Source organism: Bubalus bubalis, chromosome 10 (genome assembly GCF_019923935.1).
Source record: "Bubalus bubalis isolate 160015118507 breed Murrah chromosome 10, NDDB_SH_1, whole genome shotgun sequence".
NCBI lineage: Eukaryota > Metazoa > Chordata > Mammalia > Artiodactyla > Bovidae > Bubalus > Bubalus bubalis.
This window is the reverse complement of record NC_059166.1, coordinates 67,175,779-67,682,688: the sequence shown is the minus strand read 5'-3', so window position 1 is coordinate 67,682,688 and position 506,910 is coordinate 67,175,779. Positions and strand designations below refer to the sequence as shown.

The following is a 506,910-nucleotide window of genomic DNA, read 5'->3' as shown; positions in this document are numbered from 1 at the left end:
TCTTTGGCATTGCCTTTCTTTGGGATTGGAATGAAAACTGACCTTTTCCAGTCCTGTGGCCACTGCTGAGTTTTCCAAATTTGCTGGCATATTGAGTGCAGCACTTTCACAGCATCATCTTTCAGGATTTGGAATAGCTCAACTGGAATTCCATCACCTCCACTAGCTTTGTTCCTAGTGATGCTTTCTAAGGCCCACTTGATTTCACATTCCAGGATGTCTGGCTCTAGGTCAGTGATCACACCATCGTGATTATCTGGGTCGTAAAGATCTTTTTTGTACAGTTCTTCTGTGTATTCTTGCCATCTCTTCTTAATATCTTCTGCTTCTATTAGGTCCATACCATTTCTGTCCTTTATTGAGCCCATCTTTGCATGAAATGTTCCCTTGCTGCTGCTGTTGCTAAGTCACTTCAGTCGTGTCCGACTCTGTGTGGCCCCATAGATGGCAGCCCACCAGGCTCCCCCATCCCTGGGATTCTCCAGGCAAGAACACTGGAGTGGGTTGCCATATCTTTCTCCAGTGCATGAAAGTGAAAAGTCAAAGTGAAGTCGCTCAGTCGTGTCCAACCCTCAGTGACCCCATGAACTGCAGCCTACCAGGCTCCTCCGTCCATGGGATTTTCCAGGCAGGAGTACTGGAGTGGGGTGCCATTGCCTTCCTTGGCATCTCTAATTTTCTTGAAGAGATCTCTAGTCTTTCCCAATCTGTTGTTTTCCTCTATTTCTTTGCATTGATTGCTGAAGAAGGCTTTCTTATCTCTTCTTGCTATTCTTTGGAACTCTGCATTCAGATGCTTATATCTTTCCTTTTCTCCTTTGCTTTTCACTTCTCTTCTTTTCACAGCTATTTGTAAGGCCTCCCCAGACAGCCATTTTGCTTTTTTTGCATTTCTTTTCCATGGGGATGGTCTTGATCCCTGTCTCCTGTACAATGTCACGAACCTCCGTCCATAGTTCATCAGGCACTCTATCTACCAGATCTAGGCCCTTAAATCTATTTCTCACTTCCACTGTATAATCATAAGGGATTTGATTTAGGTCATACCTGAATGGTCTAGTGGTTTCCCCCACTCTCTTCAATTTAAGTCTGAATTTGGCAATAAGGAATTAATGATCCGAGCCACAGTCAGCTCCTGGTCTTGTTTTTGCTGACTGTATAGAGCTTCTCCATCTTTGGCTGCAAAGAATATAATCAATTTGATTTCAGTGTTAAGCAGCCCTAATAGTGTCAGAATCCAGTTCTTTTCCTATTGATAGTAATATGTTTATGTCAAATTGCTACAGTCCATATCCAATTAGAAGGACACAGAGAAGCTTCAAAGTTTATTAATACCTTGTTAAATGACATCAGGTAGCTTTGCTTTGTAATTTCCAATTCAGCAAGATCTTACAGTTCAATGTGCAGGAAGTCTACAAACTTGAAGCCTAGCCTTTCCTGCTATAAATTAAGCCGTTTCCTTATTGGTATAAGCAAAATACTTAATGATGACTCTCCTCTTTCACTATCCTTTCACAGCATTCAAGACTCTTTGGTCTTATTTTTTTCACCTCTAGAAAAGGATATTTAAAAAAAAAAAAACTTTCACCATTTTAAGGACTCGCCTGGAAATCAAATCTAACTTAAAAACTGAGTGGAGAATTCCCCATGATATCTCAGTGCTTGCTCTGTACCAGGCACTGTTTGTAATATTGTATTCTTACATATGTTATTACCTCATTTAATCCTCAAAACAACCCTAAGAGGTAATTCCATTATTGTTATTTTATAGGTGAAAAACCTGAAGAGGCTAAGTAGGTTACCCAAGGTCACATCATTAGAATTCAGCAGAGCAGAACCTTGCTCTTAACCACTGGTCGCCACTCCCCATCCCCGCTTTGAGCTTACTTATTTGGTAGCCAAATTTCTAAACACTGACGATGCATGTAACTTACTGCCTTTGGAACACTTCTGGTAAGCAATGTTATTACAGGTTTATTATAGTGTTATTACAAGCTTGCTAACAGTACACACTCATCAACAGTGAAAAAAAATGACCTCTAAGCGTGCCTAGCCTGGCGCTGGCTCCTCCCGGACTGCTCCCACCTGTTTTGTTTTGTTTTTTTTTTGATTGTCTGTTTTGCAGATGGTGCCTTTGATATTCCTTTTTTGTGTTGAATACATTAAATTTCACTTTCACTCTGAGATATTGTCCGTGCAGCATTTTTAAGGGAACTAAAATATAGAGATTGCATAGAAAACGGACTAGAATTGGTAGTCGAAAAGTAAAAAAGAAAGTCGATAAAATTACAATATAAACAAAATATAGTATTCTGAATTTTTCATAAGATAGGCTAAAAAACTTCCTCAGAAACAATTTTCTATACGTCATTCTTATTCAACCATTACATGGGACAAATGTATATTTTCAGATAATTGGGGCGAAGCTAATGACTTCAAAATGATAAAAGCCTAAACAAACGGGAGCCATAGTCTATTTTCATTAAGTCTAACTGTTAGTGTTTAAACTGCCCAGGAGTGTCTTTGCCCTTTGAATTGAAAGTCACTGCACACCAGTGGCCTCTTTGTGTCACTGGTGAGCTTTCCTAGGCCCCATTCTTCAACGTGTTTCCACTTAAGTGCCACAGACATTCTTGCAAAGGCCACTGGAGATCATGGCTTTTATCACAGACAATCTTTTCCCAAGACATATAGTATTCAGGATGAAAAGAACTCTCCTGGCTAATTTATGTTGCTTAGAAAGCTGAAACAGATAAAGCAATCGCCTCTAAAAATCACCACCACACTGTAATATAATCAGGAACTGGGTGAACTCAACAATAGAAGGAAGTTGAATAGGCTGACCTTTCCCAACTTGTTTTTAAACTGACATGTGAGTGGAAGTTACTGGTGTGGTTTAGTTGCAGCTTCTGTTTTCCTAAGAAATTTGGAATTTGATCAGGGAAGTAGCCTTGTTCTTTAGATATAGAACAAGAAAGAATACACCCATCTTTCTGGGGTGTGGGGAGAGTAGTGGGTATTATTGTAGCTGGGATCCATTTCCCCAAAAGATACAAGTAAAATTACCAACCAGTAACTTAAACAAGAAGTACTATTTATCTCTTACTACTGACCCGCATAGTTCTACACATTGGTAGAGCGTGAGGGGAGCAAGGTTTCAAAAGGAGTATCAGAGTACACTGAGTTAATAAAGGGTCTCTTCTCTCAAGAAGTTTTTACAGTTTAACTCAAAATTTTGCATTTTAAACATGTTTGAAAGTGCTTAACTTTCTTCCATCATCATTTGTCAACTTTAAAAGTTATATCTGTAGTGTCTACATAAATTATGATTCCCAGGTTTTCTAACATGGTGCCAGAATACTGTGTAGGTAGTATATTATGCTGTCTTTTCATGTAAATATACTAACAAGTTGCCAAAAAGTAGGAGCTGTTGTTAAACCATGTGTTTAGAGTTGAATATAAAAAATACAGTCATTTGACCCATGCCTGAATGTTATGAGTGGATTTACCCAATTTACGCTTATCAGTCAAATAAAACCTCGGCAATACATTTCTAATAACCCACACTAGAAGCCGAACCCCAGTCAGTCATTCCTTGGATTGTACCTGCACCCAGAATCATCCTGTGTTTGAAATCTTTGACTTCAAACCAAGAATCAAGTTGTCTTCTCCTTGTCTAACTTCCCTGCCCTTATTCCCATTCTGGGTCCTCTCCATCTGCTCATTTCTCATTGTCTCCCATTTCTACTGAATTCCTGTCTAGGATTGCAGGGCCCATCACTTTTATACCTCTCATACTAGGGTCCTTCCACATTCTTTTAACTTTCTCCCATACCTGTCCTGTCCATTGTCAACTGTGGATCAGTTCATTATTTGTTTTCTCTGTATCTGAGTCAGTGGAGAAAAATCTCATTGCTGTTGATGGCAGGATTGCAAGCGCAGATATTTTTTGACCTGGCTCATCTTCTTGTTCTTGTTTCTCTTACTCATTTCCTATAGAAATGCTGCCAAACTTTTTCATTCTCTCTAAGCCTTCCCTCTTATCCTGAAAAACTCATATTCAAGGGATGACCTTGCCTCCTCTTTCACATAAAAAGGAGAAACCATTAGTATTGACCCATCTCGATTTCTTCTCACTATAATTTACCAATATTTTCAGGCCTCTTTTCACCCTTCAAGCCCTAGCATAAAAGCTACTTTGAATCATTCTCTCTCAGTACAAATTGTCAGTTCTGTTTCCTGAGCTCCAATAATGTTATGAATATAAATCCTATGAAAATAATGGATTTTTAGGAATATATCTTAAATTTCCTGCTGTCTGTTAAATATACTTAATGAGATAACAATTCATATTTTAAGGCAAGACAGGAAAAGTTTAAATATCTGGCCCTTTGGACCTCCTTCCTCCCTTCTAGGATGCATCATCTCAGTCACTCAGTAGTGTCTGACTCTTTGTGACCCCATGGACTGTATCCAGCCAGGCTCCTCTGTCCATGGGATTCTTCAGGCAAGAATACTGGACTGGGTTGCCATCGGGCATCTGTATTATGCATAACCTGGATCTGTCCAATGACAGAGATGCTTGCTCAACCATGAAGATCAAATTTTCTCCTCCTGGTGCCAGCCCTGCCACTCCTTAAAAGGTGACCTTCTTTTCTCAATCCTGTAAAGGGTCATAATGACCTACTACTTGCCTTGTGTATGCACATGCATGCGTGTATGCTAAGTCACTTCAGTCGTGTCCGACTCTTTGCCACCCTATAGATTGCAGCCCACCAGGCTCCTCTGTCCATGGGATTCTCCAGGCAAGAATACTGGAATGGTTGCCATGCCCTCCTCCAGGAGATATTCCTGACCCAGGGATCAGACCTACGTCTCATATCTCCTGCATTGGCAGGTGGGTTCTTTACCACTAGTGCCACCTGAGATGCCCATGCATGTAGATACTTTTGATGAATTTTATGTACAATGCCAAAATATTATTTTGCTTAAAGATAGCAACTGCTAGAGAACAGACTAGGTCAGATGACCTGGGGAGATATTAGGCCTTACCTAACAGAAGTTCTTAGCTTAACCTATTACTTATATCCTTATTAATGTTCCTTGCTATATTACTTATATTCTGCTTATTTATGAAATTATTGTTTCTTGTACTACCAGATGTGTGACTGAGCTGCTGATAAAATTAATGATGATTAGATGACTTGAAATGATGGACCAAATGTGTAGTTTTATGAGATCAATGGCTGTGTTAAAAACTTGAGATATGGGAAGAAGCAACAAAAGAGAAACATTTCCTGAACCATAACAGACATAATAAGTTAAGACAAATAGTCCAAAGGCTTTTGGCTACTGTTAACAAGACCTAGTTCAGTAATAGCACATTACCTGTCAGTGAACCCCTCAGCTGACCTGGGAATGAGCAACGTGGGACAAGTTGGTCATGAAATGCCTCCTAAATCCTCATTTAAGTTAAGGCTGAAAAGGTGGCATTATAAGAATTTTGCCCACTATCAAATTCTATAAGAATCAAGTCATTATCCACTGCAGATGCTGACCTACAATACACCCTGAAATGAATTCAGGGTGAAGATCTGAGCACTTCATGCTCTGGGAAATCTGACAGAACCGGCCCTCAGATAGTCAGAGGTTTTCAGGAGAAAACTTTGTGAACTCAGTGTCTTGCATCTTCCTGTATGTAGAAAAGCTCTAAAGTCATTAACTAAGATACCTATTCCTCACAAGGAGCAAGATGTGTGATTGATTACGTGCATGTGCCCCTTCTCTAAAATCACGAACATACTGGCCTCTCCCCTTACCTTTTTGGAATAGTTCTTTGAGTTATCAGAAAGACTGTTTCCTGGGTTATAATCCTCAGGCTGGCTTAAATAAAATTTTCCATTTCTTTCCGAATTGACTATTGATTGTTTCATCACGTATCTTTAGGAAATGTAGCCTGTAATAATTACTATGTTACCATTTTTATAGTTTAACGTTTTAAAATAAATAATACCTTCATATTATGAAACATTCAAAAGGCAAAAAGAGAAATCACTGAACATTCTTCCTCTGGGTCTAGCTACCCAGTTTCTTGTGTATTCTCTAAAGATGCTCCTGGGTGCATGTAAACAATTAAGTATTCTCCTCATCCACACTTTTTGTATTGACAGTACTATCATATTATATACACAGTTATATACCCATTAATTAGCAGTGCATACCGGAAATTATTCCAGATCAGTATATAAAGTATTACTTTTTCTCTTTTTGGTAGATTAAAGATGGCCACAAGTTCTTTGCCATACTTTTACTTAAGAGAAAAAGTCTATTTCCCTTGCTTTGAATCTGGCCTGGCCTTATCACTCATTTTGTCAATAGAATGAGTTAGAAGTGATAATTTCTAAGGCTGACCCTTAAAGAGAGCTACAGCTTTATGCTCTGGCCACACTCCCTCTTGGAAGCAAGCCATCTTGCTGGAAGAAGCCCAAGCCATAAGGAGAGGACACATGGAGAAGAGCTAATGCTAATACACTATGATCAACAGTCTCAGCTTACTTTCAGTCCAACAACCAGCACCAACTGCCAGCCATCTGAATGAGCCATTTTGGACAATACAGCCTCATTGAGTCTCCAGATGACTGCAACCCCAGCTCATATCACATAGAACAGAACTTCCCCAACTAAGCATAGTCACCCGTCGAATTTTGAGAAGAAATCAATAATTATTATTGTTTTAAGCCACTATGTTTTAGGGTGGTTTGTGAATAGCAATAAATAACCCCAAAGCCAAGTATTCCATCATATATATACACCCCCACTTTACTCAACTTTTATTGATGGACATTCAGGTTGTTTCTACTCTTGTTACCTTTTTGCTACTACAAACAATGCTGCAATTAATAATATTGTATATGTGTCATTTTACATGTATGCATATAATTGTGGGATGAATTTCTAGAAGTAGAATTTCTGGATACAAGGAAGTATGTGTCTATAGTTTTGATGGATATTATAAATTGTTATCAGAGATTTTGCTGACTTACACTTCTATCAAAAATGTAATAGTAAAGAAACTTTGTATTCTGTTACAAGTTAATCACTAAGGGGATGCTGCCTTTAAGCTCAAATTATACATACATGATGGCCCTTCTTTGGGAAACCTGCCCCTCTGATAATGAACATTAAGCTAAAATGCCTTTGTGTAGCTCACAACAAATATCCTGACCAGGCTCACCTGGAACTGGCTGTCATAAAGATGAAACTAGCATATCCCCTCCAGAGTCTGACCAGAACTAGGACTTTGCCTACTCCCTTTGGCTCAGATGGTAAAGAATCTGCCTACAGTGTGGGAGACCCAGGATTGATCCTTGGGTTGGGAAGATCCCCTGGAGAAGGGAAAGGCAAACCACTCCAGTATTCTTGCCTGGAGAATTCTGTGGACAGAGCAGACTGGTGGGCTACAGTCCATGGGGTGGCAAACAGTTGGACATGACTGAGCAACTAAAACTTTCACTTTTAGTATAAAAGAAGCCTGAACCCTAACTCTGGGAAGAAAGTTCTTTGGAATTCTCATCTACCATCTTCTCAGTCTGCTGGCTTCTAAATAAAGTCGTTATTCCTTGCTCCAGCAACCTGTCTCTCGATTGATTAGCCTGTCATGCAGCAAGTAGTACAAGCTTGGACTCAGTAGCAATAATACTTGAAAATTCTCCCATAACTCTTAATAACACTGTGTTATCAGATTTTTTGATTTTTGCTAATCTAATAGATAGGAAATGGTATCATTTTAATTTGTAGTTCTAAGTGAAGTTGAATATATTTTAATATATTTCAGAGCCATTATATTTTCTGTTAAGTGAAAGGTCCATGTCCTTTGCTCAGATTATATTAGGATTTTTTTTAATTTATAAAAACTTTTCAGGGAATTTAATCCTTTATTTATAATATAAGCTGTAAATATTTTCTCCCCAATTTGTCCTCTTTCTTTTGACTTTGCTTAGAGTACCTCTTGCTATGTATAGCTTTTTGTTTTTATGGGTCAAATCATCAGAATGGGGTCTTTCCCATTCTAAGAGTTTGAAATTTTACCTTGGATTCCTCTTCATATTTTCATTTTAATTGTTTATTTCATTTAAATCTTCTCTAAAGCATGAATCTAAATTTGTTTTCCAGTTGGCTTTCTGTTGTATTTCCTAATCTATTTACAAGTCTTCCTTATAGCTCTTGATCTCCTCAAGGGCGGGAACCTTGACTCTTTATGGACATGTCCTAAATGCCTAGCACAATGGCTCATCTATAAGAGACTCTTGGTAAGTACTGATAACCATATGAAAGAAATTTTCATCCAGCCCTAGTTCCACAGATAAAACCGCTCTTTTTGACATTATCTGGGCAGAGTTTGTTGAGAGAGAACAAATATGCTACTTAAAAAAAAATTATTTTAAACAATGCATTTTTTTTAAAGAATTTATTGAATTTGTTACAATATTGCTTCTGTTGTTTATGGCCCTGAGGCATGTGGCATCTTAGCTCCCCAACCAAGGATTGTGCCTGCACACCCTGCATTGGAAAGTCGAGTCTTAACCACTGGACTGCCAAGTTTGTACCTGGATGCTATGTTTTGAACAAGCACATTGGAAACTCTAGGACTCAAGTCTCAGTGATGTAGGAATACTTCAGTCTCATTTTTATCTGGATATACAGTGTTGCTCCATGTCCTTTGTGATAGGTTCCAGGACTACTGAAGATACCAAAATCCCTCAGGTCCTTAAGTCCCTTATATAAAGTGGCACAATATTGGCCTATAACTTACTCACATCCTCCCATATACTTATCTCTATGTTACTTATGTAATGTAAACACTACGTAAATAGTTGACCATAGGGCCAATTCGAGTTTTGCTTTTTGTAACTTCCTGGAATTTTTTTCTGAGTATTTTCTCTATGTGGTTGGTTGAATCTGAGGATATGAAACCCACAGATACAGGAGGGCTGACTGTATTTCCTATCTATTAGGTATAACTGCTCTTTCTCTTAATGCTGATTATTAACACAATGCCTCAAATGCCAAAGTCTTATTACCTTGCACACAGACCTCTTTTTAAAAAAAATATTTATTTAAATGTATATCTTTTTGGCAGCACTGGGTCTTCATGGCTTTGCACGGGTTATCTCTAGGTGTGGCGAGCAGGGGCTACTCTCTAGCTGTGGTGCATGGGCTGCTCACTGCCGAGGCTTCTTTTGTTGCAGAGCACAGGCTCTAGGTACATGGGCTTCAGTAGTTGTGGTTCATAGGCTGTAAAGCAAGGGCTCAGTAATTGTGGTGCACGGGCTTAGTTGCTTGGTAGCGTGTGGGAGCTTCCCAGATCATGTATTGAACCTGTGTCCCATGAATTGGCAGGTGGATTCTTATCCACTGTACCACCAGGGAAGTCCAGATACAGACCTCTAATAGAAGTCTGGAAATCACCTTCAAATTTACCTAATTATCAAAACTTTTTACTACCTGGTCTCCACTCTAGACTTCCAAGTGATTAACATTTTTAATGGTTCCTTGTAATTGCTCTGATATGATAATATATGCAAGCACATGTGCATTCAAAAATATTCTTTCTTCTTTCTTTTCATTCCTGTGTGTTTTGGTCAGAAGAGGAAATGTTTTAGGAATGAAGATATAATGAGAAATTTGAGAAACCACTGATATCACTGTGATGAGCTGTGGTTGAGGGGAACCCAAAAGGATGACAAGAGTAGTTCTTTCTTTCCAAGTATGGCCAAATAATGATGAATGCATTTACTTAATTCCCCTTAAATGAATCAAGTACCTCTCTTCCATGGGTAAACTGTGTTATATACTGTCTTTTCCTTGTGTTTCTCAAAAGACTACAATAAAAACATTCTCCTTAGAGGTTTACTTTATTATTATTATTATTGCTGCTTTTTGTGTTAGTTGTACATACTTCACATAGTGGTTGAACATGTAAGAAAGATATATCTTTATCTTTGATGACTTGATGACATGGCTATCCCTATAACAGACTGTATTTATTCAGAAGGGCTTCCCAGGTGGCTCAGTGATAAAGAATCTGCCTGCAATGCAGGAGACTCCTTGAGTGCAGGAGACATGGATTCCATCCTTGGGTCTGGAAAATCAACCTGGAGAAGGAAATGACAACCCAGTGAAGTTTTCTTGCTTGAGAAATCCCATGGACAGAGGAGCCTGGGCGGTGGGCTGCAGTCCATGGGGTCCTGAAGAGTCAGACATGATTTAGTGACTAAACAACAATAATTTATTCAGAAACTATGAAGTTGTCTATTTGAAATTATTTCCAGTAAAGTTTGTTAAAATACAACAGATCCGTTTGTCAAGCTGCAATACTCCCCACCCCTCACCCTCCACCTCTGTCTCAGCCAAGTGAAAAAAAAAGTGGAATTCTTATGAAGTTTAGTAGATTCCCAATAGGGTAATGCCCTAGGAAAATAACAAATGTTAGGCTGCAAAAATAATTGTGGTTTTGGTGAACTTTGACGTTTGATATTGGAATACATTCTTAAATATATTTTAATGTGCATTTCTCTATTTTTTTTTTTTTGCTAATGACATTACTTGCTGTGTATTTTATGTTTATTTTAGTCTAGGGAAATAATATTAGACAAAAAGCAAATTCAAGCAGTTTTCTTATTTGAGTTCAAAATGGGTCATAAAGCAGCAGAGACAACTCACAACATCAACAACACATTTGGCCCAGGAACTGCTAATGAGTGTACAATGCAGTGATGGTTTAAGAAGTTTTGCAAAGGAGATGAGAGCCTTGAAGATGAGAAGCATAGTAACTGATCACAGGAAGCTGACAACGATCAACTGAGAGGATCATTGAAGCTGATCCTCTTAGAACTACATGAGAAATTGCCGAAGAACTCAACCTCAACTATTCTATGGTTATTCAGCATTTGAAGCAAATTGGAAAGGTGAAAAAGCTCGATAAGTGGGCGCATCATGAGCTGACAAAAATTTAAAAAATCATCATTTTGAAGTGTCATTTTCTCTTATTCTACGCAATAGCAACAAACCATTTCTTGATTGTTTTATGACATACAATGAAAAGTGGATTTTATATTCAACCAGCAACAACCAGCTCAGTGGTTAGACAGAGAAGAAGCCTCAAAGCACTTCCCAAAACCAAACTTGCACCAAAAAATGTTCTACCACTTCTTCAAGGATCTCAACAATTTTTTGCAAGGAAAATGTTTCCACAACCAGCAGGAGGCAGAAAATGTTTAGAGTTTGTCGAATCCCGAAGTACAGATTTTTACACTACAAGAATAAACCAACCCATTTCTCATGGGCAAAAAAAGTGTTGATTATAATGGTTCCTATTTTGATTAATAAAGACAGGTTTGAGCCTAGTTATAATGATTTAAAATTCACATTCTGAAATCACAATTACATTGGTACCAACCTAATAGAATCTGATATATCTATTTCAGATGGTTTTACCGAATTATTTCCTGCTGATTTTGGAATCTTGATCATTGATGTGGTTAATATATCAATAAAAGTGGGGAAAATGTTAGTCACTCAGTTGTGTCTGACTCTGTGACCCCATGGACTGTAGCCCACCAGGCTTCTCTGTCTGTGGAATTCTCCAGGCAAGAATACTGGAGTGGACTGACATTCCCTCCTCCAGAGGATCGTCCCCACCCAGGGACTGAACCTGGGTTATAACTAATTAAATGTGGCTAATTATATCATTAATTAGTGTGGCTAAAATATATCATTAAATGGTATAATTTTCTATAATATACAATAATGGTGCTTACTATATGACTTTTGTGTTTATATCCATTTATAATATATCAAGGCATAACTCCAGGTTCTTTGAAGGAGACTGCTTAATAAAGAGCAGTGAAAACTGAGGAGTTGATGGAAATTCTGACATTACTTCCACCTTCTTCCCCTACCACTGCTCTTACCATCCACAAGAAATTGTTCATGACCTCAATTTGGAGTCATCTTTTACTCAGGAATATCACATCTGTAACAGGTATTTAGTGCTTTAAGATGGCTAAAATCGCTTTGACACTCCTCCCACCAAGACGTTGTGTCCATGTCCTTCTTTCCTAGAGTCTGGATACACTCTGTGACTCTTTTAACCGAAACAGAATAGCAGAAGTGAGTTGTGCCAGTTTCTGAGACAAGGCTGTAAAAGACTGGCCGCTTTTACACCCTGTCTCTTGGAGCGTATCTTGGATCTTCACCTCAGGGAGAAGTTAGCTGCTGTGCAAGAAACCTGACTATACTGACACAGCCATGGGTGAAGAGTACGTGCTAAGTCTGCTGGCCCAGCCATCCCAACCTGGGCACCAAGACCAGTAGTCAAGGAGCCATGTTAGGCCTCCTAATCCCAGCAAACATGCCAAGAAGAAAAATGAAGATCCCAGACATATGGCCTCAGTCGAGCCATCCCAGCAGCTCCCAGCTATTCTAGCAACCCCAGCTGTGGCCACAAACATCATGTATCAGACTCGCAAGCTGTCCCTGCTGTGCTGCTCTAATCCCTGACCCACAGAATCATAGGCCTCATGGATATGGTTTATTATTTATCCATTATATAGCAAAAAAGCTATTGGAAAAGAAAAAATTTAGATTATTGTTGCTATATACCCCTGAGTTTTCACGTGGTTTATGATCTGATAATAGATGAAATGAATATGCATCTTCTATAGTTTATGTTTGGGGTTTCCCTGGTGACTCAGTTGGTAGAGTCTGCCTGCAGCGCGGGAGACCTGGCTTCAATCACTGGGTCGGGAAGATCCCCTGGAGAAGGAAATGGCAACCCACTCCAGCATTCTTGTCTGGAGAATTCCCCAGACAGAGGAGTCTGGTGGGCTACAGTTCATGGGGTCACAAAGAGTCAGACACAAGTGAGTGACTAATGCTTTTATTTAGTAAAATTAAAAATATAAACATAGACAACATATAAACTTAAAAGATATATCAAATAGTTTTTTAAATAATATTCAATTTGTTTTAATGTCTATGTGATTAAGACTATAAGGTCATTGAATGTTTGACTTAGGAGAAATCATATTATGGATTGGTAGTAGTAGTGTTGGTATTGTTTTTAAGATGAGTGACTTTCCCACCAGATCAGATTTGAGGCATGCAGTATATTCACTCGTATGTTCCCAGATCCCAGTCCTTTCACTAGACCACAGTAGGTGTTTAACAAATGTTTACTAAAATAAGAAATGAAGTATGAGATAAATACTTAAGTAGAAAACTCTCCTTTTGTTTGAATATCTTTATCTTGGACATCCTAAAACATGTTGCAAAGAGTTGCAGTGCACCAGCAGAGTGCATCTGAGGTATTCAATATTAAACCAAAAATTCAGATATATAATAACAGTGAACACTGATGAATACCTCCTAAATGCCAGACATTAGAGTTGATGCATTCCTTCCTACTAACTGACATTCTTTTTAGTCTCAATTTTACACACAGGAACAGTGAGGCTCAGAAAAATAATATACCTAATATTGTAAAAAGTTTTCATGTGACTTCAGTACCTAAGTGCCTAATACTGCTTCATTCTTAGACTTTTTTACACAATAACATTATTTACTAAACAAATTAATATAAAATATCAATAAATTAACTTTATTTTCTAAATAAAATAACACAATTTGACCACATTGACCACGAAGAATAGGACCTAAAGAACACAAAAGTAAGAAAAGTCAGCAATCTTTATTCTGCCCATTTCTTCCTTATTGTGGGCCAGATTTGTATGATGGTTATTATAACTGCTTGTTATAAAAGACTAATCAGTGGTTAAAACCAAATTAAAGATTCTCATACAAAGAATTTTCAGAGAAATCAACTTCTGATTAAAAAAAAACTTCCTTTAACCAAATCTTAAACCTCATTCCATCATTGTTCTCTACTCTATAATTTTAAGAAGGATTCAGAAGATATGATAGTATATTCCAAAGACTTCAGGTAGCAAATGAAAACTAGAGGGGAAATTTTGTTTAAAATTTTTAATATTAATAGTAGTGAGCACATTCAGATTTATGCCTGATTTTATATATATATAGATAGATTTATAAAATATTTGTATGCTTGCTATTATTAATTTGGTATACATACATAAATTTCTGTATTAATTATATATATCTAACTTATAAATATAGTTTTGATAACAAAATTGGTATACAGGTCAATAAGAAATTAGGGAGGAAGCATGCTTTATGAGGAAGCATGCTTTTTGGAGTAGAATGTGGCAACCCACTCCAATATTCTTGCCTGGACAGAGGACCCTGGTGGGCTACAGTCTGTGGGGCCGCAAAGAGTTGGACATGACTAAGTAACAGAGCACATGCTTTACAAACAGCTAGTTTTAATGAGTCTTCTTGATCTAAACAGAAAAGTATCAAAAGTCTTCATTTTCTCATTACATATGTTTATTCTGTGTTTTAACTTATGGCAGAAATGTTTCATAGGAACTATTCACTATCTATTATTGTGACTGTACTTTTTAATTAATTGTACTGGTTCTTTGCCCACTAAACATTAATAAGCATGAAGAATCATTATGTCCTATATAAGAATGTTGAAAAATGTAGATTTTCTCAAGAGAGATGAATAACAACTTTCACTATAGTCTTGAAAATAAAACAAATGCTAGTATTTGTATACTTTTTGTTTATTTTAATGTCTTTTTTTTTTTTTGGCCACATGGTACAGTATGTGGGATCTTAAGTTCCCCAATCAGGGCTCAAACTCACACCCCCTGTACAGGAAGTGCTGAGCCTTAACCACTGGACCACCAGAGAAGTCCCGTGTTTGTTTTAAATAAATACATCATTGGAGTGCTCATACATTTCGTTTTTGGATCAAATGGAATTTTAAATTTAGAAGGTATGTACCAATATAGTTTTTAAAATTCTAATTAAAAATTTTTTATTCTCATTCCAAAATATCTACCAATAGTTTATGTTTTTAAAATATCGAGACATATATGATAAAAAGAAAATCAGACATTTATTTGTACTAGTGTATTTCAATACTTGAACTATATAGTGCCCCAGAGGTGGAAGGAAAATAACATTGTTAGGATAATTAACTTTTCTAATTAAAAATCAATATTTTATAACATGACCTGACCAAGTCCATATGCTTTTTTTCTTTATAGTTTCACTGTGTTCTCTAATCTATAAAAATGTTATATATTTTAAATTATCTATTGCCTCATCCAGTGCTTGCCAATTTCTAAAAAGCACTAAAATAAGTAGCTCTAGGTGGTAGTTTGTTTAAAAGAGAATATTACTTTATGGTCACTTAAATTCAACTTTCTCAAACTTCTTTATAAAAGCAACCAATTAATCTTGCCATAAGAGCCTCTGGGCTCTACAGTGAGTATAGTTTTTCTTTAAAAATTGCCAATATCATTGATCCATACTCCATCACAGAAGTTCTAGTATTTTGCTAGGGAAATTAGTGATGCCTACTGGCCAATATGTTCTATTTAGTGTACCACTTCATCGAGTGCTAACATGTATGTCTCTATCACTAGTGACTGCTGAGTCTCCTCATGCCAGACATTTTTCTTACTACGTGGAGTAAGGTGTTAACTTGATAGATTTTGACGACATTTAAAATGATTACTCAGCAGTAATTATTGGGTAAAAGAAAAAAAGACTGCACTGTCTCCCGTTTCTTTGAAATTGTATAAACAGAAGCCTTCTTGACATGACCCCTCAACTAAAATTTAGTAAGGAATGTTCCAACACTTAAATATGTAAACTCATTTAGTTTGAGTAAAGTAAATATCGAGTTATGTTTATTTTTTAAGCACATTCCCCAGTATCTTAATAAAATTTAAACTGATTTCATTTATTGGTTCTATAACTTTAAAAGATAATCTACCATGAGTCCATTGGAGCATCATTTACATTGTTTATATCAAATAAGTTTAATTCTATGAATGTATAATGATACTAAACAAAAAATACTATCATTGGTCATCTTTGGAGGATATTAGGGAACCAAAGCTTTATTCTGAAAATCAGTAATTAGAGGGAAGAAATCAAACGCTTATTCTGCCTTTCCATAAACAAATGTGCCTCAGGACAACCAAATGGTTGATGAAGGAAAGTTTCTTTTTATATAATTAGCTGCTCAAATAATAGAAAAAGGAAAGTCAATAAGAATAATGCCATTTTATCACTCTAAATTAGTTAATGGATTTAAGCAAAGATAAATTACTTCAAAAATCACAAAAAGTCAGGTTGCCTTCTGATAGACATACACACCATTGCCTATGACATAGTCCTTTGAACCTGAATCTGATCAAGCCTCTTCTTGATCTATTGATCAACTTACAGAAAATACAAGAAATACAGAAAAGATGAAGGAATATGTTAAATGACAACAAGAAGTGGAGTTGGCAAAATTCACACTGTGGAAATTATAGGACAAACAACTCAGTTTCTTGCACAAATAAATTGCAAGTAAAATAAACAGAGATGGATAAATTCAGACATAACATTACATAGTATTTTTAGACTTTTTTTAATTTATGGCTGACAATATTTTTAATTTTATTTATTTATGGGTGACACTATTTTAAAATTTTAGTTATTTATTTATGGCTGCACGGGGTCTTTGCTGCTGTGTACAGACTTTCCCTATGGTTGTGGCGAGTGGGTGCTGTTCTCTTGTTGCTGTGCACAGGGTTCTCCTTGTGTTGGCTTCTCTTGTTGCAGAGGACAGGCTCAGTAGTTATGGCTCACAGGCTGTAAAGCATGGGTTCAGTATCAGTAGCCCATGGGCTTAGTTCTGGCATGTGGAATATTTCTAGACTGGAGATTGAATCCATGTCCCCTGCATTGGCATGATTCCCAGCAACTGAACCACCAGGAGAAGTCCCTAGACAATATCTTTTTCTTTTTTTTTTAACTCTTTGTGTTTTAGAGATTGTTCCTGTTGTTGTTGTTCAGTCGATCAGTTGTGTCTGACTCTTTGTGACCCCATGAACTGCAGCACGCCAGGCCTCCCTGTCCCTTGCCATCTCCCGGAGTTTGCCCAAGTTCATGTTCATTGCATTGGTGATGCCGTCCAGCCAGCACATTCTCTGACGCCCTCTTATCCTTCTGCCCTCAATCTTTCCCATAATCAGGGACTTTTCCAATGAGTCGTCCGTTCACATCAGACGACCAAAATACTGGAGCTTCAACTTCAGCATCAGTCCTTCCAGTGAACATTCAGGATTGATATCCCTTAAGATTGACTGGTTTGATCTTGCTGTCCAAGGGACCCTCAGGAGTCCTCTCCAGCACCACGGTTTGATGGCATCAATTCTTTGGCATTCTGCCTTCTTTATGGTCCAGCTCTCAAAACTGTACGTGGCAGCTGAGAAGACCATAGCTTTGAATATACAGACCTTTGTCGGCAAAGTAACATCTCTGTTTTTCAACACACTGTCTAGATTTGTCATCACTTTCCTGCCAAGAAGCAAGCATCCTCTGATTTCACGGCTGCAGTCACCATCCACAGTGATTTTGGAGCCCAAGAAGAGGAAATCTGTCACTGCTTCCACCTTTTCCCCTTCTATTTGCCATGCAGTAATGGGGCCAGATGTCATGATCTTAGTTTTTTTTAATATTTAGTTTTTTAAGCTGGCTCTTTCACTCTCCTCCTTCACCCTCATCAAGAGGCTATTTAGTACTTCTTTGCTTTCTACCATTAGAGTGGGATCATCTGCATATCTAAGGTTGTTGATGTTTTTCCCGCCTATTTTAATTCCAGCTTGAAACTTGCCCAGCCTGTCTCGTGATGTGCTCAGCATATAGGTTAAACAAACAGGGTGACAGCAGACAGCCCTGTCATACTCCTTTCTCGATCTTGAACCAATCAGTTGTTCCATACGGGGTTCTAACTGTTGCTCCTTGACCTGCATACAGGTTTCTCCGGAGACAGGTAAGATGGTCTGGTATTCCCATCACTCTAAGAGCTTTCCAGTCTGTCATGATGCACGTAGTCAAAGGCTTTAGTGTAGTCGATAAAACAAAGATAGATGTTTTTCAGAAATTCCCTTGCTTTCTCTATAATCCAGCGAATGTTGGCAATTTGATCTCTAGTTCCTCTTCCTTTTCTAAACCCAGGTTGGACATCTTGATTCACGTCATGCTGAAGCCTAGCATGGAAAATTTTAAGCATTACTTTTCTAGCATGGAGATGTGTGCAATTGTCCAATGGCTAGCACATTCTTTGGTACTACCTTTCTTGGGAATTGGGGTGAAGGTCGGCCTTTTCCAGTCCTGTGACCACTGCCGGGTCTTCCAGATTTGCTGACATAATGAATGTAAAACCTTGATGGCATCATCCTTTAGGAATTTGAATAGTTCTGCTGGAATTTCATCACATCTACTAGCTTTATTAACAGCAGGGCTTCTTAAGGGCCACTTGACTTCGCACTCCAGAATGTCAAAAGAGATACTTCCTATCAATTCATTAATAAAGATTTAAGATAGAGATATCATCTATTTTTCTAATTTTTAAACTATTGTTTCTCTTTTCTAGGGTAATATTAATAATAAAAACCTCAAGCTAGAAACCAGTCTCTCTTTCTTTGAAGGAAGAGAAAAAGTAATCATGTAGAATTCTTTACATCCTGACCTAAGGACAGACAGCCTTTCCATTCTTACCCTGGAGTTTGCTAGGGCTGCAATAACAAATAGTAGACTGGGTTGGCTTTAACAGTAGACATTTATTTTCTCAAGTTCTGGAGACTAGAAGTCCAAAATCAAGGTGCTGACAGGTCTGGAGTCTTCTGAAGGAGATCTGCAAATCTCCTTGTTTTACAAATGGCCACTTTTTTCCTGTGTCCTCACATGCTCTTTTTCTCTAAACACATGTGTTCTGGGTATCTCTCTGCATGTCCAATTTTTTTTTCTTCTTGTAAAGACATCAGTCACATTAAATTAGGGATGACCCTGACACCCTTATTTGAACTTAATCACCTCTTTAAGATTCTGTCTCTAATAAGTCACATTCTAAGTCATATTCAACATGAATTTTGCAGGGATGATTCAGCTGATAACAAGGCCTTTCAAAATCTCATCATGTTCATTTGTAATATCAATGCCATGTGCATGTGAGCTAAGTCACTTCAGTTGTGTCTGGCTCTGCAATCCTATGGACTGCAGCCTGCCAGGCTCCTCTGTCCGTAGGATTCTCCAGGCAAGTGTACCAGAGTGGGTTGCCATTTCCTCCTCCAGGGGATCTTCCTGACCCAGGGATCAAACCCACATCTCTTATGTCTCCTGCATTGGCAGGCATGTTCTTTACCACGAATACCACCTGGGAAGCCATATTAACTGCTTAAAATGGTTTGAAATCTAGAAAAAACTTCAGTGTTGATGCAAAAGCTAAGCCCTTGAAGCTCATGCAATTAATTACAAAGCTACACTTTGCAAATAGTCTGTAGCCAAACATTTCTAATCATTGACTCTCACACCCTAATTCTCTAAGACATGTGCCCTCCAATACGGCAGCCACATGTGGCCATAAAGTGATTTTTATGTACACTTGGAATGACTGGTCCAACCTGAGATGTCAGTCTAAATCACTGAATTTCAAAGTGTTATTAAGGAAAAAACAACTAAGTAATTTTTTTATTGATTACATGTGCAAATATTTTGGATATGTAATTATTAAAATAATTTAATGTTTCTTATTTAAAATTATGGTTACTAAAAAGTTTAAAATGACATTGTGGCTAGAATTATATTTTATTGGTTGGTGCTTTCCCAAATGCAGGTATGTATCATCTGAATTAAGACTTGCTTTGAGTCTTTCTTAGACTTCCAATTTATAATTCATCACAAATCCCTTCTCTTTCTACATCCCCACTAATTTACCCAGGGACAGAATTCTAGCACTTTATCCAGTCCATAACACATATTTCAAACCTAAGAGACACTTGCCATTTGTTGGGAAGACAATCTGTAATGCTAACTTAACAAATTCAACTGAAATGTTATATTTATTGAAATTCCAAGTGATGAGTAATCCTATTGCCTTTCATCTTTCCCCTGAGAGAATAAGAGTAGTTGACAAATATACTCTCACTTCTCACTTACTAGTAGTACTAAGAAGTCTTATGTTCTAATTTCACCAAAACACTAGAACTGAGATTATCAGGGTTTCTAAAAATTTTTAAGTGATTATTTTATGTACACGCAGCTGCTAGATCCTATGGTGGGATATGTCTTTTGGTTTGTTTTTAAAAATGTTGATGAGTTGAGAGGAAAAACCACAGATAGTATTTGAAGATCAAGAATTTATCACTTTTTTAGGAACATAAAATATGGTTAACATTCACACCTTTTAGAAGTATTCATTTTCCATTTTTAAAATAGCATTGTTGGGTTAATTTAAAGGAGTGCTAGAACTTGAATCCCCAACAGGGACTGGCACATTTACAGACTGAAAGCATTTTAAAATTCCTGTTTGCTATACCGTGGTTTAAGCTCTTTCATAAGCTGGAAAGTGGACAGGGGGAAAAATGCTCAATTTGCACAGTGAATAATTAAAGGAAAGATAAAAGCTAATAGCCCTGTTACTTAACCAATTTTTTAATTTTCAAAGCTAATTGGGCTATGTTAAACTACATGCCCCTCCCAGTTGGATCTACCTGATATATAGAAAAGCAAAAAGGAACCCTTCTTCCAAATCCTTAACCTTAATTGCAAAAGTTTATTGTTTATATTCATATGAGGGGGAAATGTAAATAAATTGCATTGTTTCTCAAATACATTAAGTTCTATCATTAAAGTTTTTGACTTGTGAGCATTGTAACTCACTGTCAATGGATATAATTTTATATCCTACGTATGAGGTCAAGCATATCTTCTAAATTCCTTAAACTGAATAAGTTATACTTACCATCAACACTGAAGATGTAAAATTTTTCTCTAAAACTTGCATTTTATAGTTAAATCTGTAAAAAATCCTATTTTAGCAAGCTTGATTATATCAACTGTTAAAACTTTATTTTACAAGCAATAGGAATTGGATCAAATAATTATTATAATCCAGAGGAATTATTTTATAACCATAGCAAATGCCATTATACACACTGCCAATACAGATTTAATAGACAATACTGAACTGTACAAGAGTTATTTATTTTTCCTTAATCTCAAAGCTATTTTAGTAATACAAAAAGCCATATTAACATTTCTCCATTAGAAAACAATGTGATGTACAAAACTTTGGATGAAAAGATATATGTCAAATTTCACTTAATCATTTGGTGGAAAATCCACCACTCCATCGATACCACCCAAAGTGTTTTAGGCAATGATTAAAATCAAAGTAAGCATCTTAATAAACTCCAGCTGTTAAAAAAAAACAGACCTAGCAATATAGTTGGCTACATAGTATTTTTGACTACTCAGGGTTACTTTTTTAAATCCATTTTTTTTTTCTGAGTCCTACCACATACCAAGTGCTGTACTTGTCCAAGTAGGTATTTGAGGAAAAGTTGGTAAGGTAGAAGACCCCATAAAGCAGTCCTTTGGTTACCGTATTTGTCTTTTAAACGTCCTCCAAGATCAAGGAACCCCAACTAAAAGTACACACTCTTCCAAGTGTTATTTGATTTTATTAGTGGGGAGGGTGTTGGTAAAGAGGTCATGAACTATTATTTATAATCCATTATTCCAATTAAAAGCACATGTCAGAAACTAATTTGTTATTTTTCTAATGAGTTTAAGATCTGGCATTCAGTTATTACCAACGTGGTTCACCCTACAAGGCACACTGCTCAAAAACAGCAAAGCAGGTATGCATAAATGTTTTTCTTTGCATTTAGTGAAGTAATATTTGATACCCATATTTATCTTAAAATTCAGTTGTTTAAGGTCCAGTGAAGAAAATAAATCCAGTTATGGGGTGGTAAAGAGCAAAGAAGGTTAACTAGTAAATTATTACTATACAAAGAAATTTTATTCTCTATCTTTTCCTTTGAATAACAAGATACTAACACACTATTTTCATTAAAAAAAAAAAAAAATGCTTGCAACTATTGAACTGAGGCAAGTACAAAGGCCCATAAACCAACAGTATCGTCCATTCATCACCATTACTTCTTTACATTAAGCTTGTTCTCCTAAAGTATAATGCATACTCTAAGCTATAACTTGGAAATTAGCCAAGCACTAAGCAATTACAATGGCAGGTAATACACCATCAGTTTTTAAAACACTTTCGGTCACTTTTCATGACCCACCTCCAGTTTGAATTGAATATATTCTCAGTATAAATTTGTTTTGGGATCCGCATGACAAAAAAAAAATGTAATTTTATGACATTTTCACATAAGACATTTAAATAGTCTTCAGTTCATACCACTTTTGTATTAAATGATTCATCCTGACATGCTATATATAACTACAATAAAAATAACCAATTTTTAAAGAAAACTAAATGCAGATGTTAACAGATTTGACATGGAATGTTGTAAGATATTCCTGTACGTAATCTGATACTACTGATTATAAATTTACGAGTTTGAAAAACTTCAGATTAAAAACCACAAGAAAAATTTACTCTTGATGGCATGCAAGATCTTTTTCAAAATGAAACCAGGACCTCAAAGTCTCAGTATTTTATCAGAACATAAAGAAACACAACAAATTTGTACATTTTATTCACATTTATTTTTCGCTTTTAGTGTGCTCACAGAAAATTAGAACACCTTAAGCAGGAGTTTAATAGCAATTTTTGTAAGCAAAGTTACATTCCATCTCTAAGTCAAATTGGTCAAAGCTTCTCCAGTATTTACAAAACATGATAGACAAGATGCTACACAAAACCATTGCATCTGAAGATTTTTTCCTTATTCTCAAAGACGACTGGAAAAGAAAGCATTGTCTGCTGTAATCAAAAACATACCACAGTATAAACAGTAACCATTCCACTTATCACAGCTTGGTTGAGTTTAAAATTTGTGTTTAAAAGGTCCAAGATGACTGCAGTTTTACAAAAATGGGCAGGGTGGAAAGTTGCAAACTTCATGTGCTTCTGGATATCAAGATTTGTTTTTATACAATAGTCACAGTTAAAAACACCCTGCTGGTAATACATAATTACACTTTATTAAGGTCATAAACCAGCAATAAACAATAAAGCCTATACAACTTGTAGTTCTACTTAATCACTGACTGGTACAGCTAACATGAGATAAGTGAAAAGTTCCTATGGTTTAAATGAACTCCTAAGACTATGATCTTTTTAAAAATCTGGGTATCGGTGTTTTTTTTTTTCCTCTTTCCTTCTTAGTCAAGACTTTTAGTGTTGTAAACCTGCCTCACAAAATACATCGTAATAACTTTTCTTAAAAAAAAAAAAAGACTAAGCCTTTACACCATCATTTCTAGTGGTACATTATCTTGGCAATGTTATGCACCACTTAAATTTCTCCGTGGTGGCCCCTATCACTTCATCTGATATCCCTTTTTGACCCACCCATCTCCTTCATATATGGGCATGTCCATAGATTGACAAAGAAAGTTTACAATTTTGAATAAAGATGCAAAGTATGCAAAAAACATTAATACTGATGCAAAAAAATAAAAATAAAAGAGAAACAAGGCAGAGGAAGGTATTTAAGCTCTCCTCGACCTGTTGGAATGGTGGTAACAGAATGATCTGAGATGGGATCTGTGGGGAGTGGGTTAAAAACAAAATTCGTTGTTTAAAAAAAAAGTAAAATAAAAAAAGACATCTTTAAAATCAATCCCTGGTTGTAGACAAGTTCTCCAAAACCAGTACCTGGCACCACTCCAACAAACAAACGGGGGGAGAAAGTTCTTCGATTATCTCAAAAAATCTTGCCCTTTTACTCGGCTGCCTCCGCTGGGGGCGCTTCTGGACTGCACTCGGGCTGGGCCTCCTGTGAAGGGGCTGCGCAGGCTGACGACGCCGGGGCGGCCGCCGCCTCCTCCGCCGGGGCCGCCTCCTGCTCTGGGGGCACGCCGGGCCCGACGGCCGAGGGCGCCTCGCAGCCGGCCGCGCTGACCCCGGCCTCTTCTGCCTTCTCCTCAGCCTTGCTGGGCTCCTCGACGGCCTTAGCCTCCTCGCTGGCGGGCGGCTTCTCGGGCGCGACGGCAGCCTCCTCGGGCTTGGCCTCCTGCGGGTCGCCCCCCGCCGCCCCCTCCTCGCCCGCGGCCGCCTCCTCGCCTGGCGCCGCTGTCGGCTCCCCGGGGGCCGCACCCGCCTCGCCGGCGGCCGCAGCGGCGCCCCCAGAGGCCTCGTCCTTGCCGCCTTCGGCGGAGGCGCCGGCGGCCCCTTCGGCCTCACCGCCCTCTCCTGCCTCCTTCTTGTTCTTCTTGAAGGAGAAGCCGCTCAGCTTGAAAGACTTCTTGAAGGAAAAGCGCTTCTTTTTTTTTTTCGGGGTCTCGTTGCTGGGCGAGGGCGTGGCCCCGTCCTCAGCCTTCGGCGAAGACGTCGAGGAGGCGGCAGAGGCGGCCTCCCCCTCGGCGGCCGTGGGTGAGCCGGGCTCGGCGGCCTCGCCCTCCACGGGGGCCTCCTTCTCCACGGGGCTGGCCCCGGCGTCGGGGGCAGCGGCGGCCGGCTCATCTTTCTCGGCCGCGGCGGGCGACGCCGCCCCGCTCCCGGCGGCCGCGGGCTCCTCCTTGTCGGCCGCCGGGGCGCTGCCGTTGGCCTGCAGCTCCTCCTTGGCGCCGGGCTCGGCGGCCGCGGGAGAAGCGTCGCCGTTTACCTTCACGTGGCCATTTTCCTGCGGGGCAGAGAAAGCGGGAGGTCACTGAGGGGGCCCGGGCCTGTCATCCCCGCCCCCACTTCTGGACCGGGAGGGTCCCCCGTCCCTCCGGGCCCCTCAGGTTTTGCAGATCCTCTCCCTTATGGGGAGGCGGGGTTGGATGCCCGGACGAGAGTTCCTCGAAGACCTGGGGCAATGGTGTTTGGGGTGCCTAAAGGCACTGCGGGGGCCTCGACCACGCAACAAATTCCGAGGCCTTAAGAGGGCAGAGACCGAAACGTGGAAAGCAAAGGGTAATCCATTCCAACCTTCGCTTCATGGGCTTTAGGATAAGAGTCCTGTAATAAATGATACACCAAACGCCCGTTGGAAGGAGACACAGACACAGAACCAGAGCCAGTGATCTGTGCCTAAGTTACACGTCCCCTTTTCTCCCTAAACTCTAAAGGCCTCTTCAAAACACCAAGAACTCCCAGGGGGGAATCCCAGCGTTCCAGCCCGAAACGCCTGGACTGGGCGCGCAAAGGCCCTACGCCCCAAAGACCTGGGGTCGGCAGGGGGCGCTGCGCCTCCACCAGCTGACCTTGGCGCAGGCAGGCGCGGAGGGGCGGGGCCGCCCGGCCACCCCGCCCTACCCGGTCGGGCCCTGCCCGCTGGCCGAGGCGCCCCCGAGCCCGGATAGCGTAGCCCAGAGTCCGCAAACAAAGCTCAGGTGGCATCCTGGTCGGCATAAAACCAACAAGACAGGGGGAAAACCATTATTTCAGAGGTCTTGTCTCTGCTTCCACGCCCACCTTTGCCTGTGATTCTGAGACGCCCGGGCGCGCCCCGGCGGCTCATTTTGCATTTTTAACGGGTTCAAAGCCTCTTGGCAGAGCCTGCCTTTCCTATTAGGTTAGGGCAGGCGAAGCAACACGGTCTCTGCTCTAGGAAAAGAGGCGTGGTGGTTGCCCGGTGTTTGTGAAGCAGCCACCCTTGGCCGACCTCTCGCGCCCACCCAACTGTGGCCATCTGCCTGGATTCGGGCAGCGCCGGGGCAGCCCCCGCAGTGGTCCAGGCGCCACGCACACCAACAATCTCGACTGAAACACACGAACTGCCTCCTGTTGACCATCTGGACAGGTTCTTCAAGGACCCACAGACTTCCCACCCTAGGGAGACCATTTAAAAGTCAGATGGGTGTGTAATTCCACAGACAACTACGAATAAAGACTTAGAACAGTGAGAAAAGCCCATCAAAAGGTAGTGAAACCTGCCCACCTCCAGCCACCCAGCAACCTTTCCAAGAACCCAGGTCACGCCACCTTGGTTTACAATAAGACAGCTCTCCTTCCCTCCTCAGCCTTTCTTCACCGCCATCCCTACTGCGCTCCCCCCACCCTTCTCTACCCACACACATACAATCACACCAGAAATCCTGAAGGCGACCCAGTCTCGACAACAAACACGAGAGCCACCCAAACACCTTTGTGCCCACCAAGCACAAATGCAACCTGGCTGGGGGTGGGGGTGGGGGTGGGGGTAGCACCTAGCTAGTCAGGTTCTGCCAAGCTCCAAACACGCCATTTTAAACGATTTATCACTTCTTTCCTCCCGTCTACACAAGAATTCGCCAGGATTCTCTGGGAACCATTACTTTGGGAGTCAGAGGAGACCCCACCTATGAGAAATTGACAATTTGGCTATCGCTTTCCATTCAACTTTCAGACGAATCTGGCCACGCTTCTCTCCGCCGAATGCGCCTCGGGCACGACCAAGGAGGGAAGGGGAAGCGCCGGGACTAGAGAAAGACACCAAATAAATGACCAGAACCACAGGTAGAATTTACCTGCCCATTCGCTTTAGAAGGCGATGAGGCCACAGCCGCGTCCCCGGGCCTCTCCGCGGTGGCTTCTCCCTTCGCGGCGGTCTTGGAGAACTGGGCACCCATGCTGGCTTCTTCAACAAAGAAACTCAACAGATCCAAGGGGGGAACAAAGAGCTTCGGGTTGGTGTAACGACGGGGCAAGCGGCAGCACCAGCGGCAGCAGCAGCGGCGGCAGCAGCACACACACCGGAGGGAGGGGGGAGTGGGGGTGGTGAAGAGGACAGAACAGAACCGATTAAATACACGCCGGATAAAAAATTTTAGTCGTAGAGATCAAAAAGCAGCAGCGCAGAAGGGAGGGGAAAAGGGTGGAAAAGTCGAGCACAAAAAAAGGAGCCCAAGTGTAGTTTTTTAAAAAAAAGAAGTAATAAAAAAATCCCAGATTTGTAGCCGCACTGTAGACAAGAGGAAAATGGAGAAATCTCCCTGGTTGCTAATAAGATGCGGGGTCCAACGCCCAAGTGCACAGATGAATGGGCTCGCGGGCGCTGACGCGGCCCCCGCGCTCGCCGGCCAATCCGCGCGCCGCACACAAAGCAGGGGGTGGGGCCTGCGCGCCCGGCGAACAATGGAGCCGCGCTTTGCAAACGGTTTGAAAATCAGCCTCAGACCGAGAATTAATGTCCTTCAAATAAATAAATCAATTAAAAAATACCTGCCTTTCGCCTCCTTCTGCTTGAAAATAATAATGCAGTACTGGATTGGCTTGCTTTGTTTGTAATTAATTAACGCGGGGGGGTGGGGGGGCGGGTACTTGTGGATGAGGGCGGAGAAAGCGTTAACTTGACTCGCTTTGGCTCTAGTCGGTCTATAACCGTGTCTGTCTCCTTCCACTCCCTCCCCTCCCCCATCTTTCCGTGTGTTTATGTGTATGTGTGTGTATGTACGCAAGTTTTTAAGACAATGGTTGGGATTTGGGTGCAGCATGTTTTCTGTGTCTGTTCTATATAGGTTTCACAGATCTTGCACAGGGTTTGTTCTTCTAACTGTTGCAAATGTGAATTAGCCCCAAATCGAAAGGTATTTAAACCAAGAAGATCGAATTTCATCAAAAGAGATTGCGAGTTAGAATTAGGTCTGTAGGCCAGATGTGGAAAATGCAAAACCAGCAAGCAGACGAAGCCACACTCCCTTCTCTATCCCACATTGACATGAAATAAAATATTTCGAGATTGGCCTCTGCGCTCATCAACCCTCGCCCCTCCCCCATCCCCTATTAGTGATTACCACCCCCCCCCACACACACAACATTATAAAGTGAGAATCATGAACAAAAGATCGAAAAGGCTTGCATTTTATCACTGTATGAAACGACGGTTTTCCTCTATGGTGAAATGAGACAGTCGAGAGTGTGCGAATCCATATTTACAGTCGGGATGCGATTCGCGTCGCTATGAATCTTTTTCAGTCCACTGCCAGGATCAGATGGACTCTTTTTTTCTGAACGTGTGTGAATGTGCAAGCAAGCGAGTGGGCTCCTTCTTAGAAGGAAGGAGGCAGCAGCGATAAAATTCTGAAAAACCGGATTGATTATTACAATTTCTAAGGAGAAATTACATATTGAGAAATACCAAGAAGACCCATGAACGCTACAAGCCTAACTTGGGTTAGAGAAAAAGCTTCTATAAGGAAACCCAGGGTATCTCCAACTGCATCTCTTGTCACGGAAATACCAGACGCTATTTGTGCGTGAAAGACAGCGCGCTGATTTAAATAATGGAGGGGGAGAAGGTAGGGGCAAAAATCAAGGATACACACACTTACACATACTCTTATAAGCATTCTCCTACCACCTACATTTTTGCTCCCAAAGTTTTCACTCGTGTCCAAATCAGACTACCTTTTTTCGTTTACATTTAGTGATCCTGAAAAGAATAACCTTTCGTTTATGGAGGTGAGAAGCAGTCGAAAGAATGGTTCATTTCTCCTGGTGCTGGCTCTGAATTCTCAAACAGTTTTATTTTTCTGCTCATTGTAGGGAAATGGGTCACACTCTAGAGTGAAAAAGACGGTTGGTTCAAGCCAATAACTCTTTGTTCAAGTATTGCTTTGAAAGTCACCAAGTTGCAGATCTTTACAAGCTTAGTCTTCTCACTGTCCACTACTTCAGATGCATCATTATTCCATCACGAAGTCATACTCCCCAGAGCCGACGTTAAGGCGTTTCCGTCGAGGTGTATCTTGCCAAACATGTTAATCACCCTTACGGGAGCCCGCTGGCCTGACCCAGGACCCCAGCTGCCGCGATGGATACGAATCCCTTGTAATAGCGGAGTTCCAACTCGAAAAGCAAACTGGTTGATTCAAAAACCACCATCCAGGCGATTCTCAATAGCTCTTTTAAACCGTTGATATCCACCCACCCCCAACGTGAATCGTGCCCCTTTCTTCTGCATCCCCCTCCTGGTTAAACTTGGGGTGTTGCTAGCTAGCTGTCGAATTTTTTCCAGACGCGTTCTTAGCCCTCCATTTGGGGGCTGCTTTTATTGCTCCTTTGTTACCAGGCTGCCGTGTAGCTTTCCCCCCTTTTCTTTCTCGAATGCCTATTTGCCTAGTATCGGCTAGTCTCCTTGACAACGGCCGGGGAAGATTCGGAGCCCAGGGCGGGGGGAGGGGGAAGGGGCGGAGCCGGCGAGAGGGTGGGCAGGGAGGTGGTAGAAGGGAAAGAGGTGCTGAGCGAGAGACAGGGAGACAGACAGCGAAGCAGATGGCCGCGCGAGGGGGCGGGGCCCAGGCGGGGCGTGCGGGGACCCCGAGCGTCGCGAGTGCGATGGAGCCAATCAATTTCCTCAGCTGCACCGGGGCTAGAAAACAAGTGTAAACACGTAGATTCCCTCGCCTGGAGCGGTCGTGTAATTTAGTGTGGAAAAGAGTTTTCTTTAGATAGAAAAGCGCATTTTTAGCGCAGGTTGGAAAGCCGACAGGCCCCAGTAACTGGCGGGGGAGGCAGCTTGCGGGACGCTGCCGGGGGTGGCGGTTGCTGAGGGCTGCGCCAGTGTCGCCTCAGACTCCCCCGGCATTGGGCCAGACGGGGGGTAGGGTGGGGGGGAAGCCCGGAATGCTCGAGGGGGTGAAGGCGGAGGATGGGTGAGGAAGGAAGGGCTGGAAAATGGGAAGAGGTCGCTCTGTCTCGGAAACTACATAATGGCTGGGAAGGACTGCCAAACAAGATTGAAACCGGTAGGAAGTTGTACAATGTAAGTACACAGTTCCTCAGGAGTTCGGTGTTCACACAACCAGAGCTAAATGTTTCAAATCCACCTCTAAGTTAAAAAAAAAAAAAAAAAAAGATAATTTATATAAATAAGACTAAGGAACCCAAGTGGTCATAGTGAAAATGTAAAACTGGTAACCAACTCACCAGGAGTACAAATTCTTTATTTGCATTTTTAAAGCACACACTAGGATATTTCTAAGATGTTAACGATCTGTATATAGTTTTCTCTAGAAGAAGAACGCTTTATTTTATTTAAGATATCTCAAAGTTATTTTTTCCCCTTATGTTAGCGGTAGAAGGAATTTTTAGAAATGGTTCCACAGATTCTTGAGGGACTACTGTATGCTGCACATACTGATGTAGGCCTTGTTTTCCCACTAGTGAACAAGAGAGACGAAGTTCCTGGCCTCAAGGTGCTTCCTTCCCATGCCGTCCCCCCATCATTCCCCCCATCCTCCGCTGCTTGCAGGTTCTTAGTTCCTCACAGCTTACTGAGCCCTTGTTCCTTTGCTCCCTGTAGTGGAAGGACAGAGTCCTAACCACTGGTTTTGTTGTTGTTGAGTTGCTAAGTCATTTCCAACTCTTTGTGACCCCATGGACTGCGGAACGCTAGGCTTCCCTGTCCTTCACTATTTCCCTGAGTTTGCTCAAACTCATGTCCATTGTGTCCATGATGCCATCCAAGCATCTCATTCTCTGTAGGCCACTTCTGCCCTCAATCTTTCCCAGCATCAGGGTCTTTTCCAGTGAGTCAGTTCTTCGCATCAGGTGGCCAAAGTATTAGAGCTTCAGCTTCAGCATCAGTCCTTCCAATGAGTATTCAGGGTTTATTTCCTTTGGGATTGACTGGTTTGATCTTCCTGCTGTCCAAGAGACTTGCAAGAGTCTTCACTAGCACCACAGTCTGAAAGCATTAATCCTTTGGCACTCAGCCTTCTTTGTAATCTGACTCTGTACTGCCAAGGAATTCCCAAGGAGCTTACATTTTAGTAGATAGTCTGCTTTAGAGGAAGTGGATTATCTAGTTTCATCTCTTCTCTTACCAGATATTGTCAGTTGGCAGAACCAGGAATAGAGTTCACTGCCTTGATGATTCCAAGCCTCCAGCTTCTTCCATTACTTCTGGTGCTTACCTTCTTTTGATGGCACAGATTTATTGGTAGGTTGCTTATTCATTCCCGAATTACTTACTTCAGCTCCTGCTGAGTACCTGGAAGGTGCTAGACATTCAGCTGACACCCCTGACACCAGGGAAGAGGATGAACATGTGTGTCCTCACTTGTAACTTCCACTTCACATTATTATCTCTTAAAACTTCTTAGAATATGAAGAAAGAGAACAAAGGATGGGATTATGTGTGGTTAAAAAAAAATAAAAAAGATGAGGGCCACTTTCTAGATTCCAAATTAAATATACCTTTTTCATTTGACATTCATTCAGCATTCATTCAACATTCATTCAGAAAATACAAGATCCCACTGTATTTATGGTGTTATGCTCCATTTTTCATCTCAGATTTTATATTATCTGAACTTTAATTCCACATAAGTTGATTAGTTTGGAGTATAGCATGGAGCAGAGCAGACACAGCCTCTCATTCATTCAATAGGTATTTTTTGAGTTCCTATCACGTGCTAGGCATGTGAAACATCAGTGAACAAAAGAGACAAGAAATCTTTATGGAGCTTACATTTTATATTAGGGAGAAAAACAAAATTTAACAAATAAGCAGTAATTTATCTTTTTACCTTTTCATACTGTTCATTGGGTTCTTGAAGCAAGAATACTGGAATGGTTTGCCATTCCCTTCTCCAGTGGGCTTCCCTGGTGGCTCAGAGGTTAAAGTGTCTGCCTGGAATGCGGGAGACCCAGGTTCGATCCCTGGGTCAGGAAGATCCCCTGGAGAAGGAAATGGCAGCCCACTCCAGTACTCTTGCCTGGAGACTCCCATGGAGGGAGGAGCCTGGTAGGCTACAGTCCATGGGGTCGCAAAGAGTCGGACACGACTGAGCGACTTCACTCACTCACTCACTCACTCACTCTCCAGTGAAAGAGAAGAGTGAAAAAGCTAGGTTGATACTCAGCATTAAAAAAACTAACATCATGGCAGCCCGTTCCATCACTTCATGGCAAATAGATGGGGGGGAGAAGTGGAAACAGTGACACATTTTATTTTCTTGGACTTCAAAATCACTGCAAATGGTGACTGCAGTCATGAAATTAAAAGACACTTGCTCCTGGAAGAAAAGCTATGACAACCTTAGACAGTGTTACTATAAGGCAGAGACTTCACTTTGCTAACAAAGGTCTCCATAGTCAAAGCTAGGTTTTTTTCCAGTAGTCATATACAGATGTGAGAGTTGGATCATAAAGAAGGCTGGGCACTGAAGAACTGATACCTTCAAATTGTGGTGCTATGGAGTACTTTTGAGAGTCCCTTGGAGAGCAAGGAGATCAAACCAGTCAATCCTAAAAGAAATCAACCTGAATATTCATTGGAAGGACTGAGGCTGAAGCTCCAATTCTCTGGTCACCTGATGGGAAGGGCTGACTCATTGGAAAAGACCCTAATGCTGGGAAAGAGTGAGGGCAGGAAGAGGGTGACAGAGGATGAGATTGTTGGATGGCATCACCAACATTGTTGGATGGTATAAGTGTGCAAACTGGGAGGTAGTGAAGGACAGGGGAGCCTGATGTGCTGCAGTCCATGGAGTTGCAAAGAGTTGGGCATGACTTAGCAACTGAACAATAACAACAAGCAGATTATATGGAATACTAGCAGTACATTAAGTGTTGGGAAGGGGGTGGGTCTGGAACAAAGTAAGGGGGATGTGAGTGCAGGGTTTAAATTCTATATAGGAGGGCAGGAAAGGCCTTGCTCGCTGAGAAGATAAACTTTGAGCAGATTTGAAGAAGTGAGGGATTTGATAAGGTGCTTCTAACCTAACAAGAGAAGTAAAAATTGAACAAAAAGATCACAAATAGGTAAGTAATTATAAATAATAACATGTGCTCTGAAGGAAAATTTGGGTTCTATAAGATAGTTTAGTTAAGAGGGTTTAAGAAGGCCACTTTAAAGTAGGAAACCTAAAGAGGAAACCTAAAGTATACGTAGGCTTTAGCCTGGTAAAGAGGTGGAGGGTTATGTTCAGATGGAGGAAAGCCCCTGAGGAGGGAAGAGTTCAAATGGATTTGGGGGGAAGGTCAAGAGATTGGTTTGGACATGTTTTTGGATGCCTTTAAAATATCCTAGTGGAAGAGTTAAGTGTGCAGATGTAAGAGTCTGGAGCTCAGAGTTTGGTTTGGAATGTAAATAGAGATATGTGATCATTCTATATGTAAATACTTTCTGAAGCCAAGTCATGAACGTACACCAAGAGAGTGCAGAAGCACACCCTAAATACCTTCTGCCTTAAGAGGCTGGGTAGATATTTGTCAGTTATACCTTAATAAAGCATAGCATAATTTAACAAAGTAATAAAATAATTGAACAGTAAAAACAAAAAGAGAGTGAGGCTGGGTAGAAAAGGAGGCTAGCTGGCAAAGAAGATTGAGAAGGAACCTCTAAGAAGACAGAAAACCAGAAGAGTGTGGGGTCTGGAAAATCAGTGAAGACAGTGTCTCAGGGAGTGGTTAGTTTTGTCAAATGCTGTTGAGAGGTCAAATAAAAGACTGAAAAGTTTCCATTGGTTGTTGCTGGTTACAGAACAGTGTTCTGTATGCAGAATATAGAAGTAACTAGTTACGGGCTGCAGAGCAGTTTTTATCTTACATTGAAAGTGGAATCCAGATTTAGTATGTTGAACAGTCAATGGGAGGTAAAGAAGATGACAATATAAATAGTCCCTTCTTTATGAAGTTTGACTGGGTAGAGGGTGTAGATAGACAGGGAAGTAGCTGTAAAGGGATGATAGAATATTTTTTGTTTGGATTTGGGTTGACTTGGATGGAAGATAATAGAGCAAAGTTGACTGCTCTGAAAATTAATCCAGTAAAGGGAAATGTAACCAGTGTAACATTGAAAAGGAATAATGAATGGAATGAGGCCCCTAAGAATGCAGGAGGGGATGGAGATATAGGGCACATGCTGAGATACTGAATTTTGAAAGACTTTGCTCCTTTCCTGTGACAGAAGAGGATGGTCAAGATTGACTCCCAGGAAGATGAGAGGTTTTCCTTCTGATGGTTTCTACTTGCCTTTGAAATTCATCAGCTAAGGGTGAAGAAGAGAAGTTTGAGTTTGATTATGTTACAGAAGATAGGAAATAGTAATTGGGAAGCACAGGATTGAGACTTTTGGGTATAGTAAGATTTTAAAGCAATAATGAGTGCCCATTTGATGTTAATAAATCCCGATGATGATTACTCAGTATATCAGAGTTTCTCTCTTGGTATAAACTCTTAAAATTATTTAATTTTGGCTGTACTGTGTCTTTGTTGCTGCATGCAGATTCTGCCTAGCTGCAACGAGCAGGGGCTACTCTAGTTGTGGTGAGCGGGCTTCTCGTTGTGGTGGCTTCTTTTGTTGCAGAGCACAGGCTCTAGGGTGTGTGGGCTTCAGTAGTTGAGACTCCTGGACTCTAGAGCGTAGGCTCAATAGTTGTGGCACACGGGCTTAGCTGCTCTGTGGCATGTGGTATCTTCCTAGATCAGGGATCAAATCTCTGTCTCCTGCATTGGCATTCTATGCCACTGAGCCACCAGGGAAGCCCTCATACAAACTCTTAACTGAATAGTCATATTTATTACAATCCTCTTTAAGATTACCAGCTATTCACTTTCCCAGCTTATACCCAATTTTTCAAAATTATAGTTGATTTACAATGCTGTGTCACTTACTGCTCTATAGCAAAGTGACTCTGTTATACACACACACACACACACATACACACACAGCCTTTTTCATATTCTTTCTTGTATGGTTTATCACAGGCTATTGAATATAGTCTCCTGTGCTGTACAGTATAGCCCCTTGTTGTTTATCCATTCTATATGTACCAGTTTGCATCTTCTAATGTCAAACTGACAATGCAACCCTCTCCAGCCTTGCCACCCCCTTGGCAAACACGAGTCTATTCTCTGTGTCCCTGATTCTGTTTCTGTTTCATAGATAGGTTCATTTGTGTCATAGTTTAGATTGCACATATAAGTGATATCATGTGGGATTTGTCTTTCTGACTTACTTTACTTAGTATGATATTCTCTAGTTGCATCCAGGTTGCTGCAAATGGCATTATTTCGTTCTTTTTATGGTTGAATAGTATTCCATTGTATATATGTACCACATCACTATCCATTCATCTGTTGATGGACATTTATGTTGTTTCCACGTCTTGGCCATTGTGAATAGTGCTGCTACTAATTGTATGATGCCTATACCATCAGTATCTGCACAAAAATATAGATTAAACTGACTGCTTTTATAAAGCTCTATTTCAATTAATCCTGTATGGTTTTGTACAGATATATATAAACAGAATGGAGTAGGGAAGAGAACCTACTAGGCACTAGGTACTGTACTGTGGGAGCTTGTGCTAGGCTTCTATTTCACCCTTACAGCAGACCCATGGACTTGAATAATTATCCCCATTTTACAGATTTGGAAATTGATGTTCAGTAAGATTTGGAAAGTGAAATTCAACTACTGTGTTAACCATTGTCTTTTGAGGGCTATCTGATTTTAGGAATCTAATAAAATTTCAAATGATAGTAATAGCACAATGGAATCTCATAGTAGGGGCTTCATTAATTTTTTTTTTTCAGTATTGTGAGAATACTTTTATTTTATTTATTTATTTATTTTAAAATTTTATTTTATTTTTAATTTTTTAATAGGTACCGTGTACTGAATGGAGAAGGCGATGGCACCCCACTCCAGTACTCTTGCCTGGAAAATCCCATGGACAGAGGAGCCTGGTAGGCTGCAGTCCATGGGGTCGCTAAGAGTCAGACACGACTGAGCGACTTCACTTTCGCTTTTCACTTTCATGCATTGGAGAAGGAAATGGCAACCAACTGCAGTGTTCTTGCCTGGAGAATCCCAGGGACGGGGGAGCCTGGTGGGCTGCCGTCTATGGGGTCGCACAGAGTCGAACACGACTGAAGCGACTTACCAGCTTACCAGCATGTACTGAAACGTTAAACTTTGCTTTTGTGTTCTTTATTAACTATCCAATAACACTCAAATAGAAAGATTTCTTTCATGGTTGGGAAATATCAGCGTCACTGGTTATCTGATCTGAAGACTCAAGGATTAACACACCTACAAAAGGAATGAAGTTTCTGGAATGTTAGATCCCCTCCAGATACTTAGGTGATTACTACAAAACCACTGGAAGCTTGAGTATGTTTCTGATTACTGCTCTTCAGGCATATTGATTAACTTAGCAAGATTTTTTATATTTGAAAAACTTACCGAAGGGTAAGATACATTCTAGGTGATAGAAAGATTAAAGAAAAAAAAGGAAGAAAACAAAATTTTAAAGAAAAAAGTTTTTGCCAGAAATTTTGAATCAAAGCTTATCTATAGTAGCATTCCCTAGAAGTTGCAGTATTTACCCTTCAAGGGACAGGCTGAAAACTTTCCATGTCAGCTTTTGAAAGACCTGAGTTAGAAGGGAGAGATAAACAGGCAAGTAAATAAAGAAAAGCAATCAAAGTTAACATTAAAAGGATCAGGTTCCTAGTCTTACAGAGTTATCTAATTAACTAGTTAGCCAGAAGGGACAGTAGAAAATTCACATGGAAAAAAGTTGACTCTTCAGTGTGATAGCATAGGAACCATGTAAAGGTTAGTTTTTCATTGTTATTTTAAAGACATAAATACTTTCTGATATTAAAAAGTAGATTAAATCCCTGGCTAGAATGAGATACTTAAACTATTCTATGGCTCAAGAAATTAAATTATAAAATTATATTAAATATCTTTATTACAAATAATAATGGCATCTTTAAAAAAATGATATGTTAACCTTTAGAAATCACTTGTTGCAATCAATAAATTGACAAGTTTTTATTAAGCTACTACTAAACCAGACCTCTGTAAGACCCCCTCCGTGTAATGGACATTTCAGTGTCTTCAGTGCTCTGTTGGGCTTTCTGATGGAATGATTGGGCAGAATGCTGACATTCATTTGCTCAGCTGGTCTTTATTAAGTTTCTACTTTACACCAGGCACTGGGTAATAGCACTTTGCCTATGATCGCTCACCGAATCCCCAGAGGTTACGTAATATGCTCAGATTTTTGTTGCTTGTAAGTGGTCTGGGCTGGATTGGGTTGTGAATCCAGCTCTTAGTGGTTCCAAAGCTTCTGGCACTGTTTCCCTGGATACCATGCTGTCTTACAGTAAGAATTTTATGGGATGTTTCCAGTTCTCCTGGAAGTTATAAAAATGCCCAAGAGACACTAAAAATTAACTAAAAGGCATTCAAGTTCATTTATGCATTGTGAGAGAAATACTTAGGGCCAGGTATAAAATGAGAATTAGTATTCAAAAAATCACACACACACACACACACACACACACACTCACTCAGAACATGAAAGATCCGATTCTTGAACCTGGCACCATCCTTAGAAACTTTATCCATAATGTAGTTATTGCAGAGTAGATACTGGTATAATTAAATTAAAACATGGTTAAGTTGCACTCAGAACTTACCTTTATCTTTTCTGGAGACAAAAATGTGAGTCTGGGTGAGGGCAGAGTGAAGCCATTGGAATGTAGGTAAAATAGAGTGTAGAACTCAAGAGAGGAAGTTACTGTTGGGAAGGAAATCAAGATATGAGATGTGTCTGGGAGCTGAGACCAGAGATGAGAAGGTGCAGACCTTCACAGCACCACTGTGGGAAGTCTGTGAGCATTCCTGGGAAGAAAGAAAATTGTAACAGAGAATGTAGGGGTGATAAGAATGGGGTATTCTTCCATTAAGTCTGCAATTGAAATTTGATGTATATTTTGGTTGTATGTGCTGCATAGCTCAGTTGTGTCTGACTGTTTGCAATCCCATGGACTGTCGCCCCCCCGCCAGGTCCCTCTGTCCATGAAATTTTCCAGGCAAGAATACTGAAATGGGTTGCATTTCCTCCTCCAAGGGGATCTTCCTGACCCAAGGATCCTACCCATGTGTCCTGTATCTCCTGCATTGGCAGGCAGATTCTTTCCATTGTGTCACCTGGGAAGCCTCTTTGGTTGTACAATAGGTTTTAAAATGTAAAGCAGTATTACGTATATTTCATTTGATACAGTAAATTCAGGCATCAGTTAATTCCCAGTTATAAGAGAGCTGAATAATTTGCCTGAAGTCCTACATATGGCTGCTCACACCAGCCAGTATCTTGTGGTCGGCTGGGACAGGCAGGGACTGTCTCAATGGCTCTTCCTGCTGTCTCTGCCCTTGTGAAGCATTTTTCTGCTCCCATTCCACCTTAATAACTTAATAAAAAGAGAATCATGCCACATTTCAATTGATTTTGAGTTTTATTCTCATCACTTCAAATATTACTTCTATGCTAGGGACGTTAAAATAAGAAATTCCTGTCCTAACTGCTACCCCACATTCCAGATCTGTATTTTCTGCTATATTATTACTGATCTGGGAGTTGCTGTGGGTATTTCTCACCACTCCCTCAAACTCAGGTTATCATTTTCCCACCTAAACCAGCATCACATTATGAAAGAATTTCTTTGGTTTTCTTGAAGACATTTTGACTCATTCCTCTCCTTCACTTTCCAGGCTAAGAATAGAACCATATGTAAGACCTTCTTCAAGATTCAGTATGACCAAACTAGTCTGCTACCAATTAGAATTAAAAACTAAAACTACTGGTTCCATGTTATGTATGTATGTATGTCTGAGTCCCTTTCCTGTTCACCTGAAATTATCACAACGTTGTAATTGGCTATACCACAATACAAAATAAAAAGTTAAAATAAAAAAAAAAAACTAAAACAAACTAACCATCTAAAACAAAACCTGAAGCTTTTACGTGTTTGGTCAGCCCATAAACTTCTCTTTCCATCTCTACTATCTTTCTTTCACATTTTGAACACAGTTTTCCTATGTTGACTATTCTCTCTTTAAAATTACCATTCATTAGACTTTATAAAATATAAAAATAATTCCGTAACAAGGAAAGTACTGGGATTTTCATTGTATAATTTATTGAAACTCAGAATACCCCATAGAGCATCTTTCTCAAGTTATGTTGATTTTTTTCCTTTCAAAAATCTTTCATATTTTCTCAATACGTGGTAAAACTGATGTGAAGATATTTAATGCGTCTGCCTAAATTACCTCATTGCTAGTTTCTCCCCTTTGTAGGGCAGTCTATGCCACAAATATCTCCCTTCTACCTCCACTGATCAAAAACTGACTTTCAGTTACCCAGGATCTAAGCCTCCCTGTGTGACTTCCAAAATACTTTATAATCTGCTGCAAATCTCCAGGCAGAGGATAGTTTGAGAGCCAATTTATTACTCTTCTCTGTAATTGTTTCATCTGCCTCCTGGCAAAGAACTAGTAATTATGAGTTTTTAGTATAGCCCCGTTAAATATTCTTTGTGGAGAGAAGGTTGAAGAACTTCTTCAAGGTATCTCATAATTTAAATCAATTTAGGAAGCAGTTTCTCCATTGGCTTCTCTTTTTAGGGGTGAAAAAGGAGCAGATTTCAAGGGGATGGTAGACTGATCTCTCTTTTTGATGAAGAAAGTCCTGACTTTGAACTTCTCATGTCCTTTTCAGGTCTCATATGTTTGACCCAACCATAAGAACAATTGCACCAGAAGGGGTAAAATGTCCCCCTGAGAGGAGGAGAAGAGAAAACAGCAGCTAAAAAAAAAATCATAGACATTGCCTTCTGATTATGTGGACAAGACCAGTTTTTCCTTCATGAAAAAATTTTGTATGTCTGTAACATTTCTTTTTCTCACACTGACACTTAATTTCCTTGGCTGGATCTCTCTTTTTTTAATCTGCATTGTTTTTTAAATGTCCTAAGTACTTTTAGTGAATTTAAACTACACAATGTCCGTTAATTGACTAAAACAGGTAATAATTCTCCCTATATTTTTAATTGGAGGCTAATTACTTTACAATATTGTATGGTTTTGCCATACATTGACATGAATCCACCATGGGTGTACATGTGTTCCTCATCCTGAACCCTTCTCCCCTCTCCCTCCCCATCCCATCCCTCAGGGTCATCCCAGTGCACTGGCCCTGAGCATCTTGTCTCATGCATCGAACCTAGACTGGAGATCTGTTTCACATATGATAATATACATATTTCAATGGTATTCTCTCAAATCATCCCACCCTTGCCTTCTCCCACAGAGTCCAAAAGACTGTTCTTTACATCTGTGTCTCTTTTGCTGTCTCGCATATAGGGTCATCATTACCATCTTCCTAAATTCCATATATATGCATTAGTATACTGTACTGGTGTTTTTCTTTCTGACTTACGTCACTCTGTATAATAGGCTCCAGTTTCATCCACCTCATTAGAACTGATTCAAATGTATTCTTTTTAATGGCTGAGTAATATTCCATTGTGTATATGTACCACAGTTTTTTTATCCATTCATCTGCTGATGGACATCTAGGTTGCTTCCATGTCCTGGCTGTTGTAAACAGTGCTGCGATGAACATTAGGGTACACGTGTCTCTTTCAATTCTGGTTTCCTTGGTGTGTATGCCCAGGAGTGGGGTTGCTGGGTTGTATGGCAGTTCTATTTCCAGTTTTTTAAGAAATCTCCACATTGTTCTCCATAGTGGGTGTACTAGTTTGCATTCCCACCAACAGTGTAAGAGGGTTCCCCTTTTCTCCACACCCTCTCCAGCATGTATGGCTTGTAGACTTTTGGTTAGCAGCCATTCTGACTGGCGTGAGATGGTACCTCATTGTGGTTTTGATTTGCATTCCTCTGAAAATGAGTGATGTTGAGCATCTTTTCATGTTTGTTAGCCATCTGTATGTCTTCTTTGGAGAAATGTCTGTTTAGTTCTTTGGCCCATTTTTTGATTGAGTCATTTATTTTTCTGGAATTGAGCTGCAGGAGCTTCTTGAATATTTTTGACATTAATTCTTTGTCAGTTGCTTTGCTTGCTATCATTTTCTCCCATTCTGAAGGCTGGCTTTTCTCTTCCTATATTTGTATTCTTTTCATTAGAAGGCAAAAGATATCTGCAATTTTGAGTTGACAAAATTCATGTTGTTATAATGTGGTGTCTTGAGAGTATCTCAAAATAAGCAAAAAACTTATTATATTTTAGACATCACTGTTTTTTTAATAATAATTTGATATTTATTTGATTCATTCAATTTAATGGGAGAAAACAGTGAAAAATTATTTGACACCAGAGAGGTAAATATATTATTATGTCTGTATCTTTCAACTTAATTATTTTTTTAAGTCGTTAATGAGTCTTTAGAATGACTCCAAAACACATTAAGGTGTAGTTTATGTCACTGTATAAATATATATGTTACATCATATATTATTTAAATTTGAATTATATATTATATATCACATATAACTATTATAGTGAGTGACTATGCATGGGGTAAAATAGGAAGTTGAGAACATTGATTTTCTTTGCCACTATATCCACACTTATAGAAACAAGCAACTATACTTTGAAATGATCACTTTATCAGAACACCCATCAGACAAATGCCAATCTTCAGATCAATTTGGGGAACATTCCTCTTTGGTTGGGCCTCATGAACCACACAAGAAACTGCTTCAATACTTTATAATTGTGTTTTATGATGATAATTTGTATTATTATAAACTGTGTTACCCACTTTGATCACTCACTTTAATAATACTAACATCTTCTAGGTACCTGAAAATGTGTTCAGTTAACTTGTAAAGTATAATTTTATTCACTGTGCTTTTCAGTTCAGTTCACTTCAGTCACTCAGTCGTGTCTGACTCTTTTCGACCCCATGAATCACAGCACGCCAGGCTCCCTGTCCATCACCAATTCCCGGAGTCCCACCTATACGTATCCATGTCCATTGAGTCGGTGATGCCATCCAACCATCTCATCCTCTGTCGTCCCCTTCTCCTCCTGCCCTCAATCTTTCCCAGCATCAGGAGCTTTTCAAATGAGTCATCTCTTCGAGTCAGGTGGCCAAAGTATTGGAGTTTCATCTTCAACATCAGTCATTCCAATGAATATTCAGGACTGATTTCCTTTGGGATGGACAAGTTGGATATCCTGCAGTCCAAGGGACTCTCAAGAGTCTTCTCCAACACCATAGTTCAAAAGCACCAATTCTTTGGCACTCAGTTTTCTTTATAGTCCAACTCTGACATCCATACATGCTGCTGCTTCTAAGTCGCTTCAGTCGTGTCCGACTGTGTGACCCCATAGATGGCAGCCTACCAGGCTCCCTGGTCCTTGGGATTCTCTAGGCAAGAATACTGGAGTGGGTTGTCATTTCCTTCTCCAGTGCATGAAAGTGAAAGTGAAGTAGCTCAGTCGTGTCTGACTCCTAGTGACCCCATGCACTGCAGCCTGCCAGGCTCCTCCATCCATGGAATTTTCCAGGCAAGAGTACTGGAGTGGGTTGCCATTGCCTTCTCTCACATCCATACATGACCACTGGAAAAACCATAGCCTTGACTAGACGGACCTTTGTTGACAAAGTAATGTCTCTGCTTCTTAATATACTGTCTAGGTTGGTAATAACTTTCCTTCCAAGGAGTAAGCGTCTTTTAATTCCATGGCTGCAATCACCATCTGCAGGGATTTTGGAGCCTAAAAAAATAGTCTGCCACTGTTTCCACTGTTTCCCCATCTATTTGCCATGAAGTGATGGGACCGGATGCCATAATCTTTGTTTTCTGAATGTTGAGCGTTAAGCCAACTTTTTCACTCTTCTCTTTCACTTTCATCAAGAGGCTCTTTAGTTCTTCTTCACTTTCTGCCATGAGGGTGGTGTCCTCTGCATATCTGAGGTTATTGATATCTCTCCCAGCAATCTTGATTCCAGCTTGTGCTTCCTCCAGCCCAGCATTTCTCATGATGTACTCTGTATATAAGTTAAATAAGCAGGGTGACAATAAACAGCCTTGACGAACTCCTTTTCCTATTTGGAACCAGTCTGTTGTTCCATGTCCAGTTCTAATTGCTGCTTCCTGACCTGCATATAGGTTTCTCAAGACGCAGGTCAGGTGGTCTGGTATTCCCATCTCTTTCAGAATTTTCCACAGTTTATTGTGATCCACACAGTCAAAGGCTTTGGCATAGTCAATAAAGCAGAAAGAGATGTTTTTCTGGAACTCTCTTGCTTTTTCCATGATCTGGCGGATGTTGGCGATTTGATCTCTGGTTCCTCTGCCTTTTCTAAAACCAGCTTGAACATCTGGAAGCTCACGGTACATGTATTGCTAAAGCCTGGCTTGGAGAATTTTGAGCATTACTTTACTAGCGTGTGAGATGAGTACAATTGTGCAGTAGTTTGAGCATTCTTTGGCATTGCCTTTCTTTGGGATTGGAATGAAAACTGACCTTTTCCAGTCCTGTGGCCACTGCTGAGTTTTCCAAATTTGCTGGCATATTGAGTGCAGCACTTTCACAGCATCATCTTTCAGGATTTGAAATAGCTCAACTGGAATTCCATCATCTCCACTAGCTTTGTTTGTAGTGAGACTTCCTGAGGCCCACTTGACCTCACATTCCAGGATGTCTGGCTCTAGGTGAGTGTGAGTGATCACACCATCATGATTATCTGAGTCATGAAGATCTTTTTCGTACAGTTCTTCTATGTACTCTTGCCACTTCTTAATATCTTTTGGTTGTCTCTAAAATTAATACTTGTCTTCAGAGAGTATGCCACTCTTGGGATGAATTCGCTGTGGTATAGTGGAACTCCAGTATTTCAGGACATGGGTTCAGTTTCAGGTGCAATCAATTAGTAGCTATGCAATGACCTTCAACAGTTGATAGGTTCTCTGAGCCCTTCACAAGAAAGGGATAAAAATTTGTATCTTAAAGAGTTGTTGGAACAACAGACTGGTTCCAAATAGGAAAAGGAGTATGTCAAGGCTGTATATTGTCACTGTGCTTATTTAACTTATATGCAGAGTACATCATGAGAAATGCTGGGCTGGAGGAAGCACAAGCTGGAATCAAGATTGCTGGGAGAAATATCAATAACCTCAGATATGCAGAGGACACCACCCTCATGGGAGAAAGTGAAGAAGAACTAAAGAGCCTCTTGATGAAAGTGAAAGAGGAGAGTGAAAAAGTTGGCTTAAAGCTCAACATTCAGAAAACAAAGATCAAGGCATCTGGTCTCATCACTCATGGCAAATAGTGGAGAAACCGTGGAAACAGTGGCAGACTTTAATTATTTGGGCTCCAAAATCCCTGCAGATGGTGATTGCAGCCATGGAATTAAAAGACACTTACTCCTTGGAAGAAAAGTTATGGCCAATCTAGACAGCATATTAAAAAGCGGAAATATTACTTTGCCAACAAAGGTCCGTCTAGTCAAGGCTGTGGTTGTTTCAGTAGTCATGTATGGATGTGAGAGCTGGACTATAAAGAAAGCTGAGCGCTGAAGAATTGATGCTTTTGAACTGGGATGTTGGAGAAGACTCCTGAGAGTCCCTTGGACTTCAAGGAGATCCAACCAGTCTATCCTAAAAGAAATCAGTCCTGAATATTCACTGGAAGGACTGATGTTGAAGCTGAAACTCCAAGACTTTGGCCACCTGATGTGAAGAACTGACTCATTTGAAAAGACCCTGATGCTGGAAAAGATTGAGGGCAGGAAGAGAAGGGGACAACAGAGGATGCGATGGTTGGATGGCATCACCAACTCAATGGACATGAGTTTGAGTAAGCTCCAGGAGTTGGTAATGGACAGGGAGGCCTGGCGTGTTGCAGTCCATTGGGTCGCAAAAGAGTCGGACACGACGGAGTGACTGAACTGAACTGAAAGAATTGTTAATGTATTATTGTTTTAAATTGTACTTTGTAAGAGGTTTTTTGTTGGCATCAGAATGAAAATAGGCAGGAGATAAGAGGAATGTATTGAGGTGGTACATTTAATAGTCTGGGACTTAGTAAGTACTAGATAAATGGTAAATGTGGGGATTCTTTTTCATCTTGGAATAAGGGGGAATCACAGAGCTGTTATTAAGAACTTGTTTAAATAAGGACTTGCAGTTAACCCATATCTTCACTTTTCCCTTGTGCAGAATTCCTGAAGGACTTCTGAGAGAAGCTGACTTTAGAGACTAGAGAAGGTGCTGGAAGGCAATAGAATTGGTAGTTGTCTTTTTCTTCCAGCAAGTCAGGTGCTCTCATGAGGGAGGTGAGATTGTATTTCTCAATTTATATTGATTTTAATTAGCATTTAGACTTTTACATGATTAAGCAAATACTGTATCTCCACATTTTCTTTTTTTTATAACTATCTTTTCTTAATCTGTGCTTTTCCTGAAATATCCTGCAAACCAGCGCTGTTTAATGTAAGTCAGCGTTTTGCCCTCTTCTCTGGGACATCTCTTTATCTGAGACCTAGCTGGGAGAGACAGCAGAGAGATGCCAGAATAAACAGCAATTTGAAAAATTCGCATTAGATTTTTTTTTAATCCCACCATTCTTATAGAAAGTACAGATAGAATAATGAGTTTTTCTGGGTTCTCTTTCTTTTTTCCCTGAGTGCTAAATAAAAATCTTGTTATCAGCAATCTCTTAATAATTTATTTATGTCCTGGGTTTTTCTTGTTATCCATATGCAAATTTAATATCTGAAGTTTTTGCATTTTCCTCCAGTTTTGAGAAAGTATTAAAAAGAGATAATTAACTACGGTCCTTGCTGTAATTATCATCATCATCATGATTTCAAAATGTAAAATGTGTATACCAGGAGGTAGGAAGCAGCATACACTCGGTCTGGTGTAGCAGTTAAGAATTTTACAATCACATAAAATTAGCTTTGGGTCCAGGCTCTGTGAGACAAGCACTGGTATCATTTCAGCAATAGGATAGATACCAAGGCATGGAAAGCTTGACCCGATTTTGCTTAGATCACTCTGAAAATAAGCAGCGAATGTGCTCCAGGGGCCTGGAAACTGAGTTTAAAAATGCCCTTTTCCCTTTCAGAGCAAGAACTTTAGAACTTCATGGAAGATTGGACATCAGGTTCAAATTGTGTTCTTGCTATGCAGAGCCACCAGTATCATGTGATTCAGAGTTGATGTCTGCCCCAGAGCATCACTGCACCAGAGCATCATGTGGCAGTGGTAGCTCTCTAGAGTTATTGCATCCTCATGGAAAAATTATGGACTTTTATTAATAGATCATGCCTATATCCAAGGTCAGTTTTAAAGGTTGGATTTGTGTATACAGTCCTCCCATAGTGTATGCCTGAGTTTGTATCCAGGACCAGCCTTGGATATCAAAATCCCTTGAGGCTGTAGTTGCACAGTCTGCCCTCCTGTATTTGAGGATTCCTCATCTGTGGACTCAGCCAACTGCAGATCTTAAACTTAGTGTGTGATCCCTGGTTGGTTAAATTCATGGATGGGGAACACACATGAATACCTGAGAGCCAACTGTCATTGTTGTTCAGTTGCTAAGTTGTGTTGTGACCCCATGGACTGCAGCACGCCAGGCTTCCCTGTCCATCACTATCTCCTAGAGTTTGCTCAAACTCATGTCTGTTGAGTCAATGACATCATCCAACCATCTCATCCTCTGTCATCCCCTTCTCTTCCTGCCCTCAGTCTTTCCCAGCATCAGGATCTTTTCCAATATGTTGGTTTTTCCCGTCAGGTAGCCAAAGTATTGGAGCTTCAGCTTCTGGTTCAGCATCAGCCCTTCCAATGAATATTCAGTGTTGATTTCCTTTAGGATTGACTGGTTTGGTCTCCTTGCAGTCCAAGGGACTCTCAAGTCTTCTCCAGCCCCACAGTTCGAAAGCATCAGTTCTTCAGCACTCAACCTTTATGAAGTGCAGCTCTCACATTTGAACATGACTACTTTAAAAACCATAGCTCTGACTATATCGACATTTGTCAGCAAGGTGATATCTCTGCTTTTTAATATGCTGTCTAGGTTGGCCATAGCTTTTGAGCAAGCATCTTTTAATTTTGTGGCTACAGTCACCATCTACAGAGATTTTGGAGCCCAAGAAAATAAAATCTGCCACTGTTTCCAGTTTTTCCCCATCTATTTGCCATGAATTGATGGGATTGAATGCCATCATCTTAGTTTTTTGAGTGTTGTGTTTTAAGCCATCTACTCTCTCTTTCATCTTCATCAAGAGACTCTTTGGTTCCTCTTTTCTTTCTGTCATTAAGAGTGGTATCATCTGCATATCTGAGGTTGTTGATATTTTTCTTGGCAGTCTTGATTCCAGCTTGTGATTCATCCAACCTGGCATTTCATATGATATACTCTGCATATAAGTTAAATAAGCAGGGTGGCAATATACAGCCTTGACGTACTTCTTTCCCAACTTTGGAACCAGTCCATTGTTCATGTCCAGTTCTAATTGTTGTTTCTAGATCTGCAAACAGGTTTTTCAGAAGTCAGGCAAAGTGGTCTGGTAGTCCCATCTCTTTAAGAATTTCCCACAGTTTGTTGTGATCCACACAGTCAAAGGCTTTAGCATAGTCAATGAAGCAGAATACCTGAGAGCCAACTGTATTAATATATTCATTGTAAAGAACAGGGGTATTAGCAGACTCACACAGTTCAGTATTTTACTCTTATAAAATTTTCAGTGCTTTTGTATTAGCCTGATCTTTATAAAAACTAGAGCTATTTAAATAAATATGAAAAATAAGGAAAAGAAATGAGTGAGTAACAAAACATAGCTCTAGACTTAAGACTTTGTAACTCTGCCAGTTTGTTACCTGACCAAATAGTTTTGTATAAGGTGGGAGCTATGTTAATAAAAATACTGCACATTGCTAATTCTGTTTTTTTTCCGTAAAAATTTTTAATAAGAAAAGATATATGTTCGTATTGCAATTTTTAAAATGGGATAGGAGAATATAAAGTAACTGAAAAAAATTCCCTTTCACTTTTCCTTCTTTTAGGAATTCTTTACTCTCTGTTAGTTGCTTGTAATATTTCTTTTTGAGTTTTTTTCCTATTCATTTTCATGCTCTCAGACCAATATGTACATGAGTTTTACAAATGGAATGAATGAAATTATTTTCTATAATCTTTTCTATTCTATGACTTTCTAAAACTTCATATCTTCAAGAATGCCCTTAAGAGTCCATATAGAAAAACCTCATTCTTGTCAAGAGGCACATTGTGTTTCATAGTTCATATGGAAGTATTAAAATGTATTTAGTCATTCTATTTGTGAATATTTAAGTTGTTTTAAATTTGTCTCTATAATATCATTGGCTTCCCTGGTGGCTCAGATGGTAAAGAATCTGCCTACAATGCAGAAGACCCAGGTTCGATTCCTGGGTCAGGAAGATCCCCTGGAGAAGGGAATGGCTACCCATTCCAGTATTCTTGCCTGGAGAATTCCATGGACAGAGGAGCCTGGCAGGCTACCGTCCATGGGGTTGCAAAGAGTTGGACATGACTGAGCAACATTAAAATATATATATAGATTTGTCCACGTCTGTAAGTATTTCTGTAGGATGGATTGTTAGAATTAATATTGTTTATCAAAGGTTATGATTAGTTGTCATAATCCTTAACATATTGGTAGATGTTGCCAAATTGACCTATGAAAATGTTTCCGTTGTTTGTTTTTAGATGTATAGTGATAAAAATGCCTATTTCCCCATTCCATTGTCAAAACTGCATAGCACCAATTGTTTGGGTTTTTTTTCTTATATGATGAGAAATTACTCATAATTTGATCACTTTTTCTTTTGCTCATTATTATTCTTTTACCTTATTATATTGGATTGTATGTTATTGATTTGAAGGAGCCTTTTGTTCTCTACATATTATAGCAACTAGCTCTTTCTGTTATGTGTTGCAAATATTTTCTTCCAGTCTGTCTTCTCTTTTAACTTTTTATGTTGTTTTTTCCCTTATGTCTTCTGGGTTTTCTGTCTTGTTTAGAAAGGACTTTGTTGCCTTAAAAGTACATACGTATTCTCCTGTATTTCCTTCCAATTTGCTTAAATTCAACTAGTTAATATTTGCCTAAGTTCAACTAGTTAGTAACAGAATATTTTCCTAAGTTCAACTAACAGAATAAAGATTAGAATCCAAGTCTTCTGACTGGTGTTACCCCACCATAAGGCAGCTTCTTCTTCGTGCCCATTCTTGGTGCTATCTCTCTTTTAAAACCTACCTTCATGTTGAATAATGAATCTGATTGAAGGAAATATAGCATAAGCTCATAAGTCTCTGAATCTTAAGAAATGAACAGTAGACTCTTATAAGGTTAAAATTTCTCAAATTCAAGTAATACTTAGGTTGATAGAATTTTGGAATTTATTTTTAACCTAATATTTCTTTAAAGGCCTCACATAAGTGAAACCTCAGCAAAACTTCTTAAATATTTGTCTCAAACTTCATGTACAAAATAAAACTATAAAACGTCATCACATTCATAAAATTGAGAGACATTATAATTAAGCTTAGCATTTGTCTTGCATTTAGTGTTGTTGCAAAACAGAATTGTTTGATCACCGTCAACACTTGACAAAAAGATGGAGTTTTAGCAATTATCAGTACAGTGTGACTCTTATCATCAAGTGCTTTGACACTAGAATAAATCTGCAAATTTCAATAAATAAATATGAAACTGCTGCTGCTGCTAAGTCGCTTCAGTCATGTCCAACTCTGTGCGACCCCATAGACAGCAGCCCACCAGGCTCTGCCGTCCCTGGGATTCTCCAGGCAAGAACACTGGAGTGGGTTGCCATTGCCTTCTCCAATGCATGAAAGTGAAAAGTGAGAGTGAAGTCGCTCAGTCGTGTCTGACTCTTAACGACCCCATGGACTGCAGCCCACCAGGCTCCTCCATCCATGGGACTTTCCAGGCAAGAGTACTGGAGTGGGGTGCCATTGCCTTCTCCAGAAAATATGATACTAGGGATCTCTTATCAAAAACTTATATGGAAGTAGATTCTGACTTAATGATGCATCCTAACAGCTTCTACAGGTGGCTAGTCAAGAAGCAAGCCTGATGCATTGTGTCCTTTCATTATACAAAGATCTCCAGCACTTTCTCTAGAATAAGGAGGTGTGTATGCTAATTCCATATCATAAAAAGAAGAACACTAAAAGATTTAACTACCTTTGTATCATTTTCCCCTATTTTTAAGCACAGGACCTCAAGTAAAATGCAGTTATGCCTGTTAGATTAGAACAAATATAACAGTAAAGATTTGAAGTGTGTAGTGTAGTCGGCACATTTAAATGTTGATCCAGTCAAAAACAGATTTGGTGGTGGCTTAGTTGCTTAATTGTGTCTGATTCTTGCGAACTCATGGGCTGTAGCCCACCAGGCTCCTCTGTCCATGGAATTCTCCAGGCACGGATTGGAGTGGGTTGCCGTATCCTTCTCCAAAGAATCTTCCTGATCCAGGGATTGAACCTAGGTCTCCTGCATTGTAAGCAGATTTTTTACTGATTGAGCCACCAGGGAAGCCCAAAAACAGATTTAGTAGATAATATAAATGTGACTTGTTCTAAATATAGAAAGTTTAGGAAAGACCTTGTCTGAAGGAATCAAAGATGAGAGGAACCATGTTGCCCAGAATGGAGGCCAGTTGAAGAAGTGAAGATCACAAATAGAAAAAATATTGTCTTGACTCAGGAGGTACCTGAATTTCTAGTCCTTGTGGAGACAGTCATCAAATACTGGAGAAGGTTGGGGTATCTTCTTGAAGCCATCTGTGAGAAGGAGGGTTCTGACATGCTTGTTTTACAAGGGGGTTGCTCTTACCTTAATAATGAGCCAGTTACAAACCTTCCATAATACCTGTTGTACAGAAGCCGAGGGAGTGTCCCACAAGTGAATGATGGGACTTAAATTAAGTATTGAATTTTAGTGAAATCCTTACATCACTCTACACAGAGGTCTCACAGGATATTCTGACTCCTGCTTTTGGTGTCTGTGGGTCTTCTCTGGTGAAATTGATAATGGGAAGTCATGGTGCAGAAGGTGATCCAGTACATTAAATACCATTTCTGCTTTGTTTTGGTACTCTTGACAGGAAATTCATTATTTTTAAAAATGAAGTATTTCATTTTGAAATTGAAAATGTTTACAATAATTGTGTGTCAGCTTTAATATCTCTACTATGTGTTCCTTGTTCTCATTGCTGTTCATGTGAAACCCTCAAGTTCAATCAGGCAAACCTCCACTCTTTCATGAGGCAACCACACATGGAATGAGAACACTTACTACCTGATACCTGATAGACAGGAGTTGCAGATAGCTCTCTCAGGATACCGCTGTCCCAGCTTTTCACTGAAGAATTGATGCTTTGTTGGCTGACCCATATTTTCTCTCCTAAAGAACATTTGGAAGGGATCTTTGCCTATGTAACTTGCCTGGTTGGCAATTTTGTTTCTTTCCTAGCCAAGAAGCAAGGGGTTCATCAAACCAAATTTGAACCTTCAGCTCCACTTGAAAAATCATGGTGGTTGGTGTAAGATTCAGCAAAGTCTTTGAAGTTCTCTAGCATGCAAGACAAATTATAATTTGCTTCTTAGCTGAAATGTAAGTTTCCTTTTGAGTTGTTTCGTATCCTTAGCATAGAGTTCCCAGACTTCTATAACCACCATCATGGGTATTTTTATATTAAAATTATACATTATGTTTCTTCTTTCTCTCACTATATTTCATCCTTTATTTGAATAATTAGGCCTAGAGAATACAAATTTAGTCTTGAGTTGAAGAAATTGAAGTTACACAAAAATTGAAATTATTGAGAAGCATTTTATTATCATGCTATATTTTTATATCCAGTAAAGCACCAGCAATGGAGTTTAATCAAATATAATAGAAATTCACTAAAAATGTGAATCTTCTATAGACATTACCAATTAATGGAAATGGATATTCCATTTAAAGTTACTATAAAATATTGGCTATATTCTCTGTGGTGTATAATATATTCTTATAGCTTATTTGGTTTATAATAGTAGTTTGTGCTTCTTAATCCTGTATCTTCCCCATCTCTCTTCTCTCTCCCCCTGGTGACCAGTTTGTTCTGTGTGAGACTGTTTCTGTTTTATTATACTCATTCATTTATTTCTTTGGATTCCACATATAGGTGATAGTGTATTATTCTTACTCTGATATATTTCATTAGGTGTGATACCCTCCAGGTCCATCTGTGTTGTTGCAGATGCAGAATTTCATTCTTTTTTATGGCTAAGTGATATTCCATTGTGCATGTGAGAGTGTGTGTATGTGTGTGTGTTTGTATACCACATCTTCACTATTCCATTCACCTGTTGATGCATGCTTGGGTTGCTTCCATGTCTTTGCTGTTGTGGATAATGCTGCTGTGGTCATTGGTGTGCATGTATCTTTCTGAATTAGCACTTTCTTTTTCTTCAGATATATGCCCAGGATTGGGACTACTGGTCATATGGTTGCCTATTTTCAATTTTTTGAGGAGCCTTCATGCTCTTTTCCATGGGGCTGTACCAATTTGCCTTCTCACTAACAGTATACGGGGATTCCCTTTTCTCTACATCTTTGCCAGCACTTGTTGTTTGTGGTCTTTTTATGATGTCCATTCTGACAAGCATGGGGTGACATCTTGCTGTGGTTTTTGATTTGCATTTCTCTAATGTTGGTGATATTCAGCATCTTTTCAGATGCCCATTGGTGTTTATATATCTTCTTTGGAAAAATATTTATTCAGGTTTTCTGTCGGGTACTGCTTTTTTACGGTTCTTCTTGCTCATAGCTTTTACTGTCTGGTGTGTCCCCAGGGTTTCTCTTCACTCTGCTGTTAAGTCTGTGCATCTCAAATGCCCCAAGTCAGGGAATCTTCTGGCAGGTCAGTCACTACCCATAGAGTATGTCTGTTGGACCAAGCCCTAGCACCAGGTTAGCACCAGCATAGAGACTGATGGTTATCCTGGTTTAGTAGTTGTTCCAGACTCTGCCCCAAGCAAATGTGACCAAGGGATTGTTGTCATGTGATGTCTGCATTTGAGAAGCTTCTGAATGTGTTGTGTGGACACACTTGGCACCAATGTAACTGGCAGAAGAAAATAATCATCCCAGGAGAATGACCTTTGAGGTCACTTCTATCTCTAAGAGTCTCTGACTAATTTCTAATGAGATTTAATTCTGAATGAGATTCAATTAGTATGTGTTGGATGATTGCTGCATGCCAGGTGTTCTTCCATACACTGTCGCATTTATGTCTTGTAACAAGCTAGGGAGTTGTTTTTACCTTCATGCATTGAATCTAAGATGCTACTCGTTATAAGCCAAACCATTATTTTATGTACCATTAAGATTGAAAGAATATTACCAGTTAAATTTTGACACAATATTCTCTTATTCCTTGGCATTTGATTGAACTGCACATATCAAAACAGCTTTTTTACTTATACAGACATAGTTTCTTATTACATATCATTTGTTATGCATTGAAAAGAAAATATAGTAAAATAAATTAGTTAAGGTATCCTTGAAAAAATAAAGATGGATATTCAATAAATCAGTCAACACATATTTATTTAGTGCTTCTGAGTTTAAAGATTTTAAAGTGCTGCTATCAGACTTTTCTGTGATGACTATAGAGCTTCCTAGAACCTGGAGGTGATGGCATTCTCACTGTACTGGATAGTGGATCATTTTTTAGTGAGAATTAGCTAACCAGCCCTCCCCTCTATCATTGATCACTAACCTCACACACTAAAACGTTGACTTCTTGTTATACTCACAGAAAATAGAACCCATGAGGTGCTCATGAACTTTTAAGTTGAAGTGCCATTATTGAAATTCATGCAATGTGATATAACAGTGTGTGATCTACAACTGAAATAAATGATTACTTCTGTGAGATTAAGAAAAACTGCAAGTTAAATATGAGCATATGTGGTAAGAACTGCTTCTCTTCTAATTGCCCTGCTGTATTTAAGTGCTTTTATGCTCTTTCTAAGCCTAGTATTGCCCTCACTGGTTGGCCTTTGGTAACTTACCCTGTGGAAGTTTTCTTCCAGAGCACAATCTTCTATACCAAGAGTTAGCAACATTTTTATGAAAAGGTTCTGATATATTAGTTTCCTAAGCTGCCACTAAACATACGACTAAACAACAGAAATTCATTTCTGTTCGTGTTTGAAAACAACAGAAATTAATTCTCTTATGGTTTCGGAAGCTCTGAGGAAGAAACTGTGCGTCTTTTCGAGTTTCTGGTGATTGCTGGCAAACCTTGGTGTTCCTGGGCTAGTAAATGCCTCACTCCAGTCTCAACTTCTGTCTCCACAAAATTCCTTCCTTCTGTGTATCTCTGTGTCTTTTTTTCTAATAAGGACACAAGTCACTGATTTAGGGTCTCCGCACGAGCAAGCTATTCTAATATGACTTCATCTTAATTTCATCTACTAAGACCCTATTTCCACATAAGATTGTATTGTGAGGGTTCAGGCTGACATAAATTTATGAGAGATTCTGTTTCTGTTGAACCCATTACAGAGGACCAACTTTGTTGTCACAGAAGAGCAACCATAGATAATACATAAACAAATGAGTGGGCTGTGTCCCAATAACATTTAATTTATAGACACTGAAATTTTAATTATATATAATTTTCACATGTCCTGAAACATTGTTCTTTTGATTTTTAATGCAAAAATTCAAAAGACATTTTGTTGGCTATATAAAAACAGGCGGGGGGTGAGGATAGCCAAATTTGACCCACATGCCATAGTTCGCCAACATCTGATATATAGTAGTGGCTAGCAGACAGAGGTGACAATAGGGTGATTTTTCTCCCTTCTGCGCTTAAACAAAAGAACCAAATTCTGAGAAAATCTGTTTGTGATTTACATCAAGCACCTTTTGTTAGATAGCTTCATGTTTCAGCAGAGAGGAAACCAGACTGATCAACAGTGATGCCTGTTTGGCAGCATCATTCCCGGTGTGCTTGCCAAAATTTTGGTGAGGATTTTGCTGTCAAGATTAAGAGGTGATGCAGGCTTAAATGAAGAACATGACCTGGAGTCTTTACGTTGAAGGATTAGAGCATTTCCTTCATGGACTAATAGTACTGTTAATGCCAAATGTTTGAGAAATGTTTGAGTATGCTTTTGAGATGATTTTAAATTAGAGGCATTTTGTGATTTAATACTACATGGAATTCTGGTGAGATGTTGTCAGTCCCTAGATACTCATTCAAGGCCAGATATTAGATAATACTCTGCACATTTGAACAGACTTTATCTTCTAATGCTAAGAGTTGTTAAGTCATTCGGGGGCAAAAATAATCTAAACATTCAGGTTTATCATGCATATTGTTTCTAGTAAGATTTATGTAGTAAAAATGTTTTGAGGCTGTTATTAAAGATTGTGATTATCTGCTTTTTCTAATTAAAAAACCAATACATGATCTTTGTAGAAATTAAACTAATGTCTGAAATTAACAATATATAAAGTGAAAGTTTCCCATAATCCCAATTCCCAGAGAGAATTTTTGAAGAGATGTTGGTAGTTATTTTTCCAAAACTTTCCACCCCATGTTATTATGGAAAGCAAATGAAAAAATACACTGAATAGATATTTTGTATGTTTTAAAGAGAATTGGGGACAAATTTTATGAACATAAAGACAAAGTATTATTAGATATAAATACCTAATTACACATTAAACTCATAGTGTGCTGATAATAAGGTATGAAAAAGTCCTATTTCCTGATCTTAAGACATACATCTTTGGCTTTGTTTTATTTCCAAAAAGTAGAGAATGACCCAGTGTAACTAATAACTTTCATATACACATACATGATGAAATCCTGTTATTTGAACATTTATTCTGTCTTGAGTTCAGTGGTGGATCTTTTCTCTCTACTACAGAGAGACTAAGCAGATACCCAACTTCTTTGATGACATCAACATTTTAATGAGGTTTTCCCATCCATAAAGCATATTAGCAAACATTTTATGTGGCTGGGAATTGAGAAAATCCTGTAAGCTCCAGTTTAGTGTAGGGAAGAGTTGATTGCCAGGATCTCAAGTGGATTTCAGTGTTGACTGGTGTGGTTTATGCACTAGCAGTCTGGAACAGAATGGCTGACTTACCATCATTCCTAGATGACATGGAAATCTTGTATACAAAAGTGGATAGATAATTCTCCACTTGTACACAAAAGTGGGTAGATAATCTTAACAGTATGCCTACAAGATGCCAACATACTCTTATTACTAGTGTCATATGGGCTTTGGAACCAGACAGACCTGGGCATGAATCCTAACGTTATTGTTTTTATCTATGGGGAGCAATAAGTTACTTAAACTGAGTTTTGGTTTTCTTATCTACAAAATGGGTATAAACAGTACCCACTTTGTAGGAGTGTTGTAAAGATTAGTGCTATTATGAGTAAGTGTCTTAGGAGGAGCACAAATAATTTCTTTTTTATTGCTACTATTTGAGACATCTTTAGATGATTGAGAACCCCATGAACAGTATGAAAAGGCAAAATGATAGGATACTGAAAGAGAAACTCCCCAGGTCAGTAGGTGCCCAGTATGCTACTGGAGATCAGTGGAGAAATAACTCCAGAAAGAATGAAGGGATGGAGCCAAAGCAAAAAGAATACCCAGCTGTGGATGTGACTTATGATAGAAGCAAGGTCTGATGCTGTAAGAGCAATATTGCATAGGAACCTGGAATGTCAGGTCCATGAATCAAGGCAAATTGGAAGTGGTCAAACAAGAGATGGCAAGAGTGAATGTTGACATTCTAGGAATCAGCGAACTGAAATGGACTGGAATGGGTGAATTTAACTCAGATGACCATTATATCTACTACTGCGGGCAGGAATCCCTCAGAAGAAATGGAGTAGCCATCATGGTCAACAGAAAAGTCCGAAATGCAGTACTTGGATGCAATCTCAAAAACAACAGAATGATCTCTGTTCATTTCCAAGGCAAACCATTCAATATCACAGTAATCCAAGTCTATGCCCCAACCAGTAATGCTGAAGAAGCTGAAGTTGAACAGTACTATGAAGACCTACAAGACCTTTTAGAACTAACACCCAAAAAAGATGTCCTTTTCATTATAGGGGACTGGAATGCAAAAGTAGGAAGTCAAGAAACACCTGGAGTAACAGGCAAATTTGGCCTTGGAATACAGAATGAAGCAGGGCAAAGACTAATAGTTTTGCCAAGAAAATGCACTGGTCATAGCAAACACCTTGTTCCAACAACACAAGAGAAGACTCTATACATAGACATCACCAGATGGTCAACACCGAAATCAGATTGATTATATTCTTTGCAGCCAAAGATGGAGAAGCTCTATACAGTCAGCAAAAACAAGACCGGGAGCTGACTGTGGCTCAGACCATGAACTCCTTATTGCCAAATTCAGACTTAAATTGAAAAAAGTAGGGAAATCCACTAGACCATTCAGGTATGACTAAATCAAATTCCTTATGATTATACAGTGGAAGTGAGAAATAGATTTAAGGGCCTAGATATGATAGATAGAGTGCCTGATGAGCTATGGAATGAGGTTCGTGACATTGTACAGGAGACAGGGATCAAGACCATCCCCATGGAAAAGAAATGCAAAAAAGCAAAATGGCTGTCTGGGGAGGCCTTACAAATAGCTGTGAAAAGAAGAGAAGCGAAAAGCAAAGGAGAAAAGGAAAGATATAAACATATATAAACAGATATAAACATGCAGAGTTCCAAAGAATAGCAAGAAGAGATAAGAAAGCCTTCTTCAGCGATCAATGCAAAGAAATAGAGGAAAACAACAGAATGGGAAAGACTAGAGATCTCTTCAAGAAAATCAGAGATACCAAAGGAACATTTCATGCAAAGATGGGCTCGATAAAGGACAGAAATGGTATGGACCTAACAGAAGCAGAAGATATTAAGAAGAGGTGGCAAGAATACACAGAAGAACTGTACAAAAAAGAGCTTCATGACCCACATAATCACGATGGTGTGATCACTGACCTAGAGCCAGACATCCTGGAATGTGAAGTCAAGTGGGCCTTAGAAAGCATCACTACGAACAAAGCTAGTGGAGGTGATAGAATTCCAGTTGAGCCATTCCAAATCCTGAAAGCTGATGCTGTGAAAGTGCTGCACTCAATATGCCAGCAAATTTGGAAAACTCAGCAGTGGCCACAAGACTGGAAAAGGTCAGTTTTCATTCCAATCCCAAAGAAAGGCAATGCCAAAGAATGCTCAAACTACCGCACAATTGCACTCATCTCACATGCTAGTAAAGTAATGCTCCAAATTCTCCAAGCCAGGCTTCAGCAATATGTGAACCGTGAACTTCCGGATGTGCAAGCTGGTTTTAGAAAAGGCAGAGGAACCAGAGATCAAATTGCCAACATCTGCTGGATCATAGTAAAAGCAAGAGAGTTCCAGGAAAGCATCTATTTCTGCTTTATTGACTATGCCAAAGCCTTTGACTGTGTGGATCCCAATAAACTGGAAAATTCTGAAAGAGATGGGAATACCAGACCACCTGATCTGCTTCTTGAGAAATTTGTATGCAGGTCAAGAAGCAACAATTAGAACTGGACATAGAACAACAGACTGGTTCCAAATAGGAAAAGGAGTTCGTCAAGGCTGTATATTGTCACCCTGTTTATTTAACTTATACGCAGAGTACATCATGAGAAATGCTGGGCTGGAAGAAACACAAACTGGAATCAAGGTTGCTGGGAGAAATATCAAGAACCTCAGATATGTAGAGGACACCACCCTTATGGCAGAAAGTGAAGAGGAACTAAAAAGCCTCTTGATGAAAGTGCAAGTGGAGAGTGAAAAAGTTGGCTTAAAGCTCAACATTCAGAAAACTAAGATCATGACATCTGCTCCCATCACTTCATGGGAAATAGATGGGGAAACAGTGGAAACAGTGTCAGACTTTATTTTGGGGGGCTCCAAAATCACTGCAGATGATGACTGCAGCCATGAAATTAAAAGACGCTTACTCCTTGGAAGGAAAGTTGTGACCAACCTAGATAGCATATTCAAAAGCAGAGACATTACTTTGCCAACAAAGGTTCATCTAGTCAAGGCTATGGTTTTTCCTGTGGTCATGTGTGGATGTGAGAGTTGCACTGTGAAGAAGGCTGAGCACCAAAGAATTGATGCTTTTGAACTGTGGTGTTGGAGAAGACTCTTGAGAGTCCCTTGGACTGCAAGGAGATCCAGCCAGTCCATTCTGAAGGAGATCAGCCCTGGGATTTCTTTGGAAGGAATGATGCTGAAGCTGAAACTCCAGTACTTTGGCCACCTCATGCGAAGAGTTGACTCATTGGAAAAGACTCTGATGCTGGGAGGGATTGGGGGCAAGAGGAGAAGGGGATGACAGAGGATGAGATAGCTGGTTGGCATCACTGACTCAATGGACATGAGTCTGAGTGAACTCTGGGAGTTGGCAATGGACAGGGAGGCCTGGCATGCTGCGGTTCATGGGGTCGCAGAGAGTCGGACACGACTGAGTGACTGATCTGATCTGATCTGATCTTAGTTGATTGAATCCAACTCTCTAATTTAACAGAAGAAGAAACTGGATCAGAGGGCTTATTGCTCTTAGGTTGCTTAGGTAGTTGGTGGCAGAACAAAAAAGATAATTTTGACATACTGATCCTTTTTCAGTTTTCTTTCCATTATGCATCTGTTTATTCTTTAGTCACCATTTATCATGTACCCCTCAAGTTCCTGGTATTGTGCTGAACCTTGAGAACATAAAGGAGAATAATGTATAGAATGTGTTGGAAAGCTTACAGTCTAGTGAAAAACAAATGCATAAACAGATAAATTATTGGTCAGTTTTTTAGAGGCTATAATGGAATGATTTTATACATATTTATAAAAAATGGTTAAGATAGTGGTCTAACTCAGCTTTGGGGAACCATTAAGGCTTCATAGTGGCAGCATGATATCTGAGTTTAGCCTTGAAGTATGTTTTGAAGATTGCAAGGCATTTATGTGTTTGTATATGTGTGTGGATTGGTGGTTGGAAGTGGTATTTTAGGTAAAAGAAATAGCCTGTGCAGAAGTGATGGAGGTGTTATATTGTGGCATATTCATGACAGCTTTGATAGCTTGATGTGGTTTGAGTTGTGGGAAGAGGTAAGACCTGAGTATGTAATGCAGCATTTCTTATTCTACTGAAACGCTGTCATGCATTGTCTGGTAGCTGTTGTACTAACAAGAATTAAGTAAGGGGATAAATCAGAGAAGGCAATGGCAACCCACTCCAGTACTCTTGCCTGGAAAATCGCATGGGCGGATGAGCCTGGAAGGCTGCCATCCATGGAGTCGCTAGGAGTCGGACATGACTGAATGACTTCAATTTCACTTTTCACTTTCATGCATTGGAGAAGGAAATGGCAACCCACTCCAGTGTTCTTGCCTGGAGAATCCCAGGGATGGGGGAGCCTGGTGGGCTGCCGTCTGTGGGGTCGCACAGAGTCAGACACGACTGAAGTGACTTAGCAGCAGCAGCAGCAAAAGCAAGGCGATAAATGAACGTCTGTGAACTGGTTTGGGAAACTGCTTACCGTTTATAGCACCAGTCCAGCTTCAAAACAATGGGATGAAAATAAACATTTGGAACCCAAATTGTACAAAGAAACTCCTTATAATTGTTGATTTACACATAGTAGGTGCTGAATAAATACTGGCTAAATATTTTTATCCAGTAGTCCAGTTATTGTAGAGTTACTTTTGATATGAAGCTTTAGGATAATGTAATAATGTATATACAGTTCCATAGAGTACAATAAAACTGTATTGACAATATTGACATGTATTACAATTATGGGTCTTTGGTTATTAATTACCATTACAATCTGATTAATGTTATTTGACTCATTTTCTTGAGATTTAATTGAGATAAATTTGATTTTTGATGGTTGCTAATTGGGCAAGGGGTATAGTCTGTACTGTTATAACTATGTATCCTTATTTCATTACATTATATCTCCATGTCCAGTTGAAATTATGTGTCATGTAGTTTCCCTGGTAGCTTAGACATAAAGAATCTGCCTGCATTGTGGGAGACCTGGGTTTGATCTCTGGGTTGGGAAGATCCCCTGGAGAAAGGAGTGTCTACCCAATCCAGTAGAATGCCTGGAGAATTCCATGGACAGAGGAGCCTGGAGAGCTTTAGTCCATGGGATTGCAGAGTCGGACACAACTGAGTGACTAATGCTTTTTTCTTTCTCTCACTCTTTTACTACCTTTATCTATTCCCTGTTTTTTATTTTGTGGAGATGACTTACAGACTTTTATTTTTTGGTATGTGTGTGATTAAAAAGTCCCACCATGTGTCTCTTTTCAGCGTAATCTAAATTACATCATCTTTAGAAAGCAGTTTGTTTTCAGTCTACTCCTCTACACTTGATATCCTAACATAACCATATTTCCACATTCCTTTTTATTTTGTTGATTCCATGATTTATTATATTTCTTCTTGGTTTTTCATGGAGTTTTCACTGGGGCATGTTTATTGTGTTGCCTTATTGTGTTGCTGGGCTTGTTTATTTATTCAGAAAATCTTACAACTTTGTGGTATAATTCTGAATATGATCTGATTATAGATACTTTAGGCTTTGTTTTGTTGAAAAGGATTTCTTATTTACATTCATTAATGTGTATTAGTCAGGATCATCCACAATTCAAGAATAAGAATATCTAGACAGGCTAGAGGGAACTGCTCAGAACTTCGCTATTCAAGGGGCAAGGGGAGGTGAGGAGTGGGCAAAGAGGGTGATGTAAAATGTCAGTGTCAGGGTATAGTAAAAGAAATGTCAGGGGGTCTCTGATAACATTTTTGCAATTGGTTTTATTTTTTTTAAGGATTTATACTGTAAGTTTATTTGGAGAAGGCAATGGCATGCCACTCCAGTACTCTTGCCTGGAGAACATGGACGGAGGAGCCTGGTGGGCTGCAGTCCATTGGGTCGCTAAGAGTTGGACACAACTGAGCGACTTCACTTTCACTTTTCACTTTCATGCATTGGAGAAGGCAATGGCAACCCACTCCAGTGTTCTTGCCTGGAAAATCCCAGGGACAGAGGAGCCTGGTGGGCTGCCTCTATGGGATCGCACAGAGTCGGACACGACTAATGTGACTTAGCAGCAGCAGGATGCTGAGTTCAAGAGTTTGATCCTTTTTTCAAAGAGATTGCACCTCTTAAAATGCTCTTCATATCTGCCTCATGGATTATTTTTTAAGCAGTTTGTGTCTTACTATTAACATAAAGGTGCAGCAAATCTAGACCCAAAGTATAAAGTCATCATAACTGGTAACCTCCATTTGTTTTCCACTGAAAATGGTATTTTCTTCCCTGGAGCCTCCTCATAGTGCCTCCTACAGAGCACAGAGGTTGTGAACCTCTAGATGCTCTGTCCCAAAATAGCCTGTTAGAAGTTCTGGGAAAGGCACAGAAGCTGAAGGTGGAAGCACACCAAGCACTCCTTTCCTCAAGACTTTGTTCCCCTGTATTGCAGTTGGTTTTAAAAAACTTAACCAAACTATTGTTTACTTCCTGGGTCATCTTTAGGGATTCTGAGTCTTAAAGGATTTGCTTCGTCCCAATGGCTCAGTCAGTAAAGAATCTGCCTGCTTTGCAGAAGACCTGGGTTGGATCCATGGGTCAGGAAGAGCCCCTAGAGAAGGGAATGGCAACCCACTCCAGTGTTGTTGCATGAACTCCATGGACAGAGGAGCCTGGTGATCTACAGTCTAAGGGTCGAAAAGAGTCGAACACGACTGAGCAACGAACACTAACACACTTGGTTCCATTAGTTGAATAACTTTCTTCAAGTAAAATGATAACTGCTCACAAATTCAGTGTTTTAAAGTCTTAGAGGTTTTTTGAGCATAGGAATAATTATTCCTTGAACAAGTCACTGAAGAGAAGTTTCTAGAAATTTCTGTAGCTGTGGCAACCATTTTAGGCAAAGGCATCAGTTATCTTTTGCTACGTAACCAACCACTGTAAAGTCTACTTGTTTAAGAAAACAACATTTATTCCTTCCCCTGTTTTGGTGGGCTGGCCTGATTAAGGTTGGAAGGTTGAGGATGGCCTCACTCACTCACATGGCGGGGACTCGTCTGGATGATGTGGGATGATTGAAATGCCTGAGGCCTTTCTCCATGTGGCATCATCCAGCAGGCTATTAGGTCTGGACTTGTTCATAAGATCCTAGAAGGAAAAGAATGCAAACACCGGTGAGCCTTTTTCAAATGTCTTTTGTGTCATGTTTTCTAATATCCCATTGGCCAAAGCAAATCATACAGCAAAGCCCAGATTCTCCCTTCTTGATGGCAGAGACAGCAAAAGGGGCTTGCATAGAGGGCTTAGAGAAGTTTGTGATCATTTTGAAATTGATCTCAGGCAGTTACCATAGAAATTATTCTACATGTTTGTTAAGAGGTTGTAACAGTGAGCAAAACTGTCTATAGCTTCAAAAATTACTACATTCATATGCAGTATTTGCTGCAAGCTAAGTCTATAAAGCTTAAAAAAGAAACAAAACAGCTATCAATTTATAAGGCATATAAAATTTATCCCAGTTTTAAATTCTTCTGAATTTAAGAAAGAAAATAAGAAAATCCACTAATATTTCTATATTGCTTTTCATTTTCATTCACATATATTGCTTTTAAAAAAATATTTCAAGCCTCTTGGAGAAGTATTAGATCATTATCCTCATTTCATAGGTGTAGACTGATGCCTATACATGTTAAGAATCTTACTCGGAATCACTTAACTAGTAAGACAGGTGGGTTTTGCATTATTTCTTTTAGTAGCCTTGCCTCCAAGCTGTACCCAGGAGTCCCTGGGGGTGCCCCATTGATCATTTAATGCAGCAAAGGACAAATAAAAGTAGTTAGTAGTCATCTCTGTAAGTTTAAGCCATACCATGTATATATATATATATCATGCTCTCATTCCATGAAAAGCCTGAAGATCTATTTTTTTTAAGGAAGAATATGTATATAAATGATACTCTCATCAACAACTTAGTGAATTCATTTTGTGTCTGTTTCATTTCTGCAGACTGTTAATATATATTCAGTTATTTCCACATTACACTTACATGTTTACTGAATTTCACAAATTTTTCTGGATCCTAAATATTAACAGTTCCTATATCCATTTTACTGTAAGAAACTGGTTTATCTTATATATACACAGATACTGAAATTATGCATATGTATGTATGTATGTATGCATATATGTCCATATGTGTAAATAAATATCACCTTATGTCTATTATTTCACTCTGCACAGACATGGTTTTCCAATAGAACTTGTAGACATTCCATGCATTCAGTGTATAGCCCCAGAGACAAGCAGGTTCCCAAAGATTTTTAAGTGAGAGATCAACATTCCTTAAGCCTGTACTTTCACACAATATAATACCTCACATACTTGATGGGAGGTTCAGATGAGGTAATATAGGTAAAAATCATTTGTAAATGCTTAAAAGCTATAGAAACATGAGCTATTAATACGAACTTGCCTTAAGGAAATACCATTAAGAGGAGCCAACGTAATTATTTTAAATTCTTAATTACTGGCTTTACACAAATTCAAGGATTTTTGGAACCGCTCTCTGTACTTTTCCTATTTCTTTAGGCTCACTGACAAGAAATATCCCAGGTCTGGGAATAATCATAACTGCTTGTGACTGTACAGAGCTAGGGACTTAGTCTAGCAGTGAAAGTTTATGGTTAACTTCTCTTCCCCATCACTGGGCCTCACCCCCCAAAAGAAATGGAGAGGGCCTGTAGAATCTCCTCAGGGGTCTGTTTGAGAGGCAATTAACATTCCTATCTGACCACTCTTCCCTTCACATTGAGCAGCACTTAGACCTGTCCTCACCCTTGGTCTGGATTCTTGTAGTGAGTCCTAATTATATTCATGGCCTGCCTTTCAGGCTGAAGTAAACTTTATAGCCAATTTATGGGCTATTTTCAAAGAAATTTCGTAGTGTTTTACAGGGACTTTATTTACTTTCAGAAGACTTCATCAATGTATTCATTATAAAGAATCATATAGGTTAGCTTTTCTACTCTTTTCCTTTACACTACAGCCTCTACAGGAAATTACCTTGCAGGCAGAGGCTTCACGCAGTGGAAAGATGTCTCCCTATTCAGTGGAAGTAATTTCTGTCTTATGTGTTACTTTGACTGTCATAACATTCTCAGGCATGAACTTCACTCTCTTGATTAATATTTATAACCTCCTCTTTAGGCACCTGTAATGTCATTGCCTGTGGGGATGGGAAGCTTAGTACATGGCAGGTGGAAGAGTTGATACAGTTAATAGTTAAAGAGACTGGGGTTGTGAAAAGGTCCCACTGTCAAAGGAGGCCCTGGGACTAGTTCTGGCTGCTCTAAGTATTCCTAATTGGAGGTGGCATGACCCACTGGACTCGGGGCAGGAGATCCCAGCCCTTTGCTGCTATGTTTGCTTGCTGCTGGTTTTCTCTATGACTTTGGGCAATTCCCTTATGTTTGAAACCTTTATTTCTGCAACTGTAACATGAAAAGTACCTAGATGGGGCTTTTATCAATAGGACAAATGGTGTGTCTGCGTAGCCGCTCTCAAGGCCTTCTGCTCTCAGAAAGGTTAAGGCTAGAGTGTTTTCCTCCCCTTGGAGTGAAGAGATTTTCTGGAGCAGTGTAGAATTACAGGCTCTGGAAAGACATGTCCGTTTCTATCACTCCATGGGCTCTTAGATACTGCTCACTTCGAGATTGACACAACTATGTCACACACCTCTAGTAGATCATGATGCAAGATCTGGGCAAACTTAAAGATTAAGGAAACACAAGGGGATGGAGTGTCTATTGGATAGATAACTGCTCATGAGTCATTTATGTAAACTTTTCTAATCTTTGTCATTGACATAGCGGGTGATATTCCCAGGTGACTCAGTGGTAAAGAAAGTAAGTGAAAGTGAAGTCGCTCAGTTGTGTCTGACTCTTTGTGACCCTATGGACTATAACCTGCACCAGGCTTCTTCATGGGATTTTCCAGGCAAGAGTACCGGAGTGGGTTGCCATTTCCTTCTCCAGGGGATCGTCCCTGGGGTTGAACCCAGGTATCCTGCCCTGCAGGCAGAAACTTTACCCTCTAAGCCACCCGCCTGCTAATGTAGGAGACGTGGGCTCGATCCCTAGGTTGGGAAGATCTTCCTGGAGAAGGAAATGGCAACCCACTGTAGTATTCTTGGCTGGGAAATCCCATGGACAGAGGAGCTTGGTGGGCTACAAGTCCATGGAGTCGCAAAGAGTTGGACACGACTTAGTGATTAAGCAACAACAACAGTTTGATAAATCACCTTGTTTTTTGTGTTAATTTTCATTATTCATTAGTTAGTTAACCCATAGTTACTCAGCACATATTCTTGGAGAACTCAGTATGTCTGAGACACCATAGAATGTAATCCTAATTTGGGGGTTCAGGTCTAATGCTCCATGAATTTTTTTTCTGATACTCTCAGTTGCAGATAATCTTTCTTTGCTCTGATTTTCTGCTTTCTAATTTTAGTATAGTACTTACCATGTAATGATACATATTAATGTTATTTGTGTACATATTTCTTTCCAATACATAATTCTTATATATAATTAAACACATGAACTGCCTAGTACATCCCCTTGTACTTCACAGATAAATATATAATGGGAAACATAGAAAAACAGAAATAGTATAAAACAGCATATAATGTTATATGGGGATATGGTGCTACATGTAATATTAATAAATGCTCAGGGAATTAAGGTGAATTGATGAGCAGAGAAAGATAGTTGGAAGAAGTTAAGGTGGTAACAGTCAGAGATGGGGCAAAGGCAATCCAAGTTGAGGAAAGGCATTAACAACTGACCCATATATGGAAACCATACATCTTTGGGGAGTCAGGGGACATGATAGACAGTAGCCCCTACAGGATAGGACATTGCAGTTGCCAAGCTAAGGCAATTAGATTCTTCTGAGAGCAAAGGCTATACTACTCAAATATTTTTAAGCAAGTGACCTTTTCTTTTTGAAAAGATCAGAGAGGTGTTTTAGAAAGATTCCTCAGGTAGTGGTATCCAAGGTAGTGAGACCACCTAGAACCAGGGGGAATTAGATGAATTAGTTATGAGTGCAGGAGTGCGTGACAGTATGTGAGCACCTGGGCACAGATGAAAAGGCATGAGGCAGTGAGACTAGAGCAGAGAAGTGGACTCCACAGAGCATGAAGCAGGGATCATCAATAGGACAATTGTGATCGAGGATAAAGAAAAGGATGCAATAAAAGCTAACTACAAAGTCTTGTGTTTGAAAACAGTCATACCATTTATAAAAATTTATAAAGATCAGAAAATAATTTTAGAGGGAAAATAATGCATTCAGCTTTATACATTTCAGCTTGAGAAATGCATTAGACTGTGTGGATGCAGAGATCATGGGAGTTAAGCAGCTTGTTCAAAGCTCAGGACTGGAGCTTAGGAGGGAGGTCAAGGGTTAGGAAATAAATGTAGATGAAATAGAGTTGTCTACTCAGGAAACAGTCTCAGTCTTTTCTGTCTCCTGGGAAATATTTTATTAGTGCAAGTTACCAAATTAATTTATATTTGATTTAAATATAGAATAACTTGAAAGGCTTTAAGCAAGTTACAGTTTGGATCCCTCAGTTAATTAGTATTTTGTACTTGCTGACTTCTCAGGTTCCTTTAAAATTATCAGAAATCTATGTTTCTCTAAGTAAGATGGAAAAAAAAAAAAAAAAAAACCTGCTTAGATAAATACACTAATCCTTGGAATGTTGAAAGTCCATTACAGCAAACATCTGCCCGCCACCCACCCCCCCACCCCCCCACTGCCATGTTTCCTCATTAATTCATCCAGCGCTGAGAAGTGATTGCTGAGCCTTGAGAAAGGGCACTTTTGGTTTCAGCTTCTGTAGCTTCTTAATCTGCTTCTCCCCTCCCAGCTTAGGAGAGCTCAAGCCATGCATCTTTCCAAGCGTGGAGGGAAGAAGTCAGCTCCCCCAGCTCCATCAGTTCTCAGAGGTGCTGGACTGATGCCTGGTCGCCCCTGGAGAATTGTGCGGCCGCCAGTACAGCTGCGTTCCTAGTTACATGGTGACCAAGAAAAGTCCCTTTCTATGCACTGATTTCTTAGCCCGTAGACACTGAGGCACCAGGATGTTATGGGGATTGGGAGGCCCTCTTCCCTATAAATATATCCTCCTCAGAGTTGCCCCTCCTTGTGCTAGTCCAGCCTCCAGTTTACACCATAACACAGCAAAGAGACAGCAGCTGTCCTTTCTCTCTTCAAGAGAGAGACACTCACCCAGGCTGAAGTACAGAGAAAGGAAGGAGGATAGGATAGTAGAGAAGGGCCTTCTTTTGGTGACAGAGCCTTCAGTGGCAGAGCCCTGGATTAGGACACAACAGGATGTCTACTCCTGGCTGTGAGATACTTGACAAATCACTCTACCACTCTATCTCCATTTCCTCTTCACAAAATGAGCAACTCTAACTAGATGATCTCTAAAGCCTATTTCCTCTCCTAATATTCTAGTTTTTAAAAATTTTATGGGATGAAAGAAAATAAGCATTCCAAGTTAGTCTTGTCATAATCCCACTGGAGTACTGGGCAATGCCTATTCCGCAGATAAACACTTCTTTATGCTTTTTAAAGTACTTTGGGTGGAAGCGAGTAAAGAAAAAGTAAAGTTCAGAGGATGAAATTGATCCTGATGATTCTATTAAATTCAGGGAACTACAGCCTTGAAGCAGTGTTCATAAACTGGCCAGAACTTGAGTTCTGGGGAGGTAACCACTTCCAGGCTGAATTTCTGATTTATACTGGCGTTGAACAAGCAAGGGCTCCCAGCATGAAGGACTGTGATACAGCAAGGAGGTAAACTGACTTTGGATTAAACTGCTCCATCTAGCTTTGCTTCTGGTTGTTAGGGGGTGTGCTGTCAGTTACCACTGTGAGGGAGCAGTGGGGTCTGTGTAGATACTTGGCAAGGGATGGCATCTATAGGGTCATGTGTGTTGTTTGTGCTGAAATTCCGTAATATCCCCAGGCAATTTAATTCTGTGGTAGAACCAACTTGAATAATTAAACAAAGTGAAGATTTGACAACACTGTACTTGTGGTACAACACAGCTGTGATTCTGTGAGCTCGGCTGAGAGGAGGAGTTGGGGGCATCTGTCACAGCAAAAGGATGCTTTGTAACAGACAACAATTGAGCAGACATCCAAAGTCCTACAGAACAGAGGCTACAAAGAATATGGTCTCTCGGGAGTGAAAGGGTTGTGGTGTCTGTTTGGGGAATGTTAAAGGGATAGTTGATGATGTTTGCTGGGTCACCAGCATCTTTTGAAATGAAACTGTGCCAGAGGAGAGTCAATACACCTTCTTTTCCTTTTATAAACACTTACAGACTTGTTTATAGATTATCAGTAAGTAAACTGCTGCAGGGAGGAAAGATCACTCTTTGGAACAACTAAAAGTTTGATACCTTTTTTGTGTACCTGTGATAATCCTAAAGATAGGAGAAAGACTACAGACTATTACATGTAGCAGAAGTTTATACCTATGAAACGAGTTCTTCCCTGCTGCCTTTTCTTGTTGGGTAAGGCTTTTTAAAAAATAAAAATTTCTTAAGTAACTAATTTTTCTGACGCTCGACCATGAGATTGTTATCCCCAAAGGATTCTCTTTTATCTTATCCTGAATGTGATGGCTCTTTGTGTTCCCAAAGAGTACAGGGGATGCTTCCCAATAGGTGTTTGCTCCCCAGTCACATTCATTCCTACAGAACCCATTTGTACAAGTGAGAACTGGAGCATGTTAAGCATCAGAATAAGTCTACTGCTTGGTATTTCCACAGAGCAGAAATGATCTTGGAGCTTAATGTTTAATACCTTTGAACTGTGGGGTTCAGTTTCATAAATAGATCTGCATATGAGTCTAAAAAGCAGTCATGTTATTTGTGTATTTTGACATCAAAAATCTCCAAGAATAATTTACTGTTATACTTTTGTTTTGTGATTAACATAACTGCAATGACAGTTTTTTTAAAAAATCAATTTACTTCAGAATTCAACTTTTTCTCACTTTTAGCATGGGCAATGCATGTAGTTTGAGATCACAATAAAATGAAATGACATATTTCAGACTTTATGGAATATATGTGAAAACAAATGTTAAGTATTGATTTTTAAAAAGTTCTCTAAAGTCTTTCTTTGTATCTGAGCTGTCATGGCATTGATTTTTTTCTCCTTCTGTTTCTCTGTTTTTCCCTTCTTGACTCCCTGACTCCTCTTTTGGAGACATTCCCCCGTTTATGGAATGAGGTTCCAGTGTGAGTCCACGTTCTGTTCCTTGCACAGTTTCTTTACTGTGCAGTATCATCCTCCTGGTTTGGTGACTGCGGCACCATCCAAACATCTGTCCATCTCTCCAGTTCCTCCTCCATCAAACCTCTCGCCTCTGCTGCATAACAGCTGCCTGACAGGTCAGTCTACACAGTCCAAATTCTTTCCACAGAAAGTTCTTCACTTTACTCAGTTCCTGTAGTTGGCTGCCCTTCTTAGAATGCTTAGCTGTTCTCACTCGGTGGATCCAGAACTCTAGCCTTTTTGTGCCTCTGACAGCACCCTCCCATTCTTCGTTCTCTCACACCTAGATATTTTTACTTGGTCTCCTGGTCTGAGCTTTCTCAACTTTTATCACTGCAAAATGTTTCATAACAAAAATTTCTTTTCTCTCTGTTATATTTGTGCCCACCTGCTTCAGAATCTTTCATCAGATGTTTCTCATCTTTACCTTGATCTTTAATTTATCCATACATAATTTTTAGGGCAAAGCTCCCAGATTCCCACTACTTAAATATCTTCATTGTGCTGCTTGTATCTTTTCTATAAAGCCTTACCTACTGTTGGACACATTCCTTCCACAGGTTTACTTCCAAATGTGTTAAACATCTTTTCCTCTGTTCCGGAATGTACTCCTTCTTTTTCTTTGCCAAACCAGCACCTAGGCTGGGTAGTGGTTTAGAGCCTGGGTGCTGGGGCCAGATTGCCTGGGTTCCAGTTCAATCTCTGCCATATACTAGCTCATCCATGTTGTAGAGGACACTTAATCTCTTTCAGCTCCTGTTTCTTCATATATAACATGGGAATAATAACAACAGGCCTTACTTAATAAGGCTGCCGTGAGGAGTTTATGCACATGAAGTGCTTAGTGTTAAACAGTGCTTAACAGGGTGAGCACTGCTTATGTATTCACTCTTATCATTCACCCCCATTCAGTGTTTCACTGCACATTATAGTCTAAGGTTGCATATGTCTCCCTAATCAATTTTGTTTTCATCCTCTGAGGATCTCAGAGTGGCTCAACAAATATTTGTTGAAATAATCTAGACAGTGTTGGGAGACAGCTGAATTCCTTGGATTTGGAACTTGACTTTTAGTTGTCTGAGAACAGAACAGTCATATATCACTATCATATGTAATATGACATATAGTGTACATTTAATCTTTTCTTCAATTTTCAAAAGTATATAAATATATACATAAATTATATACATATGGTGGTGGTGGTTTAGATGCTAAGTTGCCCCTGTAAGAGGGTCTGATGTATGGTAAATGCTCAAAATATATTGTTTTAAATGTTCGAATAAATGAATGAACGAAGTGATTTGTCAGATTTCTCCAGATTTAACTTAGGAACCTCTTAGGTCACAATGAAATAATACATTTTTAAGCTAAAAATAATTTTTAGTATTAGTAATAATAGTATATATAATATAGACAGACATTATATATATAATTATATATATATTATATGCATATGTACAAAATGTAGTATATGTGATTATGTATATATATTATAAAACTATATATATAGGGCTTCCCTGGTGGCTCAGTCTGTAAAGAATCAGCCTGCAACGCAGGAGTCCCAAGTTTGATCCCTGAGTCAGGAAGATCCCCAGGAGAAGGAAATGACTACCTGCTCCAGTATTTTTGCCTGGGAAAACCCATGGAGAGAGGAGCCTGGTGGGCTACAGTCCATGGGGTTGCAAAGAGTCGGACACAACTTAGCAACTAAACCACCACCACATGTATATAATTCATGTATATATTTACATATATATATTTATATACTTTTGAAAATTGAAAAAAAGATTGCATGTACACAATCCCATAACCAAAAATATCTATTTAGGGTATAATTTTTTCAGATATTTTCCTGTGCATGGAAATGTAAATTTTTAAAACTAAAATTTAATCATACTGTATTTAATATTTTATAAACTCTATGACTTTATTTAAAACTGTAGTGTGAACTAGATGTCTACTATATAATGAGCACCAAAAGTGGATTAATCAGGCCATCCAGCTTTTGTTTTTCTCTTTTGCCTTTACATTTACCCTTTTAGTCCCACTTTCTTACCCTTATGGTGCCTACTTCGAAATAGTGTAATTTAAAATGCAATTTCCAAGGCATAGGGAGGTGAGGGTAGGTCTAACTTATACTAGAACGTAATTAGCATTTCATAAGATACACTTAGTAGCTTTGTTTTACTCTACAACTTTGATTTTCCTTTTACAATTATTTTTTAATTATTTTATTTTACATGAATCTATAGCTGAAATTCCCCATTGATTTTAGAACAAACACTGAAATTAAAGATTTAATAATAAAGCATAAATGTGATACACACCTAGATAGATATTTTCAAGGAGATCAAAAGCATTTTTTCTTTTTTCTATTCAGCATCTATACAGTTCAGCTATATTGGGGGCCTCACCACTAGCTCTCTCTCCCTCTCAGTAAGTATCAAGAAAGACCGAGGACACTGTTCTTCCAAATTCCGTTTTTGTTTACAGAGAACTCTCCATTTTAAAGTATAATGTCAAAATGGCTAAGCAGAAGGGCACCAAAATTGACAGAAAAATGACTATGATTTAACCAAGAAGCCACATTTACACTGTAAATGAGATAAAGTAATAGAAAATGTGCTGGATCAAGATGATAGTTTGGGCCACACTAATGAAATCCTCAGATGATAACTCCTTCAGTGAGCATGCTCCTTTGCCTGGCCTTGTGAGTCGGATCTGGGAGAGCCACAGCCCTGTGCTGGGAACCAGGAAGTGTCAAGTTGTCTGTAAGCTATCTTTGCCTTCACAAATGTTTACCAGCCACCACCCTCTTCTCTTCATTGCTACAGAAGTGAAAAAAACAAGGGGAAAAACAATTGAGAAAGGAACATGATTTCAGGTTTATGAGGTATGAGAGAGAAGGAATTATCCTATTAAGGGCTAGTTAATGGGACTTTTAAAAAAAGCAGTAAGATTTTTGACTCTCCTGAGTCTCTCAAACAACATAGCAAGTAAATGTTTAACAGAAACTCAAGGTATAAGGAATAAATCTTAGGTAAAATCTATAAGTGAAATGTATATAAATATCTGATTTACAAGTTTAGCTGAGTTTCTAGTCTGGAGGCTAAAAGAATAGAAGGAGGGGGAAAAGTAATAATATACATTATATTAAGACTTATCAATGTAATGAGTTATGATAGATATAAGTAATATTCAATGAAATATCAAAGGTAACCAATCTTGCAGAAACAGACAAATTTTATAAGATCCCTATACTAAACTATGCCTTTAAACAAAAATTAAGTGTATATACCAATCAGAGTGCCCTTGTAAGACTTTGAATTATTGTTTGTGGCATGTTTTCTTAGTCCATTGGTTAATATTATGCTCAAGTCAGAGGTATTTATAATTCCAAAGGTTTTGTAAAATGATTTTTTGGTAATGTCTCTATAGCTGCTGGTGGAAAAGTACATTTTTGTGACATTAAATTTTATTTTCTTAGAGTTTGTCTTCTAAATATGTAATGTCTGAAGAAAATGACAATCTGAAAGGACAGTGCTGCTTCAGCTGGTCAGTTTCATTTCTCCCTCTCTTTAAATCTGTCTTTCACTTACGAAACACCAGCAGAATGGACTGCCTTCAAAAGTGTTTATTTACTTTATAAAGAAACTGATTTTCCAACAGACTTCTGATACATCAAAAGGTCTTCGGGAATCAAACCTTATCTCTCTTTTTTCTTTCTCCCTGCCCTACTTTGTTTGGTAAAACTTGTAAATTGTTTCATTGACCTTGAACATTTTGTTCACATCCTTTGAAGAAAGGCAGAGATACAAAATAATGTTTTTGAAAGTACTGTGTTACAAAAGAAAGAGTGCCTGTTAGCCCATGTCCTGGATAATAATACTTCTTAGGCTTCTAATTTGGGAACACACAAATAACCAGAATATTAAACCTAGGTAGAGTTTTAATGATAACTTCAAAATCCTTTGATTTACTAGAAATAAAAGAGATTTTAGAGACCACTAAGTTCTGCTCTGAACCAAAACAAAATATCAGACTTTTTTTTTTTATTATAAACATAATAAAGATATTTAATGCAAAGATTTGTGAAAAATTACAAATTTATGTGTACTCTGTCTAGCTTAAAATATAAGACATTATCCTGATCAGTATGTGGTTTAGTATTGTGTGTTTTTTCAACTTGATGTAAACAGGGATCATAATTAAGTGCCACTGGAGAAGGAAATGGCAACCCACTCCAGTGTTCTTGCCTGGAGAATCCCAGGGACAGGGGAGCCTGGTGGGCTGCCGTCTCTGGGGTCGCACAGAGTCGGACACGACTGAAGTGACTTAGCAGCAGCAGCAGCAGCAGCAGTGTTTTAAGTTCTGATTGTTCCATACCTTGCCAACACTTGATATTGATGAACTTTAAAATTTTGCTTTTCTGGTATATGGAAATGGTATTTGTGATATTATTTTGCATTTCCATGATAATTAACAAGATTGAATATCTTTTTGTACTTTTTGGATACATTCCTATTTTCTTTTCAGTGATGCCTATTTTTCTGTTGGGTTATTTATATTCTTCTTAAAATATATAGAAAATTTTCGTGAATTTTGCATAAAAATTCTTTGTCAATTATGTTTTACAAATATATTTTCTCAGACTTATATTTTCATATCCTTTGTCATACATATTATGGGGGTCTTATCTAAAATCTTCAAAGTAAATTAACTTAGTATGCAAAATTATTATATATTTACATAAACACATAGCCATCACCTAGATCAACATATAAAACATCTCCAGAACTGCAGTAGAATCCCTTTATACCTTGTTTCTAGTTAATGTTACTGCATTTCTCATGCTCCGGCTTCCCTGGTGGCTCATATGTAAAGAATTTGCCTGCAATGAGGGAGACCTGGGTTCGATTCCTGGGTTGGGAAGCTCCTCTGGAGAAGGGAATGGCAATTCACTCTACTATTCTGGAAAATCCCATGGACAGAGGAGCCTGGCAGGCTACAGTCCATGGGGTTGCAAAGAGACAGACATGACTGAGCGACTGTCCCTTTCACTTTTGGCCAATGCTCACAGTATTCTCTTCTCTACCACTCTGGATCGATTTTTCCTGTTTTGAAATCTTAATGAATGAAATTATATAGTATGTTTTGTACAATTCAACAGTCATATAATTGTATCATACAATAATCATACAAAACATATTATTTTATGACTAGCTTCCTTCACCCCGTATCCTATGAGCAAGACATTATATGTAAAAATATTGTTCTTTTTCATTGCTATGTACCATTCTACTATGTGACCATTTTACAATTTTCCATTCTACAGTTGATGCACATATGGGTTCTTGTGTTAGTCTATTAAACATTTCTGCTATAAGCATTCCTGTACTTACCCTTTGATAGACAGTAGCCCTTACTATCCTTGGATTTATAGCCATGAGTGGAATTTTGGGACATAGTTGTATGTATGCTTGGCTTTAGTAGATATAGCCAGAATGTTTGTCAAAGTGGTTACATTGATATTTACTTGGAATAACAGTATGTGAGTTTCAGCTGCTTTATGTCCTCATCAATATTTGGTATGGTCATTCCTTGAATTTTAGTCATATTTTATCAGATTGGTCTATATGCAATCATCTTCTCATAGGTTTAATCTAGTAGATTCTCATTTTTCTCTTTAATTTTCATTATCTTGGTGACTAATGATGTTGAAAAACTTTTTGTAGGCTTCATGACTATTCATAAATTTCTTTTTATGAAGTGCTGCTGTCTGTTGCTCTTTTTTTTTTTTTTGGATTGTCAGTCTTTATGATTTTGATTCATATTTCTTTATATATTATGGATTCAAGTCCACTATTATTAGACATGTAGTTTCTTCTTCTGGTTTATTACTTGCCCTTTTATCTCTACATGTTATCTTTTGATAAACAGAAATTCTTAGTTTTAATAAAGTCTAATTTATAAATTTTTTTATGGTTGATGCTTTTTAATGAAATCCAATTTGTAAATTTTTAAAAGTTATAATATTTAACATTTGGTGTCAATATTGACATGATTGTAAAATTTTGTTCAGAGCTAAGCTAAACAGTATACTTTAAATACATTTCCTTTTTGTACAATCTTTTGGTTTTTTTTTTTTTTTGCTGATTTTTTTTGTTTGTGTGTTACTATACCCATTACTAATTAAGCCTCAGACTTCTCAACAAAGCTGTAAAATTTATTTAGTATGTTCAATTTAAGTAATATGTATATTTTACTTTTTCTTTTAAAAATCTTCCCTTTTAGCCTAATTTCTAAATCTCCAACCTAAGCAGAGATTGTCTGCTAACCAAGTTAATCTACAATGGGCATGTAGAAAGAGAAGTTAATCTCTGATGTTTTAATTCACTGAAATTTTGGGAGGGGTTGTGTATTATTGTAGCATAACTTACCCTGTACTGACTGTCAACAGTATTCCTTTGCTGAAAATAACTGCTTTGTTGCAAGCTGAACTTCAGCCATCCCATGCTTTGCCTCTGCTATCAATCTAGGAAGTCCTTTGATCTCTTCATTTTCTTGCATCCTTGTTTTTTGGAATCTCAAGTCTTCCTTTTTCTTATTTTACTCCATTGTTTTGGTGGCACATATTCTTCAGTAGCTTCCTTATAAAAACTCGTGGAAAATAAAGTTTTTGAGACCTTAATGTTGAAATATGTCACACTAGATATGATTTATAACTTGGCTGAATTCAGGTATTTATGTTAGCAATGTTTCCCCTTCAAAATTTAGGAGACAGTTCTTTAATTACTTGCTGACAATGTTATTATTTGAAGTCCATTGGCATTTTAACATACCTGTTTTCCTTTCTAGAAGTTTTCAGAATCTTCTCTTTGTCTTGAGTGCTCTGAAATTTCAGAGTGATATGCCTTGGTATACCTTTGTGCTTTGTCATTGAATCTGGAAACCCATGTACATTAGTTCTGGAAGTTTTCTTATATTGTTTATTTAGTAATGTTTTCCCTACCATTTTCTCTGCACTCTCTTTAGAATTCCTGTTATTCAGATCCTATCTTCTAATGAATTTTATCTTTTATCTACCATTTTCAAACCCTTTATCTTTCTCTTCTTTTTTTTTTGAATATTTTCTCAATTTTATCCTCCTACCTTTCTATTGGTTTTGCTTTTCATATATATTTTAAAATTTCCAAATCTCTTTTATGTTCTCTGAAGGTTGTTGTTCTCCCTTCCTTCCTTCCCTATTTTTTCCTTCCTTCCTTCTTTCTTTCCTCCTTCTTCTCTCTCTCTCTATTTTTAATCCTTTTATTGTTGTTCTGCTCCCTGCATTTTTTCCCTGTGTGCTTTTATTTTGCTATTGTTAGAGATTTTAGTCAAATGTCTAAGAATCCTTGACTCTTCATTCGTATTATGAATGAGTCACTAAAAAGCTAACTGGAATGACTGGAACATGGGGTTCACCATGATAATTTTTGTTGTTGAATTCTGGTAGGTTCTATACAGCACATTTATTTAAGAACATTTATTTCAATTACTAGTTGGCTAAGATGAAATAAAAAGTAAGAATGGATTTTGTATTTAAACAATGCTTTCTTAGCATCTATTGAAATCATCAGGTACTCTTTAACCTTTAATTTGTTAATGTAGTTTCCGAATGGTAGGGTTTCTAACAGTAGTGTTTCAGAATGGCTTTGTTGTCTTTCTTCAAGGAGAAGCTAAAAGTTTCTCATTTTTAAGGAAGGGGAAACTGGAGTGGGAAGGCTGACAGTGCTGTCCACGCTGCCAGTGTTAGGTCTGGGTTTGCCCTCTCTTTGCTCTATGCAATGCAGAAGTTAAGATTTTACTTTTCAAAACAAGGATTTGACATAGGAAGACTGTAGCATATATTAAGGAGTCAACTAAGTTTGTTGTTATTCTTAGACTTTCTGTGTTTAATATAGTTTTTGCTTTATCAAAGTCCAAGTGGAATTAAATCTCCTTACTAGCAATGACATCTAAGGTATTTGGTTTGACATCATTTTAGGGGTAATAAAATGTATTTATAAAATGTTTTTTCAATGAGCTCTTCATCTGTGGTTTAGCTACTTTCCTTACCACAGCATAGCTTTCCACCTACTCTTTATTGTCACATGGCAATCAAAAGACCAACACTCTTTTTCCTTCTGCAATATTTTACTCTTGCACATACTTCCCCAAAGAAGAAGGAAGAGTGAGGCCTGTTCTAATCATTAGCATCAGTTGCAAAAGAGTGTCTGAGTTCCCTGAAATGCCAAAGAATATTTAGCTAGGATTTTTCCTTAAGCTAAGAAATTTTATGCAGAAGTCTTAGAAATTATTGGTATATTGAAAAAATGAAAAGCAGCCTAAAGGTATCATGGAAGAGACTTAGGTCTGGGAACCAAGCCAGGAAGTGTTAGTTAGGCTCACTTCTCACTCACTAGCAAGTCACTAGCCTCTCTGAGCCCTCGTTTCTTTGTACATAAAATAAGAAGGCTTGACTTCCCTAGATTGTCTCTGTGGTCTTTTGGGACTCTAACATTCTTTTGTACTGAAAACAATAGCAACTCTAGGAAATAGTAAAGGGACCTGTACAGTTTATTGCTTAATTAATGTAAACTTCATTAATGTTACAATATTTCAGAATTAAATATTTTTTTCCTTTTTGTTATGAACACATTTGTTTTTAAATATATGAAATAGAAGGCTTCCTGGGGAACTATAAAATATCCCCAGAGTAGGCAGAGTAATATCCCCAACCTAAGATGTCCTATGTCCTAATCCCTGAAATTTGTTAATGTGTTACCTTCCATGACAAAAAGACTTCGTAGATACGATTACATTAAGGATTTATGTAGAGGTGGAGAGGTTATCCTGGATTGCCCAGGTGGGTAAATCTAATCACAAGGGTCCTTCTATGTTAAAGAGGGAATTCATAGAATTCATAGAATGTTGGATCTGGAGTGCACCATAAATATAATCTAATGAAGTCTAGCACTCTCTTTTCACAAGAGAAGAAATTGTAACCCTTTGAGATTAAAACTGTGAGTTTCTCCATAATCATCGAGCTAAATTCCACTACACTATAGTCTTTCCAACTGAAAGTGCTAGGACATGAAACTGCTTAATAAATACCTTAGTGGGAACTATGAAGGAGTATGAAATTCAAATGCATCCTGTATGAGTCAACTCATTCTCGCTTGAGAAGCAGCTTAACAGAGTGCATCTGATCTAGGATGTGTAGCGAGATTGCCTTTATGCAAATCCCATCTCTAGTATTTCCCAGCAGTGTGACCCTTGACAAATTATTTAACCTTTCTATGCTTTTATTTCCTTCTCTGTAAAATGGAGAAGGTAATACCATTAACTCGTAGGGTTGTGAAAAAGTGAAAGTTAGTTGTTCAGTCGTATCCAGCTCTTTGCAACCCCATGGACTGTAGCCTATCAGGCTCCTCTATCTATGGAATTCTCCAGGCAAGAATACTGGAGTGGGTAGCCATTGCCTTCTCCAGAGGATCGTCCCAACCCAGGGATCGAACCCAGGTTTCTGCATTGCAAGCAGATTCTTTACTGTCTAGGTTGTGGAAAGAGTTAAATATATTAATAACTGTAAGGCCTGTAGAACAAGGCCTGGACCATATTTAACACTAAATAATTATGAGAAATTACTGTTATGAGCAGCAGGCTTTATAATAAAGACATGCTATTTCAGTTAAACAAAAAAACATATTTCTTAACATTTAAAAAATTTTAATTATTAATACTAATATTTGTTCCTGCTGTGGTTATTAGCTACCTCCTGTGGTGAAGGCATGAACACATAACCCTGAAACAAGGGCCAAATGTTCTGGTAAGGCTGAAAGTCTTGTCTTCTTCCATGCCCCCAGACATTTTGTAGACAGCACATGACTGTCATGAGTGCTCTTGCTAATTAAAGTCTCATTAATACCAAAGAACTGTACAGTGACTGGTTCTATACTGTCGTTTCTGCAAGCTGCATTGTTTGAAGAACAAAGCAGCTGATGTTCTGTTTCGTTTCTTTCATAATGCTGAGCATGGGTATCTGATAGAATTGCTTAGGTTGGCAAACTTTGTGAGCAGAAGTGCTAGATTTGTATACATCTTCAAGAATGAGGCAGTTCAAAGCTAAAGTGAGCTGGGAAAGAAACAGGAAGTGAAAAAGTAGAACGGAAAGACATAGGTAGATAGAGGAAGAAAAAAGAGGAAGGAAGAAAGGAGCCATGAAAGGACATGAAAGATAAATGAAAACACTTAAATGGAGAAGAGAGTTTTAAGAGACAGTTTGGGCAAACAGGAGACTGTTTTATATGAAGTGTCTCTGATGCCTAAACCTGTCTTCTCAATCTTTAATGTCCATTAGAATCACCTGGAGGACTTGTTAAACTAGTTTCCTGGATCCTATTGGCAGATTCTGATCCAAGAGCTCAAAGTGGAGCCCAGTAATGCAGATTCTAACAAGCCCAAAGGTGGTACTGATGCTGTTTGTCTGTGGACACAGAACCTTTGTGTTAAACAGTATTTACAAAAAATAAATAGCTTTTAGCGTATTTTTAAGCTATATTTTATATATAGTAAATAGCACAGATATTGATGTTCTTGGTTTCCTAATGTAAGTTGCATCCTGCTGCTGCTGCTAAGTCGCTTCAGTCGTGTCCGACTCTGTGCGACCCCATAGATGGCAGCCCACCAGGCTCCACCATCCCTGGGATTTTCCAGGCAAGAACACTGGAGTGGGTTGCCATTTCCTTCTCCAGTGCATAAAAGTGAAAGTGAAGTCGCTCAGTCGTGTCCGACTCCTAGCGACCCCATGGACTGCAGCCTACCAGGCTCCTCCATCCATGGGATTTTCCAGGCAAGAGTACTGGAGTGGGGTGCCATTGCCTTCTCTGAAGTTGCACCCTACTAGGTCATAAAAAGATCTATCTTTTCCCATATACTGTCTCTTCAAGGATACCAGTAGATTTTTTTTTTTTTGGAATGAAGTCCTAGTGGCCCGATGTTATTTTCCATCAGAATGATATAATGAATTTCAGTAAGGTTTTTAGCTTCTTAAAGAACAACATGTATATCTATAATCTGGAATTGAATGCCAAAAAACTAGAAATACCTATATTACTATGATTACACCTGGAATTCTCCTGGTCTCATATAAACTATAGCCCATTTTCTATCACTTATTTATGATCCCATTTGAAAGGAGGATATTTTGTTGTGTTATATTGAATTCTCTTCCTATTCTTTGGATTAGCGATTTACAGTATTTCTGTAATAAGTAATCTGAGATGTTGGGCAAGGAAACTATTGAGTTGAAATTCTTGAGTGTGCTTCTTGAACTTCATGTGCATCTAAATCCCTAGGAATCTTGTTAAAAATGCATATTCTGATTCAGGGGGTCAGATGTTGGGTTCTAAGTTACACTTGTGTAACAAGCTTCCAAATGACATCGATGCTGCCAATTTACAGCTCACATTTTCAGTAGTAAGGCCTTGTATGGTGTGTGAAGGTGGTTCTCACACTTTAGGGAGTATCAGAATCAATGGAAGCCTTGTTAGAACACAGATTTTTGGCTTTTACACCTAAGTGTCAGAGTTAATGGGAGTGGGGCCTAAGAATTTACATTTCTAAGTTGTCAGATGATGCTGGGGAAAGTGCAGGGAAACACACTTTGACAACCACTAATCTATTAACCAACCTCTTCATCTTGCTAATACTCATAGACTTGCCAGAAATTTATATTGCTGATTACGATTGCCCTCAGATATCTCTGATAAAGTCACCAGTTGTCTATTCATTGACAAATCCAATGGACTTCTCTCAGTCTTACCTGGCTTCTCAGTGGCTTCTGACTTGTTACTCTGCTCTTGATACTGCCATCTCTCAGTTATGATAGCAGTATTTTCTTTGTTTCCTTCTTACTTCTCTAACTCAGACTGTATTCTGTCTCAGATTCCTGTAAAAGTTTCTCTTTAATCCACCCCATGCTCTAATCTCAAAAGTCTGCCTGACCTCAGCCTCTTATCATGTTACGTTAGACCACATCAAGGCTCATCTAACCAATCTCTCTGCCTCGAATCTCTTAGTCTCTCTTCCCGCTTCTACCATTGATCTTTCTAAAATACAAGGGTGGGGATATTTATTACCGTGCTTAAAATCCTTTAGTAGCTTCCCATTTGTTCCCATTGTTCCCTTTGGATATATTCCAAACTCTAGCTTGGCTAATGTGGCTCTCTACAATCTATTTCTTATCTGCTCTTTCCACTTATATCATGCCTACTTTGGAATCTTAGTTGAGTTCAGTTCAGTCGCTCAGTCATATCCAACTCTTTGTGATCCTCTGAACTGCAGCACGCCAGGCCTCCCTGTCCATCACCAACTCCTGGAGTTTACTGAAACTCATGTCCATTGAGTCAGTAATGCCATCCAACCATCTCATCCTCTGTTGTCCCCTTCTCCTCCTGCCTTCAATCTTTCCCAGCAACAGAGTCTTTTCCAGTGAGTCAGTTCTTTGCCTCAGGTGGCCAAAGTATTGTAATTTCAGCTTCCACATCAGTCCTTCCAGTGAATATTCAGGACTGATTTCCTTTAGGATGGACTGGTTGGATCTCCTTGCAGTCCAAGGGACTCTCAAGAGTTCTCCAACACCATAGTTCAAACGTGTCAATTCTTCAGTGCTCAGCTTTCTTTATAGTCAAACTCTCACATCCATACATAACTACTGGAAAAACCATAGCCTTGACTAGACAGATCTTTGTTGGCAAAGTAATGTCTCTGCTTTTTAATATGCTATCTAGGTTGGTCATAACTTTTAATTTCATGGCTGAAGTCACCATCTGCAGTGATTTTGGAGCCCAAAAAAATAAAGTCTGACACTGTTTCCACTATTTCCCCATCTATTTCCCATGAAGTGATGGGACCAGATGCCATGATCTTCATTTTCTGAATGTTGAGTTTTAAGCCAACTTTTTCACTCTCCTCTTTCACTTTCATGAAGAGGCTCTTTAGTTCTTCTTCACTTTCTGCCATAAGGGTGGTGTCCTCTACATATCTGAGATTATTGATATTTCTCCCAGCAATCTTGATTTCAGCTTGTGCTTCCTCCAGCCCAGTGTTTCTCATGATGTATTCTGCATATAAGTTAAATAAGCAGGGTGACAATATACAGCCATGATGTACTCCTTTTCCTATTTGGAACCAGTCTGTTGTTCCATGTCCAGTTCTAATTGTTGCTTACTGACCTGCATACAGATTTCTCAGGAGGCAGGTCAGGTGGTCTGGTATTCCCATCTCTTTCAGAATTTTCCAGAGTTTGTTGTGATCCACACAGTCAAAGGCTTTGGCATAGTCAATAAAGCAGAAATAGATGTTCTTCTGGAACTCTCTTGCTTTTTCAATGATCCAGCAGATGTTGGCAATTTGATCTCTGGTTCCTCTGCGTTTTCTAAAACCAGCTTGAACATCTGGAAGTTCTCGGTTCACGTATTGCTGAAGCCTGGCTTGGAGAATTTTGAGCTTTACTTTACTAGCGTGTGAGATGAGTGCAATTGTGCAGTAGTTTGAGCATTCTTTGGCATTGCCTTTCTTTGGGATTGGAATGAAAACTGACCTTTCCAGTCCTGTGGCCACTGCTGAGTTTTCCAAATTTGCTGGCATATTGAGTGCAGCACTTTCACAGCATCATCTCTCAGAATTTGAAATAGCTCAACTGGAATTCCATCACCTCCACTAGCTTTGTTCGTAGTAATGCTTTCTAAGGCCCACTTGACTTCACATTCCAGGATGTCTGGCTCTAGGTGAGTGATCACACCATTGTGATTATCTTGGCCATGAAGATCTTTTTTGTACAGTTCTTCTGTGTATTCTTGCCACCTCTTCTTAATATCTTCTGCTTCTGTTAGGTCCATACCATTTCTGTCCTTTATTGTGCCCATCTTTGCATGAAATATTCTCTTGGTATCTTTGATTTTCTTGAAGAGCTCTCTAGTCATTCCCGTTCTTTGGTTTTCTTCTATTTCTTTGCACTGATCACTGAGGAAGGCTTTCTTATCTCTCCTTGCTATTCCTTGGAATCTTAGTAGACAGACTTAAAAACAACAAATTTCAGTAGAGGCTGTGTGATTTCATGCCTCCGCATCTCTGTTCATGTTCCATTCTCTTCCAGGAATTCCCTCCTTCCCATATTTGTTTAGCCAGCAGACATCTTCTCAACTTTCATATGTCCCTCCTCTTTGAACTCTTAACGACCATCCCAGGAAGCAGTGACCACTTTCTTCTTGTGGCCACACATTATAATGACATCAGCTATACTGTATTTATTTAGTTTATGTGTCTGACTCTCTTTATCAGATTACCACCTCTTGAGAACAAAATTATTATTTTTCCAACTCAGACTTTATTTTCTTGGGCTCCAAAATCACTGCAGATGGTGACTGTAGTCATGAAATTAAAAGATGCTTGTCCCTTGGAAGAAAAGCTATGACCAACCTAGACATATTAAAAATCAGAGACATTACTTTGCCGACAAAGGTTCATCTAGTCAAAGCTATGGTTTTTCCAGTAATCATGTATGGATGTGAGAGTTGGACCATAAAGAAAGCTGAACACTGAAGAATTGATGCTTTTGAACTGTGGTGTTGGAGAAGACTCTTGAGAGTCCCTTGGACTGCAAGGAGATATAACTAATCAATCCTAAAGGAAATAAGTCCTGAATATTCACTGGAAGGAATGATGCTGAAGCTGAAGCTCTAATACTTTGGCTACCTGATGTGAAGAGCTGACTCATTGGAAAAGACCCGGATGCTGGGAAAGATTGAAGGCAGGAGGAGAAGGGGACAACAGAGGATGAGCTGGTTGGATGGCATCACCGACTCTTTGGATGTGAGTTTGTGCAAGCTCTGGGAGTTGATAATGTACAGGGAGGCCTGGCCTGCTGCAGTCCATGGATCGCAAAGAATTGGACATGACTGAGCAACTGAACTGACATGTTTCTTGTTTGTTTCCTGAACAAATGAATGAATAACAGATTGAAGAAGCAGCAACTGATAAAGACGTTGGGACTCACCCAACGTCTTTATCAGTTGCTGCTTCTTCAATCTGTTATTCATTCATTTGTTCAGGAAACAAACAAGAAACATGTCAGTTCAGTTAGCATATTAAGTCTGCTATAACAAATTACCATAAATTTGATGGCTTAAAACAACAGAACCTTAGTCTATTGTAGTTCTGGAGGCCAGAAGTCTCAAATCAAGGTGCTAGTAGGCCCACACACTCTCTGGAGGCTTCCTCTCTCTTTCCAGATGCTGGGGCCTGTAGCTTTTCCTTGGGTTGTGGCTGAGTCACTTCATCCCGTTTCCATTTTCCCTTTTTCTCCTCTTTCTCTTCTAAGGACATTTGTCATTACCTTTGGGGCCAACATGGGTTATCTAGGATGATCTCCTCTTGAGACCGTTAACTTAATTTCATCTGCAAAGAATCTTTTTTCAAATAAGTTCACAGTCACAAGTTCTGGTGGTAAACACAATCTTTTTTCAAATAAGTTCACAGTCACAAGTTCTGGTGGTAAACACACAGACGTAGCCTATTGGGGGCCACTCTTCAACCCACCTCAGTGACTATGGGAAAAATAAAGATGGTATTCATAAACAGAAATAGGAAGAGGGCAGAAACTCTTGTTCTGCCCTCTGAATCCCATTTAATAACAATGAATAGAAGGTGGTAGGCATGCATTCTCTGTTTCTAGTTTTCTTTAAACCGGTTATCACCCACAGACAAACTCTTACTTCTTAAAAAAAAAAAGACACGTGTATGTGTGCGTATGTTTTAGGAGGCATGGGTCAAGCACTAATGTTCTCCTTTCTGCCTAAATTATACCAAATCCTCCTTACGCTTCAAAAGAATAAAATAGAAAACAACAAAAAGCACAAGGCTCTCATCTATTAGTCTTTAAAAAGTAGCACTTTCTGAACTGATTTTTGTTTTCTTTCATTTACATTTGTCCTGGAAGAGAAGGAACTGTTTCTTTCTTTCTTTTTTTTTTTTTTTTTTTAGTAGTACCAGGCCTTCTTCACCAATTAGACACTTAAATACTTTTGATGAAAATATAAATTTGTATTGGATGAGATCAAGGAAAGAAGTAGGGTTGGGATAAGCAGTTATGGAAATTGTGGGGGTGGGAGACTGGGCAAAGGCTTGGGAATGCTGGTCCAGATTCCAGCCTCAGCACTTACTCTGCAGTTTGCACATGATCCCCCAGCACTGAAGCCAGGGTTTCCAGAGCAAACAGCTTTCATTTCCATTAGTGACTGACTTATAGCCGCCAAGATCAAACCTTTTCCTCTGACTTTGCAATTGAAGGTCGAGGGCTTTCTCATCTAGTCTACAGATACGGGAGAGCTCAGGAAAAGTGAGGAAAACAGAAAAATACAGGATGAAGAAACTATAGAGCTGCATTTCCCTTTATTTTTCCACAAGACCGGAGAACAGCACAGGATACTGTAATTTGTCAAATCCCCAAACAAAACAAAACAGGTCTGTTGTTAATACTGACAAACGGTCACAGCTGCAGAAAAGTTTCCACATGAAATCTTTCAGTCCTAAATAGTCGTTTTGCAGTTTTATAATTGCTTTTCCAGGGTTCTTTTTCCCCTCAGTGTTTATTCATGTTAACTGTTTGTTCCGTGTTGCAAGGGCCCTCCTGTTAGATTTCTGACAGTGCTGCTTTCCATACAGTAGTTTTTAAATATTCTATTCCGTTTCATCAGTACATAAATATCATTTCAATTGGCACAATAACTTTAGCAATGAATGTTTTAATTACATAGAAGAACTACTGTTATACTCCCTCACTGTACCCCCATTCTCAGCATTTGGATGATACAACCCCCCACCCTCAGTCTCAGAAGCTTGTGGTTAACTGTTGTGCCACAAATTAATGCAGTGAAGCTTGAAACCCAGGTTGTCATGCAGCTCAAATGTAGGCCAGGTGTTGAGACTTTTCCAAGTTTTTTTTACTATATTTTGGTTAAGTTAAATTTTCTTAGCTGGCTTGAATTGCTGTAAAAGTGAGAAAGCCAGGATGAAAGAACTGGTGTTTGATCATTTAAGGCTGAAATTTAAACCTCAAGTAAAACAGAATCCAAAACTGATTCAAAACAGAAAGAAGAAAGTTTTATGTGACTTTGCTTTGATGGAAACTGATGAGTTACACATTTTTACTGTTGATTCTTAGCTTGTCTTCCTCTTTTACCAGAATATATTTATCTCTTCAGGAGTAATACCATGTTACAATAAAACCACTTTCATTTTAACTACATTTGTGATACTCAGACACATAGAGGTTGATGTTTAATTTTGCACTGACAAGAAAGAGTTTCCAAAGAATGGTGTATCAGCTTGTGAGATAAATGTTTAGCCCTTGTAAGAGAAAAGGAATCTCTGGGCCTTTGTAAAACACTTTACCAGCACAGAAATAATTTGAATATAAATAATTACAAAATCAAAAGGACAGAGTATTCGTATCTAAAAGCAGAGTCCAAAGTTTTTTACTTGGCAAATTTTATAGACATTCAGAATTATTCAATATAAATTAAAGTAATAAACATTTAACTTAAATATCAAGTAACTTTTATAATACTTTTTACAATGTGTTCACTTATTCAGCTGAACTTTTATCTGAATTTGTAAGATATTACTGTATTTGTATTTGTACACAAATTTTCTAAAGATACACTTATTTACATGCATTTAAGCTATAGAAAGTGAAAGTGAACTCACTCAGTCGTGTCCGACTCTTTGTGACCGCATGGACTGTAGCCTACCAGGCTTCTCTGTCCGTGGGATTTTCCAGGCAAGAGTACTGGAGTGGGTTGCCGTTTCCTTCTCCAGGGGATCTTCCCGACCCAGAGATCAAACCCAGGTCTCCCACATTGTAAGCAGATGCTTTTACCATCTGAGCCAGGGAAGCTTAAAATTATTTAAGCTATAATTTTACATATTTTATGGTACAGTTAAAGAAGGGAAATAAACATATAAAAATGAAAATTTAATGTTTTATTCATTTTTAGGTATAATGTATTACAAATGGCTTCCCAGGTGGTACAGTGGTAAAGAATCTGCCTATGCAGGAGATGCAAGATATTCAGTATAAATCCTTGGGTCGGAAAGATTCCCTGGAGTAGGAAATGGCAACCCACTCCAGTATTCTTGCCTGGGAAATTCCATGGACAGAGGAGCCTGGCAGGCTGCAGGCCATGGGATTGCAAAGAGCTGGACATGACTGAGCACACACACACACACACACACAATATTACAGGTTCATGGTCAAGAATTAAGGAAATATAGAAAACTCTAAGACAAGAAACCACTTCTAACTCTACCACTTTGTAATAACCATTGTTAAAATTTTTAGGATTACTTTTAACACTTTTACATACATATTATCTTTTTAAAAAATAAATCAGTATTAACTAATGTGTCAATGCTGCTGGAACAACTGAGTATCCATATAGAGGAAAACAAATGAGCTTTGATCCATATCTCACTCCATACACAACAAATTAATTGAGATGGATCATAGACTAAACTTAAAACCAAAAACCCGGGAACATAAAGCTTCGAGAAGAATAAAAGGAGTCTATGATCTTGGGGCAAAAATTTCATGGAAAAAAACCCACAAAGACCATTAACCACAAGAGACATAATGTTTAATTGAATTGTGCAAATTTTCTTGGCTTGTTAGAGGTCATCATTCAGAAATGACCAAACCATAAACCGGGAAAAAAAAATATTCTCAGCACATAGGTATGACAAAATACTTACATTTACACCCAGAATATATAAAGAACCCCCCAAATCAATAATAAAATAATACTATACAGTAACTATTGCTGTATAACAAATCACTAAAGTGAGCTGAAAGCAACAAACATTATTTCATACTTTCTGAAGATCAGGAATTTGGGGGCAAATTAGCTGGGTGGTTCTAATTGATTATTGCTTATGAGGCTGCAGTTAAAGTATTAGTTGGGACTGTAGTCAGCTGAAGGTCTGTTTGGAACTGGAGGATTCATTTTCAAGAGATGACTCATGTGGCTTCTAGCAAAAGACCTCAGCTCTTATGCCACATTGGCTTTTTTATAGGTTGCCTTAATGTCCTTCTGATATGGCACCTGTCTTCTCCCAGAGTGACCAATCCAAGAGAAAGAGCAAGGAGAAAGTCACCATGCCTTTTATGTTCTTTTTTTTTTTTTTTTTTTTTGGCTAATCATTTTATTTATTTTTTTTTTTTAATTTTATTTTTAAACTTTACATAACTATTAGATTTACCAAATATCAAAATGAATCCGCCACAGGTATACATGTGTTCCCCATCCTGAACCCTCCTCCCTCCTCCCTCCCCATTCCATCCCTCTGGGTCGTCCCAGTGCACCAGCCCCAAGCATGCAGTATCGTGCATCGAACCTGGACTGGCAACTCATTTCATACATGATATTTTACATGTTTCAATGCCATTCTCCCAAATCTTCCCACCCTCTCCCTCTCCCACAGAGTCCATAAGACTGTTCTATACATCAGTGTCTCTTTTGCTGTCTCGTACACAGGGTTATTGTTACCATCTTTCTAAATTCCATATATATGCGTTAGTATACTGTATTGGTGTTTTTCTTTCTGGCTTACTTCACTCTGTATAATAGGCTCCAGTTTCATCCACCTCATTAGAACTGATTCAAATGTATTCTTTTTAATGGCTGAATAATACTCCATTGTGTATATGTACCTAATTTAGACATCCATGCCATCAGTTCCACCATAATTTATTTATTAGAAGCGATAATAATTGGACAATAAATCTGGACTTAAGATTTAAGAAGTTAGGCTTCACTTTTTGAATGGAGGAGTATCAAATTTAAATCACTACAGACACATCACAAAAGATACATATAAATGAGCAGTAAGTATGGGGACAAAAATGGTCAGCTTCATTAATTGTTAGATGAATGCAAATTAAAACCACTATCAAATACTATTCCAACCCACTAGGTGGGCTAAAATGAAAAAGATTGGCAACACCAAATATTGGAGAGGATGCAGAGCAACTGGAGCTCTCATCATTGCTGGCAAGAGTGTAAAATAGTCACATACTTTGATGAATTTCCTAGTGGTGTCTTATAAAGTTTACACTTAACTCATTCCACTTGTAATAGTTTCCTGAGAGAAGTAAAATATATGTCCACAAAAAGCATTAGACATGGGAATATTAAGTTTATTCATAAACACTTAAAACTGGAAACAGCCCAATGTCTGTTAACAGGCAGAAGGAAAAACAAGTTTACACAGTGGAATTCTTACAAAACGTGTATTTATACAATTAAATATTACTTAGCAATACAAAGGAATGAACTTCTAATATGAATCTCAAAATGTAACTATAAATGTAATTAATTATTAAGCAGAAGCAGCTAGACACGAAAGAATAAACATTGTATGATTCCATTTATATGAAATCCAAGAACTGACAAAACTAAGCTATAGAGATAGAAATAAGGAAATTGTTGCCTGGTGACAGTGGAGGATAGGAATTGATTGGAAATGGGCAGGATAGAATCTTAGGGGGTGGATGAAAATGCTCTATTTCTTGTCTTGGATGGTTACAATAGTGTGTGCAATTTCCAAAACTCATAAAACTGAACACCCAAGATCTGTGCATTTTATTGTATTAATGCTGTAATAAATGAAGATGATATAATGTTTTATTTACTGCTCTTTTGACTAAAATTACATTGTGTTATTCTATTTCCTTTATATTACTTTTTGAGAAAGTGTTGGGTGGCTACATATTGTTTCAGGATATTCAGTTCAGTTCAGTCACACAGTCGTGTCCGACTCTTTGTGACCCCATGAATCGCAGCACGCCAGGCCTCCCTGTCCATCACCAACTCCCAGAGTTCTCTCAGACTCACGTCCATCGAGTCAGTGATGCCATCCAGCCATCTCATCCTCTGTTGTCTCCTTCTCCTCCTGCCCCCAATCCCTCCCAGCATCAGAGTTTTTTCCAATGAGTCAACTCTTCGCATGAGGTGGCCAAAGTACTGGAGTTTCAGCTTTAGCATCATTCCTTCCAAAGAAATCCCACAGCTGATCTCCTTCAGAATGGACTGGTTGGATCTCCTTGCAGTCCAAGGGACTCTCAAGGGTCTTCTCCAACACCACAGTTGAAAAGCATCAATTCTTCAGTGCTCAGCCTTCTTCACAGTCCAACTCTCACATCCATATATGACCACAGGAAAAACCATAGCCTTGACTAGATGGACCTTTGTTGGCAAAGTAATGTCTCTGCTTTTGAATATGCTATCTAGGTTGGTCATAACTTTCCTTCCAAGGAGTAAGCGTCTTTTAATTTCATGGCTGCAGTCGCCATCTGTAGTGATTTTGGAGCCCAGAAAAATAAAGTCTGACACTGTTTTCCACTGTTTCCCCATCTATTTCCCATGAAGTGATGGGACCAGATGCCATGATCTTCGTTTTCTGAATGTTGAGCTTTAAGCCAACTTTTTCACTCTCCACTTTCATTTTCATCAAGAGGCTTTTTAGTTCCTCTTCACTTTCTGCCATAAGGGTGGTGTCATCTGCATATCTGAGGTTATTGATATTTCTCCCGGCAATCTTGATTCCAGCTTGTGTTTCTTCCAGTCCAGCATTTCTCATGATGTAGTCTGCATAGAAGTTAAATAAGCAGGGTGACAATATACACCAGGCAAATATAAGTATCATGATACGTATAAAATTACATATCATGAAATGAATATACCAATATTGAATCTATAAATATTAAGATTAATCTCACATTTTATAATAAGCATGAGTAAATTTTCTTATATCTCTAAGTATCTTGTTTTGAAGGTTAATGGTCTTTCATCATTAGATGTTCCTTACTGAATCTTTCCCTCTTCCTTTCCTTCATTTCTCCTTCCCTGCTTGCCTCCTTCCCTCCTTCCTACTTCCTCCTCCTCATCCTTCTTCTCTTTCTCTCCCACTTTGTGTGTGGGGTGTTGTTTTTTTTTTTTGGTGGGGGGGCATGCCAAATGGCTTGTGGGATCTTAGTTCCCCAAATAGGAATTGAACCTGACCCACGACTGAAAGCCCAGAGTCCTAACCACTAGTCCACCAGGGAACTCCCCCACTCTGTGTATTTTACTACCTTTTAATTTAGAAATACTTCAGTTCTACAGAGAAGTAAGATGAATGATGAATATCATGAAACCTGTATACCTTTCACCTAGATTCACCAATTCTTAACGTTTTGCAACATTTGCATTGTGTGTGTGTGTGTGTGTGTAGGCGCATACACTTTCTTAAGTTGCAGATGTTACTTCAGCATTCAGCAATTTTTCAGATGTGAAAAATTCTGCAAAATCACAATAAAGTGATTACTCTTTAGAAAATATGATACAATAATATTAATTATAGAGTGCTTACTCAAATTTTCCAAGTGAGTCCCAAACTTTCCTTTATACTTTTTGTTGTTGTTTCAGGATCCAAAGATAATGCATTTAGCTCTTTCCTTAGTTGCCTTTAATCTATTCAAGAACAATCTGTCTACCTTTTTTTATTTGACATAACATTGATATTCTGAAGGATCTAAAATGATTGTCTTATAGAATGTTCCTTAGCTTAGATTTTTCTGATTAAGTCCTCATAATTAGGTTCAGGTTAAACATTTTTTTGTAAAAATACTATGAGTTATATGTATAATGTGTTGCATTATATAATATCACTGTGTACATTTACTGGTGAAGTTAAGCTTGATCCCTTGGCTAAGATATTTTCACCAGATCGCTCTCTCTTTGAAGCTTAACAATAATCTGTAGGATGATCATATGACTATCATGTCCTTTAATAAGTGATAGTTTTAACATTGATTAGTGATCCATACCTGAGACTCAGTTATTGCAGTGATGGTTACAAAATGGAGGTTGTTCTAGTTCTGTCCTGTTTTTTATTCTTTTTAGCTGCATTCTTTGGCATAATAATCTTATCCCTTTCTTCTTCTATATTTTAGTACCATAGATTCTTTCTAAACAATTGTTTTATTTAATGTGTTATAATCTCCTTTGGACATTTTAGAGTTCAGATTGCCCTGAATTGGGCCAGTGGAGAATAGAGGTGATAAATTTAAATCATTTTAGATTGTTTTAGGCCATTCTCGGAGAAGTCAATGGCACCCCACTCCAGTACTCTTGCCTGGAAAATCCCATAGACAGAGGGGCATGGTTGGCTGCAGTCCATGGGGTCGCTAGGAGTCGGACACGACTGATCGACTTCACTTTCACTTTTCACTTTCATGCATTGGGGAAGGAAATGGCAACCCACTCCAATGTTCTTGCCTGGAGAATCCCAGGGATGGGGGAGCCTGGAGGGCTGTCGTCTATGGGGTCGCACAGAGTCGGACGCTACTGAAGTGATTTAGCAGCAGCAGCAGGCCATTCTAGCCCCCCTGCCCCAAATTTATTCATAGATTTCTTTTTTCTTGTTTTTTAAAGCTTTATTTTTATTTATTTTTGGCCGTGCTGGGTCTTCATTGCTTCACAGGGGCTTCCTCTAGTTCCAGTGAGTGGGGGCACTCTTCATCATGGTGCAGTGGCTTCTCATTGTGGTGGCTTCTCTTGTTGCAGAGCACAGGCTCTAAGAGTACTGGCTTCAGTAGTTACGGCACATGGGCTCAGTAGTTGCACCTCCTGGGCTCTAGAGTGCAGACACAGTAGTTGTGTTGCATGGGCTTAGTTGCTCTGCGGCATGTGGAATCTTCTCGTACCAGGGGTCAAACCCTTGTCCCCAGCATTAGCCCACAGATTCTTATCCACTGTGTCTCTCACAGAGAGCTGGGACTACTCTCTAGCTGAGTGCTCTGGCTTCTCATCATGGTGGCTTCTCTTGTTGTAGAGCATCGGCTCTAGGGTGTGCAGGCTTCAGGAATTGCAGCACTTTGGGCTCAGTAATTGCGACTTCTGGGTTGTAGAACATAGGCTCAATAGTTGTGGCACACGGGCTTGGTTGCTCTGTGGCATGTGGGATCTTCCTGGATCGGGGATTGAACCCATGTATCCTGCATTGACAGGTGGATTCTTTACAACTGAGCCACCAGGCAAGCTCCTTGTTACCTACCTTTGATATTTTTCTTGAAAATCAACAAGCTTTTTATTTTGTTACCTTTGTTTTTAATCTCATTTGTTTAACGATAAGTTTGTGTAGTTTTTCAGTTTTAATAATATCTGTGTTTAACAACTGGCTCATCATATTTCTTGCCAAAGTTTAACAATTGGCTCTTAGAACAGGTACAAACCAACTTCAGTACCTGATCCCACTATTACCAGTCAAGGTCTGAGCCTAACTTTTGGATTCAATATTAAGTAAATATCAATAAAATTATATTTAAAACCAGATTGAAAAAATCTTAGCATATTTTTTCCCCAGAGGAATCACTCTGTCAGCGAAATCAATTTCCTTCCCTCTTCTTCTATGCTTGATGCTCTTAGTTTAGTAGTGTCAAAAACCATTAAACCATCCTCAATTTACTGAACTGGAAAGTTGGTAAGAACTTCAGGTAATATGTGAAGGAGAACTGAAAGACCATTTAGGGACAAGAGGCCCTCATGTATCATCCTGTCCAGATATCCTGTAGGGGAACATACTCTTTATTCTGCCCAGCTTCCATCCCTTTTAGCATCAGCTCCCCTTTTCCTGGTAAATGTCCTTCCCTCGTCTCAGCTAAGGACCTTGCTCCTTCCCATAGTTTGCTCTTGGGCATTTTTGAACTGAATCTGAAAGAGTGATTCAGCTCTTCTCTGGAGGACAAGTATGATGAAACATGGGAGGAACTGGCAGAAGTTGTGTGACCAGATTTGCTCTCTAGTCTCAGGTCTCTTAGCACCATTGCAGGGCCCTGCCCCATGTGCTCTGTGTGTCTCGTGGGCTGAGGATGCACCTCCTTAAAGTGAGATGAAGAAATTAGGGTTGAGCCCCTGATTGCAAGGCCCTAAACACTGATTCTTAAGAAGATAACCATAATCTGATTCAGCTCAGATCGACTTCATTAAGTGCTATCCTTGTGGAAAGAAACATTTTATATGCTTGGGGTAAAGGAAGAGTCATATTTTTACCTTAAAGGATCTAGTGTAGTAGGAGAGAAGTGTGTGTAATCAAATGCATATAAATAAATGGCGTGTCTTACTGCTTATCTATACAGTGAACACTTAGCAGCCATTTAAAATGATAATCTATATGTACATATGTTTGTGAAATACTACATAACTACTAAATCACCTCTCTTAAGAGTATTGCTAGAGGAAAGAATCATTTTATGCTCATTACGTACACAGACATTATATATATATGTATATATGTAGATATATACATATGCATATAAATATACATATATACAAAGCATGCATGTGTGCTATGTTGCATGTCCGACTCTTTGTGACTCTGGACTATAGCCTGCCAGGCTCCTCTTTGCTTGGGATTCTCCAGGCAAGAATACTGGAGTGAGTTGCTATGCCCTCTTCCAGGGAATCTTCCAGACTCAGGGATCAAACCAGCATCTCTTCTGTCTCCTGCATTGGCAGGTGGATTCTTTACCACTAGTGCCACCTGGGAAGACCATCCAAAGCTTATATATGTGTATAACTAAAATTTAAAAACATACATAATGGGGTGAGTCCAGTTTTTTTTTTTTTTTAATGTATATACATAGGAAAAGGAAAGAAGGAAATACTATAAAGTGAGAAGTAGATGGTGGATTGTAAATAACTTGACTTCAACATTTTTTTCTGTTTTCACAATTTTCAAAATTTTCAGAGCGAGATTAATGTGACTGACACCAGTACTCAAAATATTTTATTGTTGAAGATATTGCTCAGTTACTATAAGTCTTAATTTATACAGTATATAAATCTTCTAGGATTAATACAAAATACCAAAGACTAGGTGGCTTAAATCCAGAAATTCATTTCTCACAGTTCTGGAGTTGGAAGTCCAAAATCCGGGTGTCAGCAAGTTTGGTGTCTCTTGTGGCTTCTTTCCATGGCTTGCAGACCACCGTTTCTTGCTGTGTCTTTCCTCTCTGTGGTCGCAGCATCTTGTGTCTCTTCCTCATTTTATAGGGACCCTAGTCTATTGGGTTAGGACCCCACTCAGAAGACCTCATTTAACCTTAATTACCTCCTTAAAGTTCCTCTCTCCAAATGCAATAACATCAGGGAACCTATTGAATTTCTGGAGAACACAAATCAGTCTATAACATATGATTTCTAAAATGAACTCAAACTCAAAAAATTGATTCAAGATAAAACAAAGTTCTCAAAGTAAAAGAAATTTTCATGTAGCTTATTTTAACTGGTGATTATTTTTAATATCTTTGTAGACTTGAAAATTAGTGTCTCGCTTCTAAATAAATGTTTCCATCTCCATTTCCACATTGCTACCCAAGTATTTTCTTAATTATCTTGTTGTCTAATTATGTGAGTACCAATGATATTATTGTTAAAATACTCCATACTTTAAAATATGAGTTTATGTTTGAAACTTTTTTTTTATTTCAACAATTTAATTTTCTAAAACACAACCAGGTAAATTCTCTTCCAGTTGACTTGATTTGATTACATTATAATGAATGAAAATTTACATTTAGACCTATAGAAATTCAGTCCTAAATATAAGAAGAATTTAGAAAACTTATTTTACCTGGCTTCTCAGTATAGATGGTGACCTGATGGCGACCAGTTTCTCCAAGATAAATGTGCCTGCACACAAATAAACATATACGTATGTGCATATATACATGTGAAGTTTGAAAGTGAAAGTTGCTCAGTCATGTCTGACTCTTTGTGACCCCATGAATTATAGAGTCCTTGGAATTCTCCAGGCCAGAATACAGGAGTGGGTAGCCATCCCCTTCTCCAGGGGATCTTCCCAACCCAGGGATTGAACCCAGGTCTCCCACATTGCAGGTGGATTCTTTACCAGCTGAGCCACAAGGGAAGCCCATAGATAAAGCACTATTTTTCTCTGATTTAAAAATAACATATGTATGGGACTTCCCTGTTGGTCCAGTGGTTAGGACTCTGGGCTTCAACTGAAGGGGTCGTGGGTTCTATCCCTGGTCAGGGAACTAAGATCCTGCAAGCTGCCCAGCCTGGCCAAAAATAAAAATAAATTAAAAAAATTTTGTTCAGTGTAGAGATTTTAGGAAAAAAACAGAAAAGCATGAAGAATAAAAGCATACACTTTATCCTAATATCCAGAGATATCTGATGTTATTGTTTTGCTATATATTTGTTACTGGCCTTCAAGATGGCATCTAGCAATTCTCACCTCGTAACAGTCATATCCTTGTGTAGCCTCCTTCCCTGTGGAATCAGACTAATCAGTATAAGCATTAAAATCACTTGAAAGTGACTGTGTGTGAATTCTGAGACTATACCATTAAAGAAACCACAGCTGCTGTTTTATTCTCTTGGGAATCCAGCCACCATGTTTGGAGATACTCAGGCATCCCTAGAGAGGCCCAGGGTAGGAGGAACTGAGCCCTTCCTCCAACAGCCAACATCAGCTTGCCAGCCACATGAGTGAGCCACCTTGGCAGTGGCTCCTCATAGTCCTGGCTAACATGTGCTTACAGCCTCATGAGAGAACGTAGGTAAGAACTGCAAACTCTGCTCCTCTCAAATTCCTGACCTATAAAAAGTGTGAGAGATAATAAATGATTTTTGTTTTTAAGCCCTTAAGTTTTAGCATGATTCATTATACAGTAGATAAGTAGTAGAATATTCTAGTTTTCTATTATATTTATTTTTTTCATTCGACAAGTATTCATTGAACACTTGCTACATGTCAGGGTTGACCCAGAGAAACAGAAAACAAGGGTATATATGTGTATATATATATACATATATGTGTGTATTATATGTATAAGATATGTGTGTGTGTTTATTATGAAAAACTGACCTACATATGCTCTCATGGTGGTCACTAGCAAGCCTAAAGTCCACAATATAGGCAGGCAGGAAGGAGAGGTCATGAGCAGGTTGGAGCCCTGCGAGCACAGGCTGAAGCTTGTCTGTAGGCAGCAGGCACTCAGGAAGGAAGATCTGGGGGAAGGGAGAGGAATTGGACAGCCAGCTGCTGTTTTGAAGTCTTTTAGCTCAGTGAAGTCGTAAGGTTTCTTTTAAAGGCCTTCCAACTGATGAAGCCAGGTCCCCTAGGGGTAATCTCTCTTTGGATTAATTTGAAGTCAACTGACTTGGGACTTTAATTGTATTTGCAAAATCCCTTCATAGAAGCACCTAGCTTAGTGTTGATTGAAAAACTGGGAGAGAGAGCAAGAGAGAGAGGAAGGAAGAGAGGTTTTTATTATGAGGAATTGGTTCACATAATTACGGAGGGTGGGGAGCTCTGTGATTTATACTGTCTGTGAGCGGGAGACCCTGGGAAGTCAGTGTTATAATTTAGGCTGAATCTGAAGTCCTGAGAACCAGGGGAGCAGATGGGATAAAGCCCAGTCTAAGGGCTAGAGAAGATGAGATGAAGTGTCCCAGCTCAATCACTAAGGCAGGAAAAAGGAGGGATTCCTTTATCCTCTGCCTTTGGCCTCCGATGGATTGGATGATGCCACATTGGGGAGCATAATCAACTTTACTGAGTCTGTTAATTGAAATACTGCTCTCATCCAGGAACTACCCTCAGACACATACCTGAAATGATGTTTAATTCGGGCAGCCTGTGGCTAGGCAAGTTGACACATAAAATTAACCATCACAGCTGGTTTCTCTGGGCCTCCCCTGTGGCTCAGTAGTAAAGAATCCACCTGTAATGCAGGAGACCCAGGTTTAATCCTTGGGTCGGGAAGATCTCCTGGAGGAGGATATGGTAGCCCACTCCAATATTCTTGCCTAGAGCATCCCATGGACAGAAGCGTCTCGCAGGCCACAGTGCACAGGGTTGCAAAGAGTCGGATGAGACTAAAGTGACTTGAGCATGCACGCACAGCTGGTTTCTCCATATTATCACAAAACTGTTGCTAGCTAACATGCTACTAGTTGACTAATTTTGTTTATTCAGATTCATATAACATGAACCAGTACATAATATCCTATATCAGTTCTGTGTCTTTAATCTGTGACACGTATAGTTTTTTAGAAAGGTTTGTAGAAATGTTCATGCTGTTTTGTATACTGATGAATATATTTATCAATACTGAGCTATAATAACTAACTTAAATCATCCTTAAAAATTAAACATTGTTCAAAGAAAGCAGTTTGCATTGTTTATTATCTATAGATTAATATTGTGTCTTGCTTTTGGAGTGAGATTTTTTTCCCATTTTCAAAATATTTTCACATCTGTATCTTCCATGATTTCCACAGCATCCCTGAAGGTCAGCAGGGCAGTAAACTAATATAAGACTTAGAAGGTACAAGGGTAAGGAAGACTGTTTCTATCTTAAGGAGTTGTCAGTCTTGTAGGGGAGAATAATATGTAGGCAGATAGCTCTAAGAGAAGATTTGATGTGATAAGTCAGGTTATGACTAGCAGACAGGGATGGGTTTGGGGAACATGGCAGAAGAATCAGATTGAGCAAAGTTATAGAATATGCCTAAAATTCTTCACCAAGAGGGCATATAACCATGTTCTTAGCACAGGTGTGCAATGAAAAGTTGGGCCAGTGGAAAGTCATGAATATAAGTAACAAAAGAGATATTTGAGTATGTCTCAAATAATGTTTCTTTGCAACTAAGCAGAGAAGATATTATTTTACCCTGTGGGGAAAAAAGCTTTTTGGAAAATGTTAACCCTTCTAATTGGAGAAGGAAATGGCAACTCACTCCAGTATTCTTGCCTGGAGAATTCCATAGGCAGAGGAGCATCGTGGGCTACAGTCCATGGGGTCACACAGAGAGTTGGACACAACTGAGTGACTAACACACAACCCTTCTAAGGTCTTGATTAAACTATGAATTTTCTGTGGCTGAGAATTTTCATCGGGATTATTAATGACATTGAATAACATTTGATTTGGGAGAGGACTGATATCTTTTGAAATATGATTTTTGATTTGAAATATGGTTATGTTCATTAATGAAATCTTTTAGTATTTGAAAACCTGTGAGGCTGAACACAAGTGGAGCAGGACCAGAGAGAAAATAATAATGGCAGGAGTGTGGAAACCTTTCTGCTTGCTGACCAAGCTCAGGACGAGGCCTGAAAATGTGTTCCTGGCCCTGGAGTGGCTGACACTACCAGCATGCCTCTGGTGGAACCACAGTGCCTGCTCCTGGGACTCATTGTGCAAGCACTACCAGACAAGAGAGTGCCTTTCTTCCAGCAGGGTAATTGCGTTCACTAATTGTAGTCGGTGGAGCCTACCATCAACAGGAGCGATAAATAGGCAATCTCTGTCCTTTCTGTGGCAGGGGAATGAAACTAGTGGTCATTTACTTTACATATTTCTCTTTTAAGATGCATTTTTTTTTCTCCAATTGTAGCTAAATACTATTGTCAGTAAATCAGGGTACTCTTGTCACAATATGCTAGAAACCTCTATGCAGAGTACATCATGAGAAACGCTGGACTGGAAGAAACACAAGCTGGAATCAAGATTGCTGGGAGAAATATCAATAACCTCAGATATGCAGATGACACCACCCTTATGGCAGAAAGTGAAGAGGAACTACAGAGCCTCTTGATGAAAGTGAAAGAGGAGAGTGAAAAAGTTGGCTTAAAGCTCAACATTCAGAAAACGAAGATCATGGCATCCGGTAACATCACTTCATGGGAAATAGATGGGGAAACAGTGGCAGACTTTTTCTGGGCTCCAAAATCACTGCAGATGGTGACTGCAGCCATGAAATTAAAAGACGCTTACTCCTTGGAAGGAAAGTTATGACCAACCTAGATAGCATATTGAAAAGCAGAGACATTACTTTGCCAACAAAGGTCTGTCTAGTCAAGGCTATGGTTTTTCCTGTGGTAATGTATGGATGTGAGAGTTGGACTGTGAAGAAGGCTGAGCGCTGAAGAATTGATGCTTTTGAACTGTGGTGTTGGAGAAGACTCTTGAGAGTCCCTTGGACTGCAAGGAGATCCAACCAGTCCATTCTGAAGGAGATCAGCTGTGGGATTTCTTTGGAAGGAATGATGCTAAAGCTGAAACTCCAGTACTTTGGCCACCTCATGCGAAGAGTTGACTCATTGGAAAAAACTCTGATGCTGGGAGGGATTGGGGGCAGGAGGAGAAGGAGACAACAGAGGATGAGATGGCTGGATGGCATCACTGACTCGATGGACATGAGTCTGAGTGAACTCCGGGAGTAGGTGATGGACAGGGAGGCCTGGCATGCTGTGATTCATGGGGTTGCAGAGTCGGACACGACTGAGCGACTGAACTGAACTGAACGTGGTGGTTCCTCTACTGCTATTCTAAGGTGTTTCATGGGCACAGTTTGAGCAACATCACTGTTTTCTTAGACTGTGCTCAGGACTAATCCCATCAAATCCATATGTATATGTGTGTATGAATGTATTAATATGTATATGAAATTCCATTACAATAAAACTGGTTAGGTTGTAGATCTCTATAGGATGAAACTGTTCTGACAGCTTGATTATTTCAAGTACTCTTTCCTTTAATATTTTAACCTCCCATAAACTTAGACTTTCTTAGATCTCAAAATACATAAAAGGTTATTTCTAATATCTGAAAAAAAACAGTTATTCTTTAAACTATTAATATTCAAAGGAAAACCATGAGGGAAGTATTTAGAACTTAAGGGAATGCTCTGTCCTTTTTTTTTATATAAGTGAGTGAAAGTCTCTGTCTGTCAGACTCTTTGTAACCCCTTTGTACAGTCTTTGTAACTGTAACTGTTTGTAACTCTTTGTACAGTCCATAGAATTCTCCAGGCCAGAATACTGGAGTGGGTAGCCATTCCCTTCTCCAGGGGATCTTCCCAACCCAGGGATCAAACCCAGGTCTCCCACATTGCAGGTGGATTCTTTACCAGCTGAGCCACCAGGGAAGTCTTTATATATATAGGACTTGAGTAATAAATATAGATAATTGCACAATAGAATTCAACTAGATGAATCAAGAAAGAAACCTTTTATTTCATGTGTGTGTTACCTTAATTTAGATTTTTGAAACCCTTAATTAACTTGAATTCAGTAAAGTAAAATTGTAAGGAACCATCATTTGCTTTCTTAGGATTTCTCTACAAGAAGAAAGACAAATCATAGACATTGGCAGGCTGCATGGTGATCCAGTTGAGAAAAGAATGTGACTGCACCATACTTCTGCTAAGAGTCTGTGAGTAGCTCTAAAATTCAAACAAGAAAAAGCAGCTCATTTCAAAGACTTTAAAAGGCAACAGAATAATTGCATGATATTTCTTAGGGTCAATGTAGGTTAACATTAGTATGTCATATTTTCCCAGTTAAATCTGCAGAACCACTTTATTGTAATTGTCATCAATGACTCTAAGGCACTGTAACATTTTCAATCATAAAAGGGATTAAAGCAGCAGTTTTTACTCTGTTTGCTAAAGTAGGAAATCTGTTAGAAAATATTAGAAAGATTATCAGCTACTAGGTTTGAAACAGAAAGGGATTTCATTTGAGTCCCTCTGAAGTCTTCATTATTTAGAAGTTCTTGTTCCTCTAACTTTAGAAAATCACTGCCTTAACTTTCCATTTTGTTTAAGTCTAGGTATTGCTACTTCTAAAATGAATTTCAGTAGCTAAAGGCTTAATCTATTTAGTAATTACTAGAACCATTTCCTGAAATTCTGAAAAAATTAAAAGTTTCAAAATAAGAGTCTTGTGGATTTAATCACCTTTCTGCTCCCAAATTAATTATACATGTAGTCAGGATCAAATGATCGTGTATATACTGTATGTATTTTGTTTGTTTGTTTTTACCATTATCAGTGCTAATTCATTCAACAAGAGATATCCCAAATGTGTGGAAAAAGAGCCAGGCATCCCATTCTAGATTTGGTGTGGATGACAGGTTTGACAGGAAGAATATGATTTACAGATTGAAGAATAGGATATCAAAGTGAGTAGATATTTTAAAAAACATTTAAAATACACTATATAGAAAGCTGATGAAAATATTGTATTAAAAATAGGAGCTCTCTCTCTAGTTGATTTATGTGGTCTGTATTAGCTTTTTATTTTTTAATTTGAAGAAAATTGCTTTTCAAAATATATCATTATTTTATATTCTATAGTTCTGTGGTAATCTTCTGTTCTCATGGACAAACTCAATATAAAATGTGAACTTATTGGCTGTAAATTCCATCTTCCTCTTACACCAGAACTATTTAAAACTAACAAATACATTCCAGATTTTAGGTATATGTGCTGTGTGCTTAGTTGCTCAGTCATGTCCAACTCTTTGCAACCCCATGAACTGTAGCCCAGGCCCTTCTGTCCATGGGGATTCTTCAGGCAAGAATAATGGAGTGGGTTGCCATGCCCTCCTCCAGGGGATCTTTCCAACCCAGGGATCAAACCCAGATCTCCCGTACTGCAGGCAGATTCTTTACCATCTGAGCCACCAGGGAAGTCCTTGTATACTGAAGTTGGTAGCCTATTCCTTCTCAGGGGATCTTCCCAACCCAGAAATCAAACTGGGGTCTCCTTCTTTGCAGGCTGAGCTACTAGGGTAGTGGTTATTTTTCCCCACAAATTAATTATTTTTGTAAAGATTGTATAATGTCTCCTTCTTATTGTAAGTATTGTGAAAGCATACATAGAACCTGGGGGATCTTCCCTCTAATGAAGACCATTTTCTGCTGGTGATTAACTTGGCATCACCAAGCCTTTGGGTTCAGTTTCCTAATCTGGGAATCGAAGGTTTACAATGGCTAGTTGCTAAAGATCCTTTTTATGATTCTATCTATAAAGACAATTATTTTTGAAATTTTCTTTTAAAATAAGAAATGTAGGAAATCTCAGATATTTTAGTGTAAAAACTTCAGAAAATAGGGATCAGGAAGATATTAATGGATGTTACCCTAAGATACACACTTTCATCATAAAAACAGTTACCCAGCACTAGGTAAAATGAGTCTCCCAGCTACAGTATCTGTATGTTTTGTTTTGTTTTTTTTCTTGGTTTTAACATGGTTCAATATGCTGTTGTGCCAGCACTAACAAAATGAGTTTTCAAGCAATAATGTATCCTCTAAGGAAAAAATTAAATGCCGATTTTGTCTGTGTAGGAAGTGTGTAGGCAGGATTCTCAACTTTCAGGAAAATTTCTGTCTTCATATAAAGATATTTTTCAGCTACTCTTTGAATTACTTCCCTGAGAACAAAGAAAAGACTATGAAAATGGAGTTGTCACAGGACTTGCTTGACGGCAGGGGTGATCTGTGGCTGCCTCCACCTTTGCTGGAATTGAGAGCAGAATCTGAGAAGAAGACAGAGGTGGTGTCACAGTAGGGTTGGGGAGGCAATGGGAACAAAACTGCTTCAGAAAATGGCCCAATTGACTGGTTCTGCCCCAAAGACCCCAAATAGCCAAAGCAGTCTTGATAAAAAAGGAACTGGAGGAATCAGGCTCCATGAGGGCTATTAAATTGTTGACACCTGTTGTGAGTTGAATGCGTGCCACCAAAATTTGTCTGTTGAAGTCCTAACGCCTAGCACCTCTGGATATTATTTTATGTGGAGATGGGGTCTTTACAAAGTGTAATTGAGTTCAAGGTCTTTAGAGTGGGCATTAATCCAGTGTAACTGGTGTTCCTATAAAAGGGGGAAATTTGGAAACAAACACATATACAGGGGGAATACCATGTGAATATGAAAAAGGCCAAGGAGCAAGGCTTAGAACTGATCTTTCCCTCATACCCCTCAGAAAAAACAACCCTGTCAACATCTTGTTTTTGGATTTCTAGCCTCTGGAAGGGGGAGATAAAAGACTCCTGTTGTTAAAGTACTAAGTTTGTGGTACTTTGTTCAGCAGCCCTAGGTAACTAAAACAACACCCAACCTGAATAAATTTTAAGGAATAAGTAAGTAGCAGAAATTCTGATTTATATGAGTCATTCCACAGAGTAAAGTGAAATTTTGTTTGAAATGGAATTGAGAGTTTTGTGATTTTTATTTGTAGTGAAAAGAATTTTCTAAAAACAATTGCATATATATATTCACACACATATTATTTTAAAAAAGTTAAGCTATACATATAAAAAGTTAAGCAAGAATACAAAGAAGAACTGTACAAAAAAGATCTTCATGACCAAGATAATCACGAAGGTGTGATCACTCACCTAGAGCCAGACATCCTGGAATGTGAAGTCAAGTGGGCCTTAGAAAGCATTATTACAAACAAAGCTAGTGGAGGTGATGGAATACCAGTTGAGCTATTTCAAATCCTGAGAGATGATGCTGTGAAAGTGCCGCACTCAATATGCCAGCAAATTTGGAAAACTCAGCAGTGGCCACAGAACTGGTAAAGGTCAGTTTTCATCCCAATCCCAAAGAAAGGCAATGCCAAAGAATGCTCAAACTACCGCACAATTGCACTCATCTCACACACTAGTAAAGTAATGCTCCAAATTCTCCAAGCCAGGCTTCAGCAATATGTGAACTGTGAATTTCCAGATGTTCAAGCTGCTTTTATAAAAGGCAGAGGAACTAGAGATCAAATTGCCAACATCCACTGGATCATCAAAAAAGCAAGAGAGTTCCAGAAAAACATCTATTTCTGCTTTATTGACAATGCCAAAGCCTTTGACTGTGTGGATCACAATAAACTGTGGAAAATTCTGAGAGATGGGAATACCAGACCACTTGACCTGCCTCTTGAGAAACCTATATGCAGATCAGGAAGCAACAGTTAGAACTGGACATGGAACAACAGACTGGTTCCAAATTGGAAAAGGAGTATGTGAAGGCTGTATATTGTCACCCTGCTTATTTAACTTATACGCAGAGTACATCATGAAAAACTCTGGGCTGGAGGAAGCACAAGCTGGAATCAAGATTGCCAGGAGAAATCTCAATAACCTCAGATATGCAGAGGACACCACCCTTATGGCAGAAAGTGAAGAGGAACTAAAGAGCCTCTTGTGATGAAAGTGAAAGAGGAGAGTGAAAAAGTTGGCTTAAAACTCAACATTCAGAAAACTAAGATCATGGCATCTGCCTGGTCCCATCACTTCATGGCAAATAGATGGGGAAACAGTGGAAAATCACTGCAGATGGTGATTGCAGCCATGAAATTAAAAGACGCTTACTCCTTGGAAGGAAAGTTATGACCAACCTAGATAGTATATTCAAAAGCAGAGACATTATTTGCCAACAAAGGTCCATCTAGTCAAGGCTATGGTTTTTCCAGTCGTCATGTATGGCTGTGAGAGTTGGACTGTGAAGAAAGTTGAGCGCTGAAGAATTGATGCTTTTGAACTGTGGTGTTGGAGAAGACTCTTGAGAGTCCCTTGGACTGCAAGGAGATCCAGTCAGTCCATCCTGAAGGAGACCAGTCCTGGGTGTTCACTGGAAGGACTGATGCTAAAGCTTAAACTCCAATATTTTGGCCACCTCATGCGAAGAGTGGACTCATTGGAAAAGACCCTGATGTTGGGAGGGATTGGGGCAGTAGGAGAAGGGGACGACAGAGGATGAGATGGCTGGATGGAATCACCAACTCGATGGACATGAGTTTGGGTAAACTCTGGGAGTTGGTGATGGACAGGGAGGCCTGGAGTGCCGCGATTCATGGGGTTGCAAAGAGTCAGACACAACTGAGCGACTGAACTGAACTGATATATAAATGTACAATATAAAATGAGAGTCATCACTCTTCTTCCTCCAGTTTTAATCACCTGCTTCGTGCTGTTTGAAATATAGCATTGTGTTTGTACAATGCTGGATTCTTAATATTACAGTGTACAAACTTGAATAAAATTCTAGTCCAAGAGTAGAGTTTTGCTTAAACATCACATTTAGAGTCTGTGCTGTGGAACTGTATTATAATTTGTATCTTACACTTCTCTTATTGCAGCACCATGGATAGGCTGTAAAGCAGTTAGCCTGTTTTTTAAATTCTATCCTATGTCACATGTTTAAAGTTTAGTATATTACCAACCAAGGGTGAATTTTCGGAATCAACTATCATTTGAAGTTTTTCCTGACTTTGTTTTGTTTACTGCTTAAAATATTGTTATTTTAAGTAGAATAACTGACTGTATCTTATTAAAGCTTTTTCCTAGGAATCAGTAATAAATAAATAACAAATCAATACCTACCTTCTATGAAGTTTGAATCAATTATAGCAGAGTGATACCCTTGTGATGGAGAACTCAGTGAAATCAGCAGCTCTACTGTGAATCTCCTACTTGATATAATAGTGCAGGGCTTGAGCTATATGAAAACCTCTGAATAGACAACACAAACATTACAAAGTCCACATAAGAAAGCTCAAAGCTTTGTTGGCAGACATGTCCGAGTCCTCAGCTGCTGTTTGTATATTCATGGTTTGTATGCAGTACCAACAACTTTCCTTGGTATAGTTCCTAAGTTCAAAGCAGAGAAACTGTAATAAAAAGAGGACGCATTTTATTCCTCCCATGTACAATGACCAGAATCAGAAGGAAAATTTAAGCACTCAATGACTTGCAGGGAATTGCAAACTATGAAATGCTACAGTAAGTTGAACAATTGCCTGGAGTCATTTAATAACAGAGAAAAGAGTTCTTTAGATTTTGAGGTCAAAGAGTGTGATATTATAATTGATGCTCAAAGTGGCCTCAAGTCACTTTGAAAAAATTTTTCTTGTGATCAATATTCCATATTTAAGGTGGGGGTGCAGGAGCCTGGTAGGCTGCAGTCCATGGAGTCGCTAGGAATCGGACACGACTAAGTGACTTCACTTTCGCTTTTCACTTTCATGCATTGGAGAAGGAAATGGCAACCCACTCCCATGTTCTTGCCTGGAGAATCCCAGGAATGGGGGAGCCTGGTGGGCTGCCGTCTTTGGGGTCACACAGAGTCGGACACGACTGAAGTGATATAGCAGCAGCAGCAGCAGCAGCAGCAGCAAGGTGGTAGTTGTTATGTAGCTGAGTCATGTCTGACTCTGTAACTGTATGAACTGCAGCATGCCAGGCTTCCTTGTTCTTTGCCATCTCCTGGAGCTTGCTCAAACTCATGTCATGTAGAAAGTTGTGTAATATATTTAAGAATGATTTCCATTTAAAATTGTTCGAATATCAAAATGATTTGGCATTTACAGAGGAATGATTTAGTAATATGAAAAAACTTTACTGTCTACATAGTTGAGGTTTTATTAGTATACCAATTAAAGTATTTTCTTTGCTTAGATGCCTCTATTTATGATTGTGCCTTAACTTATTGGACCTTTATATATATAAAGTGTTTACTCCACTGGTTGAAAATAAATAATGAAGTAATACTTTAAATCTTTGTGGAAAATGTTAGTCACTCAGTCGTGTCCAACTTTGCAACCCCATGGACTGTAGCCTGCCAGGGTCTTCTGCCCATGGGATTTTCCAGGCAAGAATACTGGAGTGGGTTGCCGTTTTCTTCTCCAGGGGATCTTCCCAACCTAGAGATTGAACCTAGGTCTCCTGTATTTCAGGCAGATTCTTTACCATCTGAGCCACCAGGAAATCTTTGTAGTACTCTTATTTATTTAGGCACATTGAAGTTGTATTGTATCAGAATAAGGGATGCCTACCATATCAGCATACAGGAGAAGTTCACCAAGATGAATGGACTTCAAGTGAAGAGAGTTTATTAAATGTACATCTCTCATTGTGGGAGCGCTACAGCTAAAGGAGAAGCAAGAGACCATAAACAAGATGGTGTATTTAGGCAGTTTTACAAATACCTCCTTTTCCTCAGCATCAGATCAATTGGTGCAGTATTATTCAAATTATATTCAAATAGTCCAATAATGTTGATTTAGGATTGAAAAACAAAGGCCGAGACCATATCAGATGAAGTTCTGAATATTGTAATTAAATGAAGGCAGTATTTGTCATATTGAACATAGAAACAATCTTATAAAATTTATTTCAAGTTTTGAACAAGGGGCTTACACTTGCCTGCTCTTTGGTGATTCCATGATAACACATCTAAGTGTTGTTAGGTGCTCCATGCTAACAGAGGAGAACAGCTTATTTACAACAGCCTTGCAGGCAGAGGTCTTTCAAAGTTCATATCATCTTTCCTTCCCAAGGAGTAATTGCTTTGCACATATGCTCTACAAATACCAAATACAAGGAACCTGGTTTTTAATTACAAAGTAAAATATCATTCTGAAGTTGCATAACTGGTGGCTGCCTTTTGCAATGCAATGAACATAAGGAAACCTGACATTAAATCTTTGATGTGTTGCCATGACATTTTCTGAAATTTTATTTTATGCCACTTTTAAGCTGAAAACTATGTTAAATTTGAATTCCTTGGGGGGTAATAGAGTGATGCAAAATTATAGAACCTAACTCTGATGTTGGAATGTCTAGGCCCACAGAGTGTATATTTCAGATTTTAGAAAAAAAGTAGATACAGAAATAGAGGCACACTGGGGTCTTTATTCTCTCCTTACAGTAGTTCCATGTTTTTCTAGATATAGAGGCCATTTAGTCAGGGAGGGATGTCTCTAGCTTCCCCTTTGCATGAAGAGAAACATAATAGAGTGGAGAAAAAGACAGTGGCAGTCAGTGTCACCACAGTTGAATGTGCAGGCAGGCCACGGAAACTGAGAGAAATAGCACAGACTGTGTTGTGTGTATATAGGTATGTGCAGGTGTGGGGGTGGGGGACTGGTTTCAGGACTTCCTGTAGATGGCAAAATCCACAGATGTTCCAGTCCCTTAAGTAAAAGGGTGTACTGCAGTTGGCCCTCTGGATCCACACATTCAACCAAATGCATTATCCCTGGATGAGGGGACCAACTGTATTCCTCCAGGTTACAGAGTTTCTGGAGGAAGGAGCAGGAGCTATATATAGTAGGAGGATGTTGCTCTGGTTCTCTCTTCCAAAGTGCCTTTTGGAGTGAATACTATTTGCTTAGCAGGGTTCAGTACCACTGCAAATGTTGGCATGGCTCCATACAAACCAGAGGATATTGAACACTAGTTTTTCTCCTCCCCACATCTGCATTTTCTACACCTGCAACCTTTGTTTGTTCCTTACCCCCCAAAGATCTCTGACATTCTGAAAAGTGAAGAGGCCAAATCTTAGAATTGGAAGACACTTTTCAAGGCATTATCTGTTCTGTCAATCAGAGAGGAAAAGGTAATTAGGTATCATGATTATAATTTGGGCTTATATAAGTAAAACGTAATATAAAAAGCAGGATCATTCTACTTGAAATGATTTTCAAAGGTTCAGTATGGTCCCAATGCCTTTGACCTCTAAAACCTCCAATACCAGCTAACCACCACACAATAAATTTAGTAAGTGAATTGTAACTATTTTGTAGATTATTGTGAGCAGGCTTGTTACAGAGACTTTAACAATTGATTGTCTTGTTTTTAAATTTCACACCAGTAGTTAATGTATGCACTTTAACTCCAACAGTCAGCTAAATGTCTGGAAATAAATTCTTATTTCTTTCTCCAGCCCCACCTAGATTGTTCTTGCCTTCCCCCTGCCTGTCCTGACCTTCAGAATGAGTCCAAAAGGTCAATGTCCATGAGCTTATCTCCATGAGACCTCAGTATTATAATTTTCATTGAGCTTTTATTCATTTTCTTATATTTCACTGTGCCTAACAGAGTATTTTGCATATAGCAATTGTTAAACATTTTCTGACCTCAGTTAACAGCTGCCCTCTTGCCAACCTTAAGATACAATGTAGAATTTTTTTAGGGTCAGGAACTAAGTCATCTGTTTGTTGGCCTCCTCCTACTCCACAATGATAAAATGTATTCTAAAATAGAGTAATTGAACTGACCTCAGTGCTTTGCTAAGAACTATGTATAATAGTATGCTAAAATTACATACAATAAACTGAATCACTTTGCTGGTACAATTGAAATTAACACAACACTGTAAATCAACTATATTTCAATGTAAAATAAAAATTAAAAAGAATTCATTTGATAGCTAACATTCAGATTTCCCTGTATATCAGGCACAGCAAGTTCACTGCTAAGACTTTGTGTGTGTGTGTGCTAAGACTTTTATAATCATCATCTTACTTATAGCTCATAATTTTGTTAAAATAGGTAATAACATTACCCCCATTGAGACCCAGATTCATTAAGGAATTTGCTTAATGCTGTTCAGCTCATTAATGGCAAAGACCTGAAACCATGCTCTTGACTGATTCTGTTGTGCCTATTCAAGCACCCAAAGCAAGTCAAGAAGTAGGAAGTACTAAGTTATAGAGTTTTTAGTGCATGGTTGAGCAAACAGGTCATTTTGATCTTTTAATGCTTTTTAATAAAAGGATCGTAAATCTAGTAGTACATTTATACTTCTAGGTACATAGCGATGTGTAAGCATGCATGCTTAGTTGCACAGTCAAGTCTGACTCTTTGTAACTCCATAGACTCTAGCCCGCCAGGCTGCTCTGTTCATGGGATTATCCCAGTAAGAATACTGGAGTGGGTTGCTATTTCCTCCTTAAGGGGATCTTCCTGACCCAAGGACCCAACCTGTGTCTCCTGCATTCCAGGCAGATTCTTTACCACAGAGCCACTTGGGAAGGCCCAGCTACATAGAAGCCTTGTGGAAATATTAAGCCATCTTCTAAATATGGCGTTTATGGAAACATGATATTTTAATTCAATTTTTAGTCTAAGAATTATGTTTCATTTGTATCAAGTGCTATAATTGACAAAGTATTTTCATATATATTATGTTATTGGATTCTTACAGCTGTTGAGTTCAGAGACTGTGTATTATCTGGTTTTACTGCGGAGGATTTGAGTTTAAGAAAGTCGAGATAACTTCCTTCAAATCATACAGCAAGTAAATGTTCTAAAAAGAATTAGTTCTTTTTATCACTATAATGATTCTGGAATATCTCAACATGTATTAATATCTCAACATAATGTGCATTTGTAGTCAAGAGTAACCTACTAAAAGTGATTACAGTTTACTACTACTAATAATAGCAACTTTACCATTTGCAATCAAGAATAAACTACTAAAATTTTTTAGTTTACTAATAACAATAATCACCATTTTCACACAGGTTGTACACATGAATTTTCATCCAAACCAGGACCCCCTGAGAATGACAAGTGGCAAACTAATTGGGAAGTTGAGGCAACAATCATAAATGGGACCAGCTCGAGGAAAGAGGGATGTGTGATTCCCCAATTGAAACAGCACCTGGCTTGTGCTGTCCTATTCTAAACAATTTACATGGATTAAGTTCCTTAATTCTCTATCCTTGTGAGATAGGAATTATACATATTTTTCAGATGAGCATTTTCTGATGTGTTTAAGGTCACACAGCATTCATGGATTCTTTTCAGTGCCCTGTGCTCTACTGAATCTCTTTGCATGCTTAAAAATAGGGGAAGGGAGAGCGAAGGCCAAAAAAATAAAGACCTGGGGAAAGGCAGGCAATGCTTATGAGAATTTTGTAGTTGAAAGAGCAGCTAGTTGTTTTCTAATGCTAGTGGCAGAGTTGGGGAAATAGTTTGTGGGAAAGTGGAAGTGTTAGTTGCTCAGTAGTGTCCTACTCTTCAACCCCATGGACTGTGGCCCTCCAGCTTCCTCTGTCCATGGAATTCTCCAGGCAAGAGTACTGGAGTGGGAAGTCATTCTCTTCTCCAGGGAATCTTACTGACCCGGAGATTGAACCTGAGTCTCCTGAATTGCGGACAGAATCTTTACCATCTGAGCCACCAGGGAAGCCCCTAGTATGGGGGAAGCAGTGGCAATTAACTGAGGAAGTATGGATAATATATCAACAGTCTTGCTAGTTACTGTGTTTTTGTTTGTTTGTTTGTTTGTTAAATTTTTGGCTGTGCTGGGTCTTCACTGCTGCGTGGGCTTTTCTCTAGTTGTAGTGAGCGGGGGCTACTCCCTAGTTGCGGTGGTTGGGCTTCTCATTGCGGTGGCTTCTCTTTTTGTGGTCCCTGGACTCTAGAGCACCAGGCTCACTAGTTGTGGCATACAGGCTTAGTTGTTCTGAGACATGTGGTATCTTCCCTAATCAGTGATCGAACCAGTGCCCGCTGCATTGGCAGGCAGATTCTTTACCATTGAGCCACCAGGGAAACCCCTTGCCAGTTATTGTTTTTTAAAAATGATTACACATTTACACACATTAAAGATGGTTTTGATGTACTTGGTGCTCCTGGATAATTATTTAATGACATGTGAACAATTAGGTGAACTCTAAGCAGTTGACTTTGTTTCTAGGTAAGATGGGTGAATCAATCAGGATTAGTTTATTTTATTAATTGGATCTAGCCTGGGATAGCCCAGTTTTTGACTGTGAGAAGCCCTCTGGCTTGTCTTGCTTCTGCTGAGGCTAAAGTTTGTTTGTTTTTTCCTAAGTGGATGTCATCTGTGTGAAGTCCTGGACCCTTTCTCTAACTACATTCCTTTTCATCTCTGCTCTATCCCCTCTTAGTTTGTTGAGAGAAGTCTATTGGCATTCCACTTCACTTGTCAGGCTGCATATAAAGGCAAAGATTGGAGATCTACAAGTGAAAAGAAATATTTCAACAGACAATGCCTGGTACTTTCAATATGATCACTTTACAAACAAGCAGATGCTTTCTCTATTGTACGGATGACCTCATCAGGGAAAGTGGATTAAGCTCTGGATCACTCTACTCAGAGTCATCCTCCAGCACTTCTGAAATCACAGGCCTATTCTTCTGCTCTACTCTTCCCTTAAAAAAACAAGGACAATTATAAATAACATTCATCTCATTAATTAAAAAAACAAATAGGTAAGTATTTATACCCATAGTTAAATGTAAATAATATTTCATTAAGTATGAATCCTTAAGTCGCTTTCACAATGATTTTAGAGCAACCTGTATTTGGGGCAGGCATTATGCTAGAAATTCTTTCATGGCTTATTTAATTCTCACAGTATTCTAGAACTGCTTTCCCCTTTTTAAACATAAGATAAGCACTGGTTAGAAAGACTACATAACTTGCTAAAGATCAACAGTAAAAAAAACCTATTTACAGCTAATCAATTGGCTTTAACTGAAACAATGTAGGTTTTTGTATTACAAAGGAGCTAAAGACATCATATGACATACAGTTGTGTTTCATTATCAGTCATTAACTCCACCGTCTTCCAGATTATCTGGCAAAATATGCCATTTAAAAAATAGGAGCCCACTTTTCCAGAATGACCTGGCTTTTCTATTTTGTTCTTGTGATCACCTAACAAAATTAAAGAAGAATGTACCTTGTCTCACAACATATTTTAAAACAATGTCTTTCACTGTTGTTTTTAATGTTTTTTTCTCTTCTTTTTTTTGCAGAACTCTCTTCCTTAAACATCTATTAAAAAAAAAATTAGCATTTAACAGATGAAGGACTTCACTGGTGGTCCAGTGGTTAAGATTCTGTGCTTCCACTGCAGGGAGCACAGGTATGATCCCTGATTGGGGAACTGAAATCCCACATGCCACAAGACATGGCCAAAAATAAATAAGTAAAATAATAAATGAAAACAGTATACCAGTTGTAAGATCAGTTTATACTGTTTGCTTACTATTAAATCAGTCATGTTAAGAGACTGTTCCTATGAACATTAGTACTCAAAATCAAGAGTTAGAAAAGATTAAAAAATAAGAGAAAAGATAGTTGCAGGGTTATATTGTTTTTACTATCCAATTGTTTTCTGTATTTTTATAAAAGTAAAATTGACTCAAGAAAAGTTACAGTTCATACTGTTAAGAATTAGTATCTGAATTTGCACTTTTAGCTATACAGCCAGAATCTTTCTGGAATAAAAAGAGGAAATTCAGGCACATTTATTAATTATTAATAAATGACACATTTGCAGTAAATTCAAATATCTGTATAGAGGTGTCAAGAAAAAGTGGCTCAAGTGAATGTATTGGTGGTTTCTTATTTGGTATAGAATGTATTTCAGTGTAGTATAGGTTTTCCTTCTGAATTATAAATCTATGTGTCATTGAATGTATTTTTATCATATTTTATTTTTTTATTTGAAAGCATATTTTTTAATGACATATGAGCTCAATATTTATAAAACAGATGAATCACCAGGAATTTTCAGAAAGTTTGGAAAGTATAACCTTAGTTTTCTTTTTACGTATTCAAATTCCAGTGATACCTGTGAATCAAAACTACAGAGCATTTTATCATATATTTAGTCATTTTTATGGAATGGCACTTAATTTTTTAAATAATGAGTTAAAACTCTTTTATTTTAGCTCCTGTTATGAAGGAAGCTCTGAGTATTTATACTTTATTTTTTCCATCTGTGTTGCAAATTACTTCCTCCAAATTATGAAAAACTTTTATTTAAGACTTTTAAAAAATAATTATTTCAAACTTATAGAAAAGTTGCATGGACAGTTCAGAATATTTCCATATCTTATGTAGACACAATACTGAAAACTCTAGTGCACATTTCTTAAAAACAAAGATATTCTCCTCCTAATCCCAAATAATCCTCCAAATTAAGAAATTGATACACACTACCTTTTAGTCCACAGACCCCATTCAAATTTTGACAGCTTTTGCAATAGCAGCTTTTTCCTTTAACATCCAGAATCATGCATTGTGGTTATTTTTACCATTCTTTAGTTTTCTTTAATTTGGAGCATTTCCTTAGTTTTTCCTTAATCTTAGTCATGGATTCATGACATTGATAGATTGAAGAGTACAGACATTTCATTTGATAGCATGTCCTTCAACCTGGGCCTTTTATGAGGTTTTCTTATGACCAGATTCAGATCATTCATCAGAAATGATGCTGTGCTCTTCCCAAGCTGATCACATTATGGAGGCTCAGGATGAGCACCCATCCCACCCCAAGTGATGGCTACCTAGAGCACTCAGTCAATTGCCAGCTTTCTCCACCTTAAAATCACCATTTCTCCCCTTTGTAATTGATAAAGATTTTATGTTGAGATAGTTCAAACCTATGCCAATAGCCTCAAAGTCTTTAAGCCTTCATTCACCAGCTTTGGCATCCTTTCCTGATTCCTGCTTGAATTAATGACTTTTATATGACTTTCAAATGATGATTTTCTATTTCCATTGTTTATCAGTTGGCATTCTAGGATTGAACAGATTTTCCCCTTCTCCTTCATTTATTTATTCATTTATTTATATCAGTATAGATTTATGGATTCCTGTTTAATTCAGTAGATTGTGATCTGTTACTATCATTATTCTGATGCTCAGTTTTCCAGAATTGGCCAGTTGGAACCTTTGTAAACTTGCTCCCAAGTCTTTTTGATAGTGTTTATATCATTCTTTGAACACTTCCTTACTTTCTATGACAAAAAAGATAACCCAAGCCCATATTGTATCTTCTTCACCCAAGTGCTGGGATCAGTTGTTTATCTAAGAAGTCCTGGTTCCTTTCAGTGGAGAATGGTATTGGAAGCCAAAATGTGCTTTCAGAGTACTCATTACTACTGGAGTGTCATTGCTTCTAGACTCTCTTGGGAAACAGAGCTGAAATTCTATATGTATTGATATATATATACAGATGCATATATAGGTATGCATATATATTTATTTGTATGTATATATATTATGCACATATAATTATTATTTATGTACACTAATCTATATCTCTGTATCATCTATTATCTAAAACTACAATTTCACCTAGTATTTCCAATTCCAGTTCATAATCTCCGGGTTATTTCTAGCTTTCTCATTTCTTTTACTTTCTTTGACAGTGAGGAACCTGACTCTCATTACTGACAATATAGTTACATTTTCTCAAAGTGATTGTTTAAAACTAATCTTCCTATTTTGCTTTGTTCCTCCTCCACCATCTTCAAGAAAGATAAGAAAACTGAAAGCAGCTGTAGTTTTCAGTTTACTTGGCAACTGTAGCCCTGAGAATTCAGTACAGTGCCCCTCTAGAAGTATTTCCTAATCATTTTACCTGTCTTTCAATTTTTCTGCCTCCAGATGTGGTAGAATGATTATAGAATATCTTTGTGGAACTAGGGAATAACGTTCAACAGTTGTCCTCAGTCTAGCTACTATTTCTTCATTTTACCCCTGCTTCTTCCTCTTCTGTTCTGCTGCTGTTGTTCACTTATTTCTTGACTGAATTACTTTAACAGGTTCCTAAATGCTACAGATCTTGTTGCCTTTAAGATCTTCCCTATAAACACCAGCGTGATCCCTTTAAAACACAGAGCTGAGTACAACATTCTGTTGCTTTAAAATTTCTCAATGGCTTCCTTATTGCTCCAGATTCATTAATGTGGTTTATAAGAAAATCTATAACTTGATAGATTCTTGTTTTCTCTCCAAATTCATCTCTCATCACTTTCTTCTCTGAACTTCCTATGTCAGCTACGACAAGTAATTATATATATACAAAAAAGTCATTGAATGAGTGTTTTTTGATACCAAGGTTTCTGGATCTGAATTCTCTCTTATTGCCTGATTATATATTATATATATATATAATTTTATTTATTTATTTTTGATTGTGTTGGGTCTTCATTGCTACATGGGCTTTTTCTCTAGTTGTGGCGAATGGGGGCCACTCTGTAGTCGTGGTGCACAGGCTTCTCATCGGAGTGACTTCTCTGGTTGTAGAGCACAGGCTGTCTGGCATGCGGGCTTTAGTCGTTGCAGCACATGAACTCAGAGTTGCAGCTTCTGGGGCTCTAGAATACAGGCTCAGAACTTAGTGATATAAAACAAGAACTATTTTAAAACCAGATTTTGTGGGTCCAGATTCAGAAAAGGGTCAGTGGGGACAGTTCTATGCTGGGTCCAGAGGATTCATTTCTAAGATGACTTCTCACAAGTCTGGTGCCCAGGCTGATAGATCAGAATGGTTTCTGCTGGTAGCTGGACATTTTGCCAAGCGGCTCTGGGATCCAACGTGTGTGTTTCAGCAAACCAAGTGGAAGCTGCTTGGCCTTTTATAATCTGGCCCCAGAAGTTGCATAGTGTCACTTCCACTGTACCCTATTGATGGTAGCAAGATTCAAGGGTAGGTAACATAGATTCTTTCAGCATTTTAAAGCTGTTGCACCTTGGAGGTAAAATGGAGGTACTAGAAGTCTGGATTAAATGAGACTTTTTATAAGGTGGCCAATACACAGTAAGTGGTTGATAAATATTAGATATTTTTGTTTTTCAATGACATTTCTTCCTGGAATTCAGGTTCTGTTCTCATCGTCTGATGAAGATGGAGATAGGTTAGCCCCTTTCCTTGGAAGTCTCTCTTAAAAGTTGCCTCAGGGAGTTTCCGGGTTGTCTGACCTCTACAGTGCATATAAATGCCCATTTATGTGTTTATTTTTCCTACTAATCTGAGGCTTCTAGGGCAAAGATAATTAATACAGTATTTCTAGCGTGCAGGGACCCAGGACCCTGAGACAGGATGATCATATATCCAGTTTGCCTGGGACATTCTGCATTTACATCTGCTGTTGTAGCACAGTTATTAATAGTGCCACACTTTATTCTCAAAAAGTTCCCAGTTTAGATGATAAATAATGCAGTATCTACTCAAAGAGACTTCTAGAGCCTCAGTCATGTTGCTAAAGGAAAGACTGCCCTTGACCCTCTGACACACTTTCCAATTGTAGCAGCAGGACTTGACGGTAACCCTGGAGCCTGGGAAACTTGCCTCTCACCCAGGGGGCTGGGGAGGCTATGAGGGAAATGTGCCTATGATGTCCCAGTGAGCCAGCCTATAGTGCTGAATCACTAGCAGCATTTCCCAAAAGTGGAGTTAAGAAACTATTTGCCACTGACTCAAAGGGTGTGGGGCTGTCACTGGTCCATACTGACTAGAACAGAATACCTGGTTTGCTTTGACTTCTGTCGAAAAAGTAGTCTAAGTCCACTCTGAAACCCCATTCCCTGTTGTTCTCTAAGGATCTTCAGGTATTGCCCCCAGACGCCTTTCAGGAAATATTGGCTGATGAGAGCCCTTCAGTTGTGCTACAGAGTTTTGAAATGGCACAAAGTTGAATTTGGACTAAACTGTAAATGAGCTAATGCTCTGATGTTTGTACTTACCTGGAAAAACAGGTTTAAAAGATCCAGGAAATCAAGCCATATGATCACTCAAGAAAGAAGTTTGTAAGAATGTGCCATCACCTTAGATAGCCCTGCCAATTGCCATTTTTGGAAGTGAATGGGGACTTATTTGCCTTTGGTTTGGTCTTCTGCATTTTTCAAGGCCCAGTTTAAGTCCTGCTTTGTCCAAGAAACTTTCCTGAATTCCCACAGACAGCCTCACCTCTCCTTGACCTCTGCTTTTCCTCAGCTCCAGGTATTTAAAAAATTTACTTATCTGGCAAGTCTCCTGACCTTTCGGTCAATACCTTTGATACAGTATTTGTGTGCCAAGTACTGTGCTGAATTCTTTGCAGTAATCATTCCTTTTAATCCTTTACCACCAGGTAAGTACTGTTATATATATTTTATAGGTAAGGAAACACAGGTCACATTGCATTATTATTTATGTTAGATTACATCGCCTCTCCCCACCTACCTGTAATCCTCTCAAGAACTGCAAACAGGTTGCTTATCTCTTGGTATCCTAGTTTCCCCACACACCGTAGTAACTCAAAGGAACAAACTGTTGATGTTAATGTCCAGTATTACTTTCTATCTACTCCACAAGATGGAATTTTAAGCATGAATACATAGTTGTGCTCTATAGGCCATCTTTAAAGCCCTGGAAACCTCACATCAGGCCAGGGAAATTTAGTGTGAAGAGAAGGAATAATGCATATGTGAGACTTGCCATTTTGAGAGTCCATGGATGTTGGTTTTGAAACACAGAAAGCTTTGCTTCAACATTTGTTTCAAAGAGGAAGAAAATGTTGAAAGTTTTTTAAATGTTAGGCACATTGTGATTATTTGAATATTCTCTCGTGTTGATTTCCTGCATTACATCTTTGAAAGTGTCCTGATTTTCGTAAGTATTCCAGTGCTGAGTGGTATTTCCTGTCTCAGCCTAAAAAATGGGTTTTAACTCGCAACCAGAAGTGTCAGAATCAGCTGCAGTGATGGAGATGTTGAAGCAGTGACGAGCACGTGGAAACACATTTGAATTTTGATCTTAACGCACACTGAATAAGTCTATAAATGTATATGAAATAAGTATGAGTATCTTATCATAATTTTAAGTCTGATTTTTATTGTCAAGAATGTTTGCATTTAGAGTCCTTTAACTCTTGCCTTAAAGTGTTGGCCAAAGTTCATTTTTGTGTTTTTAAGTCTCTTATACTCAAATTGTCAGGTATTATGAGGCCAGTCAAGGCAGAATTATGAAAATTACAGGTGGAAAATTAGGTCCTTTTCTTTTTTCTTTTCCAATACAGGCTACTTTCCTTACAGAATATCCTCACGTAATTTTTCCATCCTTGTTTAGAATAATGTACACAAATGCTGGGGCCATTACAGGTTCCCCTAGGAGGTTATTCCTCAGAAGAGTGGGGTTTGTTGCAGGTACATTTTTTACCCAATTTTTAATCTAAACTTGTTTTGCTCAATTTCATTCTTTTACCCCTTGGACCACCTGTATAGTTCTTCATAGAAGTTTGTAGAATGCTTTTTTTGATAGGAATACTCATAATAATTAAAGGGAATTAGGTTCATTTATGTTTGCCATGCATGGGTCTGCTTTATTTTTTGTGTGCTTATTGACATGGCCTAAGGAAGCATTCCATTCTAAAGGAGATCAGTCCTGGGTGTTCTTTGGAAGGAATGATGCTAAAGCTGAAACTCCAGTACTTTGGCCACCTCATGTGAAGAGTTGACTCATTGGAAAAGACTCTGATGGTGGGAGGGATTGGGGGCAGGAGGAGAAGGGGATGACAGAGGATGAGATGGCTGGATGGCATCACTGACTTGATGGACGTGAGTTTGAGTAAACTCCGGGAGATGATGATGGACAGGGAGGCCTGGCGTGCTGCAATTCATGGGGATGCGGAGAGTGGGACACGACTGAGCGACTGAACTGAACTGAACTGAAGGAAGCATAATGATAAGTAGGCAATTCTTACACATAATCACAGAACTGGATTAGAAGAGGTTCATAAATATTCTTTTAAGTAGGTGTAAAAAATATTAGGCCCTTTCTTTTAGGCATATGCTAGGTCTCTCATTTATGGGAAAAATGAATGAAATAAGCAACCTGATCAGTTTGGTCTTGGATTGTCTAGAACTTCTCCAGTAAGTTAGACTTGGATCAGTATGTTCAGTTCGACTTCATACTGTAGCCATAAATTGGGACGTTTCTATTTGCTGTATCCCAGAGACACCAACCTTGAGGCTTGATCTGGCCTTTATGGGTCTTTGTATATCTATGATTGAGCCCGTGCCTGGCAGATGTCAGGTGTTTTGTTGGATAATTGAATGATGAAGTATGTGCCAATTAAGAAAAAACGAGTAAAGCAGCCATTTATCTAGTATTTTTGATACCCAGTGCCTATCATTTTTAATACCCTTATATGAAAGATGTATTTCAGTAAGATTTGTGCTATGAAATGAATAATAATAACAGCCAAAAGAAAAACATAAACAATAAACTTTCATTAAACAATATATAAAGTAAATTAAAAAGTAAATTAAAAATAAAAACAAATGTTATAGAACAAAAATATTTTAGTTTTATAAAGTATAAGACATTAATGATTTCTTGGGAAAAAGGAAAATATTTTATACTGCCATGTACTCCATGACTTCCAAAGGGAGGATTGAAGTAACTCAAGTTTTCCTTCTTTGTCCTTACAATCATTGTTTGTTTTGACTATTCTAAATATTGAAGCTGTAGTACCCTAGGAATTGGAGTTACTAACTGCCATCCAGGCAAGCTCAAAGGATTCCAAACCATTTTGAACTTACTCTCTATATCTATGGCTGATTCATGTTGATGTTTGGCAGAAACCAACACAATTCTGTAAAGCAATTATCTTTCAATTAAAAAAAAAATGTGGACAGCTGAGTCTCTGGGTGTACAAGTGGAGGTTCCAGATTACAGTGCTTATTTATAAATGATGTTTTACATATATATGAAGATTCAGTTCAGTTCAGTTCAGTTCAGTCACTCAGTCGTGTCTGACTCTCTGTAACCCCATGAATTGCAGCACGCCAGGCCTCCCTGTCCATCACCAACTCCCGGAGTTCACCCAAACTTACGTCCATCGAGTCAGTGATGCCATCCAGCCATCTCATCCTCTGTCGTCCCCTTCTCCTCCTGCCCCCAATCCCTCCCAGCATCAGTCTTTTCCAATGAGTCAACTCTTCGCATGAGGTGGCCAAAGTACTGGAGTTTCAGCTTCAGCATCATTCCTTCCAAAGAACACCCAGGACTGATCTCCTTTAGAATGGACTGGTTGGATCTCCTTGCAGTCCAAGGGACTCTCAAGAGTCTTCTCCAACACCACAGTTCAAAAGCATCAATTCTTCGGCACTCAGCTTTCTTCACGGTCCAACTCTCACATCCATACGTGACCACAGGAAAAACCATAGCCTTGACTAGACAGACCTTTGTTGGCAAAGTAATGTCTCTGCTTTTGAATATGCTATCTAGGTTGGTCATAACTTTCCTTCCAAGGAGTAAGCGTCTTTTAATTTCATGGCTGCAGTCACCATCTGCAGTGATTTTGGAGCCCCCCAAAATAAAGTCTGACACTGTTTCCACTGTTTCCCTATTTCCCATGAAGTGATGGGATCAGATGCCATGATCTTCGTTTTCTGAATGTTGAGCTTTAAGCCAACTTTTTCACTCTCCTCTTTCACTTTCATCAAGAGGCTTTTTAGTTCCTCTTCACTTTCTGCCATAAGGGTGGTGTCATCTGCATATCTGAGGTTATTGATGTTTCTCCCAGCAATCTTGATTCCAGCTTGTGCTTCTTCCAGTCCAGCGTTTCTCATGGTGTACTCTGCACAGAAGTTAAATAAGCAGGGTGACAATATACAATATGTATTATTAAAACTCAGCAGTAACCACAGCAATTGTTTAGAACTTTGACAAACAAAAGGTGTTTTAAGTGAGGGGTGTATTTTATCATTGACTTTGTTTAGAGTTGACAGAGCATAGGGAAAATAGAAAGCAGTATGCCTTTGAGCTTATTTCTTTTGGTTTATTATTGAAAAATTCTTAATATTTTCAAATTTTATAATTCTCTACAGACAATAATGACTTGCCTGCACCTGGGTCACACTGTTCCCATTTCCCTGTCCTGGGTTCACTATTGTGGAAGATAGGAATTTTGCTTTGAGTACAGTCTGAGGGGAAAAAAATGTTAAAAATGTTCCATGACTTGCAGATATCCAATATATATTTTGAATGTCTAACTAGAAGAGAGAATGGAGGATGGGTGGAATCTCTCAGAAGACTATGGGTATTGGACAGTAGCTGGCTAGTATCAGGCCCGTGGGCAGCACAACAGAACATCAGCATTTTGCAAAGGGAAGTGAGGAGTAGAACAAAGAACTGATGTTCCATCCTGTTGGTGATTGTTTTGGGTTGCTGATGGGAAGAGCAGAAGCAAGAGAGTTTTTCTAGGCTTAACTTCCCATCTCATTCTTTTAATTTCTGCCTTTGACCAGGGTTAGCCATACATACTGTTTTCTCCATTCCCTTGCTCAGTTCCTGAGAAGACCCTCGTACTCTTCCTTCAGTGGCTTATCTGCTTCTGTTAATAATCTGGAAATTTTATAGTAAAACTGTGTGAAATGGGGAAACACTGAAATGCATCTCAAGTCGTGCAGAACATTTGTATGCCAGATGTGTGGTACAAGCAGGGAATACTTTGCATTAAATTCTTTCCACCATTGTTCTCTTCTCGGACTCTTTTCTCTTGCTGAGTTAGAGCTGGCATGGAAACCCCCAACATCCTTTGTAGGCATTTTTGTACACTTCCTCTCCAGTCAGAGCAAGGGTATCCAAGAAGTACAATTCTCTGAGATGGCCCTTAGTCATTCTGTTTTAGTCCTCATTGCTCTGTCCAAGAGAAATCTCCATATGAGAATGCCTTGTACCCTGTTTCATGGCACCTCTATCTCTTACTCTCTTATCAAAAATAGAATTCCAGCATAGCCATTAGGATGGCTACTATTAAAACAATAGAAAATAACAGGTGTTGGTAAATGTGGAGAGATTGGAACCTTTGTGTACCATCAGTGAGAATGTAAAATGGTGCAGTCACTATGGAAAACATTATGACAGATCCTAAAAAAATTTTAAAAAGAGTTAATACATGATCCAGCAACTCTACTTCTGCGCATACGCCTAAGAGAATTGAACCCTGAGAGGAGACATTTGGGCACCCATATTCATAGAAGCATTATTCATAATAGCCAAGAGGGAGAAGCTGCAAGTACATTGACGGATGAATGGATAAACAAAATGTGATATATCCATACAATGAAATATTCAGTTCAGTTCAGTCGCTCAGTCGTGTCCGACTCTTCGCGACCCCATGAATCGCAGCACGCCAGGCCTCCCTGTCCATCACCAACTCCCGGAGTTCACTCAGACTCACGTCCATTGAGTCAGTGATGCCATCCAGCCATCTCATCCTCTGTCGTCCCCTTCTCCTCCTGCCTCCAATCCCTCCCAGCATCAGAGTCTTTTTCCAATGAGTCAACTCTTCGCATGAGGTGGCCAAAGTACTGGAGTTTCAGCTTCAGCATCATTCCTTCCAAAGAAATCCCAGGGCTGATCTCCTTCAGAATGGACTGGTTGGATCTCCTTGCAGTCCAAGGGACTCTCAAGAGTCTTCTCCAACACCACAGTTCAAAAGCATCAGTTTTTCGGCACTCAGCCTTCTTCACAGTCCAACTCTCACATCCATACATGACCACAGGAAAAACCATAGCCTTGACTAGATGGACCTTTGTTGGCAAAGTAATGTCTCTGCTTTTGAATATGCTATCTAGGTTGGTCATAACTTTCCTTCCAAGGAGTAAGTGTCTTTTAATTTCATGGCTGCAGTCACCATCTGCAGTGATTTTACTCAGCCTTAAAAAGGAAGTACTTTCTGACACATGCAATGACTTGGATGAACTTTGAGAACACTGTGCTAAGTGAAATAAGCCAATCACAAAAAGACAAATACTATATAACTTAATTTATAGAAGATACCTAAAGTAGCCAAATTCATAGAGATAGAAAGTAGAATGGTGGTTACCAAAAGTTAGGTTGAGAGGGAAACGAAGAGTTGTTGTTTAATGGGTACAAACTTTCAGTTTGCAAAGAAGAAAAGTTCAGGAGATGGGTGGTGATGATAATTGCACAATATGAATGTACTTAATGCCACTGAACTGTATACTTAAAAATGGTTAAGATGGTAAATTCTCTAATGTTATGTGTTTTTAACCTCAATTTAAAAAAAGAAAACATGACAAAATTACATACCTAACCCTAACCCCAGAAAACTGCATGTGAAAAATAATTATGGTATTTTACCACAGTAAAAGATAATTTAAAAAATAGAATTTCAAGTTTGTTACTCGTCACTCTTTTTTTTTTTTAATTTATTTATTTTTGGCTATGCTGGGTCTTTGTTGCTGCATCACTGGGTTGGGAAGATCACCTGGAGAAGGGCATGGCAACCCACTCCAGTATTCTCGCCTGGAGAATCCCATGGACAGAGGAGCCTGGGGAGCTATACTTAATGGGGTTGCAAAGAGTCAGACACAATTGAGAGACTAACATGCACTTGCACAGGTGTGTGTGCGTGTGTGCACACATGCGCGCGCGCACACACACACGCTGCTGGGTCTTTGTTGCTGGACAGGCTTTTCTCTAGTTGTGGCGAGTGGGGGCTTCTCTGTGGTTGCCATGCACTTGCAGTGGCTTCTCTTATTTTGGAGCAGGGGCTCTAGGATGCAAGGGCTTGGTAATTGCTGGTTGGGCTCTAGAGCACAGGCTCAATAGTTGTGGCCCACGGGCTTATTCGCTTCGTTGCATGTGGGATCTTCCCTGATCAGGGATAAAACTCGTGTCCTTTTCATTGGCAGGCAAATTCTTTACCACTGAGCCACCAGGGAAGCACCATGTCACTCTTAATATAAAATAACAAAGAGCTGTTTTAGGGACGTTAGACTCTGATGCCATGGGCCACATGCTGTACCTCATTACAAGCAAGTTTTGAAATCATGCTTGGTGGTTGCTGTGGTTTGAATACAACACATGGTTAAGCAATACTACCTTGTTCTTTCCAGATCAGAGACCAACGAAAGAGTAAATTAGAATAGGAAATGACCACCACTGTCTATGACATCAGAGAAGAGATGGCAACCCACTCCAGTATTCTTGCCTAGAGAATCCTGTGGACAGAGGAGCCTAATGGGCTGCCATCTGTGGCGTTGTACAGAGTCGGACACGACTGAAGCGACTTAGCATGCATGCATGCATTGGAGAAGGAAATGGCAACCCACTCCAGTATTCTTGACTTAGCAGCAGCAGTCTATGAGATGGTACCCTCTTAGATGGAGAGCTTACATTCCCTAGCTCATCTACATCAGATTTAAAGATCTGAACATTCACTTCAGCTCCAAGTAGAGGCTGCTTGTGCAAAATGATGTTTGGCAAAATGAAGTAAGCAAATTGGGTGTCATGGTGAATTAAAAGCACAGTTTTGAAGAACAGAAGCCTTCAAAACCTGCAATGCAATATCCACATTTTGACATTTAGGTTACCAGGCCAGAGGTAGCATGGGTTATTGGTGAAGGAAAACTATGATTACCATGGAGACTATTTGGCAGTAAGAAATAGTAAAATAATGCTTTGATTTAATCCATTTCTCCCCAGGGCTCACATATATAATAATTTATTTTCACAATATACCGAGGAACCAGGGAGGAATGGGTATTATTATCTCTATAGTTATAGAAGGTGAAACTGAGAAATAGAGAAATAATTGAAATTGATGCAGTGACTCATTGGCAAGGTAGCCTTAGAAAACAGGATTCTAGTTTCCTAGTCTTGGGACCTCTTCTTATGAATAGCTTGCCTTCTGTTCTGTTGATCCTGTTGAACAAAGCTGCACCTCTATGTCCCCAAACATGACAATAGTTGGCTCTCTGAATAAGTTTTTTAAGTAAAGAAGCCACACAAGAAGACTGGGATCTTTAGGCCCCTCCAGAAGCAAGCAAAAGTATGGATGATGACCAAGGAACTTCAGTGTTGGCTGGAGAACTTCAGTTTCCTTGAGTGTCACATTTCTCTGTGTCTAATTTCATTTGAGAGGAAAAAAAGACAACTGGAATTTCAGTAAGCTCCATTTTCTTGGCTTAGAAGTCATAAGCTCCAGTTAAGTGCTGCCCTGAATAAGTGGCTCCTCTGTGTTGAAGGAGAGACCACCCCCTGTTGCAGTTTCACAACACACATATGGAGGTTTCCAGAAGCCCTCAGCTGGAGCAACTAAATGTGACTGAGACAACACAGTCCCAGAGACAAAGGTCAGACCTATTTTAATCTCTGAGTAAGGCTATTACTCTGGGACAAGGCCCTTCTTGTCTGATACCCTGCTATTTTCAGTGATTCACAAACTTGAATCTCTTTCATCTGGGAGCACCGAGTCCCATCCCCCTTTCAGACTTGTTTGTGAGTTAAAATACTTCCCATCCGCAGTCTTCTCAGAGTGTCTTCATCTAGCTGTAGAATTCCTCAAGCTGTGACCTGGAGGAGTCCCTGGGAGGAAGAGTCAGGGCAGCTTGGAATGTGAGCCCAGGGGAGGATCTGGAGTGTAGCAGGAATTGGGGTTGCGGCTTGCTTGGAAGGTCCCGCAGAGGCTCTGAACCAGTAGGTCCCTGGGCAGCCGACTGTTCTGACAGGGCTCTGGGAGGCTTGCTCTGTACTGTCTGCTGAGGTGTATGTGTCGTGCAGATGTGTCAAAGTCCAATCACTGTAGAATCCAATGGAATTAGGAAGAAAGACGCTCCCTTAGTTTCTTGATGACACAGCCCTCGTGTTAATTACTGATCCATTTGGATTGATCACCCTCATGTTAATGGGTTATTTCTCCAAAGTGAATGTTGCAATATAGAAACCTGCTTATCCAGTTTTTATATATCCTGTGGTTCTTGAGTTTGCCAGTTCCCTCCTTTCTTAAAAGCAGTTTTTTAATGACTTCATCTACTATGGAAACATCTCAAAACTCTGTTTCTTAATTGTTTAATACCTCAGTTTGGTGTAGACAGAGAAGAGTTTGAGAAATACAGTCAAAGCTAGCTTCAGAGAATCTTCCCAGAGAACTAATAATGATGAATTACCACTTACTGCTTTTGTACTGGGCAAATACTTTATACATATTACATAATTTGATCTACATAAGATCATTTTACTGAATACAAAACAAGGTTTAGGGTAGTTAGGTAATTTTCCCTAAATCACAGTTAGTTTATGGCTAGAACTAAGATTCCATCTCAGATCTTCTTGCTGGTAAACACAATATAACAATTTTGCTGAGACTTTGAAAATAAATGTTGGATCCTCTTCAATATCGTGGTCTTTGTGGATATCATAAAATTAAATATTTTCTAAATTTTCTTCTCTCTTATTCTTTTTAAATAAAAGGTCCCTGAAGTCAGTGAGAAACTGGTGAGTTGCCCTTTTCATTTGTTTATAAGAGGAAACATGAACTTCTGTGATTATTCCACACATTCTTGCCACTTCCCTAAATCAAAGAAAAAAAGAGCCACAAAGCATGGCTGTAATGCCTGTTTTCATATCAAAAGGTCAAAAACTAAAGATCCTTTAGCATGCCATGAGGAAATACTGGAAAGAAAGTATTGTCACAAAAACAACAGGAGTTGCATAAATAAATAAATAGGAGTTTTGAGGGGGTAGAGAAAAGGAATTAACATTTTGTTTCTGAATTCTGATCCAGAGTTAATGTTTTCAGAAGTAAATTCATCCAGCAATAAACTGAAGGCTTTTGGATTTGATTGTATCAAAATTCCACCCACAAAATAAAATTAGAAATTGATTACCTCCCCTCCTGTTCTCTATTGAGGTCAAGCGAACGAACAGCAGAATGCACTACCTTTGCTATAGACTTTATTTATACCCCAGAACAAGGTGGAGAGATAAGCTAATTATCCAAATTTTCAATCAAAAGAAACAGCGATTTGGCTTCAGTTATCTGGTAGAAAGTGTTTGGAAACCTGAATTACTTGCACATATTTTAATCTTTGCTTGATATAAATAGAGTGACTTTGTGTATAGGCCCTTTCACTTGATAGTTATTCAAGATTTCCTAGTTACTGAAATTATCTCTGCTCATGTAAAGAGAAGTAGTTTCATGTTCCACAGGGAGATAAGGACTGAGGTCAGAAATTTGGTTTTTAGGTCACTGCCAACAGTGAAGAAGGATGCAAACGGGACTTCTTAGCCCCACCTTTCCATGAGAATCACTTAGGGAGCTCTTAAAAGTGTACCAGTGGCCCTGGCCTCATATAAGGCCAACCAAGTCAGGATTTCCGAGATTGGAGCTGAGGTCAGTATATTTTCTAAAAGCTCTTTAGTGATTTGGAAGCATTCATGGTTGAGAATCATTGGATTCATCATGGATATTATCATGCTGATGATAAGTATAAAAAAGATGGAGAATATATTGGTTCTGTTGTCCAAATTATCCATGGACAGTTTATTTTTAAGAATATATCAAAAAGAGGTAAAGCAAAATGACAGTGTAAGTTTATCTCCCTGCCCTTTTCACTAGTATTGTGGTCTCCTGTATCTGTCTCAAATAAAATGTCTTATAGTTCCCAAAGCTAGTTATGAAAGCAAATTCTAAACTACAAAAGCCTCCTTCAGAAAGATGAGAAAGAAAAATCTCTATGTTCTGACTGAATAGAGAACAACATTAACCAAAACACCATACTTTCAAATGATTCAGGAGTCACTTTCACAAATCCTTTGGCTTCATATTTTACGGTTCACACAGGCACAATTACTTTCCATACCCATTTGATGTTTTAAAGAAGTAGTGGTTCTTAGACTTTATTGTGCATCTGAATTACCCAGGGAACTTGGTAAAATCCAGGTTGCTGGGTCCTATTCTTGGGTTTTTCTGGTTTGATGGGTCTGGGGTGGGAATCCAATAATCTGCATTTCTAACAAGTTCCCAGGTGAGGCTGGTCTTGGGACCACAGCAAACTAAAGTAGAACTTGAACACCTCTCCCCAAAAGTTCATTATAATTGTGTAAATAATAATGTGAATATTTACTTTAGTATTATTTTTATTCCAAACTAGATTTGATCAATTCTCTAAACGTGTATAAATAGATTAAACTTATAAATTAAAAAAAGAAGGTAAAGGAGGTTTCCCAGTTGTCCAGTGGCTAAGACTCCACCCTTCCAATGCAGGAGGCCTAGCTTCGATCCTTGCACAGGGCGCTAGATACCACATGTCACAACTCAGACCCAGCGCAGCCCAAGAAAAAATATGGGAAGGAAATTTGAGTGAAAAGTAAAGTTTGAGTAGTAAAATAAAACCAAACAGCACACATATATATATATATATATATAAAAGCTATTTTAAGAAGATACAGAAAATAAAATCTATTTTGCTATTTAATAAAACATACATTTGAGAGTATTAATTCTATATAGTAAATATGTCATTCCTGGGCTTTTTCTTGCTTCTAAATTCCTTAGAAACTTAAGTGATATAATATTTAGCTATTCCAAAGTAAAAGAAAATGGAAAATTGCCTCGCCAGTCCTAGGGATACTGGTCAATGATGTGAGATTCCGTTTTGCTCCTCGGTATGTGCTCCTCTGTGTGTGACTGCTTTCAAACAGAATACAGTAAAATGAAATGAGGGGTGACATGCTTGGTTTACTTAGTAAAACTGTGCATAGTAGATAACTGGAAAAGTGATCTGGAGGCTTGAAATTTTTAGCTTCATTATCCACATGAAACACAAAGTCAAAGGCAGGAGGCAATCTGAGCAAATGAAGCCAGGCAGGTAGAGACTGACATGGTGTCCTGACCAATGGGAGCATACGGCCCAGTGCTGTCAGATAGTTGATTTATTGAGAGAAGCTAGAACAAATTTTTATACAAAGTGTTTTGCATTTTAACTGTTGGCAACAAGTTCAATTAAAATAAATAATACTATGTGAGTCAAACCAGATTTGGGCCAGCAAGATTTGGCCTTGCTAATTTGTAAACTCATCTTCAGGGATTCATTTTTCCTGGTTAATTACCAACTCCTCTTTGCATTCTGAGTGGATTTCTACCCAGGCAGCTAATTGAAGCAGAGCCAAACAAATTATTGACTCTTACTTGCATGGCTTTCCTTTAACCCACTGGTTCTCAAAGTGTCATCCAAAGTTGTATCAGTGTCTTCTGGGAACTTGTTAGAAATACAGCTTAAACTTGCCCATCTGAAATGGGCTAATTTCAGATGGCCTGCCCCAACCTTAGCCAGAAACTCTGGGAATGGAGCCAGAAATCTGTTTTAACAAACCCCTCCTTGTGATTCTGCTGCCCACTAAAAGTTGGAGGGCCCCAATTTACTTTAAGAGAACTTAAGGCAACCTTATTAAACCAGAACAGATCTACTGGTTTGGTAATAAGATGAACGCCTTACCAGAATCCAAGGCCAGAGAGCTCCATTTCAAATGGTGCCAGGTATCATTACCCCATTAATTGATACTTTGGTATATTTCTTTTTAAAAATATTTATTTATTTACTTAGGTGCATCAGGTCTTAGTTGCAGCACTCAGGATCTCTGGTATTCATTGCAGCACTTGAACTGTTAGTTGCAGCATGTGGGATCTAATTCCCTGACCAAGGACCAAACTCAGGCTCCCTGCATTAGAAGTAAGGAGTCTTAGCCACTGGACCACCAGGGAAGTCCCAGACACTTCTGTATATTTCATTTAAAAGATAATTCCAAAGGAGCATGGAGAGTCTCATTTGAGAAATTTGCTCAAGAATATCTGTCAGTTTAGGGGTTGTTGTCATTGATTAGTCACTCAGTCATGTTTGATTCTTTCATGGACAGTAGCCCACTAGACTCCTCTGTCCATGGGATTTCCCAGGCAAGAATATTGGAGTAAGTTGCCATTTCCTTCTCCAGGGAATCTTCCCAGCCCAGGGATGGAACCCAAGTCTCCTGCCTGGCAGGCGAATTCTTTACAGCTGAGTCACCAGGGAAGCCCCTAGGGATTGTGTCAGTGCTTATTTACTCTTTTTTACCAGCTGCTCCAGTTGTTGTGGTTGGTGTCAGATGAAAATATTCACACTTCCTTCTGTAGCTCACATTTACCAGTTTTCTGAGGGTCACTAGAATGTGATTATAGTTATAGATCCTTGCAACTATCCTTCTAATGGAAAAACAGCTTCAAATATACAGCATCAAGGTATATCTAAAGAAGAACATTTATTCTCAATAAAAGAGAATTTAATCTTAAATTAGTATATTTACCAATATCCAGATGTGTGGCAACAAATACTAGCATTTGAACTGCACATGCTGTTTTCATCCCTATATTAGACACCTTAGAGTTGGCTGGAGTGACATTAGAAGTGCTGATGGGCACTGAGGAGGCTTGGTTTCTTCTTGTCTCTCCCTATCCCTCCATGTACCTTCAACGGGTCATTTGTGACTTCCCTTTTCTCAGCCTGTAAAAGGAAAGCCTAGATCTGAATGATCTCTTCTGAGAGCCTTTCAGATCTGAAAACATTCTGTAATATTAAAGGCTTATTGTCATGTGGGTTATGAGTCTTAGCTGAAGCTTCTTTAGTTGTTTGGCTATCTGTGGATTGTGTATTCACAGGCATTCCACTTAAATCACATGCTCTGAGCTCATTTACTTGTACTTTTATAGTAATACTTAAGCATTTATATATTGCTTTTCATCTTCAAAGCACTTAACATACTTAAGAATCCTTCCAGCAACACTTTGAGGTAGCTAAGTATTATTAAAATAGAAAGAGGAAGAGGACAAGGGAGAAAGAAGGAAGGAGAGGGAGAGAGAGAGAATTTTAAGTCCTTAAATGATTTGTCTCTGGCTCAAGGAAGAGAATATACCAAGGGGGCACAATTAGAAATTAAAAAAAATAGTTTTTTTTAAAAACAGGGGTGGGGGGAGGAAGAATATACCATGGCCAGAATTAAAACTACTTCCCTGTTGTGTGTTAGACTTGCTATCAAGCTTTTGTCCTTCCAAACGTTCTTAAGGGTTTAGAATCCTCCCTGCACTGCTCCAGGATTTCCTCGAATCTTTGTAGGCTGAAGGCATTTTGATATTGTCTACCTTCTTGGAGGGCAGAGACACATCTAGCACAAGTACAGTGCTCAGTTTATAACAGAAGTTTGCTGTTGGTGATGGTGTTATGGATCCTTTCCTGTTTTAAGCTGATGTAACCAAAAGCAGAAGGGAAAAGTGAAGATTTCTACTGCAGCAAATTCATGGAGTAGATGGTTTGGGCTGCTAGCTTGGGGGTTTGCAATCTTAAATTTCCCTGTAGCTTACTAGAGACCAACGCCTTTTAGAAATAATGCCAAACACATGTTGAACTTTAGTAACCTTTACTCTGTAATGAAAATGTAACTCTGAGCAGGGTGTATAATCAAAAACCTAATGATGAAATTATTACTTAGAAATTTAAAGTTTGGTTTGAGGATTCTTAATGCTGACATGGAAAGAACAGTGTGAATGGAGAGAGAGTTTGTGCGGAGGGATGGGAGGGAGAAAAGGACAAATGGAGGGAAAGGAAGATGGGTTTTCTGGAGGAGACTCTGAAGAACTTCAGCTAATACTACAGTGTCCTCCAGACATGTTCAAAGACAGGCAGACCAGTGCTGAGAGGTAAATGTCAAAAGTACCCATATGAATGAGTCTCTTGTATGAAGTTAGATCATTTTTAGCATAATGTTATGTATTTTACTTCACAAATTAGATCTGACTTTTTTTTTTGCAATCCACTTTAATCCAAGAATTCATGTCTTTGTAAATTTCTAATCCACTCTATGACAGTTTTAGAGGTGTTACAGAAATTTGTGAAACAGCTGCTTAGGCTGAATTTTTTTTTATATGTAAACTCGTTAAGTTCTGATAAAATACGCTGGCACACAAAACAACCTGAAGCTAGTTCATCAATATTTAATGTTAGGATGCAAAAAATGGAGTTTTGCTGAACCATGTTTCTAAGTTGGAGTCTTTTCCTGGCAAATATTTAAGACGTCCTGCCCTGGGACTTGTTATAACTGCCTTGCTCACACTGTTGTTAAACTTGCATTTGCCTCAGAAAATATTTTCTTGTTTTTCTGTTTATTTGCTCACTGAATTTTATTTTCCAAAAATACTAAAATTTACTAAGAGATGAAAAGACGTCATAGAGGAGGGGGCTAAGTGTGGCCTCCTGTTTGTTTCTGGCTGAGCGGCTTCTGCTGCTAACATTTCCCTGAAGTCCCAGCAGATCTTGTACCTGGAGCTCATCTTCCCAAGTTCTGAAGTGGGAGGTTTTCTATTGATTGAGGGTCGATAGGGCTTTGAGGTGACTCACTTTCTCATTCTAGTCTACTAATGACAGATTTGTTCATACAACCTTAGTAATTTGCAGGGTGAAATGGAGATAGTTCGTATTTGGAATTAGTCTACTCTAAAGAATTCCTTTAAACAAAACAGTCCGAATTGCAGTACTTGGATGCAATCTCAAAAAACGATAGAATGATCTCTGTTCGTTTCCAAGGCAGACCATTAAATATCACAGTAACTCAAGTCTATGCCCCAACCAGTAATGCTGAAGAAGCTGAAGTTGAACAGTTCTATGAAGACCTACAAGACCTTTCAGAACTAACACCCAAAAAAGATTTCCTTTTCATTATAGGGGACTGGAATGCAAAGGTAGGAAGTCAAGAAACACCTGGAGTAACAGGCAAATTTGGCCTTGGAATATGGAATGAAGCAGGTCAAAGGCTAATAGAGTTTTGCCAAGAGAACACACTGGTCATAGCAAACACCATCTTCCAACAACATAAGAGAAGACTCTACACATGGACATCACCAGATGGTCAACACCGAAATCAGATTGATTATATTCTTTTCAGCCAAAGATGGAGAAGCTCTATACAGTCAGCAAAAACAAGACCGGGAGCTGACTGTGGCTCAGATCATGAACTCCTTATTGCCAAATTCAGACTTAAATTGAAGAAAGTAGGGAAAACCACTAGACCATTCAGGTATGACCTAAATCAAATCCCTTATGATTATACAGTGGAAGTGAGAAATAGATTTAAGGGCCTAGATATGATAGATAGAGTGCCTGATGAACTATGGATGGAGGTTTGTGACATTGTACAGGAGACAGGGATCAACACCATCCCCATGGAAAAGAAATGCAAAAAAGCAAAATGGCTGTCTGAGGAGGCCTTACAAATAGCTGTGAAAAGAAGAGAAGCAAAAAGCAAAGGAGAAAAGGAAAGATACAAGCATCTGAATGCAGAGTTCCAAAGAATAGCAAGGAGAGATAAGAAAGCCTTCCTCAGCAATCATTGCAAAGAAATAGAGGAAAACAACACAATGGGAAAGACTAGAGATCTCTTCAAGAAAATTAGAGATACCAGGGGAACATTTGATGCAAAGATGGGCTCGATAAAGGACAGAAATGGTATGGACCTAACAGAAGCAGAAGATATTAAGAAGAGGTGGCAAGAATACACAGAAGAACTGTACAAAAAAGATCTTCACGACCCAGATAATCATGATGGTGTGATCACTCACCTAGAGCCACACATCCTAGAATGTGAAGTCAAGTGGGCCTTAGAAAGCATCACTACGAACAAAGCTAGTGGAGGTGATGGAATTCCAGTTGAGCTATTCCAAATCCTGAAAGATGATGCTGTGAAAGTGCTGCACTCAATATGCCAGCAAATTTGGAAAACTCATCAGTGGCCACAGGACTGGAAAAGGTCAGTTTTCATCCCAATCCCAAAGAAAGGCAATGCCAAAGAATGCTCAAACTACTGCACAATTGCACTTATCTCACACGCTAGTAAAGTAATGCTCCAAATTCTCCAAGCCAGGCTTCAGCAATATGTGAACCGTGAACTTCTGGATGTGCAAGCTGGTTTTAGAAAAGGCAGAGGAACCAGAGATAAAATCACCAACATCCGCTGGATCATCGAAAAAGCAAGAGAATTCCAAAAAAACATCTATTTCTGCTTTATTGACTATGCCAAAGCCTTTGACTGTGTGGATCACAATCAACTGTGGAAAATTCTGAAAGAGATGGGAATAACAGACCACCTGACCTGCCTCCTGAGAAATCTGTGTACAGGTCAGGAAGCAACAGTTAGAACTGGACATGGAACAACAGACTGGTTCCAGGAAAAGGAGTACGTCAAGGCTGTATACTGTCACCCTGCTTATTTAACTTATATGCAGAGTACATCATGAGAAATGCTGGGTTGGAAGAAGCACAAGCTGGAATCAAGATTGCCGGGAGAAATATCAATTACCTCAGATATGCAGATGACACCACCCTTATGGCAGAAAGTGAAGAGGAACTAAAAAGCCTCTTGATGAAAGTGAAAGAGGAGAGTGAAAAAGTTGGCTTAAAGCTCAGTATTCAGAAAATGAAGATCGTGGCATCCAGTCTCATCACTTCATGGGAAGTAGATGGGGAAACAGTGGAAACAGTGGCTGACTTTATTTTTTTGGGCTCCAAAATCACGGCAGATGGTGATTGCAGCCATGAAATTAAAAGACACTTACTCCTTGGAAGGAAAGTTATGACCAACCTAGATAGCATATTCAAAAGCAGAGACATTACTTGCCAACAAAGGTCCATCTAGTCAAGGCTCTGGTTTTTCCTGTGGTCATGTATGGATGTGAGAGTTGGACTGTGAAGAAAGCTGAGCGCCGAAGAATTGATGCTTTTGAACTGTGGTGTTGGAGAAGACCCTTGAGAGTCCCTTGGACTGCAAGGAGATCCAGCCAGTCCATTCTGAAGGAGATCAGCCCTGGGATTTCTTTGGAAGGAATGATGCTGAAGCTGAAACTCCAGTACTTTGGCCACCTCATGCAAAGAGTTGACTCGTTGGAAAAGACTCTGATGCTGGGAGGGATTGGAGGCAGGAGGAGAAGGGGACGACAGAGGATGAGATGGCTGGGTGGCATCACGGACTCGATGGACGTGAGTTTGAGTGAACTCCAGGAGTTGGTGATGGATAGGGAGGCCTGGTGTGCTGCGATGCATGGCGTCGCAAAGAGTTGGACACGGCTGAGCAACTCAACTGAACTGAAAGAATTCCTGGTTGGACTTCCTCGGTGGTGCAGTGGATAGGAATCTGTCTGTCAATGCAGGGGACGTGAGTTCAGTCCCTGGTCCAGGAAGATCCCACATGCCACAGAGCAACTAAGGCCTTGCATCACAACTACTGAAGGGCCTGGCTCCACAAGAGAAGCTACCACAGGGAGAAGTCTGTGCACTGCAACCACAAGTAGCCCCTGCTCACTGCAGTTAGAGAAAGCCTGCGTGTAGCAACAAAGACCCACTACAACCAAAACTATTAAACAACAACAACAACAAAGAATTTCTGGTCTTCAAGACATCCTAGGTCAGTAACCGGAAAACTTATCACGGTGAAAAGAATCACCACATAATAAATGACACCAGTCAATATTGGAGGTTATTTTGTCCAGGCAGTTGTAGAGCCAGAGAAATTGTTTTCATACATGACCAGAAGTCACTTGAAGACCAAGAAGACTTGAAGACCCCATCTTCCTTATACGGTGCTCAAGGAATGCTCCTACATTTTTACTTTGCAATTCTTGTTTGTTTTTTTTGACAGTGCAGCTATCCAAGGCATATAGCTCTGTGCTCCGCAAGACTGTTCCTTAATAGCTTACTACATTCAACTTTGTATTTTGATGTACTGTGTTACTTATCTTTTTTGTTGTGTTAAATTTAAGCTCTTTTTAATAGGAATCATATTTTAGTAATCTTTACTATCTTTTTGTGCCTATAGTTCTGCTTTGTACTCCATAGAAGTTTAATACATAGGATTTGTCTATTCTATGTATGTAAGTATGTATCTATGTATATTTATATATATGTATTCTACTTATTGCCAGGCCCTCTTTTTTTTTTCTTTTTCACCAAGTAGTTCCTTCTGTGAAATGCCTGGTTAATGATCTAACTAGAAAATAATCTCTACCCCTAGTGTTTAAAATATATTATATCATGGATCCACAATAATATCCAAAGAAACACAGAGCAGCCCTCCTCCTCTTATATGGCCATCAAGTGTGAAACCATATGATTGGGAATAGATTATCTAACCAATACATCTCCTCCCACTCCATGCCAAAAAAAAAAAAAAAAAGGCAAAATGTTAGGTATTTCTTCAAGTACTGTGGGAAATGTATCAAAATATCAAAATAAAAATTGCTATATCCCCAAATTCTTCTCACATACTTACTCTTAAAAGAGTGCCAGGAAATAATGTTCAGGCCCCATGATTTTAAAATGTGTTAGAACATGCTTCATTGGGGTTTTGGCTAACAGCATTGTGAGATGCAATTCAATTTAGTGCACAACATTTCTCTAGAGTGAGTTTTAAGAAGAAAAATATCTAATTTTTATTTATTAATGTCAAATAGACTTTGAAAACTAATTCATCTAATTTGCTTTCCTAACTCTTCATTTATTGACCCTTTAAACCATCTTTTTCTGTCCTAAATTTTTTTGAATAAGTAATATAGTTCCATGGTTCAAAAAACTGAAATGTATAACAACTATTCGGTGGTAAGTCTCCTATTCTTATCCTGTCTGGCTGATCCCCATCCCTATCTTTTTTCATTACACAATATTCCTCAGCTATCTTTTCATATTGTGCATAAGGAGTTTTCTCATTCTCTTTTAGTGTTATAGAGTATTTGTAAGGATGTACCACAATTAGAGTAAAGTCTTCAACTGATATACACTTAGGCAGTTTCCATTGTTTTAGTATTATAAACAATTATTCAATGAATAAATTTGTGCAAATGTCATTTTGCAAATTGGCAAGTTTATTGGTCAAATACATTTTCAAAAATAATATTTCTGGAAATTTTCTGTATGCATTTATTAATCGGTTAATATTGACAAATTGTCATCATAGAGATTTTGTCTAAATTTATACTCAATAGGTACATTTTCAAGTCATTGAATTTTTGTCAATCTCCTAGATGAAAAGTAGTATGTGAGTGTAATTTTAATCTGTATCTCTTATGATGAGTGAGGTCAGTATCTATCCATGTGTTTAAGAGTCATTTATAATTCCATTTTTGAACACTCTGGTCATGTAACTTACTTTTAGATTGTCATGTTTTTTTATTATTGATTTTACATGCTCTTTGTATATTAGAAAAATTATTTTTCAATTTAACTTGAAAAGTTTTTTTTTATTTGCCAGTTTATAAAATTACTTGGCTGTGTATGTGTGTCTGTGTCTATGTTTCAGAATTTTTTAAAATGTTGTTGAATTTATCAACTTCTGTTATGGCCTCTAAATTTTGAGCCATATTTAAAAAGCCTTCCACACTCCAAAGTTAAAAAAATTTTTTTTATGGTTTAATTTTTTATATTTAGATCTCTGATCCCCTTGGAATTTATCTTGGTATACAATATGAGATATAGATCAATCTTTTGACATAATCAGAAAAACTAAGATAAAACCTTCTTATAGTTTAGAATAAAAATTGAACCTCTTTATTAAATAATGGGTCAGATTGGTTGTCTACAACGATTACTCACCCAAAAATAGCCTTCACTGCATATTAGCTGTATAACTTTCAACTTTACCAAACTCAAGAGTCCAACCTTAAATTAACCAAGAATAGTTAACTTCTCGTAAGACAAGCCTAATTAATCATATTATATAATTATTCAGCATATCTTTGGCCACTTAATGTGAAAAGCCGACTCATTAAAGAAGACCCTGATGCTGGGAAAGATTGAAGGCAGAAGAAGAAGAGGATGACAGAGGGTGAGGTGGTTGGATGGCATCACTGACTCAGTGGACATGAGTTTGAACAGATTCGGAGATGGTGAAGGACAGGGAAGCCTGGTGTGCTGCAGTCCATGGTGTTGCAGAGTCTGTCACGACTGTCTGGATGTTAAAAAAGTGAGATTCAATTCTGGTTCTGCCACTTAGCTGCCCGATTGTGTAAACTTGAGCAAGTCACTTACCCTTTTGGTTCTGTATTCTGAATTGTTTGTCTTTGCTCTAGGAATGAATAACTCTACAAACTGTACCATGAATAACAACATTCAGCATATAATTAATGCCTTCAAAGGTCTATAGCACTGAACATAGTACATTAGTTTTGTTTGAGTTCCACTTTCAAATTCCTGTAGTCTAATATGACTGATAGACCAAGTGAATACAGAACAAATATTGAGTTAGATATAGAAAATCTATATCATATAGTTCAGATGGGGTATAAAGGTCCAAAAAAGAACATAATCAGTAGATAAAATGTTGTAGTTCTAACCAGAAGGGCTCACTGAAGACATACATTTTGAAAAACCTCCTGAGGGAAATGGCGACAGGAGTAAATGGAACAGGGGACAAAGTGGCCTCATAGTAGAAGGAGCTTCTTGAAGTGCCTAGACAGATTTTTTTACTGGAGAGGACACAAAACAGGTGTGAGTTGTTGACAGAATTTGCCATCACTTTTAAAAGCCTACTTAGGGAAACCAAGTATGAAAGAGTCCATATGTTCCTAAGATAAGACTATACTGATACACTGGAGCTGTTGCTGGATTCCAGTATCTTACCCCAGATAACAGGCACTTGAAGATGACCTGGCTAATAAGAACAAATGTAAAAGGGCAAACCTTACTCAGTCCCCAACTCCACACCACTAGTTCACATCAAGAGGAATAGCTCCTGGTTGGTATGGTCACTAGTGACCGCAAGGAGAGTTTCATGGATTGCTAGTAGCCTGTTAGTTGCATATAAGGAACAATTGGACAAAGCCATTGTCTTGGAATAAATTGCTTTTTCAGATGTTCTAAATATCTCAGTAAAGTATTCTGTGTAGATATTTACATCGGTCATTTAAGGAGTTCTGAAATATGGAGAGAAGACTGGACTGGATGTTAAAAGAAGTGAGATTCAATTCTGGTTCTGCCATTTAGCTGCCTAATTGTGTAAACTTGAGCAAATCACGTACCCTTTTGGTTCTGTGTTCTAAATTATTCATCTTTGCTCTAGGAATGAACAACTATACAACTCCATGGCTTACAACAATAGAAAATAAACAGTTTTTCATGTTCTTGTCATGTGAGAAGCTGGATCATATGCGTGTCTGTTTCCAGTGTCCTCTTCATTCCAGGCTGAAGAGGCTGTCTCTTCTAGGACATGTGAGTCTGTGGCAGAGGGAAAAGAATAGGGAGCTGGCAACATCACATGGTGACTTTTAAAGTTTCTGTTTGCCCATGGCATATGCAATGTTCCTTTTCATGCCAGCGGCCAAAGCACATGGTCAAACCCAATGTCAACGGAGTAGAGGTATATACTTCTGTACCAGGCCAATGCATGTTATATTGCAATGGGTGGAATTAATTAAACCTTTCATATGAAAGGGAAATGAATATTTGGAATCAGAGATACAGTCTATTTCAAGTTCTAATCATAATTTTATCACCACTTCCTGAATATGCAATACAATACTTTCTCTGATCTTCAGCTATTAAATGGGGGACTTAAATGATCTTCCATCCTTTCTGTTCTGAAGTTCTATGATTCTGGGAAACAGTCATTTCTATTTGCTATCATAGTGTGGCTAGAAGAAAGGAATGGTGCTTCTGGACTGTGATGATCTAAAGGCAGGTTTCTTCATTCTATCTCTTCTCCTGTGAGTGCCTAGGGTATGATGAATGACAAGTATAACTGGTTATACTTATCTGGGTGATCTCATTTCACTAGATGATAACTGGTGGAATTTGGATTAAAATTCAAAGTTATTGAGTTCTCTAAGCTCAAATGTTCTTGTATGTTTAGGTCTGAATTTCCCAAATTCATCTATCAATACAATATTTTTAAAAGTATAACATAGTGATACGACAGCAACTGGAGTTCATGAGAAATAGAGTTGAACTAACAGAAATCATAAAAGGGTCTCATGAAAAAAACTAATTTCAATTAGAAGCTATTAGCATTTAATCTATATGCAAATATACAATTGACATTGGGTAACATTAACAATACATGCTAAAATTATGAGATAACTAACATAGACTGGTAATAATAATGGATAACACAGTTTGAGCCCAGCTGCTGGGTAAGTATAGCTTGTGTAGCAGTGGCAGACCTCACATCACATGGACTGTGATATATCGGTTCACTTGGCTGACATTCTTGCCAAACTAAAAAGAAAAATTATCACAAAAAATAAAAAGGTAATACCTACATGTTTGACATTTCTCTTATATATGTTCTAGAGTAATTTGAGAGAAAATGCTGCTAATGCTGAGAAGGTTTTGTTTTGTTTTCTTCTGTGGAATGTCCATGAATATCTCACAGAATGAGGTTTTACTTTGTTGAAATATAAACTGAGGCATGTTAGAGATTTTAAGAGTTTATTTGAGCAAACACCCATTCAAAGTGGGCAGCTCCACATGGGAAGTGTTTAGGAACACTCCACAGACAGGAGCATGTGTTATTGGCCACTGCAGATGACCATGTATAATAGTCGGTCTCAGTGAATTCTGGCTCTGTGCCTGATGAAAACAGGTTTTTTTGCAGGGTGGGGGGGAGGTGAGCAGCAAGGAAATGAACCATCATTTAACATTTGCCCTCTCTTTTTGAAGATAAATTATAAAGTTGACTTTAGAGTTCACAGCTAATAGCCTGCAACATGTAGGTAGAATCAAAGGTGCAACACATTTATCCATATTCCTTCATTAGCATTGCTTAGCTTTAAAATATATATACATATATAACACATATGTATAAATATGTGTATATATACATATATATAATAGTAAAATAATTAAAAATTTTTTCCATCAGGATATATATGCTATAAAATCTGAGGAGAATTATTTATTTAGGAGGAGGAGAATTGTTTTTTTAGGTGTGTCAGGTCTTAGTTGTAGAACATGGAATGGTCCCCGCGGTGCACAGGTTTCTTTCTAGTTGTGGTGCATGGTCTCTGTGGCATCCAGGCTCAGTAGTTGGGCACACAAGCATAGTTACCCCGGGGCAAGTGGAATCTTAGTTCCCTGACCAGGGATCGAACCTGTGTCCCCATGTCCCCTGCATTGCAAGATGGATTCGTAACACTGGACGATGAGGGACGTCCTCAGAGAGAATTTTGGATCAACTTTTAACTAGAATTCTTTCCTTTTATCCAAATCATGGGCTTCATACTTGTGAACATTTCACTGAAATGTGATTAGGAAGAAAGCTAGATCTTGTTTGACATTATTCTAAAGGTTGATAAGATTTTTAAAAGGAATGTAATGTATTTATTTATTTTTGGCTGTGTTGGGTCTTCATTGTTGCACCAGGTTTTCTCTAGTTGTGGCGATGGAGGGCTACTGTCTAGGTGCAGTACGCAGACTTCTCACTGTGGTGGCTTTTCCTGTTGTGGAGCACGGGCTGTAAGTCTAGTGGGCTTCAGTGGTTGTGGCTCCCACTCTAGAACACAGGCTCAATAATTGTGATGCATGGGCTTAGTTGCTCTGAGGCATGTGGGATCTTCATGGATCAAGGATCTGAGCTCATGTCTGTAATACTGACAGGTGGATTCTTTACCCCTGAGACACCAGGAAAGTCCTAAAGATTGATAAGATTTTAAGCTTCTGCCAGGAATTGAGAATTGGTTGTCGATAGGCAAGTAGATGACCTCTAAGATGTTCTCCATCTCTCTGATATGACTTCTGATGTGCAGAGGTAGGAAATGTTATTTATAGGAGAAATGCTTGTGTAGTGTGACTTTTAAAAAAAAAAAGCAGCTTTATTTGACTATAATTTAGATTAATGAAATTCACATATTTTAAAGTATACTATTTAATGGTATTAATGTGTTTACACTAATACACTATGGCACAACCATCATCCTTGTTGAATTTAAAATATATTCTTCACCTCCAAAAGAAACCCAATATGCATAAGCAATCACTCCTCATTCTCCCCCATCCATATCCTTGACAACCACTTTGCTTCCTTCCTTCCTTCCTTTCTTTCTGTTGGCTGTGCCAAGAGGCTTGTGGGATCTTAGTTCCCAGGTCAGGGCTCAAACTCAGATTCTGGGCACTGAAAGCCCAGAGTGCTAATCACTGAACCACCAGGGAATTCCCAACCACTTATCTTTCTATCTCTCTGAAATGGCTATGGACTATGTAAATACTGACATAGGCATTTGTTTAATTATATATATACACGTACATATTTCATCTGTCTCTGTATATCAGACACACAAATACATACACACATATGCATACATATATGTACATTTATGTGTGGGTGTGTGCTAAGTTACTTCAGTCGTGTCTGAGTCTTTGTGACCCTATGGACTGTAGTCTGCCCGTGCTTCTCTGTCCATGGGATTTTCCAGGCAAGAATACTAGAGTGGGTTGCCATGCCCTCCTCTAGGGTATCTTCATGACCCACGGATCGAAACTGCATCTTTTATGTCTCCTGCATAGGAGGAGGCAGGTTCTTTACCACTAGCACTACCTGGGAAGCCCATATACATTTATATATATGTACAAAAACTTGCCAAAGAATGTTCAAGCTACTGCACAGTTGCACTCATCTCACACAGTAGCAAAGTAATACTCAAACTTCTCCAAGCCAGGCTTCAACAGTATTTGAACCTTGGACTTCCAGACGTTCAAGCTGGATTTAGAAAAGGTAGAGGAACCAGAGATCAAATTGCCAACATCCGTTGGATCATAGAAAAAGCAAGAGAATTCCAGAAAAACATCTGCTTTATTGATTATGCCAAAGCCTTTGACTGTGTAGATCACAACAAACTGTGCAAAATTATTCAAGAGATGGGAATAACAGACCACTTGACCTGCCTCCTGAGAAATCTGTATGCAGGTTAAGAAGCAACAGTTAGAAATGGACATGCAGCAACAGACTGGTTCCAAATTGGGAAAGGAATATATCAAGGTTGTCACCCTGGTTATTTAACTACTATGCAGAGTACATTATGTGAAATGCCAGGCTGGATGAAGCACAAGCTGGAGTGCTTTAGCACAAGCTGGAATCAAGCTTGCTGGGAGAAATATCAATAACCTCAGATATGCAGATGACATTACCCTTATGGGGGAAAGTAAAGAGGAACTAAAGAGTCTCTTGATGAAAGTGAAAGAGGAGAGTGAAAAAGCTGTCTTAAAACTCAACATTCAAAAAACTAAGATCATGTCATCCTGTCCCAATACTTCATGGCAAATAGATGGGGAAACAATGGAAACAGTGACAAACTATTTTCTTGGGCTCCAAAATCATTGCAGATGGTGACTGCAGCCACAAAATTAAAAGACACTTGCTCCTTGGAAGAAAGTTTATGATCAACCTAGACAGCATATTAAAAAGCAGAGACATTACTTTGCCAATGAAGGTCTGTCTAGTCAAAGCTATGGTTTTTCCAGTGGTCATGTATGGATGTGAGAGTTGGACTATAAAGAAAGCTGAGTGCTGAAGAACTGATGCTTTTGAACTGTGGTGTTGGAGAAGACTCTTGAGAGTCCCTTGGACTGAAAAGTGATTAAACCGGTCAGTCCTAAAGGAAATCAGTCCTGTTCATTGGAAGGATTGATCCAGAAGCTAAAACTCCAATACTTTGGCCACCTGATAGGAAGAACTGACTCAGTGGAAAAGACCCTGATTCCGGGGAAGATTGAAGGCAGGAGGAGAAGGGGATGGTAGAGGATGAGAAGGTTGGATGGCATCACTGACTCAATGGACATGAGTTTGAGCAAGCTCCAGGAGTTGGTGATGGACAGGGAAGCCTGGTGTGCTACAGTTCATGAAGTTGCAAAGAGTCAGACATGACTGAGTGACTGAACTGAACAAAGACTTTTATGAAATGAACTCTTTCAGATTGTAAAAATGGAGACACAATCAGGCATTCATGTGCATTCAAGTGTTAGAGAAAGCATCAGATCCCATTGGTTAAGGCTGCTGCTGCTGCTAAGTCGCTTCAGTCGTGTCCAACTCTGTGTGACCCCATAGACGGCAGCCCACCAGGCTCCCTGTCCCTGGTATTCTCCAGGCAAGAACACTGGAGTGGGTTGCCATTTCCTTCTCCAATGCATGAAAGTGAAAAGTGAAAGTGAAGTCACTCAGTCGTGTCCAACTCCTAGTGACCCCATGGACTGCAGCCCACCAGGCCCCTCCATCCATGGGATTTTCCAGGCAAGAGTACTGGAGTGGGGTGCCATTGCCTTCTCCGATGGGTTAAGGGCTCAGTCCTCTAAGACTTCCCCTTCCTGCCCCTGTCCCAATGTACACACTACAGACTGCTATAGCAAGTCCAGGTTGTCACTGGTGATTCTGATCCATGGGCTATGGAGGGAACAGAGGGCAGGGCACAACCCTCAAAAGAATGACATTGCCGTGGAGGATATGACAAAAACTGGTTAGAACCAGTTAGGCCCAAGATGGTGGAAGATTTGACTTCCAGTAGACCTTGAGCCTCATAATGTGTGTGTTAGTTGCTCAGTCATGTCCAACTCTCTGCAACCCCATGGACTATAGCCTGCCAGGTTTCTCTGTCCATGAAATTCTCCAGGCAAGAATACTAGAGTGGGTTGCCATTTCCTTCCCTGGGGGATATTTCCAACCCAGGGATTGAACCCAGGTCTCCTGCATTGCAGGCAGATGCTTTACCATCTGAGCTACTAGGGAAGCCCAAGCCTCATTATATAATCCTTGTAATACATTTTCATATGCCAAGTGACATACCCACAAATGCCATGACAGTTTGACTGACCACAAAAAGCCAAAAAATGGACAGTGGCCCAATTCCTGGAAATCCCCACGCCTTCCCCTGAAGTTAGTTGGAATAACCCTCACACTTGTTCGCCTATGAAATTACTCAGCCCATAAAAACTAACCACCCAATATTTCAGGAATCATTTCACTTTTTGAGATGGACCACATTCTGTCTATGGAATATGTATTTTTCAGGGCCTCTTGCCTTCTGAGATGGTTCAAACTCATGGTCTATGGAGTGTATATATCTCTCAGTAAATCTGCTTCTTACCCTTGAAACTGAGCTTCATTAAGTCCTGAGACCAGATGTGTGATTTCAATTAAAAAACCATGGGTTCAAGACCCAGTCTGAGTTTTGGCTGGATTTGAATCCCATCTGATGTGGGATTTCTGATTGTGTGGTTTCAGCTATAGATAAGAGGTTCCCACAACTCCTTTTTTGGGATCCATTAATTTGCTAGAATGGCTCAGAGAACTCAGAGCAACATTTTACTTACAGATCAATCTGATTATTATAAAATGATGTGACTCAAAAATGGACAGATGGAAGAGATGCATAGGGCAAGGTATGTGATCGGGAATGCAGAACTCCCATGCCCTCTCTGAATGGACCACTCTCCCAAAATCTCCATGTATTCATCAATGCAGAAGCTCTCCAAACCCTATGCTTTTAGAGACTTTTTGTTTTAAATATTTATTTTTTAATTTTGTCATGCCAGGCTTTTAGTTGCAGCACACAGCATCTTTGGTCTTCGTTTCAGCATTTTAGTTGTAGCATATGTATTCCTATTTGCCCCCTGTGGGATCTAGTTCCCCGACCTGCTTTGGGAGCATTGAGTCTTAGCCACTAGACACTAGGGAAGTCCTTCGGATTATAGTCTTTGCAGCCAAAGATGGAGAAGCTCTGTACAGTCAGTAAAAACAAGACCAGGAGCTGACTGTGGCTCAGATCATGAACTCCTTATTGCCAAATTCAGACTTAAATTGAAGAAAGTAGGGAAAACCACTAGACCATTCAGGTATGACCTAAATCAAATCCCTTATGATTATACAGTGGAAGTTAGAAATAGATTTAAGGGCCTAGATCTGATAGAGTGCTTGATGAACTATGGACGGAGGTTCGTGACATTGTACAGGAGACAGGGATCAAGACCATCCCCATGGAAAAGAAATGCAAAAAAGCAAAATGGCTGTCTGAGGAGGCCTTACAAATAGCTGTGAAAAGAAGAGAAGTGAAAAGCAAAGGAGAAGAGAAAAGATATAAGCATCTGAATGCAGAGTTCCAAAGAATAGCAAGGAGAGATAAGAAAGCCTTTTTCAGCTATCAGTGCAAAGAAATAGAGGAAAATGACAGAATGGGAAAGACTAGAGATCTCTCCAAGAAAATTAGAGATACCAGGGGAACATTTGATGCAAAGATGGGCTCGATAAAGGACAGAAATGGTATGGACCTAACAGAAGCAGAAGATATTAAGAAGAGGTGGCAAGAATACACAGAAGAACTGTACAAAAAAGATCTTCATGACCCAGATAATCACGATAGTGTGATCACTCACCTAGAGCCAGACATCCTAGAATGTGAAGTCAAGTGGGCCTTAGAAAGCATCACTATGAGCAAAGATAGTGGAAGTGATGGAATTCCAGTTGAGCTATTCCAAATCCTGAAAGCTGATGCTGTGAAAGTGCTGCACTCAATATGCCAGCCAATTTGGAAAACTCAGCAGTGGCCACAGGACTGGAAAAGGTCAGTTTTCATCCCAATCCCAAAGAAAGGCAATGCCAAAGAATGCTCAAACTACCACACAATTGCACTCATCTCACACGCTAGTAAAGTAATGCTCCAAATTCTCCAAGCCAGGCTTCAGCAATATGTGAACCGTGAACTTCTGGATGTGCAAGCTGGTTTTAGAAAAGGCAGAGGAACCAGAGATCAAATCACCAACATCCACTGGATCATTGAAAAAGCAAGAGAGTTCCAGAAAAATATCTATTTCTGCTTTATTGACTACGTCAAAGCCTTTTCCACAATAAACTGTGGAAAATTCTTCAAGAGATGGGAATACCAAACCACCTGACCTGCCTCTTGAGAAACCTATATGCAGGTCAGGAAGCAACAGTTAGAACTGGACATGGAACAACAGACTGGTTCCAAATAGGAAAAGGAGTATGTCAAGGCTGTATATTGTCACCCTACTCACTTAACTTATATGCAGAGTACATCATGAGAAACTCTGGGCTGGAAGATGCACAAGCTAGAGTCAAGATTGCCAGGAGAAATATCAATAACCTCAGATATGCAGAAGACACCACCCTTATGGCAGAAAGTGAAGAGGAACTAAAAAGCCTCTTGATGAAAGTGAAAGAGGAGAGTGAAAACGTTGGCTTAAAGCTCAACATTCAGAAAATGAAGATCATGGCATCTGATCCCATCACTTCATGGCAAATAGATGGGGAAACAGTGGAAACACTGGCAGACTTTATTTTTTTAGGCTCCAAAATCACTGCAGATGGTGACTGCAGCCATGAAATTAAAAGACGCTTACTCCTTGGAAGGAAAGTTATGACCAACCTAGACAGCATATTCAAAGGCAGAGACATTACTTTGCCAACAAAGGTTCGTCTAGTCAAGGCTATGGTTTTTCCAGTGGTCATGTATGGCTGGGAGAGTTGAACTGTGAAGAAAGCTGAGCGCTGAAGAATGGATGCTTTTGAACTGTGGTGTTAGAGAAGACTCTTGAGAGTCCCCTGGACTGCAAGGAGATCCAAACAGTCCATCCTAAAGGAGACCAGTCCTGGGTGATCATTGGAAGTACTGATGCTAAAGCTGAAACTCCAATACTTTGGCCACCTCATACGAAGAGTTGATTCATTGAAAAGACTCTGATGGTGGGAGGGATTGGGGGCAGGAGGAGAAGGGGATGACAGAGGATGAGATGGCTGGATGGCATCACCGACTCGATGCACATGAGTTTGAGTAAACTCCGAGAGTTGGTGATGGACAGGGAGGCCTGGCCTGCTGCGATTCATGGGGTCGCAAAGAGTCGGACACAACTGAGCGACTGAACTGAACATAAACTCAATTGTTGGTGAAAGAAGTCTGTTCAGTGGCACCCCACTCCAGTACTCTTGCCTGGAAAATTCCATGGACGGAGGAGCCTGGTAGGCTGCAGTCCGTGGGGTCGCTAAGAGTCGGACACGACTGAGCGACTTCACTTTCACTTTTCACTTTCATGCATTGGAGAAGGAAATGGCAACCCACTCCAGTGTTCTTGCCTAGAGAATCCCAGGGACCGGGAAGCTTGGTGGGCTGCCGTCTCTGGGGTTGCACAGAGTTGGACACGACTGAAGCGACTTAGCAATAGCAGGAATATAAAGGTCTGTTAACTACTCTTATCACTTAGGAAATTCCAGGAGTTTCAGGAGTTCTGTGCCGGAATAGGGGATGAAAACCAAATGTATTTATTATAGAAAAGAATATTACCGCCATGGAACCAGCCCTCCTGAGTTTGAATGTTTGTCAAGTCACTTAATAGCTTTGCTCGGGTGTTTCCCCATTTTTAAAATAAAGACAATAATAGAACACACACTGTAGGAATGATGGGAAGGTTAGACAGAAGGACAAACATGGAGAACAGAGAACATTGCCTGATATGCTGTGTTATTTAGATATTAACTCTTAATACTGAGCTTTTTTCCTTTTGAACTTTTTATTGGTGTATAGCTGATTAACAATGTTGTGATGGTTTCAGGTGAACAGTGAAAGGGCTCAGCCGTACATATTTATTGAGCTTTTAATATATCTCTGCTGACTCAATTATTTGATCATTTTTTGAAATTGCTCAGTCGTGTCTGACTCTCTGCGACACCATGGACTGTCGCCTACCAGGCTCCTAAGGCAACAGTCATAGAGTTTTTCAGGCAAGAGTACTGGAGTGGGTTGCCATTTCCTTCTCCAGGGGATCTTCCCTGCTCAGAGATTGAACCTGGGTCTCCCACATTGCAGGCAGACGCTTTACCATCTGAGCCACAGGGAAGCCCTTTAATATATCTCTGATGACTCAATTATTTGATCACTTTTTGAAAGTGACTATCTGTTAGTAGTTTACACAACAGGGTGACTCAGCTTAATTTCAGTGAGCCACAGCTTCTCTCTACTCCACTCCCTACATCACGAGTTGTATTACCTTTTCTGTGGTTTTCTCTGGGCTTCCTCATCACTCCACCAGTCACCAACGCTTACGTTGTAAGGGTTTCAGCCTATAATAGAAAATATGACAGATTTGACAAATCCTAATAGAGCAGAGGGCTTCCCTGGTGGCTCAGATGGTGAAGAATCTGTCTGCAATGTAGGAGACCTGGGTCAGGAAGATCTCCTGGAGAAAGCAATGGCAACCCACTCCAGTATTCTTGCCTGGAGAATCCCATGGACAGGGGAGCCTGGCGGGCTACAGTTCATAGGGTCGCAAAGAGTCAGACACAACTGAAGTGACTTAGCACATATGCAGTAGAACAGAGAGTATCCATGTTGAGCACAATGTCAACCCTAGTACTGAATCAGGTTATGGAAGCAGAGCCACGTGACAGAGAGCCTGGCTCTACACACACACACACAGCCACACCCATCCACCCCCCCAACCCAACACACACCCCTGGGGCTTCGGAAAAGAGGGAAATATAATTTTCCGGCACCTTTCAAGGAATATCACCTACATTGTTGTTGTGACATGGGAAGATACTAATATTTACTATATTAAGTGAGAAAGGATACAAGTTTATACAACAATTAAAACAATGGGGGAAATTAGAAGAAAACATACAACTTAAAAAATATATTTTGGTTTAGTGAGTTAATGCTATCTCTCTTTTTTTTTTTTGGCCACACTGAGCGGCTTTCAGGATCTCAGTTCCACAACCAGGGATTGAACTTGGACCCTTGGCTGTGAAAGCACAGGATCCTAAACACTGAGCCACCAGGGAACTCCCTAGTTTTCCTTTCTAACCTTTAATATAATCAAATTCTATCTCCTGTGCTGACAGTACTTTATATAATATACCTTATAAGTAGTGAGTCTAAATGAAAGTATTTTTTTTTTAAGAATAACTTTGTTTTATTATCATGATTTGTGAAAGAAAAAACAGGATAGATAGTTCAAGAAAGGACACCGACAGTGCCCTGTTTTAGGTCTCAAATTTCTTCTTTTTGATGGGTGGTGGGACCTGATGTCATTAAGGGGCCATTCTGCTGCCACCAGTGTTCTTTCATCCTAAAGATCTATAAACAGTAGAGGCTTATATATCAGAAATTTGAAAAGCATGAGCTGTGATACATTCTTCAAAATGCAACCCTTTCTCCATCTAAGGAGATGCACAAGAAAAGCAGAATGGCAGTTAACTGCTTAAGAGAATTGAGTTGCGGATTTTATAATGGAGAAAGAAAAAAAGATTTCAAATCAGATTTCTCATGTTGTCCAGTCCCTCTTTTCATAACTGACACAATTATATAGTCCTCACCATGTTTATTTTCATCATCATGGAGACCATGTAAAGTCCTTGGTTCCACCTGCTTGTTCTGGACGTGCTGACTCTTCAAAACAGAGTTTTTTTTTTTTTTTTTTAATCTTTCTACTTGGAGGAATCTATGACATATGGCTCTCAGTTTGTTTTCCAGCTGTTTTCTGTTAACCTTGACTCTGAGAATTTCTTCCCCAAAATAATTTATGTATCAAGGCAGGATGTAGGTCAGGGGGAAGTTGTCCTTTGAATGTGAAGGTGCTGAGGCACAGAGCATGAAAAGAGAACACGATTATTCTAGCAAATTATACATGGGTGACTTCGACTTTCAGTTCTTTCTCTCTCTCACATAGTTTTCCTTCTCTTTCCTCTTTTGCCTTTATCAAACTTATAGATACACCGTGTTTTGCCCCCATCTGAATAACTTTTGTTTCTGGAGTGAATCTTAACCTCTCTGAGCAGCACCCCTTTTAAAGCCACAAGATCACAGGAGCAATTAATTAAAAACAGCAGGCTCTTACCTGATGTCTTCAGGATGACTTTTAATTACACAAAATGCTCTACTTTTCCCAGTGAGGATGCTCTGTAATCCAGCACATGGTTTTCCCCCACTGCCTTTGCAGACAAACTCTGTGTCCAGCAGGACTGTTGCTGCCTGCCAGCCCAAATCCTTTCTTTGTGACAAAGCCTGCCATTGTGTCCCCCATGCAGCCCCACTGATCTTTCCCAAAGGGCCTTTAAGAACATGTGCACACTTATTTCCATTCCCTGATGTGCTGGACGCGATAATAGAGAACCATGGTAACTTGCCTGGACTCACTGTCTAGTGTTCTCTGAAAGAGAACTGGCATATCTGGCAGCTGGACGTGTGTGTGTGTGTGTGTGTGTGTGTGTGTCTAGTTAGGGGAGGGCAATCTCTGGTGCTTTTGTTGGAGGGTGAGGAGGGAATAAAGAGCTTCAAAGTGTGACAAGGTGTCAGTGTCCTCCTAACTCAGCTGTTCAGGGGCCTAATCCAAGCCCACAACTGGATGTCTAAGGGATTGAAGGAGAATGTTCCTCCTGGCTAATTTCCAACTGTTTCCAAATGCACTTGATAAAGTTCCATGTGATTTTTTTTTTTAAAGTCGCACCTGCTCTAGCAATCCCAAAGCAACTCCCCCAAACCACCCCCCCCCCCCCGCATTATACTGTACATCTGTTATTTTCCTGACATGGAAGCTAGCATAACAATTAGATTCATTACTTGCCCAATAAATTGATTCCAGCTAAGCTTAAAAGACCTCAGTGTATTCTTTGAGCATTTACTCAGTGAGAGAACACATTTTAAAATCCTGTCTAAAAAGACTTTTTCGAGTTAGACCAGTAACATGTCATTCATATAAGCTTGTTTCATTTCAAGGTGGTGATGAGATGAAATTAGAAGGCCTGAATGATGGGTAAGAAAATGAGAGGTGGCTGGGAATCATTTTCACTTTCTTTTAAGCTAAAGCAATTTTGGGAAGGTCCTTAAGAAAATTCTAAATTTTCCGCCTGCAGAACAGTTTTTAACAAATGAAGACCCTGATGGTGTGACAGTTGCTTTTTTTTTTTTCTCTTCGCTTCTTTCCAAAGATAAAAATAAAGAGAAGGTTCTTCTCTAGAACTAATTTTTTTCAGAATTAAAAAACATATACTTGGGACTTCTCTGGTGGTTCCGTGGCTAAGACTCCACGTTCCCAATGCAGGGGGCCTGGGTTTGATCCCTGGTCAGGGAACTAGGATCCACGTGTTGAAACTAAAGCTCCTGCATGCCACAGCTAAGACCTGACACAAATATAATAATTAAATAAAAAACATACTTTATTTGGATAGGGCAGAGATGAGGAGGAAGGAAGGTAATGTGTAAGTAATTTGGTTCAGCCCTAGACAATATCTCTGTGACTGTGTGGTGTACAGTAAAGTTTCACCAAACAGAACATCTTCTGAGAGAAAGAGATTAAATAAACTGGCTGATCCAAGGGACACATACAGACTGAAAGTGAAGGGCTGGAAAAAGATATTTCATGCAAATGGAGACCAAAAGAAAGCAGGAGTAGCAATACTCATATCAAATAAAATAGACTGAAATAAATGCCATGAAAAGAGACAAAGAAGGACACTACATAATGATCAAAGGATCAATCCAAGAAGAAGATATAACAATTATAAATATATATGCGCCCAACATAGGAGCACTGCAATATGTAAGGCAAATGCTAACAAGTATGAAAGGGGAAATTAATAGTAACACAATAATAATGGGAGACTTTGATACCCCATTCACACCTATGGATAGACCAACCAAACAGAAAATTAACAAGGAAGCACAAACTTTAACTGATACAATGGACCAGTTAGACCTAATTGATATCTGTAGGACATTTCACCCCAAAACAATGAATTTCACCTTTTTTCTTAAGTGCCTACAGAACGTTCTTCAGGATAGATCACATCCTGGGCCATAAATCTAGCCTTGGTAAATTCAAAAAAATTGAAATCATTTCAAGCATCTTTTCTGATCACAATGTGGTAAGATTAGATGTCAACTACAGGGGGAAAAAAACTATTAAAAATATAAGCATATGGAGGTTAAATACGCTTCTGAATAACCAACAAATCACAGAAGAAATCAAAAAATAAATAAAAATATGCATAGAAACGAATGAAAATGAAAACACAACAACCCAAAACCTATGGGATTCAGTAAAAGCAGTGCTAAAGGGAAGGTTCATAGCAATACAAGCTTACCTCAAGAAACAAGAGAAAAATCAAATAAATAACCTAACTGTACACCAAAAGCAACTAGAAAAAGAAGAAATGAAGAACCCAAGGGTTAGTAGAAGGAAAGAAATAATAAAAATTAGGGCAAAAATAAATGAAAAAGAAAGGAGACTAGCAAAAATCAACAAAACTAAAAGCCGGTTCTTTGATAAGATAAATAAAATACACAAACCATTAGCCAGACTCATCAAGAAAAAAAGAAGACTCAAATCAACAAAATTAGAAATGAAAATGGAGAAATCACAACAGACAACACAGAAATACAAAGGATCATAAGAGACTACTATCAGCAACTATATGTCAATAAAATGGACAAATTGGAAGAAATGGATGAATTCTTATAAAAATATAACCTTCCAAAACTGAACCAGGAAGAAATAGAAAATCTTAACAGACCCATCACAAGCATGGAAATCAAAACTGTAATCAAAAATCTTCCAACAAACAAAAGCTCAGGACCAGATGGCTTCACAGGTGAATTCTACCAAAAATTCAGAGGAGCTAACACCTATCCTACTCAAACTCTTCCAGAAAATTGCAGAGGAAGGTAAACTGCCAAACTCATTCTATGAGGTCACCATCACCCTAATACCAAAACCAGACAAAGATGCCACAAAAAAAGAAAACCACAGGCCAGTATCACTGATGAACATAGATGCAAAAATCCTTAACAAAATTCTAGCAAACAGAATCCAACAGCATATTAAAAAGATCATACATCATGACCAAGTGGGCTTTATTCCAGGGATGCAAGGATTCTTCAATATTGACAAATCAATCAATGTGTTATACCACATTAACATATTGAAAGATAAAAATCATATGATTATCTCAATAGATGCAGAGAAAGCCTTTGATAAAATTTACAATCTGTTTATGATAAAAAACCCTCCAGAAAGCAGGCATAGAAGGAGCATACCTCAACATAATAAACCCACAGCAAACATTATCCTCAATGGAGAAAAACTGAAAGCATTCCCCCTAAAGTCAGGAACAAGACAAGGGTGCCCACTCTCACCACTGCTATTCAACATAGTTTTTGAAGTTTTAGCCACAGCAATCAGAGAAGAAAAATAAATAAAAGGAATCCAGATCGGAAAAGAAGTAAAACTCTCACTGTTTGCAGATGACATGATTCTCTACATAGAAAACCCTAAAGACACCACCAGAAAATCACCAGAGCTAATCAGTGAATATAGTAAAGTTGCAGGATATAAAATTACACACAGAAATCCCTTGCATTCCTATACACTAACAATGAAAAAACAGAGAAATTAAGGAAACAATTCCATTCACCATTGTGACAAAAAGAATAAAATACTTAGGAAAAAATCTACTTAAGAAACAAAAGACCTATATATAGAAAACTATAAAACACTGATGAAATAAATCAAAGATGACATAAACAGGTGGAGAAATATACCATGTTCATGTATTGGAAGAATCAATACAGTGAAAATGAGTATACTACCCAAAGCAATCTATAGATTCAGTGCAATTCCTATCAAGCTACCAAGGGCATTTTTAACAGAACTAGAGCAAATAATTTCACAATTTGTATGGAAATACAAAAAACCTCGAATAGCCAAAGCAATCTCGAGAAAGAAGAATGGAACTGGAGGAATCAACCTGCCTGACGTCAGACTATACTACAAACCTACAGTCATCAAGACAGTATGGTACTGGCACAAAGAAAGACATATAGATCAGTGGAACAAAACAGAAAGTCCAGAGATAAAGCCACACACCTGTGGACACCTTATTTTTGACAAAGGAGGGAAGACCATACAATGGAGAAAAGACAATCTCTTTAACAAGCAGTGCTGGGAAAACTGGTCAACCATCTGTAAAAGAATGAAACTAGAACACTTTGTAACACCATACACAAAAATAAACTCAAAATGGATTAAAGATCTAAATGTATATAAAACTCCTAGAGGAAAACATAGGCAAAACACTCTCTGACATAAATCATAGCAGGATCCTCTATGACCCACCTCCCAAAATAATGGAAATAAAAGCAAAAATAAACATATGGGACCTAATTAAACTTAAAAGCTTTTGCACAACGAAGGAAACTATAAGCAAGGTGAAAAGACAGCCTTCAGAATGGGAGAAAATAATAGCAAATGAAGCAACTGACAAACAACTAATCTCAAAAATATACAAGCAACTCCTACAGCTCAACGCCAGAAAAATAAATGACCCAATCAAAAAATGGGCCAAAGAACTAAACAGACATTTCTCCAAAGAAACATGAATGCATGAAAAGATGCTCAACATCACTCATTATCAGAGAAGTACAAATCAAAACCACAATGAGGTACCATCTCACACCATTCAAAATGGCTGCTATCAAAAAGTCTACAAACAATAAATGCTGGAGAGGGTGTGGAGAAAAGGGAACCCTCTTACACTGTTGGTGGGCATGCAAACTAGCACAGCCACTATGGAGAACAGTCTGGAAATTCCTTAAAATACTGGAAATAGAACTGCCATATGACCCAGCAATCCCACTGCTGGGCATATACACCGAGGAAACCAGACTTGAAAGAGACACATGTCCCAGTGTTTATCGCAGCACTGTTTACAATAGCTAGGACATGGAAGCAACCTAGATATCCATCAGCAGATGAATGGATAAGAAAACTGTGGTACAAACATGTTTGAATCAGTTCTAATGAGGTGGATGAAACTGGACCCTATTATATGGAGTGAAGTAAGTCAGAAAGAAAAACATCAATACAGTATCAGTTCAGTTCAGTCACTCAGTCGTGCCCAACTCTTTGTGACCCCATGAATTGCAGCACGCCAGGCCTCTCTGTCCATCACCAACTCCTGGAGTTCACCCAAACTCATGTGCATCGAGTCGGTGATGCCATCCAGCCATCTCATCCTCTGTCGTCCCCTTCTCCTCCTGCCCCCAATCCCTCCCAGCATCAGAGTCTTTTCCAATGAGTCAACTCTTCGCATGAAGTGGCCAAAGTATTGGAGTTTCAGCCTCAGCATCAGTCCTTCCAATGAACACCCAGGACTGATCTCCTTTAGGATGGACTGGTTGGATCTTCTTACATTCCAAGGGACTCTCAAGAATCTTCTCCAACACCACAGTTCAAAAGTATCAATTCTTTGGTGCTCAGCCTTCTTCACAGTCCAACTCTCCCAGCCATACATGACCACTGGAAAAACCATAGCCTTGACTAGATGGACCTTTGTTGGAAAAGTAATCTCTCTGCTTTTTAATTTTCTGTCTAGGTTGGTCATAACTTTCCTTCCAAGGAGTAAGTGTCTTTTAATTTCATGGCTGTAATCACCATCTGCTGTGATTTTGGAGCTCAAAACAATAAAGTCTGCCAGTGTTTCCACTGTTTCCCCATCTATTTCCCATGAAGTGATGGGACCAGATGCCATCATCTTAGTTTTCTGAATGTTGAGCTTTAAGCCAACTTTTTCACTCTCCTCTTTCACTTTCATGTTATATTAATGCATATATATGGAATTTAGAAAGATGGTAATAATGACCCTATATACAAGACAGCAAGAGACACAGATATAAAGAACAGACTTTTGGACTCTGTGAGAGAAGGTGAGGGTGGGATGATTTGAGAAAATAGCAATGATACATGTATATTACCATATGTGAAATAGATCACAAGTCCAAGTTCAATGCATGAAACAGGGCACTCAAAGCCAGTGCACTGGGCCAACCTTGAGGGATGGGATGGGGAGGGAGGTGGGAAAGGGGTTCAAGATGGAGGACACATGTACACTCATGGCTGAATCATGTCAATGTATGGCAAAAACCACTACAATCTTGTAAAGTAATTAGCCTCCAGCTAAAATAAATAAATTAAAAAATATATTTTTAAAGGGATGCTCTTGCTGAAGTACTAAGCCCCCAAAAGAGATGCTGGTAGTGAAAATGAATAAAGTTCTCCTAAGTGGGAAATTTAAATGGACAGGACAAACATGTATGCCAAGACACAGCCAGTTTATATAGTTTAGACTTTAACTTAGAAATTATTTCTGTCTAAAAAGTTTGCTTCAAATTTGGTTTAAGAAACACTCATGAAGCTTTTTAAAAATAGAAATATTCATATATGTAAAACCTATACAACAAATATAATTAAGGACCTACTATGTACAAGGAATTGTGCTAGCAGCTACAGGAAATAAAGATGAATAAGACAGAATCTTCTTGAGGTGTTTTAGGCTAAGTGCAAAAACAGGTAAGAAAGAATGAGACCTCACCAGAAATCTCCAATCGAGGGCAAAAGAAACTAAGTCTGACAATTAACATGTATTTTAAAATGTATTTAGAGCTTCAAAATAAAGATAATTTGCTGTTTAATAAGGGCTTCCCAAGCTCAGTGGCTCAGTGGTAAAGAATTCGTCTGCCAGTGCAGGAGACAAAGGTTTGATCCCTGGGTTGGGAAGATCCCTGGTGGAGGAAAGAGCCACCCACTTTCCTGGGAAATCCCTTGGACAGAGGAGCCAGTCGGGGGTTACAGAATCAGACAAGGCTGAGCAACTGAGCACACATGCACTGTTTGAAAAATGGATAGAATTCTAATGCAAGGAAGGGTACTCCAGGTATAGTTAGCAGGGTAAGTTAAGACTGGAAATTTCTAGCTATGTCTAGCCCACAGAAGTCTGACATGTAAATGTATAAACTTTAGTATATATATCAGATCAGATCAGTCGCTCAGTCGTGTCCGACTCTTTGCGACCCCATGAATCACAGCACGCCAGGCCTCCCTGTCCATCACCAACTCCCGGAGTTCACTCAGACTCACGTCCATTGGGTCAGTGATGCCATCCAGCCATCTCATCCTCTGTTGTCCCCTTCTCCTCTTGCCCCCAATCTCTCCCAACATCAGAGTCTTTTCCAATGAGTCAACTCTTTGCATGAGGTGGCCAGAGTACTGGAGTTTCAGCTTCAGCATCATTCCTTCCAAAGAAATCCCAGAGCTGATCTCCTTTAGAATGGACTGGTTGGATCTCCTTGCAGTCCAAGGGACTCTCAAGAGTCTTCTCTAACACCACAGTTCAAAAGCATCCATTCTTCAGTGCTCAGCCTTCTTCACAGCCCAACTCTCACATCCATACATTACCACAGGAAAAACCATAGCCTTGACTAGACGAACCTTTGTTGGCAAAGTAATCTCTCTGCTTTTGAATATGCTATCTAGGTTGGTCATAACTTTTCTTCCAAGGAGTAAGCGTCTTTTAATTTCATGGCTGCAGTCACCATCTGCAGTGATTTTGGAGCCCATAAAAAGTCTGACACTGTTTCCCCATCTATTTCCCATAAAGTGATGGGACCAGATGCCATGATCTTCGTTTTCTGAATGTTGAGCTTTAAGCCAACTTTTTCACTCTCCACTTTCACTTTCATCAAGAGGCTTTTTAGTTCCTCTTCACTTTCTGCCATAAGGGTGGTGTCATCTGCATATCTGAGGTTACTGATATTTCTCCTGGCAATCTTGATTCCAGCTTGTGTTTCTTCCAGTCCAGCATTTCTCATGATGTACTCTGCATAGAAGTTAAATAAACAGGGTGACAATATACAGCCTTGACGTACTCCTTTTCCTATTTGGAACCAGTCTGTTGTTCCATGTCCAGTTCTAACTGTTGCTTCCTGACCTGCATACAAATTTCTCAAGAGGCAGATCAGGTGGTCTGGTATTCCCATCTCTTGAAGAATTTCCCACAGTTTATTGTGATCCACACAGTCAAAGGCTTTGGCATAGTCAATAAAGCAGAAATAGATATTTTTCTGGAACTCTCTTGCTTTTTCCATGATCCAGCGGATGTTGGCAATTTGGTCTCTGGTTCCTCTGCCTTTCTAAAACCAGCTTGAACATCAGGAAGTTCACGGTTCACGTATTGCTGAAGCCTGGCTTGGAGAATTTGGAGCATTACTTTACTAGCGTGTGAGATGAGTGCAATTGTGCGGTAGTTTGAGCATTCTTTGGCATTGCCTTTCTTTGGGATTGGAATGAAAACTGACCTTTTCCAGTCCTGTGGCCACTGCTGAGTTTTCCAAATTTGCTGGTATATATATCAATAATATATAATTTGTATATGTATGAATATATTCACAAATATATTAATTGTAATCTGAACCATTATTTTATATATATATATATATATATATATAGTTTGTATATGAAATGATTTATAAGTATCAACGAGGGGGAGAATATTAAAAGAAATGGTTTGTTTTCTAGGTTTCTGAAAAAACCTCTGGTGTGCTTTGCCAATTGTAGCTATGAATGTTTAAAAACCTACAATTTGAAATTTGGGAGTTAGTTACAAAGTTTTTTTTTTATATGCAGTATCATTGAGCACCCATGGTATAAGCCATGTGTAGGCAATGAAAATATAACAGTGCAAAATCCTTACTCTTCTGAACCTTAAGTTCTCGTGGTGAGACATGACAGACAGACAAGTAAATATATGATATGTAAGATTCTGATATGGGGAAAAAAATGACTTAAATAGCAGGGAGAGGATGGTATTTTACATAGGTGGCCAAAGAAGACATGCAATGTGAACAGAGACTTGAAAGAAGTGAAGAAACAGCCAGGCAAAGATTTGAAGGGAGGGTATTCCAAGCAACAGAAACAGAAGCGCAAGGCAGGGAGTGTGCCTGGGGTGTGTGGAACGTGGAGACTAGTAAGGCTTGAGCACAGTGGGCCAAAGGGAGAACATTAGGGGACTGAGATCTGAGAATCTGGGAGTCAGATAAGCCTTTCAGTCATTTTAAGAGCTTTGGCTTTGCTTTGACTGCAATGGAGACATTGGATGCTCTTAAAGAGAGGAACTCGATGATCTGACTTCCATTCATTTAGATGCAGGTGACTTGGACCAGGGTGGCAGTGGCCGAGTTTGGATTTTGAGCCAATGGGATTTGCTAATGAACTACAAGTGGAGAATGAGAGAGGAAGAGTCAAGAATAACTTGGAGGGTTTTTGCTTAAGCATCAGGAAGGAAGGAGGGCAGAAGAGGACAATGGGAAATCCATAAGATAGGCCAAAACTGAATTACACCAGTATTTGCGCCTGGAAAATCCCATGGACAGAGGAGCCCAGAGGGCTACAGACAATGGGATTGCAAGAGTCAGACACGACTTAGTGCCTAAGCCACCACCAGCTTTTAAATGGTGGCCATTTATAAAAAACAAAAACAAAAACTGAATTACAGTCTCCAGGAGTGGGCCCTGGGATTTCTCAGACACTCTGTGAGAGGTGGCAGTTTTTCCCAGAAGTTGACAGTTGTCAGACTCCAGCACGCCACCATTCAGGCAACTGCAATAGGCGTGCATCCACATGCAGGATACCCATACGTCTCAAAGGACAAAAGCTGAAAAGCCTTCCTGCAAAGCTTTGCTCATAAAGGAGGAGGGCAGATGCATTTTGAATTTTCAGTTATTTTACACACTGAGGGTTAACAGTCCATAAAATTTTATTTGAAAGTAAAAGTCGCTCAGTCATGTCCGAGTCTGCGACCCCATGGACTATACAGTCCATGGAACTCTCCAGGCCAGAATACTGGAGTGGGTGGCTTTTCCCTTCTCCAGGGGATCTTCCCAACCCAGGGATCGAACTGGGGTCTCCTGCATTGCAGGTGGATTCTTTCCCAGCTGAGCCTCAAGGGAAGCCCAAGAACACTGGAGTGGGTAGCCTATCCCTTCTCCAGTGCATCTTCCTGACCCAGGAATCAAACCAGGGTCTCCTTCATTGCAGATGGATTCTTTACCAACTGAGCTTTCATATGAACTTTATTTTCCAGTGGGGAAGAGAGAGAGATAATGAACAAATAGGCATGTAAATGTAAGGTATGTCAGATGTTACATGGCCACTGGAGATTATTGCTCAGCTAGCCCATATACTCTAGAGTAAGAAAACATTCCTTTTTCATAATTGAATTAATGTCTAGACTAGTGCTGTCCAATAGATGTATAATGCAACCTACAGGTTTAAGCTATACAGGCATTAAGAAAGAAAAGGAAACAAGTGAAAATTAATTTTAATAATACTTTACCCAATATATTCTAAAGATTATAATTTCCACATGTAATTAACATAATGGTTATATTACATATGCCTTTTTCATATTAAGTCTCCAAAACCCACTGTGTATTTAAATGCTTAGAGTATGTATTTTGTATTTACTCAGACAGATGGTCAGTAGCTGCCTGCAAGTAGTAGCTACTGTTTTGGACAGCATAGATTGGGAGAGTTCACAGATTTGGATTCAGTTCTTCTGTATTTAACAATCATAAAGAATGATCCAATTCTTTTTAGATCTGGCTAGGTTCTCCTCAGGTCATGTGTGTGTAAAAATGTACATCTACGAAGTTTAGATAGATGATGTTTAGGTAGAACTAGATATAGCACTGCATTATTCATCAAAGTTAAGGTTTTACTGACAATCACTGAAGACAACCAAATGGAAAAATAAGTACTTTCCCTTCTCTGACTTTTCCACTTTGGGGAAATACATTTCAATCAGAGGAAAGAGGAAGTCTTATTTCAGGGTCAGGGTATGTGTGTTCTTGTGTACACATACTCACTGGCATGTTTGTTTACGCATCCCTGTGTTCTCTGAAAGATGAGTGGCCTTGTTGGTTAATGAAAGTCATAATGCCATGGAAGTATTGGTAAAAATCCTGGCCCTAGGACACAGAAAATACAACTTCCTGACTGCCATTCCAGTGTGGAGAGACCAGGATAATTATCCATGACAAATCAAAGTTGTTGAATATTCTTGAAGTAGAAGGATATATTCCTTCTGAGAGAGAATATCTTGAAGCTCTGTACCTATAATCATTAGCTATAAAAATTATTTATGGCTGTGTGTGTATACATACACAATAGTTGCAATACTAAACCCTAGATTCAGTGTATGTAGGTATTTGTCCACTGGGCATTAAAGGATAGGAACCAAATATATGTATTTGGTACATGAGATATTTAATGCAGTGGAATAGTTAACCTTAAAAAAAGACAGACATGTAATTATTAGTTTTTGAGGGGAATGCTAAAATACAGGATCTTGGAAAGATGGAGTGGGTGAAGAGGAAAAACCCAAATGTGAGAAAGTAATCAGAGAGGAAAGTGAAAGGACAGGAAAGGGAAACTATCCTACTTCATTATTTTGCCCAGAGATCGATCCAACCCCAGTGCACTCTTCCCAGCAGGCAGGGAAGCCTGCAGTCCCCTAGGCCAACCCTCTGCCCAACAGAGAGGACAGGATAAAAAGAAATGCTAGTGAGCTTATTTTTCACACACTCCATCAACTAGAAACTCTCTCAGTTGTGGACACCTTTGTACAAGAAATGGGTCACAGCAAAACTCATCAGTCTCAATAATGAGTTAACTGAACTGCTCAGGGCAGAACAAAAACATTTTGGGACCTATTCTCTGCCAAGTACTTTACACGTGTCATTTCCGTGAACTGTCACTTATTTATTTATATTTGTTTTGAAATATTTAAGTTGCAGAGATGGTGAAGGAGTGTATACTAATTGTAACAAGAAATTGTATATGAACCCAGTGTATACATTAGACCACTGGGATTCAGAGAGGTTAGGCAATTGGGTATGTGGCAGAGACTGGATTTGAAACTAAGCTTTACCTCCTTATCTTAGGAGTCTCCTGAATGACTTAGCTAAGCTATGGATATTTTAATGTGGAATGAAAGTAGAGTAGAGAATAAGGGCTGCTTTTGTAGAATGAGAACTCTGTGAAGCAGGGTGAAGGGCTGTGAAGATAGGAACCCCATTGCTACTTCACTGTGTGTTAATGGCCAGATCCTTCAGGCTTCCTCCTCCTGGCTTTCTTGTGTGTGGGTCCTGGTGATAATCCTTGCTTGTTTTGTGGATTTGGGGAGATAATAGGAATGACTTTTTATACTATGTAGTATACTGCTAATAATAATGTAGAGTGCTTGACGTTCATAAGGGTGAAAAGTAAAAGTGGAGCAAAACAGTGGTTGGGCAATGTGTAACTGACATCTCAGTGGGGAAGAGAAAGAATAGGCCCCACAACTGAGAAGGAGGTTGGGAGTTACCAGAGATACACATCCCATCCTGACCTGTGTTACTCGGGTCCTGATCATTAATCTTTCAGTTCATTAACAAGAATTCCTCTGAGTGCTTCTCCAGTTAGATACTAGTTTGGCACTGGCCATACACAGCCAGGGATCTTCCCAAGCCAGGGATTGAATCCAGGTCTCCCACATTGTAGGCGGATTCTTTACCAACTGAGCCACCAGGGAAACCCCATACCATGATGAGCATACTGATCCCTGTCCTGGCTGGGAAGGGCTTTTGTGCTCCTGATAAGCTCGTCTGGCAAGCAGGCTCTGGACCTGGCAAAGCAGGTCCTATAAAATCGAAATTGCTGGCCATGCTACAAAAGTGAATATGTGCAAACCATTCACACCAGGAAAATCCAGTCGGTTTTGAAAAAGAAACAGGTGATCCCTTTTAAAGCAGAACAATAGAATGCAGAATACGTAAACAGAACTTCCAAAATAATACAATAGGGGAGTAATTATTTATCTTTGCTTCACTTAAAAGATTTCAACAAAGAGTTTCTTTGAATATGGAACTGTCTCAGTGCTCTTAAACATATGTTCATAGATGACCTGATTGAGAGCCAGATGGAACCAGCCCACTATGCAGAGTTAGGATTCAGTGCTAAAAGATCATTCATTAGCCGGGAAGATAAAGGGATTTCTGTGAAGAGACAGTTTAAGGCCGTGCAGTCAGTGGCATGGCAATGTGCAGAAAGAAAACTTCTGTCATGTTTCAGTCATTGTTCTTTGAAAATAAATTATTCTCGAATTGGGTAGCTATAGATATAAGGAAACATTTATGTCAAGCTAGAAGATTTTTGAAACTACTATAATATACTTAATTGTAATTCCCTCCCCTTTCAAATACATAACTCCTCTGTAGAATTGTTCATGTATTTAATAACCTCTCGCATATTGCAAAAGATATTCTTGACCTTGGGATTTGAATTAGTTCCTCAGCTACTCTCTCCTGTTTCTGGCCTTGTGTTGCTCCTTAATTTTTGAAGAATTATATCAGATCTCAAAACCCTGCCACTGGATTGGCAGAAACCACGTGGTCAACTAGAAAGAGACTCAAAGTGAAAGTAGGAAAAACTTAAGTGTCAATTCAGCTTCACCACTATCCAGCTATTCTTTTTTAATTGCTTATGCTTTTCTTTTTAATTAAAATGAGAGTGTGGGATTTTATAATTTCCAATAATCTGACACAGTTCCAAAATTCCATCCCATTAGTTTTCTTTTTCTGATGCTGTTTTTAGATGACTGTGAATTACTCAATATTTATATCTAAGCATAAAACCCTCTCTTTCCCTACAGATAACTGAGGAAAGCCAAATCTTAGTGGACAAATAGTGAGAGGGGTAGAGTTTTAGGGTTTCTTTTCATTCTTTGGCATTTTGCCTGATTTTTTAACTTCACTCTGATTTCTTTGAAGCTGTGTTTATTGTTCTTGCTGCATGGAACACTTATCATGAGCCCTGTCATTATTTCATGGGAAAAAAAAAAAAGTATTGAGCACCTGAATGCCTTCTAGAACTTCTCTGATGAGACGCTAAAAAATTTTATGCTGTTTTCCAAGCTGACAGCGGTGCTCTTCAAGGCTCCAGGCCTTTGTCTATGCTGTTCCTTTTCCTGGCTATTCTCTGTAACCCTCTCCATCCTTGAAAGCCAATCTCAAATATCATTTCCTCTGCAAAGCCTGCCAGAGAACTTCCACTTTTGCATTCATCACATTGCACTGTAATTGTTTGTTTACACATCTGTTTCCTCAACTAGACTCAGAGCTCCCTGAGGTCGGAAATCTCCTCTTGTTCAACTTTGCAGCTTCCTGTTGGCTGCAGGGAAGTCAGAGCCAGAAAGGTGGCCCACCCTTAGTAAGTATGTGACCCTTCAGGGAAGTTTTCCTGCCCCCTGTTTGCCCCTTCTTCTTCTTCCCTTGACCTTATCTGTCTTATCTACTTCTAATTCCTGTTATCTGGCAGCATTGTTTATATCTTAGTAAATCATCTGAAAAAAATTTTAAACTTGGAAGGTTTAAGAAGGAAAATACTCATCTGTGGATCCCTAGGGCTTGACATAGCACTGGACGGTACTAAGCTACTCAATAAATGTATGTTTAATACATGATATAATAATAGTAATATTTGAATGTTACTATGGACTAGGCAGTTTATATATATATAAACTCATTTAATTTTTCCAACAGAGAAGCAGAAACGGTTTTTATCCTCATTGTACATAAGAAAACTAAAGCCCAGGAAGTTTAAGTAACTAGTACTGTTTACACATTTTGAAAGTGTTTGGGTCAGTATTGAAACAAAGGTGATACAAATAAAGAAGCTAAATTCATCTGTTAGTCTGATCATTACCAGAATTTCATAAATGAAAATTATACATGTAAATTGAATGCCAAAGGACCATAGATCAGGTATAATTTTGGCTTCAGATACAAATCACCTGTGGTAGGTTTTTTCTTTAATTTACAAATCTATATTTTATAGGAATTTCTTTGGGAAAATATCATCCAGGAGCTGCTATGCTTCTCATATCTCTGGGAATATTGAAAGGAAGCAGAAAACCCAGATGGCTCAGCGGGTAAAGAATCTGCCTGCAATGCAGAAGACACAGGAGACGTGGGTTTCGATCCCTGGGTTGGGAAGATCCCCTAGAAAAAGAAATGGCAACCCACTCCAGTATTTCTTGCCTGAACAATCCTATGGACAAAGGTGCCTAGTGGGCTGCAGTCCATGGGGTCACAAAGAGTCAGACACAACTGAGTGACTAAGCGCACACACAGAACTGAGCACCACATGGGTCTGTCTTCGTAACAAGTGTGCCCAAAGCAGCATCTGCAATCCTTTAATGATGCAAAGAAGTGTGGAATCAGTAGCAAATTCCCTAGTCCTCATTTAACCTGGGTCACATCATAAAAGATGTTATGTCAGTGATTTAACTGACTGACTGAGTCATTCCAAGGATCCTGACTTCCATCCAGGTCCCTGGGCAAAGTGGAGGAGGAAAGGCAAGGAGAAGAGAGTGTCTTCCTCTTTCCTACCCTCTGAGTCAGCCTCCTTAAGTAGTTCTTGCCCTCTACAGCTTCATCACACATTCTTCCCCTTCAAAATCTCCACTACTGATTGAAGTTAACATCCAATGTGCCTCAGTTTCCTCCTCTGTAAAATGAGAGTAATAATGGTAACTGGCTTCCCAGGTGACTTAGTGCAAAGAATCCACCTGCCAATGCAGGAGCCACAGGAGATGCGGGTTCGATCCCTGGGTGGGAAAGATCCCTTGAAGGAGGAAACGGGAACCCCTACAGTATTCTTGCCAGGGTAATCCCATGGATAGATAAAACTGGTGGGCTACAGTCCATGGGGTTGCAAATAGTCCGACACAACTGAGCAACTGAGCGCACACACACACAATAGTAACTACTTCCCAAGGGAGAAACAGGGAGGCACAAGGTACAGTGGGATCTGTGGAGGGGGTAGAGGGGCGCCAAATAAAGACAGGATGAGGTGGAGACACTACTGGGGACATGCAGAAGACAAATATGAGTGAAACATGATCATAGGGGAGATTTGGGCTATTTCAAGTAAGGGCTCTGACTTAAAAGGAACCAAGGGAGGGTGGGCTGATCCCAAAGCCTGTGCTGTTTCTCAAGCAGCAAATTGAGAATGTGGCTCCTGTTCTGATACAAATGAGACCACTAAGAGAGTTTCTGAAGGAAAGGAAATCTGACTATAATGCCTCTTCTCAGCTGACATCACAGGTTGTTGACAACCCTGCTGCACAGACATCTCAATCTACCACTGTACAATGACATCATTATATAAGACTACATATATTCGGGTCACTCCTTGGATATTTTTCGATGATGATCACAGATTCTAATCAGTGCACTTGGACATCTAGTATTGTATTCAGAAGAGGGATAGTTAGCCCCACTACCCTAGATAAAAAGACCCTGAATCATCCTTTCATCCTTAGGTGGGGCAATGCTGGCTAATTTGTCACAGTCTTGATGAGAGTTTCCCTGCTGTAAAATAGTGTCATAGACCTAGGAAGGACCTTGAGAGTTATATAATCCTTTTCTTGGCATCTCAACAATAGCAAACAGATGAGGAGATTAAAGCCTAGGCAGTGATTCGAGGATTTGAATAACTGGGTGTTTAAATTTCCAGCTCTATTGGCCATTAGTTGACCAGTTGACCATAGCTAAATCTCTTAACCTTTAAAACACTAAAGCGGTGCTTTCTCAGTGCAATGCATTTAGAAAACTTTTAATCTGGGAATTCCCTGGTCCAGTGGCTAAGACTCTGTGTTCCCAATGCAATAAGTTTGATCCCTGGTCAGGGAACTGGATCCTGCATGCCACAACTAAGACCCTGTACAGCCAAATAAATAAATTAAAAAGAACCTTTTTAATCTTCCATCACTACTCATAAACAGTGAAGGATGTGGACACATGCACTACAAATGCCTTTGCTGTTTCTCCAGTAAAAGGAATTTTCTAAATGACCATCTTCAGGTCAAGCAGACTGAGTCTGAAGGTAAAGCCAACTGTATCATTCATCTCAGTGGCATCCACCCGAAATGGAAGATTCTAATTCCAAGGGAAAGACAGATGGTGACAGCCTCCAGCATAGACCTAGTGTACTGTGGTTATATCTGAGATTGATGGAAAAGCCCATCTGATCAAAATTACCTTGGATATATACAGCCCCCAGTCATCCCTTTTCGTTAACGAGCTAAACTTTTCAAAGTGAAGCATTTCTGGGAAGGTTAACTCACTGTAGTTTTGTGGGGTTTTTTTTTTTTCCTCACTGCGGTTTTTTTCTTTTTTATAACCCTTCACACCTTCATGTGACTTTATTGGATGCAGATAAGAAGAGCAATCTTCTGTGTGTCTGAGGAAAGGGTAAGCTGCAGTGGGGAGTTGATGCAGTGACTCTCTCCTTTCCAAGAGCATCCCAAGAAAGAATCTTATTTTTTCAGGGAATAGAAAGCAAGATTAAGGGGAAAAGGGAGATTGGAGAACAATAATATCAGAATTGAACTAGTGTGCTATGTCCTAATGATAAACGTAGGATTACTGAGCTAGACAGGAAAAAACACCTTATAATTACATATTTATTTTTAGTTTTTTTTCTCCCCTTTTTTTTCCTCCATTTTATTCTTCTTAGAAGATGTAAGTTAGCATTTTCCAAGGAAAATCCGTGAGTCCCAAGTGACCAAAAGCTTTGCTTTGACTGAGAACATGCATAGAGGAATTTAGTTACGAGTTCTAGCTACTGAGGACAAAGACATTTGTTGGGGCCTCTTTAATGCAAGGTAGATTGAAAAAATTTCCGTATTTTGAATATACATTAAAAAAACCCAGCTTTATTGAGATATAATTCACATATCATATAATGTACCCATTTCAAGTATATTGGGTTTTGGTATATAAAATTATTAATTTAAAAAAATTTTAGCAAAATATATACATATATGACATAAAAGTTTCCATTGTAACCATTTTTGAGTGACAATTGAATGCAGAGTTTTTAAATCATTTTTTACAGGGGAATTCTGTGACTTACCTCTTGCTTGTCACTGTGAATCTGAAAAGAAAATAAATATACTGAAATATAAAAGACCAATTGAAAAGACATGCTGACATGGACTCTTCTGTAAATGAGCAGCAAGTTATTAACTGTTCTTAAGAGACTCCATCAGCAGCCAGGTGCCCTGTGACTCCCAGAGGCCTTATAGATCCCAGACTCCCTCAGCACCATCTGCCCAGAAATACTGCTTCAGGGTCATTACCACAAAAAGATAAGTGTTCAAAAGGAGGGTTTCTCACAGCTTCCTGGGAACTCTGGCTTGTTAGAATGTTGAGAAAGCTCTCTAGGTGATTCTGATGCATGGTCACTGGCTAAAAACTGCTGTGATGGAGTTCTAATATTCAGATTGTTGACTGCCATTATCTGAGGTTTTCCTAGTTCAGGATTTCACAGTAGCATCATTTTTATGTTTTGTTCAAGCTTTTGGTTGAAAATAACAGTAGCCGACAGTTTCTGAGCACTTCTCAGGTTCTGTCTTAATTGCTTCACATACATCATTTCTTGTGATTCCCACAATAAGTCTGAGAGAAAGAGGCTCTTATTATCTCCTTTACACAGACAAAGAAATTGAGGTTTGGAAATACCTAGTAACTCACTGGCCTACAGTGGGGTCATAACAACTGGTAAGTGGCAGAGACAAGACTACAACCCAGGCCCCAGCCCTGGGCCAGGAGGACAGATCCCAAATAAGCTCCTTGAGTCCCTCCATCTAAGCTCCTGCTGTGGAAGGGTCTCTAATGTTAAATCAGGAAAGCTCTGAACCAGGCCAGCTCTGAAACGATATTCCTGTCCTCCTGGGGCTTTCAGTCCAGGATGAGAGAGTACAATGTAGGCTCTAATAAGGCCTATAGTAAAGCTGCTGCTGCTACTGCGGCTAAGTCGCTTCAGTCGTGTCCAACTCTGTGCAGCCCACCAGGCTCCGCCGTCCCTGGGATTCTCCAGGCAAGAACACTGGAGTGGGTTGCCATTTCCTTCTCCAATGCATGAAAGTGAAAAGTGAAAGTGAAGTCACTCAGTTGTGTCTGACCTTCGCAACCCCATGGACTGCAGCCTACCAGGCTCCTCTGTCCATGAGATTTTCCAGGCAAGAGTACTGGAGTGGGTTGCCATTGCCTTCTCCGTTAGTAAAGCTACCAATAACCTACTCCAGTATTTTTGCCTGGAGAATCCCCATGGACAGAGGAGCCTTGTGGACTACATGGGATCCGTGGGATCGCAAAGAGTTGGATACAATGAGCGATTAATCACAGCACAACACAGCATAGCACAAAGCTACCAATAAAGTTGGGAAAACTCTTACAATTTAAATTTCTTAATAGTTGGATGCATTTTTGTTCCAGATACAATGATATGCAATTAAAACGGGCCAGGGTAAAAAGATAAGGGCTTCTCAGGTGGCACAGTGGTAAAGAACCCACCTACCAATGCAGAAGACACAGGAGACCTGGGTTCGACCCCTGGGTTGGGAAGATCTCCTGGAGAAGGGCATGGCAACCACTCTAGTATTGACTGGAGAATCCCATGGACAGAGGAGCCCTGAGGGCTATAGTCCATGGGGTCACAGAGAGTCTGACATGACTTAATGATTAGAAAAGGATACATACTATACAAATCATTTCTTTAAAACTTATTTTGCAATTTCTGATACTTCGTACTATAGTAGCTGCCGAGCTAAAGGCCTCCAAGGTCCTGCAGTAGCTTTGAGAAAACAATGCTTGCTTCACTCCCAGAGCAAACATGCTGGTCTTTTGAGTACTGTTGTAATTAGTCTGTTTACTTGAAACACTTGAGCTGAGTTTACAGGGCCAGCTAACTGAAGCCTCTTTACCTTAAGGGCTATGTACCTCTCCAGGAGATGTCAATTACTGCTTTGCAAATTGTGTCAACTTCTTGGCAAAATGGCAGTCAGCTGTCAATGTGAACACAAGATGAATCACAGAACTCAAGAGAGGCAGAGGTATTTGCAAAAGCAAACTTTCAAAGAGCTGGACAAGCCTGCAAGCATTACAGCCTTTAGTTCCTTCATCTTTAACATCAACAAAGTACATCATGCTCAGAAAAAATATTAATCCTTTTTAGGTCCCTGACCTCTGCACACCTCTCTTAACTTTTCTCTTTTTGACATTGTTGCCTCTATCTTTAAAAAGTGCTGAAGCATAAATGCTATTCTAAACTGGTTACTTGTGAAAATACTTTTAAAATTATTTTTTGCTGCCAAAAGTAAAGTAAAAAAAATTTTTTTTTCTTTTTTGCTTATGCTACTTAATCATGGATTTAGAAGCCAGGGATGGAAAATAAATAATCCAGGATAGGTATTAAATGTTAATATAAAATGGTTAGATTAGCAGAATATCAACATCTGGGTTTTTTAAAGTGGGGCCTTATAGCACCTGCTTCAAAATCTCTTTTAGAAAACAAACAAATTCACTCAGGGCCACCTGGACTCAACTCTCTGGGGATAGAGTGCAGTTATCTGCATTCTTAATCAGCTTCCTATGATTCAGGAGCTTATTGAGGATCTTTCAAATTTTTTTCTGATTAAAAGTGACAGGCTGGAACGTTCACAGTTCTGATCAGCTTTTCCCAGCTACTGCTTGCTGCCACAGTGGGGGTTCCTAACCTTTATCTGTGCCATGATCTGGGAGTCTGGTAAGTGTACAACTCCCTTCTTAGGATAATGTTTATAAATTCATAAATAAAACATATAGGATTTCTAAAAATGAATTATACTGAAATGCAATTATCAAAGAAAAATAATTATTTGCCCTTTAAAATGAATATATAAAATAATATTCAGTAATACCAAATGATAGGTATATTAACTACCAATATTTCAAAGCTGTGATGAGCATGAATGAAAATTTGATATTCTTAACAATTGATGTGTCTGTGATTATATTAATGACTTCTATTTCAGTTACAGATATAGCTAATACCACTGCTTTATTGCCTACATTCAAAAAGAAGGAAACGCTAAAGGTTAGTTAGAAGTTTGTGAAAATAAAGAAGTGATTTTTTTTTCCCCCTCATCAGGGAGTTCAACTCCCTGAATTCTAAACTTGAGCTTATATTCTGCTTGAATTCAAGCCCTAGCTTAAAATTCCCCTTGTATTATAGAAAGAGGTAGATAGTAGTCATGTAAAAACTTCCATTTCCCAGTTCAAATATGTCAGTTCTAAGAAATTTCTTGCCAATTAACTAGACAGCGAGCACACCCAGAGGTAACACTTGTTTGCCTTTATAGACCTCTGACCTGGCCACCGTAGAGACTGTGAGAAGTTGCAGACAGGTGTTGCTTATGAGGTTTTGTCATCCCTTGGGGCAGCTTCTCCTGGGTCATTCATTCTCTAGATCCCTGGAACAAGCTTCCTCCATGGCTTCCTATACTGAGTTGGAGAGGGTGGAAAAAGATTGCTTATGTTATGCTGGTAGAAGGTTAGTCCTGGGCCCTGGAGTCGGGGATCTGAAATAGGTGTATGAAAATAAACCTTTAGGCATATTTATCTTAAACCTTCCCCTGAAGCTCCATTATTTCAGGAAGGCCCTCAAAGGGCCTTTTTGCTGTGGGTGCTTCACCTCAGGAAGGCGAATGAAGTGCTGAAAGCTCAGAGGATCCATCTTTTTGTGGAGACTTGGGTCTGTCCACACTTAGCCCCCATCATGGTGCAGTTGCTGAGTAAGCCTGGGTTCTTTAGTGTGACCTCTACTAATCCCTTAAATGTGACCCTTCAATGACCTGATGGTGGCAGGGGGTCGCTCATCTGGGGAGGTGATGCACACTGAATTGGGTGTCAGGCCTGGCACTGTGGGTCAGATAGACTGTGGTGTAAAAGCAGCTCTTTTTCTGTCCCTCTGCCTCTGGTTCCTCAGCTAGAATCAAGACAGGTGTATTAGATGATCTTTTTATGAGATTTAGTGACTGAATTGTTGAATTGTTCTTCTAGGGCTGCTATAACAGTGAACCACAGACTAGGCAGCTCACACAATTTTCTCACGGTTCTCGTAGTCCTGGAGGCTGTAGTCTGGATCAAGGTGTTGGCTGGGTTGGTTCCTTCTAAGGGCTGTGAAGGAAAGGGTCTCTTCCAGGCTTGCGGTTGGTCTCTTCCAGGCTTGCGGTTGGCCTCTTCTCCCTGTCTCTTTACATCCTCTCCCCTCTATGTGTGTCTCTGTGTGCAAACTTCTCCCTTATATGAAGATACTAGTCCTACTGCAGTAGAGCTCACTCTAGTGACCTCGCTTTATCTCGTAATCAAGATAAAAGGTGGTTTTTTTGTGTAAAACCCTCTGTCTATATAACATCCCCTTCTAAGGTGTACTTGAAGTTAGGACTTCAATGTATGAATTTGGAGGGGATACAATTCAACCTATGACAGTGATCTTTTGGGTCTCCTTTATGTTGGATGATTTTAGGTGTTAGATAATTGTTCAACTTTCCCCTAGATGTCATGAGTGATTTTGAGACTTTCCTACATGAGCTGGAGCACTGGTTCCTAAGGCGCTGAGCAGAAATGACCTGTCTTTGGCAGGTCTCTGCAGTGGCCAGAGGAGACTTGTCAGGAAAGCCATTCCTCACCCCACAGAGAAAAGGGACTGTCCTTTGGGAAATCCCAGACAGGGCAGTCAGGAGGGCAGCAGTCCTCATCTCCAGAGGCAAACTGAGAAAATCTTCCCCCTAGGAAGTCTGTTTCAGCTTGGCTCAGACTCTCTATGCTGGGGAGAGGCACAGGGTAATGACTAATGAGCAATTTTCCCAGCCCAGGGGAGGGTCCTGGTCCCACCTGACCCACGCCCTTGCAGCCCCACCTTAGACACACGGAGCCAAGCAAGCCTTCAGTTCAGGAGAGGAGCGCCATTGTGGAGCCAACTAGCTTTCACAAGCTTACCCTGGATTTCAACAGTAAATCTGGGTGTTCTCATAGTGTGTTATTTACTCTATGGCACTTTATCTGTGTTTATAAACCATCTACTTGGTTTTCCTGCCAACTTCAGTGTGGTATAATTGAAATTAAAAAAGAAAGAAATGAAGTGCCAAAGTCTGAAACTGTCATCTGTAAAACAGAATTTAGTCAGGCCAGCTGACTAAGCTAAAATATGTACAATCTGACGTACAACAATTATTTTAAAATAATTTAAAAACAAAATCCAAATGAGAGTGTCCTCAAAATACCAAGGAATTTTGAACATTTGAGAGACAAAAAATACACAAAATCTCACAATGACTTTGATTTCATTGTTTCCTTGCTACTTTAGATAGTTACCACAATCTATGAAATGTGAACAACAAAAAGTTATCTAAAATTATATTACAATGAGGTAAAAAGCAATTTAAAATCTATTTGGAACTGTGAATTTTCACCTTCTAAATTTTTACATCAAAATTGTATCTAAATCTCTGTTGGGCGTGCTATTTTTCCCTCCCATAAATAAGATGTCACTCTGCTTTGTGACGAGCTTCTTTCACTTGGTTTTTTCCTAAAGTGAGTTCAATGATTTTGTTCTCATTGGGGCTCTGCATAGTCTGGAATCCAGCTTGATCTTCTACTTCATTTCATAGCTTTTACTTTTGTGTCAGCTTCTGGGACTATTGTTTTTTTAAGTATATATGTTTATTTTCATGCTTTGTTTTTATATTACTCACCGAAAAGGTAGCTGTCATTTACATATCCAGTCATCTCTTTTTTACATCTTTCTAATGTTCATCTCCTTTTCTGCAACTCTACTTTACTTGTTACCTGCTCCAGTTTTTGTCTGACCTAGATACCTCAGTTGTAAGCGCTTCAGGGTAAGGCTCCCGTCACTTGGTATTTTGTAAGGTATTCCAGAAACTTCTTACCTGACTTTGAGTAATCATGATATGCAAACCGCTATAATTCAATTATGAATCTGTGAATGACAATATATCCTGCTGATAACATTTCAGATAACAGCTTGGTTAGGGTGTGGTTAAATAGTACAGATAGTTAGAGGTGGGGAAAGGATTAAGCCACAGGAAAGTTGGACATAAATTTATTGAAAGTGTAAAGGAACTCAAGGGCTTCTCTGGTGGCTCAGTGGTAAAGAATTTGCTTGACATAAGAGACGGGAGTTTGGTCCCTGGGTCAGGAAGATGCCCCGGAAGCGGGCATGGCAACCCACTCCAGTATTATTGCCTGGAGAATCCCATGGACAAAGAAGCCTGATGAGCTACAGTCCACAGACTCCCAAGGTGTCAGCATGACTGAAGCAATCGAGTGTGCACGCATGCAAGGAAATCCAAACCTCTTGCAATGTGGCGATTAGTGCCAAAGAGAAGTTGTGGGTAAACTCTCAAGCCCTGGACAGGACTTGTGCTTTAAGAGACACATGGAATGGGCTAAATGAGAACATAAGAAAGCCCATGGCTGCTCATTTGGGCATGTTGGAAACCAGAAAAGAAAAACTATTCCTCAGGTACAGAAAAAATGACTTTTTAAAAAATATGGTGGTAATATACTGCCCTGCTTGAAAACTGATCTGACTAGTCTGTGACCCAAGTGAACTTTCTTTCCTGTCTCTATATTGTTATGGCTATGATCACCACATCTCCTAGGAGCTTGAAAAGTGACAAATCAGAAATTTGGAGATATTCCTCTAGGGTGAGGTCACTTCTGGTCACTTCCTCATGGGCTTTATTAAATCAACTGAACAGCTATCCTCAAAATCCCCATTAGGTATCTGGGGACCAGTATTTATAACTATCAAAAGATGTCATCTTCTCTTTTGAAAAACAAAGCAAGATAAAGCCATAGAAAATTTGGAAAAATTACAGAGTTAAAGAAACTAATGTTTATGAGGCTTCCCTTATAGCTCAGTTGGTAAAGAATCAGTCTGCAATGCAGGAGACCTGGGTTCAATTCCTGGATTGGGACGATCGCCTGGAGAAGGAAGTGGCAACCCATTCTAGTATTCTTGCTTGGAGAATCCCATGGACAGAAGAGCCTGTCAGGCTACAGTCCATGGGGTCGCAAGAGTTGGACACAATTTAGCAACTAAACCACCAACCACCAATGTTTATGAGAAAATGAAAGCCCTCCTCATAGAGATCACCCATGGGTTCTGTGGCTTCTGAAAGCCACTTCCTGGCTGTTGCCTCAGGGGTACTGCTGCAGTCATCCCCTGGGAGCGTGGTAGGGCGTGTGGATCTCCATCAAACGCCCATGGCTGGGAGGGCTTAAGTATAAAAGAGCTGTTCAGACACTGGGGCTAGGATGCCAAGGCAAGACTTGGCATCGTGTTATTTGGCTGTGTAAGTGCTCCTGAATCTCAGTCTCTCCCAAGGCTCTCAAGCTCATGAGGAATTAAAGAGGTGACAGCACAGAGTCTGGGAAGGCTATCACCAGGGCTGACTTAGACAGTAGAAGAGCTCTCATAGTACCAGCTGACCATCTGGAGGGGAATGTTGGCAGCCTCTCTGGAGGTCTGGGGAAGATCTCTCTGGAGGAATAAGAAGACATAAAGGTGGCCAGATTAAGGATATAAACTTTCCAGCTTTGCTGGCAAGCGCTCTGAGGTGACAGGATTGAATGAGATTCACTAAACAGATCTGGCAAATTTCTATGGTGCTAGGCCACTTTCACGGACTCGATGGACATGAGTCTGAGTGAACTCCGGGAGTTGGTGATGGACAGGGAAGCCTGGTGTGCTGTGATTCATGGGGTCGCAAAGAGTTGGACACAACTGAGCGACTGAACTAAACTGAACTGAAAATAAAAATAATGTAGGATGTTGTGGACAGAATGTTTACATGCACCCCAAGTTAATATGTTGAAATCCTAACCCCGGGGTGATGGTATTAGGAGGTGGGGGCCCTTGGGAGGTAGTTAGGTCATGAGGGTGAAGCTCTTATGAATGGTGTTACTGCCTTTATGAGAAGAAGGCTTTCTTCTCTCTCTGCTCTGCCATATGATGATATGTATGAGAAGACAGCCACCTGCAAGCCAGAAAGAGGGCTCTTAACAGGTCTGCTGGCACCTTGATCTTTGATTTCCTGGACTCTAGACCTGTAAGAAATAATATTTATGTTTAAGCCACCCAGTCTGAACTAAGACATAGAGAATGCCCAGAACCTTGTGGGAGAATGTCCTTTTGGGTAGTTCACAAAAAGATGAAAAGCTAAATATCTTTGGAGAAAAAATGAGCTTGAATTAGTATCAGAATTTGTATAAAGAATAAAACCAAGGAAACCATGATTTAAAATCTTCTTGTTTATTGTCTTTGTTGGAATCTTTCCTATTACCTAAAAAGTTCCCTAATTAATCAATCAGAAATTTATAGTCTGAGAACATTTCATGGGATTAGTAGTTTTGTAATTGTTTCTGACTCAGTTTGTACGTAGTGTATATATAAACTATAGCACAAGAGTGTCAAACAATGGAACAGTTTTCTCTCACTATAATCAGGCTTTTCTCTCTCATATCAAAATTGCTGATTTAAAAATTTTTTCTTGCCAGCTTCAAGGTTGCTTGTTACATAATTTCTTATGAAATAAGCCACAGAGCTCAGTTGGTATTACTTTATGTCTTTGATGTGAAATCTGAGGAGGTATAGTTTAAAATTCTCAGTTATAACTGTTAAAATTGAGATTAAAGTCACTGACCTCCAGGTGACCAAATAAAAATGATTAAAATTAGTTGTATTAAAATATATTACTCAGTTCAGTTGCTCAGTCATGTCCGACTCTTTGCGACCCCATGAATCATAGCACGCCAGGCCTCCCTGTCCATCACCAACTCCTGGCGTTCACTCAAACTAATGTCCGTCAAGTCCGTGATGCCATCCAGCCATCTCATCCTCTGTTGTCCCCTTCTTCTCCTGCCCCCAATACCTCCCAGCATCGGGGTCTTTTCCAATGAGTCAACTCTTCGCATGAGGTGGCCAAAGTACTGGAGTTTCAGCTTTAGCATCACTCCTTCCAGTGAACACCCAGGACTGATCTCCTTTAGAATGGACTGGTTGGATCTCCTTGCAGTCCAAGGGACTTGCAAGAGTCTTCTCCAACACCACAGTTCAAAAGCATCAATTCTTTGGGGCTCAGCTTTTCACAGTCCAACTCTCACATCCATACATGACCACAGGAAAAACCATAGCCTTGACTAGACAGACCTTTGCTGGCAAAGTAACATCTCTGCTTTTTAATATGCTATCTAGGTTGGTCATAACTTTCCTTCCAAGGAGTAAGAGTCTTTTAATTTCATGGCTGCAATCACCATCTGCAGTGATTTTGGAGCCCCCAAAAATATATTACTAAGAACAATTTAAATACAAAGCTGTTAACAATTTCTGCTAGCTCAGTTTCTAAACAAGATAGTTTGAAATTTTTGATGATTGTGACATCTTTTAAAATTTAAGGAGAACTTAGTACATAGGATTGTTACCTATTAATAAATTGTAAACCTATTTGAAATTTATATGGTTTGTGGTTGAAAGATAAGCTTTCTTGTGCATTTTTTTACTTAAAGCAGTTCCATAGATGTTTCTAAAAGAACTCAAAGTAGTACTATTTATCCCACAACTTTCTTATTTTCTTTGTGTACACCTGGTGTTAGATTGGGCAGAGTTTAGAATATCAAAGCTTAGGAATTCAAATAACACACGAGGTTTAAGTATTGAAATGATGCTTATTTGCAAGATTGTCATCTTTGCAGGTGACATATCCTAAAGGTACAAGTAGATGTTTATGTAGATAAATATGGATGTACATATACATGCAATTACATAGATTTTTTTCTTTATATAATTTGCATTTTGTTTTTTAATTCTCTCAACGCGTGTTGTGAACCTGATCACACTCCACCTCCACTGCCTGCCCTGTGCTCCCCTTCCTTCCCTGGGATTCCATGTAGTGTAAAGCATGTAAGAGTTGAGGAAGATTTGGGGGCTACATTTGGTGATGTATCCTTGGGGTAAATCCATTATGTCAGTTGTACAGAACAAGCAACCTTCCCACATTTCCTTTAATATCAATACCTTATTCAGGGGTCTAGATGCCATAAATATGTATTTGCTAGCTTTGTCCAGCAGGAAGCCTTCCCTGATAAGGCTTACCCCATAAAAATAGCTCATTCTTTTACATCACATCAGCACTTAGAGTTTCAAGTTGGATTTAATTTTTTTTCTGATTGCCATTTTTCAACCATTTTTTCCTCTACTACTTCCCCCAAAATGTTCATTTCAAGGTTACCTACTGTTGAAATTCTTGTCACCAGATCTAATAAACACTTGTCAATCACTATCTTATCTGTTTACAAGTCGTCAACATTGTGATCACTCACTCTGTTCCCTGGGCTCCACCATTCAGTGTTTGTTTACCTCTTACTCACACGGGTAGTCCTTTTTCTTCAACCTTTCCATACCCGGTTGCCTCTGAAACCTGCTCTTCATTCAAAATCTGCTGTCTTGTTTAGTGAGAGGACCCATCCACCCCAGATGATATGGATAGTAGGGTACTGTTATCTGCAGATAAGACAGTTAGATGCACCTGAATCCAAAACCCGTCTTTGCCTTTTTGGATTCTCTCATGAAAATTATGTCTCTGACTCTAAACTTCTTCATCTGAGGTTGAAGTGGTAACAATTATGTCATAGAATTACTATGAAGATTAAGTAATAATCTCATAGGATTATTATTGTACATATTAATGATATGTACAACTGGCATGATGCCTAGAACATAGAAAACTTTTACTTAGTGTTAGGCTGTTCTTAATTTTTTCCTAATTGCTTTAGCCAGAAGTCGCCCTGGACCATTTTCTCCTACAATTAAACTCCATCTTACAACTGTTCACAAAGTACTATTGATTCAACCTTCTAAAATCTTCTAGAATTTATTACCTCCATATTCTCATGGTTTACTTATTGACTGTATCATTGCCACAGTTTCCCTGATCCACTTACAGCCAAGATAAAGTTTTAAAATGCGAATCTAATCTTGGCTGGGCCCAAATTAAGTTCTGTGGCTCTCTGTAGAGTTCACAGTCAAGTCTACCTCCACGGTGTGGTGGAGGGACAACTTTCCACTGTCCCTTTCAAGTTAAGTCCTGCTATTTCCCCCAACAAATCACACCTGGATTTTCTTAAGTCTCCAACTGTCTTTACCTTCCCGTGTGTGGTTGTACCTTAGACTCTTCTTCCCATTCTCCTTTGAGTCATCTGGTTATCCTCCAGACTTGCCTTAAAGGTAACTCAGGCTTTATCTCCTCCAGGAAGGCATCCTGATGAGCCAGCCTGGTTTAAGTGCCCTTTCTTCCTCTGTGGTTGCCATTGTCATGTGCATAGTATGGCCATGGCATGAATTACAGTATTTTTTTCCTCATGACTCAATTTCCATTTCCCCACTAGCCTGGAAACCCCTTGGGAACGTGTTAAATCTCCTGGATATAATATATACCTTATACATACTATGTCTCAGTATGTGTGTTTTGAATGAATGGAATGTTGAGTAATTTATTATAATAGAGTAAAACTTGAATGAATGAATGAATGAATGATTGGATGAATGGATTAATGAATGACTTGAATCTTCAGAATGGGCCAGACTGGCAGGCATTCAGTTTTTTTCACAAGTAGTTTTCAACACCTTTTGCCCTTTTCTATCTGCCTAACTTTTGCCTTCCTCTGCTGAGTTAAGTACCCAAACTTTGAATCCCTTTAACACCCCATACATGTCTCTGTATTAATACTTGCCAGCATGTTCTTAACAAAAGATTGAACTAAATTAATCTCAGGGTCATTACTCAATAGAATCCAGAGTCTAGACTCATCAGTGAACTCTGATGGCCTTGTCTGATTTATCAACTATGCATTGTGGATATTATTATTAACCCTATTTAAAGATGAAGAAATTACTTAAAGTGGTGAAGTGACTTACTCGAGCTTATAGACTTCTGCAGTGGCAGAACTAAGATTTAATTTCCAAATGCCATGCTATTCTAGACTCCTTCTAAGAGTCAAAAACAAAGAAGAGACACATTTTATTTATTTCAGTTTTTACTTGTGTGAAAGCTGCTGCATCTAAATCAATTGTAGTCTAATTTCTGGTCCTTAACTAATATTTGAAGTTCTCTGTAGACATTTTGGACTAATGTTATTATTTCTTTTAACAAACACAAATCAGTTGAGCCACTTCCTTCTTGTGTATGGTCAGTGAGGAGAAAGAAAAGAAATGGATTACAAAGTTTTACTCACATTTTGTTGGTTTATGGGCTATTTCATATTGTTATCTACAATAATAAATGTAGTATGTATGGTGATTTCTGAGATAGTTATATTCAAACGTTGTGATTGACAACAGAAGAAAAACTCAAATATCAGATCAGATCAGATCAGTCGCTCAGTCATGTCTGACTCTGCTAAAATTGTTTCACCTGAGCTGTTGTTAGGGCATAGCCGAGAAATAACTTTTTTCCTTCTTATTTCCCACCCCCTTTTTTCTTTCATTAAACCTTTGTTTCAGATTCCTGTTTCTTCCATATAGAAGGGAGGCTTCTAGACAAGGCCTTGGTTGGGTACTTAATGACCTCACCTGGACAAGTTCCCACCTTATCTTTTATGTCTTTTGTGTACACTAGACAAATAAAACAGATGAGGAAGAATATTTTGAGCCAAAGAACACAGTGCAGTTGGAAATTCTTGCCTCATGTAGCCATAGCTATGTTTATTGTTTTTCTAGATAATAGATACTAAAACACAGGCTGGAAGATAGGGAGCCCTAAACATACCACCCTCTTTCTCACGTCCACACCTTTGGTCCTGCTGAGATTGCTCCATAGACTACCCTCTTCTCTGCCTCTTGAGTGAGGAGAAGTTCATCTTTAAAACCTTAGCTCTCCAGCAAACCCTTTTAGGTCTGCCTCTTCTAAGCACATTTTGGGTCTAGCTCAGAGGTAACCACCATATTGAATAATAACCATCTCCTTGCACATTTGTCTTATCTACTAGGTTGGGAGCACCTTGGGAGCAATAGATTGTGATTATTTCGCAACCAGATCCTGAAAGCCAAGCTCTGGGTAAGCCAGACACATAGTAGTCACTCATATGTTTGCTGAATAAATGTGAAGTCTGGTCCTTAATCTGAGATGATGTAATATTTGCAGCCATTGACTCAGATGATAAAATCCTAAGCCGATCAATTAGGCAATGTTAAGAAAAATGACTAAGGTTCTTTGTAGTTCCCAAAGTATATTGAATGCAGTTATTTTAAAGACCAGGTAAACATTTTGATTGAAATATGTTAGCTCTGTAGAGGGAGTTGGAGGTAGAATGGCATAATGGCTAAGAATGTGTCCTTTGAAATCAATATACCTGGGTTGAAAAACAAGTTTTGGTGCTTACTAGACCTGTGACATTGAACCTCTTTCTTGCATCAGTTCCATTGTTTGTAAAATGAGTACAATAATGTCCACCTCACAGTGTTAATTACAGCATGTCAGTAAAACTCTCCCCATGGTTCTCAGCACATGGTAAGCAGTGGATACATGGTCTCTGTTATTAGTGGACCATGTGCTCCTAGGCACAGCTTTGCTGTAGAGTTGTGGGATTTTGGTCCAACAGTTATGTTTGTTTTCAAATGTTCCCTGATATGTAACTTGTTTGCAGGTGTTAGGATCTGACCTTAGCCTCCTGCCAACTTTGAGCCCAATTTTATAGATGACCTTAAGTCTCACAGAATGACAGGGGACCCAGTTTGAGTGAGAATTGGCATTTTAAGGACAGGCTTTTTCACCCTCCTCCTTCCCTTTCCACTCACTTCTCTCCTGTCTCTTTCCTATTGCAAGACTTTCCTCATAATGCTTGAAGAAAAAGATGGGAGCATATATAGATGACCATTTACTCATCCAAACTCTGTTCTAGACATAAGTCTTGTGTCCTAGGGGCCTGAACTGGGTACAGGATTGAAGCCCCAGGAGCTTCTAAAGTTGAAGTGTGTAGAGCAGAAATTGATAGAGACAACCAAGTAGAAAGTTGAACTAGGGTATCAATTCAAAAGTATTGTGTCTACCAGCAGAATTCTGCTGTGAGGTAACATGATGGAAACTGGGGAAAGCAGAACTGAGAAATAGGGTTAAAGGAGGACAGAAAAGAACATATGGAGATATTCCCTGACTCATGGAGCAAAACCCCCAACAGGTAGCATGGAATAATGGAAAGGTCAGAGGCCTTGAGCCCGGACAGGCTGTAGGAGCCTAAGGCATTCCTCTAGCCTGTTCAAGCCTCATTTGTTACATCTGTAACAGGGAGACACTAGTGATTGTCATATTGTTTTCCTGAGAAGATTCAGGAAAAAGGAGTACCTAAACTATCCAGGCTTTTTCAGGTACTCAGCCCTCAGGCTTGGCTTTGACAGTGGAGGGAACCACCAAGCTACTAATATCAACAGAGATATAAGGGGAAAACCAGGCTTTCCACTTCTGTAGTCTCCAGTTATCCCTTCTGATCCAAGTTTATAAAGACAGAGGATGGAAAATCAGATGAAGCATTGTTGATGTTTAAGAAGAGGATGCCAATGAGCTTAGAATCTGTATTTGTTATGGACAGCTAACTGGATGATTGGTTCTGATTGGGTGCTGCTGACGTCAGCACCCAATTGCTAACTCAATTCCTGCCTCTAATTTGGAAAAATGGTGAATGTGGAGTCCTAGAAAACATTTCCCCAGGATAAAGCTACTTTCTCCTTAGGGATCCAGTGCCCACTTTTCTGATGGAATGAGACACCCCTAGTTTGCCTAAACTCTTTCGGAGAAACCATGCAGTTTGGTATTTACTCTAATTTCCTCGATGTACAGGAATGACCATGATAAGTCACAAGTATTTGATCAAAGTATACTGAGCATGTATTTGTTTGAAAATGTAGTTGAGTACTTTGGATAAATGGCTATAATTACATAGCATAGCATTATATAGATGATAATGTGAAATTCAGATGCTACTGATTGTATTTAATAGTGTTTAACTCCTTTCTTGGGAATAAATTTAGTTTGCTTCAACCTAATTGAGGACACTTGATTGAGGTGCTTGCTGTGACTGACTTAGTGCTCAGCTAGGGGCATATGGAAAAAAGCCAAAGAAAACTGATAGTCAGCAATAAGTTCCCTGGATTTGGATTTGTGTGTGTTTCACACAGCATTAGATTTTTTTTTAATTTTCTGAAAACTGCTTTTACATTAGTCCTTCATTTTTTAAACTTTTATAAATATCAGTGGCTAAAAATAGAAAGAGGAAATGGATATTGATAAATAAGAAATGCTCTTGATTCTTGAGAAACATGTTTTCTTATTTCTTGCTTGCATTTCCAAAGTTACCTGCCAGGCTATAATTATTGCGATCTTTATATATGGGAAGGATCTCACATGAGAGAAACAATAAAATGAGAACATTTTATGATCAAAATTCAGCACAGTTCTTTAAACTTACTGTTTTCCACTGAGTCCTGCAGTAGACATGATAGTGAGTTAAGAGAAAAACATTTAAAAAATGTGTTCTCCACACCTTTTCCCTAAGCGGGTTGTTTGGCTACTTTTGTATCCTGATTCATTTCCCATTTTCCCACAATTTTACATACTTGAGTGCTGAATCTCTCTCTGCTTTTTGTTGTCTTTCTAGCATCAGATAACTGTCCTAAATCAATAATTTGTTTTCATCAGAAACAATTTCCTTCCATAAAGAAAATATCATTGAGGCATAATTATTAGAATAAGCCTCTTTAATACAACTATGGGGAGAACTATGGAGACTCTGAGACTTAAGATATGTGTTTGAGTCTCGACCCGGCCATTCTTTTGTGACCACTCTTGTGATCTTGGGAAAGAGACATTTTTTTCTGAACCTCTGGTTTCTTATCCATGAAATGGGATGATGGTACTTTACAGTGATTATAAAAACTAGATGAAATAATGTCACAAAAGCAGAACTGCTTGTAAATTCCAGCTGAAAACCTTTTAGATTTTTAGATCTCTACTAAACTACAGGGACAGTGTCTCCATCTTTTTTATCCTCAGCATCTAGCAATTGAGCAGGCATACAGGAGGCCCACAGAAATGTCTGTGGAAGGAGTTATTGATATTTTCACAGGTGCCTGCTTCATGTTAAGGCTTCTTTAAACATCTGTGAACTCCTCTGGGACCAACGTTGAAGTTACCAGGATGTTTCTCACAAATCCTGACACTGTTCCTGGCATACCGGCAGTTGTCTCCTGAGGATTTCAGAATGAAAGAGCAGGGGCCGTGCTGGCTGCACACTCTGCTTCTGAGGGAAGTAAAATCTACCATGTCATATATATTTGGCCATTCTTTGTAACTATATCATTGAGCAGAGAAGTCTTTAAACTTCTCTAATGACATGGAAAACTAGACAAGCATAATGAAAGAATCATGCATAACACTGGGAATGATAAATAATCCCAAAGAGATCACAGATGTTCTATCATAAGTACTTTAATAAACTTCATAAAGCTGTTTCCAAATAAAAGCATATCCTCCAATGGCAGTAATTAGAATCTGTAATAGAACCAAACAAAGAATTAGAAGAGATCATTTACTGTGAATAAACACACTACATTTGCCCACCTGCATTTTCTACAGCTTTGTAAAAGACACATGAGTCAGGGTCATGACATAAGAGAACACTGTGCTGTATTCTTAAAACTCGACCCTGTATAATGGACTAGAGATAGAGCTTCTCCTTCTTATCCTGCCATTACTTTATAAAGTGAAGAAAAGTGAATCAATTAATGCCTGTGTGCCTTAATTTCCTAAACTCTAAATTGAGTATTATATTTGCCTTATCTGTCTCTCAGGGTGGCTATGAGGATTAAATGAAGGAATATAACAGATTGCTGGGAAATAAACATAAAAATCTCTTTATCCAGGCATTTTGTGATGATTCTATCTATAGCAATCGCCCATTATTGATACAAGTCTATATGGTTTCTTTCATAATCTTCAGTGAAGATATTCTAATTGCCAAAGCCTTCAATTTCAGTTTCTGTGTTTTCTCTCCTAAAGACCATGTTGTTTCAGTTGTTATAACTTTTTATAATATTTATTTGTCTGGCTGTGCTGGGTCTTCGTTGCAGTGCAGCATCTGGGATCTTTAACTGTGGCATGTGGAATCTTTAGCTGCAGCATAGGAACTCTTAGTTGAGGCATGTGGGATCTGGTTCCCTGACCAGGGACCAAACCCAGGACCCCTGTATTGGGAGTGCAGAGTCTTAGCCACTGATCACCAGAGAAGTCCCCCAGTGTTATAATTTTTATAAATCTATTGTGAAAATCACCCCCTCAGCTGATAGCTAACACTTGTGAAAGTTGGAGCTTTAGCAGTTGAAAACCGTAATAATAATGTTTGTCTAGTTTTTTTAGTAACCCTTATGTAAAGTTTTCAATCTCTTGCCAAAAAATGTGACTGTCTTGTTCATTACTTTATCATCATTTTGTAGCATAAGGCTGGGCATAAGTCTCTGCCTAATCAATATTTATGAAATAAATGAATGATTCTACTGTATTATTGAGAGATTTCTCCAACGCAATTTTTGAATTTGTTTTTCAATTGGAGTGTAATTGCTTTACAATGCTATGTTAGTTTCTGCTGTACAACAACATGAATCAGCTATATGTATACATATATCCCCTCCCTCTGGAACCTCCCTCCCGCCCTCCCCCCTTTTACCTCTCTAGGTTATCACAGAACACCGAGCTGAGCTCCCTGTGTCATGCAGCAGCTCCCACTAGCCATCTGTTTTACACATGGTTAGTGTGTATCTAGGTTATCACAGAACACCGAGCTGAGCTCCCTGTGTCATGCAGCAGCTCCCACTAGCCATCTGTTTTACACATGGTTAGTGTGTATATGTCAATGCTACTCTCTCAGTTCATCCCATCCTCTCCTTTCCCTGCCATGTCCACAAGTCTCTTCTTTGCGTCTGAAGCACACTACTGGTTTCTTTGAAAAATTAACAGTTAGGAAGAAAAATGTTTTGTGTAGATGTGATCAGCCATCAGATAAATACTCAAATTATTAGGTTAAGAACCATATACATGAGCTGCTAATTTGAGGGATATTGTCCGAGCTCAGGCTCATGTAGGTTAAGAACCATATACATGAGCTGCTAATTTGAGGAGTATTGTCTGAGCTCAGGCTCCTTGTGGACAGGAGCTGAAATCCAGTGACATCAGATGGCACGATGGCTCACAGGTGGAGTTGTTTCAGCTCACAAAAGCTACTACTTTTTCTTTATTTGCAGTTACATTTTCAAAAAGACTTAAGAAATGTGTTTCTACATTAAATGGATTTTTGATGTAAGTCTTCATTTATTCAACACATATTCAAATGCCTTTTATTTATCAGGAGTTGGGATACATGTTCAAGGAGACAAAGAAAGACCTGCCCTTGGGGGTCTTATTGTAAACCAATGATGCAGACAAATAAGCAAGTATGACTTTTTTGATAAGGACTAAGGGAATGCATAACAGGATCACCTTAGAGATTAGGGTAGGAGAGAGGATCAAAATAAACTTTCTAGAGAGATGCTGTCTAAGCAGAAAATGGAGGGGAAAAATTGCCAGGTGGCATGAAAGGTGAACACATAGTAGGGCTGGTCCATGAAGTTGGGGTAGGTGAGTTGGGCAATAAATACTTTATAGAAGTCACTTGGGATAGGTCACACAGGACCTTGAAAGCAGTGTAAGAGTTTGGAGTTTATCATAAGACTAACATCAAGTTCTTGTAGGAATTGAAGCAGGAAAGTGATCAGATCAAATTAGTTCTTTAAAGATTCTTTCAGCAGGCAGTGCAGATAATGGATTGGAGGCTGAGACTAAAGAGAAGGCCGTTATAGACATCCAGAAGAGAGGATTAAGATTTGAACTGGGTTACTAGTGGTGTTGATGGAAAGAAGCAGACGAGTCTGAGAAAGCTCAAGGGGTTGAATTTGAGGGTTACCACAAATCTTTGCCAGGGACATGGCTGTAGATCTGAGTATAATGCAAGAGGGACCATAGGATTGGGGTTTATTAGGCCATAAAATCTCACAAAGACCAAGCTGTGTGATCTCTGAGGACAAATCCTCTGCCAGGCCAGCTTCATGAGTGTACACCCTGTACAGTCACACAGACCCCTGACTTAGGCAAGGTGCTTTTAATGGTTTAACGTCCTATTGTTTATATGTTGAAATTCTTCATAGTTTTTGAACTGGCCCCACAACTTGTATGGAGGAGGGGGTTTTAGCAACCTCCTCCAGTATTCTTGCCTGGAGAATTCCACGAACAGAGGAGCCTGGCAGACTACAGTCTATGGGGTTGCAAACAGTGAAACACAACTGAGTGACTTCACCTTCCACAACTTATATAGCTGGTCTGGAAATTACCACTGTGGTTAAGATATGCTAGGTGTTCATAAAAATCGGTTGAATGAAAGACTTCTATTTGTAAGCACAAGCAGTCAGCGTAGGAGTTATAAGGCAGGCAGGAAGTAAGGCCAACAGCTCCTTAACACAGGCCAGTTCTCCTGTGTCCTGCTGCCTGAGGGTAGAGAGGTCTAGAAAATGTGTGCCGGCAGCTAAAGCCGAGTAGTCACACCCCAGGGATTTGTAACTTGGTTCTGCCTATGCAGCCAGCTGATTCAGCTACGTTGTCTCTTCAATTACTTCTACAGATCAGTCTTTATTTAATACTTATTTAGATTATCCTGCAGTGATTTCTTTTTCCTACTGTGTTGACTTCTAATTTTGTATACAGGTTATTCAGATCATCTCTGAATCCTTGATTTTCTTTTGTCTTCTTTTCTGAACCAAGCATCATTTTGCTGCATTCAAGTGTCATGCTGTATAATTATTTTTAGATCAAGTATACTTACTGCTTCAGTTGCTGAGAGCAAATTATATACTGTATATCCTGTCTATTGTTAGATTTAGGTATAATAGAATTATTTTAATCTTTCTTCATGTTAACTCTTGAATGCTTCTCTTCCACGTGTTTTCTTGCAATAACCTCAGTCATATCCTTGGTTGACATGTATCCTTTTGAAGAATGTATTCCTTCCAGGCTGTTTCTACTTCAGACATTGCTGATGATCAGTCACTGGTTAAACTTGGTGTCTTAGTCTGTTTGAACTGCTGTAACAGAAGTACCATAGACTAGGTGCCTTGGAAACAACAGAAATTTATTTTTCATAGTTCTGGAAGTTGGGAAGTCCAAGATAAAGGTGCCTGCAGATTCAGTGTCTGGTTCCTGCTTCCTAGCCCCTTTTTAAAGTACCTTTTTAAAGGGTACTAATCCCATTCATGAGGGCTTAGTTCTTATGGCCGAATCACCTTTCAAAAAGCCTTGCCTCCTACTAAGATCAGATATTAGGGATTAGAATTTCAATATATGAATTTGGAGTAGACACAGACATTTAGTTCACTTGGCAACCTATGAAGCCAAATAACGCCTTCATCTCACTTTTAGACCCGGGGTGGTAAAGACCCAAAATGGACAAAAGCAAGGACTGGAGAGTCACTGAAATCTTGGTTTGAATGCTAGTTTTGCCAGAATAAGCTGTGTTTATTTGATCATCATTCTCTTTATCTGCAGAAAAAAAAAAAAAAAAAAAAAGGCAATAATGCCTATCTTGCAGAACAACCTAGAAGAATAATTTGGTTAATGTATAAAAAAAGTCCAGTATACACTAAGTATTCAACAATGGCAGCTACTCTGCAAAATACATTCTATATTTTCTTCTTAAACCTTCTATAGCTCAATGAAGACTTGAAATATTCTTACTGTGTATAAGGTAAGCAAGATAATCCTATTTATTTTTATCTACCTTTTTATCTGTCTATCCATCTATCTACATTTTATAGATATATATAACTTAATTTCTAAGGGTTACCTGTAGTATTTTCTCTAATAAGGAAGGAAGACTCTACTTCAACTTTTTAACTTGAAAATTTTCATATCTACATAAAAGTTGAAATATTGGTAAAATAAATGCTCTGTATTTTCCCCCTGGGTTCATTAATTTTAATATTACTCAATTGTTAAATAATTACTACTAATATCTGTTATATGCATGCCCTTTTTTGTTGAACCATTTGAAAGTGGTGGTGAAGACATTATAATCCTTTGCCCTTAAATACTTCAGCATGTATCTCTTAAGCATAAGAACATTTTCCTACATGACTGCACTATATCACACCTCGGAAATTTAATATAAAAGAAGTCTTCCACTATTTTGTTCATTCCCATCCCTCCAGTAAAGACAAGTCATTAAGAATTCTTGTCAGCCTCAGTGTTAGTTTCGATTCAGAGACAGAAGTGCTCTGGGAGAGAGGGCTTGGTTCTTGGAAGTCAGAACTCAGTCAGTTGTTAACAGTATGAACTAGCAGAGCAGAGATCCAATTCCTAACATATTAATGCATATGTCTCTAACTCTATACTTTATTCAGACTAGTTTTGCCTTTCCTTAGCATATGTTTACTTATCATATTCACTTATATCTTCCTCTTCCATTCCTGATTCTAAGATCTTGCTTTTTCCACCTGTGGGAATTACCACACCCTCAGATTTTACTTTGTCAGTGGACTTCCAGGAAGACATCAGCTCACACCTGTCAGCCTTCTCTGAATTGTTGTATATCTTGTATGCATCAATTTATTGAGCATTGTCTTACCTTGTTGTTCTCAAATTGTTTTATAGGATTTTTATGAGGCAAGATTTAAGCTCCATAAGGGCAAGGTCTTTGAGAACATAATAGATGCTTGACAAATATGTGTTAATTGATGGTTTTATTTTCAGTTGTGTATGTCTTTGAATAACAAAGGCATTGAACTGACTCAGTATCTTGTAGCTCAGTAGCATCCAGCCTTTGTCAACAAAAAGTGTTTTTGTAACTAACATATTTGCCATCAATTACACTCACAGTTGCTTTGTATTATTGGCTTGCCTTTGTCAAAGGATATATAGATCCATCATTTGAATCAAGATTAGTAGGGGCATCTCCATTTAGGCAGAGGTTTTAAAGCCAGCTGGATGTCAGTTACAAGGACATTGTTCAGACTGCTTGGTGGCCAGAATGATGCAGATGTTTAAGTAATTGAAAGAGCTGCAGTACCACATAGTTTGCTTTGTCATTCCAACTGTATTATTAAAAAGTTTGACTTTTAGAAAAAGCAGTTGTGTGCATCTCCCACTACTTTTTTTCTGAAACCCATATTATTTAAAGTATGAATTGATATTTTAATGGATGTATTGGATCCTTTTGACTTAAAACAAATGGTCACAACCTAAAAGTTGAGTTAGGTTTTATTTAGTGGTAATTTTTAGAATTTCAGGGCTAGAAGACAGCATCTCAAGTAACCCTAAGAGAACTGCACTGAGGAGCAAGGGGAGAAGTCAGATTACATAGAAGTCTGCAACAAAGGGCAAGTAGTCTGAACATCAAAAGTATTTTCATGAATTAAAGAAAACTAGATATCTCAAGTTAAGGAATTTAGTGCTTTTCTATGTATGGGAAAATGCAAGAGTCTGGGGTCCCTGAAATCATCGCTTTCATATGCATCTCAGCTATCTGGGGCCAATACCCTCCATTTTTCCTCATTGCTCACTGTAAGGAGTGGCTGCAGCCTAATGGCTGCTGGATTGCAGGTATAAAGTATTCTCCTTCCTGGTTGCCCTCAGGGCTCAGCGATTCACATTTGAGGGCCAGAATCACTGATAAATGTGACATCCTTATTTACTGATATGGCAGAACTACTCCATTTCTCATAGGTTTCCTAAAATTATAGAGTTTAATTATTTCTTAACACTTGTAATAATCTTGTTTCCTCTTTTATGAAAACTCAAATAACTTTAGATTATCTGTATTTTTTTTCCTAAAATGCCAAGTAATCTTTCAATCTCTCCATATAGGACTATTTGTATAGTCATAAAATGACTCCATTTTGGCTATGTAATTTTGGTTTAGGTAAGGAAAGGAGGTTATGTTTAACTTAGTATATTTTTAAGTGTGCTCTTGACCAGAGTTTGTTGTTATTCTCCATGTTCTGATGCTCCAAGTTTTCTCCAAGTTTTATTGGTGTATTTCCAGATTTCACAGATAAATCCGTTCTCTGAAACTGAGTCTGCTCTTTGTAGCAGTTTTCAGGGATGCTTGTCCTGGTCTCCCAATCCCAGTGCTGTGGCAGATGGATGTTTGGGTCACCAGGTGACTGCCCTGGGGCCATACCTCCTTACTGAAAACCTTCCCCCTCTCTTGTATTCTGAATTGAGGAAGTCTGCTCTGTTCTGTACACATGCACTTGATGTTTAAACATAAAAATGGCATTTTAGCTTTTTCCATACACCCACCTAAACTCAAATTCCACTGAATTTAGTAGAAGCAAAGTAAAACAAATACTATGGTTTGAAGCCAGTCTAGTTCATTAATTTGTCTTCTGTGACAGTCACAATAATCAGTTTGACTGAAATGTTCATGGTTCAATTAGTTCTGAGGACATACTTCTATAGAACTTCATTGTAATAAGTTTAGAAAGGTAAACTAAAGTGGCTCAGTCTATTATAATATGATGCTTTCTCATCACTTACCATTATTTATATTTATCTATTTTAAGCTGCATTTAGATGCCATCTCAGTTTGTTTTAATATCTAACTTGTAGGACTGTGTTTTGGAATGGACAAAATTGTTAGGTAAATGTCAAACTTGTTTCCTTCTGAATCTTTGCCCTGTGTGACTTCATTTTTACTTTGATTTTGATCCTGGGGAGTGATAAAGATCCATTTACATACCTCTTTGGGGACTTAAGCTTTCATGCTGAAAGCTGTTCCTATAACACTTAAATACATAAATTGTGGTGAGTAATTTATATGATGTGAGCAGCTTGGCTTTTAAAAATTCCTTGAAATGTTTTGGTATTGAATTTAGATTTGAATAATACATATTGGGTAGAAGGAAAATAGAAATAAGATTTAAAATAATCAATATTCACTGAACATCTGTACTTTAATACTAGGTAAAATAACAGAAGAAAGTTGATATTTTATTTTTTGAAGATTATTTGAAAATTGTTTATTTCTTATTTCTCTTACCCTCCTTTGCATTTTCTGGCCTTTTTCAAATCACATTGGAGAAGTCATCAATTTTTTTTTTTTATATATATTTCTTAGAACAACCTACTTTGTATGAGTATCTAGCTAAGGATTGAAACATGGACATTCTTACAGTACCAAAATTATTTGTTTTCTTCTCTCTCTCTCTTGCCTCCCTGCCTCAAATGCCTGTAAAGATAGTTTAAACTTTCTTTGAACTAGATTCTGAAGAATGTTTCTGGTTTTGGCTTTTAATCAGAACCATTTCCCATAGCATGATTCTTTATATTTATCTTAAATTATTTTACTCTAGTTTCAGAGAAAATAAATTTAAGGGGGCTAAAATCTCTCATTGTCTCTTCATCAAGCAAAAACCTTCTAAATTCTAATTTGGGTTTTCAGAATACATTCTCCTTTGTCTAAGTAGCTGTGGGTTTCTGTTACTTCCATACATTTTCACCTTTATTTCACTAATTTTGGATTTTTCTTACTCAGCACTCCTTGACCTATATAACAAATCTATCCATATGGTCTTCTTCTTCATCCTTTTACTCCTCCTCATCTAATCACTTCTTATCAAGACCTAAGTACTAGGCAGGGTTTTAGGCCCTCCCTGTGTGGTATGTTCTATACTTACAACAGCCTACTAGGTTTTATAGATAAGAAGGCTGAACAGTGGCCCAGAGATGGCCATCTACCTCCAGAACTGTGACTATGTTACCTTCTGTGGTAAAAAGGGCTTTGTAGATGTGATTAAGGTTCAGAAATTGAGATGGATTATCCAGGATTATCTGGGTGAATCCAATCTAATTACAAGAGTTCTTAAACACAGAGAACATTTCCTGGCTGGATTAGACAGAATTGTGATGGAGGGGGAAGTCTGCTGGCTTTGAAGATGAAGGGAATGGACCATGAGCAAAAAATACAGGTAATTTCTGGAAGCTGGGAAAGGTGAGAAACCAGTTTTCCTTAGGGCTTCCAGAAGGAACACAGCCCTTCCCACATTCTTGTTTTAGCTCACTGGGTTTTAGTTCATGTCAGACTTCTGCTTCCAGAACTAGAAGATGATACAAGATGATACTACATTTGTGCCAATCTGTTATGGCAGCAATAGAAAATGAATACAGATAGATTAAGTCACTTGTTTATGGTCACACAACTTTTTTTGGGGGTATACTATTTATTAATATTTAAATTTCACCATTAAGCAATGAGCTCAAGTATATGCTGGCCATATGTTCAGATTTTTAAAATAAAAATAAATGAACAGACAGCTTAGAGGGTGTAGGGTATTTAACATTACACAATATATCGGCAATTATAGAAAATCTAGGTGGTTTTTATACACTTTGTAGCACAAGTGTAGAAACGAGCCCTGCAACTGGAGATAAAAAACTTATTCAGGACTGAACAGAGGTCCTTGGTTGCTGACAGAATCTCCTCTTGACTTCAGACTTGAGACAAGGTGAGAGGTCTGGCAGTATACAAAAATCACTGAATTCAAGTCAAACAATAACAGGACTGGTAAGGGCCAGTTCAGATTACGGGGGCCAATCTAAAGGGAGCAGGGTTAACTGGAGCTCAATTCAGGATCTGTAGATTAGAGCAGCAGTAGATTAGAACAGAATGCTGGTGGCAATCCTCTAAACAAGTTCCTAAATCCCAAACAGGGTGACCACACAAGTTTTTGAGTTGGAGCCAAAACATCCTTGCTCATTGATGTATCTGTCCTTCTTCCATGCCATACTGCTGTTAGTAGCCAGGACAGAGAACAGCTATTTCTCTCAGCCCATCAAGTATAAGCAAATCTTCTTCCATCATGCTTCTTTCCAGACTCTGGGCTGCTAATTCATCTCTGCTCTTCAATATCTAGCACAGTGTACACTTCTTAATAGAACCCAGGCTATGAATGATAGTATAAAAATTCACACAATCTATGTGAATAACCTATAGTACTCTGTTAACCATGAGTTTGAAAAGCAAGAGATGCAAATTGAAAAACATTAGGAGAACCTTTATCTCTTTTATGGTATTTGCTAGCAAGAAAAAGGCCTTTGATTCAACATTGTTACAAGAAGAGGTACATTCCATTCTATTATAATACACTTGAGCTTAAAATTACAATTTAGTATCCAGTTTGTGTCCCAGGTCGCAGCTAAATTTCATACCCCACATGATTTCACCACTCTCCTTATTTAACTGTCTTTCTGTTGTTCTACATACAGAGGAAAAAAGTGATTTGTAAATATTAACTAGACAAAGGACACTTTAGAAAGGATTCCAGGAACTCCCTGTGCTTTTATTACCATTACACTGAAGTTACCTTCTAAAAAGTTGAAGATTGTAGCTAAAAACATGCCAGCAGCTTGTACACCTTGAGAGATTGTTGTGCTGCACGTTAAAATTCAGGGCAGAAAATGGTGCTAGAACAGTAGAATGAAGAAAATTAGTTGACTGAAAAAATTTTATGCGGTACCAAACATCTTGTTTTGTACAAATATTTATGAAATAAATTCTCTTCTTTTCTACTATGAGAATTCCTGAAAATTATGTTTGAAAGCTGAATAATAAGCTTTGAGGTAAAGGATTAACAAATTCATAACTGTCAAACAGCTTTTCTTCTCTAAGAATAAAGATTGCTAAATACTAGAATGGAATACTAAAGGAAATCGTGAACTACTTATTTATTTAAGAGTTCTTTTAAAATGGTGTATGTTCTATATCCATCAGTGATAATTAAAATAAGGCCAGTTCTGAATTTGAGAGAAGGCTTTACTGAATCCTCAAGATTTAATTTTTGTTGAATGATTCCATGACACTTGTGATAGGTACTGCCATCTTCCTTGGCCCTGACCTTGAGAACTGAGGAGGTGATTTCCTTTAAATGCAAAGGCATCTTCCTGTCAGCATAAAGCTTTAACGATAAAAAGGGATTAAAAACAATCAACTATCTTTTACTTTTTTTAATTTCTAGTTACAATAGTTCAGCAATAGTCTAGGTTCTTCATATGCTGTGTGTGTGTTAGCCACTCAGTTGTGTCCAACTGTTTGTGATGTCATGGACTGTAGCCTGCCAGGCTCCTCAGTCCATGGGATTTCCCAGGCAAGAATATTGGAATGAGTTGCCATTTCCTTCTCCAGGGAATCTTCCTGACCCAGGGATCAAACCCATGTCTCCTGCATTGCAGGCAGATTCTTTACCATCTGAGCTACCAGGGAAGTTGCTCACTTTCTATAATTTACAACACTGATACATGAACCATGATGCTGAACAAGAGATTGGTCATGGTGTTCCAAGTGGGAATGGGGTTACAGTAATGATGATGATCACCTCCTCTTGGTTTTGATAACTTTAGAAGTTGTCAAAGGTTTGCAGAAGTTTGTCAAAACTTCTGTCAAAAGTGGCAAAAGTTTCTCCTTGAGATTAACTGGGGATTCTTTAAGATGTAGAGTCTTGGGCTCTTTGGAATTTAACATTTTATAGCTGGAGCAAAGAGGAAATAAAGGAACATAGAAATAAATACCTAGTCTAGTCCAAGGGTGCCTTTTCTCCCAGATAACTCTGAGTAAATTTATTTACCATATAGAAATGCCTCCTGCCATTATACATTTTAATTTGATGATAATTATTTATTTGTATATCAATTTCTCAATATCTTCTTTCCTATGTAAGGTTGACATTTGTGTGCCTTTGCTTTCTTTCAATCTATGATAAGCTTCAGTAAATACAGTACAGTGTATACCCAGAGATAAAGGTATTCTATTTCTAGGCATTTGAATGGCAGCAACTTCCTATTTTAGAACAAAAGAGCTGACTTTTTCTCAAATGCCCCATGATGCCAGTGCTACTGATCTCCCATTGCCCTGACTTCTTGATGCCTAGGTTGATTGAGCAAATCCAGTGAAGCATCTATGCAGGCTGGCCAACATGTCTCTGCTACTGCTCCCTTCATAGTTATTATATTGGAAGAAACTTAGTGTGTAGATCTGTTGTTTTTACTGCTTTGTATCCATTCTTCCTTCTTCTGTTAGCCACATCCAGATTATTTTGGGGTGAGGTCACCATTGTCCCGGAACATGTTGTTCAGATAGAGGCGATTTTATTCCTTGGTATCAAGGCGAGTTGGGTCTGTGTCTCAGATCTGACCATCCTGTGTGGTTTATCTGCTTGGCTGTGGTGATTTCTCCAAGGATGGGCATGTGATCCAAGATACTCTGTATGTCTACGGGGTCTGTAGGTCATTTACTGATACTATTGGGAATGAGACATCCATTGTGCTGGTTGCTAAGCTAGCATAGTGGGTTATAAACTTAACACTGTTGAGGACAATCTTAATACCACAAAGGTGCACGTGTATCCTCAGTCACTCAGTGACTCTTTGCAACCTCATGGACTGTAGCCCACCAGGCTTTTCTGTCCATGGAATTCTCCAGGCAAGAATACTGGAGTGGCTTGCCATTCCTGCTCCAGGGGAATCTTCCCAACCCAGGGATCAAAGCTGCATCTCTGCATTGGCAGGCAGGCAGATTTTTTTTTACCACTGTGCCACCTGGGAATCCCCACCACAAAGGTGAGCCTGCTGTAAAATAAAGCCCTGAGTCAGTTGGGGCTGAGGAAGGAGACACATTTCTAGTGAAACTGTTAGAGAATGTGGATCCAGCTGCAACTTTTCCCTGAATTATGTGAACCAAAAATTCTTTCTTCCTTTTATCTCTTGGTGTTCCATTTCCCTCACTTGGAACTGAGCCAAGTCCTAATTTGATTATGATAAGGGTAATGAGTCACATTCTAGTTGTATTCCAAGGAGCACAAGTGTGTTAGTTGCTCAGTCATGTCCAACTCTTTGTGACCCCATGGACTATAGCCCACCAGGCTCCTCTGTCTAGATTCTTCAGGCAAGAATACGGGAGTGGGGAGACATTCCCTTCTCCAGGAGATCTTCCTGATCCAGGGATCGAACCCAGGTCTCCTGCATTGCAGACAGATTTTTCAATCTGAGCCACCAGAGAAGCAGTCAAGGATCCCCAAGTGAATCAGGAATCAAATGACTACCTTGTTCAGTACAAGAAATAGACTCTGCTATGGTGTCTGCAATATTGTATTTTTTTGTGCCCACAACAGATACTGCTAATCAATATATGGTGAACTCTGAGTGCTGTATAGGGCAGCATTATTGTAGTCCAAGAAGGTAGAACAGCATAAAAATGATTTAATCATGGTTCTTATATTTTTTGATCAGAAAAAAGAGATACAATGTAGGCATCTGTAGGTGCTTCCAAGAATCACCAAGGTGCCACTTGCTTCCACCGAGTGGTCGATACCATCTGATCTCAGGGGTCATGGAAGACCCTAGAGTTTGCTCCCAAATCGTGTTCAGCTTCTACTTGGCACTCTCTGACTCCTGAAATTTTCCATCAGGTCTTCAGTGTTTGTCTCAGTGGTTGTCTATAATATATGCATAAAACATTTATGAGAAACTTATTATAGTGGCTTCCTTTGGGGAAAAGGTCTGGAGAAAATGGAACAGTTGACTCTTATTTTTTATTTTATCGTTTCTGCACAGTTGGACTTTTAAACTGTGCTTAAAATGGAAACAAAGGGTTTAATTTTCTAACTTTGTATTCAAGTTGTTTTATTTTTAAAAAAAGGCAAGTGGATAACCTGTTTATTTGTTAACTTTGCATTAAAAAAGCATAATAAGTATCATAGTACGTACATGCATACCACATGCTCATTCATTTAAAAGTGTTTGAGCCTCTACTTTGTACTGAGCTCTGTTCTAAGTCATAGGCACAGCCATGAGCCTAGTGGACAGTCTCTGCCTTCATGAAGCTTCCATTTCAGTGTCCAGAGCTTTTCTAAGAATGTCACTTGAATTTGCTCATTTGCTTTTATCACAGTGCTGGGATAATGATTTTATTTTACAGAGAAGGAGGCCATAAATGTAGAGGTGTTAATTCCTTTGCCCCAGGTCACACAGTAGTGAGTGGAGGAGGTGGAATTTGAGTAGAGGCAGCCTGACTTCAGCGTCTGAAGATGCCACTGGGACAAATGCCTCCCAGCGTCTGGGAGCAAACGGACAGTGAATACCTGTTAATGCATAAATATCATTGGGAAAAGCATACTTACAGCTGTTATTCAATCCTTTGAGTTCAGCCAAAAGATGTGAGAGCAGATTTTTCTAGAGCACAGAAAGTAAAGAGCAAGAGGGCTGAAATTAGAGTGGTGACTAGAGGAAGAGGAGCAAGAGGAAAAAGAAGTGGGAAAGGAAGAGGAGGAGAAAAGGAAGGAAGGGGAGGAGGAGAGGGAAAGGGGGAGGAGGTGGATGAGGAGGTGGCCAACTTACTGCAGGGAATGGTGATATCCCCTTAGTGGCTTAGCACATTTTTGGGGTCTGGTACCCTGAGTATTGGCACTTAACACATTATATCATTTAATCCCCACCACTGCTCTGTCTGGAGCCAAAGCGTATAGCTCATATCCTTCCAGCTTACTTCCAGCCCCAGCACAGTGTTGTCTGGACTCATTTCTGGGGAGAACCAACTTAGCAGACCTCAAAATGAGGATCTGAAGATTCAGAGCCATGACATCCAAAGAGTGGCATGGCTGAGCCAGCCTTCTCTGGGAAGAGCATCCCACACAAAGTATATTTTCTGGGGTTCCCTGGTGGTCCAGTGGTAGGGAGTCCTCCTTGAAATGCAGGGGACACCAATTCAGTCCCTGGTCTGGTAAGACCCCACACACTGCTGGGCAACTAAGCCCATGAGCAACCACTGAGCCCATGTGCTGCAAGTACTGAAGCCCTGGCTATGCAACGAGAGAGGTCACCGCAATGAAACGCCTGTACACCGCACTAGAGAAAGCCCACACACAGCAATGCAGACCAGGGCAGCTTAAAGTAAAATAAATAAAAATTCAAAAAATAAATAAATAAACTAGGATCTAGGACTTTCCTGGTGGTCCAGTGGCTTTTTTTTTTTAAAGATATTTCCTGATGAAACATTAGTATTATTTGGTGGTGATGTTTTTGGGTATAAAGTTGTGGTGAGCTCCAAGCTGGATTCAGTCTTTTCTCAATGATTATAGCAAAGAAGTTGGTCTGCTGGCTGGGAAAGTAGCTCCTAACCAGAGCCTGATGCGGGGGATGGGAGGGAAGAGGAGGACTCATGAACCAGGCTTCCTGGACATGCTCAATCCCTAGAAACTGAGAGCGCAGTTTGTTTGTTCCTGGCTTAATGGTGGTTGTGAATTTATTTATGATAGTATGACTGTACGTGAGAGAAAATGCCCATGTAGGGTGTTTGTGTTTGTGTGTGTGTGTGTGTTCTTTTTAATCAGAGGCTCACTAGAGTGAGTCTGGAAACAGATCATCCAAGGGCCCTCAGCAGCCACAAGAGTGAGCTTGGAAGGAGCTCCTCCCTGATCTCTCAGTAGGGCTGCTGGCCTCCCAAGAGCAAGTGATCCAATGCAGAAGACACAGCCCCCAAGACAGAAGTGACAGACATTTTTTAAAACTTTTTTATTTTTATATTAGAGTGTAGTTGATTAAAAAGCAACGACGTCACTTTGCTGACAAAGGTCTGTCTAGTCAAAGCTATGGTTTCTCTAGTAGTCATGTATGGATAAGAGAGTTGGACCATAGAGAAGGCTGAGCACCGAAGAGTTGATGCTTTCGAAATGTGGTGTTGGGGAAGATTCTTGTGAGTCCCTAGGACTGCATGGAGATCAAACCAGTCATTCCTAAAGGAAATCAACCCTGAATATTCATTGGAAGGACTGATGCTGAAGCTCCAATACTTTGGCCAACTGATGTGAAGAGTGATGTATTGAAAAAGCCCCTGATGCTGGGAAAGATTGAGGGTGGGAGAAGTGTATGGTGGAGTATGAGATGGTTAGATAGTATCACTGACTCAATGGACATTAATCTGATCAAACTCTAGTTTGAGTGACCAAACAACAATAGTTGATTAACAAAGTTAATCAATTAATTTCATGTGCACAGCAAAGTGATAGTTATATATATATATATATGCACCTATACTTTTTCAAATTATTTTCCCATTTATGTTGTTACATAATATTGAGCAGAGATCCCTGTGCTATACAGTAGATCCTCGTTGGTTTTCCATTTTGAATATAGCAGTGTCAGTTCCACACTCCCTAAAAGATGCTTGCTCCTTGGAAGAAAAGCTATGACCAATCTACACAGCATATTAAAAAGCAGAGACATTACTTTGCCAACAAAGACCCATCTAGTCAAAGCTATGGTTTTTCCAGTAGTCACGTATGGACGTGAGAGTTGGACTATAAAGAAAGCTGAGAAGGCTGAGTGCCAAAGAATTGACGCTTTTGAACCGTGGTGTTGGAGAAGACTCCTGAGAGTCCCTTGGACTGCAAGGAGATCAAACCAGTCAATCCTAAAGGAAATCAGTCCTGCATATTCATTGGAAGGACTGATGCTGAAGCTGAAACTCAAATACTTTGGCCACCTGATGCTCAGAACTGACTCATTGGAAAAGACCCTGATGCTGGGAAAAACTGAAGGCAGGAGGAGAAGGGGATGACACAGGATGAGATGGTTGGATGGCATCACCGACTCGATGGACATGAGTTTGAGTAAGCCCGGGAGTTTGGTGATGGACAGGGAAGCTTGGCATACTGCAGTCCATGGGGTCGCAAAGAGTTGGACATGACTGAGCAACTGAACTGAACTGAACTTACCCCTCCCTGCCACCCTTCCCTCCGGTAACCATAAGTTCATTTTCTAAGTTTGTGAGTTGTGACAGTCGTTTAGTAATCTGATCTTGGAAGTGACATCCTATTACTCCTGCTATATTCTGTTTGTTAGAAGCAAGTCACTAGGTCCCATGCATTCAGGGGAGCGGCTGCATAACGGCTGACTAGCAGGATGGACGGAGAAGGCAATGGCACCCCACTCCAGTACTGTTGCCTGGAAAACCCCATGGATGGAGGAGCCTGGTAGGCTGCAGTCCATGGGGTCGCTAAGAGTCGGACACACCTGAGCGACTTCACTTTCACTTTCCACTTTCATGCATTGGAGAAGGAAATGGCAACCCACTTCAGTGTTCTTGCCTGGAGAATCCCATGGATGGAGAAGCCTGGTAGGCTGCAGTCCATGAGGTCGCACAGAGTCGAATACAACTGAAGCAACTTAGCAGCAGCAGCAGCAGCAGGATGGAGGCCATCTTAAAGGGCACCTACCACAGGCCTGTCACAGAAATCTTTTATCTATGCGTATTCTTGGTCACCAAATCCAAAACATACATTTAATCGTGGTTCACATGAGTGAATAGTCGATGAGATCAAAGAATGCTATTAGTAATTCTAAAGCAAAGCTAACTTGTACTGAGAAGAAAACATAAACCAATAGGAGGTACATGGGAGAGACCCAACTTCTGAGAAATTTACTTCTGAGAACACTGAAGACAACTGAGCCAGTTCAATTATATCAGCATTTATTAAGATCTCTGTGTCATGTACGCTCTGCTCTGCGTGAAGTCGACTTCGTATTTCCCTTCACACAAAAGCGTGCATTGCCTTGCTGCAGTGCATGGGGTCACAAAGAGGCAGACACGACTGAGCGACTGAACTGAACTGAACTTATTCCTAATTCCTAATTGTTATAGGAATCCTAATCTGGGGCAGTGGAAGGGGAGGGTTGCTATGTTGTTGAAGTGTAGTATCCTTGGGCATTGGGTGGGTGGGTAGTGAGAGATGACATTGGATATACAGAAGGAAGCCATATTATGAAGCTAAAGAGTCATGGAAATTTAAAAGTAGGGGTTGTCTCAACCCATTAAGATCAATGAAGAAGACTTTGCCTTAATCCAGGCCTAATGAAATGATGAGGGCCTCTATTGGGCTGGCAGCCTCTATTCATGCTGCTTAGCTCATGATTGGCTTAATAAATGATTAGATGGCCCTGAATGATGATAAATGAATACTTCTTCAGAACTAGGAGATAGCTGAATATTTAGTCTCAAATAGAATTGCATATGAGTAATAACGCATGTCTATATAAAGTGAAAGTCACTCAGTTGTGTCCAACTCTTTGAGATCCCATGGATTATACAGCCCATGGCATTCTCCAGGCCAGAATACTGGAGTGGGTAGCCTTTTCCTTCTCCAAGGGATCTTCCCAACCCAGGGATCGAATCCAGGTCTATATGTGCATGTCTGTATACACATACTAAATACATAGTAGTGTTTGGAACTGATAATCTTCTCTTTTAGATTTAGAATGGGCCTTCTGGGCAATCCTTTTCTGAGGCTTAGATCTATTATGCAAATACCATTTGATAACTAGACTTTGTCCTTTTGATTAACACACTGTCTCCTAAATCAGAACTTACAGCCTTAAGGTACAAACAAGGTAGTAAAATTTAATTATGATCAAAAAATTTGGATTTGTGTGCAAATATTTAAAGTACAAGACATAGACTTATAGAAATATAGCTTAGGAAACTTGTTCCGTTACTTATACTTGGGACACCAGCCCCTTCCTCGTCATAGGAACTGTTAAAAGAAGTTCTGCAGGCCTCTCTTATCCAGGGAGGTGGGAGTGCTCTGACATACGCTCCAGTTTGTGTGGTACTCCTTCCACTAGAAGCCCTGGCAGAAATGCTCAGACAAGGCTGACAGCTTCTCTCACTCGGAGTAGTGAAAACTGTTAGTCTCTGCTCTCTCCTGGGAAAGGAACAGTCCATCCTTTCTCCTGAGTCTATGGGTACTTAGGCTGATTAAAGCCAGCTTTATCCATGCACACCTAGTGAATTTATTTTCTTAGCAAAACAGCCAATTTGCTGAGAACAGTGGTCCTCAAAGGATAGTCTCTAGACTAACAGCAGCATCACCTGGGAACTTGTTAGAAATGCAGATTTCTGGACCTCAAACCAGACCAACTGAATCAGAAACTCTGGGAGTTAGGCCTAGCAGTCTGATTTTAACAAGCCTTCCTGGTGATTTTCATGCATGCTTAAGTTTGAGAGGAAAGAAAACCTCATTCTGAGTTCCAAGTTTGAACCAGGGATTTAGTTTTAAACCAGATCAATGGATCTCTGCATCTGTTGTGGGAAGAAATAATACAATCATTAGGGAGTCAGTTATGAGGAACGTCAAAGAGACTGTGAATGGATAATTGGGTGTAATGAAGAGAGAATCAGCTCCCTGGGAATTCCTACTGAAATCTGTTTGAGGGTATTTCCAACACAGAATTTTGTATGACATTTGGAAATATTATGCACATTGAAAAAGAATGCAGATTTGATAAGCAATAATGCATTTACTTATCAGCAAACACAGTCTGGGGCTCCCAAAGCTCCAGGCAGCCAGCTGTAGTTGGTCAGCCCAGCGTGGCCACAGAAACCAAGCCAAGTGTGTTCTCTTCAGAGAGGCAAGGCAGGAAGCCTCACGACTCGTTTGTTTCGGTTTGCGGGTGCCACTCCCCCACCCCCCTCTTCCTGTGTCATAGTTCCTTTGAGAACAAGTTCTTTAAAATGACATAGTAACCAGTTCCAAATGCAGAGAGGGGGAGGGGGGAAATATCTCATCCTTTTCTCAAAAAAAAATGTAATTAAGGCAGATTTTTCCCAGGATCTCAGTTATTCTTTGGCTGCAGATGTACCTTTGGAAGGGGTACAGCCGGGTCTCCCTGCACAGGAAGTAAATCAACTGGAAGTACTTCATCCAACAGATGGATTTTGACCTAATTTGAAAATTATATTTTTGTAAAACAAATTATATTTTAAATTCAGCAGAGAAATTGCCATTTAAAAGGAATTTCCTGGCAGATCTTTTGCCAAGAATATAATTATTTTATTATTTATTTCTTACTACAGAAATTTCCATATACAATAAAACCTCAGTGAAGAAGAATTTTCAAGGAATTGGAGGATTCTTCTTATTCTTTTTTTTTTGGATTGACAGAGGCTTAACTGAAAGAAAAATATCCTGTTTCTAACTTTTGTTGACAATCTTTCTAAAAACCTTACAATTGATTCTTCAGAATTAGTGGTAGTGGATATAATCAAGTCTTTCTTGGTGATTAAAGACTTGCAGCAACATTTTTATCAATTGGATAGTGATAGAAAATTAGGTTGAATTTGTGTTGACCGTAAAATGATACACTGAAAAAGAGTTACTAGAATATTGTTGGAATAAAACTGCTAGTTTTACTTCTTTTTAATTGATATTTTACTTAAGTATTCAGCAGAGAAGGATATTGGTTTACATAGAAACTTTTGGTGGTTGGGTCCTGGTTGAAGTTTAGCAGATTTACCTACTGAGTGTACATATATGTTTAGAAAAACTAATAAATAGGAAATGTATGTATATCTTTAGAAAAACTAGTAAATAAGAACTGAAGTGAGTTAAAATATCTTTGGATTAAACATGTGATTATATTCTCACTGGAAAAAAAAGGTAGTTGTTTAAGCCCAGTGGTTGTCTTTGTTTTCATATTTTGTTGGTATTAAGAAGTGGCCCTCAAGCAGGCCATATTCAAATTCGTGACTTGGACAGCCTTCTGCAGACAAACAAAATGGGAGGGGAAGCCAGGTTTAGCACCCTGATCGCTAACCTACTCTAGGATTAATTTAAATTCAGTAAAGCTTCTTATATCCCTGGAGGAGGGCATGCAACCAACTCCAGTATTCTTGCCTGGAGAATCCCATGGACAGAGGAGCCTGGCAGGCTACTGTTCATAGTGTCTCAGAGAGTCAGACATGGCTGAAGTGACTGAGTATGTACACAAAGCTTATTATACGTTTGCTATGGGACAGGGAGGCCTGGATTCATGGGGTCGCAAAGAGTCGGACACGACTGAGCAACTGAACTGAACTGAACTGATGATTATTAAGCTGTAATTCTTGGTGCCTCTGGAGATACAAAGATAAATAAGAGATGGGCCCAGCCCTCAGAGAGCTCACAGTATAGGGTGGGAAAACTTTGGAGTATGAAGTTGGGGTTGGGTAATGGAGTGATCCAACCAGGAGTCATATAATTTGAGAATCTTTAAATCTGTTTAGGTGGTGAATGCCATTGAGGAACACAGTGGGATGCTGATCCATTTTGTGTTACCACAAAAACTGGAATTGATCTTACAAGCAGAAAACATGCCTACTTAAAGCTATGTTTGTACTGTAAAATCACATCTGTGAACTCCCAGGCCCACAGAAATAACCCCCAAGCTGTTGAGCTAATAGGCAGAAGGGACTGTTTCCCATTTTTTTTTGCTGTTGTTAATGGCAACATTTGTTGTTGTTTAGTCACTAAGTTGAGTCCAACTCTTTTGTGACCCCATGGACTGTAGCCCACCAGGCTTCTCTGTCTGTGGGACTTCCCAGGCAAGAATACTAGAGTTGGTTGCCATTTCCTTCTCCAAGGGATCTCGACCCAAGGACTGAACTCACATCTCCTGCATTGGCAGGCGGATTCTTTACCACTGAGCCACTAGAGAAGCCCAATGTTAATATGCTCCTCCTCAATTCATTATGCCATTTGCTAGCACTTGACACTAAATAGGGTTTCCCAGGTGGCACTAGTGGTAAAGTGCCTGCCAATGCAGGAGACATAAGAGATCCCTGGGTCCAGAAGGTATCCTGCAGGAGGAAATGTTAACCCTCTCCAATATTCTTGCCTGGAGAATCCCATGGACAGAGTAGCTTGGCGGGCTACAGTCTATGGGGTTGCACAGAGTCGGACATGACTGTTGCTAAATAGTGACAAGTGTCAAAAGTTGAAGGACATGGAGACTTGAAAAAATTCTATCAATTTAGTTTAAAACTGTGATTTGGGAAATGATGACCCCTCATTTCTGTAGCAGGCTTCCCTGGTGGCTCAGATGGTAAAGAATCTGCCTGCAATGCAGGAGACCCAGGTTCAATCCCTGGGTTGGGAAGATTCCCTGGAGAAAGGAATGGCAATCCACTCCAGTATTCTTGTCTAGAGAATTCCATGGACAGAGGAGTCTGGTGGGCTACAGTCAGTGGGGTCGCAAAGAATCAGACACAACTGAGCGACTAACACACACTCACACTTGTCTCTCTGTGACTCCATTCTTGCCCTCACCCCACCAGTACCTCTGTCCTTTATCCAACCCCTTAAACTCCAATCTCTGTAGGGTTTTCTTGGTAGCTTAGATGGTAAAGAATCTGCCTGCAATGCAGGAGACCCGGGTTTGATTCCTGTGTCAGGAAGATCTCCTGGAGAAGGGAATGGCAAGTCACTTCAGTATTCTTGCCTGGAGAATTCCATGGACAGAGGAGCCTGGTGGGCTACAGTCCAAGGGGTCGCAAAGTGTAGGACATGACTGAGTGACTAACACTTTCACTTTCATTTCTGTAGCAGCTCAGAGAAACCCAGCGCTCTGTTGAGGGTATGGGAGCTTCTGAGGTGCTGAAGGAATTGACACTGTGTCCAAAAGGATTTATTGCCTTTCCAGCCTCAGCCAGGAGGTCCTTCCAGAAAGTACTCACTCTGCTTCTGGGTGTGGGGCAGGGATAGAAATTCCTAAATGGTAGGTATGCTCCTGGCTTAGCATTATACTTTTCCTTGGCACTAACATTTCTTCAGAAAGTAGCTGCTCAATAAGAAAACTGTTGAAAGGTGCCACAAGCTGGAATTTGGAATAAATTTCTCTATAAAAACAGTGTTATAAAGATTATTGGGCTTTCCTGGTGGCTCAATCAGTAAAGAATCCACCTGCAATGCAGGAGACATAAGAGACGTAGGTCCAATCCCTTAGGAAGATCCCCTGGAGAAAGGAATGACAACCCACTCCAGTATTCTTTCCTGGAAAATCCAATGGACTGAGCAGCCTTGTAGGCTACAGTCCATGAGGTCGCAAAGAGCTGGACACAACTGAAGTGACTGAGCATGCGTGCATAATGATTAAGTTTAAATGAAATAGTGTTAAAATTCATTAAAAAAGATACAAATGGGTTGAATAGATTTTATGAGCTGGTCTTAGAAGCTACCCTCCTATCTATAATGTTATTTATATGGAGTGGTGATTTCTTACTTTTTTAGATTCAATTAGCAGATGTTTATCTCAAGACTATCATGTACTAAGTATCTTCTGGACACACTGGGTCATGGGGACAAAAAAAAAGAGTCCTTCACCTCAAAGGATTGTTATAAAAATTAAATGAGTTATAATGTGTAAAACTGTTCTGAAGGGTGCCTGACTTAAAGAAAGTGCTTAATCAGTATTAGCTGGCCATTCCCCATATTATTGTATAGCAATGTAACAGACATGGTCCCTCTCCACAGGGAATTCAGACAACTTTCTAGCTGGGGCTGGTCTGTATTATTAGAGTTTCTTGGCATACAGGTCTCTAAGGGAGCAGCTGTTCTCTTGCAGTTGGGGCTGGACTGCCCTGTGAGCAGTTGGTATCTGTCTGTGTGGCTTGACTAGTAAGCAGAGCCCTTTTCACTTTTCCCCTGGGGCTGAAGGATGGCGGAGCAGGGAAGCTGTGGGGAGCCGCCGGCTGCCTCTGGAAACTCTAACCCGTGGCCTTGCCTCCTGGGAATTGCAACCCTACCCCATGAGTGTTTACTTGCCAGCCACGGCTGTGGATGTGAGGCCTGCAAGCTTGCAACCTCCTGTCCGAGGCTCTCAGGTTTGTGGACATGTGGGTCTCTCACTGCCTTGTGTAAATCCTGTGAAGACCCAGTTTAATAGTTCCACATGGACTTTCTGGCCTGATCTGGAGGAAGCAGGCAAGAGGAAAAACTTGACGTTTTCACTTTTCAAAATAGGTCAGGTTTTAAGTTAACTTCTTCAGTGATGAAATTCCAGAATTGTTTTGGACATCCTGAAGCAAACATACCAACTTCTGAAGCTGTCAAGGATTGGGGATGAAATTTTTACAGGCTTCCTGCTGCTAAGTGTTGTGGAGCACAAATTAGTCCCAAGTAGATTAAAGGGTGAAAGAACTACACTTACATGCTGTTGAAAATCTTGGTAAAATGAAGCTTATTAATGCTTGAGTAACACCAAGGTATACGGTTCCATCAAGCTTAAGACAAACAGTGAAAGTGAAAGAAAGTGAAGTCGCTCAGTTGTGTCCGACTCTTTGCGACCCCATGGACTGTAGCCTATCAGGCTCCTCTATCCATTGGATTTTCCAGGCAAGAGTGCTGGAGTGGATTGCCATTTCCTTCTCCGGGGGATCTTCCCAAGCCAGGGATCGAACCCGGGTCTCCCGCATTGCAGGCAGACGCTTTACCGTCTGAACAAGGGCAAATAGGAACTGTCCCTTGAAGAACCTAGTGGGTCTCTCCTCCACAGCTGATGCTCATCTCACCACGTAGAGGCTGCTTTTGTCTTTACTGATTTGTCCTTCATAAATAGCCCCTCTGCTTTCAGTGGACCCCTCTCTTCATTGTGGTTGGGGTTTCCCTGAATCCCCATTCTTGGTCTTGTCTTATGGTAGCATAATTTTCATTCATTCAGCAACTTCTGTATGTTTCCACTCTTAACTGATTTACATGTTAGGCATAAGGACCTGGCCTTTAAGGGAAATGAAGCAAAACAAAAACCAGATATAAAGCCATTTAGCCAAATATAGGTTCAGTTTTCCATCTTGGTAGGGTTTGCAGAATTTTATTTTGTTAATTTAAACTTTTCAGGTTAAAACTTGGACCAAGATTTACTAACAGTAAACATATCTGTTTTGTCCTCTGCTCTCAAAGTTCCTTAAAATATAACTGTCTGGGGACAGTTTAAGAAAGTATCTCTCTATCAGTATTTACTGTGGGGAATACTGGGCACTTTGAAGAACTAGTAAGTCTTACTTTATTATCATCTTTAGATACAGAGCTTAAGGTTATCTGTTCCACAGTTCAAGATCAGCACAGAAAAAACTATAAGTAACTCAAGGACTGAATGCTGCCTGTATCCTTTAAATGTTGGTGAATGAGGAAGTGGCCACAAAGATCATGCAGGTAGACTTCAGATAAAGCCTCTTTTTAGTTTTAGATCTTTACAAATTAATCATTAATAATAATGATCCTTCAGATTTAATATAGGACTGATACTTGGATTTATAAATGAAGCATAGAGAAAAAAAGAACGAATATCTAACTGCTGAGATGATGTTTTCTGTGTTCTGTTTCAATGTCTGATTTCAAAAGACTGTAACTCTCCAGTGAAACCTTGAGTGGCAGATCACCAAATCATCACGGCAGCAGAGTATTCTTAGAGCTCAGGAGCAAGGGTGTCAGGAGCAAGGAGGTAACATGGGGTACATGTCAGTGGACCTCACTTCTGTATCTAGACCCACTGTTTTGATAGGAACAGCTGTGATGGTAAAAGTGACTTGGGAGCTTATTAGACATTAAATTCTGTGACTCATTGAGCAAAGCTTATTAAACAAGAAGTACAACTACCTGTAACCAAGACTGATGACTTTCATTGAATGAAGTAAAATTTACCTGCCTTGAGATGGAAAGATTGAGAAATAGAGAAGTAGTATTGTGCCAAGGATTCACTGTACACTTGCGATCTACCCTGTTCTAGTTCTAGCTGTATGACACTGAGCAAGTTGCTTAACCTCTCTGGCTTCATTTTTCCTCCCTGTACAGTAAGGATGTATATATAAAGTTAATATAAAATAAAATGATAAACAAGTAAAGGGCTCAGTTCACTGCCTGGGGTACATAAAAAACAATGATTGTTAGTAGTATCCTCTATAGTTTCACTGGTATTTCAAGAATAAGAACATGGAAAAGCAATTTTAAATTTAGGGAAGAAAAATATGTAGATATACTCTTTTAGGAGGTAAAATTGAGATGACTACAAACATCATCCATGGAATTTACTCAGGATTTTGGTTAGTACTTTAAGGGAAAATACCAACATTAATTTTACTTTCTTAAAAGACAGTTTCACATACCAAAGTCATTTTATTTTCATGAGTCTAAGGAAATGAAAAAATTGAAAGGAAATAGCATATGAGTGTGACTATATTTTTTTAAAGTAGTAATAATGAATGTGATAGCACATTTATTTTCTTCAATGAAGAAGATTTTTAAGTATATTACAAAGTGGAAAATTCAGTATTCTTTCTATTTAATTATTTGGTAAAAATAAAGATACTGTTATAATCATGCCATACTTTTAAAATAATACTACACTCCTTTTTTATTTTAAAGCAAGATGGCTAATTATGCTGTATTTTTTTTAACTTTAGCATTTACAAAATGCTTTTAAGTTTTTGAAGCACTTTTATGCTCTTTTAATAACAATCCGCAGGTAATTTTGTAAGGTAGTCAGAGCAAGTATGATACTATTTTTTACATTCTGCAAGTGAGAAAAAAAGCAAAAGAGGTTGAAAGACCCAGCTAGTTGGGGATGGGGTGGACACTCAATAATGTTATATTTAAAACTTCAATTTTTTTAGAATGTATAGTTTGAAACCATTTAGATTCATCTACCAACCAGTTCTTGCCAGGAGGCAGAATATTTTAATCTCCACTTCACTCTTTAATCTCAATGATGAATCTTCCCAATTTGTCTTCCCACTTAATCATACAACCTCATTGTCAGAGTTCTCTATAAATTATATTCCATTTTCTGGAAAATAATGTCTTAATTTACAATATGATTCTGTGGCACCTGTGTACTATTTCAAATGAATTATTGTTACTGTAAACTGACACCAGACCCTGAAAGTGTCAAATTTAGTGACTAGTTAGGTAAGTATTATAAATGCCAATCTCATGTTTGGATGAAAACTGAAAGTTTAGTCATCCAGACATATGTAAATGCTAGATGATTGAGACATATTTCTTTTAATTTTTCATATAGACCATGGTTTCACATAGATACAACTTGAGTGAGGAAAGTTTGGGAAATGTTGCTGAGTGCCCCAGCAAGTGGCTGTTGGTTGGGGGTGTTTTCATAGGCTTTCTTTTAAGGAAACTTTCCTTCACTGTCCAGAGTCTGGCCATGCTTGGGACCTGCTGGATGACAGATCCACCTGCTAGTTTCTAGTGTGGACCCAGCTGGTGAGACTTTCATTCTTAGAGAAGATCCATCTACAGGATGTGCTGAAAATGGCAGTGGGAGAATAGAAGCAACATCAAGTCAGCTGCCTTCTTGCCCAAGGCAGGCTGATGAGAAACCCTTAAGAAAATAATCCTGTAATTTTGAGATGTCCTTTGTAAATAAAGGCAAACTGCTTCCTATCTTTCAGAGAAGGCAATGGCACCCCACTCCAGTACTCTTGCCTGGAAAATCCCATGGATGGAGGAGCCTGGAAAGCTGCAGTCCATGGGGTCGCTGAGGGTCGGACACGACTGAGCGACTTCACTTTCAGTTTTCACTTTTCACTTTCATGCATTGGAGAAGGAAATGGCAACCCACTCCAGTGTTCTTGCCTGGAGAATCCCAGGGACGGGGGAGCCTGATGGGCTGCTGTATATGGAGTCGCACAGAGTCAGACACGACTGAAGTGACTTAGCAGCAGCAGCTTCCTATCTTTACACTACTTTGAAATGCACTCTTCACCACTCCTCACCCCGCTTCCCTGAATCAGCTGAGTCACTTAAATGATGGGAATTAAATGCTGTAAAAGCTGGAACCATGTGTTTAAAAGAGGTTTGGGAAACCTTACTTAGGGCTTCCCTGAATTGAAGTAATTAAGGAAACAGTCACCTCTTTGACCCTTGGGAACTTATGATTTTTTGTTTAGCAAACACCTGTAACTTTTACAGCCTGTAGTGCTTTCTTTGAGTTTGGTCACCTTGCACTGTGTTATTTCTGCTCTTATCTTTTTTATACACATGGTTTGCTTTCCCAATTAGTCTGAAGAACAAGACACATTTTATAGTTGTATATCTCTTTAAGCTCTTACATAGTTACCCTGTTAATCTACACAGAGGAGATACTCAACACAGTGGTCACTGCTAATAATAATTACAGATTTCCTCTTTGAGATGCTGATACTTCCCATCCCCCACATGGGAATGGAGAGTGTATCGCTTTCCTAGAGAGGCATTTGTGACCTTAGTAAGTTGACACATGGGTGTATATAAACATGGCTGAGTTGGAAAAAATGACTCAGAAATTATTCAGAGAAATCAGTTTAAATATCAAAGACTTATAGCATTCACCCTGCTTAAGAGATCTTAAGTTAGATTAATAAAAAATGTAATAGCTTGTTCATATAGGCTGATCATTCAGGCCACCCAAGATAGGTGTTCTCTTTCTCTCTGTATACCCCTTGCTCACCCAGCACCTGCTTCACCTACACTTGCTCCTGCCCCAGCTGATGATTATTTTAATCCATCAGAACATCTCCACCTGATAGCTTTTCAAAGGGGTGGTAAGGGGCCCCCTGCTAGTTTCCCTGGTAACCCATGAGTCAAGCTGATGTCAGTTCCCCCTATAAGTGGTAATCTCCACTCTCCTTCCGGGATCGAAGACTGCTGCCATGTCCTGCCCCGTTCTGCTGTGTCCTGCCCACTGCCAGCTGCACACGGTGGGGTGTCACTCTAGGACCTTGATTTAGACATGTTAGCTACTCCTATGAAACCGCTGATGTCTCTGTCACTGATTCCAGGCTCTAAATTTGGTTCTAAACCTGGGTGAATACAGGCCCGGCAGTGCAGGCCAGCACAGTCCAAACTGAGTTCAATTAACGTAGTTTTTTTCTTTCCTTGTAGCTAGTCTACTACATTTTAGACAAGGAGTTAGGTTCAGAAACTTTTCTGGGGGTTCAAGGTAAACTGTATACCTGCAATGTTTTTCCATTTGGAGAAGACACAGAGAAACGTCTGTTTACTCAAAGGACCAAGAGAGTCACACAAACTTCACTAAGGAGCCTAAGTAGATATATCTTCTCAAAACGAGCCACTCTTGAGCTGATAATCACACACAGAAGGTGCCTCAGCTCACCACCTTAGATACAGTAACTTCAACAGCATCACACCTCTCCTTCTCCACCTCCCTCCCCTTGTGCCCTCTTCAGATTTTAGATTTGCCTTTGTTTTATTGGGAGGGACATCTTGACTTTTGTCAGTGAATAGTATTTTGGAAGCCAGTCATTCTGGAAACAGCAAGCAAGAAAGTCCTATTGGAAATGGAGATGTCCTTCTGGGGTTAACCATGGAAACAGGCATTTCTTTTCTTTGCTTGTGGAGAGAGAGATTTGGCGTGTGTGTGTGTGTGTGTGTGTGTGAAGTCATCAGGGTAACAGCACATTCCATTCCAGGGATTTTAAAATAATATATGGCTGTGAAATGGAAAATGGAGGTAATTCTATATTTGGTAATTTGGTCAACTTTCTTTTGAATTGTACAGATAATATTTATTTTTCTTGCCTAATTTTTGCCAACACGGTTTGTCTATACAACACAAATAACCAGAACAAACCTAAAGAATGCTGTGAGTGGGGCTATCTCTTGTTGTTTTATGTTCATAATGACCTTTAAAGTTGGCTTTAGGATTTTAAGATATCTTTGTAGAGTGTATTTCTCAAAACAACTTCACTCTGTGTATAAACAAGGTTTGTTTTGAAGGACATCGGACATTCTGCCTGCTTGAAATGCCTCTTCGAGACCACACATCACCTTGGTTGGAAATTGCTTTCATTAGCAGCCAGTCTGATCCCCAGAGACTAATTCGCTAAGTAAACTTCTATATCATTTAAACTGTCTTAGACTCAATTTCCTTATTTGTAAAATAAGAGGTTGAAGAGTCTATTTCTCTAGTTTATTTTTTCCCTGTTTTCTTCTCTTTCCCAATTGCTCACTTTTGTGTTTAGTGTTTTTCTGTATTCAGTTTGCAAAGTGTTAAGATAATTTTAATTATACTACAATCAAAATGTCAACTTCTAATCTTAAGAAAACAGATTCTAATTAACTAGGATTGCCCTTAAGCACTTTCTTATCAAGGAAGTGTTCTCTCTGCAAATCCCTGATAACCTTTCTCTATAAAGACTCAAAGAAGTTCTTAACCTCCACTTGAACTGCCTTTCTTACTTCAGACCTTTCCATCATCTTCATTACCTTCTATGTTTCCACTAGTGGGCTAATGGCTACCAGTAGTTGATGTAGAGAAAGCCTCAGGTTTATCAGGTCTTACTGTTTTTTGGAATAGCAGGCAGTGTAAGTACAGTTTATCTTCACTTTCTTATAAGCTCTTAAACTGAGAGGCACACATCTCTGTTGTGAGAGAGAGACTTAATTTTATATACATGCCACATCATCTTTATTCATTCATACATCAAAGGATACTTAAGGTTATTTCCGTATCTTGGCTATTGTAAACACTGTTGCAAAAAACATGGGAGTGGGGAGGGAGCACAGGGAAGGCATATATCTTTTTGAACTAGTGTTTTTATTTTCATCAGATAAGTACCCAGAAGTGGAATTGCTGGATCATATGGTATTTGCATTTTTAATTTTTTAAGGAGCCTCTATGCTACTTTCCATAGTGGTTGCACTAATTTATAGTCCCACCAACAATGCACTTGGAGCTTCCTTGGTGGCTCATTAGTAAAGAATCCACTTGCAAATGCAGGAGGCAGATTAGATCCCTGGTCCGGGAAGATCCCACATACCATGAAGCAGCTAAGCCCATGCACCACAACTATTGAGCCTGTGCTCCGCAGCAAGAGAAGGCACTACAATGAGAAGCCCGCACACCACAGCTACAGAGTAGACCCTGCTCACCCTGACTAGGGAAAGCCCATGCAGCAACAAAGACCCAGCACGGGCAATAAATAAATAAAATTCTCTTAAAAAATTGTGTGCGGGTTCCCTTTTCTCCACATCCTCATCAACTCTTGATTATTTCTTGTCTTTTTGGTAATGACCAAATAGCAAGGTAATATTTCATAGGTTTTGATTTACATTTCCCTGATGATTAGTAATACTGAGGATCTTTTCATGCAACTATTGCATATCTTTATGTCTTCCTTGGAAAAAAAATGACTATTCTAGATCCTCTGCTCATTTTTGTTCTCCTCTCATTTTTAAATTTATTATTATTTTGCTATTGATTTGCATGAATTCTTTATATATTTTGAAAATATTTTCTCCCATTCAGTAGGTTGCCTTTTAATTTTGTTGATGGTTTCTTTTTAGATTTCTACAGTCCCACACTTGTTTATTTTTTATTTTGTTGCCTCTACTTTTGGTGTCAAATCCAAAAAACTATTGCCAAGATGGATGTTAAGAAGTTCATTATCTATGTTTTCTTTTAAAAGTTTTATGATTTCAGGTCTTACATACAAATCTTTACTGCATTTGAGTTATCTTTCGTGTATAATATAAGACAGTGGTCTAATTTCATTCTTTTGCATGTGGCTGTCCAATATTCCCAGTACCATTTATTGAAGAGACTGTCCTTTCCCTCATTGTATATTCTTGTTGCCTTTGTTATAAATTAATTGACCATACATGTGTGGGTTTATTTCTGGGCTCTCTATTCTGTTCCATTGATTTATTTGTTTTTATAGGAATACCATACTGTTTTGATTACCATCGCTTTGTAATATAGTTTGAAATCAGGCCCTGTGATGCTTCTAGATTTGTGTTCCTTTCTCAAGACTGCCTTGGCTATTCAGGTGAGATTGTCAGCTTTTCCTGAAAAAACACATTCCACCTTATAGTTAGGTATATTTCCACGTGGTACAAGACATCTTATGAGTATCCATTATGTGTTAGACATCAGGCTGGGTTCCAGGTGGGAAATATAGAAAGCTAAACTGTATGCTTATTTCTAGCAACTCAGCTTCTAGCAATGGAGCTCCTCTCACTCCTGATACACCTAATAATTTATATACCATTAAATGTATAGTGCAGGTAAAATTGCCATGTTTAGTCTTGAATAACACCTGATTCCACCTGAAACTGTAAATAGTCTTGAGTTTACTCAGAACTTAGCTTTCATGCAGCTAACCTCAAGTTCAGTCTCAGTGAAAGGTGAGCAAACCTTGAAAATGCTCTCAGTAGTTGAAGCATAAGCTTAGAAAAGTAATGAAATGTACACCCAGACAAGAACTGTTGAGAAAGTTTCATATCACTCTCCAAATTGAAAGTGGTTGCAAAGAAAAGCACATTTAATGCACCTTATTATCTTCCCATCTTTCCTTCCGTCCTTCCTTCTTCTTTGCTTATAAAGGCTATAAATGTTAGTATAGGCTGTTAGAGTTTCCAGAAGAAAAAGCACCCCAACCCTGCACTGTGTACTTTCTCCATTAATCAGTGAGACTCTGAGTTATAAAACACATCTTAGAGATAGCCCAAGAAATCACTAAACATTTTTCCATTTTGTGATTCACTTTAATAAGTGACAATTGAGAAATAGACAGTTCTGGGCTACTCTAAAGTAAGTTATGGTCCCCCAGCTCAGCAGTTAGTTCCAACAGGGCCTCAATACTTTTTACAGCTATCAGTTGAACACTTGTGCAAACTGATGCTGTCATTCCAAATGTTTCTGCCAAGTTTCTGCTGCCAGGAGCTGTTGAAGGTTTTACTAAGCCTTTTCTTAAGACAATCTATGTTTTCCCTCTGATGAATGATTTAATCTGATTTATTGGGGAAATAATTTTTTGAGAATGATTTAGTATCTTAGCATTAATCCTTTATTTGTGGTTTTAACTTGCTTCTTAGAGTAAAGGATTTTTACCTTTATTGTTATTTCCCTTTTATTGTTTCAACTTAATGTTTGTTCTAATCTTAGAAGTATAATCTCTTATTTATTTGAACTTTGAGGTGGGTGGGTGTAGAGGGGAAGCATTTTAAGAAATATGGTCATAGACAAGAAAACAGTCCTAACAAAAGTAAACATGACCCATTTCAGAGCTGTAATTTAAAATTCCTCAAATACTACTATTTTTTTTTAAGGAGACCTTCCCCAATATATGATGTAGGGAGTTAGGTAATTTTTCTAAAATTATCTTTGAGGCTTTTCTCATTTTGCTCATGACCCTTATTTCACTCTTGGTATATATTTGAAGAGCAATACATTATTTTTTTTCATCACAGAGGTTAAGCTTTTTGAAGTAAAATATGTAAGTTTTGATCATGAATGTAGAATCTAACCCAATTTAGTTGATCTTTACACCCCATGTAATCGAAAGATCCTAATTGTTTTTCTTATAAGAACCTCACATCATATGCTGAATCTGATTCCCATAAACAAATATCAAAACAACCAAGGAGACAGAGCAAATACATCTTGCGGACTGAAGCAGTAAAATGGGTTATCATATTTACTCTTGGCCGATGACAAGTCTATTAATGTTTACAAGGAAAATGCATTTCCTCATTCATTCATTCAACAGTTAAACCATCTTTCTTGCAAGCCTCCTATGTGTAGCGATAGCCATTCCAAATTATGGACTATCAATCTATGACCTGCAGGCCAAATCTGGCCAACTGCCTATTTTTGCACAGCCCATGAGCTAAGAATGGTTTTCACATTTTTTTAATAATTAGAAAAATCAAAAGAAGAATAATACTTTGTGGTTCATTAAAATGACATGAAATTCAAATTTCAGTGGTCAGAAATAAAATTTTAATGGAATCATAGACACACTTCCATTAGTAATTTTCTAAAGCTGCTTTTATGCTAACAAATCAGAGCTGGAGTACTTGTAACAAAGACTCTGTCCTACAAAGTTTAAAACATAGACTGCCTGGCCCTTTACATAAAAAGTTAGCTGATCCCTGTTCTAGACCCTGGGAATTTAACATGAGAAAAATAAGAAAATTTTCTGCACTTATGAAAATTTTGCATTCTAATAGGAAAACAAAAAGCATAAATGAACAAGATTGCTTCCAACTGTTGAATATATTATAAAGACAATGAGACATTTGATGTGATGGATAGTGACGGTTTGGGCTTCCCTTGTAGTTCAGCTGGTAAAGAATCCGCCTGCAATGCGAGAGACCTGGATTTGATCCCTGGGTTGGACAGATCCCCTGGAGAATGGAAAGGCTACCCACTCCAGTATTCTGGCCTGGAGGATACCATAGACTGTATAGTCCATGGGGTCGCAAAGAGTCGGACATGACTGAGCGACTTTCGCTTCACATAGTGAAGGTGGTTAACTTAGATGGGGTGGTCAGAGGAGTCCCCTGTGACAGTGAAGCTGAGAGCTGAATGTCAAGGAGTCAACCATGAAGCACCTGGAAACAGAGGGTCTCAGTCAGAGGGAACAGGAGCTAGGAAGTCTCAGGACGCATGGCTGGATCACAGAGAGATGGGGACAGTAGAAGGAGGTGAGATCAGAGAGGGAGCGAGGGTTAGGCAGGGGCCAGCTCACAGAAGGCCTTTGTATTTTTCTCTATCGGCAGAGAAAATTCTCTGAAAGGTTTTAGCATGGGAATGACATGATGCTGAATTCCACTTTAGACAGATCAACTTGATGATTGTATGGAAAAGAGATTCTAGTGGAAGCCAAAGTGGACACAATTTGGCTGCTGCAGTGGACCCAGAGAGAGAGGGTGGTGGTTTGACTTAGGAGTGCAGTTGAAGGAAGGGAGGAATTGGGTAGATTTAGAGCTTAGCATGGAGGTGAAGTGTCAAGGCTTGCTGAGGTGGAAAGTGAAGGAAGGAGAGAAACAGGACTACACTCAGGTTTTTTCCCAAACTTGTGCCATTTCCTAATGTAAACTGTTCTGCATGCATGCATGCTAAGTCGCTTCGGTCATGTCCATAGTCCCCAAGGCTCCTCTGTCCATGGGATTCTCAAGGCACAAAGTATACTGAAAACTATTAAAATATATGAACTAGACATATCTCAAATAGAACTTTCTTTCTATGTAATGGATGTTGTTCATTTGTTTTGTACTAGAAATGTGGTTGTGCATCTACACCTTGGTGTCTGACTAATTTTTGTCTTTATTGTCTTTCTTGAATGTATTAATAGGAAATAACTGACATCATCCACAAAGGCATATGTGGTATTGGAGAAGACCCTTGAGAGTCCCTTGGACTGCAAGGAGATCAAACCAGTCAATCCTAAAGGAAATTAACCCTGAATATTCATTGGAAGGACTGATACTGAAGCTCCAGTACTTTGGACATCTGATGCGAATATCTCACTCATTAGTAAAGACCCTGATGCTGGTAAATATTGAAGGCAGGAGGAGAAGGGGATGACAGAGGATGAGATAGTTGGATGGCATCACCAACTTGATGGACTTGAGTTTGAGCAAACTCCGGGAGATGGTGAAGGACAAGGAAGTCCATGGGGTTGCAAAGAGTTGGACATGACTGAGCAGTTGAACAACAACAACAGCAAAGGCAAATAAACCAAGAGGAAAGACAGCTTTTAACTTTAAATACACATGAGGACCTCTTTCTCCAGAGACTGAGGAAGAGGTAAGTGTGACCATGAAATGCCAGGTTTTTTGTTTATTGATTTGGTTGCACCTTGTATTAGCTGTGGCACATGGGAGCTTTGATCTTGGGTTGTGGCAAGTGGACTTTTGGGTTGCAGCAGGCAAAATCTAGTTCCCTGACCAAGGATTGAACCTGGGTCCCCTGCATTGGAAGCATTGGAAGTCTATTTGTAAACTTTGCCTTACACAGGTGATCTGTTGTTGATTTGTAGATAACAGGGAAATAACCAGATTTCCTTGTGACATTCTCATAACAGATCTTTGTGACATTGATTCAGTTGTTTTAGTTCAGACTATTATAGATATGCCAAAGCCTTTGACTGTGTGGATCACAATAAACTGTGGAAAATTCTGAAAGAGATGGGAATACCAGACCACCTGACCTGCCTCTTGAGAAATTTGTATGCAGGTCAGGAAGCAACAGTTAGAACTGGACATGGAACAACAGACTGGTTCCAAATAGGAAAAGGAGTTCGTCAAGGCTGTATATTGTCACCCTGTTTATTTAACTTATATGCAGAGTACATCATGAGAAACGCTGGGCTGGAAGAAACACAAGCTGGAATCAAGATTGCTGGGAGAAATATCAATAACCTCAGATATGCAGATGACACTACCCTTATGGCAGAAAGTGAAGAGGAACTCAAAAGCCTCTTGATGAAAGTGAAAGAGGAGAGTGAAAAAGTTGGCTTAAAGCTCAACATTCAGAAAACGAAGATCATGGCATCCGGTCCCACCACTTCATGGGAAATAGATGGGGAAACAGTGGAAACAGTGTCAGACTTTATTTTTGGGGGCTCCAAAATCACTGCAGATGGTGACTGCAGCCATGAAATTAAAAGACGCTTACTCCTTGGAAGGAAAGTTATGACCAACCTAGATAGCATATTCAAAAGCAGAGACATTACTTTGCCAATAAAGGTCCATCTAGTCAAGGCTATGGTTTTTCCTGTGGTCATGTATGGATGTGAGAGTTGGACTGTGAAGAAGGCTGAGCGCCGAAGAATTGATACGTTTGAACTGTGGTGTTGGAGAAGACTCTTGAGAGTCCCTTGGACTGCAAGGAGATCCAACCAATCCATTCTGAAGGAGATCAGCCGTGGGATTCCTTTGGAAGGAATGATGCTAAAGCTGAAACTCCAGTACTTTGGCCACCTCATGCGAAGAGTTGACTCATTGGAAAAGACTCTGATGCTGGGAGGGATTGGGGGCAGGAGGAGAAGGGGACGACAGAGGATGAGATGGCTGGATGGCATCACTGACTTGATGGACGTGAGTCTGAGTGAACTCCGGGAGTTGGCGATGGACAGGAAGGCCTGGCATGCTGCGATTCATGGGGTCGCAAAGAGTCGGACACGACTGAGCGACTGATCTGATCTGATCTGATTATAGATATCTAGTTGATGGACCCATCCAACCAAATAGCAATCACCTGTATTTTTCTAGACTGTAGAAATACTTTATTTGCAGAAAGAAAACATGTTTCTCCCAGTTTTGTCAGCATAGTCAAACAATGATGTACATCAGCAAGAACTTATGAGAAAATGGGGGATATCATAGTACCAACACTATTATTAAAAAGACAGGAAGAAACTTCAAAACCTTTGCTAGACTTTTTTCTCTCTCTAATCTTCTATAAAAAGAAAACCAGAACTTTAAACCTCCCCACAGGTGTTCATTTTAGCTACACTAATTACTCATGAAGATTACATGACTTTGAACAGTTGTGGTCGCTGAAATGGTTGAAAAGATCGAATGAACTGGGTGATAGGATGGTTGTAATAATCAGCATCAGACTCTGCAACTTTTGGTAGATTGTGTGTGAGGGTGGAGGGAAAGAAAGACTTGAATTTGAATTCAGACTTGAGCTTTTGGTGGAGTGATTACGGCCTTACTGAGACAGCAAACCTGCAGAGGGAATGTACTTAGGGAGTGAAGGAGATGATTTCAGTTTGGAGCCTATGTTGCATTTGGGTTGTGTGTGAATAATCCATTTGGAGACGTCCAGGAAGTAGTTAGAGATAATAGGTCTGCAGTTCATAGAAGAGGTTGAGATGAAAGATTTAGAGGGACTTAGAATCTTGGGAGTAAATACGATAGCCCAGAGAAAATGTACACAGTGAAAAAGACTGATATTTACTCTCTAAGGAAAAGGAACAAGAAGAAGCTTGTAAAGGAGACTGCAAAGGAAGAATCAGAAAGATCTGTAGTAAACCACTGGTATGAGAAGCCATAATCACAAGACTATTTTTTTATATTGTGTCATATATTTATTTATATATGTATATATTTTTAATTCTCTTCTGATTATGTTATCTTTTTACTTAAAACACTTGGCTCTCAGAAAGAAATCCCTAATCCTAAACAGGCTGTACACAGGGATTGTCAAACTATAGCATTCATCAGAATTCTTGGAGGGCTTATTAAAAGAAGACTATTTTAAAAAGTGAACTGTGGTGTCAAATGCTGAAGGAAAGGTAAGTGAGAAAACAACTGAAAGTTTCCATTGAATTTATTCGTACATAGACTTAGGTATCTTTCTCAGAGCAATTCTGGTAGAGCAATTCATGGCAGAGAAACCTGGATTGTAGTGATTAAGGGTCAAGTGGGAAGTGAGAGAACAAAGTGCATATTGTCAAGTTTTTCAGAAATTTGACCGCGAAGGGTAGAATTGCACTAAGACACTGGATTAAAGACATGTTGGAAAGAGGAAGATTCTCCCTTTCTCTACCATAGTATTTGAGCTTGTTTAAATACTGAGAAGATTTAATATATGAGAGTGATTAATTACAGATAAGTGTCCCAGAGACCATTGGAATGAATATTCTAGTAATTGTTGAGGGTTTAGCATTATATATATACTAAGTCACTTCAGTCACGTCCAACTCTTTGCAACCCTATGGACTGTAGCCCATCAGTTTTCTCTGTCCATGGGATTCTCTAGGCAAGAATACTGGAGTGCGTTGCCATGCCTTCCTCCAGGAGATCTTCCCAATCCAGGCATTGAATCCTGTCTCTTATATCTCCTGCACTGGCAGGCAGGTTCTTTACCACTGGTGGGAAGCCCCATATGAAAGGATGGCTAGTGCTATTTTTCCAGTAGAAGAGAAATGGAGAGTTGAAAACAAAAGTAGATTTGCTAGATTAGAGAGAAGTTCAGAAGTTCCCTTATGATGACTACTATTTCTCAGGGAAGTAGGAGTAAAGATTATGGGATGAAAGTGCAAGATAAAATGTAGCTAGCAGAGATTTGGGGGAAAGGAGCAAGCTTAAAGCAGAGTGGGAAATGTTCATGGCTAAGGAGTCCTGGTAGGTTCCCTGACAGCCACTTTGGAGAGCCCAGCAAGAGTAGTGATCACAGATATATGATCACAAATTGCCCAATTGTTACCTCTCACCTGCACCATGCAATGCTGGACCAAACTTTTTAAATTGCATGCAAAGAGTAAATAGTTGAGTTCACCTAGGGATGGAGTTTTGCCAAGTAGATGCTATAGAAAGACAGGGGCATGGGAATTCTAGACTATTGGTAAGAGAAGTAGTCAGAATGTTCAAAACATGAGATCTATGCAGAGTAATAACAGAAGTGAAGACTGGAGAGGGCTGTTGGACAATAAAAGAGTAGCCGAGGACTAAAGGTTCTGATGACTTGTAGCACTCCTTCTAGATTCATTATGTATTTGATAGATACTCAATTGAGAGTAAGGATACACAGATGGCTACTTCCAAGTCCAAACATCAAAGATCACATGACTCCCATGCATATATCCCATTCCTCCATTAACACCCCTATTTCAACTGAAGGGATCAGTTTGTTCAACCAGAATATATCACCCTACCTCTGTACCTTTTGTCCTAGCAATATCCTGTATTAATACCTATTCCACTCCTTTTTGCGTATTCAAATCTTACCCATCTTTTAAGGCTTGGCTTTCCCTTTATTCACAGAACTTTCAACTGAGGGAAAGCAAGGGGGAAAAAAATGCCCTGACATTTACTGAGCACTGATTATCTTCTAGGAAATGTACATTTCACATGCAATTCTAATTTAATTTGGACACCAGCGTGTTCAACTTCCCTTTAATTTTCCTTAACTTTATTTTATATTGGCGAATAACCAATTAACAATGTTGTGATAGTTTCAGGTGGACAGCAAAGGGACTCAGCCATATGTATACATGTATCCGTTCTCCCCTAATCTCCCCTCCCATCCAGGCCGCCGCATAACATTGAGCAGAGTTTTCTGTGTTATACCGTAGGACCTTGTTGGTTATCTATTTCAAATATAGCAGTATGTACATGTCCATCCCAATCTCCCTAATTATCCCTTCCCCTCATTCTTCCCCCCTCCCCTGCCCTGGAAAACATATGTTTATTCTCTAAATCTGTGAGTCTGTTTCTGTTTTGTAAATAAGTTCATTTATATTTTTTATTTTTAGATCCTCATATAAGGAATGTCATATGATATTTTTCCTTCTCTGTCTGACTTACTTCACTCAGTGATGACAGTCTCTAGGTCCATCCATGTTGCTGCAAATGGCATTATTTCATTCTTCTTAATGGCTGAGTAGTATTCCATTGTATATATATACCACATCTTTATCCATTCCTCTGTCGATGGACATTTAGGTTGCTTCCTTGTCTTGGCTATTTCAACTTCCTTTTGAATGTGAGTTATCTATATTGTCTTTAACATTATATGGCATTTCTCCCCATGTTTACTTGTTTTGAGAGATTTTTGTGTCTATGTCTCAACCTTATACTGATAGTATTTTTTGATGACTTAATTATATTGTATTTTCTGTAGTACCACTCATTCTGAAAGGTGCATTGCAGGCATAAATTCTTACTTGATTAGGAATATGAAAATGCAGATAATACACTAAAGAGTATAGAAAAAGGAAAACGAATATGAGTACCAAACATTATCCCTTATAAATTCATGATATGTGATGGGAATTGGGAAAAATTTGAGAAATACTGCCCTAGTGTTCAAAATATGAATCTACTTTCTAAAAGTGGATAATTTATTATTTCAGTAGACTCAGATCTGATACATTTATAATAGAATGTCTTGTAGCCAATTCTACATGATTATTTCATTTGAAAGGTAGCCAAATATGATATAATGGGTAGAGGCATAGATTTCTTTTAATCCATTGTGTTTCCATATATTTACATGAGCTGACAATTCAAAAAAATAAAATTCAGTCTTTGACCTATTTTGAAAAAATGAACACTTTATATAATTTGGATAGTTGCACATATCTGAAATCCAAAATATATAAAGAACTCACACAACTCAATAGCAAAGCAAAAACAATCTGATTAAAAAATGGGTTGCTGCTGCTGCTGCTAAGTCACTTCAGTCGTGTCCGACTCTGTGCAACCCCATAGACAGCAGCCCACCAGGCTCCCCTGTCCCTGGGATTCTCCAGGCAAGAACACTGGAGCAGGTTGCCGTTTCCTTCTCCAATGCATGAAAGTGAAAAGTGAAAGTGAAGTCGCTCAGTTGTGTCCAACTCCTAGCGACCCCATGGACTGCAGCCTACCAAGCTCCTCCGTCCATGGGATTTTCCAGGCAAGATTACTGGAGTGGGGTGCCATTGCCTTCTTCAAAAATGGGCAGAGGACCTAAATAGATACTTTTCCAAAGAAGCTATACAGATGACCAATAGTTCCATGAAAAGTTGTTCAACATCACTAACGATTAGGGAAATATAAATCAAAGCTACAGTGAGATATTACATCAGATCTGATAGAATGGCTCTTATCAAAGACAAAAAAATAGCAAAGTTGGTGAGGATGTGGAGAAAAAGGAGCCCACACATACTATTGGTAGAAATGTAAATTGGTACAGCCACTATGGAAAACAGTACAGAGGTTTTCCCCAAAATTAAAAAGTATACTATGCGATCCAGCATTTCCACTTCTGGTTATTTGTCTGAAGAAAATGAAAAGAAAAACAGTAATTTTAAAGGTATATCCACCCCCCTATTCACTGCAACATTATTTACAATAGCCAATATATGGAAACAAACTAAGTGTCCAAAGACAGATCGATATCATGTCATCTTTATCCATTCATCTACCTATCTATAATGAAGTATTACTCAGCCATAAAAAGAATGAAATCTTGCTATTTGCATCACCATTAATGAACCTGGAGGATAATATACTCTGAAATAATATGCCTTCAGACAGCAAAAGACAAATATCATATGATTTCACTTGTATGTGGAATCTAAAAAGCAAAACGAAAACAGACTCATAGATACAGGGAACAAAGTAGTGGTTGCCGGAAGGCAGGTGGGTGGAAGGACAGGCAAAACAGGTGAAAGGGGGTGAGAGGTACAAATTTTCAGTCATAAGGTAAGTAACAGGGCTGTAATGTATATCGGAAGGAATATAGTCAATAATATTGTAATAACTTTGGTGACTAGACTTATTGTGGTGATCATTTCACAATGTATGAAAATATTGAATCTCTGTTACATATGTAGCATATCTGTTATAGATATGAAATGAATACAATCTTGTATGTCAATTAGAATTTACAGACTTTATTATTTAGAAAAGTAGTATTCAAGTGAGCTAAGATTTTAAAAGACTTGGCCCATATAAAAAATAGGAGTGTTTAACAAAAACATAGTGGGGTTAATATGTCAGAGATGAAAGCGAATAGTTCACATTTTGGTGGCAGCAGAGTAGTTTTATGGAGTTAAAGCACAGGAATTAATTCTTTAAAGAAATTTTGTAGCATCTCATTGAGAAATGGCTATGAAATATTCTTTAATGAACCATCAAAATTTCTTCTCTTCCTTTTCCAAATTCTCCTCCTACTTCATTTTTAGGTTTATAGTATTTTTATATCCAAAAGTTAAGCTTCATTTAAAGGCTTTGCCAACATGATGTTCGTTTCATAAACAAATTCATTCAAGCATAGACAAGTTATACATGTCTGAGTTTCTTCAGAAAGCTTTCGCTGGAACCAGCAATAGCACTGGAGTTTCCTATTTGCAAATGAGGTAACTATTTTAGAGCATCACATGCTATATATTTAGTGGGCAAAGGCTGTCAAACTTGTTTTACAAAGTTGATGGATCAGTTTTTCTTCGCTTTTTACAGTATTATCATCACCCTCTACCTGGAGATCATCATTTTCTTCATTAACCTCAAATTTACTAAAAGGAATGTTCATTTTTAGTGAAAATTTATAAAATATTTCAGTATTTTAAATGCTTAGCAGTTTCTTGCCATGCAAAAGGGAGAAACTTTTTAAATTGTAAATTTACAATGACATATATATTATTGAGATGACAAAGCCTAGGCCATTTTGTAATTCATATGTAACTATAGTGTTCTTATCCCTGGATGCACCATAAGAGTAGAGTCTATAGAAGCTGCCATAATACCTTATATTAGTAAAACAAATATCATAGCATGTTTTCATATGCTGTTTTTTTCTTTCTAAACATAAAAGTGTTTTTCCTTACTATAATAGAAATATGTGCACATTATAGAAAAATTAAAAAACATGGACACACAAGTAGAAGAAAAAGAAAATATTGATATATTACTCTGAGTTAAGCTCTAGACACTTTGAGTTTAATTTCATACCATTCTCCTCCCCATGTGTGGCTCATGTACACAGAATTTCTATTTGCTTATACACTTACTAATTATATTTTACATAACAGCATGTACCAATAGTTATGTTTTTATTTTACAACATAATTTTAGACAGCTGTATAGTACTCTATTAGGTAGGTATTAGTCTAATTTTTAAAATCAGTTTCTTTTGGACAGTTGATTGATTCCAATATTTTGTTGTTATAATCAACACATGAGTAAATATCCTTTTACATACATCTTTCTACGCTTTCTTAATTATTTCCGGGAGGCTAAATTTCCAGAAAAGGAATCATCAGCCATAGTTCTGGGCACTTTTAAGTCTGATAATTACTGCCAAATTGCTCTCTACAGTCTTATACTCTGACCAAATACATTTGAAAATGTCTTTTGCCTCTAATAGAAATTCGACTATTAATTTGCATTGTCTCATTCTGACTCTTATAGTTATGCAGTAGTCAGAACAGATGATGAGAAATGATCACACATCTAGTAAGAAACAAGATGGGGAGTCAAGTTTTCTGACTTGCCATGCCATATATTTCTTTTGCATCAAATAATTCTCACTGTTACGCTATTGGTGATGGCGATTCCAACTGAACTGTCAGGAAAGAACCATGAGCAGGAATTCTTGCGCTGCAGCCTGACTCATGTCTGTGTTGCTGGCAGTGCCCTGGCCTCCAGCCATTGGACTGTGGGTGGCACAGTTCTTGTGATTCTGAGAAAAAGGCGATGTTGTCACCCTGCCTGTCCAGGCCAGCTCTGAAGCCAATGGGAAAGGGAGGAGAAAAGAAAGTTGGAGGCACAGAGGCAGTGGAGGGTGACCAAATTATAGACCTTGTAACAGCATGTCCCTAAGATCTTTTGAGTTTTGCCCCATGTTATGAGGGAAAGAATCCAGGCCTTCTATCTGACTATAAAATTTTAAATTACTGAGTTTATTTTTTATAATTTTTTAATTGTAAAATGGACACAAACAGGGTTCTGTTTTTGTTTTCATTTATACAAACAAGTCAAGGATCCAAGTTCTCATAAGTGAAACAAAGGAGGTGGTGAAGGGAAAAAATTCTCTTTTGGATAGAAAGACATTAAAGTGGGATTTTTAAACTCATTGTTTGTACAATATGGTTGAGTAAGTTTAAAGAAAATTGAAAAAAATAGCAATGTGTTTAATCATGTAGTTGTTTGCAAAGTTCTAAAAAGTTTTTGGCTATAGAATTATTCTAGAATACTGTTGTGCAGAAGTGCAAGCAACATTTGTTAGGGGCTAGTAAACCAGCCACCAAGTCTTCCCTGGTGGCTCAGGCAGTAAAAAAAAAAAAAAAAAAAAAAAATCTGCTGGCAATGCAGGACACCTGGGTTTGATACCTAGCTCGGGAAGATCCTCTGGAGAAAGGAATGGCTACCTACTCTAATATTCTTCCCTGGAGAATTTCATGGACAGAGGGGCCTGGTGGGATACAGTCTATGGGGTCATAAAGAGTTGGACACGACTGAGTGATTAACACTTGGCTTTCACAAACCATATATGTTAGTAAGTGCTGTAGGGTTAGGAAGATGAAATAGTTAAGAAGCTCTGTTCTCAAGAGCCATCATATAGTGGCAGGATTGCCACTAGGAAGGTTGCCCCAGGAAGCTTTCCTACCTGTTAATCTCTTCTCTTGTCACTCAACCTACTTTATAAATTGACTTCAAATCCATTTCCTTATGTTATACCCATCAGACTATGAGTTCCTTGAGGGCAGGAATTGTGCTCTGCTGTTTACTGTGCTCACCATGAGAGACTGTATAGGAGAGGGATCATAGAAACTTAATAGAACAAAATAATAGCAGAGGAAATATAGCTTTGTCATTTACCATTTGGGGGAAGGAATTATTCTTTGATTATTATGTTCACTATTCTCAAACATATTGGGCTATACTTTTCAAATTAAGGTAAGTTAGCATATTATCATGGGGAAGGCAATGGCAACCCACTCTAGTACTCTTGCCTGGAAAATCCCATGGATGGAGGAGCCTGGTGGGCTGCAGTTCATGGGGTTGTGAAGAGTTGGACACGACTGAGCGACTTCACTTTCACTTTTCACTTTCATGCATTGGAGAAGGAAATGGTAACCCACTCCAGTGTTCTTGCCTGGAGAATCCCAGGGATGGCAGAGCCTGGTGGGCTTAAAGAAAATTAAAAAAAAAATAGCAATGTGTTTAATCATGTAGTTGATTAAGAGTCGGACACGACTGAAGTGATTTAGCAGCAGCAGCAGCATATTATCAAATTTTAGTTTTTATTAATTTTGCAAACCTAGGCAAATAATTCATGTCCTTAATTTTTCTTATCTACAAAGTAAAGGTATTGGACCAGACCAATAATTCTCAACTGATGGTGGGGAATCCTATCTCAATATGCAGAGATAGGGTAGAACACATCAGAATCTTAATATATTTGTGGTTTGAAAAAACATACTCAATATCATTGTATAATTTTAAAATTGTAAAATGAAAAGAAAGGTCCTATTTCTGTAATGTTAAACAATAGAAAAAATTGCCCTAGAAAATGTTGGCCTTCAGGTTTTTCAGAAGTTGTGGGCCAACTTTTCTTAGGAGGTTGTATAGGAACCTTTAAGGTAGGTGTGGGAAGGATCATAATTTATATTCTTTATGGTTTTCAATGAGTTCAATAAAGTTAAAATACATTGCACTAATGCCAAGAAGCTCCAATCACCTAAGATTTCATCATGGCTGACATAAATCTTAGTTTTCTTTGCATGTGTTGGAAAAGTTCTGTCACCTTTTTTAAGAAACTTATTTTGAAGAGGGAAAAAGCTGTAGATCATATTAATACTAGGCTCAGAAAGATAAAGAGGATAAGAAAACCAGTCAGACTGAGTTATTGAAGCATTGATGTGTAGAACTGCTTACTTCTTGGACTTGCCTATGTGATCAAGGACAGGCTGATACTTTAGTTTAATTGTAGCTCAGAAGACTGAAACCCAGCATAGCATGTTTGGGTGACAGGGTGCTGTATTTTTAAGAGATGAGAGATTATGTTCTCAGAGTGCTTGGGGTCTTTATTTGAAGGAGTTTTTTAAGGGTTAAGTACTTGCTACTTAGCATCTGAATAACTTCCTCCTACAGTAAATTACCTTCTGGTCAAAATCGACATGATTTTCATATGTCTTTCTGGTCATGAGTATCCACATCACAACAAAAGCATAAAGTGATTTAAAATTCCTTGTCCAAACTAAAAAGAGATTGAAATGTCACCCCATTATAGGAGTTGATACAAAAGTCAGTTCTTGCAAGCTCCTCTTCTCTGTGGCTCTCTTCAGATGGCTAGTGATGGAGTTGTTGTTTTGTTGTTGTTTAGACACTAAGCCATGTCTGACTCTTTATGACCCCATGGACTGTAGCCCACCAGGTCCCCAGTCCATGGAACTTCCCAGGCAAGAATACTGGAGTTGGTTGCCATTTCCTACTCCAGGGGATCTTCCTGACCCAGGGATTGAACCTATATCTCCTGCACTGGCAGGTGGACTCTTTACCACTGAGCCACCAGGGAAGCCCTAGTGATGGAGACAGCTGTGCTACTTATCCTTTGAGACTTGTGGAGCCTAGTCCATGCCCTTTAGCTCCTCTTCTCCCTCAGTGATTTGCCCACATTCCTGTGGCTCCAGGAGTCAACAGCATCCTGACATCTTCAGTTACAGGCCAACCTGGGCTACTTTCACCCTCCATTTTGCCGGTGAGAATCCATTTGTCCCATCTTGTGATATTTCAAGATCTGATTCTAAACTACTGCATAGCTTTAAGTTAGGGCATTGTTCAGTTTGGGGTGTGGCCTATAGATTTAGTGAAGCATTCTTAAAGTTTGACTTTTTGACCTAAATCTTTATGTACCTCTGTCAGTTTGGGTCTTCTGAAAAGCAGGTGTCAAGCAAGAAATTTGGGGAAAACATTGTGAAGGAAAAAAGAGAAGGAGCACAAGTAGGCCAAGAAGAGCCCTCAGACCCTGATGCAGGTCTGTGAAAGGAGAGGAAGGGAGTGTTGGTGTGGAAGGAGCCTCAGACCACAATGTAGTTCTGAGGAAGTCTCAGCCAGGCCTGTGGGGATCCCTGAGCCCAAGGGTCCCATTAGAGGAGTCCTGTGTCAGGCAGAAGTGGCCTGGGCCTACTGTGGCTACCATGCTCTGTCATTGTCTGGGGGCAGTCAGTGGGAAGTGTGACCTAACTTGAGTGTTGCACTGCACCTAAGAATGTGACAGCTTAAGGGTGTCCATCAGCTGTGTTCCCTACAGCAGATCCTCTGGGAGGGAGTTAAAAGAGGTACCTCTAGAGCCACTAAAGTACCCAAAAGTGGGACCTGAGATCCCAGGATCCTCAGCAGAACTTTCTAAAGGTTATTGGCATTATTCCTCCACTCTCCATTCCCATCTGCTGCCTGACTCATGGAGATTCCTTCCATTCCTAGACCCTCTTTCAAGTACAGATAGGGAAGCTATACCTCTGGAGGCTCACTTTTGTTGGTTTTTATTGCCTGGCCAGTAAAACCAGCCATTAAAAAAAATAAAAATCCTGATTCCATGAACATTTCCATGATGAAATTCCCAGCACTGTGTTAAATACAGAGGACCCAGGATAAATAAGACACCTCAAAGGACTCATACCCTAGAGAGGGTTATGCACAAATTAGCATACATTTTAATAATGTGATAAATAGAGGACTAGACTGAACATAGAAGAGAACTATCTTGACCAGCCTGGGCAAAGTCTGAGCAGAGTCTCCAAGAACAAATACCGCTTACTCAGACAGAAAAGGTGGTCAGAGGCAAGTCTAGGCAGAGGCAAGAAAGTATGAGGAACAGACTATAAGAAACGGGGTGTTCCTGGAGGATAAAGGGGAAGGTTTATGAGGTAGGCAGGATCCAGATTTATGCTTGAGAACTTGTACTTGATTATGTTAGCCATGGTCACCTGTGTGTTTTAGAAGTGTGGCAGAGGATTTGGGTGCAAGAGAACAGTAGGAAGCCACTGCCTGCCAACTATGTATTTCTATCCTTTTAAGGACAGGTGTCCTGGGGAAAGATTGCCTTCCTTACATTCAAAAGATGTGGGTTCTAATCTGTGTGTCATGGTTTATCGTAGTTAGGCAAGTGCTGTAGTTCTAGAAATGGAAGTTTGTTACTTATAAACTGGAAGTTGTGATACTTGCCCTGACCCCTATTGAGCTGTTGTGAAGATCAAATGAGTTGAGACAGGACTTTCTGAAGGCACTTTGCAGACTTTCAGCACTGTAAAAATTAAGGGGCTGTTATTACGTGCTGCTCAGGAAATAACAGGCACCTGGGAAAACCCACAGAGTGTGGTTTTGTAAGAAGTTGCTCAGCCTCCAAGGGAGAAAATGCTTGGCTTAAGGTTGGCCAAGAGGAACATGTCTGGGAAATTACGACATGAGGTAAAGCAAATGGGGCTTTCTGTTTTGTTTTTGGAGATTACTATTTCTTGTCATTCTCATTGTTTACCCTTCCTCACCTTGGGTGGTTCTGAAGTGAGAGGAAGTTGAGGTGGAGACTATTAATAAAGCAAAGAAAAGATGGTTAAAATTTACTTGATATAACAATTAGAAACTGAACCATTTCAATGTGGGGAAGATCGTAAGCTAGACCTTGGTTATTTGAATGTGGAATGTGTAGGGACGGAAAACAAACTTAGGCATACCAGAAAACACTCTGACTTTCCAGGAGTCTCAAGGGGTCCCCATCCTCTTATACTCCCAGATAGAAATAGCAGTACAGTATCAAATAAATAAAACTTATCCTAACACTTCTCTCCTGGAAAAATAAAAATTCTGTCTCTGATTAGCTCTCTTTTGTTGACAGCTTGTTAGATTCTTACCAAACAAAAAACTCCCCTGTCATCAGCATATATGCTGTTGGTGAGATTCAGTGGCCAGGCCTTTGACATATATTATCAATGTATATCCCTATAAATATATTATTGGGTTGGCCAAAAAGTTCATCCAGATTTCCTGTAAGATCTTACAGGATCTTTTAGCTCAACCCAACACCAGTACATGTATAAAGGTTTGGAAAAATCTCTATTTAAAAAATCCTACTTTAAAAATCTCTATGTAAACAATCCTGTAATACCACTGATCTCCTAAAAGAGTCGTCTATTCTAAGAAAAAACTTTTTTTTTTTTGGATAGAGGAATCCACAAGAATATTTGCATGTGAATTGAGATAATTAGTTAATTCTTATAGCGAACTTGCAGGCAAAAATGTTGATTACTCTTTCTTGAATAGTCATACTATAGGTTGGTCATTGCCAACTTAAAGCAAAACAAAAAAAACTAAGAGACTTGTATGACCCATGAGAGACGTTTTGGAAAAGAATTGCCCAAAGAACTGGGTGGCTGAGTAGAGATTTATTCATTTGATGTCAACATCAGCTACTTTTGACTTTATTTTACTAATGTTTAGAGGGTAGAAAGCTAAAAATAATATTCCTCAAAAGCCCTTGGAGTTAAACTTTGGGGAGTGACCTGGGCTTAGTCATGCAAATGCAAGTGTTAATTTTCTATTGCAATTTAACAAATCATACAGATTGAGTGGCTTAAAATAGCATCATATGTTGGCTAATAGTTTCTTCAGTTCAGAAGTATGGGCATGGGATAGCTGAAGCCTCTGCTCAGAGTTTCATAAGGTTGAAATCAAGATATCAGCCAGGGCTTCACTTTCAGAGGTCTCGTCCAAGCCCACTGGTTGTTAGCAGAATGCAGAATTCAACTACTTATAGCTGTAAGAGATCCTTGTTTTCTTCCAGGCCGCCAATCAGGGTTCCTAGAGGCTTCTTGCATTCTTTCCATGTGGCTCTCTCCATAGCATGGCAGTTTGCTCTTCAAGGCGAATAGGACAGCGTTTCTGACTTTGAATTTCTGATTTCATTTAAGGGTTCACTTAATTAGGTCAGGCCCACCCAGGATAGGGCTCCCCTGGTGACTCACATGGTAAAGAATCTGCCTGCAATGAGAGAGACCTGGGATCTATCCCTGGGTTAGGAAGATTCCTTGGAGAAGAGAATGGCAACCCACTCCAATATTCTTGCCTGGAGAATCTCATGGACAGAGGAGCCCAGCAGACTACAGTCCATGGGGTTCCAAAGAGTTGGACATGACTGAGCAACTAACACTTTCACTTTCACCCAGGATAATACCACCTTTTGATTAACTCACATTCAACTGACTGGAGACCTTAATTACATTTACAAAATCCCCCTTTTTTTTCTGGTAACAGAACACAATCATGGAAATGATAGCCCATTGTATTCACAAGTCCTGCTCACACTCAGTAGGGTCTTGTACAGGGTGTGTACATCAGGAGCAAGAATCTTGGGGACCATCTCAGAGTTCTGCCTATCTCAGTGTGCCATTTATAGATAGACGTAGCCAAGGTGAGGCAGGAAGATTGTACTGTGCGGGAAGCACAGGGGCATGGATGCTGCTCCCAGGGAGAGTTTGTTTCTGTTTCCTAGTGCTATGTGTGCCAAGCAGTAGGCAGCAGCAGCAGAGAAGGGTTTGGGTTTTTTTTGTTTTTTTTTTTTTTTTGGTTAGAACAACTAGCAAAAATGTAGTTGAGTATTTTTTCTGGGCAACTTTTCCTGTTTTCCTTGGTAACATTCAACCCTGTTTCTTTTGTCCTCTCATGGATGGTATAAGAACGATTATAATAAATCTCTTTCTCTTAAACTAGCTATAGTGAATACTTTTATCTGCAACATAACACCTTTACTGATACAATAGGATCAATGATGACCTCTTTTCATATATCCATTAAGTGTGTGTCATTCTGTAATGCCTCTATAGATTCATAGAACTTTAGAGCAGGAAGGATATACTTTCAGCTCTAGAGCTTTTAAAAATATATTCTATAGAACACTTGTAATAGACTTTAGGATGTGAGGATAGTTTTTTTTCCTGAGGAAAAAGTATTCAATAGTTCTACCAGCTTGGGATACACTATACACTCTTGGAGTTTATGATATTCATTAGCATAACAAAGACTCAAAATCCTACAGAAAAAAAAGCAAACCCAAATCCAAAACTGTTAGACTTTTCTTAATCCAGCCAAGGTTTCCCAAACCAAGGACCAAAAAGGTTAACTAAGTTACCAATTCAACTAGTTAGTGATAGAAGGTTTAAAACTAGACTAACTAGGTTTTGCTGACACCCAGACACATGAAGCTTACTCCTCACTCCTTAAATCCACTGGAGAATTAAGCTTCGGTGAATACAAACACAGCCTCATGCAGAAGTAGAAGATATAAATAACTCCATCAGATACACTAGTGATGTCTCCATGAAACTTGTCCTAGCTCTTAGAGAGGCTTGGTATCCCATACGTCTCCACTGTAGGAGGAGGTGACTGCCAAAAGAGCAGACTCTGAGAGAATGTTTCCTTGCCTCTCTGTTATTCACACAATAGCTTTTCCTGGGTGCCAAGGCCAAGGGCTCTCAGACCACAGGCAAAAGGAGCTTGTGAATTAGATTCTAGGACATTTTGGTAACCATTGCACCGTTATCCTCCATGCAGACATTTTGGGCTTAGGGCTTGATAGAAAAATAAGTTACTTTAAAATAATTTCAAAATAAAAATGAAAAAAGTATAAAGGCAGTATGGATCATGTGCATAATAGAAATCTGATTCCTGGATCAGAATGCTTGTAAGCACATGCCTCTCCCAAATTCCAAAATGTAAATCACGTCACACACATCTGACCAAGAGAGAAGAGGTTCCAGGAGGCGCATATTTTGAGAATGAAAACAAGGAGCTGTGAGTGTTACAAAGCACAGCTCACAGTCAGCTGGCTGGCTTGACACACCTTGATTTTTATTGTTCCCCCAGGCCTTCCTGCTTACATGGTGCAGAGCTCGGGGTGGTTGTGGACGTGCGCTGAAGCAGCTGCAGCCCCTAAGCTTCCCCCACCCGCCTTTGCTGATCTTGGAAGGAACTAAGATTAAGTAAAGAACTTAGTCTCTGCCACACGTTTATTACTGGGAAGATTCCCTCTCAGGGCAGAGAGGCAGGGTCACAGGTAAGACTTCTCACAGTCTCGCCTGGGGCTTTCCCCTCAGCACCATAGTTTCTCCTTCCTTTTGGTAGCAGCATTTCTAACAGTGCATGGGTTAAAAACAAATCTAAAAGGAACTATCCTCACCACAATGTTTCACAGCCACTGAGGCCCTTAAAAGAAAGAAAATGAAAGAAACCCAGCCATTACACTGAGTCATAAAGGGACTTGCCATCACATATACCCACCCCAATTCTATGGGAAAAGTTTCCACATACATGCATATTCTCAGGGGTTTGTGGTGTTCCCTAGAGCTTAGAGGCAGGACTGTGCAGCCTCCTGTAAAAGGCTCTGGGGTTGCCTTTGTTGTGCTTGAGGAACCAGAAAAAGACAATTTAGGAGTTCGGGTAATGGCATATGGTGATTGTACTCTTTCTTCCATGCCTTGTATTCAGTAGACATTTTCTGGCCTTTTTGGTTCAACTGTTGAGCCTCCACCCAGAGGCTTTCAAAGTAAAGCTATTAGACCAGTGGAAGTGGGTTGTGTGGATACTTTTGGGGACTACAAAAGATATCTTTTTTCTTTTAAAACACCTTGAAACAAGCATCCAAGGAATGGGATATATTTCAGCTTTTAACGATTATTCTGGACACCCTTATGGAAGAGCAAAATAATTGACAAATTAGGTTTCCAGCCCCAAATGTTGACATATTTGTTAATCAAGAAGTAAAAAATATTTTGCTCTTCTGTTCTCAAAACTGGGATCCAATTATATTTAGTCTATACTTGATAAGATGTAATGGACAGTGAAAACAGAAATATTTAAGGTGTGTTCAACTCCTGTGCTTTGTTAGATAATATATAATCAGGACAGAGTTATCCTATGAAAGAAAATATGCACACTGGATGCAGAGAGATACACCGACCTATTTCCATTCTAGCAGTGGGGTAAAATATTACAACAGGCAGGGGTGTCCAGAAAACTCTGCAAGTCCACATCACTTGCTATCTACACAAAACTTCTTCCCTTTAATATTACATGAAAGATCTCCAGGAAGTTCTGATACCTATTCCCTATTCCAGGATGACATGACACTTCACTGTATGTGGAACTCATTTGTTAGCTGTATGTGGAACTCATAGTCTTTACTGTAAGAAGTATACAAATTGTTTATGCTAAATTTGAATTAAAACTGACTCTTTGAAACAGTGAGGATTCCAGGCTTGTGATGGTAGAGGAGACCATATTTTTATTTCTGTTCTATTATCTAATGGCCTGAATTCATTTTGATCTATTTAATACCAAAACCAAAATGAAATCAACTTCCTTTAAAACTTTGACTTGCAGTTACCTGAAGAATTAAAAGGAAGATGTATTGGGGTTTCCAGTAGAAAGGATGGGTATTTCCCTGTCAACGCCGCACACCAGGGACTCCAGCTCAAACCCAGGAAGGTGACAAAAAAAGGTGTTGAGGGTGTGGATAAAGTTCCCCAATTCTTTTTCTTCTTTTTATCAGGCTGTAACTTTAAATGAATTTCTTTCTGGTCCAAAGCAGGAATAACTGCTAAGGATTCCAAATGAGTACTCAAACAATTTTATCGGGCCCAGTAATGGACCTATTTTTGATAAGCGAGCAAGGAAAGCTGATAGCCCTATTTCAAAGCAGCTGGCAGTCTGCCAGAGAGAGGCACCTCCCAGGAACTTTCAGGGAAACACTTGTAAAGTGCACTGATGGCTCAAGGTGGATGCCTTGGTCCCGTACTTTGGACTCTTCATTGCTGTTCTAACAGGTGAGGCCCCAGATGCAAATATTTGGTTTGACCCTTTCTTACTGTGAACACTGCAGCCCTTAGTATGATGTGAAGTATAGAATTCATGGCTATTTGCTCAGATATTATCACAATAATTGTAAATTCTACTTGTTATTTCTCAAGGACCACTAGCCTGGCTGCCCTTTTGGAGAAGGAATTTGATAAAGGTAGGTGAGTAGAAACTTGTGAAAAGTGTTAGTCGCTCAGTTGTGTCCCCACTTGTGACCCCATGGTCTGTAGCCTGCCAGGCTCCTCTGTCCATGGGAATTTCCAAGCCAGGATACTGGAGTCGGTTGCTATTCCCTTCTTCAGGGGATCTTCCCCACCCAGGAATCAAACCCTAGTCTCCTGCATTGTAGGCAGATTCTTTACCATTTGAACCACCAAGGAAGCCCATTAGGGGATGAAAAATAGCAATAGTACAGATGAATCTCAGGACTCAGCATTTATATTCAGACATAAAGTTAAACCATGGAGCAGTCTTCCAATGAATCCTGATTTCACCCCAGCATGGGAAAGGCAATAATGAGCTCAACAAGGTGTCTATCAAAGCAAACTTCCACACCAGTTTTTCCTCTCTACTTTTTGTCCATGATCATTCATGATGGTTCTTCACCACCTTCCTTGTTGCTTTCTATTGAATTTCATTTTGTATTTTTTTTTAACTCAATACCACACACCCACCCCCCTTTCTGTGAGTATAAATCTAGCCTCTCTTTATAAATTTCAAGCATCATCAGGGTGAGGGCATGGTTCAGCAAATAAAAAAAGCATGAACTGTGGAATTAGCCTAGCTACTTTCAAATTCTGGTTCTTTCATTTATTAACTATGAAAACATTGGGAATGTAATTAACTTCTCTGAGTCTTTAGTACTTTATCTGTCAGAGATAATATCTACTTTTCTCTTTGTTTTAAATATAAAATGAGAATGTCGAGCCCGTGGCCCAGATCTAGTTTCTCAATTTGTTTCATTCCTTCTCTTGTATTTCTGTGATATACACTTGCTCTGGCACCCTCTTCTTACACTTAGTATATAACAGACATTGAACCATGCTAGTTAAATACTATATGTGTGTGTATGTGTATGTGTATATATATATGCTTTTTTGAGGGTGGATTGGAAGGTTTAGAAATTATCAGTTTGTATCAGTTTGGAGAAACTCAATTCATAAGAAGTCCCTGGATCAGGGATCAGGAGGATGTTATTTCTCTCTGAATCTTCTCAACATATTTGCCTTAGCTCCCTACTTTGCCTGTGTAGACACACCCTTAACTTTCTATCCACACTGGTATGCTTAAATCTAGAAACTGTTAAGAGGGAGGTGGAATGGAGAAAGGAGATAAAAAGGAGAAAATCAATGAGAAGAAAAACGAAGAACAAAGTTTTAAAAAGAAAACTGAATGAAATAAATTTAAAACAACAAAATTCCATTTCAGCAATGTGATACCAGTAGCATAGGTGAGGTCAAAGACTTGATCATAGACACGATCAAGTCTAGTGTAGGCTTGGGTGTTGAGTGACATCAGCAAATGTAGATTCCCCAGCGAGTTAAAAAGCTGAGGGATTTGGGAAGAAAGTTTAATAAAAGGAATCATCCCTGCAGTCTGAAAGTACAGACATGCATAGCTGAGTTAGATATTTAAAAGACGTGTTGAAATACAGAAGTTAATAAGCAGCAGTGTGGCAAAACAATGCCATTTGAGTTACTAATTCCAATTTGGAGATCTGGTCTCATTTAGGATATTTTTGCATGATATATGTGTGTGTATATATATATTAGATAATATTTTAATACTGCTGTGTTTTTAGGTTTTAGGATCTTCTTTTCATCGCCTCTATATGTCATTCAGCTCTTGTTCCTCTCAAGGACCCACTGAAACACCATGAACATACTTTTAGAAAGATCTCAAAGTTAAATTTACTAAAAATTTGAGAACATTAGAAGTATAACTAAACTGCTCACTGAGAATTTCTTAAGACTGTATGAGTACATTTCCCACCTCCCAAAACATTGGTTCTTACTAGCCCAGTTATTTTTTGAAGTGTTGAGAATACAGAGTCTGATGATGTGGATGGCAGGAGTACTAAGGTCCTTTCTTTAAATTGAAAAAAAAAACGAACAAAAAAAGCCATGAGCCCATTAAACATGGTAGCACCCTGGTGGCTGCTACCACAGCAGAGCTGCATTTCCAGGGAAGTTGCAAAGATGGTGTGGCTCACATTAGGCAAGGCACAGGCAAAGGTTGCTGAAGGAAGGAGAACTGGGATACTGCTTGTCAAACATTCAGAGTGAATATTCCTCTTGGTGAAGTCTTTCCTAGCTATTTCCACAATGTGACACTTCTTTGGTTATGTGCTTCCAGGGCAATTTGCCCATTTACAGCACTTAGCATATTGCAGTGATTACCTGTATAATGTCAGATCCCTGCAACATGATATCTGACATATAGTAGGGAGTTGAATGGCTTCCCTGGTGGCACAGTGGTGAAGAAACCACCTACAATGTGGGAGCTACAGAAGACATGGGTTTGATCCCTGGGTCAGAAAGATCCCCTGGAGGAGAGTATGGCAACCCACTTCAGTATTTTTGCCTGGAGAATCCTATAGACAGAGGAGCCTGGTGGGGTACAGCTCATAGGGTCACAAACACGACTGAAACGACTTAGCACAGCCCGGCAGGGAGTTGAATGAATGAATTAAACAAATTAACCCTTTCTGAGCACTCGTTTGGCTGCCCTAAGATCTAGGAGATCTCCCAGTTAACCTAAGCTATTAATAGCAACAGATACCTATTGTTTATTCAATAAAACAAACATACTGAGTTTTCCTAGTGCCACCTGCTTTTGTTTTTTATTGTATGTTATTTTTTTCTAAGACTTAATTCACATGGCTGGCCTTTGATCTCTCAAAAATAAAATATTTTCATGAGAGATAATATGAGATTAGTGCCTGTAAGATCTTAAATTCTTAAGATAAATCTATAAACTTTAAAGTCTATATAATACACTGATATTAGAAGCAAGATTTTGATAACTATATCCCTACTTGTAGTTGAAATGGTGTTTTTTAATAGTTATTTGAAGCTATCTAGATACTGGTTGGGTGTAAGGAGAAGGAAATACTGTGTGAAAGTTTCATCGTTGGTGTACACTGTACTCAGGAGCTAGTTTAGACTGTGCTAGAGAAAAAAACAGACACATCATTTGTATATCATTTGAATTTGGTGTGTATGACACTTTGATATGGTGTGTCCTGAAAAATCATAGACTGAGATGTGCACTTTTATAGGAGAACATATCAGAATTAACACTGGATTAATGGTTTGGGGCGGGGGAGGAGATGGAAGCCTTTTCTCTCCATCTCTATTCTGGTGCTTGTGAAATTAGTAAAAAAATTTATTCAAAACTTACAAGGTCAAAAAAAATAATTTAAACTACATGAAAGCAAGTGTAAAGGTTGACACTGAATGGTAGCTATGGGCTTTGTCCCTGAGCCTGCTCTCCATTTAGGAATTGGAGGCATTTAAAGATAGCACTTGTACCTGGGTTCAAGCACTAGCCTGAAGTGCCTTCCCCAGCCTATTTCTACAGGGAGATGAGGGTCAGTGTTCCCTCTCTGTGCACAGTAGGGTCAAACCATGAACACATTTTCCTCCCCAGGAAATGGGCTTTGATTATGTTATGAAAACGAGTGCCAACATTTGTCTTTCACTTTCTCACTGGTTCTGAAAAGGCAGAGTCCCAACAACAAGTGAATATTAAATGATAGACTTACTGACCTGTTTTGAATATTTAAGAGACAAACCCAAACTCTTAAGAGTTAGTAGCTGCCTGTCCAGGGAGTTCAGTGCACTTAAAGGGAAAAGTAAAAAAGAGCTCTAAGCCGTTACAATAATTTGGGAAATTATGTGAGAATCAAGTCTATGCCCAAGGTTCAGGTTTGTTTTCTCTTCCTATGCCTCTTTTATCTTAAACCTAACAAATGAGTAGATAGGTTTGTCCAGAGGCAATGACAAAGTAAGGGGTGAGAAGGAAGTGTAGAAGAGCTGGCAAGGAATCAGCAAAAGGGAAAGCAGAAAGGAAATCTGTAATGAACAAGCTGAACCACTCATATTTTCAGTAAAACTGAATATATGTTGACGTGAATATTGAAAAACCCAATGAAATCAAAGGTGCAAGGGTAACTCCTTTGTTCACATTTAAAGACTAATGAACTATTAGTTCAGAGAAGGCCATGGCACCCCACTCCAGTACTCTTGCCTGGAAAATCCCATGGATGGAGGAGCCTGGTAGGCTGCAGTCCATGGGGTCTCGAAGAGTCGGACACGACTGAGCGACTTCGCTTTCACTTTTCACTTCCATGCATTGGAGAAGGAAATGGCAACCCACTCCAGTGTTCTTGCCTGGGGAATCCCAGGGACGGGGGAGCCTGGTGGGCTGCCGTCTATGGGGTCGCACAGAGTCGGACATGACTGAAGCGACTTAGCAGCAGCAGCAGCAGCAGAACTATTAGTTAAGAAGCAAACTATCTCACATGCTCTCTGAACTCCTGCAGAATCTTAATTTAATTTCAGTTTTAGCTGTGGTTTAGTTTAGTAAATATTAATTGAGCATTTGCTGTCTTACAGAGACGGTCAGAAACTGGCTGCCTCACATAAGCAATGAAAGAATTCCAGCATATCTGGGGAGATGACAAGTAAGCAGAAACTTCCACTGTAATAAAACAGGATGCTGTAAGAGAAAAAGGTGTAATAGACATGAGGGCTAATTAAAAAAAATTTTTTTGTGTGTGTTTAAATCCAATTTGAAGGATGTAAATGGCCAGATGTAGGATGAACTGGGATTCTGGAAACAGCTAAGTGTAGTAGAAGATCCCAAAGGACTCCGCCCTTCTGTGACTGAGCAAATTATTTGGGAAAGACTCATGTTTAAAATACAGGCACTTTAATTTTAAAATACATCATACAGTAATTCTGAAGCTCAACCACTGTTACATATTAATTATCATGATTATATGCAGTTATTAGTTATTGAACTAATACTATTTTGCCATGTTTACATAAAACTATGGAAAATACTTAGATCCAAGCAGAAGATCATAGAATGTCTTAACTTTATACACTGTGGGTTTATGAAACATATGTTTAGCCTTCCAAAATATCCAGATGTTTGGCTTTTCCAGGAAAAATTATTGCTTGTATTTCTCTCTTGTTCATTCAGATGCTTTGGCTTCACATAGATTCTGTTTTGTTGTCAAGATGTGATCAGAACTTTCTAAATTATTGTCTATGGTATTCAGCATTGTTTATGGCCACACTATATCTGACATCACACTTTTAATAGTCGCTTCAGAGTTTTTAAGATTTTTGTATCATACAAAATTTGATGCCAGAGCTTTTACAACAGATGTGTTCAATAAGAAAAAGCTGTACAAGAAATTCTCATCCATATAATTGGTCATCTCCCATCAATGTGCTTCTTCCTGATCCAATTTATCTCTGTCTCCTCCAGCCTCTCGAGTCAAAGCACTTTTTAGCAAGGTTGTGGCCATGCTGGCTGACTGCATCAGTCGTTAGGCATTACAGGTTCTGGCCTTGTCCTTAGGCTCACTTGTCACTTGCTCTCAGACTTTGGACTGGATTGGCCTCTCGCCAAACAGCTCCAGCTGTGGTTGGGTCTCTCTTCCTCCCAGGAGACCTCGTCCCTAGATCCTCCACCAGTGCTCCCGCCAGCCCCAGTGCCAGCACTCTTGCTCTCTGCTTTTCAAACCGAGTGTTCTCACATAAAATTTTATTTCTGGGGGGTTATCATTTAGTATTCTTAGGTTGCATGGGACATACACCCACATCCCTCAAATCTGTTAACTTCAATGGTTTCTCCCAAATTTCTTGAAGACTCATTTTGTCTGAAAAAAACCTTTTGTAGTTTCCCCTATCCCCTCTATGTGACTCATCAATGGAATCTCCCTGTTTTTCCTTGCCTGAGTGTTAGAGTCTAGCATAAGCCCACCAGGAATTTCCATAACTTCTTGTTCACTCTGAGGCTTATGAAAATGCTGGACTCACTTCTGCATTTAAGGGATTGTGGAACAAAGAGCCAGAATTTAGGGTGGCTGTCATTAGAATGATTTCCAAACAAAACTCTAAATGAGGTCGCTCCCCCCTTCAGAGATCTTATTCACCACTTGCCCCTAACATCCACAGCTCAGATCAGTAGGTCTTCCAAACGAGTTTCCCCCTTTCATCCTCTCCCCTCCACCACGTCTCCCATCAGTAACATTTCAGATACTCTTAGCACTTTTATTAGTCCACCGGGCCTCTTCTGAAGGTCACATTAAGATGTTAATAGTGGTTTAGTGGGTTTCCCTGCCCAGGAGTCTTTAAAAAAACAAACACATAAACTTTTCAATGAGAAGTGAAGCTAACTACCAGTGCTCTCCTTCTAAGCAGGGGAATTTTGTGCCTCTCGAAGGAGAGTGAGTGTGAGGGTTTAGTGCTTTCCTATACTCATCCAATACCCCAGACACAATCCCCATGTTTACTTTAAAAAAAAAAAAAACTGGTTGTGCCAGATATTTTATTTGTGCTTCCAATGGCACTCTGAATCTGAAAACTCAAATAATCCGCATGCCCAGTTTAGAAGGCTCGAGTGTGTTCAGCCCTCTCTTCCCCCAGGACTCCCCAGACATCAATTTGAATTTCGAAGACACAGCCCTTGACCCTGCATTGCGTAACTACCCTGGAGGGAGAGATGATCTCTCCCCTTCACATAACCTTGTTCTCTTCTAGAGAAACAGCTCTGCAAGATTAAATACACTTGAGGGAGAGTGACATTACCGAGGAGAGGATAGTTAATTGTTCCCCTCAAAATCCAATGGGCAATGATCCAAAAACATTTGGGGAAATAGAAGTAACTCATTGCAAGCCAGCCAACCAGTGGCTTAAACTCTTTTACTTGGTGATTTCTTCTGGGTGTTTAGTTCAATTGCCTTAAGATCCATCTTGATATTAACAGGCTGTTTAGGATTTTAACAAGATTATTTGGAGACTCAAAACCTTTCTGAGCTCATGTAATAGATGAATTCTCTCAAGGTGGGCAAACTGTAAGTGGCCCCCAAAGAAGGTGCACATTCCCCTTGATTTATTGAGGTACACAGAGGAAATAATATAAGTAAACAGATAAATAGATCAATCTTTAAATATAGTATTTTAAAGAATTCTATTTTTTGTGAATGTTTTGTATTGTTCATAATCTATTAGTTGGTAGTACAGTTATGCAACTCATAATTAACATAGATATGTTGGGGTATGTTCTTTTTTTTTTTTTTTAACTACTAAGAAGGAGGGATTAAATACAACAAGAGCACCTTGCACTTAATACCCAACCCTCTCCAGTCCATGTACTGTAATGAACTCTCCATGTAAGCATCTACCCAGGAAAATGAAGAGGTAGTCCTGCTTCACTCAAAATCCAAAAATTTTTTCTGAATTCCAGCCACCTCTAGAAGTGGAAGCTGGGTACAGCTGCTTGAGAGTCAGTTTAGATAAAGTTGAAGGCAGCTTTTGAAGGAAAACATTTATTTTTCAGGTCAGGGCACTTATGGTTTGCATAATCCTTTAGTATCTTGACAGTCAGACATCCCCACCAGATACACTTGCAAGGACTCAAAAGGGAAGGATTTGAGGGAGCCAGATGGATGGAATCAGTGAGAAGCATGGGTGTTCATGAAGATTACTTGTGGTCTGTTCTCTCTGGGGAAGGAGAATTAGAGCTGGTCTTTCTTTAGACAGCATAAAAGAGGACCCCGTGTGAGAGAAGAGATTTCCTGCTTTGACTTGTCACAGACGATGTAGGTTGTAGACATAATTCCTGCCTGTTTCTTCACGAGTTTGACCATCAAGGGACACAAGGTGCAGGGAAGGGAAGAAACAGAAGTTTTTCTTCTGCTGCCTCAGCCTGTTTTCAGCTGCAGAGGAAAGAGCACGCTCTGGTTTTGAAGGCCTGCATGGGCATGCGTGCTCAGCTGCTTCAGTCGTGTCTGTGCAACTCTATGGACTGTAGCTCGCCAGGCTCTTTGGTCCATGGGATTCTCCAGGCAAGATACTGGAGTGGGTTTCCATGCCCTCCTCCAGGGTTGCTTCCCCACACAAGGACTGAACCCTCATCTTCTGCATCTCCCGCATTGCAGGCAGGTTCTTTACCCACTGAACCACTTGGTAGGCCCCAAAGACCTGCATATCTGCTTTTAAATCACTGCAGGGCTGCATCACTGCACAGCTAATGTGCTCTGCTGCTGTCAGAGTCTAGGTGACCCGCAGCCTCTAGAGCTGTTCTCTGAGTGGCTGTCTGACTACTGGTGCCTGCCAGCCTCTCAGTGCTGTTAGTTACTTGGCGTGTGGTCTTGTATGAGTGGCTCATTGTAGCTACTGGTAAATGGGATAATAATTCCTACCTCCCAGAGTTGAGTATATGTATGCCTTATAATTTAAGTCTTTCTTTTTTCCCTGGTCAGTTTGATTTGTCCACCTGCACAGCATCCATTATTTATCTTTGTTCACATTAAGATGTTACCTTTTGGACATCACTATTCAGGAGCCTTCTGTGAAGCCCTTTCTAGTAACTTCCTCCTTTCTAGTTCCATGTCTTCCTCACCAGCATTTCACTAAGAATTGGTCATAAGGCACTAGGTGTGCAGGATTAATAGCTGTCATATGAAGAACAAAGGAGGTGGGGACATGAGGTCTGCAGTAAATTTGAGATGTGCTGGGTCTGACAGGCGTGTCCAGGTTCCTCCAACAAGGTGAGTGCAGTGCAGGGGACATCACACTTCAGGGTTTCCTGAACTGTCTACTTTGGTGCGTAAAACTTTTATGCACAATCGTTTGTGGGCCTGAAGTTTGGTGGCATTTACTTGAAGAAATATCAAATTCTTGCCGTAAAAACTTTAGAGACTTCCATTCTCTTAGTGTCTCAGGTCCAAAGATCTGCTGTTTCTGTAATATCTCTTGAAGGAAGACAGATGTTAAGTCTACAACTGATGTTAAGCTAACCAGAGTTAACCCTGGTTTTATTCATTAGTCCAACCTCACTCTAATTCCTTAACTAAAAAAAACCACCTATGTTAGACCATATCTGTCATTCCCTTCCAGGCCTGGGAGAATTTTAAACATCTTCCCTTCTACATGATCACAGCTACATTTTCACTATCTTTAAGGCATAAAAGTAGAGAACAGTTGGAGTTAGTTGAGAGATCAGTTTTCCTATTGCCTTCCATAAGCTCCTAGGATTTTATATATGCAGTGTATAATTTTAACTATGCCTTTGATCACAAAGTAGGTCCTAGTTCAAACCAAACAATTTCTAAAGACATGAAAACCACGTAGAAAAATAAAATACAAAAGTTTTTGCTATAGATATGCCCTAGTTTACTAGCAAAAAGGAGAAATTACTGCATAATACATGCTGAAACCACAGAGGAAAGAAAGTATATTTGTGGTGTCTATCTCACATGTACTTCTATTCTAGAATATAAATGCTGATGTTGAGCAACTTAACCCTTTCTTTGTAATATTTGCTGGTGGTTCCAGATAAGGACGATGTCTCTTATACAAGCATCAGTGAACAAGCCTGTCAAGACAAGCCCAGGGCTGGCATTATTTGCATTTGTTGATCAGCGACTCTGGAGAGCTGTAAAGACTCTGACCCAAAGAGTGACTCAGAAAGCCAGGGGCCCATGTCATTCCGCTCTAGACTCAGCCTTACAGCATTGCAGTCTTGTGACTCGACAGTCCTGCAGCTTGCTTGCGTGTCATTTTCATTGACTGATGGTGCTGTGAGTGAAACTCTCAGCAATTCAGCATTCACACCCCAGCTTCTCAGCTTTTCCTCCTGTAGTTCTTGCTTGATCAGAGGCTGAGGACAACAGTTTAATGATTCATAGGCCCTCTTGGCAAGTAATCATTTTCTCACAGTGATCATATACTCTGGGAGAGGGATAAGGAATGTTGATTTGCTTTTTAAAAAAATTTTTTAATTTAAACTTTCTATTAACATGAGGTTGACAGGGTTACTTTGTCTCCATTTGCAAGTCCTTCTAAAATATATTTAAAAGCACTTTTGTTTATGTAGCTTAGAACAGAATATGATAATCCCATTACATTCTTTATTTTTTAAGAAAAGAAAAATTATTTTGTAAGTTCCTTCCTTACTTTGGTACACGAGGACTAGGTATGCTTCATAAAAGTTGAAAGCAGAGAGCCCCGCCCCCCCCACAACTCCATTTTATAGATGAGAAAACTGTGCCCCAGAGAAATTATATGATATTTCTATTGCCATAGAACTGGTCAGTGGCAGAGATAGATCAGGGCTGAAGTCAGCTAATTTGAGGCTACCTGTCTTATCTGATGTTAGGCTTACTTGTACCTGTCATAAGAGAATCTAGGTCTAAAGAAGTCTGTGACTTGTATAGTACGTCATGTGAATTAGGGACAGGGGTTGAGGCAGAAGCACAAAGCACAGAAATTGGTATCAGATGGGTCTCAATGTGAATCCTGGCCCTGGAACTGGGTGTGTTGGTTAATGTCTTGCTTAATTTTTCTGAGTGTGTTTTCTCATCTTTACAGATGAGAAAGGGATAGTTCATAGTACCTGCTGTAAGGATAAGAGATAATGCACACAAAGCTCCTGGCACACAGTAGGCGCTCAGTAAATGGAAGCTCTGGTTATTGTTATGACTAAGAGGCATTTGCCCTTCCTCTCTGCTGCTTCCTTTCAAAGCAGCGTTTGCTATTCTCCACACTCTTAGAGTTCTGCCTTGTCAGGTTCAGCATGGTTCAGCTCATTTTCTCAAGACAGCAATGATTTTTTTTTTCTTCATAATTTGCATCAGCGTTGTCTCATTTCCCTGAAACCCTGTCACAAGTCAGGAGATTGTTGCAGAACATGATCTGAAACCTTACTCGCAAGGGAAAGTCCCTTCCAAAAGAGGCATTTCCCCTCCTCTTGAGTTTTACACTTCTCTTTCACATTGTGCAGGCAATCCCCCAGCCTGGTGGCTGACTGGACACAGAGAGGACCTGCCCCGAGTGTCCTGTGCAGCTTGAGTACAGTGGGAGGGAAGGGTCTGGTCACGGTGGCCCCTGGTGACTTCATTGTCACCGTCGCTGACACTGTGCCTCCAAATGCTTCCAGCTTTCTGCTTTCACCAGGTCTCACTCTTGAAACCCCCCATGGAAATTTAGAGGCTTCTGTGGTTCTGAGGGGTTACTGGGGCTTTGCATTTTCTGTTTCCTCACTTCCTTTATAGCTCTCAGGGATTTCCTAAGAAGACTCTTCTGTCCCAGTAGCCTAGTCTGGCTCCGCCCTGCTGGGATGGGGGAGCTGACACGTAGGTGCGCATATTTTTTATTTTTAACACCATTTCAAAAATATATTTGGGTCTTATAATGAAAAAATATTATCTGGTCACTTTTTTATTTTTTCTAGTGCAAATAGTATACACTTATTATGATAAAAAAATAATCAATTTTATCAAATGGATTCATCCTTTTATCCCAAATACGTGTGTGTTTGTGTGTGTGTGTGTGCGCGCGCACGTGCGTGCCAGTGCTCTATTTTCTAGATATTTTGTCACCAGAAGATTTTTCAACTTGAGGATATGTTGCAACACAGGTGAACTATCTGCAATAGCTTTAAAAAAAAAAAGTACAGATCTGTGTCAATTCTTTGAAAATACTTTACATTAACTGTTTACATCATAAAGGAATTTTTCAAGAAGAGAAAAATAGGACTCTAATCCCATCCTTTCTGCATAATAACTGATTTCACTTTCATTCACTTTCATTTTTTATTCATGTACTATTCATGTATTGTGTTTCCTTAGGACAGGCTTTAAAAATTTGTGTCATAAAAATAAAGCTAGCTATTTCCTAAAATTTACTGTAGTGGGCCTGGCCACTTTCCTGATTTCTTGTACCCTGTCTTTTTCGACCAATAGTACACCAAGTAAAGATGGAGCCAACATTCTCTTGCCCCGGGGATTGATCCCCAGTGAGGTCACTGATTCAAACTCCATTTTTGGTAGTTTTCTTTTCCTTTTAAGACTGAATAGAGAGAGAAGTTCCAGTATTTTAAAATTTCATTTATTTAACAAATATCTATTGAATACTCTTAAGTATTGAGTACTACTATGTTGATTAGGACAAAAGGTGTAAACTCACTTTGACCTGCTCAAGACAAGAGTGAAAAGTATGGAAGAGACTTACTGGCTGGCTTTTGTGATTTTGCAAGTGGCTCAGGTCCACTCTGAGTGGAAAGATACTTTTTGCTATCGTGTCCCACTCACAATATGAAAAGAAGTGGATGTGGAGGTGGTGAAATAAAATGAGAGAGCATTATAAGCCATGGGCTGGTGGTAGCACTGAGTTTGGATTTGGGGAAGGATAAAGTAATGGGCTCCAAGAATAATAGAATGAAGCTGAATCAATAACCATGGATTGGAGAGCCTAGCATCTGGAAGCAATAAACTAGTGTATTTATTTATTTACTTGTTTGTGGGAAGTATTTAAGCTAAATTAATTAAATTGATTCTCACTGAAAAGGAAAGACTATTCTAACAGGTTTACATGAAAACTGAAATTTATTCTACATGTAACTAAAAAAAATCCTAAACTGGATTTGGCTTCAACTTTGGATGAAATTATGTCTTCCAACAAAAGTTGTTGTCATTCTGTCTTTCTCTAGATTTTCACCTAACTTTCTTGTTGGGTTTCCATGTTAGGCAGTTTTCTCAACTTGTTGGCAAAGATGATCATCACCTACTTGTAGCTTATGCTCAACAAGCTTTGTAGCCCCAGTGGAAAATACATTCTTCTTAAATTTTGATTGGCCTGGCTTGGGTTACAGGCCCACCATGCAGCCAGGTGGGGTGATTAGTCCCATCTAAATCATATGGCAAAGTGGTCTTCTCCAAAGGGAAGGAATGAATTTTGTTATTAGCAGAAGTGATGCTGCATAGGCAAACACCAAGAATTACCACTACACAGATCATTTAAGTATCTGAGTATCTGATGAAAAGATGAGCCTTCTATTTCTAGAAAATTGCTCATGAGTACTTCTCCACATGCAATAATTCTGCTTATAATTACTAGAGTTCACAGAGCTTCTGAATTTGCATATCTGTATGTACCCTAGAGTTCCATAAATCCTAGCTTCAAAAAACTCAATAGCATGAAATAATTGAGGGCAAGCACTAGGAATTTTTGGACATGATATCCACAGAACAATGTCAGAAGAATGAAATGAAATAACATATACAAAATACTTAGCATACTACCAATATAGCAGATCACCAAAAAATGCTATTTGATTGATTGATTCATTCATTCATTCAGTGTATGCAGGGCTCAGTATGAACAAGACTGTCTATGAAATAGGAGTTATCCTGCTCAGACCTGAACTGAGAAGAATAAAGTAGCCAACTACACTTTTCAGCAAATCATCTCACATGGGAGGAATGAGGGAAAACTAATATGCAAATTGTAAGGAAACAGTGGTTATGTTCTGATTAGTTCCTAGTGATGTGAATCCATGCATATATATCAACTGTTGATATCAATATGGACAATACAAGTGTTTACATAAATAGATTTGAAGCTTTATTTTTTTCCCATAAGGACCTAGTACTGAGTGCCAGTATAAGAAGATATTTTACTTCTTTCCCCATTAATTTTAATGAGCCTCAATCAAGCTACTTTCTTTTCTCCTGTTCTTGCTCTTGTGAAAGATCTTTTTCTCTGTGTGTGTGTTTTTGTGTATAGCTTTACTAACCATATTTTTTGGGCTCTTGAAAAAGGAGATGTGATACAGGGTACATTTGAACTAAACATTTGTCTATTTAGCAAGGGCTTTTGTTTAAGAAGGGGTGAGTTGGGTATAGGGTGGTGTGAGGAAGTAAGATGTTACCAGATGATTAAACACTTGCTGTGAACGTTACTTGATATGTCAAAAGAGTCTTTGCAGATATGTGTAAGTTAAACATCTTGAGATGGGGCATTTATCGTGGATTATCCTCTTAGATCCAATCCAATCACAAGGGTGCTTATTGTTTTGTTTTTCTCCCTTCAGCTGCACATGCAGCATGTGGGATTTAGTTCTCTGACCAGGGATTGAACCTGTTCCTCCTGAGAGGGTCAATTCCTAGGCAGGTTGATAAGAAGTCTGGGGGTCCCCAAGGAGAGAGGGGTCTGGAATTCTCAAGGAGAAGGAAAGGACAAATGTTTCTTTCTTCTACATTCCTTAGTCTTAGTCGCATAAAATGTTTTTATCTTTAAGCCTGGAGCTGATGATTACACAACAAACTTGGTTTAAACTCTGTACTAAGTATTATATAACAATAATGTATCCTGCTTTAGGACTGTTTCTCCTTCCTGAAAACCTTCTGGCTAATCCTGTTATCTTAAAATGTAAATTATGAGAGTGGGTCTAGTAAGATCTTTACAACCTCCAGACATTCTTTTGATTCATTGTAATAACTAATTAAAAGGTATATAACTCCATTGCTAGCACTAGCAAAGGGGGTATTCCTTCTGCCCCCTTCTGATGTCTATGTCAGAAGCTTTCTCTATCACTTTTATACTTAAATAAAACTCTATTACACAAAAGCTCTGAGCAATCAAGCCTCGTCTCTGGCCCTGGATTGAATTCTTCTCCTCTGGAGGCCAAGAATCCCAGCTGTCTTGTGGTTCATCAACAACCTTTCACTCCTGCAGTGAAAGTGCAGAGTGTTAACCACTGGACTGCCAGGGACATCCCACAAGGGTCCTTATAAGAAATGGCAGGAGGTCAGAGTGAATAGTAGGAAATGTGGTGATGGAAAAGAAGGTTGGAGTGATGCTCTTTAAAGATGGGGCCTCAAGCCAAGGAGTACTGGCAGCCACTAGAAGCTAAGGAAGATAAGGAAATAGATACCTTCTGAAACTTCCAAAGGAACATGACCCTGATAAGACTTTGATGTAGAGTTGTGTTCTCCAGAACTGTTAAAGAATAAGTTTGTGTTAGATCACTGTGATTGTTATAGCAACAATAGGAAACTAACACATTTCTCCTAGGAAAGGAAAGAAAATTCCAGTAGACATTTAATCCAGTATATTAATATATGTGTTTTTTTGCCTGCTATATACATATGGTAACTGCTTTTTCAGGTGCCAGTTACCAATATTTTCTTATCAGTTCTACTAAAAAATATGTATGATACTAAATTGAGTAGTGAATTTAAGGAAAGAATGGACAGTACGTAAGGACACGTGCTTAGGGAATCAAGGGAGCTTGCTATGACAGGGCTTGATGTCTCTGTGTTGGTTAGAAAGGCTAGGCCAGGCTGTGGTGAACAACCCCAAATCCTGGAGTGACAGAAGCTTCTTTCTTGTTTGTGCCAAGTCTGCTGCATGAACAGGTGACCTGACAGGGAGTTCCCTTCCATGTGGTGGTTCAATGTGTCACGTTGTCATATTAACCTTTGCTTACATGCTAGCCAAGGCAGGGCCCGAGAATGCTAGAGGGTTTCATGCCAGCAATTAAATGCTTCTGCCTGAAAGTGACACTCATTGGCCAAAGGAAGCCATGTGGCTACCTCTATGTAATTTCAAGGAAGTGGGAAAGTGTAATAATACTCCTTTGTGCCAATGGAGGAAACCTAGGGATACAGGGAATCAACTTATATGTCTAGTCTATGACCACAACTTTGTAGAGTATTTTAAATAATTTTGGAATTTGCATATGTCCTTCAAATATATAGTGATAAATACATGCTCAAATCTGAGTTATCTATCTTCTTTCTTAGAAGTGTTTTAAGTTCTGAATTTTCTCAGTATTGTCACAGATCCAGATTTCAGTTTAATAGTTAATGCTAAGAAATTGAATACTATAATTAATAAGCATTAACAAATGAAGTTGATTGTTAATATTATATTCTTTTAAAAGGCTTAAAAAAGCACAAAACTAAACAAAATGAATAAAAGTAATCTAATAATGAAAAGAGAACCCAGGTGGTGCTGAATTAAGTATTTAGTAACATTTGTAAAGAAATGGAAAATCATACCTAATTATTTGATTGTGCCTACCTTTCCTCAGTTGGAAAGCCTTTGGCAGGCAGTGCATTTCTATAGGCATTTCATGGTGATTTAATATCAATTAACATATACTTGCAGCAAACTGTTGATAGTAAGTTTCTAAATTCACAGGCTTGACATTTTGCAGTGTAATTGGGCATATGAGGGAGATTACCAGGTTGCTGCTAATAGCACCTCAGAAAGATGGAAAGTGGATTTTAATCCTTTGCCAGGGAGGCCAGCGAATCCCCTTGCTACAATTTAGGATATATTGCATCCAGAAATAGACAAAAGAATTGTTTATTCATTTATTTTGTTTTTCCTTCTTACAAACTAACTAGTGTTCCAAGTTCAGTTCGGTTCACTCGCTCAGTCGTGTCTGACTCTGTGACCCCATGGACTGCAGAACGCCGGGCTTCCCTGTCCATCACCAACTCCCGGAGCTTACTTAAACTCATGGCCATCGAGTTGGTGACGCCATCCAACCATCTCATCCTCTGTCGTCCCCTTCTCCTCCTGTCTTCAATCTTTCCAAGCATCAGGGTCTTTTCCAATAAGTCAGTTCTTTGCCTCAGGTGGCCAAAGTATTGGAGTTTCAGCTTCAGCATCAGTCCTTCCAATGAATATTCAGGGCTGATTTCCTTTAGGATGGAACTAGATCTCCTTGCAGTCCAAGGGACTCTCAAGAGTCTTCTCCAACACCACAGTTCAAAAGCATCAATTCTTCAGTGCTCAGCTTTCTTTATAGTCCAATTCTCACACCCATACATGACTACTGGAAAAACTGTAGCTGTGACTAGATGGACCTTTGTTGGCAAAGTAATGTCTCTGCTTTTAATATGCTGTCTAGGTTGGTCAAGCTTGCTCTTTGGAAGAAAAGTTAGACCAACTAGTGTCCCCCGCACACAGTAATTAGGCCCCATGTTCCTGACAAGGGCATTCTGCTTAAAGTGGCCTTTAAATGCCTCTTGGTGGAGTTATTATCTAATTCAGACCCTTTTTTCCCCTTGGAAAGGAATCAACATGTTCTACAGGCCCTGCCAGCCAAGACCTTTAGTAGTTTGCTTGTTTGTTCATTGACTTTGTTTTAATCACCTTCTTAAAAACATTCTCCCTAACCCCCTCAGGGCGAGATGTGGATTTGTTTACACCTCAGTCTTTAACTTCAATATGTGGTTACTAATCACTAAATCATTGAATATATTTCAACTTTTCTTAGGTTGCTCAGTGTCTATTGGAGAGGAGTCAAACACAGAGTCCCTTTGAAATTAACAGGAGTGCCAAGTAGTCTGAAAGTCAAATAAGAAACAGGTTCCTTTTGATGTAGAATCAGACAAGTATGAGTGACCAGTATTATTATGTATTTAATGTGCATAGAAAACCTGATCTATAGCCTTCGAGAGTGTACTAGAAGTCTGGAATATTCTTACTGTTGGCTCTATCTCAGATCAGTCAAAAAGTCAAATGGAACAGCAGCTTCAGGGTATTAAATTAGAGGTTTCTAGACTCATGCTCTGGGTAGACCTCATGATGAACCGGAATCTGCTCTCACTGGACCCTACAACCATTCATACCCAGCTCCTCTGTATAGTTCCCACCTCTACTTCACTTAATAAGGAAGTTGCCTCTTCTTGATAACTGAAACCACCAGTAAGGGTGGGAAAAGCTGTTTCTGGCTTGAAATACAAGATGAGAAATAATTTTCTCATCAGTGTATCTCCCTCGCATTGAGGAAGTGATTTCGTATGAGTTATTATGCAAGATGCTCATCAGCAAATACTATCTGAGCACTAACTATGTGCCAGGCATTGGGCCAGGTGCTGAGGATTAAGCTTCAAACAAAATGGAATCTCTGCCCTCCTGGGAGTGACTAGTGTGAAATTTGTAACAAAAAATAGCCAAGAACAACACCATATGATAAATGAGATAAAGGGGGAGCACATGGACTCTGGGAATACCAAGGATGGGCACATAACCTGTACTGAGGGACTGGGAAAGGCTTCTTGGACAAGGAGGAGATAAAACGAAGGATAAACAGGAGTTGGGAAAAAACTGGGGACTAGGCTTAGAAGACAGTGTGACAGGCTGAGGAATGAGCACAAGCCAAGACTTGAAAATGAGAGGGAGCATTTGAGGTAGCGAAGATCTTTAGTTGGAATAGAAAGCTTAGAGTTGGGGCTAGCATGGCAGGCATGAGGTAGCATAGGCATTTGTAAGCCAAACTAAGGAATTTTGCTGCATCTACAAGAATGAAATTTATTGAAAGATTTTTAGGCACAGGGTGACATGATCAAATTTATATTTTAAAAAGATCACTCTGGTTTCAGCTTCAAATGACCTGGAAGACTTAAAACCACACATCTGTGGAGAGACCAGTTAGAATAGGACTTCATTAGTGTGACTGATGGGCTTCCCTGATGGCTCAGCAGATAAAGAATCCACCTGCAATGCAGGAAACACAGGAGATATGTGTTTGATCCCTGGGTTGGGAAGATCCCCTGGAGGAGGAAAATGGCAACCCATTCCAGTATTCTTGCCTGAAAAATCCCATGGCCAGAGGAGCCTGGTGTTCTGTGGTCCAAAGGGTCACAAAGAGTTGGAAACAACTGAACACAGTGTGATGTGAGTGATGCTGTTGCCTGATTGAGCCTAAGGACCAGATGGTTGTTTAGACACCAAGTTGTGTCCAACTCTTGTGACACCATGGACAGTAGCCTGCCAGGCTCCTCTGTCCATGGGATTCTCTAGGCAAGAATACTGGAGTGGCTTGCCATTTCCTTCTCCAGGGGATCTTCCCAACCCAGGAATCAAACCCAGGTCTTCTGCATTGCAGATTCTTTACCAACTGAGTTCTGAGGGAAGCCCAAGGACCTGAAGGTAGTAAGCATGACAGCCATTGAAGACTGGTGGTTAGCTAGGGCACAAGGTCTGGTTTAGGGAACTGGCTCGATGCTGATGCCATTCTCAGAGATCAGAAACAGGAGTCAGAGCAGGTTGAAGAGGGGAGCTGAGGAGTGTGGTTTGGTCATACAGGGTTTGAGGTGCCCTGTGAAGATGTCCAGTAGTGCGCTTGATTGCATAGGTCCGGTGCTCAGAGGAGAGAGCTGGTCTGCAGACAAACTGCAGTCACCAGCTGGTAGCTGGTAATAGAAAATGTTACCTGGAGTGATTTCTAAGAGCAGCAAGTAGGCACAATGCCAAGGAGTACCCACAACTGAGAGATAAACCCCAGGCAGGAACCCACAGAGGAGACTGAGATAGGAAAGAAAGCCAAGGAGTGCTGATTCTACAGAATCATGACTCAAAGGAAGACCAAGATGAAACGAAACACAGGCCCAGTTCTTAATACATTTTAATATAAGAAATCAGGAAAGGTCAAGAAATGTTAGGAACTGGGGCTAATGAAAATGAAAAAATACTTTTGCTTTAATATCTATAGGAGGGAAAGTGGGCAGAGAGAGAGAGAGACAGAGAGAGAGAGTGTGTGGTTGTTTGGGATTCAGGGAAGGAAACGGGGAATGTGGGAAATACTGTCAGCAGATATTACTTGCGTTGCCTTAACTCAGTCATATATGGAATGTTTATTCTCTTAACATAAGTTTAGAGCCTACATATGGAGCAGTTTTCCTATGGCAGTGGATGATACACAAGAAGTACGTGTTATATCTGCTCCCTGAATCTTGTGATCTTATCAGGGAAGCAACACGTGTATCATAACATCAGTAGTGCGGGCAGCATATGATGAGTACCAGGGGCTTATATAGAAAATAAGGTCTGTAAGAATTTGGAAGAGGGAGATATTAATTTTCACCATGTGTGTGGAACAAAAAGACAAGACACAGGGCCAGGCATCTAATGTTTGAACTGACAAAAATTTTTACAGGTTTTGAATTGTTAGAAATCTACCTACAAGGAAAATAGGCTCCTAGATTTATTCTCCTCCATGTCCCTTTCTGAACTCACCAGGGTTAATGCTCCATTTTTCAAAAGTGCCTCTGGCTTCTGAAAGCAACATTCATCAGGGGAGGAACAATTAGTCTTTGTCTCTCATTAGTAATAGAATCAACAGCTCAGGGAGGAAAAGCCAGCAGTGACTTTTCAGTCACCCCTTCAACCCCCTAGGTTGTTCTGAGAAATTCCCAAATATCTTGTAGGAAGAACATGCAATATATTTAGCAACAAGTTCCTCCTTGCCCTGAAGTATGCCAGAAACATACACTTTGAAAGCTCATGGAAAATACAGAGAACTTGTGGGTTTTGTTACTTGGCAACTGAGATCTGAGCTGTTAAAATAAGAAATTTGCATTATTTTTCAATTTCAAAAATGCAACGCATGTTATTTTCCTTTCTAGAAGGGGAAAAGTAATGTAGAGTCAATCTCCTATTGTTTCAAAAATCCACTTTTGTTGGAATTGACTTTCCTGTGATTATATCCTTGTCATCCAAGTTAGATACCTCATAGGCTGGTGGTTTCCAGGTAAAGCTCAAGTCTGGCTAGAATTCCTAGAAATGCCATGGGAAAACCAAGTCAATATTCAGAGAATGAGGATCATTTTATCAGAGGAGTAGGAATGCTCTCTTGCATGTGTGTTGCTGGGAGAAGACACTGAAGAGGCAGAGCAGAGCTATCATCCTGAGATTATAGGGGAGACTCTTGCATCTGCTCCCCTACTGGGAGTTACACCTTCCTTCTTGCTGCCCGGCCCCACCTCTCTTACTGCTGCCCTTACACTTTTAGGTTGTCCTTTACTCCATGACCAACACAGGAGAAAGTATCAGTGTGGCGCCCGTACTTCCAAAATCACACCTTGAAACTAGTACTCTAACAAGAGTAAATGAATGATGAGGAAAATGGACAAAATATTTGACATAATTTCTTGGAGAAAGTGAAATGGAGGATGCCTTTCTATATGGATTAGACTTGGTTGAATGCCCAACTTTGGGTCACCTGAAACTCTAAGGTGTATTAAATATGTTGAGCACTTCTGGATTCGAGGGTACATCTTACTACATCTCTTCTCCCATCCAGTGTTGTAATGAAAGTTTTGGTATTGTTGAAGAAGAAATGCTGCAATCAGATTGCACATCAGTGAGTCAATAAGAGGGGAACTCCTGGGGAAAATATTCTCTTTTTAAGCTGGAGTTACAGCTAATCACAACCTGGTTCTCTGGCAGGGGTACTTCTTTTGAGTTTAGAAAATGGAGAAGCTAAGTAATGATACTGAGATTTTGGTGTTAAATATTTCACAAGGAAATGGTCAATTCTGCCTTTACCGAGAACATCATAGAAAGCATTTTGTTCTGTATTACTTTATAACAATACTATAGTAAATTCATGAGGATGTACTTTTACTGTATTGACACATAGGCTAAAATATGAGCTTTGTTATTATTTTCACTGATACAGCCCCAACTACCCAGAAGAGTTTCTGGTACATAATAGATTGGCAATAAATATTTGTTGAATAAATGGATTCTGAGTATATTATGTATAGATAGTATAAAATTGAGTATTTTTTCTAATATTTCATGGAATTAGATTCTCCCCGGAATGGACTGTATTTCTAGACAAAAGTCTCAAATTATGGCCTTTGTAAATCACAAATTCTGAAATATTAGGTAATTTTTTTTTGTCTGTTAACTGAAAGAAGTTTAACCATGTTCAATGAAATGTTATCTTTTCAATCTGCTGCTAAGTCACTTCAGTCGTGTCCAATTCTCTGCGACCCCATAGACGGCAGCCCACCAGGCTCCCCCGTCCCTGGGATTCTCCAGGCAAGAACACTGGAGTGGGTTGCCGTTTCCTTCTCCAATGCATGAAAGTGAAAAGTGAAAGTGAAGTCGCTCAGTCGTGTCCAACCCTCAGCGACCCCATGGACTGCAGCCCTCCAGGCTCCTCCGTCCATGGGATTTTCCAGGCAAAAGTACTGGAGTCGGGTGCCATTGCCTTCTCCGATCTTTTCAATCTAAAAGCCAACAAATCTATGAACGTAGATTATTTCTCAAGCAGTTTTCACTTATAACATTCCATGATTTTTATAAAAACATACCCACTAGTTCTACTTGACACATATTTTATACCTTTGGAGAATGGTTTGGGAAATTCTAATCGAGCAGTGCCAACTCATGTTTGGTGGGTTGTCCAGGGCATCACCGCATATAGAAGAAATATGATTGACCTCTGAAGACTTTAGCTGACTATCTGTTCAGACAATCAATTAATGTGAACATACTGTTCATTAATCACCTTCCGAGCATTGTACTGGTGCTGTTGCATAGAGCATATAGTTGAGAAGACAGACAAAAAACAGTAACTAATTATCACAGGTTGTGAAAAATTACCATCACAAAAAGAAATGGGGCCAAAGTAGAAGGTGAGCTATTTTGATAGGGAGGTCAGGAAAGGCCTTTCTGAAAAGGTCTCATCTGACAGATGAGAAGGGTCAGCCATATTCAGGAGGAAGGGGCAAGCATTTCAGGCAGAGAATACAGCATAAGCAAGTGAATCACACATTTAGAACTTCTTGTATTTTTGGATAGAATGATATTATGCCCAAGATTTGCTTTAAAATAGTTCAAGGGAAGGCTGGGGAAGGGGAGTATGTAGATAGAGAGCAGTGGCCATATAGGGATGACCATTGACATGAGGTAACTGGTACGTAAAGATTTATTATCCTATGCTCTCTTCTTGGGTATGTTTGTACTGTTTGACAATAAGATTTTTTTGAACTTCTTTTGTTTGTAGGTTGAGCTATCGTCTCATTTTGTTAGTTTCAGAAATAGGACCCTCTTTCATCATCCACTGTTTTTAAGAATATTGGAACCACAGGTCTGAAGAGAGTCATGTTAGAAACATTTGACAGGGGGAGTTCAGTCATTTCTATAACCCTTAGTATAGACCAATCTCTGTTCCAGAGGAGAAAGATTTTCATATATTTTTATGAAGCGAGAGAAAAATAATATTTAAGAAAGTTTGACCAAATTCTGCTGTTAAAATTCAACTTTTGGGAAGTACAATTTACATGAAATAAAGCTCACATAATTTAAATACACAGGTTGATGACACTGTGGAACTGTATCCTGATCCAAGTATAGAACACCTCCACCTCTCCAGGAAGTTCCCCTTTACCTTCATGCTCAAGTCTCCCCTTCCTCACTTTAGAAAACCACTGATTTGATTTTTATTATTATCTATTTATTTTGGTTGTTCTATAATTTCATAGACTGTAACCATACACCACGACTTTGTGCCATCTCCTTTCACTCAGCATACTGTCTGTGTGATTCATTCCTGCAGTGACGTATAGCAGTCATTCATCCTTACCGAGTAGGATACTCCATTGTACGGCTGTGCCACAATTTATCCACTTGCTGCGGACATCAGGTCGACTCCTGGTTTGGACTACTGTGAACAACACTCGTGTACAAGTCTTTTGTGTGCATATATGTTTTCATTTCTCTTGAGTAGATATTTAAAGAGTGGAATTGCTGGGTCAAATGGTAAGTGTATTTTTAACCTTGTAAGAAACTTCCAAACTGTTCTTCGAGGTAGTTGCATCATTTTAACACTCTTACCAGCAATGTATGAGAGTCCCTTTTGCTCCCCATCTTTGGCAGTATTTCATCTCGCCAGTCTTTGATTTTAGCCACTCTAGTGGATATGAAATAATGTCACAAAGTGGTTTTAATGTACATTGCCCAAATGACTAAAATTGAACATCTTTTCATGTGCTTATTGGATATTCATATATATTTTTGTGAATATATATGAATATTGGATATTCATATATACTAAAGCCTATTGACCTTTATGATAAGTAGCATTATTTGTCTTTTATTGAGGTGAAAAGTGCTTTTCATATTCTGGATATACTCCATTAGTAGTTATATGTGTAGCAAATATTTTTTTCTCAGTCTGCCTCTTTGCTTTCTTGATGTTTTCTTTTAAGGAGAGCAGGAGGATTTAATTCTAATTAAATCCAATTTAATTTATTTTATTTTATTTCTAGTGCTATTTCTGGCCTAACAAATATCTTTGTCTACCCACAAGGCCATCAAGTATGTTTGGGTTTATTTCTGAACTCTCAGTGTTATTTCATCATTTTAATTGCTGTAGCTTCATACTGAGTCTTAGAATTAAGTAGTATAAGTTCTTCAATTCTGTTTGTCTTTTACAAAATAATTTTTTTTCCTTAGATCCTTTACATTTCCAAACACATGTTTAGAACTAGCTTGTCATTTTCTTAAAAAAAAAAAAACTTTCTGGGGATTTAAATTTGGTAAGACAATACTGAGTTTTTCAATCCATGATCATGGTATATATTTCCATTATTTGATTCTTTAAAAATGTCCCTGGCAATACTTATTGCTTTCTGCATAAAGATCATGAACAGCTTTTGTTAAATTTTTATTTCTGTTGTATTTCATTTGATCCCGCTGTACATGGTATCTTTTACAATCTTATTTTCCCCATTTTTGTTTCTCAATTTCGTTTTTTAAATTTATTCCTAATTGGAAGATAATTGCTTTACAATAACTTTATTATTTTGAGATGAATACATTTGCAAGCTTAACAAACCATGTCACTAGATTTTTCACGAATTATTTCTCACAAAACATGATTAAACTTACTCAATTTTATAGCAAAAAATTGAGATACCACGAGGTAAAATAATTTAAACAAGCTGTGCAATGCACACAGTCCTTCTCAGTCTTTTACCGGGCCTCTCTTAGGTGGAAGAGAGTTGGAGAGATGTCACTGTGTTCCTACATACTGGAAATGGGAAGGCGATAGCTTTTTCCTTTATACTGATAATGTCCCTAGAAGGGAACAAAACTTGAGGATGCCTGGAGGAAAAAGGAGCGAGCATTGTCGTGATTGTCCAGAGAACGCTCACTAAGTGTGCTCCATTGGGTTTTTTACAACAGTCACCTTACACAGAGCCCACCTGGGGAGTCATTGTTCTTCCCCAGAAAGATCCCGATTCTCTGGGTTTAAGTCTGAGCATGTGACTTTCTAGTTGAGTACATTTATTTATTTATTTATTTATTTATTTTTGAGTTGACCAATTATTTCTATATGGGCTTCCCAGGTGGCTCAGGGGTATTGAATTTGCAGAAGATGCAACTTCAATCCCTGGGTTGGGAAGATCCCCTGGAGAAGGAAATGGCAACTTACTCCAGTATTCTTGCCTGGAAAAATCCCATGGACAGAGGAGCCTGGCAGGCTACAGTCCTTGGGTTCCCGAAGAGTCAGACATGGTTTAGCAACTAAACAACAACAAAACTAGTTCTATAGGGGACTTATAGTGATTTTTATTTTCTTCTCTAAAATTAAGATGGTACATTTTCTTGCTTTGATGTTTTGTAGAACTTTTTTCAAGGATCAAATGTTAAGGCTCACAAAAACCCTTTGTAAACAGCAAGGCTTTAGCAGAATGTCAAATATCAAATCTTTTAAAATGGAGCCCTTTTTTAATGTCTAGGCAGAGAAATTTAATTACTAGTGACAACTGATTGTTGCTGTTGTTGTTTTTAAATTTGGTACAGGAAGACGTGACAGAACAGGGCCTTAACATACATTGAATAAATAAGCATTATTATCATCCCTTTGCAAATAAGAAAACTGAGGTTCAAAGAGATCAACTTGCTCAAGGTTCTTCCATGGTTAAAACTTTGCCTTGTCTACAGAGCAAATTGTCTACTTGAGAAACTGAGTGTTAGAAATGAGTGTGCAAGGGTAGCATGAGGATACTTGAATAGGGGATGCAAGACAGTTTAGAGCTCAGCTGAGGGCCACTTGGTTTGCTCCCTACTTTTCTTTGTATCACCATCCCTGGGCACCACATCCATTTAGAGTCTCAAAGGGTCAAGGCAGTCCAAACTCTTTAACACGGCTGGAATCACACATCCCAGATTATTATTGAGGTGTTTGCATAGATTTCAGTTTATTTACAGTGTCTGTACTGAAATTTATCTTTGGAAGTTGCAGTCAAATAATGTTTCTTAAGTCTCTCAATGGACTAGACTGGTAGTAAATGCTGGGTAGGACGTCCATGATATAGCCACTAATCTCCAAAAGCCTTTTTTCTAGATATGGGCACAAGACATATCCTCAGCAGATAATTCCCAGCAATATATAGGTAGTGCTTTAGGATACATAGAATATTATGCTCCAGGATACAGACGGAGTTGAGAGCATGAGGGGGATTCTGCTGGTAGCTGGAATCTCACTTGGGCTTTGAATTGGAAGAAAACAGGGAAGATGTATCTCCTGATATGGAATGTGAAGGGATTAGGAGTATGTGTTCTCTGCTTGAAGAACCTGAGGAGGCGCATGTGGTTGGAGATGTGTCTATCGTGTGGTGGTTAAGCACAGGGTTGAAGGAGACTACCTACATCTTAATGGCCACCAGTGACTGTCTTTGAGGTTCTGAATATCTTTAGTTTATTCATCTCCTATGGGCATGGGTATACACACACATACTTTCTCATCTGTGAAGTAATGGCAATGATAGTGTTTATCTCCCAGTGTTATAGTGAGGATTCAGGGAAACAGGTCATGAAAGCACTTAGCACGCTGCCTGATACAAAGCAAACACTGATGAAATGATAGCTGTTTTCATTACTTGGATGCCAAAGTAAAGCAGAATTTTGCTTGGCTTCTGTCCATCACCTTCCAAACTTATTTGCATTTGTAACCATGAGAAAGCTAGGGCTGCCATGACAAGATAACGTAGACTAGGTGACTTAAACAACAGAAATTGATTTTCTTACAGTTTTAGACCCTAGAAGCTCAGGATCAAGATACCGGCAGGTTTAGTTCCCCTGAGGCCCTCCCTTGGCGTGTAGATCGTCATCTGCTCACTGTGTCCTCGGTCCTCGCAGGGTCTTTTCTCTCTACATAAACCTAGTGGCTCTCCCTCTTCTTACAAGGTCACTTGTCCGATTGAATTAGGGTCCACTCGTATGACCTCATTTAACCTTAATTTCCTTATTAAAGGCCCTTTCTCCAAAGACAGCCACATTCTGAGGTCCTAGGGGTTAAAGCTTCAGCACACAAATTTGGAGGGGGGCGGGGACAAAATTCAGGGCCTCGTGTTACCGTTCCTACCTCTCTGCTTTCATAGTGTTATGTTTTCTTGTCAAGGTTAATCCTTCTACATGGCCTGCATCCCATCAGGTATTGCCTCCTTCTTTTCCAGTGGCTTGATATTTGGGGCTTCATATCTCCTTTTGCCATTCATTCATTTATTTACTTATTTTTTTAAAAAGATGGATAACTATAAATCTTTCTGGCTTGCATATATACTATTTACTTCCTCCTTAGTTAAATTGAGAAAATGTTCTTTGTTTTAAGATTTTTATACCGGGCAGGTTAGGTAGTAGCAAGCGACATACTAGGTGTGTGCGGATGTGCATGTATGTATGTGTAGGTGGGTGCATTTGGCAGTTAGCATGACAATTTGGAAATCCTAATTCATATTTGAACAAACAATTTAAAAAATGCTTGCTCTTCAATTTAAAAAAGTATCAAAAATGGGAAACTCATCTAAAGAAAAAAGCAATCATTAAAATATAAATGCTGGGGAAGATTGCTTGTCTGTATTCAAAAGGCAGATCATTGCTTTTAAATAGAACAGAAAAGGGTAATGAATATTTCAAAGGGAATGTCAAATAAATGGGCACAAATGTATAATTTACAGCTCCAACATGGAAGAACAATTTAGAGTTTTCCTAGCAACAGGCGCTCTGATGAACTGTCAAGGGTGCAGAGATGCTGAGGCCTCTGCTCTCTCAGCTCCCCTCCAATCTCACTGAATTCCTGCTATTTCAGACACGCTGTAGACATGGTGTTAACTTAAATGGTACCCAGGGAAAAAAAAAGCGCATGCTGTGTATGGAGAAAAGCCCAAGTTCTTCCTCTTTTTATGAGCTGCCAAATCTTGCTGCTGGTGTTTATATTAAGAGAGAAATGTGATATTAATATTTAGCTCACTCTGCAGAAATATGCATTTAAATGGGGGCAATTTCAGCATGCAAGCTCCAGAGGAAGATCTCTGTCTCTGTCTCTCTCTCTCTCTCACACACACGCACACACACACATGCACGGAGAATGTTTTCTGGCTCCCGTGGCTAAGAACTTTCAGTTAAATGTGGAGCATAACACATGGCCAGCAGAAGGAGGGGACCCAGCAGAATGACAGTGATTACAGCCGCAGGGTAGCCCCGGCATGCAGGAGAGCTCTGTGAACCCTGCTGGAGATGGAGGTCCCACATCCACAGCTGCAACATCAAAGAATCCTGGTGACCTAGATTCAGCTATAGATCGGGGACTGCTTTGGCCTGCGTGGCCACCACTAGGCCAGCAACCTGCTCGCAGTTTCACGGGGTTGCCTGGCAAACAGCGCTGACCCATTTCACCATGACAACTCAGGCTGCTCTGCTAAAGGCCAGTGCACAGGGTAACACTTGCTGCTGGCATTTTAAAGATTTCAAAATTAAGTTTACTCAGAGTTTTTGAAAAACACATTTAGAAAACCCAACCAAAACTGACATTCTTTGATGGTGGTGGGAGAGATGCAGAAATGTGAGAAAGTTGTGGTTAGTCTTTTCTATGTTCTAAACTGTCGACAAATCTATCCATTTTATGTTTTACTCAGCCAATAGCATTGTAATAAATAAGTCTCCAACCAAAGTGAATTGATAAACAGAGAATAAGTAGGTGAAAAAGCTAAGGGGTTAACTTCCAGGGGCATATATATCCTGGTCTGTTAAAATAGAGTATATAGAAACTAATAATTTAAAATCTCCTGATAAATACATGGAGGTATTTAAATGTGGATTTATTATAGCTTTAGCTCAATCTTGAACTGCACGGAATTGAGTTTCATTGGAGAACTAAAATAGTATGCCCCACAGGGGGGAAAAAATGGGTCTGTGCTTTGGTAAATTCCATTTAGTAAGTGCAATTTAGGAAAATCATGGCCTGGTTTGTGCATGTGATTGCATTGAAACGCAACCTCTGCTTTTTTTTTTTTTTTTTTTGACAAAAACCATAGCACAAAATTGAAAGCATTTTCAGGTCTTTATATTGAAATCCATGCACCATTCTCAGCACTGCTTTTTTGGTTGTTGTTAAAATTAGCTCAGGAGATTAAACCTCAGAACTTTCTCAGTGATCTTGGTTGTTCCCTATGCGGAGAAAACAAAATCAAAACAGGCCAAAGAATTGTTTCATATGATGCAGAGTCTATTCCCAGTGACTGATCCTATCCATGAGCCATGTAGGTTTTAACTTGAGGATGATAGTCATACAAAGTCTTAACTTTCAAGGCGGGGAAGGGGAAGGGGAGCCATAGCTTCGCATTGGAGAATCAATCCAATATCATTTGTGGAGACATGGAATAAAACTATAGAGTATCTTTGTAAAATAAATGAGCCATTCACTCCCTTCATAACAAAGATGTTAAGAACTTTTCCTCATTCTCTCTTACTCAGAATTTTCCTTCAATGCTTAAAAAGGTTTCCTTTTCCCTTGTAAGATTTCAGTCTACTTTCCAGATCCCTACTATCTCAGAGTCATCCAGGAGCAGTCTCCATCCTGTGTGAAAGAATTGACTTCTTATTGGAAAAGCATCTAACCGTTTACAATCATGCCACACTTTATCCCAGGGTCCCCTGTCATCCAAGGGTTTGTTAAGTTAACTGAGCATCTAATACATTGTTGCAAACTAGATGAGAAATTAGAAAGCAAATTCTGTTTGAGGACAATAGTGGCTGTGGAATCAATCATTCAACTTTCAAGGACAATTAAAGATGAAAATTAATTATCCAAAATACCAGAAAGATATTAATAGTCCCTCATGGGCAAAAATGGAGTTGTAAGTAGGATAATCATACATTATAGCTTGCCTGTCATCCTGATAGAATTAGAAATGGTGGCCTTTTTGTATCCTCATTTGAATGATAAATTACATGGTCTTCCCAATAATTTTTCAGTGCTTCCTTCAGTGTATTTCTACAGTTTAGTTTGCTGTCTTTTGTTGTTGTTGTTTAGCTGCTAAGTCATGTCCGACTCTTTGTGACCCCATGAACTGTACACCAGGCTCCTCTGTCTTTGGGATTTGTCAGACAAAGAATACTGGAGTGGGTTGCCATTTCCTTCTCCAGAAGATCTTTCTGACCCTGGGATCAAACCTGCATTTCCTGCATTGCAGGTGGATTTTTTACCACTAAGCCACTAGGGAAGACTTCCTGTCTACAACTATGATTTTATCGGGAAGAGTGTTATCTTTAAAGCCTAAGGTCACCACCTCTTGGCAGAAGTTCCATCCACTTTCAAATGATACATTTGGTCATGATCTTGTATCCAAGAATGACCATAACCTCCACTGAGAAGTCAGAAGGTTCAAATTAGTGTCTTGCTCTCTATAAGATAATTCTCTATATACCCTATTCTCCTCAATTACATGCATCCATTTAACCTTCCCCACCTTCAGGGCTCTTGCTCATCTCTCCTGTTCCTTTTCCAAGGCCTTACGTTCTCAGATTCTCCACTAGCACCCATCTGCAAATAATTGATAAGACCTTTGAAAGTTTGCTTTTTGGAGGGGAGGGTTAGTTGAAATTGTAAAAGGAGGAAAGACTTGAAAGACAGACAGAAAGCTTCCTTGGTGGAATTTTGGCATTACTCCTTAAAATCAAACTGCTCAGACAGCTTCTCGTTTCCTTTTACATCTAAGTCATCAAAGTCAGTGAAGCCAATAGACAGGTGGTCAGCAGGACTCCCCAGTGTAAATGATCTGAAACATTTAGGTAGAAAACAGCCTTATCCTATAAAATATTTTCATTTCTTGGGCTATGAAGGCATGTTATCAATTCAGTTCAGTTGCTCAGTTGTGTCCAACTCTTTGTGACCCCATGAACTGCAGCACGCCAGGCCTCCCTGTCCATCACCTACTCCCAGAGTCCACCCAAACCCATGTCCATTGTGTCAGTGATGCTATCCAACCATCTCATCCTCCTTTGTCCCCTTCTCCTCCTGCCCTCACTCTTTCCCAGCATCAGGGTCTTTTCAAATGAGTCAGCTTTTCACATGAGGTGGCCAAAGGACTGGAGTTTCAGCTTCAACATCAGTCCTTCCAATGAACACCCAGGACTGATCTCCTTTAGGATGGACTGGTTGGATCTCCTTGCCAAGGGACTCTCAAGAGTCTTCTCCAACACCACAGTTCAAAAGTATCAATTCTTCGGCACTCAGCTTTCTTTATAGTCCAACTCTCACATCCATACGTGACTGCTGGAAAAACCATAGCCTTGACTAGACAGACCTTTGTTGGCAAAGTAATGTCTCTGCTTTTTTAATATGCTATCTAGATTGGTCATAACTTTCCTTCCAAGGAGTAAACATCTTTTAATTTCATGGCTGCAATCACCATCTGCAGTGATTTTGGAGCCCCAAAAAATAAAGTCTGACATTGTTTTCACTGTTTCCCCATCTATTTCCCTGAAGTGATGGCACTGGATGCCATGATCTTCGTTTTCTGAATGTTGAGCTTTAAGCCAACTTTTTCACTCTCCTCTTTCACTTTCATAAAGATGCTTTTTAGTTCCTCTTCACTTTCTGCCATAAGGGTGGTGTCATCTGCATATCTGAGGTTATTGATATTTCTCCCGGCAGTCTTGATTCCAGCTTGTGCTTCTTCCAGCCCAGCGTTTCTCATGATGTACTCTGCATATAAGTTAAACAAGCATGGTGACAATATACAGCCTTGACGTGCTCCTTTTCCTATTTGGAACCAGTCTGTTGTTCCATGTTATATGTTTCTGAAAACGGCATTTATGAGAAAGCAAACATAGATCCAGAATGTGTTTATCATTTCATACTTGGAAGACAAGAAATTTGAGATCAGTGTAATGTAATGCCAGGATTTTTGATATAAAAGAACAATGTATGCATGCCATATTTAAGTTACTTCCTTAAATTGGCATACAGCTAGCAATCTAATTGTGTAGTAATTACTTTTTATTGTGTGAGGGGAAAAGTCTTATAATATAAATACGTTCTGGTGAATCGTTTCCCATAGAACAATTTTAGAAAAATATAGGGTAGAGTATTTCATTAGATCACTCAAAATCCTTCTAATGTCTGTGATATTATTTCCCTTCCACCTTTCACTCGCTTATTTATTAGCTTTTATGGTTTCCCTTGCCTCAAGGTATTTAAGAACTAGTGAAAACATTATCTTTGCAAACGCTTTCAGACATCCAGCTCGGTATTTCTGCACAGTGTTAATGAAATGCATTATCTAGACATGCACTGTCTTGTAGACTGAGTCATCATTGTGAATTGACCGTGGGTTCATTTATGCTTTAACTACAAGCATCATTTAATGATGCAAATGACCAGTCCATTTCTGAAATACTGGAGCATCCATTAATGGTAAAGATTCATTTGCCCTGACTGGCAAAAACTATGGTATTAGGTTGAGAATATTTTATTCCTAATGCAAGTAGGATACATATGAGGATTTGGTCCTGGTATCATCTTCCCCTTGGAATTTTTATAAGAAATGGCTTATAGCATGATTTGTTCACAGTCTGTGTTAGTTATCTTATTGACAGAATGATTTTCCATTCTTTTAAAAAAAATCATGGTCCTTCTTGTTTTTTTCCTTCAATCTCTATTTTTATCAATATTATTAATTCAGTTACTCAGCGAGCACCCAATCAGTAACATCATTCTCTTTCAACATGACATTGTTCCAGATATTGTGCCATGCAAGATATGACTTCTGCCCTCCTCTGGGTTGCAGTCTGGTGGGAGGGTTAATACTTACACAGGTAGTATTCCTGGCAGTGATGAAGGGCTATATGAATACATGATGAAGACTGTATGCTCCAGAAATATGATATAGAAGGTATTCTGGCTGTAGCGGAAATAACATTTCAAGATAAAGTGTGTAGACTTCCTTTTGGTAGTCTGGGCTAAGTGCTGGGCTAAGAAGCCACAGTATAAGTAACAATATGGGCACTAGAAGGGCATTCTGTGATCAGAAAAGAGTCTTTAAAAAGTTGCATTTAGAGCTCAACCTTGAGTAATAGAGCTGGAAACTGGAAGAATAGATGGGAGCCAGATATTAAGGCTAAGTGGTTTGGTCTAAATTCTAGGCAGTGAAGAGAGAGTGAGATTTTAAGTAGGAGCTTGGTGACTTCTCTGTGCTTTAAAAGGATGATTAAGGGCATTTTGCAGGATGAACCACAGGAGGGAAGAAGGTCAGTTGGGAAATTATTGTAACACTCAAGGTGTGATGTGATAAGAGTTGGAAAGGAGGTAGTAGCAATATGAATAAAAGGAGAAGATATGGAATGTGAGACTGTTATTTTATTTCCCTGGGGAATTGAGTTTGTGTTGATTAGTAAAGCAATAAAATCAGTTATGTTTCTGCTAAGACTTCAAAAAATGTACAACTTATTTTGCCCATGATTTACTTATGAAACGAATTCAGTGATTTAAAAAACTTTAATCAAATGATAGGTAGTGATTATCATCTTAAATCCAATATGCTTCCTTTTGCAACCTTCCACTCTCCATGCTCTGCAAGAGCACGGGCGCATTATGCACAGTCCCTGTTCAACCTTCCCCCATCACTCTGAGACTGATGAAGCATTTCTGTTTGCAGATAGAGAAACTACAGCACAGAAATTTTAAGTATACAGGGAGGCACAAAGGCAATATTCCCACTAAACCAATTTTCTTTAGCATGAGACAGATCAGGATGGCTTTAAGTGGCAGTTAGTTAATAGTGAAATAATTTGAGCAGGTCAAATTTTTGATGAAATGTCTAATGGGGGATAATTAAGGTTAAGTATATATGGAGGACCGGAGAAGGCAATGGCACCTCACTCCAGCACTCTTGCCTGGAAAATCCCATGGATGGAGGAGCCTGGTAGGCTGCAGTCCATGGGGTCGCTAAGAGTTGGACACAACTGAGCGACTTCACTTTCACTTTTTCACTTTCATGCATTGGAGAAGGAAATGGCAACCCACTCCAGTGTTCTTGCCTGGAGAATCCCAGGGGCAGGAGAGCCTGGTGGGTTGACGTCTATGGGGTCACACAGAGTCGGACACGACTGAAGTGACTTAGCAGCAGCAGCATATATGGAGGATTGGGATCTGTCTTCTAACAAGGAACTGTCCTTAATTGCTAAGGCTGGCATGAATAATTTAGGATGTTTAGGACAATGACATTGGATTGTTGTCTTCAGTCCTCTGGAATAATTTTTATCTTCTTAGTCAAATTTACACACCAAAAAAAGGCTTGTTAATACTTGACATTGCACTGAGTAGGTTCCAGTCGACTAGCTGCCTACATGGGACTAGGCTATGTAGGGATTATCCTTGACTCATCAATGGGAGAAGACAATCATGAAATCAGATAGAACATAAGCTGTAGTTGAATGCAAATTTTGAAAGCATTACTGAATATACATCCCAGTAAATTACACTAGGAAGCAATGATTTAAATGAACCAATTACTATAGAAATACACTGGTTATACATTGTGTATTTGTGTATATAAATACATACTGGGTATATAAAAGTTCTGATTTTGCATATGTATATGATGAAGTAGGAACAGGGAGAGAGAAGGAAAAGGAGAGATTTTACCCAAAAGTGGAATTTTCTGAGTATTTATGCTTAAACTATCTTTTCCTTAAACTACTTAAAGATCTATCCTTCACTGTTTGAAATAGATCTCATCCTTTTAAGGTTTTATTTTATTGTTCATTTTTATTTGTACAGAGTTGCCCATTAAGCTTGTATTCTACTGTGCTATGACTTTTATCCCAAATGACAGAATTACTGGACTTTGAAAGCTGACATGGGGGAAGAAGAAAAAAAAAGGAAATGTTTATACTCCTCATTTTGACATGGCTCCTTCAGAAATCTGATACTAAATATCTTCCTGCATCTGGGGGAGGGAAGAAAGAGGCCATACAGGCATTCTGTATATAATGTTGAAATAAAACCCTCTATTGTCCACCAAGACAATAGAACTAGTCTATAATAATGTAGTACAAGTAGAGCAGAAACTACACAAACCAGCAATGCAATCTTTGTTCCGGTGTAATCTTCCATATCAACCATCGACAATCCCCAGAGGTAAGAGAAAGGCCTTTCTCCTATTTCCCATACATAACTCACCACCCCTTCTCTCTCTCTCCTTGCTGTGTAGGAAGCAGTGTAATAAGGCTCCCTTTGGGGATGGCTAAACATGTTTGACAACATAGGAACTGTCCTAAATAATGGCCAAAGTCTCCGACTAAGCCCAAATGCTTTGTATGGATAAACAAAGTAGTTAGCTTCATTGTCTGTTTCAAAGTCTGCAGGTGTTTCCTTTGGTGGGAAGAGAAGTAGAAATACTGAGAAGTATGATGATCCAGGGGTGCTCACAATCAAAGGGCTTCTTGGGAAGATAGCATTTCAACTTTTATCTAGAAAGACAATATCTTTCTATAGGAGTATGAGACGAAGACACAAACATGCCTAAAACAAAATATCCAAGAACGTCGGGAGGAAGGCAGAGCACTGAATACATTGAGGCCGACACAGAATCAACTGTTCCCTAGCAGTTCACTGCTCCCTGGCCTCCGCGAGGTAGAGGTACTGGGCGGCTACCGTACGAATGAAGATTAGTGTGCTGCCCTCCGCGTGGAGCTTTCATTCATAGTGGGCATTCGACCCAAACACACAGACAGGTATCAGATAAATTGTTGTTACTGTTCAGTCACTCAGTCACGTTAGACTCTTTTGTGACCCCATGGACTGTAGCTCGCCAGGCTCCTCTATCCAAGGGATTTCTTAGGCAAGAATACTGGAGCATGTCGCCATTTCCTACTCCAGGGTATCTTCCTGGCTCAAAGATCAAACCCATGTCTCTTACATCTCCTGCATTGGCAGGAGGATTCTTTACCACCTGAGCCACCAGGGAAGCCCCGTCAGATAAATATCTCCCAGAATTTTTCCTGAGCCTAGCCACATTTGAGCCCCTAAAATTGCTTGAGTTTGTCTGTAATTAGTCTTGCTGAAACCCATGACTTCAAGTTATATGCTAGAGTCAAAAACAATTAATTCCCAAAACATGTCATGCCTTTTTACAACCATAAAATTAACCTTTTGTTTAAGAGAAAATTCAATCTGTTAAAAATGTTTTATGACTGAGAGAAACTAGTCTGTAAAGATAAGACCGTTAAGAATTGTGAAAGCAGTCACAAGAGGACGATTGCATATTCAAAAAAAATTGAAAGGAGTTTGGAAGAAGCTTGTTTATGCTGTTATCTTTGCTTTATTGGAGAACAAAAGGGATAGAAAGGCTCACAAAGTTCATAATCTCTTGACATCCTACCCTCCTCATTCTGGGAAAGACTGGTCCCACATCTTTTAAGGGCAGTTTTCATTTTGGTACATGTCTCAACGGTCTGTCACATAGAGACGTTCAATACTCCATAAAAGGTGGAGGGGATATACTAGTGAATAAAAACAAGGACCCTGATCTCATAAACTTTATAATCAATAGTGAAGACATACAATATATACATATATATTTACATATATATATATATTTTTTTTTTTTTTGAGGAGAAGAATGTTGCAAAATCCAGGGTATATGGAGATATTTATGGAATTGTTAAATTGTTGAGTGGCTGTTTTACATAGAGCTATCAGGGAAAGCCTCTTTAGCCAAGGGACATTTAGCTGAAACCTGAATGATATGAGGGAACATGCTAGGTAGATATCTGGGAACAGTGGCTCTAGACAGAATGAACAGCAGATGCAAGGGCCATGGGACAGGAGTCTCTAGTGTTTTCAACGCTCTGCAGTCAGTGTGCCTATAAGAAGCAGACGGAGGCAGAGAGTGGGAGGAGATGTGATCAGAGAGGTGAAAAAGGTGAGTAGATAGATTATGAATGGGTCTTTAAGGCAACATTAAGGAGTTTGAATTTTATTCTGAATGAGATGGGTAATTTTTCCAGAGTGTAAAATGAAGCTGAGAGGAGGACATCCATAGTTCGAAAATAATCTTGAACAAGGATCATTTTGTTTACACCAAGAAAGTTTGGGTTAGGTCTGCAAAATAATATTTGGATTTTAAGGCATTTAATCATTGGAAAAAATGAATCAAAAAACAATAATAAACCTCATTCCCTAGAGATATTTAGGAAAGGTCGGTGTTTATTTGACATAAACTACCATCTAGAAAACAGGATCAATGTGCTTTTCCCTCTCCTAGCCATTTAAGCTAATTCACAGTCAATTTGATTAACCACATAATCAAACAGATTTAGTAATTAAGACCACAGGAAAACTGGAATGCATTCAGTTCCTCAGCCTATTGTTTTTCATCAGTGGGTACTTCCCAGGGGAAATATCCATTTGACTGTCTCTAGAATGCTGGTTCTTCTTTACTTAGACTGTGAACAACTTCAATAGATCTTCAGTTATTTATTCTAAAAAAACAAAAATTGTTTTTGAGATAATACCATGAGGGGCTGGACATGATGGCAACTTGGGATAATGTGCAATTTAATACCAAATTGATATTTTAAAAATATTAGCCCAATACTCATCATAGTGAGAATTCAGACAAATGAATTGTCTTTTATTAAATGTTATATACAAACCTATTTCTTACCAGTTACCTTTCACTGCTCAATAAGAACATTCTGCTAAAAAAAATTAAGTAAAGCTTTTCTTTTTCTGCGTTTTTTTCCTCGTTTCATCTGTGGTTTTTCTGTTTGTTTGTTTGTTTTTAACCTATTTTTATTTATTTGGCTGCTCTGGGTTATAGTTTTGGTAAGAGAGATCTTTAGTTGCAGCATGTGGGAAGCTTATTCCCCTGACCAGGGATTGAACTCAGGCCCCCTGCTTTGGGAGCCTGGAGTCAGCCTCTGGACCACCAGGAAAGTCTTTCTTCTGCACTTTTTCAAAGCTTCACTTTGTTGATGGCATAGTGAAGTGTTTAATATTTAGATAATAAAGCATTCCCATAAAGAGCACTGTGCTGAACAATTTTTAATGTCAGAACTCAGCTCTCTGTGATCTTCAGTTGAAAACCACCATGCCATTTCTCCAAGATACTCAACTATAAGAGTTTTACCCTAGTAAGGAACATTTCCTTTTCTTTTTTCCTCTCAAAGGCAATAGAATGGGATCAGTGCACATCTCAGCCCAGGCTAGGTCTCCAGCATTGGTCCAGATCAACCAATTTGGTAATAAAATGAAGGGTCTCCCTCAGTTCGGTTCAGTTCAGTCACTCAGTCATGTCCAACTCTTTGGAACCCCATGGAGTGCAGCATCCCAGGCTTCCCTGTCTATCACCTGGAGCTTACAAATCATGTCCATCGAGTTGGTGATGCCATCCAACCACCTCATCCTCTGTTGTCCCCTTCTCCTCCTGCCTTCAATCTTTCCCAGCATCTTTCTTCCAATCAGTCAGTTCTTTGCATCAGGTGGCCAAAGTATTGGAGTTTCAGCTTCAGCATCAGTCCTTCCAATGAATATTCAGGACTGATTTCCTTTGGATGAACTGGTTCGATCTTCTTGCAGTCCAAGGAACTCTCAAGAGTCTTCCCCAACACCACAGTTCAAAAGCATCAATTCTTCTGCACTCAGCTTTCTTTATAGTCCAACTCTCACATCCGTACATGACTACTGGAAAACCATAGCCTTGACTAGATGGACCTTTATTGGCAAAGTAATGTCTCTGCTTTTTAATATGCTGTCTAGGTTGGTCATAGCTTTCCTTCCAAGGAGTAAGCGTCTTTTAATTTTATGGCTGCAGTCCCCATCTGCAGTGATTTTGGAGCCCAAAAAAATAAAGTCTGTCACTGTTTCCCCATCTATTTGCCATGAAGTGATGGGACCAGATGCCATGATCTTAGTTTTCTGAATGTTGAGCTTTAAGCCAACTTTTTCACTCTCCTCTTTCACTTTCATCAAGAGGCTCTTTAGTTCTTCTACGCTTTCTGCCATAAGGGTGGTGTCATCTGCATATCTGAGGTTTTTGATATTTCCCCCAGCAATCTTGATTCCAGCTTGTGCCTCATCCAGCCTGGCATTTTGCATGATGTACTCTGCCTATAAGTTAAATAAGCAGGGTGACAATATATAGCCTTGACATACTCCTTTCCTGATTTGGAACCATATATTCATTCAAGATGGTGGAGTAGAAGGACACGCACTTATCTTCTCCTGCAAGAATTCCAAAATTACAACTCACTGCTGAACAACTGTTGATAGGAGAATGCTGGATCCCACCAAAAAAAGATAGTCCACATCCGAAGGCAAAGGAGAGTCCCCAGCAAGATGGTAGAAGGGGTGAAATCCTGTTTAGAATTAAACCCCATACCCACCAGAGATGCTCAGAGGAACCTTGTGTGCACCAGGACCCAGAGACCCCACAGAGACTAAGCCAGAACTGTGTTTGAGTGTCTCCTGCAGAGGGACAGGTCAGCAGTGGCCTACAGCGGGGATGGGGGCTCTGGGTGCAGTAGAACTGGTTATGGCATAAGCCCTCTTGGAGGAGGTCGCCATTAACCCCACCACAGAGCCATCAGAACTTACACCGGACTGGGGAAACAGACTCTCGGAGGGTACAAATAGAACCTTGTGTGCACTAGGACCCAGGAGAAAGGAGCAGTGACCCCACAAGAGACTGACCCAGACTTGCCTGTGAGTGTCGAGGAGTCTCCCGTGGAAGCATGGATCTGGGGTGGCCTGCTGCAGGATCAGGGGCACTGAGTGCAGCAGTGCGTGCAGGGGACCTATTGAAGGAGTTCCCCGCTATCTTCATTACCTCCACCATAGTTTGGTCTCAGGTCAAACAACAGGGAGGGAACACAGCCCTGCCCATCAACAGAAAATTGTTTTAAAGATTTACTGAGCATGGCCCCGCCCATCAGAACAAGACCCAGTTTTCCCCTCAGTCAGTCTCTCCCATCAGGAAGCTTCTATAAACCTCTTAACCTTATCCATCAAAGGGCAGACAGAATGAAAACCACAATCCCATAAAACTAACCAAACTGATCACATGGACCCACAGCCTTGTCTAACTCAATGAAACTATGAGCCATGCCATGTAGGATCTCCCTGCTGCTGCTGCTGCTGCTAAGTTGCTTCAGTCATGTCCGACTCTGTGTGACCCCATAGACAGCAGCCCACCAGGCTCCCCCGTCCCTGGGATTCTCCAGGCAAGAACACTGGAGTGGGTTGCCATTTCCTTCTCCAATGCATGAAAGTGAAAAGTGAAAGTGAAGTTGCTGAGTCTTGTCTGACTCTTAGTGACCCCATGGACTGCAGCCCACCAGGCTCCTCTGTCCATGGGATTTTCCAGGCAAGAGTGCTGGAGTGGGGTGCCATTGCCTTCTCTGAGGATCTCACTAAACAGACTCTAATGTCTTTTCAAGGTCATGGCCCTCAACTGCCTTTACCCATCACTACTTCCCAGAGGAACCACATCCCTCATCCTTTCCCCAGACTTTATTTCCCCAACTCAGCTTTCTAACACATTTTCTGTCACATGTGGAGGTGGGGTGGAATAGCATGGAGGAGAAGGGAAGGAGCCCCTTAGATTGTTTTCTGAAATCATTTTCTCTGAAAGTTCTTTACAAACAGTAATATTTGCAGTGGGAGCATCTAGAGTTACCGTTTGGAGAGCAGAAGTCAGCATTGTAGCTCTGAGCGGAATTGCCATGATGCTCCTCCTGAGGTCCAAGCCTTGTGAAGGGGAGGAAGGGTGGAAGGGACTGGCTCCTCTGAAAAGTACATTTCCTGTTAATAACAGCTTCCTCATACTGAGTGCCTATAACGAGTTATTTAATTTAATCAGCCTAATCGTTCTATGATGTAGTTATTATTATCACTATTTTACATGTTAGGAAATTGAGATGTGGGAGGCTTAAATAATTTATCCAAGGTCACACAGTTAGACAGTAGAAGGGCAAGCAGTCAAACCAAGGGCTCTTTGTGTTCCCAGTTTGTATCCTTTCCACTATATGAACTGCTTCTTGGTTCAGACTTCTCTGGGGGAAATGGTAGAATAATTCAGTAGTCCAGTGATTCCAGGCTTCGAGGCACAGAGAGTAACCTTTCCACTGTATGTGCAATTGGGGTGCTATGGATGTGGGTAGGTCCACGTGTGGCAAAAAGAGAGGACTGATTATTCCTTCCCTGCACCCCAAGAAGCTCTACGGTAGTCCATCCCACTCCAGTGGCATTGCGAGGCAGTGTTGGTGACCTTCCTGTAGTGATAGACACGGTAAACACAGACCCTGAGGGGAGCCTGGTTGACAGGTAACTCCTCTGTGACTCAGCCCCTTGCTCGTTACATAAACTCAGAAGCCCAGACAAGCCCCCAGTCCTCACACATCATGGCACCAGGGAGATAACCCCATCTGAATCTGGAATCCCACTTTCTTGAGAGGAAGCTGATTAGCGCAGCACATTCCCAGTGCCTGACCAAGGCCACACAGAGGGGAAAATAACCATTCTTCCCTCAGCGGATGAAACCTGAGCCTTGTATTTCACTCTGCTAATCACCAAGTAAACAGGCTCTTTTATGCTAGCATCTGTGAGGGCTACTTCCCACACTGCCTCCTTCCTCCCCGCCTGCCTGCCTGCCTCTCTCTGCAAAATATCAGCAGCATCACAGGGCTACCTTAGCCCCAGAGGAGCCCCGCTATCCTGTGGCCTGTGCCATGTTCCACAGAGGCCTGGGCTTAGGGACTTCATTTCCTCCTAGGGCCAAACCACCCCTTTGGTGTGCACTATCCATGAGCTGCTTTGGCAACTGCAGAGACTCTGTCAGTGGTCTCTGCAGAATTTTCCTGGATTCCAGAGTTTCCTACCCCTGCTGGTTCATGGTTAATTCACTGGCAGCACTGACTGCTTGAGAATAACTCTTAGTTTTCTTCAGATTTCTTCCTTGCCCAACACAGGCCAGTTCATGAAGCAGTTCACACACACTGGTGCCAGATTTATAAAGTGTGAATTGAATTCTGCCCTTGGCCTTCTCTGCCCAATTCCTCCAACTTTCCTATTGTAGCTTCTCTTAAAACACAGCCACATTTCCTTTCTAAAGCCCTAGGAAATCCTGCCAGATTAACAAATGGGGGGAGGGGAAAGGATGATTTCTTATGCATTTTCACATGTAAGCTATAAACAGTCCCTGTTCTTTGCGATCTTTTTTACAGAATGCCCGTGAACCAGGGTAGTTATGCTCCAGGTTTTCTAAGAGGAAAAGCAGAGACCATTCCATTTTTTTTTTTCCTACTGCCAACAACCAAACCAAAACAAAAAAACAAACCCAAATGAAGTGAATTGGAAATGAAGTCCAAGAAGCAGAGGCCTTCTGTCTTTTAGCTCAACACTTGGTGATTTGCTTGATTATACTTCCCTCGGCCTCTCTCTCAAATCTCAGAGGCGCAGACTCATTACCCCATTAGGATTTGGCTGCGGAGCCTGAAGGGACAACGAGAACAGAGACGAATCTGGTTAGGCTGCCAGAGCTAACAACCTCTTGTGTGCAATAAAACCAGACAGCATTTTTGATGGACCACATTCTCATTGCATTTGAACAGTCTTGGAAAGCTTCCATGGCTGCTGATTTCAAATAAGAAAACATGCCATAGGGAAGCAGGGCAAAGAAATGTCCCCCAGGCTCGCCTCTAACACATGTGGACCCTGTGTAAGCATCCAGTTGGAGGTGCACAAGCCATATGCTGAAATACTTAAAAGCTGGGTTCAAGCTTGAACATTCTTTCAATAAAATGTAAAATATGCTCTACTCTCCTTCTGTGATAAACATGTTTTTATTGATAATCTAGTGGCTGGGTTCAAATTTGAATTTCTCTGACTCCTTGGAGTTTCATTCTAGATCACAGTGGTCAGGGAGAGCTGGCCTCTTAGTGCTCAACACACTGTCCTTGGTCCCAGGTCCATGCTCTTCTCTTCACATTCTGGCTCCAGATTGCAATGTGTGTGGCCTCTCAAACTGCTGCTGGACCTTTTCCTCAAGTGTCCAAGTCCCACCTACACTCCCACCATCAGTCCCCCCAGGGCCATTCCTTGGCGTAGAGATGTGCCCAGTTGCATTCAGGTGCACAGACTCAGGAAAGAGGCCTCATACAGTTCCTGGAAATTGACTCTGGCTGGTTGGAAAGCGAACTCCAGGGTCCTGGGAAACTAAAGTATGGTTGAGGGAGTGTGTCGGGTGGACCCATGGTCTCTTCATCCCATTAAGAGAGCTGCTGTTAAAAGATGAGGTTGGACACAATTGTAAGACACAGGGCACAGACCAGTTGGCCCTCTTGCTTGGATTTATGGACTGTGCGTATAACATAGGTCCTTTATAGGAGGATGTTTCCCTTAGAAAATGAATGCTTGCTACCATGACCACTACAGTATAGCAGATGGAGATTCATCAAAATAATGTGCTCTTAGCTTCATAAACTGGATGGAAATGAATGTATAGCTGTAATGGTTCTCCATTATGGATGCATAGTAATATCACTCAGGGAAGATTTCTATGACCCCACACATAAAGATTCGGATTTAATTTGGTTTAGGGTGGAGTCCAGGCACATGTATTTATTTTTTAATCTTTTTCTAAAAATTGAAGTATAGTCACACTCCATTTATAGTTATAAAAATATTTGCTGTATTTTTTGTAACATTTTATACAGAGTAGTTTGTACTTCTTCAGTCAGTTCAGTTCAGTCACTCAGTCATGTCCAACTCTTTGCAACCCCACAGACTGCAGCATGCCAGGCTTCCCTGTTCATCACCAACTCCTGGAGCTTACTCAAACTCATGTCCATAGCATTGGTGATATCACTCTATGGTGATATCAACCATAGAGTTGGTGATACCATAGCAGCCATCCCATCCTCTGTCATCCCCTTCTCCTCTTGCCTTCGATCTTTCTCAGCATCAGGGTCTTTTCCACTGAGTCAGTTCTTCCTATCAGGTGGCCTAAGTATTGGAGCTTCAGCTTCAAAATCAGTCCTTCCAATGAATATTCAGGACTGATTTCCTTTAGGAATCACTGGTTGGATCTCCTTGCAGTCCAAGGGACTTTCAAGAGTCTTCTCCAACATCACAGTTCGAAAGCATCAATTCTTCAGCACTCAGCTTTCTTTATAGTCCAACTCTCACACCCATACATGACTGCTGGAAAAACCATAGCTTTGACTAGATGGACCTTCCTTGGCAAAGTAATGTCTCTGTTTTTTTAATATGCTGACTAGGTTGGTCATAGCTTTCCCTCCAAGGAGTAAGCATCTTTTAACTTCATGGCTGCAGTCCCCATCTGCAGTGATTTTGGAGTCCCCCAAAATAAAGTCTCTCACTGTTTCCACTGTTTCCCCATCTATTTGTCATGAAGTGATGGGACCGGATGCCATGATCTTAGTTTTCTGAATGTTGAGCTTTAAGCCAACTTTTTCACTCTCCTCTTTCATTTTCATCAAGAGGCTCTTTTGTTCTTTGCTTTCTGCCATAAGGATGGTGTCATCTGCATATGTGAGGTTATTGATATTTCCCCCAGCAATCTTGACTCCAGCTTGTGCTTCATCCAGCCTGGCATTTTGTTGACGTACTCTGCCTATAAGTTAAATAAGCAGGGTGACAATATACAGCCTTGACATTCTCCTTTTCCTGTTTGGAACCAGTCTGTTGTTCCATGTCCAGTTCTAACTGTTGCTTCTTGACACTGCATGCAGATTTCTCAGGAGGCAGGTCAGGTGGTCTGGTATTCCCATCTCTTTAAGAATTTTCCACAGTTTGTTGTGATTGTACTTCTTAATCCCTTAATCCCCTACTTTTATATTGTCCCTCCTTTCTCCCCTCTCCCCACTGATAACTACTAGTTTATTCTCTATATCTGAGTCTGCTTCTTTTTTATATTCACTAGTTTTTTGTGTTTTTTAGATTCCACAAATGTGACATCATATAGTATTTGTCTTTCTTTGACTTATTTTATTTAGCATAGTGCTCCCCAAGTCCATCCATATTGCTGCAAATAGAAAATTTTCATTCTTTTTTTTTGGCTACTATTCAATTGTGTATATGTAGACATACAATTGAATTGATTTATATATATATATATATATACATACAGATAGATAGATAGATAGATAGATATAGATATATCTACTGATGGATACTTAGATTGCTTCCATGTCATGGCTCTTGTGAGTAATATTACTATGAATGTCGGGGTGCATGTCTCTTTTCAAATTAGTGTTTTTGTTTTTTTCAGCTATGTAGCCAAGAGTGGAATTGCTGGGTCATATGGTAATTCTATTTTTAGCTTTTTTAGAAATCTCCACACTGTTTTGCATAGTGGCTGTACCAATTTATGTTCCCATCTACGTGTTCAAGGGTTCCTTTTTCTCTACATCCTACTTTTAACATTTGTTATTTGTGTTCTTTTTGATGACAGTCACTCTGACATGTGTGATATCTCATTGTGGTTTTGATTTACATTTCCCTAATGAACAGTGATGTGGAGCATCTTTTCAGGTGCCTGTTGGCCATCTGCATGTCTTCTTTGGAAAAATATCTGTTTTGTTCTTCTGCCCACTTTTTAATTGTTTTTTTTTTTTTTTTAAATGTTGTTTTACCTGCTTTTATATGTTGGATATTAACCCACCAGTCATATCATTTACAAATATTTTCTCCTATTTAGTAGGTTGGTTGTCTGTTTTGTCAATGGTTTCCTTTGCTGTAGGCGCAAGTATTTTTATAAAGCTCCTAGGTGACTTTATGAGCAGCCAAAATTGAGAACCATGTGGTCCAGCGTAATGATATTGCTTCCAAACCCCAAGAACATTCACCTTTGTGTTTACCTTACCCCTAAAAACTCAAAACCATCATGGCTCAGGAGATGTTCATTTCCAGAATAACAGGGCCCCTGTGCTGTAGCCTACAGTCAGTTCTCTGCTTGGAGCAATGAGTAAGACTGGTCTACATAGGTTCTGCCAGAGGGAGGCAAAGCTCTTACTGTTTTCACCATGCCAGATGAAATTCAAAATATTTAACATTTAATAGGCACTGCAGCAATCCATCTAGACAGACTGCAACTGTAGAATACTGGTTGGTCTGACAGATTCCTCTAATTACTCCTCCCAGAAACCCCTTAGAATGGATGTTACTGTGTACATTTATCAGGAAGGTGGAGATCTGTGACCCAGATCCAGGTCTTCTGACTCCCAGTCTTGAGTTCTATCAATTGCAGCAGACAGCTTTTCTAGTTACCCCAAACTAAGTTCTTTAGTCTATAATGCTGGCCTAAGCCAGGACACTTGAAGGAAGATACATTACTGGCTTCATATAAAACACTACCTACAAAATGGATTACCTAGTTTAAATCTAGACAAACACAAGAAGGGAAACAACAGCTTAGAGCCTCTATTTGAATGACATTTATTTCTGACCCGAGTAGTCTGCTTTTTAATTCTGAAGTTTATGTATGAATTCTGACATATACTCAGAGCTGTGCTTACCCTTAACAACTGGTCACACTCAAATCTTACAAGTACAGGATCCACAGTTTTAAGGTTGTAGCTCCAATGTGACTTGTGTAAGTTTAAGTATCTGATACTTACATCTTATTTACTTAAATTCACTAAACAGAACAGGATCTTTCATGGCCATCTAGTCTACTTCTGTTTCTGGGAAAGTCTGCTTTTAAAGCATCCCAGAGACAAAACTTTCCCACTTGAAATACAATTTCTTTCTCTACTCAGCAGGGGAGGCTTCTATTCAAAGCCCAGGTCAAGGCCTATCTTTGTGACAAAGTAATTCATTGCAAGTCTCTGTCCTCAGCAAGGCAGATTCATGTTCTGGGGAATGGAATTTTGTACAATTTGGAGAGTTCCCTTTATGATAAATAAAATGAACATTTATTTAATATGAGAAAATAAATCAAATATTGTATTGTTTACAAATATTTCCATGGATAAATCTTCTCTCTTCAATAAGACTATAAGCCTCTTGGAGGAAAGGATCATGTCTTATAGCTTTTTTCAATTTCTCTATGTTACTAAGCATGTTATAGATGCTCAGTAATTATTTGTGGATTGATTGGCTATCTACTACTTTTTGTAAATCTCTATAGAAGTTGAAGTGATGGATTGATCAAGGTAGAATGGATTTAATATGGGAAAGTTCCATATTGAGTACAGAGGTGTACTCAAAACTGATTTTTGAATAAGGAATACTTGATTGGAAAGGAGGGTGTTTGTATGGGGAAATGGGAAGTTAAAGGTGTTTAATGAAGCTTTTTAATTTATTAAAAGAAATATGAATTTCTAATAATTATCTTCACTGAAACATAATCCACTGGGTATAGAAACACATTTAGATTCATCGAATGAGGTATTTTGGGTAAATTTTTCAAAATCAATGTTGTGGTTTTTAAAGTAATTGTAGAGATATCTAATTATCAACAGACAAGTTGCCCATTTGTTTCCATATATAGAGGGAAGGAAAAGCAAACAAAGTAACAATAGGAAATTCCCTGGTGGGACAGTGATTGTGGCCAGAAAGAAAAAAAAAATTCTACTCATAGACAAAATTAAATGATACAGAAAATCATATAAAACAACAACAAAAAAACATCACCCCCCCCCCCCAAAAAAAAAAAAAAAACAACCAACCCCACAAACAATGAACAAGTGATTGAGTGAATCAAAATTTCAAAATTTCCTTAGGGTCTTCAAATTTTCCTTAGGGCCTTGACAACTCTCTAAATATTATCCAAAGAATGGCAACTTTTCATGTCTGAACAGGCCTTTAATGAGTGACAGAATGGTTTACAGGCTCTCTCTGAGGATATGCTTTATGTTTTCACATCTGTGATTTCCATTCATGCTTGCTTGTGAGGGAACTGAGAGGGTGATGAGATGCCATAAAGTGGGAAATGAGCTCTCTTACCCACCATCTTCTCTCAGATACTTAATAGGTGAAAGCTATGAGAACATGAGGCTACAAAGAAGTCCTGGCATCTGTCCTAAGTCCCGTGGAATGGTAACAAGCAGGCAGGAGATAAGCAGGGTATTTTACAGATTCCTTATCCCAATCCCACTTAAGCCAAATCCTCCATCTCACCTCTGCTACTGGGGGTTGATCAGCAATCCCAGGATCCAGAGATGTCGAAGGGCAGCAGGAGTGGAGCATTCGGAACTCAAGCCTTCCTTTATTTAGAAACAGGCTAACTCATTGCCTTATGACTTTCCTATAGATTGTCCTGGTTTCAGTTCACCTTCAGTTTACCCTCCAGGCTGTATGTTAGGTAATTATATGTTACTTCTATCTTCTGATAGCCTGGATGTTTCTCATTTTTCCTTCCCCTGTGCGTGAAACATAGTGTGTGTTACACGGTAGGAACTAAGTAAGTATCTCTTGAATGATTTTTTAAGTGGGTCTTCTCAATAAAATTGGGCCTCCACCATGTCTCCTTATCACTGGTCCATTCCAACTTGTTCAGGACTTCACACTGCTACATAAATTTCCATTGAAGGAAATTTTGATGTTACTCACTCTTCTGGTAATAAACACACCTCTACTACCTTCATTAGTTCAGATGACACTTCCCTGGTGGCTCAGCTGGTAAGGAATCCATCTGCCATGCAGGAACCCCAAGTTCAATCCCTGGGTTGGGAAGATCCTTTGGAGGAGAAAATGGCAACCCAATCCAGTATTCTTGCCTGGAGAATCCCATGGACAGAGGAGCCTGGTGAGCTATATAGTCCATAGGGGTCACAAAGAGTTGGATACAACTGAACAACTAACACATACAAGGAAGCTTATTATTAGAAAACCTTACTTAACTTGAGCTATATTTCATTTCAAACACAGAGGGGTAAAGGCCTGTGTAGAATATAGGTGACTATTGATTTTATCTATTCTCAAGAAGCTTTCTTATCTCTTTTACTGCATAACAGATACTTTACCTCTAGCCTTAGGAGTAGTCAGTAACAATAGGCCAAATATTCCCCTAGCTAGAAAGTTGTAGTTAAAATTTGGGCACATGAACCAGACAGACTGTTTCCCTGGTTTTGCCACATAGGAACCAAAGGAGAAAGGAGTCACCACTTTGCACTGGGGTTACTGAACAGAGAGTGGATGTGAAGTTCCTTCAGCTATTTTCTTGAGCTGCTTAGAGGGAGTCTTGACTGTAACAGAGCATAAGGCAGCTCTTTCAAGGGAAGTGGGGCCGAGAGATGAAGGGAAAGAGGGAGGATGGAGAGAAAAGGTCAGACAAATAGTGGACATTTATTGACCCCAAGATTTAATCATGCTCAAAGTCAGTGCCTTGCTTGGATTTCCTAGTTACAGGAGTCAATAAATATCCTCCCTCTTTACTTTCTTACTTACTCATCTGTATTGGTTGTTTGCCGCTGACAATCAAACATTACCTGTGGAATATCCAAGGAAGTTGCCCAAACCAACTTAGTCAATTTTAGACAAAGCATATTTTACCAACCGTCTTTCCCTAAAAGAACTTTTTCAGTTGAGCATAGTATGCCCCTGGATTGTAGAAGTGATCAACTTTTGCTCAGATGAGTTTTATGAGCATTAAATAAGTCAATCATATAAAGCTTTTACCACTTAGCAGATGGTTCTAGTTGTTTGTTAAGTCTCATCATCATCATTATGTTCAATGAAAGTTATTGAGATGGGGACTAGGTTGAGATATTGCTTGGAAGCCAGATAAGTGGTAAATCTGTGTTATGCAAGAATATTTTACAGGTAGTACTTGGGGTTTAGTCCGTATATCTGTAGTATACAGAGTATAATGTGCTTCAGAAATTTTTGTTGTTTTTGTTTAAAAAGTCTCCTGTCTTTCTCAGAGCCTTTCCAAGTCAGTTACATAAGTGCATTTGGGGGGAGTTGGCAAGGTTTATTTTTACATGGAAAAACAATGTATCACTTTGACTACAAACACAGGGGGAGACAAGAGGTAGCTTACTGATATGCGCTAGACCAACTCCCCAAACCAAACAGGATCCTATCCTTTTTTCATGAGCTGCAGTCTAGACAATAAGATTACTTAAAAAAAAAAATCTTATGTCATTTCTGGACTAAGGTGAAAATTTTAAAGAAATTAAAAAATTATTTTAAAGACAAATGAGAATTGCTTATAAAAATTAACCCTAAAGTAAACAAAAGCTGTTGACATAGTACTTGTGAAGCTTGCGTTTCTGTCCTCTGACTCATGAGGTAATTAAAAGCAATTCTGGTGAATAAATTGACTGTTAACGAGGTAGGAGATGGTAGTAACCATAATCTGGGAAAGATTCCGTAAAAAGACAGAAATTGAGAAAATTCAAACTAAGAAAATCAACCATTTTTGCCCCAGAGAATGCAAGTTGAAAACATCTTTGTTTTTTACCCACAATTTTATTTCTGTTCTCACACCCCACCCTCCTTTACATGAATATTAAGAACTAAGGCTTTAGCAACAGGCTTTGGTGGTGGGGGAGGTGGGGGTAAAGGAAAAAGTGCTGTGTATGGCTTTTCATATGTTAATAAGTTGATTCCATGACAACCATTGAAAAAGAAGGGCTCGAAACAAAAGCCGCTGCGAGAGAGGATCAGTGCTCTTTCATGGGCGCTGTAAGAATAACAGCCGAGACTCCCTCCGCTGAAAGGTATCTGATGGCCGCTCGTCAAAGGGCTTTGTTTTAGTAGCGCAGAGTCAGTATATAATTAATGCAGAGTTTTATGAGTCCAAATTGCACCCTCAATGATGCTTCCCTTTTAAAAGGTTGTGAATAAGAATCTGAAACCAAGAGGATTTGCTTCCAGGAGGGACCTGAGCTGTACGCAGACTATCAGTTCCTGTGATCATGCACTTCAGTTTTAGGTAAAAAGGTCAAGGGCTTTTTATCTCTGAGTCGAAGAAAGCATTTAGATTTGGGCCGCTAGGGGAGTGCGATAGGAATGTCTTGCTCTGCTCTCCAGGCAGCCTTTGAACATGGGGCCGAGTTATCCCAATGACGTGGTGAAAGTGCTGCGGCCTCACACAGGAGCCGCCCTGCGACACTGGCATTCCTGGGTTGCTGGGACCAATGATAAGAATTCCCAACTTGCTGTTTTTCCTTCCAGAAACATGACCATGACGTGACACCCTCATGACAGATTTCCTAATGCTTCTTACAGCTAAATTTTTGCTTTAAGTAGCCACACATATCAATTAGCTGTTGTATCAAGTTAGCACAATGCATTCCTTCTGGTTAGTTCTAAAGCATTGTAAACTGCTGCATTCAGGAATAATGCTGACTTTACTAATTTTCTGTTCAGCCCTGTTTTTCTGTCCTGTGTATTACCCAGTTCTTGATTGAATTATATTGTTCCTTTTATTTGTCCCCTTTAAGTAGTTGCCAAAAACTTGCCATGAGTAACTTGTGATACAGTGTTTTCTCTGTTCCGATGGACACAAGAACTTTCATCACAATGGAATGCTTATGGAATTACATGTTTCAAAGGACACATACGAAAATACAACTTCATTTGGAGTCAGGTCACAATGATGAATAGTAATGCCAAAATGATTACTAGAAGAATTTGCAATTTGCTTTTAAAGTATTGGCTTTGGTCTTCCCTGTAATTCATGTTTTTTCCTTATAAACTTATGAACTTATGTCAATCTTGCTTTCATGCAATTAGTGTCTATAGTAGTGTTGTTTGATGAAAAGAAAAGAGACATTGTAGCTCTGATGAATCAGAATTTGAGATCTAATGATATTGTTACCAAGACTGTATCAAAAATGTGCCAGTTTTCTTAAAATCTTATTTCCAGATGCACAATTTACTCAATAAATATCTGCAGTGTGAAATTTATCACTATCCAGTAGTTTGGCAAAAATCATTAAGCCATTCAGTCGACAAACTTTAAAAAAATTTATTTATTTTTAATTGAAGGATAATTGCTTTACAGTATTCTGTTGGTTTCTACCAAACATCAACATGAATTTGTCATAGGTTTATCTGTGTTCCCTCCCAAGTGAACATCCCTCCCACCACCCTCTGCATCCCACCTCTCTGGGTTGTTACCAAGCCCCAGTTTTGAGTTCCCTGAGTCATACAGCAAATTCCCATTGGCTATGTGTTTTACACATGATGATGTTTCCGTGTTATTCTCTCCATACATCCCACCCTCTCCTTCCACCCCCTGCCTACCCCAGCTGTGTCCAAAGTTTGTTCTCTATGTCTGTGTCTCCATTGCTGCTCTGCAAATAGGTTTATTAGTATCATCTTTAATCATTCAACAAACTTTTAATGTCTATTGCAGACCAGAACTGGACTTAATTCTATTTGTACATAGATGACAATATTTTTGCTTTTCTTGAAAAATTCATAGTTTAGCGAAATGGATAATTATGTTAATAGATAATCACAGCATTTTTATATCTCATCTCTTCTGAAATTAAGATTTGAGATGGCTTAGTTATATATGAGAAAAGATAAAAGAGGATGTATAGGTGAAATAAAATGACAGGAAAAGAAAATGCGATCAAAGAATAGAGTGTGCTCTAGAAACAGACCCGAAAATCCTGTATTGTTGCCAGAAGTGATCCACAAATTTAACCTTGAATTTTTTAGCAGCCAGTCCAAAGAATATTGTTTACAAAATTCATGGTGTTCATAAGGGCAGAGCCAGCAATAACAAATGATAAGACAAACTTTTACTTGTATTGAGATATGAGAGAAATTTCCCTACCGGATCTGTGAAAAAGTGTGTACAGTATCATGGTGTGGTGCGTTCTCAATACCATGCTAAAATAAGTGCAGTATCATGGCTCTTATAAGTATTTTGGGTACTATTCCTCAGCTCAAAACAAGACAGACTGAGATTCAGAGTGCTTCCAATGACCACAGAGCTCCTCTAAAAAAAGGAAAGTAGCCATAGTTGGCTTGACCACAAATAACTGTTCTCTGTACTATGTAGCCTCCCTTCTAACACACACACACACACACACACACTCACAAACCTCCCAATTACAAACATCATGGCCACAGCTAATTGGCCTGGGGAAGGGAGGAGCACTTGACTCAAGAAGAACTAATGTTTACGGACTGGCCAGTGGCCTTACAAGGCCATCTGACAAAAAAGGTTTGCTCAGAAAGGGTGATTGAAGTTGAGAGGAAGCAATTGGATGTTTTCTTTTGGAGCGTTTGATGTTAAGAGACACGCAGAGGGAGGCAATTATTTGGAAGTGTGAGCAGGAACCAAAGGGCACAGAGAGAAAAGTTAGGTTGCAAAGGCCAAGAGGCAGCTGAGACAATAAATAGGCAAAAAGTGAAAGGGACACACAGAGCGAGGGATGGGGTGGTGATTTCGTGTGCACAGAAATGGTGTCATCAATAAGCTCCTGCTGCTGAACTGGGGCTGGAGAGCCTATCCCAGGAACTGTGGCGGTTTCTGAATGACAGCGGGTTTCCCTGGAGCCTGACTCTACTGTGTTCTGCTCTTCCTGCAAGGGTTGGGTTTGTGCTATTAATGTAGCTATCCCGAGAGAATCGCTGACTTTTGTCACTGACAGAGGAAGCCAAGTACGTAGCTGATGGCACAATTTGAAGTGCAACTCAGTATTAGAAATCTTACAAAGGAGTGAACAGTGTGGTGCAAACATGTAGCGCTCAAGGTCTGTCTTGATCCAAGGAAAAAAAAACATATGTATAATGGTGGGATTGCATGTCCTTCAGAAAATCTCCCATAAGTGTTACTACTATAATTTGTAAATAAATTCTTCACAAAGATTAAGTAGCAGAATTTCTAGTGTTGCACCTGAAAAGAATGTAGAATGCAGATGTTGCCTCTAGTTTGATTAACAGTGTGTTAGTCACTCAGTTGTGTCCAACTCTTTGCTATCCCATGGACTGTAGCCCACCAGGCACCTCTGCCCATAGACTTCTCCAGGTGAGAATGATGAAGTGGGTAGCCATTCCCTTCTCCAAGGGATCTTCCCAACTCAGGGATCAAGTTGGGAAGAAGAACTCATCAGAAGAAACTTCCCAGATTCTTTACCCTCTGGGCCACTAAGGAACCCCCATGGTCAATTTAAATCTGGAGCATAATGTTGATATGCTTTCATGCTGCTACTGCTGCTGCTAAGTCGCTTCAGTCGTGTCCGACTCTGTGCGACCCCGTAGACGGCAGCCCACCAGGCTCCCCTGTCCCTGGGATTCTCCAGGCAAGAACACTGGAGTGGGTTGCCACGCCCTCCTCAGGGGTCTTCCCAGCCCAGGGATCAAACCTGTGTCTCTTACTGTCTCCTTCTGCATTGGCAGACAGCTTCTTTACCACTAGCATCACCTGGGCTAAGGCAGAATTGCCTAACAAAACAGAACACACTCCCAGTTCTAAATCTCAAACACAAATGCAAATCCAGAAACCCACAGCTCTGTTCCATAAAACAGAGCTACAGAGATGTAAACATTTTAAAGTATGATTGACCATGATTGTTCCCCATGACCGTAACAAAATTTCCATTATAATCTCTTAGAACATCTTGCCTGATACAGCATTGTTAGAAAGAACCAGTTGAATTTTAAAGTTCAGCTGCCCACGACAATGGTTTTAGTTTTATTAATAACAGAAATGTCCATTGCATATTGGAGACCCTCTTGATCATCACAATGATCAGTATAGGAGAGGTATGAATGGAGGACTGGGAAGATGAAGGGAAGAAAAAACTCATCAGAACTACAGGGCTTTAGGATGTGGCACTGACTGAACCTTGACAGATAGGGGCAACGCAGAGAATCCACAGACTCTGAGCCCCTGATGGTGGAGGCCTAGCTGAAAGCCTAACCTATAGCAGGCTTCCAACTCCTCCCTTCTACTATGCATGCAGGAGTCATTGCAATGCTGATACAGTCACATGCAGAAGTGGCTAGGGCAGAGGAGGGGCTGATATAGAAGCAGTGTAAACACATACACACACACACACACACACACACACACACACGATGAAAAAGAGGGGCATCTGGACCAGCGTCATGGAAGATACTGACTTCTCTAGCAAATTCAGGTTGATACAATGCTCAGTAGTTCTTAACTAAGATGGGCATTAAATCATACAGTATACTGAAAAATTTCACCATGCATTTATGTCCAAAACACATCCTAGAGGAATTGAATTCTGTAAGCCTAGGATAAAATCAAACTGGTGTAACTGGGTAATGCTTTCCAAGTTGTCCTGATCTGTTTCCTGATTAGTAGGATCATAAGACCAACCCTTGTTGAGAAACGGATTCCTAGATATAAATGTCAGAACCCCTTTGGGATCTTACTCCATTTAAGTTGGAGTTTACTTTGTATGTACCTATGGTTCCTAGGTGGTACTAGTGGTAAAGAACCCATCTGCCAATGAAGGAGACGCAAGAGATGTGGGTTTGATCCCTGGGTCAGGAAGATTCCCCTGGAGAAGGGAATGGCAGTCCATTCCAGTATTCTTGCCTGGAGAATCTCATGAACAAGGGAGCCTGGTGAGCTACAGTCCATGGGGTTGCAAAGAGTCTGAGACAGCCGAGAAACCAAGCATATGTGCTTCATTTAACTATTTAGACAACTATATATAGTACATTTCAATGTAAGGATTAGGCCTAACACAAAATGGGAAAAACAAAAACAACTTGTTGGATTTAATTGATTTTGTGAAGTAAAAGGATTCTCAAAAATGATTTTATTATTTTTTCCTATTTTTTCCCTTAATTTCCCTTTGGTTCGCTAAGTCAAGTCAATTGACTTTCAGAAGTAATTAAGACTTCTAATTTATTATATTTATTGAGGGACAGAACTTGAGAAAGTTTCCAAATGTTTTTGATATTACTATTACGATTTAGAGAACACTACCTAGTTTTTAGAGGCTTTACATTGAAAAAAAGAAACTGCCAAAAAGTGCTACTTTTCAATTCCCTGACTGGTAAATTTTCTCATTTATGTGTCTGCAGTAGATAGATTTTTGGGCTTGATATCAAGAGAACAGTTTGGTTCTTTATGTTGTCGGGCAAATTTCTTATCTTTTAAAAATTCTTGACTATCTGTCTGCAAAATAGAAATACATCTGCTATACAGAGGATTTTCTAAAATAAGAATTAAATGAAATAAACTATAGTATACTGCCATCCACAGTCCTTGACCTAGTCAAATAGTTATTTTTCTTTGTCTGTCTTGGTAAGTCGGATAAAAACAGAGCATTGTGAATGCTAAAATTCGACTATCTCATTCTTTTAGCAGGATCCTATGAATAGATTTGGTTTTGGTTGTTGTGGAATGATCTCCCTCTTGAGATGACGTCTCCAGGCTGACAAGTTTCATGTTTTGAATAAAATGTGGAACTGTGCATTTAAAATTCCAGCTATGAGTTTTCCTTTTACTTTGAAATGTTCCTGTGTGTGGAAAGTGAAAGAAAAAATTGAGGCAGCTGCCTGAATAATTTCAGCGAAACCAAAAAGAGGCTATTATTGTGTGGATCATTATGCATGAAAGTGGTCCTTAACCTATCTAGAGAACTGCTACAGTTTCGTTCTACTTAGATACAAGTACATCACCTTAGAATTGGAGAAATGTGAAGGATAGTATTTTAGCCAAATTTTAATTTTAAACTATTCTTTCATGAACTTCCTTGCTTTACTGGTTTAGTAACTTCATGGATTTATCTTATTTACCTTATTCTCTTCTACCTTTGGCCCTACCCTATTGGAGGAGGCGATATATACTATTTTATGCTGAGTTTCAAAAAAAAAAGATGACTAGTACTTTGAAAATACTTCTTGGGGATCAAGCTGTTTGTATTTTCCTGGGGAGCTAAGAATAAGTGATGGGAGGATTTTGTGATCTCAATTTCCGTTTCATGAATCTCAACATAGTACTCTTTAAAAAAAAAAAAGTCAGCTATAATGTATACATTAATTACTCAGAGAAATAGAGTTTTTCTGAAGGAAAACATTGAAGATTATCTACATAACAACTAAAACTTTGGAATGGAAATGAAAAATACTGTCAAATATTTGGATATTGTTTCTACAAAATAAAAAACATGAGGTATTTAAAAATATTCAGGAATTTGGACCTGTTATTGCTAGAGCACCCAAATCTTATGTTAGAACATCAATGTATTTGTTTTGTAAGGAACATCTATCCAAAACGAGGGTATTTCAAAAGAGCAGGTTCTGTGGAAGATTCTAATCAGATATGTTGTGAAGTTTTTTTAAGATGTGGATGCCTAACATAGGAAGGCAGTTGGAAATTCAGAGACAATGTTTGGTTTATTGGAACAAGTCTTATGCTATGACATATAAAACCTGGGATTCTGTGCTGATGAGTGGTGAGACTTTGGAAAAGATATTTCTCTTGTGCCTTAGGATTGTCACCTGTGGTGTGTAGTTGTGAGAGAGGGCTCTGGATTCAGAATTAGCCAATGGGAAGAGAGGTGGGGCCTCATGTAACTGTCAATGTGCGATTATTGCCACTTCATTTTTCTCCCAGTGCTGCTATGCTCCCGACCCCATCGTGATGAGAACACTTTCTCTTCCAGGTCCATTTAATTTAAAATATTTGTTAGAGTTGAGGACTGTGAGACCAGGTAATGGGTCATAAAAAACTCAATTGGAAAAAAGTGGAGAGGTTGAGAACATCAAAACTGTGGGAATACTGGAATAATGAGTTTGGATACACATGTACATATTCACACTTACTCAAGAGAGCTTCCAAAAGAGAGAAATGAAAAAAAGCTGAAAGGAATAGCTGAAGATTAGGGCAGAATAAAAGAGAAAGTGATGCAATGGAGGAAGAGAAAATGACCAAGAAGAAAGAAAGAAAGAACTATTAGTTTTTCATCTTCTTCAAAATGGAATATGCAAGGAGAGAGAGATTAAGAAGGAAGAAAAACAGTAAGAATTCCCTACATTTTCTGAAAGGAGAGATAAAAGTAAGATCCTTAAAGGCAGCTTCCAAGATAGGAGCTCAGAGAACTGAATATTGAACTCTATATCTTTTAAAAAAAATTGAAGCGTATTTGATTTACAATGTTGTAAAAGGGGAGGGACGAGGTAAATTAGGAGTTTGGGATTAACATATACACACTACTATATGTAAAATGGAGAAGGCAATGGCACCCCACTCCAGTACTCTTGCCTGGAAAATCCCATGGATGGAAGAGCCTGGTGGGCTGCAGTCCATGGGGTCACACAGAGTCGGACACGACTGAGCTATTTCACTTTCACTTTCATGCACTGGAGAAGGAAATGGCAACCCACTCCAGTGTTCTTGCCTGGAGAATCCCAGGGATGGGGAAGCCTGGTGGGCTGCCGTCTATGGGGTCGCACAGAGTCGGACATGACTGAAGTGACTTAGCAGCAACAGCAGCATATGTAAAATAGATAACTTACGAGGAACTATTGTATAGCACAGGGAACTATACTCAATATTTTGTAATAACTTATAAAGGAAAAGAATCTGAAAAATAATATACATTTTCTTTTTCCCTTTGCTATACACCTGAAACTAACTCAGTGTTATAAATTTATACTTCAATAATATTTTTAAATGGAGTTAGTAGTTATACTGGTTAGTGTCAAATGCTATGGCTCAACCACAAGTGAAGTTTATTTTTCACTCCATCCAGAATGGATGTTCCTTTTTTCAGGTTGGGAGGAGGAGGGAGGACTCTATGTTGTCTTCAGGGAACCTGGATGACAGTGACTGTTATTTTTAATATGTGAAGTGTGCTCATGCTCTGGTTATCAGCATCTCGTGCAGTGGAAGGGGAAAGTTTCTCAGGACGTTTTATACTCCAGGCCTGGAAAGAAAAGGCAGCAATCATTTCTGCATACTTGCCATTGACTGGAGCCCAGTCTTGTGACCCCAGCACAAAGCAGAGGGTCTTGGGAAATGTAGTCTAGCTGAAGAGGAGAACGTACTCTGATGATAGCTAGCAGTCTCTATCATAGTTGCTGACATTTAAAACTCACAGATTTATTACACACACACACTCACACACACACACTCCAATTTCTAGCTTCCCCTAAAATGGAAAGACCTGACAGTTCTGATCAGATTCCACATGACAACAATTGGATGGAACCAAGTAGTAGCTCCCCTTTGGAAGCAGCATCCTATCTCCAGGTTACTGTCATCCTCACCACTTCTATTTTTGTCCCAACCCTGGTCCTACCTCACTTCATCCAAGCATGATCAACTCAAGCATGAAGGGATTATACAGTTAGAGGCTTTCTTACAGTGTAGTGCTTAGTCACTCAATCGTGTCCGACTCTTGACGGTCTTGTGAACTGTAACCCACCTGGCTCCTCTGTCCATGGGATTCTCCAGGCGAGAATACTGGAGTGGGTTGCCATTTCCTCTTCCACGGGATCTTCCCAACCCAGGGATGGAACCCACGTCCCCTGCGAGTCTTTCATTGCAGATGGATTCTTTTACTGCTGAGTCACCGGGGAAGTCCTTGGGTTCATTAAAACAAATGAAAACAACAGCTAAAACAGGAAATTTTTAAAAAGGTTCTTTAGACTTTCTATACTACCCCAAAGTATGATAATTTACTTTTTTTGCTTGATTGTAATCTTGCATCAAAGTCTTTTCTTTAAACATATGTCTTCTGATGGAACTCAGAATTATCTTTTTTCTATAAATCTCACAGTATCACTTCTATAATGTTCAACTTTTTTAAAAATAAAAGGAGCATTTAAAGACATTTATAAAGCACCTTAAAGGAAGAATCCTTTAGATTTTGATGACTTTGTCCCCAACATCCCAGCTATCTCATTCACATCTGATTTTTAGTGACTCATCCTTATCAAATTGTTCCAAAGTACTCGTTAGTTTTTACTGAGATAATAACTTCTATTTTACATTCCTATTTTGTTGGGTGAAATAATATTTTGAAAAATCATATAATTTACAATAACAAATACATTTGTCATAAGTAAGTTTGAAGATAAGCACAACTGACTTTTGGTAAGTATGTTAGTTCAGGTAAGAATAAGTTGCTATAACAAAAAAGTCCAACATAGAATAGCTTTACTATGATAGAAGCATTGATATGTTTTCACAGAAGGTTTCAAAAGCAGGTGAGTAGTTTAGGGTGAGTAAAAAATAACCCTTGATGTGATTCTTTTTTTGTTTGTTTGTTTAGTTAAAGATAAACTGTGATATACCTACCTTCAGTCCAAAAATTAGAGGAGAGAGTCCAATGCAAACAATACTATAAAGCAGACACCTGTGAGGTTGTACTTTTCATTACTACTCACATTCTATTGGCCTAAATCTGGTCTCCTAGCCTTGGATAGCTACAAGATAGCTGGAAAATGTAGCCCATAGCTGGCCATGTATTAACATAAAGAGGAAACTTCTACTACTGAAAGGAGAGGATGAATCTTGGCATTAGCAGTCTCTGACCCCATAAACATGGAAATGAGTCTTGTGTACTATTGTATCAGTTAGATTTTGCAGCACAACAAACCTTCCCAAACTTAGCTGTAACAACAAACATTTATTATTCCTCATGATCCTATGGGTTTGTTTAGTACTTCTGGTCTGGTTGGCTTAATGGGGGCTGCATGATCTAGGGTGGTCTCATTAAGATGATTTATTTTTGATTTATTTGGTCTCTCATCCCCTGGTAAGCTGGCCCAGGATTCTTTTTATAGGTACGTCAAGTGTATAATGGAGAAGGCCCTGGCACCCCACTCCAGTACTCTTGCCTGGAAACTCCCATGGACGGAGGAGCCTGGTAGGCTGCAGTCCATGGGGTCGCTAAGAGTCGGACACGACTGAGCAACTTCACTTTCACTTTTCACTTTCATGCGTTGGAGAAGGAAATGGCAACCCACTCCAGTGTTCTTGCCTGGAGAATCCCAGGGACGGGGGAGCCTGGTGGGCTGCCGTCTATGGGGTCGCACAGAGTCGAACACGACTGAAGTGACTTAGCAGCAAGTGTATAAAGCAAGAAGAGGCAAGGTTCACAGAATAAGCAGTTTTCAGCTTCTGGTTGTATATATTTGCTGAAGTCCCATTGACCAAGGCCAGTCATATGGCAATTCCAAGACACAAAGAGTAGAAAAATAGAGGCTTCCCTGGTGGCTCAGAGGTTAAAGCGTCTGCCTCCAATGCAGGAGACCCCTGTTCGATCCTGGGTTGGGAAAATCCCCTGGAGAAGGAAATAGTAACCCACTCCAGTATTCTTGCCTGGAGAATCCCATGGACAGAGAAGCCTGGTAGGCTACAGTCCACGGGGTCGCAAAGAGTCGGACACGACTGAGCGACTTCACTTTCACTTTATGATGACAGAGGCAGCAATATCACATTGCAAAGAAGAGTACACATAAGAAAGGGAGGAATCTGTGAACATTTTTGTAATTTACCACAACAAAGAAGCAATCTGTTAACTTTGAGAGTTCAATTTTTTTTTTTAATAGAGAGTATTGTATACCCAAGCTAGTCTGTTAAATGAAAATTAGGCAATAAAGCTTCTGTCCATTTATTATGATGTTTGTTCCTCAAAAGAGAAACAATTGTTCACCTCTACTCCTACTTAGAAACGGGGAAGGATTTTTTTAGGTAAGAACACCAAAGTGCAAACCACAATAAAAAGGTTGATAACTAGAATACATTGTGATTAAGAACTACTTTCATTAGAAACATAAATAACAGGAAAAGCCAAGTACAGACTGATTGTCTATGCAGCATATTTAGCCAGAATGGATTATATACCCTCAAACTCCTGAAAATCAATAAGAAAAAGATAAATAACTCAATAGAAATATGGGGAAAAAAATATCCAAAGAGTCATTTCAGGGAAGAGGAAAACTCAGAGGCCAATAGACAAATGGAAAAAGGCTCAACCTTATAAGACACTGAGGAAGTGCCCATTGAACTCTGAATCAAATACCATTTCAACTCTTAAGATTGGTAAAAATTAAAAAGCCAGACAATGAATGTTGTAAAGGATATGAAGCAATAAGCACTCATGTATTTTGGACAGGAAATAGTATAAATAGTTTGGAAAATTACTTGGCACTATTTTGTAGAGTTAAAAATATGCATATCCTATGACCTAGAAAATTACTCCTAGATAAATAGAGTAATTTCTACCCATGTGCACCAGGAAATGTGTACGATAATGTTCCCAGCAGAGCAATGCATTGAAAGTAAATGTTTGGAAACAACCTAAATGTTCATTGACATGAGACTAGATAAATATTTTTTATCTTTTTCATGTCATGTCAATTATACAGCTGTGAAAGTCAGTTAATCATAGATACTATATATATGTATATATACAAAATAAACAATAAGTATCAGTGTGAGTGGAAAAAACCTATTTCAACAGGATAAATATAAAGTGAGCCTCTTTTATATTTTTAATTAATTAATTTATGTTTAATTTTTTGCTTGCATTGGGTCTTCGTTTCTGAGTGCAGGCTTTCTCTGGTTGCCAAGAGCTGGGTCTGATCTTCGTTGCGGTGCATGGGCTTCTCATTGTGGTGGCGTCTCTCATTGCAGAGCACAGGCTCTAGGTGCAGGGCTTCAGTAGTTGCAGCTCTTGGGCTCAGTAGTTGTGGCACATAGGCTTAGTTGCTCCATGGCATGTGCAATCTTCCTGAACCAGGAATCAAACCTGGTCCCCTGCACTGGCAGGCAAATTCCTGTCCTCTGTACCACCAGGGAAGTCCTCCAGTGTGAATACCTTGTATTAAAAAAAGAGTTTTTGTATTAAAAAAATACAAAAGTAATATATTGCTAAGGGATACATGTATATGTCATAAAAACATTGAACAAAAAACAGAATGAAGAAAGTTTCAGGATGGTGGCGTAGGGACAGGATGGGATGCATGAGAGTGTGGATGGTATTGCACTGTGTGTTCTTTGGTGTGTGTGTACAATTTATGGTTTTAAGAAAAAGGATGGTGGCTTGTTGGCTAGTATTTGCTTAGAGTTTTTAATCAGAAAATATTTCATTAAACGTCCATTACTCCTGAGGGTTTCAGGATAGAATTAACGCCCCTTGCTTTAAGCAAAGAGGGTCTTTGAATTCAGTGTCTTAAAACATATTGACCATTAATTTTGCATTCTACTTCATATTCCAGTGATTATGTTAATATTAAATTTAAGCCATTGCTATAAATATTAGTAGAATTTAAGTTTTAAGGAAATTAACCATTTAATTCTATGGCTTTAAGGACTCCCCAGCAAACCATAGTATATTTCACATGGTAAACACAGGTTTACTATCCTATAAAAAGAGGCAATATTTAAAGTTTTAAATTCTGTGGTGGTTGTAGAACAACAACAAGAGTAAAGTGGAGAGCCTTAAAAAGGAGAGACAAAAACTTGCTATACTTTTGAAGGTATCAAAGAAAGACAGACCCTTACTTTGTACATAGTATTATTATGTCATCTATGACACTATTATAATTGCTTGTTTCATGGGCTGCATGCCGTCCTAGAATGTAAACTCTTTCTGGTCAGAGTTGTTCATTTTTTTATCCTTGTGTGACAGCAAAATGAGCAGCACACAGAATGCTCTATAGGAACTCTCTTGGCTCACCTTCTAATTGCAGACTATCAGATTGCAATTTTGGCAGACAAATCCTGGTGGAGGAAGGACCGTGAGCTAGCCCCTTCCTCTGAGATTTCATCAGTAACAACTGCCGTTTCCTTGTTGGCATCAGGGAGTGATGCGCTCTCCTTAGCTCATTCTGAAGTGAGTGGGCATGAGCCTGTCCCTTAATACCACCCAGAGTGACTAGTAGCTTTAACAGAATGTAGTGGATAGCAACAGAGTATATAGCTTATTCAGGAAGTAAGTTAGTGACTGGTTATTCTTGCTATCCAGTCACCAGTTCAAATGTATACTAACTGCTTTGCCGAATTATCATTCTGACTTCAATATGGCAATGGCCATCTTTCTCCTACCACCCTATAATAGTTCAAGGATATCTCGATTCTAGAGTCAAGAGATTGTGGCTGCAGAAGTGAAGGGAATCAAGTTTATCCACGGTCTGCATTCTGTCTTTGAAGTCATAATTTTCCATCTTATGATCTATGTAATTTCCATATAATTAACAAAAGGACCACTTTCCCCCTTCAGTGAATACCAGCTCCAACACGACAGTCACATAGCGACAAAAATGTTTAGCCCCAGTACAAGAGATAGACCAATTTGGGGAGAATAGAGGCTGGAGGGAGCATGAATAGCATGATTGGCAGGGTGGGGGGCATTTTCCATAGAGGTGGTTTTGATAAATGTTTGTTGAGGAAACAAATTTTAAAGGATTGGTCGAAAGTATTGAGTACACTGCAATGATCAGAAGATGCAAGAGAAAACTGAGGAATGAAAACATATGAAGCAGAAAAGTAAGCAAACCAAATTTTAGAAAAGAGAGTCATATTGAACAAATTATTATTATTAATTTTTTTTGTTGCCAACTTTTTTAAAAACCACAGTCTATTGTGATTCTACTAATGGGGTGTACCAGCCTTCTGATGGGGACTTTTTCATGACCTAATGAAAGTGAAAGTGAAGTCGCTCAGTTGTGTCCGACTCTTTGCAACCCCGTGGACTGTAGCCCACCAGGCTCCTCCGTCCATGGGATTCTCCAGGCAAGAGTACTGGAGTGGGGTGCCATTGCCTTCTCCAGGACCTAATGAAACAACACTGCAAATAGGAAAACAGCTCTCAAGGTGGAAAGAGAGTCTAGGCATACCAACTTGGATGTTTTTCAAGTTTGATGTGTATATTTACTTTAGAAGTCTGAGCACATGAACAATCAAGAGTATTCCTCAGATGTGGCTTGAGGCTGGTGATAGCCTCATGTCAGGAGGCTAGTTAAATGGGCACATCTCTTATAATGTTTTGTTTGTTCATTTTTTTTTTTAATAGGAAGGGAGAATTATAGAAAATCTGGGGATAAGAATTATTCATTCACCCAACACACATTTATTGTACATTTCTACATGAAATACTCTGTGGGGTTCTGGGGATATGAGGACTATTTAGACATAGTCTGCGATTCCCAGTAGCCTAGCATCTAATGCAGATAATGTACACTAGCGTAAACATAAAGGACCTCAAAAGGGTTAAATAACAAAAACAAACAAAAACTATGGGAATGTGCTATGGTTAAGAGCTATCACATCTGAACAGTAATTGTAAAATATAAATTGATAGGCTTGAGGGTCAGAATACTATAATGATTAACAACTGTTTGTAAGAAATCTAAAAACTGATACAAAACAGATATCAGTGGAATAGATTATGTAATACTTTCTGATTAAAACTATGTACAACTCTATGGTTGCAGAAATGGTATGTTCTCAGAGAAAGGTACAAGGCTCATAGCAAAGAGCATTTTCTGAATGTACTTTGTGGAAACAGGATCAAGAAAACTGAGATAATTGGAGAGAAGAGAGAAGGAAAGCCAGGCAGCCTATAGTTATAGCGGGAAAGCTTACAGTATTTTATCCTTATTGGTATAAGGAATAACAAGAGATCATGATATTGAGGTGATGATTTTCTGGAACTGTAGTAAAGTCCAAGTACATAGGTGGGTGAGAGAGTCAAGAGAACTGGGAAGCAGAGCAGAATGCTGAGAAAAACTGACAGTGAGACTGATGGGGGGGCAAACCACAAATATTTCAGAGTAAAACTTCTATGCAAGTTTGAACTGTAATATCAGTGGACATGCTGTTTGCTTTGCTGGAGAAATGATTGTACCAACTTATGATTAATATTTAAATAAATACCTTTTATAATTTCATATTTTAAAAGTTGAAATTGGAGTGTGACAGAGCATTTGGGGCTAACTATATATGTAAGGGGTTATTACTATACCACTGTCGTTGGTTCCTCCCTTCCCATCTGAGGTAGAAAAAAATAAACCCAAAATGCATCTATTGAAAAGTAATGAGAGTTCCAATTCATTCTATACACATTCATTAACGGCTTGTTATGGGCAAAACATTGTTCTGGATTAGGAAGCTACTGTAGTATTATGTTACTTTAATTCTTAAGCATTGTGATGTCTTTCACGTATGGTTACTGTATCGCTAGTGCTTTTTATGAAGAGAAGGGTATACAACACAAGAGTGTTTGGTAAACATTAGTTTAATTCCCAAATTCTACCCAATTTCTCAGACTAAATAAAATAAAAATTGTAGGCCTCCATGGGCATGTGATGATCATACTAAGTCATACTTTTTCAGGTCAGAAAAGTTGCAGGTAGATCTAGTTTCCTACCAATGGCTATCTTTCTCTTCTATCCATGTTCCAGTTAAAAAATATTTCTCTCCTTAGACTCTTTTGAAAATAGAGTTGGTCATATACTCACTGTTTACCAATAAGACATAAGAATAAATCTGATGGAAAAGGACTGAAACTTCTATGATGTCTTTTAGCCTTAGTTTTCCCCTATTTCCTCCCAGGAATATGGCCATAATGCATTGGTCATCTTGCAACTGATGTGACAGCATTTGAACCAGGGCAGAGACGAAGACAGCAGGATGGGTCTCTGATGGCATTGTGGTGCCACTCACTCCAGCCCTTCCACCTTGAGACTAACATGTTATGTGAGAAAAATAAATTCCTATTTGGCTTGGTCTCTGTGGTCAGGTTTCCATTTTATGGAATTTAAGAGAGGGACAAAACAATAATTTTGAGGAAGAAATGGGAAAAAAAGAAAAAATGGGACAAAACACAACACAATAGAAAACTATTTTCTCATACTCCAAATTCATATAAATTTTTATGAAGTAGTAAATATTTCTACCTAATGAGTTACAGCTCATTCAGTAAGTACTGTAGCTCACTGATTCTAAGATGTACCTTTTTTCATATTTTTATATATTTTTATCACTGACATTGGATGTTTTTCGATTGCTGTTGGCTAGATGGCACTCCTATTGTGGATGTTATTATTTGCACACCTGCAAAAGAACTAGCAGAATTAGTGTTAGGGGCTTGAAAGAAAATTCTGACCACAATGATAGAGCTTTCTTGTAGGAAATTCTGCATCATCATGTCTCTCAGTTGCACAGATGATGCCACTGTGGGGAAAACAGAGGTGTTAACATTTCTCATACAAAACATGGTAAGAGAGTTGAACTATGCAAAAGCTTTTCAAATGCCTTAACCTATCTATTTTGCTGATGTTTTCCTTCTTATAGATGCATATAAGTAATGTATGATCCAGAATAAATTTAAATGGGCTTGTTTAGTATGTATAAAATTAAAATTCTAAGAGAAGAAAAGAAGTAAGGGTAATAATTTAATTTGCAGTTTTTTAGTCATTCTTTGTTGTATTAGTTACCAAGTTGTGTCTGATTCTTTTGTGACCTCATGGACGGTAGCCTGCTAGGCTCCTCTGTCCATGGTTATTTCCCAGGCAAGAATACTGGCGTGGGTTGCCATTTTCTTCTCCAGGGGATCTTCCCAACCCAGGGATCGAAATCCCATCTCCTGCATTGGCAGGCAGATTCTTTAATTCTTTACTGCTAAGTCATCTGGGAAGGCCCATTTAATCACTCTTGCTGCATTGCTTCAGTCGTGTCCGACCCTGTGTGACCCCATAGACGGCAGCCCACCAGGCTCCCCTATCCCTGGGATTCTCCAGGCAAGAACACTGGAGTGGGTTGCCATTTCCTTCTCCAATGCATGAAAGTGGAAAGTGGAAAGTGAAAGTGAAGCCGCTCAGTCGTGTCCGACTCTCAACGACCCCATGGACTTCAGCCTACCAGGCTCCTCCGTCCATGGGATTTTCCAGGCAAGAGTACTGGAGTGGGGTGCCTAGTGGCATATAAAATCATGAGTTGTTTTATAAGATATCACATCATAGGTTTGATAACATACCATAAAGGTCTGCTCAGCCTAGAGTAACGGTTGGGCTTTATTTTCATGGCATGATGTTGTATTAATGACAGAACATAGGCCTTAGGGAAAAAGAGGCCAAGGTAACAATGTCCCAAAATAACATTTTGTGGCTATGTGCAATGGGCCTAGCAGAGTGCCTGGCAGTTATATTGCCTTAGAGACTCATCCTGTGACTTGCTCTAAATTCTGGGCTAAATCCAGATGCCAGATCCCAAACTTGACAGGCAAATGATATATATATTTGTAGGATGAAGTGATTTCTAAAAATTCAAGTCAGTTTCATATACCATGCAGGTTTGTCTGGTATTTTTAACTTCTCTTCAAGTGTAATGTTTTTGGATAATATATTTATACTTTTGCCTTTTAGAATTTGTGCATCTGAACTGAATTTCAGTAACTATATTGACTTTTCTCATATAGAGTAGAGATATGCTTATTTTAAAAGGGAGAATCTGAAGTGTCAAGAGGTAAGTGACTTGCCTAAGGTCATATAGCTAGTAAGTGGCATACTAAGGATTAGAATTCACATTTATCTGTTTTTAAAGTCCATGTTCTTTATACTGTGTGTAAATTAAAGTAAGCCTCCCCCTCTCTAAATCACACCTAATAAAATACTGGAATCATAGAGTAAATTGCTAATGTGCTATGCTTAGTAGCTCAGTCATGTCTGACTCTTTGTGACCCCATAGAAGAAGCCAAATATCACAACCAAACTGTGCAAAGTTCAACTGTAAAAATTAAAGCAAAACAAAACAAAGCTAGTTTGTACTAGAAGAGGAAAGAAATGAAAAAGAAGATGGAATGGAATAAAATTTCCTACATAATGAATAGAGAATAAAAGAGTTATGGTTATGAATGATAAAAAAAAATTTTTTAATGTTTTTGACAAGGACAAAAATGATAATTTGATTGCCAAGATGCTTTTTTTTTCCTTTGGTTAATGACCTTTTAAAGGAAGTCAACATGGCAGAATATGTTTTGGATGATTACAAAATTTCCTCATTAAGAGTCTGGTTTCCCAGTTTCCTGTCAACTTAAAAGTGATGATATAGAATCATTGGCTTTACCTACAGTGGCAGCAAAACCAGGAATGACAAAGACTTGTTTAGTCTGACTGGCCAAAAGTTATTAAGACGATCAGGGAAATTTATGATGTGTGACTGTCTGAGCTAAATGTCTAAGCCAGTCTTTAGAAATTAGTTTCATTTGAAACTCACAAACTGATTTTTTACATATGAAACCAAGCCTTCCCATAAATAAGAACTTCATTCCCAGAGTCTTGAAAATAATGAGAGAGGTCCTCTTAATGGATTAGAAAAAAGATCCTGCTGTGCTCCTGAGAACAGCACAAACCTTTAATTTGATTAGAGAAAGAATTGAAAACTTGAGAAATTTTAGAAAAGTATTCAAAACTCATAATTGTATTTTTTAATTTCTTTTTAGTATTTTGAGTTAAATCCAAACAATGCATATCCAACGACAAATGGATATGCATTGTTAGCTATGGCTTTTAAATGTCTAATATTTCTATTTCTGTATTGTTGATATTTAACCCATAAAACTATTGTTTGATACAAATTATCTGACATATAAAAGATACTTTCTTTTTTTTTTTTTTGATACTTTGAAATGAGAAGGAGTTATTTTCCAAACACAGAAAATTAACCATAAAGGCTATGGTCTACTCCAGCAAGATACATTATTTTGTTTTTTAAGAATTTTTTAATCATACACTATTATCTGAAGCAAAGAACATTTTCCCTCTATTATTGTTCTCTACAGAACTAAGCAAGATGTAACTTGAACCTGGGGAAGCTAACCAGACTCTCCAGTCTGAGAAATGGACTATGGGTCACTATGTGAAAGGTATAATCAGGAGGCTTTTTGTTTGAACAGAAGTAAATATTTCAAAAGCTTCTCTTGGCAAAGCTTAATATTAGGTTAAATCATTATGAAATTTCAGTTTTATAGGCTCAAAAATGGGTGAATAGCAATAATGTTACATACTTCCACATAATGCATTGAGATACTGAAATTTGCTAAAGATGTAATGATTATTGGCTCAAAACACAAAAATCAACTTTGGGAATAAAAAACTACGTTGCCTGTGAGAAGATAAATATTAAGCGAAAGTAAGTATGTCAAGTTTTGTCAAAGTGAATCCCTGGACCAGCAGAACCGCATCACTTGGGAATTTAAAAATGCTTACTGTAACTCTTGCCTAAATCCTATACTGTGGGGTGGGGCTAAGAAACTTGTGCTTGAATTCGCTGTCAGTTGACTTTGATGTATGCTAACATTTAAGAACCACTGGACTATGTGTTTCCTAGCATAAACTATGTCCTCACTATCACTGAGACTTGAATTGAGTTGAACTTGCATTTATTAAGTTTACATGCCAACTGACAGAGAAAACACAACGATGGCAATCTTTTTACTTTATACATCTGATCATTGGTATTATTATATGTTCATAGTATTGTCTTTTATGCTATCCTTTCATTCTCCCATCTGGAAAATCTTTGATGGTAGTAGGAAATGCTACTTTTGTCTTATCAAAGGAAGTGAGATTTTGAAGACAGAAGTAAAGCCTCTTGGCACATATTTAATCATAGTTGTAAGGTTTTTAATTCACAGAAGTAAAGACCTAAATGTAAGAGAAGATGGCTTGCTAACTGGAAAAAAAAAATGATAAGAGAAAGGAACTAGGGAACAGAGATTTGTATAGTGTCTGGCGTTTTGAGGAGTTTTAAGGTAGTAGAACAAACACAGGAATGCTGGTCTCATAAGCAGGTCCAAGACTGCTGCTCAGAGCATGAAACCAGGATTATAGGTTCCATGAACTTGCCAAGGTGGAGTATATTAGCTCCTTTAGTGTAGGGTTATAGCAGAGCAAATGCTTGTGTTTTGAAACATATTTTTTCAAATGAGAAGCAAATGAAAGTAGTGGATAGAAAATACCATTAAAATGATTGTTGGATTTATATCTGAAAAAGTGGGTTTCAATAAAATAATGGAAAGTTTTTGACATTCTTGATTGCTAATATTTTGAGATTCACCATTTTGTAATGTTCTATTATACTTGAAAGTGTAAAATTTTATGATTTTAAGCATCATCAAATAATTCGAACCATTCCAATTCATGAGAAGGATTAGATATGACACACATTTTGTCATGTGTGTGACAAAAAGCCTACAACAAATATCAGCCCTAATGGAGGAGTTCCAGGCCCAGTTCATTTATGGCTGAGGAGAAGACAAGAATGGTTACATTCAACCCCGCTGCCATAACACTGTGGGAGCTTTTAGGCAAAGAAATGAGTAAAAGAACAAATAAGTACTACAAGGGTAGAGACAAAAATAGCCTTATACTATGTACCGGAAAATTTAAGAGGATCAATATATTGTTAACATAATAAGAGGACAAAAAGAGACTTGAATAAATGTAAAGATATACTTAATATCACATATATTTCAATTTTTCAGAATTTAATATATAAATTATATCTTATCCAGTCAAAATCCCAAAAGAATTTTTGAGTAACTTTAAAAATTGATTCTAAAATATGTGTATAAAAATAAAGGTCCATGCATATTTATAGTAATTTTTAAAAAAGAAGCCAAGGAAGGACTTGTCTAAGCAGAACTTCAAGCATATTACAAAAATGTTTAAAAAATTTACTAAAAAAATTTTTTTTTTAATGTGGTACTAGCATAGGAATGTATAGGTAGATAGTGGAATGGAATAAAGTGAAGAAAGAGGAGAAAAAAATATGATTGAGGTGACACTGGAAATTAGCAAGGAAAAGATGGATTCTTTAATATAAGCAATAGAAAAATTAGGTCAAGACATGAAGAAAAATAACTTTGTAATTTATGCTTCATATTGCACATATTGCAAGAAAAGAAAAGGAATCCACTTCAAGTGAATTAAAGGCCTAAATTTGAATGGCAAAAATTCAAAGCTTTTATGGAAGAAAATACTGGAATTTATCTCTGTGATCTCATTTAGGGAAACCCCAGCAATATCCCAGAACACAAGTGAGAATATCTAAATATAAACATTGTTTTTAACAAAGGATTCCATAAGCAAAATTAATTGGCAGGAATGGATCAGAAGAAGATATTTATAATGTGAAAACAAAGTACATATACAACGTGTATATTGGTTTCCTGCAAATAAGGAAGAAAATTTGTAAACCCAATAACACATGAATGAAATATATGAATAAGACTTCAGGAAAACATGGGATAGGGATTGAATAGTTAATAAATAATATATACTTACTAATTTAAACAAAAATGAGTTATTGTCAGAGAGACAAAGATCTGAAAGCCTCATAACATCAAGTTCTCATAACATCAATTGCTAGTGGAGTAAGGTGATGTAGTCACCTGGGGCAGTAATTCACCAGTATTTAGTGAAATTAAATATTCATGTAACTATGATTCAGCCATCCCACTCCTGGTGAACCTCTCACAGAAACTCTCCTCATATTCATAGGAAAATCTGTTTCTTACAGTGTTAGCTATGTTAGCAAAAGAGAGGGAGGCAACTACATGTGCCTATCACCAGAAGAATATGTAGGTATCATGTGAAGATGCAAACTGTAAAAACTAGGTTTACCAAGGCTATTGGGGTCTCCAAGGAGATCCCCAATAAAGAATGATCCTCTTCCTTTCTTGGAGTCTGAATAAATGCAGTAATAAAAGCAAGACTCCATGGAAGTCTAAATATTACTCTTATTGTTGGATAGTGCAGCATTGGAAAATATAATTTAGTGTGAGAGAAAAGGGAACCATTACCTGAAAACCAGAGTAGGCAGAGTCTCCACCTCTGAGCAGAAGATAAAGTGGACCCCCACAGGCAGCCAGGACCTGTGAGAAAATAGGCAGAACAGAGCAGAGCATGCCAGCCAGCCAGTCTCAAATGTACCAATGGAGAAGTCACTCTACCTCTCAAAGGCAGAGTGAAAAACAAGGCAGAATGGGCTCTTTATGGGAAATTGACATTCCTTGTGAAGACGATTAACAATAGGGATAGATCTAAAGGCATAATATTGATGAAAATGTCAGGAATGAGACAATTTATAGTTCAGTAAAATATACACATGTTATTTTTTAAAAGTACACAAAGAGCATATTTTTGAAGGTTGCAAATACAGGAAATATACAGAAGGTAGATTAGAAAGGTGGGGAGTACATATATTTTGTAGATGTCTATGGGAGATTAAAAGTTTAAAAAAAATAGTAAAGGAGGTGTATTGTACAGATAAAGGAAGATAGTGTCACCTGAATTTAGGTATATGAGCAATTTACTCCTGTACTACGATTAAAAAGACAACATTAGGGATGCAGAGATGATATGGCATTTTTTATTATGCTGTTATTTGCATTCGTATATATGAGCAAAAAAATCCTACCACAAAAATAAAGTTAATAAATGATAGCAGTTATCCCAGAACTCAAGGATGGACAAAGTATTAAGCTTTTTTTCTCTAGAGTTTAGAATCTTTTGAGAGACAGCTTTCATTTTTACACAAAACTTTTTCTAAGGAGAGATGATTATTAATCAGACGATGTTTGTAAGAGAGAAGGGAAATCAAACAAATCATTTTGATGTTCTAGGTACTTTTTTTTACACTTCCTGTGTTTTTCACTTCCGGAGCGTGCTTTCTGCTATTGTGTATCCCACTAGTGATTGACTGAGACATGTCGTTTAATTCAGATTATCTTGTTCCCAGAATCTGAGGGGATAAACAGAACCAGTTTTGCTATTTTTGTTACATAAATATCTTATGAGAAATCTGCTAGCAAACTGCCCCGCCGTGGAGCCAGGCAGGGGCCAGGCCAGGGAGGAGGGGGATTGCCAGCTGGGCTGGGCCTCCCTGGCTCAGGGATCCTCGAGACTGGATGCCATCTTGAGGCAACTCCTGCTTGGGCTGTGCAGACAGCACAGGGCTGCTAAGCGGCACCCACTCCGGGACTTGGAAAGTACCCCTCAGCCCCACAGTAGACAGATGGTATTTCTTCTGCGTTTGTGTGGAGGGGGTGGGGGAGTGGTGGTAACAATGAGCAGCAGTAGCCACTTGACAGGCTCCCTGCTGCCAAGAATTTGCATGACGAACGCTTGCTGCCATCTGGAGAACTTCAGCTCATTGAGGAAGAATCAGCATCTCAGCCTCACGATTCTCTTTGCCCCCGTCTGTGCCGAGAATCTCTTTTCCCAGGGGAGAAAGAGAGCAAAAAGGCAAATCAATCCGACGAACGGAACCTGGCCTGAGGGAGGCAGGCTGCGCTATTCCTTAGGGGAAGTCCCGGTGAGCCGGACGATGCTGGTCTAGTCCAGGGGGCGTGTGGACCAGGCTGGCATTTCGGAGTGGATTAGGTCAGTGGAGTCCGTCACCTTTTGAACAGGGCTTTGTTTATCTGCCGGTAGTTGGTGGAGGAAATGTGGAACTGAGAAGGAGAAAACTCAAATAAGGAACCCCTTTCCCATGACCTCCAGCGTGGAGTTCAATGAGGCAAAAGACTGACCGTACACCCCGGGGATCTGGTCACAGACCACAGTGTGATGTACGATAAACACATGTGTGGGCCACTTAATTAAACACATAACACAGCTTTCCAGCTGCTGAGATACTGCATGTTTAAAACAAAAGGTATTTTTCAAAGTATGAAAAAAATTCCACTTAATATTAGTTATTGTACTTTTAGTATCCTTTCCTTCCTTGTTATGGGAACCTTATGGTTATGGTATTTTTTCTCTTAAGTTTTTTCTTTAAAAGGTATTTTTTTTCCTTCCAAAATATCTTTAATATTTAAAATTTATTAGGATCAAATGGTATCTTAAATGAAACATTTTATTAGGAGATTATATTCTATAAGGGCTATATATAATACATAAGACCACATAGCTTAATGTCTTAGAGTTTCTAACCTTAAACAACACCAAGCCAATTCCTCATTGGAAAAAAGAAATGGACTCATATATTAATTATGGAATTATCAAATAAGTGGGAATAATACCACATTCAGGGGCTTCCTTGGTGACTCAGATGGTAAAGAATCTGCCTGCTGTGCAGAAGATATGGGTTTGATCCCTGGGTCAGGAAGATCCTCTAGAGAAGAGAATGACTACCCACTCCGGTATTCTTGCCTGGGAAATCCCATGGACAGAGGAGTATTGTGTACTACAGTCCACGGGATTGCAAAGAGTTGGATAGGACTGAGTGGCTAACACTTTCGCTTTCAGTGCCACATTTACCACTGATGCTCTGTGAGATTTGTGAAAGTGGAAATTGTATTATGTTTCTCCTCAGTACCCTAGCACCCAGCACAATTCCCACCTTGAGGAGAGTCTTTCTATTTCTGCTTTGGGTATTAGGAGGTATGAATTACAAATTAACAGCAAACTTCAGCCCAGTGGAAGGCTTGCTGGAAAGGTGCTGAGCCATCATATGGACTGTAAAACGGTGAACAACCAAGACTAGAAAGGAAGGGCCAGCAGCCAGGCTGCAGGAATGTGGAAATTGCTTTAATGATAAGTATGCCTATATTCTGGTGACCTCCAGCCTTTGAATCTAAATTTCAGATTCTCTGAAGGTGAACTTTGATGGGCCCAGCTTGGGTCTGTGTCAGGTGATTGCTCTGAGCCAATCAGAGTGGGGAGGAAGGTGGCAGGCGCAAGACTCCAGGTGTCACAGACAGCTTCCACCCAAGGGAAAGACATGTCTCCATCTCATGTCCCAGCTGCACTATGAAGTCGTTGAGGAGCCACCTGGCAGTATCAGAGCCGAGGCATTCTGGCTGACTATATATTGCTCAGAACATAAGCTTAATGCTCTGTTTGCCAGAACTTAAAATTTAAATTATTTAAAACTTGTAAGTGTATTTCCCTATCTTATTTGATGAAATCATTGAGGTAATTTAGTGTTCCAGTGATTCAGAATTATAATTATGCATGTTAATTTTTATAAACTATTGTAACATGATGCTCTCTCAGGAACCACTGAGGGATAGAAGGAACGGGCCTGGACTAGAATGAAGAGGGAGGCATCTAGGATGTAATGTTTAAGAAGGCACTCAGGCCAGCATGAGAGTAAGTTAGGAGTGTTTTCTTAAATGTTACATCCTTGGTGACTCACTCGCTGTGCCCTACTTTGGGCACTGGTCAGAGGGTATATTTAACCTTAAACAAAAATGACTTCATGCTATTCACCTAGGTAGTTTTGTCATCTGTTGCTTCTGAAGAAACCATTGTTTTGTAGGGCCCTCATTACATTCACTCTCACTTCCCCACCCATTCAGACTTGTCTAATCTTCTTTAGTTTGTTATAACCATGGTGTTCTAAGAGCCCTTTATTCCCAGCCCAACACCAGTCTAGGGAAATCCTGATTTAAAAATTTCCATCCTATAGTTCCATTGTCACTATGAATGTCAATGATCTGATATTCATATGTACATAAGTATTCAAATCAATTTGAAACTTTCATAAAAAGGTCATTTTGAAATAATACTAAATGAGTAATCATTATTACAGATGTATTGAAATAAACGCGTTTCCTAGTAGGACATGTATCCTGATTTTTACATTTGAAAGTCCAGCAATTATAACCATAATCTAGAGAGAACTAAAGCTTTAAAGGTAAAAAGCAGACAGCTACAACAACAAAATTACATACTGCACTTTAAATCTCTACAGCAACACAGTTTTTGTGTGAGTGCTTGACGGTGATTCTAGTTCTGACCTGTGGAGAAATAGCTCATGACGTTTATGCCGGATTCTCACTTTTTTTCCTAGGCTCCAGGTAGCCCCCGAGAGCCTAGTGCTGAGTATAAGAGACGATTGCCAGACAAAGGTGATGTGATGGTGCGACAGAACATCATTAACCTGGAAGGAAAGTCAAGTCTTGAGTTGTATTCTTGGCTGTACTCTAACTTGTGAGATTACCTTAGATAAGTCACTCACTCCGTCACCGTTTTCAGGTCTGTAATTGAACTAGACAAATTTGAAGTCCCCTTTGGATGTAATAGTTTCTATTTCCATTATTTCAAATAAGAGTTGACAACATAAAACTTGAAAAACATTTCTCCTGTTTCAGGTGATCTATTGAGTTGGCCAAAAAGTTCATTTGGGTTTGTCTGTAACATCTTATGGAAAAACCTAAACGAACTTTTTGGCCAACCCAACACATACATCAGTGAAATAATTAATTTTAAGGGTTTTCTTTGTGGTGCCTGCTTGATATTCATCACAAGAACAAAATGCTGTGCCTGTGTGACCTGTGATTATAGCTGAGTCATTCCAGTGGTATGACAGTTTTTGTTTTTTCCAGTATCTGTATACAACTTTAGGAAAATTGAATTAAAAAAATTAACCAGTGGGTAGTTTGCCTGCAAAAATCACCAGGAACTAGCTCAATCTGAGGACAGAATTAAAATGCCCATGTTTTCTGGTATTATAGAGAACTGTGTATATATGCTCAGTTGTGTCTGACTCTTTACGACCCCATAGACTGTAGCTCGCCAGGCTCCTCTGTCCATGGAATTTTCCAGGCAAAAATACTGGAGTGGGTTGCCTTTTCTTTTTCAAGGGTATCCTCTCGATCCAGGGACTGAACCTGTGTCTCCTATGTTTCCTGCATTGGCAGACAATTTCTTTACCAATTGTAGAGAACTAGTTTTTGTTTAATTAAAAAAAAAACTAAACAGAAACAGACATCTAGTTTGGTTAAATGGTCTTGCTTGCTTTTGTATCTTTTACTCTATCAGTGTAATTTTTCTTTTAGGGGATATGCTATTGGTTCAGTTGTGTCTCCCCCAAAAGACATGTTGGTATCCTAACCTGACTCACCTCAGAATGTGATGCTATGTGGAGATAGGGTCTTTGCAAAGGTATTCAAAATAGTCTTTATGATGGGCGCTAATCCACTGTGACTGATGTCTTTATAAAAAGGGGAAATTTTAACACAGATGTGCACACAGGAAAAATGCCACGTGAAGAAGGCCTAGATCTAGATTGGGGTAATATTTCTCTGAGCCAAGGAATTCCAGAGATTGCTCACATGCCACCAGAAGTTAGGCAAGAGACATGGAACAGATTCTTCTTGTCTACCTTTAAAGAAATCAACCCTTCCAGCACCTTAATACTGGCCTTCCAGCCTCAACTGTGAGATAATAAATTTCTTTTTTTTTAATTAATTAATTTTTTTACTTTACAATATTGTATTGGTTTTTTTGTATAAGCCACCCAGCTTGTGGTACCTTGCCTATTAAACTAATGCAGATACCTATTAGTGTATCTATGTGTAGATAAAATCCCATTATTAATTTCAGTTTTGGTTTTGAACACACACATTCACATGCACAAAGATTCTAAAATTACATATGTAGTTTTTAAGATCTCAGAGTGAAACAAAAAACAGTGCCTTAAAGGAGACCCCACAGAATTTGCACTTTATACACATATTCACTAGTAGCTTGGAAACCTAATTGCTTTCTGTGTCTTATTTTATTATGAATCTCATTTATTCAGTAACCTCATTTATTGATTATGATTGGAATAATTTTCAGGATCATCTTGCTACTCAAAAGCACAAATAAAATTAGAAATTTAGAGCATTTATGAACCATTACTAGGCAAAAGTTTTCTGCAACAAAGAGTGGTCCCATCACCCTCTTAAAATGTACAGTGTCATGCCATTAGTGAATTTATGAAATACAAGAGAATTCATATCTTTCTTTGGGAAATATTGATAAACTATCCTTAAAATTGTGACTTTCTTCTTTATAATCTCATAAAATAAGATTCTGTAACTTCCTTGTTTTTTTCTTCCAGTATTTCGGCGTCCCCTAAAGGAAGATTATTCTTTCTAATAGCTAAGTAAAATTCCCCCTTTTTGGGATTTATGCTTGAACTTTTTTACATACAGTTAGTTAGAAATAAACAGCCAGTTACTGAAACTACTACATATAATCTCATGGAGGTAATGAATATGGAAATCAAAGATAAAATATTTTTAGTTACTTCTATTTGCATTGCCAGTTTTAAAGTAAGATTATATGCTTATAGAAATGTTTTCCTTTCTGGCTCACTAGATTGTATTTTTTTCCCCACTCTTTGATATACAGGGAGCAGAAGTAGGGCAATTTAAATATACCTTTTGAGCCAAGGAAGTTAGCAAGAAATAATCACAATTTTAAAGAAAAATAAGAAATTGTAACAGTGTTTAAGTGGGAGATTGCATTTTATTTGGATTCTGTTAATTACTGCTACCAGTCCACAAGCTGTTGCAAAAAGTCCCCTGGAGATTATTTCCAGTCTATTTATAGAATCTTCAGAGAAGAAGCTATGAGAATGTCTTTTTATGATATTCTCTTTAGGCTTCCCTTTTCAATAGCTCACAATTAGTTGTCTGGAATGAGGATGTATGTTAGGCTAAATATGCAGGGGTCATAATTTTCTGACCCACTTCCTTCTTCATGGCCAAATACATTTGGGAAGAATTTTTTCCAGATTCTGTTTGTTGTATTAACTTACAATGACATCTTTTCAACTGTCTTGGCTTTAAAAGTGTCTTGTAGCTTTAAAGAAGCAATTTCCCATTTTAAATGATCCATTACCATGCCTACAAGAATGTGGGTAGCTACCCACAGTGGTGAATATACTTGTGGAGAAAGCTTAGAACTGAGATGAGCAGACAGATTAAAGATGGGAGAAAATTAATGCCTAGAAAGGAGGTGGATTGTAAAGGGAAGCTGGGGGTAGCTTCTTGTAGAATGGACTCATTTTAGCAGTTTTCTCTTTCTTCAGGTAACAGTGGAAGTTATTGTCTTCCTTATTAGCAAATTGAAATTGATTGTTTCATTTATTTATAGTTCCTCTCTAAGAAAGGATTCTTTATTTGGTTTTACTGATCAGTTTCCACAGAGTAGAATTTTGTACCTTTCTCTTTGGCATCATCTGTCCATTTGAGAAGTACAGGGCTTCCTTAATTCCCTAAAATGGGTTTTGTGTATGCCAGAGGGCAGCATGTGACACTCACCCATCTGGCATGAAAGTTGCCACTTGGCTGCCACCTGTGTTGCCACCCAGGACCCTTGCCACTCCTCCTCTGTCCAAAGCATTAGACTCCAAGTCCCCACAGCCCCTTGCTGACTGCTGTCTCTTCTCCCATGGCAGATGTCAGGGTGGGAAACACTTTGAGGGCCAAACATTTGCTATTACCAGCCTGGCATAGACTCAAATCCTCCTCTACGGGCAAAATATAACAACATTGAATATGTTTGCCTCTTAGTCTACAATCACTTCCCTCCTTTACCTCAATCCCAATTCCTAACTTAATTTGACTCATTGCTTTAACTCGGAATAGATCTGGTAGCCCATCGTGCTTGCCATCCCCAGTCCTCACTAAAGAGATCTTTGGGTGAGGAGGAGGACTGATTCTTTAATCAGCTGAGCTTAGAGCCCCTTTTGAAGTTTTCCTGGTCCTTGGACATGCAAATCCCAAACCATTAAGTTTTTGCAGTCTGAATAGTTACTGAGCTAGTGGAAGTGCCACAGAGGCCATAGAAGAGGCAAGAGGTGTGAATGGATTTGATCCCTCTAATGATGAAAGATCAGCTTTGGCATCATAAGCTCATACTATTTTTAGAGCAGGAGTTATCTTAGAATCATTCATTTACATATTTTACAAATGAGAGAACCAAAAGTGCTATGGCTTGGTTATATATGGTTTGCATATTGGTGCTAGTCTTATTAATTAATTGATATTCTATAAAAACATATGTCATGAAATTTATTATTATAAGTATTTTGGATTTATGTCTATTGTTTATGCACCTAACCTTTGAATGTGGGCAATCTTAGGAACAAAGCATTTCATTTGAATGAGACCATTGAGTGCTAAGAGTCTTTCCTAGGCATGGCATTGAGACGTTTCTCAATTACACTCTGAGAAAATGTTTTTCTTTCACTATTTGAGTTTATGGGAATAGCTTTAGAAAACATCATTCGTATTCCTAACTGTTCACTTATTCAATAAGGTACTTATTGAATATTTATTGAAAACTGGTAGGCACTAGACTAGGTACTCAGGATATAGTGAGGAACAAAACAAATAAGATTCTAGATGCTAAAAATGAGTGGCTTATATTTTTATTTAATGGGCAACTGAATGTGGTCTTAAAACTGTAAATCTAGTTTGTTTGTTTTTTTTTTCCTTGTGTGTTTTCCTTTTCTTTAATATCACCATCATTGCAAAGTGTTTGTTAGGTACAAAGGGTGTTAGGTAGAATGCATTTGGCTGTGAGGGAAAGAAAAATCAATCAGATTCAAACTGGCTTAAATAATAAAGGGAATTTATTGGCTCTGTAACTTAAAAGTCCAGCTGGAAGGTGGGCTTCCAGCATGGTTTAATCAAGGTTCCAGGTCAATTGCTCAGTGACTGTTCCAGCTCTGTCCAGCACCATGCATGTATCATGTTACTCCCTGAAAGGCTTCTCTTGTGGTTGCAAGATGAATACCAAGAGAAAACAGGGTTTGATTTTTCTCACTCATAAAAAGGAAAGAAAGAGTATTCTTAGGATTCCAAGCAAGATATTGAGATGACTCAGTGAATTTGATTAGAGCATATGTGTACAACTGAACCAATTATTGTGGCCAGGAGAATAAAATATGTCATTTGATTTCAACAAACCTAGGACCTAAAATTGAGAAATCTGTGTGCAGGTCAGGAAGCAACAGTTACAACTGGACATGAAACAACAGACTGGTTCCAAATAGGAAAAGGAGTACGTCAAGGCTGTGTATTGTCACCCTGCTTATTTAACTTATATGCAGAGTACATCATGAGAAACGCTGGGCTGGATGAAGCACAAGCTGGAGTCAAGATTGCCGGGAGAAATATCAATAACCTCAGATACGCCCAATGACACCACCCTTATGGCCGAAAGTGAAGAAGAACTAAAGAGCCTCTTGATGAAAGTGAAAGAGGAGAGTGAAAAAGTTGGCTTAAAGCTCAACATTCAGAAAACTAAGATCATGGCATCTGGTCCCATCACTTCATGAGAAATAGATGGGGAAACAGTGGAAACAGTGGCAGACTTTGTTTTTTTGGGCTCCAAAATCACTGCAGATGGTGATTGTAGCCATGAAATTAAAAGACACTCCTTGGAAGGAAAGTTACGACCAACCAAGAGAGCATATTAAAAAGCAGAGACATTACTTTGCCAACAAAGGTCCATCTAGTCAAGGCTATGGTTTTTCCAGTAGTCATGTATGAATGTGAGAGTTGGACTATAAAGAAAGCTGAGTGCTGAAGAACTGATGCTTTTGAACTGTGGTGTTGGAGAAGACTCTTGAGAGTCCCTTGGACTGCAAGGAGATCCAACCAGTCCATCCTAGAGGATATCAGACTTGAGTGTTCATTGGAAGGACTGATGTTGAAGCTGAAACTCCAGTACTTTGGCCACCTGATGCGAAGAGCTGACTCATTTGAAAAGACCCTAATGCCTGGAGGGATTGGGGGCAGGAGGAGAAGGGGACGACAGAGGATGAGATGGTTGGATGGCATCACTGACTCAATGGACATGAGTTTGGGTAAGCTCCAGGAGCTGGTGATGGACAGGGAGGCCTGGAGTCCATGGTGTCGCAAAGAGTTGAATATGACTGAGCGACTGAATTGAGGACCTAAAATTGGAGATAAGGGTAGGATCGGTTTCCCTCAAAGTAATTTAGCTGGAAGGAGAATAAGGCCAAATTTGAGGGCTATTTAAAAAAATGGGAAGTGAAGAATGAATACCAAGTAGAAAATCATCAAATATTTACTAGATAAATTTTGGGATACTACATCAAGTTCTGTGATCTTGCTGGTTACCACTCATGGAGATTTATTTAAAAAGTTGAAAATGAGTTTACATTTTACATTGTTCAAAGCAATAAAGAAGAAAAAGTTAACAAATTAAATATTCAACTCAATAAGAAAAACTTTAATAAAACAAACCAAAAAAAGAAATTCAATAAACATAAAAACAGAAATTAATTACTGAGAAAACATAATGAAATTATTCCTTTTGTGATCATAGAAGACTGTTTACTTTTAAACCAGTTCAACACACTGAGAAAATCCCATGGACAGAGGAGCCTGACGAACTACAGTCTGTGGGATCGCAAAGAGTTGGACTGAGGGACTGAGTATGTGCGCACGTGCGCGCACACACACACGCACACTGAGAAAACGGAAATAAACTAACAAGAACAACCATATCTGTTGGACGACATTGAGGAGCTACCAAGGTAGCAAGGACTTGAGGGCCAGAATTCTGGAGAGAAGAAGAGCCCTAAGAGATGACCCCATTTCTGGTGCCACTTTTCATCTCAAGGCATTTGCCAGTTAGAAGCATAGGTGAAGGCTGAGAGGCTAGAAGTTTTGCAGAAAGTAATATTTGAGAGGCTTAGAGGCTCAGCAGATTTTAGGGTAGTCTTATGGGTCTGGGTGCCCCAAACTAAAACTGAGAGCCAACTTGAGAGTCCCTTGGACATCAAGGAGATCAAACCAGTCAATCCTAAAGAAAATCAGTCCTGAGTGTTTACTGGAAGGACTAAAGCTGAAACTCCAATACTTTGGCTAACTGATGTGAAGAGCTGACTCATTGGAAAAGACACTGATGTTGGGAAAGATTGAGGGCAGGAGGAGAAGGGGACAACAGAGGATGAGATGGTTGGATGGCATCACCGACTCAATGGACATGAGTTTGAGCAAACTCCGGGAGATAGTGAAGGACAGGGAATCCTGTTGTACTGTAGTCCATGGGGTCACAAAGAGTCAGACACGACTTAGTGACTGAACAGCAATAAGAAAGAAGAGTTGCTTATAAATACCCAAGGTTTTTAACTGGGGCTCCCAAACAGTTACACCCTAGGAGTATGGACTAACTCTCACAGGGAAAACAAAGTCCCAGTTTTGAGTCATTTCGGGTCTTCCCTGATAGCTCAATTGGTAAAGAATCCACCTGCAGTGCAGGAGACCTGGGTTCAATCCCTGGGATGGGAAGATCCCCTGGAGAAGGGAAAGGCTCCCCACTCCAGTATTCTGGCCTAGAAAATTCCATGGACTGTATAGTCCATGGGGTTGCAAAGAGTCGAATGCGTACTGAGTGACTTTCACTTTGAGTTATTTCAGTCAACTTTAATCAATTATAATAAAGTGATAATCCTTTGCCTTAATTTTCTGTCAGAAACAAAAGTAAGTCCCATCTGGACAAAGACACCATTGTCCAGAGTTTCAAATTATTTTTTATATACAATGTCCAGCATTACATTAAGAAATTTCTGGTCATGTTGACCAAAAACTAAGAGAGAAAAATTAAAACAAACAATAAAATCTGACCTACAAGAGATCCAGATATAGGAATTATCAGGCATGGGTTTTAAAATATTTGTGACACATTTATTTAGGAAAAGGATGGAAAATGTTAGCAGAAAACTGGAAAAAGCATAGATAAGTTAAAAGCATATTTGAGAACTGAAAATTTTTTAGTAATTGCAAGTAAGAACTGGATATATAGGTTTCATTAAAACAGATTTAATGAATTAGCAAATTGGTAAGAAGAAAGCATCCAGGTATTCAGACCTAAGTGTCAAGAAACAAAGAGATGGAAAATACATAAACAAGCATCAGAGACCAGTGAAATATGGGGAAAATATCTGACATATGTGTACTTGGAATCTAAAAAAAAGAAAGAGAATGTGGTAGAAACATGAAGAGGTAATGACTTAGAATTTTCCAGAAAACAGATGGCAGTAGATAAATGATTCAAAAGCTGTTTATGAACAAAGCAAAACAAATAATAACAATGACAATAACAAAGTTAGCTAATATAATCAAGGGAAAAACAAAATAAGATTCCAAAAATTAATATAAACTATAGATACAAAGGATATTGAAATTATAATAAGTCTGTACTTATAAATTTACAAGCTTAATTAAATGAATAATTTCTAGAAAAATTTAATGACACTCATTTAATAAGACATAGAAACTCTAGAAATTAAAGATAAATTACCTCCATAAAAACATGGCTTGAGTGCTTTCATGGATGAAATTCTATAAACTATTAGAGAACAGATGATTCACACAATATATAAAATTGTTTAAAAGCAGAGAAAGAAAATATAAAACCTTCCAATTTACTTTCAGTGCTTATGATGATAACAGTATGAAAATCTTCCCCCAAATGGCATAGAAATCTACAAAAAATCTCATTTAGAAATAGATACCAAAAGTTTCACAACTGATATCTGGCAATTTATTAAGAAAAAAGGCAATCATATTCTGGCAATACAAGAAAAGTTTAAATCGTAGAGTTAAACTGATACATTTCTATCACATTTATAGATAAAAGGAAAAGAAACAATATTGCCTGCTTGGTGGTCATCAGACTTTTTTTTTTGAATTAAGTTTTACTACTTTGAGAGTTAGCATCTTGTGTTAGAAAACTAGCATCATCTTTGATTCTAAAATAGGAGAAATCCACACCATACCAGTGTCTGAAAAAGCAAAAGACCATTAGGAATTTTATATTTTATGCCTTCTTTAGAATCTATAATGATATGTTACTTCATTATTCAACTTTTGCACACTTAAATTTCCAGTTGTTTTGCAGAAATGCATCATGTATGAAAATAATGCAGAGGATACATTTCAATTCATCAAAGGGGTAGATAAATAATTTACAGTTCAGTTCAGTTCAGTTGCTCAGTCATGTCTGACTCTTTGCACCCCATGGACTGCAGCACACCAGGCTTCCCTGTCCATCACCAACTTCCAGAGCTTGCTCAAACTCATGTCCATTGAGTCGGTGATGACATCCAACCATCTCGTCCTCTGTCGTCCCCTTCTCCTCCTGCCTTCAATCTTTCCCAGCTTCAGGGTCTTTTCCACTGAGTCAGTTCTTTGCATCAGGTGGCCAAAATATTGGAGCTTCAACTTCAGCATCAGTCCTTCCAATGAATATTCAGGACTGATTTCCTTTAGGATTGACTGGTTTAATCTCCTTGCAGTCCAAGGGAGGGGTTTAATTGCTAAGTCATGTCCGACTGTATTCCTGGGTCAGGAAGATCCCCTGGAGAAGGAAAGGGACTCTCAAGAGTCTTCTCCAACACACAGTTCAAAAGCATCAATTCTTTGGCGCTCAGCTTTCTTCACAGTCCAGCTCTCACATCCTTACATGAATACTGAAAAAACTATAGCTTTGACTAGACAGACCTTGTAACGTCTCTGATTCTTAGTATGCTGTCTAGGTTGGTCATAGCTTTTCTTCCAAGAAGCAAGCATCTTTTAATTTCATGGCTGCAGTCACCATCTGCAGTGATTTTGGAGCCCAAGAAAAACTCTGTCACTGTTTCCATTGTTTCCCCACCTATTTGCCACGAAGTGATGGGACCAGATGCCATGATCTTAGTTTTTTGAATGTTAAATTTTAAGACAGCTTTTTCCCTCTCCTCGTTCACTTTCATTAAGAGGCTCTTTAGTTCTTCTATGCTTTCTGCCATAAGGGTGGTGTCATCTGCATATCTGAGGTTATTGATATTTTCTCCCAGCAATCTTGATTCCAGCTTGTGCTTCATCCAGCACAGCATTTGCGTGATGTACTCTGCATATAAGTTAAATGAACAGGGTGACAATATACAGCCTTGATGTACTCCTTTCCTGATTTGGAACCAGTCTGTTGTCCCATGTCTGGTTCTAACTGTTGCTTTTTGACCTGCATACAGATTTCTCAGGAGACAGGTAAGGTGGTTTGGTATTAACATCTCTAAGAATTTTTCACAGTTTGTTGTGATCCACACAGTCAAAGACTTTGGCATAGTCAATAAAGCAGAAGTAGATGTTTTTCTGGAACTCCCTTGCTTTTTCTATGATCCAACGGATGTTGGCAGTTCATCAAAGGGAAGATACAAAATAATTTGCACTATTGCAATATTGTTAGACAAGCTTTTTAACACTTTGTTGTTGGTGGTGTAAAATTGATGAAGTCTTCTTGGAGGGTAACATGGTTGAATGTACTAGAAGTTTAAAAAATATTAATTACCTATGTTTTATCAATTTCATTTCTAAATATTTATGTCAAGGATATTACTATGGTGTATAAAATGATTTATGTTCCAGGATATCCTATTCATTGCAGCATTATTATGAAAGTAAAAAATTGGAAACCACCTAAATGTCAACAAGAGATTAAGTAAATTATGATGAAGCTGTGATTGGATACTATGGCTTAAAATATTTTAATGGCATGAAAATATCAGTTATGTATTGATAAAAAAAAGTCACACCTTTATAAACAACAAAAATGTATATTATACACAAGCAGACAGAAGAGATATAAATCAAAATCATAGCAGGAATTCTTTCTTTCAGTAGTATTGTTGCAGTTGATTTTCATTTTCTCCTTTGAGCCTTTCTATAATTCCACATTTTCAAATTTCCACAATAAACATAAACATATCCTATTTTTGTAACCAGAGAAATATTATTTTAAAAGTTGTGCTTGAAGTAAGGCAAGAAGGAGAGGTTATTTCTTTTCAGGAGAGCTGGAAACTTTGTAATAGTTTCCAGCATAACAACTATGACTGGCAAAATCATATTATTTCCTTTTCCCTCCTTAGTTAAGCACTCCTGAGATACTACTTTTGTCCTCTTAAATCTAACATTTAATCAGAAGAGGGTCCAATATGACAGTATCAATTCAGTTCAATTCAGTCGCTCAGTCGTGTCCGACTCTTTGTGACCCCATAAACTGCAGCACGCCAGGCCTCCCTGTCTATCACCAACTCCCGGAGTCCACCCAAACCCACTTCCATTGTGTCGGTGATGCCATCCAACCATCTCATCCACTGTTGTCCCTTCTCCTCCTGCTCTAAATCTTTCCCAGCATCAGGGTCTTTTCCAGTGAGTCAGCTCTCTGCATCAGGTGGCCAAAGTACTGGAGTTTCAGCTTCAACATCAGTCCCTCCAATGAACACCCAGGACTGATCTCCTTTAGGATGGACTGGTTGGATCTCATTGCAGTCCAAGGGACTCTCAAGAGTCTTCTCCAACACCACAGTTCAAAAGAATCAGGTCTTCAGTGCTCAGCTTTCTTCACAGTCCAACTCTCACATCCATACATGACTACTGGAAAAACCATAGCCTTGACTAGATGGACCTTTGTTGGCAAAGTAATGTCTCTGCTTTTTAATGTGCTGCCTAGGTTGGTCATAGCTTTCCTTCCAAGGAGCAAGTGTCTTTTAATTTCATGGCTACAATCAGCATCCACAGTGATTTTGGAGCCCAGAAAAATAAAGTCAGCCACTGTTTCCACTGTTTCCCTGTCTATTTGCCATGAAGTGGTGGGACTGGATGCCATGATCTTCGTTTTCTGAATGTTGAGCTTTAAGCCAACTTTTTTACTCTCCTCTTTCGCTTTCATCAAGAGGCTCTTTAGTTCTTCTTCACTTTCTGCCATAGGTGTGGTGTCATCTGCATATCTGAGGTTATTGATATTTCTCCCAGCAATCTTGATTCCAGCTTGTGCTTCATCCAGCCCAGCATTTCTCATGATGTACTCTGCATGTAAGTTAAATAAGCAGGGTGACAATATACCGCCTTGACGAACTCCTTTTCCTATTTGGAACCAGCCTGTTGTTCCATGTCCAGTTCTAACTGTTGCTTCCTGACCTGCATACAGGTTTCTCAAGAGGCAGATCAGGTGGTCTAGTATTCCCATCTCTTTCAGAATTTTTCACAGTTTATTGTGATCCACACAGTCAAAGGCTTTGGCATAGTCGGTAAAACAGAAATAGATGTTTTTCTGGAATTCTCTTGCTTTTTTGATGATCCATTGGATGTTGGCAATTTGATCTCTGGTTCCTCTGCCTTTTCTAAAACCAGCTTGAACGTCTGGAAGTTCACGGTTCACATATTGCTGAAGCCTGGCTTGGAGAATTTTGAGCATTACTTTACTAGCTTGTGCTGCTGCTGCTAAGTCACTTCAGTCATGTCCGACTCTGTATGACCCCATAGACAGCAGCCCACCAGGCTCCTCTGTCCCTGGGATTCTCCAGGCAGGAACACTGGAGTGGGTTGCCATTTCCTTCTCCAATGCATGAAAGTGAAAAGTGAAAGGGAAGTTGCTCAGTTCGTGTCCGACTCTTTGCAACCCCATGGACTGCAGCCCACCAGGCTCCTCTGTCCATGGGATTTTCCAGGCAAGAGTACTGGAGTGGGGTGCCATTGCCTTCTCCGACTAGCATGTGAGATGAGTCCAATTGTGCGGTAGTTTGAGCATTCTTTGGAATTACCTTTCTTTGGGACTGGAATTTAAACTGACCTTTTCCTGTCCAGTGGCCACTGGTGAGTCCTCCAGATTTGCAGCCGCTGCACTTGAATGCCGTCGCAGCCACTGTGTTCGTGCGTATGGCAGTATAGGAAGACCCTGAACTCCCTTCCTTCCATGGACATACCAAATCTGTAGGTATTATGAAATAATTTTTGCTGAAAGAGAACTGTGGACTAGGTGAACAGCTCCCAGCACAATAAGAGAAAAAAAAGTCACAAAGAGATGGGTAGGAGTGGCAGAGATGTAGTCTGTCTCCAAACCCTACCCCTGGCAGGAGTATCTCCCTGAGCATGAGGGGTGCCTACCTCACACTGGGCCTGAATGAAGAGATGAGGTCCTCAAAATATCTGGCTTTAGAAACCAGTGGGGCTGACATCCAGGGTGTCTGAGGCCTGTGGGGACCTGGGATCCTTCCTTTGAGGGACTCAGGAGTAGACTTACTCATCCTGGGTCTCAGTGTAGTGAAGGCTACAGTCTGAGACGTGACTGTATGATAGGTGAAGAAGGTTCATTTGCTAATCTTAAAGAACTTAACCATAAAGCGTAGATGCACAAAAAATGAGAAAGAAATCTAAACATAACGCTAAAGAGAGTCATAAAATCACAAGAGAAAAAAGCAATAGAAGAGAAAAGGAATAGGGAAACTACAGGATTGTAGAAATGAGGGAGCCATTGACAGGAGAGAGGTGAAGGCAAGTTCTAGGATGATAGCGCTACAGCTAAGCAGTGGGTCCGGAAGAGCGTGCAATCCAGAATGGAGAGAGAGTGAAAGAGGTCTCAGAGGGAGAGATTTCCAGGAAAACATATGCCATGGTGAGACTATCTGATGCTTTTGATCATGTGAAAAATAGTATTATGAAATGTTTTATGTGTTAGGTTTACACTTTTGAGGCAAATTAGATATAGGTTTTATGTATAGAAGCCTAAGTCAATGAAAAATTGAAACAATTATACACTTTTAGAAATAGTAAAAATACTACAGAAATGGAAACAATCATATTATGCTACTTGGCTCAGCAACAAACAATAATTGCACAGTTATAATAAAGTATCTGCATTCAGGAATTTAACCAAAAACTGTTGTAAACATACACTAGGAAGATGGTGGGAATGGGAAGTGATTAGTAGTGTAAGGGAGAGGTTTAGTGTAAGAGAGAAAAAATACCTGCCGTAATTGGCAGTCAGTAGATCAAATAAGATCTTCATGACCCAGATAATCACGATGGTGTGATCACTCACCTAGAGCCAGACATCCTGGAATGTGAAGCCAAATGGGCCTTAGAAAGCATCACTACTAACAAAGCTAGTGGAGGTGAAGGAATTCCAGTTGAACTATTTCAAATCCTGAAAGATGATGCTGTGAAAGTGCTGCAATCAATACGCCAGCAAATTTGGAAAACTCAGCAGTGGCCACAGGACTGGAAAAGGTAAGTTTTCATTCCAATCCCAAAAAAAGGCAATGCCAAAGAATGTTCAAACTACTGCACAATTGCACTCATCTCACATCCTAGTAAAGTAATGCTCAAAATTCTCCACGCCAGGCTTTAGCAGTACGTGAACTGTGAATTTCCAGATGTTCAAGCTGGTTTTAGAAAAGGCAGAGGAACCAGAGATCAAATTGCCAACATCCTCTGGATCATCAAAAAAGCAAGAGAGTTCCAGAAAAACATCTATTTCTGCTTATTGACCATGCCAAAGCCTTTGACTGTGTGGATCACAATAAACTGAAAAATTCTGAAAGAGATGGGAATACCAGACCACCTGACCTGTCTCTTGAGAAATCTGTATGCAGGTCAGGAAGCAACAGTTAGAACTGGACATGGAACAACAGACTGGTTCCAAATAGGAAAAGGAGTATGTCAAGACTGTATATTGTCACCTTGCTTACTTAACTTATATGCAGAGTACATCATGAGAAACGCTGGGCTGGAGGAAGCACAAGCTGGAATCAAGATTGCCGGGAGAAATATCAATAACCTCAGATATGCAGATGACACCACTCTTATGGTGGAAAGTGAAGAGGAACTAAAGAGCCTCTTGATGAAAGTGAAAGAGGAGAGCGAAAAAGTTGGCTTAAAGCTCAACATTCAGAAAATTAAGATCATGGCATCTGGTCCCATCACTTCATGGGAAATAGGTGGGGAAACAGTGGAAACAGTGTCAGACTTTATTTTTTTGGGTTCCAAAATCACTGCAGATGGTGATTGCAGCCATGAAATTAAAAGACACTTACTCCTTAGAATGAACATTATGACCAACCTAGATAGCATATTCAAAAGCAGAGACATTACTTTGCCAACAAAGGTCCATCTAGTCAAGGCTATGGTTTTTCCAGTAGTCATGTATGGATGTGAGAGTTGACCTGTGAAGAAAGCTAAGCGCCAAAGAATTGATGCTTTTGAACTGTGGTGTTGGAGAAGACTCTTGAGAGTCCCTTGGACTGCAAGGAGATCCAACCAGTCCATCCTAAAGGAGATCAGTCCTGGGTGATTGGAGGGACTGATGTTGAAGCTGAAACTCCAGTACTTTGGCCACCTTATGCGAGGAGTAGACTCATTTGCAAAGACCCTGATGCTGGGAAAGATTGGGGGCAGGAGGAGAAGGGGACGACAGAGGATAAGATGGTTGGATGGCATCCCTGACTTGATGGCCATGGGTTTGGGTGGACTCTGGGAGTTGGTGATGGACAGGGAGGCCTGGTGTGCTGCGATTCATGGGGTTGCAAAGAGTCAGACACGACTGAGCGACTGAACTGAACTGAGATGATTATTAACCATATTAATTAGAAGTATAGAAGTAGAAGTAGAAGTCAGAAAAAAATAGCTGAGACATTTTTGCAAATATTTGTGTTGGGAAGTAAGACTAGGTTGGAGGTGTGCAGTGGTAGATTCTAGTTTTCACTGTGTTTTCTGAACCTACCTGACTTTTCAAATGATATATTTGAATTACTTTGATAAAATTAAACACCAGGGTCTTTTAAGAGAGCATTTGCTAGTGAGAGGCAAAGCTAGTATGGGCAAAAGAAAACTAAGATCATTTACTTGTATTTCTAGGTAGGCATATCTCCAGAAGTAAGAGCATTTAGTCTGCTCTAAGCTCTTTTAACATCAGGACTCTTGTGGTCTCTGCCTTAGACTTGGATATGGTCTTCAAATTCTGTACACTTTCCACTCTACCATATCATCTCAAAATCATTTGGAACATCAGTTGATGTAAAAACAACTTCAATTATTTCCTTGAAAGGATTTTCCTTTTCTACTCTTCTTGGCAATGAAGACTGGACTGTGGGCTTTCCCAGAACTGGCTTGGTGTTACGCAGTCCACCCAGTCAACAGAATTAAACATAAAAGTGTTTCTCATGTTTCAAGACCTAGTCTTTGCTCTGACAGCTTGTTGATACCGCACCACTGGATTGATAACACTTAAGTGTCTGGCTTTGATTGTGGTAAAATGCAATCAGCTGTTGACATAGAAAATATGAATAAAAATCCAGAGGGCAGATTTAGAGTATATTTATATGTGGGGTTGGTTTGGAGGATGGAGTGGGAGGAAAAGAATTTGAGAGGAGACAATGGAGAGAGACTTGAGGACACAAGTATATAAGCTCTGCAGCCTCCAATATTTGTCTGACAGCCCTAACCTTGGAGCAGGCTTCTTCGAAACCTCTTTATACTTATGATAATGGCAAAATAAAAAGAAAAGCATATCATTGTTTTTGACTTAGATTCTTATCCACAGTGGAGAATGTGATAGTTTATTTGCACATCATTTGTTCTCATCTGAAGGAGTTCCCATTGTTAATGCTTCCCAAGCTGAAACTGAATACTCTGGGATTTTACCCACTGCCACTTGTCCAGCTGCAGAGAGAAGCATTGACTTAGCTTCCAGACCCCAAGGCAAATGTTCTAGGAAAGCCTGCTTAGGTGCATTTTAAGAACCTCTCAGCTATCACTTCTCTTTCTCCTCAGCCCTTCATGGTAGAATTCAGAACAGATTGGAGCTCTGCTCCATTTTGTGCCCGATAATTTAATGGAAGTTAAAGTGCAGTTAATAAAGGTAAATGACTAGGGAAGTAATAGCCACGGCCAAATTCTCCCAACTTCATTAGCAAAGGAGAATTTGCAAGATATTTTAACAGCTGAATAGTCTAAGTCAACTTCTGGTAGGTATGAGTGATTTCAGAAAGGATGTCTCATGGCCATTAAGAATTAAGGAAACCAAATAATCATGTGGTATTATTTAATTCGTGACCATCTTGAAAGTTTTCTTTGTAATCTGGATTGCAACCATTCACATGGCAATTTGATTTTAAAGAGTTAGCATTCCACCAGTCAGTTTTCTTTCAATTCTTATTTTTATACTCCTGACAAGTGAATGCACTTAGTTGAGGAAAATTAAGTATTTGTGTAATTATGTGTTTTGTTATTCCTCATGGTTGATGACAGCATTTCAGGTCTTCTAAAATTACATCATCTAAGAAGAACTAATAATATGTTCTAGTCTCCATTCATTTTCTTAATAGCCACAGGCTACTCTATATCACCACTCAGATTTCTTCAAGTACTAATGGCATTTGCTACCTAATGATCTGTGATGCTAGAGCTGAGCGAATGACTACAAGGTGAAGAGCATTTGTCAAAATACAGTGTCAAAAAAGACATTGTATATTGTTACAGTGGTATATAAGCCTTAAGGTTTCAAATATTTTTCCCCAATTACTTTAAATATTTTAGTAATAATATAGCCAAGTTTTGTAATATACGTCTATGCTTTCTATAAAATAAATACATATATATATGTATACGGACTTCCCAGGTGGTGCTAGTGGTCAAGAACCCACCTGCCAATGCAGAAAATGTAAGACACTCAGGTTCTATCCCTGGATCAGGAAAATTCCCTGGAGGAGGACATAACCCACTCCAGTATTCTTGCCTGGAGAATCTCATGGACAGAGGAGCCTGGTGGTCTACAGTCCATGAGGTCACAAACAGTTGGACGTGGACATGATTGAAGCAATTTAGCATGCCTGCATATATGTATAAAAATGAGTAGGAGGGAGTGAGTGGGTTTCAGCCCTGAAAACATTGGTGGAAAGATACATTAAATTGGTGATGTGCAAAAGTCATTTTATATTCCCCTTCTTTCTCCCTTTCTCCCTCACTCTCTCTAAATATGTATGTATGCCTGTGCACACACATGCATTAATAATGTATATAAATACATACACATACACTCCCACATGACTATTCCCTCTATTATATCTCACACTATGTATGTCTGATAAAATGCAAAGAGAGAAATAATGCTGGGAAACAATAGGGTCAAACACTAAAATTGAAAACTCCCTTTTTCTCTCATCAGAACATTGTCAATCTTTTTATCTTCCAGGACAAATTCATTTTGGTTTTCCCTAAAGTAAAAATGAATGGTTATCTACAATTCTTTTCATATTGAACTCAAAGTTCTTCCCTCCTTGGCCTTATCTGGTTTCAACTGCTCTTTAGAATGAACATGGTATATTTTCTTAGTCCACAAATACAGACAAAGCTCCTACTCTTCTGATTTGCCCGAGGGCAGTGTGGTCTAAGTCTCAGAGCAGTGCTGTAATGTATTTGTGTGAAAAAGAGCCTCCTTGAGTGAGTCACTCTACCTCCCGCAGACCAGTGAGTCGCGCATGGAGTTTCAGAGCCCTGGTCAGAGAGGCCAAATTGAGCTCCCTGTGAACCCTGAAAACAACATCAGTGCCTGGGGTTATTTTAAACTTCAGCATTTTAGTGTCCATTCTTTTTCACTACCATGAGTAATTTAATGAGAGTTAGTTTTAATAGACTAAGATATTAAAGAGTCTTTTGTATTTATGAATGAATTATTTAAAATATACTCCATCTTTAAAGCAAGTAATTATCTTTTTTCTAAAGACAATTTCTAAAAACAGAGATTTAAAGATTTAAGTGTATATTTTAACTTTTTGAATCTATAATGAGTACCATTCTGGAAACAAATAATTATTTCCCAAAAGAAAATATAATAAGCAAAGCAAGCATGTTATTTATAAAGTTTTTTTTTTTTTTTTTAATTTACCCATTTGTTAAGAATTCTTTCCACAAGAATATTTACACCCTTGATGAATGGAGTATCAAACCCAATTTCGAGCTGTAGATTATCCCTAAAACATGTATTTGGTTTAATGGGCTATTAACACTTCTAACAGTAGTTAATGTTTTCATTAAAAGTATGCATCGCTGTATTTTTTCATCAATACAAATTGGAACAGTATTTTATATTAACATAAAGATAACCATTTTGAGTTTCTGTTATATGCAAGGTGTTCTATTATTTATTTAGGTTTCAAAAAGCAAAGACTATTATACCTATGGGGCTTCCCTGATGGCTCAGCAGATAAAAAAAAATCCTCCTGCAATGCAGGAGACACAGGAAATGAGTGTTTGATCCCTAGGTCAAGAAGATCCCCTGGAGAAGGAAATGGCAATCCACTCCAGTGTTCTTGCCTGGAAAATCCCATGGACAGAGGAGCCTGGTGTGCCATAGTCCATAGGGTCACAAAGAGTTGGACATAACTAAGCATGCAGGCATAGCCCTTATACCTATGACAGTGTTAGTCACTCAATCATGTCAGACTCTTTGTGACCCTGTGGACTGTAGCCCATCTAGCTCATCTGTTCAGGGAATTCTCCAGCAAGAATACTGGAGTGGGTATTCACTTCTCCAGGATATCTTCCCAACCCAGGAATTGAACCCCGGTCTCCTGATTGCAGGCAGATTCTTCACTGGCTGAGCCACCAGGGAAGCTGCATTATACCTATAGTGGCATTTTAAAATAACTAACTCTTAAAGAGTGTTGATGTTATAACTTGGTTCCTTGAGAGTCCAGAAAAGTAAGAGCTAATTATGTTTGTTTGTTTTTGAAAAACGCAGAATGTTTCAGGAAGTGGTAATAGAATGACTAAAGTATGGAAGAAAAAAAAAAGAGTTGTTGTGGAATGCATGCACACACGCATGAATGATTATATTCCCCTCAAATTCATATGTTGAAATCCTAACCCTGTAATGTGATGGTTAGAAGGTGGGCCTTTGGGAGGTGGTTAGGCTTAGATGAGGTGGTGATGGCAGGACACGGTGGTAGTGTAATCTTATAAGAGGAGGAGACACCAGCGTTCTTCTCTCCACCATGTAGGGTACAGCAAGAATGCAGTTGTCTGCAGGCCAGGAAGAGGGCCCTCACCAAGAACTAAATGTGGCTACACCTTGATCTTGAACTTTCTGGCCTCTAGAACTGTGGGAAATGTGTCTATTGTTTAAGCCATCTAGTCTATCAGTTCAGTTCAGTTCAGTCTCTCAGTCGTGTTCAACTCTTTGCAACCCCATGGACTGCAGCACGCTAGGCCTCCCTGTCCATTACCAACTCCTGGAGCTTACTCAAACTCATGTCCATTGAGTCAGTGATACCATCCAACCATCTCATCCTCTGTCGTCCCCTTCTCCTCCCACTTTCAGTCTTTCCCAGAATCAGGGGGTTTTCCAATGAGTCAGCTCTTCACATCAGGTGGCCAAAGTATTGGAGTTTCAGCTTCAGCATCAGTCCTTTCAATGAATATTCAGGACTGATTTCCTTTAGGAATCACACTGGTTGGATCTCCTTGCAGTCTAAGGGACTCTCAAGAGTCTTCTCCAACACCACAGTTCAAAAGCATCAGTTCTTCGGCACTCGGCTTTCTTTATAGTCCAGTTCTCACATCCATACATGACTGCTGGAAAAACCAAAGCTTTGACTAGAAGGACCTTTGTTGGCAAAGTAATGTCTCTGCTTTGAATATGCTGTCTAGGTTGGTCACAGCTTTTCTTCCAAGGAGTAAGCGTCTTTTAATTTCATGGCTGCAGCCACCATCTGCAGTAATTTTGGGCCCCCCCCAAATAAAGTCTCTCACTGTTTCCATTGTTTCCCCATCTATTTGCCATGAAGAGATGGGACCAGATGCCATGATCTTAGTTTTCTGAATGTTGAGCTTTAAGCCAACTTTTTCACTCTCCTCTTTCACTTTCATCAAAAGGCTCTTTAGTTCTGTGCTTTCTGCCATAAGGGTGGTGTCATCTGCATATCTGAGGTTAATATCATTAAATAATGATATTTCTCCTGGCAATCTTGACTCCAGCTTGTGCTTCATCCAGTCCAGCATTTCTCATGATGTACTCTGTATGTAAGTTAAATAAGCAGGGTGACAATATACAGCCTTGATGTACTCCTTTCCCAATTTAGAACCAGTCTGTTGTTCCATGTCCAGTTCTAACTGTTGCTTCCTGACCTGCATACAGATTTCTCAGGAGGCAAATAAGGTGGTCTGGTATTCCCATATCTTTCAGAATTTTCCACAGTTTGTTGTGATCCACATAGTCAAAAACTTTGGCATAGTCAATAAAGCTATACATATAATAAGCTAGTCTATAGTATTTTGTATAGCAGCCTAATCTAAGACAGGAGAGAGGAATCAGGTTTGACCCATGAAGATAGTTTAAATTGAGGATTGTATTACTTGTCCATTGCTGTGTAATAATATTAGCACAAGCATGGTGGGTTAAGACACATGCATTTTTATCTCACAGTTTCCTAGAGATTCAGATTTGGGGCACAGCTTAGCTGATACCTCTGCTTAAGATATCTCACAAATGCTGCAGTCTCTGCTGACTGGGATTGGGGGTTTTATCTGAGGCTTGATTGAGGAAGGAGCCGGTGCTATGCCCAGAAGATACTGGCAGCATTTCAGTCCTTGTGGGCTGTCAGGTGGAAGGCCTTCATTTTTTGTTGGCGGTAATGCCCAGCTCTTTGCCTTGTGGACTTTCTAAACATGGCTGCTTGCTTCCTCAAGCCAGGAATGGAGGGAGAGTCTCCTAGTTGGAAGGACATTACAACTTTATGTAATGTAATCATGTACATGTAAACCTGAACGGGCTTCCCTGGTGGCTCAGCGGTAAAGAATCTGCCTGGCAATGCAGAAGACATGGGTTTGATCCCTAGGTCAGGAAGATTCCCTGGAGATGGAAATGGCAACCTGATCCAGTATTCTTGCCTGGGAAATCCCATGGACAGAGGAGCCAGGTGGGCTACAGTCCATGGGGTTGTAAAAGAGTCGGACATGACTTAGCAACTAAGACAACAAACAGCAACAGTCCTGTACACCATGTCAGCTTTGCTGTAATCTGTTGGTAAGGCACAAATTACAGATCCCATCTACACTCATGGGGAAAGATTATACATGGCTGTAAATACAGGTGTAAATTACACAGGGCAATAATCAAGAGAGTCACTTGAGGGTCTTTTCACCACAAGGAACAAAGCTGAAAAAAAATCAGGAAATAAAAAAGGGTCCTTGGTTAATGAAGATATGGATAAATGTAAATGATTATCCTCATTGTGAGTAAAAAAAAAAAAATCTAATTTCTTATGTCTTACTGATTGAATTTCCAACTTGAACTTTCCATTGTGAAATACAGGTTATTGACAGTACCCTGAATTTAGGAATAGATTCTGTCCAACTCTGTGTAGGCTATTTGATAAGCAGTATTGATAAATATTTTCCCTTCCCTGGTAGATTGTATGTGGTGCAGCCATGAGATGTTCAGCTTAATGAAGAGGAAATGTGGTGAGGTTTTTGGAGAGGATCTGGTTACTGGAGGGGAGAAGATCCATTTGGGGAAGAATTTCCCACACTTGTATCTAGCAGTTTGATAGAGAAGAGGCCATATTTGGGCAGAGAATAATGAACAGATTACAGAAATTAGAGCAGGGGAGTGGCAGAGCCAAGAGGTCAAATCAAGCAGCTTGACCGCAGAGCCTACTGTCTTCAACCCTCCCCATCTCCACCCAGGGTCTCTGAAGTGTCTGGGTTCTTGGTGGAAGGGAAATCTCAGAGGTCATTCGGTCCCAGCTCCTCAGCTTCAGATAAGGAAATTGAGGGGTTCATGAGGATTAAGTATTAGACTCAAGTCATGAAATGGTCTTCCCAAAAACTAAAGCAAAAATCAAAGTACTGGTTTGAAACTTTCTTGGATTTTAATTCTTATTTTATGGGAGGAGGGCCCTCAGAATAGCATTGACTATCTCTTATGGTTTCTAAAGAAGAGGTTGAAAAGAACTGAGTATCTGAAGAATTCCTTCAGTCCTCTTCTGCTTGGGGTCTTAGGATATAAAGTAATTCCATTAAATCAATGTTGTAATAGCAGCAGCAGCATGTCCCTGGAAAGAAGAGATACATTCAAGCATATCATTCCTCAGCCTTTTTTTTCTTCTTCATTCCTCTACCTCTTCAGGACAAATCTAATGTGAGGCTTTTGAAAGTGACATGGGATGAGGGCTGAGGAGAAGCTTAACTAAATCTAATCAAACTTCATTGTCTGCTAACTTCAAAGGGAAGCCAAGTATGAAGGACATGTGTGAAGATTCAGCAGGCAAGAGGCTGTAAGATATCTTATGACAGTTTGCTTGAGTATGTTGCACTTCTAAGTGTTAGGAGCATTTAATCAAGCCAGAAGAAGCCTTGAGAGAAAAATAGGTACTACTACTAGAATCTAAAGAGGTTCAGGTATGTTAGTAGTAATCAAAGCAGGTTGATCGGTTATCTGAAAACTCGGTGCAAAGTGTTTGATATTCAAAACAACAATCTGATTATGTCTTTCTTGGTTGGAACCAATCAATTACTGTCTCATTACTGTTCATGTCCAATCAATCAACAGGATGACAGGTTTGGGAACAAAGACCAGATACCGAACAGAAGATGAAAAGCTAATGTGGAGAACATGCATTTGAATTTTCGTGCAGCTGTTTGCTATGTAATCTTCCTTTCATTCACAATTAGTTCACATCTATGTCCCTATAGATACTCTAACCATTATCCCCAGTGGTCTCAAGTTCTTTAAATGTACACACTGAGACCCAGGAAGGTGAAGTGGCTGAACTTGGCCACAGGTCTAGGTGGCTACAAAGCCAGAGTGTTAGCCCAGGTCTTCAACACTTTGCACATTTTGTCAAGACTCAGTTTCCAATCCGGTTCATCGATGTTGATTTAACAAAGAAAAAAAAAAGTTAAAATAAGATTATCACATACACCTAAGGAGAGGAATGAACTTTAGTGATTATTTCATTTCCATTGAGGCATTGATTTTTAGCTTTGAAATGCTGTAACTTTTCTAAAATTTAGGAGGCTGACTAGATGCTGAAAGACTTATTTATTGCCTAAAATCTATTTAGAAATCCTTAGATGAAAGGCGCCTACATAAAATTATTCTTATGACAGAGTGACTGTGTGGAGCTGGGTTTGTGTTTGGCTAGGATGCGTCTCACCTGGTTAGCCGGCAGCCAGGTTCTCTGGGGAGATGATGTATGCCTTTTGTAATAACAGGGCCGGAGAGAGGGAGGCACTGGCACCAAGGCTTCTTAGAAAAAGCCCCAGGGTAAGCCCAACCCAGCCTCTCCTCCCACTAATTGTAAGTTTTATTATTATTATTATTTTACCTTTTATGTTTTAAGGTCAACATCTTCATATTTTAAGGTTATAAGAACCTATGGGGTCACAGCACTTTATAGTTAATGAAACACTCATATAGGCTATTCCTTTGCAGAGTCTTAAAGTCTGTAAGATATGTAGGTAGATATCACTATCCTCTTTGGATGTATAAGCACAGACAATTATTAGAATCACACTGTCAGAAAATGACATCCTGTACCAGAACAAGGCTGCTTCCCTAGCTGAGCTTCAACCTTAGCAGAGGTAACATTGATGTCCTCTCTCCCAGGCGTGCTGGGGCATCACTGCTGAGTGGGAGGTTGGCAGCTCTGGCGGGATTACCGAGAGGGATTCAGGTTATCCTAGTCAGAAGTGCCAGGAAGTTACATCTCTGCCTTTGGTTTTATCACTGTGGGTTAGGAGGTTTTGTGGAAGAGTTGCCTCATTCCTCTGGGCTTCAGGTCCATGCCTTACGTCATCTAGGTGACTGTGCACTGGAGTAGAGGGAGACAGACACCAAGGCTGCTTCCCAAGGCTGCTGTGGACAGTTGTGCAGGCTGTGTGCTACCCAACTTTAGGGGCACCATTCAAATCAAAGATGTTATAGATGCTCACATTGACTATGATACTGTTCCAACAGAGAGAAGGAAAGTTGAGGAAAAGGTGTTTTTCTAATTTATACAAAAGTTGAAGGCAACTAGGGCTCTAAATCAGGGCAGATTTATGGAAAAAGATGAGAAGTAAGCAAAGGAAAAAAAAGTTATTAGAATTTTATTCACAGCCAATTAATCTAGAAGGCAATTTATGAGAATACACCCCAATTTATATTTAAGAGCAAAAAGAAAATCAGTAAATTCTACATATTATAGGTGTCTCATCAGATAACACTGTGAGTATAGAAACTTCAGACAGCAGGCCTGATTTTCAAAGAATTAGATTTAATTAGAAAATAAATCTACAAAACTTCAAGCATCAAGCAATTAGGAAAAGAGGAATTTTTTTCTACCTTATTTCACAGGTGACTGAGAGATCTAAAGATTCTAGGTCATTCCAGGTCTAGGAATTTGCCCAAAGGATTATTTTCATTTTTCCCTAGCTCTGTTTGAGACTATTCTCATACTCAATACTTCCTTAACTTATATCACAGTGAAAGATGAATCAGTTCTAAGGAGTAAAGGTTTAAAATATTTTACTAAGCTTGGATGGGATTTGATTGAACTCAAGCTTGACTAACAGGAGTTTGAAGTTAAAAACTGAGTGCAGTTATATGTCAGTAAACCAAGGAAAGCCCAAAGGAACCGGAAGTGAGAGTATCAAAGAAGTAAAATAATGAGTTCTGCATGTTGAATGCAACAATAAATAAATGCAACAAAATAGCAGCCATTATGCATTTTTCCAAAATTCTATAAAATTCCTATTTTCTAATTTTATTTTCAATCAGTTCCTTATATTGCATGGAAAGAATTGCAGGTATTTCTCAAAGAACTTGTAATAGCTCTCATTTTTTTTTTTTATAGCCACGTAAACAAAAATTAATCTCTGGCTTCAATTGTTCAGCAAAACCTCTTGGTGAGGTCCCTCAAGCAAAATCTACTATCTTTCTCTTTCTTTTCAGTCTTGATGTTCTAACAGTACTGGCCACCTTCTCATCTTGGGTCCTCTTGATTTCTAAGCTTATGTGCACCTTTCACCATCCTCTCACTTATTTCTCCTTTTGTTCACACTTTTCTGGACTCTGCTATTTTCCCATCTTATATTCTGCAAAAATATGTGTACATATTTTGGCATGTGCTTTCTGAGCATCTTTATATTGACATTTCTCCAGGTTTCTTTTTTGAACTCTTTTCCCGTCCCTACATTGTTGGTCATATCACTGTATTGCTTTGCTTGACTGGCCTACATCAGTTTACCATCCATCTCGTGTTTCTTTCCCTCAAATATTTCCAAAGTCCACTCTTGACATTTTTTCATTCTATAGTCACAGAGCCTCCAGCTTGCTGCCTTTAGCAACCCGTTTGCTAATTTCCTTGTCTTTAGTCTATCTTCATCTGAACAGCTGCATTCACACAAAGAATATCATTTTCTTTTCTTCTAGTAACTTCCAGTCAACTGTCACATCAAATTTATGTATCCTCTCAAGCAATTCTGGTCTTTCCATGGCCCTCTTCCCTCTAATCTCACTGCCCTCTGCTCTCTGTAAGGAATTATATAACATGGTTCACCCAAAATATTCTTGCTTTATTCCTGTTACTCTAGAGCAATTATTAATTATGTCTTCTTACTCTCTGGTGATTGCAGCCATGAAATTAAAAGATGCTTACTCCTTGGAAGGAACGTTATGACCAACCTAGATAGCATATTCAAAAGCAGAGACATTACTTTGCCAACAAAGGTCCATCTAGTCAAGGCTATGGTTTTCCCAGTGATCGTGTATGGATGTGAGAGTTCGACTGTAAAGAAAGCTGAGCACTGAAGAATTGATGCTTTTGAACTGTGGTGTTGGAGAAGACTCTTGAGAGTCCCTTGGACTGCAAGGAGATCCAACCAGTCCATCCTAAAGGAGATCAGTCCTGGGTGTTCATTGGAGGGACTGATGTTGAAGCTGAAACTCCAATACTTTGGGCACCTGATGTGAAGAGCTGACTCATTTGAAGAGACCCTGATGCTGGGAAAGATTGAGGGCAGGAGGAGAAGGGGATGACAGAGGATGAGATGGTTGGATGGCATCACCGATTCAATGGACATGGGTTTGGGTGGACTCCAGGAGTTGGTGATGGACAAGGAGGCCTGGAGTGCTGCACTTTCATGGGGTCGCAAAGAGTCAGACATGACTGAGTGACTGAATTGAACTGAACTCAAAATTGTCCTCTTTAGATATTAAATTATAAGGTCATCCTCTCTTAATGGGACCTTGGTCATGACTGTGTCTACTACACAAATATACTTTGCAATTCTTTGTATTTGAGTTGTCCTTATGCTTTTCAGTAATGATATATATGTCTTTGTGAAGTTTTTTCCCCCCTCATGTTCTTATCATGACTCACATTTATCAAAATGTGCTCAAGATTGCATGTGGTAAAGACTTTCCATTCTCTCTTTTAGATTCTCCCCAGAAACCCTTATATATTTCATCTCCTATTTGTTGTTATTGTTCAGTTGCTTAGTCATGTCTGACTATGCAACCCCATGGACTGCAGCACACCAGGCTTCACCGTCCTTCACTGTCTCCCAGAGTTTGCTCAAACTCATGTCCATTGAGTCAGTGATGCCATCCAAACATCTCATCCTCTGTCATCCCCTTCTCCTCCTGCCCTCAATCTTTCCCAGCATCAGGGGCTTTTCCAATGAGTTGGCTCTTTGGCTAAAATATTGGAGCTTCAAGTCAGCATCAGTCCTATAGCCCAATTCATTAAGGCTTCACCCCTCATGTTCACAGAGAATGCCTGGAAGTTCTACTTTCTCTTCTGATTAATGTGGCTATGTAGAACCAGGATCCATTTGTTTGGTATCATCTAATGTTTTGTTCTTCACAACCAAGATAATCACGATGGTGTGATCACTCACCTAGGGCCAGAGCCAGACATCCTGGAATGTGAAGTCAAGTGGGCCCTAGAGAGCATTACTACGAACAAAGCTAGTGGAGGTGATGGAATTCCAGTTGAGCTACTTCAAATCCTAAAAGATGATGCTGTGAACATGCTGCACTCAATATGCCAGCAAATTTGGAAAACTCAGCAGTGGCCACAGGACTGGAAAAGGTCAGTTTTCATTCCAATCCCAAAGAAAGGCAATGCCAAAGAATGCTCAAACTACCACACAATTGCACTCATCTCACACACTAGTAAAGTAATGCTCAAAATTCTCCAAGCCAGGCTTCAGCAATACGTGAACCGTGAACTTCCAGATGTTCAAGCTGGTTTTAGAAAAGGCAGAGGAACCAAAGATCAAATTGCCAACATCTGTTGGATCATTGAAAAAGCAAGAGAGTTCCAGAAAAACATCTATTTCTGCTTTATTGACTATGCCAAAGCCTTTGACTGTGTGGATCACAATAAACTGGAAAATTCTGAAAGAGATGGGAATATCAGACCACCTGACCTGCCTCTTGAGAAACCTATATGCATGCAGGTCAGGAAGCAATAGTTAGAACTGGACATGGAACAACAGACTGGTTCCAAATAGGAAAAGGAGTCCGTCAAGGCTGTATATTGTCACCCTGCTTATTTAACTTATATGCAGAGTACATCATGAGAAACGCTGGGCTGGAAGAAACATAAGCTGGAATCAAGATTTCTGGGAGAAATATCAGTAACCTCAGATATGCAGATGTTACCACCCTTATGGCAGAAAGTGAAGAGGAACTAAAAAGCCTCTTGATGAAAGTGAAAGAGGAGAGTGAAAATGTTGGCTTAAAGCTCAACATTCAGAAAACGAAGATCATGGCATCCAGTCCCATCACTTCATGGGAAATAGATGGGGAAACAGTGGAAACAGTGGCAGACTTTATTTTCTGGGGCTCCAAAATCACTGCAGATGGTGATTGCAGCCATGAAGTTAAAAGATGCTTACTCCTTGAAAGGAAAGTTATGATCAACCTAGATAGCATATTAAAATGCAGAGACATTACTTTGCCAACAAAGGTCCATCTAGTCAAGGCTATGGTTTTTCCAGTGGTCATGTATGTATGTGAGAGTTGGACTGTGAAGAGGGCTGAGTACTGAAGAATTGATGCTTTTGAACTGTGGTGTTGGAGAAGACTCTTGAGAGTCCCTTGGACTTCAAGGAGGTCCAACCAGTCCATTCTAAAGGAGATCAGTCCTGGGATTTCTTTGGAAGAAATGATGCTAAAGCTGAAACTCCAGTACTTGGGCCACCTCATGCAAAGAGTTGACTCATTGGAAAAGACCCTGATGCTGGGAGGGATTGGGGGCAGGAAGAGAAGGGGATGACAGAGGATGAGATGGCTGGATGGCATCACCGACTTGATGGACATGTGTTTGAGTAAACTCTTGGAGTTGGTGATGGACAGGGAGGCCTGGCATGCTGCAATTCATGTGGTCGCAAAGAGTCGGACATGACTGAGTGACTGAACTGAACTGAACTGAATGGTGCAAATATTTACAGGTCATTTTTGATCCATGTCTTAATTTGTAATGTTACCTGGCATATTTCTGTATGAAATAATATAGATTATATTTCTATAATTATTATATTATAGATCTGAGCTCTCTTATTTCATTTCCTCTGGAAAAGAATTCTGCATCTTTTATAATATCCCACCTAGAAAGATTTTAAAAATAAAACTGCAGTTTTTCCATTTCTAATAAATAAAGAATGTTAAAGTTTTTACTTATACAAGTGGTCCCTGACTTAACTATGGTCTGACTTTACAATGGTGTAAATGTTATTTGCATTCAGTAGAAATTATACTTCAAATTTTGAAATTTTGATCTTTTCCTGGTTAGTGATATGCAGTAGATATTCTTACAATATTGGGCAATAGCAGTGAGCTGCTGCCACTGGTCAGCCACATAATCAAGAGGGTGAGCAACCCGCACACTTACAACCATTCTGAATCCATATAGTCATTCTGTTTTTTTTTACTTTTGGTACAGTATTAAACAAATTACATGAGATATTTAACACTTTATTATAAAATAGGCTTTGTGTTAGATGAATTTTGCCCAGCTATAGGCGAATTAATGTAAGCGTTCTGAGCATGTTTAAGGTAGGCTAGGCTAAGCAATGATGTTGGGCTAATTAGATGGATTAAATGCATTTTTGATTTATGATATTTTCAGCTTGTGATAAGTTTATCAGAACCTGACCTGTTTGTAAGTGGAGGAAGACCTGTACAAAATTTAGGGATTTTAGCATGTTTAATTTTTGCACATTGATCTAAAGTCAAAAATTATCTGGAAGTGTTCTTGCTTCCCTCTTGGGTTCTTGCCTTTAAAAGACAGCTCGTTGGCAAATATTCAGGTAGGATCATACAGATTTATCATTATCTACAAAGTGTTTCAGTGGAATTCAGGACAAATGTTAGTCAGTATTAGGGAGAGACAGACGACAGAAATCAACAGTTTCTGTCTCTTTTCATGTTCCTAAAGGAATTCTGTTGGGCTTTATCAGAGTTGCTGAAAGAAAACAGCTGAGAATTGAGCACAGTGAATGAATTTCCCTACATCCTTCAATAAATGGTAGTTGGTGAAAAGGAATGTAAACATTCTTACAGTAAAAGGAGTTCAAAAAGAAACCCTAAATCCTTAAAATTAATAAACCAGTAAACCAAAACATAAAATTGTGCAACTATTTGCATCACGATAAGAAAAGAATTTCAGGTATCTTTTTGAAGAACAATAAAACAGTGTATTAAAAACTAAAACAATGTTAAATACTATACAATAGAAAAAATATTGAAGGCACCAAATAAAAGAAAGTAAATATAAGCTTCTCTTGACAGAGAGTGATTTTAAGAGTGATGATTCAACTTGTTGACTTCCTTTCTTTCCTGACCCCTTACCCAGAACTGACACATTTTTTCCTTAAGCTTATCTTGTACCTTTCACCTTTCCCTGTTCATCAGGGCATTTCAGAAGCTTCCTTTACTGTTACTTATTCCTTACATGCAGCTGTGGTTACACGTTTTTCAGCTGTTAGCACCTTGAACTCATCTCTTAGCATCCCACTTCTGTTTTTTGTTTATTTTTAAAATAAAGTTACCCTTGACTTTACTAAGATGATATTACTGATTAGCCAGCAATATTAGATATTTCAGGTTGTTTTCTGGAAGTAATGATGGATTTATATGGCCCACTTGTATTTTTCCAACATGGTTCCCTGGCAACTATGGGCATTCATTTAAGTAAGGGTTTTTCATGGTGGGGGTTGCATGACCCCTAAAGGGTCATGAATAGAACTGTGCTTCTTATATTTTTCTGTGTATCAAAATTATGTAGGGAACTTAAAATCTTGAATCTAGGTCATATCATATACCAGTTAAATTCAAATTTCTGGGTGAAGGAACTTGAAATCTGGTTATTGTTTAATCTATGTTCATGAGGGACTTGGGTGTGTAATTTTGTTTTCTTATTTTTTTTTTTTTTAAACAGCCTTTTTGGTTATCTTTAACAAACAATGAGTTTTACCATATATGTTCACCTGTGAAACCATCATGACAGTCAAGATAATGAATATAATCCTATGATTCCTCATGCACCAGTGTAAACTCTTCCTTCTCCTGCCCCTCCCCTGCCATTCCCAGGTACCTGCCAGTCTCCTTTCTGTCACTATCGTATGCATTTTCTGTAATTCTGTAGAAATAGAATCATACAGTACATACTCTGTAAGGTCTGGCTTTTTAATTTTTTACCAAAGAGAAATTGTATGTATCCATGGCTTCTTTTCTTTTTTTTTAAATTGCTAATTAATACTCCATTGTATGGAAAAACCATAATTTGCTTCTCAGTGCATGTATTGGTGGGCATCTGAGTTGTAGCTATTACAACAAAGCTCCTATGAACATTCATGTACAAGTCTTTGTGTAGGAATAGGCTTTCATTTGTCTTGTATAAACGTCTAAGTACATTGATTGGATCATATGACAGCAGATGTTTTTTAAGAATCTGACAAACTATTTTTCAAAATGGCTGTACCTTTTGCATTTTTACTAGCAGTATAAGATCTCTAGTTCCTTCACATCCTTGCTAACAATTGATATAGTTGCTCTTTTTAAATTTTTAGTCATTTCTAATTGATCAATAGTGATGTCCCATTGTGGTTTTAATTTGTGCTTCCCTGGTGGCTCAGACAGTAAAGAATCTGCCTGCAATGCGGGAGACCCAGGTTTGAGTCCTGGGTCAGAAAGATCCCTGGAGAAAGCAGTGGCAACCCACTCCAGTGTTCTTGCCTGGAGAATCCCATGGACAGTGGAGCCTGGTGGGCTACAGTCTGTGGTGTCACAAAGAGTCGGACACAACTGAGCTACTAAAAACACAGTGACTAATGATGTCAAGCATATTTTCATGTGCTTATTTGCTAATTGTACATATATACTATTTCAACTTTTAAAAAATTAGGTAATTTTTCCTTTTATTATTGAGCAGTAAGGATTTTTAAATGTGTTATAGATAAAAGTCTACTCTGAGGACTTGCCTTTTCAAATTTTTAACAGTATATTTTGAAGAACAGTTTTTAATTTTTATGAAGTCCATTTTATTGACTTTTCCTTTTGTGGTTTGTGCTTTTGCCAGATTCAAGGTCATTAAGAGTTTCCTCGATATTCTAGTAGTTGCATAGTTTTAGCTCTTGTGTTTAGGTCTATAATTCATTTTTAATTAGTTGTGAGAAAAGGGTCAAGTTTTATTTATTTTTCCATATGGACATCTAATTGTGCCAAAGCCATTTGCTGAGAAAATTATCCTTTCCCCAGTTGGATTATCTTGGCATCTTTATTGAAAACAAACTGACTATATATGTGTGCATCTATTTCTGGACTCTATTCTGTTACACTGATCTATTTGCTTATTTTTATGTCAATTCCACACTGTTTTGATTACTATACTAAGACTAAATCTGGTAGTATAATTCCTCTATATTTATTCTTTTTTTAAAGATTTTTGACGATTCTGAGTCTTTTGAATTTTCATTTAAATCTGAGAGATTGTCAAATTTTACCAAGGAGGGAGGGAGCCTATTTTTATGGCATTATGTTGAACATATAGATCAAATTAGGATTTATGTTAGCTCTATTTGTTTTTTGGTAGATTCCATAGGATTTTCTATATAGAAATTGTGTTCTCTTTGAATAAAGATAGTTTTACTTATTTCCATATTCTCCCCATATTGTTGCCTTTGTCTCTTTTTTCTTATCTTATTACACTAGCAAGAATCTCAGGACAATGTTAAGTAGAAATAATGAGAGTAGGCATTCCTCATCTCAGAGGAAAAGCTTTCTGTCTTTTACCATTTAAACATTATATTAACTGTTATTTTTTTTGTAGATGTATTATCTACAAAAAAAGAGTTTTCATTTCAAAATACTTTCCCTTTTGATATTTCCTTTGTATAATGGGTTATTTAGATGTATATTTGATTTCCAAATATTTGGGGATTTTCCAGATATTTTTGCTCTTAGTGGTCTATCAGTTAATTACACTGTGGGCATAGAACAGATTTTGTATGATTTGAATCCCTTTAAATTTATCTAGACTTACTTTATATAATCTGTGTTAGTAAGTGGTCCATGGACACTTAAAAAAAAGAAGTGAACATATTCTGTGTTCAAGAATCTATGAGTGAGGGAACTAGGCGTCAGTGTTTTTTCTTTAATGCTTTCCAGATGATTTTAATGTATAGCCAACTTTGAGAACAGATTAGACCAGTGGTTCTCAAATTTAGTATGTGTCAAAAATCACTAAAGTGACTGGCTAAAACACAGATGCTGAGTAATACAGAATTTCTGATCCAGTAGTTCTGAAATAGAGTCCAAGAATTTGGATATCTAAAAATTTCCCAGGTGATACTGATAATACTATTCTACAACAACATTTTAGGAATGACTGGACTAGATTCTTGATATTCAAACTATAGACCAGAGAACAGCAACATAAGCATCATCAGTGTGCTTTTTAGCAATGTTGAATCTCTGGTCCACTCTATATCTACTAATAGAAATCTGCATTTTGGTGAAATCCTCTGGTTATTCTTTTACACATTAAATTTATGACTCAATGGACTAAAACACTGCTTCTTATTCTGATTCAGTAGGTTTTATCATGGGGCCTGAGATTCTGCATTGCTAATAAGCACCCAGGAGATGTCAATGTTGTTGGTCTGTAAGTCACACTTTGTGTGTGTATGTGTGTGGGTTAGTTGCTTAGTCATGTCTGACTCTTTGCACCCATAGACTGTAGCCCACCAGGCCCCTCTGTCCATGGGATTCTCCAGGCAAGAACAGTTATAGAAAGAAAGAAAGTGAAGCCACTTAGTCGTGTCTGCCTCTTTGTGACCCCATGGACTGTAGCCTGCCAGGCTCCTCCATCCATGGAATTTTCCAGGCAAGGGTACTGGAGTGGGTTGCTATTTCCTTCTCCAAGTCATACTTTGCTGCTGCTGCTGCTGTTAAGTCACTTCAGTCGTGTCTGACTCTGTGTGTGTCAGACTCTTCGCGACCCCATGGACCACAGCCTACCAGGCTCCTCCAACCATGGGATTCTCCAGGCAAGAGTACTGGAATGGGTTGCCATTGTCTTCTCCCAGTCATACTTTGCTGCTGCTGCTGCTAAGTTGCTTCAGTCGTGTCCAACTCTGTGCAACCCCATAGACGGCAGCCCACCAGGCTCCTCCGTCCCTGGGATTCTCCAGGCAGGAACACTGGAGTGGGTTGCCATTTCCTTCTCCAATGCATGAAAGTGAGAAGTGAAAGTGAAGTCGCTCAGTCATGTCCGACCCCCCAGTGACCCCATGGACTGCAGCCCACCAGGCTCCTCCATCCATGGGATTCTCCAGGCAAGAGTGCTGGAGTGGGTTGCCATTGTCTTCTCCCAGTCATACTTTAAGTAGTGTTAAATAAAAATCCAACTGAGTGCATTTTAAAGATCTAATTGGCTTTGTTGAATAAGGTATGGATTGGTCGGCATCCCATCTAGTGAGTAGAAAAGAGTTCTGCCACACTGTAGAAAAGAAAAGTCTCTTAAAGGTGGAAAAAGGGGTGGCAAAAGGACATTATCAGCAAAGAACACATTGTCTCAGTGGCGTTCTGGCAAGAATGAAAAACCTCAATCTAATAATCATAAAACAAAATGCTCCCAGACTGAGGAACATGCTACAAGTCAACTGGTCAGTATTTCCTAAAAGTGTTAAGGTCATGAAAGACAAGGAAAGAATGGGAACTGTCACAGATCAGAGCCGAGGCTGAGGAGACACGACCGCTAAATACAATGTGGGATCCTAGACTGGATCCTGCAACACACAAAAATGGACATTACTGTAAAATTACTGGTAAATCTGATTCATATCCGTAGTTGGGTTGAAGGTTTTGTACCAATATTCATTTCTTAGTTTTGAAAATTATACTACAGTCTTGTAAAATGCTAACATTAGGGAAGGCTGTCCTACTTTTGCAACTTTTATGTAAGTCTAAATTTATTTCAAAATGAAAAGTTTAAAAAGTGTTTTAGGGACTTCCCTGTTGGTCCATATACAGGCTAAATGGGACAGGAAAATGGGGTATGCTATTTTTCTGGGTGGAAAGTGAGTTTTTGAAACGCCCAAACTCTTAAATGAATTTGTGATCTTTCCAGTGGAACTTCTAATCTAAGAGTTAGTCAAGTTCTTCTGGTCTCCCTGGGAAAAAGATAATACAAGGCAAGATAACTTCAGAGCAATGGAAAAACAATAATGATTTATGTATTGCAAAAGAGATAGAAAAGCATATAATTGACCTCTGCATTGTCAGGAGCCTGATGACTCATTATCTTATAGTTAACAGAATGGAACTCTTTTTGGAAAATTTGTTTGAATGGATATGTCAAAATACTAATCAAGCCATACCTTAGAACCAAATTCATTAGTTGAATTATTTGTAGAGACATCTCAGTCTCAGTGAAATGGCATCAAAACCATTTTAAAATCTTTAAATTTCATCTATGCCAGGTGAAAAATCTATCCATCTATCCAGGTGAAAATAGTCAAACTATCTGTGGACAGCGCCCCTCCCCCATCCCCACCAAACAAAACCTAAACCAAAAATGCTGGCTTTAAACTAAATAACTAAATCTTGTATTTTCAAATGTTTTTCAGGTCAGTCAAAGATTTTAAAGGGGAATGGAATTTCAGAAGTTTTCTTTTGCATGGTAGGCAGTTAGTATACAAAGAGGTAGACAGATTTTTTCATTGTAATAGATGAATTGAATGTGGAAGTTTTAGGCATGTCCTCAAATTTTTCGACATTCTTCCCATGGAGATGTGGGATCCATGTCCTCTGCTGTGGAATCTGGGCTATCCATAGTAACTAGCTTGTAAGCAACAGATTAGGGCTTCCCAGTGGTAAAGAACCCGCTTGCCAATGCAGGATGCTGCTGCTGCTGCTAAGTCGCTTCAGTCGTGTCTGACTCTGTGTGACTCCATAGACAGCAGCCCACCAGGCTCCCCCGTCCCTGGGATTCTCCAGGGAAGAATACTGGAGTGGGTTGCCATTTCCTTCTCCAATGCATGAAAGTGAAAAGTGAAAGTGAAGTCGCTCAGTCGTGTCCGACTCTTCACAACCTCATGGACTGCAGCCCACCAGGCTCCTCCATCCATGGGATTTTCCAGGCGAGAGTACTGGAGTGGGATGCCATTGCCTTCTCCGGCCAATGCAGGGTACCAGTTTTCTATTCCTGGGTTGTGAAGATCCTCTGGAGAAGGAAATGGGTACCCACTCTAGTATTGCCTGGGAAATCCCATGGACCGAGGAGCCTGGAGGGCCACAGTCCATGGAGATGCTAAGAGTTGGATATGACTGAGCATGCATGCAAACAGTTGATTGTGGTGGAGGTAACACTGGGGAACTTCTGAAGTTTGCTTAGAAAAAAGTCATGCAACTTATTCCAGTTTTTCTTGGGAAACTCACTCCAGGGGAAGTAGCTGCCATGTAATCCAACCCTGAGACTGTCATGGAGGAGAGGCTATGTGCTGGCACTCTGATTGGCCCCGGCTCAATGCCCAGCAGCAGCCAGCTTCAGTTGCCAGCCCTGTGAGGAAGACATGTTGGATGGCCAGCTCTGTAGAGCCTTTCGTTGACCCAGCTCACACCTCATTGTCACCTCCTGAGAGACCTCAACTGAGAACATTCCAGACACGCCCTTCCTACATCACTGATCCACAAAATACTACCCTCAATAAAGCAGTTATTTTAAGGTGATAAGTTTTGTAATGATTTCTGACACAGCACATGTAACTAGAAAAGTACCAGCACATTTATATGAAATCACTGATTTATTTATTCATTTATGTATTTCTGGAACAAGTTTGTAAATTTGAAGGTCTTTACCAGTTAGAATCACACACAGTCCAAAAAAATGATTTACAGTACTGTCCGGGTTTTGTCCAATTTTAATTGTGTATTCTATATTTTCCATGCATTTATCTGAAAGCAGTCACTGATTAATTGTATTCTTAGTGGGGAGGATTCATGGTTTATGCTCAGAAGGGCAGCTGTTGCCAGGAAGGAAACAGGTTTCAACAGGCTGAAGACATAGGCCCCACTTTTTCTGGCTCCAGCCACCTGTTTCAACTGAGCTAAAATAGCCTGTATGCAGAGATTTTGGAAGTAGTCATTAGGAAAGAAACTATACTCATTTTGAAAACTCAATTTTATGGAGAGGGAAAAATTTGAAGGCCCAATTTAGGGTATAGTTATGAAAGCAATTTACAAATGATTTAGGATTTCTTAATGGAGAATTTCTTATCTAAATGGCAAAACATTTGGCACTGCTGATTGCAGCAAGAATATGAAGCTGCTTTGAGCAAGGAGCTTGGTGAGGGCTTATGATGTTGCATTGTCGAAAGTGATGTAGTCTGAATGAGTCAGTATGCATATAGGGCTTATACATCTTCTGTTCTCAGAGAGTAAGTCCTCTAAGCAAGGCACAGGATACAGTGCTTCATACAAAATAAAATAAATTCACTGTTGTATGAAAACGTATCCATAACTAAGTTATTATAACTGCTATACCCTATGAATTTAGGAACCGTACTAATTTCCTGAAAATTTCAAACTCCTGCCTTTGTTATTTGTCCTTTTTTTTTCCTTTAATTAAACTATTAGAAGCAGTAAATTAAAAAGGCGCGAATCTGGGAAAGGAGAAAGAAGAGAGAAACTCAGGCATTTGCCTAAGAAAGAGAAAAAAATAAGGTGTGAGATAATATCAATTTAATTTTTAGTTAACAGATAAATGTTCCGAGGAGAATGTTAGTACTTTATATTATAAGATTTTATATTATAGTACTTCATATTATAAGATAGATTTCCTATCTTTTTTTGTAATGTTTCAAGTGTTTTGTCTTTCGAATCAGAATTCTTAAAGTTATGTAAATGATTTATTAAATGGGTGGGACCTGACAGGGTATAAAGGAAGAAAACTTTTTTTCTCCTTCTATCTTTGAGAGTTCCCTTCCCAGGAGCCAAAGACCCCATTGCTTTTGTAGTTGCTTTTAGGTGTTTGACTGTCTTTTTTTTCCCCCCCTAGCTATGAACAAGATTAATTTAAAAAATTAAGCTGGCACTCAAGTCAGAGGGGTATCACTCACTTCTCCCTAACTAAGGCCTAACTCAGGCGTGGCCTCTGCTTTCCCAGGCATCAGAGGAAAAAGAAGCGACCCGCCTCCCCCGGCCCAGGGATTCTTGTGCACTAGTCCAGCTGTCAGTCCTCTTTATGGCAGATGCTCCGTGCTTACTTTTCTGCTGATGCATTGGTGAATTCTTTGGGGAGGCCCCTCTGCGGATGTCCACTCAGCAATTCTCTCACAGGTGAGGCTTCTTCTGGTTCAGTTCTCTGAAGCTTCCTCCTCTCCTGTTTCAGAGGTACACTCTGTGGTGTCCTCCACGCTATGGCCTGCCCTCTCTACTGGGATCCTTTGAAGATGCCTGGAGCCTGACTACCTTCTGCAGCTTTCTCTTGGCCTAGAGGAAAACTCAGGAAGTGCAGGTTACCCCCGCAGTTGCCCTCTCTCCTCGCCCTCTGTTCTAGTTTCCTCCAGACAGCCTCCCATCCTCAGTCTTCTCTGAGAGGCAGCCACTGGTATCTCTCTTCATGTATACCCCCAAAGTTCTGGAGACACTTGTCAACATGTCAGGTTTTCTCCAGTCCTCTCTCAAAGATAAGCAGCCAAGATTCTGCAGCTGAGCACATACCTAGTTGGAGGCTGAGGTACCCAGTGCTTCTTAGAGAAGATAATTTCAATCTCTAAGAGAGTTTCCCTCAGGGCCTTTGTGTGTGTGTGTGTGTGTGTGTGTGTGTGTGTGCATGTGTGCGTGTGTGTACTTGATAGTGAAAGAAACCAGTTTGACCACCTCTTAGTTAAGTTGTGTGGGGATGTTTCTAGAACATCTTTTGTAAATGCAGGAGGGGATAATAGTCAACTTTGGGCATTAGATTTGAAGCCAAACTTCTGAAACAATAGGAAAAGCTTAATTTCATATCTTGTTACATTTGCACTTGGATGTACTCTAGTAGTGATAGATCATGAACAACACAGCTGGAGGGCATTACTCAAATTTTTGCAATTATATTATTTCTACATAATTCAAGTCCATAGTAATCTGTACTTCCTTTTCTACGGCCCTTTGACTGTTTGAATCCTGTGAGAGGCTTCAGTTTAAGTACTGTTAAGAATATATACCCCCCATTTCCTTGTCTTGCACTTCCCTTTTTCCCCTAAAGTCCTCCCTCCCTTTTTTCCTTCTTCATCTTCTCCCTTCTACCCTAATCTGTGCTCCATCTCTTTTTTCTCCAGTCTCTCTTTTCCTGATATTTTCTTCCAACAGCCACTGCAGTATTTCACAGTGAGATATAAATTATAAGGAGTTCAGAAAAGAGAAAGCAAGCTAGAGAAAAATATAATACAGAGCTAAGAACAAACCAAGTATAAAAACACGTTCCATAAAAGCCTACATAGTACCTACAAAAGGACCGTGAATCTGATACTAATTGGCATCCTAGCAGCCAAGAAAAAAACACTGCTTGATCAATTATATAACTTAGAGAGTCCTTGACATAAAAAGAGACTAATTGGACAGAAAAAAACCTTAACTATTGCTGGTAATAAGGACAGACAGGAATTTCTCCTGAGGGTGTAACGTTATGAACAAAAAAACCCAATAAACCACCTCTTAGTAGACACAAGAATATTTTTTGTGGGGCTATTTCATCCAGCAATTCTTGGTGTGAGTAGATGGCATCTTGCCAAAACTCTGGTTGGTAACAACAATTTGTTGAGCGCTAGTCACTGCTTAGCCTCGTACAATGTGCTCCGTGGAAAAGTATGCCTGACAAAGCTCAGGAGAGGAAGAGAAGGCAAACAGTGTAGGCAGCCTAGGTTGAGCAGAGGCCAACACCTAGAGCCCCATCTACATGGAATGTAAGCTAACGGAGTCATATTCCTCTCAGAGAGGAAGTGAATACTGCCTAGAAAATTCAGTTCCGGAGAAGATAAATTGTGCTAGCATGTTTTCATATACACTCTTTAATTAGCATGAGCACACTAGGGCAGCAAACAATCCCCCAAGTCCAGTTGGTCTTCCTGTGGCGCGGAAAGGCCAGGTCCAGCCTAAAGCATACTGCGTGGTAATGTTCTAATTCTGGACCTGAAAGTGGTAGGAATAGACAACTACTGTTGCCCTACATTTGAGTCTAAAGAATATACTTTAAATTTAATAACATCAAGAAGACTTTCCAAGAAGTACTTTTTTCGATGGCAGCTGTTATACAAGAGTCAGTTTCTAAAATATTTTAGATGTTTTGTAAATCTCTGTAGGATGTCCCAGAGACCAGAATTCCTAAGGGCAGCATCTCCATCTGATATTTCAGATATGGTAGTGGTCTGTCTCTTCTTGGTGTTCTTGACCTGTTTCTTAGTCTTGGTTGGAAAAGACACTCTGATTCTTGGGCAGGATTTTTCAATACATCTGTGGAAAGGGACCAGGGTACCCACCCCCACCCCACCCCAATCTGTCATGGACTCATATTTTTATAAGTCCAATGCAAATGACTAGAAAAATGGTCATGCATTTGGATATTGTTGCCACAAAATGTCAAATTATTAAAAACATTTGTAATGTTTACTTTCATTTTCTGTGTTCAGCTCTTTGAGGGTTGGTAACAGTTTGCAGATGGGCTTATAGTATCTGGGCTCTACTTGAAGAAGCACAGCTCTAAGGTGTGATCAAAGTTGAATTCTAGCTGGTGTGTAATCAAGTGAGATGCTGTTTGGCGTAACATCTTCTGACAGTTTTAACTCACTTTCTGTTCCTTTAGGAGGTATTTTGCTGACTTAGCAGATGAGAAGATGCCAACCAGCCACCTGGGCCAGTGCTGGCAATACAGTGGGTGGGGCTCAGTATTAAATGAAAATACAGGGCTCCTTATTCAGGAAGTATTAAGAATTCCAAGACAGCAATGGCAGGGAATTAAATCAAGTTTCAGGGTCCTTCTGAGGGTAGCAAGTGGTCTGTGCAATTGCCAAGGTCACACACCTATGACGTTTGACTGGCATACTCAAATTGCTCCTACTGAACTTAATATCTTAGCAAGACACTGTGTGCTTGCACTGCTGGATGCTCTAGGAGGGATCCCTCTGAAGCTCATTCTAGGGTGTCCTCAGGCCCATGTGGCCTCAGTGTTTGAAGATATTGCTGCTGTTAACAGAGTTGTCCCTTGACATGCGTGTGTGACCTAAAAAAACCATGAACAACAGTCCTTTTGACATTACATTCTGGTGAAGCCAGATGTGTATTAGAGACTGCTGCTGCTGCTGCTGCTAAGATGCGTCAGTCATGTCCAACTCTGTGTGACCCCATAGACGGCAGCCGACCAGGCTCCTCCATCCCTGGGATTTTCCAGGCAAGAACACTGGAGTGGGTTGCCATTTCCTTCTCCAATGCGGGAAAGTGAAAAGTGAAAGTGAAGTCGCTTAGTCGTGTCCGACTCCTAGCAACCCCATGGCCTGCAGCCCACCAGGCTCCTCCGTCCATGGGGTTTTCCAGGCGAGAGCACTGGAGTGGGGTGCCATCGCCTTCTCCCGTGTTTGAGACTACTGCCAGTGTAATTCCAGCTTCTTAGCCCTTTCAAGGGTATTTACTTAAAACTGGCTTTTGGTTTTCTCTGGTTTCTGAATGCTAGGGCAACAAAGGTAAATAAAAATAATCACCCTGGTGGCAAGTGACAGGATTATTCTTAGGGCACAAGCTATTTGGTTTTTTTCTTTCTTTATAAACAAGGTTAAGTGGTCCAATAGAGTGTGAAAAAGAGGCCCTAGGTTCTTTCGGAAGGTTCAGTCTGGAAAGTGAGAACAGAAAAAAAAAGGCCTTTTAGGTACACTGGTGTTTACAATTCAATTGTGTTTTAATAGCTGTAAGGCAGACTTGTTCCGTCCACTTCCTTAAACCTTTAATAAAGTCTGCTACATAAAGGCTTTGCGTGATCATTTTTTACTTTTCTTTCTCTCTTTTTAATTTTTTTGTAAATCAAATAAAAAGTACATTCCTACTGTCCCACATCTGAAAGACAGGACAGTATTAGGTCAGCAAAACTTAATGGACGAGAACTTGGGCTTGGGAACCAAACTGCCTGGGCTTGGATCTTAGCAACAACACTTACCAGCTTAATCTCAGGAAGTTATTATCTTTGTGCTTCAGTTTCCTCTGATAATAGTAGTAATTCCCCTAAGGTTGTTGTGAATATTAAACGAGGTATCTGTAAAGCTCAGAGAACAGAGTTTGGTTTGGTAAGTATGTTAGCTATTATTATTAATCTATAAGATACATTAATTTGACAAATACCATAAGAATATAAATCCACTGGAAAGGGGCAGAGATCTTAGGAGCACACTGGGTCACAGGAGTTTATATCAGTCTGATCTGGATCTTAAGAGTCCAGGTTACAGCAGTGGCCATTGTGGTTGTTCTAGGTTGGACTCTTTGCTTGTTGAACTCTTAATGTCTTAGCAGCACTGTCTTGATGAGGCTATGCACCCATGTGATGGGCCTGTGTTTGATCCCTGCCATTCATTCTGATATCCCTGGTCCTCCCTCCTTCATTTCAGCATTACCCCTCCAGCTGTAGAAAATATCTTGTTTGGGTCTCCACAGTTAGGCTGCTGCTGCTAAATCGCTTCAGTCATGTCTGACTCTGTGCGACCCCATAGACGGCAGCCCACCAAGCTCCCTAGTCCCTGGGATTCTCCAGGCAAGAACACTGGAGTGGGTTGCTATTTCCTTCTCCAATGCATGAAAGTGAAAAGTGAAAGTGAAGTCGTTCAGTCGTGTCCGACCCTCAGGGACCCCATGGACTGCAGCCCTCCAGGCTCCTCCGTCCATGGGATTTTCCAGGCAAGAGTACTGGAGTGGGATGCCATCGCCTTCTCCAACAGTTAGGCTACATGGCTTAATTTTATTTATCTACATAGATTATTTTTTTAATGTGTTTTCCCTCCATATATAAATTTTATTTATTTATGTTTTAATTTATTTTTAATTGAAGGATAATTGCTTTACAGTTTTGTGTTGGTTTCTGCCATACAACAACATGAATCAGCTGTAGGTATACGTATGTCCCCACCTTCTCAATCCTCTCTCCCACCTCTCCCCCATTATTTTTTAAACGTGTCTTTCTCACACTTCCCTTAGCTGTTTGGCATCCATCTCCCCCTTCCCCAGTAATTGAGTGCCTGTTTAAGGGCTCTGACATTATTCACCTGCTCTCAAGATCTTGTCCAGGAAGATTGGTTTGTCATCAATCTCATACTAGGCCCTAAGGAGAGGACGTTATCAGTGGCCTGTGGTGCTAGGCAGTCAGAAACCTGTGTGGAGCCGCCTCAGGTCCACAGGCGCACTATCAGTGCAAGGTGTCCAAACTCTTCCTCTCAATAAAGAATTTAAGAGCAGATAACAGAATCAAAGTTCAGTTGTCCCAGCATACTTTTTGAGTTATTCTCATGAGCCATTTCATGAATAATGCTACTGTATAATGGTAGTGATGATGATAGTAATCTAATATATGGGGACATATATGTGTCAGGCTTTGTTCTAAGTATTTTATATGTACTCACTAATTATCATAGGAATCTTGTGAAGTGTTTTCCCATTTTTACAGATGATTAAACTCTTGATCTCTGAAACTGGGTTCTGTGCTTGTGAAAAGAAAATGCTGGATTTCTGTAGTCCTGTTTACTTCAGAGGATAAGAATGCTCTGGCCAGGGAATGCAGTAATGTTGAGCTTTAAACCAACGATCCTCAAACTTTGGCATGCATCAGAATTACGTGGAAGGTTTGTTTAAAAAAAAAAAAAAAAGATTTCCAGGCTCTACCACAAGAGTTTCAGATCTAGTGGGTCTGAGTAGTACCTAAGAATTTGTGTTTCTTTCAAGTTTTCAGGTCATGCTGATGCTATGTTGGGCTGAGCCCAATAATGTGAGGTTGTGATGTCATTATTCAGGATTGGGGAGAACGAAGGCACAATTCTATGACTATAGGATCACCTCCCTTACAAATAATTAAACTTCTGCACGGCCAATAATGTATGCACATTTATATATACTTATATATACATTTCTATTTATGCCACTGAAATGAGAAAAATATCTTTTACTTCTCTTGAAATCTACAGAGTACATTTATTTGTGTCATGCCTACTGACTTTAAAAAATATTAATAACTATTTTTAGAGCAATTTTAAGTTCACAGGAAATGGAGTGCAAAGTACAGCGTTCTCATAAAATTATTGTCTCCAACATGCACAGCTTCCCCCACCATTAACATTTCCCACCAGAGTGGGATGTTTGTTACTATCAATGAACCTACACCAACACATCATTATCATCCATAGTTTACATTAGGGTTCACTCTTGGTATTGTACGTTCTATAGGTTTTGATAAATGTATAATAACATTATCCAAAATCCCACTTTTAAAAAATAAGTTATTTTTAGCTATTACTAAGCAAATGAATTTTAACATTTTCTTTGCCTTTATGTTGCAGTTTTCCTCAGAGGTAAAATAATATTCATTTTGCTGAGAGGATCCATCTATTCCTTGCGTCCCACTTCCCCAGCCCTGCCCTCCCAACCACACACACACTCGTATACTTTTATTTTTTTTGAAAGGTAAGGAAGGGGCAATAAAAAGATCTTATTGGTTAATTTAAATTTTTTTTCAATGTTAGGAATTCCCAGTTAAAGAAGCTCTGCTTCAGATTTCAATGGCAAGTCAGCCATGGGATTAAGTGGATTAATGTAAAAAGCTTTCTCAAAAAGAACAAGAAAAGCCACTCATTTTCTTCTGAGTGAATGTGTCTGTGATTTCAGTGGCCCTAGCAATGCAGCATGAAGCAGCCACCGCACAATGGATGCGACAGCTGTACTCTAGCACCAGGGAAGGCAGTGATTGTACGCGCCCTGCACAGTTCTAAGAAGCTGGTCCTTATGTGATCCCCGTGATTGCAGGTGGTTGGGCTGTCCTTTCAACAATGCTTCACTTTATTATGTTAGCAAAATTTAAAAGGCACTGTGTTATGGCGGGAAGAGCTGTAGAGTTTTTAAATTCAGTCAAGTGTGAGTTTGAATCCTGGCTTGAGCAAGTTCTTCATCTCTCAGAGACCATTAAAATGGTGGCGATGGAAGACAAATTCTATCTTTTCAGGTTACTGGGAAGCTTAACAAAGGGCTATTAAAAATGCCAGTGAGTACTCATTTTTGGCAAAAGCACTATGTTAAAACAACCATTCAATATTCTACAAAAACGATGATTCATAAATCAGTTCAGGCAATCATTCATTCATTCATTTTTATTGAGCACTTTTGTAAGTGCTCTGTATGAGGCACCATAGAGTATCAGTAGTTTTTTTCTGTTACTGCTTTCTTCTTTGTAATAATCTCACTAAGCAAGATATCAACATGAACTATTTTAGATGGTTATAAAAATATAAGCATAGTATATTTTCTTTAAATGTTTAAAAGTTAGAGACAGAAATAAGAACCATCTCCGAATATGAAACTGATTTTCAGGGAAGTGAAATTATGTATGTCTTATGTTTTCTTCTTCATGTTTTATTTACATTTTCTAAACAATTTTTACAAATTTAAATGATTTGGGGATAATAAAAAGGGCAACAAATTTTATTAGAATTTTAACAGTGTTTTGCTAATTCTGATAATCATCATTGCAATAATCAGTAATTGGTTCCCACTGTACACTATTAGGGAGAAGGAAATGGCAACCCACTGCAATGTTCTTGCCTGGAGAATCCCAGGGACGGCAGAGCCTGGTGGGCTGCCGTCTACGGGGTCCAACAGAGTTGGACACGACTGAAGCGACTTAGCAGCAGCAGTACACTATTAGGGGGCTTCCCAGGTGGCTCAGTGGTAAAGAACATGCCTGCCAACGCAAGAGATGGAGTTTTGATCCCTTGGAGGAGGAAATGGCAACCCACTCCAGTAATCTTGCCTAGGAAGGGAAACGCCATGGACAGAGGAACCTGGCAGGCCACAGTCCATGGGGTCACAAAAAAGCTGGACACAATCAGTGACTGAGCATGCACATATGTGCATTATAAATTGGGGGGCAAGGGAGGAATAAGGAAAAAAACCCTGTTCTTGAGTGTCTTTTAACAAACTTATAAAGGGAGATGCTTCTTTTATATGTCAGTGGTATCCTGCTATCTTTTTAATTTTCAAAAGGACAAAGGATAAAGCTTAAAGTTTAGAAATAAGGGACTATCAAAATTATGAGAAATAATAACACATATCGTTCTGAAGAAAAAATGAAATTCTCTTAAAAAAAGAAAAATTCTTAGAAATCTTCCTCAGGCTCCAAAGTTAAATATTATATATGTTTGCTTTCTTTGGATAAAGAGTTTTAAAAACTTAGTTTCATTTCAATTCTAGTCTAATTATACTTCATGCTGACTCTAATTACCAGGTTAATGTGAACACTGATAGGCTTGTCCTTTCCAGGAATATTTACCATGTGACTGATAAGGTCATTTCCCAGATCTGTGATTATGGGACTAATATCCAAAGTAGACCAAAGATGAAATTGTGTAGAGATCTCCACTGTTATGGAATCTGTGACCAATGGCAGGTTGTCCTTATATAAAGAATTGTTGCTGTTTAGCTGTGAGATGTCTGATGTCAATTGCTCTGAACCACAAATATAGAAACATCCTGAACTTAACAAAAACATTTTCTTAAGTATAAACTAATTCAGCCAGACTCACAGACTATTTCAGAATGTTGAGGTGTATCCACAGTTTGGGAAGCTTCAGCAAAGCTGTGGGTTCTGAAGACAAAATATTAGAGTTATGGTATTCAGCCACAGTGGGGGTATTTCTACCTATTGATGATACTGGACACCTGAATTGCCTTCTTTGTCAGTGCTGCAAAGGCCTCAGAACTTATATTTGTAGTCTGAGAACTGAGAAGGCTTGATGACAACTCGTACCTTTTTTTTTCCCAGCATGAAACCCAATTATACTTCAAGGGCTTATACCAGCAAAAATAATTATTTCTTTTCCAAAGTTGATTCAAATCATTATCATAGCTGTTGGGCCTGAAGTGGGGAGAAAATTACATAAGGTATTATTACATTTTTTAAAAGGAAAACAAAATGTAATGAATACTATTTACCCCCCAATTCCCTATCTTTGAAGACAAATTTTATATAAAAGGTATGCTTCTTATCAAATTAAAGTGGTTTTTATAATGGACTTGATTAGTTAATTTTAAAAAGAGGAAAATATACTTCATGTAATATGTATATGCTGATGTAAAGGTCCATCTAGTCCAGGCTATGGTTTTTCCTGTGGTCATGTATGGATGTGAGAGTTGGACTGTGAAGAAAGCTGAGCACTGAAGAATTGATGCTTTTAAACTGTGGTGTTGGAGAAGACTCTTGAGAGTTCCTTGAACTGCAAGGAGATCCAACCAGTCCATTCTAAAGGAGATCAGTCCTGGGTGTTCTTTGGAAGGAATTATGCTAAAGCTGAAACTCCAGTACTTTGGCCACCTCATGCGAAGAGTTGACTCATTGGAAAAGACCCTGATGCTGGGAGGGATTGGGGGCAGGAGGAGAAGGGAACAACAGAGGATGAGATGGCTGGATGGCATCACCGACTCGATGGACGTGAGTTTGAGTGAACTCCGGGATTTGGTGATGGACAGGGAGGCCTGGTTTGCTGCAATTCATGGGGTTGCAAAGAGTCAGACACGACCAAGCGACTGAACTGAACTGAACTGAACTGATGGTAAGAATGCAGTGTTATATAAAATGATCAGCAGGCAGTCAGTTAGGTAATTTGTGGTGGTCAAACAAGGGTGGTATGGTGGACATCCATACTCTGCGCTCAGGGATGCAAGCAGTGATGATTCCAACTCTGGGTCCTGGAAAAATGTAAGGCCTACCTATTAAGTGGTGCTAGTGGTAAAGAACCCGCCTGCCAGTTCAGGAGACATAAGAGATGCGTGTTCGATTCCTGGATCAGAAATATCCCCTGGAAGAGGGCACGACAACCCACTCCAGTTCTTGCCTGGAGAACCCCATGAACAGAGAGGAACCTGGTGGGCTACAGTTCATGTCACAAAGAATCAGACACAACTGAATTGAATTAGCATGCATACATTGCAGTACAGTTTATTCCACAAATATTTCTGAGACTCTCTGGGCCAGGCTTCACACTTTATTGAGTAGATACCACCACAGAGGCAAACCTGTACCATCAAGGGGTTTGCAGCACAGTGGGGATGGTCAGATACCAACACCCTGATAGAGGCTACTGTATGAGCCTTGAATAGGGGGTTCCTGATGTCCCTTGGGCAGTGGCAAGAGGTTTTGTTTTTGTTGTTTTGTTTTCAATAGAGAGGACACTGAGGCTTAGAGGAGTCATACAAACAACAAGAGACAAAGCTGGGACTTGGAGCCCATGTCCTTTGCCCATAGTATGCCAACTCCTCTAGGGGTGGGAAGGTCTTGTTGAGCCATGAGGTGGGAACAGGAGGACAGAGATAGGTTGAAAAGATTTTTTTTTCTTTTTTAATATAAATGTATTTATTTTAATTGGAGGCTAATTACTGTACAATATTGTATTGGTTTTGCCATACATCAACATGCATCTGCCACGGGTGTACACGTGTTCCCCATCCTGAACCCCCTCCCACCTCCCTCCCCATGCCATCCCAATGGGTCATTCCAGTGCACCAGCCCCAAGCATCCTGTATCATGCATCGAACCTGGACTGGTGATTCATTTCATATATGATATTATACATGTTTCAATGCCATTCTCCCAAATCATCCCACTCTCTCCCTCTCCCACAGAGTCCAAAAGACTGTTGTATACATCTGTGTCTCTTTTGCTGTCTCGCATACAGCTAAGATGAGGTGGTAGTTCTAGAAGGCCTTGTAGGTCTTCATAGAACCATTCAACTTCAGCTTCTTCAGCATTACTGGTTGGGGCATGGACTTGGATTACTGTAATATTGAATGGTTTGCCTTGTAAATAAACAGAGATCATTCTGTCATTTTTGAGATTGCACCCAAGTACTGCATTTTGGACTCTTGTTGACTATGAGGGCTACTCCATTTCTTCCAAGGGATTCTTGCCCACAGTAGTAGGTATAATGGCCATCTGAGTTAAATTCGTCCATTCAAGTCCATTTTGGTTCATCGATTCCTAAAATGTCAGTGTTCAGTCTTGTCATCTCCTGTTTGACCACTTCCAATTTGCCTTGATTTATGGACCTAACATTCCAGGTTCCTGTGCAATATTGCTCGTTACAGCATCGGACTTGACTTCCATCACCAGTCATATCCACAACTGGGTATTGTTTTTGCTTTGGCTTCTTCTCTTCATTATTTCTGGAGTTATTTGTTCACTGGTCTCCCATAGCATGTTGGGCACCTACCGACCTGGGGAGTTCATCTTTCTGTGTCCTATCCTTTTGCCTTTTCATGCTGTTCATGGGGTTCTCAAGGCAAGAATACTGAAGTGGTTTGCCATTCCCTTCTCCAGTGGACCACATTTTGTCATGGATCACCATGACCCATACATCTTGGGTGGCCCTACATGGCATGGCTCATAGTTGTCACTGAGTTAGACAAGGCTGTGGTCCATGTGATCAGTTTGGTTAGTTTTCCATGATTTGGTTTTCATTCTGTCTGCTCTCTGATGGATAAGGATAAGAGGCTTATGGAAGCTTCCTGATGGGAGACACTGACTGAGGGGGCCTTATTCTTATGGGCAGGGTCATGCTCAGTAAATCTTTAATTCAACTCTGTAGATGTGTGGGGCTGTATTCCCTTCCTGGTTGTTTGATCTGAGGGCAAACTATGGTGGAGGTAATAAAGAAAACGGTGACCTTCAAAAGGTCCTGTGTACACAGTGCCACACTTAGTGCCACACTCAGTGCCCTGGACCCTGTAAAAGAAGCAGAAGATATTATGAAGAGGTGGAAGAATACACAGAAGAACTATACAAAAAATATCTTCATGACCCAGGTAACCACGATGGTGTGATCACTCGCCTAGAGCCAGACATCCTGGAATGGAAAGTCAAGTGGGCCTTAGGAAGCATCACTATGAAAAAAGCTAATGGAGGTGATAGAATTCCAGTTGAGCTATTTAAAATCCTAAAAGATGATGCTGTGAAAGTGTTGCACTCAATATGCCAGCAAATTTGGAAAACTCAGCAGTGGCCACAGGACTGGAAAGGTCAGTTTTCATTCCAATCCTAAAGAAAGACAATGCCAAAGAATGTTCAAACTACTGGACAATTGTACTCATTGCACACGCTAGCAAAGTAGTGCTCAAAATTCTCCAAGCCAGGCTTCAACTGTACATGAACTGTAAACTTCCAGTTGTTCAAGCTGGATTTAGAAAAGGCAGAGGAACCAGAGATCAAATTGCCAACATCTGTTGGATCATCGAAAAAGCAAGAGAGTTCTGGAAAAACATCTATTTCTGCTTTATTGACTACACCAAAGCCTTGGACTGTGTGGATCACAACAAACTGAGGAAAATTCTTCATGAGATGGGAATACCAGACCACCTTACTTGCGTCCTGAGAAATCTGTTTGCAGGTCAAGAAGCACCAGTTAGAACTGGATGGGAAACAACAGACTGATTCCAAATCAGGAAAGTGGTATGTCAAGTTTGTATATTGTCACTTACTGCTTATTTAACTTATATGAAGAATGCATCATGTGAAATGCTGGGCTGGATGAAGCACAGCTGGAATCAAGATTGCCAGGAGAAATATCAATAACCTCAGATATGCAGATGACACCACCCTTATGGCAGAAAGGGAAGAAGAACAAAAAAGCCTCTTGATGAAAGTGAAAGAGCAGAGTGGAAAAGTTGGCTTAAAGCTCAACATTCAGAAAACTAAGATCGTGGCATACAGTCCTATCACTTCATGGCAAATAGAAGGGGAAACAGTGGAAACAGTGAGAGACTTTATTTTTGGGGGCTCTGAAATCACTGCAGATGGTGACTGCAGTCATGAAATTAAAAGATGCTTGCTCCTTGGAAGAAAAGCTATGACCAACCTAGACAGCATCTTAAAAAGCAGAGACATTACTTTGCTAACAAAGGTCCGTCTAATCAAGGCAGATTAGACAGACCTTTTTCCAGTAGTCATTTACAGATGTAAGAGTTGCACTATAAAGAAAGCTGAGCACTGAAGAATTGATGCTTTTGAACTGTGGTGTTGGAGAAGACTCTTGAGAATCCCTTGGACTTCAAGGAGATCCAAGGAGTCCATCCTAAAGGAAATCAGTCCTAAATATTCATTAGAATAACTGATGTTGAAACTGAAACTCCAATACTTTGGCCACCTAATGCGAAGAACTGACTCATTGGAAAAGACCTGATGCTGGGAAAGATTGAAGGCAGGAAGAGAGGGGGTGACAGAGGGTGAGATGATTGGATGGCATCCTCAATGGCATCATCAGCGGGCATGAGTTAGAGCAAGCTCCGGAAGTTGGTGATAGACAGGGAAGCCTGGTGTGCTGCAGTCCATGGCCTCACAAAGAGCTGGACATGACTGAGTGAACTGAACTGTGAAGAGGAGGTGACCAACTGAATGCTGAGTATGACTGAAGGAATAAGCAGGGGTGACTCTTGGCTGGAACTCTGCCTTGGGCAAGTAGGAAGATAGTGACACCCGCTACCAAGAAAGGGAGATGGAGTGGTGAGAAGTGGAACAGGAAATGTAGTAATGTCAGCTTTAGATCGATTGTGTTCCTACAGCTTATGCATCTAACTGATGTTTAAAGCTGACAGGAGAGGAGCATGAACAGGCAAACAGATTTTAAAAGCCTTTGGCATGCAGTTGATGGTGTAAACTGTGTGTGAATATGACATTTTGTGAATTAGAAAAACCAGGATAAGTGGAACAGTCTAATGAGTTTCATCTTATCTAGAATCAAATATTTAAGGCAACCAAATTCTTTACTTTCAAAACTAAATGAAAACTAGTGATATTTAACATAAGATTTAACAAATGAACATTATTCAGGTAAAGAATTAAATACTTTCTTATTTATAAAGCTGGGAAACTTTCTTATTTAAAAAAAAATTCTTCCTCATTCAAGTGTCCTTGTTCCCCACCATTTCCCTGCAAAGGAATTCAGATTTGGTTATTTCTCATAGTACAGTTGTAAAGAAAGTGACCATCTGGTGATGTCCATGTGTAGAGTCTTCTCTTGTGTTGTTGGAAGAGGGTGTTTATTATGACCAGTGTGTTCTCTTGGCAAAACTCTATTAGCCTTTGACCTGCTTCATTTTGTAGTCTAAGGCAAAATTTGCCTGTTACTCCAGGTATCTCTTGACTTCCTACTTTGCATTCTAGTCCTCTACAACAAAAGGGACATCTTTTTTGGGTGTTAGTTGTAGAAGGTCTTGTTGGCGTTCATAGAAACGTTTAACTTCAGCTTCTTCTGAAAGCATACACTTGGATTCCTATGGTATTGAAAGGTTTGCCTTGGAAACGAACAGAGATCATCCTGTCATTTTTGAGATTGCGTCCAAGTACTGCATTTCGGACTCTTTTGTTGACTATGATGGCTATTCCATTTCTCCTAAGGGATTCTTGCCCACAGTAGTAGATATAATGGTCATCTGAGTTAAATCCACCCATTTCAGTCAATTTTAGTTCACTGATTCCTAAAATGTCAGTGTTCACTCTTGCCATCTCCTGTTTGACCACTTCCAATTTGTGTTGATTCATGGTAACGTTCCAGGTCCCTGTGCAGTATTGTTCATTACAGCACCGAACTTTACTTTCATCACCAGTCACATCCACAACTGGGTGCTCTTTTTGCTTTGGCTCCTTCTCTTCATTCTTTCTGGAGTTATTTGTTCACTGATCTCCCATAGCATGTCAGGCACCTACCAACCTGGGGAGTTCATCTTTCTGTGTCCTCTCTTTTTGCCTTTTCATGCTGTTCATGGGGTTCTCAAGGCAAGAATATTGAAGTGGTTTGCCATTCCCTTCTCCAGTGGACCATGTTTTGTCAGACTTCTCCACCATGACCCTTACATCTTGGGTGGCCCTACACGGCATGGCTCATAGTTCACTGAGTTAGACAAGGCTGTGGTCAGTTTGGTTAGTTTTCCATGATTGTGGTTTTCATTCTGTCTGCCCTCTGATGGATAAGGATAAGAGGCTTATGGAAGCTTCCTGATGGGAGACACTGACTAAGGGGGAAACTGGATCGTGTTCTGATGGGCGGGGCCATACTCAGTAAATCTTGAATCCAATTTTCTGTAGATGGGCGGGGCTGTGTTTTCTCCCTGTTGTTTGACCTGAGACCAAACTACGGTGGAGGAAATGAAGAAAATGGTGACCTCCTTCAAAAGGTCCTGTGCAGATACTGCAGCACTCAGTGCCCCCGACCCTGCAACAGGCCACCATTGACGCACGCCTCCACTGGAGACTCCTGGACACTCTACACATGGACATCACCAGATGGTCAATACCCAAATCAGATTGATTATATTCTTTGCAGCCAAAGATGGAGAAGCTCTATACAGTCAGCAAAAACAGGACTGGGAAGTCACTGTGGCTCAGATCATGAACTCCTTATTGCCAAGTGGTCGTGAAGTCACTCAGTCATGTCTGACTCTTTGTGATCCCATGGACTGTAGTCTACCAGGCTTCTCTGTCCATGGGATTTCCAGGCAAGAGTACTGGAGTGGGTTGCCATTTCCTTCTCCAGGGGATCTTCCTGACCCAGGGATCGAACCAAGGTCTCCTGCATCACAGGCAGACGCTTTAAGATGCTTTATCCTCTGAGCCACCAGGGAAGCCCAAGTTCAGACTTAAATTGAAGAAAGTAGGGAAAACCACTAGACAATTCAGGTATGATCTAAATCAAATCCCAAATGAGTATACAGTGGAAGTGACAAATAGATTCAAGGGATTAGATCTGATAGAGAGTGCCTGAAGAACTATGGATGGAGGTTCATGACATTGTACAGGAGACAGGGATCAAGACCATCCCCAAGAAAAAGAAATGCAAAAAAGGCAAAATGCTTGTCTGAGGAGGCCTTACAAAAGAAAGAAAAACAGAAAAGAAGAGAAGCTAAAGACAAAGGAGAAAAGGAAAGATATACCCATTTGAATGCAGAGTTCCAAAGAATAGCAAGGAGATATAAGAAAGTCTTCCTCAGTGATCAATGCAAAGAAAAGAATAAAATAATAGAATGAGAAAAACTAGAGATCTCTTCAAGAAAATTAGAGATACCAAGGGAATATTTCATGCAAAGTTTGGCACAATAAAGGACAGAAATGCTATGGACAGAAGCAGAAGAAATAAGAAGAGGTGGCAAGAATACACAGAGGAACTATATAAAAAAGATCTTTATGACCCAGATAATCATGATGGTGTAATCACTCACCTAGAGCTAGACATCCTGGAATGTGAAGTCAAATGGGCCTTAGGAAGCATCCCTATGAACAAAGCTAGTGGAGACGATGGAATTCCAGTTGGGCTATTTCAAATCCCAAGAGATGATGATGTGAAAGTGCTTCACTCAATATGCCAGCAAATTTGGAAAACTCAGCAGTGACCACAGGACTGGAAAATGTCAGTTTTCATTCCAATCCCAAAGAAAGACAATGCCAAAGAATGTTCAAACTACTGGACAATTTTACTCATTGCACACGCTAGCAAAGTTGTGCTCAAAATTCTCCAAGCCAGGCTTCAGCAATATGTGAACCGTGAACTTCCAGTTGTTCAAGCTGGATTTAGAAAAGGCAGAGGAACCAGAGATCAAATTGCCAACATCTGTTGGATCATTGAAAAAGCAAGAGAGTTCCGGAAAAACATCTATTTCTGCTTTATTGACTACACCAAAGCCTTGGACTGTGTGGATCACAACAAACTGAGGAAAATTCTTCATGAGATGGGAATACCAGACCACCTTACTTGCGTCCTGAGAAATCTATTTGCAGGTCAAAAAGCACCAATTAGAACTGGATGGGAAACAACAGACTGATTCCAAATCAGGAAAGTGGTATGTCAAGTTTGTATATTGTCATTTACTGCTTATTTAACTTATATGAAGAATGCATCATGTGAAATGCTGGGCTGGATGAAGCATAGCTGGAATCAAGATTGCCGGGAGAAATATCAATAACCTCAGATATGCAGATGACACCACCCTTATGGCAGAAAGGGAAGAAGAACTAAAGAGCCTCTTGATGAATGTGAAAGAACTAAAGAGCCTCTTGATGGAGAGTGAAAAAGTTGGCTTAAAACTCAGCATTTGGAAAACTAAGATCATGGCATACAGTCCCATCACTTCATGGGAAATAGATGGGGAAACAGTGGAAACAGAGAAAGATTTTATTTTTGGGGGCTCCAAAACCACTGCAGATGGGGACTGCAGCCATAAAATTAAAAGATGCTTGCCTCTTGGAAGAAAAGCTATGACCAGCCTAGAAAGCATTTTAAAAAGTAGAGACATTACTTTGCCAACAAAGGTCTGTCTAGTCAAAGCTATTGTTTTTCCAGTAGTCATGTATGGATGTGAGAATTGGATTATGAAGAAAGCTGAGCGCCGAAGAATCAATGCTTTTGAACTGCGGTGTTGGAAAAGACCCTTGAGAGTCCCTTGGACTGTAAGGAGATCCAAGGAGTCCATCCTAAAGAAAATCAGTCCTGAATATTCATTGGAAAGACTGGTGCTGAAGCTGAAACCCCATTACTTTGGCCACCTGATATTTAGAACTGACTCATTGGAAAAGACCTGAAGCTAGGAAAGATTGAAGGCGGGAGGAGAAAGGGACGACAGAGGATGGGATGGTTGGATAGCATCACTGACTCAATGGACATGAGTTAAAGCAAGAATTGGTGATAGAGAAGCCTGGTGTGCTGCAGTCCATGGGGTGGCAAAGAGTTGGACATGACTGAGTGACTGAACTGAACTGAAGTAAAAGAAAGTGAAAGTCACTCAGTTACGTCTGACTCTTTGTGACCTAATAGACTGTATCCCTCTATTCTTCTCTGTCAATGGAATTTCCAGGCAAAAATACTGGAATGGGTTGCCATTTCCTTCTCCAGAGGATCTTCCCAACCCGAGAGTGAACCCAGGTCTCCTGCATTGCAGGCAAATTGTTTACCATCTGAGCCACCAGGGAAGTCACAGTGATGAAGAATCCACCTGCAATGCAGGAGACGCAGGCTAAACTCCTGGGTCAGGAAGATCCACTGGAGAAAAAAAGGACAACCCAGTCCAGTGTTCTTGCCTGCGAAATCCCATGTCCAGAGGAGCCTGCCAGGCTACAATCCACGGGGTCGCAAAGAGTTGGACATGACTGAGCAGCTAAACAGCAACATCTACAAATGCTGCTGCATTTCTTTTGTCACTTTTTTTTTAGTTAAGACCCCATTTTTTCTATTTTCCCCTTTCTATCATTTATACATTCTAGGTAGTAATTATCTTATTTTGTTTGTACCTCTCAAAGCCTCTTCTTTGTATGTTGTTTTGTTTTGTTTTTATTGCTGTTTTTGTAGGTCTCTCCAGATAGTTCTGTTGTCTGTGCCTCTTTGCTCATCTTAAAAAGCATTCACATCCTATTCCCTGAAACTTGCAGTTTCCGCAGACTTAATCACTCCCTGTGAAACCTGCCCATTGTGACCTTCATCTCCTCTGGCCGACAGCACCCAGATGCTTCCTGTGAGACAAAGCACAGGCACTGACTTGTGAGCTACAGGAAGCACTGTTCTTTTTTTTTTTCTAGTTGAAAATGCTAAAATTGTGTAAAAATGCACTGTGTTATCTCTTGATTATTGGAAGGGTGGTTCTCATGCTTTTATATTTTCCTTCTCTTTGGTGACGAACTTCCTAACCATTCACATCAATTGCCAGCCCCATACCAGGGTCTGGATAGAAACCAGACACACAGGTGAACTTGGTCCTGCTTGTTGGTGTCTCCAATGAAAAATTTGGAATTTAAAGACATAAAAACTGTAGACAAACTTTGATTGTGTCCTCTATCGGAGGAAACATTACCTATTTTTGAACAATGACACCTATTTTAAAATTATTATTTAGAAATATAATTTGATGGCCACACTTAGATCTAAATGTGTCTGATATTCTACAAGGCTTTAACACTTCCTGCACAATCGTGAGGCTGAACAGTTAAGAGGAAATGGTGATGAAATCATTTGTCACACTCCCCTGCTTAGGCCTCTCTACCCAGGAAAGACGTGACATCACATCTTAGGCTGATACAATGCTAAAAGCACAGTCAGCAGGATGTCAACCTGTTTTTTCACACTCATTCATTCAATAAATATTCATGAGAGCCAGTTTTTGTCAGGCACTATGTTAAAGACTGGAGAAGGCAATGGCACCCCACTCCAGTACTCTTGCCTGGAAAATCCGATGGATGGAGGCGCCTGGTAGCCTGTAGTCCATGGGGTCGCTAAGAGTCGGATACGACTGAGCAACTTCACTTTCACTTTTCACTTTCATGCATTGGAGAAGGAAATGGCAACCCACTCCAGTGTTGTTGCCTGGAGAATCCCAGGGACGGGGGACCCTGGTGGGCTGCCATCTATGGGGTCGCACAGAGTCGGACACGACTGAAGCGACTTAGCAGCAGCAGCAGTAGCATGTTAAAGACTGAGGATGAGTACAGTACGTTGGAGAGCTATGCAAGACATTGTGAGATCTTGGAGGAGAGAGATTCAACTCCACCTGGGGTATGGAGGGGGTTGCTGCTGTCAGAAAAGCTTTGGGAAATTATATTTAGCTCATTGTCAAAGGTTGAGTAGAAGCTAGGCAGGGAGGCAGAGGTGAGGGGTTAATAAGAAGAGATAGGAATGGAGAGAGTCTGAGCAAAGTATGAGGGCAAAGAATTGAATGCTGTATGGGAAACAACAGTCATTTCAAGCTTTCTGAAATGTGGAGTGTGAGACTGAATGGTGAAAAATTAAAGGTATGAGATTGCGTGGCTGGAAATGAGGGCATAGAGGTGGGCAAGGGACCGTGTTCCATGTCAAGAAAGTTGGACTTCATTCTGAGGAGCTAGGGCTCCATTAAAAAGACAGATATTTTAGACATAACTCTAGGGCTAGAGAAAACAAAATAAATGTAAATGAGCTGAGAGAGGAGGTTGCCACTGTGTTTAAGCGGAAACAAGAGACCTAGTTTTAAAGTAGTAGTTGAAACAAACGGAGTTGAGGTAATGCAAAGTGTTTAAGCAGAGACAAAAGACCTAGGAATAAAGAAGTAGTTGGGGTAATACAAAAAAATTTTAAAGTATTTTGAGGTAAAATCGTCAGAGTTTTGTGATTTCACTGATTACATATGAAAATTAAGATAGATGGCAAAGTTAAGAATGATACCTAGGTTTCTAGTTTAAATATTTGTTTGAACAGCAGTATCATACACTAAGTAGAGAACATAGAACAGGCACAAAATTAAGGGAAATCTGATGAATTGTTTTGGACATGTTGAATTTGAAATTTTGTTGTTCATTCTTTGGACTTATCCAACCTATAGTTCATCATATATATCCACTGGGAGATCAAAACCAAGAGTTTGAGCTTGGAAGCCATTAGTAGGCATATGGTTGTTAAAACACAGGTGTGGGTGAAACCACAGTAGGAAGAAAACATTGTAGATGGAGAAAAGTGCAGTAAAGCTCTGGATCTGAGCAATATTGAATGCTTGTGCAGAGAAAACAGGCAAAAGGAGACTCACAGGAATAAGAAAGATCAGGAAGATGGCTCAGAGACCAAGCAGGTAGAGTTTTAAGAAGCAGGAGATGACCAACAGAATTAAAATAAAGTTGCCTTCCACAGGTAAAGACTGAAAAATAGCCCTAGGATGTGGGAACTCAGAAGTTTCTTGGGAACTTAGGGAAGCAATGAGAACAATTTCAGTCTAGTCATGAAGCAGATGTTAGATTTTGCTGACTTCTCAAGCAAATGGGAGTGTATGTTGTGCTTTTGAGATATTTGGAGAAAGGGTCAAAAAATGGAAGGGTATACCAGAAGATAGAAATTGGACCAAAGGAGATTAAAAAAAAAAGATTATGGAAGAGTCTTGTACATGTTTGAAGAATATTGAAAGAGGAAGAAGCCAGAAACTCACCCAAGCCTCAGCACCTTTGCTGTACCACCTGACCCTACAGTGCTTCACTGTGAACAGAAACTCAGAAACTGGGGCCTCAATAGAGCAGAGTCTGGTTGATCCAGTTTTGGCAACCAGAGATACTCACTAATGAGATATGTTGTGTTTCTGGTTAGCACATTGCTTGGGGGTGAGTTGGGTAACTAAATGAATTAGTTGAAGTGGTATGATCTAACTTCTTCATGTCTATAGAATGCTGCTGGGTTTTTTGGAAGAAAAAAAAAAATTAGATGGAGATTTCTGCCCTTGTGGCTCAGCTGGTAAAGAATCCACCTGCAATGGATGAGACCTGGGTGCGATCCCTGGGTTGGGAAGATCCCCTGGAGAAGGGAAAGGCTCCCCACTCTAGTATTCTGGCCTGGAGAATTCCATGGACTGCAGTCCCTGGGGTCACAAAGAGTCAGATACAGCTGAGTCACTTTCACTTTCACTCTCCTAAGTGAAGGTATTAATGAAAAAAATAAAAGCAGTGTTTATCATGAATGAATGAATTTTACAAACTGAATGTGTTGTCTAAAATGAAGATTTTTGGATTAAGTAGTCTAGGTTTGCCCCTTATTAACATAGATGATTGAGGGTGACTTGCTTCTACTCTTTTTTTTCCCTTTATTTTTGAAATAAAATTTCAACCTTAGGACTCCCTCTTAGAGTCTACTTTCTTTCATTTCTTTTATCTAAAAGAAAGGAGGTTCATCCTTAAAAAAAAATATAGTGATTCTAGACACCTAGGTGTCAAATCTAAGCAAAGGACTTTGGGTTACTCCTGCTTGGGCAGAGCCATAGAAGGACTTTGGTTGGGGGTGGGGGCGGAGGATGAGGGCATTTTCTACTTTGTGAACAAGACTAGTAATATTCACCATTTTTTAATATGCTATCTAGGCAGGACTTTAGGCTTTTAAGGATATTCTTATGCAGAAATATCACATTTTATCTGTGATAGATATATTCTTGAAAATTAGTAGATAAAATCTTGCTCAAATGCAGCAAAAGAGTTATTTAAAGAAAGCCTATAGCAAATCTTTTCTTAAACCCAATGGGCATTTTTAAGTGGATCTATTGAGGAGATAGGCATTTTTGTGAATCGGGCTTTGTCACATGGAGGTTGAAGGACATCTGCAGTAGACAAAGCCCCACCACATACAGAAATCAGAGAACTTTAATCAGAGTCACCTCTAATTTACTTCAGTGAGTCAAGCTCTGATTAGCAGTAATAAATTCTGAAGATCAGGGCTGAGGTCTCCTGCATCCAAGGGTAATTCCACTGAGCTACTGAAGGATAAAGAAAGTAGGATGCCCCCAGAATGTTTGTAAGGGGACTGAACTGGGGCCAATATAGTCTGGAGCACAGATGATCCTCAGCTTGGATGTAGACGATAAACAACCATAGCACAGAACAGTCTGAAGCACAATCACTGAACAGCTCTTGGGTCAAAGCTTCAAGATGATTCCATAGCACAAGGGCTGAGTGTTAAGTAGGGAGAGATTTTGCAAACATCAGATATACGTGTAAAGAGAACTGACATAGTTCTTTGATTTTATGATCTCTAAACATTGCTTTTATATTTTAGTAGAATTAATTATCATATACTCTATCAGCCTTATAGCTAAATTTTATGAATGTAATTACATTTGATTTGTTTGTGTTATCACTTTTGTATCACTCCTTTTTTTTTAGCTTTCCTAGCTGCCTTTCCTTTACCTTTATTCTTAGCATTAGTGTTAATGCCACCCTTTTCTGTTAGACATTGTCTTGGCATACCTTCTGTCAGCACCCTCTCTTTTGGACATTGTTTATGTTATGTTTCTCGTTGAAATGAAATATAAAATACATAGAGAAAAATATCACCCATTTTATTCCTACCTTCAAATGCAGATGGTTAGTTGATACCCTGTTCTAGGCATGCATTTTGGTTTTTCTGCTTTTAAAGAATGACAGGCAATATTTTGCCACGCCTTAAAGTTAATACAAGACTTTCATATTCACTGGTCTGTTCGCTTTTCACAACTATCCTAAGATAAAGAGTTATGAGTTTTGTTTTTAAGAGTAGGAAACTGATGCTCTTGAAGATCATGCAGCTCTGCATGAGTGGACAAAGTACCATGTCGTCAAAAGAATACTCTTGGGGAAGTCGATAGGCAATTCCCTCAAATAGACTTAATGAATTTCCATGGTTTGAAATAATAAGAAGGAGTGTTGGAAAGCACGTGAGTTAAGGAAAAATAACAAAAAGCAGCAGCAGCAGTTACAGTCACATCTCAGGCCACCACGAGTTCCCTAGGCAAGTGTCTTGTGACTGCCAGACATTACAGAACCCAGCCCCCCACCAATTCCCACTTTTTATCAGAAGCTCTTTTTTTTCCCAGAGTTCAAGATTTAAGAGAATGAACATTTTGTATTCATTTAGATTGTGCAAGGACAAAGATGGTGGGGCTTGGCTTGCAGCATTTGGCAGGTTGAGGGCTCCTGACTTCATTAACTATGAGGCTTTCACATGTGTACAAACATACACATATACAAACACATGTCTGCTGCTGCTGCTGCTGCTAAGACGCTTCAGTCGTGTCCGACCCTGTGCAACCCCATAGATGGCAGCCAACCAGGCTCCCCCGTCCCTGGGATTCTCCAGGCAAGAGCACTGGAGTGGGTTGCCATTTCCTTCTCCAATGCATGAAAGTGAAAAGTCAAAGTGAAGTCGCTCAGTTGTATCCGACTCTTAGCCACCCCATGGACTGCAGCCCACCAGGCTCCTCCGTCCATGGGATTTTCCAGGCAAGAGTGCTGGAGTGGGGTACCATTGCCTTCTCCAAAACACGTGTCTACTGATACATAAATCAAGTTAGTGAAAAGAAAAATTAGACAATGTTGGTTAATTTTTTGTGTGTTCAGTCACTTAGTCGAATCCAGCTCTTTCTGACCCTGTAGACTGTAGCCCATCAGGCTCCTTTGTCCATAAAGATTCTCCAGGCAAGAATACTGGAGTTGGTTGCTATGCCCTCCTCCAGGGGATCTTTTCAACCCAGGAATCGAACCTACGTGTCCTGCATTGCAGGAGGATTCCTTACCTGCTGAGCCATCATTTTAATTCATTTTAAACTTAACTAATAATTACCTTACATGTATCTAATCCTCTTCTTCTGAATAATTTATTTAAAAATATATTACTGTTACAATGGAATATATCCAAGGAAATAATCCCTAGAAAATATTGGGCAATCATGCACTTCACATATTAATGAACCTTGAATGCCACCAAGACACAAAAGAGTAAAAGAAAACCTAGGCTGTACTTCCTTGCATGTGAAGAATTCCAGTGAAGAAGGTGTGTATGGAGGGTGTCAGTTTAGTTAATTATAAAAACAAATTCTCAAGAAATTATCTTCTCCTTAAGTTCCTTCACTGTGTAACTGTTGATTTGGGCCCTAGCTGAGCTGGTTATGAAATAACTAGCCCAGAAGTAAACAGCGCACGACAGCTGCAGATTCTTTGGTAAATATCGCCGCATATTTGAGATGTGCTGGGGAACACAGAGCTCAGTGATTGCATCTCCAGGTGGGAAATATCTTTTGCTGTGATTTTCGTGCTGATCTGGAACATAGTTCAGGCAGAACAGTGAACTTCACATCCAGGCACCTCCTTTGGGAAAACTCATAATCACGGTAGCTATTTTTGCTCAGCACCCATCAACGACTGTGGAGTTCCATGCAGGATGATAGCACTTTTATCTCCTTAACTTAGAAAGGCTGCCATGTGAATGCCAATGGATATATGAAATCACAAAATACCCTTCAGGGGTGAGGAATTCTGAAAGTGATCAATCAGGCGATAGATATATCAAAACAAGATTAATAACTTCTCCTAAAGGCATGCTCAGCAGTAGTAAACTATAGAGAGAAATTTTATTTGGATGAAAGATTCCAGGCTTTTATTGTGATGTTTTTTTCCCTAACTTCAGAAAATTAAAATCTATATTGAGCTTCTAGTGTTTAGAAATCTTTAAGCCTATAGGAATCATCATTGTTTAATTCGAACACAGGAACTGTGTTATGTTTGCCATAGACTAGGTTGGATTTGCTCACAGACTTTCAGGAACTCGTAGGAAAGACAACAAAACATCACTACACATCCTTCCGTATATGAGCACCTGGATTTCTCATCATTACTAGTGGGAACATAAAGTGGTATACCGCTTTGTAAAACTGGCACTTTCTAGTAAAGAAACACTCTTCTTTCTTTATAAAGGGTGTTTATAAAGGTATATGACTTTGTAAAACTGGCAATTTCTAATAAAGAAACACCCTTCTTTTTCTTTATGAAGAAAAAGACCTTCATAAACCTATGAATGGTGGCTTTGTTCATAATGGCCCCCCCGTGGAAACAACCTAAATGACCATTACTATAATAGTGAATAAACCATCTGTGGCATATATATATATATATATATATACACATACACACACACACATATAAATAAAATGTGACTACTACTCAGCAATGAAAATTGCTAATTTACTAATAAATTATTTGAACACAAGAATCCTGATATAAAAAGTGAATGGATGATTCTGTTTACATAAAATTCAAGAATAGGTCAAACTCATTTATGGTGATAGAAATCAGGATAGTGATTGTCTGCAAATGTGGGATGTTATGGATGGTGAAGGGACTGAAGAAATTTTCCAGAGTTGTGAAATACTATTTTAATTAGGTTACATTGAAGTATAATGCACACTGAAGTTCATCAAGCTGTGTAACTAAGGTGTTTTATTGTTCAATATGTAAGTTATACTTTAAAGTACTATAAATACAAATTTAGAAAAACTCAAGATATTGTAAAGAAAAGAGAGATTATAATGGCAGTTTATGTTGAATCCTCAGGGAGGAAAACCTGAAGAAGTGGTAGAGGTGTTGAGGAAACAGTTTAATCTGCCTTTTGGTTGTGGTATTTTGGTTGAGGGAGGAGAGAGCTTGTGCATCGCTGCTGGGAAGAGTGGGAGGACGGAAATAAAGGTAGCCAAGGGTGGCATATGAATTCAGATCTCTAACTTAGAGAGAATGTGAGCACAGATATGTTTCTATACCTTAAGGGCCATATGATTTCAATACATCAAAAGAAGTACCTTTAGCAAGACAGTGCCCTCATAATGGTGGACATGGGGGATGCTTCTCCTATATAAGGCTGGGAAAAGTTGTCCAAGTTATGTACAAGTCAGACTTGATTCAGAATGCATCTTTGGGGCAGGGATGTTATTTTAAAAAGGACTAAAAATTCTATATGAAAAAGTAATAGATGAGTCAGAGACATTGAATATTAAGATTATTGTGGCTTCAGCTTTCTTTGAAACTGGTGAGTCTAAGGCTTTTGGGTTACATTCCAAAGAAGATAGTATGTGCATATTTGTTTTCATTGAGTGCTCTTGGGCCCCAAAATCAGTGCTTAATGAGTTTGATGGGTTTGAGCATCAATTTTATTGATATAATCTGTTAGAAGTTAGAACCTGACTTTCAATTTCCAGACTTTCAAAGCAGTACAGGTGAGCTTGCCAGAAATTTTGTAAAATCCTATAGCCAGTCCAGCAGTACCTGTTGAATGACTGAATCTCCATGACAGTAAATGACTATGCTCAGTAGGAGCTGATTCTACTGAATAGAACAGGCCATTTCTTTTAGAAAGGCTTCCTGATGGTCTCTGAGTCACCTTCAACAGTAGGACTGAGATATTTCTACCCACAGAGAGGCCTATAGCACCTGGCCAAGTTAAAAGCAGAAACCTTAAAAAAGCCTATTTCCTTATCTATAAGAATGGTTTGTTTCCAAATAAGAAGTGACAAATACCCATTAACTCAATCAATCTTCCCAAAGCAAAGGGGCAGGGATTTTGCCCAAATGTGGGTTTTCTCTCTGGACACTCAGGTAGTAAAGGTAACCCAATACATGAATTCTTAGCTCAGCATCAATCTGCAGGCATGAGTAAGAATTTCCAGGGTGTTAGATTAAATGTGTAAAATTATTTATTGCATAATAGAAGATATGGAAGTCATGGGAACACAAAGGACTATTGCAATTTTATATTTGAAAAATACCTCTAAACCCCAGGGACTTCCCTGGTGGCTCAGATGCTAAAGAACCTGCCTGCAATACAGGAGACCTGGGTTCTATCCCTAGGTCAGGAAGACCCCCTGGAGAAGAGAATGGCTACCCACTCAAGTAGTCTTGCCTGGAGAATTCCATGAACAGAGGAGCCTGGTGGGCTACAGTCCATGCGGTCACAGAAGAGTGGACATGAATGAGCAACTTTCACTTTCTGATCCACCACCAAGACTATTGTTTTGCTATAAAATTTTTTCTCAGCATAAAAATAAATTTCATCAAAATAATTAAAAACTTAAGAGAAGACAGTATGATGTAGTGAAAAGAACATGGGCTTTGGAATTAGCAGATCTGGATTTGAATTTTGTCTTCACCAGTTATAGTGACTCTGTTAGCATCAGTGCAGGTTACGATACTGTGTACTGTGGCCAGATCCCCCAGTAGCTGATGGCAGCAAACATTATTACTCACTTGTGTTGCATATTTTATTGGGTGGCCATGCTTCTGCTCTGTAGTTTCTTTATTTCAAATCCCACATGAAGAAGAAGCTCATATCTTGAGAGCATTGTTGGCCTCACAATGGGAGAGGGGAAAAAAGAGAGCCCATGATAGACAATGTTAGATTTCTACTCACTGGCTTAAACAAGGCACAGGGCCAAGCCTGACTCACTGGGGGTAGGATTGTATAATAGACTCATTGGAAGTAGCAGAAAACAGTCTGAATCTAATCTACTACAGTGATCTTAGTGAAGTTACTTCTCTAAATCTGTCTCCTCAGACTGTCAAACAAGGCTAATGATCCCTGTCTCTGCTGTAGTTCTCAGTAAACAGTTGTAAATTAAATGCTCTGAACAAATCTAGCTCTTTTTTTTCCTTCTTTTGTGATGTTTGTGGATGAGCACTGATTTGCATTACAGTGAATTTCAGAGTTTAGAAATTAATTAATCTTCACAAGCTGTAATTTAGCAACTGTTTTTTTGGCCACATCTTACTATGTGCCCTGAAAATCATTAATTTGAAAGAAATATAGACCTTGCCACTTTTCTTTTAAAGTTTACTAACATAGCATTAGTTGCTCAGTCATATCTAACTCTTTGCGACCCCAAGACTGTAGTCCTCCAGGCTCCTCTGTGCATAGGATTCTCCAGGCAAGAATACTGGAGCGGGTTGCCATTTCCTTCTCCAGGGGATATTCCCAACCCAGGGGTCCAACCTGGGTCTCCCATATTGCAGGCAGATTCATTACCATCTGAGCCACCAGGGAAAACCAAAATGAGCCCATGGGATTTCCCAGGCAAGAATATTGGGGTGGGTTGCCATTCCCTTCTTCAAGGGATCTTCCTGCTCAGAGATCAAACCTGAGTCTCCTGGATTGCTGGCAGACGCTTTACCATCTGAGGTACCAATATTAACAATTTGAATTACAAGTATGATAGTGTTTCCATTATGCTTTGTGTTTGAGAATATGGGAAAGTATAAGTGTTCCCATTATGCTTCATATATGAGAATATGGAAAGGAGATTAGCATTATTAGTCTCACTTTATAAATGAATGAGTTAAATGAATGAGTTAAATGAATGAGTACAATAATTTAAAAAATTCATTAATTCATTAGCAACATTTTAAGTTTTTTCTTCTGATTATAAAACAGTAATATGAATACCTTATAGAAAACTGAAAACACAAAAAAAGATTTAGAAAGAAAGTAATCATGCATAATATTCCAAGAATATCCTGACTAACATTTTGTTATACTTAGATCATTGTTATCTCGTTCTCTTCATGTGTATTATGGCTATAACATTGCCCAACCAGAATCATAAAGCATAGGTTTCTTTTTTTTTAATACTTGATTTCTTAATATGTTTTACTTTTCTGTCCATTAAAACATCATTTTCAAGGATGTTTAATATTCTTCTGTTACATACATATCATACATATGATGTTTCCACCATTGGACATTTCATAAATTATTCAGCTTTCTACTCTTGATTATTTATCACTGTTTTTTGTTCTATTTTATTTTGCATTCAGTGCAGCACTGGATTGAACATCTTTGCATATATGTTTTTGTTTGCATTTGGAATTGTTTATTAAGTCTGAGGTTCTACAAAAATAATTAGGTCAGAGAATGTTTGAAGTACTTGATATGTATCACTACTGTGTTTTCCAAAAATTTTTGACAAACATTGTTGACTTTTTACCATATGCATAATACTAGTGGGACGAAGTTGGCAGTAGGTAGTGATGAGTTGAATTGGAAGATGGGATCCAGACATGAACAAGACCTCAAAGCAAATCTGGCCTAGGAAAGAAAATAAGGTTATAAATAAAAGTGGGGCATTGTGGAAATAATTGAATGTGGGTTAAAACTGAGAGCAGCCAAGGTCAAGGTACTAAATGAAAACAGTAGCATTTTAAAATCCTAGCCCTAAGGAATGGTGCAAGGTTTTGTGTCCTAACAGGTTTGGAAGACAGAGAACAGACTAGTCAGTGGGAGTGGTCTTGTGTGGGTCTTCCCCAAGGCCACAGAGTTTGATAAGGACCCAGGGTCTGGGCCTTCTGATCCTTTGGTTCTGTGCTTTTCACCACATCACAGTGACTCTCACGACAAGGCACACACGCGTGCACTGAAGAGTCAAATTACCACACCAGACATGGTGTAACTGAGTGACGAAATGCATGACATAGACTCGTGCTTCCTGAGTCAGTGGTTCTCTATCCAGGGACTATGAGCTGGGTCAAGTAAATTTCAAAACAGTTACCGAAAATGTGCTTTTGCTTTGTTCCCATGACCTTCTGTAGATTGGCTCATTGTTTCCCGCTAACCCCACCTCTGACCCAAGTCATCCATGAGATGATTCTAACAGGCTGTTGCATCCTCAAAACTGCTGTTTCTTTTGATGTTCTCTTCCCCTTGCTCTCCAACAAGTCTTTTGCATGTGCCTCCTCACGTGTTGTGGGAGGCTCAGCATTTATGAGTCAGTTTTAAAAACTGAGCGTTACTCTGCACCAGCTCCTGGAAGCAGAGCTGTGAACAACAAAGGCACGTCTGCTCCTCAGAAGGTGAACTCTAATGAAGGGAGATAGACAAAAACTGAGCAATTTAATAGACACAGTAACTTCAGATAGTAAAAATATTTTAAAGAAAGTGACAACAAAGGGGATAGAAGGGTGGAGTGAGTTGGGAGATTAGGATTGACATACCCATGCTATTGATAATGTGTATAAAGCAGATAGCTAATTCAAACCTCCTGTATAGCACAGGGAACCTTACTGAATGCTTGGTGGAGACCTAAATGGGAAGGAAATCCAAAAAAGAGGGGATAAATATGTACATATGGCTGACTCACTTTGCTGTACAGCAAAAAATTAACACAACATTGTAAAGCAACTATACTTCAATAAAAATGTTAAAATGTAGATTAAAAGAAAGAAAATAAAGTAAACCAGATAATATGATAGAGGTGAAGCTTGAACCTTATCTAGGTCCATGGACAGGAAGGACTCTTTGAGGAGATGCCTTTTAGATGAGACCAGGATGGCAAGAAGGAGTTACCTTGTGAAGACTGGGGAAGAGCATTCTGTACAGGAAGGATGCCAGCTTCAAAGGCTCCAAATCAGGAACAGGCTTGGAATGTTCAAGAAATAGAAAAACAGTCTGTGTGCCTATAAGGTAGTGAGTGAGGGGGAGTAAAGGAAAAGACAATCTTAGACCTGGGCCAGGTCTAAGACATATCAAGTCTCTCCAGGGTAGTCTGAATCCTTCCTGCTAACATCAGATTTCCTCACCTTAGTTCACTCCTAGGTTAACACAGGAGGGATGTTTCTAAATGCAATCTGACTGTACCACTATAGATTTCAAGTAACATGCAAGAAAGCCTCCCCAGAACAAACAAAACCTCTCCTTATCTGGTCCAGCCTTGTTTCTTACCATCCTCTTCTCCTGTCTTCACATTCCTTCCCTCTTTATTCCCCCTTCTCATATTCACTTTTTCTCAAGCTGTCCAGAGCTTCTCCCTGCAAACAGATCATGCTTATTTTTGCACTTGTACCAGCATCCCCCTCTGCCATGCACACGTGGTCTTTTTTCCTTCCTTTCCATGTCCCTTTAGTGCCCCTGATGCCGTGAGGGATGGAGCCAGCTGCCCTCCTGGGTGCCTTAGCAACTATTGTTGCTTCTGCTACACACATAGGACTTCTTACATCTCCCTCACTAAGATGAAAGTTCCTGCAGGTAGGGTCTGAGTCTCATTTGCTTTTCTATTCCCACAATTAGAATGAGGGCAGTGCCAAGCACAGAGGAGGTGCTCTGTGAAAGTAGGTAAGAGGTCCTCATCTACTGTGGATCCCAATGGGAGAAGTATTTGGGTAGGAAGGGCTTTGAGGAACCCTTATGCCGTCTTCTGATGTGGAGGGCTGTGGCAACTTCATGGTCCCAGGAAATCTACTCAAAAAATGATGGTAGTGTCAGTCTTGGTTTATGAAGAAGATACTAAAAATCTCCCTAGTGCTCTGTCTAGACATGTGTGCGTGCTCAGTCGCTTCAGTCATGTCTGACTCTTTGCGACCCCATGGACTGTAGCCCGCCAGGCTCCTTTGTCCATGGAATTCTCCAGGCAAGAATGCTGGAGTGGGTTGCCATGTCCTCCTCCAGGGGATCTTCCCCATAATTATTAAGGCTAAATAAATATTTCATAAATTAATGAATGAGCAAGTTAATGACTTCAAAGAGAAATTCTTTCCAAATCCAGATAACCTTGGCAAGGAATACAACCCTGATCCTCCCAAGAAAAGGAGAAGTATATTTTTCAAGGTTTTTTCTTATAGCAACATCAGAATTTATTTTGATATTTGGATTTTTCCCATTGAACCTGAGGCATTTGCTTGAACACTTCTCAGGGCACTTCACATATGGATCTTAAGTGTATTGTGTATGTCTGTGTTTGTGTGCCTGTTTATTTTCTTATGTTTGTGAACAGGAAATATTATATTTACATGTCACTTAAGCTTTCTCAGAACTCCCTTCCTACAGTCCCAGGAACCTGCATCATACTGGAATGAACTATTTCCTGGCAAACCCAGAGAACATACTGTCATGCTGACCCTTTTGTTTGTGTGAACAAACTATTTAAGGTAAACGTATCAGCACTGAGATGTCATTTCCTCAAGACTCAGGCTTTTTGTGTGGTTGATGTGCTCATATCTGAGTGGATAGACTTTTAAAAATTAAAATACTGGCTAAACAAACCAAAGAAAAATATTTTGAGAAATATTAAGATTAAAGCTGATTGATTCATAAATATAAGAACTCAATCAAATATAATGTATCGTTATACATTATGATCTATTCAAAAATTCATCACAAAAGAGCAGATGTAATAGATATGATTGATATTACTTACCATCATCACATTTTTAAAAGTTTTGGAGATGAATTGAAAAAAGTGAGTGACTGAAGAAATGTGAAGGATGCTTTTATTCTTATTGTGACTTGGATGTTTGTGAAAATTGCAAAGTTATGACTAGTTCTCTGAAACTGGCAGAATAAAGATGATGTGTCTTGTATATATTATGAAAACCACAATTATTGTAAAATGCATAAAACACTCAAATATGCAAGTGAATGTGGTGTTTCTTTTTTCTCCCATATTTTAGTGTCAAGCAATATAGACTCTATTTTTTTGGGTAAATGTGCCCAAGCAGATCTCTCTTGGTGTGCAAATATACAAAATTATTTTTTTAGCATTAAATAATATCGATCAAAAGAAAATTGCCACATCCATGACTGGAAAGTAGGAAGAGGTAAAAACAAAGGAAATTCTAAAAATACAATTTAAAGAATCCAATGCAATACCATAGGGGTGTGCCCAGGAATTAATATTTTTGTAGCACTCCCCAGGTAATGCTGGAGCATAGTCAGGTTTGGGAGGCACTGGCAAAACCTAGTTCTCTGCTCCTGGAATTAGATTTAACATCTGTCCGCCTACCTCTGTACTAGGTAATAGTGCTAAATGGAGTCCTTAGCCCACAGCAAGAGAGAAGGGAGCAGATACTTCTTACTTCCCTCATATAATGATAGGGACGTCTATGGTACATGGGCATCGACTGGCTGCAACATCTAACTTTCCCTGTTGGAACTGTCAGCTGACAGAGTTGTTGAGAAACATGGAGATTATTTTAGTGTAATTTGTTATTTCACAGTTGAGGACACCTATAGATAGTGAGTTACTTGGCAAGGTCACACAGATAGTTCTGGAGAGATTTGGGAGTAGAACTCAAGTTTCCTGAGACTTCAGTGCTTTTCTCATTAGGAAAAAAAAAAAAAAAAAGCTGTTTATACTGAGACTTCAAAGAATAGACCTCTTTCCCTATCACTTTACTAGATGTGCTGTTACCTATCCTTGGACCTCAGGTATTTCCTAATGTGGTAGACACCAGTTGTAATGCCAGCCTAATGCCTCTTCTTCCTTCTTTTGGTAAAAGCCCTTGGCTAGCCATTGTGAAAATGCTTTCTTCACTCTCTTCTGGTTTGAGTGGGTTCACCCCAGCCCCTGGCCTGAGGGATGGCATGTGAGAGAGGGCATATCACCCAAACCAGAACACTTGGAGATTGAGTGTTTAGTTCCAGGAGGGAGGGACTTATCCAGACCAGCGAGCATCAGTCAGGGAACTTGTTGGAACCACTGAGAAAGAGCTACTGTCTCCTCTGTGGTCCTTGTGGGCAAGAGTTGAGCTCCTGCTGCTGGTGGCCAGATTGATAGCAGCTGGGGACACCCTGCCTGAGAATGAAGACAACATGGAAGAAAAAGTCATGTGGAGAAAGTGAGACTGATCCCTGGTGGCTCAGTCAGAGTACCTGGGTCCCGTCACACCATTTCCACATTTACTCCTCGAGTTTTCACTTCAGTTCAGTTCAGTTCAGTTCAGTCACTCAGTCGTGTCCGACTCTTTGCAAGCCCATGAATTGCAGCACTCCAGGCCTCCCCATCACCAACTCCTAGAGTTTACTCAAACTCATGTCCATCAAGTTGGTGATGCCATCCAGCCATCTCATCCTCTGTCATCCCCTTTTCCTCCTGCCCCCAATCCCTCCCAGCATCAGGGTCTTTTCCAATGAGTCAACTCTTCGCATGAGGCGGCCAAAGTATTGGAGTTTCAGCTTTAGCATCAGTCCTTCCAATGAACACCCAGGACTGATTTCCTTTATGATGGACTGGTTGGATCTCCTTGCAGTCCAAGGGACTCTCAAGAGTCTTCTCCAATACCACAGTTCAAAAGCATCAATTCTTTGGTGCTCAGCTTTCTTCACAGTCCAACTCTCATATCCATACATGACCACTGGAAAAACCATAGCCTTGACTGGATGAACCTTTGTTGGCAAAGTAATATCTCTGCAAATATTCTACTGGAGATCAGTGGAGAAATAACTCCAGAAAGAATGAAGGGATGGAGCCAAAGCAAAAACAATACCCATTTGTGGATGTGCCTGGTGATAGAAGCAATGTCCGATGCTGTAAAGAGCAATATTGCATAGGAACCTGGAATGTCAGGTCCATGAATCAAGGCAAATTGGAAGTGGTCAAAAAGGAGATGGCAAGAGTGAGCACTGACATTCTAGGAATCAGTTTGCACTTAGGTGTTGGTAAATCGACCTCTGGCTTAAGCTGATTTGATTGGGTTTCTGTTAACCTGCACATGAGGGGAGTCTGCAGATTCTGCGGATGCACTGGGTTCTGTCATTTTGCAGCTATTCCAGCATTTCACTGTAATACTCATTCTTTATTTTTCCTTTTTAAGAGCTTTTTATTAGAAAAGACATAAAGGATTAGTTAGCCATGGTTGTCCTGTTTATCATTCACACAGACCAGTTGCCTGGTTATCAATAGCCCTGCCCTGACATGCATTACATTAAGCATGAGGGAAAGTTTTTTTTCATAACTGTTTACACATTGGGCTAGGCCCGTGAAATGTCATCAAACAAAGATTCTTGCTTTTGTGGAATTTAACTTTTTGTGCAGGGAGTGATAATTAATGAAGAAAACATCAAAAATTAAACATGTAAATTGTCCTGTGGATTAGAAGGTGAGAAGAGCTATGTTAAAAATACCATCAACAAGAAAAAAACAGACTAGAGGGTACTAGAAATCCTGAGGGTGTGAGGATTGCAATTTAAAATAAAACTCATTTACTAAGTTACAACCTAGGAAAGACTTAGTGGTAAGGAAGCTGGGCAGGTGGCCACCTGGCAAAAAGGGTGTTTCAGGTTTTTAGGATAATCAGTGCCAAGACAAAAATGGAGTGTACCTGTAGTCTAGGAACAGCAAGGAAGCCAGGGTAGCTGCAGGAGCTAACAATGGAAAAATAAAGTCAGAAAGATCACAGAAGTTAGTTACATTTCATTTGCAGTCATCTATGAACACTTTGTCTTTTATTCTCTGAAATGGAGAGCAAGTGAAGTTTATATTACTTTATTTTTAAGTTTTTATTATCCTATCCTACCCTATTCTATTTGATTCTTTTGGAGGAGTGACATGGTGTACTTAGCATTAAAAAAAAAAATGCCTGTGGGTATAGAGTGGAGAATAGGCTGGGGGTAAGTGTGGAAGCAGGGAGACTAGCTAGGAGGCTGTGGCAGAAAACGTCCACAGATGCTCGGCTCCACACTCAGTCTTCTAAACATTCCTCAGTGCCGTGTGTCTGGAAGCTCACAAACTATTTTCCTCGACTCCCTCACCAGCTGGTTTCCACATAGGAACTGCCAATGGAAAGCACGGTGGTAAAATGAATGTAGGAGGAAGAGAGCACCATTTATTCTTCTGCTTTTGGTTGCAGCTCCAGTCGAGACGGCAGTAGGAAATGTGGGTGACTGAGCACAAAGAAGAGGGAAAGGCCATCTGCTGATAAGGAGAGGAGTGCAAATGGAGCATGTTTGGGGCAGAAGTGGTGGGTGAATAGGAGTTCAAGTTTGGGCATGTGAAGTTTGAGATGCTGTCCTAGCAGAGTTGTCAGTAAGTGACTGGATAGTATGCAATTCAGGAACGAGATCTAAGCTGCAGATGTTACTTTGGAAGTTAGTGATGTTATTTAAAGCCGTGAGATGAAGATGACAGAAAAGGAAGATCACCACTGGGATCCTGAGGCTCTCTAACATTCAGAGCTCAAGGAGAAAAAGAGAAAGCAGAAAAAGAGATAGGAAAAAGAATGAGTAATGATGATGAAAGCCTCAGACCTTGTCAAATAAGCTGATGAGTCAAAAAGATGAGGACCGAGAATGGAAGCTGGATTTAGCTATGTGGGGTGATTGGTGACCCTAATAAACGTAGTATTTAAAGAGTGTGGGGGTGAAAATCTTGGCACTGGTTTATTCATTCACTAATTCATTCAAAAGTACTTATTGAGCATCTTCTTTGAGCCAGTCACTGAGAATTTGAGGTGAACATGAAAGACATTGCCCTGACCTCTCCAAGTTAAGAGGATTCTGCTATAATTACAGGCTATGATATCAGGCTGGGATCAATTTCAAAACAGACCTTTACTACATGTGTGCGTGCTCAGAGGCATACACACCCTTGAAGACTGAAGAGAGCAAGAAAGACACAGGTTAAGGGACGTTTACTGTAAGCCCATAGGATGTATGAGAACACTCCCTGCCTCTATGGGCTAGGACTTGTTAACTACTGTTTATCTTGTGAGTGGCTGCATCTGGCATCTTTAAAAGGGGATTATCGACTCTCTTTTTGTTTTTATTTTGGGAAGTATTTGACCGGGTGCCATAATTTGATTTTAATCTGATTTTATCTCTGTAGTGCTTAGATACTTTAATTGCTGGTTTGATCAGGCACCTAGAATGTGAATTGTTGGAAAAATAACATGCTGCATTCTTGTAGTCAGGACTGTTTCCATAGATTCTCTTTCCTGAATACAAGCAGTTATTCATGACTTTCCAGGGACTAAAACTTGCAAAATAGTATTTTGTTCATCTAAATATTGTTTATTAGAAATCCTGTAAAGCAATATATGAAATCCTAATATTTTCTTAGGTAAGTTTAGGCATGAGGTCCTATGCAATAAAATAATTGAAACTAAAACAAAACTTAAATGGTAGACATCCTAATATGTTTCATTATAATATGGCACTTAAATATTAATCTCCTGTAATTTTTAATAGCAAAGTAATCACTAGGATATAATAAAAATGCTAGTATAGCTTGAAAGTTATTTCTTTGTAGATAGGAGACTTCTGTAAAGAATAGAGAAATATTATCCTTGCAAATATAAAGCACATCAGTATTTTGGGTTTTCTGTTTGAATTCTGTAAACACTAGTAATAACCTATAAACAAATGCTCTTGGGCCATGAGAATATCAAACTGTGATAAAGTGTGTATATTTTGTTCATTCAGGCAATGAGATTGATCTCTAAAGAACTTGCCTTAACAAGCATCAGTATGACCCATTTTAAACTCGTTCCTGGAGTCCTAGCAAGCAGCTGAATACAACATACTTCTACATTCAGAAACCTGAAACACAAATGATTTGTATCTTAAACATATTTATTTCAAGAAAGGGATTCTTTCACTGGGAATTTTTATCAGGAAGTGGGTGAATAGATGAGAAACTATGGCACTGTTGTAAAAAAATCAGTTACATATTTTTAAAAAACTGTCTATAATCAAATGATTTATTCTATTTTATAACATATCTAAAGTAAACTATAAGCTCCAAGTGATAAGAGCACACACATTAAAAATCAGAAAGTTCATGGCCTGGTTTTGGCTCAAAGAACTTGAAATAGCCAAACACAACCTTATATGGCCAGAGTGTTTGCCGTGTTTTCTTGGATTTCAGTAATAGAACCCCTGGAATTAGTGACTAGAATGAAAACTTCTTAGTTCCCTATCCACCCACCGCTCCCACCAATTTATCCCTTCGCTCATCCCCCTTTCTCATTTGGTAACCATAAATTTTTTCCTATGTCTGTGAGTCTACTTCTGTTTTGTAAATAAGTTCATTTTTTGTATCTTTTTTTTTTATACTCCACATATAAGCAATATTATATAATATTTGTCTTTCTCTGTCTGGCTGACTCAGTATGAAAATCGCTAGGTCCATCCTTGTTGTTGAGGTAGAAGAGGGAGAAATCAAACAATTCCTAATAGAAAAGTCAACAGAACTGAAGAAAAAAACTAAGACGTTTTTCTCTAGGTCATCTATGGTGAGAAAACTTATTTTTTTGTTTTGCTTTAATTGTGTTGACTTTTCTATTGCTTCTTTCTGTCCTTTACTCTTGAAATGAAGATGAAAAATTATTTCTAGGAGTAGTAGGCATACTTTTAGCTTATTTCTACCCTTACATGCAACTCCAATCTGGACAGTTTATTAGTTGATGAGACATAATATTGCCTCATTTGTCAAGATTAGATTTGTGGGGAAGAATTACAAAATATCCTCCCCTTTTACTCTTTGCATCAACGTGATTGTTAATTCATGTTTGGCAGTGTCTTCTGCAGGTTTAGAAGTGCTCTCAGAACACGCTGGGAAAGAAATGGCTTAGCATTCACTTCCATGCGTGTTCACTCAGCTGACAAAATTGATGTAAATCAGGATCAGAAGAGGACTTTTCATTATTTAAATTGGACAGAGTGATGTTCATTGGTTGCGCTTAACTGCTGAGGAGGCTTGGCTCAGATGGTAAAGAATGTGGGAGACCTGGTTCGATCCCTGGGTTTGGAAGACCCCCTGGAGGAGGGCATGGCAACCCACTCCAGCATTCGTGCCTGGAGAATCCCTCAGGACAAAGGAGCCTGGTGGGCTGTAGTCCATGCGGTTACAGAAAGTCTGATATGACTGAGTGACTAAGCATGCACACACACTGTGAGAGCTTTCCGAATTTTATTTCTTAGAATAACAGGTCTCCCACAGAGTGGAGTAGGAGTCAGAGAAAACCCAGAGGCTCATTCTAGCCCTTTGCTTCCTAATTACAACCAAAGGAGCTCTCCCTTCTGCTCTTTTAATAGCAATGTGTTAAATTTGCAAACAGCACTACAAAATGAATTTGCTGTTTTAAAACTTAGCTTAGCATTTGAAGAGATAGGTCTTGTTAAATGAGCATCATAGGAGTGGGGATCTGAACCCAGATGTACTAGAGTCTGATGATGGTTCCCACAAATCCATTCTCCCTTTTTTCTTTCCAGTGACAGAACCCTGAACTCCCTCATCTCCTTCCATTTTAAAAGGCTGGTACAAGGCTACCCAACTAGCTTTATTTTTCAGTCTCCTTTGAACCAGCCCTGTGTCATACGACTAAGTCCAGAGGAGTGAGGTGTGAGCAGAAGTGATGTGTGCACATTCTTTAAAATATGTCAATTCTTTAAAAAAGGAAGTCCATTGCCATCTATTCTCTTCCCTTTCCAAGGGGACTCTCATAGCCACCTTAATCTCTAAAATGGAAGCTATAAGTTGATGATGTCAGTGCCACCCCAGCAGATCTTAACTGCTTCTTCTGAACTATAACATGAGTGAAAAATAAAATTACATGTTGTCATGTGTGTATGTGAGTGTGCACTCAGTCGCTCAGTTGTGTCCGACTCTTTGAGACCCCCAGGGACTGCAGCCCGCCAGGCTCATCTGTCCGTGGGGATTTTCCAGGCAAGAATACTGGAGTGGGTTGCCATGCCCTCCTCCAGGGGATCTTCCCAATGCAGGGATCAAACCAAGGTCTCCAGCATTGCAAGTGGATTCTTTACTGTCTGAGCCCCCAGGGAAGCCCATCTATTTTGAAGACCATCAAGTTGCTCTATTTTGAAGATTTTGCTAAGCTAGTAGTTCAGCCTTTACCCAAAGTAAAGTAACAAAAGTCATGCAAGATTCGTGAGGTCAGTTTCATTAGAAAGGCTGACTTTAAAGAATTTAATCTTCAATGTAATTGAGTTTTATCTCATGAAATAGCATGGTACAGAGGAATATCACAGCAATCAGTGCTGTACAGGCCAAAATGGATAGATTCCGGTCATTACTGTCCTTATTATTTGACACAGCACAAAAGTAGGGCAGGATGAAAGGCAGAGACACATCTAAACAAACAAACATGGGCAGGAATTAAGTGGAGGCAGTATTACGACACACAGGCCTAGGAGTTAGTGGGAACTGAGGAAAGCCTGGAATGAAGAGAAATGTCCACAAACGGCATCTGGGGGAACTCGCTCATTATTTATCATTTTGTACTTTTGATGCATCTTTCCTATAGGAAACTTCTGAGTCTTTACACAGTAATAACAGTTATCTTACTGACACCCTGGTGCTTTGTATGCTCTCCTGCTGCACAGGCATCTTCCTGTGGTCTCTTATCCAAGTGCTCCTTGCTGCTGCTGCTAAGTCACTTCAGTCGTGTCCGACTCTGTGAGACCCCATAGACGGCAGCCCACCAGGCTTCCCCGTCCCTGGGATTCTCGAGGCAAGAACACTGGAGTGGGTTGCCATTTCCTTCTCCAATACATAAAAGTGAAAAGTCAAAGTGAAGTCGCTCAATCGTGTCCGACTCCTAGCGACCCCATGGACTGCAGCCCTACCAGGCTCCTCCACCCATGGGATTTTCCAGGCAAGAGTACTGGAGTGGGGTGCCATTGCCTTCTCCAAGTGCTCCTTAGGGGTTATATTAAACTCACCCTCAGGAACCCTGCCATGGCCCTACACTGAACACATTAAAACCAGAATTCCCTTTCTCTTCATAGAGGTTGCTTCCCCTATCTATTCTCTGTTTGTCAATGTTACTTTTTTTTTTTCCATTTTTCTCTGAAGTTTTTTTGACTGCATGCAGTCTTGGTTATTTTGCTGGACTGTCTCTTGTTGAGAGGTACAGGCTTAGTTGCTCTGAGGCATGTGGAATTTTCCCGGACCAGGGATTGAACCCATGTCTCCTGAATTGGCTGGCAGATTCTTATCCACTGCACTACCAGGAAAGTCCTGAGATCTATTTTTTTTACTTTTCTTTCTCTTTCATCTGTCTAGCCAATGTCAATATACCCTCCTCTTCTTTCTTTAAACTGATTTTAGATTTATCCATTGCTTTCTGTTCTCACAGCCACCTACTTGGTCTAAGACTAGAACACATCAACCCCACGGCCCCACAACCTTCTGTTTGGTCATAACCAGATTTTGTTTGTTCTCACATATTAAGATTGGAGAAATTACTCTAGAAGCTGCTCTTAGCATTTACTTCCTTCCTCACCACCCCGTTACAGTTGGCTCCCATTTGTCTATTGCCTATAAGCCATATTTGCCTTCTTGCCAGGCCTTCCATAAACATGAAGTGTGTTCTGGGGTAGTCAGTAAGCACAGGTTTTGGTGTCCTCCTGGCCTAGCTTCAAATTCCAGTGTCACCACTTAATTACAGGCTCTGTGGTATGGCCATTTAAGCCTCAACTTATCTGAAAAGCTATGATAATGCCCCCTTAACAGGGCTTATTGAGACATTTCAAATGGAGTGATATCTGGAAGGTGTGTGGAATAGTCCACAGCACACAGCGGGCACTCAGCTCATGTACTCCTGTTGCCTTGCAGCCAGCACTCCCTCCCCCGTGTTGTCCACATTAGATTCCTCCTCTCCTGGACCACATCGTCTTCATTCCTTCCTTGGCACTTTCAGTGCCCTTCACCCTTTAACCCCTGCTGAAGTCCTACTTTCCTCCCAGATGCTTGTCCGAATTCTCACTGCTTCTGTCATTGACTGACATCAGTCATGTATTTTCTTCAGCTACAGTTCAAATGCACCCCTTGAAAGGCAGGAGTCATTCTTATACTTGGCTACTCTCTCCAGCATCTGGCTAATGTTGATCACCTATCATTCGCTCAACACTTAGCAATGGAGATATTAACATAGATGGGTTTACAAATATCACAAAAATAACAAACTCATTTGATGTACTAGTTTACGAAACGTTTTGGAACACATGTGCCTAACTAGCCTTGCTGTTGTTATGGCCTCACATACCTGTTTCTTTGCACTGTCTCCCACGTGACTTGACTTGAAGCAGTAATGGGAAGGCTGTTTGGTGATGTGGGACAGAGAGAAAAGGTGAAACCTAAGTGTTCAAGGGAAAAGGGGCAAAGGTAAGAAGAAAAGATGTGAAACCGAGAGAAAGGAATGAAGGTCATGGAAAGGGCATATAAGGCTATCTCAGCATCATGCTGAATCCTGGATATCAACAGTTTCATCAAATTCCGTTCATAAACCTGAAAAACTGGTGTTATCCTTGTATTAACAGATCTGTTATAGGTGAACTATTACACACATATGAAAGGTGGTACAAAAGTTTGCATTATGGATGAACGTGCATTGAGCCAATACTGACTCAGACATGTGGTGCTCCCAGGAGCCTTAGAAGAACTCTCAATCCCAGTCCAAGGCCTGGGATAGCCTGGGATAACCAGAGCACTGCAGATCTGTGGGCAGACTGGGTGACTTCGGAGTTTGAGGAAGTCAGCCTGACGGTGTAGAGTTCCAGGTTAAACTGGGAGTGATTTATCTGAGTCTCCAGCTTCAGTACCCTCTGGGCTTTACCTTTTCACTCTCTAATCTTTAAGGCTGCCAAAAGCTCAGCTCAGTTTTGCTGCTATTTTATTTTTTCTAGATCAGCAAATGACTTCAGAGCAACAGTAGCTTTGTGTTTTGGTCTCTTACCTCTCTGGAATCTTGTCTTTCAGATTTTGGTCTAGTAATTCCTCAGTATCTTGTTATCTTTTTGATTATGATTATAAATATTTTGTTTGACTATTTTGCTTGTTTTTAATAGGAGTGTAAGTCTGAATTACTTACACTAATTATTAGAGGAAAACTCGTCATTGCATTTTTTTAGATGTAGAAATTGAAGTTTAAAGAGAGATATCTATCCAGTAGAAAGAACCAGAATTTGAATCCAGTTTGGTCTCATCCTAAACTTTTTGCTCATTCTGTTCTGTCATTTAGACTAACAGATGAATGTAGTATAATTGGCTGTAATTATTGTGTTGGGTAAAAATTATAAGAATTAATTTCTTATTTGCCTTCTTAGTTGTCTGCCTTTACTTCACTTTTAACCTGGGTTCACAACACTCTCTCCTCTAATAACATTAGTTACTGAAGTGAGTAAAGAAAGAAGTTTAATAAAGACTGCTGGCAGTTACTGACTCTATGCATTGTGCATTAAAGAAAAATGGATTTTTTTTGGGGGGGGTGTTTTAATCATGCACCTAGGAGATAAAACGATGGACTCGATCTCCATGGGGTTTTGAGCACTTAACCAATGTGATCTTGTTAATCCTCACAACACTACCTTGATGTCTCTGTTTCATAACAGGTGTAATTTTCCAATGGAAAGTAAGTGACTTGAATCTTGATTTTAAAAACTCTTCTTTTTGGATCCCCTGGCTGCTATCCACATGTCTGGGCTGCCTCTCCGTATTGACAGTTTTGCCATTTATCTAGCATGGCTTTCAAAAGTAAAACTTTATAAGGCTCAAGGTAAAAAAAAAAAAAAAAATTAAAGGTGTGAAGCTAACAGGATGTATTAAAGGGATAGCATTAGGATGGTGCTTATGTATTACAGGTGGAATGGGAATTTCTCCTCATCTGATACAACGTGAATGTTGAACTGGAGACAGCTCACCCAACACCTGGCTTTTGATAAATATAGAAAATTGTGATTATGGATTTTCTGTTTCTATTATGTAGATAATTCCCTTAATTTTAAGCTATCACTTTTCAGTAATAAACAAATTGCAAGCTGTGTGTGTACTGTACTTTGAAACTGAAGAATTATATACTTTAATATTGTTTTTCATAATTAGGCAAGGAGAATAGACATTCCCGAGATTGAAAAGGCTCACCCAATGCCAGAGTTTTTCATAGTTCTAAAAAGGGTCAATAGGAGTATCTTTCTCAAACTTAAAAATCACACAAGCTCTTGTTCAAAGCTTGCCTGCGTGCCTTGTATCTAGACGCCAGAACTGGTATATACTGCTACTGCTAAGACACTTCAGTCGTGTCCGACTCTGTGCGACCCCATAGACAGCAGCCCACCAGGCTCCCCCGTCCCTGGGGTTCTCCAGGCAAGAACACTGGAGTGGGTTGCCATTTCCTTCTCCAACGCATGAAAGTGAAAAGTGAAAGTGAAGTCGCTCAGTCCTGTCCAACCCTCAGCGACCCCATGGACTGCAGCCCACCAGGCTCTTCTGTCCATGGGATTTTCCAGGCAAGAGTACCAGAGTGGGGTGCCATTGCCTCCTCCAGAACTGGTGCATACTGGAGTCAGAAGTTTATCCCTGACCAACCCCCCAACCCCCCCGCCATCAACACCCAGAACTTTTGACAGGAAAAGTCCCATATCCAAACCACGAAGAAGCAGGAAGCTCAGATTGCTTTTTTGCCACATCCTGGTAGTTGCAGTGTGAATCTTTTGTTAGAGAAGCTGGCAGATCACAATGGGATAACGCGTTAATTTCGTAATGCTTACGCAACAAGAAAAAAAGGACTGTTGCACTGGTTGAGGGCCTCTAACCAAGTCAGCCTGAATTAAGTATAATCAAATGGTTAGACAGCATAAACACATGAACCAAACATTTTCTACCACCGAGTCCAACAGAGTCTTGCTCCTCCTCAGTATTTATGAGTGTGATGGACAATACCAGAGCAAGATCTCATGATAAGATGAGGTTTGAAATAACATATTGTGGGGATTCAAACTTGCATTGTCTTTTTACCAGGGAATTATTCTTTCTGTTTCTGTTGTCAGGGCTTTGAAACATTTCTATTTCTCAGAGATGTCATAGTTGCTATGGGACATTTCAGAGTTTAGATAATGGACACTCGAAGAAGCACACTGAGAGAAAAGATGGCTTCATGTCAAGACAAGGCTTTGGGAATGAGCTGAAACCACTGTGTGTTTGCATATTAATGAGAGGGAGCAGGTGAACACTAACAAATGGGAGCACAGAGGGTGGCTGGTGAGATGGCTATGGGGCTATGAAGCCCAGATGATTTGCTATTAAATACAAGCTAATGGAGCGATCCTTTAAGATTCTAACAGGCACCAGCGATCCATAGGAACCTAGGGGCTAGAAGTATTCATTTCCTTCCTTCTTTATAGTATAATATTTTAGCTGGCATTGTAAAGTAATCAGTGCTGAATTATTAAATAGAAATATCATTAATTTCAACATAAAGCACTCTGAGAGTAAGAAGTTGCTAAGGAATATTTAGATTTCAATAAGGTTCAGTGTCAGAATATCATCAAGAGTGCAGGGGTAAAGTCAGTGTGGAGACAAAAACCATTGGTTCAAGTCAGCCTCTCTGAGCCATGGGACTGTGGCAAGGGACTTGTGCCCTTCCTGAGGCTCAGTTTTCTCAGTTATAAAATGGGGTTAATGTAGTTTTCCCCTCATTTGTTATAGTATAATCTTACATAGGTAATTTAGTGTTGTAAGCAAAGGTGAATAGATAAAAATCTGTGTTAAAAAATAATCTTCTCCCAAAGATTTCTAATTTCTGTCTTTTAAACAGCACTTTTGGGGCATATTTGAAATATACAAGTCTTGACATAGGCACATTCTAGCAATCTGCGTGTAATCATATGAAGTATTTGCCCTGTTCCCATGATCTGTGTTTTTTCCCTCTCTTTTTTCTGTCAAGAAGCCTCAGGCCAGAACTAGGAGTCGCTACATCCCTTTAGGGAGACTCAGTCCCTGGCAGAGAGGAAGGCTGTGGCAGGGGGCATTCTTCAGGCCCCCCGCTTCTTTTTTTTAATGTATTGCTTTTATTTATTTGTGGCTGTGCTGGGTCTTCCTTTCTGTGCACAGGCTTTCTCTAGTTGTGGTGCACTGGCTTCCGGTTGCGGTGGTCTCCCTCGTTGCGCAGCACAGGCTCCAGGCGTGGGCTTCACTAGCTGTGCATGTGGGCTCAGCAACTGTGGTGCATGAGTTTAGTTGCTTCCCGGCATGTGGGGTCTTTCCAGATCAGGGATGCAACCTGTGTCCCCTGCATTGGCAGACAGATTCCTAACCACGGGACCATCAGGGAAGTCTAGCCTCTTTCTGTTGGATTCCTGCAACACGGGAAAGGTATGACTCCAAGGGTATGTGTGGAGTCAGGAGGAGCAGATGAAGCTCTAAGGCAGACACTGGGGAATTTTAGTATCACTGTAGAAATTTAACCAATTGCCCATTCTCTAGTATGAAAATGATGTGGATATATTATAGGGCAGAATTCAAAATTCACATAAAGGCTTTAAAGAAAATTGGTATTTGAGGTTGGGATAATGTAAAATTCATAATGCAAAATACAGAAGTATTCTACCTTGACATTGAGGTTATGTGAGGAAACTGTAGAGCAAGTCAGTTAGCTCTCTATTCCTAAAATCAGCTGCTGCCTCACCTGCCGTGCAGGACTACTCTTAGTTTTGTTGGGCTTTTCTAAAACTCATCTTAAGGAAGTAAATGGTCTTTGATTACTTTTTCTGATGAAACAGAGATGAGATTTTTGCTTCCAATTGTGCTTTTTAAAATCTAACATGTCTTGCTGAATTGTTATTGCTATTCTTTATGCTTGCTAATTTAGTGCTTTATAATATTGTTTATTTTTCTCATCTTCTTTCCCTTCTCCCCCTTTTTATAACCAAACTGAGAATTAGCACTCTTCTGGCACTTATAGGAAATATATAATTAGCCATCTAATGCTATATTAGGCAACTGTTATTTTTATTATGTATTCAGGGATTTTAGATAAGTAGATAAATTAAGGAAGAAAAATTCCCTACTTTTGAAGCTACACAATTTTAATTTGACCCTACATTCATTTTCTCAAGTTTAAATATTTTTGAGATGGAGGAGGAAAATAAAAACCAACAAATAAGTAAGCCCATTTGACTTGACATCTTGGATTATATTTGAACCATGTAGAGGTTTTAGCACATTTGAACCATTATGTCATTGAGTTATTTTAAAACAACTAGGAATCTTGATTTAAATTTGTATTTAAAAAGAAAGGATTGATTTTAATTGCTGGGTATAAATTATTTAAAGCATGGGTTGGCAAACTTCAGCCTGTGAGCTAAACCTGGTATGTGTCTTGTTTATGTACAGCCCAAGAATTAAAAATGGCTTTTACATTTTAAAGTGTTGTAAGAAGAACAACCAAAGGACAATATTCTGTAGAGACTGTATGTGGTCCGCAAAGCCTAAAGTATTTGCTATTTGGCTTTTTACAAGGAAAAGTTTGCTAACCACTGGTCTAACAGATTGCACAATATATTTTCCTTTAATTCCTTTTAATGCTCTCTGTTCCTATTAATGTCCTCATCCTTTCTGGGACTCACTGCTGCTTGGTTGTCCAAACTGTTTATGGAGTATGTTTTGAGTTAATAAGCACAATGCATCATTACTCACAGAAAACCTGTGACTTCTGTTCCTTTCATGGCTTCTTACAGTAACATTTCAAACTCAATCTCTAAGCTTTATGCTAATTGCAATGAATCTACACTGATCTTGAAAACAGTCTTGTCCTCTGGCCATCATTAATCCAGAATGTTATTAAGCAACCATTCTCATTAATGAGTGGTAAAGAAAAGCAGTAACACTAAAGTTTGGAATACTGGTTAGTCCTCAAAATATATACATGCATGATGAAAAGAAAATCTTTTTCATAGTGAGGAAGAAGGCATGAGAGAAGCTCAGGAATTAACCAGTTAAATAAAAAACCTTTTTGCTTTGAGAAAGGAGGGAAACAAGGGCAATCCAGTGGTTTGGGAAATTGTATTGCTTTTTTCTTAAGTAGAAATGGACAGGTGAAAAACACAATCCTCTTTCTACATGAAAAGAGAAAACCAATTCTCAATTTCTCTTCCCCTCTCTCTCTTTTTTCCCATAACTAGTGGCTATTTACCCCTCAGAGTCCAGAACATGGGCTCCTGTAGACATTCTGGCTCCCAGATATCTGACTTTGATTTGTACCATTTCATGCAGGATTTCTTTGTTAACTGAAGAAAGGCAAACGATCCAGTGCCAAGGAAAAGCAGTAAAGCTCAGAAAACAGATCTAAAGTAAGGTGATACTGAAACAAATAATAACACTTTTAAAAGCCAGAATAGTATTATAAACTATTATCATACACTTTCCCCACCCCATGCCCTGCCCTTGTTTGTTTTTAAAAAAAACTTAGAATAGTTTTATGTGTGTCTACTATTAGGTAATAAATTTTACTCAGGAATTGGTTAAGTTCCAGATCATTCCATTTGCAGTTCTCCTAACTGCCTAGTGATGTTCTCATTTTGACATTGATTATATGTGGAAATGAAGAAACAATGGGTCAGACTAATAGCTTTTACATAGACAGGCAAAGTTTGGGCAGGCTCCTTAAAAATTCCCTTCAGACTGCGGGAATAGTACAACCAACCACAAAGCCATTCCTGGAATATTTACTCTTGCCCAGCTCTGGAGAATTCTTGGTTGCCACACGGCCTTGGAGAAATGCGTGGTCTTGTTTCTTTGCTTAGGGGCCCCTTCCCGTGGTGCCGGCTGCAGCTCCATGCTGACCTTTGGTGGACGGTGACACCCATTTCCTGGCTGCCAGCTAACAACATCCTTGACTCTTCTTTGAAAGAAGCAAATCTCAGGGAGTGGATACTCAGCCAAAGGAAGTCAAGAGGAAAGGCAGAGATTGTAACAAAAGGAAGAAGTAAATTTGGTTACTTTGGGAAGAATACTGTAAAGCTGCAGATTCTGATGTATTCCATTTACTGCCAGATAAATGTTCAGAGGTGGGTAGTGTTAGAGAATGTATGATTAGCAAGATCAACCACTTATTTTCTTTAATATGCAATGCTACATTGCAACTGGCAATGTACTAGGCTTGGAATCAAGAGATCTGGATCTGAGTCTTTGAATAGTTGTTCAAATAATAGTACATATGTCTGAAGATGTGCAGGATATTCTGTCCTCTCTAAGTTTCAAACTCCCCTTGAAGGCATTGATATGAGACTGGAAATTTGAAAGAGTAGGGGAAAGGGAGACGTTGCATCGCCTCTATTTGTTCCCCAACCACACAAATGAATGTGTGTGTGTGCATGTGTGTGCACGGGCACACACACACACACATACACACACAGTGCTTCTGGCAGCCCCTCCAGCATCATTTGCTTATGAAGGTGTTTAGAATAATGCTTGCAGCACAGAATGTGCTCAATTGTTGTTAGCTATTATTTTTCTTGTTTTATGCACAAAAATGTTTTGGCATTAGATTAATTTGGAAAGGCTGCAACCTCCCTCTGTTTTTCCCATGAGATTTATAATAAACGTGCTAAAGAGTTTTTTCATTTAAAAAATCAGTTCAACTTTAGTTATTCCAACATTCTCTAAACCTATTTGAACACCAAACTTTCCCCCCTCAAATACACCAAATATTATCTTGTAAAAGTGGGGTTATACAGAAGATATTTTAGAAAATGACAACCTAGTGAGACATCTGTGGAGAACTGCCTCTTTACTTTCTATATGACCTGAATGGGCTTTTAAGCTTCAATGATCCCCTTTTTGGTTTCTTCATGGCACTCAGTTCCTGTGGCAGATGCAGTTCAAGCTACCCTCCATCATCCATGCCCTTGTATGATCCCCTCCACATGAGTATGGCCAATAGAATATGGCAAAGGTGATGGATTGTCACTCCTGGGGTTATGTTTCATTATGAGACTCCATTTTAGCAGATTGGAGACAGAGAAAGAGACTCTCCCACTGACCTTAAAGAAGCAGTTGCTATGATGTGGCAGGGCAGTGTGAGCAGCTTAGAGGACCCAAGGGCCTCAATGATAGAACAGATAGGAATCTAATTCTGCCAACAACCATGAGCTTGGAAGAGGATGTTGAGCTCCAGAAAGGAACATGGCCCATCTGACACCTGCATTATGAGACCCTAAGCAGAGGACTCCGTTATACCATACCCAAACTCCTGACCCATGGAAACTGAGATGTAATACATGTATGTCATTGTGAGCTGCTAAATTCAGTAATTCTGTAATTAGAGTAGCAATAGAAAACTAGTATAGTTGCCTACCAAAATCCGTTCCCCCTGTTTTTTCATTAATAACAAAACCTAAATTTCCTTCAAAATGTCAAGCTGTCCAGAAAAATACTTTACACTCCTGAATCTCTTTGCTGAAAAGGGAACAAAGGGAACATATCTAGCCTAGGAGTTCCAAGTGGAAGTCTGATAAGGATTCTTGAAGGCTTGTTTTTCTAATGAAAGGGAAAAATACCCTGGTGTCTCCTTAGTTTTCCCCTTTGAACATATATCCTATGTAGGGAGCTGTGGCAGTCATACTGGGGCCAGGGATACGTGACGGCCTTGACCTTGTTGAACCATTTAATCAATACTAGCTTCCGCCTACTTCCATAAATCTCATTATTTGAGAAAAAGAATTTCATGTATTAGTATGTTTAAGCTATGGTTTGTTGGGATTTCTGTTATGGTCATATAAACACGTTCTTTAATGGTTAATATACTATATGATTTTAAAAAGAACCAAAAAACACAGACAAAACATCTTAGGACAGTGCCTGTCAGAGCAGCCCTTTCTCCCTCATACATGTATGCACGTGTGCGTTTGCTCTCCTGCTTCTCTGCACTTTTACCCTCTTTCAGTCCTCTCTCTCATCCTTGCTCTATCTCCGTTCATTCATTCATGCAGCAAATATTTACTGAGCACATGCTAATTTCTGGTACTGTGCTAGGTCCTGAGGATGCAAACATAAATAAGACACACAGGTTTCCATTTTACCATTTCAGTCCTTGCCTCGTTAGAATGAGAAGAGTTTAATGACTGATTGGCTGATAACATTTTAGTATGATTGAGTTCCTCTGCAATCTCAATATGTTTATGAATGAATGATTCTTGATCCAAATTGCCACAATGTCTTTACTCTCAGATACAAAAATTCAAGGTATTAGTGAGCAGATGATGGAGCTTTTCTTGGTGTGGGGTTGGAGGAGATATGTGCAAGCAGATGACTGACCTTGGACAACGTGTTATTAGTAATTTCTGGAGCCTTCCATGTGTTTTCTGATAGCTCTTTCTTATTTTCCACTTACCTGGCCACAGGACATTCTCTTTCTTGTCTAAAGGTACTCAAACCCTGACTCTTTCACCTCTCTTTTGGCTTCAAAATTCTCAGAAACATATCCTGATTTCAAGTGGATTTTATGTTTTTGACTGCATAACAGTGTTGTTGTACTATGAACCTCTTTATCTGGAAACACCACTATACAGGTCTCTAACTTATTTCTACTTTTGGTGATAATGACTCAAACCAGTAGTTTAACAGTGGAATGCACTCTGTTAGGATATTTCTGTGCCCTTAACTAATCATTTGCTATTTGTTTCATTTTTATGTGCTTTATTGCCCTTTATATATTGATTTGACCTGTCTCAGACCAATTGAAGAGAGAAAGTCTGATGCAGTTCCTGTCTTGCTATATGCTGGAAGAAAATGAATTGTGATAATGGTGGTGATAGGCTTTCTCTGAAGCTCTTGGTCACTAGACTTATCATCATTTAGGGCCTGACTAAAATATGCCCGACTCTTCTTTCAAGTACCAATTACAGAATGAAGCAGAAGTAAACCCAAAAGGGCAAAAACTGTGTTGGAGATTATTTTTAGTTTGTGAACTTAAGCTAATTAACATTTGAATGGCCCAACCCCGATCATCTTAAAGATAAATCAGCAGGAGAGACTGAGGCACACCATCTGGCTGCCAGGAGGCTATTGTTATCATGGTCAGGAGAATGCACACACAGGCGTTCTGATGTTCTGTTTGCATGTCAATGGAACCAACACCAACCACTCTTTTCCACCTGCATTCAGAATCTACTGAGAAAGACACTCACCCATAGAAGTCAGGCAGTTGGAGCTGGAGAGCAAAATGTCACCCTTATCACCAAGGCTGCTACTGGGGTACTTCATGCTTAGTCTGCCAGGGAGGCCGGCTTGCTAATAACCTCAGAGCCTCTGTCAACTCTGCTTGACTGCAGCCCCGCCTTGCTGGGGCCCACCTGAGTAACACTTAAACAGCAGAGCAGGGCAGGCTGACAGATTTTGAAGGAAGAGCACACTCAGATCCTTCTCTCAAACCCACCAACAGAACACTCACTCCTCTTCCCAAGGCAGGAAGCTGAATGAGGCCATAGCTAGGGCGAAGCAAGTGAGGGCAGAGTTGTTTTCATGGAAGATTTTTATATTTTGTTCCTCTTGGATTTTTTGCATTTATTTTGATTTTTAAAAATATTGCATTAAATATTATTTTTCTCAATTACTGAGTTTTTGAGTGCATCCTTAAATTTCTTAATTGAGGTGAGTGCCTCAGTAGCCTTGTCTGAGTCCGAGCCTTGCAAGAAGATAAAAGGGTAAATGGATAGAGACCCTTCCAGATAGAAATATCAGGAGTAGGGATGTATTCCTACCTGGTCAGATGTTTAGGAGCTTGATCAACTCTATTATCAACTCTACTGTAATTGTGCAGATACTCATAGTCATAGAAACTCTTTTTTCTTTAGTCAATATGTTGGATCTCTGTTGTTATAAAAGGAGAAGCAAAATAAGACAGGTGTCAGAGATACTAGAAGATGAGTATAATGTTCAGTAAAGCTACCAAATAACGTTGGTTCTAATGGGCTTCAGAACCAAGTTGCTCTTTAAAACAAATACTTGATATGCCTTGCTTTTTCCCTAATTAAGATTCAGAAAATATTTGAGTGTGTATCCAAACATTATGAAAAATGTAAACACAGATTTGGACTTGTGGAATTTAATGCATGAATGTGTCCAACTAAGTCTTCAGGCTCTGACCATCAGAGGAATGGCCTGTTCTGTGACAAGCGTGTGCCTGCCTTTGGAATTCACAACACATTCCAGGAAAATCATATCCTAACTAGTTTGGTTGTTTACGCCAAAGAGGGCATTTTTGCACCTCATTTTTCAACTCTAGTTTGTTTATATTGAGACAAAACATTCTCACACAGGAAGACACTGGACACTCTTTCTCAGTGGAGGGGGCATTCTCTTTTTGGGGTCAGGAACTTTATGTCTGCAAAGTTAATTATCATGAGACTGTAAGCCAGGCCTTCAGGCTCCATGTCTGTGTCTCTGACCTTTGCCAAGGGCACAATGCCACCAGACATACCACAAGATATGCAAAGGATGGAGTCTAACTTGAATAGCCTTGTTAGCTTGTTTTCTGGTGCTAATATGAAGAGTCTCATCATAAACCATTTTGATGCATTTGAGAGAGCTCAGTTCAAAAGGTGAAATCATCTAGTATCAAAAATATTACCTTATTAATGGCCACATCTTAAATTCTTTCACTGGGACCTGTAAACATTTAGCCTTTCACATTTAGACAAGATCTAAGCAAGGCATTGGACCAGGTTCATCAGTTTTGTAGTCTTATAAGCTTTGACAAATCAAAAACATTATTTCTGATTTATAGTTTACCTTTAGGTAATATCTAATATCATGGCAATTGGATGGGTTTAATCAATTACAAAAGTGTGATGATTCAAAAGAATTAGAATCTGAGTCTATAGCTTAGTTCTTGGTGGCTTTCACTAACTGACCACCTGGACCTCTGTTGTTCAGTGTGGCAGCAGTAGCCATGTGTGGCTACAGAGCACCTGAAACATGGCTCATCAGAACTGAGATATACTCTAAGTGTAAAATTCACAGGAGGTTTCATAGACTTAGTTGATATTTTGATTTTGAACAGTTAAAAATCTATCCTAATTTATAATACCTGTTAACTTAATATTTGTGGCCAATATTCTAGTTCTGTTGGACAGTGCCACTCTTGATGTTTTGGAAGTAAACATCATGGAGAGAGACACTCATATACTTTGTACACTTATACTTCCTTTGAGTATTCCAGAAGCAGCACTAATATACACAAAACCCCTGTGAAGAGGATAGGAAGTACCTTTTACTAACGTTTCAAAAGAAAAAAAAAAAAAAGTTCAAAGAATGTTGTCATCATGACTATGATTCATAAATCAGAAAAAGTTTGAGCTCATGCTTCAGAGAGTAAAACATTCAGGGTCAGCTGTTTCATGTATTACTAACTCTTCTTTGGGTCCAGTTTGAAAACAAAAATCTTGAGGGAAGGGTGAAGAGTGCTGTGGACTTGGGAAGTTATGTATAGGTAATAATTTTTACAAAATACCTAACGTACAGTCGGTCCTTAACAAATCTTTGCTCAATCAAGAAAAAAGGGCTTGTGAAGTTAGATTACACCAAAGTTAGAATACACAGAAGAACTGTACAAAAAGATCTTCACGACCCAGATAATCATGATGGTGTGATCACTCACCTAGAGCCAGACATCCTGGAATGTGAAGTCAAGTGGGCCTTAGAAAGCATCACTACAAACAAAGCTAGTGGAGGTGATGGAATTCCAGTTGAGCTATTTAAAATCCTGAAAGATGATGCTGTGAAAGTGCTGCACTCAATATGCCAGCAAATTTGGAAAACTCAGCAGTGGCCACAGGACTGGAAAAGGTCAGTTTTCATCCCAATCCCAAAGAAAGGCAATGCCAAAGAATGCTCAAACTACCGCACAATTGCACTCATCTCACACGCTAGGAAAGTAATGCTCAAAATTCTCCAAGCTAGGCTTCAGCAATACGTGAACCATGAACTTCCAGATGTTCAAGCTGGTTTTAGAAAAGGCAGAGGAACCAGAGATCAAATTGCCAACATCCTCTGGACCATAGAAAACGCAAGAGAGTTCCAGAAAAACATCTATTTCTGCTTTATTGACTATGCCAAAGCCTTTGACTGTGTGGACCACAACATACTGTGGAAAATTCTGAAAGAGATGGGAATACCAGACAATCTGACCTGCCTCTTGAGAAACCTATATGCAGGTCAGGAAGCAACAGTTAGAACTGGACATGGAACAACAGACTGGTTCCAAATAGGAAAAGGAGTCCGTCAAGGCTGTATATTGTCACCCTGCTTATTTAACTTCTCTGCAGAGTACATCATGAGAAAGTCTGGGCTGGAAGAAGCACAAGCTGGAGTCAAGATTGCCGGGAGAAATATCAATACCTCAGATATGCAGATGACACCACTCTTATGGCTGAAAGTGAAGAGGATCTAAAAAGCCTCTTGATGAAAGTGAAAGAGGAGAGTGAAAAAGTTGGCTTAAAGCTCAACATTCAGAAAACAAAGATCATGGCATCTGGTCCCATCACTTCATGGGAAATAGATGGGGAAACAGTGGCAGACTTTATTTTTGGGGGCTCCGAAATCACTGCAGATGGTGATTGCAGCCATGAAATTAAAAGACGCTTACTCCTTGGAAGGAAAGTTATGACCAACCTAGATAGCATATTGAAAAGCAGAGACATTACCTTGCTAACAAGGTCCGTCTAGTCAAGGCCCTGGTTTTTCCAGTGGTCATGTATGGACGTGAAGGTTGGACTGTGAAGAAAGCTGAGCGCCAAAGAACTGATGCTTTTGAACTGTGGTGTTGGAGAAGACTCTTGAGAGTCCCAACAGACTGCAAGGAGATCCAACCAGTCCATCCTAAAGGAGATCAGTCCTGGGTGTTCACTGGGAGGACTGATGTTGAAGCTGAAACTCCAATACTTTGGCCACCTCATGCGAAGAGTTGACTCTCTGGAAAAGACCCTGATGCCAGGAGGGATTGGGGGCAGGAGGAGAAGGGGATGACAGAGGATGAGATGGCTGGATGACATCACCAACTCGATGGACGTGAGTTTGGTAAACTCCGGGAGTTGGTTTTGGACAGGCAGGCCTGGTGTGCTGCGATTCATGGGGTCGCAAAGAGTTGAACACAACTGAGTGACTGAACTGACTGACTGACTGAAGTTAGATTAAAAGCCTCCTGTTGCCAAATTACAATTGGCTGTACTGAGGGCCATGGCGCAGTATGACAATTCAACATGTCCTTACAGTAACAGTGGTCCCCATTTTACCATGGCATGGCTAGGCTAGGTCCAATGGCAGCCACAGAGTATGGGTTCACTGGGCAAATGTCAAACATGAGGAGTCCAGGAAATAGTACTGGGGTGTAGAGTTCTGAGAGAGTAGAAGAGATGAGAGATCAGAGATAGGATGACATCAAGAAAGCATTCAAAATGCATTCTGTGACAAGGATTCAAAGGGGCTGGGAAGTGAGGCTTCAAGCTGATGAGCTGCAGGTTAATGGAAGAGCCACTTGCAGAGGTCAATGTAGGCACAGCATCTTGAACCTGATGGAAGAGTAGGTGCCATGAGCTGAACTCTGGGAGGCAGAGCCTGGCTCAGCCAGGGTCCTCTGGTCCACTTCTTGCCTGAGCAGTTAGTGGTTCTGGGTCATGTGCAGGTTGGAAGGTCCCAATGCCAATAGGATGATGGCAGATAGGATGAGAGAGAGGCTGAACTTAGGTTGTGACAAAGTCTCTACTGGTTCAGAGTTTTACCATCCAAGATGTAAGCCAGGCTGCTTTAGTTGCTCAGCTATGGTTCTGGATTAGAGGGAAAGGACCAGAAGTGAGGGGCTTTGATACTCTCATGACTCTTTTCACCACTGATTAAGAGAGCAAAATTCTCCTTTTGCCATATTATTAGATACTGAGCACAGGCTACTAGGTGGTCCAGATGTGTGGTAGCATGCCAAGTATTGTCAGTCACTCTAGTCATGTCCAACTGCTTTGTGACCCCATGGACTGTAGCCTGACAGGCTCCTCTGTCCATCGGATTTCCTAGGCAAGAATACCGGAGTGGATTGCCATTTCCTCCTCCAGGGGATCTTCCCAACTCAGGGACTGAACCTTTGTCTCCTGCATTGGCAGGCGGGTTCTTTACCACTGAGCCATCCGGGAAGCTCTAGATGTGTGGTTAAATACTCCTTTTTTTCTTTTTGGTCTTGGCTACTTGGAGGAACAGAAACAAAAGAAGATATTTGTCTTGTTTTATCATATGCAATGACTATCTGCTTTTACTAGAAACAATTATCAAATAAGCTTAATTGAACTGATCTTGCCTCAAAATAACTGTAGAATAATAAACTTGAAAGCTATTTTATTTAACTTTGATACTTTAATATCTAGATAATATCCAACAGACCAATGTTTTTATGCAGCTCATCATGTGATCCTAAATTGGATTGAAATAATGACTTTGATGTCTTATTGATTTTCTCTTCCAGTTTTATTGAGATATAGTTGATAAATAGCAGTGTATAAGTTTAAGGTACGCTGTTGTTCAGTCACTCAGCTATGCCCAACACTTTACAATCCCACGGACTGGACTACAACACACCAGGTTTCTCTGTCCTTCACCATCTCCCAGAGCTTGCTCAAACTCATGTACATTGACTTGGTGATGCCGTGAAACCATCGCGTCCTCTATCATTCCCTTCTCCTGCCTTCAATCTTTCCTAGCATCAGAGTCTTTTCTAACGAGTAGGCTCTTCACATCAGGTGGTCAAAGTATTGGAACTTCAGCCTCAGCATCAGTCCTTCCATGAATATTCAGGATTGATTTCCTTTAGGTTGACTAGTTTGATCTCCTTGCAGTCCGAGGAACTCTCAAGAGTCTTCTCCAACACCACAGTTCAAAAACATAAATTCTTTGGTGCTCAGCATTCTCTATGGTCCAACTCCCACATCCATACATGGCTACTGGAAAAGCCATAGCTTTGACTATATGGACCTTTGTCCACAAAATAATGTCTCTGTTTTTTAATATACTATCTAGTTTTGTCATAGCTTTTCCTCCAAGGAGCAAACATTTTTTAATTTCATGGCTGCAGTTACTGTCCACAGTGATTTTGGAGCCCAAGAAAATAAAGTCTGTCACTGTTTCCACTGTTTCCCCCTCTATGTGCCATGAAGTGATGGAACCAGATGCCATGATCTTAGCTTTTTGAATGTTGAGTTTTAAGCCAGTTTTTTCACTCTCCTCTTTCACTGTCATCAAGAGGCTCTTTAGTTCTTCTTCACTTTCTGTCTTAAGGGTGGTGTCATATGCTTATTTGAGATTATTTATATGTCTCCCTGCAATCTTAATTCCAACTTGTGCTTCATCTAGCCTGGCATTTTGCAGGATGTACTCTGCATAGAAGTTAAGTAAGCGGGGTGACAATATACAGCCTTGATGTACTCCTTTCCCAGTTTGGCACCAGTCCTTTGTTCCATGTCCAGTTCTAACTGTTGATTCTTGATCTGCATACAAGTTTCGCAGGAGAGATGTAAGGTGGTCTGGTAGTCCCATCTCTTTAAGACTTTCCCTCAGTTTGTTGTGATCCACACAAAGGCTTCTGGCATAGTCAATGAAGCAGAAGTAGATGTTTTTATGGAATTCTCTTACTTTTTCTATGATCCAGTAGATGTTGGCAATTTGATCTCTAGTTCCTCTGCCTTTTCTAAATAGTGCTTGAGCATCTGGAAGTTCTCAGTTCATGTACTTCTAAAGCCTCGCTTGGAGAATTTTGAGCACTACATTGCTAGCATGTGAGATGAGTGCAATTGTGCAGTAGTTTGAGCATTCTTTGGCATTGACCTTCTTTGGGATTAGAATGAAAACTGACCTCTTCCTGTCCTGTGGCCACTGTTGAGTTTTCCAAATTTGCTGACATATTTAGTGCAGCACTTCAACAGGATCATCTTTCAGGATTTGAAATTGCTCAGCTGGAATTCCATCACCTCCACTACCTGTGTTCGTAGTGATGCCTCCTAAGGTCCACTTGACTTCTCACTCCAAGATGTCTAGTCTAGGTAAGTGGTCACACCATCATGGTTATCTGGGTCATTAAAATCTTTTTTGTATAGTTCTTCTGTGTATTCTTGCCACTTCTTCTTAATCTCTTCTGCTTCTGTTAGGTCCATACCATTTCTGTCCTTTATTGTGCTCATCTTTGCATGAAATTTTCCTTCGGTATCTCTAATTTTCTTGAAGAGATCTCTAGTCTTTCCCATTCTATTTTTTCCCCTCTATTTCTTTGCATTGTTCACTTAGGAAAGCTTTCTTATCTCTCCTTGCTATTCTTTGGAACTCTGCATTCTGATTGGTATATCTTTTGCTTTTTGCTTCTTTCTTTTCTCAGCTATTTGTTAGGCCTCTTCAGATAACCATTTTGCCTTTTTTTGCATTTCTTTTTTGGGGATTGTTTTGATCACCACCTCCTGTATAATATTACAAACTTCTCTCCAAAGTTCTTCAGGCTATCTGAAGAACTCTGTCTATCAGATCTAATCCCTTTAATCTATTCTTCACTTCCACTGTATAATCATAGGGTATTTGATTTAGGTCATACTTGAATGACCTAGTGGTTTTCCCTTCTTTAAGTATATATATGGTATAATCACGATGATTTACATACATCATGATTATCGCAGTAAGTTTAGTAAACATCCATCATCTCATATAGAAATAAAATTAAAGAAATAAAAATTATCTTATAATGAGAATTCTTAGGATATACTCTTAATAAGTTTCATATATAATATATGTAATGTTAATTATATTTATCATGTTGTACATTGTATCCCTGAACTTTCCCAGTGGCCCAGTGGTAAAGAATCTGCCTGCAATGCAGCGGTCACAAGGGACGCACATTTGATCTGGGTCAGGAAGATTCCCTGGAGGAGGGCATGGTAGCCCATTCCAGTATTCTTTCCTGGAGAATCCCATGGACAGAGGAGTCTGGCAGGCTACAGTCCATAGGATCACAAAGAGTCGGACACTACTGAAGCCACTTAGCACACATATGCTCACACACACATTGTATCCCGAATACTTGTTTCTCTTATAAATGGAAGTTTGTACCCTTTGGTGCCTTACTGACTTTGACTAAATAGCAAAATAAACAGTTTAAGCAGTAGTTGTTTAAGAGATGTGACCACCTTGTTGCTCTGTGGGAACACATGGGGGTCTTTATGCCATTCTTATTGATTTGAAATCAAATTTGTGACTCATATTAGTCTAACAACTGCTCTGGGACCATCATTAATGACTTAGTAATGGAGTTCAAATCAGAAGCACTACTTTTTGTTTTCTCCAAGAATCTGAATCATACCTTCCTCCTAAATAATTTGCATGCAGACTTGGTCTTTCTTAAAAAGATGGACTTGGCCTACTTCATTACTAAAAATGTGACAAGTTATAAAAATACATACAGATCTGAGATTCTGCCACAATTTTCCTCAGTACTGGATTTATATCAAAAATGGACCTCTTCAAATTTTTGGTTACGGAACATCTGAACAAGCACAAATACTTCTACAACCCATAATTGCCAGTTTGGACCATAAAAAAATGTATGGCTTTTTGTGGATTAAAGACTTAGGTTTCAACACTGACTCTCCCCAACCTCCACTGCAAAATCCAGCAGTCTTATAAATACAACATAAATCCACATGCACTATAATTATTGTGGTCAATTATGCTAAACCAAGCACATAGTTTTTCCTCAAACATTTTCATAAGCAAGGAAAAAATTGCCATCACAACTCATTTTTAGAGATGGGCTAACAAGTTCGGGTCATTTGAGAGCTGACTCACTTTTTTTTTTTTTTGTCTCTACACTTAAGCCATGTTCACATTTAGAGGAACCTAACTAAACTAGCTTTCTATTACCTTGATTGGGACCAGATGAAAAGAGACTGAAAACAGGTCAGGGTTTTTACATCCTGAGAACATCTTTATAATAAGTAGACCCCTTGTAGTTTATGACCAGATACCTTCTCATGTAATGTAATTTTTTAAAAAACAGCTTTGAGGGAATATAATTTACATACCATAACATTCACCTATTGTAAATGTACAATATAAATATTTTTAGTAAATTTATACAAGAGTATAAACATTACCATATTTCAGTTTTAGAACATTTCATTACTCCTAAAAGTTCCCTGTGTCCATCGACAGCTGACCTGTTTCTACTTCCAGTTCCAGACAACCACTGACTTGTGTTCTCTCCATAGATTTGCTTTTTCTAGACATTTCACATAGGTAAATTGTATAGTAATTATGCCTCTTGTGTTTGACTTCTTTTTGGGGTTCTCATATATGTTATAGCATGTATCATTTGCACCATCCTTTGTTGAATAACATGCCACATTAAAAAAAATCCATTTACTAGTTGATGGACACTTACATTTTTGTCCAGTTTTTGGCCATTCTGAATAGTGCTGCTATGAACATTCACTTATATGTATTTGGATGGACATATGTTTTCATTTCTCTTCCATGAATTCCAAAGAACTGACTCACTTTACTCTATAGTAAGTTTGTATTTAAATTTTTAAGAAAGTATCAAACATTTTCTCAGTATGTAACTTGTTACATCCCCACCAACAATACATCCCCACTTGATATTTCCTGTATTTTGATTATAGGTTCTAATGGATGTAGAGTGGCATGTCATTGTAGTTTTAATTTGCATTTTCCAACAAAGAGTGTTTAACATCTTTCATGTGCTTAATCAACCATTTATATATCTTCTTTGGTGACATGACTTAACCTTTTTTCCCATTTGTAAATTAGAGTACCTGTCTTTTTATTATTAAGATGTAAGTGTTCTTTATATATGTTGGATACAGGTCCTTTATCAGAGCAGTTTTCTTCTGGTCTGTGGCTTGCCTTTTTATTTTCCAACTCACTTGAGACAGTGAAGACAAGAAAATATACAAATTCTGAACCATCCAGGCATGGAAATGCTGCTTTTACCCTTCATTTTTCCCCCCTAAATGGTAGCTAGCAAACAGGAAGGGATAGTCATGTACATGTGGCTTTGCAGACAACTTAGAGACCATGACCTGGACCTGGAGTGATCAGCTCTTTGGCCATGATATTTGTCAGGTTGTCTAAGCAATGTCTATATGTGCTGTGGCGTGGTTAGGAAATAGTTGAGGGGAAGGAAAATTGAGAAGAGGCAAGAAGGGGGTAGGAAAATAGAAACTGTTATGGAGAAGAGAGAACAAAGATAGTCATTGGCAGAAGCACAGTATGAGGAGCCTTCCTCTGTATCCTGACACTCATATGGGACCAGCCCATATTGTTCACTACTGTAAGACTTAGGACCTAACAGAATGATTATCATTTACTTGGCATTCCCTAGTGTGTGTATCAGTTGCTTAGTTGTGTCTGACTCTTTGCAACCCCGTGGACTGTAGCCCGCCAGTCTCCTCTGTCCATGGAATTCTTTAGGCAAGAATACTGGAGTGGGTTGCCATTTTGTCCTCCAGGGGATCTTCTCAACCCAGGGGTCAAACCCGGGTTTCCTGCATTGAAGACAGATTCCTTACTGTCTGAGCCACCAGGGAAGCCCTGGCATTCCTTAAGTGTTTTAGAAATATGACTTACTGGAAGAAGGCTATCCATTAATTAACAAAATGTCTTTGATTGATGTGATATCCTAGCCATGGTGTGAGGTCTTGGCCTCTGCCCTCAAGAAATACATAGAATACTTGGGAGGGGAAACATAATCAAATTATTAAAAGGAAAGCATGTCAAGTTCTGTAATAGATGAACAAAATCCTATGAAACAGTAGAAGAAGCTACTTGTGTTGTCTCAGGGCTTGGTGAAGAGTTCATAGAGAGCATGGCACTTGAGTGGGGAAGGCTATTGAAAGCATGGTGTGAAGAGTCATTTGAGAAAGGGTGAGAATGGCATAGTAGCTAGAGATACAACACATGGACAGAAAACATTGGGCACACATGTGGGACTTTCAGGTCAGGCTAGAGGTTTCTTTCGGAGAAGGCAATGGCACCCCACTCCAGTACTCTTGCCTGGAAAATCCCATGGATGGGGGAGCCTGGTGGGCTGCAGTCCGTGGGGTCGCAAAGAGTCGGACACGACTGAGCGACTTCACTTTCCCTTTTCACTTTCATGCATTGGAGAAGGAAATGGCAACCCACTCCAGTGCTCTTGCCTGGAGAATCCCAGGGACGGGGGAGCCTGGTGGGCTGCCGTCTATGGGGTCGCACAGAGTCAGACACAACTGAAGCGACTTAGCAGCAGCAGCAGAGGTTTCTTTATAGCCTGGGGCACTTGAAAAGCATTAGGGGTCCCTGTAAGTTCACCCTCTACCTTGCTATTAGAGCAATTTTCTTTAATATGTAAGTTTTATGATGTTAATACCCCTTGTAAGCCATAAAGCCACCCAACCATCACATGGGATTATGAAATATGAGCTTCCATAGATAGACAAAAGCATGAAAGTCCTATTGTCGAAGCATCAGTTCACACAGGTCATTGAACTTCTATGGTGGCCTAAGCCCCACCTCCTGATTTCCATGCCCTGGTGTAATCCCCTCCTATACCATATTATTGATCTGTGTGACCAATAGAACACAGAGAGAGTGATAATATGTCACTTCTAAGGCTACATCATGAAACACATTGTGGTTCTGTCTTGGATGATTTGCTCTGGGAGAGCCAGTCACCATGTTGTAGGCTATTCAAGTGGCCTATGGATTTCCCCAGGTAGTGAGGTTGCCAGCAATCATATGGGTGATTCAGCCTGGAGCTAGCCTGTCCAACCCGTCATGTTGGATGGTTCTGGCCCCAGCTGGCCTCTTGAGTGCAACCTGACGAGAGATTCTGAGTTAGAGCCACCAACTTCTAGACCCACAGAAATTTTGAGATGATAAATGTTTAAGTCATTAAATTTTATGATAATTTTTTAGAGCAGCTGATAATAATACAGTCATCAATCATATAAAGTCAGAGTTAGAAGAAATACTAGAGATTAAGTAAGGCAGGTGCTGATAATTGGGTTCAACATTTCCAATGAAGTTTGAAGAGATTTGTGGAGTCCTCGTCCACCTGCACTGAACACATTGAAACCTCCTTACTATCCCTGACTTTAAGAGATATGGTGCTTGTCCAACCTTGCCTGTCTAACTAATGATAAGAACTCCATTTCCTGAACACAAGTCAGACTTTTACCACCATATTGTGCTAATGTCCATGAAAATGAATTAATTTAGGTGCCTCTTTAGTTTATAAGGGATACCCACCCATTTGCTGAAGATTAGTTATTGAGTTTGTTAAGAATTATTCATCTAGGAAGAAAATATTATACAGCTAAAGAGAGTGGGAGGCAGTTGGAATACTAATTGTGGTAGCTGAATAATGGCCCCCAAAGATATGCAGGTTGTATCCCTGGAATCTAGGAAAGTTGCCTTATCTGGCAAAAGAGATTTTACAGATGGAATTAAATTCAGTTCAGTCAATCAGTCATGTCCAACTCTTTCTCAATCCATGGACTGTAGCATGCCAGGCCTCCCTGTCCATCACCAACTCCCAGAGCCTACTCAAATTCATGTCCATTGAGTTGGTGATGCCACCCAACCATATCATCCTCTGTTGTCCACTTCTCTTCCCACCTTCAATCTTTCCCAGCATCAGGGTCTTTTCAAATGATTCAGTTCTTCACATCAGGTGGCCAGAGTAGTGGAGTTTCAGCTTCAGCATCAGTCCTTCCAATGAATATTCAAGACTGATTTCCTTTAGGATGGACTGGTTGGATCTCCTTGCAGTCCAAGGGACTCGCAAGAGTCTTCTCCAACACCACAGTTTAAAAGTATCAATTCTTCAGTACTTAGCTTTCTTTATAGTCCAACTCTCACATCCATACATGACTACTGGAAAAATCAAAGCTTTGACTGCTGCTAAGTTGCTTCAGTTGTGTCCGACTCTGTGCGACCCCATAGACGGCAGCCCACCAGGCTCCTCTGTCCCTGAGATTCTCCAAGCAAGAATACTGGAGTGGGTTGCCATTTCCTTCTCCAATGCATGAAAGTGAAAAGTGAAAGTGAAGTCGCTCAGTCATGTCCGACTTTTAGCGACCCCATGGACTGCAGCCTACCAGGCTCCTCCATCCATGGGATTTTCCAGGCAAGAGTACTGGAGTAGGTTGCCATTGCCTTCTCCGAAAGCTTTGACCAGACAGACCTTTTTTGGCAAAGTAATGTCTCTGCTTTTTAATATGCTGTCTAGGTTGCTCATAACTTTCTTTCCAAGGAGTAAGTGTCTTTTAATTTCATGGCTGCAGTCACCATCTGCTGTGATTTTGGGGCCCCCCAAAATAAAGTCTGACACTGTTTCCACTGTTTCCTCATGTATTTGCCATGAAATGATGGGACTGGATGCCATGATCCTAATTTTCTGAATGTTGAGCTTTAAGCCAACGTTTTCACTCTCCTCTTTCACTTTCATCAAGAGGCTCTTTAGTTCTTCTTCCCTTTCTGCCATAAGGGTGGTGTCATCTGCATATCTGAGGTTATTGATATTTCTCCCGGCAATCTTGATTCCAGCTGGTGCTTCTTCCAGCCCAGCATTTCTCATGATGTACTCTGCATAGAAGTTAAATAAGCAGGGTGACAATATACAGCCTTGACGGACTCCTTTTCCTATTTGGAACCAGTCTGTTGTTCCATGTCCAGTTCTAACTGTTGCTTCCTGACCTGCATATAGGTTTCTCAAGAGGCAGATCAGGTGGTCTGGTATTCCCATCTCTTTCAGAATTTTCCACAGTTTATTGTGATCCACATAGTCAAAGGCTTTGGCATAGTCAATAAAGCAGAAATATATATTTTTCTGGAACTCTCTTGCCTTTTTGATGATCCAGCAGATGTTGGCAATTTGATCTCTGGTTCCTCTGCCTTTTCTAAAACCAGCTTGAACATCTAGAAGTTCACGGTTCACGTACTGTTGAAGCCTGGCTTGGAGAATTTTGAGCATTACTTTACTAGCATGTGAGATGAGTGCAATTGTGTGGTAGTTTGAGCATTCTTTGGCATTGCCTTTCTTTGGGATTGGAATGAAAACTGCCCTTTTCCAGTCCTGTGGCCACTGCTGAGTTTTCCAAATTTCCTGGTGTATTGAGTGCAGCATTTTAACAGCATCATCTTTCAGGATTTGAAATAGCTCAACTGGAATTCCACCACCTCCACTAGCTTTGTTCGTAGTGATGCTTCCTAAGGCCCACTTGACTTCACGTTCCAGGATGTCTGGCTCTAGGTGAGTGATCACAGCATTGTGATTATCTGGGTCATGAAGATCTTTTTTGTATATTCTTCTGTGTGTTCTTGCCACCTCTTCTTAATATCTTCTGCTTCTGTAAGGTCCTTACCATTTCTGTCCTTTATTGAGCCCATCTTTCAATGAAATTAGGAATTAAATTAGGGATTTAAACTGGGGAGATTATCCTGGATTATCCAGGTAGGACCTAAATGTGTGCACAAGTGGTCTCTTAAGAGGGAATCAGAAAGTGATTTGATAAAGAAGAGGAGAAGGCAATGAGATGGGAAAGAGGGAGAAAAAAGATATTGTGATTCAGGGCCATGAGCTAACAGAATGATGCAGCATCAATCCTAAAATAGATGATTTTCCCTGTGAAGCTCCAGAAGGAACCAGCCTTGCTGCCCCTTTGATATTAGCCCACTGAGGCTGATTTTATGATTCTAACCTTCTGAACTGTGAAAGAATAAATTTGTGTTATTTTAACCCACTGGGTTTGTTATAATTTGTTGTAACTGCCATAGGAAACTAATACATTAATCTTAGCTTCATCATGTCCTATTTCTGTTAGTTTATGTAAGACAATCTTTCTAAGACTCTGTCTTCTCATCTGTAAAATGGGAACAAGAAAACGTCTATTTCAAAGGTTTGTTGTTAGATTGAATGGGATCATTCATGCAAAATGCTCAGCATTGGACTTGGCACCTGGAGAGTTCTTTATAAACCTGGCTATTGGTTTAATTTGGTCTAGACAGGAACACTGCAACATTAAAAAAAAATTATTGAAGTATAGTTCATTTGCAATGTTATTAATTTCTGCTGTACAGCAAAGTGACTCAAGATATACATATTCTTTTTCATATTCTTTCCTGTTATGATTTGTCACAGGATACTGGATATAGTTCCTTGTGCCACACAGTGGGACCTTGTTGTTTATCTATCCTATATATAATAGTTTGCCTCTGCTAATCGCAAACTTCCAATCCTTCCCTCCCCTCCTCGCCTCACTTGGCAACTGCAAGTCTGTTCTCTGTATCTGTGAGTCTGTTTCTGTTTCATAGATAAGTTCTTTTGTGTCATTTTAGATCCCACATATAAGTGATATTATATGATATTTATCTTTCTGACTTACTTCACTTAGCATGTTAATCTCTAGGTCCATCCATATTGCTGCAAATAGCATTATTTCATTCTTTTTTTATGGTCGAGTAATACTCCATTGTATGTCACATTTTCTTTATCCATTCATCTGTTAATGGACATTTAGGTTGCTTTCATGTCCGGGCTATTGTAAATAGTGATGCAGTGAATGCTGGAGTGCATTATCTTTTTGGTTTTCTCCACATATATTCCAGGAGTGGAACTGCCAAATCATATGGTAGTTCTGTTGCTTTTCAAATGATAAAAGCTGCAACATTTTTTGTCTCCTTTTGAAAACTCAAGAAGCATACTAAATAGTCTTGGAATATAGAAAGGGTTGAATATTTATTAACTATTCTATTGTTACTGGCTTCCCTGGTGACTCAAATGGTAAATGCAATATAGGAGACTCTGGTTCAATCCCTTGGTAGGGAGATCCCCTGGAGAAGGAAATGGCAACCACTCCAGTATTCTTGCCTGGAGAATTTCATGGACAGAGTTACCTGGAAGGCTACAGTCCAAGGGATCACAAAGAGTCAATACTCTTAGTTGACAGACTAACTTTCACTTCCATTCTATTGTTACTAGTCTATCAGGAACCCTAAAGTCTGTTTATTTCACCCTCTCCAATTGTTCTTTCTCAAGGGTGTTGACTGCAAGATGAGGAAAAAGCACATAGATGGAATGAGTGGACAATAAACCACGAATGAGAGATCTAACAAGGGTTTTGGAAAGGTTTCTCTGTTTATTACTTGTTTTCAGAGAACACCACACAGAACAGGTGAAAAGTTATCCTATTTATAAAGCTCTCCAGAGAGGGAGAGTCTGCAAGTTTTCTTAGTAATTTCCCTTGGTACATATGAAGACTGCTCTTGATTTTCAATGACTGCGCTGATGGCTGTACTCCTCTACAAAAATAAAAAATAAAGAATGATTTTGTTTCTGAAAGCTGCTTGATCTAGAATGATGCTTTAAAGAGTCTACTGTCAGAACAGCCGTGTGTTAGTTACCTGGTCATGTGTCTTGTGCAGCTTCAGGACCGCTGGAAGTGTGGAGCAGCCTAGATGTATGAGCCTTTCCTCTCCTTATTCTGGAATAAATTTCAAAATTTCAATGTTAAAAAATGTGTAGTCATCATATTTACGTATATTATTCATCCCTACAACTCAGTTTTCTGGAGGTGCTTGTGTTTCAGATTTCTACTGATTTAGTCTTTGTATTCTTTTGTTTCAATGTACTGATCACATTTGCATAGATTAAATGCTTTCTGTTTCTCTCTGAGCCCTGGTAGACTGGAATAAAATCTATATTATTCTCTTGGTAGAACTTCTTGTGCCTCATGATAAAGATGACACTATAAAATAAGCAAGAGGAACATTTTTAAAATAGGGTCTGATCTGGTTAGACCTTCATTAGATATCCCTGCATGTACAGAATAATGAACTGAGGAATGAATCGTATCAGCATGACAAACAACTGACATAGTTGAGGCCAGGGATTTTTAAAGTTCCACAAAATCCTGGTCCTTTTAGTTGGAGATAACTATAAAAATAGATGAATTGGGCTCACTGACTGGGCTTCTAATGCCTGACTGAGGTTCACCGAAAGGGCTAAAGTTCAACTTCTCTTCTATCTCTGAACATGCCTCAATCCTGGACATTAGTCCTCAGTCTCTGAATGCCAGGCTTGCCCACTACTACTATGGGTAGCAGTACCTTAGAGGAAGGAGTGCCTTTTTCCTAATTTGACCTGGGTTGGTTAATACCTGTTGAGCTAGAAAGATGTACTACCTGGTGCAAGATGAAAGGCAGTCTGAAGTTAGCAGACCGGGTAGTCATTCTCTCTAAATGCAAAACCCCGACTACCTAAATCAGTAATGAAAGCAGACAAGCTCCTAATTGAAGTGAACTTGTTTGGTCAACAGAGATAGACAGCTGAGGAGGAGTTCATCTGTACCTTAGTGGGGCTTACTGCCTCCCAGGCGCCATCTAATGGTGGCTGTTTACCAGTAACCTTAGTAGGTCTTTTGTGCCAACTTTAAAGCAACAGATTATAAACCATGCAAAAATTACTTTCCTTCTTGTAGATGCTCTCAGTCTAAGGTATGCCGGGGATGAAAACAGACGCCTCCAGAAGGTGGTGTTTGACCTCCCTGCAAATAAGAGGCTCATGCCAGCCTTTTGCTTTTGTGAGGAATCAAAATTCAATATATAACCTGAAATCTCCCCAGTTTATTAAAGTCAGATCACAGGTTCCAGAAAGGAAGATGAAATTTTCATCTATCTTCACTCTACACTTAGATACTGTGTACAACTGCCTCAGCCAAAATCTTGTAGATTTTGATGCATTTTATCTGTTTACACAGATCAACAATGCTTGGCTACTCTCAACGGTAAACACTAAATCCTGTTTACAGAGGAAGGGCAGTGTCTGCGGGAAGCATGCGCACAGTGCTCCAGGCTCCTCTTCTTTTTCCTTTTTCAGAGACTCCAGGGGAATATGGGCCTTTGCACCATTTTACCCGCAACCCTAAATTATGATTAATCTAAAGCCCTTTCTCTCCTTGGTTAGGCCTGACACAAGCAACTGCTTTTCTGTCACATTGATTTTTCTGTCCTTGCAAATTCAAAGCCAGGGTTGAGTCTTCCTAACAGGGTGAATTCTCTGACAAGGAAGTTTTGCAACCTAATTTACCGCTGGAGTCAAGCTTGTCAGTGAGTGCCAGAGGGGAACTGTCGCAATCCACTGGTTAAGTATGCATTTAATAGTGTTTATCCAAGCAAGTTTGTGATTTCTTCACTCTCTCCAACAAATATGTTATTTGTAATACCTATCTTCTGTAATCTAGGTGTTTGAAAAATGTCTCTAACGTGTGTGGGCTAGAATGCATTTTGTTTTTCTGTGAGTCTGTTCATTGAACAAGGGCAGTCTCTGAGGAACCATCAGAAACTGCTTGCCATTTTTCCAAATTCTCTCTCTCTGCAGTGACCATGACTTAATCCTGAAGGAAAACAAGGTAATCTTTTCAAATAAACATTCTCAAGGATGTTTAGAGGGAACCCAATTGCTAGTATGCAGAACCCTCCCAGTGATTGAAAATAGTTACATTGAGGGAATACAATTACAGTAAGCTGGAGTGTTTGTAAGCATTCGGTGTTTTCAGATGATTAACAATAATAAGTTGAATTGTAAGAAAAGATGTGTGTGTGTGTGTGTGTGTGAGTTCAGAGTCATCCAGGGTCTTTTTACTCAATGCTGTTGGTGGAAAGTGAGGCAGAGGGAAATTAAAAGCTGTCACTAGGTAAGGAACATTGGCAATGTTTGAACCTAAGCCCGTTAGGTTTCACTGGACTAACCTGCTTCCTGTGAAAGTAAATAAGAGAAGAAACATTTGATCATTAAGTGGAAACAGAGCACTGAAACAAACACACTTGGTCGCATGCAGTTTATTAGTGCAAATTCCCAGTCTCAAGGAGCGTGGCCAGGAACAGTGAAGACTTAAAGGAAGGATTGAATAAACTCAAAATTACCTGGATGATAAAATCAGCTAAATCAATGCAGACAACATTGGCTGGAGTCTATCATATTACTTAGAACATCATTTTGTATTTTTATAATATTCAAAACATTTGTCAAATACCTTTCTCTTTCCCTCTTTGGTCTGTAGGCTTTTGAAAGATAGACCTCGTTTCTCATTTGGGCCTGAAGTCTCAAGATGGAAAGCTCATCCTGGCACAAATGAAGGCAGAAATGATTAAAGGGAATGAGTCTGGTCTTGATTTGACACTTTGATCTCCCATTGTTTGTGGCCTGATATTCTCTAATTTATTTATCTTTTGTTTAAGTTGCCTGTACAGTCAAAGCATCTTTTTATGTCCTTACCTATGCATGACATAAACGCGTCATTACCTTGTTAAAAATCTTAAAGCAGTCTGTTTGTTTCTGTCCAGTAGAAGTGTAGTATGGGCCACATGTATAACGTAAAATTTTCTCATAGCCACATTAAAAAGTAAAAAGAACAATATATCTTATGTGACTCAACATATCTAGAACATTACCTTTTCAACATGTAAATATAAAATTATTAAGATACTTTACATTCCTTTTGCATACCAATTTTTTGGAATTGGGTATATATTTTAACTTATTAGCCATCTCAATTCAGACCTACTTTCAGGCTATAATGCCGATGATCACATTCCTAGTGATCAATGGATACACAAGGCCATTGTGGTAAGAAGAGCTCTGTAGCCATATGTAAATGTAGGGTATGTTTCTCCCTGCTTAGCAAGCTACTGTGGTTTGGAAACAACACCACCCTCAGTGGTCTCTATGAAAACTTGGATTGACCAACCATCCCAATCTGACCAGGGTTTCCTGGGACATAGGGCTTACAATGCAATAACCAGGACAGACCTGAGTAAACTAGAAAGGCTGATCATCCCATATTTAACCCATGCTTGTCCAATCGACATATGTTATCATCCTGGCCACTCTGCTGCTTAGAATAGTGGCCACCTTTGAGGCAAAGAGGGTTGAAGGCAGTGAAGTTGCTGCCTCTTGGCAACAACCTATGGATTAGTGGGGATTTTTTAAAATAGAAAGCAAAGAAGACCTACTATTTTTTCTTTTTCTCTTACTCTCAGACCTTTGTGCTTTGCTTGTATTGTGGTTATTGTACTCCATTCTAAATGACTCTCCTGATGGATTATGACTCATTCTAGGTATTGGAAAAATCTGAAGTTCACAAGATTTCCAACCTGTGGATTTAAGGACCCTTGGGAGATTGCAGAATTGCAAAATCAGGCATCTGAAAGTGCATTCATCCATTTATCTCTTCTTAATCAATGGATTCTAAAAGTGAAGTCATAGCATATGGATTATAACACTTTTTGACAGTTCCAAGAGAAGGAATGAGTAATCATTCAATACATGTTATTGAACTGCTAATATGTAACTTGACAAGGTTAAGTGCCCTATGTGAAGCACTTAACATATTTTATTGCATAATATTTGGATTTCACATCAATCTTACAAGGTTGGCATTATTATCCTTGTTTTGAAATAGAAAAATAAAATTTATATAATTTTCTTTACTCAGTATTCATCTAAAGTTCTTTTAAAAATTATGTTCTCAATGGATTTAGCATTTAGTGGAGAAAACAGGCTTCTGGGCATATGGCTGTTATGAGTATCTAAAGAGATAAGAAATACCCCTGGAGAGGACAGAAGAGCAAGAACACTTAAGAGCAGAGGTTGGGAGTGGGCATGAGGCATAGAGGTGATCAGCGAAACTCCCTGGAAGCATGGTGCCTGATGCCTGACACATTAGTTTTTCTGCTGTATCGTAAATTTCTCTCCCTTTCCCAAGAGAGTTCCATTATTTTACAATGACAAATTTTAGTTTATTTTTCTGCATCATAGTGACATAAGTGACAGAACTCTGAATTATGAAGCAAAAGAGTTGGGTTCTCCACTAGGTTCTCTGGATTTGCTACTTATGAGGTCCTTAGGTGAAGTCTCTTAAGTATTTGGGACTAGCGTTTCTTCACTTGTGAAGTAAGGCAGATCAGCCAGTTTATCCACAACACTCTCCGTTCCAAACTTAAGACACTACGAGGCCTTCAGGTAGTGTCCTCCTTTTCCACTTTACTGTTCTTCTATTAAGAATCGTTACCTGGAAACCACAGTTCAGAGGCATGAAATTGCAGCTGAGTGTAAAGGGAACTCAGCTAATACAGAAAACGTTTCATTTTGTATTATTTTTGCCAAGGTCAAAAATTCCTTCCATCATACCTGCAGGGTTTCTTCACTTAAGTATGGCCTAGGATGTACTAGTGAAGATTTGGCAAATCAGAGTAATAATGGCAAAGGGAGAAAATTTCACCAAATGCCTCAACCTAGCCTTACCAGATTCACAACTGAAGAGTAATGAATTTAATCCACCATTTATTAGTACCTGAAAGTTTCCTATACAGAAGCCAAGACAAACAAACCTCACATTCTCACATGAATGTGCTTTGGTGACAGACCAAAATCTTAATCTTAGAATCTGGATTTTCTAAGAAATCAGCTTTCTTCTTGTGTTTAGCTTTGTTGTGCCTGGGAATGCATTTAGGTATATAGCTATAAAATCAGGAAAGAGGGAGAGGGAGGGAGAGAGAAAGAGAAACTGTTGTCTTGTGTTCCCGATTTTAGCATAAGTTTCCAGCTTGAAGATAGAAATCATTTATAAGATTACATTAAAAAAATAAAAGGATGGAAAGGGAAAAACTATTGAACATGATCTTATTTGTACACTTAGCCTTTTACACTGAAGTTTTTTTTTTGGGCAGAGGAGTTTCAAAAAACTTAATGTTAGTTTTATGTTTTGATTTAAATGAAATGAAAACATTCCATGTTTTATGAACAAACATGGTAATTAACTTCCATTGTGTATTAACATACAAAGTAATATACATTAGTTATAGAAGACTCTGCTTTCATAAATGGATATTTTTCAAATGGAATATTGAAATTGATAGCTTTTTTCTCTGCCGCTAACCATGTGATAGATTTGGCCACATGTAACTCAGCAGAAAGGTCCATTTACTGACCATATCATGATGCTCTTCCATATCCAGCTGTTTCTTAAAAGGATACTACTACAGGTTTAAACCCTGAATATTTAATATGGCACACTTGGAAAGTCATCCAACTCCCCATGACAGAGTTACAGACATGGTGCACACTTATCCAGAGTCAGTACATCCAACATCTGTTTTCACCAGTTACTGGAAAACACTAGCATGAAAGTCTCTGGCATTTTCCACCTGAACTTTGCTACTGTAAATGTGGCCAGCCCACCTTCACAGGGCATTGTGATTGGCATATAGGAGCCAGTGGAAGATATCATCAAGCCTTAGCAACAATTGTCACCAACTTCCTGTTTAGTATGAGTACCACTCGTGACTACCACATTTATAAAGAACTCCATGCTTTCACCATACCGGAAGCAGGTGTATCTCTAAGACTTGACTTCCTCTCTACATCTTGCCTTCCCAACTTCTGTCCCTTCTCATCACCCTGCACCCCCACAGCTTAGGCTTGCTTTTCTTAGCTCAGGCTGCAAGCGGGCTCACTTTTATCTGCTTATAAAGCCAAGCATTAATTTTGTAAAACTGTTCTGCCACATATTTTAGCCTCTTCCTGTTTGAAATTAATCTGTATGTTAACAGCTTGCAAAGCCTTTGAAGCCAAGCTTTTGCACAAACTTACATCCACTGTGTTGCTAAGTCACCATATCAGTGTTATCTGCCTTGTCACCTAACCCACAAAGCAATAAGCAACTTAAACTTAGAAATTTAGGGTTCTTTCTTCCTCCATCTAAAGTACCAGATTTGTATGCAAGAAAGGTGGCTTGGCAGCCTGGTAGTATGAACCATGGGATTATTAACTCTTGAGAGTTGCAAGAGTTACGTGCATGCACATTGAGGATTACAATTTGCGATCGCATGCAAATTCCTGTTGCAAATCCTTTAAAATATTTGCCTTTTATACCTTTTGTCTGTTCCCTCTTGAAACTTTCTGCCCTCCAGCATATCATTTTTACATACAGAAAGGATGGTATTTGACCTGTTGAAAGGCTGGCCATGATGTTTAGTTCACTCATCCCGAGGCTGGTACAAAGGGAAGATCAAGCTTGCCCTTAGCTCTGCTGGGTCAGTCCTTGTCCCTGCTGCCCACGGTTCAACAACCTACCCTGACCCATCCCTTAAGGAACTTGGCAGAAAAGCCTCCCTTCTTTGTCTTGCGTTCATTCATTGGAGGTAAACTGCAGACCTACTAGCTACACAGCACCTTGCTTCACTATGAGAATCACAGATAAATATGACATCTGGTTCCTGTTCTTAGACAGTCACCTCTGTTCATGCCCTTCCTGCCCTCGGGGCTCTCAGTCTAATTGGCAATCTGCAGAATGAGCTTTCTTTCTGGAACCCTCTACTGAATTATAAAAGTAGTTGGACTTTACCACCTTTTCTAGATTTGCTTTCATTTATTCCCCTAAGCCCACCTATGTGGCAGCCAGATTGTACTGTTTAATATCCCCTGAACCCACCCTGCCTACAAAATTCATGGAAGAGCATGTCACTCTGTTGCCCATCACTAGGGATATAGTCCTTCTACTTAAAGGTCTATTTTAAATATATTTTCTTTTTCCCTGGATTAAATTCTTTTTTGCCTTTTTTGACTCAGAGTAAATGACAGGGAAAAAAAAACAAAAAAACCAATAAACTTTAGAGTCTAAAGGATCTCATCTGCACTTGGGGTCTACTGCTTACTAACCATGCCCCATTGGAAAAGTTAAGGGGCCTCTCTGGGCCTCAGTTTCATCATCTGCAAAATGGAGAGAATAATACTGCAAAAGAGTTAAGGCTTTTTAATGAGGTAGTTTGCATAAACAGCTTAGCACAGTGTCTGGCACTTAGTGGGTACTGCTTAAATGCTAGTCAGCATCCCTTCTTGGAAACCTCCACTATTTTGTTTTGGGTCTAAGTTTGTAGGATTATTTCCTGTCTTAGACTCCAAGTTGCTTAATAATCAGCACTACAATTTATTCACATGGGATTCCCTGTAACTTTGCACAGCAGCTTTGTACCCAGCAGATGCTTAGGCACATTAGAAACATCACTGTGTTACTGTAAAAATACAGATAATTTTAGGTCTGTAAAGAGCAAATCTGTGCACAAAGCTCAAGTTCTTTAAAGCCTTTGCTGTGCTCAGCAAGGTTCCTGAGTGTGGGATAGTTACAGGGAGAAAGTGGCAGCTATATGTGCAGGCTCACGTAATTTAGGGCCGTGTGGTGACCTCTCCCTGAGGTCACACACAAAATGAATCAGGAGAAGAGAGAACAGAGGCGCAACCAGCTGCTCTCAGATCCCTAGACATTCCAACAAGGGGGAGAGACTCAGTCTTCCCTGATTAATCTTTGATGATTTATTCTTTGGACATCATTTAAAAGGAACATTTTAAAGTAAATTAATTGAACTCCCATGACCTTTTACCCTACTTGTATCATCAAAAGAAACTAGATCTTGAATTTTTTAAAATACCCAGTTTTCTGTGACTTACAAGCTACTGAGGAATCTCAGTTGGGTTTTCTTTCTTTCTTTTTTTTTTTTATTTATAAATACAAATCCAGCTTTCTTGGCTGTAATTTCCCAAGTTTGAAAATCCCATTTTTTTGGTCAATAGGTGTTGAGGGAAGGGTGTCATAGGGGTGAATAAATGATAAATATATAATCTAAGACACACAAAATGGGAAAGTATCAGGTTGGTGCAAATGTAATTATGGTTTTGGACTGTGAATTGTATAACTAGGCTCAAACACACATTTTTTCCAATGAGAAATAAGTTTTTATTTATTCCTGTAACATAAAAATCCATGCTTTGGGCTTTAACGAACTCTTGGAAAGCATTTTATGCCTCATGCTGGTTGTGGGAGTGTTTTCTCTGCAAAAAGTTGTCAAGATGCTTGAAGAAGTGGTAGTCGGTTGGCGAGAGGTCAGGTGAATATGGTGGATGAGGCAAAATTTCCTAGTCCAGTTTGTTCAACTTTTGAAGTGCTGGTTGTGCAAACTGCAGTTGGGCATTGTTGTGCAGAATTGGGCCCCTTCTGTTGCTCAATGCCAGCTGCAGGCATTGCAGTTTCCAGTGTATCATCAATTACTGAGCATACTTCTCACATGTAATGGTTTCCCTGGGGATTCAGGAGGCTGTAGTGGATCAGATGGGCAGCAGACCACCAAACAGTGACCATGACCTTTTTTTTTTTTTGGTTCAAGTTTGGCTTTGGAAAGTGCTTTGGAGCTTCTTGATCCAACCACTGAGCTGGTCATCTTTGGTTGTCATATACAGTCCACTTTTCATCGCACATCACAATCCAATCAAGAAATGGTTTGTTGTCATGCAGAATAAGAGAAGATGACACTTCAAATCCATTATTTTTTGATTTGCAGTCAGCTTATGCGTGCATGCATGCCAAGTCACTTCAGTCGTGTCCAACTCTGCCACCCTATGGACTGTAGCCCACCAGGGGATTCTCCAGACAAGAATTCTGGAGTGGGTTGCCATGCTATCCTCCAGGGGATATTCCTGACCCAGGGGCTGAATGTGCATCTCTTATGTCTCCTGCATTGGCAGGTGGGTTCTTTACTGTTAGTGCCACCTGGGACCCACTTAAGAGCTTTTTCACCTTTCCAATTTGCTTCAAATGCCAAATCACCCCATTGAGTTCTTTGGCAACTTCTCATGTAGTTATAAGATAATCAGTTTTGATCATACACTCAATGCTGCTGCTAAGTCGCTTCAGACGTGTCCGACTCTGTGCGACCCCATAGGCGGCAGCCCACCAGGCTCTGCCGTCCCTGGGATTCTCCAGGCAAGAACACTGGAGTGGGTTGCCATTTCCTTCTCCAATGCATGAAAGTGAAAAGTGAAAGTGAAGTCACTCAGTTGTGTCCGATCTTAGAGACCCCATGAACTGCAGCCTACCAGGCTCCTCCATCCATGGGATTTTCCAGGCAAGAGTACTGGAGTGGGGTGCCATTGCCTTCTCTGGATACACTCAATGGGTCATTGTTAACTTCCGGCCAGCCACTGCGCCCCTCATTCTCAAGGCTCTCATCTCCTTTGCAAAATTTCTTGAACCATTACTGCACTGTATGTTCCTTAGCAGTTCCTGGGCCAAATGTGTTGATGTTGCAAGTTGTTTTTGCTGCTTTATGACCCATTTTGAATTCAAATAAGAAAATTGCTTGAATTTGCTTTTTGTCTAACATCATTTCCATAGGCTAAAATAAATCTAAAATAGCAAGCAATAAGTCCATTAGCAAAATAAACATAAAGCGAGAAATGTGTATTAAAATTATGTATAACATAACCACATTTATTTAAGAATATATTCCAATGTCAAATGGCAGATTTCAACAATGCAAAAACTGTACTTTTGTGGCACCAGTCCAATATTTGTTGCCTTCAATACAGTCATTTCCCCTGTTGGCTTGATAATATTTCTGAGTTCATCCCATTTCAATATAACTTGGGTAAATTCTCATTAGTATGAGCTGGCATTTTTCAAAGTGCAGGTAGCCCGTCTATAAATGCGTTATAAAATCAAGATTTCTTTAAATTAGTAGAATAGAGTAATATTGAGAGTAAAATAGAAAATATGTAACTTTCATCTGCATGTTATATATGTATTATGAAACATATTTAGTCATGTGCTGACCTGGGATGTATAATATATTTTTCACTGTGATCATATCTCAGAAACTTTGGAAGCTGTTTTATCTGTTTGGTGTCATGGTGCTTTGTTTACAAATTTCCCTGGGATGGTGATATAACTCTGGCCAATGAAATGTCAGGGGAATTCTGATGGGGAAGGTTGGATATGGTTAGGGATGCAAGAGGAGATTCTTCTCTCAAAAGCACAATGCAGAGTCAAGCTACTCTTCTTTGTTTTATTGGATGTTGTTATATCTGTACATGCTTCCTGAAACTGAGGCGCCCACAGGCAAACACAAGAGCATCTCACATGAGATCATGTTGAACATAGCGGAGTAAGAAGAGGAAGGAATCTGGGTCCTAGGTTTGGTCTTAAGCCATGATATTAAACATACAACTATTCTACTTCTGGGTTTGTTATATGAAATAATATTGGGTTGGCCAAAAAATTTGTTTGAGCTTTCCATAACATCTTACAGACAAACTTGAATGAAATTTTTGGCCAACTCAATACATTCCTTTACCTTTTAAGCCACCTGAGTTAGTTTCTTGTTACAGCCTAAATAACCCTGAGAGATAAAGACAGGTTATTTTAGGTAGTAAAAGTAAATCAAACACTCATGTAAAGGCCTGGTGGAAAGAAAGTCTGGAAAGGTACTCTGGGTCAGATCATGATGGATTTTGAATTCCAGGCCCAAACATTGGTACTGACTCAGTACAGGTTTATAGCTATGAGTATAGATGTAGAGTTGTCTGTCTAGGCTCAATCTTTGTTTTTTACTTGTTAGCTGAATTACCTTGGGAAAATGATTATTTTAAGCAGTAATGTTAGAAGGTTAATGTGGTGTCCTTGTCCAGGGTGGACTGAAAGGTGGAAGAAATTGGTGTCAGTGAGTCTGGTCAGAAGACTGGTGTGACGATCCAGTAATGAAGAGTGAGAGCTATGCTCTGGAGATGGTGAAGGAAATAGGAATGGAAGGATGAAGGAATTACCAAGAAGCTGGACCTGGTGATAGACTGCATATGGGAGATGTGGCTGAGGAAGGAATCAAATCTCGCCATATGATTTCAGCACTGGAAATCTGGAGTGGGGAAGGGATAGGGAGGTCTAGTGCAGTAAGAATAGGGAGTGGGCAGGGGAAATGACTTCCCAGATCCTCTTTGTGAGTTTGGCACTCTATTTGGTTATAACTCCTCATTTGAAATCTCATTTTATGTACGATGTGCCAAAATTCTGAGAAGTTAAGGAGCTTCTCCTAAGTGACATAGTCAATGACAAAGCCAAAATTTAGTCCCAGGCCATTTTCACTTCAAATATCTTGAGAGCCACTCATGACCAGGACAAGAAATAGAAAAATCAGGAGGAAATGAAAATGTTTTAGGGAGAAGACAAAGTTCAAACTATAGATGCTTAATACAGATAGGGAATACAGGAGAGATTGTGGATAGGGCTTAAATAGAGATATTTTTAGAATGATGGCTTTTTTGAAAGTCATCAGTTGAAAATAAAATATGGAGTGAGAAAGAATAGGTAAGTACTAAAGACAGAGAAGTATGAAAAATGACTGGGAGGACAATTAGGATGGTCTGGATATAGTGAATTCCAAGGGAAAAGTGTGTGGCAAGAGATGAGGTTCCATAATGATGCTGCTTGAGAGACTAAGAGCGTTAGGGGCTGAGAAAAGGGTACAACAAGAAGTGGCTTTTTTTTTTTTTTTTGGTGGCTTTCAGACAAGAGATCCCAATAAGCTTGGCAAAAATATATGCTAGATTATAAGATATACAAGTCAGTGGAGGAGGAATTGTGGACTATTAACCAAAGGTCTCAATGGTAAGAAAAAATTTAACAAGAAGGGGAAAATCTTTTCTTGTTTACAGTAGAAAGAAAAGAAAAGAATTTGAAGCTAGCTTAGAAAATAGCTGAAGGTGTCTAGAGAAAGAGTTAAGGAGAGAGAAAGGAGGAAGGCGGAGGAGGAAGAAAACGAGAAAGAGGGATGAGGGTAAGAGACAGAAGAAAAATAGGAGTGAATATGGAGGTAATCTGTATGTAAACTGCTTTGTAGTTCAAAAGCTGTGAGTTCAAACATGAGTAAGTAGTTATCTACAGGACAAAGGGAATTGCAGGCTGTGACTTTTTCCTGCAACACCTAATGCCTTCAGGAGAAAGTGAGGAAAAAACAGGCTTTGTAACTTGCAACCCATGACTCAGGAAAATGGTGCAAGAGTATTAGTGAAAGCAGCACTGAAGTGATGCTGGAGTTCCTTTCCCGACACAAGCTCCAAAGCGCACTCCCCATGGAGAGAGTTCAGAGTTCTAGCTGTGGCTCTGCTCTATTTAGTTGGGAGGTCTTAATTTCCTTTTTTTTTTTTACAATAAGGACATCAGTTTCTTTTACCTATATAATGGAACACATTGGCTATGGCTCCTTATGGTTTGCTATAATTTCATATATATATATATATATATATATCACAAGAAGATGACACCGATGTTGATGGTGATAAATAACAATAATAGTTATTCAGTTCAGTTCAGTCGCTCAGTTGTGTCCGACTCTTTGCGACCCCATGAATTGCAGCACGCCAGGCCTCCCTGTCCATCACCAACTCCCGGAGTTCACTCAAACTCGTTATAGCAACAGCATATAAAAATTATTTGTCCCTTTCTATGGTGGGACAGACATATTTATAGTTTCTACATGCATTATCTCATTTAACCCTCCCATCAGCCCTATGGGATTCCTATATTTACACCCAGTTTATAGAAGAAACTCAGATATAGTGATTTAGTTACCTAAATTTAACAAACAATAAGTGACAAGGCCAGAATTCAACCTAGCTAACCTGACTTCAGATAAAGAATTTTGAAAATAGCCTTCTATTTTGTCATGTATAATTACAAGATAAATTAAGTCTTACATTCTTAAAACCTGGTGTAAACAAATTTCAACAGAGGATATGTTTCAAGTGTATTTATTTTTATTACTAAGGCATCTGTTTTGCAGATCCCATTGACTCTTGACTCCATGGTGTTTCCATAGTTTTGTTTGTTTTCCCACTTAGAAAACAGCACCTCCCATCTTCCTGTAGCTTCTTAAGGAAGATAAATGTCTGAAGTTGTTTGGTATTTGTTTCTGTGAGCAGCAGCATAGTTGATCTGGGAAGGATGCTTTTCCTCTAATGAGCAGCGTTGGCAGCTGATGCCTCAAACTTGTTGGCTGACCCTGAGCAGATGAGTATCAGGCAAAGATGATGAAATGGAAAGGAATCCAGATCTTCTTTGACTTACCATGGGGTTACATCCCAATAAACCTATTATAAGTTGAAAAGCATTTAATACAGCTAACTAACTAAAAATCATTGCCTCACCTACCTTAAATATGCTCAGAACACTTACATTAGCCTATAGTTGGGTAAAATCATCCAACAAAAAAAAGCCTGTTTTATAATAAAGTATTGAATTTTTCATGTAATTTATTGAATAAGGTTCTGAAAGTAAAAATCAGAGTGGCTGTATGGTTAGGAAAGGTTAGGAATATATGGATTTTATTACACTCATGACCACTGATTGACTGGGAGACACAGCTCATGGCCATAGATCAGCATCAGGAGACAGTATCTATTGCATATTGCTGGGCCCAAGAAAAGATCAAAATTTACAATTCCAAGTTCAGTTTCTACTGAAGGTATATTGCTTCTGTACCATTGTGAGGTCAAGGAATTATAAGTTGCACCATCATAAAGTTGGGGACCATCTGTATAACTCTTTAAAGGCCAGAGAAAATTCTTCACTATTTCATAAAAATGAGGAATCAAACTTTGAATGGGTTCCTCAGAGTGTCATTTTAACGACTCTGCCTGAGGTAGTCTTTGGGCTAAATTGCAAGCAAATTGTGTAGGGTAGGTGATATTTTACACTAAGAGCTAGCTGCATAGCACCAACATACGATTCCAGACTGTTAATCAAAGTCTTAAAAGCCTGTTCCAAAGAGCCCGCCGTGCTTGGTAGGATATCAGTGCTTTCATTACTGCTGCAGTTCTAGAAGCTTATTTGTAGTATCTTCAAACTCATGACCCACTCCAGTACTCTTGCCTGGAAAATCCCATGGACGGAGGAGCCTGGTAGACTGCAGTCCATGGGGTCGCTGAGAGTCAGACACAACTGAGTGACTTCACTTTCACTTTTCACTTTCATGCGTTGGAGAAGGAAATGGCAACCCACTCCAGTGTTCTTGCCTGGAGAGTCCCAGGGATGGAGGAGCCTGGTGGGCTGCCGTCTATGGGGTCGCACCGAGTTGGACATGACTGATGTGACTTAGCAGTAGTAGCAAACTCAATTGGCTGTGTCTTGGAATTACTGGAGCTACCTGGGAATTTGATTAAAAGAAAGGTTAGAGAAGTTAAGTCAGGTGACATCCTCTGTTAGCATCTTGAAGAAAGCAGCAGGAGCACAGCTTAACTGCTGCACTGTATTTACCTCCCTGGGGGACACTGCTAGGGACTATGAGACAGTGACACAAGGCTTATATGGAACTGGCTATCATAGAGTTAACAGGTTATTATTCAGTGCTCTGGATTCATGGGGTCTTTAACTCATGTAAGTATCAGAAGATTTTCTTTTCCATTTCCACATAGTCTCCCATGCATAGCTACAATGCTGGATCAATTTTCTCCAGGGTGAACAATAATGTTTTGAGACTCAGAAAAAATACACATTCTCTAACCCTGTTCATGTGTTTTTAAGAGAAGCTTCAATAGAAAAAAAGAAGTTATTGATTCAGAGCCACAGGTCTAGAGGATAAATAGCAAAAGTCATGTGGAACTCAGGCAGGAAGGCAAGTGACGTGGATATCAGCCCACACAGTGGTCTCAGAGAGGGTTAAGCACCCTCTCTGTGTCTTCAGTGATGGGACTGCTGCTGCTGCTGCTGCTAAGTCGCTTCAATCATGTCTGACTCTGTGTGACCCCATAGACTGCGCCCACCAGGCTCCCCCATCCCTGGGATTCTCCAGGAAAGAACACTGGGGTGGGTTGCCATTTCCTTCTCCAATGCATGAAAGTGAAAAGTGAAAGTGAAGTCGCTCAGTCGTGTCCGGCTCTTAGCTACCCCATGGACCGCAGCCTACCAGACTCCTCCTACCATGGAATTTTCCAGGCAAGAGTACTGGAGTGGGTTGCCATTGCTTTCTCCGCAGTGGTAGGACAATTCAGATCTAACTGAAGGAAAGTCAGTGGTAATCTCAAAGGACCTCAGTGATGTGGAAACATAGCTTGGCTTTTCTCATGGCAATGCTGCTTCCTACTTCAATTTTTGTTTGCTCTTAAAATATGTTTGTATTTTTAACATATTTACATATGTTACAAGGTGATCTTCCCAACCCAGGAATCGAACCAGGATCTCCTGCATTGCAGGATTCTTTATCAACTGAGCTATCAGGGAAGCCCAGTTAAAATATGTTTGTTCAAAATCTATTTCCACACTTTTTTTCTAAGGGTCTACTCCCCATTTTTGTTAAAAAAAAAAAAATACTCTCTTGTTAAACTCTTAAGAGTCGCTTGGACAGCAAGAAGATGAAACCAGTCCATCCTAAAGGAAATCAATATTCATTGGAAGGGATGATGCTGAGCTGAAGCTATAATACTTTGCCACCTGATGCAAAGAGCCGACTCATTGGAAAAGACCCTGATACCGAGAAAGTTTGAGAGTAAGAGGAGAAGGGGGTGACAGAGGATGAGATAGTTGGATGGCATCACTGACTCAATGGACATGAGTTTGGGCAGACTCCAAGAGATAGTAAAGGACAGGGAAGCCACACATGCTGTTGTCCATGGGGTGGCAAGGTGCCAGACATGACTTAGCGACTGAACACCAACAGCGTTAGACAGGATGTGAACGTACAAAGGACTTGATAGTAGCTCTTGAAAATCTCACTCAGAATGAGTAGGAATGCTGTAGGCTTGCCTGTTTTTTTTTTTTGACATTTCAGGCGTTCTTCTGACTTGTCTTATGTATTAGATTTTCTTAGATGTTAGCTACTTTGATACTATATGGAATTTACTTAGGAATATCATGTGTTCATACTCTGAAATTCAGGCTAAGCTTGCTTTATAACGTATTAAATATTCTGAAATCAATATTCTATTTCTGCCCCTATCCTCCTCACCTTCCCCCCACCACCTGCCCCCACCAAGACTCTTCCAATAGATTTGGGCCAAAAGAGTTGAAGTCATGACTGAACGCTCTTCCTCTCACCTTGTCTCCATACGCAACATGTCAGACCATAGACCCAAGCTAGATAGACTCTAGATTGTTCCAGTCCTAAGATGCACCTTCTAAAAGTTTCCAGTCTTATGTTCGCAGAAAATCTCATATAAGCACATATTTATACAACATGTTTTAACTATTTTTTTCTAAATCTCAATACTTTTGCTTTTCAGTATAATTACTATAATAATTCCCCTGTGAAGACAGAGGCTTACTTTGGTTATGGATGTCTCCTTGATGTATTTTTTAAAATATTGATCATAGTGTGTGGCGCTTCTTTGCTTAAAATTCTTTATTGGGTTTCCCATTACATTGGGTAAAAACCCAAATTATTTCCATAGTTCTAAAGACCTGCATGATGCGGACTCTGTCTCATTGGAGGCCAACATGCTGGTCTCTCATTCTTCAGTCAAAGAAGCCTCTTTCTGTTTTTGCAAGCTCTATCCCACCTCAGGGTCTTCATACCTATTGGTCCCTCAATCTGGAATGCTCCTTTGCAAAGATGACTTCCTCTTATTTAAAGGTCACATCTTCAGCTATGTCTTCCCCAACCAGCCTATTTAACTAGATTTCTTCCTCTCCTCCAGGAGCTCCATCCTGAAATTTTCTGTATTTCAGCAACAACTTTGTTTCCTTAAGAATACTTATAATAGTTCATTTATCATGTTTATTGTCTCTCTTCTCTGCTTAGCCATGAGATCTATGAGGTCAGGGGCCACATGCCTGGGATATTCCTAGGGCTTAGCAAAGTACATGAAACATGGTAGATATTCAACAACTATTTGTTGAATGAATACATGAGGTTGGGTGGGATGTGAGGATAAATGTATCACATATTTGTATCCTGGGTGTGGAATAATATAAAGAGACAGAAATTAAACAGTTGAGTCCAGATGATAATAACCTTCAGTAGTATTCTTTTTCGGAGAAGGCAATGGCACCCCACTCCAGTACTCTTGCCTGGAAAATCCCATGGACAGAGGAGCCTGGTAGGCTCCAGTCCATGGGGTTGCTAAGAGACGGGAACGACTAAGCGACTTCACTTTGACTTTTCACTTTCATGCATTGGAGAAGGAAATGGCAACCCGCTACAGTGTTCTTGCCTGGAGAATTCCAGGGATGGTGGAGCCTGATGGGCTGCCATCTATGGGGTCTCACAGAGTCGGACACGACTGAAGTGACTTAGCAGCAGCAGTATTCTTTTTATTTTTTTTTAATATTTATTTATTTGGCTGTGCTGGGTCTTAGTTGCAGCTTGAGGATCATTGATCTTTAGTTGCTGCATGGGGAATCTAGTTCCCTGATTAGGGATTGAACCCAGACTCCCTGTGTTGGGAGCATAGAGTCTTAGCTGCTGGTCCACCAGGGAAGTTTCTTCAGTAGTATTCTGTAGTAGGTCAGGAGGCTAATGTCACCTAGTGTGTGTTTTAGAAAGATTGATCTGGCAAAAGTACAGCCAGCTTGATTGTAGTAGAAAAACAACCCCAGAAAGACCAGTAAGAGATGGAAGAGACTGAAACTAAGAAAAGTGTTTTAGACAAGGAGCAGTGTTGATTAAAAACTTTGATTTACTGAAGCAGGTAATAAGAAGCAGGTAAGCAAGAAGAAGGGAAAAAAAAAACTTCTTTTGATACATATTTTATTCAGAATATAAGTTTTGGGAAGGTTGTTAGGGAAAATAGAAGGAAAAAAAAATTCCTTTTCTCAACTCTCCATCCTGAGGAATTACTTTCAAAGATATGACTTAATGTAGCATCATTTCAGTACTTTTGTTCCATGGAAGATCTTCTGGTCACACCTGGGATAAAAATCTTGAACGGTTATTTAATTTTTTAAAAAGATCCTCTAATGTCTCCCAGTACAGAGTCATATTAGCTGAAATGTACTGATATTTGATTTTGGAACCTTTTTTAATGGAGTGTTGTAGGAAAGGAAGGCTAGGCTGTGTTTCTTTGGGAAAGATGTTCTTGGTGGGATATAGAATTATGAGTTGTGTCTCCTAGGATTGAGTTGTGGCTCTTTCCTATAATAATTGGATAAATTTAGGCAAGTCATTTGACCACTCAGAACCCTATTCTGATCTATAAAATGGAAATGGATTATACCCTAACTTACAGTAAATACTTTTAAGCTTGGAGCTACTTAACAAACTCTCATGACCAGGAATCACAGATACTCTGCAACTCCATCTTGGCACACAAATCTACATATCAGCATTCTAACGTCTGTTTATCCAGAAGTTAGTGGATGGGGATTTACAGATATGAAGGATGGAGAGGAAGAAAATAAGAAATAGGAGAAAATGTCAACTAGGCTAGTGTGACCAGGGAATGGTAGTCCCTGGTAGTGAGCTGTACACTTACCTTTGCAATTAAGATCATCAGGAAATTGTTAGCACCAAATAGTAAATGATCAAATATTGTAATTTGTAAAAAAAAAAAAAAAAATGGTGGAGGGGGGCACTTTTGTGAGGATATAATAATTAGGGAAGGAAGGAGAGAATCTTCCTGTCTTGTTACTGTTATTGACAACAATTCTATGGCTATGAGGCAATGGTTTCTGAACTTTCCTGGGTCAGGGACTTTTTGGAGTCTCTGATAAGAGGAATGGATCCTAGAAAAATTCCATGTATATGTGTGCGTGCTAAGTTGCTTCAGTTGTGTCTGACTCTGTGCAACCCTGTAGACTGTAGCCTGAGGGTATCCTCTGTCCATGGGGTTCACCAGGCAAAAATACTGGGGTGGGTTGCCATGCCCTCCTCCAGGGGATCTTCCCAACTTAGGGACTGAACCAGCATTTCTTGCATCTCCTGCATCGGCAGGCAGGTTCTTTACCACTAGCACCACCTGGCCAACCCCTACCATGTATATATTCAACCCCATTTTTGTCTACAGATCATCTGAAATCTTTTTAGAGAGGTGGTAATCCATGGATACCAGGGTAAGAGATCTGGCCATAAGGCAGAAATTGAACTTCCTTTATATATCACTCTGTTTTCTATTTTGTTTTGTTTTCATTTAATTTTCAATGGGATTGTTTCCCTGGGTCATAAGCAATCATGAGGGGCCTGGCATTGTTCTAAGAACTTCCTTAACTGTTAACAGCAATCCTGCTTGCTAGTGGGCTTCCCAGGTGGCGCACTTGATGAAAAGCCCACCTCCCAACGCAGGAGACAAAAGAGATGCGGGTTTGATCCCTGGGGATTCCCTGTAGTAGGAAATGGCAACCCACTCCAGTGTTCTTACCAGAAAGATTGGACAGAGAGCCTGGCGGGCTACAGTCCATGGAGTTGCCGAGTTGGACACAACTGAGCATACACACGCAGGAGAGTTTGTGGTGTTTTTTTATGAAACACTGACTAATAACCAAGTCAAGTGTTTTGAATTATTTCTAGATGAGTCTGGGGAGCCTGATTATAGGTTCTAACAGGAGACCATCAGCTACTTGATGCCTTTCACAACAGATTATAATGTACCCCCTGGTCAAGGCTGCCCTTTTCTCTAAGGTATACCCCTTCCTTAGTACCACCTGGGAGGGGACGACTGCACAGCACAGAGGAAGAAAGATCACTCCTAGAGTCCTCTCACATTCAGGGTGCCTTACAATATGTCAGACCACTATTAAGCCCAAGGTGTGTGGGTGTGCGCGTAGTTTTAAAAAACATACAAAGAGTTTTGCTATTCAAGTTGAAAGAATGACAAAAAAAGCCAAAGTTTTATTGAGATCAGAACAATTTCACAAAGATTTGTTTTTCCAGGTCATTAGAATTTCAATTCCTGATCTAGAAAAGAGATACATAGATCTATATTTATTCTTCTACCTCTTACTATAATAGATATTTAACTTTGATAACACTAGTAATCAATTCCTAGGAAGCAAGCTGTTTCTAGAACATCAAAAATTGCACAAATATTCTTTAAATAGGCTTCCCTGGTATCTCAGCTGGTAAAGAATCTACCTGCAATGCAGGAGACCCTGGTTTGATTCCTGGGTCTGGAAGTCCCCTACAGAAGTCCCGTACCCACTCCAGTATTCTTGGGCTTCCCTGATGGCTTAGTTGGTAAAGAATCTGCCTGCAATGTGGGAGACCTGGGTCCAATTTCTGGGTTGGGAAGATCCCCTGGAGAAGGAAACAGCTACCCACTCCAGTATTCTGGCCTGGAGAATTCCATGGACTATATAGTCCATGGGGTTGCAAAGAGTTGGACATGGCTGAATGACTTTCACTTTCATTCTTTAAATAAGCTAAGTGTATAAATGGTTGAAATGCTAAAATTGAGGGATTCTGGGTTTATGATTAATGCTAATATTTGAAGCAGTTTTACAGAAGTGCATATAATTGGAAAAGCAGATTTGTTTGGGTAAAATCAAAGTATTTATTAGTAAAGTTCTCTGAGATACTTAGATGAAAGACACTGTAGAGGTATAAAATACCATTATTATCATCATCATCATTAATAGCCAGTCTAGTGCTCTAATGATTTTCTTGAAGTTGCTTTGTTGGTTTTTCATGCATTAACTTTTTGGACATGATTGCAATTAAGGCATTAGAAACTGATGATTTGGGTTAACTCTGAGAATAAGAAGAAAGCAAATTAAGCAAGCATCACCAAACCAAAAAACTCTTTAAGATGAGCAAATTTTCCATGCCTTAAGAGTACTTTCATATTTACTTCTAAAGCTACCCTTTCATATAAATTAACATCCCAGAATGGGAGGTTGGTTACATCAGAGAAAAACAGAAATTATGCTAGATCTCATAATACAAGATAACTCCAGTATTTATGGATAATGATGATCGTTCAGGTTGCATTAAATTTGAATTTTAGCAAATCATGTCAAAAGAAATGACATTATCTTGTCCAAAATCAGAAAACCCAGTGACTCTGAAATTGGTTCTTGGAAATAGGTCCATATGGTTAGTTAATGTGTTTTGATGCTATCTGGGTGGTGTTCTGGAAAGCAAACTTGCTTTTTTCTGCGAAGAAAAACCAGATTCCGAATATTTTCATAGTTCGTTTACTGAACATTGATATTTTGCTCTGCTTTCAATTTTTTTGTAGACATAGCCATTTTGAATGATGACATGTTCAGATAAAGTAATAGTTTTCCTGAAAGAATGATTATACCTCCAACTAAAAAATCAAATTTGGAAAAAAGAAATAGTCAGCAATAGAAAGAAGCCAATATGGCTTTTAAAGGAAAGTTTTGAGTCACTAAAAAAGAACTAGATATTTCCTATTAGTTACAAAGTGATTTTTAAAAACTATGTTAAAAGAAGCATAAAAAAACTGAAAAAAATGTTGCAAGCCATCTTTCATGAGCTTTCTTGTTCTCAGGTCTTGGATGGATGATTTTACTACTCAAAAGCTGCATTACAAGTCTTGACAACTAAACTCCAGTAGAAAAAAGAAAAAGGTAAGTGGACCATATTGATAAAATAAAATTTCAAATTAAACAATGTTTAAAGGAAAAACTCCACCTTCAATTTAAAAAATTGTTTTAAAAAGACTTTCAAACAAGCCAAAGCATTTTCCTACTTTAGAAAATAAAGTCTGTGTAGTCAAGAGTTTCTTTGATCATTGAAATGTCTAAAAGTATCTAAAGATCATTATTTTAAAAATAAGTTTAATGTTCAAGATGGTAAATCTATTGCAGCAGTTTTTTTCAAATTGGAATGTTCTGATGTGTTTTTCAGTGTGTGTAAGTTCTATGAGAACTTTTTTTTTTATGATTTTCTGTTTTCATTTCACTAAATTAAAAATGCATATTCAGTGTATGCCAGATCACCTAAAGATTGCTGTATGGACTCATGGTTTCTATTTGTGTTACAACTGTTTCAACATTGAAAGTTCACCTAAGTAGTCAGTATCTAACTCTTCATATCCTGTGACCAGTCTCGTGGCAAAACAGGAATTGTCCCCAGATAGCCATTGAGATGCTTTTTGCCAGTTGTAACATCAGAACTTTTCTTTTACAATAATGAATTACAATAGAAAAACTTTTTTATTGACTAAGTTTTTAACAAATCATGGTTGTTTATTTGATATTATAAAATTGGAGTCATGAAGACACTAACAAGAGTGAACTTACTACATAAATGAACTTGATGTTTTTTGCTATGTGGAGTGCTACATCAAACATGATTTTACCATAATTGGTTACAGAGAAGTGGTGGCAGTTTGGGACCTTCCCTTTTCACATAGAGGAGTGGACACACGCAAATGAATAGAGCCTGAGAGGATGCAGTCAGAATACTCACCATATTCAGGCCAGGAGTGAAAGTCAGGTGTGGATCTGTCTTGTCTTTGTATGTTCAGGTACTTCTTGTTCTTGTTCAGTTGCTAAGTTGTGTTTGACTGTCCCTCACCATCTCCCGGACTTTTCCCAAGTTCATGTCCATTGAATCGGTGATGCCATCCAAACATCTCATTCTCTGTTGCCTTATTCTCCTTTTGCCTTCAATCTTTCCAGCATCAGGGTCTTTTCCAATGAGTCGGCTTTTCGCATCAGGTAGCCAAAGTGTTGGAGCTTCAGCTTCATCATCATTCCTTCCAATGAGTATTCAGGATTGATTACTATTAGGATTGACTGGTTTGATCTTCTTGAGGCAGCTTGTAAATGTTCAATATTAGTAAATGCAGAAGAAAATATAAGAAAAATATTTTTAAAATTCAGTGAAAATTTATTTTTTTACATTATTATATTTTGGGGTTTACTGTTGCATTTTACCAATAATGGATTGATGGTAAAGATAAGTTAATGATCAAAAATTTCCCTTTTGATTGTACAATACTCAAGGTTGAGAAAATTGATATAGAGGAATTCAATTTAATTTAGACTCACTGTTGAACAAACTGTCAAAGTTATTTTTGAAATAAACAGCAAGGCTTGATAACAGCATCTTCCCTCCTCCCACCCTCCCTCTCTCCCTTCCTTCCATCCATCCTTCTTCCCACCTTTTCTCCCTCCCTTCCTTCTTGTCTTTTGATCTATCTCACCCTCTCTTTTCCTTTCCCTTCTCTCCTTTTTATCCTTTTCTCCTGAAAGTTGTGAAAAGCAAGATAATACCCAGTTATTAATTCTGGATAATTGAGATATTATTTATCAAACTAAAAGAATTTCTAAAGCAAAAGTCATGTACATTTTCTTTTTCCTTGAGTCTTTAAGTATCAAGAATGGTTTGAGTTTCAGGACATTTGGGCCATATTTTTTCCCCCTACTGATTTATTCAGATCATATTCATGTGAAGACTTAGCAAGTCGGTATGAAATTAGACCCTAAGGCTGGGAAAGACTGAAGGCAGGAGGAGAAGGGAGCAACAGAGGATGAGATGATTGGATGGGATCACTGGCTCAATGGACATGAGTTTGAGCAAACTCTGGGAGATAGTGAAGGACAGGAAAGCCTGGCATGCCTCAGTTCATGGGGTCGCCAAGAATTGGACATGACTTAGCGACTGAACAACAAAAATGAAATTAGAGTTCATTACTCTTCAGAGACCCAGGTGTCCCTGGAAACAACTTCCACTGAATTCTTAATTCTTTAAAAAGAAATTTAAAAAACTTAAATCTTTAAAAAAATTAATTCTTTAAAAAGATTAATTCAGCTCAGTTCAATAAATAATATTTGAGAATGTACTATATCCAAAACACTACACTAAGCCCTGGAGGTAAAAAGATAAGTTGGAAATTATTTCAGCTCCCAGGGAACTTAGAATCTGGTGTGGGATGTTAATATGGAGAATGGAAAGGTAAACATTAATTAAAAAAAATTGTATATTTATGTTAATCTACTGGTGCTTCTTAATACTTTCTATAAAAACTTTCTGGTATTTTTTTTTGAACTAGATTTCTGAACTTATGAAAGAGTTACTTCTATTTTACTGGTTTCACAATGTGAGAGAAGAGGCATCATTATTGCATATGATATTCTTTGCAATATGAAAATGCCCTCAGGCTGGGATTCATGGATAATAGTGAGAGTAAAATAAGTAAAAAGTGAAACTGTGTTGAAAGAAGGCTGAATCCCACATGGACACATTAGCTAGTGTTGAGTGACAAATGATAGCAGTGTTTGCTCCTTTTCAGTCTTGGCAGCAGCAATGAGGAGCTCAGGTAGCCATAGGTAGTATGAGCCATTAAGGAGATGTTTCTGGAACAATCTCTGTGTTAAAAATAAAAATATAAGCCCAAACAGTACAAATTTAAGATAAAACTAAAAGTTAAACCTTAAATAACATGGCTCTTGATTATTTTGCTTTCATTTAAAAAAGTGCTCAATATTAATGGAAGGTGGAATATTTAATCTGCACTTAGAGCAGGACACATAACTTAGTAAAACAGCTATTCAGAACCAGAAAACAAAACAACAGCAACAACAAAAAACAACCATCGTGCTATCATTACTTATATAATCAGATGTGAATAAGGACAAGAATATTTACAGGGTGGGTGGTAGAGTGAAAGTGATGAGCCCAGAATGTCCTCTTTAGATCTGAGTTCATCAACTCTGTCTTGGTGGGTGGTAGTATCATGGAGAAATGTGGTCAATTCTGTGGTCAAAGAAGTTTGAGGAGCATTGGGATAAATAAAGCTAAACAGACTTGTTTATTGTTGGACATTTTCTAGCCTTGCTGATGTGCCCTGTAACTCTCCAGGAGGGGAAAATTTTAGAGAGAATTCCCTAAATGCATTCAACTATGAAACACTTCTAGAAGAACTCACAGGGGAAGTGAGTCCTTGGAACATAGTTTTAGAAATGTCTATACTAGTGTAGAGCATGTGGAAAGCACTATAATTATTATTATTATTTTTTATTTTAAAAGAAAAGAAATGAAGCCAATTTAATTATCTCCTGGGTCCAGCATGAAGTTAGGTAGGTGCTTGATATGTATTATCTCATTTCATCCCAATCCCTGTGATATATTGTTACTTTTCCCCTGCCATGCCCTTGACCATCCCCCAATTTCCAACTGCAGCTTAGGAAACTGAGGATCTAAGAGGTTTACCTGGTAAACCAGTAAGATTTAGGCTGGGATTAAAATTTATAGTTTTTTAAAAGCTTGAAATTGGAAATTTTGACTTGCAACTGAAAAAAGTTGAGTCGTGAATTGCATCACATGATTGATTCATTGCTGAACTCAAGACACACTATGATGTGAAACTCTGGTGGTACAGTGATGAAGATATAGCTCCTTCCTAAGAACTTAAAGTCTGGCGGGGAAAAGCAGACCCATGAATAAATAATATCAAGGCAGTATAGTAAGGGATCAAAACAGACTCGCACACCTCTTTGCCTTTGTTCATAACATTTTCTCTCCATAAACTGCAGTGGACCTGAGCCCTCCATCCCACCCTTTCACACCCATGAGAAGTTGTAAGACTGAATGGCAATGCATGTTCTCTATGAAGCATTTTCTAGGCACCTTGCCCTCTTCTCCTTTGGAATTAATTGTTCTTTATACTATGTTCCCGTTGCATTTTGCTTTTCCTCCACAAAAACTTGGTTTTCAAAGTGTGAACTGAGATGTGTCTGATTATCTTTCCCTAGATTGGCAGTATTTTGAAGACTGATATTATCTCAGATTCTTAGAGCCACGACCAGTGCCCAAAGTAGTGCTTTGCTTGAATATAGCAGACCCAAAGTAAGTGGTTTTGTTTGGTTGCTTGACTGTTTTGAAATAAAATAAATCCCTTTTTTTTTTAAGTTAAATTTTACTGTTGTTTAAAAATCATTAGCAATGTGAACTGTAGCATCAAGAAAACTCCTAGAGACAAAAAACTGTAGAATGTTCTTCCTGTTTTATTTTTTACTTCCCATCATTTTGTCATTAACTCAAAGACTATGAGGAAACATCAGAGGAAATACGGCATGGACTATGTTGCTCATTAGGAAACCCACAAGAGCCTTCTCATGAACTATTAATAACAATCCAGTTCGATTATGAGGCAATTTTAGCAATTATGGAGAGAACATGAAGACTAGGAGGAAATCCCTCATAGAGCCTTTAGCATAAGCCTTTTTTGAAATCTTGAGTTATAGACAAGTCCCAGGGGCATCTAAGGCAAGCCTGGGGAAAATACAATTATTTTAACTAGTAATAATTAAATTAGCAAGAGTGTAGGCATTTACTTTTGTCAAATCTTGTTCAGACTTTAGAGACTTTGCAAGAGATTTAAATATATGAAAGGATCTTTCTTATCTGTTTGTAATCTGAAATTAGTTGGTTATTTAAAAAACAGTTGAAGTTGGGAATCATAAATGTAATATATGTGATTCTTGAACAATCAGCATAATGGGAGCCTAGTTATTTGTTTATAAATGATCAATTCTACATGGCAAGTTTAAAATATAAATACATTGCCTCATATGCTTTAGCCTTTAAAAAGAGGAGGTATAAACAGTGAAGTGTCTCACAGTAAGTACAGGAATAAATACATAGAAATATAGAAAGGGGAAAGGTTTGTCAAACCTGTAACCATTTTGGTTTTACTTCAACCATATTTTAACTCTAGATATTCCCTGAGAAAATTATTTAAAGCAGGAGTCAGCCTATTTTTTCTACAAAGAGCCAGATAGTAGATAAAGGCTTTGCAGGCTCCTACAGTCTTTACAACAACTATTTAACTCTGCCATCGCAGGGGGAAAAACAGCCACGGATTACACATAAATGAATAGGTCTGCCTGTATCCAATGAAACAGTATTTACAAAAGCAGCCAGTGGGCTTGATTTAAAGCATTGACACTGCTCCACATCAAGGTTATCTGTGGGAAGTGACTGAATCTCTGAGTAGCCATCTCTAGCTTTGCAAGCTCAGAACAGGAACAGCTATCCCCTTCTTCGGAGAAATGCTCACCCCACATTCCCACTGCGATGATGTCAGAGTTTGTGCTTGCACGTTCCCCTTTGACTGAGGGTCTTCTTTGGCTGATTCAACTCTTCCTCATTTAATGGATACATTTGTCGTTGTCCCATGCTAACGTGAGTTGTCCTTCTGTGTCTTGGTCCTGGCAGGGTCTTGCCAGTATGAATGAGTAGGCACCTCGCTGCTGAAGATGAGCCTAGCAGGGAAGAGGGGCAACTGCCACCTCTTTGGCTTCACTGGTGCTCCAAGCTGAAGACTCCATCTTTTCCTCAGCTGAGGCCTTCCTGAGCTCGCACAGCTGTGGGAAGCTGAGATTCTTCCAAATGAACATGATTGTCAATGAGCAGTCATCTTCCCCTCCTTATAAAATCCCCCCGAAGTTGGATCTCTCTGGCTAATGCCACTCTGGGGGAGATATTTGGCACACTCGCCCTTGATCCAGCCCACAGGTTGTAAACTTGATCACTTCTCCATGCTGTGCTGGAATTTACTCCCACTTGGCTGTTCTCCAAGTGTTGTAAACATCCTAATCCCTCCGGGAAGCTTTTGTAAAAAATATTTTGTTTCTCAAAGAAGTCATTGGTCCCCTTTCACAATCCTGAGCAGCATGGTCTTTGGGGAAACTTTAGCAGAAATGAGTGGGAGACACCCAGATGGGCCTGTTTCTTCTTGTCGCTTGAAGCATTGTCCGCTCTTGCCCACTGTGAGAGCCCTTCTCATTCTCTTATGTGGCTGGTGGATTTTCTGGTTAACGTGAAGCTTTGAACAATCCAAATCCCTCCATGATTTCAGGGGATTGTTTGGACTGTGTTATGGCGACAGGGTGGGCCCCCAAAGAGGATGTTCTTGGTCAGCATTCACCGATTCCTAAGGGCACACAGCTCAGCATGCTACATGTTTACTGAAACACCCCTGTGGTTTGTCAAACTGCAGTTAAGTTGATGTTGACTATTTTCCCAGGCACTCCCACTAAAAACAAAAACTGGGCTGATGGCTCAGAAACAAGTGACTCATGTGCATCCAACATGAAGGAAACTAAAGGCAAGTCAAAATGAAAGCTGGAGAGAGCTCTAATTATTTGTAAGTCCTACTGTATGATTATTAAACTTGTTCCCATTAATGAGATCTGTCAGTCCTGATTGAATTTGTGGTTTTATAAGAAGGGGATTACATATCTACCTCATTGAAGCTGAATATGAATTGTGCCATATAATAACAAATGATGATTTATGAAGGAATTTCCAAGCATGAATACTAAGATAGGTGGTTTTCTTTGATCATTATAACAAACTCTCAGACAGGTATTGTCCCCATTTTGTGATGAGAAAAACTGAGGCTTAGAGAGGTCAGATAACAAGCCCTTGGTCAAACCAGCAACAAATGATGGAGTCAGGACCAAAATCTGTGGAAGTACCACATATAGCTCTAAACACCTGAAGGGAACTGGAGAATCATGAACTTACTGCCTTTTTTAGTGGGGGCCAGGTTTATGTTTTCCTGGACTAATGGAGTTTACACCCTTGTTGAATACATTTGCAAATATATAATGCACAATTTCTCTGAGAACCCTAAATTAATGTTTTATCCTCCAAAACAGTGGATCTTAGCCAGGGGCAATTATTTCGAATCCCCATCCCCTTACCCATGAATATATGGAAATGCCTGGAGACATTTTTGGTCCTCACAACTGGGTGGGAGCTGCTATTGGCATGGATACAGAGGCCGCAATTGCTGCTAAAATCCCACAGTGTACAAGATAGTCCTTTTCTCAACAAAGAATTAACCTTCCAAAATGTCAATAGTGCCAGGTTTACGAAACTCTACTTTAGGGTGCTCTGGAAATTAATAGATTCTTGGAAAGATAAGAACGTGGATAAGCAGAGCTAAACAGCTCATATCCATAGAGAATTCTATCTCTAGCAGTTTTCACATATCAGCCCCTTTAGCACGTCTCCAGCAAGGCTGGTCTGTGATGTCACTGAATATTATAAAAAAGCCAAACTGATATCAAAATGGAGCTCCAGTGTTTCAGAGAAGATAACTTTGGCAGCCATGTTCCTTGTTTCTTGTTCTTTGGCAGCCATGTTTTTAAATCTTTTTTCATTCTTATGCTGGACATTTTTTCCAAAAAATGGCAATGTCTGAAACTATGCCTCTTCTTTTGAAATACAGCATATGCTTGTTTAAACGCTCCATGTAGCCAGAGTTCCAAACATGGGGCTTTTCACATTTGTTTCTCATCATTTTTGACAATTAGCCTCCCTTATTTCAATAAACACCTCACTCTTAAAGAGTAGTTCTTGAGTACCATTTATCTTTTCCTGGATGGAGTTAAGATTTCCCATGAACAATCATGTCACATTTTTCTTTGCAAAAATGTTTTTCCAAGTGTTTAACTCTGTGGGCAAACCTAAAGGGTAGACAAAAAAAGATATCTTGAGAATTGAAAGTCTTCTCTAAGCTCCTGATGCTAATCCTTTAGTTTCCACATTAAGGAAACCCCCCCTCTCCCTGCCTCTGAAAGAAGTCAGGACTTAACATTAGGGATATAGTTTCACTTCAATACAGGCAAATAACATTCTTGTTGGCAACTATCCAGGAAATTTTAACCTAACATATATGTCTCTGAGTTCAATAATCTTTTACTATATCAACTTCGGAATTTGAAGAAAAACTAATAAAAAGTTAAAATAATTAACTTATAAACCTGTTGTTGTTGCTGCTGCTGCTGCTGCTAAATCGCTTCAGTCGTGTCTGACTCTGTGTGACCCCATAGACAGCAGCCCACCAGGCTCCCCCGTCTCTGGGATTCTCCAGGCAAGAACACTGGAGTGGGTTGCCATTTTCTTCTCCAGTGCATGAAAGTGAAAAGTCAAAGTGAAGTCCCTTAGTGGTGTCCGACTCTTTACGACCCCATGAACTGCAGCCTACCAGGCTCCTCCATCCATAGGATTTTCCAGGCAAGAGTACTGTAGTGGGGTGCCATTGCCTTCTCCATAAACCTGTTAGAAACACATAAATATTGATTGGTACACTGTTACTTTTATGGGACCAATCAATTTAACTAAATAACATCATTTCTAAGTCCTGAAAAAGTTCGAAAATGGCTGATTATTTTTATTGAGTTTTAAAATTGGGTTCTAAAAGTCATATTTAGGATTACTCATAGGTTATGAAAAAAAAATTTGAGGGGCACTTCTACATTGGTGTTTGAGAGACTGTTTTTAAGGCAGAAGGAGACTGGCTTCCAAGAGACATTTAAAGTGCCAAAGACTTGCATAGAAAAGATGAAACCATAGTCTCCCCACTTCATCTTAACTTCATCAGAACCAGACAAAATCATGAAATTGAGTTTTCCTCCTTCCTAGTTCTTTACTGTCACATATTAGAGTCATTGTTTGTGTCTATATTCCTTTTTAAGAGGAAAAAAATCCAAAATTTACAAAAAAAAATTGGAATTGATCTCATTAGGAATGGGCATACAGAGCCATACTAGGGACGTATTGCCCCCAGAGTTGGCCATGACAGTATCAGATGAAGGAAATGCCCTTTAGCTTATAAACATAGAACGCTGGTCTAGTCTGAGCAGTAATTGTTTTTTGCCCCACTTCTCTGACAGCTGAGAAACAGAGTTCCTGGATTTGTGTTGTTTTCCTTGCTAAACCAAAATTGTGTGTGTGTGTGGGTGTGTGTGTCTATAAAATGCACAATCAATTACGTGGCATATAGACATATAGGCAAACTCAGACAACAGGTATAATATGTACAAGGGTTGGACATACCACTTGTTTTCCAAGGAATTTCTCAATTGGAAACTTAAGTTTCTCAGTCTGCCTTGTAAAGCTTCTTTCTCCTCTTCTTCCACTTCTTCCCCTCCGTTTCCTCCTCCTCCTCTTTGCGCGACTGCAATCAAAATGAGAAGATTTAAGGATAGTCGTTTACCTCCATCAGAGTGTGAATTTTACAAAGAACTATTTTATAGTCTGGATTTCTTGGTTTGTGATTTTATTGGCTTGCCTTGCAGGCTGCTTCTCCCTGGAGAAATTAAGTCTTCAGACTTCTGGTTGGCAAAGTCTTCGAGTCCCTCTGCTGTGCTCCGCTTGGGGATGGAAGTGTCTCGGGTTGGTCTACAGTGACTTTGCTCACTGAGCACTGTGCTACTGTGCCATGGGGAAATGCCAACTGGCAGCCAGGCATGAGTGGTCTGGACAATTAGCAGGCTCTGTTCAGTTGTTGGTCTTGTTGACTACAGAGCAAGCATGTCACTTAGATGAGAGAGGAATTTGGGCATATGAAGGAACTGGCTAGGATCCAGTGGCAGAGGACTGGTCCTACCCCAATCTCCATAAGCCCTCTAAATATACCAAATACGTAAGACTCTGAATCAAAACAAACAGAGCTGGCTGTGCATGCAAATTCAAGACAAGAACGGTAGTACTTCTATTCCAAATAGATTTTGTCTGTAAGCCTCTTTTGATGTAGGAATGCTAAAACTGTTCATGTCAATAACTTAGGAGGGACTATTTCTAGATTTTAAAAAGTGAGTTATGGTTGGTGTTAAGCTCACTTGCTGATATTTCTGTAGTAATGTTGAGCCTCCTTGGATTATATAGCTCTTGAGCAAAAAAGTTTACAAAAGTTTCTGGGATTATAAGGAGTTGAGCAAACACTGACTAGAGGCATCTTGGATAACCAGAAGACACATTTAGAATTAAATTAGATTATTAACAGATGGTTGGGAAACATCTAGAAAAAGAAGCCATGCTAGCTCAGAAATTCCGCAGATTCACTGAAAACAAATCGTACCAAAGAAACACCATTTCCTATTTAAATCAGCTTTGTTGAGTGGTAGATAAGAAAAATATTATAGGTACAGTGTTTCATTTTAGTAGGACATTTGAAAGAGTCTCAGTTGAGATTGTTTTGCAATGAAACAATCATTGGATTTGGAGTCAGAAAACTGACCTGACTCCCACTTATCTGTTCCATGAACTTTCACAAGTATGTGGCTGTTCTGAAGCTGAATTTCTTCATCTCTTAAACTGGCGTAATTACTTATGTATTTTCAATCTCATTCCAAAATTACTGAATGCTTGAGAGCAAGGTTAATAACTGTGGCTTGGATGAAGCTCTACTTAGACGATGAACTCACAGTGAGATAAAGAGTTAGACTCATCAGTTATACCTCAATTAAAAAAAATTTTTTTTTAATCATTAGGAAAGAGAACTAAGTCTAAAGGCTGTTGGTCAGTGGATCAATATTGGCTTTATATAAGGATCTTATTGAGGGTCCCACACAACTCTAACTTTTGTCTTGTTCAATGTATTATTGAAACATTTTGTAGAAATATAGAATTGATTATTAAAGTATACATAAATATGGGAGGATAGCTTCCAATTATAGAAACAAAATATCAAAATATTTTATACCTGCCAAGCTGAGCTACAACACAATGCCAGGTTTATTACACATAGATACATTATGCATAGATATATTTTTAAATTATAAAATGTCAGTAACATTATTATAAGATGGGAACTGACTACAATAGGAAATCAAGAGAAAAAGCAGTAAGGAATTAAGTTGAAAATAAGACAAACAGCTGAAAAATTCAGATGATTTCCTCCACTTGTGCAAAAACTTCACCTTATATCAATTAAACAAACATTCACTAAATTTTCCCAGTCCCTGACTTTGTGGAACTCATACTGAGCTAGGATTTGATACTATGATTTGATCCATGTTGTGATAAAGGTATGTAAAAGGGACAGTTGGAGCTGAGAAAGTGACATGGGTGAGACATTTTACTTGTGGTGTGCATATATATGTTTAGGTGTGAGTGTACCTGTATGGGTCAGGGGAAGCTCCACAGGTTGTGCTGAGCTGGATTCTGAGGAATTGGAGTTATCTAGTTGGACAACATGGGGAAGAGCATCCTGCATTAAGGAGATCATGGCATGGAAATGCATGGCATGGTTTAGGAGTATTAAAAGTTTTATATGACCAAAGCTTGGATTTGTGTATGAGCCAAGTTATGGATGGCTTTTTTTCAGTCATTTATATATTCTTTTTCATATTCCTTTCTGGTATGATTTATTATAGGATATTGGGTATAGTGTCCTGTGCTAGACAATAGGACCTTACTGTTTATTTTATATATAGAAGTTGTATCTGTTAATCCCAACTCCTAATTTATCCCCTTTCCATCCTCTCTTCCCTTTGTTAACTATAAATTTATTTTCTGTGCCTGTGAGTCTATTTCTGTTTGTAAATAAGTTCATTTGCATCATGTTTTAGATTCCATGTATATATGTTATTCTATGGCATTTGTCGTTTTCTGTCTGACTTCACTTAGTATGATAATCTCTAGGTTCGTCCATATTGCTGTAAATGGCATTATTTTACTGTTTTTTATGGCTAAGTAGTATCCCATTGGATACATATACCACATCTTCTTTTTCCATTCATTCATCATGGATATTTAGGCTGTTTCCATGGTTTGGCTACTGTGACCAGTGCTGTAATGAGCATTGGTGTGCATGTATATTTTCAAATTATGATTTTCTCTAGATATACGCCCAGGAGTGGGATTGTTGGATCATATGGCAACTCTATTTTTGGTTTTTTAAGGAACCTCCACATTGTTTTTCATAGTGGATGCACCAATTTACATTTTAATATACTAAATTATTTGAACTTAATCTTACAGGTGATGGGGAAAGCCTCACTGATTGGTGATCACTTGGTGGCATCACTGGATTTGTGTTGAAGAAAACAACTTTAAGGACTCAGTGCTGCATGGATAAGTCAGAAGAAGCTGGAAGCAGGGAAATATTTTAAGCAATAGGTTCGGTATGAGCTTTTGGTTGCAAAGGATAGAAATCTAAATTGATCTAGTTTGAGCAAAATAGAAAGTTGATTGGATCCTATAACCAAGTGAAGATGTAAAATAGGCTTTATATTTGGCAAAACTAATACAATTATGTAAAATTTAAAAATAAAATAAAATTTAAAAAATAAATAAATAAATAAAAATGACTGTAAGAATCAACGACCTGAGCACTATTTGGATTTTCTTTTTCTATCTCGTGTCTTTAGTTCTTCCTGTGTCAGCTTCCTTCTCTCATGTGAAATTCTTTATTAGGCTTGATTTGTGACTACAAGCAGCTCTCTTCAGGGAGTTTCAATAATCTTGTATAAAGGCAAAGTTGGCTAGTTGGGTCATGTGCTCATCTATGGACAAATCACTCAGGCATGTGATGGGATATTTTGACAGGCTTGGAGCTTACCTGCCTATCTAATGCCTACTTCTTATTGAGAACAGAGCCCTGAGTTTGTTTTGGGATGTAGTGTGTCCAGCACCATGCAATTTATCATGATTAGTTTAAGCCAAGAATTACAATTTTATTCTATATTTTCTTCAATTTTTATGTTTGCATGTGTGTATTTTGCAACTGAAGATATCCTTGAAACCTACTTCATTCCAATGAGATTTCCAGGAAAGTACGCTGCATAAGTTTCTGGAAATCCATTTACTTTCTTGATAAAAATGATTGGAATTAACTGGGGCCCTCTTTCCTCCTCCTGCCTTTTTTTTTTCTTGACCTTAGAACACATATATAATTTGAGTTGCAGGAGCCAACTGGTGACCATGAGTTAACATGCGTGTGGGAAATGCCAAGAGAATTACAAAAGCATAGACCCAAGTTTTTTTAGCCATTAAAACTAATGTGAGCAACTTCCTACCTCCAGCATTATTATTAGGTCAGAAAAACAAATCCTTGTTTGCTTAAGCTACTGTTAAACAGTTTTAATTACTTGCAACCAATTACCTTTTAAGTGTTATAGTACTTTTAGTCAAATACTTTGGCCATGGAGTAAGGTCAAGCGAGAAATTGACAACTGCCATTCAGAACACACATCTAAAAGGATGAGGGAGCAGAACCAGTTCCCCCCAAAGACAAGAGTGTGTGAAATTGTGATAGAAATTGTCTCTGTAGGGATCATTTTAAGTGTGGTGGAAAGAATGAGTGACAGGGTGAGCATGTCTCAAATATTCAATGACATATGTATGGAAGAGGAATTAGACTGACTTATAATCTTGGTGTCATTTTTATCTCAGAGTAAGGCAGAAACATAGGGAGACCCTAAGATTTTGAGGTAGGATGTTTATAACTGAATAACCGCCAGGGAGAAACGTTGAAGGTGAGTTTATCCTTAATTTTGTGGGATGTGGAGCTATGTTCTCTTGGGTATAGTGAATAGAGCTTATAGCCTATATTTTATCACTGCCTTTTTGTTGCTTAGTGGCTCAGTCATGTCTGACTCTTTTGTGACCCCATGGACTATAGCCCACCAGTCTCCTCGGTCCATGGGATTTCCCAGGCAAGAATATTGGAATGGGTTGCCATTTCCTTCTCTAGGAGATCTTCTCAACACAGGGACCAAACCCATGTCTCTTCATCTCCTGTGTTGCAGGCAGATCCTTTATCACTGAGCCACCAAGGCCGCCTCCATTCAATGCTGTCTGCTTGTGTGCAAGGACTGTTGTTCAGTTGCTAAGTTGTGTCCAACTCTTTGTGACCCCATGGATTGCAGTGCGTACACAGGTGGAGGGTGCTTGTTTGGTGGCCATGCTAAAGAGGAAGAAACTTATTCAAATTCTTTGCCACCTTTGACTATCTGATCTTCCAGATAAAAAATTTTTAGAAAACATAGAGAAAAAACCCTACATTTTCCAGGTCTTTCAACTTGTTTTCCATCTTTGTTTTCTTTTTTTAAATTTTTTGTTTTATTTTATTTCTATTTGTTTAATATCAATTTATTTATCTTAATTGGAGGTTAATTACTTTACAATATTGTATTGGTTTTGCCATACCTCAGCACATATTTGTGGTTGAGTGAAGAGTTGACTCATTGGAAAAGACTCTGATGCTGGGAGGGATTGGAGGCAGGAGGAAAAGGGGATGACAGAGGATGAGATGGCTGGATGGCATCACTGACTCGATGGACGTGAGTCTCAGTGAACTCCGGGAGTTGGTGATGGACAGGGAGGCCTGGCATGCTGCGATTCATGTGGTCGCAAAGAGTCGGACACGACTGAGCTAGGCTCAGGAGCTAGGCGCTCTGAGTTCAAATTTGACTTCACTTACTTATTTTGTGACCCTGGGCCAATTACTCAACATTGTGTATCTCAGTTTTCTCATAAGTAAAGGAGAAATAATAATAATAACAACAATAAGAATACCTATTTATATCAAAGGGCTGTTGTAAGGATTGAATAAGTTAATTCATGCAAAGTACTAAAAATAACATTAACTCACTAATTCTTTTCTTTCATTGACTTTTGCTATGTTTTATATAAAATAATTCACAGTTTAAAATAAAATTGGAAAATATTATTTCATATCTAGTATGTTTCAGACATTAGTAGACCATATACAGAATATTAACCTTGCCCACCAAGAGTTCATAGTCTACTTGTGGAGACGAAGTACAAAACTCACAAGAAAAAAGAACACATACAATTAGAAAGAGGAACGTGTATAACAGTGCAAGCAATGTCACATGGTGGTAACATCGTAAGGCAAATTATTGGGGTGTGGGCTTTTTATGTTTGCTGAATGAATTTGTGAAAAAACATTGGTAAAATTTAAGTGCTCATTTGATATCTCATTGTAATTGATGCTGGGAGATGGCTTAAAAGAAAAACCAAATGTGAAAGGTAAAATAGACAGAGATTAAGTTAGACCTAACATCTCCTAACGTATGAAAAATTACAGATTATGTGGGTCATTAATAAATAAGTAAAACATCAAGCAGCCTTCCAGCATTTGTGAAGAATTACTCTTGGAAACAGATAGGCTGGAAATATGGTCTGAGTTTATGAGAAGTTTATGTATATATCTGATCCCAGGCCAGGAACAGATTCCAAGCATGTCCACAGAGTTGGTTGCACATGTGAGTGTCCTGGGAAGCCCAGCCATAATTCTCTTTCCCTGAGTTGTTCAGTCTCTGACTGAAATGCTCTTGGAAATGTAAATATGCCGAACACTGTAGAAATCAGAATGATTTATATGATTATTTTTCTGTAGAGCCGTGTTTTAATCTTTGTAGCAAATAGGGTTAGTATTTCTCAAGATTTGTTCACTCAATTCTGATTAAAGTTCTAATAGTGTTAAGAATCATTTACCTTTCTTCTAAGGCATTTTAATAGCTTTCACACTACTCAAAATCACAGCTTACTGTGCTTCTGCAAAAGGAAACAGAAAAATAAATGGAAAGAGCCAGGCATGAAGTCAGTTAAACTGGAGAGTCCAGCCCCTAAATTCCAAGTATTTTAATGGATATTCTTGTTTTTCTCTGTGTTTTTAGGAAAAACTTGCTATCTCGAAATCTGAAATCACATTAGTTTATAAAGGCTATTCTGTTAGAACTGGAGGTTCAAAAAGTCGTGGGTGAGAGGAAGCTTTTGAAATTCCACCTGCACAGAAATCTTTTCCACAGCCTGGCTGACAGTTGCTTGTCTCATCTCTAGCTGAGTCTTTCCCTTAACAAGTACCTTATTTCTTCTATACAAGTCCATTCTATGGTTGAATATCTGGTATCAAGTCTTCTATATACAATCCAAGTGTCATTTGCCTCTTCAGTCTCTGAATATTTGTAAGGTTATGTTTCTATTAAAACCAAATTATGATGACTTTGAGTATCTATGGGACTTTGTAAGAGTCCGAGTCTTTTTAGAAAACTTGGGTATATTTTTCATTGCCCCCTACCCACAATGGTGGTGTTTCATATATGTTCTCATACAGATCCAGTCTAGTTCTTGACTCTGCCCCTTTAATCAATGTGCTATGTTACTGGCTCAAACCCAGATGTTCCTTATAAAGTATCCACTCATTCAGGCCCAGCTGTCTGTTACTAATGATCACTACTTTGGAACTCCCATTTTTCCTTTGGCCATCCAACCTGAGTACAGAACAAAATCTTGATGTAGTTCTCTACAGCACAGGCTGTCATTTTCATGAAGATTTATCAACGATTTGGAATTATTTGCCATTAGGTATAGTTACCCTTGAGCCTGTAGGCCATGAAAGTCTCACAAAACACACCCTATGTAGCCCCTGGCTTTCTTCCTCCTGGCAAGATCAATTCACCTCCACCAGTTGGAGCGTCCTCGGGTCCCCCAATCACTAGGCCAAGACAGAAAAAATTCACCTTTCACACCACTCTCAGATCTACATTATTCTGTCCTCACACCTGCTTTTTTCCCTAGGTAATTATCCTGTGAGAGTCAAGGACAATTATGTTAATATGTAACAATCCAACATCAGTCATTTCCTAAAGTGTGAGTTTTCCAGTTTTATGAAATGTTAAGTAAAGGACCTTCTATCAGGAAAGGTTCTTGTTGGAATCAACAGAATGCAACTGTGGGTGACTTAGACAGGAAAGAAATTTGTCAGAGAGAAATCAGGTGGCTCTCAGAATCAGGCTTAGATAACAGTGACCTGTGAGGTTAAACTGGAAGAAACAGTTCAGGCCCAGCTACAGTTGGGGTCTGCTTAGGAAGTTGCCCCCAGCACAGCCATCTCTGACACTTGTTTTAGCCATCAGCGTCAGACTCAGTCTTCTCTTACTTTTAGATGCTAAGCTAGTGCTATCGAATAGAAGTCCCCAGCAGAGTGACAGCATGTCTTCACTGTTCAACAAGTAGACACTAGTCAGGTGTAGTTATTGAGCACTTGAGATGTGGCTAGTGTGTCTGGAGATCTAAATTTTTAATTTTATTTGACTTTAACTAAAATAAATTTAAATAACCACATGTGGCTATTCGTTAACTATATTAGCTCAGTCCTAATCTATCAGACCCTGTTATCTTGGGATCGTCAGTCGATTTTTTTTCCTGAAGCCACATTTCCAGGTGTAAAAAGAGCCACCTATATTTCTAATCCTTGACTCTCAGATCTCTGTATTTGACCTATGTGAAAAATAAATAGCATCCTCCCATAAGCATTGTGCATCAGCCATTGCACAGGGGTGGCATTAATGGGCTCTTCCAGCATTTAACAAGGCTAGGTGCACCTAGTGATCAGATAATGATAAGATCAGTAGATCTGTCCATGCTCATAGGTCTTAGTTAAACATTATAGCTCTGAAGTTAGACTTTCTAGATTAGAATTCTGGCTCAGCCACTTGCCCACTTGGTGACTTAAGTGACTTCACTAAAGTGTTTGTGCCTCGGTTTCTTCATGTATATGATGAGACTACCCAACTCAAATAACACATAAATTCATATAAAATACAGAAAAACATCTAATACACTATAAGCTCTCAGTGATTGTTGGCTATTATTATTATTAATGCTATAGATATCAAAATGATTTGCAACTAAAGTGGATACTAATCCATTAGAGACATGAATGGGTATGTCTATGGAGCTACTGTGAATCAAAACACAGACTGGAAAGTTAAGGTCAAAAGACATGGTTAACTCAATGGCCTGACCTCTAGAAGGGAAATCTTTACCTTCTTAGTTGAGAATCTATCTTGTATTGTAAAATTATGCCTTTAAAAACAGGTAGTAAATTGTTTGATGATAAAACTTCTATTCTGTATGTTGAGAGATTAAAAAAAAATTGACTGCGGATTTAGAGTAGAGTGTAGAAACACACACAATGAAGGAAACAGCGTCAATAAGATTAATCTGTGCTGACTCTGACATACACATTAGCACCTTTAGGAATTCGGAGAAGGCAATGGCACCCCACTCCAGTACTTTTGCCTGGAAAATCCCATGAACGGAGGAGCCTGGTGGGCTACAGTTCATGGGGTCATGAAGAGTCAGACATGACTGAGCAACTTCACTTTCAACTTTTCACTTTCATGCATTGGAGAAGGAAATGACAACCCACTCCAGTGGGTTGCCTGGAGAATCCCAGGGAAGGCGGAGCCTGGTGGGCTGCCATTTACGGGGTCGCACAGAGTCGGACACGACTAACGCGACTTAGCAGCAGTAGCAGCAGCAGCTTTAGGAATTATTCCTGTCGTTATAGTGAGGGTTTTTATTTTTATAAAAACAGAAACCAAAAATGTAGAAAAGAACTCCAACATTCAGATTAGTACATGGAGCTTTGCAGTGGTGAAAGAAATTGTGCTTGTCCTATGTTTAAACATTTATTTCAGTCTTGAACTCTGCTTAAACTTCACCATGGGCCCTCAGCAGCCAGAGTTTAGAACCACGCAGTCCTGTTTTAGGCAAGCTTTTATTTTTTCCTTTGCAAAAAGAGAAGAAACACAATAATTCCAATCTCTCAAAAATGGTTTCTTTTGTTTTTCTAAAAAATTTCAAAAAAAAATTGAAGGAAGTATCTTGCTGTAATTTTTTGTGTGTATCCCTAGAAGACACTGTCTTATCTAGCCAGCACAATTTTCCATCTGGTTTTAAAAACTAACAGAACTTATTTTAGAGAACTACCATATTAGAGGCAGCAAATGAAAGACTTATAATATGACTTATTCCACAGGAAAAAAAAACAACCTGGAGATTCTACTTCCTCATATGAGATCAATAAAAGTGCCCCCACGTGCATGTGTATATAAATTTTGCAAGTCTTCCACACATGTGTTTTTCAAATGCCACTAGCTTGTAGAAAATAGCAAATCCCCTAGTTTTCTAGGAACCAAATCAATAAGATGTGGAATCTTCATCAGTCAAAAGCCAAGTACTTTGAAGTATTCATGCATACCAGCTGGAAGAAACATACCATTGCTATACTTAAACCTAAACACATGTACTGCATGATATTACTACTAAATTGTGTATATGAAGGTTCACAAATTCCTGGGTGCAACTATGCATGTTTAAGCAATTTCTAGACTGATAAAAAGTAAAAAAAAAAAAAAAAAAAAAAGAGAGAGAGAGACAAGTGATATCTAAATTGATGTTTTAATTTTTTTGTAGTGGATCTTCTAAATTAATATGATTTAGGCTGAATACTTTAAAAATTGTTTTGAGTTGATTTCCTGATAATGAAGATGAGTTTTTCTCAATCCAGGTGCCTTGTGGTTCCATGAATGATGGCACTCATTTGTGAGACAGGTGGCCAAGGTGAGAGGTACTTTCATTTATGCAAAATTTTATTTCTGTCACACTAATATGTTCATAGTGTGAACCTTAAAAACGTTCACACTAATGCCATGTTTTACTCAACTGTATGCATAAACCATATTGGAGAAGGAAATGGCAACCCACTCCAGTGTTCTTGCCTGGAGAATCCCAGGGATGGGGGAGCCTGATGGGCTGTCGTCTCTGGGATCACACAGAGTCGGACACGACTGAAGCAACTTAGCAGCAGCAGCATGCATAAACTTCAAGCTGGAATATTTATATTTACTCACATTTTTCACAATTGTCTTTTGAAAGAAAAATTTACCTTTACACACAGAATATTCTGTTTTGAAATAGTAACTGCTAGAGTCAACAAAGTGTGTTCTATTAGGGGATCAACTTGTCCTTGTCCAGGAGGATAAAGGGTCAAGGGAGCTAGTGGAGAAGAAACTAAGGAGACTTGATTTGTCTCTTCTCTTCCACTGAGTGGTAATGAGGTCCCTTTCCATCTACTTTGTGTTAGAGACACAAGACTGTTTATCTCACTAGGGAATCTTCAAAAGACAAGGGGCTATTCTGGGAGAGCAGAGCAACTGATGGCCCTTTTTCCCTTAGATTTCTCTGGACATAAACTCCAAACATGAAACTTTCAAAGAAAAATAATCCTCTGAAACTGCATCTTATTTACCTACAAATCTCTTCTTCCCTCCTCTATCCCATCACTCATGGCTAGAACAGCCTCTTAGTACTGAAGGAAGGGATTGGAATGTAATTCAAAAGAGTTAATTCTCTGATGAATGAGAAACAGAATCTCAGAGGTTAATGAAGGTTTCTGGGGTTATTTCTTCTTGTTTTGGAAATAAAATAATAAGGACACATTATCAAAGAGAATTATATAAGCATGCTGCTAAGTTGCTTCAGTCGTGTCTGACTCTGTGTGACCCCATAGACGGCAGCCTACCAGGTTCCCCCATCCCTGGGATTCTCCAGGCAAGAACACTGGAGCGGGTTGCCATTTCCTTCATATTCTATTAAAATACAAAGGACCTGATAGAAATCCAACTGACCAAGAATCTTGCAAATAAATAGTAACCCTGGCAGCTCGGAGGACCAAGTCTAAATAGCTTTTGCGAGTACACACTGAGAATCTCTTCCTAAGACAGCTTTATACAGTTTTAGCTGTTAGGTGGCTATTTTCTTTATAAAATCACAAATCAAGTGTTTTGCTTGAATGTCTAATTAACTTATTCCTCTCCTTTCATAACCCATGTTTTCAAACACACATGCAAACACAAATACATGCCACACATAAGATTTGGTATGATACTGGTGTCACGTTTGAGTGTGAATAGCTAATTTTGGGAATCATTTAGCAAATCCATCATGAATAATGTCTTAATCCAGAGGGTTTATTGTCTTTTTTAAATTTTTCTTTTCCTTTTTTTTTTTTAAACACAAGCATTTAATTTCTGGTTTAAACATTACATGTTCTTGAGTAGGAATGAAGTGCCATGTAGCCTTTCAACACAGTTCTGAGTGTTTGACCTACCCTAGGAATATCTCCCTACTCCAAAGGAAAGGGTGGTCAAGATATTAAATTTATTCTTTAGAAGGTTACTTGAGGTTTATTCTCTATCTTTTCCTCCCATGAAAATCTCTGGTGTCTGCTACCCCATGCTGGGGACCAGTAGACAAAAGCCTGGTGGTGAATCAAAAGTTGCAATTCAAGCCCTGAGAGAGAATTTCTATTAAAATGGACAACAGATGTGAACAAAGGAAAGAAATAGATCAAAGATGTGAACTCCATCCATGAGATTATTTGCAAACACACAGCATGTAGGTTTTTTGTTATTTTTAACTTTTATCAATGCAAACTTCTGGGTGGAGGAGGAAATAACACCAAAAAAAAAATAAAATAATGAAGGGAATAAGCAACCATAGAATAGAAAGAATCACGTCTATGGAAAAGAATGGAATTTAAAAGAAAACATTTTTTGAGCACCTTGTTTATGTAGGCACTGGAGGGGATGCTGAGTAGAGACGCTTATAGCTTGACATGAGCTCTGCTTTGGAAAATCCAGAGTCCAGTGGAGAAGTCAAAATTAAAAAATAGCTGTAATGTAAGAGAAATGCAAGAATCCCAGAGGATGCAAAGTCAAATTATTCATTATATATGTTGATATAAAACTTTGGTATCCTTTTAAGAATTCTGAATTGTTTTCATAATTAAATAATGACCCAGCAATGGTTAGCCCTTGCATAAGAACTGAAACAATTTGGAAACAACTCAAGTAATTGTTGGCTTTTATGACTTACTCTTGTGCTGGAGAGTCTGAAGCAGTTCTGTAGAAGAAACAGTGGAGGCAAAGGATAGTGAATTCTAAGCCAGTGACTTTCAGCGCCTTACCAGATTGCTACTTACACTTAGTCATTTCCTATAACCTCAAACTTCACAGCATTTCTCATTACTTCCTGACCAATTAGCATTCACACCACAAGTGCCAATGCCTTTTATTTGGTATTTGGCATTCCCAACCCCGAGTAAATACTCACAAATCAGTACCTCTTAGTCCAGACTTCACAAGTCTTTGGATGCAATTTAGAGGTTTATTTTGAAAAGTTATTGGGTACTTGTTGACATAGCTTTCATTTTTATGATAAAATGTTAAGGCTGGTGACAGCTGTAATTATCTTAAAATAGTTTATAGCAGTGATGAATGGAAAGGCTGACGGTGCTTACTTCAAATGCTCACTATGCAGATATCAAAAAACTTGAGAGGAGAAACTACCTGAGTTAGTAGAAGAAAATGGGAGAAAGTATTGGGCTTGTCCTTTCTTTAAAAATTTGTTTTCATTTTAAGAAGCATCAAGTTTAAATACACTAACTGCTTATTTTAGGACCTTGAAAATGCTCTCAAGTCTATGGAATCATTTTGGAAGTCTCTTTTTTTGATAAGGATATTCATGTAAGTGTGGACTAAAAAAGATGCACAACTTGAGAGTTGTTAGTTAAGTTTTATTTGGGACAAAATGAGGACTGCAGCCCAGGAGAGAGACCTCAGATAGCTCTGAGAAACGGCTCCAAAGGGGCAGTCAGAGGAGGTCAATATATAAGATTTTGGTGAGGGGGGAGTTCAATGCAAGCATTTACTATACAAAAGGTTTTCTGCTAGTCAGGAGAAGCTGATGTCACCATGAGGGGACTTCGTGATTTTCTAGATATGAAGAGGTGGAAGGATTGGAATCACGGAATCAGTTCTGAAGATATCTAACTATCTGAAGACCTGTTTGACCAGAGTCCCTTGAGCACAGAGTGCCTTACTCCACCCTGAAATCCCTCAAGGGGTGTTGGAGGTCAACTGCAGCAGCACAGAGTTCAGCCTCCACAGAGGCAGATGGCAAACACCATTGCTGTTCAGTCGCTGGCAAATGCTCTTGGCAAGTGCCGATTTGTAGTTGATAGGCAACTGCCAATTTGTCGTTGACATAAGGAAAAAGAAGTCTGTAGTTAAAACTTTCCTGAACAGTGATCTCAAATGGCTGGGATCCCAAACCAAGTCAAAAAACTGTTTCAAATTCTAAATTAGAAAACAAATTAATTATTCTTCAATTTGTAACTAATTACAGTGACTCTATTGTAGCATTCAATTGTATTTTTATGTGCTAATTTCTCTTTTATGGTAGGCATTCACACTAATATTATTCAGTAAAGAGCATTGCCCTAGGAGGTTAAATGATTGTAAAGGCTGCTTCTAAAATTTTATATGTCCAAAGTTAATTCACAAAGTGGAAGATAAATTTATTTTTGATTTCTCTTATTCTGAGTAGCTAGGGCTAGTAAAAACAGAGATATTTAAACAAATGGAAGAAAAATAAACAGTATGATTTTAATTTATTTCTATGTAAAAGTAGATTTTATTTAGAAATCATCTGTTTTGTGACACAGTTTCCAAACATATATTGTGGTAAAAGTTAAGTTCTTACTTTTAAGTAATGTAGCTTCATGGATAAACACCTTAATTAATTGGAAAGGGTAACATCCAGTTTTCCTACCCAGATAGAATGAAATAGGACATAAAGTAAAAAATCAATAGCACTTCAGAGTGATCAAATTATTTTCACAGTGAGTGGATGGATTCATGGCAAAGTCAGTTTTAAAAGAGACAGGCAGCTACTTAAGGTGCACATGAAAGGAAGTTAGAATGGGGATCCAACCTCACAACACAGTGATTTTAATTATTTGTAATAATGAGGGATGGACTGAGGAAGAGCCTGTATAAAAGAAAATTATAGAAAAGAACCTCCCCCCCACCAACATTTCTTTTTCTAATCACTTTCAGCATACATCTTCTCACCATATCTTTTCAAAATTCCTATCTGCCTATAGGCAATGAAATTGTCCAAAGTCAGTGTAACCTGTTCTTTTAATCCTCTTGATCTGATGAATATAGCAATATATCAAAGAGAAAGACCCAGTTTGTGGGAGAGAAGCAACATTCTGGAGTAACATCTAATATGGATGATCAGTCCTTGAGAAACTAAAGACTAGTTATGCATAGTTATAAAGGGAAATTTGGAATGACAGGAATATCAGAAGAGTTTAAAGACCATTAAGAAAAGGTTGATGCACAATAGCTGAGTGTTCCATAATAGACTGGACATCGATGAAATGGGATGGTTTTATGCCTGACTGCTATATGTTCATAAATGAAGCAAATCACACCAAAGAAACAAATTGCTTTCCCTTCTAGTGGATATTGTGGGTCCAAAGCCTGGGTTCCAAAAAGTATATTTTCTTTTTCTCCAGTTCCACCTTCTCTCATGTCCTGCCTTGCACGTCACCCTTCAGAAGCCCTGAAGCATTCATTGTGTCCTTACTCTCTTCACCCGTGTCCTCCAGTACACATTTATGCCATGCTAATCCTTAGGAAATTCTCTCTCTATGAAAAGCTTTCCTGTGTTTTATTGCCACCATTCATTTTTAATGTATGCAGTTCAGTCATTATATTATATAGCAAAATTTCCCTGATCTCCTATTTGAACTTGGTTGCATCTTTGGGAACTCTTAAGTAAATCCTATGCAATTGCATATATGAAAATATCATCCATTTCCTTGTCTGTCTTCTTAAGTAAACTTTTAGCATGTCTCATATAGGTATAGCACATAGTACAAAACAGTGCTCAGCATATATATGGTGAAATAAACCAAATAGAATAGAAAGTTGCACTGTATTAGAGTTTGTCAAAATGTTGTCCACTACCTGGTGGGTGTGTGCGTGCTCAGTCGCTTAAGTTGTGTCCAACTCTTTGCAACCCTATGGACTGTAGCCCATCAGGGTCCTGTCCATGGGAGTCTCTAGGCAAGAATACTGGAGTGGGTTGCCATGCCCTCCTCTGGGAGATCTTCCCAACACAGGGATTGAACCCATGTCTCTTATGTCTCCTGCCTTGGCAAGTGGATTCTTTACCACTAGCTCCACCTGGGAAACTCCTACCACCCTAGTGTAAGTAAATGTTAATTGATCCGTCAAGTCTGACACTTTTTGGCTTCCCTGGTGGCTCAGGTGGTAAAAAAAAATCTGCCTGCAATGCAGGAGACCTGGGTTCGAGCTCTGGGTTGGGAAGATCTCCTGAAGAAGGGAATGGCAACCCACTCCAGTATTCTTGGCAACCCACTCTAGTATTCTTTGCAACCCCATGGACTACAGCCCGCCAGGCTCCTCTGTCCATGGGATTTCCCAGGCAAAAATTCTGGAATGGGTTGCTAGTTCCTTCTCCTGTATATAGTGTTTTATACTCTGCAGTGAAATTATGTACAGAAATTGAGTAGGCATTTAGAAGCTTCAACTACAATTTAATATTGTTGCAATATTTGAAGTCATGATTTGTCTTGCTGAACAGGGTACAGTCCAGTTTGACTACTCTCCAACTTCTATGGTGTGTAATATATGGCATAATGTGCATAATAATCATGTGCTATAAGAATGCATGACAACAGTCAGGTTAGTCAACTGTAACCCCAAAAGGTAGAGAAATATGAGAGAACATAAACATGTGTTTATTCTTATAACTTGTCATTTTCAATCATTATATTTTAATCAAGTTAAATTTCTAATATAATAACAGACAAGATATATTATTTATATATATTTCTCATTAATGTATGGTAAAAATAAGCTTCACTGGATAATTTTTGGTTAAAAAAAAGACTTTCTCTAAATATGGCTATAGAAATACTTGAAATGGTGATGCTGATGATTTTGGGGATTCCACAGAAATAAAGATTAAAAGAGTTTCTGCTGCCTTTATTTGGAATAATGATTTGTCATATGCTGAGTTCCGTTTTATAGCCATAAATAATTGTGGAATGCTGAAATCACAGTTGTTTATTAGCTAATATGTTTGGCTAAGGTAAAGAAATCATTCAAAGTCAAGTCAATAACATATGAATCATAAACTATAGGTTTAAAACCAAAAGGATTCTAGAAAAGACTATTAAATTCAAAAGCTTAGAGAAGCAGATGTTTAATATTTCACATCTGTGTATTACTGATTTTAAGTCTTTTTGTAAAGTAGCACTTTGATAAAAACAAGAAATCATATACAACTACTGAAGTAGTAGTGAAGGCTGATTCAAAAATGCTTTCTTAGAAACATTGGGAAAATCTGCAAAGTAAGATTATGCATCTGTTTTTACTGATGTTTTTACTGATCTAAGTTTGATGTTTTCAGGAATTGCTTAATTCTATGGAAGGCCTAAGCATAGAATAAACACAACTCTCAGGGTAATTTTTTTTTAATTTGTCCTTAACAAATGGACATACTATTAAAACAGCAATTCCTTTAGTGTCTGTGCAATCTGAACATGTTGGTAACGTGAAGGAAGAGTTTTTTTGTCTTCATTAATGACAGTTAAATGCTAGCTCTGAACTGTATAAAAGTAAAACTACAATAGATTAAATTTTAAACAAATCTGGTTTGGGGTTTGTTTTGCATGGGAGCATTGATATGATGATGTGTCAGTTGTGGCAGAAAAATCTTCCCGAGTCACTATCTAGATTAGGAGCTTGGGTTAGGATGTAGGTAATGCACACAGAAGTCTTGCCATTAAAATAAAAACACATCTAGTGTAGACTCTTAGTGTAAGAGTACCCTAGCAATGGAGTAAGATTTATGAGTTAGTTAAGTTTAATGTATTAAAGTAGAGACTATTCTCTTTATTATGATAATATGGAAACTGATTATAATGTACTGTTAGTGTACCCTGAGGTGAGAGGATGAAAGGGAGGAAATTCTGCCAAGACAGCTTAAACTATGAAATACATTCTTTGTGCATCTGCAAGATAAGAAACAGTTTGGTCCCAAATGTTTAAAGATGGGAATTGGACCACTGGAATTTCTTGTCTCTCTGTTTTTGTATTTTCAAATGATCTTAATACTTGCATGCATGTGAGGAAGGTATGCAACCTGCTTTTCAGTGGCTGATAAAATTGAAAAGCAAAAATAAAAGTTAAAAGCTTGAAAAGAACAGAACTTCTATAGATTATAATAGATTTTATGAAACAACAATTATTAATAAAGCAGACAATGATCTTGATACTGCACATCTGTGAAAAGTTATCACCAAACACCTTACAAATAGAATGTTGCATTGTCTGTGATTCTGATAATCAGTTTAGTTCATTCGCTCAGTCATGTCTGACTCTTTGTGACCCCATGGACTGCAGCACACCAGGCTTTCCTGTCCATCAGCAACTCCCAGAGCATGCTCAAACTCATGTCCATCAAGTCAGTGATATTATCCAACCATCTCATCCTCTCTTGTTGCCTTTTCCTCCTGCCTTCAATTTTTCCTGCATCAGGGTCTTTTCCAATGAGTCAGTTCTTTGCATCAGGTGGCCAAAGTATTGACATTTCAGCTTTGGCATCAGTCCCTTCAATGAATATTCAGGACTGATTTCCTTAGGATTGACTGGTTGGATCTCCTTGCAGTCCAAGGGACTCTCAAGAGTCTTCTCCTAACACCACAGTTCAAAAGCATTAATTCTTCTGCACTCAGCTTTCTTTATGGTCCAACTCTCCCATCCATACATGACTACTGGAAAAACGATAGCTTTGACTAGATGGACTTTTGTCAGCAAAGTAATGTCACTGCTTTTTAATATTCTGTGTATGTTGGTCATAGCTTTTCTTCCAAGGAGCAAGTCTCTTTTAATTTCATGGCTGCAATCACCATCTGTAGTGATTTTGGAGCCCAAGAAAATAAAGTCTGTCACTGTTTCCATTGTTTCCCCATCTATTTGCCATGAAGTGATGGGACCCAATGCCATGATCTTAGTTTTCTGAATGTTGAGCTTTAAGCCAACGTTTTCACTCTTCTCTTTCACTTTCATCAAGAGGCTCTTTAGTTCTTCTTCATTTTCTGCCGCAAGTGTTATGTCATCTGCATATCTGAGGATATTGATATTTCTCCCAGAAATCTTGATTTCAGCTTGTGCTTCATCTAGCCCGGCATTTCACATGATGTACTCTGTATATAAGTTAAATAAGCATGGTGACAATATACAGCCTTGAGGTACTCCTTTCCCAATTTCGAACCAGTCTGTTGTTCCATGTCTGGTTCTAACTCTTCCATGTTGGTTCTAACTGATTCTAATAATAGAAAAGCCAGAATTATAGTTTATCTGTCTATATTTCTTTCATTATTCTAGTAATTTATTTTTATTTTATTGTTCAAGTAAAGTTATAAATAAATTACTAATAGAAACAGTTCATTCACCATGAATCCTATGAGAACTGTTCTAGATCTGTGATACTCAAATTTGAAGGTGCATTTGAATCACCTCAGGACCTTGTTAAAATCCAGCCTACAATTCACAGATCTCAGGTGGGGTCAGGGAATCTGCATTTCTAATAGCTCGCAGTGATACTGATTCCCTTCCTTGGTCTGGGGACTACATTTCAAACTGCAACTTTCCAGATAATAGCTCTTGCCATTCTTCAGAGAACATTTTTAGCTTTTAAAGTCACTACACACTCTTATTTATGGGAAAAATGGTATTTAATTTTGATTAAGCATTTAAAGTATAAGAGGAGTATGTAGGGAGCTCCTAGGGACCAGGCAGTTTCTCTGCAGTTACCACAGTACCTGGTGGGCAGTGCCTCTGGTCTGATGGTGCGTAAGCTCAAAGCTTGCTCAAGAGAAAAAGGAGGCCAGGGGAACTTTGCAGTTTATCAATAGCAGTTCCCTGGGAACTTAGCCACACTGTTTTTAAGTGAAGATACATCAAGCTCTTTCATACCATATTTTTCCTAGTTTATTGATCTGCTTCAAGTCATGCATGGGATAGGAGTCCCTCCACCCTGTAATTTCACTGAAGGCAAACTGGACATGGGTTTTTTCCCTATCGATTTATCCGTATAAGTATCAGTGCAAAATGTAGAAATTTAAGGCTCTCTGTGTTACTCACTTTTAGAGATTCAGATCAGATCAGATCTGTCGCTCAGTCATGTCCGACTCTTTGCCACCCCATGAACCGCAGCACACCAGGCCTCCCTGTCCATCACCAATTCCCGGAGTTCACTCAGACTCATGTCCATCGAGTCAATGACTGCCATCCAGCCATCTCATCTTCTGGCGTCCCCTTCTCCTCTTGCTCCCAATCCCTCCCAGCATCAGAGTCTTTTCCAACGAGTCAACTCTTCGCATGAGGTGGCCAAAGTACTGGAGTTTCAGCTTTAGCATCATTCCTTCCAAAGAAATCCCAGAGCTGATCTCCTTCAGAATGGACTGGCTTGGATCTCCTTGCAGTCCAAGGGACTCTCAAGAGCCTTCTCCAATACCACAGTTCAAAAGCGTCACTTCTTTGGCACTCAGCCTTCTTCACAGTCCAACTCTCACATACATACATTGCCACAGGAAAGACCATAGCCTTGACTAGACGAACCTTTGTTGGCAAAGTAATGTCTCTGCTTTTGAATATGCTATCTAGGTTGGTCATAACTTTCCTTCCAAGGAGTAAGCGTCTTTTAATTTCATGGCTGCAGTCACCATCTGTAGTGATTTTGGAGCCCAGAAAAATAAAGTCTGACACTGCTTCCACTGTTTCCCCATCTATTTCCCATGAAGTGATGGGACCAGATGCCATGATCGTTGTTTTCTGAATGTTGAGCTTTAAGCCAACTTTTTCACTCTCCTCTTTCACCTTTCATCAAGAGGCTTTTTAGTACCTCTTCACTTTCTGCCATAAGGGTGGTGTCATCTGCATATCTGAGGTTATTGATATTTCTCCCAGCAATCTTGATTCTAGCTTGTGCTTCTTCCAGCCCAGCATTTCTCATGATGTACTCTGCATAGAAGTTAAATAAACAGGGTGACAATATACAGCCTTGACGTACTCCTTTTCCTATTTGGAACCAGTCTGTTGTTCCATGTCCAGTTCTAAATGTTGCTTCCTGACCTGCATACAAGTTTCTCAAGAGGCAAATCAGGTGGTCTGGTATTCCCATCTCTTTCAGAATTTTCCACAGTTTATTGTGATCCACACAGTCAAAGACTTTGGCATAGTCAATAAAGCAGAAATAGATGTTTTTCTGAAACTCTCTTGCTTTTTCCATGATCCATTGGATGTTGGCAATTTGATCTCTGGTTCCTCTGCCTTTTCTAAAACCAGCTTGAACATCAGGAAGTTCATCGTTCACATATTGCTGGAGCCTGGCTTGGAGAATTTTGAGCATTACTTTACTAGCATGTGAGATGAGTGCAATTGTGCTGGTAGTTTGAGCATTCTTGGCATTGCCTTTCTTTGGTATTGGAATGAAAATTGACCTTTTCCAGTCTTGTGGCCACTGCTGAGTTTTCCAAATTTGCTGGCATATTGAGTGCAGCACTTTCACAGCATTATCTTTCAGGATTTGGAATAGCTCAACTGGAATTCTATCACCTCCACTAGCTTTGTTCGTAGTGATGCTTTCTTGACTTCACATTCCAGGATGTCTGGCTCTAGGTCAGTGATCACACCATCGTGATTATCTAGGTCGTGAAGATCTTTTTTGTACAGTTCTTCTGTGTATTCTTGCCATCTCTTCTTAATATCTTCTGCTTCTGTTAGGTCCATACCATTTCTGTCCTTTATCGAGCCCATCTTTGCATGAAATATTCCTTTGGTATCTCTGATTTTAATATATGATAAAATCCAGAAATATAATGATTTCTTCATGAATAGTTGTATCTTCTAATGAGAATGAATTAGACTATAGTGTTTGACCAACGTTATGTCCCTTTAGTTCTAGGTAGTTCGCAGGCTAATGATATCAGTATTAAATATGTTAAATATAAAAATACAACCAAGAACCTTTGACATGAAAAGAAATGAAAGCATAAATCTACATAGTCTGCAAATCAATATTTTAAAAAATAGTCTTTGTTGATTTGTAAACACAGTACAATGCACTTATGCAGAAAACTATGTGGAGAGCTCATGACTTTGAATATGAATAAATAAATAGATAAATGCAGATATAAAAAAGTATCCTACCATAATATCATTATGATTCTTTCAAAGAAGTACTATTTCTCAGTGTTATGCCAATTTATGTAAGTTACCTTGTTCTAGAAAACACATTCTTATCATTCCACCCTTATACTGATATTTGGTAGTGTTTATTATAGAAAGGGGGCTTCCCTGGTGGCTCAGCTGGTAAAGAATCCACCTGCAATGCAGGAGACCTGGGTTTGATCCCTGGGATGGGAAGATCCCCTGGAGAAAGGAATGGCTGCCCACTCCAGTATTCTGGCCTGGAGAATTCCGTGGATTGTATAGTCCATGGGGTCACAAAGAGTCAGACACACTGAGCAACTTTCACGTTAAAGGACACTCTGATGGCAGACCCCAGACAAATATTATATATGCAGAAAAAAGATCATTAAAATTTAAAAAATCTCATTTAGAATATTTGAAGTGTTTGATACTATGAAGTAAAAAAGCTTTTCTTTTTACTTATCATTCCCAAAGAGATTTCTTTGTTTACAAATGTGGTATACATCACAGAATTAAACTTAAATGGTTATAAAAATGAATTGTGCCACTTTATAATAATTATCAACTCTCAAAGCAAATTTAAAATTAAATTATAGCATGAAAATTCATAAGAGTATGCATAAATGTTAACAAATGTAATTGATTTATAGAAATTATATGGTCTCATTTGAAGAGAAATTCTAAAATAATAATGATAATAATAAAGAACTTCTAGACCTTTCTTTGTTGGCTAGCACACCAAGAAATCCCCATTCAACAATGCAACACTTAATAAAATGTCCAAGATGGACACATGGCTTTATTTTTCCAGCTCTCTCAAAATGGCATTTGAAATTTTCTATACTTTTTCCCAAAATGTTTAAGACGAAATCCCTTTTTAGTCCACATCATTTCCTATTTTTTCCAACGACAGTAAAATCTGATTATTAGCAAAACAATAGAGTGCTTTCTGGCAACCAGCTGTCACAGAGTCACGCTGGGCACTAGAGTAAAGGAAGAGTTACAAGAAAACAGAACAAGCAATCTGTAACTCGTTTCAGATATTCTCATAGAAAGTTTTGAAATAGCAGAGGCCACAACACAATTGGATTGTAACAAGTGAAGAGAATATCTTTAAAAACTTTTACTTTCATAATGACCTTAAGTGATATACAAAGCTAAAATTAGAAATATTACATTAACATTGATCTAGGATTGAAAATCTCTGAAGAAAGGAATCATTTGTTGGATTGAGTGAATAATAATAAAACGTTACTTTCAAATAACTATCCACTTCCTTTGCATGTGTATATTTTTTCATATTGTAAAATAATCCTACCTTGTTTTTAAATATTCTATAGTGCTGGAATAGGGCCCATCATGCTGGAAACAGGGACAGTGAAAAACGAACTCAGCAGAAAGCTCACACGGCCCAGTCTCAGATTCCAGAAGATCTCCAGTTAAGAAACCTTGGACCACTGGACAAAACCCCGAGAGGGATTGTCAGAAGATCCTCTGACCAGTCCTGAGGAAATCTGGTACACTGATGGAAGCAGCTTTGTCTTGGATGGAAAAAGAAGAGCTGGGTATGCAGTAGTCTCCAATTTTGAGACCATAGAGGCTAAGCCTCTGCCACCAGGTCAACCAGCTACAACATGCAGTCCCAGTTCAACAAAGATAAACTACAGCTGACCATGGAAAATAACACACACCCTTGGACACCGCTATAAGGACTCTGAGGCTTGAGACTAGCAATTGGGGGAGGCCCAATACCCCTCACTGTCCCAGTTCAGCAGGAAGTAGCCAGAAAGACCTCGACGCCCCTATTCCCAAAGAATTGGGCCTCCCATCTCTTGAGGGGGGAATGTTAGGTAGGTAGAATAGGGAAAAGGAGTCCAAAACAGTGGTGGCTAAAAGACAAGGAAGGGAAAAGCCCGCAAAAATAGAACAAAAGAAGGTCTGAGGACCAGAGTGAGGACCTCAGGTAAAACAAACAACACTCCTGGCTGGCCCAATTTACATAGGACAGGCCCAGGGAGAGATAAACATATAAATAGAAGAACCAAAGCTAGCTCGTTCTCTCTCTCTCCCCTGCTCACTGGGGCGCTCTTCTCCTCGTGTCTTTGGATCGACGTGCCCTCACACCTTGAAGATGGATTTTCCTGCTATCTTCTAAATAAAATAGAGCTGTAACACTGAGCTGTAACACTGATTTGTCTAAGAGCTATAACATGGTCCATTCGAGACCTGAGAGCTATAACATGGTCTATCCAAGACCTGAGAGCTGGGACGCCAAGGGGGCTTTAATGTCCGTCACTCCAAATCTTTGTTGTGACAAGACAAAGAGCCGAGGAACATACACTCGAGTGACAGCTCTTTGCATCAGGTGAAAGTATTGGACCAGGGTAGTACATCCTAAAGTGTACCTTGGTGGCATATTGATTATTTTGAATTAAAGTTAGAAGGCAATGGCACCCCACTCCAGTACTTTTGCCTGGAAAATCCCATGGACGGAGGAGCCTGGTACGCTGCAGTCCATGGGGTCGCTAGAGTCGGACACGACTGAGCGACTTCACTTTCACTTTTTACTTTCATGCATTGGAGAAGGAAATGGCAACCCACTCCTGTGTTCTTGCCTGGAGAATCCCAGGGACTGGGGAGCCTGGTGGGCTGCCGTCTATGGGGTCGCACAGAGTTGGACACGACTGAAGTGACTTAGCAGCAGTAGCAGCAGCAAGAGGTAACCACGGAAAAGGCAATGGCAACCCACTCCAGTACTCTTGCCTGGAAAATCCCATGGACAAAGGAGCCTGGTAGGCTACAGTCCACGGGGTCACGAAGAGTCAGACACGACTGAGCGACTTCACTTTCATAGTTATTTTCATGATTTAATATTAAAATATGGCTTCCAGAGATCTGTTTTGTCAAAATTGATCCTTAACTTCTGAAAAGAATTGCTTTTTTTTTTTTTTGCAGTTATCCAATACAGGTTGTTGTACCTGTATGAATTTTTCTTGGGTTGGCCAAAAAGTTCATTCAGAATAATTTTTTGGTCAACCCAATATCTGCTGGGATTCTGTGTTGGGTTTTTATGTTGTTGCAAATGCAATCATTCTTAAAGGAAATGTTGGGATATCTTTGTAAGAATGCTTCTCTATGGTGACAAAACTTGTTGATGTTTCCCTTTATTTCCAATCTGACCTTAAAGTCTCCAGCCTTATTAACCTCATGCTTTGGATGTTGTAATTGTTGTGAAAAAGACAGTAGAGGAAAAGACCACTATGCATAATTAAGGTAGATAATAATGCACAAATAAGTGCCTCCTATGAACTTTGAATGTGCCGGCAAACATTTCATTCACTATTTAACTGATCCCTTATAGAACAAGATTCTAGAAGTGGAACTGACGTTAACTGAAAATGGGCGTTTACATATAGATTTTGTGAAAATGATTCTTAAGCTCCAATTCTCTGCTAATTTCATGTTAATTCTGAGTAGTATTTGTGCCAAACTGGGGATAATTTAAGTCTACCATTTATGAATGTTTGTCATAAAGCAAATACTAAGTAAGTTGGTCCTAACATTATGTATTGTGATTTTTTTTCATGATTCATTTTTTAAAGCTACTGTGGTATGTACACATATTTTGAATGAAATAACAAACATGGATAGGCATTTCATTTATACAGGCTGCCTTAATTCAAGATGTGATATCCATCCATGGTAAACATTTACATTGTTAAACAGGCCTTTCCCAACATTTGAGGGGCAAGGATAAGAATAAAATTGTATACTAGACATATACCATGTGTCTAAATATTTAAAAGGTATAAACCGAGGTATCAACTTTTTAATTCATTCAAACTTCATTATCTGTCAAATATACTTTCATATCAAAAGAATTTCTGCAAAGCTATAATTTTTTATATGCTGAAAGTTGAGATGATATCAAAGAAAATTGAATTATTATTGCACATATTTGAATATTCTGCTATGAACCAAGTATGTTTGATGGCTAATAATATGAATACATGTTATTTATTTTAGCACATTTCTGCTCTAATGATGTTGCTATTATCAACATTTTTGCATTATTTTTGTGTATTGGCAGTCACTATCTAAAGCCTTAAAAGTATACCCATTGAAAACATTTTTATCAAGATGCAAATTAAATGTAAAATATTAAAAGTAGTTTTTATGTTTTCAAGAAAGTATATTTTCCCAAAATATTAAATTTATCTACTAACATAAAGGCAAGTGCAATTTTTCATTTTCATATATCAAATGTAATAATTATTAAAATATTTAAATGTTTATTTTTTAAAATATATTTTTAAAAACTGATCTTTAAAAATTGAAATTTATTAAATATTTTTGTTAAAATATTCTAACATTCAGTATTCATCTAGTTGTCCTTAAATAGTCCTGTAAATAGTCAGGATCATGCCTTAGGTATGTTACTTGACAACAGATACATAAATTTAAGGGTGATAGAAATTGTTTAATACTGCAAAAAGTTCATTAGTCATCATATGCAACTTTTGTGTATCCAAGGTAATCTCTGAGTGCCTTCAGAACCACAAATTGAAACACAAAGAGAATCCTAAAAATGGATGCTTTCAGTGCTACTGGAAAATCATCATGCAAAACTTACTGCATTCATACTATGTGAGAGGAAGAATTTAGTTAATTCATTTTCCTACTTTCTCCATGTGTTGGCCTCCCAAATCACTTTGAAGCAGCGCCCAACTCCAGTGTTGGCAATGACACATCTCACTGATATTTAAGCGCTGTGGGCTTCCATTTTGAGGGTATAGGGCAAACGATGGGTTAAAGTGTTTCCCTGGCACTTAAATGGTGCTGGTCAGGAAGACAGTTGTTTAGCATTCCAGGTGTAGCTCAGGGGCTCGAACTGAGCTCTGCCTTCTGAGTGACATGTTCCCTTTAATCTAAGTTTTTTTCTGTCTGTGATATGCAGAATTTTTTAAAGTATAGCTCCCAAGGCAGGGCCCTTCCTGCCCAGGTTTCCAGAGCAGAATTTCATTTTTTCCCAAGTATGATGCGGAGGGCCTAAGAAATCAGCTTGGGAATTCAGCATACAGTCATACCAATCAAGACATTTTAATGATGGAGAAGTTCAAACTCACCTCAACTTGGATTTATTAACATTTAAAGGAAGAAAAGATACTTTGCAGTGTACATAGTCTGTGATTTGCATTTATATAAAGTATAATTTGCATGTTTGGGAATTAAATGGGCTGTGTGTAGAACATGGCCATTTACAACTAATATTTGTAGTTCCATACCAGTCACCTTCCTGTTAGAGATGACCTGACATGACCTTGAAAAAATTCTCCTGCAAGAATTCCATGTGCTTTGCAAACTATTTTGTAGACTCATGTTTTAAATTAATTATTTATACTTAACATGATATTAATTACCTCTATGAATTATAATTCTGTCAAGGGAAAACATATTTTTATATTTAAAACAAGTAAAAAGAGACAGAGATGCTATCTATCCAAATGGCAAAAGTCTGGCAACTGGTAACTTATAGTATTAACCTGCCAAATATGTCCTGCTGCGTTACCATGTGGCCACCTGCCAAATAGCTCTGCATTGCATCCTCAATAGGTTTAACAAGAGGAAGTGGAAAGGGACTCAACTATAATGCTATGGTTCAATTAATAAGCATTTGTTCAGAAAATCTTAATGATTTAAATTGAATATCCTGTCCAGTAGAATGTGCAGGCTTACAGCTTGATAAGAACACAGCTAATTCTGTTTAGATATTTTAAAATACCTATTTTAAGGACATCACTTATTTATTAATTACATGCTTAGGATTCATATTTTAGATAAAGGGCACATAAAGTACAAGTTGTTGAGAGTTGAGTTAATAGGAAGTGGAGCATAAGCATAAATTCCTCCTCTGTTCCATTATTTATGATTTGGGGTTTAAACAAAGTGAATTTCTCAGAAGTAATGCTTCCATCAGAGTCTAGTGCTCCCATTCTTAAATCACTTACATGTAGGTATATTTAAATGTCTGTAGTAAAACACATCACTCTTTTTGTTTTTCATATCCGTAGGTTAAGAGAGCCCCTAAGTGAGGGGAATGAAAGCCTTATACAATTAGGCATTTGGAGGAAAGAAACAAGAGAAATCATATAAAATATCCAAGAGAAATACATAGGATGGGAGTGGGAGGGAGGCTTAAGAGGGAGGTGATTTATGTATGCTTGATTCATGTTGTTATGCAGCAGAAACTAACACAGCATTGTAAACTAATTATCTTTCAATTATAAATTAAAGAAAAATACATAGGACAATAGAAATCATGGCATATTTATGGTGAAAGATAGAAAAGTTTACCTTAGAATCATGGCATATTTATGGTGAAAGTTACCTGGTTGTTGTTCAGTCACTAAGTTGTGTCCAGCTCTTTGAGATCCCATGGGCTGCAGTATGCCGGGCGTCCCTGTCCTTCACTACCTCCCAAAGTTTGTTAAAACTCATGTTCACTGAGATGGTGATGCTATCCAACCATTTCACCCTCTGTTTCCCCCTTCTCCTTCTGTCCTCAATCTTTCCCAGCATCAGGGTCTTTTCCAATGAGCTGGCTCTTCAAGTCAGGTGACCAAAGTATTGGAGCTTCAACTTCAGCATAAGTGGCCAAGTATTTGAGTTTCAGCTTCATCAGTCCTTTCAATAAAATATTCAGGGCTGATTTCCTTTCAGATGTCTGGTTTGATCTCCTTGTTGTCCAAGGGACTGTCAAGAGTCTCCTCCAATACTACAGTTCAAAAGCATCAAAGGAGAAAAGGAAAGATATACCCATTTGAAAGCAGAGTTCCAAAGAATAGCAAAGAGAGATAAGAAAGCCTTCCTCAGTGATCAATGCAAAGAAATAGAGGAAAACAATAGAATGGGAAAGACTAGAAATCTCTTCAAGAAAATTAGAGATACCAAGGGAACATATAATGCAAAGATGGGCACAATAAAGGACAGAATTGGTATGATCCTAACAGAAGCAGAAGATATTAAGAAGTGGTGGCAAGAATACACAGAAGAACCATACAAAAAAGATCTTCATGACCCAGACAACCACAATGGTGTGATCACTGGACTAGAGCCAGATATACTGGAACATGAAGTCAAGTGGGCCTTAGGAAGCATCCCTACGAACAAAGCTAGTGGTGGTGATTGAATTCAATCACCAACTCCTGGAGCTTGCTCAAATTCATGTCCATTGTGTCAGTGATGCCATCCACCCATCTCATCCTCTGTCATGCCCTTCTCCTCCTCAATCTTTCCCAGAACCAGGGTCTTTTCCAATGAGTCAGTTCTTTGCATCAGGTGGCCAAAGAATTGGAGTTTCAGCTTCAGCATTAATCCTTCCAATGAATATTTAGGACTGATTTCCTTCAGGATTGACTGGTTGGATCTCCTTGCAGTCCAAGGGACTCTCAAAAGTTTTTCTCCAACACCACAGTTCAAAAGCATCAATTCTTCTGTGCTCAGCTTGCTTTATGGTCCAACTCTTCCATCCATACATGACTACTGGAAAAAACTAGCTTTGACGAGACAGACTTTCGTCAGTAAAGTAATGTCTCTGCTTTTTAATATGTTGTCTAGGTTTGTCATAGCTTTTCTTCCAAGGAGCAAGCATCTTTTAGTTTCACGGCTGCAATCACCATCTGCAGTGATTCTGGATCCCAAGAAAATAAAGTCCATCACTGTTTCCATTGTTTCCCTATCTATTTGCCATGAAGTGATGGGACCAGATGCCATGATCTTAGTTTTCTGAATGTTGAGTTTCAAGCCAGCTATTTCACTCTCCTCTTTCACTTTCATCAAGAGGCTGTTCAGTTCCTTTTCACTTTCTGCCATAAAGGTGGTGTTATCTACATATCTGAAGCTACTGATATTTCTCCCAGCAATCATGATTCCAACTTGTGTTTCATCCAGCCTGGCATTTCACATGATGTAGTCTGAATATAAATTAAATAAGCTAGGTGACAATATACAGCCTTGAGGCACTCCTTTCCCAATTTGGAACCAGTCTGTTGTTCCATGTCTCTTTCTAACTGTTGCTTCCTGACCTGCATACAGATTTCTCAGGAGGTGGTCTGGTAGTCCCATCTCTTTCAGAATTTTCCACCGTTTGTGGTAATCCACACAGTCAAAGGTCAGTAAAGCAGAAGTAGATGTTTTTCTGGAATTATCTTGCTTTTTCAATGATCCAGTGGATGTTGGCATTTGATCTCTGGTTCCTTTGCCTTTTCTAAATCCAGCTTGAACATTTGGAAGTTCTCGGTTCATCTACTGTTGAAGCCTTACTTGGAGAATTTGAGCATTACTTTGGTAGCGTGTGAGATTAGTGCAATTGTGTGGTATTTTGAGCAATTTTTGGCATTGCCTTTCTTTGGGATTGGAATGAAAACTATCCTCTTTCAGTCTTGTGGCTACTACTAAGTATTCCAAATTTGCTGGCATATTGAATGCAGCACTTTCAAGCATTATCTTTTAGGATTTGAAATAGCTCAGTTGGAATTTGTATTTGTATTGATGCTTCCTAAGGCCCACTTGACTTTGCATTCTAAGATGTCTGGCTCTTGGTGAGTGATCCCACCATCATGGTTTTCTGGGCCGTGAAGATCTTTTTTGTATAGTTCTTAAGTGTATTCTTGCCACCTCGTCTTTCGTATCTTCTGTTTCTGTTAGGTCCATACCATTTATGTCCTTTATTGGGCCCATCTTTGTATGAAATATTCCCTTGGTATCTCTAATTTTCTTGAAGAGATTGCTAGTCTTTCCCATTCTAATGTTTCCTCTATTCCTTTACAATGATCACTTAGGAAGGCTTTCTTATCTCTCCTTGCTATTCTTTGGAACTCTGCATTCAGATGGGTGTATCTTTCCTTTTCTCCTTTGCCTTTCACTTCTCTTCTTTTCTGAGCTATTTGTAAGGCCTCCTCATACAACCATTTTGCCTTTTTGCATTTCTTTTTCTTGGGGATGATCTTGATCACTGCCTCCTACACAATGTCATGAATCTCTGTCCATAGTTCTTCAGGCACTCTGTCTATCAGATCGAATCCCTTGAATCTATTTGTCACTTCCACTGTATACTCATTAGGGATTTGTTTTAGGTTATACCTGAATGGTCTGAACTTCCCTGATGGCTCAGACAGTAAAGTGTCTGTCTACAATGTGGGAGACCAAGGTTCAAGCCCTGGGATGGGAAGATCCTCTGGAGAAGGAAATGGCAATCCACTCCAGTACTATTGCCTGGAAAAGTGGTTTTCCCTACTTTTTTCAATTTAAGTCTGAATTTGGCAATAAGGAGATCATGATCTGAGTCACAGTCAGCTCCCGGTCTTGTTTTTGCTGACTGCATAGAGCTTCTCCATCTTTGGCTGTAAAGAATATAATCAATCTGATTTCAGTGTTGACCATCTGGTGATGTCCATGTGTAGAGTTGTCTCTTGTGTTGCTGGAAGAGGGTGTTTGCTATGACCATTGCATTCTCTTGGCAAAATTCTGTTAGCCTTTGCTCTCCTTCATTTTGTACTCCAAGGCCAAACTTGCCTGTTATTCCAGGTATCTCTTGACTTCCTACTTTTGCATTCTAGTCCCCTATGATGAAAAGCACATTTTTTCTTGGTGTTAGTTCGATAAGGTCTTGTAGGTCCTCATAGAACTGTTCAACTTCAATTTCTTCAGCATTATTGGTTGGGACATAGACTTGGGTTACTGTGATATTGAATAATTTGCTTTGGAAATGAACAGAGATCATTCTGTCATTTTTGAGAGTGCACCCAATACTGCATTTCAGACTCTTTTGGATTATGAGGGTTATTCTATTTCTTCTAAGGGATTCTTGCCCACACTTGTAGATATAATGGTCATCTGAGTTAAATTTGCCCATTCCCATCCATTTTAGTTCACTGATTCCTAAAATGTTGATTTTCATGCCTGCCATCTCCTGTTTGACCACTTCCAATTTACCTTGATTCATGGACCTAATATTCCAGGTTTCTATGCAACATTATTCTTTACAATATTGAATTTTACTTCCATCACCAGTCACATATACAACTGGGCATTGTTTTCACTTTGGCTCAGCCTCTTCATTCTTTCTGGTACTTTTTCTCCAGTAGCATATTGGGCACCAACCTGGGGAGTTCACCTTTCAGTGGCATATGTTTTTGCCTTTTCATACTATTCATGGGGCTCTCAAGCCAAGAATACTGAAGTGGTTTGCCATTCCCTTCTCCAGTGGACTATGTTTTGTTAGAACTCTCCACCATGATCCGACTGTCTTAGGAGGCCCTGCATGGCCTGGCTCATAGCTTCATTGAGTTAGACACGGCTGTGATCCAAGTGATCGTTTTGATTCGTTTTTCTGTAATTGTGGTTTCCATTCTGTCTGTCCTTAGGGAAGCCTCTTGATGGCAGGGACTGTCTGTGGGGGAATCTGGGTCTTGCTCTGATGGGCAGGGCCATACTCAGTAAATCTTTAATCCAATTTTCTAGTGGTGGGTGGGGCTGTGTTTCCTGCCTATATTTGGCCTCAGGTAGGCATAATGGCAGTCCTTCAAAAGGACTTATGCCAGGACTGTTGTATTCAGTGCCCTGACCCCAAGGCCGGCCATTGTTGAGCCACGCCTCTGCTGGAGACTCCTGGACCCTCACAGACACGTCTGGCTCAGTCTCTTGTCATGTCACTGCTCCTTTTTCCTGAGTTCTGGTGAACACAAGGTTTTGTTTGTGCCCTCCAAGAGTCTGTTTCCCCAGTAGTGAGGAAGTTCTGTAATCACATCCCACTGGCCTTTAAAGTCAAATTCCCTGGGGGTTCTCAGTCCCTTTGTGGGATTCCCAGGTTGGGAAATCTGTTGTGGGCCCTAGAACTTGTGCAGCAGTGTGAGAACTTCTTGGTACAATTGCTCTCCAGTTTGTGGGCTGTCTGTTCAGTGACTCTATGGTGGGGCTTACATGCTGCAGCTCCCAGTTTGGCTGCAGCCAGAATCCCTGCTCCTATGGCATGCCACTGTTGACCCGTGCCTCTGCAGGAGACACTCCACTACTCAAAGGCAGGTCTGGCTCAGTCTCTTGTGGAGTCCCTGGTTTCTGGTGCGCACATGGTTTTGTCTGAGCCCTCTGAGTGTCTCTGGCGGGTACAGGGTTTTATTCTAAATGTGATTTTGCCCCTCCAACCATCTTGTTGGGGCTTCTCCTTTTCCCTTGGATGTGGGGAATATTTTTTTGGTGGGATCCACCATTCTCCTGTCAATGGTTGTTTAGTGGTTAGTTGCAATTTTTTGGAGTTCTCACAGGAGAAGATAAGTGCATGCCCTTCTACTCTGCCATCTTGGGAAGTCATGAATAAATGTTTTCTAAGGGCAATTGAATTTACCCAGTGTATAGAACTTGGGATTAAATTCAACAGACTGGTAAATTCTTTTGATCCCAGACAATAGCCTTAGGGAGTAAATGGCTCAAGATGGGAGAGAAGAGTAGGGCTTAGGTAGTATAGAGGAGTGGGTGTGCTGCCCCAGCACTTTTTTTCTGCAGACATTTACCCAGTTAAGGATATAGATAAAGGGATGAAGTCAATTTGGGCTCATCTTATGTATATTATCTCTAGCAAAATGTGACACACACGGCAGGCACCTGCATAGTGCTTCCATGGCTTTTAGTAGGAGCCTTAGGTGAATGTAGTTAATGGGGAGGTTTGGTATTAATTAAAACAACTTTTGGATTCATTTAAATATTTTCTGCTGTAATTTATTTATAACACCACATCTCTAGATTAGCAGCTAGAGATTGGTATTAACTTACTAGTATTTTTTGTAGGGTAACAGAAAGGGACAACAAGAGCAGCTATGTTTACATTTTCCTTTTTATAAAAGTACTTCAATGATGAAATGATCAGATCTCAGTAAGTGCTCTTTCTATACTTGGTACCAACAAAAATTAATTCTTCATGTGTGAAATATGAGCAATGATGTAGCCTCATAGGGTCTTGAGGGAATTAAACAAGACAGTATCTAATATTAGCATAGTTCCTGACTCAAAGTTGCAGATTAATTAATGATTCATTATGGTTGCAATATATGTATATGTCTTGTTAAGAATAAACAATAGCAAAAGCAATAGTGGGTACCCACATTCCTGTGATGCTTTGTTGAGTTCTTTAGATAATGAAGGAAACATGCTTAGGATTCTGTATATGATCAACATTCTTAGGATTTTCAAATATGTGGGTAATTGAAATGTTTGTATTTGAATCAAACAAAGAATAGAACAAACAAGTATTGTGTATTTTAATAAAGTGTTATCTAATTGATTCCATACCAAAAAAGTTGAAGACTAGATAATGAATTCAAATAGCCTAATCATATGATCATCTTGATAAATGCAGAAAGAGAAGTTGATAAAATTCAATGTCCATTTATGATAACAAAGTGGCTATGGGGGAACATGTGCATGTGTGCTGCTCAATCATGTCCAACTCTTTGCAGCCCAATGGACTATAGCTCGCCAGGCTCCTCTGTCCATGGATTTTTTTCAGGCAAGAATACTAGACTGGCTTGTCGTTTCCTCCTCCAGGGGACCTTTCTGACCCAGGGATCAAACCCGTATCTCCTGCATTGGCAAGTGGGTTATTTACCACTGGCCACCTGGGAAGTCCATGGCAGTGGGGGGAGTATACCTCACTATAATAAAGGCCGCATTTGACAATCTCACAACTAACATATTCGACCGTGAAAAGCTGAAAACTTTACCCCTAAGATCAGGAACAAGGCAGGTATACCCATCCTTGCTATTTTCATTCAACATATTATTTGGAGTCCTAGCCACAGAAATCAGACAAGAAAAAGTGATAACAGACATCCAAATAGGGAAAGAAGTAAAACCGTTGTCATTTATAGATGACATTATACTATATATATAAAACCTTAAAGACTCCACAAAAGAACTATTAGAACTAATAAATGAGTTCAGTAAGTTGTAGGATATAAAATCAATAAATAGAAATCTGTTGCATTTATATACATGAAAATATATATATATATATGTATAGTGGGATATTACTCACAATGAAAAAGAAGGAAATCTTGTCATTTGTGACAGTGGGTAGACCTAGAGGGTATTATGCTAAGTGAACTAAGTCAGAAAGTAAAATACAGTGTGATTTCATAGAATCTAAAAAACAAAGTAATGAACAAATAAAACAGAAAGAGACTCAAGTATAGAAAACAAGCTAGTGGTCACCAGACGGGTGAGAGTTGGTGGGTCTGGCAAATTGGTGAACGGGATTCAGAGGTACTCCAGTTACAAATAAGTCATAGGAATGTAATGTGCAGCATAGGAAATGTAAACAAAATATTGTAACAAACTTGCATGGTTACTGGACTAGTTATAGCAATCAATTCTTAATCTGCATAAGCATTAAACCACTTTGTGGTACTTGAAACTAACAATACTGTATGTCAACTATACCACAATAAACTTTTTTAAGAAAAAGAATTCAAAATGACTTTAAGGTGGAATCACATCTTTTTTTTTTACACTTTGGAATAAAAAAAATTATTGAAATATAGTTGATTTGCAATGTTGTGTTAGTTTCAGGTATACAGCAAAGTGATTGTTTCATATAAATATATGTATCTTCATTTTTAAATTCTCTTCCATTACAAGTTATTAGAAGATATTGAGTATAGTTCCCTGTTCTATATAGTGGATACTTGTTGGTTATCTTGGTTATCTATTTTATTTTTAGTAGTCTGTATGTTTTAATCTCAAATTCTTAGTCTATCCCTCCCCCCATCTTTGGAAACCATAAGTTTGTTTTCTGTGTCTGTGGATCAATTTCTGTTTTGCAAATAAGTTTATTTGCATCATTTTTCTTAGATTCCACTTACAGTCAATATTGTATGTTTGCCTTTGTCTGGCTTCACTTAGTATGAAAGGTCCATCCATGTTGCTGAAAATGGCTTTATTTCATTCTTTTCTATGGCTGAGTAGTATTGTATATATGTACCACATCTTCTTTATCCATCTGTTGATGGACATTTAGGTTGCTTCCATATCTTGGCTTTTGTAAATAGTGCTGCTGTGGACATTGAGGTGCATGTATCTTTATGGATTATGTTTTCCTCCAGATAAATGCCTAGGAGTGGGATGGTAGGATCACAAGGTAGCTCTATTTTTAATTTTTTTATGGAAACTTCATACAGTGTTCTATAGTGGCAACATCGATTTACATTCCTCCCAACAGTATACAGGGGTTCCTTTAAAGTCACTGGTCATTAGCTGAACCTGAAGTTCTTTAAAACATTTTCTATTTATCTTTAGAACTTGTAATATATAAATGATAATATATAAACTAGACATTTGAAATAAAAACTTAAATACAGTCAGTCTTTACTATGAACATGTACATAGAAAATCATTGCTGTGTAATTTCTAAAGCTAGGAAATTTTTGTATTGCTATAGTGAGAAGGGCTCTGAGGTCAGCATCACAAGGCATGTATTGTCATGATCATTCTACATCTAGTACTCTTACCAAAGCTGGCTCATTTGCCCCAAGCACAGCAAGGCAAACGTGGAGGTTTATAGCAGATAGAGGAGTCATTCACAAGGCAGCTAAGCTAGGAGACCAAAAAACATCACATATCTACCTCTCCAAAGACCAGGGACTCAGGATGCTTATGGGATAAAGCTGAGGTGTGGGGAGCAAGACTGGCAAAAGGTAACTGGAGACAAGAAAAAAGGTGGGCAAGGAGACTTCTGTGTAGACCCGCAACTGAGCTGTGGCTCCTTCAAGGTACACTTGCTTGGAAAAGGGCAGTGTTGGTGTGCTCTGAGGGCGGGCTTTTGGCCCTCTGAGGTCAAAAGTTCACCACGTGGACAATTGCACATGGACAGATGGAGGGCTCGTGGGCTTGCCCAGTCTTAAACAGCTGGAGCTCCAGCAGGATGCTGCCAGCTCCAAGTTCCTAAAAAACAAGTTGGGCAAACGGCTTGGCGCTTGGATAGTATGCTTGGAGAGCAAGTTTTTTATAAAAACAACCGAAGTGTGAGTGAAGGCAGGTTATAGGTGTAATGGATTTAACTGATGATTAACCTGGGCTTCAATACCAGGTAAGTTTCTTACTCTGAGACTCAGTATTCTTATGTTTAAAATGAAATCTGGTGCCTTTGTACTTTGCAGAATTAAATAAGATCATAGATGTGGAATGCTCTGAAAAAGGCGTCAAGTGTGGTAAAAAGGGGTTTACATGAGTGTTGCTATGCTCTTGTTCAGCTCCTGCTATACGAACTACTGTTGCAATGAAACCTAACTAGGCAGCGTCATGGTTACCTAATTTTCAGGAACTGACTTCCCCAAACCTAACAAACATGACATGAAACACAATGCATATTGAGACCCTCTTGCTTTGCACCTCACTGAGAAGAGCATGATTTGGTCCACACACTAATTACTATCTTCCTCTTTACATATCAAAATTTGGCCCAGCCTATGAAGCCTGAGTGTTCCAACTGAAATTACCTCATTTTTCTCTGCTCTTTTCACAGGTGTTAGTGCAACTTGAGGACTAAATTGTTTATCCTTTGCTTTGTATCCAAGCAAACTTTGGATCCTTAAGGGTAAAGTGTGTACTCAATGTATGATTTTACACCCAACAGAGTCTAGCAGAGTGCTTGGCCTCAGGCAGTGATGAGCAAGCATTTCTTTAATGATGAGGATATGTCACAGGATTTGAAATCTCATCCAGCATACAATTTTTGTTAAGAGAGAGAGAAGCAAGGGAATGTTGGCGCAATTAGAAGATAGGAAATGAGCAAAAGGTAAATTGAAAAAAATGGGTTTAACCAGTTTAAACAAGGACAGGGAACAATATTTTGTAATACCTATAAGGGAAAATAATCTGAAAAAAATATATGTATGTATAATTGAATCGCTTTGCTGCATACCCAAAACTAACAGAGCATTGTAAATGAGGTATATGTCAATTAAAAAAAAGAGAGAGAAAAAGCAAAACTAAGTTTAGACATAATGAATATGAGAGAATTGAAATGAAGGATTAATTCAAACCTGCAGGTCAAATTCAAAGATCTGTAACAGGAGATTTTTTTGTAAAACCAGGAAAGAACATATACTTTTATTAAACTACAATTTAAATCAGTTGTACAGCAATCAAGTATCAAAGATGCAGTAAGATATGTGAAAAGAATGAAGAGAAGGGAACTATTATTTCACGTGCATATTATGTGTCAGCATCTGGAAAAATGCTTTATATAAACTCCAGTTTAAGAGAAAGGATGTGGTTTTCTGTTAAGCTATAGATAACGCAAGGGTGAAAGCAACTCTAGGGATGATATTTGGATTAAGGAAGATGGTGCATTTCTGGGATTTAAGTTTTGTGGTGTTTTTCCTCCCTCCATATTAGAGTTATAATGCAGGACAAAATATCTGCCATTGCTTATTAAAAGAAAGTCTGAGAGTGATGAAAAGAATAGCTAGTGACAGATACCAGGAAATATTTTCTATATTATTGTAAGATTTGCAAGGCATGTGCATGATCTCTGCAATTCATAAGCAAACAGAGAAATCATGCTGGGTTCTTTGACTTCTATCAAGCTCATCAAAGAAAGCAGAACAAAATGAATTGCAAAGACATATTTTTGAGGAGAGATGTTTGAACAATATATGAGATAACAAAATGAAAGGGAAGTTATAAGCCATGATTTTTTTTTTTCCCTAGGAGGGGGAAGTCAATAAATAGTCTTTTGTTTTTTTCTAAGAGAAATGTGAATTCTAATGAATCTTAAACTACATATCACCTTTGGGGAGCTATTAGTTTTTGTATGGAGTGGTTGATAGAATGACACTTTCCTATTGAATCTAGATAAGAATAGGCCAACACTGTAATTGTTTTCAGAAGTTTGAAGTCATCAAAAACATATTTCAGTAGTGAATGTAAAAGAAAAATTATGTTTAAACCGTGGGAAAAAAATACAGAAGTGACATTTTGAAAGGGAATGGGTGTCATTTAAAGTTATTTCAATGACAGAGGAAAATTCCATTGGCTTTGATTCTTATAGCAGATTCTCTTTACTCCCCTAGTCTGTGTTATCTTTGGGTTGGATAGTATGCAGGTAAATTCTCGCTGTTTTCCTCCTTGAATTCCAATCAGTCTCAGGATTTGTTTTCACATGTACTATCAATCAATACAGTAAAAGGCACACATTAATAAATAACTTGAACTTTCTTCTCCTCCTGGAGATTTAAGAAACGAACTAGCTTAAAAAATGCATAAGCCAGTCCATACTTGGTCAATATTTCTTTTATTTCCTTAAGTCAATTTTGTCAACTGCCAAACAAAAAAAAAATTATGAATTTATTAACACTTGAATGCATAATTTACTCTCAGGCATGGAATGATCCAAAACAAACAAGCCAGTTTGTGTTTTTAGTTATATGAATTTTTGAATATACTACCTCATAAATCTAATACATTGCTGAACTTAAAAAAAAAAAGTGTTGACACTTAAGGGGCCCACCATTAATTATCTCCCACTGCAGACATCATGACCTCCCTTTATTCTATAGGATTTTTTTCCTCCTTATGGTGCTGTAAATATTTCGTGTATTTTTTTCCTGTTAGGTCTGTGGTGCTCCTCAATGGGTATGGTCTCAGTAAATTTTCTAGGATATTCTGCCATTTCTATAAAGATGTTTCCTGTTACTTGTTTTCTAATATAATTCTATAGTTGGTATTAGTATATTCAACTCTGCTGACGAGGAAATAGAGCTTTAGGCAGGTTGATTTGTGGACATGGTCATCTCAGTTCCCAGTGATGCACTTGTTTTGGGGGATTGGTTGTAAACCGTGTTCTTTGCCTCTGCTCGTTCCTTTGCTGCAGGCTCATCTAGTAGGAATGATGCTATTTTCTGTGACTTCTGCCTTCATGATGCCTTGCCTGACTCTCCAGTCTAAACTGGGACCTCTAAACTCTCTTTTTCACCTTATACGTTCTCCTCAATATTTATAATATTTTGGAGTTTTACATTTGTGTGACTACTAATGTGTATGTGTGTCACAGACTCTCCTATAATCCACGAGGGAAGGAATTGTGTTTCTAGTACCCACCACTGGAACAGATGCAGAGAGGGTGCTCGGTAAATATTCTTGAAAGTATGAGTTAAGGTGAGATTCAAACCCAAGTCTGTAGTACTCTAGAGTCATGGATTTCCCCATTAAGGAGTGGTTGCAGGGCTCCCATGGTCAATCCTTGCATGTGGAGTTTTGAGGGCTGATGGCCACCCTGTATGCTGTATCCTGAACTGTCATATTGAGACTAGATTGGAAGCTCATTGAGCACATGCCCCATAGTTTATATTTATTGTAAGTAAAGCATACAGTTGGTTGGTCTGCAGTAAATACTGAATGTCAAGAGTTGATCTTAAAGTGTACTCCATCACAGAGCATTCTCTCTTTCATTAACCTTGTATTCCTACCACTGTTTCTTGGCATTCTAACTGATGATCATAATCATGATTGTGTCACCAGGCTGTGCATGGTGTTAATGTTTCCTTCTTTTTCCTTTATTTTAAGACATTTGGAGTGGTCAAGCTTTCAAATCCTTGAAAAGGTGAATGTCACTGTCTATGGCAAGCTGCATATTTTTATAATGTACCACACAACTTTGAAAGCAACAGAGAAATTCAGAGTACTCAGATTGAAAAATGAATACTTTCTACGTTTAAAAGTGAATGAGTTTTACATATTTTTGGAGTTACACACATTTTTTCTTCCCATTTATAAGAACCAGAACCCGTAGCTGGGCACAAAGCAGGAGATTTAATACTATTCTGCTTTGGGTCTTTGTTGATTTTTCTTCCCACCCCCACTCCATCCCATCTACTCCATTCCTTTTGTTCTTCATAGTTTCGTGCTAACTTTGGGGCTGCAGACATGTCATAGATCACAGGGTTTTATATATGAGCTAAGAGCAAGAATGCTAAAATAATTTCTTTCTCAGGCCTTAAAGATAGATGGCAGGTCAAGACACTTGAGTTCATAGCCAAACATACTGAGGCACAGAGCAACATGGCAGTAATTTGAGTTGCAAGTGCCAAAAGTGCTTGTTCAGCACTAACAAGAAATAGGAGAACAGGATCAGTATAATCTCATATTCTTATTAAATTAAAAAAAAAAAAAAGGCAGAGTAATGCCAAGGTTATGACATGAACTGACAAGACCAAAAAAGAAAAAAAAAGAAACTCAGAAAACAAAACACACACAACTCAAGAGTTTTTCAGATGCTTCATCTTCTATTTGCAGGCATGTGAAAGAATAAAAATAAGCCCCATGGCATGAGTTACAGATGAAGTATCTGCCTTTAGCTTGGAATTTCCTGGCATTTTTCAGCTTGTGACACAGACTTGATGTGATTAAACAAGGGCTTTTCTCCAAATGTAAAGTTTTTTTTCTTCTTGTTTCAAAGCTGAATCTAATATGCTCTAACTTTTTTAAATGGGAGCAGATGCCTCTGTTCTGTGAGCTGGCTACCAGACTCTCAGAAATAAGTGGCGAGTGGAGGCCTGTTCTGGTAGAGGTTAAGGAAACAGTCCTCCATATTTGTCTTTTAGAACTACACATTACCCCTGAGCTCCCAAGCAACAGGGCCCATGTCCCTCCACAAGATAAGGCTGGGCAGGGGGTGGCTTCCGTTGGACTGGATTTTCACTGGACTCCCTTGGAGAAGTCTCTGAAGAAGCAGAGTCTTGGGGCCAAGCTCACTAGTGAGCAACAGCATCGCTGTCCCCAAGAGATGATAAGAAAGAGGTTCAGGGGGCACCTCTAGTGGGGGAGTACAAGATTGTCAAATTACTATTGTCATTTTCTTTTTCCTAAGCTGAAGACATATTAAAAACCAGAGACATTACTTTACCAACAAAGATCGATCTAGCCAAAGTTATGGTTTTTCCAATAACCATGTATGGGTGTGAGAGTTGGACTATAAAGAAAGCTGAGAGATGGGCTCGATAAAGGACAGAAATGGTATGGACCTAACTGAAGCAGAAGATATTAAGAAGAGGTGGCAAGAATACACAGAAGAACTGTACAAAAAAGATCTTCACTACCCAGATAATCACGATGGTGTGATCACTGACCTAGAGCCAGACATCCTGGAATGTGAAAGCAAGTGGGCCTTAGAAAGCATCACTACGAACAAAGCTAGTGGAGATGATGGAATCCCAGTTGAGCTATTCCAAATCCTGAAAGATGATGCTGTGAAAGTGCTGCACTCAATATGCCAGCAAATTTGGAAAACTCAGCAGTGGCCACAGGACTGGAAAAGGTCAGTTTTCATTCCAATCCCAAAGAAGGGCAATGCCAAAGAATGCTCAAACTACCGCACAATTGCACTCATCTCACACGCTAGTAAAGTAATGCTCAAAATCATCCAAGCCAGGCTTCAGCAATACATGAACCGTGAACTTCTAGTTGTTCAAGCTGGATTTAGAAAAGGCAGAGGAACTAGAGACCAAATTGCCAACATCCGCTGGATCAGACTATGCCAAAGCCTTTGACTGTGTGGATCACAATAAACTGTGGAAAATTCTGAAAGAGATGGGAATACCAGATCACCTGATCTGCCTCTTGAGAAATTTGTATGCAGGTCAGGAAGCAATAGATAGAACTGGACATGGAACAGCGGACTGGTTCCAAATAGGAAAAGGAGTTTGTCAAGGCTGTATATTGTCACCCTGCTTATTTAACTTCTATGAAGAGTACATCATGAGAAATGCTGGGCTGGAAGAAGCACAAGCTGGAATCAAGATTGCCGGGAGAAATATCAATAACCTCAGATATGCAGATGACACCACCCTTATGGCAGAAAGTGAAGAGGAACTAAAAAGCCTCTTGATGAAGGTGAAAGAGGAGAGTGAAAAAGTTGGCTTAAAACTCAACATTCAGAAAACGAAGATCATGGATCTGGTCCCATCACTTCATGGGAAATAGATGGGGAAACAGTGGAAACAGTGTCAGACTTTATTTTTCTGGGCTCCAAAATCACTGCAGATGGTGACTTACAGCCATGAAATTAAAAGACACTTACTCCTTGGAAAAAAAGTTATGACCAACCTAGATAGTATATTCAAAAGCAGAGACATTACTTTGCCAACAAAGGTCAAGGCTATGGTTTTTCCAGTGGTCATGTATGGATGTGAGAGTTGGACTGTGAAGAAGGCTGAGCGCGGAAGAATTGATGCTTTTGAACTGTGGTGTTGGAGAAGACTCTTGAGAGTTCCTTGGACTGCAAGGAGATCCAACCAGTCCATTCTGAAGAAAATCAGTTTTGAATATTCATTGAAAGGACTGATGCTGAAGCTGAAACTCCAGTACTTTGGCCACCTGATGTGAAGACCCTGATGCTGGGAAAGATTGAAGGTGGGAGGAGAAAGAGATGATGGAGGATGAGATGGTTGGATGGTATCACTGACTCGATGGACATGAGGTTGAGTAGGCTCGGAGAATTGGTGATGAACAGGGAAGCCTGGTATGCTGCAGTCCATGGGGTCACAAAGAGCTGGACATGACTGAGCAACTGAACTGAACTGAAAGCTGAAGGGGAGCTAGAGAAATGGGGAAAGTTAGGCTGAGTGAAGTGGTGAACAGTCTGGCAATCTCCTGGATATGCCTGGGTCTGGTCCTGGGGCAGGGGCAGCCAGGATTCTCTGCATCCTTGGTATTTTGTGGGATGAGTCATGTAGGGATGGGAAATAGGGCCAGCCCCTGGTAAGATCAGCCCCACCCCTGAGGTAGTGACTGTCATCGTCACTGAGGAGCACAGACTGGACTAGGAAACTCCGTCCTGAGCAGCCAACAACAAATCATGGGGGGATGCAGAATGGGACTAGAGACAAACCTTACACGAGTCCTTCCTTCTGCAGGGAGAGTGAAGGGAGCTAAGGAATACTCCTTGCTTTCTTTTCAGCTGCTGTGATCTTGAACATATGCAGTGAATGTAAATATGTGCTTGAAACCATCTGGAAAAGGTCCCCTGCCCCTAAACTGTTCCAATGTCAAATGTTACCACTTAGTAATATATTTGCAATCATAAATAATGCTTTCATAATATTAATAATAATTAACTTGGAAGGAAAGTTATGACCAACCTAGATAGCATATTCAAAAGCAGAGATATTACTTTGCCAACAAAGGTTCGTCTAGTCAAGGCTATGGTTTTTCCTGTGGTCATGTATGGATGTGAGAGTTGGACTGTGAAGAAGGCTGAGCGCGGAAGAATTGATGCTTTTGAACTGTGGTGTTGGAGAAGACTCTTGAGAGTCCCTTGGACTGCAAGGAGATCCAACCAGTCCATTCTGAAGGAGATCAGCCCTGGGATTTCTTTGGAAGGAATGATGCTGAAGCTGAAGCTCCAGTACTTTGGCCACCTCATGCGAAGAGTTGACTCATTGGAAAAGACTCTGGTGCTGGGAGGGATTGGGGGCAGAAGGAGAAGGGGACGACAGAGGATGAGATGGCTGGATGACATCACTGACTCGATGGATGTGAGTCTGAGTGAAGTCCGGGAGTTGGTGATGGACAGGGAGGCCTGGCGTGCTGCGATTCATGGGGTTGCAAAGAGTCGGACACAACTGAGCGACTGATGTGATCTGATCTGATCTGAAGTATTATACTTGGGTTCTCTTGGTTTAGGTTTTTGTGAGTCTATTGTGTTTTTGATTTGTGGTTTTCCTGATTTTTTAGGATGTTAACCCATTACTATATCTACTTGCTTGGACTGGGAGTTATACAGACTCAAATACCATTCTTCTTTTTACCATCTTGATCTCTCTCTCCAATAATAATCAAGTAATAATTCAATAAATCTGGTGAGAGTTGGAGGGAAGGAATCTATATCTCAGGTTAGCTATAGATTGTTGTTTAATAAAATTTTCTCTACCTGTAGATCAGCTCTATGAAGGAAAGTAAGCTATTGATTGATGGAAGGATTGAAGATTTATTTGAGTGGTCTATGACTAGATCTCAAAGAATTCTTGTCCCACTGATGTGACCATGCACACATCACCAATCTTCTTGGGGCTCAGATTTGTTATCTGTGTAAAAGAAGTGTGGACATGGTGGCCAACTTGGATGATTTCTAAGGTTCTTTCTGGGTCTGGGTCTGATACTCTATGGGGAAATGATTCTGAGACGGAGATAGGGGGCTTGAGAAGCATAGGATGTGGGGGCTGGCAAGGAGATTCGAAGTGGTGCAGAGTGTTTCAGGTAAGTGGTTTTCTATTGATAAAGATCACATTTCTCTAAAAAGATTTGACTGGAATCTATACTTCTTTGTTTTCACGTTCTTTTGGGCTTACTCTTTACAAAGAAATACCATCCACAGTCCTGGATGGTGTGTGTGTGTGAAACAGAATAGTATAAATGTCATGCAGAAATGCGCTAAAATTGATTTAAGGCCATGCTCTAGTATATGACCTGTAAAAACATTTGAAACCCCTAAAATATTAAACCTGAAAGTCCACAGAAGCAGCTCAATCTAACAACACCTTCACAGACAATATTTATCTTGGTAAAACGTTGATAACATTAAGGAATTAGTCATGAAAATATCATTGCACTTTCCCTTAGAAGCTTTAAAAAATGATGGGCCTAGAAGAGTTATAGACTCTGACCCACAGGGACTGAGTGGGAAGGTAGAGAAATTTTCCAGAAGAGCAGAGTCACTTAGCAGTAGGCTATCAAAGGTGACCAACAGCAGAATTAGTCACTCCCTTTTAATGCTTCTGAAGTGTTTTCTTGGGGCCTGTTACAGCCGTTACCAAATATCTCACCTGTAATACATTCAGATGTGAACATGACTGTCTCTCCTGTCCTCTGATGACTCCTCAAGGAAGGAAACATGGTCATTTATTTCTCTCCCCTCCAGAACTACTGTTCCAAAGACTAAAACTCAGACCAGTGAAACCTGTTAGTCTCTGAACTGGCTTGCCCAACTACCTGAAATTTTCACTCAGAAGTATAATTATGATCTCAGACTTCATGCTGTAAACAGAGCTCTTGCTTTCCACCTCAACTTCTTCCGAACTGGCTGTGTCTCCATTTCAGTAGTTGGCACAACTCTCCATCTAGTCATTCAACCCAAACCCCCCAAACGATCCTTGATTCTTTTTGCCATTTACAGCCTGACCTCTGATTCTTCAGCACCATCAGCAAAACTTATCCTGAAACCACGCACTCTTCTTCTCTTCTCGTGACCACTTTAATTCAAGCCGGATTGAAGCCTACTATGACAGCATGCTTCAGTTTCTATGCTCAGCCCAAACCATTCTCCACGGAGCAGCCAGAGTGATCTTTTGAAAAGTTAGACCTGAGTAGGTCACTTCGGTGTGCCCTGGATTCCTGTTGCATTTAGAATAAAATATGAAATTTATCCCAGAGGTGTGCTCTGGCATGTCTTTCTGTGTGCCCTGGCGTGTCTTAGACTCCCTCTTGAGCTAGTCCACCCATCACTCACTGTCGTTTAGTCACACAGGCCATCTCTGGTTGTAAACATAGCACTCCACCATTCACTTGTTTTCTTTAGCAGCAGATTCTCTGCTTCATGAACCTCAGGGGGCTGGCTCCTTCATATCAGTCTGCTGTCAGCCCAAATGTCTATTTTTTAGTGTGTTCTTAACTGACCATCCTGCCTAAATTAACATCCACCCCTGATACCTCTTATCTCTATTACATCATCCTGTTTTGTTTCACTTGGAGCATTTATCACTAGTAAACATTATTATTTGTGCATTTTTTATGTGCTTACTTATTATTTTCAGCTGTGTCCCTCACGTGGAAGGCCTATATGAGCAGGAAACGTGCCTGTTTTGTTCTTCATTGAAGTCAGTCCTAGAACAGCACCTAGGTCATAGCTGTTCAGTTGCCAAGTTGTGTTCAACTCTGTGACTCCAAAGATTGTAGACAGCCAGGCTTCCCTGTCCTTCACTGTCTCCCAGGATTTGCTCAAATTCATGTCCATTGAGTCAATGATGCTATCCACTGGAGGGGGGTGCCATGCCCTCCTCCAGGGAAACCTCCTGACCCAGGGATCAAATCAGCGTCTCTTATGTTTCCTGCATTGGCAGGCAGATTCTTTATCACTGGAGCCACCTATGAAGACCTTAGGACATAGTAGTGCTCCATAAATAAATGACGACTGAATAAGTGAATCCATCCATATTTCTAGCTCCATTCCTGAACTCTGCCTTTAGTGAGAAGTGTTTGATGACCCTTTTGGTATGGAAATCAGTGAGGGTGGTGAGAGAAGAGAAGAAAGGCATAAAACGTGGCCTTGTTTCCCTTACCTGTCTCACCCCTTCTCAAGACATCAGAGTGTGTGGGAGGTGAGCTACATGGTGTTGCTGGGAGGTCTCAGCAGCCCCTTCTATTCCCACTTTTGTTAGTATCATAGTTTGATCAATGAAATCAGAAGTGACACATTAGGAGTAGAAAAGGAAACAGGAAGTTTAAAGTTCATGTCCTGAGCTCAGGAGTTATTTTACTGGGCTCACCATTCTTATTAGTTTAGACGAAACTGAAGGTGTCTTGGAAGGCTGATCTTGTTCCTGGGCCTCTGGATAAAGGGAAATGGCTTTGGTGCATTTAGATGAGTTTCTCTGATCTACACACACATGCACATGCATATGTGCATGCGTGCGTGCACACACACACACACACACACACACACTATGAGGCCTTGGCCTTCAGAGGGCACTTATATCTATGTAATTTGGGACATACCAGGACTCTCTCTCTGATATCTAAAAGCTTGAAATATATTTGGGAAGGTGACATATGCACAAGGAACATGAGATACTTATTTAAGGAAAAGACTTAAATACTACAAATTGTTACAATGTATGTTAACAGTGATGACTCAAAAAGCAAAGAGAAATAACTATAAGTAAAAATTATTAGATCTTCATCCACATTTTCCCAAGCTATGTAAAACCATAGGGGATTCAGTGAGGCTGCAGAAAATAGTTTTCTCAATACACTGGAATTAAATATTCACCAGGTTTTTTTTGCAACGTGTTGCAAGATCTGAAGTTGAATCACATTCAATTAGTAACAGTTTACATAACCAATATGTCAATTAAATTTTAAAATAATGAACTAATGGATAGAGTGCTTTTACATTCTTAAATATTAAGATGTTTAGAAGAAAAAAATGAGTATTTGTCTTTCTGCAGACATATTTATCTCTTCACTTTTTAGAACTTATTTTCCAAATAGAGATCATATAATTCCTTTATTATTTTTCTCACATACCTTGCCCTTCTTTACCTTTTAGCAACTCAGAAAGAAAGAGAAATCAACATACATTTATTTTCTTTTAAGTTCAGTGGCTCTAATGAAAATCTTGGAAAGAGAAATTTGAAACCAATTGTTTCATGGTAATTGTGGGTTTATCTGGTAACTTTCAGGGCTCTCCAGGTGGCTCAGTGGTAAAGAATCCACTTGCCAATGCAGGAGACACATGAGACACAGTTTTGATCCCTGGGTCACAAAGATCTCCTAGAGGAGAAAATGTCAACCCACTCTGGTATTCTTGCCAGGAAAATTCCAAGGAGAGAGGAGCCTGATGAGCTACAGTCCGTGGGGTTGCAAAGAGTCAGACCAGGCAGGCACGCTGGTAACTCTGTGCTCTTGGTAACACCCAAGATCACTTTGCACATAAATGTACACAACTGTGGGTACATAATTGTGGATGAGATCCTGACTTGCTCTGGTTTATCAAACAAGCTTTTGCAATGTGCTATGTGCTGTTCTCCACAGCTCTTCTGTAAGCTGGCCCTCCTTAAGAGCTTCCTTTCCAAGTTGCACAGGCTCTTTCAAATCATTACAGAACATTGTCAGTCTTGTATGGACTTTGCCTTCATGCTCTTTAGGACTCTATTGCTCTAATATGATCTAATTTTTAAAAGGAAAATCCCTGTGACTTGAAAAAATACAAAGTAAATGCAGGACAGGGTAACCTGGTTAATATAAGCTCTTCTCCGAAAAAGATAATGAAAACCTGCCATTTGATTATTTAGGCAAATTTGACGTATTTCAGCCTTCATTCATTTACACTTCTTCAATAGGTAATTTTTTATCAAAGACTACTAGGTCAAGAATTTCTAGGGTCATCCCTGCGTAAGACATTTGTGGGTTGAGTAGCTTTTATAACTGACTTCTTTATCAGAAAGACTTCATAGGCAGCTGCATATTTTATTGCCTTTCCCCATTCTAGTTAACAAGAGAGAATAATCCATTGAGAAATGCATAAATACATATTCAGCTTATACTGTGGCAATTTAAAAAGTGTTTCTGGAAATGCCATGAACATTTTATGGATTGTGAACTCTTTCAATTTTCAAATTTATAACATAACCGTAAAAGTTTTGAAGACCTTTAGGGGGAAAAAAAAGCTCACTTCTTCCTTAAAACTTATGTCTGAAACTGATTAGTCTCATGAAATGCCCCTTTATGTAGGAGAAAACTTTAGAAAACCTAGGACTTACCATTGAGTCAAGACCATTTATATCTTAAGCCATGTTTGTTTATACCTGGCATAGTCACCCTGGCTTAGACATCTCTTTTATGATCCCTGGTTTTAAGTGGTTAGTGTACAGAGCTGCATGTATAGGAGAGCATTCAGTGTTTATGTTTGTCCTGGCATGTCACTTCAGTGAATTCTCCCAGGGTAAGTGGGGAGAAGGACCTGAGGCCTTTACTGGATGTATAACTAACCTGTTCCCAGAGCAGACAGGGCACCTTTTAAGGCAACTGCTGAGATGTATCCTGTCAACTCGTACCACAGCTCAGTACTGCTTGTTAGTTTCCAGTATTATTCATTTGATATAATGCAATGATATTCCTATTTTTACTGCTTCCTGGAGCTATTCCAAGCAATAGCTTAATTTGCATAACAAGTATACTGTTTCATCTTTATGTGACTTTTCTTTCCCTTTGTGAGGTCCTTCATATACATAGTGTGCTTGAAGATTAAAAAACTCTTGGCACAGCAAAGCCATTGCTGTCTATTTACTTTAAACAGAAGCTCAAGAAAAATATTGATTAACTACAGTGGGACTGTCTTCCTATTTTAGCATGACTACTAATATGACTATTAATGTTAATAGAGAGTTCCAGAAAAACATCTACTTCTGTTTTACTGACTATGCCAAAGCCTTTGACTGTGTGGATTGCAACAAACTGGAAAATTCTTAAAGAGATGAGAATACCAGACCACCTTATCTACCTCCTGAGAAATCTGTATGCAGGTAAAGAAACAACAGTTAGAACTGGACATGGAACAACAGACTGGTTCCAAATCAGGAAAGGAGTACATCAAGGCTGTATATTGTCACCCTCCTTATTTAACTTATATGCAGAGTACATCATGTAAAATGCCAGGCTGGCTGAAGCACAAGCTGGAATCAAGATTGCCGGGAGAAATATCAATAATCTCAGATATGCAGATGACACCACCTTTATGGCAGAAAGCATAGAAGAACTAAAGAGCCTCTTGATGAAAGTGAAAGAGGAGAGTGAAAAAGTTGGCTTAA

The 506,910-nt window shown here is 39.3% G+C and overlaps 1 protein-coding gene, 4 long non-coding RNA genes, 1 other non-coding gene and 1 pseudogene across 12 annotated transcripts; 3 read left to right on the top strand and 4 right to left on the bottom strand.

The window, feature by feature from the left end:
• Nucleotides 1–21,174: 21,174 nt before the first annotated feature.
• MARCKS (myristoylated alanine rich protein kinase C substrate) lies at nt 21,175–27,273 on the bottom strand. The gene is made up of 2 exons (XM_025294735.3): nt 26,623–27,273; nt 21,175–24,812 (listed from the first exon to the last, which is right to left on the bottom strand). Exons 1-2 carry the CDS (start codon nt 26,722–26,724, stop codon nt 23,913–23,915), a joined length of 1,002 nt encoding a protein of 333 aa, XP_025150520.2. The 5' UTR covers nt 26,725–27,273; the 3' UTR covers nt 21,175–23,912.
• A 4,426-nt stretch (nt 27,274–31,699) lies between these two features.
• On the top strand, nt 31,700–31,772 carry TRNAS-GGA. The gene has a single exon. It is a non-coding gene; the product is annotated as a tRNA-Ser (tRNA).
• Nucleotides 31,773–62,120: 30,348 nt separating this feature from the next.
• LOC102401447 lies at nt 62,121–63,190 on the bottom strand (annotated as a pseudogene).
• A 77,964-nt stretch (nt 63,191–141,154) lies between these two features.
• LOC123327744 lies at nt 141,155–154,360 on the bottom strand. Its single transcript, XR_006542448.2, has 3 exons — nt 153,642–154,360; nt 151,794–151,866; nt 141,155–142,025 (listed from the first exon to the last, which is right to left on the bottom strand). It is a non-coding gene; the product is annotated as an uncharacterized LOC123327744 (long non-coding RNA).
• Nucleotides 154,361–172,944: 18,584 nt separating this feature from the next.
• Nucleotides 172,945–175,416, bottom strand: LOC123327743. Its single transcript, XR_006542447.2, has 2 exons — nt 174,871–175,416; nt 172,945–173,526 (listed from the first exon to the last, which is right to left on the bottom strand). It is a non-coding gene; the product is annotated as an uncharacterized LOC123327743 (long non-coding RNA).
• LOC102400054 lies at nt 173,479–459,683 on the top strand. 7 transcript variants are annotated; one of them, XR_006542442.2, is made up of 7 exons: nt 173,479–174,266; nt 222,602–223,056; nt 447,103–447,181; nt 447,931–448,052; nt 451,316–451,409; nt 453,592–453,711; nt 459,342–459,683. It is a non-coding gene; the product is annotated as an uncharacterized LOC102400054 (long non-coding RNA). The 7 variants fall into 7 exon arrangements; XR_006542441.1 differs by lacking the exon at nt 173,479–174,266 and adding an exon at nt 215,890–216,199; XR_006542445.1 differs by lacking the exon at nt 173,479–174,266 and adding an exon at nt 219,183–219,289.
• Nucleotides 249,744–266,271, top strand: LOC123464617. The gene is made up of 2 exons (XR_006639649.1): nt 249,744–250,383; nt 264,987–266,271. It is a non-coding gene; the product is annotated as an uncharacterized LOC123464617 (long non-coding RNA).
• Nucleotides 459,684–506,910: the final 47,227 nt, after the last annotated feature.

Bases quoted from the DNA above. Each gene is read 5' to 3' on its own strand.
- MARCKS (XM_025294735.3), bottom strand. From the start codon at position 26,724: ATGGGTGCCCAGTTCTCCAAGACCGCCGCGAAGGGAGAAGCCACCGCG. The intron at 24,813-26,622 runs GTAAATTCTACC...TCTGCCCCGCAG, and splicing joins CTTCTAAAGCGAATGGGCAG to GAAAATGGCCACGTGAAGGT.